General features: G+C 39.2%; 2 protein-coding genes, 3 long non-coding RNA genes, 1 other non-coding gene and 5 pseudogenes across 15 annotated transcripts, besides 31 other annotated features; 4 read left to right on the forward strand and 7 right to left on the reverse strand.

Annotated features, from left to right (window-relative positions):
* Window positions 9,906-50,094, reverse strand: LOC100418730 (T-box 20 pseudogene; annotated as a pseudogene).
* Window positions 61,189-61,255: a non allelic homologous recombination region, noted in NCBI's record as "sub-region 1' (BP4 from PMID:23555282) recombines with sub-region 1 within the DPY19L2 LCR2 recombination region 1". NCBI's record gives the evidence for it as "EXISTENCE:nucleotide sequencing assay evidence [ECO:0000219][PMID:23555282]" and "EXISTENCE:polymerase chain reaction evidence [ECO:0000082][PMID:23555282]".
* Window positions 61,189-63,409: a biological region, named in NCBI's record as "DPY19L2 LCR2 recombination region 1". NCBI's record gives its function as "recombination_partner: LOC106007490".
* Window positions 61,379-61,435: a non allelic homologous recombination region, noted in NCBI's record as "sub-region 2' (BP1 from PMID:23555282) recombines with sub-region 2 within the DPY19L2 LCR2 recombination region 1". NCBI's record gives the evidence for it as "EXISTENCE:nucleotide sequencing assay evidence [ECO:0000219][PMID:23555282]" and "EXISTENCE:polymerase chain reaction evidence [ECO:0000082][PMID:23555282]".
* Window positions 61,436-61,731: a non allelic homologous recombination region, noted in NCBI's record as "sub-region 3' (BP2 from PMID:22653751) recombines with sub-region 3 within the DPY19L2 LCR2 recombination region 1". NCBI's record gives the evidence for it as "EXISTENCE:nucleotide sequencing assay evidence [ECO:0000219][PMID:22653751]".
* Window positions 61,733-61,775: a non allelic homologous recombination region, noted in NCBI's record as "sub-region 4' (BP5 from PMID:22653751) recombines with sub-region 4 within the DPY19L2 LCR2 recombination region 1". NCBI's record gives the evidence for it as "EXISTENCE:nucleotide sequencing assay evidence [ECO:0000219][PMID:22653751]".
* Window positions 61,777-61,870: a non allelic homologous recombination region, noted in NCBI's record as "sub-region 5' (BP6 from PMID:22653751) recombines with sub-region 5 within the DPY19L2 LCR2 recombination region 1". NCBI's record gives the evidence for it as "EXISTENCE:nucleotide sequencing assay evidence [ECO:0000219][PMID:22653751]".
* Window positions 61,792-62,079: a mobile genetic element, noted in NCBI's record as "direction; forward".
* Window positions 61,872-61,901: a non allelic homologous recombination region, noted in NCBI's record as "sub-region 6' (BP4 from PMID:22653751) recombines with sub-region 6 within the DPY19L2 LCR2 recombination region 1". NCBI's record gives the evidence for it as "EXISTENCE:nucleotide sequencing assay evidence [ECO:0000219][PMID:22653751]".
* Window positions 61,903-62,009: a non allelic homologous recombination region, noted in NCBI's record as "sub-region 7' (BP1 from PMID:22653751) recombines with sub-region 7 within the DPY19L2 LCR2 recombination region 1". NCBI's record gives the evidence for it as "EXISTENCE:nucleotide sequencing assay evidence [ECO:0000219][PMID:22653751]".
* Window positions 62,010-62,057: a non allelic homologous recombination region, noted in NCBI's record as "sub-region 8' (BP5 from PMID:23555282) recombines with sub-region 8 within the DPY19L2 LCR2 recombination region 1". NCBI's record gives the evidence for it as "EXISTENCE:nucleotide sequencing assay evidence [ECO:0000219][PMID:23555282]" and "EXISTENCE:polymerase chain reaction evidence [ECO:0000082][PMID:23555282]".
* Window positions 62,059-62,150: a non allelic homologous recombination region, noted in NCBI's record as "sub-region 9' (BP3 from PMID:22653751) recombines with sub-region 9 within the DPY19L2 LCR2 recombination region 1". NCBI's record gives the evidence for it as "EXISTENCE:nucleotide sequencing assay evidence [ECO:0000219][PMID:22653751]".
* Window positions 63,145-63,409: a non allelic homologous recombination region, noted in NCBI's record as "sub-region 10' (BP7 from PMID:22653751) recombines with sub-region 10 within the DPY19L2 LCR2 recombination region 1". NCBI's record gives the evidence for it as "EXISTENCE:nucleotide sequencing assay evidence [ECO:0000219][PMID:22653751]".
* Window positions 71,155-71,822: a meiotic recombination region, noted in NCBI's record as "this region was identified as a recombination hotspot within the HapMap CEU population". NCBI's record gives the evidence for it as "EXISTENCE:nucleotide sequencing assay evidence [ECO:0000219][PMID:20981099]".
* Window positions 71,155-72,007: a biological region, named in NCBI's record as "DPY19L2 LCR2 recombination region 2". NCBI's record gives its function as "recombination_partner: LOC108720144".
* Window positions 71,652-72,007: a mobile genetic element, noted in NCBI's record as "direction; reverse".
* Window positions 71,809-71,822: a non allelic homologous recombination region, noted in NCBI's record as "sub-region BP8' recombines with sub-region BP8 within the DPY19L2 LCR1 recombination region 2". NCBI's record gives the evidence for it as "EXISTENCE:nucleotide sequencing assay evidence [ECO:0000219][PMID:22653751]".
* Window positions 71,875-71,924: a non allelic homologous recombination region, noted in NCBI's record as "sub-region BP9' recombines with sub-region BP9 within the DPY19L2 LCR2 recombination region 1". NCBI's record gives the evidence for it as "EXISTENCE:nucleotide sequencing assay evidence [ECO:0000219][PMID:22653751]".
* On the reverse strand, window positions 85,466-85,806 carry RPS27P24 (ribosomal protein S27 pseudogene 24; annotated as a pseudogene).
* Window positions 104,891-105,120: a silencer, noted in NCBI's record as "silent region_4614". NCBI's record gives its function as "represses an Ori minimal core promoter by ATAC-STARR-seq in GM12878 lymphoblastoid cells {active_cell/tissue: GM12878}" and the evidence as "EXISTENCE:reporter gene assay evidence [ECO:0000049][PMID:35858748]".
* RXYLT1 (ribitol xylosyltransferase 1) lies at window positions 105,072-134,725 on the forward strand. 4 transcript variants are annotated; one of them, NM_001278237.2, is made up of 6 exons: window positions 105,072-105,625; window positions 106,182-106,337; window positions 110,133-110,235; window positions 127,254-127,568; window positions 130,397-130,567; window positions 133,838-134,725. In NM_001278237.2, the coding sequence occupies exons 5-6, from the start codon at window positions 130,434-130,436 to the stop codon at window positions 134,253-134,255; spliced, it is 552 nt and encodes a 183-aa protein (NP_001265166.1). In that variant the 5' UTR covers window positions 105,072-105,625; window positions 106,182-106,337; window positions 110,133-110,235; window positions 127,254-127,568; window positions 130,397-130,433; the 3' UTR covers window positions 134,256-134,725. The 4 variants fall into 4 exon arrangements, with proteins under 4 accessions (NP_001265166.1, NP_055069.1, XP_047284035.1 ...); NM_014254.3 differs by having other exon boundaries at window positions 105,072-105,292; XM_047428079.1 differs by lacking the exons at window positions 130,397-130,567; window positions 133,838-134,725 and adding an exon at window positions 115,051-115,094 and having other exon boundaries at window positions 105,072-105,292; window positions 127,254-127,338.
* Window positions 105,137-105,412: a silencer, noted in NCBI's record as "fragment chr12:64173754-64174029 (GRCh37/hg19 assembly coordinates)". NCBI's record gives its function as "represses an EF-1alpha promoter that drives an FKBP-Casp9 reporter gene in an ReSE screen in K562 erythroleukemia cells {active_cell/tissue: K562}" and the evidence as "EXISTENCE:reporter gene assay evidence [ECO:0000049][PMID:32094911]".
* Window positions 105,137-105,440: a biological region, named in NCBI's record as "ReSE screen-validated silencer GRCh37_chr12:64173754-64174029".
* Window positions 105,141-105,440: a silencer, noted in NCBI's record as "silent region_4615". NCBI's record gives its function as "represses an Ori minimal core promoter by ATAC-STARR-seq in GM12878 lymphoblastoid cells {active_cell/tissue: GM12878}" and the evidence as "EXISTENCE:reporter gene assay evidence [ECO:0000049][PMID:35858748]".
* Window positions 134,008-147,319, reverse strand: RXYLT1-AS1 (RXYLT1 antisense RNA 1). Its single transcript, NR_126167.1, has 4 exons — window positions 147,092-147,319; window positions 141,364-141,501; window positions 137,370-137,470; window positions 134,008-134,103 (listed from the first exon to the last, which is right to left on the reverse strand). It is a non-coding gene; the product is annotated as an RXYLT1 antisense RNA 1 (long non-coding RNA).
* PABPC1P4 (poly(A) binding protein cytoplasmic 1 pseudogene 4) lies at window positions 146,699-149,509 on the forward strand (annotated as a pseudogene).
* MIR10527 (microRNA 10527) lies at window positions 148,826-148,890 on the forward strand. The gene has a single exon (NR_162118.1). It is a non-coding gene; the product is annotated as a microRNA 10527 (primary transcript).
* Window positions 168,796-169,215: a silencer, noted in NCBI's record as "silent region_4616". NCBI's record gives its function as "represses an Ori minimal core promoter by ATAC-STARR-seq in GM12878 lymphoblastoid cells {active_cell/tissue: GM12878}" and the evidence as "EXISTENCE:reporter gene assay evidence [ECO:0000049][PMID:35858748]".
* Window positions 168,796-169,369: a biological region, named in NCBI's record as "H3K27ac hESC enhancer GRCh37_chr12:64237485-64237986".
* Window positions 168,868-169,369: an enhancer, noted in NCBI's record as "H3K27ac hESC enhancer chr12:64237485-64237986 (GRCh37/hg19 assembly coordinates)". NCBI's record gives its function as "activates a minimal SCP1, AML or CMV promoter by ChIP-STARR-seq in naive H9 embryonic stem cells {active_cell/tissue: H9 hESC(naive)}" and the evidence as "EXISTENCE:reporter gene assay evidence [ECO:0000049][PMID:30033119]".
* Window positions 169,276-169,335: a silencer, noted in NCBI's record as "silent region_4617". NCBI's record gives its function as "represses an Ori minimal core promoter by ATAC-STARR-seq in GM12878 lymphoblastoid cells {active_cell/tissue: GM12878}" and the evidence as "EXISTENCE:reporter gene assay evidence [ECO:0000049][PMID:35858748]".
* Window positions 169,370-169,869: an enhancer, noted in NCBI's record as "H3K27ac hESC enhancer chr12:64237987-64238486 (GRCh37/hg19 assembly coordinates)". NCBI's record gives its function as "activates a minimal SCP1, AML or CMV promoter by ChIP-STARR-seq in naive H9 embryonic stem cells {active_cell/tissue: H9 hESC(naive)}" and the evidence as "EXISTENCE:reporter gene assay evidence [ECO:0000049][PMID:30033119]".
* Window positions 169,446-169,705: a silencer, noted in NCBI's record as "silent region_4618". NCBI's record gives its function as "represses an Ori minimal core promoter by ATAC-STARR-seq in GM12878 lymphoblastoid cells {active_cell/tissue: GM12878}" and the evidence as "EXISTENCE:reporter gene assay evidence [ECO:0000049][PMID:35858748]".
* SRGAP1 (SLIT-ROBO Rho GTPase activating protein 1) lies at window positions 169,863-487,380 on the forward strand. Of its 4 annotated transcripts, none has more exons than NM_020762.4 (22): window positions 169,863-170,046; window positions 309,110-309,305; window positions 315,073-315,235; window positions 342,113-342,175; window positions 367,953-368,135; window positions 368,610-368,738; window positions 388,080-388,301; window positions 390,281-390,382; window positions 404,082-404,279; window positions 405,449-405,533; window positions 412,162-412,189; window positions 416,439-416,541; window positions 420,095-420,155; window positions 420,290-420,367; window positions 422,404-422,538; window positions 434,095-434,200; window positions 436,925-437,149; window positions 440,977-441,056; window positions 451,140-451,320; window positions 452,753-452,887; window positions 453,024-453,363; window positions 467,458-487,380. In NM_020762.4, the coding sequence occupies exons 1-22, from the start codon at window positions 169,980-169,982 to the stop codon at window positions 467,833-467,835; spliced, it is 3,258 nt and encodes a 1,085-aa protein (NP_065813.1). In that variant the 5' UTR covers window positions 169,863-169,979; the 3' UTR covers window positions 467,836-487,380. The 4 variants fall into 4 exon arrangements, with proteins under 4 accessions (NP_065813.1, NP_001333130.1, XP_024304864.1 ...); NM_001346201.2 differs by lacking the exon at window positions 416,439-416,541 and adding an exon at window positions 417,056-417,089; XM_024449096.2 differs by lacking the exons at window positions 416,439-416,541; window positions 434,095-434,200; window positions 436,925-437,149; ... (3 more) ...; window positions 453,024-453,363; window positions 467,458-487,380 and having other exon boundaries at window positions 422,404-422,486.
* Window positions 195,832-196,421: an enhancer, noted in NCBI's record as "NANOG-H3K4me1 hESC enhancer chr12:64264449-64265038 (GRCh37/hg19 assembly coordinates)". NCBI's record gives its function as "activates a minimal SCP1, AML or CMV promoter by ChIP-STARR-seq in primed H9 embryonic stem cells {active_cell/tissue: H9 hESC(primed)}" and the evidence as "EXISTENCE:reporter gene assay evidence [ECO:0000049][PMID:30033119]".
* Window positions 196,902-197,207, reverse strand: RPL36AP41 (ribosomal protein L36a pseudogene 41; annotated as a pseudogene).
* Window positions 212,542-213,761, reverse strand: LOC100419700 (MIA SH3 domain ER export factor 2 pseudogene; annotated as a pseudogene).
* Window positions 222,978-223,178: a silencer, noted in NCBI's record as "peak1758 fragment used in MPRA reporter construct". NCBI's record gives its function as "represses an SCP1 promoter by STARR-seq MPRAs in K562 erythroleukemia cells {active_cell/tissue: K562}" and the evidence as "EXISTENCE:reporter gene assay evidence [ECO:0000049][PMID:32103011]".
* Window positions 244,021-244,809: an enhancer, noted in NCBI's record as "H3K27ac-H3K4me1 hESC enhancer chr12:64312638-64313426 (GRCh37/hg19 assembly coordinates)". NCBI's record gives its function as "activates a minimal SCP1, AML or CMV promoter by ChIP-STARR-seq in naive H9 embryonic stem cells {active_cell/tissue: H9 hESC(naive)}" and the evidence as "EXISTENCE:reporter gene assay evidence [ECO:0000049][PMID:30033119]".
* On the reverse strand, window positions 320,868-344,942 carry LOC105369801 (uncharacterized). Of its 4 annotated transcripts, none has more exons than XR_945023.3 (5): window positions 344,856-344,942; window positions 331,883-331,932; window positions 331,548-331,633; window positions 321,693-321,753; window positions 320,868-320,948 (listed from the first exon to the last, which is right to left on the reverse strand). It is a non-coding gene; the product is annotated as an uncharacterized LOC105369801 (long non-coding RNA). The 4 variants fall into 4 exon arrangements; XR_945021.3 differs by lacking the exon at window positions 344,856-344,942 and adding an exon at window positions 341,300-341,404; XR_001749173.2 differs by lacking the exon at window positions 344,856-344,942 and adding an exon at window positions 335,631-335,713.
* Window positions 335,192-335,486: an enhancer, noted in NCBI's record as "tiled region #2861; HepG2 Activating DNase matched - State 6:EnhF". NCBI's record gives its function as "activates a minimal TATA promoter and a strong SV40 promoter by Sharpr-MPRA in HepG2 cells {active_cell/tissue: HepG2}" and the evidence as "EXISTENCE:reporter gene assay evidence [ECO:0000049][PMID:27701403]".
* LOC105369798 (uncharacterized) lies at window positions 424,583-455,895 on the reverse strand. The gene is made up of 2 exons (XR_945018.2): window positions 455,337-455,895; window positions 424,583-424,806 (listed from the first exon to the last, which is right to left on the reverse strand). It is a non-coding gene; the product is annotated as an uncharacterized LOC105369798 (long non-coding RNA).

The following is a 487,587-nucleotide window of genomic DNA, read 5'->3' on the forward strand; positions in this document are numbered from 1 at the left end:
TAGAGTTGAAGATATATCACTAGACTAGGCCCAGTATGCTTTGGTCAATTGACTTTGTTTCTCTAGTTCTGATTTCCTCAACTATAAAATACTTTGGATGACATGGCCTAAATAAGGTCTTTTAAACTTATTTGATTCTAGTTGGTATTTGTACAAATATTTAGGTAGATGCACCTGCTAAGTCATACAGTGGCCTGTACTAAGATCTCTTTTTACCACTTTTTTCCTTCCCTCCTCCTCTGCCTCCAGCTATGTGTTCAGACTCCACCCTGAGGGTCTTACTCTGCAATCTATCCCCCAGTTTGTCCTCTAGTACCTACACTTGTCATTGCCCACCCAGAGGGCTGAGTTCATCTCTCTCTCATCTCTTTGGCCCAGCCCCAACCTGGTCTCCCCCTTATCCCTGAACTTTATTCCTCTGATTCCTTCTCACCTGCACTGCCCAGTCTCTAAGTAGGGTGGGCCTCCTTGTTCCTATTTTCTAATTACTTCTATCTACTAGTAGCCTAAATGGCAACTAGAGAATAAGGAGGAGAGTGAGACAGCCCTAAATAAATAATAAGTGTTTATATCAAGACCACCAGACTTGTTGGGGGCAGCAGAGCTCTGCTTTCGCATAGGTATGGACCCATCCCCTAAAGATAAATATGGAACTTTAAAATGCTCTCATCTTTGGTACCATCCATTGAAACCCTTTTTGAGATACTTATTAGTGACAATTTATAATCCATTAGTAGAAAAACCATAGAGTTTTGCAGCTTTTCTATTTCTTAATTAAGGCTGTATACCTGGGTTCAAAAAAAGCGAGGTAGACTTTTTTTAAAAAATTAAAACTTGGAAATATTTAAAGGGCTAGTGCAGTGTCTTAGTTATAAGTGTTAACAGAATTTAAATCTTCACCATTCCTAAAAGAAACCCCATACCCACTTGCAGTCATTTCCATCCCTCCCTCCTTCCAGCCTCTGGCATGCACTAATCTATTTTCCATCTCTATGGATATTTCTATGCTGGACATTTCACATGCATGGGATCATATAACATGTAATCCTTTTTGACCAGCTTCTTTCTCTTAGCATCCTGTTTTCAAGGTTCATCCATGCTGTAACATTTATCGTACTTCATTTTTTATAGCTGAATAATCTTCCATTATGTGGATATACCACATTTTATTTATCCATTTGTCAGCTGATGGGCATTTGGGTTGTCTCCACTTTTTGCCTATCATGAATGATGCTGCTATGAACATTCGTGTACAGGTTTTTGTGTGGACATATCTCTTCATTTTTCCTGGGTGTACACCTAGGAGTGGAATTGCTGGGTCATATAGTAAGTAACCTTTTTTTATCCTTTTCACGAATGGCCAGACTACACCATTTTATATTCTTACCGACAATATATAAGGGTTCCAATTTCTCCACATCCTTGCCAACTTGTTATTGTAATTATAATTATAGCCATCGCAGTGGTTGTTAAGCGGTATCTCATTGTTGTTGTTGTTTTACTAAGAGGCTATTTTTAGAGCAGTTTTAGGTTTACAGAACAATCGAGTAGAAAATCTAGAAGTCCCGTATATCCCCTCTCCCCCATCCTGGCAGTCTCCCCTATTATTAAACTATTGCATTATTGTAGTGCATTAGTTACAACTGATGAACCAATATTGGTGCATTATTGACTAAAAAGTCCATAGTTTACATTATAGCTTACTCTGAGTTGCACAGTAGTATGAGTTTTGACAAATGCATGATTTCATGTATCTACTACTACAGTAGCATCACAGAGTTATTTCACTGGCCTAAGTATCACCTGTGTGCCATCCCTTCATTTCTCCCTCTTTCCCCCCAAACCATGGAAACCACCAATCTTTTTACCATCTCTGTAATTTTGCCTTTTCCAGAATGTCATATAATTAGAACGGCCCAGTGTATAGCTCATTTTTCACTAGCAATATGTATTTGAGATTCCTCCAAGTCTTTTCACAGCTTGATAGTGCATTTCTTTTTATTGCTGAAAAATATTCCATTGTATGGATAATGGATGTACCACAGACTGTTCATCCATTACCTTTTGAAGGACATCTTAGTTCTAAGTTTTGGCAATTATGAATAAAGCTGCTGTCAACAGTCATGTGCAGATTTTTAAGTGGACATAAAATTTTAACTCACTTGGGTACATACCCAGGAACATACTTGCTAGATCATATGATAAGACTATGTTAGTTTTGAAAGGAATTGACAAACTATCTTTTTAAATGGCTGTACCACTTTGCATTCCACCAGCAATGAATGAGAGTTCCTGTTGCTCCACATCCTCGCCAGCATTAGCATTGCTAGTGTTTTGAATTTTAGCTCTTCTAATAGGTATGTAGTTGTAGCTCATGTTTTAATTTGCAACTCCCTAATCACATGTGATGTTGAGCATCTTCTCATATGCTTATTTGCCATCTGTATATCTTTAAGTATCTGTTCAGAGAGATCCTTTGCCCATAATTTGTCTTTTCCTTACTGTTGAGTTTTAAGAGCTCTTTGTATATTTGAAATACGAATCCTTTATCAGATGTGTTTTTGCAAATATTTACTCCCAGAGTGTGGCTAGTCATTTTATTCTCTTAACAATGTTTTTCACAGAAGTTTTTAATTTTCATGCAGTCCATCATGTTAATTTTTTTGTCAATGGGTTGTACTTTTGGTGTTGTACCTAAAAAACCAAAACTACCTAGATTTTCTCCTGTTACTTTCTAGAAGTTTTATAGTTTTGCATTTTGTGTTTAAGTCTATGATCCATTTAAGTTAATTTTTGCAAAAGATTTAAGGTCTGTGTTTAGACTTATTATTTTGCATGTGGATATTCAGTTGTTCTAGTACCATTTGTTGAAAAGATTATTATTTCTCCACTGAATTGCCTTTGTTCCATTGTCAAAGGTCATTTAACTATATTTATGTGGGCCTAGTTCTGGGCTCTCTGTTCCATTTATGTAATTGTCTATTCTCTTGCCAATAGTACACTGTCTTTATTACTATAGTTCTGTAGTAAGTTTTGAAGTTGGGTAGTGTAAGTCCTCTGTTTTTCTTCTTTAATACTGTGTTGGCTATTTTGGGTCTTTTGCCTTTAAATAAACTTTAGAATCAGTTTGTTCTTAGCCACAAGTAACTGGCTGGAATTTTGGTTGTGTTTGCATTGAATATATAGATCAAGTTGGGAAGAACAGACATCCTCACAATATTGAGTCTACCTATCCATGAACATGGACTATCTCTCCATTTATTTAGATCTTCTTTGATTTATTTCATCAAAGTTTTGTAGTTTACCTTATATAGCTTTTGTGAATATTTTGTTTATACCTATTTGTTCTTTTTTCTTTTTTTAGTGATGATATAACTGTTTATTTCAAATTCCAATTGTTCATTTCTGGTATATAGGAAAGCAATGGTCTTTTAAAGTATTAATCTTGTATCCTCTAACCTTGCTATAATTCAACCTTGCCATAATCACTTATTAGATGTATGAGTTTGTTGAAAGCACATTATTTTCTATTTTTTTAAAAATATCAATAAAAACAGGAAGGAAAAGATCCATTAAAACTCCAAACAAACCGAACAAATAAACCCACTTGTATTGCACATGAGTAACATAACTATCCAGGAGGACAAAAAATGAATTAATCAAAGTAACTGCTGAACATATCATTTGGCTATATACCGTTAGTTGAGTAGCACGGAAACAATGCAAACAAACCCTGACCTCTTTTTAGAAGGTTTGTGTGTTGTAGTTGTACAGGTGAAGCAATCTGAAATTAGTTTTAAGTGTATGGTAGAGTTGAGTAAATAAATACGTTGAGGTAATTGTTGAGCCTTCTTCCATGTATTCCATACAGATATCGAATGGGGCAAAGCAAGAAAAGAGGACTCTGTGGGAGTGCATTGGAATTAGAGGTATCAGTATGAATTCATGATTTCTAATACAATAGGAATCCTTTTGCCATGAAAGACAAAGACAGGCTGAAGAGCTATACTATATTTAAGGAGACTAAAGTAGCATGACGACTAAATGCAATATGTGATCTTGAAGTGGATCTGTACTGAAGAAAAGATATGCTACAAATGACATTACTGTGTAATTTGACAAATCTGGAATACAGACGATATGTCAAAGTACTGCATCATTGTTAAATCTCCTGAAGTTGCTAACCCTACTGTGATTATGTAGTGGAATCTTGTTTTTAGGAAATACACTTTCAATTACTTAGAGATAATGGGGCATGACATGCTACTTACTCTCAAGGGGTTCAGAAAAATAATTTGTATATATTACATATCTATGCGTGTGCATGTGTGTTTATGCACACACTACTCACTGTAAATGCACATGATAAAGTAAATAGGGCAAAAGGTTAACAATTGTGGATCTGCATAAAGGGTGTACAGAGTTTCTTTATGGTCTTCTTGCAACTCTTCCTTAAGCATGAAATCCTTCCAAATCAAAGATTTCTAAAAGGTTGGTGTTAGGCATGCACAAAACATTAAGGGTAATAGAGTAGACTTTTGAAAGCAGGGGGTAATGATAACATCAAATATTTTGAAGGACTGTCATGTGGAAGGAGGATTAAGACTTACAGTTTGGCTAATCTTATTTGGTGTCATTCTGCTTTGTGTAATATCATTACAGCATATCCAAGTGCTCATGGCTGAAATGAGATACAGGAGTTTTTAAGTTTTATGGAGTCTTCAGTATAATTCAGTACAGAGAGGTGCAAAATCATGTGATTCTGAGGGTTCGTTGGGTAGCATACATGAATGAAGGGGACTGGGTGCAGAAAGTGGAAAACAGTGGGAACTTGAGAGCAATGTCTTTTCCAAAGGCTTTCAAATGCAACTAAAGACAAACCCAAAATACTGTGCAGTAATCCTGGGCTGTGTCCAGCCTGTGAGTGGCCAGCTGGGACCCACAATCTTATCTAATCTTTTTTGTCAGGTGAGGAAACAGGTACCAAACATCATAAAACAGTGTAAGTGAATGAAAGGTGTAAATGGGTGCACATGTATTTTTAAAAAAACACCATTTTTAATGAAAGAAACTAATATCCACACATTTGTACTTATGTACAATTGGGTTAATATATAATTTTAAGCTGTTTACAAATAATATGTAATGCTTCAAATATTACATAAGGTTGATAATATATTTCTAGCAGAAATAAATATATTGCACTTAAAAAGAACTGCATTAGATGTTACTTCATAGTATTAGGCTTATAACTTTTTTTCATAAAACATTTCCCATGCCCTTCCCCCCACCCCCAGCACACATATTTCATTACAGTGACTGTTCTCATGCAATTCATTAAGCAAATGAACACAGCAAACAACAGAACTGTGATAGTGTCTACTAAAGAGGCTATATCCAGTTTTATCCTTTAGGAAATAAAACAATTTCTTTAATGTTTCTGAAAATAAAGGAGGAAAAAATCCAACTAAACACAATATTTTAATGAACCAGAAGTAAAATACAACTTGTATTTTTTGTCCATATGTATTATTTCACAAAAAATGATTTTGTTTTCTTATTATCTAGATATTTCGTTTATCCAGGAGAGGGTAATGAAGTTATTTGAGGGAGGGACGGAGAAAGAAGGGCTAGAAAATACTTATGGAATATTTACCTATCAAATATTTATAAATAAACCTTTCCATGTGTAAGCATTCTGAAGAAAGGTAAGTCTTGGAATATTATAATTGGCATAGAATATAAGTAGCAAAGAAAGGATTTGATGGTTTTTTAAAGTTTAAGGAGTTTGTAACCTTCCCTTTGCGTGTTTACAAAAAAATCCGTACATTCTAAAATAACATAAAAACTTGTATAAAACCCATCATCCAGCCAGGCACAGCTCTTTAAAGGAGAAAGCTGAAAATCTTATCATCTGTCCAGTGATTTGTCTAGATTTAGGGTAGAGTATTGCTTTGTTTGTAATAATTATCAATTTCCTACATGTTTAATAGTGACAACAGTTTTTCTTACTTAGTCACTGGAAGATTAAGTTGTTTTTCTTGCAATTTGTTACTGTGCACATTACATAACTGGATTTTTTTGAACTTTTTAGTTACTGAGTCATGGCTAAGCTTGACTGAGTATTTAATGGGGTGTAAAGTCATTTCATCCTCTTTATTCAAAAGTGATTTTTCTCAGTATAAATCAGCTTATACATAAGCAGGACAGCCTGAAAAGCTACTGTGAAATACAGAAATAGGATAAATATCCTAACACCTCTTTGAAAAAGGCAGCATGGGATGAAGATACTTTACTTCTAAGAATATTTATTCCTTGGCCTTTTAGAGGGTTTTCTTTTTTGGTGGGGAGGGAGCAGTTGGAGAGGAAAGTGTGTTGTCGTGGCTGGAGAAGCAAAATGACAGAGATATGGATAAGGGGGGAGACCTTCGAATGCCCCAGAAGTCAATGTAACTCCTATAATATAGCCCTACACAGGGCCTTTGCTAGGTGACGACTCATCAGGAAGCTTCTTAATATCTGTTACTCTGTGCCCACCTACTAGGAATGATGATAGGCCTTCTGGACAAGTTACCATTGTTATTAACTCAAAAGATCCAGCAATACAATATAAAAGCTCATTAATCTACACCTTGTTAACTAATAATCTGTGATGTGTTAGACAAGCTGGATATGTTTACCTATATATTGCTAAGGGTAGACAGAGGAGAGGAGAAGACTAAGTTAGCAAAAAAAAAAAAATTGAGGCCGGGTGCGGTGGCTCACGCCTGTAATCCCAGCACTTTGGGAGGCCGAGGTGGGTGGATAAGAAGGTTAAGAGATCGAGACCATCTTGGCCAACATGGTAAAATCCCGTCTCTACTGGAAATACAAAAATTAGCTGGGCATGGTAGCACGCACCTGTAATCCTAGCTACTCAGGGGGCTGAGGCAGGAGAATTGCTTGAACCCAGGAGACGGAGGTTACAGTGAGCCGAGATCATGCCACTGCACTCTAGCCTAGCAACAGAGTGAGACTCCGTCTCAAACAAAACAAAACAAAAAAAAGACCTTGAATCTACTCAGAATTATTGATATTTTAAAAACAAACCACAACTGCAAAACCTATTAAGTTCTGAATTAATTCCTCAGGATTAGATAAAGCAGGTCTGGCAGGACCTCTTTTTAGCAGCACTTCCCATTAGCCATGCTTTTTGACACTATAATATACTCGGGGGGCGGGGTGAGGCGTGGGAGGAACCCTGAATATATTCTAAATATATTACAATTCATGGCCTTTATTATTCAATTGGCTTTCCCATTAAATAGGTAGTTCTTGAAATTACTTTTGCCAGAATGGGCATTGGAATTTTAAATACTAAACTCCCAAGGGTTTAATAAGAATCAATGACCAGGATACCTCAGAAAGGCCCAGGGAGGGGAAATTTCTACCCCTTGGTTTCCATGGCTCAAGTGACTCTGATGAGGTTAAGCTCTATTTCACTTGTGCTTCTTTTCTCTGGTTCGAATAATACTTAAAAATATATATCCAATTTAGAATTTTAGGTCTGACTAGTCTTTGTTTTCTCTAAGCACTCTTATTTATAGTCTTATATTGCTTAATTACAAAATAAAATTATGAAGTCAGGAAATACTAGGTAAAACCATATTCAACAAAAACACACAAATCTCTTTGAGACACACAGATTGGTAGAAATGTCAAAACAGTATGTATTAAAACAATCTTTTCATCTTCTTTGAAAATAAAATTCAGATACAGATTCACCTTAGTAGACCAGTAATTTATCAGGGTATTGAGTAGCATTATGTAAAACAGCATCTTTTGTTATTCCTGCTTTAAGCAGCAGTACTCTATATTCAAAGGAGCACTGGCAACAGGCCAGCTATTAAACAGTAAACCCCTATCCTAGCTCTATGGATAGTTTAAACATTACTCATAACTGCTTTTTTAAAGAAATGCACACCTGTACTTTGTTTGAAAACAAACTACATGTGGGTACTACAGCATAACATGCAACAAGTTAAAAATTGGCCCACAGTGTTTGCTGTAGGATCGTGAGATGCTTTGTTAACGCAGCCCATGCTTTTCTGTAAGTAAACTTTGGAGTACAGTGGAGAATAACAAGTGCAAAATCCAACAACAGCATCACCTAGACAGGCTGTGCCATGATGCCTTGTTTCACAGGCTGGAAGTGCCCAGAAAGGCATGTGATATGAAAAAGGCTAACATTAAAACCACCAAATAAAATCCCACGGGAGTCTGATGTGATAAGTATATTGCATTTCCCCCCAAATACACTTCTACTGTCAGTAGAAATATTTCCCATCCCTTTTAACAGATTCAATACTTTTGTAGCAAGAAGAGTAGAATGAATATTACATACAAAAATTAAATTAGAGTTTTGGAGAAATTTGCTAAGACGACAGGTTACATCCTGTAGTTGAAGTGCATTAAATCTAAAGTTGAAAAACTATTAATTTCATTAAATCTATGTTATTAGGGAAATAAATTGTTGCAAAATGCCAAATGTGTTACCCTGACTGTAAATGCTTTTATATATATATATATGCTGTTCAAAAACAATATACAGGTCATATATAACTAAAATATTTGTTACTATTATAAACATTAAAGGAAGGCTTAAGAAGATAGCAAAAGTTGAAAATAAAGTGGAAGAATGCTTTAGATTGCTTATAAGAATTGCCAACATTTCAGTTATGGAGCCATCACGTTATCAAGCAATTTAAGATTACAGACCTAGCAAAATGGTAAAGGAGTCACTAAATGTAACACAGTAAGGAAAAAGGCCAAATTAGATGTATGGACACATTTCCACTCAGGAACATAAGTTAAATCATGGCTATCCTGGCATTTAGAATGGTCATTCTCAAATCCTTGTCAATCAGCGGCAGCAACCACAAGGCAGATTTACTGAAAATGAGAATTTGTCCAGATGCATTTTAACATCCACAAGGTCTTCCAAAACTGAAGTGAAAATGAAGGGATCTCTGGCACCAACAGCAGAGAAATCCTTCTGGAATAGAACAACCATCCTTCTGTTGCAGCTGTAAGTGAAAGCAAGCCTCACAGAACATCATGCCTAGGCTTTGGAGTGTTCCTCAGTGAATTAGTCAGTAGTGTGTTTAGAATGCAGCCCAGAAAAATCAAACTTCAGTTTCACCATGTAATATAGAGAGGCTCTTGCTTCAAAACTGTATATGGAGGATTTTTCCTCCATAACTCTAGCCCCAACCCTAACTCTGGCAAGTATTTGCAATAAAGAGAACTGGGAAGAAAGAAGACTGTGAAAACTGAGCTTGTTGGTTACTGGCCCTTCAATATTACAAATAGAACTTTGTGAGGTCATTACCATGTATTCATCCACAAAACAGGATGCATTAGCATTATCTCAGCTCCTTCCCCAGCAGAATAACACAAAAGAAAACTAAACATGCTTATGCTACAGCACTACAAATATTTCTCTACTGGCTCCCATTTTCTACAGGGATAAATTGACTTCAGTTAGTCATTATGATCAGTATGCTATATAGTATGGCCTCTTTGAAGATTCTTTTATCTTTTACTGCATCAACACAGCGTTTTAACCATGAGGAATAATGCACTTTAAGATTCATCAGCCTTGTATTAGTAAACTTTCAGGCTGGCTGAGAACTTTACATGGATTCTCTCCTGAACCCAGGAGCTGTCCCTCAGATGAATCCTGGTCCGTGGTGCATTCCCTCAGTGGTAGGTTTTATTGTGAGTCCGGCTCTCCTCTTTGATAGGTCCTGTGTCTCCTGGAAAGCCCCTACTCCAATACCCCACATCCCACCCACCCAGCCCTGTCCTATATTTCCATACCCACTTGCACATTCTGGATCTGGATTCTCCCTATTTTAGAAGAGTCATACAAATGGCATCATCACAGCAGAGGAATGGCGTAGTCCTTGAATGGCAGCATAGGGCCCCTGCTGAAAATAGTGATGGTATCGCGGCATGTGGAATGAAGGGAATGTGGGGCCACTCCCTTGCATGGAGCTGGCAATGGCCGATGGGGTCAAAGGCATTCCCAGTCGGCTATATGGCGGCAGAGAACCCTGGATGGGGTGAGGAATGGGTGTTGCTATGGATGCTGTGCTGGTGCCAAGAGCAGTCAGGGACTGTGGGTGCTGAAACCCAGGAAAACTGGAAGAAGATGATACCCAGGAGCTGAGAGACAAATTATCAGATGTTGTAAAGGCTGACCCTGTAAGGAAAAACACTCATTAGACTGGAAACACTGTGTCAATGTACAGATCAAGAATTAAATTATCTGTAAAGATCAATTTGTGTTTAAGAATATTTAATACATCTGTAATTTAGAAAGACAAACACACATGAGATCTGTCACGAGGCAAATCTACTTTTCTAGGTAAGAAAATGATATTTACACCTTGCATGGAATAGAGAATTTACTAAATGGAAAAAGACAACTCATTGGATAGCCTGCACACTCCCACAGACTGACCAAAACATTAATACCCTGCCTGCAGGTAATGACCTGATTCTCTTAAAAAAAGCTGCAAATACCTGATATCTGTTCTGACCTCTGTAGTGTCATAAGGAAGGCTGAATGTATTAAATCTCTACCAAGCTGTCTGGTTTCCAAAACTGTTGTGAGAACCTAAGAAAGTAAGTTTTCCTACCACAGCATCCAGAAATTTAGAATATAGTTGACACTGAATTTTCTGACTGTATACAGTTGTCCCTTGAACAACAGGGGTTAGAACTGCACAGATCCACTTACATGCAGATATTTTTCACTACAATTTACACTGAGTGTGCCTGACCCCTCTTGCCTCACTTTCACCTCCTCCACCTCTTCAGTCTCTACAACCTCCGAGACAGCAAGACCAACCCCTCCTCTTCCTCCTCTGCCAACTCAGTGTGAAGATGAGGATGAAGACCTTTATGATGATCCACTTCCACTTAAGGAATAGTAAATATATCTCCTTTCTATGATTTTCTTAATAACTTTTTCTCTAGCTTGATTTATTAGAATACAGAATGTAATACATGTAACATACAGAATATGTGTGAATTGACTGTTTATGTTACAGGTAAGGCTTCTGATCAACAGCAGGCTATTAGCAGTTAAGTTTTAGGAAGTGAAAAGTTATATGCATGTTTTGGACCACGCAGGAGTTGGTTCCCCAACCACTGTGTTGTTCAAGAGTCAACTGTAATACTAGTGGTTCACTTGGACTGAGTAATAAGAAATCCCTCTCCCTCTCCCTCTCCCCCTCCCCCTCCCCCTCCCTCTCCCTCTCCCTTTCCCTCTCCCCACGGTCTCCCTCTCCCTCTCTTTCCACGGTCTCCCTCTGATGCCGAGCGGAAGCTGGACTGTGCTGCCGCCATCTCGGCTCACTGCAACCTCCCTGCCTGATTCTCCTGCCTCAGCCTGCGGAGTGCCTGCGATTGCAGGCGCGCGCCGCCACGCCTGACTGGTTTTCGTATTTTTTTGGTGGAGACGGGGTTTCGCTGAGTCGGCCAGCCTGGTCTCCAGCTCCTGACCATGAGTGATCCGCCAGCCTCAGCCTCCTGAGGTGCCGGGATTGCAGACGGAGTCTCGTTCACTCAGTGCTCAGTGGTGCCCAGGCTGGAGTGCAGTGGCGTGATCTTGGCTCGCTACAACCTCCACCTCCCAGCCGCCTGCCTTGGCCTCCCAAAGTGCCGAGACTGCAGCCTCTGCCCGGCCGCCACCCCATCTGGGAAGTGAGGAGCGTCTCTGCCTGGCCGCCCATCATCTGGGATGTGAGGAGCCCCTCTGCCTGGCTGCCCACTCTGGAAAGTGAGGAGCGTCTCTGCCCGGCCGCCATCCCATCTAGGAAGTGAGGAGCGTCTCTGCCTGCCCGCCCATCCTCTGAGATGTGGGGAGCGCCTCTGCCCCAATGCCCTGTCTGGGATGTGAGGAGCACCTCTGCCCGGCCGCGACCCCGTCTGGGAGGTGAGGAGCGTCTCTGCCCGGCCGCCCCATCTGAGAAGTGAGGAGACCCTACGCCCGGCAGCCGCCCCATCTGAGAAGTGAGGAGCCCCTCCGCCCGGCAGCCGCCCCGTCCGGCCAGCCGCCCCGTCCGGGAGGGAGGTGGGGGGGTCAGCCCCCCGCCCGGCCAGCCGCCCCATCCGGGAGGTGAGGGGCGCTTCTGCCCAGCCGCCCCTACTGGGAAGTGAGGAGCCCCTCTGCCCGGCCACCACCCCGTCTGGGAGGTGTACCCAATGGCTCATTGAGAACGGGCCATGATGACAATGGTGGTTTTGTGGAATAGAGGAGGGGGAAAGGTGGGGAAAAGATTGAGAAATCGGATGGTTGCTGTGTCTGTGTAGAAAGAAGTAGACATGGGAGACTTTTCACTTTGTTCTGTACTAAGAAAAATTCTGCCTTGGGATCCTGTTGATCTATGACCTTACCCCCAACCCTGTGCTCTCTGAAACATGTGCTGTGTCCACTGAGGGTTAAATGGATTAAGGGTGGTGCAAGATGTGCTTTATTAAATAGATGCTTGAAGGCAGCACGCTCGTTAAGAGTCATCACCACTCCCTAATCTCAAGTACCCAGGGTCACAAACACTGCGGAGGGCCGCAGGGTCCTCTGCCTAGGAAAACCAGAGACCTTTGTTCACTTGTTTATCTGCTGACCTTCCCTTCACTATTGTCCTATGACCCTGCCAAATCCCCCTCTGTGAGAAACACCCAAGAATGATCAATAAAAAAATAAATAAATAAAAGAACTACTCATGTAACCAAATACCACCTGTACCCCCAATAATTTATGGAAAAATAATAATTAAAAAGTAAAAAAATTAAAAAAAAAAGAAATGTCCTATGTTTTCACAGATTATATAATTTCATATTAAGGACATAAAACAATGCAGAGGACTCTCTCCCCATACGAACTTTACTGTTCCCAGAATGGAGCCCCTCTGGGCTCTTTTCTCTGGACTCTCTTCCCAGATGCAGAGTGCTGCTCTCTAAGCCTTGGGAACAGAGAAACTTTGTTCAGTTCCTGCTGTCAACATTGGGGCCACTTCCTCTGCGTAATATCCTTCATTAGGACAATCCTCTTTTAAAAGTGTTTTCTATTTTGGTCTTTGATTCTAACAAATTATACCTGACATAGATGGAACAGATATATTCCCTGACTTTCAGATTATCAAACTGAGGTTCAGAAGGACTTGGTGACTGCCCCCAAAGTTCAACAGCTCTTATGTACTAAATCATGGACAAGTAACTCCTGATCCCTGCCTCAAAGGCTCAGTATTCTTTCACTTAAAAAAAAAACAAACCATAGGAAACCTGCAGGCAGCAGCATCGCCTATGATTCAAAGGCAAAATAATGAAATCTGTGAGGATCAATGTCGGGGCTCTCCCTTCCCAGGGAGGCTCCTGAAATCCTTTCCCGGCATCATGTACTCTGAGGACTGGCCATCTCATCAACGACCTGCCCCCATTCTCCTTTAGGTGCTCTGCCTCCCAGCAATTCCATGGCCTTGGAAGCTACCTTACCTCGATTTGGGGTTGTCTGACTCTCATCCCCCAAGACATCTTCTTCTCCTCCATAGGTACGGATGGGTGAAGGTGCATTGGAATGCTTTTGAATCAGGCTCTCCACACTTTCCCTAGGTTAGAGTGACATATCACAGGTTAACTAAAATGTAAAGGACTCAGAGATAGAGAGAGGTCTTAGAGGTAACTCACTAATCAGTAAAACCATTTTCTCAGCCAAAAAGCAACCACTGCACAGAAAGATGAAATTCAAAACATGTACATTTATTCTGTTGTACAGTGACTCCTCAGAGACATGACCTCAGGTGTATGACTGCAAGCAAACATCACTGACTAGGACAAGGACAATCCCCTGAAATACTTTAAAATGAAGGACAAAGGGGTGAACAGGAGCTATGAAACCTGACCACAGGAATATGGAATTCCATGATGTGAAAAATAATGAGTGAATGAATTTACTGCAAGGAGCTGCAATGACTCTTCTTACTGACTTCATCAGCTAACAAATACAAAACCAATACTCAGTTGATACAAATTGCACTGATCCAACAACCGATGAAATGTTGGCAAAAAGTTCAAATTATCTTTAGTCAGCGAAAGACTCTAATATTTACCAAGAAATCAAACAAATTCATAGATTATAGTACAATATAGATAGTTTGGATAATGAACACTAAGATCCTTGTTGCTGTAAGACTGAAAATTACAAAAAACCCATGAAGAAAACACAAATGACCAATAAGGAGTTTTAGCCTCTAGGTAAATTGGTATATTGTCTTGTAGATGGTCTTCCTCCTGTAACATAGTCTATCAACCAAACAGTGAGGTTAACTTTAAAAAATAAAAAAAATATTTTGGCATTGGACAATTTGACCTTCTGCTTTAAAAAAAAAAAAAAAAAGCCAGTACAATTTTAGCCAATTTGTTTGCCAAAAGTGCATACTGATAACAGATTAGTCTGCATGGTACACATTTCTGGAACAGCTGTGGCCCAAAGACCAATGCCAAATTGACCAGCAAAGGACAAAAGAAGACTTATAAAATATGTGTTAAATGAGGAAGGACAAACAAAACACCACATTTCATATTGAGGGAATAAGCAAAGCAAATAAAATGTCATAATAACTTTTTAAAATGTCAATACTTGTCAACATTTCACGTAAATATGCAAACTTTACCTGTGAAAAATTACTACCTAATTCATAGTAAATTTGGTGTTGTAGAAAGCTTATATACCCACATAGATGAACGCATTTTATAATATATAGTATGACTATGACTATGAGGACTTAAGGATATGCGTAAAAGGAAAATTAACTCCGCAACTATTTAAGTTACATCTCTATTCTCAAATTGTTTTAGAGTAAGAATAAAGTACCACCTCTTATAGTCAAAATAATTAGGATCCAGATCCACTGCAAAAAGGTGTCAAAAAGAATGATGTCATTCCGTATGTATAGATATGGAATAATTTTCAAGATATAGTAAGTGAAAAAAGTAAAATACAGAATGATATGTAAAGTATGCTACCATTTGTGAAGTTAGAACACAGGATATGTATGTTCATATATGCCTGCATATGCACAGGATTTCTAGAATGTTCCAGTTTCCAGAACAAGAAACTGCCTAGAAGAGGTTGCCTCTGCAGGGTGAAATCAGGGACTTGAAGGATTGGAGTAGTGATTCTCACATTTGTGTGTATGTTTGAGTCAACTAGGGATCTTGAAACAAACAAACAAAAAAAACTATATTGAGATATGATTAAAATACAAAAAGTGGCACATATTTAAAGTGTATGGGGCCGGAGCCGGGCCAGTGGCTCACGCCTGTAATCCCAGCACTTAGGGAGGCCCAGGCGGGTGGATCACCCAAGGTCAGGAGTTCAAGACCAGCCTGGCCAACATGGCAAAACCCTGTCTCTATTAAAAATACAAAAATCAGCCGGGCATGTTGGTAGGCACCTATAAACCCAGCTACTCAGGAAGCTGAGGCAGGAGAATTGCTTGAACCTGAAGGCAGAGGTTGCAGTGAGCCAAGATCGTGCCACTTCACTCCAGCCTAGACAAAAGGGTGAAACTCCATCTTAAAAAAATAAAAATAAAGTGTATAGTTTGATCAGTTTGGGCATATGTACGCACCAGTAACACCATTGCCACAAGCACAATAACAAAAATACCTAACACCTACAAAAGCTAGCTTCCTCAAGCTCCTATGCTCCATGGTCCCCATCGCAACAAACCTTTCCAAGGAAACCACTAATATAATTTCTGTTCTTGCAGATTAGTCCGCATTTTCTAAACTTTTACAAAGATGAAATCTTACCTAATATATTCTTTTTTATCTGGCTTCTTTCACTCAGCGTATTTTAAGATTTATCATGTTGGGGCATACATTAATATTTCTTGCTCTGAGTATCATTATATTGCATGGATGTATTATGGTTTATTCACTTATTGATGGATATTTGACTTGTTTCCAGTTTTTGAATGTTAAAATGAAGCTGCTACACATATTCATGCATACTTTTTAACAAATGGACATATACTTTTATTTATCTTGGAAAGACATCTAAGGATGAAATGACTAAATTGCATATATGTGCAATTTTTAAAGAAACTGCCAAACTATTTGTCAAAGTAGTCATACAATTTAGCATTCCCACCATCAGTGTATGAGAATTCCAGGTCCTCTGTACTCTCACTGACGCCTGATATGGTCAACGTTTAATTTTAGCTATTGTAATATGCATGTGCTGGTATTCCATCATACTTTTAATTGTGTTCCCCTAATGACTACAATGTTGAACATCTTTTTCTGTGCTTATTTGCTTCCATATTTCTAGCTGTTAATATCTGTTTATTTAAAAAATTAGGTTATTTGTTTTCTGAGTTTTGAGATTTCTTTTTATATTCTGGGCACTGGTGTTTATAGAATATATGATTTGCAAATATTTTCTTCTAGGCTGTGGCTTGTGTTTTCTCTCTCCTAAACAGTTTCTTTTTAAAAGCAGAGTTTTTAATTTTGATGAAGTGCAATTTATCCATTTGTAATTCTATGGATCATGCTTTTGGTGCCATATTTTAAGATCTTTGCCTAGCCCAAGACCACAAAAGTTTTCTCCTAGTCTTTTTCTGAAAGTGTTATAGTGTGAGGTTTTATGTTTGTGTCTATGATTCATCTTGAGTTAATTTTATATATGAATGAGTTATGAATTGTTTATTTTTGTGCTTATGAATATCCCATTATTCCAACATTACTTGTTGAGAAGACTGTCCCTTCTCCATCACATACATGTGGGTCTACTCTTGGACTCTTTATTCTATTGATGTGTTTGTGGAACTTGACACCAAAACTATACTGTCTTGATTACTGTAGCTGAATAAAATTATTAGAACTTTTGACATTAGGTAGTATTAGTACTCTATCTTTTTTTCAAAGTTGTTTTGGCTATTCTAGTTCTTTGCATTTCCATATGAAATTTAATATTACTTTGTCAATCTCTACAAAAAAAGACTCCTGTGATTTTGGTCAGGATTATTTTAGATCTACATATCAATTTGTGCATAACTGACATCTTAATATTGCATCCTTCAAATCATGAACCAGTATATCCTTCCGTTTCATTAGGTCTTCTTTAATTTCTCTCAGCAATGTTTTTGTAGTTTTAAGTATATATGTCTTGCATATCCTTTCCAGATTTATCCCTACTTTGTATTATAGTAAATATTGCTTTTTAACTTCAATTTCTGATATTCATTTATAATAGATAGAAATACAATTTATTTTGTATATTGATCTTGTATTCTGTGAACTTGCCAAACACATTTGTTCTAGTGGGTTTTGGAGATTTGGGTTTTCTGTATAGATAATCACGATGCCTGTACACAAAGATAGTTTTACTTCTGTCTTTTCAATCACAATGACTTTGATTTTTCCTGACTTATTGCAATGGCTAAAACTACCTGTACAATGTTGAATTAGCAGTGGTAAGAATGCGCCGGGCACAGTGGCTCACACCTGTAATCCCAGCACTTTGAGAGGCTAAGGTGGGCGGATCACCTGAGGTCAGGAGTTCAAGACCAGCCTGACCAACATGGAGAAACCCCGTCTCTACTAAAAATACAAAATCAGCTGGGCATGGTGGCCCATGCCTGTAATCCCCACTACTCGGGAGGCTGAGGCAGGAGAATCGCTTGAACCCGGGAGTCGGAGGTTGCAGGGAGCCAGGATCGAGCCATTGCACTCCAGCCTGGGCAACAAGAGCGAAATTCCATCTCAAAAAAAAAAAAAAAAAAAAAAAGAACAGACATCAATAACTTCTTCTTTATCTTACAGAAAGCATTCAATTTTTCACCATTAGGTATAATATTCATTCTAGGTTTTTTGTACATACAATTTACCAGACTAAAGGTTCTCTTCTATTCCTAGTTTGCTGAGAGTTTTCAAGAATAGAGGTTGAATTTTGCTAAATGCTTTTTCTGTGTCTGTTGAGACAATCATATAGTTTTGTTTTTAGTTTGTCAGTACAATCATTACATCCATTGAATTTCAAATGTGAAATCGACCTTGCAGTCCTGAACTAGGCCCTAGTTATTTATGACATATTATCGTTTTTTTAATTCAATTTCCTAAAATTCTGTTTAGAATTTTTCCATGTATATTCATGAAGAATATTGGTCTTTCTCTAGTTTTAGTATCAAGATAAGGCTAGTCTCATAGAATTAGTTAAAACTCTTCCCTCCTCTTCAATTTTCTAGAAGATTTCAGGTAGAATTGTCATTATTTCTTCCTTAAATGTTTGGTATCATTCACCAGTGAAACCATCTGGACCTAGAGTTTTCTTTGTAAAAGTTTTTTAACTACAAATTCAAAACTATCAGAGTATCTGTTTTCTCTTGAATGAGCTTTGGTAGATTCTGTCTACGAGAAATTTGTCCATTTTGTTTAAATTGTTAAATTTTAATTGTAAGTGTTCATAATATTCCTTTATTATCTTTCCTTTCAATACCTGTAGAACCTGTAGTGATATTATTCCTTTCATTCTTGATTACGGTAATTTATATTTTCTTCCCTTATTTTCTTGCTCAGTTTGGCCAGCAGATGGTCAATTTTATTAATCTCTACTTTTTGTTTCATCGATTTTTCTCTACTTCTTCCCTGTTTTCTATTCCATCAATTTCTACTCTGATATTTATTATTTTCTTTCTTCTACTTGCTTTGGGTCTCATTCACTCTTGTCCTAGTTTCTTGAGATTGAAGATGAGGTTATTGATTTGGGACCTTTCATTTCTAAAGCAGAGATGTAGCACTATAAATTTTCTGGAAGTAATGTTTTAGCAGAATCCTGCAAGTTTTTATATGCTGTATTTTCATTTTTATTCAGTTCAAAATATTTTCTAATTTCCCTCTTGATGTCTTCCTTCCCCCAAGGGTTGTTTAGACATGTGTTATTTGACTTTCAAATATTTGGGGACTTTAGAGATATCTTCTTGTTATTTTCTCTAATATAATTCCATTACGGTCAGAGAGCACACTTTGTATGACTTGAATGCCCTTAAATTTATTGAGACTTCTTTTGCGTAGAGTGTAAGATCTTTATAAATGTTCTGTGTATACTTGCAAAGAAGGCATATTCTGCTAATTTTAGATAATATTTTCTTTTTTTTTTTTTTTTTGAGACAGAGTCTCACTCTGTCGCCCAGGCTGGAGTGCAGTGGCGCGATCTCGGCTCATGGCAAGCTCTGCCTCCCGGGTTCAAGTGATTCTCGTGCCTCAGCCTCCCAAGTAGCTGGGACTACAGGCGCCCACCACCACGCCTGGCTAATTTTTTTGTATTTTTAGTAGAGACCGGGTTTCACCATTTTAGCCAGGATGGTCTCGATCTCCTGACCTCATGATCCACCTGCCTCAGCCTCCCAAAGTGCTGGGATTACAGGTGTGAGCCACCGTACCCGGCCTAATTTTAGATAATATTTTCTAAACATCAATTGGGTCAAGTTAGTTGATACTGTTGTTCAAATTTTCTGGGTCTTTACTCATTTTCTGTCTACTTGCTCTATCAATTACTAAGAAAGGGATATTAAAATTTCCAACCATGATTGTATATTTGTCTGTTTTTTTTATACTTCTGTCAGACATAAAGATGTAGGACTGTATATTACCCTTGAAGAATGGAGCCCTTTAATAGTATGAAATTATCTACTTTATCCCTAGTAAAATTCTTTTCTCTGAAATCTACTTTGATATTAATACAACTCTTAAGTTTTTCAAAATTATTGTTAACATGCTACTTTTTTTCACTGCTTTACTTTCAACTTATGTCTTTACATAGAAAGCATATTTCTTGTAGGCAACATATAATCAGGTCTTACTTTTTAATTCAAACTGACAATCTCTGCTTTTTGAGATATGTAGTGCATTTATATTTAAGGTGATTATTGATATAGTTAAGTTGAAGTCTGGCTATTTGCTTTCTGTTTGTCCCATCTGTTCTTTTTTATCTCTTTCCTCTTTTTTGCTTTCTTTTGGGTTTTCTTTAAATGATTTCATTTCATGTTCTTTGTTGGTTTATTAGATATAACTTTCTTTTGTTATTTTAGTAAATGACTTAGGATTTATAGTAAATATCTTTAAGTTGTCACAATCTACCTTCAAGTGACACTAAATCTTTCAAGTTAGTATAAGACCCTCAAAATAATATATTTTCATTTCTCCCTTCCAGCCATTGTGCCATTCTGGTCAAACATTTTATTTTTTATATAAACTCCATTCTAATTGTTATTATATTTGTTTAAAAGGTTAACTATCTTCTTAAAATATTTAAATAATAAAAAATTAATCTACTTATCCATGTAGTTCTTATTCCTGTGCTCTTCATGCCTTTGTTTACATCCAGATTCACATCTGGTATAATTTTCTTTCTGGTTGAGGGACTTCCTTTAAAATATCTGTACTGCAGTTTACTGGTGGTGAATTCTTCGCCTTTTGTATGTCTGGAAAAGTCTTTATTTTGCTTTTGTTTTTTTGAAAGATATTTTTGCTGGGTAAAGAATTCTAGTTAACAGACTTGATTTCTTTTTCAGTACAGATGATCCCCAACTTGCAATGGTTCAACTTACAAATTTTCAGCTTTACAATGGTGCAAAAGCAGTAGGCATTCAATACAGTCCTCAGCTTACGATGGTGTTATATCTGGACTTAGACACTTTTGACTTATGAAATTTTCAATTTATGATGGGTTTATCCAACCATAACCCCATTGTTAGTCAAACAGCACCTATACTTTAAAGATGTTGCTTCACTGTCTCCTAATTTACTTTGTTTCTAATGAGAAATCTGTACTCATCCTTATCTTTGTTCCTCTTATGTAATACGTCTATCATTCTCTGGCTGTTTTAATATTTTCTTTATATCACTAGTTTTGTGCAATTTGACTGTAACATAATTTGGTATTATTTCTTCATGCTTTTTGAGCTTGGGTTTGTTGGGCTTCTTTGGATTGTGTTTACAATTGTCATTAAATTTGAAAAATTTTTAGATATTATTTCTTTGGGTATATTTTTTGTCCCACCTTCCAACCACCTTTAGGGCCTCCAATTACACAGATATTAGGCCACTTGAAATTTTCCCACAACTGACACTCTTTCAATTTTTAAAAATTTATCTTTGCTCCTTGTGTTTCATTTTGGGTAGTTTCTATCACTATGTCTTCAAGTTCACTAATCTTTTCATCTGCAGTGTCTATCTGCCACTAATCCCATCCAGTATATTTTTCATTTTATACACTGCAGTTTTCATCTTTAGAATTGTGACTTTGATTTTTGGTAAATCTTCTACATCTCTCCTTAATTTCTGGAATGTATGGAATACAATCATAGTAAGTGTCTGAATGTCCTTGTTATTAATTAGAATATCTATGTGAGTTCTGACTTAGTTTCAACTGATTATCTCTTCACTACGGGTCATATTTTTCTGCATCTTTGCATTCCTGGTAATCTTTAATTAGATACTAGGCATTGTGAATTTTGTCAGGTGCTGAATATTTTTGTATTCTATTTATAAGGACATAAATATAAGACATGTCTTGAGGTTTCTTTTGGGATATAGTTAAGTTACCTGGAAATAATTTGATCCTTTGGGAGTTTGCTTTCAAGATATTTTAAGTAGGACTGGAACACTATTTAGTTGAGGGCTAATTCTTCCTCACTACTGAAGCAAAACCCTTCTGAATAGTCTACCAAATGCCTTCTAAATCACAAGGTTTTCCAGTCCAGCTGATTACGTCAGGCATTATCCCTGGGTGACCACGAGGTACTGTTTGTTTCCCCCTAATCTTTTCAGGTACTCTTCCCTGCAGCCTCTGGTAGTTTCATCGTATGGATTCCCTTAGCAAATCTCAGCTGAACACTCAAAAGGGATCCTCTATAAATCTTTGGAGTTCTTTAGGGATCCTCTGTAGATCTTTGAGTGCTTTTTCCATGCAGCTTTCACCTTTTCTATTGCCTGTCCTGTGAATTCTCACTGTTTTGGTCTCTGCAAACTCAGCTCTGACCTCTCAACTCAGGGAGTCTGGTGGGCTCTGCCTGTATTCTCCCCCACTGCCATGGTCTATACCCCCTCAGGAAATAAGCTGCATCATCACAGGGCTCTCCTCATTTGTTTCCCATCCCTCAGAGATTATTGTCTTTTGTTGCCTGATATCCAGTGTCATAAAAAACATTGTTTTGCATATTTTGTATGTTTCTTAGTTGTTTCAGGAAATAGGGTATATTTGGCCCTTGTGGCTTTACCTTTACTAAAAGCAATGTCTCTCCAGGTGAACTTCTAAAAATTCCAAAGCCAACACCACAGTCCCATACCAATTAAATCACAATCTTTGGGAGTGGGAGACAGGCTTCAGTAATTGTTAACATTCCCCCCTGGTGATTCCAATGAGCAGGCAAGTTTAGAAATGGAAGATAGGTGTGAGGATGGATACTTTTCACCATATACTCCTGTATAACTTTTGAATTTTGGATGTGTGTATTATTTATTTAAAATTAATTTCACATTACAAAATGAGACTATGATAAACCACCAATGAACAAAAACAAAAGAACTGCTGGTCTAACATTGGTACTTTGGGAACCCATTGTAGTGAGTTGGTTAAAAAATATAATTATGCGGATTTTTTTATCAATGTAATTTATGTATGGTAAGCAGTGCAATATATTGGAAATATCATGGGCTTTAATGTCATTTATCAAATGCATGAATGAATAGATGAGTAGGTGATCATCTACAACCATTTTCACATTCTGACTTTGTTACTTTCTTAACCTCTCTTTATCTATACACTGGGGAGCCTAACATCTGCCTCACAGGGCCACTCATTCATTGAAAAAAAAGTATTGAGTCACTACTATGAACAAGAAATTGCAGAGATAGCAAAACAAAACAAAACAAAACAAAACAAAACAAAACAAAAAAAAATTCCCTGTCTAATGAGTGATGAGGGTAAAGGGAAGACTGGGAGTTGGGGTGAAAAGTGGGGGAGAGAAGAAGAAAAACATGTAGTATGTTAGATGTTGATAATAGTGCTATGGAAAATAAAAATAAAACAGAGAATAACAATAAGAAGTATTACTATAAGGATTAAATGAGAAAATGCATTTGAATTACCTAAAATAGTGTCTGGCACATAGAAGATGGTAAATATAAGTGCCTTTAAAAGTATATCTAAAACAGGCAAAAATATTTTATCCTCTTAGATTATATTTTTTCCAATTTATTCTGCCTGTCTGTATAATCCTAATTCAGAATAATGTGGTCCAAACAGGATTTTTCTCAGTGACTGAATGCTAAAGTTGGTGGAGAAATTGACTAGAATATTACTTGCAGTTCTATTATAAAACTATATCTGACATCAAAGAGAAATGTTAAGCTTTAGTGAGTCCATTATCACTTGTTTAAAAGTGTAACCTATTTTTAAATATCCCTTGAACAGACTTATTGAATCCCATGAGTTAGGCTTGTTGAAATGAAAACATTTTATCATTCACTGAGAGGTACTGGTGAATATATTCAAAGCAAAAGTTAATGAGGAGAATAATCTGGCATAACACGGACCCTAAGTATTTTACCAGCTGCCATATATTTTAATCTTTATATACAAACACCTGATAATGTTGAACCCCAGCAGCCTAAACAGCTGATGTTATTTACTCAAAGGCTTAATTTACTACAATATTAGAGAGTGACTGTCTTTTGAGGTCATTAAGAAGAAAGTCAAGTGAGCTGAGCAACCTCTAATAAAACGACAACTATAACATACATTCAAGCTGATGTCCTTTAAGTCTGACGCATAAGTCATATTAACAAAATTTTATATGAACGTAGGAAAGAATTAGGTGGTTATTTTCACATGCAAAAGAACTTGTTTCAATATCTTGGAAGATATTTTTTGTACATTTATAAACGATTTGCTGTCCATGGGCCCAAATTCTGGATGGTGTTTTTCTAAGGTGTATTCCTTTTCCCACAAATTGCACATAACTGCTAAATTCATGCACTTAATTTGTTTTTTAAAAAAGAGTGTAATAGTTACGTCTCTAAAAAGCACACTTAATAAGATTTAAATATCTTTCACATAACACACACAAGACAAATAATTTCCCAAGTAACACAGTGAAACATTTTGCTTTTCTGAAAGAACATTATATTCATTTTGCCCTTGCTAGATCACTGGTATCATTACTTATGCTAGTCTCTAGGAGGGGAAAAGAGGGATTTTATTGAAGTGATTTACTTGTGTCAGGCCTGGAAGTGAACTGAAAGCAATGGCAGTTCTTATATAAAGGATGGCATAATTGAATTATTGCCTTTTAAGTGATTGAAAACAGTGGTGCATATCAGGGCCATCTCTTCGAAGATGTTACAAAGAGTAGTCAGGCCATGATGTTTACTTTATGTCTAATCCCTGTTTCCAGCAGAACGAGAAGTGCAAAGAATCTGTTTAGCCTGGAAGCCCACTGTGAGAATTTCTAAAATACTGTACCCTGAAAAATGAGAATGGCTCACCGAACAGGTCAAGTGATTTAGGTATCACAAGCTATGACACTATCTTGTAATGCTAATTCTGTCACATCCCAATGCAACAGACTGTAGTTTTAGTAGACTTAACTTTGGATTTAATAAGGTAGATAAAGTGGGTACTGTTATTGAAGGTCAGTCTTTCTAACATCTAATGCTAAATATTTTTTCTAGGCAAAAAAAAAAAAAAGGGCCATCATTACCTTCTTTGATCTTTAAAACATCTCCTCTGACTACTTTGTAACCATCAATTTCAGAAATGGTACACACGTCAGAGACACAATCATGGCCAGAAAATGGGCAAAACAGAGGATCACTACAATGATTATCCTGCTCTGCCAAAACATTCAGAACCATTTGAAGTCATTTGGACTATTTATTCAACCTCTAGACAAGCAAAACCTGCACTCTATCAGTACTGAAACTGGTTGCCCTTCCTCTATCTTTGAAACTAAAGTGCAAATTTCTCAATGCTCAAAAAGCAAAACTTTCCCTTCCCCTCACATTCTCCTTTGCAACACCATTGTTCCTAATACAATCCTCCTTTACTGCAATTACTAGATTGACGGCAATTATATGTTTTCAGGTCTGTCTCCACTACTACGCTGCTGGCCCTTGATTGAAAATAATACTACTACTTTCTTGATCTAGGCAGGGGTTCTCAGACTTTAGTGTTCACCAGAAGCACCTGGAGGGCTCATCAAAGGACAGATTGTCAAGCACCATCCTAGAGTTTCTGTCTCAGTAGGTCTGGGGTGTGGACTGAGAAGGTGCTGCTCAATATGTTCCAGGTGCTGCTGATGCTGCTGAGAACCACTGCCCTAGTGAAGTGGTTAGGGGCATGTTTGCTGGAGCAAGTCTGCATATCTTGAACCCTGCCCAGCTACTTGCCAGCTGTGTGCTCATGGGCAAATTACTTCACTTTTTCATGCCTCCCTTTTCTCATCTGTAAAATAAGGATATCAATATGATAAAGCTCTTAGAGTTATTAAGTGAATTAATACACAGAGAGCTTAATTGGTACCTGACACATAAGTGCTCAATAAATGTTTATAGATAACAAAATTAAATTATATTTATTGTTATTATTGAGCATTGAGATTATGTGTTCCAGAAGGTGCTTACATGATGATAATCATTTTAGATGAACCTGAGACTACCAGTCTCTATAACTTGCCATGCTTTGTTTAAACCTTCCTTCCTTATACATGCCAGAGACGAAATTAATATTAAATGTTATTTCAATTTACATTCTCATTTTCTCTCCTAAATATAGACCTGGCAAAACTGTGTTCAAAGAGAAAATGTCAAATCCATTAAAATCAAATATAATTTATAAAAAACAAAATACATAATGTTGTTTTTGCTCATTAATTTGTTCATTTTTACATCACATCTTACTGAGTCTTTGTCAATAACTCCTTGTCACAACATTTTTCTAAAGATTGATACAGATATATTATAAATTACTGGAAGACAATGTATCAATATTCGTAACTTCCACAAAATACTTAATAAATGAAAACTTTAGATAATACAATTTAGGAGGTATTATAAATCATTAATTTTAATTTGAGAACTGAAATAAACAATCCATTTTGGAAAAACAAAATGACTCTAACTTAATCTTTTAAAAAGCTTTTAGCCTTTAGTTTATTTTTAATTATTTGACTTAATCTTGTGGATTTTTCTTTTCAGTAATATACATTTCTGGTTTTGTATTATCATTAGAAACTCAAATAAGTAAACTGTACCACTGAAAAAACCCAAAAACTATTATGCTTAGTTTTCTAAGTTGTATGGCTGTGACAACCATATAAAAAATTCTGACAAAGTACAGATTACTCAGCTTAGAAATAAACATCAGTAAACTGTGAGGCAGGCAACAAATATTCTTCATACACAGATAGAAAGAAAGACACAGCAAGAAAAGAAGGATAATTTACAACCGTAAGTTAATTGTGAATAACTCTACTCCATCAGACTCACTGGTCCGGCACTTCCAGTTCATACGGTTTTATAAAATAAATGCTTCCTCTAAAAAGCTGTGGATAAATGAGTAGCATTTTAAGTGCAGAAACACATCTTGCTAACTAAAAAATTTTGTGGTGACCCCTTCTATAATTTGAAAAAAAAATCAGTTCTGTTAAACGCCATTCCTTCTTTCTTGCTGTTGTTGTCAATAGATTTTGATTTTATTAAATTAACATACTTTATTTAAAAGCAGACTTTTTTTTTGAGATGGAGTTTTGTTCTTGTTGCCCAGGCTGGAGTGCAATGGCACGATCTTGGCTCACCGCAACCACTACCTCCCTGGTTCAAGTGATTGTCCTGCCTCAGCCTCCCGAGTAGCTGGGATTACAGGCATGCACCACCACGCCTGGTTAATTTTGTATTTTTAGTAGAGATGGGGTTTCTCCATGTTGGTCAGGCTGGTCTCAAAATCCTGAGCTCAGGTGATCCGCCCACCTTGGCCTCCCAAAGTGCTGGGAGTATGGGTGTGAGCCATTGCGCCCGGCCCAAAAGCAGACTTTAATCTGTCTACCAAGCAAATCTGCTTCCATTTTATGCATGCAGACTTTTATACTAAGTCTATCTTTGCTAAAGATTTAAAGAAAATTATTTCTTTCCCAAGAAGCTGTGCATTCAGATTCTTTATCTATATCTGGGCTTTGGTATCTTCTATGAAGTAAGGAACTTCTATAAAATAAAGACGTGGTGGAATGGATTAGACAATCTTGAAGATTTACTATGGTTTTAATGATTTATAGATCTGTAAACATATAAACGAAAGTAAAAATTTTAAAACAACTGTTTTGAAAAATCCCAGTACTAGTTGCAAAAAACCCTGAGTTCTAGCCCCAGGTCTTCTACTATTCGTGTGGCACTGGGCAAGTCACTTGAGCTCCTGGGGCCCTAACTGCTGTGTGATTATAATGACAAAGATAAACTAGGTAACTCCTAAATTTCACTCTAACTTCAAAATACATACTTCCTAGAAAACCAATTAATTATATTCTGGAAGTTTAAAATCAAAATACCACTTTAGTATATAATATAATTTTAAAATATGTTTTTACTTTTTTATATGTGAGAAAGAATAAAGCACATACTAATAATTAGTTATTTCCATTTTTACAGAATTATAATATTATAATATGTTGCTCTATATTCCAGAAATAAAATTCAATTTACACTCCTTGATTTCTGTCTCTTTGTTCTGACATCTGCTATAGTCTGAACATTTATGTCCCCTAAAGATTCACGTGTTGAAACCTAATCACCAATGTGACAATATTGAGAGGTCAGGCCTTTGGGAGATGACTAGGATGAGAGGGTGGAGCCCTCATGAATGACACTAGTGCCCTTATGAAAGAGCCTGAGGAAGCTTACTTGCCCTTTCCACCAAGAAGGCACCGTTTATGAAGCAGAGTGCATGTCCTCACCAGATGCTAAACCTGCCAGTACCTTGCTTTTGGACCTTTCCAGCCTCCAGAGTTGTAAGAAATAAATGTTGTTTATAAGCTACCTTGTTTATGGTCTTTTGTTATAACAGCCCAGATGAACTAAGATACATCTAAGCACCACTGTATTCCTGGATCCTATCCCTCCAAGCAGAGGTGATGCAGCTGTCCTCCTCTATCTCAGAAGCCTAGTCTGCTCTGTGACTCCTCTTACAGAATGTGGGTCTCAAGGGGAACACTGTGGGTCAGTGGGAGCAGGGGGCAGAAAACTTTTTTCTGTAAAGGGCCAGATAGTAAATACGTTAAGTTTTACAGGTCATATGGTCTCTGTCACATATACTCAACACTGTCATTGTAACACAAAAACAGCCACATACAATACTTAAACAACAACAAAAAAACAGACCGTGTTCCAATAAAACTGTATTGGTAAGCAATAAAATTTACTTTCATATTATTTTCACATGTCAGGAAATATTACTTTAAAATTTTTTCCAACCATTTAAAGAGGTAAAAAACCATTCTTAGCTTTAGGCTGTACCCAGCAGGTGACAGGCTGCAGTTTGCCAACCCCTGCTTTAGGCTATTTACCTGATTAGATGTGTGCCCCACTGACCCTGCACTGCTCCTAAGGAAACATGCTTTGAAAACTCTACAACCCAGCCCAGAGCTGTGTTAGAACCAAAAATGGTTTCTTTCCAGCACCATAAATTATTATGAAAGACCCAGGAATTATTCACAACCATGAACTTCTTTAGCAACTCTGCCAAAATGTTTACTTCTTCATTATGTTGATGCAGATAAAACTTCCACAAATTCCCAGAATATTAGATTTGCAACTTGCTTTCCTAAAGTCTCCTTCCTCACCTAAACTAATAGAGTACACCTGAGCTCTGAGCAAAAAGGGCCAAATCCCACCGGGCTTACGTCCAAACTTCATGTGTTTGAAAGTTTTATTCAGTGCAAGTGGTTTTAAAGTCACTTTTATACAGACTCTTAGTATGAATTTTGGACAATAGGGTGAAATAAGCCTTTATATTTAATTCCCTGACCTACTAATATGAACAAGAAAACGAGAAACTCAAGAAATGAGGGAGGGTGCCAACTATATATTAAAATATTTCAGCCACAGACAGGTAAGGAGTAAGGGCAGCACCAGCCGGCATGCCATCCATCAGCACATCAGGAAGAAAGATACCCGGGGTGGAAATAAACAAGGCTTCTGTTGGAACTTCATCAAAACCCCAACTTGGAGCAAATGGGGTTAAAGATGAAAGCAGATCTTTGAGCAGTTCTTTGGGGAACAGGTTGCCACGCAGCTGGAGTCTAGGAGGAAGGAATCCCACGGCAGCCCTCCCAGCCAGCACATGGTGTATTTGGCACACTGAACAGTGTGGGCCATCACGATGGCCAGCTCTGGAGGAGGGCATGAGGCTGCTGTGCTAGGTGAGGGAACCACCACTGCCCCAGCTGGTTTCTAGCTGCTGAGACAGAGAGGGTAGCCACATCAATGCCAGGTCAACACTCCTTTTTCAGAAACTACTTCCTTATCTATCTGCGACAACTCTCTAACTTAAACAGAATTTCCACATTGGTAAAATGACAATAAATGTATTGTCCCTTCTTCAGTCTATACCTGGAAGATCTAACAAACAGCTTCAGGCTTTTACTCAGGATCGATTTCAGCTCCTAATATTAAAGAGACATTCTATTCTACAGATGAGCTAAAGAAAAATAACTGGACATTACAAAATATTCAACAGTTCAAAAGAAAATTCATTAACAGAGCAGAACAAATGACTTCTTCTGAAGCAGACTTATTGCAAGAAACAGAAGGACACATTTTAAAATCTCTAATTTGTGCTTTTAAAATTTTAGTAAGATTTAAGAAGACCCTGTATTAATAAAACAGGGACTAGTAGCCATGAAAAGGAAACAATCTGAGCATGTAAAATTACACTTACAAATAACACAACAGAAATTCTCACATTTTAAAGGAACTCAGTAAAGACAGAAGACAGAATATTAGATGCTGCAGAAAACAGAATCAGCAAATTAGAAGATATAAGAAGTTCTCCCAAAATTCAGAGTTAAAATCTAAAGAGAGAAGATAAATGGGGAATAGATTAAGGAGATGCAACATATGTTTACATTAACTTTAAGAAGATAATTTCTAAAAGACAATAAGAAAGACCAATGAATAAAATTCTAAGTCCAAGATTATTTAAGCAAAAATTATTCATTGAGGGAGAAGTACAAAAAAACCTCTATTTCCTATTGTATAGGACAACAAAATATACACTTTCAGTCTTGGCAAAAAAAAAAAAAACAACAAATATCAAAAGAAAAAGAAAAGAAGAAAATTTTCCTGAGCTCAATTAAGACTTAAATTTTCAATTGAAAAGGCTCAGTTATATTTAAATACTAATAAAAACACTACAACTGAACAGATGATACAATTTCTGAATTTCAAAGATTGAGAAAACTTTCTAGAAACATTTTGTCCAGACAGAGAAGAAACAAGTAAGTTTCCAACAAAGAAAGACAATGGGTTTGGCATTAGCTTTTATTCCACAATACTTCAAAACTAGATGACAATACTTAAAAGGAAGGTTGAAAGAGTTCTAAGCAAAAGGACTGTGACTCTAGTCAGGTTCATACATAACGGCAATGGAGCCTCTCAGTTATGCAAGAACTCATAAAGAAGATGACCCACTTATATCCTTCCTCAACCAATTACTGAATGTTTACCAATAACTGACAATAAAGTCAGAACACAATTCCAATAATTGAAGAGAGTACAGAAGAAATGAGCAGTAAACAGTGAATATGCCTACAATTAAATTAAAAATAATTGTGGCTAATCTATCACAATCCTGATGTTCATTAAGAAAATAATTTAAGAAAGATGATAAGAAAGACCAAGGGCTAAAAATCTGATTTTAAGTCCCAGATTATTGAAACAAAAATTACTGGCTGAGGGAGGAGTAGTATCCTATTTTATAGGATAACAAAATATATACTTTAATTCTTGGCAAAAAATTGAGAAATATCAATTTTACAATAATGTCCTATTGGAATTTAAAGGCAATAATTATTAAAAAGAAATATAATGAAGAGTAGAGAAAAGATTTTGGTTTCAGATGAACTAAACTGGGTTTAAGGTTCAGCTATCACAAATCATGGGAATTTGGATAAATTATTAGTCTCTCAAAGCTTTCGTGATCTCATCTACAAAATAAGAATAAGTTTCTTTGTTATATGATTATTTTGAAATAAAATATATATATATAGCCCATTGTCTGACACATGGCACATGTGGAGTGTTGGCCATTATTGTTAATAATAAAGGGAAAAAAACTTGATAAACATAACAAAAGACAGAAAAAGATTAAAAACTAAAGCCAATAGCTATATTAAACAGAAAGCAGAAATGGTTCAAAGAAGCACCACCAAACATGTCAGTTATCATAATGCTTGAAGCTGGGTTAAGTTTTTCTATTGAAAAATAAAGACCCTTAGATAAGACTTTAAAAATACAGCTACTCTGTATGCTGTTTTTATAAAGACACATCATTCACTCACTCAACAAATATTTGGGTGCTCACTGTGTGCCAGACACTATTCTGGGATCTGAGGATATGGTCAGGAAACAAAACGCAAAGGCTTTGACCATTGTGCAGGGCAGCACAATCCAGTAGGAAGGTTAAAGACCCTCAGGCTGGGACAGCCCTCGCCGTGTTCAAGAAATGTAATCAGGTCTGTGTGGTGAAGGCAGCAAGCAGAGGAGAGTAGAGTTCAGAGAAGCAACTGGGTCAGGTGGGGTAGATTCTACAGAACCTTTGAGGCCTTATCTGGACTTTGGATTGTACCCTAAATTAGAAGGTGAGGAATTGGAGGGCTCTGAGTATGAGCAATGGGATCAAACTTCCTTTCTTTGGAAAGATTATTCTGATTGCTGTATTGAATAAAAATAAGGCCAATATTGAATGAAGGCAGAGAGATCAGTTAGAAAATTAATGTAATAATCTAGGAAAGAAAGGACAGTGGCCTAGATAAGAGTGGTAGCAGTGAAGACCGTAAATAGTTGGACTCCTCTGGACTAGGATTAGTTGACAAGATGAGTTAATTGTTTGGATGTGTAAAATATGAGAAAAAGAAGAGTCAAAGATGACTACAAGTTTTTCAGCCAGAACACTGGGAAGGATGCAGTTATGAGCAGCTATGATGGGAACAGTAAGGGAAGAGTAGGTGTGGAGGAGTGTGGTTAGGCAGCCAGGTATAGGGTGTGTGAAATCTGAGGTGCTCTTAGGGGGACAGGGAAAATTAAAAGCAATAGCCAGTCAGATATTTGAATCTGGAGAGGCCAGAACCAGAAATGTAGGTTCAATAGTCATCAGCATATAATGGTACTTAAAGGCATAAAACCGAGACAGAGCACCCAGAGACCAGATGTAGACTGAGAAGAGAAGTGCAAGGACTAAGGTCTGGAACACATGGTGTTTACAGATGAATGAGATGAGGAGGAGCCAATGAGGGACATACAGAAAGCATGGTAAATGAAGTGGAATAAAAAACAGAAGACTGAGTGGTCTGGGAAGCCTCTTTCCAGAAAGGAAAGAGGAGAGAACGAATGACTGTGCCAAGGGCTGCTGACAGGCCAAGGAAGATGAGGTCTGAGAACTGACCACTGGGTTTAGCAATGAGGAGATCACTGGTGACTTTGATAAGGGTGGACTAGAGGGTAGTGGGGATGAATGTCTCAGAGGCAGAGGAGAAGACAGAAAGGGAGGAAAGAAATGGGAAAAGAGAACATATAAAACTTTTTCTGAGGAACTTTAAGAAGGAGCAGAGAACTGGGAAAGTCAGTAATTCAGAAGACAAATGGGGTCAAGAAAGGGTTGTTTTCTTCTTAATGAAAATGACAGGATATTGATGAGAGAGAGAATATTGCTGTAGTCCTATGGATTTTTAAAAATTAAAGGGTAAACAAAAGAAAGCAAAAATTTAAAAAGGGTAGCCATATAAGATTAAAGTAGAACTTGAGACAAAAACAGTTACGTGGGACAGACATTAACATATATTTGACCAATAAACAATGGAACAGACTAAGAAAGTTGTTAAAGTGGTATTCCCCAAAAGAATACTGCACCCAGGTGAATTTATGGACAAGATTTATAAAATCTTCAGGTAAATCATCATTTCTTTGCTTTTCAAACTGATTCTGACAATAAAAGGAAGGAAAAGATTTCAATTAATTTGAACAAATTAGCAGAAACCAATACCAACAACTGACAAGAGAAGGTACAAAATCAACTAATTGTTTCAAGATTGATACAAAAGGTCTTAAATAAAATGTAAGTAGTTTAAATCCAGTAATTTAAGAAAAACAAATAAAATCCAGGCAGGAGGGCTGGGCGCGGTGGCTCAAGCCTGTAATCCCAGCACTTTGGGAGGCCGAAGCTGGCGGATCACCTGAGGTCGGGAGTTCAAGACCAGACTGACCAACATGGAGAAACTCTGTCTCTACTAAAAATACCTGGGAGGTGGAGGTTGCAGTGAGCTGAGATCACGCCACTGCACTCCAGACTGGGCCATAAGAGCAAAACTCTGTCTCAAAAAAAAAAAAAAAAAAAAAAAAAATTCCAGGCAGGAATATAAGGATGGTTCAACAGAGACAATATGACTATATTATAATGTCATTTAAAATTTTAAAATTTTAAAAAAAGGAAATAATCTCAATAGATGTTAAAAGAGCATTTACTATAAATTCAATTAATGTTAAGATAAAAATTATTAATTTAGGTATGAAAGTTATTGCTTTGGTATAATAAAGAATATTCTTCTGAAACCAACAGCCACCAAAAACCATATGCAATGAATCAAGAACAAGAGAAAAATACCAACTATTATTATCCTTCAATGGTGTCCCAGAAATTTCAATCAGTGTAATAAAACAAGAAAAAGATATTTTTAAAAGTATAACTACTAGAAAGGAAGAGATAAAATCATCATTTTTGCAAATGATATAGCAATTTAACTAGAAAACACAAGAGACTGAAATGAAAATTTATTAAAACTGATTTTTTAAGTTCAGTAAAATGGCACAATGCCAAAGACACATAGGAATCAACAGCTTTTTGCAGACTAAATTAGGCAGATTTCTAATTTAAAATTCTCTTTACAAAAGTAAGCACCTCCAAAAATCTCCCTAGTGTTTTCCAATAAAAATGTAATGTGAGTCACATATGTAATTTTAGATAAGCCCAGTTGCCACATTAAAAAAAATGAAAATATATACTTTATGTAACATAATAACCCAAATTATTATTTCAATATATCTAATTGATATTTTTTAAATGATTTTTTTCATACTGAGTCTTCAAATTCTAGTGGTTTTTGGTAGTTAGTTAACCTGCTTGTGTGTTTGCACACTTAACAGTATTATTTCACATCTTCACTAACCACCTGTGGCCAGCAGCTATTGTATCAGACAGAGCAGCTCTCATAGGCCTAGATGTGTGCCTAAGAACATCTGTGCAGAACGTACAAACACGAAAACAGCAAAGTGCTACATAACACAGGAGATTTCAGAAAGAGGACAAACATATTACATATTCATAGATGAGAATAGGAATATGTGTCTTTGAATACTGATATCACTGTAAAGATATCAATTTTCCCTCCCAGGTTATTATATAAATTCAACACAAGCCTAAGCTAAATTCCTGTAACATTTATGTAGAAGACCTGACAAAAAGATTTCAAAGACTGGAAGCATAAAGATAAAAGAATATCAAGAAACTTTTAAAATGACAAGTAAAAATGATTGGGATTTGCCATATCAGATATTTAAATATCAAGTATTTACAATTTATGAAAATTACAACAATATGATACTGGCAGCTCAACAAAGAGACTGTAAGAACTAGTATGCATAAGAATTTGGTACAGCATGTGACAAAGGGAGAATGAAAAATAAGTGGGAAATGAATACGTTAGTAAATACATATTAATAGTATTCAGGCCACTTGTAAAAAATATAAAGTTGTATGTCTATTTTATAATGTTTACCAAAATAAATACTACACAAGTCAAAGGTTTAAATGAAAAACTAAAAAGCAGTAAGATGATTAAAAAACCTATAGTAAATGTTTGTATTATTTTGGAGTGAGAAAAGTTTTCTAGGATAGAAATCAAAGAACGAGAGCAACAGATTTGGTGATAAAACCATCTATGTATCAAAAGCATAAATAAAAAGCTAATTTTCAAACTGGTAAAATGATTCCAACATATATGAACAATAAAATACTAATACTCTTGATACATAAGTAGCTTTTACAGCTCATTTAGAGAACAAGGTGAACAATCCAAAAAAAAAAAAAAAAAAAAAACCTAAGGACATAAACAGGCCAATTCCCAGGAGAAAATACAAATGTTCACCTATGAAACTGGCAAAGATGAAAAGACGATGATTATGTCGGACAAAGGTGTAAAGGAATGGTAACTGCTGTGAACAACCTTTCCTGAAGGAAACTTGGCAGTATGCATAAAATGCCTTAAAAACATATACAGTCATGTGCCACATCACAATGTTTCAGCCCACAACGTTTCACATATATGAAAGCGGTCCCCTAACATCAGAACGGAGCTGAAAAATGTCTATCACCTAGTGACATCATAGCCATCATAATGCAGCAGCACAACATGTTACTCACATGTTTGTATAAAATACATCATACTTGATTAATGATAATAAACAATGATGTTACTGGTTTGTATATGTACTATGCTATAATTTTTATAATTATTTCACAGTCTACTCCTTCTACTTATCAAAAAAAAAAAGTTAACCGTGAAACAGCTTCAGGCAGATCCTTCGGCAGGTATTCCAGAAGAAGGCATTATCATTACAGGAGATGTGTGTTATTGCCCCTGAAGACCTTCAGTGACAGAAGATGTGGAGGTGGAAGACAGTGATATTGATTATCCTGACCCAGGGTAGGCCTGATGTGTGTGATTATGTCTTAGGTTTTAACAAAAATGTTTAAAAAGTAAAAAAAAAAAAAAAAAAAAAAAAAAAAAAAAAAAAATTGAAAAAACTTAACGGAATAAGGATATAAAGAAAAAATGTTTTTGTACAGTTGTACAATGTGTATGTTTTAATCTAAATGTTACAGGAGAGTCAAAAAGTTAAAAAAAATAAAAAGTTTAAAAAGTAAAACAGTTATAATAAGCTAAGGTTAATTTATTCTTAAAGAAAAATATTCTTTATAAATTTAGTGTAGCCTAAGTGTACAGTGTTTATAAAGTCTTCAGTAGTGTACAGTAATGTCCTAGGCCTTCATATTCACTGACCACTCACCCAGAGCAAATTCCAGACCTTAAGCTTATACAGGTGCCTTATACAGGTGCCTTATACAGGTGTACCATTTTTTATGTTTTACACTGTATTTTTACTGTGCCTTTTTAATGTTTAGGTACATAAATACCTGCCCTTGCATTACAATTGCTTACAGTATTCAGTACAGTAACATGCAGCACAGTACGGTTTATAGGCTAGGATCAATAGGCCATACCAAATAGCCTATGTGTGTAGTAGGCTGTACCATCTGGGTTTGTGTAAATACACTCTATGATGTTTTCACAATGACAAAATCTCCAAACAATGCATTTCTCAGAATGCAGCCCTTCTGTTAAGTGACTCATGACTATACATCTTTCCACTTACATGAGGTACCCAGACTAGATAAATTCACAGATGCAGAAAGTAGGATACAGATTACCAGGGTCTCGAAGGGAAAGTAAATTGGAAGTTATTTTAATGGATACAGAGTTTCTGTTTGGGATGATGAAAACATTCTGGAAACGGATAGCAGTGATGGTTATGTGACATCATAAATGTACTTAATGTCACTGAATTGTACACTTTAAAATGGTTAAAATGGTCAATTTTATGTTATGTATATTTTACCACAATTTCTAAAACCTCCATTGCATGACTATGAATTTTATTAAACCATTCTCCTATTATTGAATATTTGGGTTCTTTTTCTAAATTTTTAAACAATTAAAAATAATACTATGATAAAAAAAAATACATCCTTTGACTCAGCATTTCAATTTGTGGATATTTATCTCATGGTAATAATTAAGAAGATGTGTAAAGATGTGCATTTTCCTCCTGGCACTATTTGTATCAGCAAAAAATCAGAAACCTAAATAACTAATGCATAGGATTAGTCAAATAAATTACAGCACATAATGGAAAATTAGAAAGCCAATAAAAAGTGTGCTGCAGACATATATCTATTTATATTAAGGAGAAATATTTAAAAATAATATGGTTGACAAGATAAACTTTAAAGGAAGTAAATGTTCATACGTGCATAAGAAAGTACCTGAAAGAATATATAATGGGGTTTTGCCAGGGGTCATCTCTAAGGAAATGGGTTTTAACTGCTTTTTTATGCTTTTTCTTACTTGTCCGTATTTTCTGATATTTTGGCAATGCACACAAACTCTTTTAGTAAAAAGAAAAAAATTTATTAAAAGAAACTTAATTTTGAATAAAACATAGATAACTCCTCCCAGTTATTTTTCTTTTCTCAGAAGTAACACTGTGCCTTTGTGTACTGGACAAAGTGAACCACATCCCCCCAGAAAAGAAACATAAAATGCCAACTGAATGACTGTCTAAAGCTTGTTATTATATGGAACCAGCCAATAATTGTTTTCCCAATCTGAGAAACTAGACATTAGATTATACAAAGATATCCCTTTGGGCTTTTGGTTTGCCTCTTGGTTGACCATAGTAGGTATATTACAAAGCAGTAATGAAAACACTTTCTATTTTTGCCAGTGAGGTGGGTTTTCTTTTAGAAATGAGGAAGACGATGTCCCTGAAGAGTAAGGCTACACACAAAGTGAGACATTCAAGTACCTCAATGGAACCTAGTAAAATTAGAGCAAGAAAACTAAAACACCTTTAAGAGTATCTCAAAAGCTTGTGTAGCTGTAGAAGGATTAAAATTGTGAATTTAGAGGTACAGGCAAACAGATCCAATCCTAAAGGCATTTTTGTTTGGGTGTCCCACACATTAAGCTGTAAATCTGAAACAGGAAACTTGAAATCATTAAGGTCACATATTTATAACATCATATTCAATTAGGTTAGAAAAGTGCAATATCTGTCATCATGTCATAAAAAGATGTGTTTTTCTCTCAGATCTCTTATAAAGAAAAGCTCCCTATATTGTTAAGGATAGGGCTGTTTTCAATCAGTTACAAGGAGCAATTCAATTACTAGATGGTTTAGTGCAGTAACTGACTCAGACTAATTTAATTTCTTTAGGTCTCTAAAGATCAATTGATCTGATTTGTCCCATCCCCAAAGGCTGTTTATGAAAAATTCAGACTTAAATATCTGGAAATGAAATCCAAAACCTCGGCCAATTTCACACTACTTAGGTCATCTTGCAAACTTTCAGCTAGTCATATAAGAGTGCTGTCTTTGCCCTCAGACCATTGAAAGCTACTTAGCTTCATGTACATGTGAGTGCTCCCACATCAGGATGCTTATCCAATAAGTGGAAAATGTGGCCACATGCATTATCAAATCTGCCATTCTAAAGAGCAGTCAGACTGAGTACCTCCTATCTTGTAAACCAATGTGCAACTACAAGGCTATTTTTACTCTAGGAGTAGTTTATTAAGACTATGAAACATAGAGTTACATGGGATAAAAGTTGTTAGATGAAATGCTCATATAACAAGATGAAGAACTTGTAATTATTTTACATTTTTAGATTTATAAAATGCTGTCATAAATGCCAGCTTATTTGATTCTCAGAATAAACCTCTGAGGTGAGCAGGGTTATTTTTTCCATTTTCTAGATGAGTGTACAGACTCAGAAGTCTGGTGACTTCTCCAGGATCACTCACCCAGGAAGAGGCAGAGGTGAGACTCTAAGCCCTAACTTTTTTTTTCTCCCAATATATCATGCGTACCCCCATGGTCTGAGACAGAAAATATGACACACACTATAAAAACAGATCACTATCACCCCACTGCATCATTGTCTCCATTCTTATTTAATACCTGAATAAAACTGAGAAAAAGTTCACTTATAACAATCCCAACTGCATAAACCCGGTCTGCAGCAGGGCTTCTGGCCCTCAGAAACAGGAAATAAAGTCATGCCTAAATGAAGTTGCCTTTTGCAAGTGGACTCCTTTGTTGCCCACACTGCTGGTACCTCATTCTCAGTGATTTGTATCCCACCTAACTTGAGAGTTACCACTTGCCTTCTCTCTGCCCTTTGCAATGGATTTTCAATCACAAGCTCAAGTTTCTTTTCCTGATCCCAACACTTCCAACCAACTTGTCCAGCTCTCCAACTATTTAATCTTTCTTTTCTGCTCAAATCCCATAGTTCCTGGCCAACATTCAGCCTCTCCTGCTTGCTCCTCTGCTTCCCCACTGAGCCTCTAAGTCTGTTCCCCTAAATCAAACCTCCGCCTCACATTCTGCCATTTGGGAAGGCTTAGGAAGGCTGAGACAGAGGTTGTTAAAATATGTAATTATCTTTTAATTTGAGTTGCCAAGATAGATTAGACAGAAGTGCTGAGGTCAGCAGATGTGGCTATGTAGGTAACAAAGAGTGCAGCAGAAATGTGCAGAAGTTAGTAGGGAAATTACACAGATGTAGAGATAAGAAAATCAGTGGTTCTGGTGGCTAGGGAACTTCCCTGGTCAATCAAGACATTGGGCCACATAAAAGAATTAGTGTGTTTAAGAAGTAAAAATAATCAATTAGGTTTAAAAATCTTCTCTTTGAAAAACAATTTTTGACATTCATACTGGGCAAAATATGTATCTCCATATAGTCATTACTCATCACCTCAATGGTCTCAAACTGCATGAACCATTTTAATTGAATAAAAAGTAGGGTACGTTACAGGCACATGATTTCACTTGTCTTCTTAGACGCCTGATGTCTCTCCTATTAAATAAAAGCAGTCTACTATATTGGTAAAATTATGTGACCTTGAATTAAATTACATCTCCTTGTTTTAAAATTCCCCAACTACCCTTACACTCTTTGTGTTAGCAAATATATCTACTTGGGAAGGTAAAAAGCTACCAAGGTTCTATTTCTCTACAGACTGCCACTCATTGAGACATGAAGCTTAAAAATGTAAAGAGGACTAAGTCTTTAATAACAACAAAGCCCTATTTTTTATAGTAGAATAAATGTCCTGACCAAAGAAACTATTTCACTCAGAAATTAAGCATATAATAGATCCAGTCACAGTAGCTGTCAGACTTAGGCAGTTGCATATGTACAAGGAATAGGGGCAGAGAATAGAAGACTATATATAGTAAGGTTATGATTCTCTGGTGTCGAAAGGAGTGTGTTGTTACAAACTCCCTCTTCTCTTGATCTTATCTGAACAAGAAAGTAAACAGAAAATTCTCATTACCTCTCAAGGTCAGTGAGCCTGGAGGAATCCCAGAATCCTTTGGCAAAAGGATTGCTATCTATTTTCAGCTTCGTTATCTGGAGAAAGAATGGGTACAAAACAGTATCATTTCTGAGGTCAAGGAAGTAAAATCATAAATAGTTTGTTCATTCTCCATAGCACACCAAGAATATCTTAATGTTTCTCAGTGTCGTGAGAAGGGTGGAAAATGCTACACATGTTCACAAGAGGGACAAATCCCAGCCAGGTGGGATGGTAAGGGAAGACCTCAGAGAGGAGGTATTGAGGACAGGCTGGAGGTTGACAGATAGATACAATTAGGGAAGGGAGCCTTTGAGGCAAAAGTAGATGTGAACTGGGGTGTGCAGTATTTAATATATTATATAATATGTCAAAGGCTAGGGCTGAACTGAGGAATGGGAGAACCACCTAAATGGGAGAATTATGCAGAATTCCAGCATTGATAGAGAATGAAAGAAAGAATGCATTTGACTTGGTGACATCTTTTTTAGTACTGTGAGTACATACACACACCATAATAGATAAAAGGTAAAATGGCCAATAATAGCCTCATGTTCAATATGATATTGATATACGTGACATAAATACATGACATAAAGCCTTCTGAATATAAATTTTCTATTTCCCTTTCCATTTGACTAAATCAGAATCAAATTAGTCCATCTTTTGTTATCCTTCCATGAAATGTTATTTATAAACTCTATGTTTTTATGGAAAAACACATTCTAATAATAATCACAGTCTGAAATATTAAATGCTCATGCTGTGGTATTCAGAATTCCCATAGTACTAATATTAGTGTAGAAAGATCCATGAAATTATATGCCCCATGCCTCTGAAGGAGAATACATTAAGTTGTAACGAAAAAATAAAGGAAACACTGATTAAAAGATACTCAACATGGAAAATACTGGAATTGTTAGAGCTGAAAGGAAGCTGAGAGACCATCTAGCCCATGGTCTTATCCGACAGATAATCACACACAGACTCAAAGAGCACAAGGGCCAAGATTCAGCTGGTCAGTAACTGAATTAGAACCAAGAAAACCTTTAAGGAATCATAGCTTCTCAGTATCAAAATTAGAACACATGTTCATCTCCAGAGAGAAATGCATGCTAAAGATTCTTAACAGGGGAAAAAAGTTACAGGCATGTCTTCTTCTTTCAAAGTAAGGAGTACACAATCAAAACAGATAGTTTGAAATACTCTTGCCAGGCCGGGCACCGTGGGTCACGCCTGTAATCCCAGCGCTTTGGGAGACCGAGGTGGGCAGATCATAAGGTCAGGAGTTCGAGACCAGCCTGACCAACATGGTGAAACCCTGTCTCTACTAAAAATAAAAAATTAGCCAGGCATAGTGGCATGAGCCTGTAATCCCACCTACTCAGGAGGCTGACGCATGAGAATCACCTGAACCTGGGAGGCAGAGGTTGCAGTGAGCCGAGATCACGCCACTGCACTCCAGCCTGGGCGGCAAGAGCGAGAGCAAGACTCTGTCTCAAAAGAAAAAAAAAAAAGACGAAAAAAAGAAATACTCTTGCCAAAAAGCAACTTTCTCCCCAAAGTATATCTATAGAACACTTTAAACTGTTAACACATGAGGAATTTCTTTTTTCATTTCAAAAGAAATGTGGTTTTTTCTTTTTCATGGTTTCTGAACACTTTCAGAACCAAGGCACAAGCTGCAAAGAAGCTATTTATGCCTCGCTTAAAATGAAACCCCCCATACTAACCCAGCCAGAAAGACTCCTCTATCAATAACACTGGCAAATCATAAGATTAACTCTTTGATAATATTAATTTTTAAAAAATTTGACAGTGCCTCAGAAATGCTCATTTTTAGTCCATGAACATTCACTGTTGAGCAGTTAGAAGAAAATAGCTATGCTATGAGCATTGGTAAACAGGGAAGCAAATAAGCTACATAAATCAGAAACCTGTTCTCATGGACAGCAACAGCTAAGACATGTATATGAAGAGAGATACAGGAAAGAGTTTATAGCGAACCTTCTCACACACAGCTACCACTCTCTGAAGAATGAAGCCTTGTTTCATCCACTTATTCCAACTAGGACTTGTTTTTGAAAGTCAGTTTTGGGAGGGAAGGGGAAAATATTTTTTTTTTTTTGAAATAAATTATAAACATCCTCTAAAGCCCAGGCAATCGATAGAGTCTACAATTACAAATATCAACAAGATTTTAAAATCCTCCAGGACATGAGCTATGTCTCTTTGTAACGAACAACTATACTTAAAATACGTTCTACTTCTGAAGTACTTTATAGTTCATTAATATGCTTTCACAATAATTCATCAGCAAATAATGAGGATAAATCACCATGCCCATGCACTGCGCTAGATGTCGGATGACATGCACAGCTAATCAGAGCTGGAACTGGCTCTAAATGATGCTAAAGAAGGTGACACCACCTCCAACAGAGACATTAAGGGTAAATCAAACCCACATGAAAATTTCAAACTGAAACTGTGAGGTGGAGCAATAAAGGTAAGGCTGCCTTTAAATAGCACATTTATAAAATTGAAAAGTAAACAGGCTTGCCAATGGATAAAATTTTCTACAGACAACAACAGATAATATATCTGATAAAAAATTCATTTTGAAAGAACTTTTTACAGCCATCTCTCTAAGATATGAATCATATCAAGCTTTTTCTGAGTCTTTACAAATGAAAAGGGTAGAAGGTATTACCTATCTGTTCTAATGATTAAAGATGGACTTTTGACATATTTTATCTCTGAAAAGAATTTTGAAAATCACATTTCTTGTTCTTCTTTCAAAAGATAAAGACTATTGGCTCAGAATATGATTGAGAAGTTATCTTAAATTCTCCAGTGCTCTAATACCACAGAAAATACATACTCTCAAAACACGTGTTGCTCAATTGATGTGTCACCATATCTGATAATACTGCCATACTTTGAGCAAAGGAGTAACTTAAATTCAACATGAGTTTTCAGATGTCTTCGAATTTTCTCTCATTATGAGAATTATCTACTGCTAATATCATTTTAATCCAACTTTCATAATTCCTAGGAGTATCAGTGGAAATTTCTTTACATTTTGATATAATTTCAAACTTCAGGAAAGTTGCAAGAATAGTACAGGTGCTCTTATACACCCAGATTTACCAATTAGCTACAGCAATGATTTAATTTTAGTGCACTAATTAGAAAAAGAATTCAAAACAATTACTTTCTCTATTTCTATTTAATCTAATTCTAGGGAAAATAATTGCTTTTGCACGTGACAGCAAAAAAAAACTGAATGGATCTATTATCACTAAAATTGTATGGGAGCTCTGGGTTGATGCTACACATTCCTGAACAGCTTTTATGGGGTATTAATAATTAGCAGCACAGAGATTGTGGATTAAACTTCTTTGTGAGCCCACCATGTTCCTTGTAGCCCACTGTCACTAGACTCTGAATCTACTAGAGTGTCCACAATTAAGAACCCCACAAGTATTTGTTGAGCTTTACCTCAAGAACAAGCACAGTCAGAAATATGATCTCACCTTTTCACCAATTATGAACTAAGTGAAACCATGAATTTACAGGAAAAGCATTTCACTTTTTAAATTTTAAGATAAAATAATTTTTAAATAGCAAAATTTTAACATTCTAGGTAATCATACGTTTTAAAAGGTCAGACATAGAGTTTATGCCACAATATTTAAATAAAGACCAGTAGCTATACAGAAATTCATTTTTAAGGTGTAGTTTTACATCTCTTTATGAAATTTGGGATAACTGAAAAAAAAAAAAACACTGAGAACTGATGAGAAAAAGAAGCTGAGTTACAGACAGTGATTTCAGGTGGACACCATTTCATTCATGTCCGAATAGAGGATGCCTGCATCTTGTAATGTTGTTGAACAAATCACGTTTATCAAAAGTAATCCTAAAAGAAGTCTCAAAAATAAATCAGCTACCAAACATTGTATGTACAGAAACCAGAGATATGGCTTCTTTATAACTCACAAATTCTTAAAAGCAGCAATGTTTCTCACTTCATCAAGAGAAAACACTAAGCAAGGTTAGTAGTATGTGCTTAAGAAATGCTACTGTTTAGTGTGGGTCTACATATATCCAAGTTACTAATTCAGTCCAAAACACAACCCTGCTTTTTCATGTATTTAAATAATATAGAACATAATGCAATTCCTAACCAAAATGTTCACTCTTTTGGCATCTCTATTATCTTTAAGTAAATGTGTGGAGGGCAGATTTTGACACTACCTGCTGTGCAAAAGAGAAGGGGACCTTTTGCAGTGGTTGTTCTGTATAATATCACTGGACTCTGAATCCAGCTAGGGTTCCCAGCCACAAGGTAAAATTGGCCCTCAGAGACCATTTCTCCAATTAGCAGGAAAATATCTGACCAAAGGCATTTAAAAATGAAACTTGACCTACACTTCAACTCTACAGCAATGGTCTGCCTGCTCAAAAACAATGCATGACCTTTCAATCTTAAATTATAAAATAGTTTGTTGAAAGTGTAATGTATTTAGCTTTTATCCAATAATGTAAAGAAATGCAATCATTCCCTTGCAAAAACCAGAGAAAGAAATAGCAAATAAAAGGTCCCACTTTCATTACTTATAAATGAAACTACAAGGCACAATAAATGAGGAAGTTTTTCACAAATTGTTTTGGAAACTCTGACTTGGATTTCAATAGACATAAAAATAGCAGTCATATCCAAAGCTTAAGATATATGAAAGTGGTCCTAAATGTGAATTTTTAAATCTTCCTCTCTTTTCTCCTCCCTCTTTGTTCTTTGTATGTGAAAAAATTCTAATACTATACCTAGTATATATTTACTTTATTTCCTATATATTTATTATATGTTATAGGCTATTATATGCTGCAGGATACATTATTGTATGCTATAGGAAAATTACTACACAAACTTGGTAGAGCAGTGAAGTCACAGTAGATGGTAGAAGGCCTAGAAAGAGTCAAGGATAACTTTAGAAAATGACATAGGACTAATGAAAATGCCAACCCACAAGTTCATTTATTCACTGCACATATGTTTACTGAGCACCTACAAGAGGAATTTTGATTGGTCTTACGAGGTTTATAAACCATTTGCAAAACTGGCCTGTTAGGATACCAAATCAAATTGTTGACTATTAACTGGATTTCTATTTTAAAGGCATATGGCTTTGTGCAAGGGGCTATGGTTTTAAAGGTGGATATCGAAAAATAAACTCAGACATAGTAGAATCTATGAGAAAATTAATTCTGAATTTAGTCACTTCCATTGTGGTTACTCAGCAATGAAATGACATATTAATCTTATTAATATTATACTTAATGCAAGAAAGAATAGCTGGGCACTGATGGCTGGATTTTGATCCCATTTATGATATTAATTAGAAATAAACCTTTGCCAAAGGAGCAACTTATGTTGAAATGTGCGTATTATTATCTTCAGCTATTTTCATTACCCATATTTTCAAAGTCAGTTTTCGATGACACTGTCAGTGGTCACCACTTCCTTGGCCTTGCAATCTATTATGATGCCACCAAAAAGGAGGAATTAAAACCCAGAAGATCAAAACCTTGTACTGGTTCTGTCACTTACCAGATCTGTGACCTTGGGTGAATGTCTTAACCACTCTGACCTCAGTTTCTAATTCTACAAAATGGGACTCGTGGGGCCTTCTTCAAGGCATACAGTGTCAGAATTAAATGAGGTGTTTAGAAAAAAATGTGGAAAGATTTTTCTAAATTAAAAGTAATAAATCCAAACCATGAATTTTAGCTGGATCCTAGTTCAGAGGGGGTTTAGGGGCAGTTGGTCTATCCTGAAAATTTTAATATAAACTGAATATTAGGTGATATAAAGAACAAATTCTTATAAATTTTCTTAGCTGTGATAAAGATGTTGGGATTATAAAAATAATGTTCTAATTGTCAGAATAGGCTTACAGAGTGTTTAGAAGTCTCAGGAAGCATGCAACTTAGTTTCAAAAGGGGAGGGAAGAAAATGGGAAGGAAGAGGGGAAGTATGTTTGCATATAGAGAGGAAGAGGAAGGAAAGAGAAAATTTGGGGGAAAAGCAAATTTGGCATTGCTGAATCTGGGTGGAAGGCATGTGAGGTTCATTTTACTATTTGTTTCATTTTTTGTATATCTGAAATTTGTTCTAAATAAAAAATCGAGTAGAAAAACAAGAATTAAATTAGAAAATGTCATTAAAGATGTGGTTCCAGTTGGATACAGCGAGTACTAGCAGATATTCTGACCTCCTGTTTAGGATGATCATCATCGTGTTACACTTGCTGATGTGTGGTGTGAGCAGCACATTTGTTTAAAAAAAAATGAGCATAAAGAGTTGATGCTCTCTAAAATTGATGTCTCAGAGTCTATCAGGGCCAAGAGCTGAGAGAGGGTGAAGTTCTGCTTCTTTGGGAACAGCAGGCACTCACAGCTTAGGGGTTAAGGGCACTCCCTCTTGAATCTTAACCACCTGAATTCAAATCTGCAATGGGAGGAGCAAGGTCACTTCAGATGACTTATTTAACTAGTGCCTCAATTACCCCAACTGTACGATGCTGAATAAAAATACAATTGTTCCTATCTCACGATATCATTGAGAAGATCAAGTGTGATTATGAATTCAAGTGGTGTCTTGCACATAGTAAGTACCCAAATGTTAGCTGTTATTCGTATTATGTAAATAAGACCGTCCTATGATATGAGAGGTCCCGCCAACACTTACGCAGTCTTGCTCTCTCACCTATTAAACCAAATCTCAGGCATTATACTTTAAAGTTTACTAGAAACTTTAATTTTTGTTCATCTCTATAATTTTCACTAAAAAAAATAAAGAGGAAAACAATTTACCTCCTCCTGCTTTGGCCCTCTTTAAAAAGAATTATGATAAAAGCAATGAGGTTTCCACATGACAAGTGTCTATGTTATTTCCAAACATCAATAAGGTTTCTTAAGTGAGCATAAATTTAAATTGTTAGAATATATTAGCATGGTGTATATTATAAAAGCTATGAAATCAATTAGTATAAATGAATGGAATGTTTTTGGAATCTTTTTGGAGCCTATGATATTTGCATCCCACGTGCCCTCAAATAAATTAAAAACAGGATTGCTGGTTTCAGTGTTCCAGATTTGCAAAGAAACAGCATTAGCGCTTCAGGCCTTTGTAGGCTTCCATCTAAACCCCAACTTTTAGTTTGGGCATTCTCTGAATGTTTCCACTCCTGTGTTATGATCTTGGAGATAATTCAAAGGTTACAATACTTGCCTTTACTATAAGATCATCAGCATGATAGCAATTATGCATTAATTTCTCTATCTCATTAACTAATACACCACTAAAATTTTAAAATACAAATGGTGACAAATTCTTTTTTTGACATTTCTGAGATAGCCCCATCATAACCACGTCTTATTTACAGAGCACCTTACAGCTTCCAAAGGCTTAAACAAGCCTACACACACAACTACATTTGATCTTCACAGCAATCCCCTAAAATGGTCTGGTCAGTTCTTGGCCCTAATAGCTAGGTAAGGAAAACAGCAGCCACTGGTGAAATGAAATCTACTCAAAGTTGTATAGAAATCCTAGGAGAGTAAGCCTTACATACATCCACTCTGGCCATCTGCCCACATCCCTTTTCCAGGCTTCTACTACCTCATTTCTGTGAGGCTGGCTGTGATGTCAGCTTCATCTTGCCTGTCCCGAGGGTCTCCACACCACCTCGCTTCCAGGTGACCATCCTCCTCTGGACTCTGAGCCATCTACCAGGCAGCATCTAATAGCTACTCACTCAGAACCCAAAACCTAACAACATCAAGACAAGAGGAGAGCAGTAGTCTTGGCTACCTATGACCAATGAAACAAACACAAGATACAAAGACACAGAGAGGTCATAAACAACTGAATGTGTCAAGTAAACGGAGCATGTGACTTCCTTTTATATTGAAGTGTATGAAAAGGAATTCTATTTCTGGTCCTTTCTGATGGAGAGAAGTTACTCACCCTCTCTTAGCTTCAGCTTCCTCACCTATGGAGCGTAGTACTGCCACAGCCCCTTAAGCTTACGCTGGGCACAAAAGAAGAAAATGTATGGGAAATGTCTATCAGTACATAGCCCTTAGTATGGCCTTGATAAATATTTACTAAGTTGGAATAAGCCCTATGGATGAAGAAATGCATTAAGTTTATTTTTTTTAATTTTATTTTTTTGAGGTGGGGTCTCGCTTTGTCGCCCAGGCTGGAATGCAGTGGTGAGATCTCTGCTCACTGCAACCCCTGCCTCCCAGGTTCAAGCGATTCTCCTGCCTCAGCCTCCCGAGTAGCTGGGACTACAGGCATGTGCCACCAGGCCCAGCTAACTTTTGTATTTTTAGTAGAGACAGGGTTTCACCATGTTGGCCAGGCTGGTCTCGAACTCCTGACCTCAGGTGATCCACCCACCCTGGCCTCCCAAAGTGCTGGGATTACAGGCATGAGCCACTGCACCTGGCCAAAAATTTATTAATTTTAAATGTGATGTACAACAGAGAGTAAAAAATGTAGGTTGAGTATCCCTTATCTGAAATGCTTGGAACCAAAAGTATTTTGGATCTCAGATTTTCTCAGATTTGGGAATGTGCATTATACTTACAGGTTAAGCATCCTTAATCCACAAATCTAAAATCTGAAATGCTCCAGTGAGCATTTCCTTTGAGTGTCATGTCAATGCTCAAAAAGTTTCAGATTTTGGAGCATTCAGATTTTGGGTTTTTCGATTAGGGATACTCACCCTGCATATAACTCAATAATATAAATTAGATATCTTGATGTTACATACTATAGTTTACTATCTAAAAAGACATTTAAAATCATTTTACCAGAATTATCTCACCCTAAATTATAGCTGAATAAAACCTCACAAAATATCTAAAGTATCAGCAGTTTGGGCAGTTGGATAGAATAGGTGTGTTTAATTCAGCAGAAAAACTGAACTTTTAAATTTTATGAAGCAACAAGAACATGGTTATACATGTTACCAGGAGGAGGAAAAGGAGGCAAGTAACCTTCTGGAGAAGAAAATGTGAGAAGGCAGATTGGGGTAGGTGTGGGTGGGGAAGTGGGCAGTTAAAAACTTGACCCATAATGTAGAGATTCTAGAAAATACAGTGTAATACACAGTCACTCAACACACTCTTAGAGGTCCTAGCACTGAAACTCAATAGCTCTCTGCAAAGTGAACATCCATTTTGAGTACTGGGATATCACTTCTCTCCAAGAAAATATAAGAACCTCCTAAATCCTTCTCTTATGCAGGAACTAAATTGTGAACTGTACACTCATCAGTTAATTCTGGTAGGCAGTGACTGCCGTAAAAACTGTTTCTGGAAGGATGAAAGTTCTAAATTCTTCAGACTTCAGGTTGAGCAATGAGGCTGTGTGGTCTTTCTTCTTAATGATGTGCACCCTTGGCTGGTACTTATGCATTGAGTTCAAAATGATCTACAACAAAAAGATGGAAAGTACTGAATTTTACATACTTATACTGCTCAACAGGCCAAATTACAATGAGGCAAGAAAGAACCAAATGGTCTACAATTTCAAAGTCAATTTTAAGATATGGATCTACCCTTTCCAGCCTTAAGGCAAATCATTTTCACAAGATACTGCAGAGTCATTGTTGTGAATCACATTTTACCGAAACAACTGCAAACCACACAGGTTGTTTCAAGTGTCCTTTCTAAAATGGTAGGGGGAGAGGTCATCTGAAGGATAAGTTTTACCGATTTTTAAAAATCAAGTATTTTAAATACTTTTGTTTTGCTAGTCTAGTTAGACCAAAGGACGCATGTCTAAATTTTCTAAAATAAGAAATCACATATTCTAAGAGGCCAGATTATTATTTATGGAGAAAAAAATAAAAGAGTTTAGAAAAGCAGTGGGGTGTTAGACAGACTTGGGTAAAAATTTTGAATCTGTGAGTTTCTAGTCCTTTAATCCTTAGCCAAGTGATCTCATCTCCCCAATTCCTAGTTTATGCAAATGAATATGCAAAGCAAAAACAGAATGGCATTTATGGTACTAAATCATGTATAGCTTGGTCATAATGATAAAACTGAAATGATTATTAAAAATTTCTTTTTTTTTTTTTTTTTTTTTGAGATAGTGTCTCACTCTGTCACCCAGGCCGGAGTGCAGTAGTGCAATCACGGCTCACTGCGATCTTGACCGCCCAGGCTCAAGCGATTCTCCCATCTCAGCTTCCTGAGTAGCTGGGACTACAGACATGGATCACCACACCTGGCTAATTTTTTTTTTGTTTTGTTTTGTTTTTGTTTTTTTCGGAGAGATGGGGTCTTACCATGTTGCCAGGCTGGTTTCGAACTCCTAGACTCCAGCGATGCGACCGCTGGGCCTCCCAAAGTGCTGGGATTACAGGTATGGAGCCACTGCACCCAGGCAAGAATTTTAATAATAACCTTTAGGTTAAAGTAAGCCTCAGGTTAATCTCAAGGAAATCAAATTTCCTGGGAAATCAAAAAAAAAAATCTATTTAGATTTTTCTGTCTAACTGGTACTTTCCATGAAGATAGTACTTGCCAAATAAAATATGGTAGCAATAAAGCTGTGGATAAAACTTAAGCTATAGAATGGCTCACCTTTAAAATGTCCCAGGTTACTAAAAACAATTTATAAAGAAAATGGTACTGAGAACGTCAGCAGGGCCTTTAAAAAGTGCAAAACATGTTCTCAGAGATGAACTGTAAGACAGAAAGGCAAGAAAATATTGAGAAGTAAAGCTAAGCTATAAATCAAGGGGATGAGGTTTAAAAGAATCCACAGTATAATCAGAAATACATCATCTCTTAAATTAAAAAATAATAATAACAGTAATAAGCTGGGTGCAGGGGCTCATGCCTGTAATTCCAGCACTTTGGGAGGGCCGAGGCAGGCCGATCTCTTGAGGCCAGGAGTTTGAGATCAGGCTGGACACATGGTGAAACCCCATCTCTACTAAAAATACAAAAATTAGCCAGGCATGGTGGTGCACACCTGTAATCCCAGCTACTACTCGGGAGACTGAGGCATAAGAATCGTTTTAACTGAGAGGCGGAGGTTGCAGTGAGCTGAGATTGCGCCACTACACTCCAGCCTGGGCAACAGAACGAGACACAGTCTCATTAAAAAAAAAAAAGAAAAGTAATAATAGTATAAGCTTCAGTTTCCAAAATTTGCATTCAGCTCTCCCATGTTGACCCTTCTTTTTTAACTGTCCCTACCACCTACCTCCAGGACTGTATTTATTTAGCAGTAGAGGGAATGAAATATAATAGGAGTAGAAGAAATATTTTTCCACTGCCGTGGGACAACTGTCTACTCCTTCCTGATGTAAAATTATCAAAACTAGAATAATTAGCACTGCCTCAGAGACTAGACACCATATTTATTAGATGGTCAAAATCATTTCCTCATGCCTGATTATTTCCTATATTTGCATATTGTCACCTTAGAAATACAAAGAATAAGATTCTTTTAAATGGACATTCTGGGCCGGGTGCAGTGGTTCACACCTGTAATCCCAGAACTTTGGGAGGCCAAGACAGGTGGATCACTTGAGGTTAGGAGTTCAAGACCAGCCTGGACCAACATGGTGAAACCCCATCTCTAATAAAAATACAAAATTAGCCAGGTGTGGCACATGCCTGTAATCCTAGCTACTCAGGAGGCTGAGGCAGGAGAATCACATGAACCTAGGAGGTGGTGGTTGCAGTGAGCTGAGATCATGCCACTGCACTCCAGCCTGGGCAACAGAGTCAGACTCTGTCTCAAAAATAAATAAACAAACAAACAAACATTCTGACTTGTACATTAGTAGAAAGAGAAAAGAATACCACCCCTTTTAGAGCAGCCAGTATTACCTAAAGTCAGATTTTTGATTGCATATTAAGCTTGCCCAAGTCAAGTGGTGCTCAGAGGTTAATGAACCCACTCTGGAAATAAATGGGTAGTGGGTATCCTCTTTACTTTTCTCTGGGGCCAGTGGAAAACACATAGGGAGGAGTGTTCAAATGTTATTATACTTTTTTCAGGTGAGTTTCCAGCAGGCAATGTCTACTACTTAGCAATTTCCTTTTGTAGGATTCATGTTTTGGTACCAGCAATTCTCCTGCAGTACAACAGGCCTATATCCCTAAAATTGAGCAAGCAGGCTACGTGCAGTGGCTGATGTCTGTAATCCTAACACTTTGGGAAGCCAAGGTGGGAGGACTGCTTGAGGCCAGGAGTTCAAGACCAGCCTGTGAACATAGTAAGACCCTGTCTCTACCAAACAAAAAAAAATTAATGTTTTTAATTAGCAGGCCGTGGTGGTGCACACCTGCAGTCCCAGCTACTTCAGAGCCAGAGGCAGGAAGATCACTTGAGCCCAGGAGTTTGACGCTGCAGTGAGCTCTGGCTGCTCCACCCCACTACAGCCTCGGTGACAGCAAGACCCTCTCAAAATAAAATAATAATAAAATAAATAGAGCATGCAAAACTTATGGTGCCTATTCAAAACACGGCTTCATTTTTTCCACAGCCTTTCAGTGAGACTAGGTATTTCTCTGACCTTGAAAATGTTTAGAGCAACTTCTACAACTTTGATCGTCATTTTTAGGCAATAAAAAGTTTTCCATCACTTAGCCAAAAACATAAACTCAGTTTAGTAACTGATATGTCCAATCCACTGAAACAGTCAAAAACTGTTCAAGGTTAATCTTCAAGTCTCCCTGAGTTTGCTCCGAAGTAGCTGGGGTTACAGGCACCTGCCACCATGCGGGGTTAATTTTTGTATTTTTAGTAGAGATGGGGTTTCACCATGTTGGCCAGGTTGGTCTTGAACACCTGACCTCAGGTGATCCACCCACCTCAGCTTCCCAAAGTGCTAGGATTACAGGCCTGAGCTATTGCACCTGGCCAGTCAATATGTTTTGAAAGTTGTTTGGCTTTTTTATTGTTTTGTAATGAAATTTAACCTTCAGATTAAACTGTTCTATATTTTAAATTCTTTTGTGCTCATAAAGTTACAATAACTGTTGGGCAGTTAATTTAATCTCCCTTGATTAAATAAATTGTTGCTTATAGGTGTTGCCATAGGTGCCATTCTTCACTCTGTTTAGTAGCTAGCGTCAACAGGGCTTTTGACATTATGGCAAACTATTTGGTAACCTATTTATTTGGAAATAATATAGAATATGGGATAAATTATAAAATATAGCAAGGCATTTTGGGTCAGTAGATTTTATAATTTATTTTTGCTTTCAGTTGGTAAAGGGGGAAGGAATATAATATGGAAAATGCTTGAGTGTCTGAGTAGTGGAATTGCAGACCCATCATGAGTGGGTGTTAATGTCAGAGCTTCTGGACATTTGAGGCAGAGGAGGTGGTTAGCAAGCCAGGGAGGGCCACCTCCTGAGGATGGATGGCCCCAGTTCTGGCACTCATCTCCATGAGCCCCATCCACTCTTGTAACCCTTTCCCTGGGTACCATGAGTGCACCAACTCATTCCCCTGAGTACCACACAGTGGCTAGAAATCTGGAGAATTTGCAACCTCTATCTCTTGAATTCTTTGGAAATACTGGCTGCCTCGCAGTACTCACCATTCCTTCGCTGATTGTGAACATTTGAAAAAACAAGCAAACAGAATTAAACAAAGGCAAGGATCATTCATCTTAAACTTTCTAATATTCACTAAATTTATCTTGATTACCTTTAGGCTTCAGCCCACAGGAAAATGTTTTTCTTCCATGATTGTTGGATGTGAGTCAGTGATTCTCAAAGTTTGCTACACATTAGAATCACTTGGGAGCTTTTAAAAATCCCAATGCCCAGAGCTCCTTGGGCCAATTAAAGCAGAAGCCCTAAGAATGAAACCCAGGCATCAGTATTTTTTAAAACTCCCCAGACAATTCCAATATAGAGCCAAATTTGAGAATTAGGGCTGCAGTGTAAATGACTCTGGGCCATGGTGGAAATAAAGGAAGGATACATAGCGAAGTTCTTCCTTAGCTTTCACAGATGACAATCAGCTAACATTACAAGTATATGCTGCTTTCAAAAATTCAACAAAGGAAAACCAAAATTTATAAAATAATGATTTAAGGCTGAGCGCAGTAGCTCACGTCTGTAATCCCAGCACTTTGGAAGGCTGAGGCCAGCAGATCCCTTAAGGCCCCAAGTTTGACACCTGCCTGGCCAACATGGCAAAACCCCATCTCTACTAAAAATACAAAATTAGCCAGGCATGGTGGCACACTCCTGTAATCCCAGCTACTCAGGAAGCTGAGGCAGGAGAATCACTTGAGCCTGGGAGGCAGAGGTTACAGTGAGCCGAGATGGTGTCACTGCACTCCAGCCTGGGTAACAGAGCGAGACCCTGTCTTAAAAAAAAAAAAGGGGCGGCCAGGCACAGTGGCCCATGCCTGTAATCACTAATCACAGCACTTTGGGAGGCCGAGGAGGGGCAGATCATGAGGTCCAGAGTTCGAGATCAGCCTGGCCAGTATGGTGAAACCCCCATCTCTACTAAAAATACAAAAATTAGCCAGGCGTGGTGGCACACACCTGTTGTCCCAGCTACTCAGGAGGCTGAGGCAGAAGAATCACTTGAACCCAGGAGGTGGAGGTTGCAGTGAGCCAAGATCACACCACCGCACTCCAGCCTGGGTGACACAGTAAGACTCCGTCTAAAAAAAAAAAAGAGATAAAACAAAATTTACATTAAAATATCTTCTTTTGGCTGGGCGCAGTGGCTCACACCTGTAATCCTAGTACTTTGGGAGGCCAAGGTGGGTGGACTGCTTGAGCCCAGGAGTTCGAGACCACCCTGGGCAACATGGCAAAATCCTGTTTCTACCAAAAAAATGCAAAAATTAGCCAGGTGTGGTGGCATGTGCCTATAGTCCCAACTACTTGGGAGGCTGAGGTGGGAGGATCACATGAGCCCTGGAGGTGAAGGCTGCACTGAGCTGTGATCATGCCACTACACTCTAGCCTGGGTAACAGAGCAAGAACTTGTCTCAAAAAAATAAAAATAAAATAAAGTATCTTATTTTTACGAAAGGGTTGACCAAAGATTCCTTGAAGGAGTAAGTACTCCCAATGCAAATTTTCATTAGATGTACAAAAGCAGCATATGTTTTAGGAAAGTGTGTATTAATATAGTCTACTATTGTCTCAACCAAATATGTATGTCTCAAATCTGAATTTGTAATCATCCCCAAATCGGATCCCCCCCTTCTGTCTTCAATAAATCTGTCAATAATGAAACCCCCATTATTCCCTGGTCTTGAACGCAGATGTGTTGACTTTATTTTTTAATTTTATTTATAATTCTTATTTAATAACGTCCTATAACTATCTCTTTAAAATGATTCTTGTTTTCTGTTTTTGGTAATACTTCCAGAAGGTCCACTTTCTTAAGAATAGGCCCAGTTCTATTCCAAGATTATTACTACAGCCTCCTAATGTGTCTCCCTGCTGTCTATATGAATTTTTAAAAAAATACCACTGCTCTCATGCTCTACTTTTCTCAACAAGTTTCAAAATCTCCCATTACATTTTTTGTTTTTGAGACCGGATCTCACTCTGTCACCCAGGCTGGAGTGCCGTGGTGCAATCATAGCACACTACAGCCTCGACCTCCAGGGCTCAAACGTTCCTCTGCTTCAGCCTCCTAAGTAGCTGGGACTATAGAGGTGCACAACACCATGCCTGACTAAGTATTTTTTGTAGAGACAGGGTCTCATATGTTTTCTAGGCTAGTCTTGAATTCCTACCCTCAAGCAATTTCCTGTCTCTGCCTCCCAAACATTGGGATTACAGGTGTGAGCCACTGGGCCCGGCCTCCAATTACATTTAGAATAAAGCTTATACTCTTTAGCTTGGCCTACTAACCCTTCTGCAATTTTACCCTATAGTCCTGCCTTTCACTTCTCACTTGTCATGGATGCTAGATTTACTCTAGCCACATCTATTTTTGTAAATCCTTTCTCTGAAGAATATCCTCCTTGCTACATTCTTTCTATCCATATTTTACTCTCTTTTAGGCCCCAAATCAAATCCACTGTCCTCCAAGATGTCTGCTGGCTGGGCCACCGCTGTCTTTGAAGGTCTCTCTATCTCTTTCAACCTCTGTTAATATTGCTCTCTTTTTCTCTCTTTCTCTCTCATTATAAGCTGAATATTTATATCCTCCCAAAATTTGTGTGTTAAAATCCTAATGCTCAAGGCACTGGTATTAGGAGGTGATACCTTCAGGAGGTAATTAGGTCATAAGGGAAGAGCCTTCATGAATGGAATTAGTGCCCTTAGAAAATAGGCCCAAGGCAACTCATTCTTCCTTCCCACCATGTGAGGATACAGAGAGAAGGCACTATCTATGAAAACAATTCTAAATCTGAGAGAAAAAAAAAAAAACACACACACACACAAGTAATTCTCCTCAGCATTATCTGTAAGAGAAAAAAAAATTTAAATTTCTATAGAATAATATTAATGATGGTATAGCCACCTTTCCAATACTATGTATTCACTAAAAATATTGTTTAAAAAAGACTAAGCCATACAATGGAATACTCCTAAGCAAAAAAAATGAAGTACTGATTTATACTACAGAGTGGTGAACCTTGAAAACACTGTGCTAACTAAAAGAAGCCAGACATAAAAGGCTACATATCATATGATTCCACTTAACATGAAATGTCCAGAATAGACAAATCTATATAGAGAGAAAATAGATTGGTGGTTTCCAGGAGTTGGAGAAAGAGGGAAATGGGTAGTTACTGCCAGCAGGTATGAAGTTTATTTGGGGGGCTGAAACTTCTGGAATTAGTGTTAATGGTTATACAACCTCAATATACTGAAAAACACTGAATTATATTCCTTTAAAGGGTGAATTTTATAGTATGTGAATGATATCTGAATACATGTTTTTAACTATGCCAATATGGAAGATGTATATGACATAATATGGAGGAGAAAAGTAAGGAACAAAATTATATAAAGAGTAGCAAAAATTTCTCAAGTATAAAAGAAGTTTTTTAAAAGAACAGAATGTACTGATACACTAATAGGAAAAACACTGGTAGGAAAAAAACAGAAACACTGAAGGAAAAAAAAGTATTTTTTCAGGCAGTTTATACAAAGTTAGGTGAAATATCTTTATTAACGCACAACCATATTAATGCAAAGCTGTGTTTTGGTAGGAGTTCTGGGAACCACCCCATAAGAGTCCCCGTGACTTAGTTCCCCGGAACAAATGCCAGTTTATACTTAGAATTTATTTCCCTGGGCATCACACACAAACACTCAGTTGATAAGCTGGCTGAAAACAACTTAATAATGTAGCTATTTTAACTTAGGCATCTATTCTATGAATTATAAGAACATGATTGGCTTTCACTGTGTATTGTTAAAGAACTGGTGATGACTTGTGCCTGGGCAGACTAGTCCCCAAGTTGCTGGCTAGTCTGAATAAGAGTCAGGAAGGACAGTCCCTGACTGGCCCCATACCAGGGAATGCCTGGTGGCCACACTGCTGCTGACCCTGAGACAACACAGTCCACATCATGTCCACACCTCTACTGTCAGTCAATGCTTCTCCATGTCTGATGAAAGTGACTCCACCAAACCAACTAGGAAGTCCCAATTTCCTTCAGAGACCCACAGGCTGCCAAGAGGACCCAACCCTCCTCTTCCACACCAGCATGAGCTAAATTCTCCCTGGAGTAAAAAAAAACTGTAGCCTCCATCTCTACTCCTTATTTATTTTTTGTGCAAAAAAATGTTCATGGCATCTTTATAAAAACTAAAACTGGAAACAACCCAAGTGTCCATGAACAGAACATCCATGCTCCATTCGTCCTGGAGAATAAACTGTGGTACATCTCTTCACTTTAGCTAGCACTTCCATCTCCATTCTCCACTGGACCTCAAAAAAGGAAAGCTGAGGCACTAATGACTCCTAACCTTATTTGTACCTTGTGGGTTGGTATTTCTGAGGAAAGGCATACTCATGCAAGGAGAGAAAAAGAATCTGATGCTAACTTCCATCTCTGTTACTAGAAAATGAATTCTTCATCAGAGTTATATGCCTAAACTTGCCTAAGCCATACAAGTATTGATAAAACCTAAAACTAAGAGTCACATGTTTGGAACTTGCTGTTTTATTTTAATCGGTAAAGCTTCTTCATTTTAAAAGATGATTTCCATTAAGAGAGTCTCTCAGAAGCTTCCTGGATTTGTTATGAGTTGTAAGGGCCAATGAGAAAAACATTCGAGTCAGTATTTCCAGGAATCACAAAACTGTTCACACAGTGATGTAAGGAATTTGACAAGTGAATGTACAGCATGTGCAGTGTTATTTTTATTTTTAGAGCATGTTGCGGAGTTGTTAAACCCTCAAATATGCATCAGACATATTCCCAAGCACTCATTTGCTGGGAATAAATTCATAGATTTAACTCATCTGTGCTGTTTTAAGGATCCAGGATATATTCTAAAGAACAAGAGAATGAATATTAAATACAAAATAGAAATTTCCCTAGGAATTATTTTTTTCATGTACTATTCCTCATGTATATTTCATCCACAATTTGCTAAGTAAACTGCTCATTGTTCAAACCAGTAAAGATAATAGTCTTCTTCAGAGGTCTCCTCTGGAGTCAGACACACCTAGATTCAAATCCCAAGTCCATCTATTTCTATAAGTGTTCTTGGATAATGTTCTCAACTTTCCTGATCCATAAAATAGGAAGTTACTTTTTCTCTAGGGGATACGCATGTACACATTATATATATGTGTGTGTGTGTGTGTGTGTGTGTGTGTGTGTGTGTAATTTCTTTGGGTGTTGTATTAGTCAGAATTCTCCAGAGAAACAGAACCAACAGGGTGGATGGATGAAAGAATAAATAGATGGATGGACAGACGAATGGATCGATGGATGGACGGACTGACAGACAGACAGATAATCGGTAATTTGCTCATGCAATTTCGGAGTCTAAGACCCAAGGTCTGCAGTCAGGAAGCTGGAGACCCAGCAAAGCCAATGTATAGTTCCAGCCTGAGTCCCAAGTCCTGAGCACCAGGAGAGCCAGGTTCTCTCCAGGAGAGCCAAGGTTCAGTGTGAAAGCAGCAGGCTTGAGACCCAAGAAGAGCCAATGTTTCAGTCTGAGTCTAAAGGCCAGAAAAGACCAATGTCCTAGCTCAAAGCAGTCAGGGAGTAGTTCCCTCATATTTGAGGAAGAGTCAGCCTTTTTGTTCTACTCAAGCCTTAACTGATTGGATGAGGCCTATCCACATTAAGAAGGGCAATCTGCTTTACTCAGTCTACCAAGCTAAATGTTAATTTCATCCAAAAACACAGACACCCAAAATGTTTGACCAAACATCCGGACACCCCATGGCCCAGTCAAGTTGACAACAAACATACTTTCAAATATTAGCTATAATCTATAGCTATCAAAAAATTATCTAAGAAGTATAAATGCCCAAAAGGTTTGTGTCAGTTTGCAAGACAATAGTGTATTACTCTATGTATTTACTTATTTCTTTTTGAGAAGGAGTCTCACTCTGTTGCTCAGGCTGGAGTGCAGTGGCACGACTTTGGCTCACTGCAACCTCTGCCTCCCAGGTTCAAGCGATTCTCCTGCCCCAGCCTCCCCAGTAGCTAGGATTACAGGCGTGCCCCACCACACCCGGCTAATTTTTGTATTTTTAGTAGAGACGGGGTTTCACCCTGTTGGCCAGGCCGGTCTCAAACTCCTGACCTCAAATGATCTGCCCACCTCGGCCTCCCAAAGTGCTGAGGTTACAGGCATGAGCCACTGCAACCAGCCATACTTATTTTTAAACACAGAATCCTTTCCCAGCCTTCCTTACCCATATGCAGTTTCAGTAGTATGTAACATATCCTCTATTTACTCAGCATTATTTCATCGTTCTGGATGAGAAGAGAATTAGGAAACTTCTGGAAAGTTAGCTGCTCTATTAATTGTTTACAGATTCCATAATGACAACTTATGGCACTTATGAGCACTGGCGCTCAGATAATCAGACATTTTAACAACATTTTACTTTTCATGACTCCAGAAGATTTTGCATTAGTCTAGACTCTTCTGGGAAAGAAGAGAATAAAATTAATAGCCAATGCAACTTCAACAGCTTTTTTAAAAAACTAAGAGTGAAATATTCATCTCTGTTGTCACCAAATCCAAGAAAGTCACAAATCAGATATACTATCCAGCAGCCTGCTTCAATTTCTCTTTATAATACTGAATATATTTCTTTCTTGAACAGAAATCAAAGTGGTAATATACCTTTCACTCTAGTGTAGTTGTGGATTCAAAGGAAACCCAATTTATAGACTACAGACTGACTTTACATTTTAAAAGGCGGTAAAGGAATAATCTGTAATTTCTACTGCATTCTAAAGAAATGGAAATCAGAAATTCAAAACATTTAAACATCAAACTAATGATTGTTTTAGAAAAATCACTCCAAGAAAATCTGACTTTCTCGCTTTTCTCCTGGCAGATCATATCGTAATGTTATTCATGGGAATATTCTTCATAATTCATGAAAGATAATTTTTCTATACATTTAACACTTCTGCTGCTTTTATTTTCCTGCTGTTGAAGGATCAATAATAAAGTCTGTGTAGGCCCAATGGAGACATGAATAATAACCCAAAATCCTCTTAAAAATCTAGACACAGTCACAGCATCGTTACTTTCTATTGAATAGTAATTTATTCTTATGAAGGCTTCTGACAAGCATTTTCACCCTTTGTACCTAAGATTTTATTTGATCCATATGATTTAAGCAGATAAAATAGATGAGTAAAATGCCTACATTTTCTCTAAAGACAGGGTCAACTGCTCAGAATTGCTTTTTTCCTCTTACAATTCTATCATACTCACTTTAGTGTCACCATGGAAAAGTCAATTCGAAAAATATGTTATTATATCTTTCAGTACAGTTCTCTGTGTTTCAGAAAAGAATGGTGTACACACCATGGCACAAGTGAGAGGATGAGTTTCTTGCTATAGCTCCCCTCCTGTCCTCACATATATCTTCACAGGAATGGGGTGGGTGGGGGGGGAGGTTAAATTTTAAAATTCTAAGGTTCTCAATAGTTTTCTCTGAAACAGGTAATTTGGCCAGGTGCAGTGGCTCATGCCTGTAATCCCAGAACTTTGGGAGGCTGAGGTGGGTGGATCACCTGAGGTCAGGAGCTGCAGACCAACCTGGCCAATATGGTGAAACCCTGTCTCTACTAAAAATACAAAAATTAGCTGGATGTTGTGGCAGGCGCTACTTAGGAGGCTTGAGGCGGGAGAATCACTTGAACCCAGGTGGCAGAGGTTGCAGTGAGCCGAGATCACACCATTGCACTCCAGCCTGGGCGATAAGAGCAAAACTCCATCTCAAAAAAATAGAAATAAATACAAACATACATACATAAATCAGGTAATTTTCTTCAAATCTGCTTAGAAATTAAGAAGAAAAGTCAGAAACATTGCATCTCTAAAAGATTGCTTTATTCCTTCATCTGCCTCTATTAACCAAGGAAAATTTGAAAGATAGGGAGAGGGAGAGAAAGTGATACAGGAGCTAGAAAGAAATTATTAAGGCAGATAGTGAGGGAAAGAGAGTCCTTGGCAAGGTTTCTCTTTTAATGCAAAAGCAACCCCCAAATCATTTCTTTTCTAACAAAGAGCAGCCTGAAAAATCAAGCTGCAAGCATAGAAAAGCAAGCTAGAAGCTCGCACGGGTGAATGCTGGCAGCTGTGCCAACAGGAAAAGGCTACAATGGGAGCCAGGCATGTTCAACATGGAGGCTGCATCTTCCCTTTTGTCAACCACGTGTACAGTAAAGAAGCAGGCAACATGGCATTAGCCAGGTAGGGAACCCATTTGTATAATAAAAGATTAGGGTGGGGCGGCCAGTTTCTTCGTGTGCTATGCAAACAGCACACCTGGTCCGACCAATATCTCAGGCCCTATGTAAAGCAGACACCGCATCCTCAAGCTCGTCTATAAAACCCCGTGCATTTCACCACAAAACTGGAAGACCCACTCGGAAACCCATCTCTCTCTGCAGGAGACAGAGCTTTTCTCTTTTCTCTTTCTTTCACCTATTAAGCCTCTTCTCTTAAACTCACTCCTTGTGTTTGTCAGCGTCTTCGATTTCCTTGGCATTAGACAATGAACCTCAAGTTTTATCCCACACAAACGATGCCATTTCAAAAGGACAAAGGTTCTTTTCTTCAGGGTCATGGCACAAGAGATAGAGCCCCACTACCACCCCTCCTCACTTACACCCTAAGAGTCTCTCCCAGGTGCTCACAAGGCAGAGAACAGGTAGGAGCGGTGCCCACTCAGACCCCAAAGTGGAGAGGTCACAGAAGCTGCTCCACTTGGGGCAGTTCGCTGACTGCTTTCATCCCCGCTGTGGCTGCAGCTGGACTCCATTCCAGCCCCAAGGGAATGTTTTGCTTCAGAGACTTCTCATCTGCATTCCCTTGCCTGAAATACTCTTTCCTCAGATTCCTCAGCCTCCAAGTCTTTGCTTAAATATCACAATCTTGTTGATTTAGGCCTCCTCTGAGCCCCCTATTTCAAAATGTCAGTCCCTTACCGTATTTCCTCCTTGTCTCTCTTTCCTACTTTATTTTTCACCATAGCACTTACCGTCATCTGCCCCGGATGTCTTCCAGCCCCAGCCCCATATTCACTTGCCACCGTCTCAGCCCTGCCACGTGTACCAGGAGGCTGACCGGATGCTCTCCATCAACAAGCTCTGCTGTCCTTCCGCTTCCTGTCGGGTTTGACCAATAAAAGGCAGCAGAACGAGATCCAAGGAGGGAAGAGAAAGAGGTTGGGAATTTATTCTCCCAGCTCCGCTCCTGCCAAGTCCCGGTGTGTTAGCTGCCTCCCTCTTTTTTTTTTTTTTTTTTTTTTTTGAGATGGAGCCTTGCTCTGTCGCCCAGGCTGGAGGCGGTGGCGTGATCTCGGCTCACTGCAACCTCTGCCTTCCGGGTTCAAGTGATTCTCCTACCTCAGCCTCCTGAGTAGCTGGGACTACAGGCGCGTGCCACCATGCCCAGCTAATTATTTTTGTGCCTTTTTTTTTTTTTTTTTAGCAGAGACGGGGTTTCACCATGCTGGCCAGGCTGGTCTTGAACTCCTGACCTCAGGTGATCCATCTGCCTTGGACTCCCAAAGTTCTAGGATTACAGGTGTAAGCCACCATGGCCAGCTGGTTGCCTCCCTTTTGTGAGGACCACACTCCCTATCAAGCAGCTCTCTCCCTTCAGCTCCCTTCTCTGAGTAACTTCTCCCTCTCCTTACTTTCAGGTGTTAAGAGCTCCTCCCTGTTACTAGCTCCAGGGCATAGCATATCCCTTGTGCTTTAAGCACTGTTTTATTAATTACTAACCTTTATTAAGCTCTTTATTAACTACATTAAGTTAATTAGACTCTTCTCACCATTTTGACAATGACCTTTACTTTCCAAACTGCTGCATCATCTGGCATCTTACGTATTTTACTTAATTACTTGTTTTCTCCCTCCGCTAAAACATAGGCTTCATGAAGTCAAGATTTGTCCCTTTTGCATACTACTGTATTCCCAGCACCTACGAGAGAACAGGGAACATAGTAGGAGATGCGAAAGAAGCACTGGATAAATAACTGAATCATGAGTGAACGTATGACTTAGGAAGGGACATAGAAAGTCTAACTCCCCATCTTCTCTGTATGCTGGATCTCTGCCTTTTCAGATGGTGTCTTCTGTTTCTTTCCTTCCTCTGTTTTGTTACTCTTTTAATTTTTAATTTTTGTAGGTACATAGGTGTACATATTTATGGGGTACATGAGATATTTTGACACAGGCATGCAATGTGTAATAATCACATCAGGGAAATGGAGTACTCATCCCCTGAAGCATTTATCCTTTGTGTTACAATCCAGTTTTACTCTTTTATTTTTAAATGTACAATAAATTATTATTGACTATAGTCACCCTGTTGTGCTATCGAATGCTAGATCTTCTTCATTCTAATAATATTTTGTACGCTTTTTCAAAATTTTGGTTAGTGTGGATAACAAATATTTCTCTGGGCATTATTTCAGCTCCCAATTTATACTTAACATTTTTACATAACATCATCTGGCAACATTTTAGAGAATTCACATATATAAACCCATGTAATTATAATCTGGCATCACTTCCTACTTCAAAATGTTCATAAATAGCATTGCTGAGGCAGAGGTAGAATCATTTTAAAACAAAACAAAAAAAAGAGCAGTCCAACAGCAAGTGAAAGATCACCACCAAACCTAACTTCATGGACAATAGCAAGCAAACCTGAAGTGTAGGTTCCAATATTCTATTTAGAAATATCAGCTAGAATATAAACCTCATGAGAGAAGGCTTTGTCTGTTTTGTCTGCTGATGTAGTCCAAGCACTAAGAGCAATATCCAGTATATATTTGGTACTCAATAAGTGTTGAATTCATGAATGAATGAACTAATGTCACCCTGAAATAAGGAACTATTTTGAAGTGACAATAGATTAGATAATTGTTTCCAACTCCTTGCTCCCTGTTTGATTTTGGGGTTTTCTTTTCCTTTGGTTTGGTTTTTGTTTGAGACAGAGTCACACTCTGTCATCTAGGCTGAAGTGCAGTGGCACAATCTCAGCTCACTGCAAACTCTGCCTCCCAGGCTCAACCGATTCTCGTGCCTCAGCCTCCAGAGTAGCGAGATTATAGGTGTGTACCACCACGCCCAGCTAATTTCTGTATTTTTAGTAGAGATGGGGTTTCACCATGTTGACCAGGCTGGTTTTGAACTCCTGACCTCAAGTGATCCACCTGCCTCGGCCTCCCAATGTGCTGGGATTACAGGTGTGAGCCACCACGCCCAGCCCCTCTTTGTAATAGAATATCCCACCCCCGCCCTTTGTCGTGTAAGGTGGTCACTATGAAAGGAGTATTTCTCTTCACCTCCTTGATTTTGGGGGTTGGCCATGTGATATTATGACACACGTTGGCCAACAGGATGTGAGCAGAAGTAGCAATGTGCCAATTCTGCACAAAAACTTTAAGCACAATTGCTTGATTCATCACAGCTTGCTGTTCCCATCTTCTGCCATGATAGAACAGCATGTGCAGTGAGAGGTGGCTCTTTCGACCAAGTCCCAAACTAAGAAGAGAAGACACATAGAGCCAGCCCTCAGTCATCTGCAGCCTGAAGCCACATGTATTGTGAAAATAAATACATTTAGCTTGTTTTTCTGCAGCGTTACCACAGCAAAAACTGACTCAATTACTGGTACCTAGAAGTGAGGTGTTGATGGAACAAAAACCATGTAGGTAGGGGAGGGGGCAAGGAAAGTGTTACAGGAAACAGAAAAATGGCAACTCATTATGTCATGACAAAACATTTGGTAAAATGATCACATATATCATTTTCTTGCCTGAGGTAACCTTTTGTGGTAAGGCTGTCAGGCTATTGCAGCCATTTTTATACGAGTGAGCCCTTCGTGATGTCATTTTTAGGGCAACTTGATTTTCTGTCTCTGGAAGTACTATTTCATGAGTATATGCAAAATAGTGATACTATAGTATGTGATTTAGGAACTAGTCTCTCATTTGCATTGGAAGTAGAGATATGATAATCTTCCATCCCATGAAGGCATTTTTAATCCTCACAAAATTCATTGTTGTACCATATCCTAGAACCAATTCAGTGTAACAGGTATTTCCATGGATTTGAAGATACTGAATATATAATTGTCTCTTTAAATTCTCTTTCAGGGTATGTAGTGAATTTTGAGACATTTACTTTTGATTTCTGCCAGATGGTAATGTTTCAGAATATCGCACTGAGGAGCTTGTTAGAACAGTAATATTAGTAAATATAAGATCACAACGGCCTCATATGCCAGCTTTGTCGTGCAGTCTCTTATGGAATTTTCAACATTTTGTCTGCTTCCTTGATTTTCTATCTTCAGCATAAGCTTATTTGAAGATAGAGAAGCTAGCAAGTCACAGTTATTTTCCTCTGCATGTGATGGGATTTTCTTAATCTAATTTTGTCATGAAATATGATACTGTATGAAGGATTTGTTTCAGTCATTTTCCACAAGAAGTTTGTATTTCTGACTCATAACTTTGCTCTCTATGCTTTCTCAATCATCATCCTTGGTAATCTTGTGAGATTTTAGACACCTTGGATTTATATTTCCTAAATCTTTTCAGAACTACTTCAGGTCTTCAAATAGTCACATCTTGGCCTGGAATAAAGATATAGATGTAGATACAGAGACAGGTACAAGTATAGACAGGTACAGGTATATAGATGTGTAAATATCTATATACACATCTATTTTTATTTATATAATTTCTATTTATTTCTTTTTTCCTCTTTTAGCCCCATCCCTATCCCCCTTAACCTATCTCCCCATCCCCTACTCTCCTTTTATTCTCAAACTTTGTAAAGTTTACACAGGCTATTTTTGGGTTTTTTTCACCACTCCTCAATCTCACAACCTGGCTCTTATCCACATATCTGTCATGGAAATGGAGACTTATAAGTTCCTAATCACAAATCCAATGACCTTTGTTGTATGGAAGGGAGGCATGAAACATTTGATGATTTTGGCCACAGACACTGATACGGAGAATGAGGAATCTGGGGCAAACAAGCTTAAGGAACATGAGGTGGAGGAATGGAAACTCAATGTCAAGGCTTAATGACAAAAGGTGAATCCAAGGCAAATCCTACGGTAATAAAAGAAGCAAGAAATAAATGAAGATAAAGTCTAAGTCGAATATTGCTTCAGCTAGCTATTGCTGCATAATATCCAAAAATTTAGTGGCCTAAAACAATAATTTTATTACTTATGACTCTGTGGGTTAGAAATTCCAGCAGCGATCAGTTGAGGTGGTTCTTCTCCACTCCACATGGTGCTGTCTGAGACCCTCAACTAGGGCTGGAGGGTCCAAGATGGTCTTGCTCATCCATCTGGGGCTTTGGTGCTGGCTGTCAACCTGGATCCATTGTTTCCAGTCTGCATGGTCTCTCTCTTTACAAAGTCTCTTATTCTCTACAGAGAGCTATCAGGACTGGATGCAGACTGGAGTTTAAGTCTAATGGGTAACTAGATGAGGCTTTAGCAGGTAGAGAGAAGGAAAGGAGGTTGGGTATCTTTTGCCTATCGGAGAGACGTGAATTGTTGTGGCCAGAGGACACATTGTAGAAAATTGTCTGTAAAGACGGCCACCAACATGCATGTTGCCTCTCCCATCAAGAGGTAGAACCTATCTTTCTTCCCTTTGAATCTGGGCTCACTTGTGACTTGTTTTGGCCAAGAAAATGTAGCCGCAATACTCAGTGCCAGTTTGGGTCTGTCCTTTTAGAGACCTGGCAGCTTCCATTTTCATTGTGTTAGGATCCAGCCAGCATGGAAGCAAGAGTCGTGCTGTTAAATAATGGATTTCCAGGAGACAGAGAGAAAGAGATCCAGCCAGTCCTCAGCCATTCCAGTCACACTTAGCCTAGGTGCCATGTGAGTGAAGCCGTCTTGAATGTCGCAGCCCCAGCTGAGCTCTCAGCTGAATGCAACAGCATGTGTGACCCCAGCTGATACCACATGGAAGGGAGATGAGATATACCCAGTGAACCCCACCTAATTCCTAACCCACAGAATTATGAACAATAAAATTGTTGTTTTAAGCAGCTGTTTTTCGATACTTTGTGACAAAGAATCAAAGTTACATCAGTCTCTTCTTGGACTCCGGTGTCCTTCCTTATAGAATGCAATTTTAACAAGAATCCTGCCAAGTCCATTTAGCCAGAATTCCCCATCCTCAGTATCTGATCACCTTCGATACCTGATCATTTTCCTCCCCCTCCACCAGCACCCAGGTGATGTCTGATCAGCACTGCCTGCCTTTAGCAAGAATCCTGTTAGGTCAGTTCAGCCAGAATCTTCCCTTACCCCTGATGTTTCCAGTTAGTAATTTTCCACCCACTGAGCCCACCCTGCTTTTTCTAGATAGAAATGTCCACTTTTTTGTTGTTTGAGGTTGAGCACAATGTCTCTCCCCTACTGCAGGACCCCACTGTGCCATCCCTTCACCTACCAAGATGTTCTGAAAAATGTCTGCCTTACTGTGCTTTACCGAGTGTCACGAATAATTTTTTTCTTTGACATTTGTTAGGCAACAACAGATAATTTAAACAGATGTTCTCACTCTAGCCAAATGAACTGGAACTCCTGACAGGGCATCAGTTTGGTGAGAAAATAGAGTGCTAAGCAGAGAAAATGATGCAGAAGTTTACTCACATGGGTTTGGAGGGAATTCAAGGAAGGCTGGTAGCAGTCTTAATTTCTTCCACACTGAGGAATTAACTCTCAGCTAGGATGAAGAAGGAAGATGTCTTTCTAGCAGTTTGAGTCTTTGGTGTGCCCCTGCTTGTGTGCTGTGCTAACTGTGCTGGAATAGTCACTTGTTACACAGTTCTTAGTAAGCAGCAGGCAGATTACCATGAAGCTAATGAAGCTAACGTTCAGGTCCCCTCATTTCCACAGCCCCTTTCAAAACTTTGGAAGAGGTTTTAGCAATGTGTTCACCTAAACAAATACATCCTAAAATTCTGCAAAATGTCATGTTGAGTGGCATGGAAGTTACCACAAGAATTTTGCAGATCCAGTTAAGGGGAAATTAAATTCATCATATATTTAGTTTCTGTTCTAGAGAATATTTGTGTTTGGCAGTCACTGTCTTGCAGAAGCTATTTTTAGTCATTCAGTGTTGGACTGACCTCCAGGAACGCTCCAACCACTCATCATGAAAACTCACCAGCCATTGTAACATGAAGTTGCAGGCCAGAAATAATATCTTGATAGAGGCTTTCCCAAATTTGACAATAATCCTAAAAATGTGTATGACACTACTGATGAGTTGTAAAGCAGAGATAAACGTTTCCAAATGATTAATAAAAAACAAACTTCAATCAGCTATGCTAACTATTAAAATCTTTGTGTTATCTCAATAGTAAACTTTTTGTATGAAAATGCAATCAAAGAACATATAGCCAAAAAAGAAGGAAAAATTATAGAGGTACATTAGGCTCTTAGTTTTCTTAAGATAGCTTGCTACATTCTGTGTTTTTTTTGTGTGTGTAACTTGTTCTTTCATCACTTTAAATATATCTATTTCCACACTAAATTTTGTTTTCTTTCTCTTAAGGAGTTCTACAAAATTGTTTAAACTTTAGGCCTATAAAACTTGAATTGACCCCAATGACATATATTCATTTCTTTAATCCCAACTAGCAAGATGCTTTTATTAATGTCTTCATTTTAAAACTGAGAAAACTATGGGAGGGAGATATTAAGATCACAGAGACGGCCAGTGGTGTAACCTGGATTTAAAGCCAGCAGGTTGGCTTTTGAGCCTGTGTCTTACTCATTCTCCACCCTGCTGCCCTTGAGAATAAATGAAGTCCAGCCCTTTTCCTTAAGGAATGTGCAGTACAATAGTGGACCCTAAAAATTACAGTATATCAAGATATGTGCCAGATTAGTTATACAAGGTACAGAATTAGAAAGGAGAAATTAAATTTCTAGGATAGTAGGGGAGATTTCACAAAGAGATACCTTCTTGGTTACATTAAAGTTTAAATTTGAAATTATATTTAAACTCATGTACCTAAAATCACTGGCTCTGGTCACCAGGCAATGATTTCTAGTATTGAACTACTGTATATATTACCTCATCCCAGATTAAGTTGATTGAACAATAGTTTTCAAAAGCACCACAGAGATTCAAAGAATAAACTAAGGCTTTTGACAATGCTTTAACCCTCCCACCATTCCCACAAACATAACAGGAATGATGATAGAAATGAAAAGACCACAATTCAGAGGTCCATGTGCTTATCCAGGATGATACAAATCTGATGCAAAATTAATATAGGACTAGGTTTTGTTAATCCTAATGTAGTTTTCCATTCAGTGTTCTATATGTCCTAACCAAAACTTGGTTTTGTAGATTAAAATGATGTTTTAACAAGTCTCTCTGGTGGTTTTAGAAGTAGAAACCATGGGCAGGGCATAGTGGCTCATGCCTATAATCCTAGCACTTTGGGAGGCCAAGACTGACTGATCACTTGAGCCCAGGATTTCAAGACCAGCCCAGGAAACATGAAGAAACCCTGTCTCTACAAAAAATAGAAAAATTAGCCGGGCTTTGTGGCACGTGCCTGTAGTTCCACCTATTCAGGAGGCCGAGGTGAGAGGATCACCAGAGCCCAGGAGGTCAAGGCTGCAGTGAGCCGTGATCACACCACTGCACTCCAGCCAGGGTGACAGAGCAAGACTCTGTCTCAAAAAAAAAAAAAAAAAAAAAAAAAAGAGGAGGAAATAGAAACCTTGCTTTATAGGCTAAGGAATTCACCTTAGAATGAATCTCATGCTACAGAAAACAAATCTAGATGTTTTGCTTTAAAAAGGACAGAAAATAAGCTCCATTTTTCTATTAAAAAAAGTGACAAGTGAAGAGAGTTAATTTGATAAGTAACAGTATGATGGGAGAATAAATATAAATAGGATTCATTAGAAAAAAATTAAAATTTAATCAACTTTAATGGGCTCCTGTATAGTCCAAGCAGCTTAAGGCACTAGATTATTTCCTATGAAAAGATCTGAGAATAGGCAGTTCAACAAGTTGGAAATTTAATTTTTGAAATAACATTAAGCAAGGACCAAATATCCATGTTAATCAGTAGCATTTAGTTATAACTGGCTCAGTGATCAGACAATAAATTGCTTTGTAATACTAATTTGTTCGTGAGAAGATGGCATTAAATTTAAAGTAATTGATGGAAACAAACTGCTAAAAGAAAAATTATGAAAGACTCACAAAAAACAAAGGAGAGAGAGTTCTTCTCCAAAAGAACATTATTATGGTTTTCTCTCCTGGGGGTTGCCCTTACCTCATGTATTAGTTTGTTCTCACACTGCTAAAAAAGATATACCCAAAACTGAGTAATTTATAAAGGAAAGACGTTTAATTGACTCACAGTCTCACCTGCCTGGGGAGGCCTCACAATCATGGCAGAAGGCAAAGGAGGAGCAAAAGCACGACTCACGTGGCGGCAGGCAAAAGGGCGTGTGCGGAGGAACTCCTGTTTATAAAACCACCAGATCTCGCGAGACTTATTCACTACCATGAGAACAGTATAGGGGAAACCACCCCCGTGATTCAATTATCTCCACCTGGCCCCAACCTTGACACGTGGGGATTATTACAATTCAAGGTGAGATTCAGGTGTGGACACAGCCAAACCGTATCATCTCAACTCCACCCAGCCAATCTTACTCATTCTTCAAGTTCCAGTTCCAAAGCTAAGACTAATAATCATTCCCTGATGTCATTCTTCTTTTCTGTGCTCCTTCAGTACTGTTGTCTTTTGTTCTGTTTAATTTTGTTTGTATTTATCGCCCTCGCAATACTATGTGCCTTTAGTATATAACCGTGTGATACAGAGCGGAAAGGAATCCTCAATATCCTTTGGTTTAATGTTTTAGTAGCAGGGTCTAGCTGAGTCCAGGCTGTAAAACAGGATTAGGGTAGGATTAAGGTAGGACTATTTGGCTGGTGGTGCTAGGAACAGAGTGAATTTTTAAAAATTGAACAATTTCAAAATTTTTATTTCTCAGTGATTAGCTTTAAATTTACATTCCTATGCACATGGAGTTATGTCAGGAAACTCTTGTTTGTACCACCTCTTTCTGGCAGCCTGCAGGAAATGAAGTAGCATCATGGGCAGCATGTTAATCATTGATGATGAATGTGGCCTGGGATGAATTTGATTACAGGATTGCTGTGTACCATGTGACATGAGGGGCTCATAATAGGCTTAAAGATGATAAAAATATTTTTTGTTCTCTTAAATATCATAGAAATAACTGGAAACATTAATAGAAATACAGTTGGCTCTCCATATCCATAGGTTCCCCATCAGTAGATTCAACCAACCATGGATCAAAAATATTTAGGGGGAAAAAACTTCACAAAGTTCCAAAAGGCAAAATTTGAATTTGCCACACACTGAGGACTATGTTGAATCCACATGAATGAGGAGATGTGTACGCATTATATAAGTAATCTAGAGATTATTTAAAGTGTACAGGAGGATGTGTGTGGGTTATCTGCAAATACTATACCACTTTATATAAGAGGCTTGAGCATCTGTGGATTTTGTTATCTGCAGGTGGTGCTAGAGCCAGTCTCTCATGGATATAGAGGGACAGCTATAATTTCTTTATAAATTGGTATTGACCACATAAAGAACCTCATTGACTACATATAGAACCTCATTACTTTTTTTTTTTTTTTTTAATATGGAGTCTCACTCTGTCGCCCAGGCTGGAGCACAGTGGCGCGATCTCGGCTCACTGCAACCTCCGCCTCCCAGGTTCATGCCATTCTCCTGCCTAAGCCTCCCAAGCAGCTGGGACAACAGGCACCCGCCACCACATCTGGCTAATTTTTTGTATTGTTAGTAGAGACGGGGTCTCAATCTCCTGACCTCATGATCTACCCGCCTCGGCCTCCCAAAGTGCTGGGATTACAGGCATGAGCCACCACGTCTGGCCTACTCATTTTTTTTTTTAAGAAATCAATTCTTTTTGAATCATTCTATGTTTCCATGGGTTGCTAGGCAAGGATTTGGTTTTTGCTTTGGGTGGGAGGGTCAGGGAGGAAGATTAAAGTTCCGGGGTGGCGTAATAGCCAGACGGAGGAGGGAAATGAGATGGCAATCAACTGCCAATAGCTGAAAGAGCTGTTTTTGAGACTTTGTTGGGGGATAGATGCTGAAAGAACTAGTTTTGTGAATGACTTCATGAGTATCTGAGAGTAAGGAGAGCAAGTTTGGTGTTGGGTTAACAAATGTCGAGCAGAACTGGTGGAGATCATGCCTGATCCTCACTGTACCATGGGCTCAGTGCAGTTTGGGATACTCTGAGGACTCAAGATCAACAATGAATGGCCTTGATGCCATCACTCTCTGGAAGGGCATTGGCAAAAGAAGTGGTACTAAGGTACCTTGGCAATAAGAGATTGTGGGAAACCAGATCAGACTTGAAGAGAACATTTGAGATGCCTCCCCACTCCACTACCCAGGGATATCGGAAGTAATAGGCTGCAGGGACTGCAGGGTGAGAAACCTGGGTGGAGCAAGGGCTGATAAGAGCCATCAGAATTATGTGGCCTTGTTTGTGCTCTCAGGCCAGCAAGAGCATTTGAGTTATGTTCTCATTTAACAGGTAAGCAAACAGTGGTCAAGACCCCAAATGACCTGCTCAGGATTTCACAGAAAGCTAATGACAGAGCTAGGACCAACTCCTCTCCTGATCTCCTGGCTGGAAGAATGTAGTATTAATATGGGGTTGCTGGATCAAATAGAATAATGATCTCCTCTAGTATTGTATATCATATAAATCAATAAGAATAAATGCCAACAAATGTTTTGTTTTTCTACTATGAACAACAAGAAGCTATTGTTAAATTTGTTAAATTTGCTTGTTAAATTAACATAAAGCTTTATGTTTAAGAGTCAGAAAATTTTAATTAGGATGCCTGACTTTAATCATGACGCTGATATTTAAATAAATCAACTGGCCAGGCGCAGCAGCTCACACCTGTAATCCCAGCACTTTGGGAGGTCGAGGTGGGTAGATCATTTGAGGTCAGGAGTTCAAGATTAGCTTGGCCAACATGGTGAAATCCCATCTCTACTAATACAAAAATTAGCCTAGCGTGGTGGCATGCACCTGTAGTCCCAGCTACTCAGGAGGCTGAGGCAGGAGAATTGCTTGAACCAGGGAAGTGGAGGTTGCAGTGAGCCGATATGGCAGCACTGTACTCCAGCCTGGGTGACAGAGCAAGACTCTGTCTCAAAAAAAAAGATTAATTAAGTTAAATTAATCAACTAGTATTTATCGACTCTAATGCCTCACCAACACAATATCATCAAGAAAAAAATAATTTCATTACATTAATTTTTCTAATGATACCTTTTATCGTTTTAAAATAATTTCTAATAAAACTTTTTTAAGAGAATTTTATATTACAACTATTGATTTTAATAGCGATAATTTACTGAGTGCTTATTATCCAGGCTCATTGCTAAGTGCTTCAAATGCATTACCGAATTTAATCTTTGCACAACCGCATGAGGTAGGTAATGTTACTTTTTAAATTCATAGGTAAGAATAAATATTAGAGACTTTAAGTACATGCCTAAGGTCAGTCTCAAATAAGTGACATTGCTCAGTAGACTGGGATCCAGAGCCTAGGCTCTTTACCACTATACACTATAGCTTTACAGACTGCCCTTGGTTTGTTGTTGTTTTGTTTTTTGTTTTGTTTTTTGAGACAGAGTATTTCTCTATCACCCAGGCTGGAGTGAGGGTTGCAATCATGGCTCACTGCAGCCTCAATGTCCCAGGCTCAAGCGATCGTCCCTCCTCGGCCTCCCAAGTAGCTGAGACTACAGGTTCACGCCACTGTGTCCAGCCAATTTTCAAAAGCTTTTTGTAGAGACAGAGTCTCACTATGTTGCCCAGGCTGCTCTCGAGCTCTTGGGCTCAAGCAATCTTCCCACCTCATCCTTCCAAAGTGCTGAGATTAAAACCATGAGCATCGCACCAGGAGTGCCCTTATTTTAAACAGAAAAATATTAAACATTTTTTAAAATGTCAAAGTCATGGTTAAGAATATTTGTTGCTGTTCCAGGCTGTAATTCGATGACTGGGGAGACTGACTGTGTAAATCTCTATGAAAGCACATCATATCGCTTAGAGTCTTGTGCCTTTGTGTTCTTCCATCTGAATTTATAATTTTTCCTTATCCTTTATCACTGTCAACCTGTCAGTTACTCCTTTCACTTTCCACTGTGCCTCCATCTAATATCTTTCCTCAAATTGCCTTCCAGTTTCCCATCCCTTATTTTTTAAGAGTTGGGAAATCAGTTGAAAAACTGGATTAGTTACACGTAAGAGAAGAATAAATAGTCTCTGAAAAAGCACCAGTGCACTTTCTTGTAAGTTCAATACAGTGACTTTAGTGCTTGGATTGAACAGCATCATTTTTAGCTGCTTGAAAATTTTTATTGACAAATTCCTACCATTGGATTGCACTTCAGAAGATTAGGTGATTTTTACCTAAGAAAAGTACTGTCTTATGGACAGAATGCCCTGTACACAGAAGATGAGCCTGGCTGCTAAACACTATGAGAATTCTAGGTTAGAAAGCTGAACTATACAAATACACACTATAGTGTAACTTTAGATTATTTAAATACCTAAAAATAAGGAGAGGTTAAATAAATTATGGCACATCCTCAAAATGGATATCCACATACCCATTTTTGGATATCTATAGCATAAAACAATTTACAAAGCATTAGTTATAACATGAGAAACTATTTTTGTTACCAAATGAAGTTTAAAAACAGGATTTTGGCCAGGCGCAGTGGCTCATGCCTGTAATCCCAACACTTTGGGAGTCAGGGGCGGGCAAATCACCTGAGGTTGGGAGTTCAAGACCAGCCTGACCAACATGGAGAAACTCCGTCTCTACTAAATACTATATACGTGTGTGTGTGTGTGTGTGTGTGTGTGTGTGTGTGTGTGTGTGTGTATATATACATATATATACGTATATATGTGTATATATATATGTATATATATATGTGTGTATATATATATATACACATATATATATGTGTATATATATATATACACACATATATATATATAAAATTAGCTGGGCGTGGTGGCGCATGCCTGTAATCCCAGCTACTGAGGAGGCTGAGGCAGGAGAACCGCTTGAACCCGGAAGGCAGAGGTTGTGGCGAGCCGAGATCACGCCATTGCACTCCAGCCTGGGCAACAACAGTGAAACTGTCTCAAAAAATAAATAAATAAACAAACAAACATAGGATTTAAAATAGTGTGTGACAATAACAGCTAACCTTCTCTGAACACCTGCTACATGTAGAGCATTTTTGTTGTAAGTCCAACAAACATATGCATACTCAATTGCTTATGGTTTGCAGTTATAAACTTCTAAGATGGCTTGTTCACCCTGACACCATGGGAGTCAAAGGCAGGTCCACTAGGTCTAAGGCCAAAGAGGTGAGGAAAGCTGTCACAGGGAAAAACATGGAATGAACAGGAGTAAGTTGTTCCCATAAATCTTCTGTCCTTGAATTAATTTTATTCCCTATCCTATCCCATGCCATTCTCTAATGCCAACTGAGTCCGGGTGCAGTGTGGCTCACGCCTGTAATCCCAGCATTTTGGGAGGCCAAGGTGGGCGGATCACCTGAGGTCCGGAGTTCAAGACCAGCCTGGCCAATGCGGTGAAACCCCATCTCTACTGAAAATACAAAATTAGCTGAACGTGGTGGTGGGCACCTGTAATCCCAGCTACTCAGGAGGCTCAGGCAGGAGAATCGCTTGAACCCAGGAGACAGAGGTTGCAGTGAGCCGAGATTGCGACATTGCACTCCAGCCTGGGTGACAAGAGCAAGACTCTCTCTCAAAAAAAAAGTCTAATGCCAACCAATACTACTAGGAAAAAGGCTGACTGGACAGTTATACTAGATGGACCAGGTTGATAATACCTGAACCCACTTGATCAACCTTAACAACACAAAAAGAGAAACAGCTGGCCATTATATGCCTCCTGACCTGTTGCAATCAGAAGTACCACCTCTGAAGTGCTCTTGTCAAAAATCAAATCTGAATCTGATCTCCACTTTTGTGAATTTGAAACTGTCTGAAAAAAAAAAACTTAAGGATATTGGTCAGTTGATAGTAACTATGAGAGGACTCAAAGCAAACCTGCCAGCAACAATACCCGACCTTTGCAGAACTGACAGCAGGAAACAGCTGCCCCCACCACAGAGCCAGGATGCAACACTTCCTACCACTGCCAGTGTCTGCACCAGGAGCTCATTTATACTTCATCCACTGCCACAGTCATTTCACATCCATGTCTGCATTAGAAACTTGACCTTGAAACCCCCGGTACTGATCCTGCCAGATGAAAGAAAACTTCTGACCCTGCCTTCCTGGGGCACTAGTTTCTGAGACTAGGTCTGGGGTCATGTGGTACAGCCTAGGTCACATAGCTGACCCTTCACTGCAAGGAGACTGGGAAAGCAAATATTGAGTATTTATATGAGCTATAGGTCTTTACCCTTCACCAAGATTCATAAGGAGGAGAATTCCCCAAAGAGGAAAGGGTTCAAGTACTAGGCAGCCAAAATGAAAGACAAATGTCTACTATAATTTTCTTTAAAAATTACTTTCAAGATGAAGTACAAATTCCTCACTGTTATGATTCGAACTCCTCCAAAATGTGACCCAATCAACTTTTCCAGCTTGATTCCACTGTTCCTCCACTCATATTCTATAATTCAACCAAACTAGATGACTCACAATTGGGCAAAAAAAATCCACTTTCTCTCACTATTTGTGCTTATGCTGGCTCATCTTCCAAAACATCAGACCTCTATATGTGGCTCATTCTTGGAAGTCCATCACATTTATTACTTTCTCCACAAAAATTTTCATGATCCTAACTCTCGGATATGATGTTTTTTCCTGTTATGGCCCCATTTTACTTTGTTTGAACTTTCACCTAATGTTGTTCATTACATTCTGTCTTGTATGGTAGTTTTTTACATACTTAATTGAGGTCCTCCTCCATTACACTCTAAGCTTCTTAAGAATGTATTAGGTTTTATTATCTTTGTCTCTCTTGTAATGCTTTCAAGAGAATCTTGAACATAATTACTTTTAATGCTTAGGCATAAGAGATTATTACTATTATCATGGTTTCAAATATAGGATCTTGGTAGAATGGATTAAGAATTCCCAAAAGGCTGGGCGTGGTGGCTCATGCCTGTAATCCCAACATTTGGGAGGCCGAAGCAGGTGGATCACTTGAGGTCAGGAGTTTGAGACCAGTCTGGCCAACACGGCAAAACCTTGTCTCTACTAAAAATACAAAAATTAGCCGGGCATGGTGACCTGCACCTGTAATCCCAGCTACTCAGGATGCTAAAGCAGGAGAATAGCTTGAACCCAGGTGGCAGAGGTTGCATTGAGCCAAGATCGCACCACTGTACTCCAGCCTGGGTGACAGAGCAAGACTCCATCTCAAAAAAAAAAAAAAAAAAAAAAAAGAATTCCCAAATGGAAAATAGGTTTAAAAAATCATCACACTGGCAGGTTTTAGCCACATAAGCCACACTCAGTCCCATTTTGCTAGAAGCCAGAGTTCTGTACTGTCAAGGATAGACCTGATTCTGCATCCATACCTAATTTCTTTTCCATCTGCTCCATATCCATCCCCATACCTCCTCCATCTGGCCCTCTACTGGTGGCAGCCTTGTCTCCAGTACTGTTTCCTTAAACATTATCTCTGCTCTAAAACCCAAGAAGATAGGACAATTCTATAAAAGGAGTTAAGGAAGGTTTTCTCAAAAGAGATGATATTTTGACAATTTTTAGAGTTCAAGTAGGCATTCCCTAAATGGAGAATTGGCAGACAGAATTTTAAACTGAGAGACAGAGGACTAAAAGTATATGCCACAATCAAAATGCATATTATTTTTTGTGTAGCTGGATCACAGGCATATAAGGAAATGGAACCAGAGAAAGTATTTTGGGATCTGAATATGAAGAGCTGATGTGCTTGCTTGGATTTTATGTTCTAGGCCAGTAGTTCTTATCCTTTTGGAGATTCATGGATACCTTTGAGAACCTGAGAAATGTTATGAACCTTCTCCCTAAAAATTACACACATTGCCAGAGATCAAAAATTTCCAAAAAACTTCCAAGAGTTCCAAACATCCTGTGAAGTTCATTTGTGGACAAGAGTTTACAGATACCTGGAGTAATAACCTAAGTTTTAGGGAAAAGGAGTTATCAAATGCAAAAAAAAATTATTTTTTGTTTAAAATTCATATTACTTGTTATCTCTGTCTTAGTCATTGATTCATCTACACCTTACCATAAGGACTGCTGATCTTTGGGATCATTTTGTGGCAGGGACTGTTATCTAATTAATATTTATTCTTTCTTCTGATTTTATTCAAAATGTGCCCAACTAAAACACTACATTTCGCAGCCTTCTTTGCAGCTAGGATAGGTTTTGTGACCAAGTTTGGCCAAAGACATGATGCTGCCTCACCAACACCATGAAGGAATGTCTGTTTCTGAACTTCCTTTACATGAAAGAACAAATGTTTCCATGTTTAAGCCACTACAGTCAGTTCTCTATTATTATCAGCAGCTGAATGCCAATTCCATCTAGTTCGTGTAGTGGTCAACAAAACACCAGCTACACATGACCCTAACCCTATTGTTTGGTAAAGGATGTGGGAGGAAAATTATCTTCTTTTAGAAAACACTGTAAGTGACAGACTTGGGATGGCTGCCCCAGACTAGTTAGTAAAGGTTAGTTCTCATTCAAGCAAAACAGAGTACAGAAAAAGATTCCCCAAGAATGTAAGAAACTAGTTCCTCATCCACTAAAAACTAATAACTCTGTTTAACTCTCACAGTTCTTCAAAAGGATAATGAATATCTCCCTTCATCCACATGAAAAGGAGTGAAGTATGCCTCACAATGTTAACCTGATAACTTCCATTTAAGCCACAGATGGCCTGAAGGAAGATTTATTTTCTTCCTGGGGTTGTCCAGAGCATGGGGTTTTACAGCCAGAATGTTTCTGGTTCTACTTTTCACTTCGAGTAGCTAGAGCCTAAAGTCTACCAACAATTTCCACTCGTATCCCCCAGATACTTCCGTTTCAGTATGTACAAAATGGAACCTACCTCCTCCCACTTCTATGGCCCAGTGAATGGTACTACTATCAGAAATCTAGAAATAATCCCACACTCCTCCCTCCACATCCGTTGGTTGCTATGTACCTGTGATCCTACCACCTAAATTTTTCTCATGTCCTCTTATTTTTTCAGTCTCATCATTTCTCATCTGGACTACAGCAATTCCTAAATAAGTATTGCCATGCCTCCATCTAACTTATATTTCATAGTTTAATAAAATGAATCTTTCAAAATGAAAATCTGATTAGTTTAATTCAAATGTCTTAGCTGGGAACCGAAGGCCTATTAGGATCTATTCCATGATTACCTCTCTAATGCCATCTCTTGGTACTTCATCTCATACCCTACACAGCAGCCGAATAAAACCAACAGCAATTTGCTGAATGAGTCCTGCTCCATCCCACCTTCATACCTTTCCCTAGAAAGTGCTTTTCTCTCTTTGCCTGGAAAACCACTATTCATGCTTTAACACTTAATTGATGCATTACCACCTTGAGGAATGCTACCTTGATTCTGCCCCCAAGGAGCAGTATACCATGGTATTTAAGAACAGGGGTTCATGAGCTCAAGCTGCTAGCTCTATGACCTTTGTCAAATAATTTAACCTCTCTGTGCCTCAGTTTCCTCATTTGTAAGTTGGGGATAATTCCTCATAGGATTTTTGAGAAAATTGAACAAGACACTATATATAAAAGTGGTTTGAGCTGTTTCTGGAATATGGTAAGCACTCAATAATATATATGAGCTTTTTTCTTTCCAAGATTATGTTAAATTCCTTAGTTTTATGGTCCCAGACTTTCATGACCTACCCAAATGTGATGGAAATTGTGGACTGATTCACAGAGTCTTATCAACTTGTCTTGTAGTTCGAGAAATTGAAAAGCTAAAAATGTTACACTCACTGCCTTCAGCTAACATTCTGCATGTATCCTATGCCTAACGGGTAAGATTTAAAGAGCAGAAACTAATCACAGGTCATCTTCCAGTCAGTTCTTTAGCAGTCTTTGCAAGCAAATATCATCTTGGAAATGACTATGTTTCAGCTGGTTCCCTGTTAGGAGTTTTGAATATTCATTCTTTGGTTTGCTGGGTGCCAGAAGCAAAAGCACAGTGGCAGCAGAGGTGTTGGTGGCAGTCTTGATTTTGGAACACCCTTTATGTGGCCTCACGGAAGCTCCCCTGTAGGTGAGATCTCTGTTGTTCTGAAGACATTGCTGGATCCATAAGACATAGTGAATCTTAACTAACAATCTAGGTCAACCCCAGTATAAACTTTCATTTCTTCCAGCATAAACTCTGCAATCCAGTCAGGGTGCTTCCCTACTTTCCAAATACTCCATGATTTCCTCATCTTCCCACTTTTCTTACGCCATTTCCACCTCACTCCCACCCCTCTAGAATCATTCTTGTAATCCCAAATCTTCCATTTGACACTACCTTTTAGAAAACTCCTTCATTTATATGCAGTCATAGCTCCAATATAAACACTTTTTATTTGGCAATTTTTGGCAAAAGTAATCTGCAACAATAAAACAAGGATTAGGCAAGTTTACATACATATGATCACAACCTAGCCAAGAAAACTTCATTAATCATTTCCATAGAGGCCATATTTAACTTGGAGATCTTTTTCTCAGGACTTTGTAGGCTTTTTCAAAGTCTATTTAATGCCTCTTACTTCTGGTAAAAGAAATTTCTGCAGCCCCAAGTTCAACATATAAATAATTTTAAGCTAACTTATATCACCCTTGGGGAATACAACATTTTGAATCAAAAGAGCCAGTTTAAACCAGGCCTGGTGGCTCACTTCTGTAATCCTCGCACTTTTGGAGGCCAAGGCAGGAAAATTGCTTGAGCCCAGGAGTTCAAGACCAACCTAGGCAATATGGCAAGACCCTGCCTCAATTTTTTAAATAAAATTTTAAAAAAATTAAAAAGAGCCAGTTTAGACCAAATATGTGTTCCAAGATCTACCATTTTTAGGTAATGCTGAATTTCAGCACTCTTTTATTAGAATAGGGAATAGACCACAGTCTACAATCAGGTTATATATTTTAAAGCTGGAGATATAAGTTTTGATTCTACCTTGTTCAGTGATCTTAGGTAAGTAGTTTAAACTATCTGAGTAAATTATACAATTTAAGTAAAAGTCAGCAGCATAAAAACACTGCAATTCTAAAGCTACTGAGGTTGCTTTAGAAACACAGTCCTCTAAAACTGAGGGTCCTCTACCGTGTCTTCTCTGAAGTGGCTCTTTTACTGTCCAAGCCATTTTGAACATGTGGGTTCCAATATGCTTCAGTAGAAACCTTCCTGTGAGGAAAGTAACCTTAACTCAGTTTTTTGCTAAGCTCTGTTACATGCTATATATGTATATATATATAGCATCTGATAGTTTCAAAAGTCTTAAGTACCTTTTTGTGTAACAGCTCAGGATTTTTAGATTCCCTCTTTATTGAAGATAAAGCCTTCAGCGTGAGTGAAAGGCACTGACCTGACTAGCAATTTGAGTAGATACACAAAGCTGGACACTCAAAATTGTCTCTGTCTTCTGATACTGCCACACTGTAAAGGAAAACCCTAAGTACCCCAGCTCTCTCTTCTCTTAAGCCCAGTGCGTCCCCAGGAAGCATCTTAGTCATGACACCCCTGGTGGTCCATCCTTCCAGCTTCCATACATGAATAGTATATTCCTTCACTATTGCTGCTTTAACGAATTACCACAAATGAAGTGGCTTACGGCAACACCCAAGCATTATCTCACAGTTCTACAGGTCAGAATTCCAGGGGAGGCTCAGCTGGGTCCTCTGGTCAGAGGTCATCAAAGTGCTGGCTGGTCTGGACTCTTATCTGGAGGCTCTGGGGGAGACCCTGCTTCCATGCTTATTCAGATTGCCAGTATGGTGGGTCCTGTTGCCTTGCTGGCTGTGGGCCAGGGCTCATTTTCAGCTTCTGGAAGTTGCCAATTGTCCTTGGGGTTATGCTCCGCTCCTTCAAAGCCAGCAACATTCAATTCCTTCTTACATTTCAAATCAATCGGATGTCTTCTGTTACATCTCTCTAACTTCCTGCCTTCTTCTTCTGCCTTATTCTTCTGGTTTGAGGGTTCATGTGAATACATTGGGTCTACCCAGAAAATCCAAGAATCTCCTTATTTTAAGATTAAATAATTAGTAACTCTATTTATATCTGCAAAGTTCCCTTTGCCATGTAAGATAATATATTCATGCTGCCAGGGATTAGGGGCTACAGAGTGTTCTTGGGGGCTTTAATTCTGCCTACCACAATCAGACATGTCTGAAACCAAGGCTTTCCAGCTGGGGCACCTGGTTCTTACAGCACTCAGTGAACCAGGGAGATGGTAGAAATCTTTATCTGCAAGTGTCCACCTAAAATCCATGAAGGATACAACTTATTTGTTAAATGTTAGAATTATTGCATAACAATAAGTATATTGGCCGGGCATGGTGCCTCATGCCTGTAATCCCAGCACTTTGGGAGGCTGAGGTGGGCGGATCACCTGAGGTCAGAAGTTCGAGACCAACCTGGCCAACATGACGAACCCCATCTCTACTAAAAACACAAAAATTAGCCGGGCATGCTAGTGGGTACCTGTAATCCCAGCTACTTCGGAGGCTGAGGCAAGGAGAATCGCTTGAACCCAAGAGGTAGAGATTGCAGTGAGCTGAGATCATGCCATTGCATTCCAGCCTGGGCAACAGAGCGAGACTCTGTCTCAAAAAAACAAAACAAAACAATAAATGTATTTACACTCTCCTATCCAATATCCTTTATCAAAAAATGTAGAAATTCGTTTGATTTTATGAAAATTACAATTACAAGGTCAATATTCTGGGTAAGGCTTTATATATGTTTGACTTTGTGTGACAATGGATTACATGTGAGTTTTTGTGTCTTTTTGTGTATAAATATAGAGAAAGTCAATGTAACATAGTGGGAGTAGACAGATTAGACAAAGAGGCTTCTAAATTTTAGCATGAATTCTGCTACAAACTACCTTGTGACTTTAAACAAGTCATTTAAAGAACTCTCTCATCCTAGTCTTTTCTATTGTAAAGTTGACTGTTTCATCATGTTGACATCCAGCTGAAGATTCTGTATCTCAAGTAGTTTATATTCATAATAAAGTAAAATGGCTCAGAAACCCAGATATCAACTCCTTAGAGCCATTTCTTCATAGAAGAGTTAAGGAGAATTTAATTTTTTATTACAATTTCAATGAAGTATTTTTCATTTCTTCCTAGAAAAATCACCAATTTTTGTTTCTCTTTCAAGTCATCTTGCTGTCAACAAAAGGAAAATTCACAAGTTTAAAATCTGTTCCTCAAGAAACACAGTGAAAGTTTAGTTTTAAAGAGGTTGAACATCTCAAGATTAATACACATTCTAATGCAAAACTGATTGTTATCAAAATGCCTTCCTAAGAAGGCAACATAAGCAGAACAAATCCTGCAAAAGATTTTACCCATCATATTTTTCCTGTGATGAATTCTGGTACATCATCATTCTTCCTCTTAAATTCACAGCAAGTTCCCTTTGCTCCAGTTCACAGCATCTATTTTCCAGTACACCAGCAATTGCACAAAACATATTTTTAGTAAAACATGCATAATATGTGTTTTGGGTACAAGAACCAGCTCTTCTTTGTGGACTCAAAACCCCATCAGTTTCAACAACACTGACCTCACCTAACAAAGTTACCTACAGTTAATGTGAAAAAATGTTTGTTGAAGGTAGTCAGTGTCCACATTAACAGAATCCAATTTTTTTCCCCTGAAAGAGATGCATGGGTTCAGAAGCTCTTACATACCAAGTAATCTTACAAGCTTACATTTTCTTTATTTTTATTAGTTTTTATATCCAAAATGTGTGTATGGGGATGGTTTCCTATTTATCTTGATTCATGGTGCTTTTAGTGTTGCTTCCATCTGAAGGAACATTCTTCTGTAAGCCTTGCTTTTCCTCCTGTTTGCTGACAGAGGACAGTGGAGCAGACGACCCACAAAACTACTATTTGTGCATGGCTAACAATCATGCTGATCTTATGGCATCCTGGGCATTTCACATCCATGAAGTAGGAATTGAGGCTCTGCACCAGGCCCTGCTTCTTGTCTTGCTTTCTCTCCATTTCTGGAGAACAATGAAGGAGAGCCTTCCCAAGAGGCATGCTCTCCTGGGGAGGTCATCACTGCCAGAAAAAAAAACGAGCTTACAACTTCTGTCACTTGCTTTCACTTCAATCTCTTTAAGTGTCTTTAAATGACACTTAGTTGTGTTTAGTTGAATTAGTACAATTAATTTCTTAAAAAGTTGTATGCACTTGCTAGTAATTGCTGCTGATATTCAAAGAGTTTATTAACCTCATAAGTAAGGCAAAAAAAAGCACAGCACCCCTAATTTGTATTGTGTGTTTTATTTCCATATGACATACACAGACTATTTCTATTACGGTTATGTGAATATATTTCAAAAAGCAGAAACCATCTCTAGTTCTGATAGCACTCAAAGCACAGGACCTTGCACACTGTGGTTGCTCAATAAATATTTTTGCATAATTTATTAATCAAATTCATGAAATTCCATAGAGCATATAGCAAAGTAGAGAACAGTCCAGTTCTAACTAATGCTAATTAGTACCAAAGCAGCATGTTCTCTTCTGTTCTGGGACCACATTTTCAATCAATTTTTATTAAAAAATTTAAAAAATTGTATTAAGGTACAATTTACATACAATTAAACACACTCATTTTAAGGGTTGATGAGTTTTGACAAATGCATACATCTAAGCATAACTCACCAATATAATCAAGATATGTATGCATATATACATTTATGTATATGTGTGTGTATATATATATATATATATATATATATGTTACACAAATGTATATAGAGGGTGATCATTGGGGAATTATGGGTGTTGATTTGGGAGGCTATTTTTGGAGTGCAGATCTATGAGTTTTAAGACCAGTATAGACTTATGTCAACATCTTCACAACCAAGATACTGAACAATTCCATTATCCCAAAAAAATTCCCTCATGCTACCCATTTGTGGTCAAGCACTTCCCAGACTCCTACACCCTGTCAACCACTGGTCTGTTCTCTGTTCTGATAGTTTTGCCTTGTGCAGAATGTCATTTTGATTCAATCATACAGTATAACCTTTTGAGACTGGCTTCTTTCACTCAGCATAATGCTTCTGAGATTTACTCATGTGTGTGCATCAATAGTTCATTCCTTTTTATTGTGACGTTGTATTCTATTATATGGGTATAACACAGTTTATACATTCACCCACTGAAAGGCATTTGGGTTCTGCCCAGTATTTGGCAATAAAATAATAAAACTGCTATAAACCTCTTTGTACAGTTTTGTGTGTGAACATAAGTTTTCATTGCTCTGGGATAAATACATAGGTATAAAATTTCTGGGTCATATTGTAAATGTATGTTTCAATTTATAAGAAACTGACAAACTATTTTCTATCTTGTATTTTGCATTTCCAACAGTAATATATGAGAGTTCCAGTTACTCCACTTCCTAGCACTTGGTATTGTTTGGGATGGTTTTCAATTCATTAATTGTGGTTTTAATTTGCATTTCCCTAATGGCTAATGATGTTGAGCATCTTTCACATACTTATTTGCCATCTATATGTCTTATTCAATGACTGTTCAAATTACTTGCCCATTTTTTAATTGGCATTTGTTTTCTTATCATTGAATTTTGGGAGTTTTTTAAATATATTCTGGATACATTGTTTTATTATATCTATGATTTGTGAATTTTTTTCCCAGTCTGTAGCTTGTCTTATTCTCCTAATGGTGTCTTTTGCAGAGCAAATGTTTTTAATTTGTATGAAGCCCCATTTATCAATGTTTTTTGGAGATTATGCTTTTGATGTCATATCTAATAACTTTTTGCCAAACCCAAGGTCAACCAGATTTTCTTCTATATTTACTTCTAAAACCTTTATAATTTTACATTTAGATCTACAATCTACTTCAAGTTAACTTTGGTATAAGGTATAAAAATTAGGACTTTTTTGGATATGGATGTGCAATTATTCCAACATCATTTGTTGAAAGAAAATACTCTTCATTGAATTGCTTTTGCACCTTTGTCAAAGTCAATTAACTATCTCATTATGCACCTACTTTTGGGCTCTATTCTGTTTCACTGATCTACGGGCCTACTGTTTCACAAATATCATACTGCCTTGATTACTGTGACTTCATCAGAAGTCTTAAAATCAAATATGGTACTTCCTCAAACTTTTTTTTTCTTCAAAATTGTTTTGGCTATTACAGTTCCTTTGTCTTTTTATGTAACTTTAAAACAAGCTTGTCTGTTTCTACAGAATATCCTGCTTGGATTTTTATTTGAATTTATTAAAATCTATATATCAATTAGGGAATGATTGATATGTTAATTAAGTCTTTCAATCCATGAACAGAGTTATCACTCTTCATTTATTTATTTAGGTCTTTCATTTTTGTTTTGTTCTTTAGTGTTTTTTATTTTTATTTTTTCTTTGAGACAGGGTCTGGCTGTGTCACCAAGGCTGGAGTGCAATGACACAATCACAGCTCACTGCAACCTTAGCCTCCCAAACTCAAACCATCTCCCTATCTCAGCATCCTGAGTAGCCGGGACTACAGGCGTGCACCACTACGCTTGGCTAATTTTTGTATTTTTGGTAGAGACGGGGTTTCACCATGTTGCCCAGGCAGGTAGTGTTTTCTTTAGTGCTCAGCATACATATCCTGGATACTTTTAAGTTAGAGTTATACTTAAATTCTTTCTTTTTGAGGGGACAGGGAACTATTATAAATTGTATAGTTATTAATATTTTTTCCATTTACAACCATACATTGCTAGTGTATAGAAATATGGGACTGGCCACAGTGGCTTATACCTGTAATCCCAGCACTTTGGGAGGCCGAGATAAGAGGATCACTTGAGCCCAGGAGTTCGAGACCAGCCTGGGCAACAAAACAAGGCCCCCATCTCTTCAAAAAATTTTAAAAATTAGCTGGGCATAGTGGCATGCACCTGTAGTCCCAGCTACTCAGGAGGCTGGGGCAAGAAGATCATTTGAGCCCAGAAGTTCTTGGGTCCAGTGAGCTATGATCATGCCACTGCACTCTAGCCTGGGTGACAGAGTGAGATACTGTCAAGAAAGGAAAAAGAGAGACAGAGGGGAAAAGAAAGAAAGAAAGAAAGAGAGAAAGAAAGAAAGAAAGAAAGAAAGAAAGAAAGAAAGAAAGAAAGAAAGAAAGAAAGAGAGAAAGAAAGAGAAAGAAAGAAAGAAAGAAGGAAAAAGAAAGAAAGAAAGAAAGAAAAGAAAGAAAGTGAGAGAGAGAGAAAGAGACAGAAAGAGAAAGAGAAATAAAGAAAGAGAGAAAGAGAAAGGAAAAGAAAAGAAAAGGAAGGAAGGAAGGGGAAGGAAGGAAGGAGAAGGAGAAAGAAAGAAAGAAAGAAAGAAAGAAAGAAAGAAAGAAAGAAAGAAGCAGAAAGAAAGAAAGGAAGGAAGGAGAGAGAAAGAAAGAGAGAGGAAGGAAGGAAAAGAGAACAGAAAAGAAGAAAGGAGGAAAGGAAAGGAAAGAAGGAAAAGAAAAATGAGATGCCACATTTTGTAGTGAAACTTTTTCAGAGGAAAGTATAGAATGGTGATCAGACTCAAAACCACACCACTTAAAGCAATTGGAGAAATTTTAGCTCATACAGGAGACTCAGGGAGATAAAATAGACTATCATGGGTGGCTTCAAATATTTGAAATACTGTGAGTAACTTTACGAGTTATATATGTATTTTAGGAAGATAAAGTCCCAATGAAGTTTAACATTAATAGGAGATTAATAAGAAAATAAGAACTTCAACAACCTAATATTTTAAAAGATCAATCTGTCAAAAACTGAAACTCTCAGAAAATATGAGCTGTGAACATCTTGTCAGACTTTTCCATCAGAAATCAGTCAACAATTAAACAGCCTACACTAACGAATCTGTACTTATGCATTATTATTTATAAAGTCTTTCATATGGACTTGGTATTCTTCAAAAGGAATCTTAATGCTGGGAAGACAGAATCAGAAACTGTGAAGGGTCTGAGGTTTTACCTTACTTGTAAGCTAATAAATCAGCCTGCCACAGTTCCACAGATGCTGGCAGAAGACCCAAGACTCCTGGGTCAAAGACCAAGGCACAGCAAGTAGCCTAAGGATCATGTTTCATGCCAGTTCCCCTTGCCTCTACCTCTGCCAGGCAAGCCAGAGGGCTCCAAGTGGATGCTGCTCACGCAGTGGGTTTGCCTCACAGCTGAGGATCCTTGAGCTTGGGAAACCCAAATCTTTTATGATGGGCAGTAAGCCTGCTTGAACTTTTCGCCCCGAAGAAAATCATTCTTTATGATACTGGGCAGTAAATAACCTTGCTTTTTTTTCTCCAGAGGAAGACACTACCTCCATCTTCCAAGGCTCTTTGCTAACAAACATCCTTGAGAAAACAGTCCAGAACAAAGATGGCCCAACGCCTTTCCTCACAAGACATACAGAAACATGACAGACCCATGGAAAATTGTTGAAAGAGAAGAAGGAAGGAAAACAGGGAGGGAGGGAGGGAGGGAGGGAGGGAGGGAGGGAGGGAGGAAGGAAGGAAGGAAGGAAGGAAGGAACAAAAGAAGGAAGGAAGGGGAAAAAAGGATGAAAGGAAGGAAGGAAGGAAGGAAAGAAGGAAGGAAGGGGAAAAAAGGATGAAAGGAAGGAAGGAAGGGTTTACAGCAGTGGAAAGTTTTTATATACACATGCCAAAGGGAAAAAATTACCTCTAGAAATAAACATTGCCTAAATTGAACTTGTTCATATGTATAGAATAGAATTGATGTGAGACCAGACAGCAATATAGCACAGATCTGTTTATGTATCTGAACAGAAAAATAATAATAGAGAATAGGTTATTCAATGAATGGTTGCTGAAGATACATTTATCTTCAGCTCCATGAACAAGTTCAAACCAGATTATATTATCTCAGATATACACAGTAATAGGGGTCCCCCCTCCCTCTCTGGCTTTTGCAAAAAATGGCAATACAATTGTCCTAAAATCTTTGTAAGATCCAAGCTTGATTCTAAACAGCCTTTATACAGGCAAGACTGGGCATATTTTAAGGCCTGATGGAAATAAAACTAAAGAGATCTATTTAGGATGAAAAATGAGCAGAGGATAAAGGAGCTGTATATAAGCAGCACTGTTGACAATATTTTGCATAGTTAGTGGATACCATACCAGCAATATTGGCAGTGGCAAGAGACCCTTGGCACCAATATTAATATTAATATTAGTACCACTTGTATCAATATGGCAGGGAAGTGTCAGTGTAGACCTCTCCCAGCAGCAGTAATGAAGGCAACTTCACTGAGCTTTACCTAGGTGTTTCATACAGAAGACGAAGATGGCACCACGGCAAACCAAGGTGAAGGAGGAGGTGAATAACAAAGGCTACGGGGGAAGAGATATTTGTAGCAGGAATATCAAGGAGGAGACAAGCGTTCATGCAAAGTGATAGTGGCAGAGCCAAGAAATCTTTCTTTTTTAAAATTGTTATTATTAATTCACTTTGCCCACTTGATTGGTGTAACCTGAGAAACATGGTTTACTTATGAAAGAGTGACCTTGGCTAGGCATGTAGCTCACATTTATAATCGCAGCACTTTGGGAGGCTGAGGTGGGAGGACTGCATGAGCCCAGAAGCTCAAGACCAGCCTAAGCAACATAGAGAGACCCCATCTCTTAAAAAAAAAAATTTAACTAGCTGGACATGGTGGCACTTGCCTATAGTCCCAGCTACTCAAGAGGCTGAGGTGGGAGGATTGCCTGAGCCCAGGAAGTCAAGGCTGCAGTGAGCCATGATCACACCACTGCACTACAGCCTGGATAACAGAACAAGACCCGGTCTCAAAATTAAAATTAAAATTAAATTAAATTAAAAAATGACCTCACAAAAAAAAGAATTTAAAAAAAGGGACATCATTTGTGAACACAGGTATCCTTAATAACAAACCTAGAATCAACCTTATAACATTCTTTTTTTAACCTGCAAGCAAACATCTCCAATTCACAGATACATAAGCATACAATTTTTATGTGTAATATAATTTTTTAGTAATGTGTACATTTATATTAGCATATATCAGAAATCTCTAATATAAAGATAGTGGTATGCATGTGGTTAAAATTCTACCTACAGCTCCCTCCTCTGTTCACTTTCTTTAAATGCAGTTTTTAAAAACTGCATTTTGGAATAATTCATCTTGACAGTATTGTTTTATCCAAAAATTTTCAGTGATTTTTTTTTTGGACAGTGCCACCTTTATTAACCTTTCTCTTTTGCTGACTCAAGAAGCTACGATGTCAGAGCAAGGAGCACAAAATCTACTACAAAATGTATTTAAATTTCCCACATCAAAACCCCCAACATTTATTTGAATCATAGATAAATTTCAAGCCTATACTATTTTTGTTTAAACTAGAAAATTGGGTCATATGATTCAGATATCATTTGTTCAGGCTGACTGTGTGACATGTTTTGCACATAGCTACATACATACTTGGGACATGAATTATGCCAACTGTTGTTCAAACGTTACCCATAGTAACTTTTAAGACAATAAGCAAGGAGAGTCCGGTCTGAAGCTATTGAGTTGGCTGTGCGGGTATTACCACAGTGTCAGAGACATAGCTTGCCATTTTGCCACAAAGAAATTTCATTTGAAGGCCAGGCATGGTGGCTCACACCTTTAATCCCAGCACTATGAGAGGCCAAGGCAGGAGGATCACTTGATTCCAGGAGTTTAAGACCAGCCTGAGCAACGTGGCAAAACCCCGCCTCTACAAAACATACCAAAAAAAAAAAAAAAATTAGCCAGGTATGGTGGCATGCACCTGTGGTCCCAGCTACTCAGGACGTTGAGATGCGAGGATCACTTGAGCCTCCCAAAAAGAAAAAATGAATTAAAAAAAAAGAAAGAAAACTAATTTGAGCAGGAACTCTGTTTTGCTCACAGCAGGTGCCCCATGACTAAAAATAGTAATGAGCACATAATCATTGTTTGATAAATGTTTGTTGAATGAATAAATGAATGATTAAGACCATACAGCAGATTCCCACTGCCTTCAGGGTACAGACAAAACTCTTAATTATTGAATACTTGGTTTGCAAGGGCCTCTGTAACTCTGTCTCTTGAAGGTACCACTAATTTCTGTCCTGGAAAGTAAAATGGCTTTGCTCCACACAGTTCTTGGACATTCCAGAAACACATCTACAATCTCTTGCTTGGTTACTAAAATAGATAGGTCACCACATTGTGAGTAGATTTTACCATATTAATTTTCTGTTAGCAAACTCATTCATAAGCTCTTGTCAGGCTTCTCCAAATATCATCATATCAGGCAGGGGAAGCTAAGTAAGGCTGAGGTAACAAGTAATCCTAAAATCTTAGTGGCCCATAAAAACAGAGGTTAATTTTTCTTGTTTGTGGCATATGTCGATGGCTGATCAGCAGGACGGCTCTGTTCATAATAGAGACACTTAGTGCAGCAGCACCCAGCTGAGGGAACAGAAACCATCTAGAAAGTAGCAATCACAGTGACCTGTGGGCAAGAGTATGGCAGAGTATGTGCAGGCTCCTGAAGCTCTGCCGGTAGTGCCACATGGATGCTTCCGCTCAAAATTTCATTAGCCAAAGCAAGTCATGTGGCCACGCCTGAGATCAAGCAATAGGGCAAGCATGTGTAATTCTCCTGTGAGCAGGCGACACAAATATTGTGAACAGTAACACGTCCTACCCCTGCCGATACACTGCATCATGTCAAGTCAGTAATTTCGTGGCATCTGGTTCTAAACCCATATTATCCTCACAAAGAGTAGGAAGAAAAAGATCAAAATATACCATTTTGTTTTTATTTTGACAATTAGAGAAATATGAGCTAAATGTTATTTTCATTAAAACACAACTTACAAAAACTATTCAAGAATTTAAAGTTTCAGAGTTCCTTCCAAGTTATTGGAGAAGACAAAAGTAAATTAAACTTAAACTTATGTAGCAAAATATCAAAAACAAAAGAAAGAGCAAGGATACATAAAAAATATGAAGCTTAGCAAAAACTAGTGATTACATGTAGCAATTACAACCTCAAACACAAAAGGTATAAAATCTCATAATGAAAGGCAAATACTAGTTAAAGAGTAAGAACCAACCATGTGCTGCTTGAGAGACAAATCTAAAGTAAAATAAAACCAAAAAAACATAAAAATAAAGGAATGGAAGATCCAATTTGTAAACACAAACAGAAAGCTGTCATAATCTGTTTGGACTGCTATAACAAACCACAATATACTGGGTAGCTTAAATAATCAATGTTTATTTCCCAGTTCTAAAGGCTGAGAAGTCCAAGATCAAGGTAACAGCAGATTCAGTGTCTGGGGAGAGACAACTTCTTGATTGAGATAGCCATCTTTTCAGAAGGGATGGGGGAGCTCTCTAAGGTCTTTGTCATAAGGGCACTAATTCCATTTATAAGGGCCTAACCCTCATGACCTAATCACCTTCTAAAGGCCCGACCTCCTAATACCATCATATTGGAGATTAGGATTTCAACATATAAATTCTGTGAAGACACAAACATTCAGTCTATCACAAAAGCCAACAGGGAAATATTAATTCAGGTAGAGTTTAAATCAAAAAGAATTAAATGGAATAAATGGGGTAATATTACAATAAGAAAAATAAAAATTCACAATGGAGAGAAAATAGTTATTAACTAATACATATCAAGTATGTCCCTTACAGAACAGGAGATATAACTTCAGGCCTGTGTGAAGCAAGGGAGTAGAAGTGAACCTCTTGCATAATATCTAGAATATCAGTTTATCCCACTCATGAAAAATGGGGAATTCTTCCAAGAGCACTAGGAGGATATAAATTAGTTTGTGAGCTGCTCAGAAACTTGGAAGAAAATAAAACCCACCTAGAAAAATAGAAAGACCTGTTTAGATTAAGAATCAAAACCTAAGAAAAATATTAAAATTAATCCAGGTAAATAAATTATAGTACCTTCCCATATTGAAATATTATACAGCTATGAGAATGATGATCAACACCACCACACACAAATACAGATGAACCTCACAAGTTCAATGTGGAATGAATGAAGCTATTCAGAAAACCACATGATCGACAATGTTCAAAGGCAGTATGGTGATTACTCTTGTGCAGTGTGAAGGTGGTATTGGCTGAAGGGAATCTCAGTGGGGCTTCTGAGGAGCTGGTGATATTCTATTTCTTGATGTAGGTGCAAGTCACAGAACAGTGTTCACTTTGTGAAAATGCATTAAGCTCTACATTTATATTGTCCTTTTCCATATGGATATTACATTTTATACTTTAGTAAATATGCATATTATATGTTATACTTCAGTTTTAAAAAAAAAGAGAAAAACTGGTGCTGATCTATTGAAACTCAATGAAAAACGAAACCCACTCTCTGGAGACACTTTCACAGCTCAGGGCAATTTTCATTTGTCCTAAATCCAGGACAAATGAAACTCTCTCAGGAAAAAAAAACCATCTTTACCAATGATGAACTCACAAGGAAAAAAATACCAACATTCAAATATGAAAAACACCAACAGCAGTATTGATAAAACAGTACTGTGCAAACAAATTTTTTTATGTTTTTAGGTCCCAAAAAGAACACCAGAAAAACCTGTTGATCAATCAAAACTAAGTTTATTAGGTTTCCTAAAATAACAAAGGACACAAACTTGATAGTCTGAGTAGGGTCTCAGATGAGGAAAATCAAGACAGGATTACTCACAGTATTTGAGGGTCTGGGCAAGATGATTTTAAGGTAGGTCTTGAGAGCAGGAAACTGGTTGGGCTTGGGTAGAATTCATGGCATAACAGCTTTGGATAATCAAACAGTGAGACTAGGATAATGAGGCAAGTTCTTGATAAGTGTTATATGTAAAATGTTTATTTAGAAACAGAATGCTTGTTCCCTGGTGCTCCAAAGAAATAGCACTTGAACATAAATTTAATTGTCTCAGCAAAGCCATTTTTATTTTCTGCAGAAAGGGTGCTCACCACAGATGGAACAATGGTGAGAGGATACCTGAACAAAGGAGGGAAGAAATTTTTATCCCTTACACAGTTTGTCCCTGCTACTGTGTCCTGTCTCCATTGGCTGGAGCCAGACCTCACAATCTAAATTAAAACCCAATTGGCTAACAGTTTAAAACTTTTCTAAATAGGTAAAAGTAACGGAAAGACAAAGGAAAAGACGAAGTTGCTTATGCCAAATAGGGAAGGGGCATAGGCTGCGAGCTGGAACGTGCCTGTGAGCATGTCCAGCACAAATATATTTGTTAAGGTACAAGGGTATATAATGTACTACGTCCCTGTGAGCATTTTTAACAGCTACATAGGATCGGGCTTAACAAAGAGTTATTAGCACAAAGCAAGGAGGCTTGAAGGAAGTTAGTTTTTATAAGAAACTATTATTTTTAAACTTATGATTTATTCTTTAACAAGAAGGGAAACTTTGAAGAGGAACTTTCACTTTCTACATAAGCTATTTTAGTTGGTTTACAGTCGACTTCCAGGAGCCACTATTTCCACTATAGGCAGTTAAGCTATATTAGACTTGCCCCACTATTGCTTAGTCAAAAACAAGAAAGTATGATTTGGTCTAGAATTGATCAGCATAGAGGCAGGAAAGTACATTGTTTTCAGTGCTGTATATTTACATTTTCAAATACAAAATGATGCATGTTTATATTTTCAAATATAAAATTATTATATTTCCAAATATGAAATGATACATACAAATACAAAATAAATATTTCAAATACAAAACTGATATTTTCCTTTCTTATCTTAGAAAAATGGTATTTTTAAATACAAAAAAACTATAAATTTATAAACCTAGTAAGTAAAAAGGTAAATTAAAAATAAATGTTAAAACTGTATTATTATTCAAATATGAATTATTAACAAATAATAAAGCTTTAAAAATAGTAGCCTAAACATTTAATTAAAATAAAGAAAATTTATCATAAATAATTAAAGATAAAATATTACTTGACCTTTTTTGAAAAGTGTGATCTTAAAAAAACAAAGTGTGTTAATGTTGTCATGGTTAAGCATATTTTTGTACAAGTTTTCTCCAGCTGCTGTAAAGACTGTCTTTGAATCTACGCTAGCAAAGGGAATGGTGAGGGGAGAGAAATCAACTAACTCCAAATATTTTCCATCTTCAAGAGCGTGAGAAGATCTTGAACACGATTTGTATCTTATTATTCTTCAATAAAAGAGTCAAGGATTGTACCTTTTTACAGAGAGCAAGCTATAGATTGTTTCAAAAAAAGCCTTTCTGACCTAACCTTTGTCTCCCTTCATTTCATCATCAAGAGATTAAGATTCCAATTCAGTTCCTAGGATCATTTTTTGTTCTGTTATGTTGATATTCCTCTTGTTCAGAAAATCTTTGATTAAAGAACAGACTATTCTCACAATAGAAATTTTCAAAATTGTTATGTTGGCTGGAGTGATGGCTCACATCTATAATCCCAGCAATTTGGGAGACCAAGGCAGGAGGATTGCTTGAGCCCAGGAGTTTGAGAACAGCCTGGGCAATGTAGCAAGAACCAGTTGCTACAAAAATTTTAAAACTTAGCCAAGAATGATGGCATATACCTGTGATCCCAGCTACTCAGGAGGCCGAGGTGGGAGGATCACTTGAACCCAGGAGGTTGAGGCTGAAGTAAGCCATGTTTGCACTACTGCACTCCAGTATGGGGGACAGAGTAAGACCCTGACTCAGAAAAAAAAAAAAGACTTCTGTGACCCCTGGTCACCAAGAAGTATCTGGAGATTTCTCCCCACCGACAACCATCAACCAATCCATCAGTTCTTCAGCAGATACAAGCTGAGTGTCCTCCATTTCAATTCTGACAACATCTGGAGATAGCATCAGATCCCATAGGCTTAGGGCTCCGTTCCATAAGACTACTCCCCATTTCTCATGCCAACCGCAAGCTCTGGGTTGTTTTACCTGTGCGTCTAACCCACTGGCTATGAATCCAGGTTCCCACAACCACCTCCTCGAGTTTGACACATTTTCTAAAACAGCTCGTTATAACCCAGGGAAATATTTACTTTTATTAGTTTATTTTAAAGAATATTACAAGGGATACAGATGAAGACATGCATGGAGAAAGACATGTGGGAAGGGGCGTGGCGCTTTCCTGCCCTCTCTGGGGGTGCCACCCTCTAGGAACTTCGTCATGTTTAGCTATTCAGAAGCTCTCCAAACCCTGTCCATTAGAGATTTTATGAAAGTTTAATTACAGCTGGGTGTGGTGGCTCATGCCTGTTATCCCAGCACTCTGGGAGCCCGAGGTGAGTTGATTGCCTGAGGTCAGGAGTTCAAGACTAGCCTGGCCAACATGGTGAAACCCCATCTCCACTAAAAATACAAAAATTAGGCAGGTATGGTGATGTGCACCTGTAATCCCTACTCAGGAGGCTAAGGCACGAGAATCGCTTGAACCCAGGAGGCGGAGGTTGCAGTAAGCCGAGATGGCACCACTGCACTCCAGGCTGGACAACAGAGTAAGAGTCCATCTGAAAGAAAGAGAGAAAGAGAGAGAAAGTGAGAAAGTGAGAAAGCGAGAGAAAGAAAGAAAGAAGGAAAGAAAGAAAGAAGAAAGAAAGAAAGAAAGAAAGAAAGAAAGAAAGAAAGAAAGAAAGAAAGAAAGAAAGAAAAAAATGAAGGAAGGAAAGAAAGAGGAAGGAAGGAAGGAAGAAAGGAAGGAAGGAAGGAAAGAAACATAGGCGTGATTGATTAAATTATTGACCATTGATCAACTTTACCTTCAGCCCCTCCCTCCTTTGTGGAGGTTATGGGGTGGAGAAGAAAGTTCCAACCTTCTATTCCTGCCTTGGTCTTTCCAGTGACCAGCACCTAACCTGAAGCTACCCAAGGGGCTACCAGCCACCAGTCATCTCATTAGCATTCAAAAAGACACTTATTCCAAGGATTTTAGTTGTATGCCAAGAAACTGGAGGTGGAAAATCAAACATACATGTCACAATATCACAGGAGACAAGTGAAGAATTTACTTCATTCAAAACTTTAATGTAGCGTAAAATAGATTTGTTTTATTTAAATCACTGGTATTTTGAGTCTCTGCTACACATAGCCAATCCTATTATAGAAAATCCAATAAAAGATATGCAAACTGTATGGATAAAATTATAAAGCTGTATTGAAAGACATTAAGTTGGACCTAAATACTACCTTACCATCCATTTCCTTCTGTGACTTACTTTTGTCAATTAATGTAATTTTTTTTCACATTTTTCTATTGACGTGCAAATTGGGAGCTGTGCCCTGGAGGATGTCACACACGGGAACAAGGAGACAAACACAATGGGGTTCCCTGTAGCATTGCTTGTATAAAATTAAATCAGGCACAGTTTTAGTGTCCATAAATAGAATTAAAAATTCAATATTATATAAAAAGTCAATTATTCCCCAAGTTATCCTATAAATGCAATAAAATGCTAATTACCATTCATGAGTGTTTTTTAGTAAAACTCGACAAGCTAATTCTAAAATGTACAGGGAAATAGGAATAGCCAAGACAATTTTAAAAAGTAAAATAAAAGAGCAAATTGGAGAGATTGTCCTTCCAAATATGAAGACTTATAAAGCTATAGTAACTAAGATAGTATGAAATTGAGACAAGAAAGGCAGAGAAGTCAGAGCTAGACTACACATACAAGAAAGCCTCATGTTGACAGATGAGGCACTGCTGAGCAGTCATTAAAGGACGGCCTATCAATAATTGGTACTGGGATAATTTGTAATACATTTGGGTGGAATAACTCAATATTGTAACTTGATTCTACCCAAATTATTCTATAAATTTAATCCAATTTTAATTAAGATTCTAATAGGAATATGCAGGCATATTTTTCTTAAAGAATACACATATGCACACACACACCCATATATGCATACACACCCCCCCAAACTGTAAAGGAAAAGACTGATAAATTTAGCTATGTTAAAATTTAAAATGTCTTTACAATAAAAGTAAATATAAATAAAATATGGTGGGGTGTGATGGTTCACGCCTGTAATCCCAGCACTTTGGGAGGCCAAGGTGGGTGGAGCTCAGGAGTTTGAGACCAGCCTGGCCAACATGGTGAAACTCCATCTCTACTAAATATACAAAAATTAGTCTGGTGTGGTGGCACACACCTGCAATCCCAGCTACTTGGGAGGCTGAGGCAGGACAATCACTTGAACCTGGGAGGCACAGATTGCATTGAGCTGAGACTGCACCACTGCACTCCTGCCTAGATGACAGAGCAAGACTCTGTCCAAAAAAATAAAAAATAAAAATAAGAAAAAATAAAAATATGTATACAAATAAAATAGACTAGCCAAAAATTGGAAGAATATACTTAATGTACATAAACAAATGATTGCTGTATAAAGTAAATAGAAATTCTACAATCAATAGTAAAAGATAAGCAACAAATAAAAAACTATACAAAACATAAAAACTGAGGATAAAAACAAAAAAACAATAAATATATTAAAAGATACTCAACCTCATTATTAACCAGGGAAATGAAAATTACAATAATAAAAGTCCATTGCAGCCATCATATTGGTAAAAATTTTAAGGACTGATCTAACAAAATGTTTACTACTTGGTCATTAAAATATCACATACACTCTCTCCTATAATCTCTACTGGATCAAATAAAAAATCTAAATAGCAAAGAGTAAAAATATTGCACTTTCAGGATGCAGTGGTAAATTAATCAGTTTCTATGATTTCATTATTAAGAAGAAATGATAAAATGTTAAACCAACTGTCCAATTAATAAAGTTAGAGAAAAGATCAAACAAACAGGAAAACAGAAAAAACAAAATAATGAAAAATAATGCACAATCTAGTAACTGCCACATAGACAAACAAAACTGATAAATCCAAAGATAGTTGGAAGGAGAGGGGAAAACCAATAATAAAATCATACAATCAATTATAAAAGCTGAAAATTTCACTATAAAAAAGAAAAACTCAAAAGAATAAAATTAGGAATGAAAGAAGGGATATATCTGAATGCTTTTTAATCCTAATGAGGTAAACTGGCTTCTTAGTAAATAAAAATTGCCAAAACAGACTTAAGTATTAATATTACAAGCAAGAATAAACCAAACGAGTGTTATTAAAGAACTATCTCAAAAAATAGTTCTAGGGCCAATGAATATTACTGAAAAGTGCAGTCAGACTTTTACAGACAGTATTTTCCATGCTATATAAACTGTTCAAGGACTGAAATGCTATCCAACCCATTTGAGACAGCTAGCAATAATCCTGATATAAAATAAACATGGCAGAGTTTGTAAAAATAAAGATAAATCTCAGATTATTAAAGGTGCATTATTAATCAGATGTGTCTATTCTACTGGAAAAGAATAAATCTATCTGGGTGAGTTAAGTGAGTTAATAGAAATAAGAATGCATGAAGTTGATGGATTCACGGGAATATGTATAAGCCATCAAGACCTTGTGATGAAAAGTCAAAATTAGGAGAGGGAATACATCAAATATTTACATTCTTGCAACCACAAAAAATGAAGTGAGCAAAAAGCACAGAAAGACATCACTAAATGAGACTAAAAGAGGTTGAAAGGGCAATAACAAATGCTGGAGAAGATATGGAGAAAAGGGAACCCTTGTACACTGTTGGTGGAAATGTAAATTAGTACCACCACTATGGAGAACAGTTTGGAGGTTCCTCAAAAAATTAAAAATAGAGCTACCATGGGAGTCAGCAATCCCACTCCTAGGTATATACTCAAAAGAAAGGAAATCAGTATATTGAAGAGATATCTGCACTCCCATGTTTATTGCAACACTATTCACAATAGCCAAGATTTGGAAGCAACCTAAATGTTCATCAACAGATGAATGGATAAAGAAAATGTGGTACATATACACCACAGAGTGCTATCCAGCCATAAAAAAAGAATGAGAGCTTGCATTTTGCAACAACATGGATGAAAATGAAGGTCATTATGTTAAGTAAAGTAAGCCAAGTACAGAAAGACCAACTTTGCATGTTCTCACTTATTTGTGGGAGCTGCAAATTAAAGCAATTGAGACCAGGCACAGTGGCTCACGCCTGTAATCCCAGCACTTTGAAAGGCCAAGGCAAGCTGATCAGTTGAGCCCAGGATCTCAAGACCCACCTGGGCAACATAATGAGAGCCTGTCTCTACTTTAAAAAATAAATAAATAAAACAATTGAACTCATGGAGATAGAAAGTAGAAGGATGGCTACTAAAAGCTGTGAAGAGTAGTGGGGGCAGGTGGGGGAGGAGAGTGGGGATGGTTAATGCAGACAAAAAACAGTAAGAAAGAATGAATAAGACCTAGTCTTTGCTAGCACAACAGGGTGACTATAGTCAAAAATAATTTAATTGTACATTTTAAAATAACTAAAAGAGTATAATTGCATTGTTTGTAACACGAAGGATGAATGCTTCAGTGGATGTATGCTCTATTTACTCTGATGGGATTATTACACATTGCATGCCTATATCAAAATAATCTCATGTAACCCATAAATATATACACCTACGATGTACTCACAAAATTTTTTTTTAATTTTTAAGAGGTTGAAATGCATTTATATCACTCCTGGGGCCTTTCAGTAGCCTCCTACCCCAAGTTGATGATAATAATATCATTAGAAAAACAGCATATGCAAATGAAGTCAGTGGTAAATGAGAGATGGAGTCACATGGGTTCAAGCTGTCTTGAATCACTCTCTGAGACTATCACCATGGTGGCACCCACTCATAAGGGCTTTTAGTAGAACAGAGTCCATAGACAACTATCACACTAGTTAAGGCTGGTGGATCATATGGAATACATAAACAAAATTGGTGATGAAATGTTACACCAATGATGAAACTGTGCATAGGGTTTAGAGGGTGTGGGGAAGGGGAAATAGGAGAGGGAAAGATTTACAGAGGAAGTGATGTTTGCACAGAATCTGTTTCTGCTCATCTGCTTCAATTTCACCTCAGAGTTGTTCTGTCTTTAACCTTCATCCTAGTTTCTGTTTGGTTGGTTATTAGTATGTTGTTTGATTGATTGTTTAAAGAAGGCGTTATAATTTGCTTACTATTTCCCAATGCCAATATATTTCTGTAGAGTTTTATTACTTATTTTTGTGAGCATTGTACTCACATGAAAAAGAAAAATGTATCTTCTTAGGACTGATTCTTACAAATTTGAAATAGCTATAGTTTATAACTTACATGGCCAAGCCCTGCTAGAAGTATCTTGCAAAGGGTTTGACACAGAAGCTTGGCCAAGCTGTGAAAAATCTCTCAAAGTAGTTAACACACTTCTTGAGTATTACTGGAAACTTGATAAACTAAGAAGAGAATTTTGACCAGGTATCACAAGAAATTTGTACTGGGGACTTCTAAGAATAAGCGTGTACTATTTCACAGTCAACTAGAAGAAGGCATTAGGACATTAGGGCTATTTTCTCAATATCTTGTTGATTAATAGTTCTTCCCTTTGCAGACAGAGTAGAAAATTTCACCAAGTAAAGATTTTAGCCCTGCTTTAGTTTAATTCATCTCATATTCCTTTATTTCTATTCTTCCTCCCACATCTTTCCTTCTCAGGTCTGGTTCCCTATATGCGGAGCTTCAACCCCCAGAGGATATTTAACCTTGTCTCCCCCTCCACACTGCTGCATTCCCCACCACATCTCTTTCCCTCTCTTTCCATCCACCTGAAGAGATGAGAGCATATACAGAAAGTAGCTCCCAGCTGTAGCTCAACCATTAAACACCAAGAGAAAGGAAAATGAACTCTGCCAGACTTAGATCAATTAGAAGATTCCTTTGTAACCTAAATACATTTTTAAAAGCTTATCATCAAATTATGCAGTCATTTGCAGTTTGAGGTAAAACAACTCCTTCATTTTCATGGCCCTCTCCCCTATTCAAGATGACATCAACTGCATATTAGTTTTACCTTGTATGCATTTCTCAATAGTAAAACCATTAGTCAGTAGCATCTGAATGTACATTGATACAGTGGGTGTTTTGTGGTAATTATAAGGTAATTACTTCCTATCCTTAAATAATTGTCATTTCCACAAACAAACAAAATAGGATAAACAACAATACAGCATACATAAAACAACTGCCATCTCCCTAAGACACCAGAATAGCCTGTTAATCAAGGAAAGCTAAATTTATTAAATCTACTACAGTAAGGGAGGCCACACTTTGACAGAAGCTTGGCAGTCTCAGAAGGAGAAGGTTGGGGGTGATATTTATAGGATTTGGGGAGTCTGAGCAAAAATGGTTTAAAACAGGTCTTTTGAGGCAGGGAACTGTTTGGGGGATTGGGTAAAGTGTTTGACCTAATAGTTTAGGGTCGGTGCTAGAGTGACCAATTTTACTGATTTCCTAGGACTTTCTCAATTTTAGCACTAAAAATCCTCCAACTGGAGAATCCTTACAGTCCTGGGCAAACTGGGACCATTGGTCACCCTAATTAGCAGACATACCGTCGCAAGACTGCTGGGTAATTTGAACAGTAGTACCAGAGCAACTGACAAAACATTGTAGCCCATCTTCCCAAGGCTGGATACAAAGTTTTCTGAAGCATTCACATTTACAGCCTCTATTTGACAAAATACTGCATGCCTATGTGCGTTCAACTCACATAATAATGAAACTTAACTTTAAAAATGTTTTTATTGCAGTAAGGTATATAAAACATGAATTCGACAGTTTAACTATTTCTATGCATACAAGTGAGTGGTATTAATTACATTCACAATGTTAAGCGACCATCATCACTTAATTTTTTTAAAGGACGTTTATATTCACTCATCTATCAACGTAGTAGGCACTGTCCTAGGCGCTAGGGATTCCATGCAGAGCAAAAAACGTCACAGTCCATGCCTTCACATGGCCTTCATGGACCACCGCGGGTGTTCTTTTTCCCCCGAGTCTTTATGTACTTGGGAAAAGTGGCCAGGGTTGAAAGGTGCAATGAGTACACGGCAGAGGTCAGAGAGGTTCCCACTCAGCCCGGCGTCTGGAAGCAGCGTGGGGTAGGGGCCGCTCCAGTACCCCCTCCTCCAGTGTCGAAGGTGGGCAGGCCCTCGGCCGGGTGGATGAGCCGCGACTGGAGGGGGCGGGGCCTGGGCGGGAGGCGGGCGGTGGGCGTGTCCGGGGCGGGGCTGTACCGGGCGCTGGGCGGAGGAGCCTTGGCTGGGGACTGCCTGGAAACGGGCTGGGCCTGCCTCGGACGCCGCCGGTGTCGCGGATTCTCTTTCCGCCCGCTCCATGGCGGTGGATGCCTGACTGGAAGCCCGAGTGGGATGCGGCTGACGCGGAAGCGGCTCTGCTCGTTTCTTATCGCCCTGTACTGCCTATTCTCCCTCTACGCTGCCTACCACGTCTTCTTCGGGCGCCGCCGCCAGGCGCCGGCCGGGTCCCCGCGGGGCCTCAGGAAGGGGGCGGCCCCCGCGCGGGAGAGACGCGGCCGAGGTAGGACTGGGTCGGCGGCTTCCTTCCGGCTCTGCGCTCCTGGCTGGGGCTGCTGGGCGGCTGGGGCCGGGTCCCCGCACCCGGCTCTCAAGTCCGGGATTACCCGCAGGGCCTGAGAAGCGCTTTGCCCCCTACAGCCTCTCGAGCCAGCCCTTGGCTCGGAATTGGAGAATGGTCCTCATTCTTACCCAGATCTCACACGCCGTCCCCGCTCCCGATCCCAGGGGGTGACAGGCGCGCACGCCTTTCAAACACGTGTTAAAATCCAAGACGTCGTCTCAAATGCCAGAGATTTGCGGGAATGCTCCTGGAAGGCCTCAAAATCGCCGCAAGGTTTAAGACATCCGTTTCCATGTTGAAACAAAGCCCTCTCTAATCCTGCAGTGACCATAAGGCAGACTTTACCTCCAAATTCTGGTCCCCTGTCCTGTGTTTTAACTTGTGTTAAGATCAGACTCGGCTTTCTCTTTCCCTTTATTCAGAATTTTGCACGATAGTATCTAAGACTGGTGAACACTACACTCTGAAGTCAGTTTTTTGTGCATAGGTTACCTGTATACAATGGATAAAAATAATTGCAAAAGTTAAGCTTGTAACTTGATACATATTATCCTGTTATTTTTAAAGGTTTTGTGTTGGGGAAGAGAATTTTCCTGTCTCAAGGTAGCATTTTATTTCTAAGACTTTTCAGAGTAAAAAAAGTTCAGTAAAAAAATTGCTGATTTTCTTTTTTGTTTTCATTGTGTATTACCAGTTTAAATTCAGTTGCTGTACCTCTCAGAAATTAAAGTTAGGATGAAATTAGAACTAACACTTAATTTAAATGATTTGAATTTACCTACAACTGCAATAATACCTTACTGGTAAACACTTACTCTTTTTAAAACAGAACAGTCCACTTTGGAAAGTGAAGAATGGAATCCTTGGGAAGGAGATGAAAAAAATGAGCAACAACACAGATTTAAAACTAGCCTTCAAATATTAGATAAATCCACGAAAGGAAAAACAGATCTCAGTGTACAAATCTGGGGCAAAGCTGCCATTGGTAAGTTAATACGTAGAAGGAAGACATGTAAAAAGCATTATAAAATGTATTTTATTGATATGAAATTCATTTTAATATAATTTATTTCATAATTTGTTAATTAAGGCATCATGATATATTTTTTCGCTTTTTGTCAATAATTCCTTTCTCCTTCCAATTAGACAACATCTGTTTGTAAATGTACACACATACATATTCCACTGTTGGTCTTTAGCAGAGCACAGCTTCATTTATTGATACATTGAGTAGGCTGTATAGTGTCATTAGATTGCAATGCATATGTCAACTGAATTTTCATGAATCTGTGTATTTTTTGGACACTTGATACACAAGTATAAGATGTGGCCCCTGCCCTTGATGGCCAAACACATTTGGGAAACACTGAAGAGTACAAAGTTAAACAAGGTTCTTCATTGCAGGCCTTTCTCAAGAGCCTTTAATATGACAATGTTCATTGTATCAGCGAAGGAATATATTATAGTATGTAGTTGATTAAACTTGATTGACCACAGAAGCATTTTTGCTGTGAATATCATGAGAGTGTAGTGTTCTAAGATATATATTATGCTCAATTAGAGAATGGGGCCCTGAGGGTTTAAAGAGTCACAAAGAATTTAGTGACTTAGAAAGCGCTTTATGTGGCCTTTGAACATGAGTTGGGTTTATGTACAATAAGGCATATGGATAGAAAGTACCAGATGAGAGGAAAATGTACAGAGCATAGTGCTCTGCTCATGGTATTTCATAAATTCGTTCATACTTACATACAAGTATATATCCTAGAAGATTACTACCAACCTCTAAATTTCAAGTACCTGAAACCAGGCCTTCAATCATCAAGTTCTAGCCATTATTTTTTAAATAAAGTCTCTAATATTGATTTCTTCTTTTAAATCTCAGATTTTCATTTCCAGACTTCTCTCTTTTCAATCTGATAAGTGCAAAGTGGCCAAGTGAATTTCATCAAATGCTACCTTTTTTTTTTAACACCTCTGCTAGCAGGAAAAATGCTACTTTGATCAGCCTATTCTCTAGACACAGTTATAAAATACCGTTATAGAAATTCCCATTCAAAAGGGGAGAAAAATTGAAGTAAAAAAGTGTCACTGGTCCAAGCAATTTTGAAATCTAAATTTCATCTAAATGGCCAGCTCCATTAGATGATATTGCAGGCCTAGGAATAATCTATAGGTTGTACAGCTTTGCCCTCTGGCATCTCAGCCACACTCTTGAAGTCATCTTTTCCTTTTTCATAAAAAGTAGCACAAGTTTGCAGCTTCGTAATTTTATCAGCCTGTTGACAGCTGGTAAAATTTTCAGAGCCCATCAGCCTTCTTTCATTGTGACCTCTTGCTGTCTTTTTTAGTCCAAGCTGGCAGCGTTTCTGCTCATAAAACATTCTGAAGAACCTTGTGGGCCCTCTGTGTATGTCACAGGATTCACTCCATTAGATGGGAAGCTCCTCTGCAGATCTTTTCTGAGTAATCCCATCTCCATTTCTGGCTTCTGCTGAGATGGCTGAGGAGACCTGTAAGTCACATGTATAATCTCTTCAAAGAGCCCTTTGTGTGAATGAATATTCAGATCTTCTGATCCTTCTGAGGCACTAGCAAAAGGTTGTGCAGCCACATCCTTGGTCTTGTTTCTGGAACACCCTTTTCAGGCAGCAAATCTAATTTTTCACATCTTTTGCAATCTTAATGGTCCGAGAATTTCCCAAATCATCAAATTCTGGTTCCCTTTTGCTTAACAGTTTTTCCTTCTATCTCTTTTTTCTTATATTTCACTAATCACCAAGAAACCAGTCCACACCTTTCACTTTGCTTGGAACCCTCCAGCTAATTATTAAAGTTTATCACAAGTTCTGCTTTCCATGTAACTGCAGGATACAATCCAACTAAGCTTTTTACTGTTATATAACAAGGATCCTCATCCTTCCAGTTTCTAATAACACATTCCTGATTTTCTTCTGAGCCCTCACCAGCAATTTCTTTAATACGCATATTCTAGGCATGGCGTCTCACGCCCGTAATCCCAGCACTTTGGGAGGCTGAGGCCGGTGGATCACTTGAGGCCAGGAGTTCAAGACCAGCCTGGCCATCATGGTGAAACCCCGTCTGTACCAAAAATACAAAAATTAGCCAGACATTGTGGCACGTGCCTGTAATCCCAGCTACTCAGGAGGCTGAGGCAGGAGAATTGCTTGAACCCGGGAGGTGGAGGTTGCAGTGAGCCGAGATCATGCCACCTTACTCCAGCCTGGGCGACAGAGCGAGACTCTGTCTCAAAAAAAAAAAACATTGCATATTCTTACCAACAATCTGCTTGTGATCATTTAGATATCCTCTAAGACAATACAGGTTTTCTCTACTCTACCTCACTTTCTTGAGTCTTCACTAGCTGAGTCATTAACATCCATATTTCTATCTGCAGGTTATTCAAGGCAATCTAATCTAGGCTTTTTAAAATCATGTCCTCACAGTTCTCTCAGCCTTTCCCCATTACCCAATTTCAGAGACACTTCCACATTTTTAAGTATTTGTTACAGTAGCACCTCATTTCCAGGTACCATAATCTTAACTGTATAATCCATAGCATCCTATTGCAGCCATAACAAATTACCACAAATGCAGTATCCTACCTTTCTGAAGGCAGAACTCTAAAATGTGTGGGGTCTGTGTTACTTTTTGAGGCTCTAGAGGAGAACCTGTTTCCTTACCGTTTAGAGTTTCTAGCGGCTACCCGTATTCCTTCATTTATGGCCCCACATCACTCTGACCTCTGCTTCTATCTTTATATATCCCTTGCCTCACTCTGACACTCCTGCCTCCCTTGTGTGAGGACTCTTGAGATTACATAGGGCCCACCTAGATAATCTATAATAATCTCTTCACCTCAGCATCCTTAACTTAATCATATTTTTAAAGTGTCTTTTGCCATGTAAGGTAACATATTCATAGATTCTAAAGATTAGAATATGGACATCTTTGCTGGTGGGGCAGAGGGACATTATTCAACCCATCACATTTGGAAAGCGTTATCTAATTGGCCACATTTTAAACGTGGTGGCTTGCGTTTCCTTTAGTACCAGGGTACAATGAGAATGGAACAAAAACCTCTTTGAGTGTAACCAAAACAGGGTGCCCAGAGGTGGTGTATGGTCTCCATAGTGCCTCATTGAGTAACACTGCTCTCCTCTACTCTCAGAGCTTTCATTCAGGTGAAATCATGATAAAACATCAGGGGCTGCCATAAGGAGAAAAGATGCAATGACATTTGTCTGTGAGGGGATCATGCATTCAGGGATATGTGTTCAAGTGAGGAGGAGGTAATATCCCCTTGACATATTGAATGTATTAATATATGTACATACATGAGCTCCTCTGGCTCCATTTGGCACAAAATGGCAACTCCCCCAATCTGTTATAAAAGCAGTTCTAACCACATAGTATAGTTTACTTTGTAATATAATACATTTCATTTCAGAATAAGACAGGTGGTAAAGATCCATATAAATTAGGGGTTTCTCAAATCTAGAGTAGGAGAGGTCTTTAATATTAACTCACATTTTGCCACATTTTACACACTAACAGCTTCTGAGCTCTGTCTCTCATTAGCTGCCATGTTGATGATTTGGAGCTGTTGCTTGATAGCACTGCCTGCCAACGGCCCAAAGGAGAGGCATTCTGGTTTTATAGTCAAATGAGTAAAAGAACAGAACGTAAACTTGTCTCATGCACTAAAGTAGATGAGACAGTAAATTGTTTTGATTTTGTTTTTGTTGTTAATTACCAGGCTTGTATCTCTGGGAGCATATTTTTGAAGGCTTACTTGATCCCAGCGATGTGACTGCTCAATGGAGAGAAGGAAAGTCAATCGTAGGAAGAACACAGTACAGGTATTGGTTGTATTAGTTGTGCAACATTAACCTTTGATGTTTTGCTCTGCAATATTTTCTGTAAATACTAAAAGAAAAATAATAGGAAAATATATTTATAAAAATACTTCTATTTCAACTTGTAAAGAATAGAGAAGTAAATCTCATGAATATGTATTCATAATTAAGCTTACTTGGACCTTATGAAATTGTATATTACAGAATACTCCTTTTTGGCATCATATGTCTGTTTTATTTTTACCTAATTATATAGAAAAGTTCATACTCCACATCTTACAGCGTTTGAATGGTGACAGCCATTGAAAACATTCTGTATCTTGGAGGAATAATATGTAAACCTAAAAGTATTTTCATTTTTCTCTTTCATGTAATAGTCATGTTCACTTTTTAAAATATTTAGGTGATATCAAAGCTCTTGCTGTCACTTTGTAGATTTTTGTTTATTAAAACAAATTTGATGAGTTCTATCAGGATTTATTTTTTATTTTAGATTTAATAAAGCCAATGTATTGCTTAGACTTTTTTGGCCTTTTTATATAACTCTTTTCTATGACTGCATATTTTCTGAGTGTTTTTAAGTATATTAGGATTATTTTATTTAGGAAAACTATAATTTTATCATATGAAATGCTATTTTATTAGATTTTGCTTTATTGAAATTAAAAATAAAAACATTATTTTTAAATGCTTATTTTATATAACAGTTGTATTATTGGGGGAAAATGTGAACTAAAGATTCTGCTTTGTATTGGAATTTCAGTCTTTTCTACAGAAATCAGGAAAGGAAAAGCTATAGTTAACCTCAATTTTGTTCTAATTTTTACTACAGCTTTAATTCTTTATTTACTTTATATACACTTGGAAAGCAGTTTTATTGCATGTATCTTTTCAAAGTTAAAAAGTAAACAGGTTTTTAAAATTATCATTGGTAATGATTATTTTTCCTTTCATCTTCATGCTTCTGTTGATCTAATCCCATTCAAGAGCTTAAATAGACTTACAATGGTTGGATTTGGGTGTGTGAAAGTAAATGTGTATTATGTGTATAAATCTAATATTTTGGTATTTGAAAAGTAAATGTGTGTTAGGAATATTAGTCTAATCCATAATATATAAAATTTTCAGAAAAGTTATTAAAAATTCATAAAGTTAGCATCTTTAAGGTTAAAATTATACATTGTTACTATAATAATAGTGAAAGATTTGAGCAAAGAACATTAACTCCCAAAAGAAAGCCAAATGTATCCTTTACTTCTGAAATATTTGTGGGAGATTTTACAGGCATCCTCTAGAGATACTGCGTGTTCAGTTCCACACCACTGCAGTCAAGCAAATACTGCAATAAAGCAAGTCATATGAATTTTTTTATTATCCAGTACATATGAAAGTTATGTTTACACTGTACTACAGTCTATTAAGTGTGTAATAGTATTATGCCTAAAAAAAAAAAATACGTACCTTAAGTGAAAAATACTTTATTGCTAAAAAATGCTAACAGTTATCTGACCCATCAGCAAGTCATCTTTTTGCTGGTGGAGGGTCTTGCCTCGATGTTGATGTCTAATCAGTGTATTGATGACTAATCAGGGTGGTGGTTGCTGAAGGCTGGGGTGGCTGTGACAATTTCTTAAAATAAGACAACAATGAAGTTTGCCACATCAGTTGACTCTTCCTTCACAAAAGTTTTCTCTGTAGCACATGATGCTATTTGGTGGCATTTTTACCCATAGAACTTCTTTCAAAATTGGAGTCAATCCTAGGCCGGATGCAGTGGCTCATGCCTGTAATCCCAGTACTTTGGGAGGCTGAGGTAGCTGGATCACTTGAGGTCAGGAGTTCGAGACCAACCTGGCTATCATCGTGAAACCCCGTCTCTACTAAAGATACAAAAATTGGCTGCAAGTGGCAGCACACACCTGTAATCCCAGCTACTTGGGAGGCTGAGGCAAAAGAATCCTTGAACCTGGGAGTCAGAGGATGCAGTGAGGTAAGATCATGCCACTGCCCTCCAACCCCGGGCGACAGAATGAGTCAAAGAAAAAAAAAAATTGGAGCCAGTCCTCTCAAACCCTACTGCTGCTTTATCAACTACATTTTTGGAATATTCTGAATCCTTTATTGTCACTTCACCAATGTTCACAACATTGTATCTTCACCAGAAGTAGATTCCATCTCAGGAAACCACTTTCTCTGCTCATTCATAAAAAGCAACTCCTCATCTGTTGAAGTTTTATCATGAGATTGAAGCAATTCAGTCACACCTTCAGGTTCCACTTCTAATTCTACTTTTCTTTCCATTTCTACCACATCTTCAGTGACTTCCTCCACTTAAATCTCGAACCCCTCAAAGTCATCCATGAGGGTTTAAATCAGCTTCTTCCAAATTCCTTTTAATGTTGATGTTTTGACCTCGTCCCATGAATCATGAATGTTCATGGTATCTAGAATAATGAATCATCTCCAGAAGGTTTTCATTTACTTTGCCCAGATCCATCAGAGGAACCACTGTCTGTGGCAGCTATAGCCTTATGAAAAGTATTTCTTTTGTTGTTGTTGTTTGTTGTTTTTTTTTTGAGACAGAGTCTTGTTCTGTCATCCAGGCTGGAGGGCAGTAGCGTAATCTCAGCTTCCTGCAACTTGCGCCCCTGGGTTCAAGTGATTCTCGTGCTTCAACATCCCAAGTAGCTGGGACTATGGGCATACGCCACCACACCCAGCTAATTTTTGTATTTTTAGTGGAGATGGGGTTTCACCATGTTGGCCAGGTCTCCTGTCTCGGACTCCTGTCCCCAAGTGATCCACCCGCTTCAGCCTCCCAAAGTGCTAGGATTACGGGCGTGAGCCATCGTGTCTGGCCAAAAAGTATTTCTTAAATAAGACTTGAAAGTCAAAATTACTCCTTGATCCATGGGCTGCAGAATAGATATTTTGTTAGCAGGTATGAGGACATGAATCTCCTGTACATCTCCATCAGATCTCTTGGGTGACCAGGTGCATTGTCAATGAGCAGTAATATTTTGAAAGGAATCCTTTTTTCTGAGCAGTACTTCTCAATAGTAAGCTTAAAATATTCAGTAAACCATGCTGTGAACAGATGTTGCTGTCATCTAGGCTTTTTTCCATTTATAGGGCACAGGCAGAGTAGATTTAGGATAGTTTTAAAGGTCCTAGGATTTTCAGAATGATAAATGAGCATTGGCTTCAACTTAAAGTCACCCAGCTACATTTAGTCCCTGATAAGAGAATCAGCCTGTCCTTTGAAGCTTTGAAGCCAGGCATTGACTTCTCTCTAGCTATGAAAGTCCTAGATGTCATCTTCTGCTGATATAAAGCTGTTTCATCTGCATTGAAAATCTGTTGTCTAGTGTAGCCACCTTCATCAATGATCTTAGCTAAATCTTCTGGATAACTTGATGCAGCTTCTACATTAGTACTTGCTGCTTCACCTTGCATTTTTATGTTATGGAGATGGCTTCTTTCCTTAAACCTCATGAATCAACCTCTGGCAACGTCAGACTTTTCTCCTGCAGCTTCCTCACCTTTCTCAACCTTCATAGAATTGAAAAGAGTGGAGGCCTTGCTCTGGATTAGGCTTTGGCTTAAGGGAATGTTGTGGCTGGTTTGATCCTCTATCCAGACTATTAAACCTTTCTCCATATGAGCAATAAGACTATTTCACCTTCACATCATTCATGTTGTTCACTGGAGTAGCACTTTTCATTTCCTTCAAGAACTTTTCCTTTGCATTCCCACCTTGACTGTTTGGCATAAGAGGCCTAGCTTTTAGCTTGCCTCAGCTTTTGACATGCCTTCCTCACTAAGCTTAACTATTTCTAGCTTTTGGTTGCAAGCTTCTCCAACCCACCTTATTTTATTGTTGTTGTTCTGTTTTGTTTTGTCTTAGGCTTTTAGCAGCCTGAAGCCATGGCTTTTAGTTTCTGTCTTTAGTAATAAGCAGAAAAGAGGGATAAGGAAGGGGTTTTACTGGCCCAACCAGAAACAGAAACTAAGAATCCATGCCTATATTCTCTCCCTTGGACACTCCTGAAAGTGAGAGACTTGCGACTCTTCCTTTCACCTAGAGGGCATTCATTATAGGGTTATTAATTATAGGGAACACTTAGAGGGCATTATAGGGTTAATAATTGGCCTAATAGTGTTGTGTCTCAGGGAATAGGGAGGCCCAAGGAGATGGGGAGAAATGGGGGAATACTGGTTGGTGGAGCAGTTAGACCACACACATAGCATTTATCTATTAAGTTTGCCATCAGATCTTGTGAGACTTATTCACTATCATGAGAACAGTACAAGAAAGACCTGCCCCCATGATTCAATTACTTCCCACCGGGCACCTCCCACAACATGTGGGAATTGTGGGAGCTACAGTTCAAGATGAGATTTGGGTGGGGACACAGCCAAACCATATCACCATCTCATAGTGAGCACATGCTGTTGGAAAATGGTACCAATAGAATTGCTTGACTGGGGATCACCACAAACTTTCAATTTGTAAAAAACTCTTTATTTGCAAAGTACAATAAAGTGAAGCACAATAAAATGAGGTGTGCTGGTATTATGGCCAAAGAGTAATACCGTTTCCTCTTAGGATTTAAGAGAACTATATTCAAGAAAGGTCACCATTGTATGAGATTTTTTTTAAACAGCTTATTAAAGTGTTAGGTTCATGAAAAGTAGCGTACATAATTTATCCAAAATTAATAAACTTTTATGCAATTGTAAGTCTTCAGTTGAAACAACTACATGGGTACTAACTTAAGTGTTTCCACACATTCACCATCCTTGTTTGACCAAAAGTGAATCAGAAGTAACGGCTCACCTTGAAGATATTGGAAGAATTTGTAAGTACTGTTAAGATACTTGTTGAAAATAAGTGTAAATATACTTTGTTTAAATAAACAAACGAGCTTATATCATTTAATTGTAGCCTCGAGACAATTCTAAGACAGAAGTAGAAAGGATATCATCAGTGTTGCAGGGCTCATCAGGCTCAGGAATGCTGATTTTCATCAACACATAGGCCCAAAGAATGAATTCCAGCATACCAAATAAATGATATAGAATGGAAAGAGAGCTGTCAGTCAGGCCATGTGTTTGTATTGGTTTGACTGACACATTCTTTCCATACAGGCAGGCTACAATTGATAACCAATTATTTGAGGGTTGATTACATAATGGAACCATATTATGGGATTTAATTATATGTAGTGCTTTTAACTCTGTTTCAGAAAGAAAGACAGAAATATGACTCCTTTTTCACCACTGAATCGGTAACATCATCCATAGGCTGTGCTCAGAATATGAATGCATGAATACATACAGGGCAAACTGAACTTCTGGATGAGCCTGATGAAGCCCTGTCACCTCTGGGCAGTGTAGCATGTGACTCAGTTATTGAGAGTACAGACTCTGGAGCCAGACTATCTTTGTTCAAATTCTTTTATTTTTTTCAGACAGAGTCTTGCTCTGTCACCCAGGCTGGAGTGCAGTGGCGCAATCTCGGCTCACTGCAACCTCCACCTCCCGGGTTCAAACGATTCTCCTGCCTCAGCCTCCTGAGTAGCTGGGATTACAGGCGCCCATCACCATGCCCAACTAACTGACCTCATGATCCACCTGCCTTGGCCTCCAAAAGTGCTGGGATTACACGTGTGAGCCACCACACCTGGCCTAGTTCAAATTCTTGTTCTATTACTTTGCTGTCTGACCTTGGGCAAGTTTCTTAACCTCTCTGTTTCAGTTTCCTCACATTTAAGGCAAGTAGTAGTTCATATTTCACAGGATTATTCCAAAGATTAAATGTGTTAATAAATTACAGGGCTTAGAATAGTATCTAACACACAGTAATCACTATAGAAGTCTTGTTGCTCTTTTATTTTAGTGTTCCTTAACTAAGTACTGCAACATCTTCCTACAAGCAGTTCTCCTTTTTCTGTTTCCATTACTGTCTCTTACCCCTCCGTCATGTACCTGCCCACAAATGCCTTATTGATACATTCTTTATATTAATATGTTCAATTAAGTTTTAAGCTAGCCTGAGACCCATTCTGTCTCTTGAAGGAACTTTGCCTACCACTACTCATAGCCATCATATGTTGATTTATAGTTTAATCTCATAGGACAATTTTATTTTTAATTTCTTAAGAGGAACCTTGATTCTGCTCATCGTGACTTTTGCTCATCCCCCAAAGACTGCCTTCAGAATCCTATCATTTCTATGTATAGTCATTACCACAGGCTATATAAATGTCTACCCATTTGGTAAAACAAAAGGTAGATCATAAATTATTAATTGTTATCAAGATTCGATTATAACATCTTCAGTGAGCATCTGCTACTTATGAAAGAGTTGAACTTATTTCCAAAGATCATGATAGAATAAAACATGTCAGATGGCATTTTTAGAATTTCCAGACTACTTTTGTAAGAAGTTAGCTCACTATGAATGAAAGCATTTATAGATAACGTTAATGGTTACTGACATGACATTTATTTAGGTCAAATGCTGGAGCATAAATCAATGGAGATCCCAAATAAAATTTTCATTGGTAAACAAAGACAAAACAGTATTTCAAAATGCCACATTTATTCTTTTAATGTTAAAATATCCTTTAAAAAATAGTAGTGATAGTGATGGCCCATGCTTATAAAGAGCTTACTATGCGCCAAACAGTTCTATACACTTAATAACTTTTAGTTTGTTTAATCCTTACCACAACCCTATGAAGTATCATTGTTTACATTTTGCAAGTTAGGAAACTAAGACAAAAGAGATTAAATAACTTCCCCACAACTGCAAACTAGTAATTATAACAAATAACATCTAACATTTACATAGCTCTTACTATGTGTGAGACACTATTCTCAGTGCTCACAAGCATCCATGAGGCAGGTACTGTGCTTACCTCGTTTGAGCACTGAAAGGCTAAGTACCTGGCCTAAGGTTACATACTTCTAATTAGTGGGTAAAGCCAAAAGTCAAGCACTACACTCTTGACTAAGGGACTATTTTGAGTAAGAGGCAGTCAGGGGATTTTTATTTTTAATGTCTTAAGAAGTTGGTGATTCTGTATTGGTCCCTAAAGATCATTTTCAGTTTTTTGTAGTAAATGGAATCTTGAAATCTAAGAACTGATGAGCTAAGCAGTGTCCTAGAGTAGCAACTCTGAGTTCACACCTTATCCAGTGTAATATTAGAAACCTTGTTTTAAAAATGCACTATTTTGATATATTTTTGGTTTGACAGAAGACAGCTGCTGAAACTCTTTCTCTCTCATCACTCCTGTTCAGCCGATGTCTCACCCAAGCCCATGTAGTCAACATAAAGAAATGAGAAATTGCCAGCTCTTGGCTCTTATGCCTCTTCAAAGATTAATGAGCATTCAGGCTGCTTAGAAGGCATCCAGCTGTGGGTGAGATGGGCTTCCAGCCTGGCAGAGTAAACACTGAGGCCCGCAGTCTTGTCCCAGCTCTGCTGCTGGCGTGCTATGAGATTTCCCAGCCATCTGGGGTCTTATTGTCTTATTTTAAAATGGAAAGAATCCTGAGTCAACAGCAACATATGAAGTGGTTGCTGTGTTCCAGGGGCTTTTACAGATATTAGCTCAGTGAATTTTAATCCTCAGAACCACCCTGTGCAGCTGGTGGTATTACTCCCATTTTGCAATGAAAACCTTGATGTTCTGAGAGATTAAATGACTAGTAAAGATGGGATTGAACCATGGTCCTCCCTTTAACATGATAGATTAGTCCACATCATCTACAAGTCACCTCCAATATTAAGTATATTCAATTCTATAATTTCATGTTGAATTCTTTTTAAGAGATGGGGGTCTTGCTATGTTGCCCAGACTGGAGTGTGGTGACTGTTCACAGACAAGATCATAGCATACTACAGCCTCTAACTCCTGGGCTCAAGAGATCCTCCTGCCCCAGCCTTCTGAGTAGCTGGGAATATAGGTATGCAACACTGGCCCAGCATCATTCTGAATTCTTAAATGGGGTCATTTTTAGAAATTCTTATCTATGCTTTGGGTCTAGACTTTTTTTCCTAATCTGCTACAACCCAGTTATAACCTCATCTTGACTTTTAAATGTTTTTAGATTTTAATATCCTCTTTATAGTAATTTAATTACAATTTTGCCATAATCTCTGTTAACTATGATTTAACTTTTGCACATCTAATGTGCCCAATTCTTGATTATCTTTTAATGTTTTTAATTTTTTTAATCGTGTGATTTTTCAGGGTTATGTTTACTACTTAGTGAATTTTAGGCACAGGGTGCACAGTGCATGTATACACTTGAAGGGTTCTCTGATGCTTTTGCTTACACAAACTAAATTAATAGCCCCCCTTCTGCTATACTCATAATTATGAAAAAAAGAGTGAAGTGCTGCAATAAAAGCATACCTGATGCATGAAATTATAATAGAAGCAAATAAAAAAGAAAACTTTTTCTCCCCTAAATTAATATATAATATTTCTACAATAGAAATTCATCTCTTGGTGATACATTTAGGAGATTTTATATACTTAGGAAACTAAAATTGCCTTTAGCTACAGGTAAGCTGCCTAAATAGTAGTAGAAATGGAGAGAAGTGGGGTGAAAAACAAATATTTATGACCAAAAGGAATAAAAACTTAGCTGTCTTTGAAAAGATAAATTTGATTCACATAGGATAGTATTATATTATTTTCTCTTCAGAACACAATTTGTCATAGAATGGATCATAGTCTGAATGAACACTGAATAATTTTTTTAGGTTAATCGCCCTTACCTAAAAAGAACTTTGGGATACATAAAAATTAGAACATCAAGTAAACAACTTCTTACAATACTGAAGCCTACTTAATAAGAGAAATGCCGTTGCTTGAATCAGCCATCGGCTGATGACTCATCTCTTAAAGTAGGCCTCAACTACCGAGCAAAGAGATCCTTGCTTGGAGGGTTATGTATAATATAAGAGAAAGGAGGTTGCCATCTTGTAGCCTTTAAGTGATAACTTTTCGTGTTACTGGTACACTCCAGTAGGATTCTCTGGGGCCAGCTAAATCCACCTGGCATGAATTTCAAAATGCCCCATCATAAGGTAGTCTATTCACAGTTGGAGGTCTAGCCCTTACTCCCATTTCCTCTCTCTATTGATGTGTAGCTGTTGTAGGACACTCAGATCTCTATTATAGTCCACTGTGGTCTGTTCATTACCCAAGGAAATGGTTTCTCCACAGTTCTTGTTCTCAGTTTCTTACTAAGTTGTCAGTCACATTGCTTAAAACTTTGACCACCAAAATATCATTGCTCCCTAGCTTTGGAAAATGTATTTATAATTCTTCAAAAATTAAAATATTAAATAAATTGAGAGATCCATTAATTCATTTCTACCAAATAATTGTTGAGCACCTCCTAATGTTTAATTTCTCCTTTCCTCCTTCCTAGTCTACGGAAATGGGCATTAGTGTCTCCTTGCAAACTCAGACAAACTAATAGCTGAAGGGGGTAGTGGATTTATTTGTAAAGTTATTAATTTATGTACTGCTTGGAGCAACAAAAGTAATATCTTATTCCTAAAGGGCCTTTTGACCGGGCATGGTGGCTCACTCCCATAATCCCAGCACTTTGGGAGGCCAAGGCAGCAGGATCACTTGAGCCTAGGAGTTTGAGGTCAGCCTGGGCAACATAGTGAAACCCCATGATTTTTCATTTAAAAAAAAAATTAAAAATAAAACAGAGGGCCGTTCCATAGTTTTCATTGTAGCAGAATAAATAAATATCTAATTTGTCAGCAAAATATGTGAAAGCAAGATCTTATGATAACCTCACCTGGGAAGTAAGAAATATATGTATTTTGGTATGTTAATGTATGGGTGACAGAACAAGCTGCAGAGGAGACTAATAATTTATTTTTAAAATATCAAAATATAGGCTGGGCATGGTAGCTCCCGCCTGTAATCCCAGCACTTTGGGAGGCCAAAGCAGGCAGATCGTTTTGAGCTCAGGAGTTTGAGACCAGCCTAGGCAGCATGGCGAAACTGTATCTCTACAAAAAACACAAAAATTAGCACCTGTCGTCCCAGGTACTTGCGGGGCTGAGGTGGAAGGATAGCTTGAGCCTGGGAGGTCAAGGCTGCAAGTGAGCTGTGATCACGTGACTGCATTCCTGCCTGGGCGACAGTGAGACCCTGTGTCAAAAAAAAAGAAGAAGAAGAAGAAGAAGAAGAAGGGCCAGGCATAGTGGCTCACACCTGGAATCCCAGCAGTTTGGGAGGCTGAAGTAGGAGGATTGCTTCAGCCCAGGAATTCAAGACCAGCCTAGGAAATATGGTGAAACCCTGTCTCTACAAAAAACAGAAAAACTTTGTGCGTGGCAGCACAAACCTGTAGTCCCAGCTACTAGGGAGGATCACCTGAGCCTGCGAGGTCAAGGCTGCAGTGAGCCTAGATCACACCACTGCACTCCAGCCGGTGACAGAGCAAGACCCTGTCTCAAAAAAAAAAAAAAAAAAGTATTAAAATATAAAAGTTGGGCTATTTCTGTGTTTATAACACCTTTCCTTAATGAGAGGTGAATTTATAGGCTGTGTCTTCAAAATGTATAATAATTGAACCCAATATTAAATATAATACCAGACTCATTTCTCCTCTATTTGAGCATTTATCTCTATGAACTTTAATCTATAGCCATTTAAACTGCTAATATTTAAATATACCCAAATTATTTCCTGTAAAATTATGGGAAATTATTGTTTTTTAATATTTTAATTTTTTAACTTGTTCTTTTTGAAATAATTTTAGACTTAACAAAAATATTGCAAAAATGGTACCAAAAAAATCCATTACACCTTTCATCCAGATTCCTCAAATGCTAACATCTTACATAATTACCGTATAATTATTTTTTTCAGGAAAATAACATTGATACAAAACTGTTATCTAATTTACAGATACACACATTCCCACTACTGTCCATTTTCTGGCCCAGTTTCCAATCCAGAATCACACGGTGTGCTTGGTTTCATATCTCTTTGGCTTCAGCCAGTCTGTGACAGTTTCTCAGTCTTTGTTGACCTTGTGACTTATGAAGAGTACTGCCCATGTATTTTGTAGAACGTCCTTTAGTTTGGGTTTGTCTGATGTTTCCTTACAGTTCAGTTCAGGTTATGTATTTTGGTTCCGAATACCTCAGAAACAACATCGTGTCATCCTCAGTGTGTCATATTTGTTCCCGTTACTGATTATGTTAACTTTGATCACTTGGCTAAGGTGCAGTCTGCCTAGTTTGTTCACTGTAAAGTTACTGTTTTTTTCCATTGTGATATTTACTAGGAGATTCTCTGGGACCATGTAGATAACCTGTTTTTCAATATGATTACAAGGTCCCACAGTATCTCCCTTTCACCCACAAATGTTAGCATCCATATAAATACCCAAAGACAAATAAAGAGATAAATGCCATTCATTGAATCAGTCATCAGCTGATTATTCATCTCTTAAATTAGGCCTCATCTTCAGAGCAAGGAGTAAAATGTTTAGTAGTCTTAAACGTTTTGATTTTAAGAAACAAAAGTAAAAGGAGCACATCATTTGAATATGATGAATTATTTTGGAACAAAGAATTAAATTGTTTGTTATATGCAAATAAATACATAAAAAACAACCAAGAAAACCTCATAAAAATCCCCAGAATCACTGGATAAAAATTTAAAAATAAAGAAAGTGCAATCCCAATAAGACTTTAATGTTGACCATTCATTAGGAAAAAAGCCTACTGCAATAGTCCTGTCGATAAAAAAAAGAAGAAATTGAGAAAATAAAAAAGCCAACTATTAGAAGAATTTAGGGCCTAAAGAAAATTATATTTCTTTTTCTTTTTCTTTTTTTTTTTTTTTTTTGTGACAGAGTCTTGCTCTGTCATCCAGGCTGGAGAGCAGTGGCACGATCTTGGCTCACTGCAACCTCCACCTCCTAGGTTCAAGCAATTCTCCTGCCTCAGCCTCCCAAGTAGCTGGGATTACAGGCACCTGCCACCATGCCCAGCTAATTTTTGTATTTTTAGTAGAAATGGGGTTTCACCATGTTGGCCAGGCTGGTCTCGAACTCCTGACCTCAGGTGATCCACCTGCCTCAGCCTCCCAAAGTGCTGGGATTACAGGCGTGAGCCACCATGCCCAGCCTCATAAATTATTTTCATACCATATAGAAAGCATAATGATAAGAATATGCATACTCTACCATGTTTATTGTTATGGAAATACAGAAGAAAGGCAATTAACTCAATCTAAGTAGAGTTAGGGGTGTGGGGCCTATCAACAAATGTTTTCTAAAGGAGGTGATAGCTGAGCAGTCTTTAAAATGAGTAGAAGTTAGCAAGGCAGAAAAAAGATTATATTCCCAGCAGAAGTGACATCAGAGGTTCATAAGTGATAAACTTGGGTTTATGCATGGAATTGCAAACCAATCAATATTCCTAGAGCATGAAGAAAAGGTAAGGTAGCTGAGATGGGGAGGATTGAGCAAGGGCCAGATCATGGTGGGCCTTGTATGTACCACATTAAGGCTCTTGGACTTTATTCTAGGGTAGTGAAAAGCAATTGAGGATGATTAAGCAGGATAGTGGTATTGTCATGTGTTTATGTGTGTAGATTTCTTTAGCAGCCATGGGGGAAAGTGATTTGAAGGAGACAGCTGGGTGCAGGCAGACCAAGTAGGAGATTGGAAGTATCCCACAGAGATAAAACTAATGGATGAAATAGGGAAGTGGTAGTGGGTCAGAGCCAGGGACAAATTTGAGAAATATTTAGGAGCAAAATGGTCGGAATTTAGGGATTAATTAGATGGGAAGATGAGAGAGGGAAACAAATCTGAGAAGTCCCTAGTTTCTAGTTTGCATGAGTAGGTAGCTAATGTGACACAAAAATAGAAAATACAGAAATAGCAAATCTGTCCACTCTTCTCTAGCCCACCACCCAACATCTACCTATCTCCTCTTTCTCAGCAGACAACCCTGCCTCCTCTTTCATCAGGAAAATTGAGGACATCATAATTATCTCTCTTAACTAGCTGCTGTAACATGTACCTACTCTCTGTCTGGTCCCTCACCCATCCTTATCTCTTTCCAAGCTCTCAAACATTGAGTGATCTTTCCTGGCTCAAGGTTAAAGCCCACCACCTGTGCATCCCACCTGCTTCTAGGACCTTGTTCCATGCATTACTTCCTTGCTTTCCTTTATTCTCCACTTCATTCATTATTGCTTTATCACCTTCTCTTCAAAACTTTCAGAATCCTTGTCTATACTCACTGTAATCACTTCCTTACTTCTCAACCCATTGCAGTTTGACTAACAAACTTTCCAACACACATATGTACATACATACATACAACCCAGGTATCTGAATCAAATGAAATTTTTTGGGCCCTTAAAGTTTCTTCTTTTAGATCTGTGGTTCCTTGACGGAGGCACTGTGGGACATCACCAAATATTTTAAATATTTATGGGAAACACTGATACTTGATATCTTTCAGGCCCTATGCAAACTGCAAGTTCAAAGCAGTACAGTTTCAACATTAGATTACCCTGCATTTATTTGAACAATATCAGGACTTTGTGAAGCTGGGTTTTCCATGGTTGCCGTGATAAAATGCACGCACTGCACAAAAATGAGTGTGGAACAGGAAATGACACTGACAGTGTCCACTGATTCCAAGGTTTGAGAAGTTCTATAGTGCTCAACAGGTGCACACATGCTATTAAATATTTGTGATTAGTTAAGAATGAAATAGGAATATGAGTTTTTCTTTCAGTGTCTGTGTATTTTTTTAAGTCACTTTTAAGCTGTTAGGACATAGATACTTATTAGGTTGTTTAGACCTAATGACTTTAAAAATTGAACTGTTAAGCATTTCTTTTAGCTTGGGAGACACTGAAAAATTTACAGGAACACTAAAGGTGCTAAGAATCTCTGACCTACACCTTGGCTTCGCAGTATTGACCCCATGGCTTTCACCATTACCAAAACACAGGGAGTTGTGGACATCCAAGACCAAGACAGTATAAATGTGCCCTTGAATGAATCATACTTCATTTTGTTAATTTGTGTGGATCACTAAAATTAGAAAGATATTCCTTTCACATGAAAGTTACATTTGAGAATAGCTTCATATATTTTATTTTAATACATTGACTAAAACCTACTTTGTTTTTCTTTTCTTTTCTTTTTTTTTTTTTTTTTTTTTTGAGACAACGTTTCATTGTTACCCAGGCTGAAGTGCAGTGGCGTGATCTCAGCTCACTGCAGCCTTGACTTCCTGGGCTCAAGTGATCCTCCTGCCTCAGCCTGCTGAGTAGCTGCACCACCATGCCCAGCTAATTTTTGTATTTTTTGTAGAGATGGGTTTTCACCATATTGTGTAGGCTGGTCTCGAACTCCTGGACTCAAGCGATCCGCCTACCTCAGTCAACTAAAGTGCTGGGATTACAGGCATGAGCCACCACACCCAGCTGTATGGCACTCTGAAATTGTTTGGGCACATGATATATATGGACTTAATGTCAAATAACCAAATTTGAGTCTGATCTGTACCATTTCCTATCTAGTGTCAGCTAGCTTTATGCAAGTCATAGAACCTCTCTCAAGATTTCCTTTTTTTTCCTTCATAAAATTGGCCTAACATGGGGAAGGAGGACTGGAAGACTTTCTCATGCTCTTAAGAATTATACCTGCTTATATTTCTAAAAGAGAAATACAAAGTATTCGTATGCTACCAATAATAAATATTTTAAACATACCATAATTATCATCATCATTGCTAGTTTTTCTAGCCCCTCAGATTCTGCATATTGTCTTAAATTACTAGGTTATCACTGAATCATTAGTCATTGCCAGTGCTAGATACTGTCCAAGGCAAACATAGTCCTCAAAACATAGTCCTGGTCCCTGTATGTTATATAATTTTAGAATAATGTCATATAAATCATATGGTACATGCACACATAGTAAAATATATTTTTACGTTTTGTGCTTTAACTAATATCTGTTTAGTATTTGTTAACCATGGAGTTATGGAAAAACTTAAGCTCTGAAGTGAGACAGAACTTTGTTGAGAACTCGTCATTGCCATTACAAGCTGACAGCTAAAGTGCAATTTCACAAATGCCAATGAGAGAATAATGAACTCCTCAGAGTTGTTGGGGGGGTTAATGATGACCCATGCAAAGTGCTTATGTATCATGTATATAAAAGGCGTTGAACAAATGTTTTTATCCCCAGCAGTAAGAAGCAATGAAAGTAGGCTTTGGGTATATTTGTGCTGAAAATTAGATTCTATCAGGATATAAAGAAATGGTTTAAGCAAGTTGTAAAGAATCTAGGATAAGAGTGACTAATTTTAAGATGAATTAAATGGTACTTGTTCTATTTAATACATACTAGTGAAAATATTTCAATGGTACTGGTTGTTCTAGGCAGCACTTAATATGAAAAAAATGAGTTATGATACATGTCTATTCCTTTAATGAAAACTTTTTAAAAATACAGTTAAAAAGAGAGTAGGCTGAGCACAGTGGCTCATACCTGTAATCCCAGCACGTTGGAAGGCCAAGGCAGGTGAATCACTTGAGGTCAGGAGTTCAAGACCAGCCTGGCCAACATGGCAAAAACCCTGTCTCTACTAAAAATACAAAAATTAGTTGGGCATGGTGGCACGCACCTGCAGTCCCAGCTACTCAGGAGCTGAGGCACAAGAATTGCTTGAACCCAGGAGGCAGAGGCTGCTGTGAGCTGAGATCATGCCACAGCACTCCAGCCTGAGCAACAGACTGAGACTCTGTCTCAAAAAAAAAAAAAATGGTAATACAACACATTCCCATTTACTCACCATTCAAAACTAACAAATTTCAGCTCTCTGTCATATTTGCTTCAGATATTTAATTTTCCTGTTAAAAAAATTAAATACTTTCAATAAGGGTAAAGCTCCCTTTGTACTGTTTTCTAGTCCCTTTCATCTTCCTTCCTCCTCAGATACAATTGCTATCATAAATTTGATGTGGATCCTCCCATTCAAATTTTTATATTTATACTGATCCTAAATATATATGTGTAAATAATTTTTATGACTGTACTTTCAAGTTTATGTATATTTTGTGAGTGTCCTAATCCTTGCTTTTTTTAACATTATATTTTTGAGATATAACATTCATGGAATGTTTATAATGCCATTCTTCGTTTCTTAATTTGTCAGCACTTTCTCATCCATTGAGTCAGATGAAGAGTGTAATAGCAGCTCACACCATAAAAGGGTTGAGAACTACTGACTTTAAATGCCTTTCTGGTTTGAACTAAACCATTATTTTACAGAGTTCCATGCTATTCAATTATATTTCTTTGCTTAAGAGTTTAAATTCTAGCCAGCATTTATTTTCAGTGTGGTTAAAACAACAACAGAAAAAAAGGTCAGGCATGGTGGTTCATGCCTGTAATCCCAGTACTTTGGGAGACTGAGGTAGGTGGATTGCTTCAGCCAAGGAGTTCAAGACCAGCATGGGCAACATGGTGAAACCCCATCTCTACAAAAAAATACGAAAAATTACCTGTGTGTAGTGGTGCACACCCGTAGTCCCAGCTACTCGGGAGGCTGAGGTGGGAGGATCACCTGAGCCAGGGAAGTTGAGGCTGCAGTGAGCCAAGATTGCACCACTGCACTCCAGCCTGGGCCACAAGAGTTGAGACCCTGCCTCAAAAAAAAAACAAAAAAACACAAAACTATCACATTTTGTATTATCATATGCAAATTGATCTGCCTACAGCCAAAGCTTACCATTAATCTACAGCTATGCCCCATCATTCAAACTTGTTCAAAAGATTGTATTATAGAAATTTTACTTCTAGATAGAATGTGGATTAAATCTCATTGTAGATTTTGTATAAAATGATGAATTTCTGATACCACATACCTTTGTTCAGGCTTTGTTTGTCTCTTGTTTTTGTTGTGTTGTTTTTAACAGCTTCATCACTGGTCCAGCTGTAATACCAGGGTACTTCTCCGTTGATGTGAATAATGTGGTACTCATTTTAAATGGAAGAGAAAAAGCAAAGATCTTTTATGCCACCCAGTGGTTACTTTATGCACAAAATTTAGTGCAAATTCAAAAACTCCAGCATCTTGCTGTTGTTTTGCTCGGAAATGAACATTGTGATAATGAGTGGATAAACCCATTCCTCAAAAGAAATGGAGGCTTCGTGGAGCTGCTTTTCATAATATATGACAGCCCCTGGATTAATGACGTGGATGTTTTTCAGTGGCCTTTAGGAGTAGCAACGTAAGTACAAAATATGATTAAACATTTTTAGGCCCTAACACCTGAATTTCTGAACCAGGAAGACTTATTCAAAATTGTAATAAATTTAGTTCTTCTGGGATTATTGAGGCCAGGTACAGTCTTTCTCAGAGATAAAAACAGGGTGTGGTCGCATCCTTCAATAACAATTATGATGTTTTTAAGAGTATTTTATTCTTTAATGAGGAGATGAGTTACTTTTTTTCTTTTAAAACCCCAAGGCATAGAATGGATTTTTCAAGCTTATTAGGAGTGCCATAAAAATATATTTAGCAGAGAAATGGCAGATAGATTTTTTTAAAAACAATGATAGTATCTATATATAGTAAAAAAAGGCAATATTATTATATCAGGAATATACCGTACCATTGTGTTTGAGACTGGCTGAATTTATACAAATCTCTTCTATAAAAGGAGGGATTAATTAAATGATAGCTAAGGTTTCTCAAGATACAGTCTTTTAGGCCAGGCGCAGTGGCTTACTGCCTGTAATCCCAGCACTTTGGGAGGCCAACTAGGCAGATTGCTCGAGTCCAGGAGTTCAAGAGCATCCTGGGCAACATGGCAAAACCCTATCTCTAAAAAAAAAAAAAATCAAAAATTATCCGGGCATGGTGACATGGACTCCTGTATGGCGCCTCTAGTCCTAGCTACTCATGAGGTTGAGGTGGGAGGATCACTTAAGCCCAGGAGATTGAGCTGAGATTGTACCACTGCACTCTAGCCTGGGCAACAGAGTGAGATGAGACTGTCTCACCAAAAAAAAAAAAAAAAAAAAAAAAAAAAAAGATATAGTCTTTCTCCAGCTATAAAATGGAAAACATATATTTTTATCTTTCTGTTAATAGGATGTTTTTAATTAAGAGCAAGTTGACTTTAAGATAAGTTGCCACTAGTATATAAACCTCCTGAGAGCAGGGATTTTTGTCTCTTTTGTTCACTGTTCTATCCACAGAGCCTAAAACAGCACCTGCAGAGTAGGTATTCTGTATTTGTTGAGTGGATAAATTATGAAAAATCTCACTGACATGATTTTTGAATCATACATTCATTATTCATCATTCTGTCCCTGGTTGCGGGATGTGGCCTTAGACTGCTGCCTAGTTAGCGACACAGATGTCACTGGCACATCTGTGCCAGTAATGAGATGTATTCCCAAGCCTACTCCTATAACACCCTAACTCAGTAGGTTTGGGGTAAGGCCAGACAAAAAGGTTCTTGTTAAGTAAAGCCAGGTTTAAGACCCTCTTAAAAATCTATTTTTTGAGCAGAGCCTGCATTTGTAAAATGTTTTCATATAGTATAAGATGGAACCTCTTGGTAATCATGATGTTGTTGCACTAGGCCAGTATATTTCTTATATAGGTCTGTGGTTCTCAACCAGGGGCAATTTTGCCCACCGGGAGGCATTTGGCAGTGTCTGGAGACTTTTTTTTTTTTTTTTTTTTGAGACGAAGTCTTGCTCTGTCACCCCAGCTGGAGTTCAGTGGCACGATCTTGGCTCTCTGCAACCTCTGCCTCCCAGGTTCTAGCCATTCTCCTGCCTCAGCCTCCCAAGTAGCTGGGATTACAGGTGGGCATCACCACTCCTGGCTAATTTTGTATTTTTTATAGAGAGGGGGTTTCGCCATGTTGGCCAGGCTGGTCTCAAATTCCTGACCTCAAGTGATCTGCCTGCCTTGGACTCCCACAGTGCTGAGATTATAGGCATGAGCCACTGTGCCTGGCCTGGAGACGTTTTTGATTGTCACAACTGGAGGAAAGAGGTTGTCACAACTGGTATCTAGCAGATAGAGCCCAGGGATACAGCTGAACACCCCACAATGTATAGGACAGCCTCCACAAGAAAAAATTAACCCAAAATGTCAGTAATGCTGAGGCTAAGAAACCCTGTTATATACAAACTGTTAGGTAAAATTTTGTTCTCGTGTGAAAGTTACATTTCAGGTACACAGTTTAATCCCTGGTATTTCCAAATGCTCATAAAAATAGGTAACTTTTCCTGTATGGCATACCATGGTTTTATCTGTCAGTTTGTTTTAATCTACTTGAAAAGCCCTTGGGATTAATTTTTCAGAGCCCTTTGCAATAGCAAAATATATAATCTTTCCTTTTTTTTAATTGACAAATAGTAATGGTATATGATAATGGGGTACAAATGATGTTTTGAAATATATTTACAACGTAGAATGCTTAAATCAGACTAACAAATCCGTAACCTTATATACTTAACAATTTTTGTGGTAAAAACATAACATCTGCTGTTTTAGCAATTTTGAAATATACAGTGCATTATTATTTATTATAGTCACCCTATTCTGTGTGATAGATCACTAAAGCTTATTCCTCCTGTCCAACTGAAACTTCATACCCTTCGATCAACATCTTCCTTTTCCCCATCCATCTCCCTCCCCTGGAGTATTCTGTAATCTTTTCATCACCTGGTTAAAATGTTGCTTAAATCGTGATCATTATGAATAGAGAAGAGTCTTTATACTTTGAAGGTTTTGAATGTAACATGCCTAACAGCTGCAGATGAGTAATGCAAGTTAAAGAATGTCAAAAACAAATAACTTTAGGCACAACATCTCTGTAACACTTTTGTAAGAGATGTCAGTGTGAAATTCAATTTTTTTAAGTCAGTAGATTCAGGGAGTTTTCCAAAGTATTCATGGAAAATTACAATTTGAGATTTAGAAATCACATTTTAAACCTCTTCTGTATACTTCTTGCTACCTAAGAGATTGGGTTATGGGGAATTTTTGCCAATTCTATATCATATGTTAATTCATGTGTATTTATTTTTATAGATACAGGAATTTTCCTGTGGTGGAGGCAAGTTGGTCAATGCTGCATGATGAGAGGCCATATTTATGTAATTTCTTAGGAACGATTTATGAAAATTCATCCAGACAGGCACTAATGAACATTTTGAAAAAAGATGGGAACGATAAGCTTTGTTGGGTTTCAGCAAGAGAACAGTAAGTTCTATGCTTATTTAATTCATTCATTTTGTTCTCCAGTCTGAGAGTTGCTTTATGTAGAAACACAGGTTTCCAAAGAGGCATTGTTAACTCTATTTGTACCAATCTTTCCCCAGAAGATACATTAGTAATTAAAACTGTGAAAAGACTGGGTTGTACACATTTAGAATAGAGAGAACCGCCTATGACTGTAGTCCATCTTGAAGAGGAACACTGGTAACTGTCATTTGCAAATTTCAGTTGTTAGGGTTTCCTCAATAATATTTGTTAGTCACACAGGAGATTATAGATGCTAATGAGATACTTAGGTTCATCACTGAGATGTTGTGCAGTGGACCAATTCAGTGTTCCAAGACCGGTGTGCAGGTCTCACAAATTCAGGAATTCAGGAACCTGACACCATCTTCAGGACATGGACCTTGTATTCTTCTGTGAATCCCCAGATCTAACATAGGACCTTGCACAAAGTAGACCTAGGATAAATGGTGAGTGGATGAATGGTTGGATAGGGAGACTCAATAGGGTTAAATGTCTTCTTTTATGTAGTAACCAGGAAACAGGTGTTCATGTTGTGAAGGAAGTAAATTTGCAATCATTTATTTTGTTTTTAAATAGACAAATCAAGTTTTCAAATAAACAAAGCATAATGCAGAGTCATCAGGGAAGTAATGCCTTAAAAATGTCCAGTTAGGTCTGGAATTTTACTTTTTAAATTATAGCAGGTACTCTTTATTGCTAATGTAACCATATCATATTCGTTCAGTCAGTGTTTACCAAGCAATTGCTCTATGCCAGAAACTTGTTTACCCACAGTAAATACAGCAGTGAACAAAACAAAGTCCATGCCCTCCTGGCACTTAAATGCTTGTTGGAGTAGACAAGCAAGTAAAATATATTGTGTGTCAGAAGATGATAAATGCCCTGTAAAAAATTAAGCAGAAGAATGGCATAGAAAGAGCTTGGGTGTTGGTGGTGGAGCATTTGCTATTTTGGAATAGCCAAGAAAGGCATTCATTAGAAGGTTACATTTATGCACAGGCCTTAAGAATGTGCATGGGTGAGTCTTGTGTATATTTGGGAGAAGACTATTCCAGACGTAGGGAAGAGCAAAGGCCCTGAGGCAGGCAGGAATGTGCTTACTATGTTACAGGAACAACAGGGCCAGTATGTCTGGAGTGGAATGAATGAGGACAGTGTAAAATAACAAAGGTTATTATGGGAATAATTCTTGTAACTCCTCTCATACCATTGAGCCAGAGGTTTGAGTAGATGTTTTCCTTGTTTCTCATTGTTGCTTCTAGACTATTCTCCCCTTTCCCTCCCTAATAATCCCAATTTTGAAACTCATGTCAGCAGACAAAACCATCCATCACCCTTACTCTCTGAAATCATGCACTTACCCTTGGGTTTCTCCCCCTACTTCTTCGAAGAGTTTAGCTCCTGGTACTCTCTAGCTCTGTCTGACACTACTCTGTTCTCAATTCTTAGTGACTGGCAAATCTACATAGATGGTCTTTCTGTCATTTTGGTCTTTGCAGTTCCTTCACCTCCCCTCCTCCAATAATCTGGGCTTCCACCTGACCTCAGCCATTCTCTCTCATGGTTATTTCCTAGACTTTGTCATTACACATACTGCACCTTCTGAACATGATCTCAAGTCCCAGCATCTCTTTCTACAACCACCATCATCTGTCATTCCAGCTCATTCCGTGTAATAATCTGACTCTGACAATTCAGCTGGCACTTAGAATCTATTGTTCCTACTACCCTTTTGTTGTCCTTCACTCCCCTTTCTTCATTTTATTCTTCACCTAACTTAAATTTCATTGTCAATCATAATTGCCTATACCTTCAGCTCCCTAATTCCCTAATCTGGCAAACCATAACTCTGGTTAAATCCAGCTCTCTGCCTACTCCATGCCTGCACCCATGCAACTACACATAATTGGAGAAAGGTGCTAATTGACCTTTATTTAAACACGTGACTTTGAACCTCAGGTGCCCAGCAGTCTTATATTTCCCTTGTCCATATATTCTCCCACTCTCCTAGAAGGCTGTTTTATACCTTCTTCTCTCCTACACTCTAACACCTCCGCCTTTCTTACTTTATGACCCTATTGCTTATTTCACTGAGAATAGTCAGGAGAAAGCATCTATCTTTTTTTTTTTCTTTTGAGACTGAGTTTCACTCTTATTGCCCAGGCTGTAGTGCAGTGACAGGATCTCGGCTCACTGCAACCTCTACCTCCCAGGTTCAAGCGATTCTTCTGCCTCAGCCTCCCGTGTAGTTGGGATTACAGGTGCACGCCATCACGCCCGGCTAATTATTGTATTTAGTAGAGACGGGGTTTTACCTTGTTGGCCAGGTTGGTCTCGAACTCCTGACCTCAGGTGATCCACCCGCCTTGGCCTCATGAAGTGCTGGGATTACAGGCGTGAGCCACCGCACCCAGCCGCGTCTATCTTTCTTTACTGATCTTTCAGTTTCTACCCTTGCCCCTGTACAGTCCATTCTCAACACAATAGCCAGATTGATTCTGATGAAACCTACATCACGTCATGTCACCCCATGATCAAAAGCCTGCATGATAGAGTCCCGTGTGACCATTCAGACTTTATCTTCTGCGCCTGTTCCCTCAGTTACCCTACCTCAGCCACCCTGGCTTCCCCGCAGCTCCTTGAACATGCCAGGCACATGCTGTCTCATGGCCTTCACTCTTGCTTGCTCTTTTATCCCGCCAGATCTACGTGGCTTGCTCCTTCATCCCCAACTCTGTGCTCAGATGCTGCCGCAGTAAGACAGTCCCTCATCACTTATTTAAGATTGCAACCCTACCCCCTTAGAAACTCCTGCTCTACTTACTCCTTTGCTCTTTTCTCACAGTATTCTACCCCATCTAAATAATTTACTGACTTCACTTGGTCACTATCCATCTCCACCACTAGAACTAGAATATATGCTCCATGAGGGCAAGGTAGGGAAGAGAGGACCTAGCACTCCCAAAGTATCGGTTGAATTATTATTATCCATTCAGAAGTGTTACGGTGACTCCTAGATTTTATAAATGTACAACTGTAAAATGTTCCAATTCTTCAACATTTTTAAGAAATCTGTTTGGGCCAGGATTTTGGATATCTCTTATGCCTATCATCTCTATAAAGTTTCACCATTTCCTGAAACTGATTTTATTAAAAGATAAGGTATTTTTGTTCACAAACTATATACTTAGTAAAGTGAAAACTACAGTTGTTTTTCTGATTTTCTAGCTGGCAGCCTCAGGAAACAAATGAAAGTCTTAAGAATTACCAAGATGCCTTGCTTCAGAGTGATCTCACATTGTGCCCGGTCGGAGTAAACACAGAATGCTATCGAATCTATGAGGCTTGCTCCTATGGCTCCATTCCTGTGGTGGAAGACGTGATGACAGCTGGCAACTGTGGGAATACATCTGTGCACCACGGTGCTCCTCTGCAGTTACTCAAGTCCATGGGTGCTCCCTTTATCTTTATCAAGAACTGGAAGGAACTCCCTGCTGTTTTAGAAAAAGAGAAAACTATAATTTTACAAGAAAAAATTGAAAGAAGAAAAATGTTACTTCAGTGGTATCAGCACTTCAAGACAGAGCTTAAAATGAAATTTACTAATATTTTAGAAAGCTCATTTTTAATGAATAATAAAAGTTAATTATCTTTTTGAGCTAACATGTGATTTTTAAAATCATTTTGACTACTGGGTGTATAAATGTGTTTGTGTGTGTATGTATTTATAGATGTTCTTTAAGGTACCCTTGAAAACTCTACATTATGTATGCCACATAATGACATTTCAGTCAGTGGTAGACTACATATATGATAGTGGTCCCATAAGATTATAATGGAGCTGAAAAATTTCTATCGCCTAGTGATGTCATAGCCTAGTGATGACATATGTATTGCAATACATCACTCACGTGTTTGTGGTGATACTGGTGTAAACAAATCTATTGCACTGCCAGTCAAGTAAAAGTACAGCAATTATGTCCTGTACATAATATTTAATAATGACAATAAATGACTATGTTACTGGTTTATGTATTTACTATACTATACTTTTTACAATTTGTATTAGTTCTTGCATTGCTATGAATAAATGCCTGAGATTGAGTAATTTATAAAGAAGAGAGGTTTAATTGGCTCACAGTTCAACAGACTGTACGGGAAGCATGAAAACTTCAGGAAACTTAACAATCCTGGCAGAAAGCGAAGGGGAAGCAGACATGTCTTCACGTGGCCAGAGCAGAGGGAAAAGGGGGTGGGTGCTACACACTTTTAAACAACCAGATCTCACAAGCACTCACTACCAGGAAAGCAGCACCATAGGGGAAATCCACCTCCATGACCCAATCTCCTCCCACCAGGCCCTGCCTCCAACACTGGGGATTACAATTCAACATGAGGTTTGGGTGAGGCACAGATCCAAACCATATCATCATTATTTTCGAGTGTACTACTTGTACTTATTAAAAAAAAAAAAAAAGTTAAACAGCCTCAGGCAGATCCTTCAGGAGGTATCCAGAAGAAGAAGGCATTGCTATCAGGAGATGGCAGCTCCATGCCTATTATTGCCCCTGAAGGCCTTGTGGTGGGGTGAGATGTGGAGGTGGAAGACAGTGATGTTAATGATTCTTACTCTGTCTAGGCTTAGGCTAATGCGGTTGTGTCTTCATTTTTAACAAAAAGTAAGAAAATAAAAGTAACAAATTTTTTAAATTTTTAAATAGACTAAAGTTTATAAAATAAGGATATAAAAAATATTTTTGTACAGCAGTATAATGTTTTCAGCAGTGTTATTATAAAATAATCAAAAGGTTTAAAAAGTTATAAAGTAAAAATTTACAGTAAGCTAACATTAATTTATTCGTCAAGAAAGAAAAATATTTTCTTTTTTCTTTTTCTTTTTTTTTTTTTTTTTGAGACGAAGTTGTTCTTATTGCCCAGGCTGGAGTGCAGTGCCATGATCTCGGCTCACCGCAACCTCTGCCTCCCAGGTTCAAGCGATTCTCCTGCTTCAGCCTCCCAGGTAGCTGGGATAGCAGGCACCTGCCACCACGCCCAGCTAATTTTTTATATTTTTAGTAAAGACGGGGTTTCATCATGTTGGCCAGGCTGGTCTTGAACTCTTAACCTCAGGTGATCCATCTGCCTTGGCCTCCCAAAGTGGTGGGATTACAGGTGTGAGCTATCGCACTCAGCCAGAAAAATATTTTTTTATAAATTTAGTGTAGGTTAAATATACAGGGTTTATAAAGTCTACAGTAGTTTACAGTAATGTCCTAGGTCTTCACATTCACTCACCACTCACTCATTCACTCAGAGCAACTTCCAGGCCTGCAAGCTCCATTCATAAAAGCTCTACACAGATGTGCCATTTTAATATTTTATATCATATTTTTACTGTACCTTTTCTATGTTTAACTACACAAATACTTACATTTGTGTTACAATTGCCTATGGTATTCAGTACAGTGAAGTGCTATACATATAGGTTTGCATCCTAGGAGCCATAGCCTAGGTGTGTAGTAGGCTGTACTATTCAGGTTTGCATAAGTACACTCTATGATGTTTGCATGACAAAACCATGTAAGGATGTGTTTCTAAGGACATACCCCTGTCATTAAGCCATGCATGGCTATAGTTCTTTAGTATCTTCAGAAAGAATTAGAGTCCCGCTTGCTGTAAGTTGTCTGGCATATGACTTGGCATCTTCAGTGTGTCACAGGCCCTCAAATGGCTCTTTTAGCCCCACCTAGATGTCTTTTGGGCACTTAAACCACATAACTACAACTGTATTCGTTATTGTCTTTTTCCACAATATACACACACAAACCTATTTCCTCTCAAACATTTTTAATTTCAGTAAATGGTTTCATTAGCTGTTTCCCAAGCTACAATCTGTAACATCATATTTATTCCTCCCTATTCCGCCAATTAATCACCAAATTATGTGCCTTTTACCCCCAAGTCTTCCTAGAATAAGGCCTCTCCCTCCATCCCCACCACCTCTCCCTCATTTGCAGATTTTGTCTTGTCTCAGAGGGACAACCACAATAGTGTGTCTTCCCTGCCTCTCCAACTCTCAGCACTGCCTTAGTTTCATGGGTGCAAGTTAATCATTTCCAATTTCAACAAACTTTAAATCTGAAATGTCAAGTTCATTGAAGGAAAAATGCCATGAAGGAATAATAATAGGTCAGCCTCGGTGGCTTGTGCCTTGTAATGCTGGAGTTTTGAGAGGCCAGTGCAGGAAGATCACTTAAGGACAGGAGATCAAGACCAGCCTGGGTCACGTAGTGAGACCCATCTTTACAAAAAAACTTTAAATTAGTGAAGGGTTGTGGCATGCAGCTGTAGTTCCAGCTACCTGGGGGGCTGAAGCAGCAATGAGCTATGATCACACCACCGCACTCCAGCCTGGATGACAGAGTGAGATCCCGTATGAAAAAGGAAGAGGAAGAGGAAGAAGAAGAGGAGGAAGAGGAAGAGGGAGAAGGAGGAGAAGGAGAAGAGGAAGAAGAAAAGGAAGAAGAGGAGGAAGGAGGGGGAGGGGGGAGGAGAAGGAGGAAGACAAGGAGAGGAAGAGGAAGAGGAGGAAGAAGAAGAAGGAGGGGAAGGAGAGGAAGGAGAAGGAGAAGGAGACACACACACACATATTCCTAAAATAGAAATACTATCAGGTCACAATCAATTAAAGGCATCTGTGGCATTTTGTTGCCTATATCTTAAAATTACCTTTTTTTTTCTTTTTGAGACAGATACTCACTTTTTCGCCCAAGCTGGAGTACAGTAGTGGTGCAATCTTGGCTCACTGCAACCTCTACCTCCTGGGTTCAAGCAATTCTCCTGCCTCAGCCTCCTGAGTACCTGGGATTACAGGCATGCACCACCACGCCCGGATAATTTTGTATTTTTAGTAGAGATGGAGTTTTTACCACGTTGGCCAGGCTGGTCTCAAACTCCTGACCTCAAGTGATCCACCTGCCTTAGCCTCCCAAAGTGCTGGGATTACAGGCATGGGCCACTGCACCCAGCTAAAATTAACATTTTATAAATTGTTATTCCAAGATCCTTCACAATCTGACTCCAACCTATTTCTCCAGCCTTGTCTTCTTCTACCCCTCAACAAGTGCTCGAGTTTTCCCTCATTATCTGTTCAGTAAACATGCTCTCTTGGGTATACTTTTATATAAGCTTTTTTCTCTTTCTGAAAAAAAATGTGTCATTCATACCACGATTTCAGTAGCTAAATAACATTCATTTCATTCAGTTACTAGATATATTTCTTTGTTAGTTTACCTCCTTCCACTGTAATATAAAACTCTAGCAGAAAAGGAGCTTTGAACATTTTTTTCACCTTTATCATGTATAAGCCACAGTAATTTTGAGTCTCTAACAAAGTAATGGAATCTATAGCATAACAAATACATCTAAACATATTTTTTGAGATATTATATTCTAAAAGTATGTTTTAATCAGCATGGTGCCAGGAAGGTGTATCTACACTGTGAGTGAATTCTTATTTCACGACAGAGACTATGTTTTGTCCTAGAGGGAAAGAATGAATCAAACAACTCTCCCTTTTGATTATTTGTAACAATGAAGCTGAAGAACTTAAACAGCACCCTTGCTTTTCTTTAACACTCATACACTTAAATTGATGAAATCGGCCAGGCATGGTGACTCCCGCCTATAATCCCAGCAGTTTTAGAGGCCAAGGCGGGCAGATCACTTGAGCCCAGGAGTTTAAGACCAGCCTGGGCAACATGGTGAAACCTAGCTCTACAAAAATACTAAAGTTAACTGGGCATGGTGGCATATGCCCGCAGTCCCAACTACTCAGGAGGCTAAGATGGGAGGATCACTTGAGCCCAAGAGGTCGAGGCTGCAGTGAGCCATGATCACGCCACTGCACTTCACCCTAGGCAACAGAACAAGATCCTGTCTGAAAAAAATAAATTAATTAATAAATTCATGAAATCTTGTACTGTTTTTCAAATTTATATTTTATTTAGGCAATTTTTTAAATAATGTAATATTTTTTCAGGTGGTAAATTTCTACCACAAAAACAATTTGATGTTACTGAGATTAATTACAAATTGAAGAAACAATCAGGTGTTGTATAAAAAAATCTTACCTATGAGATATATTATTTGATCTACAAAATAATTTGAGATTTAAAGCTATAACTAGCAAGTAGAACTTCTGAAATATAAAGTTTAATACATTATCAATAGTTTCTAACATAAGACCTTCATAAATATAAAACAACAGCTTAAATGTCTATGAAAAATCAGTATTCACAAGCATCGCCAATTATTGATAGTCATTCATTATACTTGTTACCATGAAAGCAGTAATTAAAACACTATTTTTTTTTTTTAATATGAAGTCTCACTCTGTCACCCAGGTTGGAGTGCAGTGGCACAATCTTGGTTCACTGAAACCTCCACCTCCTGGGTTTAAGCAGTTCTCCTGCCTCAACCTCCCGAGTAGCTGGGATTACAGGTGCCCACCACCACACCTGGCTAATTTTTCTACTTTTAGTGGAGACGGATTTTCACCATGTTGGCCAGGCTGGTCTCGAACTCCTGACCTCAAGAGTTCCAACCACCTCGGCCTCCCAAAGTACCGGGATTACAGGTGACCCACTGCACCCGGCCTAAAACACTATTTTAACAGTTATAGTTATTTTATTTAAGTAAGCTAATTAGGCAAAAATGTGTCTTCTAGTTTTGTACATTCTAGTTGGGTTATTTCCTGTAGCAGAAATACAGATTTTTTTAATACAGATATTTTTAAAGTTACCAGTTGAAAGGAAACTGCATTCTTTCTTTTTGACTTGCAATCTCACTCCCTAGGAGTCCTACATTTGTGCTAGAGGTGAAGTTGTTGCCAAAGCAGCCACAGCAGGGGACAGTACGGTCTAGGCTGTTCAACTGTCGAGATGCGTTTTTGTTGAACTACATCTTATTGCAAAGATTCATATGTGTCCTGCTTTACTGTTAAAATAACTTTTTCCAAAAAGAAGCAAATTATGCAAGTGAATATAGTACATTTTTTACAGTCTAGTGTGTGGCAAACTTCCACTAAAGTTTCACTAAAACACTCCTTTTACACAAACCTATTGAATAGTTACTATATTGCAGGTACTGCTCTAGGCAGCAAACCACAGTTTCTAGGACTTAATCTCATTGTCGGCCTTTAAATTTTGCAGAGTCTCTAATGTTAAAAAAAAAAAAAAGTCACACATTAACACATTAAGCACTTGAAAATCTCAGATGCTGAAGCCTTTGTCCTTTAGAATACACATTTTGCCTCTTTCATTATGATAACTGGTTGTATCAATCCCAACACAAATGACAGATTCTCGGATTGTTTACTGAGAGAAGTTAGTCAAATAAGCTTCCGTCTGTTGGTTGCCAAAATATCCAGATGGCTAAATCAACCTGGTATTTAAACTTATCTTCGATTCAGCTATGGTTTCTATGTGTCTGTCTTGCTTGAGATAGATTTGAATTGCTTTAAATAAATTATCTATTTACCTTTCTGAGATGAAAATGGAAAACACTACTGTTGCAACTTAACTTCCTGGGTAGTGAAGCCTTGGTTTTAAAAACCACATAGCAGAAGAGGAATTCCCCTGTCAGGCTGGAGGGGCCTCACTAAACCATCACCACTTTGCTCCAAATTGGCCCCTAATTCTTTCCAGGGAGGTGCAGTTTGGGCCTAAATTTTTTTTTTTTTTAGACGGAGCTTCGCTCTTTCACCCAGGCTGGAGTGAAGTGGCACAATCTCAGCTCACTGCAACCTCTGCCCGCTGGGTTCAAGCAATTCTCCTGCTTCAGCCTCCTGAGTAGCTGAGATTATAGGCGTGTGCCACCACGCCTGGCTACTTTCTGTATTTTTTTTTTTTCTTAGTAGAGATAAGGGTTTTGCCATGTTGGCCAGGCTGGTCTTGAACTCCCGACCTCAGGTGATCCACCCACCTCAGCCTCCCAAAATGCTAGGATTACAGGCGTGAGCCACCGTGCCCGGTCTTGGGCCTAAATTTTTAAAACATTCCTTGTTTGCGTTTTTCTCTCTTTGATTTACTCTCCTTTTGCAATCTGTTGTTTGAGATGCTTTATGTGTTTAAAGCTTTTAAAAATTCACTAAAAACAAAACAGAGAAACGTAATAATGAATCATTAACTCAGAAACACATTTCTAACTGCTGTTGACATTTTTTTTTTTATTATTTCCTACTGGCTTTCTGTTCCTTCCCTTCTCTTGCTAAAACTCCAGCTAGAGTTTGTTTTAGTTGCATAAAAACTCTTCTTCAGTGAGCTTTTGCTAAGCTATACCGCTCATCTGGTCTTGATTCTGACTTTGGATATTTTGTTCATCATGGATTATTTTACATTACTTTTGGTGGTAGTAATTGCATGAAAATATCACTCACCTTGATTACTATGCTGTTTGGCACCCCCTGAAGCTTGCCCCAATGAGAGTCCTTTACTCTCAGCACCCTAGTCCTGGCCTGATAATAAGCAACCTCAATATCTCAGTGGCGTACAAAAACAGACATGTATTTCTTGTCCTCATTACACTGAGGTTGCCTGTCCGCTGCAACTGTGCAGGGCATGGCTGGGCCCTGCTCAACTTGGTCCCACGTGTCTTAGTCTTTCCAAAACGCGTGAGGAAGGAGTAGCCCATCTCTGAAATATTTTATTCTCACAGTGAAGTATCAAAACCGGACAGGACAATCATTTCCGTACCTTGTGATGAGTCATGCCCTGGATCTCAAAGTTTCTGCCTAGAACTGGCACCCTGTCCCTTCAGCCCAGTTTCCAAAGGCCAAAGCAGTCACAGTGGCAAGCCTGAACTCAAAGAGGTGGAGGTGTATACTCCATCTTCTGAAAGAGACAAAATATTGGAAATAGTCTGAGTTACCACACCCTACTAGTGAAACCTGAAGTACAGGAGACATGGTGTTAAAGTCCTGGAGGCTATTCACAAGCATTCCAGTTCTACTCTCCTGAGCACGTGCTAGGATTACACTCAGTGGACCTCTTGGAAGCTAGGACTATCATTGTGGCTTACTTTAGCCAACAGAGTATAATGTAGGTAATGTGTTTCAATCCCTGGGAGAAGCCAAAGTATGATCATCTCATTCCATTTTTTCTTCTTCTTCTTTTTTTTTTTTCTTTTTATTTTTTGAGGCAGAGTTTTGCTCTTGTTGCCCAGGCTGGAGTGCAGTGGTGCAATCTTGGCTCACTGCAACCTCCGCCTCCCTGGTTTAATTGATTCTCCTGCTTCAGCCTCCCAAGTAGCTGGGGTTACAGGCATGCGCCACCACGCCCAGCTTATTTTTGTATTATTAGTAGAGACAGGGTTTCACCATGTTGGTCAGGCTGGTGTTGAACTCCTGACCTCAAGTGATCCACCTGCCTCAGCCTCCCAAAGTGCTGAGATTACACCTATGAGCCACTGCACTCAGCCTCTCATTCTCTTTGTCTACCTCACCAGTTAGGGAAGCTTGTGTCCAAATGGACCTCAGTCAGCCTGCATCCCTAAGTGAGAAGAACCCCCCAGCAACTCACAATGAACATGAAAAATGAGATACATAAATTTTTACTGTACTAAGTCATTGTGATTTGAGGGTTGTTTGTTGTCACAGCATAACCCAGCCCATCCTGACTAGCACATTTGGCTTTCAGGGATGCTTCCCCTCATTGTCTGGCTTATGCATTTCTAGGAAATGAAAGATAATCACTCTTCTCTGATAGGTTAACCAATTCTTCTAAAATTAGTGGTCTGATAAGAAGCAGGAGATTTACATAGTCTCAAAGTATTTCCTTGCAATATACTTAACTAGTTATAAAGGAAAAAACATACAAGTTTACAGTTGAGAAAGCACCAACTTAACCAACTGATCAATACATTATCAGTAATGGGATACGGGAAGGCACAGCAAGATGGTGGAATAAAAGTCTCCACCGATCTCCTTCCCACCCCCCACTGCAGAGACACCAATTTAATAATGGTCTACACAGAAAAGAACACCTTCATAAGAACCAAAAATCAAGTAAGCCCTTATCATACCTGAGTTTAACTTTGTATTGCTGAAAGAGCAATGAAGAGATAGAGAAAACAGTTCTGAATCATCAATGCCACCCCTCCTCATGCCATGGCATTGGCGGCATGGTGCAAAGAGCATCTATGGGTGCTGGGGGAGGGAAAATACAGCAATTATGAGGCATTAAACTTGGTGCTGTCCTGTTATAGCAGAAAGGAAAACCGGACCAAACTCAGCTGACATCCACCCACAGAGGGGGTCTTTCAACCAGCCCTAGCCAGAGGGGAATTGCCAACCCCAGCAGTCTGAACTTGAGTTCCCACAAACCTTGCCACTGAGGGCTAAAGTGCTCTAGGTCTCTAAATAAACTTGAAAGGTAGTCTAGGTCATAGGACTGCAACTCATAGGTGAGTCCTAGTGCTGAACTAGGCCCAGAGACAGTGGACTTGGGGGGTACATGACTACTGAGACATTAGCTGGCATAACAAAGGGAGTGCTGGCATCACCCCTCCCCTAACTCCAGGCTGCACAGCTTGCAGCTCCAAAAGGACCCCTTCCTTCCACTTGAGGTGAGGGAAGAACCACGAGGACTTTGTCTTGAATCTTGGATGCCAGGTCACCCACAGCAGGACAAAGCATCAGAGTCATGAGCTCCCTGTTCCAGGCCGTAGCTCCTGGACATTTCTAGACATGCCCTGGGCCAGAAGGGAACCCACTGTTTTGAAGGAAAGGATCCAGTCCTGGTGGCATTCATCACCTGCTAACTGAAGAGCCCCTGGGCTCTGAATAACCACCAGTTATACCCACGTACTACATCAAGAGCGTTGGTGAACCTCTGGAACTTGCTGGCTTCAGGTGAGACTCAGCATATTACCAGCTGTGGTAACTACAGGGAAAAACTCCTTCTGCTTGAGAAAAGCAGAGGAAAACATGAAGGCGACTTTGTCTTGCACCTTAGGTAACAGCACAGCCACAGCTGGGTAGAGCACCCAGTTGGCTCATGAGGTCCCCAATTCTAGGACTTGACCCTTGGTGGGCATTTCTGGACCTGCCCTGGGCCAAGAGGAGAACACCCCCATGAAGGGTGAGTCCCAGGCCAGGGACCATCCAAAAAAAAAAGCTGACTTAAGAGCCCTTGAGCCTTAAGGGAACATTTGCAGTAGTCTGGCCCAGACAGTGAACCTCTGGGATTTGCTGGCTTCAGGTGAGACAATAAACACTTAACTCTTCAATGCCCACACACAAGCAAACATCCTTAAGTATCAACACACTCTAGGAAAATGTGACTTCACCAAATAAACTAAATAAAGCAGTGGGAACCAATTCTGGAAAAACAGAGATACGTGAATGTTCAGATGAAAAATTCAAAATAGCTGTGTTGAAGACACTCAAAGAAATTCAAGATAACACAGAGAAGGAATTCAGAATTCAATTCTATAAGAAAAAATTTAACAAAGAGATTGAAATAAGAAGAATCAAGCAGAAATTCTCCAGCTGAAAAATGCAATTGGCATACTGAAGAATACATTAGAGGCCTTTAATAGCAGAATGAATCACGCAGAAGAAAGAATTAGTGAGCATGAGAACAGCTATTTGAAAATACACAGTCAGAAGAGACAAAAGAAAAAAATAATAAAAAACAATGAAGCATCCCTAAAGGATCTAGAAAATAGCCTCAAAAGGGAAAATCTAAGAGTTATTGGCCTTAAAAAGGAGGTAGAGAGACAGGGGTAGAAAGTTTATTCAAAGCGATAATAACAGAGAACTTCCCAAACATAGAGAAAGATATAAATATCCAAGTACAAGAAGATTACAGAACACTAAGGTGATTTAACCCAAAGATAACTACCTTAAGGCATTTAATAATCAAACTCCCACAGGTCAAGGATAAAGAAAGGATCCTAAAAGCAGCAAGAGAAAAGAAACAAATAACATACAATGGAGCTCTAATATATCTGGCAGCAGACTTTTCAGTGAAAATCTTACAGGCCAAGGGAGAGTGGCATGACATATTTAAAATGCTGAATAAAAAAAATACTTTTACCCTAGAATAGTATATCCAGTCCAAACATCCTTCAAATATGGAGGATAAATAAAGACTTTCCCAGACAAACAAAAACTGAGGGATTTCATCAATACCAGACCTGTCCTACAAGAAATGCTAAAGAGAGTTCTTCAATTTGAAAGAAAAGGTACAAAACTCACTGGTAATAAATAAGTACATGGAGAAACACAGACTATGATAACACTGTAACTGTGGTATGTAAACTACTCTTGTCATAAGCAGAAAGATTAAATGATGAATCAATCAAAAATAATAACTATGACAACTTTTTAAGACATGAACAGTACAATAAGATATAAATAGAAACAACAAAAAATTAAAAAGGGGGGATGAAGTTAGAGTGTAAACTTTTTATTAGGTTTCTTTTTGCTTGTTTGTTTATACAAACAGTGATAAGTTTTTATCAGCTTAAAATAATGGGTTATAAGATAGCGTTTGCAAGCCGCATGGTAATCTCAAATGAAAAAAACATGCCATGAATACACAAAAAACAAAAAGCAAGGAACTAAATCATATCACCAGAGAAAATAATATTTACTAAGGGAAAACAGGAAGAAAAGAAAGAAAGAAGACCACAAAACAGCCAGAAAACAATTAACAAAATTGCAAAAGTAAGTTCTTACTTATCAATAATAACATTGAATGTAAATTCTTCAATGGACTAACCTCTCCAATCAAAAGACATAGAGTAGCTAAATGGATAAAAAAATAAGACCCACTGATCTGTTGCTTACAAGAAAGACACTTCACCTACAAAGACACACATAGACTGAAAATAAAGGGATAGAAAGATACTCCCTGCCAATAAAAACCAAAAAAGAGCAGGAGTAGCTATACTTAGACAAAATCGATTTCAAGACAAATCTAAAGAAGAGACAAAGAAGGTCACTATGTAAGGATAAAGGGGTCAGTTCAGCAAGAGGATATAACAATTTTAAATGTATATGTGCCCAACACTGGAGCACTCAGATATATAAAGTAAATATTATTAGAGCTAAAGAGAGAGATAGTTCCCAATATGATACTACCTGAAGACTTCAACACCCCACTTTCAGCACTGGACAGATCTTCCAGATAGAAAATTAATGAATTGGACCTAATCTGCATTATAAAACAAACGGATCTAATAGATATTTATGGAACATTTCATCCAATGGCTGCAGAACACACATTATTTTCCTCAGCACATAGATTATTCTCAAGAATAGACCATCTATTAGGTCACAAAATAAGTCTTAAAACATTAAAAAAAAAAAAAAAAAAACTGGGCCGGGTGCAGTGGCTCATGCCTGTAACCCAACACTTTGGGAGGCCGAGGCAGGCAGATCACAAGGTCAGGAGTTTGAGACCAGCCTGGCCAACATAGTGAAACCCCATCTCTACTAAAAATGCAAAAACTAGCCAGGCATGGTGGAACACACCTGTAGTCCCCGCTACTCGGGAGGCTGAGGCAAGGGAGTCACTCGAACCCAGGAGGCAGAGGTTGCAATGAGTTGAGATCACGCCACTGCACTCCAGCCCGGGTGACAGAGGGAGACTCAGTCTAAAAAAAACCCTGAAATAATATCAAGCATTTTCTCTGACCACAATGAAACAAAACTAGAAATTAATAACAAGAGGAATTTTGGAAACTATGCAAACATATGGAAATTAAACAATATACTCCTGAACGACCAGTGGATCAATGAAGTAATTAAAAAGGAAATTGAAATATTTATTGAATCAAATGATAATGGAAACACAACATACCAAAACCTATGGGATACAGCAAAAGCAGTACTAAGAGGGAATTTTATAGCTACAAGTGCCTACATCAGAAAAAAAGAAAAACTGGCCGGGCGTGGTGGCTCACGCCTGTAATCCCAGCACTTTGGGAGGGCTAGGCGGACAGATTACCTGAGGTCAGGAGTTCCATACCAGCCTGGCCAACATGGTGAAACCCCGTTTCTACTGAAAATACAAAAATTAGCCCCTTCTCCCGGCAGTTAGTGCTCAGAGTGCGGAGTGTGTGCTCCAGGCTCGGAACATACATTTATTATTAAAAAAAAATCTAAAAAAATATTTTAAAAACTTTCCCACAATTTACAAAAAATCCGCCTCTCCCCTGCCATAGACTTTTATTTTTTTCTTCTTCTTCTTTTATAAAGTAACCCCGTGAAGCAGCCGAGGCCGACTCGCCCGCCCGCAGCAGCTCCAAAAAGGAACCAAGAGACCGAGGCCTTCCCGCTGTCCGGACTGACACCTCCACCTTCGCCCGCAGCCAGCGGCAGCGGATCAACACCATTCTGGGGCGGTGAAGTAGTTTTCGATTCCGGGTGATTTTTGTCCCTCTGCGCTTGCGCTTGCGCTTGCCCCCGCTCACCTTCCCCCAGCTCCGGCCCCTAGCCCCAGCATTCGCTCTCCTCCTCTCACGGAAAGGTCGCGGCCTGTGGCCCTGCGAGCAGCAGTGCCGAGATGAACCCCAGTGCCCCCAGCTACGTCCTCGCTGTACGTGGGGGACCTCCATCCCGACGTGACCGAGGCGATGCTCTACAAGAAGTTCAGCGCGGCCGGGCTCATCCTCTCCATCCGGGTCTGCAGGGACATGATCACCCACGGCTCCTTGGGCTACGCGTATGTGAACTTCCAGTAGCCCGCGGACGCGGAGCATGCTGTGAACACTATGAATTTTGATGTTATAAAGGGCAAGCCAGTACGCATCGTGTAGTCTCAGCGTGATCCATCACTTCGCAAAAGTGGAGTGGGCTACATATTCATTAAAAATCTGGACAAATCCATTGATAATAAAGCACTGTATGATACATTTTTCTGCTTTTGGTAACATCCTTTCATGTAAGGTGGGCTGTGATGAAAATGATTCCAAGGGCTATGGATCTGTACACTTTGAGACACAGGAAGCAGCTGAAAGAGCTATGGAAAAAATGAATGGAATGCTCCTAAATGATCGCAAAGTATTTGTTGGACGATTTATGTCTCATAAAGAACGAGAAGCTGAACTTGGAGCTACGTGAAAGAGTTCACCAATGTTTACATCAAGAATTTCGGAGAAGACATGGATGATGAGCGCCTTAAGAATCTCTTTGGCAAGTTTGGGCCTGCCTTAAATGTGAAAGTAATGACTGGTGAAAGTGGAAAATCTAAAGGATTTGGATTTGTAAGCTTTGAAAGGCTTGAAGATGCACAGAAAGCTGTGGATGAAATGAAAGGAGCTCAATGGAAAACAAATTTATGTAGGTAGAGCTCAGAAAAAAGTGGAACGGCAGACAGAACTTAAGCGCAAATTTGAACAGGTGAGGCAAGATAGGATCACCAGATACCACCGTGTTAATCTTTATGTGAAAAATCTTGATGATGGCATTAATAATTAACGTCTCCGGAAAGAGTTTTCTCCATTTGGTACAATCACCAGTGCAAAGGTTATGATGGAGGGTGGTCGCTGCAAAGGGTTTGGTTTTGTATGTTTCTCCTCACCAGAAGAAGCCACTAAAGCAGTTACAGAAATGAATGGTAGAATTGTGGCCACAAAGCCATTGTATGTTGCTTTAGCTCAGCGCAAAGAAGAGTGCCAGGCTCACCTCACTAACCAGTATATGCAAAGAATGGCAAGTGTACGAGCTGTGCCCAATCTTGAAATCAACCCCTACCAGCCAGCACCTCCTTCAGGTTACTTCATGGCAGCTATCCCACAGACTCAGAACGGTGCTGCATACTATCCTCCTAGCCAAATTGCTCAACTAAGACCAAGTCCTCGCTGGACTGCTGAGGGTGCCAGACCCCATCCATTCCAAAATAGGCCCAGTGCTATCCGCCCGGCTGCTCCTAGACCACCATTTAGTACTATGAGACCAGCTTCTTCACAGGTTCCATGAGTTATGTCAACACAGCGTGTTGCTAACACATCGACACAGACAATGGGTCCACGTCCTGCAGCTGCTGCTGCTGCCACTCCACATTATAACTATGCTGCGGGAGTTCGCAGTCCTCAGAAACATCTTAATGCACAGCCACAAGTTACAATGCAACAGCCTGCTGCTCATGTACAAGGTCAGGAACCTTTGACTGCTTCCATGTTGGTATCTGCCCATGCTCAAGAGCAAAAGCAAATGTTGGGTGAACGGCTGTTTCCTCTTATTCAAGCCATGCACCTTACTCTTGCTGGTAAAATCACTGGCATGTTGTTGGAGATTGGTAATTCAGAACTTCTTCATATGCTGGAGTCTCCAGAGTCACTCCGTTCTAAGGTTAATGAAACTGTAGCTGTACTACAAGCCCACCAAGCTGAAGTGGCTGCCCAGAAAGCAGTTAACCGTGCCACCGGTGTTCCAACTGTTTAAAATTGATCAGGTACCATGAAAAGAAACTTGTGCTTCACAGAAGAAAAATATCTAAACATCGAAAAATGTAAATATTATTTTTTTAATAAACATTGCAAAATATAAAATAAATTTAAAAAGGAAAAGAAACTTTGAACCTTATGTACCGAGAAAATGCCAGGTCTAGCAAACATAATGCTAGTCCTAGATTACTTATTGATTTAAAAATTTTAAAAAAACACAAAAATAGTAAAATATGAAAACCAATTAATGTTTTATAGACTCTGGGAAAAAATTTTCAGCAAAGTGCAAAAATTTAAAGCATTCCTTTCTTTAATTTTGTAATTCTTTACTGTGGAATAGTTCAAAATGTCAGTTCTGTTTTAAGTAACAGAATTGATAACTGAGCTAGGAAACGTAATTTGGATTATAAAATTATTGCTTTAATAACAATTCCTTAAATGGTGAAAAAAATAATAATAATAAAATACAAAAATTAGCCGGGCATAGTGGCACGCGCCTGTAATCCCAGCTACTCAGGAGACTGAGGCAGGAGAATTTCTTGAACCCGGGAGGCAGAGGTTACAGTGAGCTGAGATCGCATCATTGTGTTCCAGCCTGGGTGACGGAGCAAGACCCCATCTCAAAAAAGAAGGAAGGAAGGGGGTGGGGGACGGGGAGGGGAGGGGAGAAGAGGCAGAAGGGTATTTGAGGGCATATGCTTTTTTCTCTCCATTAAATGAGGAACATAATATCACCCTGAAATTCCACTCCATTTTGTTAACCATGTGCAGAGGATATCGCTTTTAAAATACATATATTAAGGAACAGGCAACAGAGATTGTCCCTTAGGCGGGAAGCTGATGTGTAAAACAGACTCTTTTCCCTCACTGTATACATTTTAATACTGCATGGGTTTTGCATCATATGCTTGTATCTCCCAATTAATTGTAAAGCCAACAAAATCTTGGCTCAACTTAATGAATAATAAAAGTAATAGAGGGACCCTTTGACTTATATATGTCTATTATCTTCCGCATATATTTTGTTATCCCAATATACCTTGCACTGTAGCAAGGAATACATGTGATCATTTCAGCAGTTATAAAAGATCACAAAAAGTAGGGGAGAAAGGAGGAAAGGTAGGAAGGGAGGGAGGGAAGAATAGAAAGGAAAGGAATAAAATGTAGGCTGGTATAATAAAGTTGGTGCCGAGCGTGGTGGCTCACACCTGTAATCACAACACCTTGGGAGGTCAAAGCGGGCAGATCACTTGAGCCCAGGAGTTCTGAGACCAGCCTGGATAACATGGAGAAACCCCATCTCTACAAAATTACAAAAATTATCTGGGCATGGTGGCGCACAGCTGCAGTCCCAGCTACTCAGGAGGCTGAGGTGGGAGGATCACTTGAGCCCAGGAGGTTAAGGCTGCAGTGAGCTGTGATTGCACCACCACACTCCAGCCTTTTGAAACAGAGCCTGTCTCAAAAATAATAATAATATGGCTGGGCGTAGTGGCTCATGCCTGTAATCCCAGCTCTTTGGGAGGCCAAGACGGGTGATTCATTTGAGGTCAGGAGTTCAAGACCAGCCTGACCTACATAATTAAACCCTGTTTCTACTAAAAATACAAAAAATTAGCTGTGAGTGGTGGCATGTGCCTGTAATACCAGCTACTCAGGAGGCTGAGGCAGGAGAATCGCTTGAACCCAGGAGGTGGAGGTTACAGTGAGTCGAGATCATGCCACTGCCCTCCAATCTGGGCTACAGAGCAAAACTCTGTCCAAAAAATTAAAATTAAAATAATAGTAATACAAAGTTGGTGATTTGTGCTGAGCCAGTTTCTCTTTCAGGGGAAAAACATCACATCAGAAAACTAGATAAATATTATGATTAAAAGATATGAAATAGAATTTGATAAAAAGACATCAGATAGTCAAGGGTAAATTGTCAGTTAATAACAATATTTTTAAATGCTTTGTGGAGGGAAATTCCATGTCACAAAGACTTAGAAAAAAAGAGAAGGAAGACAAGCCTATCACGTATATCTATCTATAGATCTAGCCATATCTCCATCTCTCTATCATCCATCTACCTGTCTATATTTATATACCTATGGCAGATAGATATGTCTAGATTAAATAGTTAGGTAAATAGATAAAAATATATTAATTTGAAGTCTTTATGTACTAAGTACCATTTGATAGTTTTGGTTACAAAATAGAAATACAGAAACGGAAGTCATTTATTGTATTATGCCATGGAAAGTGGATGACTCTCATGGTGCAAGTGCAGTCTATGTCCGAAAGAGGGAGTAGTGAAATCACAGATAGCATCATGGTTTTTCTGACTTTTTGCTTCTGATATTTCCCAACTTAAGAGCCAGAGGAGAGTAGGGAACTGGGAAAGAAGAGTTTATCAGCTGTTGGATGAACAGATCTTTGGAGTAAGCAGTTGTCTCGCACACTGCAGCTTTACAGCCATTGAGCAGAACACCCAGCCACCAATGCCCTTCTGTGATTTCCCAAGTCCTTTCCTTTAACCTAAGAATTAAATACTTTTAAACATTCAATAATTATCAAGATGATATCCTTGTTGCTAGAAGCTTTTAATTCTACTTAAATGAACTGGTTAGAATCTAAAACGTGTTCATTGTTAAATAAACTGGTTAGAATCTAAAATGTATTCATTGTTTAATGAAAAATGGGTTCATATTCTTGACATTTGATTGCTAAATCAGAAACAAAAAGTAGGACATGTTGGCTGAATGTGGTGGCACATGCCTGCAATCTCAGCATTTTGGAAGGCCAGGGCAGGAGGATGACTTGGCGTCAGGAGATGGAGACCATCCTGGCCAACATAGTGAAACCCCGTCTCTACTAAAAATACAAAACTTAGCTGGGCATGGTGGCAGGCACCTGTAATCCCAGCTACTCGGGAGGCTGAGACAGGAGAATCACTTGAAACCAGGAGGCAGAGGTTGCAATGAGCCGAGATCACGCCACTGCACTCCAGTCTGGGCAACAGGGTGAGACTCCGTCTCAAAAAAAAAAAAGTAGGAAGTGTTTGTCAAAAGAGCCATATTAAAGTTTCTCAGAGTTTCAATAGCTTTAAATTATTCTTCATGTGAAAAGACAAATATTATTACTTAGATTTATTAAGTGATACATTCATGATACATTTTATTAAATAATACATTCATGAGTTCCTCATGTAAATTTCACTTAAAGTTACTTAAATTTAATAAATACTACTTAAATAACCATCAAGGCCTATGGGGGTTCAATTACATTTTCACATTGGCGTTATCCGGCATGTCAGGTAGGTATCTTACATTGTTCCACATTATCCAGACAATTCAAGGAACAGGAAAGGCAGATGGCCAATAAACATATGTAAACATGTTCATCCTTTCTAGTAATCAGGGAAATGCACATTAAAATAAAAAGGAGAAGCCATTTATACTCATCATATTGGCAAAAATTTTAAAGTCAAATTTGAATTTGTAGGAAAATGGACGCCTTCATGCATTGCCAGAGGAGGTTAAATTGGTAGAACCACTTTGGAGAGCAATATAGTCCATATAATGAAGTTAATGATGCATACTCCCTACAATCCAGCAATTCCACTCCCCTTCAGTTAAAAACCTGGCTGCACATTAGATTCATTACCCCAGTGGGCTATCAACCCATTGGCCTATTAAGAAAATCTTTTTGTTTCTTTTGAGTCAGGGTCTTGCCCTGTTGCCCAGGCTGGAGTACAGTGGCACGATCAATACCCACTGAAGCCTTGACCTCCTGAGCTCAAGCGATCTTTCCCCTTCAACCTCCTGAGTAGCTAAGACTACAGGCGCATGTCACTATGCCTGGCTAGCTTTTAAATTTTTTGTAGAGATGAGGTCTTGCTATGTTGCCCAGGCTGGCCTTGAACTCCTGGGCTCAAGTGATACTCCCAGCTTGGCCTCTCAAAATGCTGGGATTGCAGGTGTGAGCCACTGTGCCCGGCCCCTATGAGAAATTCTTGCACATGTACATAGAAAACAAATTCAAAAATTTTTATAACATTGCTTATAACAAAAAAAAGGAAATAATGTCCACCAACAGGAATATAGAGAAATAAAATGTTGTGTAGTCATTCAACAGAAAACAAAACTGTACAAAATACCGGCACATGCTGCGTGATTGAATCTCCCAAATACAATTTTGAGAAGTAATAGGCAAAGAACACATACAGTAGAATTCTACGTAGCATATAAAATGAATAAACTAAACCTATATATAAACCTACATAGCAATTAAAATGAATAAACTAAACCTATAAATCCTGTGCTAGTTTTCTACAGCTTCTATTTAAAAAGTTACCAGGCCAGGTTTGGTGGCTCATGCCTGTAATCTGACAGCACTTTGGGAGGCTGAGGCGGGTGGATCACCTAAGGTCAGAAGTTTGAGACCAGCCTGGCCAACATAGTGAACCCCCATCTCTACTAAAAATACAAAAATTAGCTGGGCGTGGTTGTGGGTGCCTGTAATCCCAGCTTCTTGGGAAGCTGAGGCAGAAGAATCACTTGAACCCAGGAGGTGGAGGTTGCAGTGAGCTGAGATTGCGCCATTGCACTCCAGCCTGGGTGACAAGAGCAAAACACCATCTCAAAACAAGAAAAAAAAAGTTACCATAGGCCAGGGGCAGTGGCTCACATTTGTAATTCTAGCACTTTGGAAGGCCAAGGTAGGAGGATGGCTTGAACCCAGGTCTTCAAGGCCAACCTGGGCAACATGGCAAGACCTTGTTTCTACCAAAAGGAAAAAAACTAGCCAGGCATAGTGGTGCATGCCTGTAGTCCCAGCTACTCAGGAGGCTGTGGTGGAAGGATTGCTAGAGTCCAGGAGTTCAAGGCTGCAGGGAGCCATGTTCACACCACTGCACTCCAGCCTGGGCAACAGAGAAAGACCCTGTCTCAAAAAAAATTACTGAAAACTTAATGGCTTGAAACAATACAAATTTCTTCTCTTACCTTTCTAGAGATTCGAAATCCAGAATGGCACTCACTGAGCTAAAATCAAGATGTCAGTAGGACTGTTGTGTTTTTAATGTGTCCCTCAAGAAGTAAGTGTTAGAAACTTAATCTCCAATGCAATAGTGTCAGGAGGTGGGACCTAATAGGAAGTGTTTAGATCATAAGGGCTCCACCCTCATGAATAGGGTAATGCAGATTAGAAAAGGGCTTGAGGCTGTGAATTCTCTCTCTCTCTCTCTCTCTCTGTCTCTCACTCTCTCTCTTTGTCTTTCACCCCTCATGCCCTCTCACGTCCCATCATGGCATGACACAGCCAAAGGCCCTTGCCAGATGCCAGGCCTCTTGATCTTGGACTTTCCAGCCTCCATGACTATGAGAAATAAATTTCTTTTCTTTATATATTACACAGTCTGTGCTATTCTGTTATAGCAACACAAAATGGACTAAGACAGTTGTGTTTCTTCCTGAGGGCTGTATGGGATAATTCATATCTTTGTTTTATTCAACTTCTAGATGCTGCCTGCCTTCCTTGGCTTGTGGCTTCTCCTTTCATCTTCAAAGCCAGCAATTCCATCTGCAACCTTAATTCCCCTTTGCCATATAAGAAAACATATTCACAATGCAGGGCAAAAATAATAATAATAATTTCCCTCTACCCTCTTAGGCTCAGTGGCTGAGCCTGTGAAATAAACTGATAAAAGACATATTAAGAGGAGTAAAACATACAAATTTTATTTGATCTTAAAAGTTTTACATGGGAAGGGGGAATTACAGAGAAGAGAACCCACCCCCACCAAAGAAGTAGCCAGGCTTGGAGGCTTTTACACCATTTAAAGGATGATAAATTTATAGAGAAATGACAAGACAAAGGAAAGAGGTTTATAAGTGTTCTAGCAGTGATAACTTGTGAAAAGATAAATGTAGGAGAATCACTAATGTTAGCCCCCTAGGGCTAGCCAGTAAGGTTTGTTTGTGTAGACTCTTCTGGTACCATTTCTGTCTATGGTATTGAGGGTTGTTCTCTCTGCTACAGGAAAAGGAGGGATACCTTCACAAGGAAAATTTATACCCTGTTTTTAGGAAGATGGAGGGAGGGCAGTGAACTTTTTCTCAATTGCCTTCAACTTGAAATAATACTTATGTCAGGATAGAATATTTGGGGGTGGAAAATTCTGATCCCCTACAACAGATTCCAGGGATTAGGATGTGAACTTTTTTTGCAGGATCGGGGGGAAAGGGGTGTAACTGTCTGATGGATTCCTCTTTTCTGCTGCCCAAAAAAGATGATACAGAGAACAGCAGGAGTTGCCATAGAAAAAGACTTTAATTATCACAAGGTAGCTGAGCAGAAGGACAGGAGATATTTCTCAAATCTGCCTCCCCAATAACTCAGAGTCTAGAGTTTTTAAGGATAATTTGATGCGCAGGGGGATAGGGAATGGGTGCTGCTGATTGGCTGGGGATGAAAAATTCATAGCACTAAATGCTGACAGCAGAAATCTGGAAAGATCTAAAATCGACACCCTAAAATCACAAGAGAACTAGAGAAGCAAGAACAAATTCAAAAGCTAGCAGAAGACAAGAAATAACTAAGATCAGAGCAGAACTGAAAGATATAGAGACATGAAAAGGCCTTCAAAAAATCAATAAATCTAGGAGCTGGTTTTTTGAAAAGATTAACAAAATAGATGGACCACTAGTTAGACTAATAAAGAGGAATCAAATAGACACAATAAAAAATGATAAAGTGGATATCACCACTGATCCTACATAAATACAAACTGCCATCAGAGAATACTGTAAAAGCCTCAGCTGGGCGTGGCAGCTCACACCTGTAATCCCAGCACTTTTGGAGGCTTAGGTGGGTGGATCACCTGAGGTCAGGAGTTTGAGACCAGCCTGACCAACATGGTGAAACCCCATCTCTACTAAAAATACAAAAATTAGCCAGGTGTGGTGGTGCGTGCCTGTAATCCCAGCTACTCAGGAGGCTGAGGAAGCAGAATTGCTTGAACCTGGGAGGCAGAGGTTGCAGTGAGCCGAGATCACGCCACTGCACTCCAGCCTGGGCAACAGAGACTCTGTCTAAAAAAAAAAAAAAAACCTCTATGCAAAGAAACTAGAAAATCTAGAAGAAATGGATAAATTCCTGGACACATAAACCCACCCTCCCAAGACTAAACCAGGTAGAAGTCAAATCCCTGAATAGACCAATAACAAGTTCTGAAACTGAGGCAGTAATTAATAGCCTACCAACCAAAAAAAGCCCAGGACCAGATAGATTCACAGCTGAATTCTACCAGAAATACAAAGAGGAGCTGGTACCATTCCTTCTGAAACTATTCCAAACAATCAAAAAAGAGGGGCTCCTCCATAACTCTTTATGAGGCCAGCATCATCCTGATACAAAAACTGGGAAGACACAACAAAAAAAAGAAAACTTCAGGCCAATATCCCTGATGAACATCAATGCAAAAATCCTCAATAAAATACTGGCAAACTGAATCCAGTAGCACATCAGAAAGCTTATTCACTACAATCAGGTCAGCTTTACCCTGGGATGCAAGGCTGGTTCAACATACGCAAATCAATAAACATAATCCATCACATAAACAGAACCAATGACAAAAACCACACAATTATCTCTATACAGGCAGAAAAGGCCTTTGATAAAATTCAATACCCCTTCATGCAAAAAACTCTCAATAAACTAGGTATTGATGGAACATATCTCAAAATAATAAGAGTTATTTATGACAAACCAATAGCCAATTTCATACTGAATTGGCAAAATCTGGAAGCATTTCCTTTGAAAATCAGCACAAGACAAGGATGCCCTCTCTCACTACTCCTATTCAACATAGTATTGGAAGTTCAGGCCAGGGCAATCAGGTAGAAGAAAGAAATAAAGGGTATTCAAATAGGAAGAGAGAAAGTCAAATTGTCTCTGATTGCAGATAACATGATTGTATATTTAGAAAACCCCGTCGTCTCAGCCCAAAATCTCCTTAAGCTGATTAGCAACTTCAGCAAAGTCTCAGGCTACAAAATCAATGTGCAAAAATCATAAGCATTCCTATATACCAACAACAGATAAGCAGAGTGCCAAATCATGAGTGAACTCCCATTCACAATTGCTACAAAGATAATGAAACACCTAGGAATATAACTTACAAGGAACGTGAAGGACCTCTTCAAGGAGAACTACAAAACACTGCTCAAGCTCTTCTTATCTGAATCAAAGCAGCAATTTCTGGGAAAGGGGGCTACTATAAATCTCTTCTCCAGAGGATTTTCATGGCTACGAGGAAGATGGAAAGACCACTTGCACCTGCAAAAACAAACATCATCACAACTTTCTTATTTCCCATTTGCTCACCTAAAATCTCATTTGTCTTTCCTAAAGAAACTTACTGGTTCTTCCCAGAGTAGCCTCTTCTCCCCATTCTCTTTTTCCTACTAAATTAGGCATATAAGCCTCTAACTTTAACCATGAAGGAGCTAACTACTTCTTCTGTTAGCTATTATGTGCGTACGAATAAACTTTTTCCTCCAGTGAATCTGTATTTTATCAGTTTAACTCACACACCTCTAAAAAATGAACCTAAGAGCATAGAGGAAAACTTTTTCCCCCCTGACAGTTTGAAGCAGAGGCACAGTCCTTGCAAAAATGTGAAGGTGATTGGGGCGTACAAGACACATAGGGGGAGCAGTAAGAGTTGAGTATGGCGGGAGCCAATGCAGGGAGGCGTGGTGGCTGGGTTGTTACAGAGGTCAGTCATGAAGGGCCCTCATGTCTGTCACAAATGTACCTCACCCAAAATAACAAGAATCACTGCTGCAGGCCAGGGGCGGTGGCTTACGCCTGTAATCCCAACAGTTTGGGAGGCTGAGGCGGGTGAATCACCTGAGGTCAGGAGTTTGAGATCAGCGTGGCCAACATGGCAAAACCCCATCTCTACTAAAAATACAAAAAATTAGCTGGGCGTGGTGGCGGGTGCCTGTAATCCCAGCTACTCAGGAGGCTGAGGCAAGAGAATGGCTTGAACCCGTGAGGCGGAGGTTGCAGTGAGCTGAGATAGTGTCCAGCCTGGGTGACAGAGCGAGACTCCATCTCAACAACAAAACAAAACAAAACAAGAATCACTGCTGGTACCTCAGGAATCTGAAAGGATATAAGATGTGGCCAAAGTCAAAGACAAGTTGTGTCTGCTACTCTGTATCTGAATGTACTTATAGAAAGGGATTTGCATACTATTTTTTATCATAACCCCATCAGTAAAAAATTTTGAACATGCAATCTCAATATCTGCATACTTACTTTAATAAACTATATGCAGGTACTACTATGGTAATGCTTTGTTTACAAAATACAATGTACTCAAAAATAGAAACTAAATAAAGAACATAGACATTGCAATATTGTCTTTCCAAACTCCAACAGATCATCTTGTATCCCATGGAATGAAGGTTCCTCACTACAGAACATGCTGGCCCACAGCATATGAAATAAGACATACATCGAACTGTGAGTTCTTTTAAGAAAAATTCAGGTTGCGTGCAGTGGCTCATGCCTGTAATCCCAGCACTTTAGGAGGCCAAGGCAGGCGGATCACCTGAGGTCAGGAGTTCGAGACCAGCTTACAACATGGCGAAATCTCGTCTCTACCAAAAATACAAAAATTAGCCAGGCATGGTGGCACCTGGCTGAGGCACGAGAGTTGCTTGAACCTGGAAGGCAGAGGTTGCAGTGAGCTGAGATTGCACCACTGCCCCCCAGCCTAGACGACGAAGTAAGACTGTGTCTCAAAAAAAAAAAAAAAAAAATTCAGATGATGGGCCAGGAAAAATTGTTCAGAAAAAAAGCCCCAAGGAAACAATGGTGACGCTAGTCTCTATAGTTGCACTAGACTTTTAATAGTGTGGTTTTCAGTAGAAGTAGAATTGCTTCTTAGGGGCCAAAGGAAGCTGAATTGCTTCTTTTTTGGACATGTAAGGGAGTATTTTGGTTTGTCACAATATTTTAGGAAGAAAGGATATTAGCTATTTAGTGGATGGGTCCAATGTTAGATTATCCCACCAGGTATTCGTGTGTGTGAAATATTGATTTAAACCATCTAAGCATTCACACATACCTCTGTCTTTTATTGCCTTATATATTTGTTTGTTTGTTTGTTTGAGATCCACAGACAGGATCTCACTCTGTTGCCCAGGCTGGAGTGCAGTAGTGCAATCTCAGCTCATTTCAACCTCTGCTTCCCTGGCTCAAGTGATCCTCCCACCTCAGCCTCCCAAGGAGCTGGGACAACAGGCACCCACCACCACACCCAGCCAATTTTTGTATTTTTTGTAGAGACAGGGCTTCACCATGTTGCCCAGACTGGTTTCGAATGCCTAAGCTTAAGGGATCCGCCCACTTCAGCCTCCCTTGTAAATCTTGTATAGAGTATATTCTGGTCTTATTACTTCTTTCTCTCTCTCTTTTTTTAGAGTATATTCTGGTCTGATTCTCTCTCTCTCTCTCTCTCTCTCTCTCTGAGACAGGGTGTCACTGTGTTGCTCGTGGGCTCAGGCAATCCTTCAGCCTCAGCCTCCGATGTCTCATGTAGCTAGGACCAAAGGCAAACACCACCCCCTGGCTAATTTTTTGATTTTTTTGTAGAGATGGGGTTTCACTGTGTTGCCCAGCCTGGTCTCAAACTCCTGGGCTCAAGTGATCTGCCCACCTGGGCCTCCCAAAATGCTAGAATTACAGGTGTCAGCCACCATGCCTGTCCTGCTTCTCTTATGTCTAAATTTATTAATTATAAGTAGGTACAAGCCTCTGACTGCTTCATTAAGTTTTCTATTGTAGTGGATCTGAGTATTTGCATATTTAAATATATATCATTTCATTATGATTTACTTTCTTTTAATGTGTCCATGTTACAGTTAAATGTTATATTGACTTTATGAAGAAAAATACAAGGCAGATACAGATACATTTTTTTTCTTGCTTTTTTTTTTTTTTCTAAGAGACAGGGTCACACTCTGTCACCCAGGCTGGAGTGCAATGGCACGATATTAGCTCACTGCAGCCTTGAACTCCTGAGCTCATACAATCCTCCTGCCTCAGCCTCCCAAGTAGCTGAGACTACTGGTACGTGCGACCATGCCCAACTAGTTTTTTTGTTTTGTTTTGTTTTGTTTTTGTTTTTTTTAATTTTTTTTTTCTAGAGACAGGGGTCTCTCTAAGTTGCCCAGGCTGCTCTCGAACTCCTGGCCTCAAGTGATCCTCTTGCCTTGGCCTCCCAAAGTGCTAGGATTACAGGTGTGAGCCACCACATATGTCTCATTTTGTTTTCTATAAATTCTCTTTTAGAACAGTAAATGAGACGTTACAAAATTTTTATTATAAAAAGGGATTTCAGGCTGGGCGTGGTGGCTCACGCCTGTTGTAATCCCAGCACTTTGGGATGCCCAGGTGGGCGGGTCACCTGAGGTCAGGAGTTCAAGACCAGCCTGACCCATATGGTGAAACCCTGTCTTTACTAAAAATACAAAAAAAAAAAAAAAAAATTAGCTGGACATGGTGGCGGTTGCCTGTAGTCCCAGCTGCTCGGGAAGCTGAGGTAGGAGAATTGCTTGAACCTAGGAGGGAGGTGGAATTTGCAGTGAGACAAGATCGCACCACTGCACCCCAGCCTGGGCAACAAGAATGAAACTCTACCTCAAAAAAAAAAAAAAAAAAAAAAAGGTGGGAGGGAGGGTTCAAATTCTGTAAAAGTAGAGCGTGAAACTCTTCTGTATGATACTGCTTTAGTGGAAACATTTCATTATGCATTTATCAAAATCCATGGAATGCACAACACAAAGAGTGAACCCTAATGTAAACTATGGGCTTCAGTTAATAATCACAGATCAATATTGACTCGTCAATTGTAACAAATGTATCACACAACCACAAGATGTTCATAATAGGGGAAATCGCAGGGTAAGGAAGTTTATGGGAACTCTCTTGTACTTTCTGCCCAATTTTTCTGTAAACTTAAAACTGCTTTTAAAATGCAATAATTTATTGCTTTTATTTCTTTAAGAAAGCATTGGTTCTGATTGGTTTGAGAACAGCTAATTTAAATAAAGAACTACTTCATAAGAATTCAAATTTATACCAAAAATCTAGGACAGGTGATAATTGTTTTCCAAAAATGTTCTTTCCTTTACAAAAGGCGATAGATACCATGAGATTCTTTCAAATAACAAATGTCTCTGTTACATTTAAATAGGACTCTACCAACCCTAGATTTCCCTTGCACAGTCACCAGCAGCAGATCTGTGTGTAAAATGAGGAATAACGCCACAGACTGTTTCTTTGTAGAAGAGGTGACAGAATTAGGCAGCCTCAAAATGTCTGCTGCCAAAGTATAATGGCAAGAAAAGAAGGAGTCTGTCATTTATTTCCTAAAATATAAGCATTAGAGAGATACATGTATTTCTTGGTATAATAAATCTTTTGTTACAGCTTGCTTTATATACCAATTTATCTCTAACTCTGACAACTGAATTACAACTGCCATTTCTTGTCTAACTTTGGCTGTTTTCCTCTGAGTAATAATACAATCTTTTTTTTTTTTTTGTATAAGTGATGGGATTTAATACTTTCATCAGGATGGGTTCATTGAATATTCATATTCTGCTTATATTGTGCAGAGCCACATGGGAAGCTGTAGTAGAATTTCAAAAGCAGAAAATAGTAGCTCTGATGAGAAGGCTGTTATGTGTGGGTGTTTAGAAGTTATTAATATGAGATTAAGCAAAGCAAATTCTGTTTTAACAATGATTTGTGCAAAGTGGAAACAGGTGATTTTTGAGCAGATGGCTAAAAATATTATAGAGCAGCTTCACTGAAACAAAATAAAAGAGTGTAAAGCCCTGATTTATTTTAGTTTTCTTGAAAATCAGAGACAAGTTTTTTTGGGGGGAGGGGAGCTAAATTATACAATTGAACATTTTTGAATAATCATTCATTTCATTGCTGTCTTTTGCCTTTTCTCTCTGTGACATTCCATTTCTTTACCTCTTTCTTTTCTGTCCTTTCTCTCTCTGCCTGTCTTTCGTCAGCCTCTCCTGCACCAATCCTTTCAGGACCTCATCGAAACTCACCTTTATTGTTTCATTCCATCCTCTTTTCTGCCAGGGAAAGTGCATCAGAATGGAATTGGCAAGATCATTTGACAGCTTGTCTTTACTATTCTGCTGCCAAAAGAGGGAAAATGGATATTTATACGGTCCATTTAGACAAGCTGCTGTAAAATTACAGGCCAAGTTTCTTTTAAAACAATAATTAATATTTCTTGATTGACTATCTGGCAAACTGCACTGGACTAATCCAACCTATGAATGAGTGGGATTTCCCTAGATTTGTGCAGTTGAACCCTGCACAAATCTACTCAGAAGTGGGTTTTTATTGTTGGATTTTGTTCACACCAATTACAAAGCGCAGGGCTCACAGTGTTGGGTTGAATAATATAATATTGCCATTTTTATGTCAAAAATGATCAACTATCAGCAATGTTATGTGGTTCAACTTAATAGATCATAAATATCTGTTGATTATAATTGAATAGACTATACAATTCATTCTATAAAATGTTTGAGGTAATGTATAATAAAGTGTGGACATATAGTAAGCTGATAATAAGCTACAAAGCAAGCCCATTAATATCAAAGAAATCCTCAACTAACATACAAGGTTCCAACAAGAAGGTAAATAGGACAGATAAATAAGGTACAAGGTCCTCGACAACTGCAATGATTTTACTATAAATTTAGACCTTCTCATTCTACATCGAAGTAATACCAATGACAATGACAACCAATATTTATTTGTGCCAGACTTGGTGCTAAGTGCTTTATATATACTTTGCATTTAGTGCCTACCACAACCTGTTAGGGTAATTATCTCTATCTTACAGATAAAATAGTACTAATAATAATCTTTGAGAAAATCGTCCAGTTTCTTAGGGACACATTAAATTGAAACAAAAGTATTGACAATGTCCTCAGTGTTACTTGAGTAAATGTAGCAAATCTTTTATAAGGATATTATTTTAATATCCCTTAGCCTTGAGCAAAGATTCTCATGCATAAGAATCACATGAGAACTTCCTAGGCACCCAAAATTCAGACCCTAATGTTTCCTTGCTCTTCCACATGTGGTCTTTATGACAGCACTATTGACATGGCATAGGAGGTTATGAAAAAAGCAAGATCTTAGGCTCATTCCAGAAGAAATCAGAACTGCATTTTAGCAAGACCCCCAGGTGATTTGTACACACATCAAAGTTGAGAAGTGTCATTTTGAAGAGTGTAAAGTAGGTCCCATGTGTCCAAATTTGAAACACATTCCCAAAGTGATTCTGATGTATGTGATCAATGGTAAGGTCATATTTGATAACACATTGTCCCAAGACATGATACCAAAATGCAATTCACTGAAACCAATACTGCAAATAATTTGAGAAGCCAAAGGGTTACAGAATCAAGACAGTAAGAGAGAGGTGTGCAGAGCAATCTGTATTCTGAAGCTCTGGCTGGATCCAGAAATAAAACCTAGGATATTGGCAGGGGAGAGTGTATCCTTTGTGTTAAGAGGAGTAGCAGAATGGCCCATTTCAGACATGAAATTCTTTTTTTTTGAGACAGAGTTTCGCTTTTGTTGCCCAGGTGCGATCTTGGCTCACCACAACCTCTGCCTCCTGGGTTCAAGCGATTCTCCTGCCTCAGCCTCTAGAGTAGCTGAGATTACAGGCATGCGCCACTATGCCCGGCTACCTTTGTATTTTTAGTAGAGACGGGGCTTCTTCATGTTAGTCAGGCTGGTCTCTAACTCCCGATGTTGGGTGATCCGTCTGCCTCGGCCTCCAAAAGTGCTGGGATTACAGGTGTGAGCCACCATGCCCGGCCCCAGACATGAAATTCTTAAAGGCTAATACCACAGCTAGCCAGGCCTGGTGGCTCATGCCTGTAATCCTGCACTTTGGGAGGCTGAGGCAGGCGGAGTGCTTGAACTCAGGAGTTCAAGACCAGCCTGGGCAATGTGGTGAAATCTGGTCTCTACCAAAAAATACAAACATTAGCCAGGTGTGGTGGTGCACACTTGTAGTCCCAGCTCCTCAGGAGGCTGAGGTGGGAAGATTGCCTGAACCTGGTAGGTGATTGTGCCACTGTACTCCAGCCTGGGTGACAGAGTGAGAATCTGCCTCAAAAAAAAAAAAAAAAAAAATCCACAAAACAAACAAACAAACAAAAACACCTGTGTGAATTTGGCATCGACTCTTTAAAATATTTGTGTTAATTTTTAGAAAATAATTTTAATTATTTACCTCTGAGCCAAAGTGATGCTGCAGTAGGGTGCATGATTTATTTTGTGGCTATAGGGACCTCCGTGCATACTCTTACTTATCCCAGGGCATATGGTCAAGTGGTAAATTAACTTCTACATATGGAAATTTGGGGGCAGTCTAAAAAGGACCATGCTAGATAACAGAGTGGATTAGTACGTAGCAGTGGTCCCAACCATCAGGCACTCCAGATTTCTCACATGTTCCTAAAGAATGGGAGTGTGGCAGGGGAGAGGCAGGTTTTCCCGGGCCAAGTGCAGTCTTTCTTGTTTTATAGCTAGAAAAGAGCTACCACAAGGTGGAGCAAAGTCACAGAGAAGCGGTGTGAGAGCCAGAACCAGGGTTGCCTGTCTCCCAAACTTGGGTCACCCTGGCTTTCTGCATTTTAAATCACAGGCATTCTCCATACCCAACTTTGTAAACTGAAATGGGTTCTTAACTATGGGAAAGATAAAGAAAATCTGAAAAAAGAAAATAATGGAAATACTGGCTGGGTGTGGTGGTTCATGCCTGTAATCCCAGCACTTTGGGAGGCCTATACGGGCGGATCACCTGAGGCCAGGAGTTCGAGTCTAGCCTGGCCAACATGGTGAAATCCCATCTCTACTAAAAATACAAAAATTAGCCGGGTGTGGTGGTGTGTGCCTGTAGTCCCAGCTACTCGGGAGGCTGAGGCAGGAGAATCACTTGAACCCAGGAGGTGGAGGCTGCAGTGAGCTGAGATCATGCCACTGCACTCCAACCTGGGCAAGTGAGACTCTGTGTCAAAAAAAAAAAAAAAGTTAAAAGAAAATAATGGAAACACTAATTGACTTGTTAATTACACTAAACAGTTGGATCAGAAAAGAGATCCACCAATAGAAACCCATGACTCCGTCACACACATTTTACTTATTTGAACTCACTTCACAAGTTTAAAGGAATCATAAGTTCATAGGAAGTGGAATGGAAAATTGGAAAGAGTACCCACTTTGGAGACAGGCAGATGTGAACTGGAATTCTGACCCTGCCAGGCCAGACATTTACTGAATTTTCTGAGCCTCCAGATTCTCATCTGTAAAATGAGGACAATGGTGTCCGCCATGTAGGGTTCTTCTGAGAATGTGTGCAAAATTCTTACCTTAGTGGGTATATCCCATCTTCAACAACAATAAAATGGTGGCCTACTAATGGTGGCATTAATATTCAATACATTTTATTGACTGTGTATTGAACACCATAATAAAATTAAAGATGAAACATTATCTCTGATCTTTATTTATTCTTTGTAGAAATGAGGCTGGTCTTGTACTCCTGGGCTCAAGCAATCCTCCCACCTCAGCCTCCCAAAGTGTTTAGATTACAGGCATGAGCCACCACGCCCAGCCTATCTCTGATTTTTAGATAGCTTTCTATTAGGAAGAGTAAAACTAAGATAATAATTGTAAAGATAACTAATACTCACTGGGTGTATACCATGGCCTACAAGTACTTTTAAGGGTTTATCTCAGTAAGTGCTTATAACATCCCCAGGACTTAGGCATTAACCAATTTTACAGATAAGGAAAATTTGTAACCCATTTTACAAACTAAGGCCTAGAGAGAATAGTAATTTTTACCAGATCCCTTAGGAAACAGCAGATTTAGGATTCACCTCTGGGCACCCTGTCTCTGGGGCTTGTTTGCAACACACTGATTTAGGTCTAGACTCAGGCAACAATTCATTTCTAGGTGCTGCAATCTCTGCTGTCAACTTGTGCTTCCCAGGTGCAAATATGAAACAAATCCCAACAGCATCATGGATATGAATCCCATTTAGATGTGACTATGATTATCACCTAAGTAGGCTGCCTGCCTGGTCTCTCTTTCTCTATGGCTAACCCATCCTTCTACACTGCCAACAGTTATCTTTATAAAACACAAATCTGATCGTGATACTTCTCTACTTAAAAGGCTCCCTGCTGTCTGCAGAACTGTGTCCAAGATCTTAGCATGGCACAGGAGGACTCTCCCAGCTGGCCCTGACCTTCCTTCCAGCCTCTGCTTTCTCTTCACCGTACACTCTTACATAAGACAGCTCCACGTGAAATTAGGGCAGCCAGGGGTGCCATAGTATAACTGCCTGTGTGGTAAAATGAAAAAAAGACTGAAAAAAAAACTTAAAAAAAATTGGCATATTTTCTTTACATATATTCTGTTGCTATAAAGTAAAAAAAACTTGCTAAAATTAGATTTTAAAAAAGCAGTGCAATTAACAATGTCCACATACCCACATACTATCAGCTGACACATGCATATACATATATTACAATTTTTTACATTATTTTTCACCATCTAGCAGAGATCTGGTATCTTAGTGGAAGATATCTTGTCACTCTATTTGCAATTCCTCTAGAGTATAACACTCTTCCTTTTCCCTGGAATGCATCCCTTTTCCTCCCTAAAGTTGCCAGCTACTTACTATTCATCCTTTAAATCCAGCTCAAAACCACTCCTCTGCGAACTCTTACACCCAATCCTCTTATGCAGTCTGTTTTTCCATCCCCAGTGCTCCCAAGACTGGGAGTATTTCTATCTCTTACAGCATTATTGTACTGCTTGTAATTATTTATTTATACAGTAATAGACTGCATGATCCTTTCCGGCAGTCTTAATCTTTGAATCCCTAGTTCCTAGCGTGGTGTTTGGCACAGAGTTAAGAACTGGAGAGCCGATCACTGGATACATGAAAGAATGATCAAAGTCTAAAAGTCCCTACTTTCTTTAGATCTTGTGGGGAAAACACTTGAGGGGATACACCTTTGGACACATCATTTTGATAAATCAGGCCCATAATATTTGAGAATTGATTTGAAAGGAGTCAGTAAATATCTCAAGTGGTGTGAGTCAAAAAGGCTAACAGAACCAGGTGTGGTGGCTGATGCTTGTAATCCCAGTGCTTTGGGAGGCTGAGGTCGGAGGATTTTCTTTTTTTTTTTTTTTTTTTTTTTTGAGAAGGAGTCTCCCTCTGTCGCCCAGGCTGGAGTGCAGTGGTGCAATCTTGGCTCACTGCAACCTCCACCTCCTGGGTTCAAGCGATTCTCCTGCCTCCGCCTCCTGAGTAGCTGGGATTATAGGCACATGCCACCATGCCCGGCTAAGTTTTATATTTTTAGTAGAGATGGGGTTTCACCATGTTGGCCAGGCTGGTCTCGGACTCTTGACCTTGTGATCTGCCCACCTCGGCCTCCCAAAGTGCTGGGATTACTGGTGTAAACCACCGTGCCCAGCCAGAATCTTTTGAGGCCAGGAGTTTGAGACCAGCCTGGGCCATAGAGCAAGGCTTCATCTCTACAAAAAAGTAAAAATAATAAAAAAAAATTTAAAAGGCTGGCAAGGATGGATTTAAAGTACTTAACACAACACCTGAACCATGCAAAGATGGCAAGGTAAATTCTTCGTTATATTGTTCAAAAAGAGACTAGAGTTTGAGACCAGCCTGGACAACATAGGGAGACCCCCGTCTGTACTAAAATGAAAACAAACAAACAAATAAAATAAAAAGAGACTAGACACGATAGATCTTGTAAAAGGTATCTATTAAAAACGTGGCCGGGCGCCGTGGCTCACACCTGTAATCCTACCACTTTGGGAGGCCGAGGTGAGCGGATCACTTGAGGTCAGGAGTTCAAGACCAGCCTGACCAACATGGCAAAACCCTGTTTCTACTAAAGATACAAAAATTACCCAGGCACGGTGGCGGGCGCCTGTAGTCACACCTACTCTGGAGGCTGAGCCAGGAGAATCACTTGAACCCGGGAGGCGGAGGTTGCAGTGAGCGGAGCTCGTGCCCCTGCACTCCAGCCTGGGCGAGAGTGAGACCCCGTCTCAAAAAAAACCCCCAAAAAACAAAATCAAAAAACAAAAACAAAAACAACCGTAAAAGTACTAAGTGCAATGTAGTGTCCTGTGTTGGATCTTGGAACAGAAAAAATGACACTAGTCGAAAAAATTGGTAAAATTGGAATAAAATCTGGAGTTTAGTAAATAAATAAGCTAACAACGCCGTTAAGTGTGACGTGTTTCCATACCATCGCTTTCCTACCATCCTAGCTTCCCTATCTACTGTAGGAATAGAGGATATGGTGTTCAAGGTGGGTGTTTTTCTCCGCCTCGATTGAAGAGCTTCGCGCTCTTTGGATTAACAGCCAGGTCATTCACAATTCAGTGTTCAGTTTTTCTATTGGGGTCCAGCGTCTCGGAGTAACATCCCTTTGTGTCATGGATACATCCAACTCTGGACTTCCCCATTAGATTCTGGCAAAAGCCCCACCAGAGCCCCCGCCAGAGCCAGAAGGCGGTCCCTCAGGTCAGGAAGGGGTTTTCCTGCCGCCGGAGCCGCGACCTCGGCTAGCGGTGGAGCGGGGCTTCGGCGGAGGGAGGTGCGGGGCCTCGGCGGAGGGAGGTGCCGGGGGCGCCGCCCACGGCCTCCTGGGCTCGGCGCGCGGGGCCGGGCTGCGGTTGGCCACAAGAGGCATCCATCTTCCCGGACCAGCCAGGCGTTTCCTAGCGGAGCAGGGGCGGGAGCTTGGACGGAGAAGGGCACAGGCCGGAGCGCGGTCCGCTCCCGCGAGCCTGGCCCCGCCTGGCGGAGCCCCGAGGAGCCACCGCCCGCAGATCGCTAGCCGGGCGCCCGCGAGGCGCGAGCCGTGTGCGCACCCTCAACTTTGCTGCCGCCGGGGGCGCGGCTCCCGCGTGCGTGTGCGAGTGTGCCTGTCACTAGCGGCCTCCTGGGGGCAGCAGCGGAAAGGGGGACGCAGAGAAAGGCAGCCTCGGCGCACCGCGGCCAGGGAGGCAGAGGCCCCTCGCGGCGCCGGCTCTGGAGACCTAAACTCCGCCGGGGCTGTGCCCAGGGCGCGTCTGAGCGTCGCCGCCTTCACCCTCTCAGCAGCAGCGGGGACTCGCGTCAGGACTGCGATTCCTTTCGCCTGCCGAGCTGTAGCGGCAGTGTCTGCGGGCAGAGGAGCGGCGGCCGTGGCAGCAGCATCCCCAGCCCGGGCGGGACCCTTGAGCGCCGGAGCCGACAGCTGGAGGCAGGAAGGGAGGGTTGTGGCGCCCGAGCTGGGCGCGTTCCCAGCGCCTGCCCTCCGCCGCTGGCCCTGTCCCGGGCGCCCGGTGCGGGTCTCGAACAATGGTGCGGAGCGCCGGCGCGAGCCCCGCGCCCGCCCAGCGGCCGTAGAGGAAGTGGCCGGGCTCCCGGCGAGGTGGGCAGGGAGACGTCCCCCGCCACTCGCTGGCTGGAGTTTGCCTGCGCGTCCGGCCTCTCCCCCGGGGATCCCCTGGGATTACCGACGGAGCTCAATTTCGAGAGTATGGTGCCAGCGCCCGGGCTAATCTAGTCCTCTCTACTCGCTCTTTTTCCCCTCCTCCTCCTACTTCTCCTCTCCCTCCTCCCTTCCCTCGGGTCGGCGCTGCCTCTGGATTGCCTGCGTGTGGGAGTACAACTCTGCCTCTCCAAGGAGAACGGGTTGTGACCACTGAACAAAACTTGCCCATTGAAAGCAAACCCGGAACAGCTGGATAATGTCCACCCCGAGCCGATTCAAGAAGGACAAAGAGATCATAGCCGAGTATGAAAGTCAAGTCAAAGGTAAGGATGGGAGCGGCTGCCTTGCTCCTTTTGTGTGCCTTCTTGTCATTGTGCTCGTGGAGTTGCGTATCTAACTTGGTGTCTGCGTGGGAGGAAGGTGGTGAGGGGACAGCTCGAGCCCTGTCTGAGCCACCTGGGCTTCCTACAAGCCAGTTAGTTCCCAGTTGCAATCCCAGTCCCGTCAAACCCACGGGGAGCTGGAAACTGGGTGACTTCCCCCGCCAGCTGCCAGCCCGCATCTCTAATGGGGAGAGAACTGGCTTTAACTTAACCACCTTCAGCTGGGCAACTTATGTGGGAAGCAGGCAGCAGTGGAGGATCCTGTCCAGCTATTATTATCACCATCATTATTCTTTTTAAATGGTAGGATTGTCACTACGTAATTTTTTTACGGAATGATTTTTGTAAAGTCTGTGAACCCCAAGCGGTCTACAGCCTCATTGAGTGCAGGCTATTTCAGATATTTACACCACTCACCTATTTACACCGCTCACAATTTATTAGGGCGAGACCCCTTTTATTAAATAGCTCCCTAAAAGCCTGGCAGTTAAACGAAGCAGTGACTAGTGGAATCTGACTCTTCCTTTATAATGGGCCAGAATTCATTGCCATCTTTCACACTCACATGGGAATATTGCTTTATCATTTTCTGGAAGCCACTTGCATGTAAAATGAAGGTTTGAATATTTGAGTAGTAGTTTCAGTCCATTTACATTGTCAACTAATGAAGGAAACCTAATTAAGGCTGATTATTTTTACTTTCTATGCCTTGTGATTAAAAATATATATATTTTCTCTCCAATACAAGTATTTTGTTTTGTTACTGAAGTGTTTCGTAAACATATGTGTTACTTGAATTTTTTCCTCCTCTTTCCTGAGGTCTCAGGAGTAGCTTTCCTGATTGAGACAATGGATGGAATGTTGGGACCGCCACTGTTCTTTGACACATTCAATGCAAAGTTCATAAAGATTGCTATGTATACACCTGTGTTTATCTATGCACAGTCTTATGAAAGGGCTACGGAGAGAGGCATTACTGTACTTCCCTTGAGCAAGGGAGGAGCAGCCTGAGTGTTCTTTTGTGTGGTCAAGTTGTAAAAATGCCTGGAGTCCTGTGAGAGGACCTGGTGGAGAAATCCTGTATCATCCAGTGTGAATACAGACCAACTCATTGTGGACACTGCAGACACAATATGCAAGATAACTTAGGTTATCTTTAGGAGGACCCCTATAATGGAGTTATCTATAGGCTGACCCCTATAATGTGTTCAGGAGACACAGATTTTTGTCTGCTTGGAATTGTGATAATTTATACTTACAGGAACTTGTTTCATTGCTATGGAAGTTGTGTTAGCAGATAAGTAATTATTTTCTTAGAGCCAGGTAAACTTTCTAATGAGACTAACCTTTCTTTTTTCAGTGAGTCCAACATAGCCTAAAACCTTTCATTCCAGGGCAGTACTCTTGTTCACAACCACCATTTCTCTGTGCAGTTTTTCCACATGGCTCTTTGTGGCAGGTCTTCAAGGGGTGGCGGTCTGGTTTTTCTGCCGCCTAGAGCACTAATTGGCAAATGCACTTCCAAATGTTGATTTCTTTATGTTTGCTGTAAGGTCACTTGCCAGTGATCAAGTCCTTATTTGAAAATCAGCGAAATGGGATGTGTTGCAATGTGTCTATCAAATTCAAACGGAAGAAAAATCATGAACATGGTGAAAATCACATTTGGAGCTAAGTCTGTCCCACAGAGAATGACCTTCTCCCTATTTCCTTCAACACTTCTTCCTTCCACACACCCACGAGTCCCTAGGCTGCTTTAGGAGTCTTCACTGCACCTGCCCTGCCCTGAGTCCAGGCTTTACCTCCTCCTGCAGTACCTACACATCCAGTATCTAACCTAGATCACTACATCCATACACAAACATGGGAATAAGGGAATATCATGGAGTCAGATCATATACGCATTAAATGGCACAAATTCACCTGGTACTTCTAGGCAAATCAAGAAGAGAGTGGGAGACAAATAACAGATAAATAGTACATGAGGCCAGCTGTCCAATGCAGGGAGAGTAGGCCCCTTAGTAAGGACAGCATGGGAGACAAGACTGGTTTTTCTGTACCCTCGCAGAGTGCTAGTCTGTTATTTACAGGTATGTGTTTTGGGATCAGGTGCAGTGGTGCATGCCTGTAATCTCCGCATTTCAGGAGGCTGAGGCAGGCGGATCACTTGGGGTTAGGGGTTCAAGACCAGCCTGGCCAACATTTTGGTAGAGAAACCACATCTTTACCAAAAAATACAAAAATTAGCTAGGTGTGGTGGCACACACCTGTGGTCCCAGTGTGCCTGTGGTTCCACTTGAACCCAGGAGGCAGAGGTTACAGTGAGCCGAAATCACATCACTGCACTCCAGTCTGGGTGACAGAGTGAGACTCTGTCTAATAAATAAATAAATAAATAAAGGTATATGTATTTGGAACAAACTACTTTTTAAATTACAGTCAGCAACTTTATCTGATGATAAAAAAAAATTCTGTTCTATTGCTAAAGGAAAACCTGACTGTGTGGGACTCATTAAGACATAAGTCTAGGCCAGGCACGGTGGCTCACGCCTGTAATCCCAGCACTTTGGGAGACCGAGGTGGGCGGATCACTTGAGGCCGAGACCAGCCTGGCCAACATGGTGAAACCCTGTCCCTACTAAAAATACAAAAATTAGCCGGACATGGTGGTGCATGCCTGTAGTCCCAGCTACCCTGGAGGCTGAGTCAGGAGAATTGCTTGAACCCGGGAGGCAGAAGTTGCAGTGAGCTGAAATTGCGCCACTGCACTCCAGCCTGGCTGACAGAGTGAGACTCTGTCTCAAGAAAAACACAATGAATAAACATACATATTGGACTCTATAGGTGACTTAGGTGTGTGGGTGATTTCAAGAGTCATTTTGATTATATGTATTTTTTTTTCTACCTTCTAACTTAGAACCTAACACTCTAGAATATTTTCCCCTGTTACTCTCTCCCATTTTCCCTAATAACAACTTTATTTATCTCAGAATTTTTGAGATAATGTTTTGACCTAAAGGAATGACTTCAGATATGGAATTTTTTTATTCTTTAATTTTTATTTTATATATATATATATATAAAAGGAGTATCGGTCTGCTGCCCAGGCCAGAGTGCAGTGGCGTGGTCTCGGCTCAGTGCAACCTCCACCTCCTGGGTTCAAGTGATTCTCCTGCCTCAGCCTCTGGAGTAGTTGGAATTATATACACGCACCACCACGCCCAGTTAATTTTTGTATTTTTAGTAGAGATGGGGTTTCGACATGTTGGCCAGGCTGGTCTCGAACTCCTGACCTCAGGTGATCCACCTGCCTCTGCCTCCACCTCCCAAAGTGCTGGGATTACAGGCATGAGCCACTGCACCCGGCCCAGATATGGAATTTTGCCACTGTGGCTGCCTGCACAGGTTTTGGGAACAGACTTCATGGGGCTATTCTTAACTGTGAAAAGAACCATTCCTGGTGATAATTCGTAATTTTATGTATAAGATCATAGATGTATCTAGTTGTGTGTATCATTTTGGGCAAGTCACTTAGCCTTTCTCTGGGTTTCGGTTTTCTTATCTATAAGATAAGGAGTTGGAATTCTCTTCATCTTAAGTGTCTTTTTTTTTTCTTTTTGAGACAGAGTCTCACTCTGTCACCCAAGCTGGAGTGCAGTGACACGATCTCTGCTCTCTGAAGCCTCTGCCTTCCGGTTTCAAGTGATTCTCATGCCTCAGCCTCCTGAGTAGCTGGAAATACAAGCGTGCACCACCATGCCTGACTAATTTTTGTAATCCTAAGTGTCTTTGAATCTAATTGAAGATGTCATATCAGTTCATATTAATTGCCTCATAAAATTTTCAAGCTTTTAAAGTTTTCAGTTGGCTGCTCTGTTTTGTGGAGAATCATTTTTGCTTTCACTTTTTTTTCATAAGTTCATGGACAGTGTATAAATTGAGTTTTTGGAGAATTAAAATAGAATACAATAAAGAATACAGAAAAAACAGTAATCAAAACCACATGCAGAGAAATGTAGCACAGAATTGTAAGACAGAAGAATCAGGAATGATACAAGTGGTTAAACAGTGGATAGGTTTAAATGGGGGACAAAAGGGGACCCCAGGCAACAGTTTTAAAGAATGAATTGAACATTTCATGCCTCTTGGTCAAATTCTCAAAGACTTAGAATTAAGAGAAATAAATCTCTTGTTTGAATAGGCCATTAGAAAGCAAGCATGTCTGGAAAAGTGTATGAAACCCAAACCAGTTGACTATGCTATTTGTTAGCATCTCTGGCAAATAGCGTAGCAGTGGAAGGGATTGAATAATTGGCTAGCAGAAGGTTTTGAATTATCTGTGGACTTTAGTGATCTATGTAATTCTTGTATTCTGCAGCAAAAATATTGTGGAGCTACACATATGGGAACAATAAAGACTCATAAAGACATGTTTTATGAAGTGGAACTTATAGATGAGAGGCTGTGTTTGTTTTTAATAATGCATGTTGCTAGTTGCTAAGAATTGACAGTTATTATTTGTAGTATTTTCCTAGAGATAGCACCATATTTATCTACATGGAATATGTACAGGGAGTGCCAAGAAAATCTGTTGTTCTTTGACCACTCTGCAGCCTGACATACAAATAATACATTTTAGTAGCAGATGGAACATGAGGAAATGCCAATTTGATTTGGTATGGCCCTGCATCATGCCATAGCAATATGGAACCTGTGTCTGCATCTTACATTCTTTCTTCAACATAGAATAGGAAGTGACAGCAATTTAAGTTATGAATTAAAACTTTATAGCTGGGAGGGACTTTTAACATTTTTTCTCCAACCCACTCATTACATGATGCAGGGAGGCTTAATGACAGAGTTGCACAATTAAGACGTACCTGGGACCAGAACCCAGGTTATCTTCTTTTCAGTAGCGATAATTCACTTGTAGATTCCTCACATAGTAGATATCTAAATAGGAGATAGAACAGTTACCTATTGAGACTTTACATTCATTGAAGGAGTCATTGTTGGAACTAAGAGAGCAAGGAAACCGTCGTCTGTGAACAGGAGTTAATTACATTGATTAACTCTAACCAAGTTGTTTTTTTCACCAGGACCATTTTAAGAGACCACAATACCCAGGCAGCAGCTTCACAGGGTGGCCTTTAAGGTCTAGAAAAACAACATGGTTAATATGTACAAATATGATTTGCCTGATGTTTTGGTGAAGCTGATTGCGCTACTGCAACAAGGCCTTTACAGTGCCCTGAAAACCCGGTTAGTTTCATGAACTTCAGAATATATTAAGGGATAGTTTTGGAGAAAATTTTGAGCAAAGCATGACCTTCTGAAACACATGAGGGCTGGATTATAATACAGGGTAGTAAATCTCAGCTCTGACAATCTATATTGGTTTGTTTACTCCTGTGCTATGTTGACCAGTTTAGGAGCCAGACAGCTTCAAGTCTGTTCTAGGTTTTAGAGTCTTTGTAAATTGGCCAATTTTTTTTTTTTTTTCTTCAAGACAGGATCTTGCTTTGTCACCCAGGCTGCAGTGCAGTGGGTGAACAAGGCTCACTGCAGCCTTGACCTCCTGGGCTCAAGCGATTCTTCTGCCTCAGCACCCCAAGTAGCTGGGAATATAGGTACACACCACCATACCTGGCTATTTTTTTTTTTTTTTTTTGTAAAGATAGGGTTTCGCCATGTTGCCCAGACTGGTCTCAAACTCCTGAGCTCCTGCCTCAGCCTCCCAAAGTGCTGGGATAATTGGCATGAGCCACCATGCCCGGCCAAGGAGAGACAGCTTAAAAAATTTTATTCATGCTACCTATTTTCACTTCAATTCAAACAACTAACAAAATAAAGAAAAGGGAATAAATTGTTTGTCTAATTAGTCTATTTATGCTTTAGCAGTTTGAAGGCAGAATTTTGGATTAGAGGATGGGCATGGTAGCTCATACCTGTAATCAATCCTAGCACTTTGGGAGGCCGAGGCGGGTGGATTGCTTGAGCCCAGGAGTTTGAGACCAGCCTTGGCAACATGGTGAAATCTCGTCTCTACTAAAAACACAAAAATTAGCCGGGTGTGGTAGCATGTATCTATAATCCCAGCTACTCTGGAGGCTGAGGCACAAGAATCACTTGAACCCAGAAGGCAGAGGTTGCAGTGAGCTGAGATTGTGCCACTGCACTCCAGCCTGGGCCACAGAGCGAGACTCCATCTCAGAAAAAAAGAAGTTTGGTTTAGAGACAGTTATGTAAAGGTAATTTTGTCAGCTCAGAACTACTTTCTAATTTATTGACAGCATTATCTACTCTCCCCTGTTGATATGTTAGACTGGGAAGAAACAGAACATGGTATTTAAAACCAGGAACTCTGGGCCAAGCACGGTGGCTCACACCTGTAATCTCAGCACTTTGGGAGGCAGAGATGGAAGGATCATTTGAGACCAGGAGTTCGAGACCAGCCTGGTCAACATGGCGAGACACCATCTCTAATTTTTAAAAAATAAATAAATAATAAAAAACCAGGAACTTCGGTGTTAGCAGTCTAGCCTTGTCACTGATTAGTTGTGTGATCTCTAAGAGTCAATTTCTTCATCTGTAAAATAGGGATAATAGTAGTACTTACCTTGTTGTCTTCTTTTCTTTCTTTCTTTCTTTTTTTTTTTTTTTAGACCGAGTCTTGCTCTGTCACCCAGGCTGGAGTGCAGTGGCGGGACTCTCAGGTTCAAGTGATCCTCCCACATCAGCCTCCCAAGTAGCTAGGATTACAGGCATGCACCCCCATGCCCAGCTAATTTTTTTGTATTTTTGGTAGAGACAGAGTTTTACTGTGTTGGCCAGGCTGGTCTCGAACTCCTGACCTCAAGCAATCCACCTGCCTCAGCTTCCCCAAGTGCTGGGATTACAGGTGTGAGCCACTGCATCTGGCCTCCTTGTTGTCTTTGTGAGATTGCAGTGAGGAAAACATTTATCACAGGCTTGGCACATAATAGTCAACAAATGTTAGTCATTGTTATCTCTTTAATGCTGGTTTTCTTTCTATCTACTGTATTTATTTATTTATTTTTGAGACAGGGTCTCGCTCTGTTGCTCAGGCTGGAGCACAGTGGCCCAATCTCGGCTCAGCTCACTGCAGCCTCAACCTCCCCAGGCTCAGGTGATCCTGCCACCTCAGCCTCCTGTGTAGCTGGGACTATAGGCGCCTGCCATCACGCCTGATTTTTGTATTTTTTGTAGAGACGGGTTTTGGCCATGTTGCCCAGGCTGGTTTCAAACTCCCAAACTCAAGTGATCCACCTGCTTGAGCCTTGGGCCTCCCAAAGTGCTGGGATTACAGGCATGAGCCACCTCGCCCAGCATGTTGTTCTATCTGCTGTATCTTGTTGCATTCTGATTTAGATAGGTTTTTTGAAATTCAAATACGTAATCACTAGTCTTTTTACCAGAATGAATTCCAAAGTGGACTAATCTTGAATTATCCTAAGAGAGTGCCATGTGCTTTTAGAGTGGAGTGGGTTTCATGGTGGAATTTAAAAGGGAAATAGAATAGACAATGCATACAGATTCCCAGCTCATTATAAGGTGGATTTTATATTTTGTCATTATTTTTCATGCAAGTGCAAGTAACAAAGCCTAAAAGCACATTCCTGGCCCTGGGCTGCCACGTATTTAAGAATAACTTTTGTTTTAAATTGTCTCTACCTCTGTTCAGTGATGCTGTATGGAAAATGAAAACTGTAGTTCAGTCAGTGGATTTGACTTACCTGTGGGTGAAAAAGATTCTTATGACATCAGATAAAGTCACTGCCTTAATCTCATAGTCTTGAGAAAAGTATTTTCTTTTAAAATCAATGTAGGAATGAAAATTCCACTTATGACTGCTAATTTGCTTCTGTTTCACTAGAAAGCACTTTGATATTAGAAATCATTGTCTGTGCATCTCCCACACGCTTTAGTACAGGGCCTCATTAAACATTTATTACATGAGAAGAGGAATAATTTGGAATAATAATTCCTTTATACTGCAAATAAGCATGGTGATCATTCAGAATTATCTAGGATGTCCAAACAAGTATTACCGCAAAATTTTTTTTTTTTTTGAGATGGAGTTTCACTCTTGTTGCCCAGGCTGGAGTGCAATGGCAAGATCTTGGCTCACTGCAACCTCCGTTTCCTGGGTTCAAGCAATTCTCCTGCCTCAGACTCATGAGTAGCTGGGAGTACAGGCACCCGCCACCATGCCCGGCTAATTTTTTGTATTTTTAGGAGACACGGGGTTTCACCATGTTGGCCAGGCTGGTCTCGAACTCCTGACATCAGGTGATCCACCCACCTCGGCCTCCCAAAGTGCTGGGATTACAGGTGTGAGCCACCGCACCCGGCCTATTACCACAAAATTTTAAGTTGAATTCAAATGGTTTATAATTTCTTTAGAAAGTCACTCAGCTGGAAACATTCTAAATGTCCAACAGTGGGGAATGGTTAACTAAATTCCACTGGTAAATTGTTAACTAACTGTATACATGCAATGTTATGCAGTCTTTACCACTGGTTTTTGAAGAACATTTTATGATGTGGTTAATTGTTTTTATAATAATTGAAGAAAGACTGTAAAATGGAAGGTGAAATAATAATTAAAGATAATCATAACCAGAGCTAACAGTATTGAGCACCTACAGTGAGCCAGTCACCATTGCTTTGCATGGGCACCATGAGGGATACACTGAGTTGTGTATGTGCAAAACAAGCTGCAATGCACGGGAGGAGGAATTTCTGCTTAACTTTCCTATTTAGTATAGTTAGTACTTTCTGTGTCTTTGGGCCACAGTATACCTGGCCTTTGGTAAATTTTCAGGCTAAATGTAAGAATCTGACTTTCAACTCCACCCTCCTTGAGTACAGGAGTGGGCAAGGTAAATCCAAGCAAAGCTTAGCCTCTGGATTGAACCTCTGATAATCAGATTTGTCCATGGGACAACCAAATTTCTCATTTGTTTACAACTCATTTATATACTTTGGTTTTTCCTTGCTTTGAGCTTAGTTGGCATGTGTGTTTGGGAGAGCAAGCTTGCTTCTTTGCTTGCTTGCTTTGTGAAATATACATACAAACAGGTACAGAAAATGATTATTTACAGTTTAAAGAATAGTAGCTTTGAATACTTCAGTGCTAGCCACCCAGGTTAAGAAAGAAACATTACCAGTGCCTTAGAAACCCCCATGGAATGTCCCTTTCCTAGCAAATCTCCCTTCATTCCCACTGCCACTCTTAGTATTAATAATTCCTTTGTTTTCTGTAAAGCTTTACTGTCATTTTGTAGCTTTCTTTATAGTTTTGATTAGGATGCATTCATATATCAAGAATATAGGGCCATTTGAACACTTTCTGAATTTTTAATAATATTGATGAATTGGTGTAAATTTTAAAAATTGGAATAGTAGTGTTTTGGCATGTATAACAAATCTTTATCTTTTAAAGATACATGCTGAGTAATAATGGATGAAATTAGGACATCTGGGATTTTCTTGAAAGTAATCTTGGGGAGGGAAGAAATACGTAGGGATACAGATAAAATACAAAATGAATTGATAATCCGTGGGTGCACGAGGTTAATTATATTATTCTCTTTATTTTTGCATATGCTTGAAATTTTCCCTAATAAAAAATTAATAATATGTATTCTTATGACTTCAATTTTATACTCAATATTATTATGTTAAGATTAATCTACCTTAATGTATGCAACTATAATTTCACTGCCACACTGTGTGCTTTCTCTGGTGCATAATATTCCAGTGCATAAAAAATACTACAAGCTATTGATTCATTCTATATGACATTTGAATTATTTATAGTTTTTTTGCTATCATGAATAGTAATAGTGTATAAAATGCTGTAGGTGTCTCCTGATGTATACGTACAAGAAGAGTTTCTCTAGGTGTACTTGCTGGGTCACTGGGAATGTGCATGTTCATCTTTACCAGGTAATGTCAAACCTTTCTCTTATTAGCAGGGGAGGAGAGTTCCACAGCCTGAAAAACACTTAGCATTGAGCAATGTGCTAGTTAAAGAAGAGGCTAAGCTGTTATAATAAAGAGAACCCCCCAAACAGTGACTTTAAACTAGAGAGATTTTTTTCTTTCTCGGGTAACAGACTGGAGATGTCCAATCCAGGCCAGCAGGACATCTTTGCCCCATTATTAAGTTTCCTTCCATCTTGTGGTTCTGCCATTACCTAGATAAATGAACTTGTCTACTCTTTGAAACCAGATTTTAAGTATTTCAGTGTTTCAGCTTGTAGGAAGGAAAATCAGCCTTAAGGAGCACATGTCCACGGTTTTCAAACCCAGCCCTTACTAGTACACATAATTTCCACTTACTTAACCAGTGGGAACTTAGTTACATGGCCACATCTTGCTGCAAGGGAAGCTGGGAAATATAGTCTCTCTGGATGGCCCTGTTTCTAATTATAACTTGATGGTCACAGCATGAAAGAAGAGATTTTGGTGAACAAGCAGCAGTCAACATGAAAAATGGTGTTTTTTTTTTTTTTTTTTTTTTTTTTTTTTTTGAGGGAGAGTCTCACTCTATCAGCCAGGCTAGGGTGCAGTGGCACCATCTCTATGGCTCACTGCAACCTCCACCTCCCAAGTTCAGGCAATTCTCATGCCTCAGCTTCCCAAGTAGGGACTACAGGCGTGCACCACCACACCCGGCTGATTTTTGTATTTTTTAGTAGAGACGGAGTTCCACCATGTTGCCCAGGCTGGTCTTGAACTCCTGGGCTCAAGTGATTGCCCTCCTTGGCCTTCCAAAGTGCTGGGATTACAGGCGTGAGCCACCATGCCCAGCCAGAATTATTTTCTCTTCCTTTTTATTTTTAATTTTTGTGGGTACACAGTAGGTGTGTATATCTTATTGATTTGTGAGTTTTGTTTTGTTTTAGTATGTTCGTGATGTTAGTCTCTTGCCAGTTATATCTGTTGCAAATATCTGCTCCCAGTCTGTAGCTTGTGTTTTCACTTTTAAAAAGATCCTCTAGGCTGGGCTTGGTGGCTCATGCCTGTAATCCCAGCACTTTGGGAAGCTGAGGCAGGTGGATCACCTGAGGTCAGGAATTTGAGATCAGCCTGGCCAACATGGCGAAACGCCATCTCTACTAAAAATACAAAAATTAGCTGGGCATGGTGGCAGGCGCTGGTAATCCCAGCTCCTTGGGAGGCTGAGGCAGGAGAATCATCTCAACCCAGGAGGTGGGGATGAGCCAAGATCGCACCATTGCACTCCAGCCTGGGCAACAAGAGCGAAACTCCGTCTCTAAATAAATAAATAAATAAATAAATAAATAAATAAATAAATAAAAAGATCCTCTTAATAAATAGAAGTTGTTCATTTTTAATCTGTTCACATGTATCAATTATTTATATTTGGTGTTTAAATAATCCTTCCCCACTCTAAAGTCAGGAAGATACCTGTCTGTGTCATCTTCTAAATGTTGTAAAATTTTGCTTTCGGCGTATGTTTTTAATTCATCTGAAGTTTTTTATTTTGTGTGAGCTAGGAATTTTGTTAAAGTTCTTTTCATTTAAATGACCTTTCTTGGGTTCCATGTGCTAATAGTCTTTTTGAAGAAATGATATGCTAGCTGCTTCTGTTTTGATGAAAGTTTCACATACGCAAAACTCTATTTTTGGACACTCTATTGTGTTCCGTTGGTTAATTTATTCTTGCACCAATACCAATCACACTATCTTAACTACTATAGCTTTGTAATAAGTCTTTATGTCTGGTAAGCTAAATCTTCCTTCTGTCTTCTTTTTCAGAAGTATCTTCTGATCTTGCTCCTTTCTCTTCCAAGTAAATTTTAGAATTAGTTGGCCTTCCATTGAAAACACATTGGCATTTTGATTGGAATTGCGTGAAATTATAAATCAGTTAGGGAAGAATTGGCATCTATATATTAGTTCTTCCTACCTGTGAATATGAGTATTCCTCCATTTATTTAGTTGTTTTAAAATATCTTTGTGTAAAGTTTTATGCTTTTGATATTTTTGTTTAGATTTATATCAGGATGCTATTTTTATGACTAATGTTCATGAGATCTCTTTCAAGAGTGTTTTCTACTTTCTATTATGCAGAAATGCAATTTACTGCTTTTTTTTTTTTTGAGATGGAGTTTCGCTTACCCAGGCTGGAGTGCACTGGCGTGATCTCGGCCCACTGCAACCTCCGCCTCCTGGGTTCAAGCGATTCTCTTGCCTCAGCCTCCCAAGTAGCTAAGATTACAGGCATGCTCCACCACGCCCAGCTAATTTTGTATTTTTAGTAGAGATGGGATTTCTCCATGTTGGCCAGGCTGGTCTCGAACTCCCGACCTCAGATGATTCACCCACCTTGGCCTCCCAAAGTGCTGGGATTACAGGTGTGAGCCACCACACCTGGTCTGCAATTTACTTTTTTTTTTTGAGACGAAGTCTTGCTCTGTCACCCAGGCTGGAGTGCAGTGGCATGGTCTCGGCTCACTGCAACCTCCGCCTCCCATGTTTAAGCAATTCTCCTGCCTCAGCCTCCAAAGTAGCTGGTATTACAGGTGTGCACCACCATACCTGGCAACTTTTTTTGTATTTTTAGTAAAGACAGGGTTTCACCATGTTGGCCAGGCTGATCTCAAACTCCAGACATCAAGTGATCCACCCGCCTTGGCCTCCCAAAGTGCTGGGATTACAGGCATGAGCCACCGTGCCTGGCTGCAGTTTACTTTTACATAGCCACTTTGCTAGTCTGCTATTTCAAAGAATTTTTTCCCTTGTTTGGTAAAAAAAACACTCATTATTTATAAATAAAGATGATTTTATTTTCTCATTTATAAGCCCTATGGATTTATTTTTCTTATATTTTTGCCCTAGGCAGAATTTCCAGTACAAAATTAGTGAAAGTGCCAACCTTGGCATTCTTGTTTTCCATTGAGAAAGGAATGCTTTCAGGCCCCTCCTCCCTTGAAGAATGATGGTTGTTTTCAGTTTATTATAGATACTCTTTAATAGGTAAAGTGCAAATCTTTTGTATTCTTTGCTTACTTGAAGTTTTAATCATTAATAGGTGGTTGAATGTTACCTTCTTTTTCTTTTTGAATCTGTTGATATTATGTTTTTTCTTCTTTACTCTGTTAATGTGATGAGTAATATTTATAGATTTCCTAATATTTAACCTTCTTTGCATTAAGGCTATCTTCGTTGTATTTTGTGTGTGGTGTGTGTGTGTGTGTGTGTGTCTGTCTGTCTGTATACACCGTTGGATTCAGTTTGCTAATATCTAGTATTTTTGTCTTTAAATTCTTGGGAAAAAAACAGACCTATGATTTTACTTTTTAATAATGTCGCTGTCTATGTTTTTTTTTTGGAGGGGAGGGTGGGGAGATGGGGCTTCACTTTGCTGCCCAGGCTGGTCTTGAATTCCTGGACTCAGAGAATTCCTGGGCTCAAACAATCCTCCTGCCTCGGCCTTTCAAAGTGCTGGGATTACAGGCATAGAGCCATCAAGCCTGACCACGAATCTGTTATACTAGCCTCACAGCGTGAGTGAGGCTATTTTGTGGAAGATTTTGAAACTTTGAAATATTTCTTTCATTGAGAGTTCAGTAGAACTGTTTATCTGAGTCTAATTAGTTTCCTTGTATGAATAATTTTTAAACTGCTAATCAGTAGTTAATCATTTTATTAGTTACAGGATTATTTGTGCTGTGTATTTCTTCTCATGTCAGTTTTGATAAATTATACTTTTCTTTTTTTGAGATGGAGTTTCGCTCTTGTTGCCAGGCTGGAGTGCAATGGCGCAATCTGCTCACTACAACCTCTGCCTCCTGGGTTCAAGCGATTCTCCTGCCTCAACCTCCCAAGTAGCTGGGTTTACGGGTGCGTGCCACCATGCCCAGCTAATTTTTGTATTTTTAGTAGAGACAGGGTTTTGCCATGTTGGCCTGGCTGGTCTGGAACTCCTGACCTCAGGTGATCCACCCGCCTCGGCCTCCCAAAGTGCTGGGATTACAGGCGTGAGCCACTGTGCCTGGCCGATAAATTATATTTTTCTAGAAATGTATTCATTCTGTATAAGATTTAAAATGTATTGAAATAATACTGATGATAGTATTCTCTTATTTTAAAAACATAGGCTGATCTGTAATGAATTAAAAATATATTATTTAAAAATATTTATTTTTGCCTTTTCTTGCTGAATCTTAAAGTAGTTTGTCTTTTTTGAGACGAGGTCTTACTCTGTCATCCAGGCTGGCATTCAGTGGCTCATTGCAACCGCCACCTCCCAGTTCAAGTGATTTTGGTGCCTCAGCCTCCCAAGTAGCTGGGATTACAGGTATGCACCACCATGCCTGGCTCCTGGCTAATTTTTGTATAATTAGTAGAGATGGGGTTTCACCATGTTGAACAGGCTGGTCTTGAACTCGTGGCCTCAAATGATACACTCGCCTCAGCCTCCTAAAGTGCTGGGATTACAGGTGTGAACCTCTGCACCTGGCTAGTTTATCTGTTTCTGTTGGTTTTTCTTCTCTGTTTTGTGAATTTCTGCTCTTATCTTTACTATCATCGTTTTCATTTTCATTGAATTTATTGTTCTTTACCTATTTTCTTAAGTTGAACACATAGCTCATTCTTTTTTATCCTTATTTTCTAATATAAGCACTTAAGATAATACAGTTATTTTCTATAATATAAACGCTATTACTAATATAAGTATTTAGAATGTAAGCATCTTTTAAAATGTAACACTTCTAACATAAACACCTTTTCCTCTTTTTAACATCAGCATGAAATGGAATACAATTCCTTTTCTAATATAATCATTCTTTCTAATATGACTGTTTCTTCTAATGTAAGCGTTAACCCTAAGAAAGGCATCTTTTCTTCCCTAATAAATATTCATGATAATTTTCCTTAAACTACTACCTTTGCTGCATCTCACTAGTTTTGATATGTAAAGAATTAAGTTCTAAAAATGTTTTAATTTTCATAATAATTTCTTCTTTGACTCATGAGGTGTGTGTGTGTAAATATATGGTATTTCCTTTTATTTTTCTGGGATGGGGTCTAACTGTGCTGCCCAGGCTAAAGTGCAGTGGCGTGATCTTGGTTCACTGCAACCTCTGCCTCCTGGGCTCAAGCAGTCCTCCCACCTCAGCCTCCTGAGTAGGTCGCTGGGACCACAAGCATGCACCACCACACCTGGCTAATTTTTTGTATTTTTGGTAGAGACAGGGTTTCACCATGTTGCTCAGGCTTGTCTCAAACTCCTGAGCTCAAGCAATTTGCCTGCCTTGGACTCCCAAAGTGCTGGGATTACAGGTGTGAGCCACCATGCCCAGCCTGGTATTTACATTTTTTAAACAGATACATAAGACTATTTTATTTTTTCCTTTTAATATAATTACATTATGAACTGAGAGTAATAGTGTTTGAAATTAGTTGGAGGTTGTTTCCCCTTTTTCTGTTTTCTGCAGGAGTTCATGTTAGATTGGAATTATCTGACTCTTAAATGTTTAGTAGAACTCATCTGCAAAGTCATCTGGGTCTCACATTTTCATCAAGGAGAAAAAAATCTCATTGTGTTCAAATTTTCTGATTAACTGACATAAAATTGTTTACAGCATCCTTTTATCGTCTTAATCTCTGCATTATTTTCAATTAGGCCTCTTTTCTGTTAATAACAAATGTCTGTGTATATATTCTCTCTTTTTTCATTGATTGACTTGCCAGAAGTATGTTTATTAGTCTTTTCAAAGAACTAGGTTTTTGCTTTATTGATTTACTGTATTGTATTTTCTGTTTCATTAGTTTATCCTATTATACTCTTCCTTTTTCTTCATTTCTCTCTTTCTTGCCCTCTTTTTTTTTTTTAAAGAGAAAGGGTCTCGCTTTGTTGCCCAGACTGGAGTGCAGTGCTTTTCACAGGTGTAATCATTGTGCATTATAGCCTGGAACTCCTGGGCTCAAGTAATGCTCTCACTTCAGCCTCTTGAGTAACTGGGAGTGCAGGCGCAGACCGCCAAGCCTGGCCCTTTTACTTTTCTCATGGGTCTTTATTTGCTGAACCTTTTTAAGGTTTGTATTTATTTTCTCAGTTATTATTTTTAAAGTTTTTTATTTAATTTCTCAGTTATTATTTTTCTTTTCTGATATAAAAATAAAAGGTTGTAAAATTTCCTCTAAGTACTGCTTTACCTGCATTCTGTAATTTTTTTTTTTTTTTAATAGAGACAGGGATTCACTATGTTACCAAGGCTGGTCTTGAACTCCTGAGCTCAAGCAATCTGCCCAGCTTAGCCTCACAAAGGGATGGTAGGCATATATATATATATATTTTTTTTTTTTTTTGAGGCAAAGTCTTGCTCTGTTGCCCAGGCTGGAGTGCAGTGGCACATTCTCAGCTTACTGCAACCTCCGCCTCCCAGGATCAAGCGATTCTCATACCTCAACCTCTGGAGTAGCTAGGATTATAGGCACCCACCACCATACCCACCAATTTTAGTATTTTCAGTAGAGACAGGGTTTCACCATGTTAGCCAGGCTGGCCTTGAACTCCTGACCTCAAGTGATCTGCCTGCCTCTGCCTCCCAAAGTGCTAGGAATACAGGCATGAACCACTGCACCCAGCCAGGCATAAATTTTTATATGTAGTGTTTTTATCTTTCAGCTCTGTGTATTTTCTAATTTCCATGATTATTATTTCTGTGACTCATGACCTGTTTAAAAATATGTTTTAGGCCAGGAGTGGTGGCTTATTCCGTAATCCCAACACTTTGGGAGGCTGAGATGGGTCAATTGCTTGAGTCCAGGAATTTGAAACCAGCCTGGGCAACATAGTGAGGCACTGTCTCTATAAAAAATTTAAAAATTGGCCTGGCGCAGTGGCTCACGCCTGTAATCCCAGCACTTTGGGAGGATGAGGTGGGTGGATCACCTGAGGTCAGGAGTTTGAGACCAGCCTGGCCGACATGGTAAACCCCGTCTCTGCTAATAACACAAAAATTAGCCAGGTGTGGTGGCGCATGCCTGTAATCCCAGCTACTCAGGAGGCTGAGGCAGGAGAACTGCTTGAACCCAGGAGGAGGAGGTTGCAGTGAGCCGAGATCACGCCACTGCATTCTAGTCTGGGCGATGAGTGAAACTCCATCTCAAAAAAAATTTATACACACACACCTCATGAGTCAAAGAAGAAATTATTATGAAAATTAAAACATTTTTAGAACTTAATTCTTTACATATCAAAACTAGTGAGATGCAGCAAAGGTAGTAGTTTAAGGAAAATTATCCCTTGTGATTCTTTCCTACTCCAAGGCTGGCTGTGGAGACCTATGACACTAGGCCCTGCGGGGGAGGTGCCACCCTGCAGGCTTTTTGGTGTCACAGCCAACTTGGCACAAGACGAGCATTTACAAACATTCCAGCAGTTCTTAAAGCATTAGATGTCACAGTTACTGGACTGTCATTTCTGACTCCCTTCTCAGTTGGTCTGTGGAAGACATGGACTTTTGCCCTTGACTTTTATTATTCTGAAGGTGCGGCTTATGCAAACAGCTCCTTCTCACAGACCTCCAGCAACTAAGATAGAACAAAGGTGTCTGCTTATCTTAAGTCAGACCTTTTTCACTTCTGAAGATATCCAGATTTTAGTCTGGCTGTGAAATTAGCATGTTTTCACCAGTGGAATTCAGCTTTGGAACAGTATTTACCAAGGAGAAGGAGCAGGAAGACATCCGTTTGCTCATCTTGTTTTACATATGTAATGGCGCTGTGTATTTCTTTTGATGTCTTCTCAATGCCGTTCACAAAGTTTTCTTTGAAAGTGATGGCTTTATCCTTCTGCTCATATTGATTACCACAGTTCAAGTACCATTTAGTTGAATTATAATCCTCAAGCACCAGGGGAGATTCCAGAACTCAGTGAATGAGAGATTTGATCATTGCTGCAGGACTGAGTTCTGCCCATTCCCTGTTCTTAGAGGAGAGGTAGGGAAAAAGAGCACCTTTTTAGAAACTTGCACTAGAAAAGGCGAGGAATGTTTTCTTTGGCTGACCCCAGGGCTTGATTAATTTGCTCACCATTTCTTTGGCTGTGACAAGTTTTCACTTTTATTTACTTCATGACAGACAGTGGAGACATTGCTTGATAATGATGCGGCACAGAAAGCTGGTAGGTTTTGAGATTTAGAAAAGAAAATTTGTTAGTTTTTGTGTCTCTTAGAGAAGAGTTTTCTGAGTACAGTATTACAAAAAAGGAATGAATGCCTTTTCAAATGGTTGCTCTTTTCAAAAGGTTGCTCTTTTTTTTTCTTTTTTTTTTTTTTGAGACAGTGTCTTACCTTATCGCCCAGGCTGGAGTGCAGTGGCATGATCTGGGTTCACTGCAACCTCTGCCTCCTGGGTTCAAGCAATTTTCATACCTCAGCCTCCCAAGTAGCTCGGATGACAGGCATGTGCTGCCATGCCTGCCTAATTTTGTGTCTTTAGTAGAGATGGGGTTTCACCATGTTGGCCAGGCTGGTCTCGAACTCCTGGCCTTAAGTGATCTGCCTGCCTTGGCCTCTCAAAGTGCTGGGATTATAGGCGTGAGCCACCGCGCCCAGCCACAGTTGCTCCATTTTTAATTGAACTTCTGTTGCACTTGTATTGACAGTGTTTATGGGAACTCTCAAATGTGTCACCAAAAATCTATATTTGAAAGATTTCCAGACTATTGTTCTAGAGCTAAGTTTTAATTATACACATCTATCTGTATTGTTAAAATAAAAACTTTAAACAAATTAAATTTAACAGAGTTTAATTGAGCAAAGAACAATTTGTGAATTGGGCTGCCTCCCAAGCCAGAGTAATAAGCTCAGAGAGACTCCAGTGCAGCCACATGGTGGAAGATTTATGGACAGAAAAGGGAAAGTGATGTATAGAAAATGGAAGCGAGGTACAGAAACAGGTGGATTGGTTACAGCTCAGCATTTGCCTTATTTGAATACGGTTTGAACCCCCAGCCACCTTTAATTGGCCAAAATTTGGTCACTGGCACAAGAGGAGGTTTTAGTCTGTTTATATTTCCACTAAGGTTTCAGTTTACTATGTCCAGAGAAACCTTTAGGCTAAACTTAAAATATATGAGGAGGCAGCTTTAGGTTAAACTTAATTTAATAGTATTCTCCACATACCTAATCTATGAATAAGCATCTTCTTTGAAGACGGGAACTGTACTTCAGGTTCTTTTCTGTTTAGCATTTAATTCCAAGATTTCCTCCAGCAATCTTGGAATTACGTTGTGAAATAATGTACAGAAAGCCTTGTGCACTGTGAAACAGAATAAAAATTACTTTTATTATCATTGTGGTTATTCATCTTTTGGGTATTTCACAGTCTCATAATACCACGTCCCATTTTCAGATACCATATAACACTCTGAAATAAGCACACTCATGTAGATTAGTATACATCTCATGTAACCTAGTAGTTTATAGCATGGCCTCAGGAGTCAAACTGCTAGGGTCTAAATCTCCCAGCTCAGCTACTTTCTGGCAGTTTAACTATGGGCAAATTACTTAATCTCATTCTGCCTTACTTTCCTTGCCATTAAAATAGTGATAATGATAGTACCCATTTCAGAGCATTGCTGAGACAAGTAGAGTGTTGAACTGTCTGTCACATAGAATGCTCAAAATATGTGAAAGTATTACCACTTTTATGAACTCTGGCCCTGAAAGCAATAATAATAAATGTTAGGTTGCAAAAGACTTAGTAGCCAAGAGGAGCCTAAGGAGTACATGGGGACTAAACATAATATGCTGTATAGATAGGATCCTGCGACAGGAAAAGAACATTAGGTAAAAACAAAGGAAATCCAAATAAAGGATGAACTTTAGTGAATTAGGAAAAATTGTTAGCCTGGGAAAATAAAACATCTGTGAAAAAAAAATTCCACTCATATAACTATATGGTTATATAAAAAAATAAACTTGTTGGCTAAAATAGAGATTGATAAGGCAGAAAATGGAAGTTCTCCCCTTTCCAAAGATAACTACTCTTAATGGTTCAGAGTATTACATTGGTGCAAAAGTGCAATTACTTTTGCACCATGAATTTTAAATCATTATTACTAGGCTGAAACACATTTTTATTAATCAAAATAGGAAGCATTATAACCAACACATTTTTGCCAATGAAAAATAAGTTTTTCTGAGTAAAAATCCGTAGGCAGGGCACGGTGGCTCACTCCTGTAATCCTAGCACTTTGGGAGGCTGAGGCGGGCAGATCACAGGGCAGATCACGTGAGGTCAGGAGTTCGAGACCAGCCCAGCCAACATGGCGAAACCCCGTCTCTACTAAAAATACAAAAATTAGCTGGGCATGGTGGTGGGTGCCTATAATCTTAGTTACTTGGGAGACTGAGGCAGGAGAATCGCTTGAACCCAGGAGGTGGAGGTTGCGGTGAGCCGAGATCCTGCCACTGTACTCCAGCCTGGGCGATAGAGCGAGATTCAGTCCCCACCCGCCGCTGCCAAAAAAAAAATCTGTGCTTTGTGATTCAACAAATTCTTGAAAAGCATTTTCTGCATCCTGCTGGTTGTGGAAGTGTTTTCCCTGCAAAAAGTCATTGAGATACTTGAAGAAGTGGCAGTCTGTTGGCGAGAGGTCAGGTGAATATGGTGGATGAAGCAAAACTTTGTAACCCAATTCCTTCAACTTTTGAAGCGTTGGTCGAGTGAAGTTCATTTGGCTATTGTCATGGAGAAGAATTGGGCCTTTCCTATTGACCAGTGCCGGCTGCAGGTGTTGCAGTTTTCGGTGCATCTCATCCATTTGCTGAGCATACTTCTCAGATGTAATGGGTTTGCTGGGATTCAGAAAGCTGTAGTGGATCAGACAAGCAGCAGATCACCACACAATGACCATGACCTTTTTTTGGTGCAAGTTTGGTTTTGGGAAGTGCTTTGGAGCTTCTCTCAGTCCAACCACTCAGCTCATCGTTGTCGGTTGTGGTATAAAATCCACTTTTCGTTGCATGTCAACATCCGATGGAGAAATAGTTTGTTGTTATTTTGCAGAGTAAGAGAAGACAACACTTCAAAATGACGTTTTTTTTATTTTTGCTCAGCTCATGAGGCACCCACTTATCAAGGCTTTTTAGCTTTCCAATATGCTTCAAATGCTGAATGACCATAGAATCGTCGATGTTGTTCTTCGACAACTTTTTGTGTAGTTGTAAGAGGATCAGCTTCGATGATTGCTCTCAACTGGTCATTGTCAACTTCCAGTGGCCAGCCACTATGCTTCTTATCTTCAAGGCTCTCATCTCCTTTGCAAAACTTCTTGAAACCACCACTGCACTGTATGTTCATAAGCAGTCCCTGGGCCAAATGTGTTGTTGATATTGTGAGTTGTCTCCACTGCTTTATGACCCATTTTTAACTTGAATATCACTCGAATCTGCTTTTTGTCTAACATCATTTCCATTGTCTAAAATAAATATAAAATAAAAAGCAAGTAATAAGTCATTAGCAAGAAAACATAAAGTGAGAAATATGCATTAAAATGATGTATAACATAACCACATTTATGTAAGAATGTGTATTCCAATATCAGACAGCAAATTTCAACAATGCAAAAACCATGATTACACTTGTACCAGTTGAATACATCCTTCCAATGGCAAAATTTGTATTTATTTATATTTATAATAGTTAATCTATTTATTTACTTATTGAACAAATGGGATCGTTTGTAGAATAGTTAATATAGACTTTTTTTTTTCTTTTTTTTTTTGCTCAACAATGTGTCATCTATACCAGTGCTACTCAAGCATAGTTCATAGACCAGTGCTGGTCAGCAATGCATTTGTTACCAGTCTCTGGGGAGATAAGGGAGGAGATAAGGTAAATCATAACATTTCTTTTTTTTTTTTTTGAGACAGGCTCTCACTCTGTCACCCAGGCTAGAGTGCAGTGGCACGCTCATGGCTCACTGCAGCCTCAATCTCCTGGACTCAACTGATCCTCCCACCTCAGCCTTCTGAGTAGCTGGGACTACAGGCGTTCATCACTATTCCCAGCTAATTTTTTTATTTCGCCGTGTTGCCCACGGTGGTCTCGAACTCCTGGACTTAAGTGATCCTCTTACCTTGGCCTTCCAAAGTTCTGGGATTACAAGTGTGAGCCACCACTCCTGGCCTTGGCACTGCTTTCTTTATTCAGAAAATCTTGCTACGAAACTAAACAGTGGTTAGTGATGTGAAGCTTTAGATTCTGGCCTAAGCCTCTTATCTCATTGTGGATCTGAAATGAACAGTTTGCTGACCTTCATCTGAGTAGTGCTGGTCTGCACCATGCCATATAAACATATAAAGAGCTGTGTTATCTCTTTAGGAGTTATTGATATTACTTGTTTTTCTTTTTGATTTAGAAACAAGATTGTCTTTCAAATGGAATAGTGGTGGCATTTACCAATAGCCACCTCTGTACTTTTATCTGCATCAGTTTCAGTGATTGAACTTCATTTAAAGAGTCAACACAGTATAGAGGTTGAGACCTTGGATAAAGCCAATTCAAATTATGGCTACTCTGGAACCTCAATTTTTTAATCTGAAAAATTGATATGATGAATCAATCTTATAAGATGAATCTATCTTATAAGATTATTATGAGGATTAATGATTAAATGAGATCATACCTTCAAAGAGCTTAACACGTTTTTTTGTCATGTAGTAAGGGCTCAATAACAATGAGTTGCTATCATAATATTATTTACTACTACCAGAAGCTATGGTCTTAATTAGTGACATTTAAAAAAAAATAATTTAAAACTCACTCATTTCCAAATAAGTTGAAATTACTTAACAGATTAAAATCTTGCAAAGCAAACACTAAAAAAAATGTGGATGTTAATGGTGCTTTAGAAAAGCAGGGAGATATTTATCACCAGAAGCTATGCTTTGCCCAATGTTAAAAAGTATTGTGTTGTTAGACTTCCTATAACATTTGGCTACAAAGAGACATTTTGTTACAATTTCTTACATCATCATTAAGAGAATCTCAAGGGCTGATAAATTCTATTTCCATATATATATATATATATATATTTTTTTTTTTTTTTTTTTTTTGTTTTTTTTTTTTTGTTTTTTGAGATAGAGTTTCACTCTGTTGCTCAGGCTGGAGTGCACTGGCACGATCTCGGCTCACTGCAACCTCCGCCTCCTGGGTTCAAGCCATTCTCCTGCCTCAGCCTCCCAAGCAGCTGGGATTACAGGTGTGCACCACCACACCCAGCTAATTTTTTGTATTTTTAGTAGAGATGGGGTCTCACCAGGTTGGCCAGCCTGGTGTCAAACTCCTGACTTCAGGTGATCCGCCCGCCTCAGCCTCCCAAAGTGTTGGGCTTACAGGCGTGAGCCACCGCGCCTGGCTGTCTATATATTTTTACAGGGTTTTGTTATGTTGCCTAGGCTAGAGTGCAGTGGCATAATCTCAGCTCACTGCAGTCTTGACTTTCTGGGCTCAGGTGATCCTCCCACCTCAGCCTCCGAAGTAGCTGAGCGCACCAGCAAACCTGGCTAATTTTTTGTAGAGATGGACGGGGTTTTGCTATGTTGCCCAGGCTGGCCTTGAACTCCTGGGCTCAAGCGATATGCCAGCCTTGGCCTCCAGAAGTGCTAGGAGTACAGCCATGAGCCACTGCGCCTGGCCTGAATTCTATTTTCTATGTGCAATGGGGGAGTCCTATTTTAATAGGGGGAGAGATAATATTTTTATAAGGAGACCACTCTCATCATAAGATCTGCAAGTGTCTCCTTAACTTTTAAGTGCTATCAATAGTTCTAAAAGGTCAGACCACTTCCTTATTCTCTTGATATCTGGTATTGGCTTCTCTGTTGAGAAGATCTAGTTTTAGTTTAATTTTCAGAAAAGTGAATTGCTATGATTTTGTTGTTGGTGGTGGCATTGTTGCTATAGATGTAGATTGCTCTACCATTAACCTGCACTAGTTGTTCACTAGTTGTGTCAAAAATAAATAATGTGCCAGACAAATTAAAAAACTAATAAGTTATTCCATCTGGCTCTCAAAGGCATAATCCTCTCATTTGCTTCCAGATAGGATATATATGTATCGTGTTAAGACACTAAGGTCTGTTTTGTGCTGCTATAACAGAGTACCACAGACTAGGTAATTTATAATGAAAATATATTTGTTGGCTCACAGTTCTGGTTGCTGGGAAGTCCAAGATGGAAGGTCTGGCATCTGATGAGGGCCTTCTTGCTACATCATCCCATGGCAGAAAGGCAAAGAAAGGGCAAGAGAGGGCCAAATGTATCTTTTATAAGGAGCCCACTCCAGAGATAACAATAATGGCATTAATTCATTCAGGAAGGCAAACCCCTCATGGTCTGATCACCTCTTGAAAGTCCCACCTCCCGACACTACTGCACTGGGGATTAAGTTTCCAGCACATGCTTTTTGGGGGACACATTGAAACCACGGCATATGGTATGTATGTGTGTGTGTGTGTGTTTCTTTCCTTCCTTTCAACAGGGCAGCACCCTTCTAAAACACCCCCAAATACTCCCTAAATGTCCTTGGTCAGCACCTTATTCTCACAAGTCTTCCATAACTTAACTCTGATTTTTCCTGCGTTCATCTATAAGTATTCACTATGTCATTAAAGCCTTTATAATTTGATTGTCTCCTTAATGGTGACTCAGAAGAAAGCTTGGGTTTATGCTGATACTTGTAATCGAATCCAAAATGCCTGAAATCCTGTATGAAAGTTTGCTATTAGGTTGGTGCAAAAGTAATGGCAAAAACCAATATTACTTTTGCATCAGCCTAGTAGATACAATATGAATGTTGCCTGGGGTTATTGTTAATGTCTTAGTAACAGCAGCTTACATTCACAGTGTGTTCTTTTTTAAGAGAGGTCATATTGGTGTCACATTACAGATAGGGAAAAAGAAACTCAAAACTTAGAAACTTGAGGTCTTTTTCCCAAGATCACATAGCTGGTAAATGGTGGAGCCACCAGGGTCCAAACCTGTGCTGGAACCATCCTGCAGGGCTACATCAGGATGCCACCTTAAAAAAAGGTTAAATGCTTACATTGCATGTTATTCATTCTGTTTAAACTTCCAAAAAACTAGGAAGAATGATTGCCATCTTTGACCTAATAAGAGTTTATAAGGTCAGATAAAAGTCTGTATTTTTTTGTTGTTGTTGTTCAACAATTATGTGCTAACATAAAATTGCTGTTTTATTATTACCTCAATGGATTATTTGATGAGGAGACTCATGGTGGAGCTGCCTCTTTATATGCATTAGAAAAAGCGGTTTGGGTAGAACTTGCCTGTAGAGAAGAAATAAATTTAAAAAGAAAGTAAAAGAAAAACATAAGAAAAGGTAGTTTGGGGAGAAATATTTTTTAAAATCCTAAATTGGAATGAATACTCTTGCTAAAATGTAATGCCCTGTTCCTAGGGATAATAAGAATCACTGTGTCAGCTCCTTGTTACTTCCACCACATGGCTTTGCTAGTTTCCAAATGAAGAGGTTCCTCCCTATCTTGATTTTTTTTTTTTTTTTTTTTTTTTGAGAGAGTCTTGCTCTGTTGCCCAGGCTGGAGTGCAATGGTGCGATCTCAGCTGTCAGTGCAACCTCCGCTTCTGGGGTTCAAGTGATTCTCCTGCGTCAACCTCCTGAGTAGCTGGGACTGCAGGCGTGTGCCACCATGCCCAACTAATTTTTGTATTTTTAGTAGAGATGGAGGTTTTGCCATGTTGGCCAGGCTGGTCTTGAACTCCTGAGCTCAAGAAATCCGCCTGCCTCACAATATTCCTCCACAATATTCCATTGAGTCCAATGTGTCCCAAAGTGCTGGGATTAGGGATTATAGGAGTGAGCCACTGCTCCCCGCCTTCCTAGCTTGATTTTCTTGGGAAAGAGGTTGTATCTCTTCAGCTTCTATCTCTTCTCTTGATTTTATTTAAGTGTTCACCCTTTGTTGTTGGTCCTCTTTGAGTGGTGCTAGGAATTCTGGTGGAGCCACTTGACACAGGCCCCACCTCAGGCCCCCAGATTTGCATTTGTAACGAGTTACCAGGTGAGACTGATGCTGTAGGTCAAGGACCACACTTTGGGAACTACTGCCGTAAAAATCAAGCGATTTTATAACTTCCTTAAGTTAGCCAATTTAAATGCTAATTTTCCTCCCAATTTCCCAAAGATCTTTTACCTTTCTTACAATTGCTCTCAATGGACATCAAATCATGGCTATTTAAACTAAGATTCTAGAAAATGCATGTAGCTCCTTGCTTTTTGCTTTGCCATTTTTCCTTCATTTTCATATTTTGTTCCCTTCCCAAATTATAAAGCGCCTTTTCATGCCACACCTGGGTAAATTGAAATCTAAAGTGGGAGCCTGATGAGCCCTTGAGGATTAATGGTTCAATTTCCCTGCAAATCTGCATGTGCTTTTGAACTAAGGAAAAAGAACACAGGGCAATGTAACCCTCCGTAGGGCTTCGCTAGCACATTTCAGTTTTCTACAGTTACCGCCAGCTCTTAGGACAGTCATCACATTTGACACCTGACTCTAGAACAACCAAAGTGCAGGTTTTTTGTAGGTTATGGCTCATGCAAGTTAGTGTGAGGTTGGGAGTTTTTCTTTTTTCTTTTTTTTTTGGCATAAGAATAGCGCTGTATTTTCCTACAGGTAATTTTTCTATTGCTTCAACATTTTCTCTTCAAAATTAAAAGAAAAATATTCCAAAGTTTAGAACTGGATCACTTGGTCCTTTCTTTTCTTATATCCTCCCAGTTCAAAATGCTTGCATCTGTTAATGGCCAGCATCCTCTTGGATCTGCAGTTAGGCTCAACACATTCCAGCCTTAGCACAACCTTCTTTGTGGTCTTAGCCTTCTTCCAGAAAATTGGCTTTGTCTGCCCACCATAGCCACTCTGCTTCTGATCATAGCACCTCTTTCCCTGGGCATACGATGAATCCTTGCCCTTCTTATACTGTGTCACTTCGTCAGGTGATGCTTACAAAGGTTCTTCGGGTTTAGGTACGTTGACCATCTTTGCAGCAGGGCTGTTCTGTTTATATGATGAACACAAGAAACAGTGTCCGAGACCCTTGCCTTGTACAGCTCTCACCTAACCGGGAGTTTTTCTTTAAATGGAACATTTCGTTATGTTTCATGAGAGCACCTGTTTGATTGTTTTTGTACCCTAGGTCTACTGGCAATTTATGAAATTGATTTAACAATAGTTATATGGGAACTACAACGTACGTGAGAGGTAGGATCTCAAGTCAGACAATAAGGAGAAAACATTTTGTAAAATTACCCTTGAAAATCCCCAAGTCACCAAGAAGTGCATCCATGAAAGCTCTGAAGCCAGAAATTAATTTAAGTTTCTCTTTGCTTATGGGCTACGACCCCACACTTGCCTGTGGCCACGGTCTAGTTGAAAGAGGGAAAGGATGTTAGGGAAAATAGGATTTTGTCCTTTCTCCTTTTTTCCCTTCCAAGTAGACATAGACATGTGGTTCAACTCCAATAAATTAAATGTACTGTGACTCCATTATATTGTTAAGATAATTGAAGTATTTGATTCTGGGTCACTGGTTTAAATTCATTTACAGTCATGCTGGAATTAAGTATCATAAGTTCATTCATTCAACAAACAGCTATTGAATATCTTTATAGATTTATCAAGGACAGGGATTTGTTTTTTTATTGGGCCCTTTTTTGTCTTATAGTAGTCGCTCAGGCAGTGTTTGTTGAATGAATAGTGAAATACAGTCCATGTCTTTTTGTGGTTTATATCCTGGTTTTAAAGTTGAAAAGTAAACAAAGATTTGCCATAGAGTCTGTTAGAGATATCTTAATTTATGGGAATATTGTGGAGGAAGAAATTCATTCTGCCTGGGAGAGTACAATACAAACTCATGAGAGAGACATCTGGGCTAGACCTTGATGGATGAGGAGTTCTCTAGGAAAGGAGGGGCATTCTGGGTATAGGAAAGGCTCCTGAAATGATTCTAATATGTTTCCTTCTTAACAATCATGAGCTTAGTGTTTTAAGTGCCTTGAGCAGAGTAGTAAAAGATAAGAATAGACAGGTAGTGCTAATAATAGCTAATAGCTATTGGGCATAGAGTTTATGCCTGGCAGTGTAAGTGAATTTTACATTTTGCTTAAATCTCACAAGAAATATATGAGGTACACACTGCTAATCCCATTGTCCCATTTTCTAGATTAGAAAACTGAGGAAAGTTGGCCGGGCGCGGTAGCTCACACCTGTAATCCCAGCACTTTGGGAGGCCGAGGCGGGTGGATCAACTGAGGTCAGGAGCTCAAGACCAGCCTGACTGACATGGTGAAATCTCGTGTCTACTACAAATACAAAAAAATTAGCTGAGTATGGTGGCGCATGCCTGTAATCCCAGCTACTTAGGAGGCTGAGGCAGGAGAATCGCTTGAACCCAGGAGGCAGAAGTTGCAGTGAGCCGAGATTGAGCCATTCCACTCCAACCTGGGCATCAAGAGTGAAAATCCGTCTCAAAAAAAAAAAAAAGAAAAGAAAAGAAAAAAAAACTGAGGAAAGTTGAATTTACCAGAGATGACATAACTAGTGAAATGACATTATGTTATATAAGCCTTGGCTGAATGCCATATAAAATTAGATTTTATTTTATTTATTTATTTATTTTTTTGAGATGGAGTCTCACCCTGTTGCCCAGGCTGGAGTACAGTGGTGCAATCTCAGTTCGCTGCAACCTCAGCGTCCAGGGTTCAAGTGATTCTCCTGCCTTAGCCTCCTGAGTAGCTGGGACTACAGGTGCCTGCTATCTTCAAGACCAACCTGGTAACGTGACGAAACTCTGTCTCTACAAAAAATACAAAAATTAGCCAGGCATGGTGGTGTGTGCCTATGGTCGCATGCAGCTACTCAGGAGGCTGAGGTGGGAGGATCAATTGAGTCTGAGAAGTGGAGGTTGCAGTGAACTGAGATCTGCACCACTGCACTCCAGCCTGGGTGACTGAGCGAGACTCTGTCAGAAAGAGAAAATGAGAGAGAGAGGAAAGAAAGAGAAGAAAGAAGGAAGGGAGAGACAGAGAAAGAAAGGAAAGAAAGAAAATTATAAGCCACATAGATATTCAAGAGCCAATAAATAATCAAATCAATTATTATATGTAAAAGTGTTAGCATAATATGGAACCATTAGAAAGTATGACTCTTTTTTTTTTGAGCTGGAGTCTGCCTCTGTCTCCCAGGCTGGAGTGCAGTGGCACGATCTCGGCTCGCTGCAAGCTCCGCCTCCTGGGTTCACACCATTCTCCTGCGTCATCCTCCCGAGTAGCTGGGACTACAGGTGCCTGCCACCATGCCTGGCTAACTTTTTGTATTTTTAATAGTAACAGGGTTTCACCATGTTAGCCAGGATGATCTCGATCTCCTGACCTCGTGATCCGCCTGCCTCGACCTCCCAAAGTGCTGGGATTACAGGTGTGAGCAACCACGCCCGGCCGAAAGTGTGACTTTTGAAGAGTATTAAAGGACAAATGAACTATTTAAGAAATCCCATGAAGAGAGAAAAATATGATTAATAAAATACAGTATATACCGGAATATATTACAATTATTATTTCTGAGGAAAAGGGAGGGACAGTTTTTTAAAAGCTCCTTCTTTATGTGTTTATTTTCCAAATTTCCTATAACAAATGTGTAGTACAATGATGATTAAATGAATGAGTATATAAAGTGCTAGAAGAATGCCTGGCCTTATAGTGAACTCTCAAATATGAGCTTTTACTGTTGCTATGATATAATTACTTTTATTATATATAAAATATTTTTAAAAACTCACTCTAATTGTAATTAATTGTTTGTGTAACTACTTGTTTAATGTTTGTCCTCTATCCTCTATCGTCTTTGGTCCCTTATAAAAAAATTTTTTTTGAGATAGGATCTTGCTCTGCTGCTCAGGCTAGAGTGCAGTTGCATGATCATAGTTCACTGCAGCCTCAGCCTCCTGGGCTCCAAGGGCCCTCCCACCTCAGCCTCCTGAGTAGCTAGGACTACAGGCATCTGCCACTGCACCTAGCTAACTTTTTAGTTTTGTAGAGATGGGGTCTCACTGCCTTGCCCAGGCTGATCTTGAACTCCTGAGCTCAAAGTGATCCTCTTCCTCCACCTCCCAAAGTGTTGGATATTACAGTCATGAGCAGTCCTTAAAGACCATATCCGTCAAATACAAGCTGGCTCTAATACCTGGCACATAATAAGTGCTCAGTTATTGTTTGGTGTGTGTGTGTGTGTGTATATTTGTTTGTACCCTCAAAGATCAGGTTTCTAAATATTTTCTCCTATTTTATTTCTGCTTTTTAGCAGGAAGGTCGCCAATAATCAAGCTGTAAAAATATTAGCTGCTCCCAATTTAGAATTTTTGTGTTCTTATGAATGCTGAAATGTATGTAAACAAAATTGCACAGTGTTAAATGGTATGTTGTTGAACCAGAAATATGTTTATTGTCTTATTTTATAAACAAAATGGCACTGAGATTTCTTTAAAAATTTTTTAAAGATATAGTTTTTGAAATTTACAACACAACTCAGTAAATAAGATTATGAAAAAGCTATCTTAGATATCCTTTTTGATTGGTTCTAAGATTATAACTTTAAGCAAGCATAGGGACACTTTTAACAACTTGGAAGGTATTTTGGTGGGACAGTAAGAGTGTATTTGTTTATATGAAAATCCGTAATTCTTTGTAAGAACGTAATTTGAATCTGTAGTTGATTGCAAGTTTAGAGAGGTCTCTGCAATATACAAAGTTTCTTAGTTGCAGTCACTTGCCAAGACGGGCTGATCACTAAGAAATAAGGAAACTCAGCTAGAATTACCAGCTGCTGTTTATAAAACCAAATGATAAAATTCACTTAATGAAAGTAATGTGCTGACAGCAGTGTTTATTACTTAAAACATAACAATCATGTTTATTGTATCTCTCTGTGACAGCTTTGCTGAATATAACTTAAATGTAGCAGAGGAAATCCAGAGTAATGCATTTTTTAAAAAAAGTGTGTTTATTTACATGAAACCAACATAAAAAGTTTGAAGACTTTTTTGTCAGAGATCTTAGTTTTCTAGAGTTAAACTGAAAAGATTGAAGAAATGGTAAGTAGCTACCATTTTTGGAAACAAGAAATTAAGAAGTACAAACTCAGAAAACACGCTTGGAGAAAATTTTAATATCATGAAACCTAGAACTCTTGAACTTCAAAAGACCTTACAATCCGCTTGATGGTGATATTTGGAATCTCAGATATAGTATTGAAATATCATAGGATAGAAAGGAATAATCAGGGAGCTTAATGCAATCAGAACCTTGTAGCCTGTTATGGGAAGTATCATTTGGTTAAGCCTGCTAAGCTACTGTAAATGAATGTTAATCGCATTTTATCAGCTGCTTATACTATCTTTATTATGTAATTTGAATATTTATGACAATGGAAATATGTTTAACTGTGAAATTACAGTGTTTATGGAACTCAAATTCCAAAAAGCATACAACCCTCTGATGGAGAATAACTATATTTAAATACTACAAAATTCAAGATGTTTCTACCATTTAACATTAGTCTATATCTTGTGGGAGAAGCATTGTTTGTGGCTAAAATACTGTGACAAACAGAATGATGTACGCTCATGTTGACTTCTAAGATAAGCATGTGATTTAGATAATTTATTGTTTGCACAAAAATCAGTCACCAACTAGATCATTTTAACTTTTTAGGATCATGTAGTATTTAACTATTTTCTCAATATAGTTTATATCATTTTGGTTGACTGCATCCTTATCTTCTTGGAAATTATTAATGAACCTTTTAAAAAATATGAACCAGGCTTTGGACTTGAACTTCTTCTCCTCTTAAAGCTGCAATAATATTGAAGTTGAAAATGGTGGGCCAGGTGCTGTGGCTCATGCCTGTAATCCCAGCACTTTTGGAGGCTGAGGCAGGCAGATCATCTGAGGTCAGGAGTTTAAGACTAGCCTGGCTAACATGGCAAAACCACGTTTCTACTAAAAATACAAAAAATTAGCTGAGCATGGTGGCATGCGCCTGTAATCTTAGCTACTTGGGAGACTGAAGCAGCAGAATGGCTTGAACCTGGGAGGCAAGGTTTCAGTGAGCCGAGATTGCGCCATTACACTCCAGCTTGGGCAACAAGAGTGAAACTCCATCTCAAAAAAAGAAAGAGAAAATAATGGATGGGAATGCTTCTTTAATTGTGTAGTCTGTATTTATTTTGTGTGTGTATGTATTTTGGGGAAAATTGATTCTCTGCCAATGCTTTCTTCTTTGCAAACATAAACCCATGAAAAGGTATTTTTTCCCTTTGGGAAAATTTAAATGCACGTTGTTCTTCTGGAAAATATAATCTAATAGGAAAATACAATTCACATTAGAACCAAAAAAAAGCCTGTAATTAAGATGTGTCTTAGTCACATTTTCTTTCTGTCTTTTGTTAAAACCTCAACATGGACTCATTCAAGCAAATAAAGTTGTTGGGTAGGTGGAACATTGTTTTCAAATGTTATAGTAATGCTACAGTGTTACAACTATCTGGTTACTTCATCTTGATTGCCAAAAATATTAAATTATCATTTTATAAAATTTGGGTATAAAACTTTATGTCTTGAGGCTAATTTAGATGTGTGGTGGTGTCTACTGGCAACACTAGAGAGGTTTCAGGGTCAGAGAGTGTTGAGACCAAATTCTAGATCCAGCACTCAGCTTAGATACCATCTTTCTAGTCAGGTTACTGAATCTTGCCAGGCCTTAGTGGCCCCACCTTCGTAAGGTTGTTGGACAGATTACTGAAATCCTCACAAATATGTGGAAAGTGCCTAGAATGTTTACCTGGAGCCAATGATGATTGCACACACTGCTGTTACATAGTTGATGATAGAGCCTCTATGCTGTGGGTTACTTAAAACACTTTTGCCTTTCTGCCATCTACATTTGGGAGAATTAGCTGGACAGTATACCCTCCTTTAAAAAGCTGACAAAGGAAAAATATCAAGAATGCAAGTCAGGCTCTCTTTATCTAATAACAACATTAGAGAAGAGTTGCTATATCAGATTCTTGATCCTAATGCCTGAAATGCGATTGGGCATTTGTTTATGGATATCATTATCTGTACTGCTGCCTGCTTTATTGGTATAAAGCAAGAGTCAGCAAACTTTTTCTGTGAAGAGCCAGGGAGCAAATATTTGAGGCTTTGTGGGCTCTTCAATTTCTGTCACAACTTCTCTATTGTACCATTGTAGCCAAGACTAGTGGTAGACAATATGGAAATGAATGGGCATGGCTGTATTCTAATAAAGTTCTCTTTGTAAAAATAGATCATAGTTTTCTAATCCCTGTGGAAGATAATTGAGAGTATGTTCGCATCTTTTTAAAATCAGAGATAAATTCTTGCCACCAAAGTTGTAATTGTTCATTACTTCATTCCTCTATTCGTGTGCGTGTGCATGTTTGTGTTTGTGTGTGTGTAGAGTATGTATATCTGATAAACTGTCAGCTTTTGATTTCTGAAGCTGTGTGGGAATTGATTTTTCTAGTCAATTTGACTACATCTCTAGAACACGGTAGGGATGATAGGGAATGCCTTGTTTGTCTGTGAGATTAAACCATTACACCTTTTTATTCATAATTGAGTAGATTTTGAGTTACATTGGAGAGTCCTGGCTTTACAGTTGGATAGTCTGTTTCACAGTCCACCTCCTAGCTGCAAAGTCCTTGGCTGGTGATGTAGCTTTTCTAGGGATCAGTCTTCTCATCTATAACACAGTGCTAATTCTCACCTTGTTGGGTTGCTGAGAATTGAGTGAGCCCATGCATTTGAAGGCCAACCTCAGTGCCTGAAACAGATAAACCCAATGAACAGTAGTTCTTTCAATCTTGAATGAGAATCATATTCTGAAGGCTAAATGATTTTTGAAAAACTTTACTGTTAATTTACATTTTTTTTTCTTTTTTTTGAGACAGGGTCTTGCTATGTCACCCAGGCTGAAGTTATTGGTGATTCTACCTCACTGCAGCCTCAATCTTTCAGTCTCACGTGATCCTCCCACCTCAGCCTCCTGAACAGCTGGGACTATTGGTGAGCACCACCATGCCTGGCTATTTTCTTTTTAATTTTTTATTTTTAATAGAGATGAGGTCTTGCTATGTTGCCCAGGCTGGTCTTGAACCCTTGGGCTCAAGTGATCCTCCAGCCTTGGCCTTCCGAAGTGTTAGGATCACAAGTGTGAGCTTCCTCACCCTGTCCTTTGTTCTTTTTAAGGGGGAAAAATGCACCTCTGCATACTTACATACTCTGAATTATTTGGAGCTGTGCCTCTCAGACTATCTATGGTGAAGGCCTAATTTTGTTCCGAATTCGTCATGAACTGATGCTTTTATAAAGTACAATACAATGAATTAATATTAAAAAAGAAAAACATACAAAACACATACAAAGCCCCCATTTTAATAATGAGATCCAATAAACACATACATTTTCTAAATGCTTACTGTCAATTTCTCTGTATTTCTTTGGGGACTGGTAATAAACAATTGGCAAACCAGTACTGATCCATGAGCCACACTTTTAGGAGCACTAAGTTGGGGGGAAGCAAGTTCATGGCGATTTATTTAAAATATTCATATTAATTACTCTTGGATAGAATTAGTTACTAAATAGACAATGAATTTATCCCTTCTACCTCAAAAGTAGTTACCAACTGTAAGTGAAAATTAATTATCTACCCAAATCCATGTTCAACAGCTTCCCTCCCCATAATGTAAGATTGTTTGATTTGAGGTAACTGGAGATCTCATAGGGGAATAAAACTCAGTGGTTGTCTCCAGACCAAGATGGCCGTTGATTGGAGTATCTCCATCCATAATGGGTTGATATGGTTTAGCTGTGTGCGCACCCAAATCTCATCTTGAATTGTAGCTCCCATAATCTCCATGTGTCATGGGAGGGACCTGGGGAAGGTAATTGAATCATGGGGGCAGGTTTTTCCATGCTGTTGTTGTGATAGTGGAAAAGTCTCATGAGATCTGATGATTTTATAAAGGGCAGTTCCCCTGCACACACTCTCTAGCCTGCTGCCATGTAAGACGTTCCTTTTCTCCTCCTTCGCCTACCGCCATGATTGTGAAGCCTCCCCAGCCATGTAGAACTGTGAGTCCGTTAAACCTCTTTTTCTTTTTTTGAGACAGAGTCTTACTCTGTTACCCAGGCTGGAGCGTAGTGGAGCAATCTCAGCTCACTGCAACCTCCGCCTCCTGGGTTCAAGTGATTCTCCTGACTCAGCCTCCCCAGCAGCTGGGATTACAGACGCATGCCACCCCGCCTGACTAATTTTTGTATTTTTAGTAAAGACAGGGTTTCACTGTTTGGCCAGGCTGCTCTCAAACTCCTGACCTCAAGTGATCCGCCCCTCCCATCGGCCTCCGAAAGTGCTGGTATTACAGGCGTGAGCCACCACACCCAGCCAAACCTCTTTTTCTTTATAAATTACCCAGTCTCAAGTATTTCTTCGTAGCAGTATGAAAATTGACTAATACAGGGGTTCTCAGTGACTCCATCACTGACCTTGAGAGCCCAGATCTCATAGGGTGTAGGTATAAGAATCTCAGGTCCTCAGTTTCTCCTCCATCCCCTGTGTTCTGGCAGCACCTCCCATTACCTTTATGAATCCACGTATTTTATTATACTGCCATTATTTTATCTGACTCCTCCACAGAACTGTGGACTTTGCAGTAGGAACTATTTTATTCTCTTCTTGCCTCCCTGGCTCCTGGCAGACCCTAGATGTACCTCGAAAATGTACTGATGTGTGAATGAATGAGCGGATGATGTGTTCCAGGCGTCTCACCAGCCTTCCTTTATCTGCACACTCTTCACTTTGCTAGGGTCCCTCTCAAAAACACAACCGGATCAGGAGTAGGGGGAGGGAGGAGAAGGGAGCTGCTGTAAAGCAACACACTGCTGTCAACATTTTTAAATGCGCATAACCCAAGAGAACATGCACAGTATATTTTGCGAAGTCAACTGGAAAGTGTCAGGGCCACACCTTACTGTAGTTGAAATTCAATGGCATTGAGCTCTTGATATTATAGATAGTAATTTTCTAGAGTACACACAATGGTGTGTGAACATATGACTGGGCTGGAATCTATCAAAGTACTTGCATGGACTATTACAGATCATTGATGCATTACAGTAAGCCATTTGTGGATATTTTATGATATGTACACAGACTAACATCACTGGGATAGCAAAGGCTATCAGAATTTCACCTGCGTAATAACAGTCATTTGCAAGGAAAAATCTTATCAAAAATAAATTGATGATCTGTAGTAATGGACTGGGTTTTTGGTGGTTACTCATTATTTGGGGGACCAGTAGAGTTCATAGCATACTGACTAAATAGTGACTTTAGATCAGGATGTCTGGATTCCCATCCCAGCTCTGTGACTTCATTCAAGTTACCGTCTTTGAGCCTCACTTTTCTTATCTGTAAAATGGAAGTAATAATAGTACTGAGGCCTAAGGTATTGTGCAGCTTAAATATGATAATTCAGGTAAAGCACCGAGTGGTGCCAATATTCATTTACCACTTTTTATCATCACTTGATGTATGTAGATTGTCAGTGTCCAACACTTTTGGGAAGAAATGACACCCTTTAGAGTACCAATAGCAGTTGTATTTGTAAACCTCTTATATGGGTAGAGTTCTAACATATTTTTGCCCTTCTTAACTATTTTATATGCATTAATCTATTCCTCTGGAGAATCTTTGAAATAAAAGTTAGCTTTAACTTTTAAACACTTAAAATTGAGAGTTGATATACAGCTCATTAAAATAAATTACTAAAACTCTAGAAAAATAATAAACTATAAAGTTTTACTAATTCAAGGACTGCAGTATTGGGAAATATTGTGGAAACTAGTTATATAGAGAATAAATGAAAAATTAGAATATAGAGTTTGTATATATGACATGAATATAATTAAGCAAATATTAGGTTGGTGCAAAGTTATTGCAGTTTTGACATTAAAAGTATGGCAAAAACTGCGATTACTTTTGCACCAACCTAAATATACACATTTTAAGATTTATAGATTAAGTAACAGCTTGGGATAAGATGTTTAGATAAGTAAATGTTGTGATGAAGAATGGCTCTTTTTCCCTTTACTATCCAGTGTTTATAATGCTTCTGTAATTTTGTTTTGTTTTGTTTTGTTTTGTTTTTTTGAGATGGAGTTTTGCTCTTGTTGCCTAGGCTGGAGTGCAGTGGCGCAATCTCGGCTCACTGCAGCCTCCACCTCCTGGGTTCAAGCAATTCTCCTGCCTCAGCCTCCCAAGTAGCAGAGATTACAGGTAACCGCAACCACGCCTGGCTAAGTTTTTGTATTTTTAGTAGAGACGGGGGTTTCAGCATGTTGGCCAGGCTGGTCTCGAACTCCTGACCTCAGGTTATCCACCCGCCTCGGCCTCCCAAAGTGCTGGGATTACAGGCGTGAACTACCACGCCCGGCCCTATAATGTTTTTATAATTAAAAAATTTTAAAGACCAAACATAAGTTATCCATTCTAATCACTCAAAATGATTGACATTAAAAAATCATATTGAATATAAGTATGTCTTTTATTATAGCTAGGATATTTATTGAATTTATTTACAGACTGTTGGTTAAAATCAAGTAACTGCTTTGTAAATTAACTAACTTCTTAGATGGCTAAGAGCAAACAGAGTCTCTTGGTTTTATGTTTAGGTACCCAACCAAGAACAATTCTCTTGAAACTCTTAGTGTGTGACATTTTGTAGACATTTCATAAAGGAGCTTTTCAACGCCAGTGAGAAGTCAGCAACACAAACTTCTTTTGTGACCCATTCAGGGGATCCCAAGATCAGCCTGGTCTCTGAAGCGTATGAGGAGATATCCAGTTACAGCTCAGGGCAGGGGCAGATCTGGTTCATCATGTGATTGCAGTGACAGCCTGCCAAGCTCACAGCTGCCTTGCAGGAGATGCAGGCCCACCTGCCAGCCCCATTATTCCCATTTAGGCTCAGGCCCACAGGGACTTTTCCCATTAAACCCTGAAAGTCTTCATTTTCAAGAAGTTTTCAAAGTATCATGAAAGACTCAGCAGGGCAAATGATGGTGTGATTGAACCCACCTCAGTTTATTAAACAGCAGGACTGTTTATATGTTTCAGTTGGTCCTGCCCTTTGTCCATCCCAGGCTGTCCCCAAAGTGTCTCTTGAAACTGGACACAGTTTTACAATAAGCAAAGGTGATTTACCTAGGTAAGTCTTTGCCCCAGAAAGTGACAAGAAGAAAACTTGCTTTTTGTTCGTTTGAGGAATCCCATATGGTAGATTGACACATCTCATAGCAAATGTTCTTGTTGTTATGACCAAACGCCTTCCTAAATTAAAAAAGAAAATTAAATATTGACATTTTGCATATACAAAATTGTTGAACATGTAAAAATGCCTCTGGTACCGGAATATGTCTTCACACTGACAGCCCTACCCAAGACTTGTTCATCAATCCAGGAGGTATACCTCTATTTTGACATTTCCTTTAAAGGGAAATCCTTTTTTCTTTTTTCTTTTTTTTTTTTTGAGGCGGATTCTCGCTCTGTCGCCCAGGCTGGAGTGCAGTGATGCAATCTCGGCTCACTGCAAGCTCCACCTCCCGGGTTCACGCCATTCTCCTGCCTCAGCCTCCCGAGTAGCTGGGACTACAGGCGCCTGCCGCCACACCCGGCTAATTTTTTGTATTTTTAGTAGAGACGGGGTTTCACCATGTTAGCCAGGATGGTCTGCATCTCCTGACGTCGTGATCCGCCCGTCTCGGCCTCACAAAGTGCTGGGATTACAGGCGTGAGCCACCGTGCCCGGCCAAGGGAAATGCTTTTCAATGCATGCAATAAGGTGTAGGAGAGCAGGCCAGGCGCGGTAGCTCACGCCTGTAATCCCAGCACTTCGGGAGGCTAGGCGGGCGGATCACTTGAGGTCAGGAGTTTGAGACCAGCCGGGCCAACATGGTGAAACCCCGTCTCTACTAAAAATACAAAAATTAGCTGGGTGTGGTGGCGCATGCCTGTAATCCCAGCTACTCGGGAGGCTGAGGCAGGAGAATCGCTTGATCCCAGGAGGCAGAGGTTGTAGTGAGCCGAGATCATGCCACTTCACACTCTAGCCTGGGTGATGGAGTAAGACTCCGACTCAAAAAAAGGAAGTATGGAGAGCATTAGTCACTGAGACGTCTACATGTCATAGTGGAATATAAATCCTTTTGGATTCCTACATTGTTTGAGTAGATTTTTTAAATTTTGTATATTTTTAAATTGATGCATTGTAGTTATACATATTTATTGGGTACAATTTGATGTTTCAGTACATACCTGTGTTGTATAATGATCTAGCCAGGGTAGTTAGTGCGCCCAGCACCTTATGTATTTATTGTTTCTTTGTGGTGAGAACATTCAAAAGCCTCTCTTCTAGCTATTTGGTAGTATGCATGCAGTATTTTACTGTTAACTGTAATCACCCTGCTGTGCAGTAGAACACCAGAATTTATTCCCCGTACCTAATTGTAACTTTGTACCCATTGACCAACCTCTCCCCTCTTCCCGCTTCCCAGTCTCTGGTCACCACCATTCTTTTTTTTTTTTTTTTTTTTGAGATGGAGTCTTGCTCTGTCGCCCAGGCTGGAGTGAAGTGGCGCGATCTCGGCTCACTGCAAGCTCCACCCAGGTTCAAGGCCATTCTCCTGCCTCAGCCTCCGGAGTAGCTGGGACTACAGGCGCCCGCCACCACACCCAGCTAATTTTTCTGTATTTTTAGTAGAGACGGGGTTTCACCGCATTAGCCAGGATGGCCTCGATCTCCTGACCTCGTGATCCGCCCGCCTCGGCCTCCCAAAGTGCTGGGATTACAGGCGTGAGCCACCGCACCCACCATTCTTATTTGAGTAGATTTTAAAAATCCACTAAAGTTTATGGAGGCTGTTTAGGAAAAACTCTCAAACTGTTTTTCCTCTACTCTCACACTACAACAATCAACACAGAAGACTTCCGTGACCAAATGTGTGAGAGTTTTTCCCCACCAACAAGCAGCAGACACCAGGAAGTCCAGGCCTCCAGAACCTCTGACCAACCAGATTCAACTTGGGGTTCTTATGACTTTCCTTTTTTGGTTCAATTAATTTGCTGGAGTGGCTCACAGAACTTAGGGAAACACGCTTACTGGTTTATTATAAAGGATATTACAAAGGATACAGATGAAGAGATGCCAAGGGCGAGGTATGGAGTAAGGCACGCAGAGCTTCCATGCCTTCCCTGGGCACCACGCTCCAGGAACCTCTACATGTTCAGCTGTCCAGAAGCTCCCCACACTCTCTTGGGTTTCTGTGGAGGCTTCATTACATAGGCATGATTGACAACCATGTAGAAATGTGATTGAACAAAAAGGGTATGATCTCAGACTAACAGACTGAGTGGAGGAATCCAGCAAGGCTTGTCTGTTTAAATTCTTCTTGGCCTCTCTGTACAGCATTCTTTCCTTGAAGGTACGGGGCAAGACCCTCTCAGGAATGAGAGTTTTTTGACCCACAATCAGGTTAGAGTCCTGCCTGGGCAAGTAGAAGAAAAACAGGAGAAGTTCAGAGAGAGAGATTCTGTTTTCTAGGGTCTGCTCCTGATGCCTGAAGTGCCCCAAGGCTATAACAAATGACTGCACCAAGGGCTATTGGAAGTTATGAGCCAGGAACCATGGATGAATGCCTACACACACACAAAATCATAATATCACAGAGACCAACTTTCACTTTTCTCCTGCTGTTGTGCTATGTAGAATCATCGGTGGGAAGAAAAGCATTTTGCTATTTCAAATGTCCTCATATCCGAACTGATCATGGATAATATGTTGTTCAGGAAATCTGTCTGGCTCATTGGATTAAAGTTTGGATCTTACATTTTCTATAAAATATAGTATAATCAAAATAATTTTTTTTTCCTTTGGAGACCGAGTCTCACTCCGCTGCCCAGGCTGGAGTGCAGCGGCGCAATCTCAGCTCACTGCAACCTTCGCCTCCCAGGTTCAAGCAATTCTCCTGCCTCAGCCTCTTGAGTAGCTGGGGCTACAGGCATGTGCCACCACGCCTGTCTAATTTTTTGTATTTTTAGTAGAGATGGGGTTTAACCATGTTGGCCAGACTGGTCTCAAGCTCCGGAGCTCAAGTGATCCACGCCCTTTGGCCTCTCAAGGTACTGGGATTAGAGGCATGAGCCATCGTGCCTGGCCAATGAAAATAACTTAAATATTCTCTTTATTAGTCTAAAATTTATATGAAGTTGTAATTTGAGCCAAAGTAAAAACCCTTTTTTTTACTTTTTTATTTTAGAAATGAACCATTTTATGTACTTATTTATTTTTATTTTTTTAAGACAGTCTCACCTTGTCGTCCAGGCTGGAGTCCAGGCACAATCTTGGCTCACTCAGCCTTGACTTTCCTGGGCTCAGGCGATCCTCCCACTTCAGCCTCCCAAGTAGCTGGGACTACAGGTGTGCGCCCAGCTAATTTTTTTATTTTTTGTAGATATGGGATTCTGCCATGTTCCCCAGGCTGGTCTCAAACTCCTGAGCTCAAGCCATCCTTCGCCTTGGCCTCCCAAAATGCTGGGATTACAGGCGTGAGACACCACGTCTGGCCAAAACACATTTAAAAGGGATTTTTTTTTGTTACTGAATTTAAATAATTCAGAAACAACTTCAGAAGAAAGAATAAGCAAAGACCCCCTCCAGAGGATTTAAGGATTTTTGTTTTTGTTTTTGAGATGGAGTCTCGCTCTGTCTCCCAGGCTAGAGTGCAATGGCGTGATCTTGGCTCACTGCAACCTCCTCCTCCTGGGTTCAAGCAATTCTTCTGCTTCAGTCTACCAAGTAGCTGGGATTACAGGCATCCGCCACCATGCCTGGCTTATTTTTGTATTTTTAGTAGAGATAGGGTTTCACCATGTTGGCCAGGCTGGTCTTGAACTCCTGATCTCAGGTGATCCACCTGCTTCAGCCTCCCAAAGTGCTGGGATTACAGGCGTGAGCCACCGTGCCTGGCCAGATTTAATGATTTTAACCAGTGGGGTCATGTGGAGGCTCAGTGACCCCAGAAGGCAACTCACTTCCGTTTTCTACATGGGGTTGTCCAGGGAAAATCTAGCTCATAAGGAAGGATAAGCACAGGAGCCCCTTGATGGGAAGCCACCTCATGGCAGGGGAGTGGGGGATTGGTGTTGGGGGACAGCGGTTATTCACACTTTCCGAAGGAGAGGGGTTTCCATGCTATCTGAGCCCTCTGGCCATAAATTCCCCATTTGGATCCACTGGAAACACTGGGTTTGGCAATGGAGGAAGAAGGAAAAAGCTTTGCAGCCGAGAAGCAAGTCTGAGGGGAAGGGTGGGAGACCCTCCTGTCTTTGAAGATGTGAACCATTTCCCAGGGGCCATTTGCTCCCTGACACCTGTGCCACTTGGAACATCAGGTGGATCATCACTTCTAGAAACTCGAGTTGAATGGCTGTTTGAATTGTCTTAGGTCTGCAGCCTCCACCCTTGAGATGAAAAGGTTTTGTCTAGCCTCCCACACTCTCCCCCGGGAATCATGTGCTGTTAGTTCAAGGAACAGAATCTAAGATGATAAGAAGAAATTGTTCCTTCCACCCTTTCTTCAAGGTCTTTGAATTACTTTCGAAGGTCTTCAGCTCTTCATCCTCATGGCTTATCTTGTCTTTTGCTTCAGAACTTTCCTCTTCTTGTTCCAAGTCATGATCTGCCTTGACAGGTAATATCCTGAGAAGCTCCATTTCTTTCTGACAACGTTCATTCATTTCCTTTCCTCTGTCCTGAAGATTTTGAACTGTACTTTCAGTTGAGGTTCCCTCAATCCAAAGCTTGTTAAGATGATCTGTCAGGTCAGTTTTTGTGTCCTCTTTTTTAGAAATGTTGGCATAGAGTTTATTTTTCTCTTTCTTCTGGGTGTTGAGATGCACACAACCCGGCAGCATCTGTCGGTTTCCTCCTGGCTTCTCTTGCTGCTCATCCACATGGTCTCTGTCTCCTGTGTCCCAGTTACCAACTGTGTTCTCTTCTCCAAGGGGAGCTGCTAGGTCTTTAACCTTTCACACAGCTTCCTCCGGTCTTCATCTGACCTTCTGTAGAGACTCTAGAGCTCTGTATGAAAACCCTGAGTTTTTTTTCCTTTTGCCCTTAATAGTATTAAGCTTATTGTATTTTTTCCACTTGTGTCTTTATGGATTTAGTTTCTGCATATAGAGATTAGCTCTTTCTTGCAGTATCAGACATCGGCTCATCTTAATCTGTACATGGTGATTTTTCTTTCCCAAATTGGTTTATTATAAACCCGAGATGCACCAGATCACATGGTTGGACATGTTCAAGGATCTGACATTCTAGGCTTGTATCTTCTTCCATAACGGGGTAAAACCTGACGAGAGCTTTACTTTTACTAGAATTAGTGCTGAGCTCTAATGGCATGTTCTCATTTCTCTGTGTAGAAAGGTTTTATTTTTTGTTTGTTTGTTTCTACCTACTGAGAAATTCTGCCTAAGCTAAGGGAATTGTTAACACACCAGCTATCCCAGCACATAGTACCACCTTCTGTTAATAATCAAGGAGGACAAGACTTGGGCCCACATCATTAGATAATTCTGCACAAAACAATGCATTGTATCACAGGTTGGCCAAATGTATGGCTCATGGCAGGACAGTTTCTCTGTAACACCCCAAGCTGCCACAGCTGGGCCACAACACAACAAGAATATTGGGCAGGGATCTGCCCCAAACCAAGGTTGCACCCGGCAGCCAGAATGGACCATGAGTGGAGAGGGTCGATGAGGGTGCAGGCCTGGTCCAGGAGAAACTCACACCCTTAACCCTACCCATAGCTGCTGCTTTCCACTTCTTGAGCTTTGTTTTCTGTAGCCCTTGAGGCCACACCTCATCATCTGCACATGCTGTTCCCTCTCCCTGGAAAGCCCATCCCCTGAAAGCACACATGGGGACAATATCTATCTGCAAGCTCCTCACCCCTGTGACAGCAGTTCTCAGGGCAGGGCCAAGCATAGAGTGGGGGCTCAGTGCTCCATGCATTTTATGGAAGGACGAGTGAGTGATTGGGTGACAGGGACAAAGCCACATTTGCTGTCCCTGAAGGTTCACACATAATGCCCTGCTGACAGCATACCAAGCCTACCAGAGAGCTTTCACCTCCTTTCAGAATTCTGTGCTGGGAGGTGGAGAGAAGAGGCGGCAACAGCTTCTGGCCTGGGTGATCCCCGTTCCTATTCCTCTACTCAAGTAGATTTGAAAACAGCATATCTTGTGTGAATACTCAGTCTAAGTAGTGAGTCATAGGAGCAGCTGCTGCTGCTGTTAGAAAATGGGAGTCCATAGACTTTTCTACAATGCCGTGTGGAAACAGTGGAATCCAATGCAATAGAGTTGATGCTACAGAGAGAATATCAATGGCCTTAGGGGGCTTTAAAAAAAAATCCGGCCGAGTGTGGTGGCTCACGCCTGTAATCCCAGCACTTTGGGAGGCCAAGGCAGGCAGATCATGAGGGCAGGAGTTCAAGACCAGCCTGACCAATACAGTGAAACCCTGTCTCTACTAAGAATACAAAAATTAGCCGGGTGTGGTGTGAAGCGCCTGTAATCCCAGCTACTCAGGAGGCTGAGGCAGGAGAATCACTTGACCCCGGGAGGCAGCGGTTGCAGTGAGCCAAGATTGCACCACTGCATTCCAGCCTGGGTGACAGAGCGAGACTCAGTCTCAAAAAAAAAAAGAAAGAAAAAGAATTTCTGATGGTTATTTAGTATTTATTTACCATGGGTTAATCATTCATTTGCTTTATCTGTTTGTTCCATGACATGTCGTTTCTTCCTAACTGGTCTGTAGCTTCTTTCCTTTCTATCTCTTTTAGATTGCTGCAGATTCACATTTATCATGTTTCTTGACTTTGCAGGTACTTCTGGTGTAATCCAGGCCCTGATACCTGGCCCAGAGCAGGGGAAAAATAACTCACCGTTATTCTTAGCTCACACCTCTCCCACTCAACCCCAAGAAGTTAGTGCTGTTTTTACCAGAAAAGCGTGAAACCGTTTGTTTTTGAAGAGCCACGCTTATACTTTAGAAACAAGTGTAGCTGGAGAGAGGCCAAAGGCAGGAGAGAGTAAGCGGGTAGTGAGGGTGTAGGTGAGTGGAGCATGTGAATGGATGCTTCTCCCTAAAGTGTCTACTTTTCCCTCCTCCATGCCATTCGCTGCAGTGGGCACTAGCAAAAGTTTGAGTTTTGCTTCCACAGTGGAGGAAAAAAACCACAACATGTTAATTAAGAAGGTTGTGGGGTTTTGTTGTGGGAAGCTAGAAAAGCAGCTGACCACTGAAATTGAAGCTATTTACAGGAATTTGTAGTGTGAGCCATGTAAGGTGAGTTGTGGGGTGTGGGCCCTGTGCCCAGCCCTCAGTTACTCCTCTCCTCCGCAGTGACCAGCTGCATCTAGGATGAGGAAGGAAAGGAGCCCATGTCTAGATGACACCTGCTGAGCTCCCCCAGGACAGGCCTGCCTGAGCCCCCATCCCTGCAAAATCAAAGCTCTTCACCTGGGTTTCTGCAGGCCCCAGGAGACGGGCAGTGATAGGCTGTCTGCCTGGTCCCTTTCCTGTCCTTTTGCACTGGGCCCTGTGGAGAACTGGTTCTGTTGTAAGTTAAATGCCCCCATCTCTTGACCCTCTTCACAGACTGTTCCTTCAAAACTTTATGTTTCCACCATCTTGTTCTCCCTGCGCAAAGGAGAACACATCTCTGGTAGCCTTTTCTAAAGGAAGCTCTGTGCTTTCCCAAGGCTGGGAGGAGGTAATGGCCCTGCCTAGTTCCATGTTGCTGATTCTAGACACCTTCTTTTTATTCCTTGTACAGAAGCCCTTCCTCTTCAGGGGTCTGGCCACCTGGCTGGATCTTGCCCTCTCTTGTTCCTTGCAACTCCCATGCATAGCTCTGGCTCATTCCTCCACACTCATGGAGGCCTTGGATGCCTTTATTAGACGCTCCTCACTACCAAGGCCAGTGGCCTTCACCGCCACACCTGAGTTCTTGTTATCCGAGGAAACTCCTCCCCTGCTGACATGGAGCAGTGCTCTGTTACTGTCACTGCCTGTCCTACGGGTGTGCCCAGTGTACTTATTCTGCAAGAGAGAGACCTACCCAGTCTCCTGCCTTCATACCGTTCTTTCCTACCATCTCCACACCATGCATTCATTAGTTCAGCCATTTCTCTTGAAGTTATTTTGACTTCCATCCAAACTGATCACTCTCTCCTCTGAACCACTTCTGTGGCTGGCCCATATTTCTCTTAGTACCTGTTGGTTTACAGCTGGGAGGGGATTACTTAGGATCTGGTTGGGTCCGTAGCACCTAGTAAATCCCTTCACATACTGCTAGCATGGAGGGCATGCTTTGTTGAGCTGATGGAAACTATTGATGGGTCATTAACATTTGAAACATATTAGTATATTCAGTAAAAATACTGACAAAGGACGCAAATCTATGTCCCCCTTGAAAAAAATTATGCAGCCAGGCATGGTGGTTCACACCTGTAATCCCAGTACTTTGGGAGACCGAGGTGGGAGGATCACTTGAGGCCAGGAGTTCGAGACCAGCCTGGCCAACATAGTAAAACCCCATCTCTACTAAAAATACAAAAATTAGCTGGGTGTGGTGGCAGACACCTATAGTTCCAGCTACTGTGGGGCTGAGGCATGACATTTGCTTGAACCCAGGAGGCAGAGGCTGCAGTGAGCTGAGACTGTACTACTCCACTCCATCCTGGGCCACAGAGCAAGACTGTCTCAAAAAAAAAAAAAAAAGAAAAAAAGAAAAAAGAAAAGAGATGAAGGTCGTAGAAAAAATATTCATTCCAGAAATTCTACCATACGACTCTTTTTCCAGATTCAATTATGTAACTTAAACAAAAAACTATGATCAAAGTAATATATGCACATAATTTAAAAACAAAATAGATAAATAAGTTTTTAATGAAAAGCAACCATTCCCTCCTTCCCTACCTCTAGTCTTGAATTACAGGGTCAACCATTTTTAAATGTTCTGTTTTCAGTTTTTCTGGTGCTTACTGCCATATCTGTAAGTTTAATCTCAAATAGGGCTAATGAAAAACAGCCCTGAAAAATAATGAAGAGTCATAAAATATGTAATAATCATTGTTCACATGGAATCATTCTTACTAGTTTCATTATGAAAATCATTAAAAATATTCTAGACAAATGCCTTCTATGTAATGATATTGTTGAATTGAACATATTCATCTCTCACTTTTCTCTTTATCTTTTAGAGTTAGAAAGAAAATGTTTTTGAGATGCTTGTATATTTTAACAGTCAGAATAAAAGTGGTCTTTTTTTCTCCCCTCCCTTTCCTTTCCCATGTTCTCTGCCTCTTGTGAGTTACAGTATGGGAAGTTATAGCACCTGATTTGCAAAACCATGATAAGCACCATATGTAGCTCTTTAAAGCTATAGCTTACTCTGTCTTTGAATCCTGTCTCCAAAGCTGGACTTAGAAAGTGGCTGTCTCTCCACTCTAAGCCAGCATTATGAGAAACGTTATTGAGGAGATGCATGCTTTTTGAAAAAGGGCACAATCTAGATGCCTCAATTCGGAGTGCGAAATGGCTGCCTATGGTTGAAAATAAGTAGGTAGGTAGAGACTGTAGCGCATTTAATTAAAACTACTGTGCTAAAAAAAAAATTGTAGCAATTATATATTATTAACCTAAGTGGTGCCAAGGCTTTGAAGTTGTTTGCTATGCCCTTGATTGCATGCCCTCTGAGCTCGGCTGTTCAGTTATGTAGGTATTTAGAAGAAGAGCAACACAGTAAATTTAAGTACCAAATTAGGATCTTTGGAATTCTGTGCGACATATCTAAGCTATTGCTACATGAATCCAATCTTTTGCTGCTATAGTTAGACGGTGATTATGCTGTTTTTCCCAGCCCACTCCCCAATTAGACATTGTTTAGTTGATTGGAAAATGCATGTTGTATATGTCAACTAAAAACAGGTTGTCATTTTTGGGCTTAAATGGAGGAGTCTTTACTTTTCAGCTATAGTAAATGAATAAAGAAAGTGAAGACTGAGAAGAACTGTGCTGAGTCCATTATCATAAGAAAGCCAAGCTTTGCAAATGTAAGGCTTAGTAGTCATTATATGTGTGTCAGGCAGCTGGGGCCATCCCTGGCTAAGAAGAGACTGGAATGTACTGTTCTTTATTAATAACTCTGCAAGGTGGCAAGGGTTTCAGGGAAAAGAATAAAGTAAGTTTCGGGATCTGATTTTATAGTTTTAAGCTGTTCTCAGCTACAGTCACCAAATAGAAAAGGCTTATTGAGTGCCTCAGACATGCCTGACAGCTAGAATTTGACAGCTGAAAATGCCTAGGAATGAATGGTCCTATCCTCTCATTTTACAGAAAAGTAAACTGAAACTAGAGAGGCCAAGTGACTTGCCCAAAGTCCCTCTCTGACTGACTTGGACAAATCCTTGCATCACTAAGTCTGTTACACTTTACTTTTACTAGATCTGAACATTTTAATGCATTTTAATATCCACTATTTGTCAGAGCTTTGTTACTCTAATTACATCTGACATTACTATGGAGTTCTTTTGCATGTTAAGAAACAAAAGTCTTCATTTTTGTTTGTTTGTTTTTGAGACAGAGTCTTGCTCTGTTGCCCAGGCTTCAGTGCCGTAGCACAATCTTGGCTCACTGCAACCTCCGTCTCCTGGGTTCAAGTGATTCTCCTGCCTCGGCCTCTCAAGTAGCTGGGACTACAGGCATCCGCCACCACACCCGGCTAATTTTTGTATTTTTTAGTAGAGACGGGGTTTCGCCATGTTGGCCAGGCTGTCTCGAACTCCTGACCTCAGGTGATCTGCCTGCCTCAGCCTCCCAAAGTGCTGGGATTACAGGCGTGAGCCACTACGCCCGGTGCCTTCATTTGTTTACTGAAGTAAACATTTGTTGAACATTTGCTGTGTTCAAGGCACTCTGCTATTTTTCTTTCTTTTTTTTTTAAAGTACTGTACAGATTTTTAATGACATTTGCTTTCACCACACTTCAGTAAGACCGTTTCATCAGAGTAGTTAAAATTGTGAAATAGGTAACATTTGTGCTGCTGCTTCTCAACATATCACTCTCACACTCTCCCCCTCCTAGCAACTCTTCCCCTTTTCCCTGTCACAGTTATTGCTCTAATATTGGTAAAAGTCTCTTCGCTCATTGTAGCATCCTACCCCAAATGCTCCTTCAGGTAGCTCACTCTCTTTTTTTTTTTTTAATTATACTTCAAGTTCTAGGGTACATGTGCACAACATGCAGGTTTGTTACATATGTATATATGTGCCATGTTGGTGTGCTGCACTCATTAACTCTCCATTTACATTAGTTATATCTCCTAATATTGTCCCTCCCCACTTCCCCACCCCACGACAGGCCCCGGTGTGTGATGTTCCCCTTCTTGTGTCCATGTGTTCTCATTGTTCAATTCCCACCTATGAGTGAGAACATACGGTGTTTGGTTTTTTGTTCTTGCGATAGTTTGCTGAGAATGATGGTTTCCAGCTTCATCCATGTCCCTACAAAGGACATGAACTCATCCTTTTTTATGGCTGCATAGTATTCCGTGGTGTATATGTGCCACATTTTCTTAATCCAGTCTATCATTGATGGACATTTGGGTTGGTTCCAAGTCTTTGCTATTGTGAATAGTGCTGCAATAAACACACATGTGCATGTGCCTTTATAGCAGCAGCAGCATGATTTATAATCCTTTGGGTCTATACCCAGTGATGGGATGGCTGGGTCAAATGGTATTTCTAGTTCTAGATCCTTGAGGAATCGCCACACTGTCTTCCACAATGGTCGAACTAGTTTACAGTCCCATCAACAATGTAAAAGTGTTCCTATTTCTGCACATCCTCTCCAGCACCTGTTGTTTCCTGACTTTTTTATGATCGCCATATTTTTCAAGATATGGCTTGGTAGCTTAATATAAAATTTAGTGTTCAACTGAAGACTAGAGCCTTCTTTGGCTCCTTCTGATCAATAGCTTATCTCATATGGGAGTTATCAAGCATTCAAAGTATATTTCTTGGTACACATGCAGGAAGTGTGGTTGAAAAGGTTTATGGGATGTTTAGCCCTCTGCCGTCCAATACAGTAGTAACTAGCCACATTTGACCACTTAAATTAGAATTAACATTATTTAAAAATAATTAAAAATTTAGTTCTCTGGCCACACAACCAAATTTGGAAATGTACTGGACAGAGCAGATATATAACATTGCCATCATCATAGAAATGTCTATTAGACAACACAGTTCTATCCCTATTTATGCCAAAGTCACTTATAATGAGTCTAGATCTAGAAGTGAGATACCTGAATTTGAACTCCACATTCACGACTTGCCTTGTTCTATAAGCTGTAAGGTCTCAGGCAGAGCCTTTAACCTAGTAACCTCCCATTTCCTTTGGGTAAAATGAGGTTACATCTCCTACAATGTCCGTAAAATGCTTCCAGTTATACCTAAAGTGATGACGTAGACAAAGATAGAAGTTGGGGTTATTGTTAACTTCGTTAGCAACTAAAAAATATTAATACTTGATGATCTTTGCCTCTTTGCTTCATGGGGAATTCAAGGAATAGTGTCTCAAATTCTTTTGCTCTGTGGGAGCATTCTGCACCCTGCAATCAGCTGTGCCTTTATTCTTTAGTGTATCATGCAACAAAACATTGCCTTCTGCCAAACTTCCTGCTCAGGTTTGCTCTTCACTCAGTCAGATTTTCTTATAAGACTCAATGTGCTGTTATGGTTATGACTGTGGGCTCTGGAGACAATCACCTTGCTCTGCCAGCTCTGCCACATACTCATAGTGTGACCTTGGCAAGTCTAACCTTATTTTATCATCCATAAATGGGAGGGAGGGGGATTTATATAAAAGGACATATGCCATAGAGTTTTGTGGGGGTTAAATGATCTATTATCCATGTACTTGGCCTAGTGGCTAGAACTTAGTAAGTTCCTTATAAATTATTCTTGTTAATAATAATACGATGGTGATGTATTAATAATTTAGTGAATTACCTGTTAGGAGTATAAAGTCCAGACACAGATCTTGATCACCAAAAGATAGAATGTGTGACAGCCAAAGTTTTGAGGTTTACTAGAGGGACACTTTCTTACCTATAGTTGAACAACTCAGGGAAGCTGGTATGTGGTTCTTTCTCCATGTTACCCTATCCTCTGCACAGGGTCTCAAAGGCAAATAAATGCCTAGGAGAGGCAGGCAGGTAATACACAGGCATAAGGCAGACTGTGGGTAAGAGATTGCAGAGAATAGAAAGGATTTAAGTAGACTGGAGAATGTGTACCCTGTCTAAGTGGTCTAAATCCATTGCCAAGCATCATTTAGCCAGTTACAATCATGTGGGAATGGAGTATTAGTAAATGATGTTTATATGAAATCTCCAAATGTCAAGTATTGGCTTAGTTTTTATTTAAAACTCTTGTGTATACCAGACAGAATATGTTTGTGGGCTGACGCTGGCCCATGAGCCATCACTTTACCGTCTTTTCTTTAAGGCAACATTTCCCAGTGTCTTCCCAAGAATGCTAACGCTGTGGGTTGTTAATTTGGAATTACTTGGAAAGAAGGTCCTATAGCCAGATAAATTTGGGAAACCTAGTTCTGTGACGAAATTACATTTAGAAAATACTTTACCCTGGGTTTCGTTCCCAAAATTTATTTGATCAGAGAACCTTGCTCCCAAAGAAGACTAGTGAATCTCTCCATGGGGCTACACGAGGGAGATGAGTGTCAGTATTTTGGAGAATGACAACAACAGGGGCAGATCTCAAGGACCTCTTTTTATATAATAGACATAAATTGAATCTTAGTTGACATTTAGGAAGAAGTCATTAAGTTACTCACATTTTGTGATGCAAATGGAACCATTGAATGTCCATTTTGTTAGATTTTCTGTTTTTAAATAAAAGATCTTATCATCTGACACCTATTGCCAGAACATATGTGCTATTTGATGTGGTTTATATAGGAATAGATATTGAAATAATTGCTTTTGTTTGGAAATTAGCTTAATATGTTAGCATAAGAATATGTGCAGCCAAATTTAGGCTTGATAATATTATGAGAACTAGAGCAACTAGAGCAATGCTTATGAGAATAATGTTTGGACATGTCAGCTGTACTTTCAACTTTCCTACTCTTTCATTATTGCAATGACTTTTATTTGGCACAAAGGGATATTTTCATGTTCATCAATGAAATTTGTGTATAGTCTATGGAAAGAGGTGAAAAAAATTCCTCTAAAAGGAATTCAGTTAGCCTTCTATTTAGGCCGTAACTCCGACATGCTCTCAAGAATTCTTTTGGTAACAACCTCAATTTACCTTGTCTGCTATTTCAGATGTGTCTTAAAATAGCATAATTTCCCACAGTTTTATTAAAATTGTGGTGCCTCTCAACTTAGTAAAATGTTTCTGCATTAGATTTAATTTAATTGCATTTTCATGTGTCTTTATTCGGAAGCTCAAATTCAATTTGAGAACACAGTTAACTAATCCAGTCTTTCTGGGGATTTTATTTTGATTAGCCTTTGGATTTGGGGGAGGGAGATAGATTTTTTTCTTTGATGTTTTTCATAGGTATTTCTGGATATGAATATAGGAGTCAGAGAAAAAGAAGGCACAAAAGACTCACTCACCTGAAGCTGAATCTATTTCAAACACTGAGAATAAGAAAGCTTTGGGTACATGGAGTGGAGGTGTCTCACACCCTTGGCACAGCTGCTTCACTGTGATAAGAAAGCAGAGCTCGATTTATGCTGACTTTGTTATCTAACCAGTTTATCCTGCAAACTACTGGGGGAGAAAAGGAAGAAATTCCTGTGAAATACAGCTAATGTTGGTCTTTCAAAGCACACAAAATGAAAAGCTGTGAGCATGACGCAAACTTGCAGGGGGGACTCCCAACAGGATTTCCTGTGGTGGAAAGGAAGCTTGTTGGAAGGCTTTTAATTCATTCAGAAATGTGGAGACCAATATGGCTGAGAGCTGGGTTTCACAGTTATAGAATGTAATATAGTACAGTCAGCTCAGGACATCCCATTTCTAAGTTATAAGAGAATTACGCATTCTGTGTTCATTCTGAACAGTCATATTGTTAACTTGAATGAGAACATTTTCCTTGGACATTTAATGTATTCCCTTCTGATAATTTTAAAAGGTAATTGTCAGATAAAATGAACACTTCATTGGGCACTTCTGTCTCTGTTCCAATATGGGAACTTTCCTTAAATTAAAATTTAAATCATTCCAGGTTTTAAACTGAATGTGTTGCAGAGACTTTTAGGAGATTTACATTACATAAATATTACAAAACAGAAGGAAACTCTACAAACAATCCAGAATTATTCAATCTGGAATCATTTGAAATGATAGTATTAATCAAGACTCAAAGCATTGGTTATAAGCTATTAAATGTATATTGATGTTATTTTAGTTAATTTCTATAGTATCGTCACATTTCCCACTGTTAGATATTGTTTTAAATTTTTAAAAAGACAGAAAACATTTAAGTTTGAATGCATAGATACCTTTTGGTAAAAGGAATGCTAAGGAAACCTCACGTGTTTGCCTTTTTTGTTTTAAATTGGACCAGTTTAGTCTATTGGAAAAGATAGGACATATGTTTCATTTCTTACCTCTTTGATCACGTCATTGGTTAAGTTTCACTATTGTTTTTGCCAGCTTACTTAGAAGCAGCTGAGTTACCATTATTACATTAAAAAGTACTAAAGTATGATATGCCATACCTTAAAACTTCCTCAAGAATGAAGTTTACCTTCTCAAAAATAGAACCAGGCTGGGCACGATGGCTCACACCTGTAATCCCAGCACTCCTAGCACTTTGGGAGGCAGAGGTGGGTGGATCACTTTAGTTCAGGAATTTGAAACCAGCCAGGGCAACATAGTGAAACCTTGTCTCTACAAAAAATACAAAAATTAGCTAGGTGTGGTGGCATACACCTGTGGTCCCGGCTACTCCAAAGGCAGAGGTAGGAGTGCCATTGTACTCCTGCCTGGGTGACAGAGTGAGATCCTGTCTCCAAAAAAAAAAAGGAACCAGGTTTGCTACATAATAGGAATATTACAAATTGTACTTTTGTTGTTAAAAGAAAAACCTTAGACCAATTAAATTTAACAGAGTTTAATTGAGCAAAGAACAATTCACCAGTCGTGCAGCTACTGAACCAGAATAGGTTCAGAGAGACTCCAGCACAGCTACTTGGTGGAAGTTATGGACAGAAAAAGGAAAGTGGCTACAGAAATTGGAAGTGAGATACAGAACCACCCAGATTGGTTAACACCTCCGCGTTTGCCTTATTTGAACATGGTTTGAACAGCTGGCCACCTTTGATTGGCCAAAACTTGGTGATTGGCACAAGAGTAGGTTACAGACTGTTTACACATCCAGTTAGGTTACAGTTCATTATGTACAGGGAAACCTTGGGCTAAACTTAAAATATGTAAGGAGGCAGCATTAGGCTAAACCGAATTTAACAATGTGTGCATGTGATTTTAAAAATCTCTATATTATATATGTTTGTAAGTTTAAATAGAAGCTATGAAGTGACTCCTTATATAATAAATGTAAGGTATCTTTGCTCCAGTGTATCTGCCTTTAGAAATAACTCACTAATAAATATGAGGCACTGAACTCGATGCAGAAGGCATGTTACTGTCAAAAAACTTTCTAGAAGCTTGATAGAGCTCTTAACAGGGTTTATTTTGGGGGAGAGCATGTAATAAATTGTAGTCTTAAACTGTTACAGATTTCCTGATACCTCCAATGGACTATTCTACCTTTAATTTGGTAAATAAATGATGTTGATGACAACAGCTTTGCAGTTATGAACTAAGCAATGCCTTATGTCTCCGTTTGCCCTTGCTTTTTTCTTTTTCTTTTTCTTTTTCTTTTTTTTTTTTTTTTTTTGAGGTGGAGCCTCGCTCTTTCACCCAGGCTGGAGTGCAGTGGCACGATCTCGGCTCACTGCAGCCTCTGCCTCCCGGGTTCAAGCGATTCTCCTGCCTCAGCCTCCTGAGTAGCTGGGACTACAGGTGCGTGCCATCACGCCCAGCTAATTTTTTGTATTTTTGGTACAGACAGAGTTTCACTGTGTTAGCCAGATAGTATCAATCTCCTGTCCTTGTGGTCCACCCGCCTCAGCCTCCCAAAGTGCTGGGATTACAGGCGTGAGCCACCTGTGCCCGGCCATGCTTTTTTCTCTAATTAAAAATAGGGCTGGGTTTGGTGGCTCACACCTGTAATCGCAGCACTTTGGGAGGATGAGGCGGGAGGATCAGATGAGGCCAGGAGTTCGAGACCAGCCTGGGCAACATGGCAAAATGCTGTCTCTACTAAAAACACAAAAAATTAGCCAGGTGTGGTGGCATGCACCTGTAGTCCCAGCTACTTGGGAGTCTGAGGCATAGAATAGCTTGAACCTGCAGGCAGAGGCTTGCAGTGAGCTGAGATCACGCCACTGCATTCCAGCCTGGGTGACAGAGCGAGACTCTTATCTCAAAAAATAAATAACAAAGAAATTATTGTTTAGGGTTTTGTACTATCAAACCTAAGTAAAAAAACAATGTATGCTAAAGAAAAGGTTTATGTATAACAGGAGTGAGCAGTAGAGGTGATAAAACACATCTCTTTGAGAATGTTTATAGATTATGACCTCTCAACCACACTTGTGCACCTATTTTTTTTTTTTTTAAATGAGAGACAGTTCTGACCTGCTGGTTTGGGTTGCTGCTATGTGGCTGTTCAGTCATTTATTTGCCAGGCATTTTGGAAACACTTATTTACTATGTGCCAGTTACTGTCCCAGGTGCTAAGAATTCAAAGGTTAATAGAATTAAGGTCCTTGCCCTGGAGAAACCTCATAGTTGCTCTTCAAAAGCAGTATTCCTAATATGGTTTGTTCTTGCTTCTCCATACTAAGAGGTGAGGAACCCCAGGGCAAATAATTTCAACACTGGATAAATCTGTAAAGAAAAAATGAGCCATTCCCAGTCCTGCACCATGTTTATGCAAGTTTATTTTCCCCAGTTCTCCAAAATGTAAAGTCTCCCTGTTGAGTTGTATTGTCTGGTCTGATTTTGGTACATGCTGAGCTCACCCCTGTCTTTCTGCCTTTATTATAGCTTGTTCCTCCTTCCCCTGTAATCTGAATTCTACTTGTGCTTTAAAGCTGAGCAAAATGTTACTTTGTCCACACACAGTGCCATTTCTTTCTGGTTGTTCCTGCTCAGCCTGAGCGCTCCATAATCTTGGCCTATCCATCATTGACGTCACAACAGGTTAGCCCTTAATCACATATTGTTTTGCACATCTTGTTTGTTTTTAGTCATACCTCCCCAACTGGATTGTCTGAGCTTTAATGGGACAAACTGCTACTAACCACAGTTTGGCCTCCCAACTTTTTGAGGAAGAAAGCTAGACTCTAGCATTTGATGGGTGGCATTTACAAATTAATGAGATTTTAAAATTAACTGGATTATCATCAAGTTTCTACCCACATGAGTAATAATCAAGCTTGAACTCTAAATTAGAATTGTTTAAGCCCTGTAGGTTGTCGAGTTTAATTTAACATCATCTTTATGCAATAAGTCACCTAACATTGTTCTTCATGAAAATTTAAACCAGGGATTGGCAGCTCACTGGACTTGGCTTGCAAGCTTGCCTTGTTTGGACTTTATAGTACTTGCAAAATCAAGACATGTTTTACAGAAATTTGGCTGGGGAGTGTGGTGGCTCACGCCTGTAATCCCAGTACTTTGGGAGGCTGAGGTGGGCGGATCGCTCGAGCTCAGGAGTTCGAAACCAGCCTGGGCAACATGGTGAAACCCCATCGCTATTAAAAAATTTATTTAAAAACATTTTACAAAAGTTGAGATCTCTAGTTTGTCTGAAATAACCTTCCCCATTCCAATGAACTGTAGGGAAAACAGCTAATTTTCAAAGAGCCATGAAAAAGGCAAGTAACAACAAGATTTATTGAATGTTTACTATGTTCTAGACACTATTCCAAGAACAGTATTAACCCTCACAGTATTTCTAGTAGGTAGATACTATTATTAAACTTATTTTATAGATGAGGAAGCTGAAGCTCAAAGAGATTAATCAACTTAATCTCCAGGGTGTTTCAGGGTCACAATTTGTAATTTGTGGAATGGAGATCCAACCTAAGCAGAAAGCAGACTAACCACAGTTACCCATAATCATGCTTTTACTGCCTATTCAGAGAGACTGGAGGCATCTGTTCAAAAGTCTTCCCTAAAATGATGGACTAGATTTGGTTATAAAGTAACTAAATCCATTTTAATATGTGCAAGTGGAACAGTTGCTTATTTTTCTATTTCCTCAGTTTGCAGTTAACTTAATTCTAAACTTTGAAACAAAATGACAGCTGCATGAAGAGACCTGCACAATCCAATTGCTTAAAATTAGTTTGCTTGCTTATTATTATTTTGATTAAAGACTTACTATTTTTGTCACATTTGCTCATTTCCTAGGGTTATAGCAACCTCAGTCTTCCTAAACTGAACTGATCTTTGTTTTCTCTGGATTCTGTCTGTACTTTTCATTTGGTCATTCCATCATATCTTTTGTTTTAGTCTTGACCTCCCAATTAGATTGTAAACAGTTTAAGAATAGCACAATTCTTTATTTCTCATCTATGTATAATGTAACAGAACATTTAGAACAATTTTTACAAAGTTGGTTTTTACAGGTACTGTATGTCTGAAATGATACTAGGATTAAACTATTATATATATATATATAAAGTGTGTGTGTATGTGTGTTTGTGTGAACTATTATTTGGGAAAATTTTAAGCACGCTTTCAAGTAGAGAGACTAGTACAATGAATCCACATGCACTCATACTCAGCTTCAACTAATGTGTTTTTTGTTGTTGTGTCTTGTTTTGTTTTGTTGAAATGGAGTATCACTCTGTCACCAGGCTGGTGTGCAGTGGCATGATCTCTGCTCACTGCAACCTCCAGCTCCTGGGTTCAGGTGATCCTTCTGCCTCAGCCTCCTAAGTAGCTGGGATTGGCGTGCGCTAATTTACAATTTGCAAATTGTAAATTTGTATTGTATTACAAATACAATACGTTTTTGTATTTTTAGTAGAGACAGGGTTTCATCATGTTGGCCAGGCTGTACTTGAACTCCTGACTTCAAGTGATCTGCCTGACTCAGCCTCCCAAAGTGCTGGGATAACAGGCGTGAGCCACCGCGCCCAGCCTGTTTTTTTGTTTGTTTTTTTTTTCTTTGAGACAGAGTCTCACTCTGTTGCCCAGGCTGGAGTGCAATGGCAATGGCGCAGTCTTTGTTCACCGCAACGTCTGCCTTGAGACAGAGTCTCACTCTGTTGCCCAGGCTGGAGTGCAGTGGTGTGGTCTTGGCTTACTGCAGCCTCCGCCTCTCAGGTTCAAGCAATTCTCCTGCCTCAGCCTCCTGAGTAGCTGGGACTACGGGCGCCCGCCTCCACACCTGGCTAATTTTTGTATTTTTAGTAGAGACGGGGTTTCACTGTGTTGGCCAGGCCGGTCATGAACTCCTGACCTCGTGATCTGCCCGCCTCGGCCTCCCAAATTGCTGGGATTACAGGCATGAGCCACCACACCCAGCTCCAGCCTGTTTTTTTAAATTGTGAAATACACATAATGAATATTTTATATACTATATATATGTAGGAATAACAGTTAAAAAATAAACTCCATGTTGTGATCACTTAAGAAATGAAATGTTATCAATACTCCTAAATCCCCTGGAATGCATTCCCTTCCCTCCCACCCGAGATAACTCCCACCCTGAATTTTGCACTAATTATTTGTGACTGAGATTGCCGCATTTGTTTGTACACCAACAACTATGCTCCTTTCTCCTTTAGTAATACAACTCCCCAAGTTTTAACTGGATGCCCACCTTCTAAAGACTATATTTCCCATGTTCCCTTGCAGTTATATATGAACATATCAGCAGGTTCTGATCACACATTTCTGTTCACAGTGATGTGAACAGAAATATGTGCAACTCCCGTGTTGTGTCCTTAGAAGGATTGTGCTCTATTCTCTCTTCCTGTTCTATTGATTGGAATGCGAACATGATGGCAGGAACTGAAGCAGTGTCTTAGAGACTATGAGATGGAAGTCAGGTGTTGAGGATGGAAAGCAAAAGGATTAAATAACTAGGTTTTATTCTCTCCAGCTGTATGTGGCACTGTCCTTGTCATTTCTCTTCTAATGTGTCCTGGTAAGCTTTACTTACACAGTTTTAAAGATTTATTTTTAACAAAGTAACATGGTCACATGTTCAAAATCCACAAGATATTAACATACAGAGTATGGCTGGGTGCAGTGGCTCACACCTATAATCCCAGCCCTTTGGGAGGCCGAGTTGGGAGGATCGCTTGAGTCCAGGAGTTGAAGACCAACGTGGTCAACTTTGGGAGACCCCCATCTCTACAAATATGTTTTAAAAAATTAGCCAGGCATAATGGTACATGCCTCTGGTCCTAGCTATTTGGGAGGCTGAGGTGGGAGGATCACTTTAGCCAGGAGTTTGAGGCTGCAGTGAGTCACAATTATGTCACTGCACTCCAGCCTGAGTGACAGAGCAGGACCCTGTCTAACAAAACAAAACAAAAATACAGAGAAACAGAGTGAAAACTTTCCGTTTTACCTTTGCTGCCTGCTACCCTCCCCCAAAGGCAAATAGTACAACCAACTTCTTTTATATCTTTCCAGGAAAATTTATGTATCAGTATGTGTTTTAAATATAATTAGATTATAAAATTTAGGAAATAGTTATAGTTCCTAATCAGAAATGTCCGAGGGCCTTTGCTTTGGGCCATGGTTCTGGGTTTTATCTTAAGTGGCAATTTCAGTATCGTTAGTGCCTTCCTAAAGGGCTGCTGAAAAGAATTCTGAGGCATGTTGTGTTCAGTTAAAAAACAAAATGTTATGATCATTTATCAAAGTCTGCTTTGGGCACAGGAGTGGGTAGTGGCCACATGTGTCCAGGTTATCTGATGACTAAGCTGTCATTCTCTTGAGTTCTTTGAGTTTAGTTGATGAGAGCTGAGCAAAGAGGAGTCCCAGCACAGTAATATCGGATGGTCCAACTATCTGAACTGCAGTAAAGGACGAGAGTATTTTGAAAAAGCCAAGTGCATGTGCCAGAGCTTATGCATTTTACATACTGGGGAATCTGAAAGCTCCTGCCTAAAACTTCTTTGGTCTTGATTTATACAGAGCTCTAAACTAACAAGTTTAATAAGTCAGCTTCCTAATTCAAAGAACAATAGAGTCAGTACGTCGGAAAGGAGAAAAAGAGTACTTGCTATATGTAAGCCATGAACAGAAGTAAGAAATAGACAGGATGACAACACAGGAAGAACTTAAGCCACAGTAGCCTGGGGCCATTTAATGGAGGAACAGACACTCTCACATACTTCAGTAAACCCTTTTGCTATGTTGGAGCTATAGCACAGCAAAATGCAATAATTAGTGTTTATGGAGATGCGCCTGAGTCATCAGGATGGTGTGCTCAGTGCGCTATATTTAAAAGGTTAGACTCAATCAGACCCATGGAGGAATGGTAGCTTGCAGCCTTGAAAAAACAGAATAAGCAACTGAGAAGCCTAAATTGATACAGTTGTGCAGCCATCACTGCAATGCAGGTGTAAAATATTTTCATTACCCCTAAAAGTTGGCCCCCTCATCTTTATATGCAGTTAATCCCCAATCCCACCCCAACCCTAGGCAACCAATGGTCTACTGCCTGTCTCTATAAATTTGCCTTTTCTAGACATTCATATAAATGGAATCAAATAACATGTAGTATTTTGTCCCTGGCTTCCTTCACTTAGCCTGTTTTGAGGCTCATCACATGTATCATGAGTCAGTAGTTCATTTCTTTTAATTGCTGATTAGTATCTCATTGTATGGATTTTACATTTTACTATGTATAAGTCCTTTTTTTTAATAGTTCTTTTTTTGTTTGTTTCTGGTTTTTTTTGTTTTGTTTTGAGACGGAGTCTGGCTTTGTCGCCAAGGCTGGAGTGCAGTGGTGAGATCTCGGCTCACTGCAAGCTCCGCCTCCTGGGTCCACACCATTCTCCTGCCTCAGCCTCCCGAGTAGCTGGGACTACAGGCGCTGCCACCACGCCCGGCTAATTTTTTGTATTTTTAGTAGAGACGGGGTTTCACCGTGTTAGCCAGGATGGTCTCAATCTCCTGACCTCGTGATCTGCCCGCCTCGGCCTCCCAAAGTGCTGGGATTACAGGTGTGAGCCACCACGCCTGGCTGATTTTACATTTTACTTATCCATTTACCTGTTGTTGGATATTAGATTATTTTCAGTCACATTTGCTTTTGGGTTAACAATTGTTACCAAGTAACAATCATGAAGCTAAAATGATGATACAGAATTTCACAATTTGTTTTTCTCAGGGCTCCTTAATATAAAAGACTCCATTCCATATTCAAATTTGAGAAATACTGTTTAGGCATGTAAAATGTATCAGCAGTGTCCTAGTGACTATACTCACCCACTTTTAATTTTTATTATTTGTATTTTTTTTTTTTTGTGACTGAGTCTCACTCTGATACCCAGGCTAGAGTGCAGTGGTGTGACCACAACTCTGTTTAGCATTTTGAGGAACTGCCAAACTATTTTCCAAAATGGAAACACAAATTGTGCCTCGTTTTGTGTTCCCACAGCAGTATGTGAGGGTGCTAATTTCTCCACATCCTCACCACTACTTGTTATTATCTGACTTTTTAATTTTATCTATCCTAGTGAATGTGATATGATATCTCATTGTGGTTTTGATTTGCACTTCCCTGATGGTTAAGGATGTTTAGCATCTTCTCATGTACTTATGGCCATTTGTGTATCTACCTTGAAGAAACATATTCAAATTATTTGCCCATTTTAAAATTGAGTTAGCCAGGTGTTGTGGCTCATGCCTGTAATCCCAGCATTTTGGGAGGCTGAGGTGGGTGTATCACCTGAGGTCAGGAGTTCGAGACCAGCTTGGCCAACATAGTGAAACCCCATCTCTACTAAAAATGTAAAAAATTAGCTGGGTGTGGTGGCAGGCACCTGTAATCCCAGCTACTAGGGAGGCTGAGGCAGGGGAATCGCTTGATCCTGGGAGGTGGAGGTTGCAGTGAGCTGAGATCACGCCATTGCACACCAGCCTGGGCAACAAGAGGGAAACTCCATCTCAAAAAAAAAAATTAAAGTAAAATAAAAAATTGAGTTATTTGTTTTTACTGTTGAGTTGTAAGAGTTCTTTATATTTTCTAGATATAAACTCCTTGTCAGATATATGATTTGCAAATATGTTCTGTCATCCCGTGTGTTGTCTTTTTGCTCTCTTGATGGTGTCCTATGAGGCATAAAAGTTTTAAACTTTCATAAAGTTCAACTTATTTTTTATTTTGTCATTGTGGTTTTGGTGTTATTTCTAAGTAACCATTGCCTAACCCAGGGTCATTGATATTTACTTGGAATTTTATCGTCCTAGCCCTTACATTTAGGCCTCTGATTTTGTGTTGATTTTTGTGTAAAGTATAAAGTAGAGGTCCATATTCACTTTTTTGCATGTGGATATCCAGTTGTGCAGCACCATTTGTTGAAAAGACTATTCTTTTTTCATTGAATTATCGTGCTATCCCTGTTGAAAATCAGTTAACCATAAGTGTGAGAGTTTATTTCTGGACTTTTAATTCTGTTCCATTGATGTATATTGATGCATATGTATGTCCTTATGCCAGTACCACACTATCTTGATTAATTGTAGCTTCGTAGTAAGCTTTGAAATGTGAGTCCTTTAACTTTGTTCTTTTCAAGATTTTTTTTTTTTGCTATCCTAGATTGATTATATTTCCATATGAATTTTGGAATTAACCTGTCAGTATTTGCAGAAATTCAAACTAGCTGAGATTTTGATAGGGATTGCGTTGAATCTATACATCAATTTGGAGACCATTGCCTTCTTAAAAATGTTAAGTTGTCTAATCTATGACTATGAGATGTCTTTCCATTTATTCAAATCTTCTTTAATATTTTTCAACAATGTTTTGTAGTTGTTAGTGTGTAAGTGTAAAGCTTTTTTTTGAGATGGAGTCTCGCTCTGAGATCTTGGCTCACTGCAACCTCTGCCTCCCAGATTCAAGCGATTCTTCTGCCTCAACCTCCTGAGTAGCTGGGATTATAGGCACCCACCACCACACCTGGCTAACTTTTGTATTTTTAGTAGAGACAGGGTTTCACCATGTTGGCCAGGCTGGTCTTGAACTCCTGACCTCAAGTGATCCACCTGCCTTGGCCTCCCAAAGTTCTGGGATTACAGGCATGAGCCACTGTACCCAGCTGTTAAACTTCTTTTGTTAAAGTTTTTTCTAGTTACTTCGTTCTTTTTGCTGCATAATACTGTAAATGGGATTGCTGCCTTAATTTTTTTTCTAAATTGTTCATTGTTAGCATATAGAAATAGAGTCTTGTGTATTAATCTTGTATCCTTTCACATTGCTGAACTTGTTCAACTTCCCTTTTTGACTGCATATATATTTACAATAATAATCTTTTTTTTTTTAGACGAAGTCTCACTCTGTCACCAGGTTGGAGTGCAGTGGCGCCATCTTGGCTCACTCCAACCTCTGCCTCCTGGGTTCAAGTGATTCTCGTGCCTCAGCCTCCCAATAGCTGGGAGTATAGGTGCATGCCATCACACCCAGCTAATCTTTGTATTTTTAGTAGAGACGGGGTTTCACCATGTTGGCCAGGATGGTCCTGATCTCTTGACCTCGTGATCCACTCGCCTCAGCCTCCCAAAGTGCTGGGATTACAGGCATGAGCCACCACGCCGGGCCTACAATAAGAATCTTAATGTAATTCAGTGATATTTACTTATGGGTTTGTGAAATCAAGAAAAATTATTTGAACAGCTGTGGAATTTAAGGGCATAAAACAATTTGGGCCCCTTGCTCCAGGATTTTATGATCTTTCTCACATGCAGATATGACTGTTTCCACCTATGCATCCTACTTGATCTCTTACCACATCCCTTGCTCTATCCCTTGACCTCCATCTCATCCTTTCACTTTGTGCTTCAACAGATATACTTTGCATTCTGGCATTTCTTTTCAATTGTATGTGCTTTTTCCTTTCCCTGTAACAGATTCCCAGGGTATACTTTCAAATCTCAGATATTCCTGACAGTGATTGCCCCCAGGCAAATATAGGCACACTCTCTGTGTTCCTGTCGTCTTTTTTGTACATGGCTCTGCTGTCGTATTTATACTATATACCAGAATTGTCTCAGTGTCTGTGCACTCTTGGGCATGACTTTGTAAAGCATCTTGGAACCAATTTATTCTTGTCATTTACTATTTGCTTGTAATTGCTTATAACAGTGTGTATTAATCAGGTTTCTCTAGAGAAACAGAGCAAACAGGATATATTTCAGCAAGTCCCAAATCTGTAGGGCATGCTGGCAGGCCAGAAACTCAGGCAGGCATTGATGCTGCAGTCTGGAGACAGAATTTTTTCTCTTTAGGAAACCTGAGTTTTTACTGTTAAGGCCTTTCAGCTGATTGAATGAGGCCCACCCACATTATGGAAGGTAATCTGCTTTACTTAAAGTCAACCCGTTATAGATGTTAACCACATGTACACAATATCTTCATAGCAACATCTAAATTAGTGTCTGATTAAATTACTGGATACAGTAGACTAGCTGAATTGACACATAAAACTAAGGATCAGAGTGTAAATTTCTGTAGGAAAGCATCTGTGTCTTTTGTTTCTCTTTACTCCAGGGGATCAAATGCAATGCTACATAATCAATTGATGTTTTACAAATGCTTGCTTGAATGATTGAATGACTTCAACAAGGTTAAGTCCAAAATCCAACTTGACAACTTGAGAGTTATAATTTTGGCAAGATTATTTCTGCTAGCAGGTGTTCTTTATTGTTAGATTTTATTAGCAGGAAATTGTTTCCCCCAATCTCTCTGGCAGCCCAATTATTTTCACTAAATATGCCTATACCTTCTGTTCTGGGTTTATTTCCACCTCAAGGTCACTGATCTATAATCTGCTATTGTCTTTAGCTGACTATCCTTCCAACCGTACTTAACTATTAAATAAATGTAGCATTCAAGAGTAACACAATGTAGTTACATTTCCTTCCCACCCTCTTCTGACCCATTTTGATCTTGCAAGCATTGGGGTCTTTCTACAGGAACAGTAATACTAGGTGTTTTGAAACACATTAAAGTCATGGTACTTTAGAGGGGAAAATGCATGGAACCTTACAGTAATGATTTAGTAATATCTATAAGACATGGTAGGGAGGCATAAAGAAGGCAAATATGGAGTAGAGAGGTTTGTTGCTCGTGGTTATAGGTACACCATAATATTTTCTCTTGTGCTTTTATATTCACTACTGGTGATGGTAAAACCAATATAATATGTTGTCTTTAAGGGACAGTGCCTTTTGGGAGATGGGAACAGTGGAGAGGTCATCCCAGTCTGATCTTAAAAGGGCCTACCCCAGAGTGGAAGAGATCCTCCATTTGTCCTGACAACTCTAGAGTAGAGATGTGGACATGTTTTGAGAATAGAGGAGAAAGGAATAGTCTCAGAAACAATACACTTGACAACAAATCCAAAGTATATATAAAAAAAGAAAACACTTTGGCCAGGTGCGGTGGCTCATGCCTGTAATCCCAGCACTTTGGGAGGCCGAGGCTGGTGGATCACGAGGTCAGGAGATCGAGATCATCCTGGCTAAAACGGTGAAACCCCATCTCTACTAAAAACACAAAAAATTAGCCAGGCGTGGTGGCAGGCACGTGTAGTCCCAGCTACTCAGGAGGCTGAGGCAGGAGAATGGCGTGAACCCAGGAGGCGGAGCTTGCAGTGAGCCGAGATGGCACCACTGCACTCCAGCCTGGGCGACAGAGTGAGACTCTGTCTCAAAAAAAAAAAAAAAAAAAGAAAAGAAAACACCTCAATAACTTTAAGGTGTCACCCAGCACAGTGTTTTTAAACTCTTGCCTCTGGATTTCTTCAAGTTTCTGCTAATGTGCTGGCAACATCTTAGTCAACCTTGCATCTATCTCTGCACCCATCCATGTAGTTGTGGTGGTGTTTTGTCTAGACGGCTGTGCCCTTAGCTGATCTCCCTGAAAAGACTTCGCTAGATTTGGCTACTGCAGCACTACAGCTGCTAAATTAAGATAAACTCTTAACATTCCTGACCCAGAATTACTGTATCCCCTTGCTAAGTCTTCTGTGTGAAGTGGCACCACGTTGCTAATTCTGTAGTTCCCAGTTGTTGTCAAATGCTCAGTGAACTCTTGACAACCATCTCAGACTTTAAAATATTTAAGCATCACCCCGATTACATTGCTAAGAGGTGCTGAATGTTTTAAATAAAGCTTACCTAAACAGTCTTGTCTCATTCCGGTTTCCCCTCACAGAGGAAGTGTCTTTCAATAACCCAAAACTACTGGCTTCTAATTTTAGGGATAACTAAGGTGGGACTAGGACAGAAAATAAGCTCTTCTCCATTGATTTTCCTTAGTCATTTTACTCCAGAGGCCTATAATTAGCTCTATTTTCTCCACCTGTGGTACATCTTTAGGTTAAAATGATGTTGGAGAAATAGTGGAGGATGTGCAGAGTTAGAAATTAGGGAGTGTACTTGGTCTCACTTTTGCATACTTAGATGAATGGCACTGGGGAAGAAGAGAAGGGGGACATTATACACCAATCTGTGTCCATTTCCTTTTATTTTTAATGATACTAATAACTCAGGGACACTTATTGATCATCTACTGTTTGCCAGGCACTGTTCTGAGTGTTTTACTTGTATTAACTCATTTAATCCTCACAGTACAAAAGCCCTGTGAGGTAGGTACTGACACTATCCCTATTTCAGAGTTGAGGAAACTGAAAGGGTAATTTATTCAATGTCACGGAGCATGTAAAAGTCAGCACTAGGCTGGGCACCGTGGCTCAGACCTGTAATCCCAGCACTTTGAGCAGCCAAGGCGAGAGAATCACTTGAGGCTAGGAGTTCCAGATAAGCCTGGGCAGCAAAGCGAGACCCCCATCTCTAAAAATATTAAAAATAAAAAATTACCCAGGCGTGGTGGCATGAGCCTGTAACCCCAGCTACTTGGGAGGCTGAGGTGGGAGGATGGCTTGAGCCCAGAAGTTTGAGGCTGCAGTGAGCTATGATTAAGCCACTGCACTCCAGCCTGGGTGATGGAACAAGACTCCATTTTAAAAGAAAGAAAAAAAAAATCAGCACTGGATAGAGTACACACTGTTTGTTGCTCTGCCATTCTGCTGGGACAGATAGCAAGATGAAAACAAAATTTTTTTAAAAAAGAGAAATATAAACGCTGTTGTTTCCCATCTGAAAACTCTAGTTTTACATGGTAGGGATTTTTGACCAACATTTTAGAGGTAGTTCAGCCCTGCAACACTAGGACGAGGGTTCATGGCCTGCAACACTAGCTGGAAAGAAAGAGGAAGTTTAGATAATATTAATAAGCTCCACCTAGAAGGATTAAATTCACTTGTGAGTATCACTGGGGTTGCTTACAACAACATTTTAAATACCCAGTAGAGGAGTCAAGTGCTTTCCTTAGTCCTCATTTTGAAATTTCATCAAATAGGGTGCTATTCCACACATAAGGCTTGTGTTTAGCTTATAAGGCCCTCCTCGATCTGCCTCTTCTTCTCCCTCATTATGCAATGACATAGAAATTCTTGCTTTTCCTACCTCCCATGTTTTATTCCTCCTACCTGGAATGCTGTTCTTTATGCCTCTCAGTGCAACCAATTTTCTGGTAAATCCTTCTTTTTTTTTTTTTTTTTTTTTTTTTTTTTTGAGACAGGGTCTCACTCTTGCCCACATTGGCCCAGGTGATCCTCCCACCTCAGCCTCCTGGGTAGCTGGGACTATAGGTGCTCATAACCATGCCTAGCTAATTTTTGTATTTTTTGTAGAAACAGGGTTTCACATATTGCCCAGGCTGGTCTTGAACTCTTGGCTCAAGCGATCCTCCCACCTTGGCCTCCCAAGGTGCTGGGATTATAGGCATGTGTCACTGTGTCCACATATATATATATATATATATATGGATATATATATATAAATACACATATATGTGTATATATATATACATATATGTGTGTATTATATATATACACACATATGTATATAAAGACACAGTTCAAGGGTCAAGTCTTTTACAAAGCTTTTTCTTAGATGAACTTCATCTCTCTCCCTGTTAATGGATCACTTCCTCCTATGTGACAGCAGCATATATACTTTTATATTAGCATCTCTAATATTTTATTGCAATATTTGTACATGGACCACAATGTGTGTTACCCGTCGTCCATAAAATAGGCACAAAAATTGAAGGTAAGCATTTAGACCTTGTATAGCAATTTAACAAAGTAATTTTATGACTCTGGAATCTAATAATAAAAATTGGAGATTGCATTTTTATATCTTAATTTTTATTTTTTTTTCTAGTTTTAAACAAATTTTTATGAAAGTATCCATCGTGAAGGATTTACATTTGAAAAAACTGGTCCTTTATTACAGATAGTTTGGGAAGCACTATTTATTATTTTTTCTTATCTGTCCTCTGTGCTAGGCTGTAAGTACCTAAGGGCAAAGTCCCTCTTGTATGAACAGTATTTTTGTATCAACAGTAATGAATTTGTTGTTCAGAACAATGACACTGTGACTCTCATAAAACCATTTTCATACCTATCACTTGTCCCTTTTTAAAGACTGAATTCTACTGTGTTTTATCCCTCAGTCATTGTACTTATCATTATCATACTGTAATTAACGGTTTATGGTTCTGTTTTTCCCACAAAACCTTAAGGATAGTTGAACCCGGCTCTTAATCACTTTTCCCTTCCAAATTCCAACCACAGTGCTTGGTATAAAATCAATGCTCAGTAAGTGTCATTGATTGAATGAACAAATGAATGGATTCTAGCTGCTTATCTGTTCCTTTTTGTTTTTAGTGACCTGATTATGGCTTGATTCATAAATTCACAGCTTATGGGTGTAAAATAGATCTAGAAGAATTAATTTCTGATGTCTCCCTATATCTACTACTACAATTTAATATTGTCAAGAATTATCTTTTTATGAAGATAATAAAATAATCTTTTTCCGTGTGAACAAAATGGGATTTGCATTTTTGTATGAATTACTTGTACCAATAAAAAGTCCTTGTATCACGTTGCCACTGATTTACGTTACTGTAATTCTGCTGCACAGGTTTGCCTTTCTTTGCAGGTTTGAATTTTGGTGTTTGTTTCTGAGCTGGTCCTCTCTTCCAAAAATAAGGCAGCTAACGGAAAACCCTACAAGTTTCTGTCTAAAAACCATTCCCTCTGATTCATTTACTATATTTTTTTCCGTACTTTTTTTTTTCTAAATATGTTCCCTATTCAGCTGACCTACGTAATTAGGACTTTGAAAAATCCCAGAAGAGCTCTATTTTGTAATTTACATTTGAATTATATATTTCAACAAAGCATCTAACCTTGCTGTGGAAGGATGTTAAGATTGTTTTTGAATATTGTATTTTAGCTTTCTCTGCTTATTGGACAATTGATACTTAAATTTTGTTTTAATCTACTCAGCATTTCAAGTTCTTTTTCTTCTTATATATTTTTGTAAGAAACCTCCATCATGAAATAATTTAGATATTTGAAATGTGAATAATGAAAGTAGAGTCAAATAAAAGTATATTTGCTTTAACTTTAGTAAAGAGGGGAAATATAAAAGTTGCATAAATTTAAAAATTAATCTGGAGATATTCCATGCTAAGGGCTTGTTAAATAAGCAACATGAAGAGCATCAATCAGGTTGGACATTTTTATTGTCAATGTTTAGTTACTTCCAGTGTAGATTAGTGTTTTTTGAAACAGAAGTAGGCAGGGCTAACTGCCATATGAATAATTTACTTTCAGGGAACCAGGAAACATAAAAGTATAAATAGTATTTCTAATGGACTGCCAAATGTTATAATCCAAATAAAAGCATTTCCAGAGGAACCAAAAGAATGGGGGCATTCTATTTGTATGGAATATAATTTGATAAAAAATTATGAGCAGATTGCATTCATAGAGAAATAAAATATGTGTGAGGGGAAAACAGCTAATAAAGAGGAGACAAAAGAGAATAAAAGCAGTGATCCACATTTTGAAGATTTTTAGCTGGAGACACTGAGTGATCATAGCAACCATCTCCAAGGAGACCTGTGGAAATGTGAAAAACGCTGAGGTCACACAGGCGTCCAGAGAAATTCCTTATTGATTAACAACTTCTAGATATGTCTTTCTCTCTTCACCTTCAATGCCTCCAACCTTTCAAACAGCATTTATTAGAAAGATAAAGGAAAACCAAATGTGATTTGCCCTGAAGAGAAAAAGTAACTCTCAGAACAGAAACTCAGCTCAAAACGTTTTGAGCAGCCTTTCACTAACCTTCAAAAGCTATTCAGAAACTTGGATATTAATGAAGTGAGAAGTCTCAAGGATGAAATAGAAGCCTTGGTCATAGGTGGTAGTATTGGTTATTGTTTTACTGAAAAAGAGGCAAGTTTAAATTCTAGGGCTTGGAAGCAAAATGCTCAGAAATGGTGTCTTTTCTTTTCTTTTCTTTTTTTTTTTTTTTTTTGAGATGGGGTCTCACTCTGTCACTCAGGCTGGAGTGCAGTGGTGTGATCATGGCTCATTGCAACCTCTGCCTCCCAGGCTAGAGCGATCCTCCCACCTCACCCTCTCGAGTAGCTGGGACCACAAGGCATGTGCCACCATGCCTGCCTGATTTTTCTAGAAATGAGGTTTCACCATGTTGCCCAGGCTGGTCTCAAATTCCTGAGCTCTAGGGATCTGCCCACCTTGACCTCCCAAAGTGCTGGGATTACAGGCATGAGCCACCATGCCCAGCCTGAAAGGTTGTTTTATAATTCCTTCATTACAAATCAGGCAGATCCCCACCAGTTTGAGACACCTTTAGGTGGGTGATGAGAAACTGTGTGCCATCTTTGAGGAGCATGATTTCCTTAGTTCATTCAGTTAGTAAACATTTATTACTTGTCTGCAGCAGCTCAGCCAGCTCTATACCAGACGCTGGGAAAACAAATGTCATCCGTGGTCTTGAGATGCTAAAAGTTTAAAGGGGAGATGGACAAAATAACTAAAACTGAAAGCAGTAATTACATACTGTAGGAAATGTGTGCAGAGTGTTCTAAGCATAGAGGGGCTGGAGGGAAATGACGGGGAACATTTGAATCAGGAAGAAATTCCAGAGGAAGTTGTGACTATGCTGAAAGCTGAGAAGGGGCATAAGGTGCCTAGGATGATATAAAAGTCATGAGATTTAAGAAAGGTCTGGGAATCGCATGCAGGCCAGTAGACTTAATGAGAAGTAGTTAGGGTGTGAAATGTGACAAAAATTAAGTACTCTTCTGCTCCACCCTCTATCCATTTATTTCTCCTTGATTAATTTTGGGGAAGTTGTGGTTTGGATCTGAGAGGAGAGTGTGCCATTTGATCAAAACCACGAGGCCAGATCATTTTCCAGTACCACCAAGGATCATTTGGCATGGGCTGCTGATTTCTGCTGTGGTCTCACCTTGCTCAGCAAGGTCAGATTGCATATAGATTTCATGTGTTCACTTTAAGGAATCTCACTTGTGAGATTTAGTCATATTGCAAGCTTTATATCTACCCCATGGGATATAACATATGGGATATGCTATTTAATGGCAGTTATGCAGATTAAATGAGCAAATATATGTACAACACTAATAATAAATACTGCCTGATACATAGTAAACACCGTATAAAGCGTTATTATTGTTATGATGAGTAATTATTATTCATCTGGGATTCTCCTGAGTCGTCGGAACCCCTGGGCTGTCCTTTGGACCTGGAGCCTGAGCAGAACTGGAAAAGACTCCCAGAAAGACCTAGGGCTCTCTAAGACAGTATGGTCCATTAGAGGTATGGATGCCTGGGTCTTGGCTAGAGTCCAGGGTGGAAAATATAGGTCAGTTCACTGAAAAGTTCATTTTTATTGTGAGTGTGTTGGGAGCAATGTGAGTCAACAGCACTGCGCAGTTGCTCCTTTTGAATTTGCTACCATAATTTTTGGAAGGGACTGCATGGGCTTCACAGCAGCGAAGGCCCTGGGTTTTACTACTATAAAATAAGTCATCATCTAGGATGTGAAAGAGCTTGCTTTCTGTTTTGTTTTAAAAGGATATATTATAGCTGATAGTGCAAATCTACTCTTAAGAATTTCTAATTACTATTTGAATATGGTCTCTATTTCAGAACCTGCTTAGGCCCAAATTTGAAAACAGTTTATAATGAACCTGCTTTCTGTAATTCTTGTACACACCAATTTCCCACCCTGCTTTCTGTAATTCTTGTACACACCAATTTCCCACGCTAGCTGTGAGAAGTTCATGGGATGATGTGTCTGTGTTGTTTATCCTACAGAAAACCGTGAATAAATGGCTGTTATTTTTGCTATTCTCGTCTTGCTGATTTCCTATGCTAGTGGCTAGCACAAATGCAAGATTATATTGTGCCATACTCACTGGAAGTTTGGTGGCTACAAGATTTCCCTAGCACATGGCCTTAGTCTGAGCAAACTGTAGCAACAACTATAGGATGCCCAATTGGTTCACATTTTAAAATTGGGTGTGGACAAAATCAGTCATAGTAAAACTGCGTAAAGAATGCAGATTGCTCAAAGCTATGTCCTTGAGCAATAAAAAGCCGCTTTTTATGAGGAAATTACACTGTCGTTGTGCAAGAATAATATTGTGCTGGACAAAGTGCTAAATTCTTTTTTTAATCATCACAACCCCTCCTCCCCCCATTACCCTGTTTTAGAGATGAGAAAACGGAAACCCAGTGAAGTTAAGCAACTCATTCAAGGTCACCCAGCTAAGAAGACTAATGAGAGCCTTGATTTGAACCTGGAAGTGTCTGACTTCAGGGTTCATGAACTAAGCCTTTTATGCTCTATTGCTTTCTCTCTTTTTTTAAGACAAGCCTCACTCTGTCACCCAGGTTGGAGTGCAGTAGTGCAGTCATGGTTCACTGCAGCCTCTGCCTCCCAGGCTCAAGTGACCCTCCCACATCAGTCTCCTGAGTAGCTGGAACTACAGTCATGTGCCACCATGCCCAGTTAATTTGTGTATTTTTTGTAGAGATGAAGTTTTACCATGTTGCCCCAGCTGGTCTCGAATCCCTGGGCTCAAGCAATCTGCCTACCTCGGTCTCCTAAAGTGCTGGGATTACAGGCGTGAGCCGTTGCACCAGCCAGTGCTCTATTGCTTTGTTTGCACTATCTAGGCCATTTGTTCATCCATTTATTCATTTATTCCATAAATATTTATTGTATATGCCGAGTACTCTTCTAGGCCTGGAAATACTGTGGTGAACAAGAATGTCAAAGACTCCACAGTTAGGGAGTTTGCATTCTAATGGGAGAGACTTAAAATAAACAAGGAAATGAGTGCATGAGTGTGAGTCAGTGTGTATGTATATATTCTTTGGGGAGTGACGTGTGCTATAAAGACAAATGAAGTTCAGAGAAGAGGTATGTTAGTTATTTCGTATTTTGGTTTTTTTGGGGAGGGGTGTTTTTTGTGTTTTTGTTTGTTTAGTTGGTTTTTAGAGACAGGATCTTGCTCTGTGGTGCAGGCTGGAGTGCAGTGGTGTAATCTCAGCTCACTGCAACCTCCGCCTCACGGATTGGAGTGATTCTCCCACCTCAGTCTCCTGGGACTGGAAGCTGGGACTACAGGCACACACCACTATGCCTGGCTACTTTCTGTATTTTTTGTAGAGACAGGGTTTCGCCATGTTGCCCAGGCTGATCTGGAACTCCTGGGCTCAAGTGATCCACCTGCCTTGGCCTCCCAAGGTGCTGTGATTACAGGTGTGAGCCACCATGCCTAGCCAATATTTTAATCGTTTTAACTTAACATTTAATATATATTTGTATATTAATGATCCACCTGCCTTGGCCTACCAAAGTGCTGGGATTACAGGTGTAAGCCACTGTGCCTGGCCAATATTTTAATTGTTTTAACTTAACATTACATATATATATATATATATATATACACATACACACACACACAACTATGTTTGAAAATTATAAAGGATAACAGTGTCATATGTATGACTTACCACCTAATCTACAAACAAAAGCCCTGCCAATTCTGTCGCACTTATCTGTGCTCTGCCCCATCCCATATACCTGCCTATCTTTTGAAGCAACTACTTCCTAATTTTTTTCTTTCTCTTGCCTTTTTTTAAAAAATGTTATTTATCCCTTAAAAATATGCTCATAAGTACTATACAGCTAATTTTGCTTGTTTGTTTTGATTTGTAAAAATAGTATAACTGTTTGACATTGTTGCATGTAGCTGTAGTTCATTCATTTTAAAAGCTGAATTATGTGTTGTTGGGTGAGTATGCAGAATCAATTGATTCATTGCCCTGTTGGTGGATATTTGGATTGTTTCCAGCTTTCTGCTATTTGAACAATGTTGCTGAACATTTTCATGTGTTCCTATTAACACACATATACAGGAGTTTCTCCATGGCCTATTGCTGGGAGTGGAATTGCATGGTTATTGGGTATGTCAGTGTTCAAGTTCACATGATACGACTGCATTGTTTTCCGAAGGAGCATCACCAGTTTACATTCCCACTCATAAGTGATTAAGAGCTCCAGCAGACCCACTTTTTATCAGCACGTGGTATTATAAAACATCTTAATTTTTGCCAGTCTGGTGGGTATAACATTGCATTGTGGTCTTCATTGACATTTCCTGATAACTATTGAGATATAGCCTCTGAAGAGGTGACTTGAGCAGAAACCTGAATGAAGTGAACGACCAAACCATGAATGACTGATGGGTGGAATGTTCCAAGGCAACAAAACACAGGCTGAAATTATCCTGAGATGTCCATGGAGTAGCAAGAGAGTCCTTGTGAATAAAGAGAAGTGAGCTGGAGATACAAGGTTGGGAAGGAGTGGAGAGGCTAGTTCTCCTAGAACCTGGGATGCCATGGTAAATACTGTACTTTAGACTTGATATGAGAGTATGAGAAGACATGACAAGGCGATTAGAAGGGAGGAATGTGATTTGATTAATGTTTTTAAAATATGTTGGCTTCTATGTGATTGGATTATAGGGGATGATGAGAATGAGACCCTAGAGATGAGTTGGATATGCAGAAGTTAAGGCAAGAGATAGTTCTGGCTTCTGTCAGTGTTGGTGAAGAAGGTGGTGAGAAGCTAGATTCAGGACATAGTTTGAAGGTAGGCTGGTGAGTGAGACCTGTAAATGGTTTGGATGGAGGTGTGAAAAAGGGAGGAATTAAGGATAATATCCTGGTTTGGGAGTGAATAACAGAGAATGTAGATCCATTGACGAAATGGGAAAGACCTTGAAAAGAAGAGTAGGGTTGGGGAGAAAATGAAAAGTTTTTTTAATATGGAGAATATATATTCATTGTATTTGTAGCTACCTACTTGACATGTCATCTGTTGATGTTTCAAAAGTACCTTCAATTAAACATGTACAAAACTGAACAAATGCTTTTTTGTCCCACCCTTGAACTTCTTCCTTATCTCAGTGAGTGGTGGCCCATCCATCTGGTTCGACAAGCCAGAAATCTGGTAGTCATCTTTAATATCTCCCCCTAGCTTGTCACCAGTACCACTCCATTACCACCACCTGACAGTTTACTTCTAAAATATCTCTAGAATGTGTTCATTTATTTCCATCTCCATCGTGATCACTCTAATGCCAGCTACGTTACCACCAGTTTGCACCTTGAGTGCTGTCGTAATCTCCTAACTGCATTTGTTCTAATCTTTCAATAATCCATTGTCGACTCTGCAGCTGGCTCACTTTGAACCTCCAAGTTCAAAACCCTTCAAGACTTCTTTATTGCCTTTATGAGTAATCCACGATATGACCTGAATGACCAGGTTCCTGCCCATATCTCTAGTGCCATCTCTAGCTATTTTCTTCTCTCTGGGCATCTCTTTGTTTCTTGAAGGCACAAATTCATTTCCCTTCCTGGGCGTTTGCACAGGCTGAACCTGGAATACAACTCTAAGTAACATCATCCTTTAGATTTTAGCTCAAATGATACTTCCTTGGAAAAGCCACTCACAACCCCTGCTCCCCTAACGTGTACACGTACATATGCTCCCACGCCTGCCACAACTAAGGATTATCTGTTATATGTTCTTAAAGAATATAATTTCAAGGATTGCTTAAGCCCAGGAGTCTGAGGCTGCAGTGATCTGTGATCATGCCTGGTACGTAGAGAACATTTAATGAAGATTTGTTGAATAAATCAGTTGGGGAACAAGGGATTGCTCAAATATCTGAATTGATTTTATAGGCCTTTCTAAGAGAAATACTTTTGGTTATGATAGATAAACTCTTCAAAAAAAACTTGCTGGAAAGAGTCTTAGTTCCATTTTATATTTCCTTAGCCATCACAACTCTGCATCCACTATTTATTGTGAAGGAAATCAAGATAGGTGATTTCTTTCTTTTTTTTTTTTTTGAGACTGAGTCTCACCTCTGTCGCTCAGGCTGGAGTGCAGTGGTGTGATCTTGGCTCACTACAGCTTCTCCCTGCCGGCTTCCAGTGATTCTCTTGCATCAGCCTCCCAAGTAGCTGAGGTTACAGGCGCCCACCACCACACCGGGCTTATTTTTGTATTTTTATTAGAGACGGGGTCTTGCCATATTGGCCAGGCTGGTCTTGTAATCCTGACCTCAAGTGATCCACCCACCTCAGCCTCCCAAACTGCTGGGATTACAGGCATGAGCTACTGCACCTGGCCCAAGATACATGATTTCTAATCTATGGAATTTGATTTCTAATGTAGCTTAAGGAATTTTGGGGCAGGAACTCTAATTCAACTGATGTCCATATGTAAAACAGGATTATTGTAAACAGAAGGCATTTCAGTAGCATTTACAGATTTGCAGACTGTTTTTACATTAGGGATGCCCTGGAGTCAATGAAGTTTCTCTTTACTTAGCATGTTACCTCACAAGTAAAACTTTTCAAGTATTCAGACAGACAAAGTCTTAGTTCTTTACCATGGTAGACTAGGCCTCCATGATCCTACTTCAACCTACTTTTCCAGCATCAGTGCTTGCCACTTCTTGCACCATCCTTCACATTCCAGCCATACCAAATTGCTTGTAGTTGCTCATGTTAGAGCAAGTGCTCCTTGTCTGTGTTCCTGCAATACCCTGCAATATCTTGGGCATTGTTGCATGGGAGGCATCTGTTTGTCTCTCCCAATGAACTGTAAGCTCTTTGAGGGAAGAAACATTGCCATTTCTTTTTCGTATATTCATTTGTACAGAGTCTGGTGCAGAAGGACTCAGTCAATGCTTAATGAATGAAAGATCCAACTTGTGGTCAACCACAAGAGTAGATCTGTTTAATTACTGAAAGGACAAATCCACCCCAAGACTTGCTACTTGCTCCATAACCCACAGGCTAACTAGATAATATGAAAACGTTTGGTAGCATCTTCTCTAGGATATCTGCATTGCGTTTGCAGCTATCCTTCCTGGGAACTCACTGTTGGTACAAAGGAAAAGAATTTTGTCACCTTTCCTACTCACCTACTTAACTCAGAAATCATATGGTGACCAATCCATAAACTAAAATGCTAATCCTATCACTCAGAGGTAAATGCCACTAATATTTTGTAATACCCTACCAGCCTTTTCTTATGTACTTTTATGCATTATTGCCCTAAAGTTGGATCAAACTCTGTCACTTTTTTCATGACATAGTTTCTCTCCCTCTTGCTCCCAGCCTTATAGATAGATTTTATTCATGCTACTATATATTATATTTACAACAACATCATTTTATAACGGCCGTACTTACAACATCTTTTATAAAGGCTTCTAAATATTTTGTTTATACATTAATATGTTACTTTGGCACTTTTTAATTTAAGGGGTGATTAGGATAAGGAAATCAATCTGTTGTAATTTTTTTAACCAGTGGTATCAAAGAATGATTTTATGTGAAAAGTTTGAGATTATAGCTACATCAGTACATAATTAAGATGATATTTAATAGATTACTTATTCTGTCTCTCTAATCAAAATTATCTGCTTCCGAATGCCCATTTTAAGATTCCTTGATAATTTTCTCTCCTATTAGACTAAGCAAGACCCTTTGGTAACAATCTCCTTTAAGTTTCTTCATTTTATACAAGTAGTATACATGATGGTTATCAAAAAACTTGTTAATTTCAGGAGGAAGTCACTTGAGTAAAGGCTACAGATTATACCATTGATTCTTAAGGGACTAAATTAATTAATTGGTAACTTGAACATTGACCACATAAGACATTTATATAACTTGATATGTGAACAAAAAGGTATGAGCTCAGCTGGGCATGGTGGCTCACGCCTGTAATCCCGCACTTTGGGAGGCCGAGGCAGGCGGATCACCTGAGGTCAGGAGTTCGAGACCAGCCTGGCCAACATGGCAAACCCTGTCTCTACTAAAAATACAAAAACTAGCCAGGTGTGGTGGCGGGTACCTGTAATCCCAGCTACTTGAGAGGCCAAGGCAGGAGAATCGCTTGAACCTGGGAGGTGGAGGTTGCAGGGAGGTGGAGGTCGTAGTGAGCCGAGATTGCACCACTGCATTCCAGGCTGGGTGACAGAGAAAGACCCCATTTAAAAGAAAAAAGAAAAAAAGAAAAAAAAGAGTATGAACTCTATAAAACCTTTGTCTTCAAATCTTTGTAGCCACATTAATTTTACTTCAGAGGTTCTTCAAGTTATTAGACCCTTTGATTAATCCTCAGAGAAAGTGGGTGCCATCCTTCTTTTGGTCTGAGTTGTAGATGAGTTGGGTTTCTATAAAGTACCTCTCATCCCAACCTAATAGTGCTCCATTGACCCAGAATAAAGTAAATCGGAAATAGATTCTTCATTAACTTTTTGTGATTATTCTTCCTTTGTTGAATCCATATTTTAGAGATCATCTAGTTTAGGCATTACATGAACAGTTTTTTGGAGGAGCATAAGGATTTTTTAAAACACCAATAGCTAGTTTACTATATGGTTTTCAAAAAGAATATTTGTAATCATTCCAACAATAAAAAGAATACAGGAATGAGCAAATTTATACCCTAGTGAACTTTATCACTTACATGATGAGGGGTTTCCGTGACTTTTTGCTTTTGGCAATGCCACCTTTTTTTATTGAGGATTGAAGGAGGGAGCAGTGTGGGGAACTCCCAGAGGGATCATTCTCTCAGGGGTTACTTGGTTACTTTGTGGCTTGCTCCTTGAGAACCAGCCTGTGAGGATGTGAAATAAAATGTGTGAGTGTCTCCAAGAGAGTTCTCACCTTTAGGTACTGTCTCAGCAGTGCCTGGCACATAGTACTGGGGCAATGTGAATTTGCCAAATGAATGATTGAATTAAGAAATGAATTAATTTAAAATTTTTGTCTTAAAAAATGAGATCGCAACTTAAGCCAAGCCATGCCATCTGGTTGGAGGCTATTTATGGCTCTCAAGTGGTGTCATTTTGGCATGGTACAGGAGGGGTGACTGTCACTGCATTTGATGTTATCCAATGTGTCCATAATGCTTTAAAGAACAGATGATTTAAAGTGAGTATGATTTGTTTCCTGGATCCTGATTTAGTAGCAGAGCCTCCTTATGAAGAAGTGGCCTGCCTTCTCTTGCCTGAATTTAAAGTAGTACTGCTTCAGGTGCAAATCATACCAGCATTCATATTCAAGGTGAATCTACTGCTGACATTATTATAAACTATTTACTTTCAGCATCAATGACTTAGTCTCTCATCAGGGCAGACAAATGCTAAGCTTTTACACTTTCTGATCATTGGGAAAAATAAATGAGATGTATAATGTCTTAATTTTGATGAGGGGTTTAAGTTAAATTTGAGGAAAATTGTTAATAGTTGTGTATATTAAAAAGCTTCATTATTAAAATTATGCCGATTAGTAGGATGTACCTGCAGTGCAGAAGTCAAAATTATCATGCACATTCAGTGTTTTAGAATTAAAATTTTGGGGGAAGTATTACAGCGAAGAAAAATTGAGGGAAGTGTTAACATTTATTGAGAATTTGCATATGTTACTTAATTTTCACAGTCACAGATACCACGTGTTAATATCTAAAGTAGAAAAAGGAATAAAGCAAAGGAGGACAAAAAGAAAAGGAGTAAGAATAATTTTTCTATGAAATTATTGATTGCTGCGCTTATACTGTAGCCCTTATACTGTGGCCTGTCCTTGTACTGATCAGGCCAGCCCGTCCACAGATAGAGATGGCATCCTTATGTTTATACCGGGAAGCTGTAGGTTTCCTATGTCTGACCCCACTTTCCCCTAACCCAGCCACAGTGGCCCAGTCTGTTAGGGCAGAATTTGTATTATGCCTTTCACACTTCCCATTTTGTTCTTTAATTCACACTGTAACCTAAGCCTAGAATGAAAACCTTCATGCATAAATAAGATGGTCCCTTATTGCAGGTGAAAAATCACTTTGGACTGAGGAGGACCACAACTTGCCCAGTTTCAAGAGGATTTCCTTTTATCCTTCTCTCTCAAATCCGCAATTTAATTTCATGTTCTAAAAATGATTGGATAATATATATTTATAGTAGTTTGATATTATACCACTGGTTTAAGCACTCTGATTCTTTCTTCCTCACACCATCAATTACATAGACTTTTTGGATGTTCCAAAATTACCCTTCTAATTTAATATCTTAACAGCAAGCAAATGTGGATTTTTTGTTATAAATAATAGTTAAGAGTTGCTGAGCCTATGCTGTGTGTTGGGTGCTGTGCTATTCTATTCAGACAATCTTTATAATACTCTCATGGGGGATATAAATATAGTTATCATTCCAGTTTCATAGGAGAGGAAAGTGAAGGCTCAGAGAGGTGAAGTTCTTTGGCCATGGTCACCCAAGTTGCAAGTGGTCCAGCTGAATTTAGACCAACTTGTTCACCTCCTAAGTCTGTGCTCTGCCTGCCTTCTGGGTAGGGCTCAAGTCTTCTTTTTGTTTGTTGTTTTTTAGGATTTTTATTATTAATATTATTTTTGTTTGACAAATCATAATTGTATACATTCATGGGGTACAATGTGATGTTTTGATATATGTATACAATGTGGAATGATTAAATAAAGTTAATTAACATATCACCTCGATTACCTATCATTTTTTATGGTGAGACACTGGAAATTCATTCTTAGTTATTTTGAAATATACAATACATTATTATTGACTATAGCCACCCTGATGTACAGTAGGTCTCAAAACCTATTCCTTTTCCCAATGTGAAACTTTGTACTCTTTGATCAACACTTCCCATTCCCTACCTTCGTATTATGTCTTTTTTTGTTTGTTTACAGAGTCTAATATTATTATGGCTTTCTTATGATTTAAATATGAGTTGTCGATAATATTGAAATTATTCCATTTGTCATATTATGTGTCAATAAACCCAAACCTCTGACTTAGAACTTCATTCTATTTCTGAGCATCTCTACCTGGATATTTTTCCAATACCTCAAATTCTTCTCTCAACATACCCAATCCCCCGACCCCCCACCAATATATTTTATAGTAATGGAGGGAGTCAACTACTATATACATACGTATTTCATCTTGACGTCTGTTAGTATTTTCTTCTGAAATTCTTGACTTGAATAGATTCTACTCCCATGGCTTGGAAGACTTTGGTTGGTCATCCATTCCTATTCTACAGTTCTAGAACTTGCGCTTTGTAAGCACCTGCCTACCCCTACTACACCTCAAACTTTACAAGTGCAGACTATGACTGTACCCCTGGTGCCTGCTGCAGTCCCTGGCTGGCCCAGTCCCTAGCTGGCCCGGATTAGGTACTTGGTAAGTATCTATTGGCTGATTGCTACGCTTATCCTGTGGCCGACCATCAGGCCAGCCAGTCAGCAGATGGAGGTGGCATCCTCATGTTTACACAGAAGCTGCATATTCCCTGTTTCTGACCCCACTTTCTCTTAACCCAGTCACAGTGGCCCAGTCCGTTAGGTCAACATTTTCATTATGCCTTTCACACTTCTCTTTTGTTCTTTAGTTCATACTGTAACCTAAGCCTAGAATGAAACCTTTCTACAGCTTTCTCCATCCATTTCTGCAGTTTAAAACCTTACTGTCTGGCAAGACTCATATAAAATACTGTTTCCTTTATGGGCTCATGTCCAATCTCTTCAGAGGTAGTTGCTCTCACCTGTGTCCCCCAGAGCTATAAACGCTTTATGGTTGGTAATATACCATAATGTTCCCAGTTCCCTCAAATAATTTGTTATTTGAGGGAACTGGGAACCCTTGAGAACAGCTAGGTTAAATGTGATTTGTCAGTTTACTAATTCCCTTATTGATTCTTACAATAGGACTTCTCAGAGCCAACGTGCATTCAATATGCTAGAATGCATTGTGAATCTTCAAGTGAGTGGTATACTGTACATACAGTGCTTTTTGCCCCTTTGTTTTGCCTGCCTTGATGTCTAACAGAACCAGTATTTTCAGGAACCCACTCAGGATATGCTGCTGTAGGAAAAATAGCTGTTTTGTTAGTGTTGATGATGGTGTTGAGGTTGTCTTTTCCTTTTTCAGCCAAATAGTTATCAAATTCTATACTTCACCTCCTTCTAGATGAATGTACTTGAAAATTGCAGCATGCTACTCCTAAAAGTCACTCTGGGTATGCTTTGCTGATGGGAGTATAAAATGGTACAACTATTTTGGAAAATTGTTTGGCATTTTCTTATGAAGTTAAATATATACCTACCCTATGATCCAGAAATTCCACTCCTATGCATTTAACCAAGAGAAATGAAAACATATATCCTCGAAAAGACTTGGAGAAAAATGTTTATAGCAGCCTTATTCACAATAGCCAAAACTGGAAACAACTCAAACATTCTTCAACAGGTGACTGGATATGCAAATTCTGGTATATCTATACCACCATGGCCTGTTTCTCAGTTGAGACAGACAGAAAACACTATTCATACAAGCCCTAACATAGATAAGCTCAAAACCATGAAAGTGTTTTCAGTCTGTCTTGGGTAGTGGTTACATGCAGTGGTCCCCAACCTTTTTGGCACCAGAGACTGGTTTCATTGAAGATGATTTTTCCATGGACTGGGGGTGGGGGCGGTGGTGGGGATGGTTTCAGGATGATTCAAGTGCATTATAGTCAAATAATTATACAACTCACCATAATGTGGAATCAGTGGGAGCCCCGAGCTTGTTTTCCTGGAACTGGACAGTTCTGTCTGGGGGTGACAGGAGATGAGGACAGATCATCAGGCATTAGATTCTCATAAGAAACCCACAACTTAGATCCCTTGCATGTGCAGTTCACAATAGGGTCTGTGCTCCTATGAGAATCTAATGGTGCCATTGATATGACAGGAGGCAGAGCTCAGGCAGTAACATAAGCAATGGGAAATGGCCGTAAATACAGATGAAGCTTCCCTGGCTCATCTGCTGCTCACCTTCTGCTCTGCGGCCTGGTTCCTAACAGGCCACGGACCAATACCCATCCATGGCCTGGGGGTTGGGGACCCCTGGTTACATGTGTGTACACAATTGTCAAATCTCACTGAACCAAACACTTAAGGTCTGTGTGTTTGGTCTTTACTGTAGGTAAATTACCTCTGGGAGAATCAGGCTAGTGAGGTAGTCAGGAGCCTGGAATTTGGAGCCAAATGCAAATCCTGGTTCTACCATTCATTGTCACCAGGACTTTTGGCAAATTGCCTAAGTATCTGTTTCAGTTTTCTCATCTGTCAAATATAAATGAAGTTAGTATCTACCTTATAAGGTCATTACAAGAATTAAATTAGATTGTTAGTGCTCTTTAAGTTCTTGTTAAATAAAATGTAAAAGTAAAAACTCTGATCTTCATGACAGCACCTCAGTGCTCCTCTTTCTAGCTGCATCTGAGAATCACCTGGGGAGATTTTATAAAACAACGATACCTGGGTTCCATTCCTGGGGTTTCTGATATAGTTGGCTTTGGGTGGTTTCTGGGGATTGTGGTGTTTTTAAAGCCCCCACGAGTTTTTTTTTTTTTTTTAACTATGTTTTCATGAGTAATACTGTATGGTATGTATCATAATTATATAGTCAGTTTCCAATAATTCTGACACTGTGTAACAGGCGAACTGTATTTGCTGCATTTGTAGTGGTATTAAAAACCTTACCAGAGAAAACTAAAAAGATCCATTTTCTTTTTGTTTTAGAGTAAACTGTTCTTTTCAGAATTGTGTAGTTAGCTAAACTATAATTCAAAACAAAGTTCAAAACATTTTTTTCTTTTTCTATAAAAATGGGATATATGTGCAGAATGTGCAGGTTTGTGAGCAAAGGGTATGAACAGACACTTCTCAAAAGAAGACATTTATGCAGGCAACAAACAGATGAAAAAAAGCTCAACATCACTGATCATCAGAGAAATGCAAAACAAAACCACTATGAGATACCATCTCACGGCAGTCAGAATGGCAATTATTAAAAAGTCAGGAAACAATAGATGCTGGTGAGGTTGTGGAGAAATAGGAACGCCTTTACACTGTTGGTGGGAATGTAAATTAGTTCAAAAGATCCATTTTCCTAAGAATTACTGATGTTTGCTTCATTTTGTTTTCACAGAGAAATAACAGAAATTCGTAACACTCAAAAGGGAGCTCCCATGGCTGGGCATGGTGGCTCATGCCTATAATCCCAGCAGTTTGGGAGGCTGTGGTGGGCAGATCACTTGAGGTCAGGAGTTTGAGACCAGTCTGGCCAACATGGTGAAACATCGTCTCTACTAAAAAAAAAAAAAAAAAAAAAAAAGGGGAGCCCTCTTTTTATTCAAATCATTTTTTTTCTTTTATCAGAAAGCAATATTAAGTATTTGAAGTGCTTGAGGGGGAAAGCAAGCATTACTCAAATTGAGATGATAAAACATAGGAACTTTTAAAAGATGGCAACGCTACACCAAAATGCAAATTATGAGACTCTTGGCCCTTCTATTCAAAGCTCTATAAATGTTAGGTGTCACTTTTCTCTCTTTTTAATTATGAATGCAGGCAGTCCTGGAAGCATAAGTATCTTTGATGATTATATAGAAATAGGTTACATCAATTTCTTTTCTCAGAAGAAAGAAACCAAATGTACCTCACTTTTTGGGGAGCGAGTGAGTGAATTGTTTGGGCTTGCATTAATGGAAAAGATGATCTTACTCATTGGGATTGGAAAAAAAAAATTCAAAAAGCGTCAAGAATGAAAAAGCCGCATATGGCAATAGACTAATAGACACTTTTGGTTATTATTGCAAAGCTATTTTTACATTAAAAGATGAATATGGCCAGATGAGTTTCCCATAAATGTTCAATTTGGTTCTTTTTATGTAACTAATTTTGTTTATCCTTGCATGCCTCTTACTGATAATGAGTTGCTAATAGACTGGTTTATAATTCTAATAGCTTAATCTCTGTGCATTTGTGTAGCCAGTGTTTGTCCACCCTCCCCCTCCTTTTGTTTTTAAGTGAGAAAAAATCCAGTCACGTAAAGGGAATCTTTTATAATTGTTAAAATGTGTTTCTTCATCAATAATGAAGTAATGTTGGTAGTTTTATTTTTGTAGTTTTGGCCAGATGATTCACATTCGTACTGTGTCTGGATTGACTCAAAAATTCATCATTAATGAGCAAGAAGCGATACAGTACAGTGGAGTAATACACTTGAAATGAAACCAGTCATCTTTCCCTGCTGTTCTTCTTTTCTCTGGGCCTAAGTTTCTATATCTCTAAATGGATTAAAATTGCCTTTATTTTGAGCAAAAGAAGGTAATAGCCAAAGTACCATTAATCAATTGAAATCATTTCACTGGAAAAAATTTTATCTTGTAATTAACTGATGACACTTCTGTTTGAATACATTGCCATTCTGCAGTAAGTTGAATTTTTTTTCTCTTTCCTTTCTCTAACAAATATTTATTGAGTACACGCTACTACATATGGATGAAGCACTGTGTTAATGCAAGGAACAAGACATATCATTTGAGAGATTTTCTGCTTGAATCACCAGAATTATTCATTTATTCATTCAGCAGATATCATTATGCCTACCTTAGACAAGACATGATGCTACGTGCTATGGGTCTTGTCAAGATGAATAAGGCCAAAAGGCTGTGTGTTCAGAAAAATAGAGATCATACTTTATTGGGGAAGTCTCAAAGTCAAGGAATATTTTTCACAGTAGAAGAAATTTGAGTTGTGCCTTAGAACAAGGTGGATAAGAGTTTTAACATGCACATGGGGATTATTTTCTAGAAGGGAGGAAGAGAATAGACAAAGGAATGAGGGCTGGAAAGTAGCCTGCTGATCAGGTCTGGTTTGACTGGAATTTTGAGTGCACATAGAACGATGTAGGGTTAGGCCTAAAAATAAGAGAAGGACAGATTGTTGAATGCCTTGCATGTTGTCAGTCCAAAGAGTTTGGATAGATTATCTACCTGTCCATGTGATTTAACTGAAAGCACTGAGACAGGGACTAGCAAATGTTAAGAAAATTTCTCCAGCCTGGCCAACACAGTGAAACCCTGTCTCTACTAAAAATACAAAAAAAAAATTAGCTGGGCGTGGTGGCACATGCCTGTAATCCCAGCTACTTGGGAGGGTGAGGCAGGAGAATGCCGTGAACCCGGGAGGCAGAGGTTTCAGTGAGCCGAGATTGCACCACTGCACTCTAGCCTGGACAACAGAGCTAGACTCTGTCTCAAAAAAACAACAAAAAAATAGATTCTGAGTTTGAAAACCGTAGAATGTGTCAAATCAAACACATGAGCTAATCTAACCATACAGAATTTTGAGATGTCTTTAGATCGTCTAAACTTACTTTAGATTTGCAAAAAAGGCCATACAAAGAAATACAATATGCAGATATGGGTATTTCCCAACAGATCTTATACAAATTTGAAATTAAATTTCCATCTGTTGCTGGTATGCATGACCGTCATATAGAGAAATCTTTATTACTAATTCTTTTCATGAATGAATGAATTCTTTTAATAAATAATAACAAGTAAATAAAGTTTTAAAATTAGTTATCTTAAAGATTGGGATTGTGTTTCAAAGTCCTTGAAATATAGGGACCTAACACACTGATAAATTTTAAGAGTTTACTAGTCTGCAGAAGACCCAAGGAAATTGATTTTACCATTGGCATTTAAGATTGCACTTGCACTGTGCTCTGTTGAGTATACAAGAGAAAGGAGACTGCGTTCTTTGCCCCTGCTCACTTCCTTTTGCATTTTTTCCTGCATTCTGATATGAGACTGGTTGAAGTGGAAAATCACTCAGCAACCAAATATATGCCTGTGTTGTTGCTAGAAAGAACCATACGTAGGCCAGGAGCAGTGGCTCACGCCTTTAATCCCAGCACTTTGGGAGGCCAAGGTGGGCAGATCATGAGATCAAGAGATTGTGACCATCCTGGCCAACATGGTGAAACCCCATCTCTACTAAAAATACAAAAATTAGCTGGACTTGGTGGTGTGCGCCTGTAGTCCCAGCTACTCAGGAGGCTGAAGCAGGAGAATCACTTGAACCCGGGAGGTGGAGGTTGCAGCAAGCTGAGATCATGCCACCATAATCCAGCCTGGTGACAGAGCGAGACTCTCTCAACAAACCTGCACGTTATGCACATGTATCCTAAAACTTTAAGTATAATAATAATAATAATAAAAAGAACCATATGTCCTTGCAGGCAGAGTGGTGGTTTTGCCATTCTTGGGAGAGCATATTTTGGAAGAGGGGTTCATTCTTTGGCACCCAAAGAATGCATGAGTAGAGGGATAATACACAGATGCATACCTAGGTTATATGTGGTAGGGAAGTATAAGGATGGAGAAAAGGAAACCACTTTTCATTCAGTAAATTGTGGGCATGGGGACTATTAATGTCTATGAACCCAGATCCCTAGCTGAGATTTAGAAGCATACCAAGAACAAACAAACAAAAAACCTACACACAAACACAAAAAGCAGGTTAACCAGCACTGAATATTGAAAACATCATATCTAATAAATGCTATTTAGAAAATATAGAAAAGATGGTAAGTATCTTGCTACATTTTGGGACTATTTTAAAGGACAGTGTTAAAAGAACTATCTTTCTTTTCCATTTCTTTCTGAAAGGGATGCACAAGTACACTAAAAGTGAACCATTTACAACAAAAAGCTTGAGTAGTCAGAGCTTGAATCTAATGTGAGGAAACCCGTGGAGCTCATAAAACTTTAATAACTAGTCCCAGGTTTAATAAAGCAATCTTGCAAATTTTAGGTGAACCAATGGTAATTCATGGAAGTTTTTAGTGTTGCATAAGGTAAAATTGAAATCAGCGATGTCACAACAATGTTAATAAAAAGGACAAGCCACTTACTATAAATATAAGTAATTCTGGCACATGTGGGAAGGCACCCAAGGAAAAAAGCCATCCTTGTCACTTTAAAATAACCTCTATGCCAAAGTAAATCTTCAAGTAAAGAAGTTGTGTCCAAAGCCCTTAGGAATATCGTCCTTTTGCCCTGAGATATAACTTTCCTAAGAGTGAAAACCTTAACCTGAAAAAAACAAGGAGACTCTTCCTACTTATGTCAGTTAATTCTTGCCCACATGGAAGCTCTGCACTTGACAAGGCATGTCAACTCTCAGAGAGCCCATCCATTGTGTTGCTTCAGCTGTCTATCTTTCCACCTTTGCCTCTCAAGTCAGTAAACCCAGATCTCACCTCCTGAGTGAGCTCTACTCCCGTACTGCCAGCTGCTTTTGAGTCAGTCCCATTGGGTTGGCCTCCCAAGAGAGATGGCTTCCCCCATCTCTCTTTCTGCCTCCATTCCACCTATCCGAAGAAACCCTGCAGCTATCCCACCACTTCCACTAAGTCCTTGGAATATCCTGGCACATCAGAGTCCTTCTTTCCTCTGAACTCGTAGAACTCTTTACAGCTCCATTGTTTGCTATATGCACAACCCACTTTGCAACAACTCTTATATTTTTGTCTATTTTCATACATTATTATTTCAAGCTTATGTTGGCCCTTTATTGGTCCATAATCTCTGATTTTTCCAGGATCTGAGCACAACCACCACCCCCCCCAACAATCTGCTCCATAAATATCCATAGACTGATGGATGCCCTGGATACCTCAAAGATACTAACTGCAATAAGTTAACAAGAGTGGAAGGAAATTTGAGGCAGCAGCTCAGCCCCTGCCTGGCCCTTTCCTCTGGACTTTCAGGTTGTTCTACATATTTTCATTGATTTCCTGAAGAGGTTCTATAATATCCCTACCTCACCTCATTTTTTTTCCCAGTAACTATTTTAATCTAAACTCGTGTGTTTCAATGTAGACATGTTTGTTCTTGTTTAATTAGTGGAGATGGAGAATAGAAAGGCAAAAAGATGGTGGCGAGAATCAGATGCTTTGTCTTTGGGCGTTGTCATTAGGACAAAAAGTCTTAATTTCCCATAGACCCTCTTGGCAGTGCCCTTGGCTCTCCACCAGCCTGTGAACATCGGGAGAGGAGGGTATGTCTTTGTTTTTCCACACCACTCAACTCCCAGTGGCTGGCGCAGAGCCTGGCACACAGTAGATGTTCAAAAAGTAAATGTTTTTTTAAATAAAAATGAGCCCATGAAGTCATATGGAGAGTCTGAGCAATGGAATATTTATCATGGGCTTTATGCCTCGTGGAATTGTGCCTTAATTTAAGAAAACTCTGTTGGCAAAACCTGAGACCGAAAAGCAGATAAATTAGTCGAAGACCATTTATTTTATTATAATATTTATGCTCTATTTTTTTCAAATAACCACTTACTCCAACACTTTGAAAATGTGACTTGGTTGTATAGAAACACTGATTTACACAAAAGTTTTGGTGAATTTATCTTTTATGAAGTGAATTTTCTGAGAATCATATGTTCTAAAATTATATTTAATCTACATAGTTTGGTATCATGTCTTTAAGCAGTAGAATGGCTTCAATTATAAGTATAAATGAAATTGCTAAATATCAAGGAAATGACACAATACTTTCTGGTCCAAAAATAACACTTACAGAAAACAGTATATCACTAGGTATTTTATTGCCAGAAAGTTTAATAAGCTTTCTTATAAGTATTGGTAAAAAGGAATATCTGAAAAATTATTGGCTGTGTTTTATGATGTTGTTATATTAACCTCTTCCTAATCCTCCAAAGAAATAGAGCAGATTAAAGTTTCTTTGTGTGATCTACAGAAATATGAAGCAGCAAGTGTCTTGAGATCCTGTAACTGTTATGAAAAATTGGAAAGAAACATGGAGAATTCCAGCTCTTAGTGAGTTTAAATTTTAGCTGGGAAATCCAGGAACATTTATACCCAAAAAAGAGACTCTTCTTTCATACATCAACAGTCACAAACAGAAAAAAGGGAAAAAGGTGGAAGATAATATTCCAAAAGTTTAATAGTGGTTATCTCCTCTGATGAGAGTAGGAGTAACTTTTATTTTCTTAATATATTTCTGAATTTTCTTAAATGAATATTTATTACTAGTGTTATAATAACAGTTATTTTTTTAAAAAGAGACTGCCCAACAGTGTGCAGGACGTACCAAATGAGAAGTAAGTACAATAAGAGATACACGAATCCAGAGGATTGGGCTTGGGTAGTGAGTATATGTAGAGGAACTGGGGCTCAAGCTGGAGCTTGAAGAGTAGATAATACCATAATAATGATGAGATTTCAAATTTATAGGTTATTACTGCATCAGAGACAAGTTGCCTCCCCAGTAAGCATATTCCCTTTCTATATTGGAAGAGCCCCAATTTTCTTCAGTTAGGATAGTTCCTTTCCAGTTATCAGAAATTGGCTTACAGTTGGATATGTAGCCCAGTTTTGGCCTATGGGACGGCAAGGGGACATGTGCTCAGGTGCTTCTGAGAATTTTTGTAGACACTAAGAGAGATGACCCTTCATTGTCTGTGGACTTTTTCTGGTCTCATATGACACCCGGAGCTGCTGCACAAGAGGAACCAGTAGACAAGTGTAGACAGTACAGTGAAGACATAGAGGGCACCAGAGTCATCAATACCATTGTTCAGCCAGCGTGTGTAGGTGAACTAGTTTCTTCCGTTTTACTTATAGGTTTGTAAGATAACTAATTTCCTTATTGTGTAAAGCCAGTTTGAATTGGGCCCAAAGTTCTCTCACTGATATATCAATTCTACAATTTGCTAACTTGTTCATATCCAAGATTGACTTTGATCTGAACAACAATTCTGCAAAGTTGGTAATATATAAATAATTATTCCCTATACTGATGATGAAACTGAAGTTAAAAGGATACCACTTGCCTAAGGACCCAAATCCAAATTTACCAATTCCAAATCTTTCTGTTTTCCCTCTGCTTTTTCAAATGAGAGAGCGCCATATCAGTGGAGAGATGTGGTACTTAATTCATCAGTTCTGGAGTGAATGCCTGTTCTATGCCCAGGTAACATTCTAGGAGCTAGGGATCCAAAGCAGAGGAGAGGGAAGAAAAGAAAAGCAGCAGAGAGTGAAAGTGTGCTCAGCATTTGGCACATGAATCTCATGTTGGGATCAGTGGATGTTGCACATTGGTTGGTCATGATAACTGCATCAAAAAATTAAGTTGGGATTAGATTGTAGAAACCTAAGAATTCCAGGCTAGAGTTAATTTCTCATTTAGTAGGAAAAACTGGGATGTTGCTGACAATGGCCCATAATCATACAGCACAAAAAGAGAGGCAGGTCTTTAAAAGTCCTTTCATCTTGGTGACAAGTTGTATATCTATATGTGTACCATTTTATATATAATCTACTATAGAACTTGAAATAAGGGAAAACCAGAAACCCCAAGAACATTTCTCTTTAGATGTGGATAATTTAGCATTATCCATACTGCAAATGAAATGTAGTAGTATTCTATGAATTACTTAGTTCAAATGTGACTTGTCTATGACATCTGGGCCCCATATGGTAGATTAATTAAAGCAGGGATGCTGAATTTGGATAGCTTGATATCCTCTTCAAAGACTGATCTCCCTTAGGACTAAGACAGGAAAATCCTGACGTTTTGATTTCTCTGTGTACAGGGACCTTTAGCGTGAGAACAATAAACGGCCTTTTGTAGCTTCTTAATGAGACATGTAGCATGTTATATTAACACCTAGGAGCTCGCCTTAAACTGCTGTCCCTCACTAATAACTAATAAAACGGGTGCACTCTAAATGCAAAGCCACAGCGCTTTCTTATTCTTTATTCTTTTTACCCACATCAGGAGTCTTTGTTTTTTCCTGGTATTGCGTGCCCCTTCACAGCATGTGGAAACAGCACACTGTGTCCAGAAGCGCCCCGTGGCACGGTTGGCCTGGAATCTCCAACATCTCCCCACACAGCAGCAGGCAGCCCTGGATGACCAGGTCAGCCAAAAAGTAAGTTGAGTGTTTTACACATTGGCACACTGTCTGTGTGGACTAAGCCATGTGTAACAGTCTCCGGAGAGGAACCCTCAGCGGTTTCTACTGAGATGAGCATCCAAAGCTGGTCATGTGGCCAGAGAAGAAAGGGCCCAGGGCAAGGGAGATGCACAGGAGAGTAGAGATGGAAGCTGCAGAGCCACACCAAAGGCCTGTTTTTATATTTCTGAGCCTGGTTTGGTGCCTCCTCTGCTTCTAAATGTAAATGCTTACATTTTAGCCAGTTCACATTTCACCTCTCCTTGAGTCCCATGAATTATGCAGGGATCTTTAGGAGCCCTTGTAGAGGTGGAAGAGCAGATGCCGCCCTGGTTCGGGGTGGAGTCTTCCAGGCTTGCCAGGGTGTCCGGTTGTGCTCGCCTGTCACCTGTTACTGCGGAGCCATGGTGGGTTTTTACTGGCTGGTTGCTTGTGTCCTGAAGTTTGAGAAAGACCCCTTACCTTAGCCCAAGCCAATCCCATCCTTACGGAAAGTGAACAGAAAAGAATAGTTGATTGCCTTCCCTGTTCCTCTCTTTTCTTCCTTTCTAGGCAATATTGTCCAAATAACAATGATGCCTTGTGTGGTTAAACAGCTGGAAGGTGGTATAGATTATCATGCTATTTGCACACATATGGAAATAGAGTGAAGCAATAACTTTTACCATGTTAGCACCTTCTACTACTGTTTGTGAAATCTCTTCAGAAATGTTTTTAGGTTTTTTTTTTTTTCCAGCCTGAAATTCCTTTAAGTTGAATGAAAATTGACCTTAAAGGCATATGGTTTGCTAATATACTTTTCAATTTAATCTGAGCAAATTGTGATATACTTTTTTGATATGAAAATCTGGGCTGGGTGTAGTGACTCATACCTGTAATCACAGCATTTCAAGAGGCTGAGGTGGGAAAATGGCTTGAGCCCAGGAGTTCAAGACCAGCCTGGACAACATGGTGAGATCCCATCTCTACAAAAAAATACAAAAATTAGCCAGGTGTGATGGCTTTGCCTGTAGTCCCAGCTACTCAGCAGGCTGAGGCAAGAGGACCACTTGAGTCCAGGAGATCAAGGCTGCAGTGAGCTGTGATCACACCACTGCACACTAGATCCACCATGGGCCACAGAGCAAGACCTTGTCTAGAAAACAAAAAATTCTGCACTGAGTGGTCAATTAGTATACCAATTCTTACTTAGGAGGAAGTATATTCTGAGAAGATAAGTATAAGAGCACCAATCCCAAGACAGATCTCAGACTCTTAACGGGAGGATGTAAAGTAGAGGAGTAATACTCAACCTCCCTCCTCAGCAAGTTCCAGTGAGACTATATGAACAAAGAAAATATTTCAAGTTCCTTGGAATGGCAAGTGTCCTATAAGATATTTGCAATATACTGTTTTTGCTTCAGAAAGGCGTAAGGGAACTTGCAAGGATTCATAAAATACAAAAGAACAAAAATATTAAATGGAAGACCCGAAAGAAAGGAGGAGAAAAAAAGGCATCCAGGGAAGCTAGAAAAGAGACCAAGATAAATGCACCCCATAGTGTTTGAAGTGCAGGTTAATGAGTGGGCCCCTGGCTTCCTGTGAAGTTTTTTCTTCCAGTGAAAAGGGAAACCTGGTCTGTTAAACACCAGGTTGTGAACAGCAACCAAGAAGTAAAAAACAAGTTGTTTCTCAGGAGAAGAAGAATTATTCCTAGTGTTAAGCTAGCATCTTCTCCCAAGGGTGCTCATACTTAGAAAATCTCTAATTAGGATAAACACCTGACATGACCCTGGAAGGTGGCTCCATGGCTCCAAACCTTTATTCCCTTCTGTGAAATGGAGAGATTGAACCTAAAGATCTGTAAAGTCTCTGCAACTCTCAAGTCCAGTGAGTGTGTTGTCTTCACTCCTAACCATTTTCTCTTGTAGAAATGAAACAATCTTTCTATCTCTCTTTTCTTTTCTTTTTTTTTTGAGACAGAGTCTCTCTCTCTGTCGCCCAGGCTGGAATGCAGTGGCGCAATCTCGGCTCACTACAACCTCTACCTCCCGGGTTCAAGCGATTCTCCTGCCTCAGCCTCCCAAGTAGCTGAGATTACAGGCACCTCCCACCATGCCTGGCTAATTTTTGTATTTTTAGTAGAGATGGGGTTTCACCATGTTGGCCAGGCTGGTCTCGAACTCCTGAGCTCAAGTGATCCACACGCCTCGCCCTCCCAAAGTGCTGGTATTACAGGCGTGACCCATGGCACCTGGCCTCTGTCTCCCATTTCTTACTACTGAATTTCTTCTCTCCTTCCATCCCCCACTCCATCCTGCCTTTTTCTTTTTCTGTGGCCCAGCCTGATATTATGTCAAATGCCTCTTTCTCATACAACTGCTTATCTTTTCCCCTACTTAAAAAAAAAAAAAAAAAGGCTGAGCAGAATAGCTATGATCAAGGAGTGTTTGTGTCAGGGGAGGAAGGGGATGGGCCATGTGTTAAGGGGGTGGGGGTTTGCTGTCTGGAATTGAGGTCAGCCAGGAAATAGGAAGCAGTTTTTATACTTCCTTCATTTGCAGGATAGTTGAGGATTCTGCCTGAAAGCTGGGCTCTTTGTTTAAAATATAGGCCACAAGGAGAACTGTCTGTGGTTGTGCCACTGAATGGCTAATTGTTCTTAATTGTATTCTGTGTTCAGCAGACCTCTAACTATCAGCTTAAAAACAGTATTTAGGGAAATTGTTTGTGCCTCCGTTTGTTTCTTACATTCCAGGGTTATCATCGTTGGAGGCAACATGCCTCAGAGTGTGACCAGAAAGGCTCACAAGGGCACCTGCCTCAGGCAGCATGTGGCATCTCCTATGAATTATGCATCATCGGCATATGGACAGTGGAGGCCGCCTAAAAACAACTAGCCGCTTATCATTGCCACAGTTGTACATTACCTTCCCGCGGCCTGATAAAGGCAGTTTTACTCTAGATGAGAGCTGGGATTGTTTCTTCTGGGTGTTCTCTAGAGACCGAGTGTCAGAAACTTAATGGCTTCTGAATGGAAGTGATGTTTGGCATCGTTTAGTGTTGCTGGTCTATGAAAAATACATTCATTGTGGTAAATAAGATATTTAAGGTAACATTAATCCCTGATAAATATATATTAAATTAGTCTTTAATATATATTTAATATATATTAATTAGCTTTCTTTACCCCAAAAACCTTTCTCTCCTACTGTTTGCGCTTTTGCAGTTTGGTACAACTGCCAAGATTAACTGTAATCCCTTGTCCTTCTGTTTGAATAAAAAAAGGAATGGCTGTTAGGTCTTGTCATCATGCCAAAAAATGAACTAATTATCTTCTTCTAACTGGAGACCTGGATGATAGGATGGGTTTTTTTATGGTTAAAAAATACCAATCAGGTCCATTGAATTTGACATCAGCTCAACTAGTAATGTATCTCGAGAATGTCTGTGATCCGTTTGATCTGCAGTTAATACAATATGCTGCATACATAAGAGGTGAAGCTCATGGTTTTCTCTAAAATTGTAACTGGGATTTTATTTTAGAAGTTCACTTGGGTTTCACCAAAGCTGTCTCTTAACAGTAAAATGTGTGAACATTTTTTGAAAAATCCTCAATGTAGCCAAGTGTTTTGAAAAAGGACTTACAGCTCCTCCTCCTAACATGCCAGTTAGAAAAAAAAAAAAAAAGGACTTGATCCTTTGAGTGGAAAGCCTTTTCTAACATATTTCTAGCATTTCCTTGACTGATATATTACATTTTGTGGGAAATAATTTAACCTTGTTCTCTGGTACAATGATGCCAACGAGCCTGGATTCTGTTGAATAGAATGACCCCACCTGGCTGTGATATTTTTAGTTTTTCTGTCTGCTTTTCTTAGGATATGTATTATCACATTATCCCTCCTTGGGATCATGTGGTTTGGAAATCAGAAGTTCCAAACCTGGAAATCACAGGTTTGGAAATCAGATCCTGAGTGTATTAGAATTCTGTTTAAAACAAGAGGAAGTGTGTGCTAGTAATGATCTGAGGGGAACTCCTTTGAAGGAAGAACCTAACATTCTGTGCTTTTATGATCCCTCTATCAATTCTGTAAAACTCTCCCCCTCTCAACACCCTCTATTTGTACTAAAGAATGAGGATATAAAGGTAGTCTTGTTGAAAAATTTCTCTATGGGCATCATTGTAATTCTAGCAGTCCTCAACATGGTCATTTATACTCTAAGAAAAATACTTTATTGTAGTTCTTTAATTAAACAGAAAGTACCTACTTGAGAATAACTATACACAGTAATACTTATAGCTAGATTTTCTATGTAATTAAATTAGCCATATACATTTAATGACATATACAATATGTCTAAGTGAATGATATAATTGTGAATTAAAATATGTTTATTACCCTTTATTGCAACCCATCTTAAATTATTTGGAAGATTTGGTACACTTTGTTAGGTAGGATGACATTCTTTTTTCTTGTTCATTGCTTCAGATTTCTGCTGATATGCTGTTGTTCTCTTTCAGTCCCAGCTGGGCCCAGGGATTCTGTGGGGTGCCTCCACCGGTCTAGATCTTCAGAAGAGTTTTTTCCACTTTATGATCAGTGTTGTAGTTGTTCAGCAAACATAATGAACCATTATTACCATCACAGACACTTGCCACTTAGTGAGTCCACTTTGCTTCTGCTGCTTTTTTCTTTCTTCTCTGAGCCTGGCCTCTTTCCTGTCCTCTATCCTACTCCTGCCTTCCATCCGTTTCTTCTCCCAGTGCCGTCTCCCAGCGCAGACGCTTTCTTTTGTTTAGCAATAACAATAACAATTTGTTATCGTTCTTAGCACAATGCTTAACATTAAAAGTGCTCACTAAATATATAGATAGGTTTTTTAAAAATAAATGAATACATCTAAAAATTACTTTAGCCAATTTTCAATAGAAGCATTAAAATGAGAAAAGGGGCTCTTCAGAGTAATAGGTACCAGGAAATCTAAGCTAAGTCTGGTTACTACAAATTAATCCCAAGTTCGTATGTTTCTCGAAAGTTTCAGAAAGGGAAGCTCAGTGAGTTGTACGTCACTTATTATCTGGTGGAGGGAAGTATGCCACTGTACCAGGAGAAACAGTATTTTTTTTTCTTAGTACATATTTCTGTATTAATGGTCATTCAAGGAACAAAATATTGACAGTCTCTTCATAGTAATTTTATAATAAGCTGCAGACATTTTTTCTCAGTTAAAAAATATAATGAGCATCTAATATGTGCAAGGCCCTGTGCCAGGAGCTGATCATACAATGGAGAATAGGAAATTTATGGTTTCTACCATCAAAGAGAAATCTTTTTATATCCCACAGAGTTAGTTAATAGTAACAATAACATTCATTGAGCTCTTAGCTATGCCAGGCCCCCATCCAAGTGTATATAGGCATTAGCATGTTAATTCCTATAAACCTTACTGGTACTGTTAATTATTCTACTTTTTACACTTAAAGAAATTGAGGCAAAGGGAAGTTAAATAATTTTTCCAAGGTTACATAGCTTGTAAGTGGTAAGAAATTTGAACCCAAGTAAGGCTGACTGGCTCTTGGGTACAGGCTTTTAACAACTATTCTATGTTTTTTTTCTAGGGGTATAAGAAAATGAAGAGGAGTAAGTTTTTGAGGGTTGGAGGTGGGCAAAGGTGATTGGTTTGCAATATGTTAAATTTGAGTTGCCTGAAGGCATCAAGAATGGAGATATGCAGTGGGCCATGGGGTATACAGATCTGCAGTTGGGCAGAGAGATCTGGGCCAACCAACATTTAGGTGATTTTTTTAGGCATCAGCAGTACATGGCTGGAATATGAAACCATAGGGAGAAAGCCTATGAAAGGTATGAGATGAATATATTTTTAAAATCTACCTTCAGAAAATCCAAGAATGTATATTAAATTATAATTCAGGAAAAATACCACTACAGAGAGTTCACATAATGTAGATAAAGATATGTAGCCCTTTGGCAGTTGGATGTATATGTACATGTTAGGTCCTGCGGTTGAGCTCAGCTGGTAAGGAGGAATGGGTAGCAAGCATTTGTCTCATTTGGTAATGGCCAGCCATGTATTGGGGGCACATTGCCTCAGATTCTCATAACTCTTTTCGGGAAGGTGCTGTCATCCTCATTTTATAATTGAGGAAACTGAGGCCCAGAAGATTAAGTAATTTGTCATGTGTCAAGGTTGCACAATAGTAAGTGGCAAAGCTTGGGTTTTGTCTTAGTCAGTTTGGGCTGCTATGACAAACTACCATAGATTGAAGGGCTTGTAAACAACAGAAATTTATATCTCACCGTTCTGGAGGCTGGGAAGTCCAAGATCAAGGCAGATTCAATGTCTACTAAGGGCCCACTTTCTGGTCATCTTCTCAACCTTGCATGGCAGAAGGGGTGAGGGAGCTCCCTGGGGCACTAATGCCCTCATGACCCAATCACCTACCAAAGGCCCAACCTCCAAATATTATCACATTGGGCATTAAGATTTAACCTGTAGATTTGGAGGGGGACACACATTCATTCAGTCTCTATCAGCTTTAGAGCCAGGGCTTTTGACTGCCCTTTGTTTCTACCCCTCCTGCACAGTTGGGCCACCGGAACAGTAGTAGATGTGAAAGCTTCTGCTATGTAAACAGGTTTGCTCCACTCACAAACATGCCACTGGACATACAGCTGAGGCCCAAGGTTGCCTTTGATAGTGCAGAGAAGAAATAACCCAGTCGGAAAAGTATTCCATCACTCCCATAAAAGCTCCCTAGAACAGCTTTGGTAAGGGAAGGTTCACTTTGTAGCCAGACAGGAACCCAGGTGCATGCTGCACAGTGAGGCACAAAGTGCCCTGCTAGCTCCTTCACCCTTGGACTGCTGTCACCCCACCCGGGCAGCAAGCACCGCTTCCTAGGTAGGCTGCTCTGCCTCCCACCCTCTCTGACTGTGCAGTGACATGGATGGGAGCCACTGATCCACTTCTCATGAAATCCAATTATTCAGGCAGAAAAGATGACTTCCTGGCAGAGCCCACAGGAAGCGTCCCCCAAGCCCCAGGAAACAAAACAAATACAGCTCTTCCTATCATTTTGACATCCTCTTTCTGCCCACCCCTCCCCAACAAGACAGACAGCAGAAATCTGGACTCAGCACTTTTACTTTTAACTCTTTCTTGCCATTAATGTTAATGAATGGTTCTTCTCAGGGCCAAAGGCTTCTGTCTTTCTCCCTTCCTCTTTTGTCTTTCTGTTTGTTTTTTTTTTTTAAATACTTTAAGTTTTGGGATACATGTGCAGAACGCGCAGGTTTGTTACATAGGTATACACATGCCATAATGGTTTGCTGCACCCATCAACCCGTCATCTATGTTAGGTATTTCTCCTAACGCTATCCCTCCCCCAGCCCCCTACCCCTCAACAGGCCCTGGTGTGTGATGTTCCCCTCCCTGTGTCCATGTGTTCTCTTTGTTCAACTCCCACTTTATTTAGGTACATTCCTAACAGCCATCTTTTCCCCAGTACTCTTACTGCTCCACATCTTGGAGAACTTATCTTGTGGATTCCACAACTTCAAGGTGTTCTTAACCCCATTGTTAGTTTAGGGATGTCTAAATGTTGTAGGATACTGTCACTGTTGTACATACACACTTATTTTGATGGGTTTGGTTGTTACTATCCAAGGCTTGAATTAATCCCACAGGGGAGCTCTGGAACTGAGATGGCCCCAGCAAGGGAGCAGAATCTTGGGTGAAGTGGCTCTCTTTAGCCAAGGTCCATTACTGGGGAGGGACTCAGGTATGAGCCATTCACAGCCAAACTCTTGGCAGCTAGAAGACTGAGTACTTCAGTCCCAGCACTTCAGTCTCAGAGCAGTGATCTGGGCAGGACTGCAGCATCCTCTGCAACACCTTTCTACCTAGTTCACCCACACATACCTTCCTATCTGGTTCACCCACACATACCTTCCTACCTGGTTCACCCACACATACCTTCCTACCTGGTTCACCCACACATACCTTTATCTTTTCAGGATCTTCAGCTGTTTCTTGCAGAAATCACCTTGACAATATTCAGCTTATTCAACTGAAAATATCTCCTCAGTGTTCTTTTTCTCTACACTGCATTATGAAATGGAGGTCTTTGTAATGAACAAGAAACAAGCCAACAAAATAATGGGGAAGATCTGGTTTTTGTATTCTCCTTTATGTTACCATTGTCACCATCCTAATTTTGGCCTTAATTATATCTATTTGGATTTATGAATGGCTTCTTTTTTTTTCTTTTTTTTTTTTTACAGTTTTATGCAGGCATAATTGACCATAAACTTCATATATTTAAAGTGTACAATTTGATGAGTTTTGACATATGTACGAAACCACTAAGATAGTGAACATTTCTATTACCACCACTCCTAAATTTTATCATGCCCCTTTGTAATCCTTCTTTCTGTCCCTCCCAGCCCCATTGTCCCCAGGCAACCACTGACCTGCTTTCTCTTGCTGGTTAGTTTGTATTTTCTTTTGTATTCTTTTTTTTTTTTTTTTGAGACAGAGTCTCACTCTCTCTCTCGCCCACGCTGGAGTGCAGTGGTGGGATCTTGGCTCACTGAATCCTCTGCCTGCTGGGTTCAAGCAATTCTTCTGCCTCAGCCTCCCAGGTAGCTGGGACCACAGGCATGCACCACCATGCCCGGCTAATTTTTTCTATTTTTAGTAGAGACGGGGTTTCTCCATGCTGGCTAGGCTAGTCTCGAACTCCTGAACTCGTGATCCACCTGCCTTGGCCTCCCAAAGTTCTGGGATTACAGGCATGAGCCATTATGCCCGGCTTAGTTTGTATTTTCTAGAATTTTATATAAATGGAATCATACAGTAAGTACTATTTTTTCAGGGGGACAGTCTTGCTTCTTTTACTTAGCAAAGATTTTTTTTTTAATTCACTCATATTGCTGTATATATAGTTTCTTTTTATTGTTAACGCATATTCCATTGTGATTGATAATCACAGATTGCTTTTCCATTGACTTAGTTGATGGACATTTCAATTGTTTTCATTTTTAACCACTACAAATAAAAGTGCTATGCACATTTGTGTACAAGTCATTATGTGGATATCCTCTTTAATTTCTCTTAGGTACTTAGGAGTAGAATAGCCAGATCACATGGTAGGTCTATATTTAAATTTATAAGAAACTGCAAACTGTTTTCCGAAGTGATGGTACCATTTTACAATTTCACCAGATGTCTATGAGAGTTACATTTGCCTTACTTCATCACCAACATTTGGTATTGTGGGTCTTAAATTTTAGGCAATCTAGTGACTGTGTATTGGTATCTTATTGTGGCTTAATTTGCATTTTCCTAGCCCAAGTTTACTAAAATTTTTCTCTTATGTTTTCTTCTAAAAGTTTTGTGTTTTAGCTCTTACATTTATGTCTGTGGCCCATTTTGAGTTAATTTTGGTTTATGGTGTTACGAAATGGTTTAATTTTTTAAATATGTGGATACCTGTTGCTCTAGAACTATCCATTGAAGACTTCCCTTTACCTGTTAAACCTTTTTCAAAAGTCAGTTGACTATGTATGTGTGGATCTCTTTCTAGATTCTTTTCTGCTGCATTGATCTGTATGCCTCTCTTTATGCTGAGACCACACTTTATTGATTCTGTAGCTTTAAAATAAGTCTTGAAATCAGGTAGTATATAAATCCTTCAACTTTTTAATCTTTCTCAAAAGTGTTGGCTGTTCAAGGTCTTAATATTTTCCCATTTGTTTTAGAATTAGCTCATTGCACTCACCACAACCTTTAGTTCAGTGTTGAATAAAAAGCAGTGTGAATTAGAAGAGATCCTAATCTCAGGCAATACATTTATCGTCTTTTACCATTAAGTATTGTATTAGCTATAGGTTTTTCATACATCCCCATCATCACAATGAGGAAGTTTCCTTCTATTCTTGCTTTGCTAACAGTTTTTTTTTTCCTGAATGGATTTGAATTTTGTCAAATGACTTTTTTTTCATCTATTGATATAATCTCACTGTTCTACTTTATTCCGCAGACATCACCTTAGCAATATAAGGAATTATGTCAGGTGAAAATATCACCAGCTTTCTTTCGCCCTAAAATGCATAATAAAATGGAGGTCTTTATAATGTTAAAGCAACAGTGGAAAAGACCTGGGTTCCATTTTCTCCTTTAGTTACCATTATCACCATCCTACTTTTGGCCTTAATTACTTCTAATTTTGATGAGTTGACTGGCTTCTTAACTATTCTTCCCACCCAGTCTCTCTTCCTTCCTGTCATGATTTGAGAAAAACCTCCCTGAAGAACACTCCTGGCCATATTGTTTGTTTTTCTCTTAACAAAAATAATCACTGGCTTCTCATTACCCACAGAATACTCTGCTCAGCAGGGATGCTGGTGTCTCCCACAGTCCAGTGTCAGGGACACAGTCATCTCTGTCTTGGGATATCCCATTCCTACCTTTCTTCTTGATACAGTGGAAATATGGTCACTTCTCCTATGTTTTTGTAACTTAGGACACTTAATGTTATTTTTTCTGCATCTTTTTATATTTCATATTTCCCACAAGATTGGAAGTGCCCAAGGATACTAGCCATGTTGTACCTATTTTTATATATTCATAGTTCCTTCCTGGTATAGTGCCTTGTATGTAGCAGGCATTTTACTTGTGTTTACAGAAGGAATAGATACACACAGCCTATATATATTCCATATATATATTTTCCATGTATATATATATTCCATATATATGTTTTCCATATATATATATTCCATATATATGTTTTCCATATATATATTCCATATATATATTTTCCATATATATATATTCCATATATATATTTTCCATATATATATATTCCATATATATATTTTCCATATATATATATTCCATATATATATTTTCCATATATATATTCCATATATATATTTTCCATATATATATATTCCATATATGTATTTTCCATATATATATTCATATATGTATTTTCCATATATGTATTTTCCATATATGTATTTTCCATATATGTATTTTCCATATATGTATTTTCCATATATGTATTTTCCATATATATACATTCATATATGTATTTTCCATATATATACATTCATATATGTATTTTCCATATATATATTTTTTCCATATATATTTTTTTTTCCATATATATATATATTTTTTCCATATATATATATACCAAATAAGAGAATATATCTCTGGTACAAATGAAGAATATTTTCTCAACTCTTCTTTTATAAGTACCCTTTAATTATATGATAGCTGCTTAGTCACAACTTGTTTTTTTTTTTTTTGCTGTTGGTCTTTGAAAAACTTGGTGTCTTGGATCAGACATTTTTATTATTTATTATTATTATTATTATTATTATTATTATTATTATTATTATTATTTTGAGACGGAACCTCGCTCTGTCACCCAGGCTAGAGTGCAGTGGCGTGATGTTGGCTCACTGCAAACTCTGCCTCCCGGGTTTGCGCCATTCTCCTGCCTCAGCCTCCCGAGTAGCTGGGACTACAGGCGCCTGCCACCACGTCCAGCTAATTTTTTGTATTTTTGGTAGAGACGGTGTTTCACCGTTTTAGCCAGGATGGCCTTGATCTCCTGACCTCGTGATCCGCCCGCCTCGGCCTCCCAAAGAGACATTTTTATTTTTAAGGATACAACGTATTGTAGAAATGCGGTAGAGCACATATGTGGAATTTTATAACTTTGAAGCAGCTTTTCAGTTTGTGAGTACTCATCATTACTGACAACTTACTTTTCTGACCATCACCAGAGGAATCCAATTAATGATTCTTTGGAGGAAAAAATAAGAAAGGAATCCAAACTAATATACACAAAAATTCCCTTCCCTGATACTGATTGAACCTAATACTAATAGCTCTTGTTTTGAATTTCATAATTCTAGAAGAGTTAAACTTGAAAATGTATCTCTAAACAATGCAGCCTCTGTTTTCCACCAAAAGGCGGTGATTGTGTTGAGCATTTTAACTGGTTATCAGACCTCAGGCTGCCGGTTTGAAGAGTGAACTTTGGCAATAGGAACTTGGCTCTCAATCCTGTTTTGCAGCTGGCTAGAATGTGAATAAACTTATTGAAAGACATATCTTCTCAAAGAAGGAGAGGAATAAAGCCCTCAACCTAATAACCTTCCTCCTTTCTGACAGCCCCCAGCCTCCACATACCTTTTTAGAAAGCATCTTCAGAGAGAGAGGTTTTTAGATGTCCAAAACCTCAGAGAACTAGACAGTTCTTGCTCACTAGTAATCCTCATCTTGGGAGATTTATTCTTTGCTAAGTCCCTGCACCAGGAGTGTGGTTTTCTTTCTGACTTCTCCCTCTTTAAGGAATTGTGCAAATACCACAAGCTTTTTGTGCTTTTTGTAACTCAACTGTTTCTTTTTTGCTTTTATTAGAGTCCATCTCTGTTTTCTGGCAGGATGATGGCTCTAACGTGCTGCACATGGTGTCTAGGTGGGCCCTTCTCTCCAGCTCATGACATGCTTGTAGCTTTCTTTCAGAGTGGCACTTTGGGGCAACATCCTGTTAATCTGAGAAAGGTTTACCTCTTCCTGTGTCCCTCCGTGCCCTCCTTTCATCCCAGAGCCCGCCATCTTAACCAAAGTCTTTGAGTTTTCAAGGAGGTGATAAAATCTGTATAAACCTTTGCATTCCGTAGAATTGTTGACATTCTCTAAATGGAGCAGAAACATTTGAGATGTGTTGGAAGCCTTGCCTGGCATTGATCATTTCAAACAGTGACCTTTTCTCCTTACACAGTGTCTTCTCTTCTGGAAAAGCCTACCTGTGTGTCCTGTCCTGAGTCCCCCACTCCACCCCACCCCACCCCCATTATGCATTAGTTGCCCCACATTAGTGTTTTCTTAACAATTTTCTACTTGTTGCCATGTCAGCACCTATGTATTATATGACAATTGTCTGATTTTTTTTTTTTTTGGTAATTATGTGGGGTCCTAGAGAACGGGAAGGGATTCATTCGTATCCTTACTTTATCTCAGGTGTCTTATCTGAGTACCTGACACATAGTAAGTACTTAATTCATATTTGTGAATGGGCTGGTCCATGCCATTTAGAACTCTTTTTTTTTTTTTTTTTTTTTTTTTTTTTGAGACAGAGTCTTGCTCTGTCACCCAGGCTGGAGTCCAGTGGTGTGATCTTGGCTCACTGCAACCTCCGCTTTCCGGGTTCAAGCAATTCTCCTGCCTCAGCCTCCCCAGTAGCTGGGATTACAGGCGCCCACCACCATGCCCGGCTAATTTTTGTATTTTTAGTAGAGACGAGGTTTCGCCATGTTGGCCAGGCTGGTCTCGAACTCCTGACCTCAAGTGATTTGCCTGCCTTGGCCTCCCAAAGTGCTGGAATTATAGGCATAAGCCACTGCACCCGGCCTTCATTTAGAACTATTTTAACCACTGCCCTCACCTTGTATGCTAGGTGAAGAATGTGTTCCAGCAGCCACAGCAGCAAAACTGATCTGAAAAACAACTCTATCAAAATTTGTACAGTGTTCTTGTCCCAATTCTGGCAGATATTTTTAAGTGTTGTAGAGCTTGCTTACAAGAAACAGATTAAACTTAAAGAGAAGGCTTCTTCCACCATGGCTCTTTATTTTATTTGAATTTTTATTTGTTTTTTTTAGACTGACTTGTAGAATGTTTATGTTGATGGAATGAAGACAAACTTTCTCAAGATTCCTCAGCATGCTCCTGGTTTTCTGATTTAAAAGCTCTTGCTGTTAGGGGAAGATCTGCTTTTCAGACTTAGTAACTGATAGTCTTACATAACTATATACATTATGAAAACATTTTATTGCTTAGAAGGAATATACTTTTATTCAGTGGATCCAGTTTTGGGTTTGTGTGTGTGTGTGGAGGTGGGGGTAGGTTAAGTGTGATTTAGCCAATTTTTAAAATATGTAATAGAGAGTAGGAAGGGGTCAGCTTCTCACCTATGGCTCATGCAGAAAATGACCTTGTTGGCCTCAGTTAGTTAACATTTTTATCATCTAGTACACAGGACAGTTTTAGAGTCTGTGTCCTCCTTACTTTAAATGTACACTCACCCCCCTCCCCACTCTGCACCTCACTATTCTGCTTTCTGTAGCCCTAGTGTACCAAAAATAGTGAAATAGAATGGATGAATAAGACCCCCACCAGGGCTGGATGCAGTGGCTCATGCCTGTAATCCAGCATTTGGGGAGGCCAAGGCAGGAGGATTGCTTGAAGCCAGGAGTTTGAGACTAGGCTGGGCAACGAAGTGAGACCACATTTCTACAAAAAAATTTTTTTTTAATTAGCCAGATATGGTGGTATGCACCTACAGTCTTAGCTACTGGAGAGGCTGAGGTGGGAGGCTTGCTTGTGCCCAGGAGTTTGAGGCTGCAGTGAGCTATGATTGTGCACTGCACTACAGCCCAGGCAATAGAGTAAGACCTGTCTCTTAAAAAGAAAGAAGGAAGAAAGGAAGAAAAGAAAGAAAAAATCCACACCAATGAGCCTTCCTTCTGATTTCTGGATGAGAATCAGATGCATCCTGCCTTTGACACACCAAATAGAAGTTAGTCCCAGAATGATCAGCTTAGTGGGCCTCAGACACAGTTTATGTTTCATGGTACTGGGGATAAAAAATATCTTGATGAAGCCCTTACAAAGAGCCCTGAGTGGAGGTGCTGAATAAACCTAAACTAATAGGGAGGAAGGGAAAAGGAGTTACAGGTGCTAACACTTTTAATTTTTTTATTTTTTATTTATAAATAGAGACAGGATCTCACTATGTTGCCCAGGCTGTTTTCGAACTCCTGGCCTCAAGCAATCCTCCTGCCTCAGCCCCTCAAAGTACTGGGATTATAGGCATGAGTCACTGTACCGGGCCAGGTGCTAACACTTTTTAAACACTTTGCATGTATCATTTCATTTAATCTTTAAAACAACTTTGAAAGCAGGTATTGTTCCCATTTTGCTGGAGAAAGACATCAAGAGAATAAGTAATTTGCCTGAAGTCACACAAATAGTAAGTGGCAGAGGATGGCTTCCAACTTAGATCTCTGACTCCAGAGCTTGTACCGTTTCCATTATACCAGATTGTCCAGTGGCTTATTGTTAAGTGGCTGCTGATAGTGTGATAAGACAGTACTGGAAAGTGGGGAGAAAACACAGGGATTGGGAGACAGAAGGTAAACCATATGTGGAGAATCTGACATGGTACATCATCTCATTAAGTTTCTATTTTATTTTTTTCATCTTCTCAGAAGGAAAAGCCTTTTCACTTTTTAAAGTCTCTGCCTTATTCTCTTTTGCACAGGTCTTCATGTAAGTTTCTTGATTGATTTTTTTTTTTTTTTTTTTTGGTGGTAGGATCTCACTCTGTGGCCCAGGCTGGAGTGTAGTAGTGTGATCTTGGCTTACTGCAACCTCTGCCTCCCAGGCTCAAGCGATCCTTCCACTTTAGCCTCCCGAGTAGCTGAGACTATAGGCATGCACCACCACACTTGGCTAATTTTTAAAGTTTTTTTTTTTACAGACAAGATTTCACTTTATTGCCCAGTCTGGTCCCAAACTCCTAGTCTCAAATGATCCTCCCGCCTCAGCCTCCCAAAGCACTGGAATTACAAACATGAGCCACCTTGCCCACTGCCCATGATTCCATCATCTGGAAGAGTATGAAGTATAAGGTTAAAGGAAACCATTCCTTCCAGACTTTCATCCTTGCTGCCATCTCAGTATTTAAAAAAATAACATGGAACTGGTTCATGTCAGCACTTCTAGCAATGGTGCTGTTGTTAACAGTGGAAATACATTTGGAGAGCTTATCATTGGCTTATTTCTGAGCCCTAAACTTTCACTGACAGTCTTCCCAATATATGAAAATAAATTGTGTATTTTTCACCGTCAATCTTTTTTTGTTGTTCTTGTTATTTAGGACATTTCACTAATTCTCTTTGCTATTCTACAGACATCGTCTTGGTAGCAGAGGCACTCACATACATCCATACATCAGTCTCAGTGTTTCTTCTATAAAACTTTGCAGAGATATTCTTTTCTGTTTTGTTTTGCTCAACAAACTGTGATTTGAAAGTAGCTCCATAGGAAACTTTTTTTCCTCTGCCTAGGAGAAAAAGGTTGTAGTTTTATATAACTCTATTAGGAAGATGTCTTAAAGAGTCAAAAGATTAAGATCACAGAAAAGTTAACATTCTAGCATTTTGTTTACATATTTCCTTTTCATGAAAAACTTTTCTTGCCCTAGCAATTTCTAATTTTCTTTTATTCTTTGCCTTATTTAAATGGAATTTTCCCCCATCTTTCTCATTAAAAAGAAAAAAGCACTGGGCGCCATGGCTCACGCCTGTAATCCCAGCACTTTGGGAGGCTGAGGCGGGTGGATCACGAGGTCAGGAGATCGAGACCATCCTGGCTAACATGGTGAAACCCCGTCTCTACTAAAAATACAAAAAATTAGTCCGGCGTGGTGGTGGGTGCCTGTAGTCCCAGCTACTCGGGAGGCTGAGGCAGGAGAATGGCGTGAACCCGGGAGGCGGAGCTTGCAGTGAGCCGAGATCGTGCCACTGCACTCCAGCCTGGGGGACAGAGCGAGACTCCATCTCAAAAAAAAAAAAAAAGAAAAGAAAAAGCAGTGTGAGTAGAGGCAATTTGAAGCAATGGAAAAATAGTTGAGCTACACAATTGTAGGTTTGAATTAGAGCTTTGCTGCTTCCTAGTTTGTGGGACCATTAACAAGTTACTTATCGTTTTGGAAACTTGGTTTTTTAAATCTGTAAAATTAGTATAGAACTGCCTCCAAGGTTGTTTTAAATAATAAGTGAGGAGATGTATGCAAAGTGTCCCAATTGTCAGTACACTTCCTCCTTCCCCTTTCCTTTTTTTTAAATTAAGCTTTTAAAAAATTATTTGCTTTTGAAGCCTTTTAAATTTATTTTTAATTTTTAAAATTAACAAATAAAAGGCCCGGCGCGGTGGCTCGCGCCTATAATCCCAGCACTTTGGGAGCCCGAGGTGGGCGGATCACTTGAGGTCAGGAGTTTGAGACCACCCTGGCCAACATGGTGAAACCCCATCTCTACTAAAAATACAAAGAATTAGCCAGGTGTGGTGATGTGCACCTGTGGTCCCAGCTACTTGGGAGGCTGAGGCAGGAGAATCACTTGAACCCAGGAGGCACAGGTTGCCGTGAGCCGGGATCATGTCACTGCACTCCAGCCTGGGTGACAGAGTGAGACTCTGCCTCAAGAAAAAAAATAAATAAAAATAAAAACTGCATATATTTATGGTGTACAACATGACATTTTGATATAGTTATGCATTGTGGAGTGGCTAAATCAAGCTAATTAACACATGCATTACCTCACACACTTATCATTTTTTTGTGGTCCTTCTTAAATACTTAATTTAGTTAGACTTAACTCCTCATGCCAGTTCTTTGTAAAGGTCATTATAAATACCCACTTGACTGAATAAGTGAAAATGTAACTTTAAGAGAGACTCCACTGTGGCATAAGATAAGGCCAACTGATAGAAAAGGAGTTAATTCTCAATGTTGGTTTTCTTCATAAGCCATCTGTTTTTCAGGTACTGTATTGACTAATATGATGTTCATAAGTTTCTCTTTTTTATTTTTGAAAAAAAAAAACAAGCTTTTGAAGAGGGGCCTTAAACTGAGTTATATTTGAATTGAAATAATGAGCTGCTTATGGACATTTGAGTTTGGGATAGGAAAAAAACTTTTAAAATATAATTTGAGCAAATTCTTTTCTTTTAATGACTATTATTTTGCCTGGACCCATTTACTGAAAATTATTTGAGGATGTACAGTTCTGATTATAAATCACTTCCCTAAAAGTACTCTGTGTTCTCAAAAGGCTCCGTCCGAAAGTGAACACGTGCTTCAGTTTGTTATGACTGAGCTACTGATTGTGCAACACACTTTTGATAAGTCACTGATGTCTGTTAGCCCTGTTTGCATGACATAAGAGTGATTTCTTTTTTTTGAGACAGGGTCTAGGTCTGTCACCCAGGCTGGAGTGCATTGGCGCAATCCCGAGTAGTTGGGACTACAGACATGCACCTCCATGCCTGACTAATTTTGTACTTTTCTGTGAAAAGTACAAAATTACTGGCTGGTCTTTAACTTCTGGGATCAGCCTGGTCTGAAACTTCTGGGCTCAAGCGATCTTAAACTTCCCAGGCTGGTCTGAAACTTTTGGGCTCAAGCGATCCGTCTGCCTCAGCCTTCCAGATTGCTGGGAATACAGGCATGAACCCCTGCACCCAGCCTAAGTGTCATTAAAAATTTGATCTGTTATATAGGCACTAGGTAGAATGTCTGTCAGATGCATATTTTCAAAGTTGCAGATGCATAAATTGTGCAAGGAGGCACCAAGGCTATAAAAAAAACAACTTGTGTAAACGCCTTTAAAAGGAAAACAAAAAAATAGTTCAAGATGATTGGGTGCTGGATAGCAGAGAAGCATATGAAATAGACATACTGAAAGAGCAACAAGAAAAACTTTTAAATATTATCTCCTAATACAACAAAAATGTAAGGAGCTCTTATCATCTGGTCTCAGGTTTTGAGCAGCCTCCTGTTATTGATAGGATATGTTTGCTTGTTGATGATCAGTAAGCAAGGCTTTTTTTTTTTTTTTTTTTTGCAGCAGCTTTATTGAGATAGAGACATACACTTTACTATTTCCAGTGTATAATTCCATGGTTTTTAGTATATTCAGAGCTGTGCAACAATCATCACAATCAATTTTAGAACATTTTCACCATCCCCAAAAGAAACAACACACCCATTAGCCATCACTCTCCATTCTGCCCTAAGCAACCACTAATCTACTTTTTGTCTTTATAGATTTGCCTGTTTATGAAGTCATATATTTGTCCTTTTATGTCTGTCCTCATTCATTTAGCATAATATTTTGAAGGTTCATCCATGTTGTAGCATGTACCAGTACTTCATTCCTTTTTATTTCCAAATAATATTCCGTGGTGTGGATACACACATTTCATTTATCCATGCATCAGTTGACGACCATTTGAGTCATTTTTACTTTTTGGTTATATGAATAACGCTGCTGTAAACATTTGAAGGCACAGTACTTTTCCAGGTCACATTATCATTGAAGATCGTGAATCACAGGCCGGGGTCCTCACCATTGCCCTAACTGGTCCAGGTGAAGACCTGGACATCAGCAGGTCAGCGCCAGTGAGCTTCCTGGGCTTCTGCCTCCTTGGCACACTCACATTTGTAGGTCATCTGCTCAGGTTTAGGCTTCTGGTAGGAGACCACCATGAACAGGAACAAATGCCTGTGGCTGGGCCAGCGAACCCATAACTATGATGGGACATCCACAAGTATCTGGCCCTGGAGAAAAGATGGAAGGAAGGAGCCAGAGTCAGGCATAGCGCAGCCTGGCCATGCCTCTGTTGACCTCAGCTTTCCTGTCTAAGATGCTCTAGGATACTCTGTGTCTGTGGCAACTTCTAGAGAAACAAAGTTTCTATAAAATGCTGCTCGTCCCTGCCCTTACCCCACTCCAAATTTCATATTGAAAAAGAAAAACCATATGGGAACTGAGAGAGAGCATATGGGTGTGAGGTGAAACATACGGGCCGATAGAGGCAGGGCTGCAGTACCCGTCTGCTTGTCTTGGTTACTTGTCTATTGCTTTTTAATGTGTTCCTTTTTTCTCTCAGCAATTTTGTTCTTGGAGGATTTGCTTTTCCCTTCCTTTGTGCATGATTTAATCTCAAATGAGATGAGTGATATAAAAAAATCTCCAGAAATGGTTTTTTGCTCAGACCTGCATCTCTATTCTGCATGCCTCTGCGGGGTGCTGAGTCTGGGACCACGAGGACAAAGTGCATAGTGCACTGCATAGTGCCACCTGAGGCACAGCAGCCCTGGGGAAGGATGCAGAGCAGTCTTGAGTACCTATCTGAAGTCTTTGAAACTAGCTTCTTTTCTGGCTCCAAAGAGATACTGAGATACTGGGATGGGTATATACCCTTAGGATGAGGGGACTGAGTTTTTCCAAAATTGTTACTGACATGGCTGAGAACATGCTTGATAGGGAATAAGGTGAGTGACAGCTTGAAGAAAACACCCTGGCACCCAGTGGTATTCTTATGGCCCTTGCATTCCTTCTCAGAAACCTTGCAGAGCCCCAGAAAGTTCTCCTGGCCCCATCCTCAGAGTGCCACTCTCCGTGCAGTGTGCTCAGCTGTCTTGCAGGGATGGTTCGGTTTACTCCCTGTCCCTCCCTTCTCACTCCCCAGAAGATGGAGGAATTAGGACCCTCCTTACCAAAAGGCTGTGTCCCACACTTGCTACTAATTACAAAATTGTCTACTAGGTGTTGCAGGCTGGTTTTCATAGTGGCCATTAACTATGATTGATTGTCCTTGTTGAACGATGACTTGATGAGCAACTTCACTGAATGTTTAATAAGGTGAAGTAGAGCACAGAGGATATCATTTTAAAAATACTGAGTGTGGACAGTGAAGATTATCATTTAATTTGGTACTTAGGTAATTAGGTTTGCAAATAGGAGGCTGGTTGGCCAAATTGTGTTACTTCAGGCAAACTCTTAAGTTGTTTACCTGCTTTCTGCAAGTGTTACTTTGAAAAAACAAAATCCCAATGATGAATTGAAATTAAGTCCTAAAAATCATACACCACACCTTACTATAAGCCTTGTCAACGGAAGGCTGATTTTTACTAATTTCTTATATTTAAACTCTAATTTTCCCTCGGTGTTCTTTTTCTGCCTTTGATTAATGGTGTGTCTATTCATCAAGTCCCATTTATGTAAAGCATTTATTGAAGTTGGGTAATTGCTGTCTTTTATGTAAGTAGAATGTCTTGCTCCAGGGAGGTAATACAAATAAATGCATTGTACATTAGATTGAACATCTTTCAGTTCATCAATTACAGGATGGGGTGTTTTTTCATTACCAGAAGATGAGAGTTACTTTGCCACTTTAGTCAAAACATGACCCTAGCAAGACCCAAAATTTAATTTGGGGCAATCTGTTTAACTTCATCCGTGCCAGAAAACCAGATACCATCTACCCTAATCGTCTGATTTAAAATTTTTAAAAAGTTACTGAATTTTTCCAGAGAAACACATATCTGAAATTATTATGAGAAAATAAGTTCTGATTTGCAAAATCTAGTTTGCAACATATATTCTTTCAGGAACATAACTAGCTCATAAACTGAGGACACCTGTTCACTTAATTTTTTTTCCTAATTCAGTATTGGTGCCAGGACAGCTGGTTAAACTTGGAGGAAGTTTTACTATATTCCTTAAAATAGTTGTGAAGTCCAGTGCAATAGTTAAAGCTAGAATAGAAACTCAAGAAATCCAATTCAGCTGGCACTGATCATGAATATTTAAACCCATGTCATTAGATTATCCATAGTTATTTTGTGAGGATTTGCTGATAACGTTTCTTTCCAGATTTGAAATCCCTACTTGTGTGAGGGGTTTTTTTTAAACTGTTAATGGGAGCCTTAGTAGATTTATTAGTAATAAACAGTATGTTTTTCTGATTATGATTCTTTTAAATAAGTCTTCCAGTTAATAATAATTACGTTTATTGAAGATCTACACTGTATTGGGCATGAAATAGTATATTACTTAACCCTTACAACAACCATATAATATGCATTCTTATCTCTCCTTTAAAGATGAAGAAACTAGTGTTCTTCACTAGCCTCCCTCAAGGGTCACAAAGCTGGTAAAGTGGCAAAGGAGTGTTGGAACCCAGGTGTGTGAGATGTCAAAGCTCACAGGCTTAATCACTAGACTTTACTCAGATGAATTCATCAGATTTATCTTCTGGCTTTGAAACTTTCAAGTCCTTTGCATTATCCCCTTTTAACTCAGCATTGAGGTGAAGTGAAGGATGGACTTGACCCTGTGGCCTCCTTGTACTATGTGTGCATCCACATCCTTAACTCCTGATGAAAGTTCTAATTAGTGCCTAGACGATGGATCAACTTTTTACAACACCCACATTGTGGAAAATGCCTGCGTGTTTGGTCCAATAGTGGAATCCATTTAAGGTGACATCAATAGGAAAATGACACAGATATTCTAAATCACCAACTGGAATTCCGAGAGATGAATGCTGAAATTCTTACTTTCCTTGTCATTTCCACCAACATCCTTTCAGACTGAGGGTTCCCCTCCGGAGCTTCTGTGGGTTCCAGCTCCATAGTGCTTCCCATGTTTGTCCGTCCTTCTCCTTGCCCCTCCACCGCCAGCTGGTTTTCGGCTTCTCTTTTCTTCTCTACTCTTTCCTTCCAAGGAGCTTCCTCATGGGTTCCTCTACCCCCAGTCTGACCTTGCTGCAGTCATTCTGCTACCAGAGTGATCTTTTTTATGCCACTTTCTTGATGAAAATCCTTCTCTGGCTCTCTCTTGCTTTCTCAGTCTTTTTAGCTCCTATAGCACTCAATAACCTGTGGTAGGCTGAATAATGGCTCCCCCAAAGATGTTCACATCCCTATCCCCAGAATCTGTGAACATCACCTTATATGGCAAAAGGGACTTTGCAGACGTTATTAGGTGAAGAATCTTGAGATAGGGAGATTCTCCTAGGTGACCCAGTGGGCCCAGTGTAATCACAAGGGTCCTTATAACAGGGATGCAAGAGAGTCAGAGGGAGAGAAGGTGATGATGTGACATTGAAGCAGAGATTGGGGTGTGCTTTCAGTCCAGGGCCAGGGGATGTCAGCAGGCTCTAGAAGCTGGAAGAGGCAAGGAATGGATTCTCCCCAACAGCCTCCAGAAGTCGCTAGCCTTCCTGATGCTTTGGTATTTGCCTCTGAAAAATCATCTGGACTTCTGCACTCCAGAACTATAACAGAATAAATCTGTGTTGTTTCAAGCCACTACGTTTGTGGTCATTTGTAAGAGAAGCAGTTGGAAACATATACAAACCTGTAATCATTGATTTTTTTTCCCCACTAGATTTGTGCTGTCAGATATCACGTACATAAGCCACATGTGCCTAGATAAATATAACTTTAATTAAAATTAGAGACAAAAATTTTAAAGTTCCATTTTCTAGCCATACCACGTATCAAGTGCTCCATAGCCACACGCAGCCAGAGCCTACTGTACTGTGTAGTGTCAGCATAAAACATGTCCATAGTTGCAGCACGCTCCATTGGACAGCATGCTTAGGACAGGAGTTGTGCCTTGTCTACCTGGACCTGCCCCTAATATTGGCTAGCATCTCCTCACATGGAATTCTGGAAGCCTCGCCCCCTTCTTTCCTCACCCCCAGCTCTGCTCCTCACTGTGCAGGGCCTTGGATGTGCCTGGAGCAGAGGCCAGGCAGGCCCTGGAAGCAGTCTTGGGCTGTATGGATGGGGGATTCCAGATCGTATATGTAGAGCATACTCTAAATGTGGGGCAGGATGTGGCCTCCATTCCCTTGGCCCTCAGGACTCCTGACCAGGACAGAGCCCCCATTTGCCCAAGTCTGAAGGTGTCCTCTTTGTACCTATCACAATGCCTGATAGTGGGTGGTAGGTGCATAGCATTGTTGAATAAACAAATTTACTGAAAACCCACTCATGCCCTGATTTGTATGAGTACTAGAATTCCACAGAGAATAAAACAATTTCCCTGATTCATGGAGCTTACATTCCAGAAGGAGAAAGAGCTGATTCGTCAATAAATAGTTGTATATTCTAATGTCAGGGAGTGATAAGTGCTATGAAGAAAAATAACCATAGTAATGGGATGGAGTGACGGAGGTCGGGGGCTGGTGGATATATTTTAGATAAGTGGTTGCAGAAAACCTTTCAGGGGAGGAGACATCTGAGGACAGACCTCAATCAAGTAAGACAGGGAAGGTGGAAAGGAGGAAATTAAATGATCTGGGCTCCAGTTTTATCACTGATCTTCAGAACTTCAAGTCACCTAATAGTGTTCTCCCACATTTTCTCCCACTGCTTCCCTCTGTGTGGTTACACTGGGTGCCCATACTGGCTGAGATTTTGCTGATGGTCATTATTTAGATATTGACAATTGTGTGTATATATATCTATATGGTCTTTTTTTCCAAATACAAAATTTCACTGTAATATTGAATATTCCTTTTTCAAACTACATACTTTGGGATGCTGATATATGTCCTCTACTTCCCAATAAGAGTGTCCACTTTTTACAATGTAGGCTGCTATTTAAATTCTAGTTTAAGGAGACTTTTATGCTAAAACAATACTTAAACAGTGCAGAATTACCACTTGTTCTAACTTTTCCCCTTGACCAATGGTTTGGTGATTGGGAGTGAGAAACATTCTTTTTTTGAGACAGAGCCTTGCTCTGCCACCCAGGCTGGAGTGTAGTGGTGCAGTCTTGGCTCACTGCAACCTCTGCCTCCCGGGTTCAAGCAATTCTCCTGCCTCGGCCTCCTGAGTACCGGGGATTACAGGCGCCTGCCACCATGCCAGGCTAATGTTTGTATTTTTAGTAGAGACAAGGTTTTTCCACATTGGCCAGGCTGGTCTCAAACTCCTCACCTCAGGTGATCTGTCCGCTTTGACCTCCCGAAGTGCTGGGATTACAGGTGTGAGCCACCGCACCCAGCCAAAACATCCTGATTTTCTAATTCTCATTATACCCTTAAAACTACTCTATAGAACTGCATTGTCCAATATGGCAGCTACTGGCCCTTCGTGGCTATTCAGGGTTTGAAAGGTGGCTAATCCAAGTTGAATGTGCTGTCGGGGTAAAATGCACAGCAGATTTTGAAGACTTAGTATAAGAAATCATAAAAGCATAAAATTATTAATATTTTATATTGAGTACATGTTGAAATTATAGTATTTTTGTATGTTGAGTTAAAATATATTTTTAAAATAAATGTTACCTGTTTCTTTTACTTGCTTTAATGTAGCTTCTAGAAAATTTAGAATTATGTTTGTGGCCTACATTTATAGCTTATATACTATTTTTGTTTGCTTACTTTCTAAGGGTATATGCCGTGGAGAGAAAATAAAAATGTATGGGATGAATATGTTCAACAACAGCCACAGAGCATAACTCCACAGGAACCACCAGTTAAGAGAGAAGAATCAATAGACAGTGCATTGTTTAGTAGATTAATGAGCTTCTTTTAAATATGAGTGTTACTACTTTAAAATTGTATCTCCATGGCATATTTTTCTTCTTTTTAAGTTTTTCTCGGAACTGAAGTTTTAAGATAGTGTCATCTTTTAAGAGCAAGGTATAATTTTTCAGGACCACTGGGGAAAAGTTTTAGTGAGAACCTTTGTTAAAATAGTAGTATTCATTTTTTAATGTTTTTAATTGACACATAATTGTACATGAGATATTTTGATATGTGTGTACAATGTAGACTGATAAAATCAGAGTAATGGACATAGCTGTCACCTCAAACATTTATCATTTCTTCGTGTTGGGAACATTCAGAATTCTGTCTTCTAGCTATTTTAAAATATACAATAATGTATTGTTAACTGTAGTCACCTGCTGCACTATAGAACACTAGAACTTATTCCTCCAATCTAATTGTAATTTTTTACCCATTAACCAACCTCTCTGTATCACCCATCCTCCCTACCCTTCCCAGTCTCTGATGACCACTATTTTCTTTACTTCTGGGAGAGCAACTTTTTAAGCTCCCTCATGAGTAACATTTTAGAAGTAAAAAAAAATGTTTAAATACAAGAAGATAATAGTATTCAGTATTTCAGAGATTTGTGAGCTCTTTGAAATTTTTCTTAATTAAATCACCCAGTATACCCAAATAGAACTTTGCTGAAATACACAAAATCATTTTTTAAATCAACAGGTTGTCAGAGTAAGGTTGTTTTATTTGTTTTATAAAGAAAATTATGTAATTGGGAACAGCAGAAGTTGCTGAGAGAACAGAATGTATTTTGGTTTGATTTTTTTTCCCCTGGGGAAGTGAGAAAAGAGGAGGAAGTAAAGAATTCTAGGAACCCGCCTTCAGCACCCAGCTTCAGCTACCAGCCGGGTGGCTGTGGGCAAATTCTTAGTCTCTTTTTGCCTCAGTCCTCATCTGTAAAACTGAGATGATAATAATAATACTTATCTAATAGGATTGGTATAGAATTTAAATGAGTTAATTCCTACAAAATAGAATTGTGTCTGACATAATATCCACTCTCTCACATTTAGCTATAGCAATATATGATTATAATTGTTATTACTATTATTAGATATCTTATATTTGAATGAGAAATTTAAGTTTTTGAAGCCTTTTGTCATTCATCCTTTCATCCTTCATGCAACAGTGTTGGGAGTCCACAAGGGTGAGTATTTATTATACCTGTTTTAAGGATGAAGTCACTTGAGCCCTAAAGAGGATTAGTAACTTGCCCAGGGTCACTTAAGTAGTGGCAGAGCTGGGAATCTCATCTAGTATTCTCAATTGACCCTTTCCAGTAGCCTGAGAAGTAGGACTTAATAAACCCCAGAGAAAGCATTACGCTTGAGGCCTATATAACTCCCTAGTTACACTGTGGGTTTTCTTCTTTGAATTACATCCCAAGAACAGCTCACTAGTGGTTACTTGTGGATGGCTTGAGAGTGTGTTCATTTTACCTAAAACCCCAGCGAAGTCTAAATTTTAACATTTCATAGCAGAGGACTAACTGTATTAAAATGATGGTGTCTTCATCCAATTTAACTGTGTTTAAGGCCCAATTCCCTGTTCACTATGTAATATTGAGTCACTTTTGTCCTTTTGTAAAATGAAAATCGTACTACTTTGCTCCCAAATTAAGGATCTGGATCCATTGATCTCGCCTAATTGTTTTCAGATACAGAATCTGTAATCTTGCTTAAATTTAGGCTTATACGGGGAAAAAATACGAGCTTTAGAGCCAGACAAAGATGCATTGAAACCTGGCTCTGTCACTTAACGTTTTGTAGCCTTGGACTAATTAGGGGACCTTTTTGAATCTTAGTTTTCACATCTGCAAAATAGGAATGTTCGAATGTGTGCTTTGGGACTGTTATAAGGATTCAAGGTAAGCTAATAAAGAGCCTGGCTTTTGGGAGGGGCCCAGTGACAGTGGGTATTGATGCTCTGAAAATTCTACCTATATAGACCAGTGGAGTTGTACCTTCCGCACCAAAGACAGTATATGAACACATCATTGGGTTTTGGAAAATCAAAATGAATGTAACCTAGAGCTTTGCGTATTAGAAAAATATTTGAAAAGATATACAACAGGCAAATTTATTTTAAAAAGATATACAACAAAATGGTAAGTGTATTAATAGCTTGGTAATAGAAAATCAAGCATATTTTGGTTACATTTTCTAACTTTTTATGATGCATATGTCTACTTTTGTAGGAATAAAAAGTTATTTTTTTATTTAAAACATCATTTACATTAAAAAAAATACAGTGGGCTGGGTGTGGTAGCTCACACCTATAATCCCAGCACTTTGTTAGGCTGAGGCAGGAGGGTCACTTAAAGCCAGGAGTTCAAGACCTGGCTGGGCAACATAGTGAGACCTCATTGGCATCACAGTGAGACCTCATCTCTGCAAAAAATAAATAAATTTAAAAAAACACAGAAAGTAATTGTACTATGTTAACATATGTGTTCTCTGAATGGGTGATTTCCCTCCTTTCTACTTTTCCAATTTTCTACAATAAGCATGTTTGTATGAATAACGGAGAAGATAAAAGTGCATTTTTCTTTTTTTTTGTTTGTTTGAGATGGAGTTTCACTCTTGTTGCCCAGGCTGAAGTGCAGTGGCACCATCTCAGCTCACTGCAACCTCCGCCTCCTAGGTTCAAGTGATTCTCCTGCCTCAGCCTCCCAAGTAGCTGGGATTTACAGGCATCCGCCATCATGCCCAGCTAATTTTTGTACTTTTAGTAGAGACAGGGTTTCACCATGTTAGCCAGGCTGGTCTTGAACTCCTGACCTCAAGTGATCCGCCTGCCTTGGCCTCCCAAAGTGCTGGGATTACAGGCATGAGACACCGTGCCCAGCCAAAAGTGCATTTTTCATAGGCATAATCACTACCCCAAATGGAATTTGCAGTACATTAGAACTCACAAAAATATAAATTCTTGGGAATGTGGGAAGATGTTTTAGGACCAATAGATATAATAATAATAATACTGATAGTAGTTATTCTTTATTGAGCATTTTCTGTATGAGGCTCTATATTTGAACTTTTTCCATGCATTTTCTAATTTAATCCTCACAACAGGTTAATGAGATTGATTTCAGTTGAGGCTTATGATGATGTAAATTACCCAAGGCAGGACTCAGAACTTAAACTTGTGCTTTCAAAGGAAAAAGAAAATCCTCATTATGTTAACAAAGGAAATCTTCACTTATGCTAAGCTAGGGAAATAAAACTTTCCACAGAATTTATGACCAAATTCACATTGGATCAAGTTTTCTCAGCTGTTAGCTATAATATAAACTTAAACTACCACCCCATATTCTAATTTTTTTTTTCTAGAATTTCTTTTAATTTGGTAACTTGGGGGGTGAGGGAAGGAATGGGGGTGGTTTTAATAGAATATCTTTTTCTTAATTTAGGCTTAAAAGACAGCATAGGAAAACAAGGGGTAGAGGTAACATGAAGGGAGAGGTTTGTTGAGTGGAAATGGGTGGTGATACTGGAAGCTGGTTTTGTGCACTCCAAGTCTGGAGGAAATGGGTAAGTAAATCGGCTCCCCTTCTGTAATGGGTAATGAGCTTGGTGACTGTCTTCCTTTTAGCCTCTGGTTCCCAGATTAGGAAAAGATGTTAGATTAGAGTTGAAGGAAATTTCATATATGAGTATTCATAATGATTAACCCTTTTTTTCCTAAGAATTTCCATATTCACGTCTCATAAGTTGCCTTATGTCCTGAGCTTTTTGATAGGTTGGCTTTATCCTGTCTTTTAAGTGCATTTACTCATACAGTACCCTTCTGGAAGTTTGATATTTATTTTAAAAATTATTTCTGTGAGCCGTTTGGGAGGAGGGCAGGCAGTAGCCTGGCTTATTCATTTTTATATAAAAGCAACTAGCAGGCTGGGTGTGGTAGCTCATTCCTGTAATTCCCCCACCTTGCGGGGCCAGGGTGGGAGGATCACTTCTCCCCAGGAGTTCAAGACCCACCTTGGCAACATAGTGAGGCCTCATTTCCACTAAAAATAAAAAAACTTAGCCACATGTGATGGCATGCACCTATAGTCCCAGTTACTCGGGAGGCTGAAGAGGGAGGATGGCTTGAGCCCAGAAAGTCGAAATTAAAGTGAGCTATGATTGCACCACTGCACTTCAGCCTGGGTGACAGAGCGAGACCCTGTCTCAAAAAGCGCTTAACTAGCAAAAAAAGAGCAACTAGCATGAGTCATATTGTTGGCATTCGATACATTTTTGTTGAACCAGTGGACGAGTTCTTATTGCAGGCAAGGAAACTTTTCCTAGGGTTGGAGTTGCCTGACAAAAGCACAGGTTGCTCTGGGAGATGGGACATTCTGGGCAGGAATGGGCTTGGGGGGATTTGACCCCTGGATTCTTTGTAGGACTAAGTGATGTTTAAGCCTTGTTGTTAAGTGTGAGATTCTGTAATTCTGTTTCTCTAGCATATGCCCAAAGGGAAGAGATATGAAAAGCTAATTGGAACTGCAGATTGTCCTGGAAAGCCTTTGTTAGCAAAAGTGATGAACAGGTTTTGTATCAGCACTGAGAGCAGAAGGGCTTTCCCCCAGTTTCTGGAGTCAGCATCAACAGTGCTCATCCTGAGAAACAGTTCCAGTAAGCCTGGACTTCAGATCATCTTCCAGATTTAGGCTGAGCCCCAGGAAGGGAATGGTGAGGAGGAGAAACTGTTCTAGTATTTTCAATGCTAGGAAACTAGTGTGAGAAGTTTTAGAATAAGTCAATTCATTGGCATCCAAGTTACAAATACATTTACTTAAGAGCCAGGAAATAATGTGACTCACTAAATATGTTACCTTAAATTATTTTAATTGGTCTCCACACACCATTTACATTGCTGCCACATTCATGAGGTCCTATACACTATTATTGATGTGAATTTTGTTCCTCTTATATTTATGACAAGGTATTAATTTTGTCCAATAAGCTTAGAATTTCTGTACATCAGAAGTTACAAAATGGTAGGCCATAGGGAAAATCTGGCACAAGAATATGCTTTGTTTGGCTGTACAGTATTTTGTTTTAATTAGTTACTGATATTTAACATTTTGGAGATTTTTACCCAAAAATCCAGATTTCTGGCTTCTCTCTCAGAAAACAAAAATACCAGATTTGGCATAACTGCATCATACCTCCTACACAGTGGCCATTATCTGGAGGTTGGTGGCTAGATGAAGCATGTGCCCCCCATGTAACCATGGTCATTACCGTCTCTTGTTACTTTACACCCTGCCTGCATCTCTCATTTGGGGGACCTGTCTTGTCTGTGAGGGCATTGGAGTTTGTGACCCCTGCTCCATGTGTAAGGCTCACAGGCAGGTCTTAAGTCTGTAAGTGGCTACCGTTTCAACCCTGTCAGGACTGCTGAACAACGTGAAGTGTTTCATTGGATTTGGGCAGAGTGTTGTGTCTTCAGGATAATCCTGGCCAGTCAACTCTGTAACCAGAGGGAAGAAGAAAAAATGTATTCATCCTGTGCTGTGCTGTTGGCATTCAGGAGAGCCCTAGTCTAGGAGACTGGGCCTGAAGTGCCCTGCAGACTGCTCGCTTGCCTCTGCTCATGGTTACTTGGCACCTGTGCTTGGGGAAGCATCCAATGGAGTGGCAGAGGCTCAATGCCATCCATTCAGACAGCTTTCTGAATGCCGGCAGCCAAGAGAACATCAGCTGTGCCTGTGAGTAGTGTGGGTCCCCGCCAGAAACATCTAAACTTCAAAGGGAAAAAAATCGTACTGTGGGTCGGTGTGGAAAGCTTTTGGTCTTCTTGAATTTTACTCGTTTTCACAGAGAAGGAAGATGGTGTGAAGCATTCTGATGGACTCCACCTGTTTTTAGGTGCCAAGATAATTAAGCTAGAGTAGTTGCATTTAAAACCTAACCATGAAAATAAAATGAATACAAAGAATTTCTGTTTGGTGTCAGAGCTACCTTAGAATTAGGGAACTGTGAAAGAAGATCTTGGATGAATCTGATGGCAGATTTCATTAAAGTTGAAGTTACATATTCATGACTGATTTTGATTGCACCATTTCTAAGGTCTTAAAGCGGTGGGGGTGGGGAGGTCTTATAACCGAATAACCTACTCTTTCGTTCTAAAAGAAAAAGAAATCGTGCTTTTGTTTTGACTTGAAATTTTATTCTCATGCTGGCCCAAGAGTAAAGTCTGATACCTGGAATGTACTGGCAGCAAAATGTACTGTTTAAAAATCTGAAACATCGGCCAGGCACAGTGGCTCACACCTGTAATCCCAGCACTTTGGGAGGCCAAGGCAGGCGGATCACGAGGTCAGGAGATTGAGACCATCCTGGCTAACACAGTGAAACCCCGTCTCTATTAAAAATACAAAAAAATTAGCCGGGCGTGGTGGTGGGCACCTGTAGTCCCAGCTACTCGGGAGGCTGAGTTAGGAGAATGGCGTGAACCCGGGAGGCAGAGCTTGCAGTGAACCGAGATTGTGCCACTGCACTCCAGCCTGGGTGACAGAGCGAGACTCTGTCTCAAAAAGAAAAAAAAAAAAACTAAAAAATCTACTGTCCTGAAGACAAGCATGTACAGACCAAAACTCTCTTGAAATCCCACTAGAGCCCATGTTTCCATATGTGATTTGGTGACTTCCTGAAGACCTTCATCATTTACTTTACATTTGATTCATTTTCTACCATGCTGCCTTTCCTCACATGTCCCTCCTGACTTTCTCCTCTTTTAAATTTTTCTTACTCCCCTTGAGCTATGCTTCCCTTTATCCTTTTCCTGTTCCCACCTTCCCCCTTTCCCCAGACCATCAGTCCAGGGTCTTCTGTTTTCATCTCTTTACTACTTCCGCCTCTTTTCCAAGACACAGGGAAATTTAACAGAGAGGAGTGTACTGTGTGGGCAGAAAGCTGGGGAGGAGAGTTTAAATTAAAAGGCAACATTTACATTGTAGATGCGTAATTAGGGGGAGAGGTGGTGAGAGCTATCTGGTGCTGGGGATTTGGATGAAGGAGGACAGTATTTCTCCAGCAGTGCACTAAGAGCTATTTATGCATCTGATCATGTTTAGAAATGAAACTCTTCCAGATAAGAACAGATGTAAAAGGGTGGGTGTGGCAGAGGCAATATTGCTAATCATATCTGAGACCTTACAAAAAACTTATAGGGAAGTAGAGGTATGAGATTAAAAAATGTTAACATTTTCATCATAGTATTTCTGCAATGCTGCTTTGTTGTAATATTTAATGATATATTTTTAAAGAAGTGTAACTTTTCAAAGTAGTTTGCAAGTTGAATAGACCATAAAACAAATAAGAAAAGCAGAAGATCAGTGTTTAAAATAATTGTAATTTTAAGCCACTTTCTTTCAAAATTTAAATCTAATTATATTGAAAGGCAACTCGGATTGCATTATGGTACTCACAAATCCTTCCATTCCATATCCTTGAACGTAGCTGGAACTGCCCCCTCCCTTATCAAAATTAACACAAAACAATGTTAAAAATCTGTTGTTCCCTATTTGGCAGGAAATGTCATTTCCTGATAATTTCATTAGTTAGAACATAAATCTACAGCTATCTTTTCTAAATGTGCATAATTTACATTTGTTTTTAACTTGTTAACTAAGTTGAAGCATTTCCTGTAATAAATGAACAAAGAGCTGAATCAAGATAGCATCCTATATCATTTTAGAATATTTACTTTAAAATGCCCTAATAATTAGCCCAGCCTCTGCCTACCTAACCACCCTGCGATACAAAGCAAACTGCCATGCTTCTAACACCCTGAGCTCTCTAGACACTCTCAGCCACTCCTTTTGTCCATAGTACCCTTTCGGAGCCCACCCACAACTTACCAAATTTCTGCTTTGCTGATAGCTCCAGTGTCATTCCAGAGCCTTCCCTGATTTACCTGGGCAGAATTTGTTGTTCCTGCCTATGTGTTCTCATAGTACTTTCTTCATGCTTCCATGATAGGGCTTATTACCTTGCATTGTAAATGATGATAATTATACAACTAATAGTTACATGTTTTCCTGTCTGTAGACCAGGAGGTAACCTGGGAGGCCCCAAGGTAAAGAAATAATGGATTTTTTATATCTCCAGAGCCCACTACCTGGAAGATGCTCAGTAATGTTTGTCAGATGAGTACGTAAGCATTTTTAAATTTACTTGTTCCTTGTTGACTAGACATTGTTTAATGAACATTGTTGAATTCAGTTTTTTTTCAGATTATGCAGGTAAAAGCTGGATGTTTGTGCAGGACTAGAAGTATACTTTTATTATAGAGTTTGGCTCACATCTGAGGATGAAATAGAAAACTTACTTTTAACACAGGTTGTCTGTCACATTGGACATTTTCTTTGGTACTTGAAGAGATAAAATAATGAAGAAGAGAATTAACATATCTGACATTTTAAAGCTAGTTAATGGTCAGTACTTGCTAAGGCCTGAAAAATCTTAAAAGGTGTGTGTGGGTATAGGGGTGTGTGTGTGGGTGTGTGTGTGTGTGTGTGTGATCTTTTTTTTAGCTGAAAAAATAATTGCCATCTCTTTAAGGATTTTGTAGCCTAAAACTTGAAAGGCTTTTATTTTATGATTTAGAATTGCGGCTTTCAGTTGTAAAATGGATGTTGAGGAAGCATGGGTAATGAGGCTATTCTCTGGCTTCCTTTTTTCAGCTCCTGTCCAGAGTCCAGGTAGTCCATGTGGACCAGAGGTGATTGGAGCTCTCATTTATTGAAATGTAGTTAAATCAAAATAAGAAAGTTGCCAATAGAAATCCAATCAAAGTCTCTAATAGAAAGCTGGGCATCATGGCTCATGCCTGTAATCCCAGCACTTTGGGAGGCCGAGGTGGGAGGATTGCTTGAGCCCAGGAGTTAGAGACAAGCCTGGGCAACAGAGCAAGACCTTGTCTCGATTTTTCTTAAAAAGTCTCTAATAGAGGTATAAAGAAAATTAAGTGAAATGATCAGTGTTTCCTTTGTCAGTGTTTTAGATTAAGGTATTCTCTTGTGGTAGAAGTAGATAAATAAAATATACTTTTATTTCAGAGATGTTTAGAACATTATGATATTCAATGGATCTAACTGGAATTCTTTTCCACTGCTGATCAAATAAGATACTGTTTATAGGAGAAACCTTATAGGGTTGGAGGCCATAAGGAGCAAAGAATAAAAAAGAAGTCATAATGCAGTGGCTGATTGCAGGGAGTGGAGAAGGCAAACCATTTTTTTGAATTGGCAGAATTTGGTGCCTAAGTCGATAGCATTTTGATAACTTAGTATACTTATTGAAACAGATGTACACCAGAGATAGTTGTTGAGTACCTACTATGTGTTCTGTGGAAATTTAGAAACTTGTTATTTGTATTCAAGGATCTTATAATACATTATAGTTCAAAACTTTATGTTAATTAGAACATAATAGCAATAGTACAATAATGATCTAAAACAAAAGCAGTTGACCTAAATACATAGTTTCCTAGAAAGTCATGACATTCAGGAAATACTAGGAAATTAGTTTTAGGCATTTAGCTAGTTTTTTTAAAAAATCTGAATTTTGGAGAGTTCTTTTGGCTTTAAGTAAATGATAGAAGGCCAGGCATGGTGGCTCATGCCTGTAATCCCAGCACTTGGGAGGCCGAGGTGGGCAGATCACCTGAGGTCAGGAGCTCGAGACCAGCCTGGCCAACATGACAAACCTTGTCTCTACTAAAAATACAAAAATTAGCCGGGCATGGTGGCAGGCGCCTGTAATCCCAGCTACATGGGAGGCTGAGGCAGGGAGAATTGCTTGAACCCGGGAGGCGGAGGTTACAGTGAGCCAAGATCGCGCTACTGCATTCCAGCCTGGGTGACAGAGTGAGGCTCCGTCTCAAAAGAGAAAAAAAGTAAATGATAGAAATGACACTAGACCCTTGGCACCTAAACTGTTATTTGCTGCATCAACTCTCATTGGATTAATAGTTATACATTCTAATATATTCTAAACATTCTAGTAGACCATCTAGAAGCACAGGCCTGGGTCACTTTAGCTTGCTTTGCATAATTACATACTATGTATAATTGCCGAACATTGTAAGTTTGCATCGTAGTCTCTGGAGTCAGACAAACCTGAATGGGAATCCAAGTTCTGGTATTTATTAATTATCATACTTTGAACAAAATACTTATGCACTCTCTGCTTCAATTTTATCATCTCTGTAATGGAGACACCACATAATAGGATTGCTGTAAGAATTAAATGAGATAAACTGTATCAAGTACTTACCGCAGAACCTGAAAACATCATAGGAAATCAATAAATATTCTTTTATTAGATATAAATGTTAAATTGCTTAAAAGTCTAAACTTTTCTAGTAGACATTTTAAAATTGGAATTATTGCAATAAGACAAATAGCTTTAATTTGAAAAAGGCTCAATTTGCAATTAACTCAGTACTCAGTGCAAAAGATTTAAACTAGTTTAAAAGTTTTTCATTTTTTTTCTTTTTTCCTTTCCAATATTTTCCCAAAAAAGTTTTCCATTTTTAAAACTTATTCAGAGAAAAACATGTGTAAACTTTGATATATATTCCATGAAACTTCATGTTGAATTGTATCAGGAAAGAATGTCAATGTTTGGCAAATGCCTTGAACCTTTGTCAGTAACACAGTCATTCCAAATGCTTTTCAGGAACACAGTCATTCCAAAATGTAAATCTTTGTATTCTCTATAAATCAATAATTCCCACACACTGTCTTTCTGTAGTAGTAAAAATCAATCTACTAATAAGGTCTGAAATGTCCTTGCTTAATTATGGGGAAGTTAATGAAACCCTGCCTCCTGTGCATTTTAAATAAAAGTACAATAGTGGATCATTCAGATTTGCACTTCTTTAAACTGCCCTTTCCTACAATGTTGTTCAACTGCAGTCATTGAACACTCTAATTTATTGCCTTTTATCCTGGCTAGCTTTCATATGAAAAAAAAAGTGCAAGTTTGTTTTCCATACTTTATCTAAAAATGTTATGTAGGCCAAAATATAATATTTGGCTTTCAAAAGCTATGAAAAACTGACAGTTTTGTAGTAAGCTTTTATTTTAAAATAATATTGAGGTTAACATCATTACAAATGAAGGTATTGTAATGAAGACTTAGAATAATGAATACAGCCTCTATGTGTCAGAAATTTTTTGAAATTTACTTTACTTTCACATGTGAAATAGTGAGGATTAACTGTACTGAGAAGACAGTTCCTTATTTTCTTTTAATTTTTATTTATTTTTTTCTTCTGGTCTTACTTTAATACAAAAAAGGATTTTATTATAATTCTGTTACCCCTTAGATATGCTAGTCACCTCTAGAGTTCTAAGATGAGCCTATGATTTTGAGCTTGGAATGAAAGCAACTTGATTTTATATTATGTTCGTTGTACTATTTTGTTTGCTTAAATTGCTGGTGATACCATAATTCTAAAGTAGAAAAAGACCTTAGGGAGTCATATTTTCCTTAAGACAGTGACCTGGAAAGTTACATTTGGTTCAGCCACCCTAAACTTCCTAGAAAATAACTCTTCTGGACTAGGGTATCAAGAATATCATTTTGAGTTTATTTAAGGCATGACATTTCCATTCCCTACATTTATGCAGCCTCCCAAATCCTACATGTCCAGAGCCAACCCCTCTGAAGCTATCTGTGATGATGACCCCCAAGTGGCCAGTGATCTTTCCTTCCTGAATGTCCCTTAAACTAAGTAGTCTGCACCATCATATCTAGAACTTGTATTTTTCTTTTTTTCATTATACATTTAATAATTGGCCAGCACAACACTTTACATAATGAGAAAGTATTTTCCTATTTCATCTGATTGAAAGCTTCCATCACCTTTGGAAGGGAAACATGGTAGTTATTAATGACCACTTCGCAGTTAAGGAAACATGAGCTCCAAAGAAATCGTCCCTTCTCCAGTGTTACACCTCCTCTGACTAGAAACAGTGTTCAGACACTCCGTATTCTGTACTGTGTTTGCCTTGGGCATAGGTTTTGCCTTCTGATTAAGCCTGTCAAGTCCTCAAGGACCCGTTCCTATAGGAACTCCACATTGCCGACTCCACTTACAACAAATTCAGTTGCTAATTCCCTCATATCCTAGAGGAGAGCTGTCCAAAAGCCATATTGGTCATTTTAGATTTTTTAGGAGTTACATTTTAAAAAGTAAAAAGAAACCATTGAATAAGTGAAATTAATTTTAAAATATTTTTATATAATACAATATATCCAAAATTTTATGATTGTAACATGAATTAATATACAGATGATTGAGACATTTTACGTTCTTTTTTTTCTCATAAGATTTCAGAATTTTGTGCGTGTTTTACACTCACAGCACACTTCTCTTCAGCCTAGCCACCTTGCAAGTACTCAGTGACACTTGCAGCTACATACTGGGCAGCACAGTGCTTAAGATTTCTCCACAATGTAGCTACAAATCAGCTTCTACTCCTTGATAACAGATTAAATGGAAATCATCATTAGTTCCACACCAGAAGACAGAAATGAGTGATTCATAAATAATTATAATAATAAGAGGCTTAGGGGAAAATATGGATACCATTCATTCTTGTGAGGGTTTTTGTTGTTTTTATTAATTTGTTTTGCCCTGTGATTCCTCATTCAAATGGGGAAACCATACAACTTACAAAGAAAACTCTATTTCATAAGGTGTCGGATGCTTAGCATTGCATTTATTATTCATTTGTATTCTCTTCTGAAACGTAAGTCTGATTATAAATCTTCCTTGTTTAAAATTGTTCAATTTTTGCCCACTGATGCTTCTAAGCATCCTCCATTGAGGTCCTGCTAGACCAACAAGATCCAAATATCCAGCCTAAACACAGGTATTTTTAGTAAGGACGCCAGGTGGTTTTTATCATCAAGCCAATTTGCAAAGCTGACCTGTGAAATAAAATCTGACTCCTTAGCATGCCACATGGGGTCCTTTCCAACCTAGTCTGTGACTAGACCTCCTACCCATCCAGAATTCAATTTCGGCAATTGAGAAGTACTTGTTATAACTCTCCTTCTCTCCTACTTCCTTCAGCCAGACTCCTGGTAAGTCAATCTCAGGGTCACCTCTTTGTGCCCTTGCCTTCTTGCCCAGCCATGGATATGTCCGCCCCAGACTCTCACTGCATCTTGACATTCTTACCTTGAGGCTGTGAAAGTCGCCCCCTCTCATTATCTGTCTGTGTTGCCTCTGCTTCCTCACTGAGAATGGGACTCATGACTTTCAGTCTATTATTTATGTCCACGAATAAGGAGCCTGGCACAAGAAAATATTCAATAAATATTTTTTAATGAAAGCTCGCTGGTGCTAGTAATAATAACATGTCCATCTGTTTCATAGTGGTTTACAGATTGCAGCATGCTTTTCACTTATATCATCTCATTTAATTCTCAGCACAGCCTTGTGAGGTGGGAAGTATTGTTTTATAAAATGAAATTCCGAGAGGTTGAGAGACTTGCCACATGTCACATGACTTGTATTAGGTGACACTGTAACTCCAATCTGGGTCCATCCTAACCTAGTCTGGGTCCTTTCTGACCTAGTCTGTGACTAGATCTCCTACCCATCCAGAATTCAATTTGGTAAATTGAATTAAGTAGCGTACATCCTGACGCTTCCTAATTTATGTGCAGAGTATAAGAGAAGCATAAATCTTGGGTTCAGATTTCTAGTGAAGTGGAGAAATTGCCTTTGTTTATTCAGTTGATTCACTTAAAAAAAAAAAAGCTCACTTTTATGGAATTTTTGCCTGCTCCAAATTTTTAGCCTAAAAAAGCTTATTATGCAAAATTTGCACCTGGTGTTTAGTTAATCAACAGTCACCAGGTTGTATAAATATTCACATGAGCTGTGAGCATGGGAATAATCAATAGAGCCCGTTGGCATCTCATTGCGTTGCTCTGAAAGACATTTCAGTGGCTCTCCCCTGTCATTTAGGAAAATCCCTTCTGTCCTTTGGATAGAGGTAATAATACATCTTAAGAGAATGTAGACCCCTTTGGTATCATAAGGAAATTCTGACCAAATGAGAATGTGAAATAACAGAGATGATTTGTGATACTTTAGAAATGTTATTATATTATTTGCTAGATGATCATGAGTATCACACCAGCGTATCAATTTTATGTCCTGGTCGTAGTCATTCAGTAATATATTAGAGAAACAGCCCAGTGTGGATCAATCTTTCCGTGAAATATGTATCAGTTTGTGGCTTCACACAAATTTATTTTAAGAGTTAGGGCTTCCCTTTCTGAGAGCAATAGCAAGACATTCCTTCATTTCGTCTGTTTCTAGGCAATTCCATTTTATTTGGCAAGTATTAGCAGATTTTTATAGCTGAGAGGAACCATTTTTTCTTTTTTTTTAACAAATTAATTGCAGCAGTTTGAAAAGCACACTCATTTTGTGCATTGTTCTTGTTGGATTATTGGTATTGATTCATTCCGTAGTGATGCTCTGGTAGAACAGAAATGAAATAATAGTCATTTAAAAAAAAACAGTAAATTTTAGCCTCCATTAAAACTGCCATTATGATTATTTAGTAGGTCTTGACCTAGATTTAAATAATGACTGCTTACAGCCTCCTCAGAGATCACATTTTTCCGCCTAAAAGTGGTTGTGCTGTTTTATGCAGTTTTGGGGCATTCATGGTGAAAAGTCTTTCCTAATATTCTATTAGGTAAATCTTTTCTATGCCATTAAGTGCCTTTGGGCTCATGAAATCCTTTTAAAGTGCTTGTCCCCATGTTGGACATTTGACAAAAAGTACCAAAAAGTACTGGGTGTGGAAATAGGAGTTTGTTGCTATTACTGCTATCATCATTATCAGAAAGGTATCAACAACCAACATTTCATGGAATTGTGATATAGCTATCTTTCAATGTATATAACAGCTGTGATGTATTTCACATATCACATGATTTATCATTTCAAAAATGCAATTCAGTGGCTTTTGGCATATGCCAGGTTTTGCGACCAGAGCCACAATCAATTTTTCATCATTTTTATTACCCTATAAAGAAACTTCGCACCCCTTAGCAGCCATTTTTCCCCAACCCTCCCAACTCTAGGCAACCCCTAATCTACTTTCTGTCTCTATAGATTAGTCTATTCTGGACCTTTCATAGGAATGAAATTATAGACTGTGGTTTTTTGTGAGTGGTTTCACTCACTAAAGTTATGTTTTCAAGGTTCATCCATGTTGTAAATAAGTACTTCATTCCTTTTTATGGCTAAACAGTATTGTGTTGTGTGGCTATATCACATTTTATCTCTTTATTAGTTGATACACATTTGAGCTGTTTTCACCTTTCAGCTATTATGAGCAATGCTGCTATTGCACACATTCACGTGCAAGTTTTTGTATGGAAATAGATTTTCATTTCTCTGGAATGTATACCTAGGAGCAGAATGGCTGAGTCATATGGTAACTCTAAGTGTAATCTTTTGAAGAACTGCCAGACTGTTTTCCAAAAGGACTGCATCATTTTACATTTCCACCAGCAATGTGTGAGTTCCAGTTTCTCCACATTGTCTTCCAACACTTTTTTTAAATCTTTTTGATTATAGCCATTCTAGTGAGTGTGAAGTGGCACCCCATTGTGCTTTTGATTTGCATCTCCCTGAAAGCTAATGATATTGAGCAACTTTTCATATGCTACTGGCCATTTGCCATTTGTATATCATCTTGGGAGAAATGTCTGTTGAGACCCTTTGACCTTTTTTTTTTTTTTTTTTTTTTTTGAGATGGAGTCTCTATCACCAGGCTGGAGTGCAGTGGCACGATCTTGGCTTACTGCAACCTCTGCCTGCCAGGTTCAAGCAATTCTCCTCCCTCAGCCTCCCGAGTAGCTGGGACTACAGGTGCACACCACCACGCCCAGCTAATTTTTGTATTTTTAGTAGAGATGGGGTTTCACCATGTTGTCCAGGATGGTCTCGATCTCTTGACCTCATAATCCACCTGCCTCGGCCTCCCAAAGTGCTGGGATTACAGGCGTGAGCCACCGCACCCAGCCTGTCCATTTTTAAAATTGAGATTTTGTTTTTATTGTTGAGTTGTAAGAGTTCTTTGTGTATTCTGTATACAAGTTCCTTATCAGACATATGATTTGTGAATATTTTCTCCCATCTATGGGTTGTCTTTTCACTTTCTTGGTGGTTACTGCCGTGTATCTTGTAACCTACTTACCCTTCAATGCATTATGTTTTCCACACTCTTCCAGTCTGAGTCAGTTTCTGCTCCTCTTTCCATAGCTTCCTGTTGCACTTCATTGTTATGGCAGTGAACAGAGTGTAAATGATTGGTTTAGGATTTGTCTTCCTAACAAGAAGGACCTGTGTCTTACAAACCTTTGTATCTCCAGTGCCTAGGACACTGCCTAACACAAAATGGAAACTCAATAATTGCTTGTTCACCTAAACTAAAATGAACCTTGAGTCTAAAAAAAATGATTCAGGTCAATACTAACCTAAAAACGCCTCTAAAAAGGGGTGGGAGCCTTAATAGACTGTCAGAGAATCTAGGGGTAGGAAGGAAGCTGCAATGTCTTATGCAGAAATAAGGCTCACAGTTTTTCTCAAACTCACCCCTTGCACTTACGCTTTCACCACTTCCAGCTTTAATGTTCTGTAGTTCCCATGATGACAGTGGTGCCTCTAGCTGCAGCCGCCTGCGGCCCCATGGCAGGATTCATGCAGTGTGGGGCCGAGTGCACCATGGGCTTCCTTGATTTGTTCTTTTTTGTTTGAGACAGGGTGTCACTCTGTTGTCCGGGCTGGAGTGCCAGTGGCGTGATCACAACTCCACTATTGCCTCAAGCTCTAGGGCTCAAGCGATCCTTGCACCTCAGCCTCCTGGGTAGTTGGGATTGCAGGCATGCACCACCACAACCAGCTAATTTCTAATTTTTTGTGTGGAGATAGGGTCTCCCTATCTTGCCCAGGCTGATTTCAAACATTTGAGCTCAAGCGATCTACCTGCCTTGGCCTCCCAAAGTGTTGGGATTACATCCATGAGCCAGTCTGCATGGCCCTTTGATCTGTTCCGAGCAGCAGACACAAATTTATGCGACCAATCATTTATTTTACTCTTTAAGGTAAATTCTTAAAATTCTTTAAATTCTTTGGTGCTGATTAAGGTGAGCACAAATCTAGTGAAGTCATATTAGGATAGCCATGCCATTTGTGCAGGGAGGTAACCACTGTACTGTGCAGCCTTATGATGCTGGGGCAGTATAAGGAATCCAAAGATTTTCTCTTCCTAACGAGATGTTTCTTTTTTTTTTTTTTTGAGATGGAGTCTCGCTGTGTTGCCCAGGCTAGAGTGCAGTGGTGCAATCTCTGCTCACTGCAACCTGCATCTGCTGGGTTCAAGCAATTCTCGGGACTCAGACTCCCGAGTAGCTGGGATTATAGGCGCATGCCACCACTCCCGGCTAATTTTTGTATTTTTAGTAGAGACAGGGTTTCACAATGTTGGCCTGGCTGGTCTCGAACTCCTGACCTCAAGAGATCCACCCACCTCAGCCTCCCAAAATGCTGGGATTACAGGCGTGAACCACCGCACCTGGCCTCTAAGGAGATGTTTCTTATGGTAGTAGTTTTCTGTTGATTTTTTAAAAATGATCTTTCTTATGATCCTTTCCTTATTTGTCCTAAACTTTTCTAAATGGAAGAGGTAGTTGAATGGATTATCCTCCATGTTTTGGAGTTGATTTTCGCACAGTGATGCTCTGGATTCTGTTCCTTACATGTTTCCTGTTATGGAGAATGCTGAGTGCCTTATTTTGATTGGAAAATTACAGATGACACAAAATAACAGTTAATTTTTGTAAAACAAGGATGAGGATTTAATTGTTAAATCCATCATTCTCATGATTCCCTAGTTCTTGATCTTAAATCCTGATGGAAGTAAGCAAGAAAATATTTAAAAATGAGACCCAAGAAAAAAGCCTGTATAATTTTTGTGTATTTCTGATTAGATTTGAGATTTGTACTTTTATCTTTTATTTCTTACTTGGCACTAAGGCAGCTAAAAACAAAAACAAAAACAAACAAAAAAAACCCCAGAAAACTAGTTGACAGCTTAAGATGTTTGATTTACTTTCTCTTAGTGCAGCAAGATGTTCTAAAATTACTTCATCTTAAAAGACTTACTGGGATCCCTGAATGGGAAACACTCCACCCTTGATATATTCTTTTTCTTCATGAAACAAAAAGAGCTCTGCGTTTTTGAAAGACAAAGTTTGGCAAACATGCTGATTATAATACTGTATTGGAAAACACTTACTTTGATTGACTAAAAACCAGATGCTGTTCATAGTAGTTAAAAGCCTGTAATAATGTGTTCAACTCTGGTGTTCAGCACACGTCTGTGAAGTTATAATAAAATCCTGCAATCTAGAGGTGGAGAGACCAAGCAAGGACACTTGAGAAATTCTTCCCTGTTTTCCCCCAGGACTCCCCAGAAACAGCAGTATCTGAAGCCTGACCTTATTGAGGGCAGAGATCTTGTTTCATTAGTTATTGTTTCTTCTTTGCCGGTATGCAAGCCTGGCACAGTATAGGTGCCTGAAAAAAGGTTTGATGGATAGAAGGATGGGAAGTGTTTGGCCGGGCGCGGTGGCTCACGCCTGTAATCCCAGCACTTTGGGAGGCCGAGGTGGGCGGATCACGAGGTCAGGAGATCGAGACAGTCCTGGCTAACACAGTGAAACCCCGTCTCTACTAAAAATATAAAAAATTAGCCAGGCATGGTGGCAGGCGCCTGTATTCCCAGCTACTCGAGGCTGAGACAGGAGAATGGCGTGGACCCGGGAGGCGGAGCTTGCAGTGAGCCGAGATCGCGCCACTGCACTCCAGCCTGGGAGACAGAGCAAGACTCCGTCTCAAAACAAAAACAAAAACAAAAACAAAAAAAAGAAAGAAAAAAAAAACAAGGATGGGAAGTGTTTGATTAGTCAGACTGACAGATCAGGGTCAAAAGTCTCCAGGGGTACCAGTTACTGGCTAAAATCCTTAGATAAAGTATTTATACTCCTTAAACTTCAATTATTCTTTGTAAAATGGAAGATAATACTAAAACCTACTTCATTAGGGCACAGAATAGTAAACACTGAGTTATTATTAGTTATTTTTAAATTAAGCACATTTCCTGACTCCCCATTCAGAACCTGACCACCTTATTCATGGACTTGCTGTGAACTTGCTGTTAATGAACTTGGTTAAACATGGTCAAGTGTATGTATGTATATATTATCAGTACTGGCCTTCTCTATCTAAGAGGAATAGCAAGAAATTTAGAGACATTATTTGGACATTGATTTCTACTAACTCCACTGAATTAGATTCAGCCTTCACTTTTTGGGAAATGCACGGACACTGGGAAAGATGAAATGAAGAAGTTTTCCAGCATGATGTTCTTGTCTTTGGAGCTTAGCCTTACTTAGGTCTTAGAACAAAAACAAGTCGGTAGTTATTAGTTACTGTATCTCATTTTCCAAAACACACGTTTCTTTGTTACAGTCATTTACACATATTTTTGCATGCCACATTTTTGCTTTTGAGCTTTTGCTGAATCACTAAATGACCACCTTTCATGTTCCTAATGTATTAAAATTATCAGAGGATTCTTTGAGGATTAAATGTGTCAGTAAGGGTATTATTTTGAACAATGCGTAAAAGGTGAAGGCCAGCTGAAGAGGCCTTTTTGTTGTGAACAGAATAATATACTGGAATCTGAGGACTGCACTGTTATGAATGGATTATTTGGCTATGGAAAGAAGTTATTTTTAGGCACAGCATCCCTATAAGCCCTGAAGCTATGTGTTTTACAAACTAGAAATTATGCACTAAATAAAAATTACCAGATGTCAGTCTCTGTATGTGCCAAATGGCAAATGTGTAATGGTTCAGAGCCTGGAAGAAATGATGCTTATTTCTTTGCCATTCAAACTCAAAAGGGATAGCTGAGGTAGAGTGCTGTTGAAAAAATTGCAGTGTTTCCAGCTACCCAAAGATGTTACGAATTGTTATCTGAAAGGCTTTCATTCTTTCCCCTCATGGCTCGTTGTGTGTTTGTGGCATTACAAATGTAACCCACATATTTATTCTAATTTATTACATTCTTTCCTGAGGCTCCTCTTGTTCTTTTAAAGGGTCAGCAGATAACTTATTTTAAGAATCAACCTGGACACAGTATTCTAACAAAGGTCCAATACAGAGCTAAATAAATAATAGGAGTCATAGCCAGACACAGTGACTCACGCCTGTAATCCCAACATTTTGGGAGGCCAAGGCGGGTGGATTACCTGGTGGTGCATGCCTGTAGTCTCAGCTACTCAGGAGGCTGAGGCAGGAGAATCACTTGAACCCGGGACGCAGAGGTTACAGTGAACCGAGATTGCGCCACTGCACTCCAGCCTGGGCAACAGAGCGAGACCTCTATCTCAAAAATAAATAAATAAATACATTTAAAATATATATATATATATATATATATATATATATATATATATATATATATATATATATATTTATATATATTTCGTGACTTATATCTTGCACATACCAGCATACCTCATTAATTTTAATGTAACCATCCATTGGCTTCTCTTCTCTCCTTAGAAATTCGAGCTCAACTGGTAGAACAACAAAAATGCCTGGAGCAGCAAACGGAGATGCGAGTTCAGCTTCTCCAGGATCTGCAAGATTTCTTCCGAAAAAAAGCTGAAATTGAGACGGAATATTCCCGGAATCTAGAGAAGTTAGCAGAAAGGTTCATGGCAAAAACAAGAAGCACTAAGGATCATCAACAATACAAGTAAGAGATTTGAATCTAATTCACCTTTCCAAGGGTGATATCCATACTGCCTTTGCCACCTTTGTGGATTTTTTATTTTTCTATTTTTGTCTGAGTAGTGGTTGTAGAGCATATTCTCATAAATAAAAGCAGCCCTCTACATTTGTAACTTATGGGCATCAGTTTATCATTTTAAACTAGTGTAATCTGTTGACACTTTTGTCTTTCCAATACATATATATTTATGGATAGCTTTATATGCCAGAAGAGAAGGTATATGTTTGTAAAATTCTTGATTATAGAAACCCGGGAGTTGATATCTGCTATAGGTAGGACAGATTTAAAATAGGTTTTTGTTCAAGCAAAGACCTCAAATTTTCTCTAGTGAATTTATATGAAAGTAAGCAGTAAGAATTGCTTGAATTTTGTGCCCCCCTTCCTGCCCATCATGTTTATGGTCATTGTAATTGACACTGATTTAAAACAAAAGTTTTAAGGAAAATGCTATGAATGAGCATAAAGTAAGTTTAATTATGATTTATTTGCTTTAAAAAACACACATAAGATGTTCTGCTAATGAAAGTTAATGTATGATTTAAATCCTGGGGACAGGGCCAGGTGGGGTGGCTCATACCTGTAATCCCAGCACTTTGGGAGGCCAAGGCAGGTGGATCACCTGAGGTCAGGAGTTCAAGACCAGCCTGACCAATATGGTGAAACCCCGTCTCTACTAAAAATACAAAAATTAGCCAGGTGTGGTGGCATGCACCTGTAATGCCAGCCACTCGGGAGGCTGAGGCAGGAGAATAGCTTGAACCTGGGCGGCGGAGGTTGCAGTGAGCTGAGATTGCAACACTGCACTCCAGGCTGGGCAATAGAGTGAGAGTCCATCTCAAAAAAAAAAAAAAAAGGCCTCAGGACAGAGAAAGACAAGTAAGCAGACAACTCCAGTGAAATATTCAAGTGCTCCAACAGGGGAAGGCGGGGGAGACCCTGGACAGACCCAACTGATATCTGTTCTGCATTGGAGGTGGGGAAGGGAAGGTCCTGAAAGAAGTGGCATCTAAGCAAAGACCTGAAGGACTAGTTGGTCAATAAAGGAGAGAAGAGGAGGATATTCCAGGCAAGGGAAACATCATGGGCAAGGGGCCGGCAGGGAATGTACCACGCCTGGCTAAGGGATGTACAGCAGGTTTGCAGAACAGAAGTAGTCCAGTGGGAGTGAGTAGGGAGGCGATGAGCTGCATGGCTGCAGGTGTGAATCAGAGGTCATGGGGACCTGGGGATCTTCCTGGCCAGTTGGGACCTTTTCCTGAGGGCATGAGAAGGAACACTGCAGGTAGAGAGAAGTTGACCTGTTTTGGAGATAGTAAAAAGACAGTGCAGGCTTTCATTTCTGTAAATACAGCAGGCCAGATCATCTGAAAAACATGTCTATCTGAAAACTCTCAGAAATGCTGGTTAACATATAATGGACATCCTTTTACATATAAATTTCTAGGGGCCAAAAAAAGAAGAGGGAACTGAAAACCTAAGTGGCAATTGTATCCACCCTTTAATTTCACTTGGGGCAGAGAAGATAAGGTCTGTGCCAAGTAAAGACTTGGAACTGAGAGCTTCCTCCCCACCAACCCCATTGCATTGCATCCCAGAACCAGAAGAGCTACTATCTCAGTGAAATGGTAAAACAGAAACCCCTCTACCCACCTTCACAGGGCACAACAAGAAGACCTGGCTGCTCAGCCTGGGCTCCTGTTTGGAAGGGGCTGTGGAGAAGCATGCCTTTCTGTCACCATTGGCTTTGCAGTTCCGTTCATTTCACACCTCTCCATGACCTTGGACCCTGCATAAAAAAATGGGATGGGAACTATCCCTGGGCTACTTGTGCAGAAGCAAACACAAAACTATTCTGGATAAGAAATACCTCTCTGTTCTCTTCCTTTCTCTTCTCTCCTCTTCTCTCCTCTCTGTCTCTTCTCTTTTCTCTCTTCTCTTTTTTCTTCCTCTCCCTTTCACTCTCTCTCTCCTCTCTTCTCTTTTTTCTTCCTCTCCCTTTCTCTCTTCTCTCTCTTTCTCTCTCTCCCCCCCGACACACACAATCTCTCAACTTTAACCTTTACTGTTGGTCCAGCATAAAAATAAATCTTAATGATGATCCCCAGGGTGAACAAATGTTATATGTATTTAACAGAGAGCGGGGCTGGGAAGCAGAGGCTGGAGCCAGTACTGTATTCACATAGTAACTTAACTGTTGCTTTTAAAAAGCAGTTGTAATTAAGAAGACAGCCCATTCATCTATTCAGTAATTTTTTTTTTTTTTGAGATGGAGTTTTGCTCTGTCGCCCAGGCTGGAGTGCAGTGGTGCAATCTCGGCTCACTGCAACCTCCTCCTCCCATGTTCAAGCAATTCTTCTGCCTCAGTCTCCCGAGTAGCAGGATTACAGGTGCCCACCACCACGCCTGGCTAATTTTTGTATTTTTACTAGAGACAGGGTTTTGCCATGCTGGCTAGGCTGGTCTTGAACTCCTGACCTCAAGTGATCCGCCTGCCTCAGCCTCCCAAAGTACAGGGATGACAGGTGTGAGCCACTGTGCACAGCCCATTCAGTAAATATTTTTTAGTATCTTCTGTGTTTTGCATTTGGTAATTGGTGGCTGTGAAGGGAAAATATGGATGGGTCCATGTACCTTATCTGGCCCCATGGTGGATGGACACGTTTTTGTTTCTCTTGGTTTATTTGGTAGTTTTCTTTAAAAGGTAAGCAGTTTGAAATTTTCTTTAATTTGAGTAAGTTTATTATTGAATATGGGACTGAAGATAAGATGAATATGTCTCTGAAAAGGATAAAACAGGATTGGGAAAAAAGTCAGCCAGACTTGGGTTTGAATATTGGCTCCACTTTGTGACTTTGGTTAAGTTACTTAACCTCTCTGAGCCTTGGTGTCCTAACTTGTAAAATGAGGTTTTATGACCCTTAAGTGAGAAATGTGATAAACTCTTTGATACGATTGATAACCAGCCCAGGATATGCACTTGATATTCCTTCTCCTTTTAACCAAACACATGTTATGTCTTTAGCATGATATCATTACCAATCATTTAAGCTATATTCTGGAGTCTGGTTCTTACTCAGTTTTGGGACACTTATTGTGTAGAACATTCTTTGGCCTAAAGATGCCACTGCATAGTGGAAAGACCAAGGCTTGGTTTAGCTTCCCTGGACTAAAAAAAGACTCTCTCAGACACTAGCTTTGGTCTTTATCAAATCAGTATGCCTTGCTAAGCTTCCATTCTTTCACTGATAGAAAAGATACAAAGGGTCGGGTGCGGTGGCTCACACCTGTAATCCCAGCACTTTGGGAGGCTGAGATGGGTGGATAACCTGAGGTCAGGAGTTCAAGACCAGCCTGACCAACATAGTGAAACCTGTCTCTACTAAAAATACAAAAATTAGCCGGGCATGGTGGCAGGCACCTGTAATCCCAGCTACTTGGGAGGCTGAGCCAGGAGAATCGCTTGAACCCCGGAGGAAAAGGTTGCAGTGAGTCAAGATCACACCATTGCAGCCCAGCCTAGGCAACAAGAGCAAAACTCCATCTAAAAAAATAAAAATAAATAAAAAGAAGATACAAAGAATCTCTGCCTCAAATGGTAGTAATAAGGATTAAGTAGAGTTGATGTCTGTAAAATCTTTATACCAGCCCGTGATAAAACAGCTGACTTTATATAGCACTTACCATGTATACAAGGCATTATTATAAGCATTTTAAAATATATGTTAACTCCAGTGATTCTCATGAACAATCTTATAAGCACTGTTATTTTACCCATTCTACAAAGTAACTGAGGCACAGAGCAGTTAAGATCATTTGCCCAAGATCTCATAGCTAGTAAGGGGTAGTCCTGCATGTGAACCTAGACAGTGCAGCTCCAGAGGCCATGAGCTTGACATGGATATTACTTTTCACAGTAAGTGCTCATTAAATGATAGCTATTATTATTTTCAATATTACTACTACTGCTATTATTACTAAGGCAATAATAATTATTTATGCAATGAGTGAAATAACACTTATTTAATGTTTACTGTGGGGCAAGGCCCTGAGGATATGTTGAAGCATGAAATGTTCTGAAAGAATTTGTGGGTTACTTCAGCAAAGAAGATCTACATGAAAGTTAATAGAAATAAGGTAACATTTACCTTGTTATATAGGGCTGGGTAGATAGGAACTCTCAATAGAAAAGCTCCAATTACCTGTTATAGAACCACTGCTCTTTGCCTGATGGTGTTAAGAAAAAAGGGAGATCTCAGGGTAGAGGGTATAATTCTTCAGTGTGCCAATGGGAAGAATGGGAGGCTGCCCTCATGGGTGCCAAGTGCTAGGAGCCTAAATCAGGCCTTCTTTCCCTATGCCCATTCCTGCTTCCATTGTCTACTTTCATTTTCTTCTAGAGAGGGCATTGACTTAATGCAGTATTAAATCCTGAATCTGAGAGACGTAATGGCAGAGGCCCAACTTCATCATTTCTTTCCTAACTTAATTAATATTCAGAGTCATACATGATCATAAATAATAGGAGGATAACATGTCTGATTAAAGGGTGCTTTTGTTCCTGCATTAGCATAAGGATTCTCTGCTATTTTGCCATTTTACAGTTACTTTTTAAAGAAAAAACAAACAAAAAAATTTCTTTTCTTTGTTTTTGAGACAGAGTCTCGCCCTGTCGCCCAGGCTGGAGTGCAGTGGCACAATCTCGGCTCGCTGCAACCTCGACCTCCTAGGTTTGAGCAATTCTTGTGCCTCAGCCTCCCAAGTAGCTGGGATTACACGTGCCCATCACCATGCCCGGCTGATTTTTGTATTTTTACTAGAGGCGGGGTTTCGCCATGTTGCCCAGGCTGTCTCAAACTCCCAATCTCAGGCAATCCACCCGCCTCGGCCTCCCAAAATGTTAGGATTATAGGCGTGAGCCACCACGCCCAGCTGCAAAAATTTTTTAAAAAGTAATTTTTCTTAAGCTGTATCATCCCAGTTGCTCACTGTTTTTGTTGAGTTATTCTTTAAGATTTTTAAACAGTTTTCTTTTGCTGTTTATATTAACTTTTAGCTTTATTTTATAGAATAAAACAAGGAGCAGTTATGAGTCTGAAACAGTTTAATGGGTTTCAACAGGACATGTGACAAGTCATAAGCCAGCAAACTTCATGGTTCTCTTCATGAGCCTTGAGACAATGCAATAAAGTTCTGATTCCCAGGAATAGTTTTTGGGAGACTGGAGGTTATGTATCAGGGGATTAATAAATAACCCTCAAATTTATGTTCCATGGAATGCATAACTAGCCAAATTTCTTTTCCAGCAACATACTGAACATTCAAAGCAGACTTTGTATGCCGTGGCAAAACCACAGTCTGTCTGGACAGTAGTAGTCAGTAGATTTTTATGTAAACATAAATTGCTTTCTTCAATGGAGCGTTTAAAGCTGAGGGCCTGCCTAAGCACTGTGTATATTAGGGTCCCATGGTCCTTGTCAGGAATATGGATTTCACCAGTGTTCATGGTCCAAGTTTTTCCTTCCAAACCTGGACAATTGCTGGCTCTATGCCATCCACAGGCTGGAAGCCTGTTCTGCTGGCTGATAAGTGTCCTGGTCTGAGAAATGCTCAGAGCAGGATGCACAGCACAGTATCCATCTGTTGTGGTTCTTTAGTTTGCCTTGGTGACTTCACTCATCTGATTGGGGCAACTTTGAAATGGGTGGTAATTCTGTGTTTCTTCACTTCTTAGGAAAGACCAGAACCTGTTGTCTCCAGTGAACTGCTGGTATTTGCTCCTGAACCAAGTAAGGAGAGAAAGCAAAGACCATGCAACCTTGAGTGACATCTATCTGAACAATGTGATTATGCGGTTCATGCAGATAAGTGAGGATTCTACCAGGATGTTTAAAAAGGTACACTCCATAAATCCTGCCATAGTGTGCTTTCCAATAACTGCCTTGTCTATAACCAGGACTGAGAACGGTATCTGAAAAATTAGGTGAATGAATGAATCCTTTAGAGACACAGAATAAACAGTTAAAAATTAGATGAATGGATGTTTTAAAGACACGGAATAAAGAGTTAAAAATTAGGCCGGGCGTGGTAGCTCATGCCTGTAATCCCAGCACTTTGGGAGGCTGAGGCGGGTGGATCACGAGGCCAAGAGATCGAGACCATCCTGGCCAACATAGTGAAACCCTGTCTCTACTAAAAACACAGAAATTAGCTGGGCGTGGTGGCGCTTGCCTGTAGTCCCAGCTACTTGGGAGGCTGAGGCAGGAGAATCACTTGAACCCAGGAGGCGGAGGTTGCAGTGAGCCAAGATCGTGCCACTGCACTCCAGCCTGGGCGACAGAGTGAGACTCCGACTCAAACAAACAAAAAAAAGAGTTAAAAATTAGATGAATTAATCTTTTAAAAATACAGAATAAAAAAGTTAGGTATAAGGCATACTTATAGAGTTATAAGTCAGTGAATCTATGAGCTACACAATGTGAGCAAAAATTTTGATATAAGATGTTCCTGCAAATTGTACCTCTGCCCAGGAACGGACTACCTGTACTCATGAAAAATCAGACCAGAGGGTAAATGCCTTGAATTCTTTGTTTGGGGCTCACACATGATGAGAAACTTGTGAAGAACAAGATTATTACATGTGCTACTCTCTTGAGAAGATGTTAGCACAGTCTTTCTTAGTTCACCAGACCAGCAGTAGAGGCTGTGAGAGAGCGACATGAAGAAAATTTCACAGGGCACAGAAAATTCCATCCCTTACACACCAGCGAGCTTCCTCCTTCCCAAATCCATTAAAAAACAATAACTGGGCTTTGAAGTTTTCTAATCGTTGTTACTAATCTCAGCCAACTCTCAGCAATTTTTTTGTTGTGTGGACATTTTTGCTGAGCACAAATAATAAAATGGGACCATTTCCTGTGCAGAGAATGCAGCTACTTGCCCAGTACGACTAGCGTTCATTTTTTATGCTTGCAAGATGAGAGTTTTCCCCCACTCTCTCAGCTTTGTATTAGGAATGTTGATGCCTGTACCTATACCTGTACCTCTATTCAGTGAGTAATTATTAGTTTCAGAAAGTAGCGGGGAGAAAAACCTCTCTGTAGATTAATGACATATTTATGTTTCAGAGAGGCTCCTTAAAACAAAGACATAGTGTTAAGCAGGCCAGCTGGAAAATTTCTTAGTCATGTTTGATGTATCCACATTAGATTTGATTTCTGACCTAGAAAGGGAATTTAGCAAGCTCTAAGTCACCTTATGCTCCATTAAATAGAAAAACAAATTTCAAACAAAGGAGAAACTTTAAAAATTGAAACTAAGGAGCATACAATTTAAGAAGAGATAAAGAAATATCCTATGCGTCTTAAATAGTAGAGTTTTAAAAAAATAATTTAGACAGAGCTGTGAAAGTGCAATAATTTTCTTGTATATGAGCTCTTTATGCAGAGATCTCGTTTGGTTCAGCAGGTTTTTCTGAGCATCTCCTATGGGCAGGAGACTACGATGACAGGTGCTGAAAAGGCTACAAAGATGAAGAAAATCTATTCCTGGTGCTCAAGGAGGTCACAATTTATCCAAATTTGTATGGCACTATATAATGCTTCTTATTCAGACAGGGCCTCTAGGACCAGTAACTCTACTGAGTTCATTTATTTATCCATTCAACAAAGCATCTTTAAAATGCCTGGCTAGGGGAGCAGAGCTAAAAGACATGTCCCTGCCTGCAAGGAGCTCATTACAGTAATTAACAGTTACTACGCTAAATGGAACTGGAAGGCTGGAGATCTTAACTCTACCTAGGGGATGAGGAAATTGTTCTCAGAAAGGGGAACACTTGAAGTGAGACTTGTAGGAGAAGGAGGCATTCATCTAACAGAAGGACAATGAGCTATTCCAGGAAAGGAGAGCATGAGCATGTTCAGGGAAAGGAAAGAGTTTGATATGATTGGACCAGGGATCGTATGGGAGTGGGTGATGGGATGTGAAGCTAGAAAGGATGGTCATGTAAGAAGGGACTTTGTACGTCTTGCTAAAATGTGAGGATGTGTATTTTGTAAGTCAGAGTCAAGGGCTTGATAAAGTTGATAGAAACCTAGGGCTAAGAGTCAAACAGATTTGGATTTAAATCCCAGCCCTTCTGCATACTTGCTTTGTGATCTTGGGAGATCATTCCAGAGATTCAAGAGCAGGCTCTCCATTCTTGAGGAAGCAAGAAAGGCAAAATTGGGCAGAAGGAGAGGCTGCACCTGTGAGTGCTCTGGGGCTGGCATGGCATTTGGAGTGATCTCATATCCAGGCAAGGAGACTTGGCCTTTGTTTTGGGGAGGGATTAAGTAATCTTGGAGTGAGGCAGCTCCCTTTGGTGGAGGGTAATTCCCAGAGAGGGATCAGCTCTGAGTTTCAACAGCTAGCAGCCGGTATTCCCAGTAGTTGGAGGAATGAGTTGCTGGCTCTTGAGGAATGGCCTGGAGAATGCACAGTAAATACACACACACACACACACACACACACACACACACACACACACACACACACACACACGTGCAGAGAGAGAGACAGAGAGACAGACAAAAACAGATATGTCTTCTTGCTTGCTACCAGGAGTTCTCTTCTTATCCAGATTTTCTGGTTCTCAAAGAATTTCATCCTTGGAAACTGCCTATTTACAGTGGATTCCTGGTTACTTTGGCATTTAGTAGGGGGAATGCTCTATGCTTCCTGATCAGCTTTCTCATTCCTAACCATTGCTGACCACCTGGAAGGGTAACAAGTCATTACAATTACAGGTGTGAAGTTCTGCCTTCCTCGAGCAAACACAGCAGACTACAGACCTTACCTTCCCATCTGTGTTATTGCTGGAAGAGGAAAGAACAAGAGAGGCAAAGGACACAGGGAGAAATCAGAGTTTACGGAGGAGTAAGATCAACCCCTAGGACACATTTGTCATCTGAAAGAATAGGAAGCCAGAATCTATATCTACCAAGTCCAAAGAATTCCAGGTCCCTTTAGATTAGAAAGTCTTTCCTGCCTTTTTTTTTTGTACCCATTTATGCCTGAGGTTGCAATTTTTTTAATTTTTACAATTAGAACTTGGCAATTACCTTGACCAGCAAGATACAAATTACTCCCACATGCTTAGCATTCCAATAGTGGAACACTAGGCATAAATGGGTTTTAATCACCGATCTTCCTCTTTTCTAGCTCTTCTTCCATTGTTATGGTTCTAGGTCAGAAGCCTATTTTCTATCAAAATGGAAAGAAATTATTAGTGTGAATCTGAAGCAGCCTTTAGAACTGCTGTGGAGTCATTAGTGAGCATAATGCTTGTTTTCCTTGGGGAGAAGATTTTGAGACTTCCGCATGTTTCAATAATGTCCCCATGTCTGTATGGAGATCCAAATAAATGCTGTGTGCCTGATAGTTTTGGCCTCTTAAACAGCCATATCTTATACAGTTTAGTCAATGACAAAAAATCATTTACCCAAATTATTCTGTCTGATAAGGAGTTTGGAGCAGGTAATTTCAGGAATTTTTTTCTGTCTAAATGGATATAATAATCAAGAAGACACTTGTAGAAATAATTCCATGCAGAGCTATAGGGAACAGCTTCAAGACTTAAATCTTAATTACATCAGAACCAGTTATAGACATAGTTGCCTAAACTCAAAAGTTTTCAACAGGTTAAAAAAAAAAAAAAGTGAAGCATTTTAAAAATAACAATATTCAACTATTCAAATACTGATTATTTTAGATTTATGCCTTTAAAATTCTAAATGAAGCCTATTGGTCAAAATAATAGTGATTCAGCTTTTAGGTTCTGAAATCAGATATTCTGGGTATGAATCCTGGCTTTACCACTGTTGGGAGCTGTGTGGACTTGGGAATATTTGTAAATACGCCTCAGTTTCTGCAGCTATAAAGTGGATATAGTAATCTACTCCAGATAGTCGTTTAGAGGATTCATGAGTTATATATGGAAAACCACTTAGCCTAGTGTCTGGACTTAATAAGTCCTGGTAACTTTTATCTAATATCTTTATTATTATCTCTATTATAAGCACTTATTCTATATACCTACAATAATTATGTAATGTGAGATTATACCAAATATTATACCAAATGTGTCCTCATTCTAAGGAGAGTATCATAATGATGTGAAAAACCCTTCCAGAGAATCAGTTTTATTTACTACTTATTATGAAGTTCCAAACAATATTTGTAAGCAAACAGTGATAAGTGCCCTCACAACAGCATTGTTTGTGGCTAAATTAAGAGTTTTGTCCTCACCTTTGAACATTTAGTGGGAAATCAGGGAGTATCCAAGTGAATGCACAAGCTGGCCGAGACTCCATGCCTCTCAAATCCCCCACAGCCATTTCACATGGAGCGCCTTACCTTTGAGGCTGAATTGATTTCTTCATTCAACAAAAGAGTTATTTAATTCCAGACCTTCTACTAGATGTAGACAATGTAAACACAGATAGGAGAGTACTCTGCTTTTAACCTCTTAAGTTCTGCTTAGCTATTTTAAGAGAAGGTCAGAATTTGGAGGCTCCTGCTACACAAGGGCTTGTTTCATTCTCAACCCTCACTTGTTTCCCAAAGAACCAGGGCTGATGTGCCTCTTGCCCTGTTCTCCAGCTCTGCCTTCTGCAGTCATGAGCTTTTGCTTCCTTCTTTCCATTACTCATGCTGAAACAGAGTACTCTGCATCTGGTTTGGTTCTGCAGCCAGAAAATGTGCAGTTCATATGCTACGCATAAAAATGTAATTAATGTCATCTGTCACAGTTGCAGGACAGGCTATCCAGCCAGCTTGCAATAATCACTTTATTTAAGCACCTAATCACAAGGTGTTATTTACCAATTTTAAGAACGTTAATAGAAGTATGTAGTTTGGAGGTATACCATCAAATGGTGGCATTTGAATATGTTAGGTTATCTCTATGGGTTTTAAATTACCTTGAAGTCTGTCATTTCCCCAAAGATTGTTTTAAAATCATTAATATTTTTTATCCTTCCTTGGTTTACATAAATACATGTACAATATAATTCATCTTGTTTCTTCACCAATAATGATATCTATAAGCTGCCACTTACTGAGTTTTAGCTATGTGCCAAGCACTGTACTCTACATTTTCATAAATTAGCTCACATATCCTCACAGCTGCCCAGAGAACAGGTATTATATCCACACTTCAGGGATAAGGAAACAAAATGCTCAGGAGTATAAATTGCAGCATCAGGCTGACTAGCATGTATTCTTGTCTTTGCCCGTATGTCTTAGATAGTTCATAGCTCCTATGTACTCTGTTGGTATTTTTTGGTGGTAGAGATGTCACCCAATGCATAGGGTCAGAAACTTCTGAGAAATAGGACACTATGGTTCTTGTCCTAGTCATTCTTATGAAAAGACTGAAGAATGATATTCTGGGAAGAGGCACAACATTTGTCAATCATCCAAGTTATAGGGAGGGATTCAAAGCAGCAGAAACTGGCCCAAAGCCAGTGAGAATAACCCCTCTTTGGCATAAGTCCCATAGGTTGTCAGAGTCAGACTCACAGAAATTCAGTTGACTCACTTTAGGTATTGCTGATTGTGTGGCTTAATCTGAAAGAAAGGAAAGGTTACTAGTAAGATTCATACTTATTTTTTATTTTGATCAAAGACAGCCATATTCTATTTAAATACCCCAACATGAAAAAAAAAGCAAAGATATTTTATGGAGGAGAAAAGCTGTAGTTTCAAATACACCATTTAAAATAGGTTAATATTCAAACATGTTTTAGTAGAAGTTAATAAAAGATACCACTTGACTACAGATCTCTAAGGCTCTGACCTTGTTTTTTTTTTTAAAAAAAGTACCATAAGTTAAAAGCATCTGAAAACTACCAATCTCTATATGTGAAAAAAGAACCTATTTCTCTTTGAATATAAAAATAGATATAGATTGTAGAAATTTAGAAAACGCTATAAATATAAAAAGAAATAATAATTACCCATATTAACACTAACTACTTTTAAATTTTAGGCTCTATCTTTTCACTATTTATATGTGTATACATATACTTAAATATATATGTGTATATTTTACAGAATTGAGATTTCATTCTATATGGCTTGGAAAGGTGCCATTTTCATATAGAATATTATTAGCATTTCTCACATCTGGAAATAGGCTACCTCATGACTACATAGTACTTTACTATGTGCATGGCCATGTTAGTTTTCTGTTGTTAGACATTTAAATCTATGATTTTTTTTCTTATGCTACATTTTTTGAAGTAGAATTATCAAGTCAGAGGGTGGCCTTTGAATTTTGTTAGAATTTCATGTCTTGAATTAAATTCTTACTGTTTTCTTTTCTGGAGTAATGATGGTCATGGTTGTCATGTACAAACAGGTCATATATTCGCTGAAAAATTAATTGGCTTTTATTAGCAGTAAGCTAACACATATAGTTTAGTATACTTATATAACAGTAGTAAATAATATAACAAGAAGAACTTTTCCAAAGCATTTTAGTGCAGTGTTGCAGAAGAATTAAATGGTATTCTGGTGGCCTCAAGGGGCAGCTTAATTATTGATAGGGCCTGGATAAATAAGAATAGTTCAAGCTAACACTGCTAGCTGGTTCTCTTGGGTTTTATCAACCCTATGACTAACTTTTTATTTTTTAAGAAATAAGCCAAAACTAAACTATCATTTTTTGCAATGATGTAATTTTCTGAAATATTTTAGAAAATATTTTTAATTTGTATTTATAAATTGCTTATCAGGATGGCAAGCACATAATAAATGCTCTCTGAATAGCAATTATTGGTGCTGCTGTTCTTGGAGTTACATTGTTGCTTTTATTATTTAGTAACAACAGGATATGTGTGATTGGCCTGGCTTTAACTTTAATATAACAAGAGGAAGTACTGAATTCTGAAGGCAACTGTAACACAATGGTAAGTATTTGAGTATCTAAACACAGAAAAAGGTACAATACAATTACAGTATGCAAGATAAAAAAAATGATACACCTGCATAGGGCAGCTCCATTCTAATCTTATGGGACCACCGTCATTGAGTACAATAACATGCTATACAGGTTTGTAGCCTAGGAACAGTAGATTATACCATATAGAACAGGTATATAGTAGTCTATACCATCTGGATTTGTGTAAGTACACTCTATGATGTTCACACAATGATGAAATTGCCTAATGATGCATTCCTTAGAATATGTCTCTGTGGTTAAGTAATGGCCTGCCTGTACTTGAACTCATAATTACATTGAGATAAGTGGTCAAGGAATGCTTGAAAACTTATTTTTTAGCTAAAATTAAAATCTAGAAGGGTAAATTGTTTTAAATGGATATCTCTAAGTTACTTTTATTTTCTTCTGTTTGCTTATCTGTAGTTTCTGATTTTACACAATGAACAAGTTGTATAATAAAACACACAATAAAACAGTTATTTTTTGTAAACTGAAGTCTGAAGGAAAAGTTTGGTCCAGGTATACCAGTGTTTGTTTGCTGTAAAGGAGTGGGAAAACCCTATCCAGTAAATAATTCATCCCCAAATGCTGCTTATTAATGGAGAATCTGCCTATTCTCCGGGTCCAATTGAAAATTTCACTTGGATTATGCACTCTTAAGATGGTTAAAATAGGAAGACATGAAATCAGAGGACTTCTGACTATGACGGCAGATTCTACATGGGCTCCAACCACCTTACTTCCCAAAGTATCTGTTAAATGACCAATCGAATACATAAATAGGAAAAACTAGAATAATTATTTCGACTTCAAGCAGAGCCTATCACTCTTTTGCCCAAATCTTCTAATGACTCTCACCACACTCAGAGCAAAAGTCTACATCCCCACCTCCCTTCCCCAGCTTTATTCTTCTTTATAGCACTTATCCCTTTGTGACATACTATATATTTACTTAATTATTTGTTGACTTTCTGTCCCCTCAATTCCAGTGTAAGTTCCTACGGGAAGAGACCTTCATGTTGTTCACTGAAACAATGACTGGCACAGAGTAGGTGCTCAGTAAATATTTATTGAATGAATAAGTAATGAATAAAGATTTACTTCTGCATTAGAAACCAAAGATAGTGGCATTTACATAACAGAAGTTTCAAGGCATTTCAGCAAGACCCAGCATTAGCAAGGCTATGTTTAAGCAACACTATAATGTACATCCTACTTCCTGAGAGAAAGAAATCAGAGTGGGTCCTAGTAGTAACCTACCTTCACAGGTCAGCTAGGAGGACTGATGATGCTCATCACTGGAGCATCTTCTCTGTTCTATCACAGATTGGTAGCCCTGGGACCATGGCATTAAAAAGCACCACACTTTGCTCTAAGCACCCATAGGCACCATGAAATTCACCGGAAGGTTCACATGGCACAGATTCCCACCTAACTCTCCCAACTGAAAATTGCTCTCAGGATTATTTATATTCTTTTTCATCATTCCTTGAGATATTTGGAAATCCAGTCTATAGAAAAATTACTCAAGAACTGTCACTCAAAATCAAGCTCAGCCTGCCATTTGACTCTTAAGACAATACCAGGCAAGCATGAACTTCCTTAGAGAGATAATTATGCACATACTTGCAGGAATAAGTATGAATAAACAGAGAAGAATACATAGTTCCTCTAAATACATGCTATAGTTTATTCATTCCTTCTTCAATAAGTACTTATTGAAGCTTTCTTTGTCTCAGGCATTTGTCAAGATGTTGGGGATACAGCAGTAACCAATACAGGCCTTCTCCCTGCCCCTTGGATCTTATAGTGGGAAAGTACAATTACAATCTTAATTACAGAACAGCATGTTAATTGTACAGTAAGGGGAGAAGCCCCTTACTTCTTATGACTTGGAGATGAGGAAAGCTGCAATTTGAATCAGTTATTAAGAGTTAGCTGGAAAATGGTGGTAAAGGAGCAGAAAACTCTTCCAGGAAGAAACAGCATGTGTGAAGAACCACATGCCGTGAGAGATTTCATGGAGGAAAAAGGTGTTCTTTGTAGGTGACTCAAAGAATGGGAGAGGGCAGATGGCAAGAGAGATGATTGGAGAAATAAGGAGTTGAAATTAAAGGCCATATTGAGGAGTTCAAATTTATCCTAAGAGCAGTGGAAAGCCATTCACAGGTTTAAACACGATAGTGACGTGATCCACTTTCAGTGTGCCTGGAGTGTGGAGAGTGGATTGAAAGATAATAAGACAGAAAGTCTCAGTTTGCAGCTCTTGGAACTAATCCAGATGAGAGATGAGGATGCTCTTCCTTGGTTGTGGCAGTAGAAACAGAGGAGCAGGTGGATTCGAGTGGTGTGTTGGAGATAGAATATGTAGGCCTGGGTAATTGATTGGCTGGGTGGGAGAGAAGAGAGATGTAGAGGGAGCAGTCAGAGGTGACACCCAGGCTTGGGCAGTTGTCAGGGTGATAGGCGTCATATGAGAGGAGAAGGCTCAGGACACAGAGGCTGTGATGGGAACGGGATTATGGAAAACACGGTGTTTACTTTTGGGTGTGCCTATGGATAACTGGGTAGAGAAGCCCCATAAGCAGACCAAGAACTTCAGGAGAGAGATCAAGACTAGAGAGTTGGGAATCTTCCACCTTTGGCAGGTCATTAAAATCTTGGGAGTAGCTGAGATAAACCAGGGAGAACATATAGGGTGAGGAGGGAAGAGTAAGAAAAACTCGCAGCAAAACTAGGAATTAAAGGATAAGAAGAAGAACTGTATCCTATAAAATGACTGAGAAGGATCAGCCAGAGAGGTGAGAAGAAACGCAGGTCAGTGAGGTGTCCGGAAAGCTAAGTGAAGAAAATGCTGCCAGGAGGGAGTGGTCAATATGCAAAGGTCCATGATGTCCACTGAACTGAGCAGCAAAGGGTCATTGGTTATCTCTGTAAGAGCAGTCTGGGCAGAATGGCAGATGTTGAGTGAGCAAGTTAGGACAGCAAATGTGGACAGTATTGTCTAGAAATTTGCCTGTGAAGAGGAGGAAAGATAAGGGAAGTATTTGAAGAAGAACATTGGTCAAGAAAGGTAGGGGTGTGTGTGTGTGTGTGTGTGTGTGTGTGTGTGTGTAAAAAAAAAAAACCAGGATGTTAGGACAAACTAGTTTAAAATGTGGAGGAGGGCCAGGCCTGGTGGCTCATGCCTGTAATCCCAGTGCTTTGGGAGGCTGAAGTGGGAGGATCACTTGAAACCAGGAGTTCAAGACCAGCGTGGGCAACATAGCAAGACATGATTTCTGAAGAAAAAATATTTAAAAGTTAGCCAGCCATGACGATGTGCACCTCTACTCCCAACTACTTAGGAGCCTGAAGTGGGAGGATTGCTTGAGCCCAGGCATTTAAGGCTACAGTAAGCAATGAATACACCACTGCAGTCTGGCCTGGGCATCAGAGTGACACCCTGTCTAAAAAAATCCAAAAATAATATGTTGAGGAAAAGGAGCCACAAAAAGGGAAGCTTGACATGTTAGGAGAGAACAGGTGTAATTGATTGATCCAAGACTCTGCCAAGGGGGCAGGTAATGGGACCCAAAGGACAGGCAGAGGGATTAGCCTCTGGCAAAAGACTGTATTTGGAGATGAAAGAAGAGTTCCTATGGATGCGGGATTCTCTATTCCTGTTTCTTTGTGAAGTTAGAAGTGATAACATCTCATAAGCAAGAGGAGAAGAAAGAATGGTCTATTGGGAAAATAAGGTTTGAGAAAAAGTAGAAAAGATTTCAACCAACCCTTGGAGGGACCGATAATTAAAAATAAAAGAAATATGATATGAAAAAGAATCCCCACTTGAGAAAATATCACAATATGAAAATAAAATATGAGTTTTCAAACAAACTTGCTGAAAAGACACACATACACATACACACACAAACACGTAGTACTTTCGAGCCTCAAGCTTGCATGACTTCTACCCAGCATTCCATAAAATCATCCTCTTTTCAAAAAGAACACAGATTAGGTCTTATATATAATATTAAATGTCAGAAAACAATGGAGCAAAACCTGCAAGGACAATTGAAGGAAAGTTACAACTCCAAAATTCTAGATACAACCAAGTTGTTATTCATTTTAAAAAGCAACTGAAGAGCAATCTTAAATATGTAGTGTACTTTCCTGAATACACACTTAGTTTGGGTAGATTGTGTGCAAAGTTAGCATTTTCCTTTTATCAACTCCCTGAAGTATTTCTTGCCCACAGTGACTTTGGGCTTGGCCATATGACTTGCTTTGGTCAATGGGACAATGGTAAATGTGAAGCAAGCAGATACTTGAAAAGTGCTTCCAGATTGTGGCCTGCCCTCTTTTGATGTTTTTGGACATGTAACAAGTTATCAAGTCCTAGCTAGCTTGCTGGATGAGGCACAAGACTACATGGAAGGCAACTGAAGCCTCCTAAGTGACAGCCAGCCAAATATTACACATATATTGAGGACATCTTAGATCATCCAATTGCCAGCTGACCCCAGCTGATTGCAAATGCAAGAAAGAACACAGCCAAGCCAGCTCACAACAGAAGAACCTCCCAGCTGGCCCACAGAAAACTGAGCTAAGTAAAGTGTTGCTTAAAGCCACTAAATTTGGATGTTTTGTTCCACAGCAAAAGTTAAATGATACACTAGGTAAAGACCTGTGCCCTCCCCAAAAGGTAGATGAAATCAAAAGATAAAAATAGGTTTTGGGTAAATTGACTAAGTATACTCCACCATGCCTTTCCCACTGAAGGCATTTTTAAAAACACTGAATACCCGCAGCAGTTTAAAAACTGAAAATTAAAAAGTAGCAGGTAGTTTGGGGAAGAAGACCAGATTTTTAAAATTCCGTCAAATTGGCATTATGTTTTCCACTTCTTTTCCTTCAGTATCCTCCAGCCTAAATGCAAGGCAGCTAGAAACCTGGAAGGAGACATTGGACTTACATAAACATGGAGGGCTGTAGGAGAAGCTGTTAGCTGTGACACAAAAAGCAGAAAAGGGAAAATAAAGATGATCCCAAATTTTTCATTTTTCTCGCTACTTCCTCATGCCCCAGTCACCAGACAATCCCAAAATGGCAACAGCAGCAGTGACACCAACAGAGGCCTACAACTACCTACAACTCTGAAATAGAGAATCTTTCCTCCCTGATCAGAGGAGCTGTGATCCAAGAGGGTGGGGCAACAACCTGTTGTTTTATTTTCTGTCTGTCCTGCTGCCACTTGGCCTCAGATGTGGACACAGTCATAAGGAGTGTTTAGTAGATTAGAATAACTAAAGCCCCAACTTTCCAGTTAGAGCAATGAAAAGGGGAGCCCTAGGAACCAAAAAGTACTGGGGAGATTTCAGAAGGGGTAAAGGTTGAGAAAGCAACACCATAAAGTTCTTTATGAACTGCTGAATCCCTAAGCTACACATGAATGGGACTAATCCTAGACAGAAACCTACCAAAGACTTCGAGAATTGAACTATAGAATAGGAGCATTGTGTGAGTTCTAGAGAGGCCACTTTGTGGTGCATCTGCAGGACAGGTACAGATAGCACTGCAAAGGTGTTGGAAACAATTAACAATAGGATACTGGTCAGAATTTGTATTCCGAATCCAACCAGATTGATTTCCTGATAGAATAAAATTATCAGAATTCTGTATATGGTTTAAACAAGACTAGGAGTTTCATAATATAATATTCAGAATATCCAGAACACAATCCAAAATTACTCAGCATACAAAGAACCAGATAAATTTCAACTTCCATGAGTAAAACAATTGATAAACATCAAATTCTGAGATGACACAGATGTTTGAATTATCTAACAAAGATCTTGGGGGGGGTGTGTATGTGAGTGAGAGAGAGAGAGAGAGAGAGAGAGAGAAAGAGAGAAAGAAAGGGAGGGAGGGAGGAAGGGAGGGTGGGAGGGAGGGAGAAAGGAAGGGTCTCACTCTGTTGCCCAGGCTGGAGTGCAGTGGCTCAATCATGGCTCACTGTAGCCTTGACCTCTCCAGGCTCAGGTGATCCTCCCACCTCAGCCTCCCAAGTAGCTGGGACTACAGGTGTACACCACCATGCCCGGCTAATTTTTGTTATTTTTTTGGCGATGGGGTTTCACCATGTTGCCCAGGCTGGTCTTGAACTCCTAGGCTCAAGTGATCTGCCCACTTTGGCCTCCTGAAGTGCTGGGATTACAGGCTTGAGCCATCATGTCTGACCACAAAGACTTTTAATAAAGCAACCACGATAAAAATGTTCCAAGAAGTAAGGGTGAATACTCTTGAAATGAATGGAAAGCCAGGAAGTTTCAGAAAAAAAAAAAAAAAAAAAAAGGTATAAATGGAAATTTGAGAACTGAAAAATGCTATAACTAAAACAACAACAAAAAAATTCATTAGATAGACTCAATATCAGAATGGAGCTAACAGAGGGAAGAATCAGTGTATATGAAGGTAGTGTAACAGATATTACCTGGTCTGAACAACAGAGAGAAAAAATATTTTAAAAAAAATGAACAGAGCCTCAGGGACTTTGGGAATGATACCCAAATGTCTAACATTTGTGTCATCAGAGGTCCTGAAGGAGAGGAGAAAGAGTGTGGGGCATAAAATTAAAACTAGTTGAAAAATAATTGCAAGAAAATTTCCCAAATTTGGCAAATGACATAAACCTACACATTCAAGAAGCTCGGCAAAACCAAACTAGATGAACCCAAAGGAGTCCATACCTACACACATCATAATAAAACTGAAAACTAAAGACAAAGAAAAAAATATTGAAAGCAGCCAGTGAAAAATGATACATTATTTTGTGGGGAACATTAATTCAAATGGCTGTGAGACTCTCAACCCTCTAAATGCTAGCAGCACCTCACAGGTTGTGACAACCAAAAATGTCTTCAGACAAGCCAAGTGTCATCTGGGGGCAAAATTGTCCCTAGCTGAGAAACATTAATGTAAGTCAATTGAGTCTTCCATCCTAGTTTTTTTAAAAGAAATATTCCAGTTTGGCTTGTTTTCCCATCTTAGGGTTTGCAAGTCCAAATTCAATAAACAAACATGGGGTAGGTCAGAAGGCACGCAGTCCCTCATGTCCCATGAAAAAGGAATTTAAAAATATGGTTCAGTACCAGGTTTATTCCATTTCAGTTATTTATAAAAGATGAGCACTTAATAAAGTTCATATTCTTTTTTTGTTTTTGTGTTTGTTTTTGTTTTTCACTTGAGACAGAGTCTCACTCTGTCACCAGGCTGGAGTGCAGTGGCGTGGTCTCAGCTCACTGCAACTTCCACCTTCCGAGTTCAAGTGATTCTCCTGCCTCAGCCTCCTGAGTGACTGGGACTACAGGGCCCGCCACCACGCCCAGCTAATTTTTTGTATTTTTAGTAGAGACAGGGTTTCACCATGTTGGCCAAGATGGTCTTGATCTCCTGACCTCGTGATCTGCCCACCTCGGCCTCCCAAAGTGCTGGGAATACAGGTGTGAGCCACCGCGCTCGGCCCAATAAAGTTCATTTTCAAAGAGGCATAGACACATTGAATCCTTACCCATTTTTCTCATCTGAGAAAGAAGATGCTGCTTTAAGAAAGACACTGATGAGGAGAGAACATTCCTACCATATGTTGAGGTGTCTGCAGTTGAGTCAACAAATTCTAAAGCAACCTAAGAACAGTATTCTGGTTGCTAGCCAACTTTCTTACCAGTTGAAGACTATGTTTCATACCACATGATAGGGATTCTAAAAGATTTTTCAGCAGCTGTAAGAAATGCCATATTGGGGGAGATTGTACATATAGCAAATATTTGAATTAAGAAACACTTGTGATACCTTGGAATATATCAACCTAAAAATATGCATTTGCAGAAGAGATACCGAATATGGCTGTCAGATTTATTTCAGTACCTCTTAAAACTCAGAAGAAAAAAAATATTATTGTGAGTGAAGCAGTTAAATAGGAACAAGAAAATTTGCCAACTAAATACTTTGTATAATTCTCCTAGAAGCCTATAAAAAAGGAAAGATCTTGACAGTGGATGTATGAACTATTTAGATTGAGAAAAAATAATTTTCAATAATTAGTAAATAAACACAAGCACTACTTTTTAAACATTAACAGTTTCAAATGAACACATAGAACCATAATTGGCTAATGTGCTGGCTTGAATAAACATGCCCATGAAAGTTTTATCTTAGCTGGGCACATTGGTTCACATCTGTAATCCCTGCACTTTGAGAAGCCAAGGTGGGAGGATTGCTTGAGGCCAGGAGTTCACACCAGCCTGGGCAACATAGCAAGACCCCCATTTTACAAAAATAAAAATTAAAAAATAGCTGGGCATGGTGGTGTACATCTGTAGTCCCACCTACTTGGGAGGCAGAGGCAGGAGGCTTATTTGAGCCCAAGAATTCAAGGCTGCAGTGAGCTATGATTGCACCACTGCACTGCAGCCTAGGAGACAGAGCAAGACCCTGTCTCTTAAAAAAAAATAAAAATAAAAAAAAGTTTTAACTCTTTAGCTCTAAAGATGGAGATTGCACAGATCTACTATTATAATCAGCTTTTATTATTTAACAAGATCTAATCACTCTACCGAAGAAGTCATGACAAATGCATAGTAACTTATACTTCTCTTCCCTTTTTATTTTTTCTGAAACCTAACTTTACTGAAATCAGCTTTTTCCCAAAACAGAATAGGCATTATATTTCTTGATTTATTCAACAAACCTCTATTGATAACCTTTATGTGATAGGCACAGTGGCGGCTACTATGGTCACAAAAGCGAGTAAGACACAAATCTTCAACTGGTACCCCCATAGGAACTTAGACTCTAGTAAGGAAAGGAACTATAGACATAAAAATTACATTACAAATTGGTAACTGCTCTTAGATAGATAGGACCTAAGACCATGAGAGCACAAAGGATTGAGTAAAGCATTCTGGCTGGAAGAAAGGCCTCACAGAGAGAGTGACATTTAATCAAGCTCTTAAACTTGGTGAGATTTTACAAAGGAACTGGGGGAAGTACATTCTTCTATACTGGCAGACCAGCAAGGACAAGGCTCTGAATTTCTGATCCAGCCTAGCACATATCTAGGAAATGAAGCTAGAGAAAGATAAGGGTAGATAAGACTCCTGGTGGCCCCTTAACAGCAATGAGTTTTAAAGATGAATTAGGCCACTTCTGTGCCTAGAGCAAATGCTCACATCTCTTACCCAGCTGGCTGGTGTTAGGAGTGTAGCCTATGGCGTGATGAAGGATAAACAGTGAGTAACAGCTGTCTGAGGTCTGGAGAGGCAGGCTGTGGAGGGCACAAGAATTTGAATCTCAGTTTGAGGAATTGGTATGTTGTTATCTAAGCAATTAAGGATGCTAAGAGAGTTTTAAAGCAGATATATGACTTAATCAGCTTTGTGAAGCATTTGAAAGCATTGGAATGGGAAGAAACTTGTCTTGGGGAACCTGATGAGGAAGCTGTTGCATTAGTAATCTGGGTGATAATTTTTATCCTATCATGTGAGTTGTGGCCAGAGCATAACTCTATACTTACAATGACATTGCCTTCAAAAAGTTCTTATTATTGTCAACCACCAGTGTGTCCTGGGGGGGAAAAAAGAATTATCATTGGTGCAGATTAATAACGAGTTGAATGGATTTTTGCTGTTGACTTTTAAAAGCCCTGTTAGTAATTTAAATCCAGAATATTTTTATTCAGTCCATCCTATTCAGATTTTCTTAAGGCTTCTACTTCTTTAGCTGATGGATCTTTAGCTTACTGGGAAAAGAAAAAGAATCTAATCCTGATTCATAGATTCTTGGGCTTATAATCTATGCAGACATGGATTTGGACTGACTCCACCAAACAGGGCAATCACAAGTGATTACAAGTTACTGAGTGGCCTGTGTTGCTTCCTAATCCTCCCAAGATCTTAGCTTCAACCCCTTGAAATATAAAAACTTGTACTTAATATCACTAGCTGGAAAATAATGAACCGTTATCTGTGAGGCAAGGAGAATTTGCTCTGATTTCTGTAAACTGTGTCATATAAGGCAGTGGTCCCCAACCTTTTTGGCACCAAGGACTGGTTTCATGGAAGGCAATTTTTCTAAGGGCAAGGGGATAGTTTCGAGATGAAACTGTTCTACCTCAGATCATCAGGCATTAGATTCTCATAAGGAGCACATAACCTAAATGCCTTGCATGCACAGTTCACAGTAGGGTTTGTGCTCCTATGAGAATCTAATGCTGCGGCTGATCGGACAGGGGGCAGAGCTCAGGCATTATAATGGTGGCTCACCCACCGCTCAGCCACCGCTCACCTCTTGCTGTGTGGCCCAGTTCCTAACAGGCCACGGACTGGTACCAGTCCATGACCCAAGGGTTGGGGACCCCTGATATAAGGAGCAGTTAAAGACATTGGGAATATTTAGTACAGAGAAAATAAGTCTCAGCTAGGACTCAATATTTGAAGACCTGTCATACAGAAGATGGTATCAGCATACCTACTCTATAAGGCTACAGGAGTTAAGACCAATTGGAGGAACTTAAGTAGAGACAGGTTTACTTTATCCTAAGAAAGACCTTCTAACAGTCTGAAGTCAGCAAGGCTATCTCACATCTAGAATTCTGCTTTGTTGCAGTTTTGCAATATTCTCTGGAAGGGACTTTATCTTCCTTAATATAGTACCACAAACACAGTTGAATATTCTAAAAAGTAAATCTTGAATTATGTTGAGTTGACTAAGACATTCTGATTTGAAAGTTTATATGAATAGACTGTTGCATTCAAATTTAGAAAAACAAAGTGTCTTCACAAGATAAAGATAAGATGCTGAGCTAATAATAGCATCATAATGACAATAAGAGATAATACTTATGGAATGCTTAGTATGTGCCAGACACTCTGTTAAGCACATAACCATGGGCATGTCATTTAATCCTTTTAACAACGCTATGGAGTATATACTGTGATCTTTCCCTATTTTACAGCGGAAACAGCTCAGAGAAGTTAAATATATTTAAACAGATATTTAAATAGCTTGGCCCTTCTTGAAGGTTTTGGGGGTTTTCCCCCTTAAAGTGCCTGTCATCCCATGTGCAATTGCCCATTAGCCACAAGGATTTTTAAAATTTCTCTGATTGTATTCAGCAACCCAAGTGTCTTTGTCAAAAAGATACTTACTCCATAAGAATGTTTTTCTTTTTCTATTTGTTTTGGTACCTTTACTTACATCCATTGTCAGATTGGTGACCAGTTAACTGGCTGTAGTTCTGAGGTGGTGCTATTCAGCCAAATGTCAATCTTTAAAGGAAGTTTCTGATTTCGTTTAAATTTTTAAAGATCAATTACTTTATTTAAAAAGTATGGGTATAGTTCCAGAGTGATATAAATATAGAGATTTTGCTTGGCTTAAAGTGTTTTTGAAGATGCGTAAATCAGACTGGATTGAAATTGTTTTGATTACCTCTCTGTTTCTCTCCTAGACTGTAAGGCCACTTTTCTTTCCTAAACACATAGGAGACACTTAGTAAAAATTAGTAGAATTAATGGGTTAATGCGTGACTGAGTATGTGAATGAATGAACTTCAATATCTCAAAGAATCTCTGCCTTTTGCTTGCTAATCCAATGGATGACTTATAAATGAGCAAATTTCCTGCTTGTTGATTTGCTTAGTCCCTAGGTTTTTCTTACCACAGTACTATTAAGAGTAAGCTTATGGGTTTCCTACACAATGTGGTCTAATTTGCTTCATTACATAATATACTTATAATCCCAGCCACCTGAGTTGTAGATGTGAGCTTTTGGTCACACCAGGGAACGGTATAGCTTTGGATCTCTCACAATTATGGCTGTCACAGAAAAGAAGGCCAGTTGGCTTTACTAATAAATTTGCAGGCTCAAGTTCATGCACTAAAGAAGACATATTATTATGGTAATAGTGAGAAATTGCTCATAAAGCTGAGTTGATTGCACTTTTGTGAAGTTCAGCATATTGAAAATGGTTTGGAACTACTTTTTGATATTTTTAGTTAATTATAGTCTGAAACAGTTTTATAACTCATTCTGATTTTAATTAAGTAGGTTTATTTACATCAGCCACTGAGAATTTATATGTAACTGGTTATTCATTTAGTGACACTGAAAAGGTGTTTCCAATTTATCAGCATTTTGAGTAGAGAAACAACTTTTCATGTGTTTCTTGAAGAGCTAGGGAAATGAAAATGAAGACGCTTGTTTCATCTACTTTATTTCCTGTAGGATTTAAATCTCAGTCTTGAGTTACTTAATCAGCCCATTCAAATACTGTTTATATGTGGTAGATTGTGAGTGACTTTGGTGTTGATGACTATGCACCTTTCAAATTGTCTGCTGGAAGGCTGAACACAGCAACAGCCGACCTTTTTCACCTGGATGTAGAATACCACATTTGTCCAGCAATTACATCAGTAATTGTAAGAGATGCCCCAGATAGTTCCCTTTATGGTTAAGTTTTGTCTTGATTTGAAATGAAGCTCTGGTTTCTCTGTATTTGTGATTCCTTCTAATTTCTCCTTTTCTAGTGGCATGGAGTTTTGTCTAAAAAAATCTGGTTTTTACCCCTTTAGGGTAAAGTAGATCATGAAACTAATTCCATGATAGTTAGATAGCTTCAATACTTAGTTGTGATTTTAGTAAGTACAAAACCATGTCCCGTGACAGTTAGAAGGGAAATGTGCAGAAACACTGTAAACATTACCCAGAAACTTGGTTCAGGCCATCAAGCACAACCCAACTTTCTCCATTAGGCATTTTAGAAGACGCTGTTGCCTGTGTCTTCAGAGTTTACCTGAATTAAGGGAATGTATCATAGAGACACATGATCATGAGCTTTGGAAACTTAAAAGCACACATACTGTGGAAGTATGGCCTGATCCCTTTAACCAGAATTTACATCCCAAACTGACTGAGCATGAGACACTGCCATCATCTGAAACCCTCTCAGTAAATATTTAATCTGGTTTTTCTCTTTCTCTTTTACTCCCGCGGTGACTCAGCATACAGTCTGGGTTTCTTGACTGGTCATCACAGTAGATTTACTTTAAAAATACTTCTGTAAAAGGCCATAGGCCTTCTGAATGGGTCATTGAATCCAACCACATAGATCACTTGATAGATTGCTCAGTGTACTCATACGTGGTTGTTTTAACTATCCTCTTTGTTCTTCCTCTCCCTCCTTTCTGGGAGGTTCTGGGGGTAAGACTGGATAGGGTAAGGAATAGGGACCCTGGCCAGGGCCCACCCAGTGTAGCATTTACCATAGCACTCCATGTAGAAAGCTGTTTTGGTATGTCTGGCGTCTTTGTGAGATTGCAAACTGGAGTGCAGAAACCAGTCCTTACTCAGTGCTGTTCATTCAGCAGATGTAGCTCCTGTACCTCCAGGGTGCCAAGCACCAAAGTAGGCACTGGGAATGCAAGGACAATTGTTAGGATGTGGTCCCTGCTCTCAAAGAAACTGTGTTTATGAGGAAAGAAACAAATGTGACAAGCCTGCTAGCAACATTTCAAGTGTGTAATAAGGACCATCTCAATAAAACCCTGTGACAGAGATAATTAGCAATTCTTTTTTGTCAGTGGAAAAACTGAGGCTTTGCAAAATTATTTAACTTGTACACAGACTGTAACAAGGTAGTTTGAACACAGGCACTTCAACGTTAGAGTTTGAACTCTTAGCCAGTATACTAGATGGCCTAGAGGTGGTAATAAATTAATGTATTATAAAATCAAAAGGAAGGAAAGACCTAATCTCTTTCCTTGGGGGCAAGTTGAAGTTACCAGAAAGTTTTTACAGAGTTACATGTAGGATTGTACCAGCCAAAGAGAAGGAGGGAGAGTCTAGGAAAGAGGAAATGGCTTGAGGAAAGTACAGAGATGGGAAAGCGGGGCCTGAGACTTAGCAGTTTAGGACCAGGCTGAAGGATGGGGTGTGGGATTTGTGGAAAGTGAAGTAGACTAGTTAGGCAGAAGTTATGGATGAGTTAAAAAAAATTGAACTCTATCCTAAAATAATGTAGCAAGCCTTTCAACAATTTTAATCAGAGGAAGCCTAATTAGATTTTATTTTAGTTCTGATGACCTATAGAAAAAAATTGATCAGCCAGAATTGATAAGATTGGTAACTTCTTCAAGGAAAAGCAGCCAGTCTTAGAGGAACCCTAGATTTCTGACTTGAGTGACATTGTTGTCCTAGAAGCATTATGATTTCATTATAACCCTTTTAAAAAATAATCTTCTAACATGTATCAGGAGTCTTAAAAATGTTTATACTTTTATGCTAGTAATTTCATGTCTGGGAATTGGCTTAAGCAAATAATACAAATGCAAGATATATGCCTTTTGACCAGCATTTATGATATTAGTTCAGAGTGCTTAAAACATATTGGTGAAATTGAATAAAGAAATAAATGATTGACTAGTTGGTAGAAAATAGTGGAAACATTGGAAACAGTACACTTAAATTTAATGTTAATGTACATTTACTAGGTAGTTGTTATGAATCAAATTGTGGTTCTGAAAATTATATAATTACATGTAAAAATGTATCGTAACTTAAAAAAATAGGAAAATATACTTAGACCTATGTTTAAATAAACTTGAAGAAATACATCAAATCATAATGGTGGGCCAAGTGCAGTGGCTCACACCTGTAATCCCAGCACTTTGGGAGGCCAAGGCAGGCAGATCACTTGAGCCCAGCCTGGGCAACATGGCAAAACCCTCTCTACATAAAATACAAAAATTAGCTGGGCATGGTGGTGTGTGCCTGTAGTCCCAGCTACTCAGGAGGCTGAGGTGGGAGAATCTCAGGCCACTGCACTTCAGCCTAGGTGACAGAGGGAGACCCTGTGTCAAACAAACAAAAAAAATTATAATGAGCTGGGGGACTGTCCTTCTATTCTCTTATTTCTTCAGTATTCAATATACTTAGTTCATTTTCATGATGGAAAAAGATTAAAAACTTTGAGACTGTTCATTTTGGACTTATGTTAGAAATATCTGAAACATCAAAATGACAATAAACAGTAAACAATTGGAAATAGGCTTGGAATTAAACTCTGGGTTTATACACTGGAGATATTCAGTAAATGTTAACTGAATTGAAGTTCTATCCATTTTCCTTCCCCTTGGGTCAGGATCCCAGAATCCTAATGAAATGTATTAGAATATTAGAAGTTTTACCATTATTTGAATATATTATTGGGTAACAAAAATTTCTTCCCTAACACAGAAGAAACATTGATTGCTTTTCTTAATACTTATATTATTTTTCTTATGTGGCAATTCTTGTTCAAGGGCCAAGGGTCTGCTCTCACTGCTTTCAAATATTTTAAGTTATTATCTTTTTTTTTTTTTTTTTTTTTTTTTGAGAGTGGGTCTCACTCTGCCACCCAGGCTGGAGTGTATGCTCACAGCTCACTGCAGCCTCGAACTCTTAGGTTCAAGAGATCCTCCCACCTCAGCCTCTCATAGCTGGGACCACAGGTGTGCACCACCATGCCCAGCTAATTTTTGTATTTTTTCTAGAGATGGAGTTTCCCCATATTCCCCAGGCTGGTCTCAAACTCCTAGGCTCAGACAACCTGCCCACCTCGGCCTCCCAAAGTGCTAGGATTACAGGCATGAGCCACTACACCCGGCCTGTTTTCAAATTTTTAATGAAATAGAATCCATAGGTGTATTTAACCTATTAAATATTTTTTTTTCCTAATAGAGACAAGGTTTCACTGTGTTGCCCAGGCTGGTGTTAAATTCCTGAGCTCAAGTAATCTTCCTGCCTCAGCCTCCCAAAGTGCTAGGATTATAGGTGTGAGCCACCACACCTGGCCTCACTTATTGAATTCTGATGGACTTTTAACAACCCAGATATTTTCTAATTAAAGGATTTCAGTTCATTAGCCTAGTAATGTCGTATGCTAACTGGGCCACACCAAGTGCATTTTGGTTTAAAGATTGCTTCTTTGGGAGTCCAGAGTAGCATTTTGAAAAAACAATTGTTTCTCATTGTTACTGTAATAAACTGGAAACATATTTAAAGTGGGGGTAACATGAGGTGCTCCCTCCACTGTTGCCATACCATGAGGACAGGAACCATGTCCCCAGGATTCAGATTAGGACTTGATGTTTTATCTGGCCCAAGTATCTGTGAATACAAGGATGTGTGAATTCATGTTTCACAAATTAGTCGCATAAACCAGTGCTTCTCAGAGCATAGTTCAGTTCCTTAGCAATCTTTGAAGGCTAGTGGTGGGAAGAAAATCATTAATTTCTACGTTATTTACCTATGGAGGGTTTGGACTGTCATTCAAAGTGGACAAACAGGCAGAAACTTTGGTGCTGTGTCATGAGGATAGCCAAGGGTCTACCTACTGAAAGGAACTCCACAACAACTTTTCACAAAATCTAAAATTCCCACTGGAGCCTGCTCCTCTAGGGCCTCTTTCATCAGTTACATATACCTTATTATGGGGACTTGAGGAATTATCAGTTTCCTAAGGGATGTTTCATTAATTCATTCAATAGCACTGGTAGTAGGACTCCCTGAGAAAATGTAACATAGGAAGATAGGTTTAATATACACACATGGCAAGGGAATATGGATATAAGAAAAGCTGGAGCATAATCCTTAAGGGCCCTTTGGAATCCAGGGTCACCTGAAGGAATCTAAAGGCCAGGGCAGTGGGGAGGGACATCAAAGTCAACTCAAGCCCCTCCTACAGGGAAGCCAATAGAATCAATGTCAAAAGAGACCACAAGAAAGGACAAGGTGATGTGGCCTTTTCACTCAAGGGAGTTGCCATAACGAATAGTGTCTGGAAAAAGAAATAATGATAATTATGGTGTATTCACTGTGTGTTAGGAACCATTCTAAATACTATGCATGAATCATCTTATTAACACTTACAAGAACCTTATGAGATAAGTACAATGCCTATATTCATTTTACAGGTCAGGAAACTGAGGCATAGGCAGATCCAAAGTCACTGAGACTTCACCTTAGGCATTCTGACTCTAGTCCTTAGACCTTGCTTTTAAGCATTATATTATACTGCCTGCAGACAAACTTTATATATTTCAGGGCCTCTGGGGAATGACAAAAGAAAAATGTAAGTGTATGTCTGGCAGACCACAGTCTGTCTGTGATGCCAGATTTCTTCTACCTTATTATCTAAAGTCTTAGAAAATATGGAACATACTATGACTTGTCAGCACATGGACACATAGAAGGGAATAACACACACTGGGGCCTACTGGAGGATGGAGGCTGGGAGGAGGGAGAATATCAGGAAAAATAACTAATGCATATTAGGCTTAATACCTGGGCAAAATAATTTGGCACAACAAACCCCCATGACACAAGTTTACCTATACTACAGATCTGTACATGTAGCCCTGAACTTAAAATAAACGTTAAATAAAAGAAAAAATCATCTTGTCCTAAAGATATTTGGCCTAAGATAGCTTTGAGGACCCTTATAACCCCAAACCTAAATCTTTTATCTGACCCAGAATATTTTCTTGGGTTAACGTTTCTTGAACATAAGGGAATTTGTTGTTGTTGTTGTTGTTGTTATTGTTCTGAAGTCTTAGCCAAGAAATATTTTCTTCTTTTCTTTTTCTTTTTTGAGACAGAGTCTCACTCTGTCACCCAGGCTGGAGTGCAGTGCTGTGATCTCGGCTCACTGCAACCTCTGCCTCCTGGGTTCACGCAGTTCTCATGCCTCAGCTTCCTGAGTAGCTGGAATTACAGGTGTGTGCCACCACACCTGGCTAATTTTTGTATGTTCAATAGAGATGGGGTTTCACCATGTTGTCCATACTGGTCTTCAACTCCTGGCCTCAAGTGATCTGCCTGTCTTGGCCTCCCAAAGTCCTGGGATTACAGGCATGAGCCAACGCGACCAGCCATCTTTTCTTTTTAGACTTGCTACCTGAAACGTGGGTAGCTGAGCAGAGTTAGTTGGTGGCCTTTGATCCCATTAGAGAGTTCTAAATTGTTGGCCCAGATCCTTGAATGAAATCTGATATTAAAATAACACCAAACTGAAGTCATAGGAGATTTGTAGTATAATATATACCCTCTCAATAATCAAGACATAGGAAAAATAAAATGAGTTTCAGTTGACTTCATTTTTTTACTCATGACTTTCCTTTCACTCTTGAGTGATTTGTAACCCACATCTTCACATATCAGGGACACAGCAAGACACAAAATCCTTAACTCCAATTTGGGATTTTAGAAGCTGTCAGAGCTTAGTAAATAGCAGCACTCTCTTAGATACTCCAGGGAAATTCAGTGAAAAATACTGCTAATGAATTTAAATTTCTCAAAGTTCAGGTACTGCTCTGATGCCATCTTCCCACACTATTTTATCTTCCATGAGTCTTCAGTCTATCATATTTGTTTGGCTTTTGTTGAGGCCTGACCCAATGACCTCATGTTTACAGATGGACTTGGGCCAGGACTAGGACCCTCTTTAAATTCTGCATTCTTGGTGCCCATTTGCCCAAGCACCACACAGGACACCGAGGGGTTGCAGAACTGATTAAGATATGGCCCTTATCCCTAACACTGATAGTCCAGTGAGAGGTACATTCACGGACCAGTGGATGTTGTTAATGTTGCAAACTGTAGATTAAGCTATGCTACACATTTTTTTTCCATTTTCTGTAGCTGACTACATAACTCAAAATGGGGGAAAAAAGGTCATTTGGATATATGATTTCCTTAAAATAACTTACAGCTTTTGTTGAAAATAATATTCAAATACTTCTCTATCAAACTCTCAGAATTAGCCTAGGGAAGGTTATTTCAAATGCTGTTTTTTACCAACTGGGTAGAAGAATGATACTCTCCACTTTTTTGTCTTCATTGAAAATAATAATAAATGCAGAGGTAAAAGTTGATGGACCTTGAGTGGACTTACCATTTTACTGCTTTGAAAGTGCTTTCTTGCCAGGCTCAGTGGCTTACATCTATAATCCCAGCACTTTGGGAGACTGAGGCAGGCAGATTACCGAGTTTGAGACCAGTCTGGGCAATATGGTGAAACCCCGTCTCTACAAAAAATATAAAAACTAGTTGAGCTTGGTTGCACGCCACCCTGTCTCTACAAAAAATATAAAAACTAGTTGGGTTTGGTTGCATGCCCCTGTAGTCTCAGCTATTCGGGAGGCTGAGGTGGGAGGATTGCTTGAACCCAGGGGTTCAAGGTTGCGGTGAGCTGTGAGCATGCCACCGCGCTGCAGCCTGGGTGACAGAGCGAGACCCTGTCTCCAAAAACAAAAAAGTGCTTTCTCAAAATTAAACTTGTTGTGAGTCACATTGTAACTTTGGGCAGAGGGAGTTAATTTCCCCTTTGGTTTCTAAGTTAGCTTTTTGGGAATCACACTGTAAAATGTCATGATCTAGTTCATCTTTAATGGTCCTTAGTTCTGCAACTCAACTTTTAAGCAAGCATGACGCTTCAACCTGCTTACTTTTTCTCTCTTTTTGGTAAAGTCTGTTTGGATGGCGGGGGAGCCGTTCACCCATGGTTGTCACTTGTTTGCTCTGTTTATCTTATGGGGACCATCTGTATACAATGTCTAGAGTTTACAAAGGGCCATTCCGTTAAAGATGTTTACTACAGAGGCTTGCTGTCTTTCTGTCGTGTTAGATACATTCCTCTATTTTCAGTTAGTGGACTTTTTAAGATGTAAATAATTTTAAAATATTCTTTTTTATTTTCTAATTACAGAGCAAAGAGATTGCATTCCAACTTCATGAGGATTTAATGAAGGTTCTTAATGAGCTTTATACGGTAAGGACATAATCTTTCTTCTTTTCTAGAATCCTTGGGTTAGAATTCTGGTTTGTAAAAACACTGCTCATTGTAGTATTCATTCCAAGCCAGAGTGACAATGGATCCTCATCTGCTTGAAATACAGGAACAAGGGATAGGTATACACAGCTACATTCCTTCGCCACTCCATTCCAATTTGGAGAAACTGTATTCAAATAAATTATCTATCTACCTATCTGTCTGTCTACGTACACATGTATATACACAATTAGCACACTTTAAGAAATTGAAGTATAGATGTCTCCATAAGATATGTTTTTAACTGGATTGTATGTGATCTCTACATATATTGAATTCGAGAATATTTTGTTTAAAATTGATGCCATTGTGGCCAGGCGTGGTGTAATTGCAGCACTTTGGGAGGCCAAGGCTGGTGGATCACTTGAGGTCAGGAGTTTGAGACCAGCCTGGCCAATGTGGTGAAACCCCGTCTCTATTAAAAATGTAAAAGGTAGCTGGGCATGGTGGGATGCGCCTGTAATCCCAGCTCTTTGGGAGGCTGAGGTAGGAGGATCACTTGAACCCGGGAGGCAGAGGTTGTGGTGAGCCAAGATCACACCACTGCACTCCAGCCTGGGCAACAGAGTGAGACTCTATCTCAAAAAAAAAAAAAAAATGTTGCCGTTATGGAACTTGAGCAATTTAGGTTGCGTTATTCTGGTACTTTCTTTTTTTCCCACATTTTAGTTCAATTAATTGTTTTGTTAATGACATATTAAAACTACTTTTGAAGGATATCTTTTTTTTTGCAATAATTTGCTTTTGTGACTTACATATTATTTAGGGTACTTCATGTAATCGTTAAAAATTAAATAAATTAAAACTACTTTATTAAAAATAACTAACACCTAATGATGTTGCAAGTTGGAATTAGTAATATACTTATGTAAGTATTTTTTCACACTTAATGATCATGTTATTAAATACAAATTTCTTTTGGGGGATATTTTATTTTAAGAGAATAAAATAACAACAAATGAGTAATATTAATTTATATTAATGAAAGATATTTGGATTTTTATTGTACAAGATTATTTTGTTTGTTGGTTTGTTTTTGAGGAGTCTTACTCTGTCACCCAGGCTGGAGTGCAGTGGCACAATCTCGGTCACTGCAACCTCTGCCTCCCGGGTTTGAGCAATTCTCCTGCCTCAGCCTCCAGAGTAGCTGGGATTACAGGCATGCGCCAGCATGCCTGGCAAATTTTTTTGTATTTTTAGTAGAGACAGGGTTTCGCCATGTTGGCCAGGCTGGTTTCAAGCTCCTGGCCTCATGTGATCCGCCCATCTCAGCCTCTCAAAGTGTTGGCATTACAGGCATGAGCCACCGAGCCTGGCCTGAATTGTTTTTTTATAGGCAAACTAAACCTGAAACTTGAAAGCACGTTTCTTGATTTACCAATTCCATTTGTTCCTAAAAAGGCACGTGTGTAAAATACAGTTTTGTAAATTAAATTTTTAATGCTCCTTTGATACTTACTAATTAAACTTGTAAATTAAACTTTTATAAAATGATTCTTTATAAAATGAACTTTCTAGTTTTTTACTATGTGTGTGATAAATCTATTTTTATAAAGCACATTTACTGCATCTGTGCATATAAATTGAATTGACAGTTTCTATGTGTTCCTCCTTCAGAAACTTTCCACTCTCCATGCAACCTACAAAAGCCTCAGGTTAAGAGATTATATCTATATACCAAATGCTTAATGAAACTGATTTTTATGTGATAAAGGCCAATTTCTAGCTCCTGCTTTATGTGATTTGTTAGCTTCTGATACCCTAAGGTATCAACCATTTCTAGAAGCCCAGTAATTTAAAAGTTAAATGACCTTTGTATACCTGAGACTTCCAAAGAGGAACAAGCAGAAATTCTGTGTCGTCTTCCATTGAACTCTTTTAAGATGAGGACATTGTGGCACTTTCCTTGAGGTTCCTTTGCTTAGACATTGTTTTACCTAGAAATAGAAATCAGTCCCTAATACCTTAAAAAAATAAGTCTGCTGGTTGTCATGCCATCTTGGGTTAGAGCCTGTTGATTATGGTCTGAAAATAGTAGTAGTAGTAAAGACAACAGTGGCAAAGATGAACTTGACCACTGAATACAAGAAAAGTCAATAGAGTGTCCTGAAAATTTTATCTCAGTGAGAGATATATATAATTAAATTTCTCCTAGATCCAGCCTATCGATTGCACCTAGACATTTTGCAGACTCTGTAGCGTTCAAGTGAGTAAGCTGACACCTCAGAACTCTTATCAATATCAGCCTGAAAGCCTGAAAGAGTCAGGTTCTACCAAAGGCCACCAGGGTTGGAGTGACCCTATCACAGTCATTTAAGCTCTCAGAATTGGTTGAGGAATTAAGGGATAGGGCAGACAAGTAATGAGGTTTTAATTATGTCATCTGTAGATCACTTTGAGCTCCTGGGGAAAAAATTTACTTTAATCAGAGAGCATGCTCAGCAAGGCCAGAGGTCATATTCTGTGGGGAGAGAACTTCATATCACTCATGCACACACACACACACCCTCTCCCTTTTTATTCTAAAAGGAGATGCTATTTTGTCTTTCTTGCATTTTATCTTCAGATACACAAACTCTGTCTTGTTCAAATCAAATCTATCCATTATATTAATACTTACTCAGTTTATATTAGGAAAGAGGCAAGATGAGGCATATTTGAACAGTGGAACAATATTTGGAGGAATGTAGTTTAGGTTCCCCATTCAACCACTCACTGGCATTTTGGTCATGAACAAATAACCAAGTTGCATCGTGCATAGAATTTTGTACAACTGATGATGTAATAGTGATTGTTGAAGTAACAGGCATAAAATACATAGCCTCAGGGAATTGAGGATGCTTTTTAATTGTCTTTTCTGGCAAATATTCACTCCTCACTTGCTCTCAAACCTTGACACTCCTTGGGAGTTGAAAGTGAGCAGTTGAGAAGTATACTAACTTCCATATGCCAGTGGAGTACTTAATTTTAAATTACAGTCAACCTTTGTGGTGGGTGACAGCCTTATGTTTGGACTTCCTTACCCCAGAATATTGCTCCCACAGCAATTGTTGATTATTTCAAACATTTTATCAGAAGGCTGTGTCTCAAATAAAATATATATGCTCAGGAAGGAGAATAGAGAGAGACGCCCTATGGTCCATTTATACGTTAGAGTGAACCTAGTTTTACCAGGCCAGATTGTGCAGATGATGGGGTAGATATGATATCATATGATGATATGATAGATATATAATACAATAGAGCACAGGTTGTGTGGATATGGCACGAAGCCCTGGACTTAAAGCAAAGACAGGATGGTGGCATTAGAGTGGCTACTGAAAGGAAAGGCTTTGAAGACTTGCAGCTCCTTTTCTATATTTTTGCCCAATCTTGCCTTTATTTGCTGGGAAAAAAAAAGAAAAAGGCCTCAAATGGTTTTAAACCTCTATTTGAATTCTTAGGCCACTACAAAAGACAGCCAGAGCAGTTAAGATTAGTTCAGTCTTCACTGGCTACAGTGGCTTATGCCTGTAATCCCAGAGCTTTGGGAGGCCAAGGCGGGTGGATCACCTGAGGTCAGGAGTTCGAGACCAGCCTGGCCAACATGGTGAAACCCCGTCTTTACTAAAAATACAAAAATTAGCCAGGCGTGGTGGCAGGTGCCTGTAATCCCAGCTGCTTGGGAGGCTGAGGCAGGACAATCGCTTGAACCCAAGAGGTGGGGATTGCAGTGAGCCAAGATTGTGCCACTGCACTCCAGCTTGGGTGACAAGAGTGAGACTCCGTCTCAAAAAAAAAAAAAAAAAAAGAAAAGAAAGATGATTACTTCAGCCTTGAACAAAGGTTCTCAAAATAATGGCATAAACCAAATAGATGTTTATATTCTGTCTCACAAAAAAAAAAAAAAAGACCAAAGATTGACAGTGCAGGCCGGGTATGGAGGTAACATAAAGCCTTCCAAGACTCAAGCTCCTCCTACTGCATTGTTCAGTTAAACCCCATTGTAAGGTTTGTCCTTAGAATTCAAGATGATTGCTAGAACTCCAGCCATTACATCTGCATTCGTGGCAACAGAATGGAAACAGGGAAGAAGGGCCTTGCCTTTTAAGGAGACTCCATGAAAGTCTCACACAAGACTTTCATATACATCTTATTGGCCAGAACTTAGAACATGGTTCCACCAGGCTGCAAGGAGATCTGGGAATTTCAGTATTTTCACTAGTCAGGTCATTGCTAACCTGTTTTTTAAAAATGGGATTCTGTTCATTTGAAAGAGAAAGAGAGTGATTTGTAGCTAACTAGCCATGCCTGCCAGAGTAGCTAACATTTACCACATGCTGATTATGTTGGTGCTAGTTATTGTGCTAAGCATATTATTTGCATTATTTTATGTAATCCTCACAGCACCTCTATGAGGTAGTTATTCTCATGATCCTCATTTGACAGACGAGGAAACTAAGGCTCAGAGGGACTTGCCCCAGGGTGCACAGTAAGTGGCAGGGTGGGATCTCAAGTCTAGGACTGGCTGCAGAGCCTCTACCCTTTACTGTCATTTTTATCTCTATCGCCATAGTTGTGGGGAACTATTTTCTAAATAAGATCTCTAAATGTTAATGCCTCCCCCACAACACAGAGAACATAAGCAATTTATCTACAGCTCATTTATAGTTTTTAGAATCAATGGCATTAATGTTGCTTTAACAAAATGTAGGTGGCAAATTGAACATGTGGCTCAATGGCAACCTGTACTTCTTAGACATGTGTATTTAAATGATTTAACAGGTGGAATTCATTGGCTAAAAGTGAAAGGGTGAACCAGGATCCCCAGACTCCCTTTCTCAGCCTAATTTGCTAATTCTTTTTGAGTTAAACATTTGAAAGCAAGCTAAAGGATAGAATTAGCAAGTTTGGGAGTAGGGTTAAGAAACCAGGGACACCATTGTGCTATCATGAAACAAAAGTAACTGCACTGGCAGTCAGCAAGCTTATATTTGAATCCCAGCTTCATTAATTGTTAGTTGTGTGGCACTGGGAAATCATTTAGCTTCTCTGGGCACCTGTATTAGTCTGAGTTCTCCATAGATACAGAACCAACAGAATGGGTGTGTGTGTGTGTGTGCATGTGCAAAGTGATTTACTATAAGGAGTTGGCTCCCACAGTTACAGAAGATGAGAAGTCCCAAGATCTCCAGTGAGCAAGCTGGAGATCCAGCCAGGAGGGTTAATGGTATAGTTCTTGTCTGAGTTCAGGCCTGAAAACCAGGAAAGCCAATGGTGTAAGTTCCAATTCAACTCCAGGAAAAGACCAATGTTCCAGCTCAAAGACCATCACACAGAGAGAGTGAATTCTCTCTTACTCAGCCTTTTTGTTCAATGCAGGTCATCAGTAGGTTGGATAAGACCCACCTATATTGGAGAGGGCAATCTGTTTTACCCAGCCTACTGATTCCTATGTTAATCTCATCCAGAAGCACTCTCACACACATCCAGAATCATGTTTGACCAAATATCTGGGCACCCCACGGCCTAGTCAAGTTGACACATAAAATTAATTATTACGGCATCTGACAAGGCACAAGGATATAATGGGGAAGGGTCAATGCTTAAATCACAGCTCTGTCCCTTTCTGGTGTGCACAACTCTGCACCTCAGTTTTCTCATCTGTAAAATGGAGATCAAAATAATACCTCTTAGAGTTGTTGAATGAATGTTCTGAAGACAAATGGAAGCATTTTGCATGCTTGCTGAGCTATGCACTATGAGATGTACTGGGAATATAGCTGTGAATAAAAACAGACCAAGTCCTTCCTCTCAAGGCATTTACATTCCAGTGAAGAGAGAGAGAGGGGCCATAAATAAATGTATAATATGGGAGGTGTAAGAGGTAAGAGGAAAAGTACAGCTGAGTTGATACAGGTAAAGCATTCAGAACAGTGCCTGTCACACGGTAAATGTTTAAAAAACATTAGTAGTTAATGTTAGCCTCCTCATCATCATCGCCCTCTTTATCAGTGAAATGGGGATGGCCCCAGCTTCATGTCAGCCTCACAAAGTAAATGCAGATATCAGGAATGATTTTAACAGTAATTACAGATGGTTTTTTACATATATATGAATTTTTTTATGATGAATATATGTTACTTTTGTACCAAAAAAAAAAAAAAAAAAAAAAAGGAAGGTAACTTCCCTAAGAAACTACGTTGATAGTAAATGTTAACAGGGCTGTGATCGAAGAAGTGGAAAAGTGAAAGGCAAAAACAGAGAAAAATGGTGACACAAAGGTTAGAGGGAACATTCAAAACAAAATGTGCCTTCATCGGCCCAGTAAAGAGGTCATATGAAACGGGTTTAAAGTGTTAAGCCCGTCCCACTACCAAAATCTCAAAAGGTTATGTAGTATTTTAATAGAAAAACCATGATTTGCCCTTTATTACTATTTCTTTACTTTCTCTAGGCTTTACAGCATTACACTCAGCATTTTACAAAACAAGGAGTTGACCACTCTCAGTCAGCTAATTCTAATCAAGATTAACACAGATGTCATGATAAATCCATGTGAAATTGATTGTTAATTGTGTGTAATTGATTATCACACTCTCTATGCATCAGCAGCACACACAGCTAGCCAGAGTCAAGAGGTAACCTATCCTCAAGTTCCATTAGATCAAGAGGAAAAGAACTGAGGAAATGAAGATATATCCAGCCCTTTACCATGAGGGCAAGCACATTATCCCATTTATTTCCCGCAGCAGCACTGTGAGGCAGGTATGCCTAATCTCAGGCTTACATGTGGGAACTGGGGCTTGGAATAATTAGCTCAGGATCATACAGACAGTAAATGACTGATCCAAAATCTAAACCCACTTCTGTTCCCAAGGCCCATCAGTTCCTCACTGGGCAGCTGCCTTAGAGAAGGATGTGCAGAGGAGGTGGTAGGAGGAGGGATAAACCTGAGCTAAAAGAATCAGTAAAACTCTCACACTTCATTCTATGATGGATACTTGTAAAAACATGAGCTTTCTAGACTGTTATATGGGTTACAGAATGGGCAAACCCAAATGACTTCGTGTAATCGGCTTTCATATTAGGATATGAAGCCGGGTGTGGTGATTCACGTCTGTAATCCCAGCACTTTGAGAGGCTGAGCTGGGAGGATCAGTTGAGCCCAGTTCAAGACCAGCCTGGGCAACATGGCAAAAACCTGTCTCTCCTAAAAAATTAATAAATTTAGCTGGGTGTGGTGGTGTGTGCCTATAGTCCCAGCTGCACTGGAGGCTGAGGTGGGCAGATCACCTGAGTCCAGGAGGTCAAGACTGCAATGAGCCATGATTGCGCTACTGCGCTCCAGCCTGGACTCCAGCCTGGGTGGCAGAGTAAGATCCAGTCTCAAAAAAAGAAAAAGAAAAAGAAAAACAATTAGGATATGTTCATTTTGGGTGCAGCCTTTCATTTAGCTTTAGTGTTATAATGTAAAACTTCCTGTTCAGTGTGCATATGAAACACAGTGGTTACTTCTAAGGATCCATGTCTTGCTCCATTCGACTTTGTTTTCTTCCTAATGAGCGCTAACTCCAGTATGCCTGTATTAGTCCGTTTTCACACTGCAATGAAGAAATACCTGAGACTGGGTAATTTATAAAGAAAAGAGGTTTAATTGACTCAGCTCCCCATGGTTGGGAGGGCTCAGGGAACTTACAGTCATGGCAGAAGGCACCTCTTCATAGGGCATCAGGAGAGAGAATGAGTGCCAAGTGAAGGGGCAGCCCTTATAAAACCACCAGATCTCCTGAGAACTCACTCACTATCATGAGAACAGCATGGGGGAAACCACCCCCATGATTCAGTTATCTCCACCTGGTCCCGCTCTTGACACGTGGGGATTACTACAATTCAAGGTGAGATTTGGGTGGGGACACAGCCAAACCATATCAATGCCTAGCAAATGTAAATGGAGGATGGAGGCTGTCCTGGTACAAACCCAGAGGTGGGCTGAGTAACTTTCACAGGAGCGGTTTAAAAAGCAGAGTTGATGTGAGCACAGAATCTAGCCTGGCCTTTACGTATCTTTGAAGCCCTTGTCTCTTTAAAACGTTTAAATAAAAAAAAAAAAAAAGCTAATTATTTTTTAGAGGGAATGAAAAGATGCTGTTTATTATTTCAAGCCCTTCCTTGAAAACAGCCTCCGAGGACTGCGGAGGGAAACTTTGTTGGCTGGTTTTGTGAGCCTCCCACAGACCAGGAGCTAAGGCATCCTTCTATAAAGAAGAAACATGCCCAAGGCAAGGTTGAAAAGTCATTCCGAGAGCCCAAGATACTTGCCACCTCATATCGGAAGATTTTTCTCTGAGCCTCAAAGAGGTTTTTGAGCTTGAGAAGGGAGGAGTGGGGGTTACGTATTTGTTTTAGCTCAAGGGCATTTTAAGAATTTGAAACATATATTTCTGTAGTGAAAATGAAAATTCATTCCTTTGAGACAGACTACAGAGGCCTGGGTCTCAAAACAAAACACTGAACAAAGGGAAATAAGGAGTAGGAATATGTAAAACGCTCCCAAACTGAAAATATCTTTGGAATACCACATTCTCCATGATGCCTCCTGGAAAACTTTTTTAAAAACACTCTATTTAGGGACCTTGGGCTGACAAAGGATTTCCGTACCTCCTTACCCTGGCTTTGATTGCTAGACACTTCAGTGGAAAGAAAGAGGGACTGGGGTCATGTGACTCTCTGTGAGCAACTTCTGAATTCTAATCTTGGCCTTGACGCACACTGACTTTGGAGACTAGATTAGCTAATTTAACCTGGCTTTGTTTTTTCTGCCAGAATGATCGGGATTAATAAAATGACCAATTCAAGGATCTCTGAGAAGAACTGTTTGATAAGAACTTTATATGTAGACATCTTTGAGGGCATTCTGCTGATCAGTGATGCCAACTGCTTCCTACCTCCCGTTTATAGTTTCATTTTCTTTCTGATATTTAAGAATTAGTTATGATTAATGTTTATATACCACAAGTAAGGCTGTCTTCTTTAAAAAAAAAAGTGAGCCATATGAACCCCAATGTAATTATTTAGCTTAGAAATGAGAATGTGTTAGGAAGTATAGTTTAGTGAAAAAAAAATTCTAAAGAATGTTTTATATCCAGAATCCTTCTCAATGAAGTGTTTTGTCCAAATTACTACATTCTGAAATACAGTATTATAATTTTTAAGTGATTAGAATGCTTTAATGACAGACATCTTAAGCAGTTTATAGTAATAAATATATATGATACTTGCCAAAATAAATTAGAGGCATTTTTCTTGGATTTTACTGTTTGAAATTGGACCAGAAATGTTGACCAATAGAAATGTAAAAAATCATGTAAAGGAAATCAAGCTCTAAATCAGTTGTTATCAGATGATCCAATTCAACATATCTTAACTCACTGGCATAGTTTTCTAACTCACATGATTATGTGAATTTGATCCTACCATAGTTTGATAGCGTTTGGGGACCGAAATGGACCTTTAGAAATGTTCAAATTAAGAACCAGGCGCAGTGGCTCATGCCTGTAATCCCAGCACTTTTGGAGGCCGAGGCAGGCAGATCATCTAAGGTCAGGAGTTCGAGACCAGCCTGGCCAACATGGTGAAACCCCATCTCTACAAAAATACAAAAATTAGCCACGCATGGTGATGCGCGCCTGTAATCCCAGCTACTTGGAAGGCTGAGTCGGGAGAATCGCTTGAACCCAGGAGGAGGAGGTTGTGGTGAGCAAAGATTGCACCACCGCACTCCAGCCTGGGGGTCAGAGCAAGACTCCATCTCAAAAAAAAAAAAAGAAATGTTCAAATTAATCTCCTTATTTTGGAAGAATATCTGGAAGACTCAGAGAGATTAAGTGATTCACTAACGTCCCAGAGCTAACTCATGGCCAGGTTGGAACTGAAACCCAGGTTTTATTTTAATTCAGATTAGCAAGTAGGTTCTTATGAGGTGTGTGCTGCCATGCTAGGAGCTTCAGGTGAGACAGTACCAGTTCAGGGGGCTTTCAGTCTAGCAGAAGTGCTAAAGTTAGGACATAATAACAGCTAACCTTTGTGCCAGACACTATTCTAAGCACTTTACATAATTAGTTCTTTATATTTTCCCAACAACCATGGGAGGTAGTTGAGGCAGAGAGATGTTAAGTACCTTGCCCAAGGTCACACAGCTAGGAAGTCTCAGATGAGGCAGTCTATGCTCTTAGCCCACATGCTGTACTCCCTTTTTACTGGTGAATATAGTGTGGGTACATAACACAGACTATTATGTACCCACAGATAGGTTCAGGGAGAGGGCTTTGGAGATCCAAAGAGAGGGGTCCATGTTGAGGACTGAGAAAATTGCAGAGAGGAAAAGGTCTAAAAATGGACTTGAGAGGATAGCCAGGATTTCAATAAGAGGAGAGATGAAACAGGGGAAAGGCATCTGAGGAAAAGGAGCAGTGAGAGCCAAGGCACAGAGTTGGGAAAAAGCACAAAGTACATTCATAGAATCTCCCTCTGGAGCCCTATCTAAGGAAAGAGAGAAAATCAGAAGTTGAATGATTTAGGAACAGCTACTAAAACGAGATTGCAAAGAACATAGGCAGCAAAAGAAATGGTTAGACATCAAGTCAAAAGCAGTTTGCAAACTCAAAAAGCTCTCTTGCACAGATTAACAAAGGCCTCTTATTTCTCTTTTTTTCTGTTGTTCCAATAAAAGGAGTGAGATGTATTGAATTAGGGGCATACAATATACGTGTCAATTTCCGAACCACTTTTCATTAAAAGAAAACGATTCCATAGCAGCCTTTCCATTTTAGTTGATGCTGCAATTCTAAAGGTGTGGGTCTTTAATGATTTCAAGATTCTGAAGTATCTTGGGTCCTCATTGTAAATATTTCATATATTAAACCTTGTAATATAGAGGTCTAATACACACATGTAATGTTGAAGCCATGTGAAACATTTCCCTGAGAACTAAATATTTAAAGTTGCATGTGACTTTGAAATTCTAGTAAATTTGGTGGGCTTTCATTATGCATGTGCTTTCCCCTTCAACACTGCCAACTACTTGAAACTTTTCCTTTGCCACCAAAGGCTGTTGCTTAGCTCCTGCTACCACTGTGGCCCTGGTTAATATCTATTCCATGCACAAACTCTTGGATATTTCTTTCAGTAGATTAAACTTGTATTTCAGTGCCTCTGAAGACACTGTATGAAAACTGCTTTTGAAATAAGAACTTTCTGAATGACCTTCTCTGTCACTGACTTTCTTTGTTGACTTGTTGGGCATGATTAAGTCTCTTTGCAGCTCAGTTGCTTTGACCCATAAAACAAAAACCATCCCTCGGCTCCCCGGCCTCTCAGGTGTGTGAGAATAAACAAGTGAGCACTGGATAGGCTATAGCTATTGTGGGCTGAAAAGATTTTCTTAGTTTGTTCTGGCTGCTATAACAAAATACCACAAACTGGGTGGCTTATAAACAACAGAAACTTATTTTCCAGTTCTAGAGCTGGGACATCCAAGATCAAGGCAGCAGCAGATTCAGTATCTGGTGAAACCCCTTTGTGGCTCATAGGCAATAACTTCTTGCTGTGCCCTCACATGGTTGAAGGAACAAGAGGTCTCTCTCACGCCTCTTTTGTAAGTGTACTGGTTGCATTCGTGAGTGCTCTGCTCCCATGACTGATCACCCTGGTTATGTCCCCCCAATCCTGTCATCACCTTGGGAAGTTAGGATTTCAACATATGACGTTGTGGTGGACACAAACGTTCAGACCATAGCAGATGTGATAGAAGAGTGGGGTACTTTATTACTTGTGTTGCATTCGTGAAGCATTCACTGTGTACCAGTGATCACTGCAAGGGCTTGACATGTATTCATTTACTCATTTATTCATTTTTTATATTCATTTTTCCAACCTTACAGGTAATACTCTTATTCCCAGTTTAGAGGTGAGTAAACCCAGGAACATGGTATAAGGCAAAACTAGTATTTGAACCCAAGCATTCTGATTCCTGGGATGAGCCATTAGAGCTGTTCAGAAGTGGAATGGGCTGTCTTTTAGGACAGTGCTCCTCTCTTCTTTCCGGGTCGCTGCCAGCAAGTACGGAGAGAGGAGCTATGACTTTAAGGTCTTAGAATTTGTGGAATGCAGTTACTCCCCATTTGGCCAAAATCTCAGAATTTGTGTCGTGTCTCTAAATCAGATAAATGGAGAGTACTAAAAGCATTGTTGCTTCTGCTCTGAAATTGTTATAGGATTATTTTTATTGCATCCAAGTCTTAAACACTGAATGGCTGGGGATGGGTTCTTTCTACGAATATGTAAGTCCTGAGCATGGCCGAGTAACACACAGCCCTGTGATCAGGGAGCTAGACTGGTGAGATATGTCCATGTACAGTGTTGGGCACCAGACTACATAGAGATCTCTATGGCTCTGGGCAAGCATGGAACCACTCAGGAGACTTCCTGAAGAAGCTGACACCTGAATTTAGTGATAAAGGATGGATGGGAAAAGCGTTCCAAAAAGAGGAGAGTGTGTGACGGAAAGCACAGATGTGTGAAACATTGCCTCTGCAGGGAACTCCGTACACTCTAATATTGCAAGATTGTTAGCAAATCATTGATGTAAAAATAAATGAAGCAGGCTGGGGGCGGTGGCTCACGCCTGTAATCCCAGCACTTTGGAAGACCAAGGCAGGCAGATCACTTGAGGTCAGGAGTTCGAGACCAGCAGGCTGAGGCAGGAGAATCACCTGAACCCAGGAGGTGGAGGTTACAGTGAACCGAGATCTTGCCACTGCACTCCATCCTGGGCAATAGAGCAAGACTCCGTCTCAAAAAATAAATAAATGAATAAATAAATAAATAAACAAAGCATTAAACTGAGATTTCTTAAAATCCCATTTCCTTACCATTCTCTCTTTACCCCACTACAATGAGTACTTGAGAGAAAAGAATCTTTTGCTAAATTAGAATTTATTGGATAAAATAGCATTTATTTCATGTCGAAATCTCTGGTAATTGTGAAGTGGGCAGATACTGTAGTATAACACCAAATTGATAATTATGTTTATAAAAAATTATGAACTAATGAACTAGCATAAATCAATAAAGAAGAAAACATAATTGGATTTCTAGCAATAGAACATTAATTAAGTCCAATAAGACAAGGCCTATTTGTTATACATAGTAGAGGGCTTGAGAAACTTTTGATGAATATGAATGTTGATCAAGAGTTCCTTAGAGATAAACAAAACCAATAACCCCACCTATGACTCAAAGACTTAAAGTAGAGCCTGCCTCCAATAACTGCTGGAAAGAGCAAGTGCAGATTAAGATTTATAAGTACACTTTACTTTCATTACAAATAGAAACATTTTCTTTTTAATAAGGCATAAAACAATTTATCTTCTTTAGGGTAAGTTGATCCTTTTTCATTAGTTTTATTAAAGTACCAAAATCTTATGAAACTAATTGTAATTTATGTTAACATTTAAAAATCATGGTTAAATTTAGCATTTTGAAAAAGATGACTAATGCCCTGATTTAACTTAAATGTAACCATCAAAAATAGAAGCATGTAGCATATCTGTAAGTATGTCAGCCCACACAGACCAAATAGCTCCTGGGTTTTCCTCCTTAATGAGCACTTGCTGATTGATCGATAATCAGTTTGGGAGCTAATTAAAGTCACTAGAGTAATAGATATCCCTGTATAAGGTTCATCAATTTAACAGTGTGCTAGACAGACTATAGGGGCATTGTTCATTTCTAGATATAATTTCTGTTCAGCAAAGCAGATGAGTTATGGCCTTGGAGCCCATGGAGAATTCCCGGAGGAATCTTATATCCCTGGCATAGCACAGTGGACTCCTTGCTGTCTCAGGTCAACAGAACCAGAAGGAGATAATTAGTACAATTTGTTGTTATACTGGCTTTTTCTTTTGGTTAAAATTTATCTGCTGGCTGGGCATGGTGGCTCATGCCTGTAATCCCAGCACTTTGGGAGGCCAAGGTGGGTGGATCACTTGAGGTCAGGAGTCCAAGACCAGCCTGGCCAACGTGGTGAAATCCTGTCTCTACTAAAAATACAAAAGTTAGCCGGGTGTGGTGGCAGACACCTGTAATCCCAGCTACTTGGGAGGCTGAGTCAGGAGAATCACTTGAGCCTGGGAGGAGGAGGTTGCAGTGAGCCGAGATCACACCACTGCACTCCAGCCTGAGCGACAGAGCAAGACTCTGTCTCAAAAAAAAAAAAAAAAAAATAGCTGCCATCTACCCTGACACTGAGAAGTATGTTATATATGTTTCCCCAAATAATAAATTCTTACAGAATTTAGTTACTATGAGATAAAAATTTGAAATCATGGATTCAATATCAGTAGAATTTTAGAGTTAGAAACGATCCAAGAGGGCACATAAACCAACCACCTCCTTTGTAGGAGTTACATAAACCTTGCCCTAGAGTCACACAGTCTCTGCATGGGAGACTGAAGGCTCCAACAGAAAATAAAAACTGGAATAACAGTAAGGACACTGTTTTCATATACTACTCCTAAATGTCATCCTACACTATTTCCTCTGAGCTTCATCAGATATTCTCCTTTTAAAGGATATATTAAAATTCTCTTGAAAGGAAGCCTTCTGCACCCAGAAGTTATGTGATCAATTTTTCCCTCTATGATCACGCCTCTACTTTGTACTTTGTCTTTCATCCTACACTTTTCAAAGTGCCTGAGGTATAAAGTTAGATTTGATTGTCTCCCTAATTTTGATCCTGTAGAGAGACCTCATGTTGTCATGTTGTCATCTCTAATAGATGAGGGTCAGAAAGGCTGAGGTTACAGAGTTATTTTGCAGCAAAGCCAGGACCAAAATCCAGGTTTGTTGTTCATAGACCTTTCCATTAAAAATGCTACTCTGTAAATTTACTAGGGGCAAAATCTCAATATGCTATGGTGTTGCAGGACTTTTCCTTAGTTCAACTAAAGACAGGGTTCTTTGTCCCATGGCCATGAAAATTTAGGCTCACAGACAATTTGAATGGTGAGTAAGACAGGGTTTTATTTGGTGAAAAGGAAGAAAAGGGGGAAACAGAACTCTCCCTGGGACAGTGTCCCATGCTCCAGTGCTTCTCCCACTGGAAGACTGAATCTCAGGTTCTACACAGGAAGAGGAGGGACCAGCTCCTTCCCACTGCAAAGGGCCTAAACTTGCCGAGGTTCCATCCCATGGGCAGGCCAGTTGGCGTTTCTCCAGTGACCCCCTCCCACCTGGCTGTGTCAATGGTAGTATGAGATACTTTCATTTTTTTACAAATAGTTAAAAACTCTGCCTCATCAGTCAGATCTCTGGGCTGAGAGAGATCCTGAGTTTGCCCCACCATTGGATTGCTTTGTGGGTCAGAAGAGAACTGGTTTATCCAGCAGCCAGGCATGGAGCAGGCCTGGGCCAGCACAGAGTGACCCAAGGCAGTGCCTTGACCAGAGCCACGGACCTAGCTCTGCACATAAGTCCTGCCCCCGACAGCTGACAACAAGCCCCCACAGTCACTTTTTAAATTCTGGATGACGTGATTTCCTATTACAAACAAGTGAGATGAGCTTTCAAAGCAAAAAAAAAAAAAAAATTCTGCCTCATGTTTCTTCACTTATTATTGATCTTGAGCACATTTCAAACATTTCTTTAGCCTGTCTGTGAATTTTCTGCTGCATTATTTGACCCATCTAAATGTATGAGTATCAGTGCTTTTACTTTTTAGCAATGTACATATTTTCATATAATATTAATGTTATTTTTGCATCAAACATTTTATCTACATTACCTTTTTTAGTCATTTTTTATCATTATACAAAGTATGTGTAGAGGGAAACATCACACTGTACCCCATAAATGTGTACAATTTTTTTGTGTCAATTACAAATAAAAATATTTTTTAAATCCCCAAAAAAGAAAAAAAATGCCGCTCTGTATGATAACTCCTGAAACAAAAGTATTAACACTACAGTGAACAGAAGCTGATTATTTCTGTGATGTTTCTTAGCTTTATTTCCTCCCTTTGCATATGTGTTCTCCATTTTTCCCTTTGTTTTACTTAGTCCCTGCATCTCGTTTGCCCTGTCATTTGGTTACTTGGCAGTCCCTAGCCAGCAGGGTGCAGAGTCCCAGACAGTGTCTTTTGTTCAAAGCATTTGTTTGGATTATAAATATAATTTGATGATAAATTCAAACTGTTATGCTGATTTCATTTCAGTGGAGTCACAACGTATCTCAAATTTCCTTTGATAAACTTGCCCTAAAGACCGTATCTCATGCTATTTAATTGTTCACCTTGGTCTATTTGCTCATTCTAAAGAGTTTTGTGGCCAGGTGTGGTGGCTCATGCCTGTAATCCCAGCACTTTGGGAGGCTGTGGTGGGGGCGGATCACCTGAGGTCAGGAGTTAAGACCAGCCTGGTCAACATGGTGAAACCCCATCTCTACTAAAAACACAAAAATTAGCCCAGCATGGTGGCGAATGCCTGTTATCCCAGCTACTCTGGGGGCTGAGGCAGGAGAATCGTTTGAACCCGGGAGGCGGAGGTTGCAGTGAGCCGAGCTCATGACATTACACTTCAGCTTGGGTTACAGAGCGAGACTCCATCTAAATGAAATAAATAAATAAATAAGACTGGGTGCGATGGCTCACGCCTATAATCCCAACACTTTGGGAGGCCAAGGCAGGTGGATCATGAGGTCAGGAGTTCAAGACCAGCCTGACCAAGATGGTGAAACCCCATCTCTACTAAAAATACAAGAATTAGCCACTCACAGTGGCAGGCGCCTGTAATCCCAGCTACTCAGGAGGCTGAGGCAGGAGAATTGCTTGAACCCGGTGTGAGGGGGTAGTGGAGGTTGCAATGAGCCGAGATCACACCACTACACTCCAGCCTGGTGACAGAGTGAGACTCTGTCTCAATAAATAAATAAATAAAGAGCTTTGCTAAAATTCTTAACATATTCACTGATATGGTTTGGCTCCGTGTCCCCAACCAAATCTCATGTTGAATTGTAATACCCAGTGTTGGAGGTGGGACCTGGTGGGAGGTGATTGGATCATGGGGGTGGTTTCTGATGGTTTAGCACCATCCTGCTCGTGCTGTCTCATGATAGAGTTCTCACAAGATCTGGCTGTTTAAAAGTGTGTAGCACCTCCCCCTTTGCCCTCTTCCTCCTTCTCTGGACACATAAGACATGCCTGCTTCCCCTTCACCTTCCACCATGATTGTAAGTTTCCTGAAGCCTCCCCAGCCATGCTTCCTATACAGCCTGCAGAACTGTGAGTCAATTAATCCTTTCTCTTTATAAATTACCCAGTCTCAGGTGGTTCTCTATAGCAGTGCAAAAGCAGAGTAGTATATAAATGGAAATATTGCTGATTTTCTTCCTTTTACCTCTATTAGAAACAACAATCCCTCCAATCATGGAAAAATTATGACCTGTTATTGAAATGAATTATTTAATGGCATTCTTTTCAAATATCAATAGCTGACATTTACTGTGCACTTATATGTCAGCCTCTTCTGTGCTCTTCGTATGTGTTAACACATTTTATCCCCCCCACCACCTTAGGCAGTGAGTAATATTGTAATTCTGATTTTACAGTAAGGAAATTGAGGCACAGAAAGGTTAGGTTACTTGCCAAAGACCTCACAGCAAGTAAGGGCAGAGGCAGGATTTGAACCCAGGCAGTCTGTCTCATGAGTCGGAGCTCTTAACCATGAGTATGCTACTACTCAAACTGAATTGTCCTATAAATGCTGCTTTGCAAGTGTAATTGAAGTTTTGTAAACTTTGCTTTCACTGATTTATGAAGAGCCACATTGGCCCAGGGAGAGAAGGTGGGTTTGTGAAAGTTTATCATTGTAACAGTCCTGCTGGCCACTCATGACCTCAGGGATCAGCAACTCTTTCAGCCCTGATGCTGGGAACAAGAAAAAAAAAAAAAAAAGAAAAGAAAAAAAACTTTCTGGTTTCACTTGCAGGCCTTAAGTGGGAGGTGGGGGATGGGATGGGAACTGAGAAACAGAGACATCCATTGTAGGTGTATGTTAAGGGCTGGCTTCTCATGCCTTTATATCCTTTATATAAATGAAATATATTATCCATTTTTTTCTCTCCCTAAATGGGCTTCCAGACTTAAATATAAGCTGATTACAAAGAAGCCTGGGAATTTTTCTCTACCTAATTCTCACTCAGCCTACCCTGAAGTCCAGCAACTGCCCCTCTCCCACCTCTGCATATATCCACTTCCTATTTGTAGTGCAGTAAGAGTAGGCTGGCCTTTGTGTCACCCCTACTGGGGAGAGATTATGTCTTTCATCTCTAGTCTCAAGGCCTAGCACAGTGTCTGGTATTCAGACACTCAGTAGCTGTTTGGTGGATGAATAAATAAAATCAGTATACATTGCACCCTGAAACCTGGGCTAATGTCTACCTGATTCTAGAGTAACTGTCACCATACATTGAAAAAGGCGCTAATTATAAGAGGTGTGTGTAGACAGGCCAAAAGCATTTCCAAAGTGTGAATTCAGGAGTGTTTTATAAATGTGTGTCTTTGCAGTCGCCTCCAAGGCCATCCTTACTGATATATTGTTTTAGTTTTTATGAGGTTTGTGCTAGCCCAGTTCTCAACATGAAATAGCAAAAAGGCATCTGTTGGTCTGCTTTTATTGTACCTCAGTTCTCTCTGCTGCTTTGCCTTTGGGAGACAGTGGCCTGCACCTATCTGCTTAGAGCCTGGATATGAAGGCCCAAAGCCTGCACTGTTACTTCTACATCATACCTTAGACACTGTCAAGAATCATAACTACCCACCGTGCTGTGTGCTTACATTCTGTCATTTCATCCCCATTTTACCTCGAAGGAACTGGAGCTCAGGGGCATTAGGAAACTTGCCCACTTAAGAATTGATGGCACTGGAACTCAAATCCAGGTCTTCCTGGTTCCAGAGTCTGTGTTCATCAGCGGGTTTGGCCAGGTATACTAAAGAGCAAGAAGACTGGAGATTGCAGATGTAAAGATCATGGCACACGTGTCCTGAGTGCTCTTTTTGAGGGAATTCCTGCCCACTACCACTGTCTCAAGCCGCCAGAGAGACAGCTTGCCCAAAGAGAGGCTGTGACCTGGAGGGAGGTACTGTGGCTGTGTTAGGTTCCTGGGGTTCAGCTGAAGGTGGCCCTGGTGGCTTTCCCCACGCACCTGAGAGTTTCCTGGGAAACAATGGGCGTGGGCTTCCAAGGCTGTGGTATTACCCCAGTGGTTTGGTTAGTCTGGCACTTGCAGAAATTCAGCTACAGTTAGAGTCCTCTTATGTATTGATTGTAGAAAATAGATCTTTATCTTAGGTAGTTGATAAGAAACCCAAAGAATGTAGTTTCTCAGAAGAGCTTTTAGTGATTAATGGATTTAGTGAAGCAGCAGGCTATATAGAGTTAGGAAATATTGTCACTAACATACTGTTTTTCATCTCCCTTCCCTGCCAAACCACCACATCATTTCTTTTCTGAGAGGCCATAAATTCCAACACTAACCATATTTCACAAATGACTTAGAACTATTTGTCATCCCATTAGTCCAATCCCAGGTATTTATTGCTGGTGCTATTTTGGAAGCCGAGGATAGAAAAGAACAATGCCAGATGCATTGTAGATGTTTAATAAATATTTGTTAAGTGAATAAATGGATGGACAAGCTTACTATAAAATGGGTTCTTATCCTTCATTTGATTCTCACCTATTTTACTCATACTGTATATGAGACAGTTTTAAGAATCTGAAGGTACATAAACATGACTGGTACCCTGGCTCTTCTTACAGGACAGTCCACAATCTGGGTGGTACACAGAGATCTGTGACATATAGCTAAAGTGCTATGTGCTGAAGACTCTGAATGAAGAGCTGTCTTGAAAGACAATACTTGTCTTGGCAATCAGAAGAATAAGATCCCTCTGGCTGAGAAGCCAGGGAACACTTAGCCATAGGTGAGATTTAAGCTTGCCATGGAGAATGGGTCAAATGTCAAAAGGAGGAGGTGCTGGGGGACAGCAGCTCAGGGACTTGCTTGGGAGAAGCTGCAGAGGCAGGAACATATAAATTCTGGGGAGGGAGCCGTGAGTGACTGACTCAGAGTGGTACACAAATTGCTGCTTGGATGGGTGTTGGGACCAGTCTGATAGCATTGAACTCCATGGTAGAGGGAATCATGTCAAGTTTAAGAAAAGGTCAAAGAGAATGGTAACAGGGAAAAGGCCTTATAACTGTCATCGTGGATTCTTTTTCTTATTGTCCATTCCCTCTTCCTCCGTACTAAATGAAGTCACCCCAAGCCATCCTGCATATCTCCACCATGTTATTACTAAGACACTGCTTTGACCATACTGTCTGCAACACTGTGGATTCACCAACACCTATAGAATACATTATGCCCTTCTTAGTGGGGGTTTCAAGACTCTTTGGCCCATGCCAACTTATCTAATCTTATCCTTCAGCTTGTTACCCAACCATCTACTTTCCAAGTTCTTCCCTGGACCCCTTCTCTGCCATCTTGGTCTGCTCATGCCCACCTCACCTGTGTGCTTTCCCGCATCCCTGCCTTATTAGAACTTTGCTTGTACCATCTTTCTAGCCTGGATGCCCTCCCTTCATCTGTGCCCATCAGAATATCAAAGGCCCATTTTTTAGTCTCCAAAATTTTAAACTCTTAGAAGATGGAAACCAAGTATTTCTTTTCACACCCATCAGTGGGTTATGGGTGGTAAGCACCAAGCACATGTTGAATACATAAATATCTTTCATCCTCTCTTTTCCTCTATTCCTACATATAACTAAGAGTGACTGTATCCCTTAGATAAAGAGGCCTTCCAATTGTATGATACTTTAGACTTTCCAAAGGTTATGGCGTAGCAGTCCCAAACACCTCATCTGAAGCCAGGCTGTCTGGGTTCCCACCATTGCTGTGCCAGCTGTGTGACCTTGGACAAGTTACATAACCTCTCTTTGCCTCAGTTTTTTCATCAACATAAAGGGAAGAATAAAGGTACTTATTTCATAAGAGTTTCTAGAAGGATTAAATATGTTATTCGTAAAATGCTGAAAAGTATGTCTAGCACATAGTGAGCATTATATAATGCTTGCTAAAGTAAATTATACGTATATATGTACATATCTGTATATATTGTATACATAGATATATATAGTAAATACTCAATAAAATTTAAATTAAAAAAATACACACACAGGGACACACAATTTGGCATCCATGACGACCTTGTAAAGTAATCAAGAGGCATTAAATAATTTCCCGACACCTAGTAATTGTAGATCCATTCCTGGGATCCGTGTCTTCTAACTTTTGAGCCAGTAGTCAAAAAGTAGAAACTATATCATTAATCTATTGATCTCTCCAACACATATAGTTTTCAGATATATAGTGATTTCTTAACACGAAGCATTAAATTTGCTACAGGTATTTTTATTATTTTGATTTAAACTATAAGAGTAGTGTCAGATACATGATATGGCCATGTCAGTAAGAAAAAAATATTAACTTCTGTGCAAGTTATCATATAGGATATCCCAATCTCCTAAGGAAATTCATGACGTGGGTCGTTTTCTACTTGACTATTTTTTCAGCAGTTGAGGAAAAATGGAGCAAGAAAGATAAATTAGGTGTATTGAATGGAGAATTATGCATGAAGTTTTAGTAGAGAAGAATTCAAACAGGAAAATATGCTATGGGAGTACATTTACATGGCTATATGCCTGTCAGGTCATTTGGTATGCAAAGGCTTGTGTTTGCATTAAGCTGGTGGAGAAGCTGTTATTTTCTTTGCAGTATGTATTCAAAATGCACCTGTAAAAAATAAAAGCTTTCCTTTACTTCTCTGAAAAAGAAAGAGAACTGTCTGTTATTTTAAACACAAAATACATTTGACTTCTGTCAACAGCTTACATTTTAAATAATGCAGTTTGTACTTGCATTCATTATCTGCAATTAGAGTTCTCGAAAAAGCTTTTAGCGTTTATCTCCCCAACTTTTAAAATTCATTCACTGTAACTGTTAACATTTTAGTGAATAGTGGAAACCCTAAGACAAATTGGAAAACTCAACAAAGAAATTTGCTTTCCGGAAATTACCACCGAACTAGGTAGAGAATACTCAGCTATTGTGCTGAACCACATTATGATGAGATACACTCTTTTCTTTCCAGCGTTAGGTCAGACTCAAATGTTTTCCTTTTAACCCACACTAGTCAGTAAGGAACACCCTGCTGGCAGTCAGCGCAGTATCCTTTCTCTCAGGCTTAGTTTGTGCAAACTACCTGTTTATACTAGTCCTCAGTGTCCAAGTCAAGCAAGAGTCAGAAGTTCAGATTTTTTCTTTGCGATAATTTATTTAAAAGAAATATTTCTCAGATACTCGGGGTGGCCTGAGGTGCCTTTTCATCCAAGTGTAATGAGAGTCACATGTTCTCATTTCCTCACTCCTATTAGCAAGAATACAGACAGCTGAGCAACGTGTGTGTGTGTGTGTGTGTGTGTGTGTGTGTACACCCTCTCATTTTAAGATATAACTGGAACCAAGACCCAAATATAATAGTATGTGGGTTTGCTTCAGGCAGGGAATAACAAGAGCCAAGCCTAGAAAGAAATGCAAGGTGTGTGTAGATTCGTTGACCTTTTGCTGTTTGCCCAGCTGCGGGGTGACTCCCTTTTCATTTCCCAGCTGCTCAGCTGCTTCCTACTGCTATTTTATTTTGCTTTTAAACTGGAGTAGCCAACCAAACTTCTCCCAGACAGGTTCAATAATTACTAAAAACAGACAACTTTCCAATTACACACGGCTCAGAAAAAGCTGCCAGTGCTTTATATTTTAGCCCTTACTTTGTTCTGGCTCTGTAATGCCTTTAACATGATTTACCAGCTTACATTTTTAAGGAAAGCCATCATCAGATTTTATGAAAATAAGTAAAGGTTCTTCGTTAACCCCATGTTTTACCCTTCAAAATAGTCATCTTGAGAACATGTGTTAAGTTGAACCATAAGAAAATGCTGATTTTCCACCTTTTTAATAACCTACAGAAACATCAATTTCATATGGATTAACCTAAATAAATATATTTGTTCCAGTGATGCTTCCAGGTCTCAAACTATTTAAAAACTCATCTCTTGAAATGAGAAAAATCAAATTCATTACTTGAAAACATTGCATTATTCTCAACTTCTTAGACCTTAGTTATAAAATTGGCTCTGAGTAACGTGGTTATTTCCATATGAAATGAAGTCTGTCTTCTGGGGATGAGAATTTGACATCATTTATAATAAAGTACTGCCACAAATGCTTAGCACTGGGTGCCGAGTTCGGGTGTGCTCCTCGATACATCCTTTGCATTGGAGTCATCACACCTTACATGTGTTGTTTCTTTTAAGGAGCATAATTGTGCTCAAAATACACAGGTTTTCGAATTCACCCGGATGTCTGACATATGAAAGCATACTGAAATTATATTGGAAAAATTATGATTTTCAGATAAAATCTGTGACTCTGAAATCTGTGACTGTTACTCTCCTGTACCTAAGAATACAGAGATTACATACCGATTTATAGGTACCGTTATAAAAATAATGAATAGCTTGTTTATTATTTAAGAAAATATTTATTAAGCACCTATGTTGTCTGAAATACTTTCAGAGATAACACAATAGATCAGTTTATTTTAATTAGCTGAGTATAAAATTGGCAATATATTACTAAGTCTCAAAAATGTGCATATTCTCTAATGCTGCAATTCTATTTCTGAAAATTTGTCCTAGGAAATATGACACAATTTTGTACACAAACTTTTTTGTAACAATAATATAGCCAAAATGTGTAATAATTGAGGATTCATTCTGTAAATTTTAATACATTATGAAATTGTTATGTTCTATATATTCCTAAATTTATTAAAATTCAAATTACATATATCATTTCTAAGAGAATAAATTAGATATACATCAAAGGTTTTTAACACAACTTTATAAAGCAAATAGTTGAAATATCCTAAAGTTTTTAACAATGGGGAATTAAGTTATGGAACAGTCATATAGACAAATACTATGTAGCACTTAAAATTATGTTTAGAAGAATATTTAATGATATAGGAAAATATGCTGATATCTAAGTGGCAAAGGACATTGTAATCTAAAAATTACAAACGTAGGATGATCTCAGTTTTTTAAAGAGAGAAATCATATATGGCATTTTATTTTATTTATTTATTTATTTATTTATTTATTTATTTATTTTTTTGAGGCAAGGTCTCACTCTGTCACCCAGGCTGGAGTGCAGTGGCACAATCTCAGCTCACTGCCACTTCCACCTCCCGGGCTCAACCAATCCCCTCGCCCCAGCCTCCCAAGTAGCTGGCTCTACAGGTGCATGCCACCAGGCCCAGCTAATTTTTTTATATTTGTAGAGACGGTCCCGCTGTGTTGCTCAGGCGGGTCTCAAACTCTTAGTTAGGCTCAAGCAGTCCTCCCACCTTGGCCTCCCAAAATGTGCTGGGATTACAAGCGTGAAGCCACCATGCCCTGCCCTTAGTTTTAACTGCCATCCCCTCACTACAGTAGCCAGCCATATATGGCATTTTTAAAGGAAGAAATGTGTGTACATGTGTGTATGTGTGTGTGTGTGTTTTCATAGAGAAAAGGCTGGAAGGCTTTATACTAAAATCTTGTCAGTGGTTATCTTTGATTGCTTTTTATTTTCTTTATTTTCTTTTATATTATTATTATTATTATTATTATTATTATTATTATTATTTGAGATGGAGTCTCACTTTGTCACCCAGGCTGGAGTACAGTGGCACAATGTCAGCTCACTCCAACCTCCACCTCCCAGGTTCAAGTGATTCTCCTGCCTCAGCCTCCCGAGTAGCTGGATTACAGATGTGCCAACACACTTGGCTAACTTTTTGTATTTTTAGTAGAGACAGGATTTCACCATGTTGGCCAGGCTAGTCTCGAATTCCTGACCTCAAGTGATCTGTCTGCCTCGGCCTCCCAAAGTGCCGGGATTACAGGCATGAGCCAGCATACCCGGCCTATTTTTTTGTTTTGTTTTGTTTTTGTTTGTTTGTTTTTTTAAGAAAATAAATGTTTTCTACATTGAACATAAAAAATATATATTACTTTGTGGTCAGAAAAACAATGTTTTTTCAACTAAAACTATGTATGAACCTTAATATTTACATTTTTTACTTTGAAAAATAGATTTTATGCAATAAAATTCCTTTAATAAAGACTGTACTAATTTGGGTTTGGGTTGGGCTAAAATCAATCCATGAATAAACGGTTTATTCTGCAAATTAATAATGTAGAGGAGATTTTACAGAAATACTTTTAAGCTTAAGAGAACTTTTCAAGTACATTGAAAAGTATGCATAAGACTCCGTAAATCATTTTTTCACCAAATCCTGTCCTCTAGGTGCTTTTTCCTGGCAGATGAATTTGCATATTTCTGTGTGCTTTATGTAGAAGCAGTAGTCCATAATTCACTTACTTTACTGACAATCTGACTTTTCCCCTCTGCCATTTGGAAGGTGGTATGTGTATCATATACGTCGTATAAATGGTTCCCATTCACTCTCTAAATGACAGACAGACATCTTGTAACAATTTGGGTCACTTTTCCACAGGTGATGAAAACATACCATATGTATCATGCAGAGAGCATCAGTGCAGAGAGCAAGCTGAAAGAGGCCGAAAAACAAGAGGAAAAGCAAATTGGGAGATCTGGTGATCCAGTCTTCCATATTCGACTAGAGGAGAGACATCAACGGCGAAGCTCTGTAAAGAAAATTGAAAAAATGAAAGAAAAAGTAAGTAAAGAGATTGCAGAGCTCTTCTGCCTTCATTTGAGGAGACAATACTAAGAACACTGATGCAATAGCTGATATCCACACATTGTAAGTTATTGTGAAAAGACATGCATTTCCTCCCATGGGAATGAGAAATGTTTAGGAAATATAAAAATCATGTAATAACAGCTGGACATCATTTAGTGGTGAATGCCAAGTATTCAATACACAGTGTGGAGAACTTGAATATTAACAAGGAGATTTCATTGCAAATGGGCCTGAAGCCCAAATACATTGTTATTATTCCCCATAGCTGGGTAATTTTAGTTTGCTATTTAAATCAGATTCAAAATGTACTTTTGGCAAAGGACTTTCAGGGTCATTTGTATATGTGGAATAAATTGTTAAGGTTAATAAAAATGCATGTATGTTTCTCTGTCTTGATTAAAAATGACTTTGCATTCTTTCCCAATGCCTGGATCTTCTTCATTCCAGAGACAAGCAAAATATTCAGAAAATAAGCTAAAATCAATTAAGGCACGGAACGAATATCTCCTAACACTTGAAGCCACCAATGCCTCAGTTTTCAAGTACTATATTCATGATCTTTCTGATTTAATTGATGTGAGTACTTGAAGTTTTTGTCTTTTCCATATTAAAATGAAATTAACAATAACCATATTTCGTTGATTGGAAAATACTGTCATTTCTTAAGACTGTTATTTTACGTAATACTCAAAAAGAAAAAAATACTTTTATTTAAATTATCCGTAATATGAAGACACTATCATCTGTAAGATGCATGTGAAAAAGCGTGTATCCTAAAACCAATGAAAAATAACTGGTTAGATTCTGTGAAGCTGTGAGAAGCCTGGTAAACTTAGCTAAGACAGGGCCCAGTCATTTGCAAGTTATGCAGTGGCACAGCCCTAACTGCATTCATTAATTCAAAATATATTTATTGGGCCCCCACTACTGTGAGATGCTGAAGCTCTTAGAAGCCATATGCAGCCCTTACCCTCTAGGATTTAAAGTGGAGAAGACATACTTAAGAAATGATTAAATGGATGATTACTTTATTACAGTTGTGATCATTACTGGGATGCAAAATAGAGTGCACATAAGTGACATTTACAGATGTAACTAAGTCTCTGTACATTCTCTCATAGGATATGATATAAAAAAGCAGTAATTAGGTTTATTTAGAGCTCTCCTAATACATATTCATTATATGTATGCAGCATTTACTGCCATTATTCCCCAACTTTAACCCTCCACATTATTAATTCATCCTTTCATTCAGAAAACATGTACTGAGTAGCCCAGTAATTGTGCTAACACTGTAAGAGACTGCAAAGATGAAACACAAAAATCCCATGTCCAAAAATGCCACTGCCTGCAAATAAAAGATAACAAGTGATTAAGTGCCATAAAAACAGCACAGATAAAGTCATAGAGGTTCAGAGGGTTATCTGCTGGAATTTTATTCATATACTGCTTTGTATTGCCTGGATTCAACAGTTTTATTATAGAATATTTTATGGCTCATAGTAGCCGTCATAATTTAAACATACAGTAGGTTAAAACAACTTCATTTTTCTGGTGAATTTAAGTCTCATGTATTTAGCTGTGCCAAACTGTTCAGCCACAGTTTGGGATTTCTACAAAAGAATTGTTGAGGGAAGGAATTATTTTTTAGCTTATTAACACTCTGATGTGCCTCTTTTTTTTTTTTTTTTTTTTTTTTTAAGACAGAGTCTCACTCTGTCACCCAGGCTTTAGTGCACTGGCACTATCGCGGCTTACTTAACCTCTGCCTCCTGGGTTCAAGCGATTCTTTTGCCTCAGCTTCCCGAGTATCTGGGACTACAGGCACATGCTACCACACAGGCTAATTTTTGTATTTTTAGTAGAGATGGGCTTTCACCATGTTGCCCAGGCCAATGTTGAACTCCTAAGCTCAAGTGATCCACCTGCCTCAGCCTCCAGAAGAGCTGGGATTACAGGCCTGAGCCACTGTGCCTGGCCAGCCACCTCACCCAACCTCTGATGTGAATTTTTTCTTTTCGTCTCAAAACAACTTTATCCTATAATATCATAATTTGTTTATATAGAACCATGTAGTAATAAATAAAACCAGGGAAATTTTTCTTTTTTCATTTATTACAAAATATTTCATTCAAGTAATCACTTGATTATTTTAAATGCAGAACCTTTTTGTGTTGTTTTAAATACTTACTTCTTCCAGCACCCTAATGAAATAAAACGAACTTTTTCTGTTACACTGCCCCTAGATTTCCTAAATAAAAGATTTTATTTTAGTTTTTTGAGTAAAAATAAAGAATTTTATAACCCCAGTTTTCAAACTTAAATCTGTCAGGTTTCTCCAAGGTATAGGGAATATAAAAGAACTAATATTCTTTCTTGCTTTTTTGATTGGGGTTCATTTTCGTAGTGATTGGAGTACTTGGCTAAATCCAAACCAATTTTTTTTTTTTTTCTGAGATGGAGTCTCACTCTGTCACGTAGGCTGGAGTTCAGTGGTACAATCTTGGCTCACTGCAACCTCGGCCTCCCAGGTTCAAGCAATTCTCCTGCCTCAGCCTCTTGAGTAGCTGGAATTACAGGCGTGCGCAACCACACCCAGCTAATTTTTGTATTTTTAGTAGAGATGGGGATTTACCATGTTGGTTAGGCTGGTCTCGAACTCCTGACCTCGTGATCCACCTGGCTTAGCTTCCCAAAGTGCTGGGATTACAGGTGTGAACGTGCCACCGTGCCCAGCCCATCCAAACCAACTTTAATACAAGAAAAACTCTCCGTGTATAGAAAAGTACTTCTTTAATACCTAAAAGGTGCTAAGCACCATTCCTGACAATGGGAATCCAGCAGTGAATAAAATGAAGGCTTCATCTTTATTGATTTTATGTACGAGTTGGGAGACAAACTATAAATGAATTTATATACATACAAGTACATGTATACACACACACATATAAAATAAGTCATGACAATGCCATACAGAAAAATGAAACAGAGCTATGGATGTGGTTCTTTTGATGGGGTGTCCAGGAAAAGCCTGATACCTGAGTAGAGGAGTGAGCTGCAATGCCATGCAGCTATCTGGGGAAGGAATGCCTCACACAGAAGGACTGGCATATTGAAGGGTGCAGAGGCAGAGGTGTGTCTTCCCATCTTAAGATGCTCATGGAATAGCAAAGGAGGCCAGGATGGCTGCAGCTGAGCAAGTGAGGAGGAAGGTGCTAGGAGATGAGGTTGGCAGAAGCCCTATCACTTAGCATCTTTTGGATAGGGAAGGGTTTGAATTTTGTTCTATGTGTGATGGGGAGCCATTGAAGGGTTTTTTGAGCAGGGAAGTGACATCACCTGGGTTACATTTTAAAGATTCACTCTGGCAGCAGAGTGAGAAATAGACTAAAGGAGGCAGGAGGACACGAGTGAAAACAGGGAGCTATAGCAAGAGTCTTTGTGGTTGCCCAGGCTAAAGATGATGCTGGCTTGGACTGGTGTAGTAGTGATAGACCTACACAAGTGGTAGGATCAAAACAGATTGAAGCTAGAGCTCACAGGAATTTGCTGCCATGTGTGAAAAAGAGGATAGAAATGACTGCTAGGTTGAGGTCCTAAAAAATGACTCCTAGGTTACTGATAATGCCATCTACTGAGATGGGGGCCCCAGGGGAGAAGCAGGCTGAAGCGGGAGCAGTAGTCCTGCTATGTCTGAGAAGACTGAGATACCTATCAGACATCTGTGTGGAGATGTAAAGGAGCATCCTCAATATTCTTGGGATATATCAGACTGGAATCGCATATCAGGATTTTGAGAGTCATTACCATCATTGTCATGGATATTTATTGAGTGCCTACCATGTAACAGGCAGCATAATCTCATTGAATCATCACAACACTCTGACATAAATAGTGTTTTCTCCATTTTATAGACTGAAAAAAAAAACAAAACAAAACTGAGATTTAGCTAGGCTAGATAACTTGCCTAAGGTTATGCAGCCAATCAGGGGTAGGCTTCAAACTCATACATTTTTAACTTCCAGATCTAATTGACTCTGACCTAAATAAGTAACTGTTAAATATCCCAAGTGATTTTCCATTTTTAAAAAAGTTGGACTTTTGAAAGATCAGTCTTAAATTTAAAATGTGAACAATTCTCAAATAATATAACTTAAGATATTGGAAATAAATGATATGAAGTTGGTTTGTTGTATATTCAGCTGAAATTGGGTACTCTCTTAGTGAAAGTAATTTTTATGTTCCATGACTCACTTTTAAGGCAATTAGAGTGTGAATATGTATATTCTAAAATGGTTGCTTATTTTGTAGGAATCCAATTTGCATATATAGTAGTGATCCTAACAACCATTAAGCTTGACCCTTCCTGGTGAAAAAGAAACAGGTAGATTATTATGCAGAGGTATCTAGAATTCTTCATGCTTTGTGAGTTTATTTAGCGAAGTACATCTTATACTGAGCTATCTAATAATAATGAGAAGAGCTGTAATGCCTCCGGTGAGAAAAAGTCAAGACAACATTTTTAATGCACAGCATTTTGTATGTGAAATGACATGAAAGGCAGTAAATGTATCTTGATAAATTCAAAGCATTATAAAGAGTCAGAGAATTAAAGTTGAGATCTTTTTATATAAACCCCCAGTTTCCTTTTACCTTCCACTCATGTCAGTATCTGTCTTTTTTCTAACAAAGTTTCTATGATGAACCATTATAAATGGATCTATTGATACCACAGAAAAGTCATAAATTTTCCGTAGAAACTATTATAGAAGCAGTACATGTGTATTGTAAAAAACCAGAAAATACTATAAGCAAATATAAAGTGATCACATTTTTAATTTTAATTTTTATGACTATATAGTAGGTATATAAATTTATCAGGTACATGAGATATTTTGAAACAGGCATACAATGCATAATAATCACATCAGGGTAAATGCGGTATTCATCACCTCAAGCATTTATCATTTCTTTTTGTTACAGACATTCCAATTATATGTTTTTAGTTATTTTTAAGTGTACAACAAATTACTGTGTAGTAATTACTGTGTAGTAATTTATTGTACACTTAAATGTAGTCACCCTATTGTGCTGAAAAATACTAGCTCTTATTCGTTCTATCTAACTATATTTTTCTGCTTATTAACTATCCCCACTTCCCAATCACCCCCACTACCATTCTGTCTATCTCCATAAGTTTAATTGTTTTGATTTTTAGCTCTCACAAATGAGTGAGAAAATGTGAAGTTTGTCTTTCTGTGCCTGGCTTATTTTATTAATACTTAACATATTGTCCTCCAGTTCCACCCATGTTGTTGCAAATGACAGGATCTCGTTCTTTTTCATGGCCGAATAGAACTCCACTGTGTATATGTACCACATTTTCATTATCCATTTATCTATTGATGGGCACTTCAGTTGCTTCCAAATCTTGACTATTGTGAATAGTGCTGCAGTAAACATGGGAATGCAGATGTCTCTTTGTTGTAATGATTTTCTTTCTTTTGGGTGTATACCTAGCAGTAGGATTGCTAGATGATATGATAACTCTATTTTTAGTTTTTTGAGGTATTCCCATACTGTTCTCCATAGTGGCTGTACTAATTTACATTCCCACCAACAGTGTACACAAGTTCCCTTTCCTCCACATCCTTACCGGCTTTAGTTCTTTCCTGCCTTTTGGATAAAAGCCATTTTAACTGGGGTGAGATGATATCTCATTGTAGTTTTGATTTGCATCTCTCTGATGATCAGTGATGTTGAGTACCTTTTCATATACCTGTTTGCCATTTGTATGTCATCTTTTGAGATATCTCTATTTAGATCTTTTGCCTATTCTAAATTCAAATTTTAGATTTTTTCCTATTGAGTTGTTTGAGCTCCTTATATGCTCTGGTTATTTATCTCTTGTCAGATTGATAGCTTGCAAATATTTTCTCCCATTCTGTGGATTCTCTCTTCACTTTGTTGATTGTTTCTTTTGCTGCACAGAAGCTTTTTAACTTGATGTGTTTCCATTTGTTCATTTTTGCATTGTTTGCCTCTGCCTCTAGGGTGTTACTCAAGAAGTCTTTGCCCAGACCAATTGCCTGGAGAGTTTCTCCAATGTTTTCTTGTAGTAGTTGCATAGTTCAAAGTCTTAGATTTAAGTCTTGAATCCATTTTGATTTGATTTCTGTGTATAGTGAGAGATAGAGGTCTAGTTTCATTCTTCTGCATACGGGTATCCAACTTTCCCAGAACATTTATTGAAGAGACCTTTCCCCAGTGTATGTTTGTGTTAGTCCATTATCACACTGCTATAAAGAACTGCCCAAGACTGGGAAATTTATAAAGGAAAGAGGTTTAATTGACTCACAGTTCCACATGGCTGGGGATGCCTCAGGAAACTTACAATCATGGTGGAAGGGAAAGCAAACACGTCTTTCTTCACATGGCAGCACGAAAGAGATGTGCCAAGCAAGGAAAAGCCCCATATAAAACCATCAGATCTTGTGAGAACTCATTCAGTATCACAAGAATAGCATGAGGGTAATTGTCCCCATGATTCAATTACCTCCCACCTGGTCCTTCACATGACATGTGGGGATTATGGGAACTACAATTCAAGATGAGATTTCGGTGGGGACACAGCCAAACCATATCAATGTTCCTGGCACTTTTGTTGAAAACGAGTTCACTGTAGATGTATGGATTCATTTCTGGGTTCTCTATTCTGTTCCACTGGTCTATGTTTATGCCAGTACAGTTTTGGTTACTATAGCTTTTGTTACTATGGCTGTCTTGGTTACTATAGTTTTGTAGTATAATTGAAATTAGGTAGTGTGATTCCTCAAGTGTTTTTCTTTTTGCTCAGGATGGCTTTGGCTACTGGAGGTTTTTTGTGGTTCAGTATAAACTTTAGGATTATTTATTCTATTTCTGTAAAGAGTATTATTGGTATTTCATAGAGATTGCATTGAATCTGTAGACCGCTTTGGGAAGTCTGGACATTTTAACAATATTGATTCTCCCAATCCATGAACATGGAATATCTTTCCATTTTGTTGTATTTTCAGTTTCTTGCATCAGTGTTTTATAGTTTTTATTGTAGAGATCTTTCACTTCTTTGGTTAAGTTTATTCCTAGGTATCTTTTTATATTTGTAGCTATTATAAATGGGATTACTTTCTTGATTTCTTTTTCAGATTATGTGCTGTTGGCATATAGAAATGTTGATTTTGTATCCTGTAACTTTACTGAATTTGCTTATCTGTTCTAATAGTTTTTTAGTGGCATCATTAGCTTTTTCCAAATATCAGATCATATCACCTGTAAACAAGGATAATTTGACTTTTTCTTTCCCAATTTGTACGTTATTTCTTTCTCTTCTCTGATTCCACTATCTAGGACTTCCAGTGATCACATTCTTACCATCTAAGATCATCATTGTTAAAGCTAGACTTTCTCTATGTCCCTATATATACACATTTTTAAACCAGAAGGAGAGTATGAAATGATATTTTACAAAGAGCATTCTAACCTGCTTTTTAAAATCAATAATCTTTATCCTTCCATCTCAGTAGATTTTTGTCTTATCTAATACATACCACATTTCCATTTGTGACCCCAAGGAATGTTCCACAGCTGATGTGTCTAGGCAAGATCTGATTTAGGATTACACATTATGTCTGGATGATATGTCCCTTAAGTATTTTTTAATCCAGGCAAGTTCTTTTATTTATTTGTTTGTTTATTTATTTTGAGATGGAATCTTGCTCTGTTGCCCAGGCTGGAGTGCAGTGGTGCAATCTCAGCTCACTGCAACCTCCACCTCCCAGGTTCAAGCAGTTCTGCCTCATCCTCCCAAGTAGCTGGGATTACAGGTACGGACCACCATGCCCGGCTAATTGTTTTGTATTTTTAGTAGAGACGGGGTTTCACCATGTTGGCCAGGCTGGTTTCGAACTCCTGACCTCAGGTGATCTGCCTACCTCGGCCTCCCAAAGTGCTGGGATTACAGGCTTGAGCCACTGTGCCCAGCCTAATCCAGCAAAATTCTTTGTTGAAGAGACACGGACAGGTGTTCCTCAGAATGCCTCAGCTTCTGGATTTGTCTATTACCTCCTTATGTCATTTATCCTGTTTCTTTGTCCTGTATATTCTTGCAAGTTGAACTTTACATAAAGGCCTGATGGGTTCAAGTTAAGCACTTTGCAATAGAATACATCATTAAGTGTGTTGCTACATCTTATTTAGGCATACCACAACATCTATTTAACCCACCAACGGTGATGCTAAAATTGCTGTCTTTGGGTGATGTGACTTCGATTTCCTACATTTTATAGTTAAGTCTTCCCTCCTTACAACAGACTATGGATATTTTAAAACCTCTCAAATTTATATTTTATTACACTGGAAATCTACTAATTTGGAACTCAGCAACATCTGAGCTATAATTTACTTTTGTTCAGCAAAACTCTTTCTTACAGTAAAAATTAATAATGTAAACTAAAGGGGAATAACAATTTTTAAAATGTTTTTAAGCACTTCAGACTAATCAGTTTACATATGTGTCATTGACACTGTATTTAATGGAATCTCCTTTTGTTAACTACTACAGCTAAAACTTTTAATAATTCAACACTTTAATAGACAAGTTTGTCTTTTCTATATATTTAGAGGTGATCTAATGGTTTTAAAAATATTTAATAATTCTCAATTTTTATCTGTTTGAGATAACCTTTACCTATCAATATTAGTTTGAATTACTAAAGTGCATTCTCTCTTTCTCTCTCTGTCTCTCTCTCTTTTTCTCTGTATCTCTCTGAGAAATTGCTGCCAATGTAGAAAATCTCTAATCATTTATAAATAATGGTTTTTGGAGGTCTACTGAAATGTATTTTTAGTAAATCTTACATACTTAATTGTGCCTTGTTAGGATCAATGAATGAACATTATGATGAGTTCCATCACTGAACATGACTCCTTCATAAACTTAGTAGGTAAAAATTAATTTCTTGATCAAGTCCAAGTTAAAAATATTAGATATCAGAACTCTAACGTTTATTGATATTGATGGTAATACAATGAAGAAAATGGCTCAATTGTTAACCAAGTATCTATTCTTTTATTTCAGCTGAAAATATTTGAATGTAGTATACCAAACAAGGGTTGGACACTTGTGGGTACTCCAGATATTGAATTATGTCTATGGAGAAGGGAAGGAACTGTGACTGGGGAGGGGGAACTTGGAGAACTTCTGAAATATCAGTAACATTAAAAGGAACATAACCTGGGCACGGTGGCTCACACCTGTAATCCCAGCACTTCGGGAGGCTGAGGCAGGCAGATCACCTGAGGTCAGAAGTTCGAGACCAGCTGACCAACATGGTGAAACCCTGTCTCTACTAAAAATACAAAAACATTAGCCAGGCGTGGTGGTGGGTGCCTATAATCCCAGCTACTCAGGAGGCTGAGGCAGGAGAATCGCTTGAACCTGGGAGGTGGATGTTGCAGTGAGCCAAGATTGCGCCATTGTACTCCAGCCTAGGCGACAAGAAGAAAAGTCAGTCTCAAAAAAAAAAACAAAATAAACGTATATGTTTTGTACTTTTCTGTAAGTATGGCATATTTTATATTTAAAAAAGAAAAAGCATGGAATTAGTAAAATGATAGATATATGCCTTAAATATGTTTAATCTAAAGCTCACCAATATACTTGTACCTGCCAATCTTTTAATATTATGATTTATCTTTTTGTTCTTTGTTTTTACTATGCATTATATACTTTTAATGATTTATCTGTTGTACAGAGTTCAGAGTAATCTTTCTTTACACAAATCACTTTCGTTGTGTATCATTTATAATTTCTAGTTTTGAGGGTTTTTTCATGAAGAAAAAATATTCTGGACATGTACAACGTTTTCACAATCTTGCACAGTTGTTATACCTTTGCCTCACCTAATAGCAATTTTGTTTACTCCTGAGTCTTTCCAACAATTTTTTAGACTTATTTTATCAGTTTATTTCATAGGTAATTAAATTATAGTTATAAATATAAATGGCACAAATATTGTACAGTCTGTTCTTGGAGGCATACAGATGAATTGTTGGAGCAGAAATGTAGAGGAGTATTAGAGAGCACCTACTGGCTGTGTGTGTTCACATTGCCTTTGGCATTGGTCACTATGCTTGAGAGCAAGGGTGGATAAACATTTTCTGTAAGGGGCCAGATGGTAAATATTTTAGGGTTTGTGAGCCCATATTGTCTGTGTCACAGCTACTCAACTCTAGTGCAAAAGTAGCCATAGATAATAAGTAAGCAAACGGGTGTGGTTGTATTGCAGTCAGACTTTCTTTACCTTACCAAGCTGCGGGCTGGATTTGGCTCATAGGCTCTAGTTTGCGGATCCTGATTTATAAAATGAAGCAAGTGTTAGTTAACCTGGAGTATCACTTAAAACAGAAGACTTTTAAGAGTGCTTCTCCTCTGTCTCTGAAGAAAGTCCTAAATAAATTTTAATTTGTAAAATAACAATCTCTTAGCTTGGAATCAAGTGGGAAGTGGAATACACTGTTAATTTCACAACAAATAAGGACTTTTATTATGTCATGCTAAAGAATAAATATAAATTGTAAGAATAAATATATTGCAAATATTGGCCAAAGGAAGTTTAATTGGTTGGGAGAATAAAGGTATCATTGTAGAGGAAAATAGATTGTAGTGTTTGTAAATAATAGTTTAAATATCAGTGATAATTATTATCCCCAATATTAAGTGCAAAAGAGCCTATAACTTATTATCCTGTAAGAATTAGGATGTGTTACAACTAGAAGAAAAATCATAACAGGCAACAAATATTTGTAATTGAATGCTGAGAGTTCCAAAAGATTATGATTTGCTAAGAGAAAAGAATTAGAGTACAAGTCTTAATGCTAGGATCCTCTGATCTATAATCAGATTCAACACACTGAAAATATGGAATTCTTAAAGCAACTGGTTTTAAAATTGCATTACTGATAATGTAGCCTCTTCCAGTTCAGTTCCACACCTTCAAAATGTATTCAGAGAAACTCAGTCCTCAACAATAAAATTCTATCCGTGCTTTCTCCCAGAGCACCTGCCCAGTAATAATAAAGTATTTGTCATCCTTGCAGTACAGTTTCATGGTCTCCAGTTTCTCCCTATAAACATTTGCAGGTTGGTTGAAAGCGTGAAAGATAAATCTTTGTTATTATAATTATGGAATATTGCCAAGGAATAATCCCCTACTCCAGCCAGTTTTCTTCATAGAGATTATCTGTCACATGTGTTTTATTGGCCATTTATGCAGAATAAGATTGAAATTAGATTACATCATATATTGCCTGCCATCCTTTTTTATCTTTTCTGAATAATCAGCTACGTTAAAGCTTTTAGCCTTATCTTTTTTGTGTCTTGGGACATGTGTTTAATTAAAAAGCAACTTATTCAGAGTTCAGAGTTTTCTTAGTTTGACTTTTCCCCCATATAACGGTATTAAGATTTGTCCATGGAAACCTGTCCCATTGTAGTACTGTATTCCCCATTAGACATGAACTCCTATTAGGAAGATTATGGAGAGATCATGTTAAATGGGTTAGGATATTGTAGAGATAATGTAAACTGATTTAGGCATGGTTTTATCCCTTTGTGATAGAAAGGGTATTTAAAAACTGAAATGAGTTGGATGACTGAAGTAGTTGGCTTTTTTTGTTTTGTTTTGTTTTAAGTTTTTTTTTCTTTTATTATTATACTTTAAGTTTTAGGGTACATGTGCACATTGTGCAGGTTAGTTACATATGTATACATGTGCCATGCTGGTGCACTGCACCCACTAACTTGTCATCTAGCATTAGGTATATCTCCCAATGCTATCCCTCCCCCCTCCCCCCACCCCACCACAGTCCCCAGAGTGTGATATTCCCCTTCCTGTGTCCATGTGAGCTCATTGTTCAATTCCCAACTATGAGTGAGAATATGCGGTTGGAAGTTCTGGCCAGGGCAATTAGGCAGGAGAAGGAAATAAAGGGTATTCAATTAGGAAAAGAGGAAGTCAAATTGTCCCTGTTTGCAGACGACATGATTGTATATCTAGAAAACCCCAATGTCTCAGCCCAAAATCTCCTTAAGCTGATAAGCAACTTCAGCAAAGTCTCAGGATACAAAATCAATGTACAAAAATCACAAGCATTCTTATACACCAGCAACAGACAAACAGAGAGCCAAATCATGAGTGAACTCCCATTCACAATTGCTTCAAAGAGAATAAAATACCTAGGAATCCAACTTACAAGGGATGTGAAGGACCTCTTCAAGGAGAACTACAAACCACTGCTCAAGGAAATAAAAGAGGATACAAACAAATGGAAGAACATTCCATGCTCATGGGTAGGAAGAATCAGTATCGTGAAAATGGCCATACTGCCCAAGGTAATTTACAGATTCAATGCCATCCCCATAAAGCTACCAATGCCTTTCTTCACAGAATTGGAAAAAACTACTTTAAAGTTCATATGGAACCAAAAAAGAGCCCGCATCGCCAAGTCAATCCTAAGCCAAAAGAACAAAGCTGGAGGCATCACACTACCTGACTTCAAACTATACTACAAGGCTACAGTAACCAAAACAGCATGGTACTGGTACCAAAACAGAGATATAGATCAATGGAACAGAGTAGTTGGCTTTTAAAGTTCTTTTCAGTGGAGGTTCCAGGAGTCTTTGCTTAAAGGAAGCTGCACCAATCTGGTTTCCTCCTGCAGTATGGGCTGTTCTTTCTCTTTTCTCAGTCTCCAGTGTTCACTTACCCTTTTTGGCTGGACTTCTGAATGTTGGGAGTCACCTGAGGCATTATCTCTTGCTTCCATGGCTTAAGTACCATCTGATGGCTCCTAGATTTTTACCACCAGCGTTGATCATCTTCCTGGGCTCCAGATTTGTACATCAACTCACTACTGAGCATCCCTAACCAGATGTCTAACAGGCATCTTGAACATGTAAAATACTCAAAACACAACTATTTATATCCATTCGCCCTACTGTCATCATCCTCCACACACATAACAACATTCTTCTTAGTCATGTTTTACACCTCAGAAAATAATGCCACTTTCCGCTAAAAACCAGTTCTCTTGTTCCACACATATAAATTCATCAGCAAATCCTGTCATCTTTACCTCCTAAATGTCCCAAACCCTGCCACTTCTCACTAGCTGTACTTGCAGTTTCCTAAATTAAGCCTCTTCATTCTTTGACTGCACTATTGCAATAGCTTCCTAAGCTTACACTCATATGTTCCAAAAATCCATTCTCTTCCCAAGCAGCCAGAGTATTGAAAAACATAAATCACTTGAGACCAGCCTGGCCAACATAGCAAAACCCCGTCTCTAATAAAAATGCAAAAATTAGCTGGGCATGATACTAGGTGCCTGTAATCCCAACTAGTTGGGAGGATGAGGCAGGAGAATCACTTGAATCCAGGAGGTGGAGGTTGCAGTGAGCTGAGATCATGCCATTGCACTCCAGCCTGGACAACAGAATGAGACTCCACAAAAAAAAAAAAAAAAAAGAGAGAAAGAAAGAAAAACATAAATCAGATATATCAATTCCTATTTCCTATTCTCCAAAGACCTCCCATTGTCCTTAGAATAAAATCCAAACTATTCACCAAGACCCTGTATGAACTGATGCCTACCTGCATTTAGTGTCATCTCTTGCAACTTTTCCCTTAGTCACCATACATCAGGTACATTAGCTTTCTTTGTTCAGAACCACCAAGCTTTTTCTCGCCTGGGGCCTTTGCACTTTTTGTCTGGAACACTTTTCCAGAGCATTGCAGGACTGACTGCTTCTTTTCATTTATGTTGCACTTCAGCTGCCCTATATAAAAGGACAACACCCTTTCCCCTAACTCTCCCTATTCCTTTGACCCTTTATCTTATCTATAGCATTTACCATCTGGCCTGTATTTAATTGGGTTTGGTTTGCTCATTCTCTCTCCTCTCTCATTATTTGATTCAGGCTGGTTACAGAGATTTTAGCCTGGGAAAAATGAGTAGCAGCTCCTCTGAAGGAAATGATTGTCCATTGCTATATGGGTGGGTGATGTGTTAGGCAGCAAATAATCTATTTGGCCTACTCATTGGCTGAGGCACATGCAACTCACTCCTCCTATTTGCTACTTTGTACCCATCCCTATCACACAGATGTGCCATTTTGATCTTTTCATTGCTCAAGAGAAAACTCAAAACAACTTTTTCTAAATGCTTGGTTACAGTTCTTAAAACAACAAGAAGAGTTAAATTGTCAGCTAGCTCTCTGTGGACCTTCAGGAACCCAGATATGAAAACTCGTGTGTAAAAGTTGCCTGTAGAAGTTTAGACATCTGGTTCAGTCCTGCAAGATGCCTGTCTCTCACAAAATGTGTTTGTGGTATCTAGGGTGAAATTCTGTATAGTTAGGAAAATAGAGAAGGTCAAAGAGGTAGTTATGCAGAAGAAATCCACTTTCTTCATTTGACTACTATGTAAAAGCTCTGAACTTTTCTATTTCTGGTCCTTTATAATTCACTTTGCTTAGGTTGCACTATTTTGCAAGAAGGCTCAAAATAAGGAGTGGATAGAGTCTATACCCAATATCCATGGCTTTAGAATGACCAAAGCCAGGCTTCTTTAAACCCAGAGATAAGACCCAGGACATGAGATCACAGAAGTCTCTCAAACAGAGACCAGAGTATAGAAATGAAGGTAGAATAATTCTGCAGAAGAGAATTCTGCAGAGTATAGAAATGAAGGTAGAATAATTCTGCCGAAGAGAGTAATTCCTTTCCATTCTCACGACAACTGCTGAATTCTGGAGTCACATGGGAGCCTGGGGCTGCCCTCCAGTTACTCCAGTGCAACCCTGGTGAACGACTGTGGCTGCTACTGTTCTTGAAACATGAATGTCAGACTTGTTTCCCATACAGTTCCACTATGGTAACTCCTGTTTTAGGAGCAAACTTCTACCCCACTAGGGCTCATATCATGGAGTTATGCCAAAAAATAAAAGATATTCCTTCTGAACAGCTGTGATCCAGTTATACCTAACATTACACATTATACTCACCATGTTATTTCAGCCAACTCTCAGCATTTGTCACAGTCCTCCATACAGATGGTCCTCAACTTACACTGGTTCAACTTACAGTTTTTCAGCTTTACAATTGATTTATCTGGACGTAACCCCACTGCAAATAGAGGAGCATCTAGACTTTCAATGGCTCAACTTGCAACTTTTCGACTTTACAATAAGTTTATTGGGGCATTAAATGCATTTTTAATTTATAGTATTTTCCACTTAACAACAGGTTTATTGGGATGTAACCCATTGTAAATTGAGGAGCGTCTGTACTTGGATTTCATCTTCATTTTGATACTATTTGCAACCCTTTTGCCTAAGAAAATTAGCCTACTGTGATGATTTAGACTAATATCTATTGGAATCTGTCTTGACAGGTTTTCAGATATTTTAAAAATATACATATGCCCTTCTGTTTCCAACAGCCTTTTCTTCTCCAATTTTAATCCATAATTTTATGTATCTGTTCAGAATTTTTCATCCATCAGAACATTGCTTTGTTTTCATGAAATCTTGTATTGGTTTCTTATGTATTTTCATCACTAAATGCACTTGGGCTATAACTCAGCTCTTTGTGCAGAGGCTGGCTTTTCATATTGTCATTAATAATTCATGAGCTCCATAGAATTACTCTAAACCTTTTTAACCAAGTATCTTGAATCTTAACAGATCCAGTGTCATTTCAGTTTCTAGTTTAGAAAAAAAAAAAAGATTCAGTGACTAGCCTTGCTGTCTCAGGAGACCTTGAATAAGAATTTCCTTTTTTCTGTATCTTGTTTCTAGTTCAAGATGCCTGAAAAACCTAGAGTGTAGAAATGCTGCCTATCAGAAGTAACAAAATTAAGCCAATTAAGTGATCTTATAGACTGACAAGCACCATAGGGGTCAGAGAAGGAAATTTCCTATCAAAACTCTTCACAGAAGCCTCCTAAGGGTAGCACTCAAAGCTCAGAAGACACCTGGGGAGGCTCCTCTATCAGTTAGTAAGCCACATGCACGCTCCTCCCAGCCTAGGAGGAAGCCACGATGAAATTATCTCTTGTTGGGCCCAGACCTGCAGAATCCAACTGACTGCACTGGGTATGGAAACATGCACCGATGCTTTTGTAGTCTTCATATTTATTTCCCCAAAGAAGCTACACTTAAAATTTTGAGGCGTGAGCTAAGTCTCGGAATAATGAAAATTTAGTATGTATTTTTCAGAGCTCCAAGTCAATCTGGTGGTTGGGATTAGATTGCTTTCTCTTTTTTTTCTGCCTTTTCCTTCTCTCTGTCTTTCTCTTTTAAGTTGTTTAAGAGATTTGGGGGTTTTTGTGGGAGGTGGAGGCTTTTCTCCTGATTTCATTCCTCTTGATTTCAATTTTTTAAGTCCCGTTGGAATCAATACTCATAAAATAGAACAGCTTGTCTCATCTGCTGCATTATAATCCAGTAGAATCTATCTTCTTTCAGAATAGTGAGATGTTTTTAAACACTGGTACATCTAAAAAAAAAGGTCATTTCCTTTACAAATTTGTGTTTTCATTAACGCAAATTTCCTATCTTTCTTGAAAGATAGAATAATTTTTCAGGCCCTCTGATATGTATAAAACCGCTCCACACAACCATTATAGATTTTGAAAAGCAAGAGGAATACAAGAGGACTTTGTTCATCTGGGACTAGAATTTCTAAATTAACCAAAATGAATCATTCTCTATATTTGAGTGCAGCTGATTCCACTGGAAATGTATTAATGATGAGACTGATTGCTGCATTTCACAATTGTATTTTGCTTGTATTTGTAATTATGGTGTCACAGCTACTTTCTGTTTTTTTAAATCAAGTCATCTTTAATCAAGTCCTTTTTTCTGCTTGGGGAAATAGCACCCCCAAAAGACATGGTTGCAGGCCCATTTACTTGATGATTGTTTTAGGGCATTGCTTCTTAGACTTTTAATGTGCATATGAATCACCTGTGGATCCTTTTTAATCTTCAGATTCTGAAATAGGTCGGGGTGGAACTCAGGATCCTGCATTTCTTTTTTTTTCTTTTTCCTTCCTTCCATCCTTCCTTCCCTTTTTTCTTCCTTCCTTTCTTTCTTTTTTTCTTTTTTTTTTTTTTCCTTTGAGACAGGGGTCCCACTCTGCTGCCCAGGCTAGAGTGCAGTGGTACAATCTCAGCTTACTGCAGCCTCTACCTCCCGGGATCAAGTGATACCCCAATCTCAACCTCCTGAATAGCTAGGACCACAGCACCCACCCCTATACTCGGCTAATTTTTAAAATTTTTTGTAGAGACAGTGTCTGACTATGTTACTCAGGCTGGTCTTGAACCCCTGGGCTCAAGCAGTCCTCCCACCTTGGCCCCTTGAAGTGCTGGGATTACAGGCGTGAGCCACCGCGCCCAGCCAAGATCCAGCATTTCTAACAAGCCCCTGGTGATGCCATTGCTGCTAGTCCACAGACTAAATTTTAAATAGCAAGATTTTAGAATATCTTTACATAAAAATTTCAAATTTAATAATTCTGAAATTGGAGGGTAAAGGTTAGAATTAAATAGGTTAGTTGTAAGGACCAACCTATTTAATTTAATTCCAAGGGTGGAATTAAACAGGTTCTAAAGACAGGTCAGTGAAGACAGATCCAATGTTTCACATCCTGGTAGATACATCCTTTGTACAAAAGTTGCTTTCTTTGCGACTCCTCCACTATTTTAACAGCAAACCAACGGACAGCTTATGTTCAAATTCCTTGTGGATGGAGATAGTTTATTTACTATGTTCCAATCTTTATATGCCTAGAGCCTAGCATATTCCCTGGCACTTAATCCATGGCCAATTAGTGAGTTGAATTGAATCAAACTGAATTGATTGAACTTCACTGGAACAATATAGGGAAAGGACCTGGTTTTGTAACTTTAAAGTCACTTCTTTCCTCTTTAAGTGATTTATACTGCTTTTATGTACAAATTGAAAATGAACCTGTCAGTAATTGATTACTAATTTCCAGTATTATGCTTTTTTTCAAGTCATATTCTCTTAAAATGCAACATGAAAAAATACAAATGCAAATTAAAGATAATGAAGATTCAAGAATCTCAAAGCTGTTATATTCCTAGGAATACTAAATGAAATTCTATCTCCAATAAGCAGACTTTGGCAATCATTTATTATTTAAGAATTTTATTCTGGGGATAAGAGGGAAGGCATTCCTAGACTATTTTGGCAGATTCTAACCTGTTCTTCTCACTTCTAAAAGTTTATTCTTGATCTTCAATAAAAATATGCAAATTCAAAATATTGTAGTTAGTGTATTTGCAACCTACACAGATTTCAATAAATGATTGTATCAGTATCAGTATTGCACAAATAAAACTTGAATGCTATTTTTCATTCTTTTCTTTTGGTATTTGATTTTGCCTCTTTTATGTTTTAACAGCTTTATGGAGATACAATTCACATACTACACAGTTCACCCATTATAAATCTACAGCTGTCTTTCAGTATACTGAGAGTTGTATATCCATCACCACAATCAATTTTAGAATATTTTCATTATCCCACAAAGAAATCCTGCATCTCTCAGCCATCACCCCCAACTTCTTCCCTCTTCTTAGCCCTCATTAACCACAATCTACTTTTTGTCTCTATAGATTTATCTCTTCTGAACATTTCGTGTCAATAAAATCATATGTGGTCTTTTGTGACTTGCTTCTTTCACTTAGAATAATGTTTTCAAAGTTTCATCCATGTTATGGCATGTATCAGTTCTTCCTTCCTTTTTGTGGCTGAATAATATTTAATGATATGGCTATACCATATTTTATTTATTAGTTTGTAGACATTTAGATTGTTTTTACCTTTTAGCTATTATGCATAATACTGCTATAAACATTTGTGTGCACATTTTTAGGTGGAAATATGTTTTCATTTCTCTTATATATCTAGGAGCAGATTTGCTGAGTCATATGGTAACTCTATGTTTAACTTTTGAGAAACTACCAGATTGCTTTCCAAAGTGACTCTACCATTTTACATTCCCACCAGCAGTGTATGAGGGCTCCAATTTCTCCACATCCTCTCCAACACTTGCTATTGTCTGTCTTATTGATTGCAGCCATCCTAGTGGGTGTGAAGTGGTATCTCATTGTGGTTTTGACTTGCATTTCTCCGATTATCATTAGTATTTCCCAGTGATATTAAGCATCTCCTCATGTGCTTGTTGACCATTTGTATGTCGTCTTTGAAGACATGTCTATTCAGATTCATTGCCCATTTTAAAATTAGACTTTGTCTTTTTATTATTGAGTTGTAAGAGTTCTTTATATATTCTAGATATAAGTACCTAATAAGATACGTGATTTGCAAAAATATCTTCCCATTCTGTGGGTTCTCTTTTCACTCTCTTGATAGTGTCTATTTTTTTTTTTCTTTTTTTCACATGGAGTCTTGCTCTGTAGCCCAAGCTGGAGTGCAGTGGCACTATCTTGGCTCACTGCAGCCTTCAACTCCCAGGTTCAGGCAATTCTTGTGGCTCAGCCTCCTGAGTAGCTGAGACTATAGGTGCGTGCCACCATGCCTGGCTAATTTTTTGTATTTTAGTAGAGACGGGGGGTCTTCAATTTTGATGAATCTAATTTATTTTTTCATCTGTTGCTTGTACTTTTGATGTCATATCCAAGAAACCAGTGCCTAATCCAATGTCATGAAAGCTTACCCCCATGTTTCCTTCTGAGAGTTTTATAGCTGTAGGTCTCACATTTTTGTCTTTGATCAATTTTGCATTCATTTTTGTATGTGGTGTTCTTTTACTTTTTAAGTGCTGTGATCTTGGCTACCATGCAAGTCTGAACAGAGCCCTAAGAACATATCTGTCTGCGGAGTACAACCTTGAAACCTCCAGACATGAGGGCTTAGACATTATTGAGAATGCAGTTGATAATTTAGAGCCCAGGAGCGATAAGCAGAGATTCATGGAGATGTACCCTGCTGCGTTCTGTCCACCAATGAAGTTTGAGTTTCAGTCTCACATGGGTGATGAGGTCAGTAATTGATCATTTTTAAAATAATGAATTGTCTCTTCACTTATATTTCTCCTCACTTGCTATAATCTAACAGTTGTAATAATTCCCAGTTGTTTTCTCTCTCCTGTCCTTGCAGAGGCTCTTAATATAATGCTAAGATTAGTCGCTACCGCCTTTTAAAGCAAACGTCAAACACTCAAATACCCACAGAGGCCAAACAGATAAAAGGTGCAGATTTGCCTTGCACTAAGCTGTCCCAGAATAGAAAGTTTTTGTTCCACCTCAAGACATTTTAATTTAATGAAAATGAAGGCATTTTGCTGGTCTGATAGAATCTGTCTGATGGCTTCTGATAATCCTGATTTAAAGATTCTCATAAAGAAAAGTAATTGTATGTGGCAGGAAAATGGAAGAAGGAAAAAAAAGTACAAAACTTTTTTTAAAATTCAAGTTGGCTCCAAAGCTATAAAATGAGCCTTAGAAATTATGACTGTTTTAGATCCTTTATATAAATTCAGCTTTCTATGTTATTTTACCAAAAAAAATGCATTTAAACTGATTATGAGTTACAGTTGTTTATATTATTGTCTACAGACAGGAGAAAACAAAAAAAGCCAACTTAGGGAGCATGCTATATAGCACTTGTTGTCTCAGCTGTGCAAAACAAAACTCATAGATAAAAACTCAGTCTTAACTTATTATGGTGACAGTCTGTTTTTCCAAATGTAATTATAAGATCATGAAAAGATTTCTTTAATGCTATGTTTTTTTCTGAAACACCAAGTATTAAGACATGTAAAATATATACATGTTTTTATATATATTTTATATATATATACACATATAATGTACCTGCTGTATTTCTAATTGGATTTTATGTGTGTTTGATAGAAATGGTATTTAAGCCAAACACACATGGATTTTGACAAGCAAGATGAGTAGCTTATCCCATCTTTCCAAAACCAAATGGTTGCTGTTTTAATTTTTCAGCTGTGGATATGTTAAGCATGGCATGTTAACATATCACAGACAAATGACATCAGTTGTATTTTAATGGTTTAATTGTTTTAATAAAGTAAGTTGGTTGCCCTTTTTTTATGGCCAGTTCTGCTAAGGAGCAGTGGTAATCTCTCTAATGTTTTGGAAACTCTATAAAAGGAACCCCCATGAGCCAAGAGCATTTCTAAAACAAGGCAGATAAGAAGAAATTGTTTGTTTCTGGTGCAGTTTTAATAATGCTCTAATTTTGAACTTATCCATAATTGAGATCATGGCCAAATATCTTCTATCAAAACCTAAGATAAGTGACTTCTTGAAGTTCATGGTGAATCACGTGACTTGGCTGATATTGGTTAGGGAAGCCATATTTGAAAGATGCTAAAGTAGTCATTCACATTTTCTGAGTTTTTACTGTGTGCCAAGCACTGTTCTAAGTTCCTTGTGTACGTTGTCTCATTTCATTCCCACAGCAGCCCTGTGATATAAGAACTCTTATCCTCATTCTACAGATTAGGAAACTGAGGTTTTGTAACTTACCACAGTCACCTGGCTGGTAGGGGACAGAGCTGGCGTTCGAGTACAACTGACGGACTCGAGAGCTCAGACCCTAACCAGTAAGCCCTGCTGCCTTCTTTACTTATGTCCGTACAATCCACTTGAATCATCTTCTGCCTCTGCAAAAGAGTCATTAAGAATTCCACGAGTGAGATTTCAGCATCGGAGCTCCATCGCAGGAACCGCCCCATTCTTACCACAGTCCTTCCTGCAGCTGCCATCTTCCCAGTTGTAGCCAGGCCAAGCAGCTGCATTCTGCTATTGCAGCTTATGTAACAGCTCCATATTTACAAGTGAAGTTTTGATGTGCCTATTAAAAGTAAATATGTAATTGGAACCTTGAGAGGATTGGTGTGATTCATGCATCATTTAAATAACAGAGCCGTGCTTCTGGAGGTGGGTTGATGGTGCCCTGTTGTAACTGGTTTCTCATTCTCCATCAGGTGTGCCAGGTCAGTGCCCAGCAGCCAGTCCAGGCAGAGCTCATGCTCAGGTACCAACAGTTGCAGTCCCGCCTTGCCACGCTCAAAATCGAGAATGAAGAGGTGAGCATGCGTTCGTCCTGCCACACCAGTAATCTGAATTCAAATATAACTGGAAGACATTCTCACATGACTTGGGCATATTTAATATTCAAGATTCAACCTCTTCATCACGTATTTCCTGCTCTCAGGGTTCCTGTAGTACTCTTTGTAGGGGATAAATGCAAAGATTCTGTATTCTGCCATAGATTAATATTTTACTAGACACTCAACTGCATATACATGTAAACACAATTTTTTTTACCTTAAATTGTAATTTATACTGAAAATAGTTCCCGTGGGTTATCAAATTCAACATATATATCCAAAAATATACAATCTTTTGTACAGTGGAACTTTTGACTAACATGTTAACTTATTTTAAAAAATATTTTGTAGAGATGGGGCCTTGCTATGTTGCCCAGACTGGACTCAAACTGCCGGCTTCAAGCAGTCCTCCTGCCTTGGCCTCCCAAAGTGCTGGGATTACAGGCATGAGCCATTATGGTGCCTGGCCCACAGTGTGCCATGTTAATTTAATCCTAACTTTTAAAATTCACTTCTTTTTTTCCTTATGCTTTCCTATATTCTCTAAATTTTTGGTACTGAACATGGCATTACTGATATAATTAGAACAAAATCATATTTTCAAATGGTACTTGAATGAGGATAGAAAATGTTTATTTGCCAGCATTACTGTATTTAAATGAATAGAATATAAAATATGATTTATCAATATATGTTGAGCTAGGAAGCAATTATACAATTCAGCTGCCTATTTCTGAAATTAACTTACTTGAATTCACGTTCTCCTAAAATAAAGATACAAACCACAAATGTTTCTTGCATTAGTCAAGGCTCCCAATTGTAATTTACAGGAACACAAGTTAAAAAGTTAACTATTGGTCAGTGTTTGCAGTATCCTCAGACATCACTGGATTTGTGTTCAAATGATGTTATCAGGACTCTCTCTTTATCACTTTGAAGTGATTTCTTCATGTGTGTTGGTAGTGTTTTCAGGATAGACGCAGAACTATGTGGTCCCTTTTAAAGCTTTCCATCCCACTCCATCCTAGCATTCTTGTCTCTGAAGTAGGACTGACTCTTCACTGACCTGGCTGAAGTCATGCATACTTCTGGACAAACCATTACATCTAGGAAATGAGATTCTGTCATTGGCCAACCTGGAGAATGTGCAGCTCATAGAACTCTTTGATTGAGAATTCCAACAGAAATAGTGTATTTCTAGAGACAGACAATTCCCAAAAGAAAGGACTGTGGGACAGAAGCAAAAAAATAACTTACAGTGATAAAGTGAATTATCAAAATTCACTTTCATACCCTGTTTTGTTTTAATCCCACCAAGATGTTTGAGCTCTGTGTATTTGTTTCTGTTAAGAAAGAATGATGTGTTTTTAGACCAGTATAATTTGGTCAAAACCCATTGTAATTTTTGGCTTCTATTATTCCGAGTAGAAACAAACTAGCCCTTATTCAAATGTGTATATTTAAGATGCAACCAATGTCATCTCTATGTAGGGTCCCACAGATGAGCCTTTCCAAAGGAAAGCTATTGCTCACCTTGAGGCAGCGTTTGAGAGCCTAGGTTTTGTCTAGGCTTCACAAAATACCTAATGCAGTTTACTGGATCCTATTCTATCTACAGTTTGTATGTCTAGTGACTTCCCTTGTTTTTCCCTGCATATCCTCCTGCTGTTTTATTTGGATAACATTCTCTAAACTCAAGGAAAATAGTGTATTATACACAAAGTCAAAACTGGCAGCTCACAGATCTGTTTTGTTTGGCTCCCAAAGTTTTGACCTGTTTTTTTTTAAAAGAAAAAAAAAAGGTCTGGCCACTCTGGCCCTGCACTGCCTCATGAATTGAAGAGCTGGGGCATTTGAATCCTACTTTGCCAGTCATTCAACTCCCAGTTCTCTTACACTGGACTGTTTGTGTTACCTGTCTGGCCTCCGCAGGCCTTTGAGTTTGTGATCCTTAATGTATGCCTTTTTAGGCATAATGTGGAGAAGCACAGTGTCCTTATAAACTTAGAGAGTCAGGCAGTGCTTTGTGAGGGTTAATTTTTAAAAATTATCTAAAGAACTTGGGAAGCTGAGGGAGGATCTGTTGAGCCTAGGAGTTCGAGACTGCACTGAGGTGAGATGGTGCCACTGCACTTTAGCCTGGGTGACAGAGCAGGACCCTGTCTCTTAAAAATATTAATTAATTAAAATAAATTTTTAAAAACCTACTGACTGCAAAATAAAACTTAAAAAGTAATTTTTAAACATTAGCTGAAAAAGCAAATGAATTGGATTATCCTAATGTTTCTTGTGAGCATGACTACTGGTTTATGATTTGTTGAACACCGAAGAAAATTTACTGTAGTGGAGTGGGATTCCCAAAGAAAGTAAGATTTCAATTAGATTTTCGATAATCAGTAGATACCATAAAAATAGAGGGAAGAAAAGATACTTCAATATATGTCAAGGTGCTTTGGGAGAATAGAACAGTTTGGTTATCACCCCAGTTCTCTTTGGGGATGAACTGATGGAGAAGGTGAGGTCATTCAACAAGAAGCTTTGAGAGCCAAGTTAAGGAGTTTTGTTACTGTGGTTCAGTACAATAAATACTGAAGGTCCCCTGGGGCTTGAGGCTGCATGGAGCTATGGTTGTGCCACTGCACTCTAGCCTGGGTAATGGAATGGGACCCTGTCTCCCAAAAAAAAAAAAAGTTGAGAGAGAATTTCACCCAAGTTTTAAAAAGCATGGACAGTACAGCTAAGTAGAACATGAGCCTTTTCACCAAATCTTAGAATACTTTAAATAGTCACTTTGGGAGATCAAGGCGGGCAGATTGCCTGAGCTCAAGAGTTCGAGACCAGCCTGGGCAACGTGGTGAAACCCCGTCTCTACTAAAATATGAAAAATTAGCTGGGCATGGCAGCATGTGCCTGTAGTCCCAGCTACTCAGGAGGCTGAGACAGGAGAATCACTTGAACCCGGGAGATTGCAGTGAACCGAGATCGTGCCGCTGCACTCCAGCCTGGGCAACAGAGCAAAACTCTGTCTCAAAAAAAAAAAAAAAAAAAAAAAAGTAGTAGGCACCACCTGCAACAGACCCTATCTGGCCCATGAAAAAAAAATTTTTTTTGAGACAGGGTCTCACTCTGCCACCCAGGCTGGGGTGCAGAGGCACAATCACAGCTCATTGCACCTTGACCTCACAGGCTCAGGTGATCCTCCCACCTCAGCCCCCTGAGTAGCTGGGACTACAAGTGTTAACCACCGTGCCCGGCTGATTTTTGTATTTTTCATAGAGACAGGGTTTCCCCATGTTGCCCAGGCTGGTCTCTAACTCCTGGGTTCAAGCGATCCGCCTGCCTTGGCCTCCCAAGATGCTGGGATTACAGGCGTGAGCCACCACTCCTGGCCTGAAAACTTTTGTTTGCTCTACAGTGCTTGGGTTTTGAAAGTTATTTGCTGTCCTTTAAACACTGTAAGTTTTCAAAAAAATATTAATATGCAGGGTGGGCACAGTGGCTCACGCCTATAATCCCAGCACTTTGGGAGGCCAAGGCGGGCAGATCTCTTGAGGTCAGGAGTTCGAGATCAGCCTGGCCAGCATGGCAAAACGCCGTCTCTACTAAAAATATAAAAATTAGCCAGGCATGATGGCGCATGCCTGTAGTCCCAGTTACTCAGGAGGCTGAGGCAGGAGAATCACTTGAACCCAGGAGGCGGAGGTTGCAGTGAGCCGAGATCATGCCACTGCACTCCAGCCTGGGCAACAGTGCAAGACTCTGTCTCAAAAAAAAAAAAATGTGTGTATATATATACATATTATAAATATATATTATTTATCAATATCCAGCCTCTTTAAAAATTAGAAGAACTGATCACACTAGACCTGTGTTTCTACAGGACGGTAACTGACTTCCCTTAGACACAGAATGTGTGCTTCCTGTTTGCCATGTTCTCCACTCAGCCCACTCACCTCATTTTCATGGCTTGCCTGGCCCTTAAAGATATTTGAGTTTGTATCACCTGCCTTAAAACAAAGAGAAGAGAGCAGTACACACTTGTGAAATGGCCTCAGTATACTTACAAGTAGTAAAAGTTAAAAGGTTTGAGAGGGCTTAATTAAATACGTGGTTGGTGAAGATTCATAAGAGATTGTGACATTTATTGTCACTTCCCAACTTTACATTTACCTGTTAAACTTTTTAAAATGAGGTTTGAGTTTTATTTTATGCTGCAAACTTGCACCCTTGGTACCTCAGTCTCACGATTCCAACTTCCAGCCGATCTGTCAGTGAATATTCATTAGTGCCCACTGTGTGTTGTGCATATGGAATTAGAGCAGGGCCTGCTGCCACACAGCCTTGTTCCCATTTATTGTTTTATTTTGATTACTTAACTGTTTATTAAAACTTTGAAGTGAAACATTAATAAACATTACTTTTGTTTTTGTTTTGTTTGAGACAGGGTCCCGCTCTGTCATCCAGGCTGGAGTGCAGTGGCACAATCACTGCAGCCTCAACCTCCCGGGCTCAGGTGGTCCTCCTGCCTCAGCCTCCCAAATAGCTACTTTTTTATTGTTTGTAGAGACAGTGTCTCTACAAATAACTATTTTGAATTATTCTTTAAATTTTCAATTATTGTTCATGAATTTTGTTCAAAAAACAAAATAATATGCCCAGCTACTTTTTTATTATTTGTAGAGACAGGGTCTCCCTGTGTTCCCCAGGCCGGTTGAACTCCTGGGCTCAAGCAATCTTCCCACCTTGGCCTCCCAGAGTGCTGGGATTACAGGTGAGAGCCACAGCCGGCTCACATTACTCATTTCAGCCACCGGTCCAGCATTGCTCTTAAAGGCAACTTTTCAAAAGCAAACTAAATGATCATTTATACCTTTCTCATTATAAACATTTATTGCACTGTCTTGTCTGCTTTATCAAAGTTTGCATTTAACCTTGTTGTGGGGATTTCTGCTTAGGGGTCATTACTGTTGCTTCTTTCTTTCCAAACTAGCCTCTGGAGTAACTCACCATTTATTACAGTTCTCATTTCTTCAAGTTTCTCATCCCTCCCTTTAGCTATACATAGTCAAAGAAAGAGAAAAGGAACTACTTTGAGGAGAGCAACTACGCCTTTTGTATTTTTTTAGGACAGCGTTGGCTTTTAATAGCGTGCCCCATTTTCAGACCATTTGTCCCAATATTTGGTCCAGAAAATAAAGATTTCATCAGCATGTCACTGCTGTTCTATGAGTAGAACCTTCTCACATGTAAAACAACTAGTCTCTCTCAAATTATAGTAGATTTACCACCCTGAGGGGAATGTACAATGAGAGAAGCCCATAATTTCTCAATCAATTTGCGACAGTGTTGAATGAACAGATAGCTCCACGTAAATTTTCCTAGCACCATTTAAAGTCTTTCACCAGCAGCTTGCCAAGGAGTATTTCACAGACTGTTCTAAAAATACATTACTTACACAAGATATTTTCAACAATAATGAGCAAGATTTTAGGCAAACATTTGAGACAATTTGCATGGCATGGGAAATTGAGGGAACTAAGAGATATTTCAGTTATACTTCCTTCCTAGGGTAGAAAAATCACATTTTCCCCCCAAATTTCTTATAGTACCAGTGACCTCAGCAGAATCCCAGGTCATGTAAGTCAATGATCAAACTCTCATGGGGGATTCTCAAGTTCTTTTGAGACTTGATATAAGATGTGAAGCCTGATAACCACTTAAGTATAATTGCTGTTTTGGATCTTCTCTGTGGCCTTTAACTTCATTTTTACTGATTTAAGTATCTTTGACTTGCCTGCAACCTTCTACTGATGAGCTAACAGGAAAATCCTAAGTAAAAGATAACTGCCATTTGTTCCTTAAATGACATCTTCTTGGCCAAAATTAAAAATAGGATCAACCGTCTTTCACCGCAAACACACATTTATATTTTTTGTTTCAAGCAAGCTTTAACTCACTGAAGGGAGGGCCTTGATCCAAAAGAATACCAAGAGAAATGAAGAGAATTTCTAGGATGGGTATAAAAATGAGTCCTGGGATAGAGCACCCCAAAGAAAATGGCAGAGCTCAGGATGGCTCTCAGTGGAGAAACCACTCGTTTTCTCTGATGCACTGAGCATTTTGGCATCCATGATTTGAAAGGATAACTTCAGCGTCCACTGTTCATTCAGTGAACTTTTTCTGATAATTTGCTGTGTTTCAGGCACCATGCTAGTCCCTGGAGCTATAAAGATTATTAAGTTATCACTGACTTCAAGTTGCTTCCACCGTAGGTGGAAATATAAACCTCTAAACAGTGAGGCATGTGCTTGTGAGAAATTGATTTGAGATCATGCTCCTTAGACCACACTCAGTGTCAGGTCCACCCTCATGGGTCATTAAATCAGAGTCAGGGGTGGGCCGCAGGAAAACAGGTTTTCTGAGACACAGCTGAAGGCAGAGACTTTGTTCTGAGAGTCCTGAGCAACAATGATGTTTTCTTCCTTGGATTAAGTTATATCATTGCTGAAAATGAATTTTGTTCAAAAACAAGAGAGCCTAGCATTTGTAAACATTACCTTAAATGCAGGTACATAAATTATTAGTGTGAATTCTTCTGGAATGGTGATGTGACATTCCCTACCCTCACCCCCCCCCAAAAAAAAAAGTCGTGGGGCAGCAAACATTGTTTTTTTCAAATCTGGTAATGCCTACCCAACACAGACAGGGGATAGGGTTATTAGCATTGCACCCATGTTAGGGTACAAGGAGCAAGAGAAGGCCATGGCAGGATGCTCTGCCTGTGCTCTCGCCTTCTGTGGCCTGTGCTAGCTGTGAGTTTCTGTACCCTTGGCTAATTAATTACGGAGTTGACCCAATCTCTCTCTGTGTGTGTGTGTGTGTGTGTGTGTGTGTGTGTGTGTGTGGGCGGCGGGGGGGGGCTCTTTCTGCTAATTTTTAGTACATCTGAAATGACACAGTGCTGTAATTGAAATACATTCAAGGTCAGCAATGACAAGTAGGAAGTAGTTCAGTGGGGAGGCAAAGGAAGGGATGAGGGTCACCTTCACAGATGAGTGATGAGTCTTAAAGGATGAATAGGACTGCATCAGGTGCAAGGTACAAGGCACAGTGCCATAATATACATGGAGTGTGTTATGGTATGATTTGTGTCCGCCCTGAAAATTCATATGTTAAATTCTTAGCTTCCAGTGACTAAGAATGTGATCTTATTTGAAGATAGGGCTTCACAGAAGTAATCAAATTAAAGTGAGGTCAATATGACTGGTGTCCTTATAATAAAAAGGGGAGGGGAAATTTGGATACAGAGACACAGGTGGAGGGAAGATGATATGAAGAGACATAGGGAGAAGATGGCCATCTGCAAGCCAAAGAGAGAGGCCTGGAACAGATCCTTCCCTCCCATCCCTCAGAAAGAACCAACCCTGCAAACCAACACCTCGATCTCAGACATCTAGCCTCCCACACTGTGAGACAATACATTTCTGTTGTTTAAGCCACTCAGTACCTGGTTTGCCTTAGCAGGCTAACACAGTGCATTCAGGGAATGAGAACACTGAAATGGCTGTCTTGTTCTCCCAGTGATGGTAATGTCCTGGTAACACAAAGGCAACAAAGCCAGTCCACAAAAGTCCACAGAAGTCACCTCTCCCTCCTCATTTGTTTTGACCCACAGCTCAGAGTTCAAGCTACCTGGGCAGCTCCTTCAGTGCAGTGCATTCTTCTGGTTTCTCACGAATCCTTTGTCAAATCTTTGGCCTCTCCTTCCACCAAAACCCAACTGTGTTTTCCTGCTGCTGATGGGGAGGTACTTCAAGGCTCATATTAGCTGTTTCATATTTGCCTCATTATGTTCCCCCCTGAGACTTATTAATATGGCTGGTGTATGTCAGAAGCTCGTGTTACTGTCTGTTGCGAGCATCCCATGGGATGATATGCAGTCCCAGCATTGAGTCTGGTGGCTTCTGTCACATCCTTTATTCCTGATACTTCCAAATTTAACCATGACACCATTGCTTCTGAGAAGGAATTTGAAAAAAAGAAAAATGGTGTTGTTGATTTTGATTCTTCGTATATGTATTCCATGTGTGCATTTGATAATGCTGCTGTCTCTGGTTTCCCATATGTAAGAACATGGTTCTAGTGAAACATTCTTATGTAACCATCTGTCTCATAAACTCAGTGAACACACTTTAATTGCAAAATTCCAACAGATTTACAGATTACAGTTGTCCCTTGGCATCCAAGGGGGATTGGTTCCAGCACCTCCCACAGATACCAAAACCCGAAGATGCTCAAGTCCCTTATATAAATGAGGTGGTATCTGCACATAACCTACACACATTTTCCTATACTTTAAATCATCTCTAGATTACTTATAATATCTAAAACAATGTAAATGCTATGTAAATAGTTATACTGGGTTTTGTTATTTTTTATTGTTGTATTATTATTTTTCTTTTTTTTTTCCAAATATTTTTGACCCACAGTTGGTTGAATTTGTGAATGGTTGAATACATGGATACAGAATCCATAAAAAAAAAAACCTGACTGTATTTGAAGACAAACTACAAATGTTTATTTTGGTTCATGATTCTTTTTGCGTTTTTTGGTTGTTCAGATGGATTTTGTGTTTTTTTGTTTGTTTGCTTTAGAAGCTTTTTTTGTCATTGTTTCCTTTAATTGTGTTTTAATTTAGGTACATATCAGAGCACCTTATTGAACCTTACATCATGTTATTCTTATGCTTCACCTCACTGATATCTGAAGAACATTATATATTTTTCATGTTTCTATGTATTTGGAAGTTCTGCTCTGCCCTCCAGAGCAAAAGAAGCTGTAGTTCTTTCCAGCAGTTTTGCTATTTAAGCCATCTGTTGAAAACGATTAACTGCTACTGCTGTTGCTTAAATGTTTTTCAAATATCCCCCATCATGTTCATTCCCACTCTTACTTCGTTAGATCAAGGTTTCATCATCTCTCAATGGGACTAGGGTCTCCTGACTAACTTTCGTGCTTTCTGTCTCTTTCCCTTTTATTGTTCATCAACTCAGGGATCTTTTAAAAATGTAAATCTAAACTGTCCCTTGTAGGTATCAGTGGCTCCCTGTTGATTCTCAATTAAGTGTGGTATATGAGGGCCTTTATTTTTTGTTTTATTTTTTAAAATTCTAACCCCAGTATCATACAATGGAAAGGTCCTTTATTAGCAAGTCATCTTCTCTAGATGCTATGCACTCCTACTTCTCATATAAAGCTACTTGTTTTAGCCCAAGAAGGCCAGGGTCTCTCTTTTCCCACTTTTTCCTCTGCCTGGAATGCCCTTTTTTTCAGTGAACACCTACTCACCTTTTAATACATACTCAAAATTTATCTTTTGAATGGCACCTTCCCTGACTTCTCAGACAACACAGTATACTGAGTTTTGCCTGTTTTCTTACATGTTTGTCAATTTCAAGAGTTTAATTGAATAAAGAAATAACAGCATTTACTTTGTAGTATTTTAATTACTAAATATTGGCACAAGTAAAGGCTTCCATTTTTTAAAAGTATTATAAATATAAAATTTATGGAGATGTAGATAACATAGTCAAATATTTACCTTCAGTATTCAGCTATTAATTTAGTTATGCACAAATATTTTAAATCACATTATATAAAACTTTTAATTTAGAAATACTATATTTTTCTCATTTTCACAATTTTATGAAGGCTCTTCATATATCCTGATATTGTGTTTGTCATTACCAGAGCCACATTTTGAGTCTGCCGAGACCACCTCGGTCGGGGAGACCCTAACCCAGCGGCGCTAGAGAAATTAAAGACACACGCACAGAAATATAGAGGTGTGAAGTAGGAAATCAGGGGTCTCACAGCCTTCAGAGCTGAGAGCCCCAAACAGAGATTTACCCACATATTTATTAACAGCAAGCCAGTCATTAGCATTGTTTCTATAGATATTCGATTAACTAAAAGTATCCCTTATGGGAAACGAAGGGATGGGCCGAATTAAAGGAATAGGTTGGGCTAGTTAACTGCAGCAGGAGCATGTCCTTAAGGCACAGATCGCTCATGCTATTGTTTGTGGCTTAAGAATGCCTTTAAGCAGTTTTCCGACTTGGGCGGGCCAGGTGTTCCTTGCCCTCTTGCGGTAAACCCACAACCTTCCAGTGTGGGTGTTATGGCCATCATGAACATGTCACAGTGCTGCAGGGATTTTGTTTATGGCCAGTTTTGGGGCCAGTTTATGGCCAGATTTTGGGGGGCTTGTTCCCAACAGAGTCATCAAGTACACTTTTCTCAGAGTATACCATCTTCACATCTGTTTGTTTGAAATACAGTGCTTTTAAAACCTGTGCGTGATACTGTCATTAGAAATTTGTCTACAAGCTACAAGAGCCTATTTGACTAGTGTAGGATGGTGACTCTTTTAATTCAGTCTATAGATATTTGATTATGACCTCCTTAAAGTAATTAATTACAGTATTTTTAATGGTCATTAATATGCTTTTTTTCCAACAGTATCTACTCTTTGCATTGTGCATAACCCCAGGAATGATTATTGTCTATTAAATTTCTTTCCCTTCTTTTTTTAATATTAATTCCATCACATGACCTTCTAAGCATCCAAACTAGTACTAATTGCTACTGTTTCTTTCCCAAACATTATTTTGTTCAAAAAAAAAAAAAAGTAATTGAAAAGATTTCCACTTCCTGTAATGATGGACTGGGTCACTCAACTGATTCTTTCAAAGTTCATTTTCTAGGACAAGATGCATGGCCAAGCCTGAAACCTGTGACACAGGGAACCATATCTTCCCAAAAGGAAGAGCATCCAATATTTTGAACAGTAATAAAATCCAGAGATTCTGAGCTATTAGTGCCCCTAATGGTTTGGGAAAATAAACATTCTCTTTGGAGGATAACCTCACCTTTGACCTCAAGTAACTCTACAAAAAATATCTAGCAAAGATAATTAGACAATGAGGAGATAAGAAACCATGAGTGATAGCCAGAAGAAATAATAGACAATAGAGACACACCCACAGGAACTCCAGATATTGGGATTATCAGAAATAAATGACAAAAGAACTATTTACAATGTTCAAGGAGGTTTTTAAAAGCCAAGCTTAGATTTCATCAGGAAATCATAAGCACTAAAATAACAGATTTGAAAATGAGCTACATAGGAATTCTAGCACTGAGAAATAACCAAAATTAAGAAAGCAGTGGGTGAGTTTAACATCAGGTAGAGCTAAAAAATAAATCATGAAAGCAGACAAATCAGAAGAAATAATAAAAACGCAGCATCAAAAACAAAAGATAATAAAATATGGAAAAGAAGAATAAGAGATATAGAGAACACAGTAATGTCTAATATACTAATTGAACTCCCAGAAAGAAAAAAAAATTTTTTTTTTTGAGACAGAGTCTCACTTTTTCGCCCAGGCTGGAGTGCAGTGGCACGATCTCAGCTCACTGCACCCTCTGCCTCCTGGGTTCAGGCAATTCTTCTGACTCAGCTTCCCGAGTAGCTGGATTACAGGCACATACCACCACGCCCAGCTATTTTGTATTTTTAGTAGAGACAGGGTTTCACCATATTGGCCAGGCTGGTCTCGAACTCCTGACCTCAAGCGATCCACCGCCTCAGCCTCCCAAAGTGCTGGGATTACAGGTGTGAGTCACCACGCCCCGCTCAGAAAGAAAAATTAAAGAATATAGAGTCAATATTTGAAAAGATAAAAGCTGCAAACTTACTAAAACCTATGAAAAACATCACACAAATTCAAGCAGTCCAAGAAATTCCAGGCAGAATATATTTTTTAAATCCTTACCTAGATATATTACAGTGAAATTGTAGAAACCCAAAGATGAATGGAAAATTTTTAAAGCAGCTGGAAAAAGAAAGCAGATTTTATTCAAAGCAATGACAGACTGATGGTAACCTTCTCACTCAACAGGAACATAGAAGCCACAACAAAGTACAGTGATATATTTCTAATATACAAAAAGAAAATAACTGCTGCACAGAAAAAGATATTTAGTAAATGAAGGTGAAATAAAAGACGTTGTCAAGTCAACAAAACAGACACATACTAAAAAGAACTTCTAAAGGGTACACTTAAAATATAAGCACTCGACATCAAAGAATGTAATAAATACATGGGTGATGCTAAGTGAATCTTGACTACATAAAATAATAATGTCTTAAATTTATATATTAATATTTATATATATTCTATTATAATATATTACAAAAATAGCATATAAATCAGGAGGAGTAAATGAAGTTAAGGTGTTCTAAACTCTTTACATTGTGTGACAGAAGGAAAAAGCTATCAATTTACATTATACTTTGATAAGCAAAGGTAGAATATGACCTTCAGTGAATAAAAAGACTACTAGGAGATTAATAAATAAATAAGCTCCTAACAGATAACATAAAGCAGTATCTTTATGGCTATGAGATAGGAAAATATTTCTTAAATAGGACACAAAAAACACTAAAAGGAAAGAATTGATAAATGCATTATATTAAAATTAGAATCTTTGTTCATCTGGACACTATTGAAAGAGGGAAAAACCACAGCACAGTGGGGAAAAATATTTGCAACACATACAACTACAAAAAGACTCATATCCATCTCAACAAATCATTAAGAAAAAGACTCATAACTTAGAAAATGGAGCAAGAGATTTTAACAAAGTGTTCTCAATTAAGGAGATCCAAATTGCCTTAAACATATGATAATGTGCTCAATCTCATATATCAGGGAAATGCATATTCAAACCACAGTGAGATACCACTGCACACCCAACACAATTGTTTAAATTTAAAAGAAAGACTGACAATACCAACTGTTGATGAGGATGTGGAATAGCAGGGATTCTTCCACTCTGCTGGTGAGAATGTAAATTACAATCATTTTGGAAAACAGTTAAGCAGCAATTCTATTCATATATGTGTGACTAAACAAAAATGTGTTTATAGCAGCATTATTCAAAATAGCCCACAACTAAAAAAAATCATCTATCAATAGTAAAATGGATGAATTACAGTGTATTCCTACAATGAATAGCAGTGAAATATACTCACAAGAAATGAGTGTATCTCACGTTGAGCAAAAGGAAGACAAAAATTATACATCCTGTAGGATTTCATTCATGTAAAGAGCAAGAAAGGGCAAAGCTAATATCTAATCTTAGAAGTCCAGTTAATGGAGAAGGAGAGGGTATAGGTGTATGGTAATTGGGAGAGGCACAAGCAGTCTCATAATATACTTTTTCTTGGTCTGATTGTTACTCACATAGGTGTGCTCCCTTTGTGATAATTCATCATCAAGCTGCACACTTATGGTCTGTGTATTTTTCTATGTGTAGTTTGACTTCAATTGAAAATGTTAAGACAAAAAAGTAATTGAGAGAGTACCCAGATATGAGATTTATAAGGACTGAAATATAAAGTGATAACCTCCTTAGGATGATTTTGAAGAAATCATTCTCTTAAACTGGTGATATGGAGTGTTTTTTACCTTTGTTTCTCTCCTAATAGACTGTGAATTTGGCGGGGGCAGGCCCTGTGTCCTCATCTCTACCTGACAGAGTGGACTCTCCCTGTTTGTGGGATTCATGAAATAATGTACTAACGTGAGAAATGTATTTCTATTCCCAGGTTAAGAAAACGACTGAAGCCACCTTGCAGACGATACAAGATATGGTCACCATCGAGGACTATGATGTTTCTGAATGCTTCCAGCACAGTCGTTCCACAGAATCAGTGAAGTCCACTGTCTCTGAAACCTACCTGAGTAAACCCAGCATCGCCAAGAGAAGAGCCAACCAGCAGGAAACTGAACAGTTCTACTTCATGGTGTGCCCGCCACTTCCCAAGCCACTCTACAGAGCTCAGATCTAGGATTCCCAAGTGCCACTTCTATAGTCACATCAGAACCATCTGGGGTTCCTTTTGTTAAAATAGACTCCTGTCTACCATCAGAGTTCCTGATTCAGTCAGTTTCGGAAAGAGTTTAGGAGTTATTTAGGAGTTAGTTAGTTAGGAGTTATTTAGTTAGTTAGAGGACTGGTATAAAACAGTACTTTTAGCTGGGCACAGGGGCTCACCCCTCTAATCCCAACACTTGCGAGGCTGAGGTGGGAGGATCATTTGAGCCCAGGAGTTTGGGACCAGCCTGGGCATCATGGCAAAACCCTGTCTCTACAAAACATATATATATATTTATATTTATATATATTTATATATGTTTTTATATTTATATAGATATATAAATTAGCCAGCAGGCATAATGATGTGCAATTGTAGTCCTAGCTACTTGGGAGGCTGAGGTGAGAGGATCGCCTAAGCCTAGGAGGCAGAGGTTGCAGTGAGCTGAGATCATTCTACTGCACTCCAGCCTGGGCAAGAGAGTGAGACCCCAACTCTAAAATTTAAAAACACACAGTACTTTTAAACTTTAATATCTATACATGTCACCAGGAGAGCTGGTGAAAGTGCCAGTTCTTATTTCCAGAGGTCTGGTACAGAAGGAACCTGAGAGTGTGCATCTCTCCTAGGCTCCCAAGGGTTGGCTGATGCTGCTGGTCTGCAGACCACACTTCAAGTAACAAGTTTCTGGCGTCTAGAAGATCAAAGTGGCTGGATTTTAGATCTATGAAAAGTTCCTTGACATTGAATAATTTTTAAAAATTAAAAATTAGGCTGGGTGCAGTGGCTCACGCCTGTAATCCCAGCACTTTGGGAGGCCGAGGCAGGCGGATCACCTGAGGTCAAGAGTTCAAGACAAGCCTGGCCAATACGGAGAAACCCCATCTCTACTAAAAATAGAAAAATTAGCCAGGTGTGGTGGCGGGCGCTTATAATCCCAGCTACTCAGGAGGCTGAGGCAGGAGAATCGCTTGAACCCCAGAGGAAGAGGTTGCAGTGAGCCAAGATCGCGCCACTGCACTCCAGCCTGGGTGACAAGAATGAAACTCTGTCTCAAAAAAAAAAAAAGATTTAAAAATTATTCTTGCCTTTTGCAGAAACTCAGAGAATATTTGGAAGGCAGTAATCTCATCACAAAACTTCAAGCCAAACATGACTTGCTGCAGAGGACCCTGGGAGAAGGTGAGTTATCCAAAATGTATGGGAAGATGACCTGGATGATACATCGTATCATGTATATATTCCAGAAAGAGTATGAATTGTATATTTGTGCTTTAAGAAGCAGAGGACACTCTGTGTTTAGATTTGGTTTTGTTTGTATATGTCATGATTAAGTTCTCCTGGCACGATTTTCTTCTAAAGCATGGTGCTAACCTTGAGGAAGCGTAGTGAAATCTAGGGAGGGCTGGAAAGTCAATACCGAGCTCCTAGGGAGGGATCTTCAGAGTGTGGTGCTCCTGATCGTAGAAAAGTCTGGAAACACTGCCCCTCCCCTACCTGCTGACCCCCCAGTCTCTTCTTCCTTCCCTTCTCAGACTTCTGCACCCTTCCAACCCCACCCCTGTTTGTTTTAATGGGCGAGTATTTGTTGTTCCATCTGTTGCCTGTTTAGACTCTGGAAACCAGTTAAACCAGTTTGGGTGATTTTTTTCTTTCAGCAGGCATTGGCTGTAGTTGAGAAACAATCTTAAAGTATAAGTAGATTGCTATGTCTAATAATAGTAACAAAACAACAGCAACAGCTAACACTTGAAAGGCTTTCTCTGTGCCAGGCTTTGTTCTGAGTTGTATATTTTACTGTGCACTAATAATTTCTCCGTTTTTACAAATGAGGAAACTGAGGGGAGGCATGAGAATACAGGCAAAGGGGACTGTATAAATGTTAATGTTTCTCTTTGTCTTTATGAAATTTAAAAGGAAAAAAATAAATACAAGCCAAGTTCCTGTCTTAAGTGCTTCATAGTCTGTAACTTTATCTTTTATTCACACTAGACCCTGCCAGAAGTTAGAAAAAGTAAAAGAGAATGTGGAAGGGAGTGGGAAATGAGAGGACTGAGTTGTGTGAGTAACTCAGGTCAAAAAAGAGATTGCGCCTCTTAGACCTAAATTCTTGCCTCCCACAATTCTGGAACCTTCCTTAACCATAAAGTTTCTATCACCTTATCTCCTGGTTTCCACCAAAGAACTCATCATCCTCAGGGAATGACCACATGGAGAAAGGTTATCATGACCTAAGAACCATGTCTGACACAGTTAGGATGAAAAGGCCAATTACACCTAGAAGGAAAAAAAAAAAACAACGCAAACTACTAAAAAGTGTCATTAAAAAATAAAATAACCAAATACAATGTATGAACCTTCACACACTAGATTAAATTAGATACTGAATCAAAAAGCAAAAGTTATGAAAGACATTTTAAGAACAATTAGGGAAGTTGAAATACAGACTGTATATTAAATAATATTATTGAATTAGTGTTAATTTTCCTAGATATGATAATGGTATTGTGATTATAAAGAAGAACATTCTTATTCTTAAGAAATGCTTGCTAAAGTGTCATGATGTCTGCAACTTACCTTCAAATGGTTCTAAAAAAAAAAAGAGGGAGAGAGAAAGAAGGTACAGTCAATGTGGCAAACATTAACAGCCGGAAAATCTACATGAAGGGGATAAGGATACTTCCTGTACTGCTCTTTTAACTCTTCTGTAGGTTTGAACTTTAAAAAAAAAAAAAAGTCTTTTTATCTTTGAATAGTTTTCTTATAATTGTGTCCTGTTTTTTCTTTTTTCCCTCACAGTGTCATGTAAGGTCTTTTTTTTTTTTTTTTTTTTTCAATTTTTCACAAATGCCTGATATTTCAAGTGATGCCCTCAAGGTCAGTTGCCAGGCCCAAAGCATAAATTATCCTAAGTGTAGATGAACGCTTATAGGCACAAAGTCCTACCCTATGAGGATGGATACCACTTTAGAAATTGTGTTTGAGAGCATGAAGTAGTGGGGGAATTCATTCTTGGCACTGCTTGCAGACACATGTGTTAATATGCTTGGGGCCACATTCTGAAACTTTTATGGTACCTATTCAACATGGATTCTCTTGTGTCTCCTAGAGAGAAAGCCCCAATGGTTAATATTCTTCTACATGTCATTATTGGATGGGGCTATATTCTAGCCAATTTATTGAGTCCACATGCCAAATTCCGTCTTTAGCTGCTGAACTGCATAAATCTGTATTATACTTTGTGAACTGCAAGCCAGAATTTTCTTTTTTTTTTTTTTTGAAATGGAGTTTCACTGTCATCGCCCAGGCTGGAGTGCAGTGGTGCAATCTAAGCTCACTGCAACCTCCACCTCCCAGGTTTAAGTGATTCTCCAGCCTTGCCTGCTGAGTAGCTGGGATTACAGGCATTTGCCACCACGCCCAGCTAATTTTGTATTTTTAGTAGAGACAGGGGTCTCACCATGTTGGCCAGGCTGGTCTCGAACTCCTGACCTCAGGATCCACCCACCTTAGCCTCCCAAAGTGCTGAGATTACAGGCATGGGCCACCGTGCCCAGCTCAGGATTTCTTTATCTTGGAATTTTTTTCAACGGGCTCTGGTATACCAGGGACACAAGCTGTGCTGACGTGTATAAAACCTTCACAGGACTCCATTTATGCTGCAGAAGAAACTGGATAGCTTTCATCCATCAGCAGCAGGCACACTAGCCTCTGCCCACTGGTTGCAGACATCTCTGCTTCCTAGCCCTGCCCCTTTTGCAGGCTGGGTGGCACACCAATTGCTGGTCACTGCCTGGATATGACACTGACAAATTTGCCCAGAGAAAAGCTGAGCATGGGAGACATGCCCCACCTTTTAACTCAACCATTATAAGCCTGCTGGCTTTCTGTGCAAGCCCTCTTCATGTTAATAGGCTACATCAAAGGAGACCAGGAGAGTTAATGGCGCCCATCACATAGTGAAGTAATCCCATGGTGAGCTCTTATGGAGGAATCTGAGTCCAGATTTGGTGTGATAGGGTTACTAATACAGGATTCAATGGTTATGTTTGGGGACAGTCCTGACTTTTTATATAGAAATCACCTCTCTGAAGTATACTAGACTCACCGCTGCAAAAACTGCCTTCATAGTAAAACAAATAGAGCCTAACCCGAAGATTTAGCAGTTGCTCGTACACAGCTGAATCTGTAACTACAGACATGTGTTTGGCCTGCCTTACTGCTCGCTTTTTGGTAGGCTGCCAATGGCCCAGTAAGTTCTTTGATTTACAACATTGTGAAGCAACTAGATTGGGCTCTTAAAGTGGCACTGTCAAAATTCAGAATTCCAAATCTTTGAAAACTACTGAAATAGAAAGAAGCACGCAATGAGTTGTTAAGACCAAACTCATTATTATCATTTTCTTCATCCCTCAGCAACACCATTGTATCTTTTTGTGATGTCATTTGTTTTTAAATCATAGAAGTTAAATTGACCACAGTAAATGAGATATACATCTATAAAACTGAGGCACTGATTTTTTTTTTCTTTTTCAGTAATGAGCCTTAATGTTCACATTGGCTTCTTTGTGTGCAGCATTTGGAGTTAAGGGGGTGCAAATATCAGTGCGATTTTGCTAAATAAAAAATCTGATACTAGGAGCTGAGCTCCATATTTTATTGCTTCTTGCCCTGGGCATAAGGTTTCTGACAAAGGAATTTAATAGATTATCCTCATACAATCCATTGTCTGTCTTTGAGTAGGAGTACAAGTATACTTTCAAAAGGGAAGCTGAATGTGAGTAATTATGGTTTTTTAGAAAAGCACTGCAGTAGTTGGTATTCTTAAGGAAGAAAAAGGACTGGAAAGTAATGCCAGGAGTTCTCATCAGTCATTCATTAGGGAGCAAATCCAGGATGCCTGTGTCTCATTTGAGCCATACACATTTTAAGTATTTTATCTCCTTTTTTAAAATATCAAATTGCCACCAAACTGTATTTTGGTTATCCCATTAACTATATGTAGGAGATAAAATGCATTTAGGTGTGAAAAATAATTCACTTCATAATTCTCGAGTGAAATTTAAGAGTAGCTGAAAAAAAATGTTTGAACCAAGAACAAGTTAAGCCTGGGTTATTTTTTTCCTTCAAAATGGCTTATATGTTGGGGGGTGTGGCGAGGGGAAGGAGTGGTCCGTTGTTTTTAATAATTAAGTAGCTTTCCAAAGAAAATGATTGAAATCTAATCCTCAGACTGCTGGAAGCTTTCACATTTCTCTGGGAAGAAGAGTCTTCTAAGCTTGTGTGTTATTGATCTATTAATGATGATACTGATTAAAAAATAAAACCTCATTCATCAGTTGAGACACACTCAGGACTATTAGCTGAAAAAACGATGGATGTGGTAGTGTGGTTATACTGTGAATCATAGTTCTTGCAAAGCACGCTCTTGGTTCATTATTCAAAATGTATCTTTTATAGGTTTTTAATTTTTTATCTCATACTATTAACTATGGATGGATGGAGCAAAATAATTTTAAGCATTTTACATATCATTTTCTAAATCTAGGGAATAATTTGTTAGGATATTGTTACAAAAATAGCAGAATTTCAAAGTTATAACACATTTCATTTCTAAGGAATTCTCATTGGCATCATTATTGAATCACTTGAAAGTGATTACCTATGTTATTAAATTTACATTTATAGATATTAATTTAATAATGTACATATTTATAGAATTTATTAAATTTATTTAAATATTCAGTATTTTGTATTTGGCTTTAGGCATATGAGGCAGACAGAATTGTAAGCCATAATACCTACCTTTCTTCTAGGATCTTTCAAAGTATTTGCCAGGAAAAAAGACTTACGTTTTTAAAGGTGGTACATTATAGTGCTTGGGAGCTAGTACATTATAGTTCCTGGGATCTCAGGACTGGGATTAAAACAAACTTGGACCTGAGTGCCACACCCACCCCATACTAATAGCGTGACCTTGGGCAAGTCACTTTTCTATATGCTCAGTCTTTTCTGTAAAATAAGGATAACAATAGAAGCTACCTCATAAAGTCGTTGTGAAAATTGTGAGTTAATATATGTAATATAAAGTGCTTATAATGGTGTCTAATAAATATTAGACATCATTGCTGTTTTTATTGTTGTTACTAATATATATTGCATCATACCTAATTAGACTTAATGCTGTCATAAAGTATGCAACATAACAACATAATACAACACAAGCCAGACAGTTTCTCTACCCTCAACCCTTTGCACATTCTACTGCCTCACACTGGGTGATCTTACGTGGCTCGTATGGACCCAACACAACCTAAATGGTGGTGACTCTCACATCTTTATCTCCAGCCCTGTCTTTTCTCTGTGCTCTAACCCTGTATAGCCAGCTTGCTGCCGAACACTGCCATTAGGATATCCCATAAGGCACCACATACCACAGTCAGCTCACCATCTGCCCACTCTACTTCTCAGTAGACCTTCACTCCCATTCATGAATAGCTATAAATTATTCTGAAGTTCTATGTACACCTTCACCTTTTTCTTCTCCTCCAAGGTAGCAGAAGGCCAGCAAAAGGAAGGGACTTATAACTTAAATAAGTAGAACTGGGAAGAGGAGGAAGAGGAGATTCTTCCCTTCCCTTCATCCCCACTTCAAGTCATGTCCATGAACTCATTCTGCCAACATTTTTACTGTGGCCTGGCCCTATGTGAAGAAAGGTAGTCTCAGATTTTAACTGTTTCACCCTATTTAATCAATAGATATTAACCAAATCCTTTATGTTATTTGTTATTCAAGAGGAGATAATAGAGTCAAAGGCTCTACTGCAGCCTGGAAGTGTTGGTTCACCATTCCCAACAAGCCAGCTTTCTTTACCATTGTCATGTTGGCCTTGCCCTAGAAATCTGAATCACTGCATTATGATATGATAGGCTGAGCTTAGCTGTTTGTGCTGCAACGTGACCATCCCCTGCCAGCTATATTTTCAAGCTGTTTCAGGACCATGTCATTATTTTGCAAACAAACCAGCTGAATGGTTCAATGTTTCCCACATTCCTTCCCACTACTCCGCCCTAAATGTACAAAGCAACCGATAAACACATGCAAACTTGAAATTATTGCAGATTGTCGGAGCCCTACAAAAATTCAGCCCTGTTACTTAAAACAAGTCAAGAAACCCAAATGTATAAGAAGTTGATGTTTTAATGGACAGAGAACTCTGTGAAAGGCTTTTAGCTTACAAGTTGGTGGAATGTAGTATCATTTAATGTCCTTGTACTTTAATATTCGCAAATGTCATTTCTGATTACAGAATACAGCTTCTCTCCAGTCCCCTGATTCATATTATAGAAAGAACACCAACTTAGTCTAAGGAAAATTGAACCCTCCCAACTGTATTTGAACCCATCCTTCTCGCTAACAAGTGTCAGTCAAAACAGAGAGAATAACTAACATCTAAATCTTGGATATGTCTTATTTGTATTTCATTTTTGGGCTTACAGTTATGATCAAGCAGCTATTCTTGTTTCTTTTCTGAAAAAAAAAAAAAAAAAAAACACAGCCTCAAATTGCCAAGTGAAACATGATTCTCAAATCTATAGAATTTATTAAATTTTATGTATAGATTTTATGAAATGTTTACACTGAATTATGTGTCTATCTTCATATGCTATCCTCATGTTTTCTGCCATAAAAACGTGTAAGTTATTACAAACTCAGTGTTTTAAAATACCGGATAGGAGATACAAAAGAGTACCACATACACTCTGCTGATTCCTTTCAGTTTACTTACTTTAAATTTTTTTCCTGCAGGTCATAGAGCTGAATATATGACTACAAGGTAGGAAAATATTTTATCATAACTTATAGCGTATTTTACTTTCTCTTTAACAAGAAGCAACCATTTCAATGCTGAAAGAATTAACATTTTGTTAATGAATACGGGAGATAGTTTTGGCTTGACAAAGCATAGCAACATGAAATGTTTGGGCTTCTTACAAGACTAGGTATGTTCTAGCTTATTTTTGTTTCCCTCTGGAATTGTAAAGCTCTTTAATAGGCAGAGACAGTAACAAAAACCTAAGTTAAACCGGCTTGGTTTATCTAATCCAGAATACTTTAACTGTTTCTAAATAGCGTGACAGGACTTTTGATTTGATAGTTTAATTAAAAAAAAAATACGACGTGTACATCTACTGCATAAGTAAGTAGAAAGTACAATTATTTTCTGTTCCTATTTTCCTTTAGTCATATAAACATTAGAGCTGGCCGGGTGCAGTGGCTCAGCCTGTAATCCCAGCACTTTGGGAGACTGAGGCGGGTGGATCACCTGAGGTCAGGAGCTCACGACCAGCCTGGCCAATGTGGTGAAACCCTGTCTCTACTAAAAATACCAAAAAATTAGCCGGGCGTGGTGGTGTGCGCCTGTAATCCCAGCTACTCAGGAGGCTGGGGCAGGAAAATCACTTGAACCCGGCAGGCGGAGGTTGCAGTGAGCCAAGATTGCGCCACCACACTCCAGCCTGGGCAAGAGCGAGACTCCATCTCAAAAAATAAAAATAAAAAATAAAAATAAAAATTTGAGCTATATTGAATATCTTTAGGATTTTAGCTGTCTATATATTCTCCATTTTGATTCACTTTAAACATTTAACTTTTAACACATACTCCCATATTGTACTTTCTTCATTCAGGGGAGGATTGTGAAGCTACTACAAGAAAGGAAAGCCATTTGGGCAGCAGATTCTGATTTGGGTTCGGGAAAGTTTGTGGCAACTTTTATTTTTCTATGTCACCATTTGTGCAACAGACAGAAATTATCTAATTAGCATAGCAAGATGTTGCATTTTTGAAATTGAGTTCTCTTTGAAATAAGACGCATTTAGAACACTGGTATATCTGCTGCAGTAATTGGCAAGTTGACTTTCAAGGATCTATAATGTTATTGCTGGGCAGCTTATTCATAAGGAAGCCCCTCGTACTTCATGGTAAACCAACTAGAAAGATACAGCTCCTGACTTTTCCAAACCTAACAAAAGAAAAAAACACTGAGGTTTTTCTTCACTGTGTCAGTGAAAAAGAAGACTATTACCTCGACCTGGTAATATGCAGCTTATAGAGATGTTTTTCACCTATAGCATCTCCTTGCACTATCAATTATTTTACCTGTTGTTTCTCAATTATAATTACTGTAAGGCACTTCAAAAAAAGAGATTTTTTTAAAAAGCAGAAATGGAAATATATTAATTTGCCATGAGAGCTATAATTGCCAAATAGACTAGATATTCACATCAACCTGACCAGTACTTCCTCTCATGTGGGCATCCTCTGTAGGAAACCAAATTATCAGGAAGTCATGTGGTAGCCACAGAATCAGAATGAGTCACGCAATTGGAATGTTGAACGTCCCTGGCTCTGTTCACTTGATGTGGGTGTAGCAGAGCAAGAATCATCAGACCTCTGCCATGGAAATTACTTTGATAAGCACTGAGGCAATTCGTTTTCATTCCAGGTTCCTCTCACAACTTGCATGCGTTCATATTTACCGTACTATAGAATCCTACAGAGGTGATTTTCAGGCCTTTCATAGAAGACTCAAAAGATATCCCTCCATTAGCCAGCATTACCCTGCGTCTCCCAGTCATGCGGGGACAATGATTCAGTGCATTGGAGGTTTTTGGCTCCGTCTACAAGATTGGCTTGCTCCGTGAATCAGTGACCAAACAAAATTCTAATCTGCTTAGCTTTGTCAGCTTCTCCAGATATCACCAGATGTGAAGCTCTCTTGGACCTTATTGTAATAACCACATTTTCTAGTTTTTTAATGCTTTGGTATATTGGGGACTTTCTGACCCCAGAAGTACTGCCCCTCCCGGGATTAGCCAATTCCTAGCAGTAGTAGTAAGAACTGGCTTGCCAAGTGTGCCTTTTGTATGCAAGCCAGGTGATCCAGACGACCTACCTCCAACCACCTCCTTCATGGTTCTGACACTCACGGCCACTATTCCCCTTCCCTAATCACCCCAAGGCCAGGTATAGGACAACTTAGGGATAGTCCCTATGCCCCAAAGCCCACTGGAATCATTCCAACTAGCCTATTCTAAACCTGCTTGCCCAGCTTCTCCCATTCCCTCCAGTGGGAACCACAATAAAGACTCCTGCCCACATTTTCCTTTGTGCCTTCTGCCTCCTGACCCACCCCGGTGCTTCCTTCTGTGGCCTCCCTGGTGGTGGGGCACATCCCCAACTCTTTAACAAACTATCTTTTCAGTGGTAGTTGTCTCCTGAACGTTGGCCTCCCCGTACCTGAATAAAAATGAAATCCACACTTTAAAACACTTTTAAAATAGTGAAAGGAGTGGATGAAATCAAGTATGTAGGGTTAAATGCTTTGGTGGTTGGTTGTTTTGTTCTTTTTACTCCTATCAGATTATTTCCTCCATGAATGGCCAGAACTCAGTGTATAAAAGAGATCTCAGAAATTTCATCCGTGGCAGGAGATGACATGTTGCCTGGTAGAAGTTTCCATATTCTCTCCTAGACACTTGCAAAGGCTTCTTTTAACCTCGCCAGCACTGTAGAACTTCAGGTGCTGCTTGCTGTGCACCTTGTTCATCATATGAGCCCATCTGCTGGGAGGGTCTTAGAATTTAGCTGTGGAAGGCTGTACCAGTAGGTTTGTTTCCATACATGATAGTGTCTAAGGAAGCTAGTCAGGCTTCCACGTAACTTCTTGGGATCTGGTATATGAACCAGACTTTCTGAACTTAAGCTAAATGAACTAAAAAAGATAAATTTTCCTAGAGTCTGAAGCTTAATGAAGGGCTTTACACAATTTCCTGGTGTGGTGTGTATCCTCCTATAAGTCTTGCAGTTAAAAAGGAGTTTTACATTAAAACATCCAGAGACAGGTCTCAGGGCTCTCCTTCCATGTATTTCATTCAGCACAGTAGTAGAAGTTGAGTCAGGTAATTCTGGCCTTCTTTCCACTAAAGGGAGAGAGCAGAAGAGGTTCCCTCTCTGCAGTCACAGGGCAAGATGTCACAGTTTCTAAATATACTACATGCTGCACTAGATGTGCATATGTCAGAGAGAATGGTTTATTCACCAGAGCAAATGGGCAGACTGGAGAGGAAGAGAGTCTGCAGTGGCATAAACAAGTACATCCTCAGATATTTAGGTGGTGGAATAGTTTGTTCTAAAGAAATAATAACTCATGCGAGCCTGTATGTCCCCCAAATTAGAAAAAGCAGTGAACCCAAATTATTTTTCTCACTTGTGACCTATTAATAGTTACTTTTGCATGAAATAAAATTCCATTACTGCTGGAGGGGTATCGAACAGATGTGATGTTACTTGCATTGGTTTGCTGGGCTGAGTGAGGTGGCTCACGCCTATAATTCCAGCACTTTGGGAGGCCAAGGTGGAAGGATCTTTTGAGCCCAGGAGTTCAAGACCAGCCTGGAAAACACAGGGGGACTCCGTCTCTATAAAAAATTTAAAAATTAGCTGGGCATGATGGCATGCGCCTGTAGTCCTAGCTACTTGGGCTGAGGTGGGAGGATCCCTTGAGCCCAGAAGAAGGTGGAGGCTGCAGTGAGCCATGATCATTCCACTACACTCCAGCCTGGGTAACAGAGCAAGACTCTGACTTAAAAAAAAAAATTATGTGTACCTAAAAATGTTATATTTAATTCCTCATTTGGGGATCTACCGGAGCCCTAATCTTTATGACCGGTTGTATCTTACTGTGTGACTTGTAAACCAAATAACAAGAATGCTGGTTTGTAACATTTGGCCAAATAGCTAACGAGTCTACTTGGTAGTGCTTATTTTAAAACAAACCAGCAAACAAACAAATGTCAGCTGCAGCATACAGGGAAACAGCAGTGTGAATAAACAATTTGTATGTTTTTTGATACAGAAGTGAAAGTAAATAAATGGGAAATGGGAGGGAATGTTTTCCCCTGTGATTGGGGGAGGGGAAGGAACCCAAGATTCCCGTGTTTTGTAATATTGATGTGACCTATAGATGTTTCATTTATTGTTTGATTTCTGCCATGCTCAGTAATTATATTCCCTTCCCTTAGGCCTCCAAATGTTCCCCCTAAGCCCCAGAAACACAGGAAGTCCAGGCCCCGCTCACAGTATAATACTAAGTTGTTTAATGGGGATTTGGAAACATTCGTCAAGGTACTGGCACCAGCCATCTGGGTGGCTGATCTCCATGCTTCTTACTATAATGGTCTCAGCCTCTTGTAAGAGGAGGAAGGTCATTATGTCCAAGTCTGTCCTGGGGCTCTTTGCTTTCCCAGAAAATCAATATAATATTTCCTGAAGTCAGAGAGGAAAGAATATTTGGGTCGAGTGCCTTCAGAAGAGAGAATAAATGTGAGTATTATTATGTGGGCATAAAAGAAAGCCCTCTTTCTTTATTTTTTTAAAAAGAGCCATAATTTGTACAGAAAGTTAAAAAGCAACCTGATAAAAATGTTGTATTTTTACTCATGCAAATGAGATGGCACAAAATATTCTTTAAAGTCTGCTTGTTAGGATAGCTCTGAAACACAGCAGGAGTTTTGATTTCCCATGACTTGAGGAATTCATTATATTGAATGAATTGTAAGACTATGATCTATACCTTGTACCTCTGCTGTGTTTACTCTTCGTCTTCTTTTTCATCCTGTATTTCTGATAATGCTTCTAGCCGAGGACGAAGAAACTCGCACACAAGACATCAGGTATAGTGCTAGAGGGACGTGAGGGTGCTCTTTCACTGTTGGTATCATTTTCAAGTCGTGCTCATGCTTGGCTTTAATTAGATTGTTAAGGTTTTTAAAAGAAAAATGTTTGCATTTGGAAATCAGACAAGTTTATAAATAGGTTTTACTTAGAAACTGTAGCAATCAAACACTAGAGGAAAAATGGGCACATTAAACTATTAGTTTTTACATTATGTGTTTGGCAAATGTATCAAGTTTGATCAAGGGCTTTATTAGGGAAAGTCAATGTTAAATACCAAATACACATTTAATACTGGATTATGGACCCTAGTGTGAATTTTACAAAAAAGAAAAGGGCTTGCTTTCTCCTTTGTAGTTCACATTTTATGGCATGGGCTGCGGTGTTTCTGCAAACTAAGTTTATCTGAGAAACCATGTCATTAATAACCTCCCTTAATGATATATTACAGACGTCTTACTTTCTTAGGTCTGTTTATTGAATATGTGTACTAATAATTAAATAAATGTGCATGTGGCATGTATAAGGACATACATACATATATACATACATACATACATACATACATACATACATATGTACATAGATTAAAAACCTCTGGCAGCCTTAAAAATCAGCCCTACTCTGGAATTAAGTGGAAAGCCACTGAAGAACCTAAATAGCAGTTACAGATCTACTGCCTTAAGCCTTAAATCCAGAAGAACCTTATTGGCTCTAATTTAATATAAAATTATTGTCAAATTTGATTACCTATTTTCCCAGCCCCTGGCTTATAAGCAGGGACAAATTATATGGAGAGAGAGGAACGATAAAATGAAAGCAATGAGATATGCAGCTGATGGCCTGGCAGAGAAAGAGAATATAGAAAAGCTGCAAGAAGCAGACGTAGGATTCTGTTGTATTTGATAATACAGTACGAGAATGGCTGCTTAAGATGATAGAAAAGCACATATTACATATTTTTTCAATTTTTCATTAAGAGCAGTTAAATGAAAGTAAATTGAGGTACCAAAGAATAAATAAACCAGCTATCATGGAAAATTCACTTATAGGAGCTCTTCACAGCCCAGATGGCACATTGAAGAATCTTTGGTAATAGAAACAATACAGAGGGCTCCTTTCCACTTCTAAAAAGGGCTTGATCACTTGCAATCTCCACAATGTCACTGTGAAGACAGCAAGAGCAAAACCATTTTTTCTCTTTTTTCTCTTGGGAAAACCGACACCAAGGGATTAGTTTGAATGATAGATGGAATGCACCCCCATTGTTCTTATAAAATATTTTCTTATGTTTTCTACCCATGCATCTGAAATCTGTAAAATTAAATTAAATTAAATCACATATACTCATTACTTTTTGACTACAAAATTAATTATATCTGAATGAAATACTGATCATAGCTTTTTTAAAAAGCAATTAGTAAATGTAAACACAAAAACATTTTTTAAAAATATGAAAACCGAAGACATTTTTTATTGAGAACTTTCTTAGTGCAAACATTTTCCTTTTCATAACCTTGTATTCTTTGCTTTTCTTTTTAATACTAAATTCAGCAGAGATGTAAACTAATGATCTCTTTTTATCACTTACATTTAAAAATATGTTGCTTTCAGATTAGTGTTCCATGAATTGTTCGTATAGTTTACTTCCCCTAAAACACTTATATCTTAAAGAAAAATCCTTTCACATATTCAGTAAGTTATGATGTAATTACATTGCTGTTCCTGAGCCAACTAGTCCACACTAAAATGCGTTTTTATTCTTAAGACTCTTCTTTAAGAAATTAATAAAATTTGTGCTCCTAAAACAAATTAACTAATTAGAAAAACTTAATACAGTCTCCAGAAGTAATTGAGCCATTAACTGGTTTATACACTGATTAGATTGTGTTAAAACCTAAAATAAGACAATTCCTTAAGAAGTATAATACCCATTCCAGGAATAGTAAAGCGTTTAAATTGCTGAACTGCATTATTCTTAATCCTTCCCCCACTGCTTAATTGGAAAGGTTAATGGATTCTGAATTGTTCTAATATATTAAGACAACCAACTTTTTCTTGCATTTCAAAATAAAATTCCTCACGAATTAATACCTGATGTCAGCTAACCATTTTCGAGCCCTGTGGTTTTGTTTTTTTGGCTTTCTTTTTAAAAAAGATCTAATTCCTGAAAAAGCAGAGTCTTAAAAACACATGAAAAATAATTCTGTAGTCAGTAACCTTCTTTAACTTCATGGAGTACATGGCATTGGTACATATTTAACTGTGGCCTCAGCAGCCCTTCATCTCATTTGTCATCCTATACATGTTTTAAAACACTGCCACGGTTTACATTTGTTCAGTAGAAGGCAGTGACTGTTTTACAAGATGTGGGGAAAGAAGGCCCAAAAATGTTCCTTTCTAAAAAAACAAATCTGCGATATACAGTTGTGCCATTTTTTTCTTATTCCTTAAAATATGACAATGTATGAATGAAAAATCTGTAAGTTCTGATGCAAACTAAGTAAATACATGTTTTAATTATCTCTGTAACAATTCTCATATTATGCATCTATAGATATATAGATATGGAAGCCCTTTTATGACTTGTCATCTAGGTGATGCACTCTCAGGGATGTCAGAGAGAGAATCCTGAGATGGCTGAAAGGTTGTCTTTCATGATGAATATAGCGAATCAAACTGAAGATGCTATGATTATAATACACAGAGTTCTTTTTAAGTCCATTAAAGATTGGTCACTTGTATAAATAAGCTTTTAAAAATGAGTTATTCACATATTCATTTTGGTATGTAAGTCTTAATATAAGAAAAGAGATGAATTAGGTTTTGACATCTCTAGGCACAGCAAAGTAAGTTGAAACAGAATTGCCTTAAATGTATTTAACTTGGTTTGCTCCAGAACTGCAAAAATCCCTCTTTAATTACTGTTAAACTCTAAGCCTTATTATTATGAGGCATTTATACCTCTCCCTTGAGGTTAACTGGTTTCCATCCCTTTACCCAGGACTCAGGACAGGTTATTCCCCTCATTGTGGAAAGCTGTATTCGGTTCATCAATCTCTATGGTAAGCCATAAACTACAGAATTCTTATTTTTTAAAAAATCACTTGAAGTGTTTCAGTAAATTTACTTCCTGGGAAAAGAGGGACCTAGACAATGTGATGGGGGTTTTATCCTCTTTCCCTTCTTTTCTCTTTAGGTCTTCAGCATCAGGGGATTTTCAGAGTGTCTGGTTCCCAGGTGGAAGTCAATGATATTAAAAATTCATTTGAGAGAGGTAATTGCACGTCTATCCCTATAAGCAAACCACGTTGAAAAGTCATCATGTTCTGTAAACTGAAGTGGCACCCTTATTCTGTATATCCTCAAAACCTTTCTTTGTATGTACTGCATTAGGGGTGCAGCAGTAAGAATCCATTAAGAATCGCTGAGAAATGGTACCAAAACTATAAGCCCTTGTTATTAAAATTAGAAAAGCATATGAGCTCTGCATCCTGGTTGAGGACTGACATTGATAATCGGTGCCAGGTATAGCAAATGTGGGGCCGAAAGAGTTCTGGAAGAGTGGCCAGGGCAGCCCTGGGCCTAGACAGCAGGTGAGGGAGGCAGCTCCTCCCTGCTGCCCAGCTCCTCCCTTTGTCGGGAGCTCTTCCCTTTTTCTTCTCACGGTCCACAGACTCCTTCCCTGTGACCCTAGGGGGTGCCTTATGCTTGTTCATAATTGGCTGTCAAATAAGTTCTACTAAACTGGGTCATATGCCATATACATTATCTTTTTTCAATGTCAATACTTTTTTCCCTTAATTTTTTATTTTTAACTATTATGGGTACGTAATAGTGTTATGTATTAATAGGGTATATATGATGTTTTAACCCAGGCATACAGTGTGTAATGATCAAATCAGGGTAACTGGGATATCCATCACCTGAAGCACATATCATTTCCTTATGTTAGAAACATTCCAATTAGCACATTATAATTAGCAAAGCTGCACACTTTCGTGTCAGGCAGACCTAGAATCATATCAGACTCTCAGCCACTAATCAATCATGTGATACGGGTCAAGTCGCTCAATTCCTATTTGGCCTCGATTTCCTCACCTGCAAAACTGTAAAAATTGATGGTTAGAGCAGAGCAGCCACATGTGCCAAGTCTCATGCATTGGCCATCTTCAGGGTAAGCTGAAATATGGTAAAGTATCAGGTTCTGTGCTAGCCACCACAGGCAAAATACATGATCATTTTTCCTTGGAAATTTTCCCAGTATTTGTTATTTGTTTGTGATCTGCTTGGGTGAGGCTTTCTCACAGTGGGCAAAAATAATAGTAATTATTATATTCTGATAAATTCATGTTCAGTGATTTCTTGCCCTAGGAACAGAGAAAAGAGAACAACAGATCCCTAAAAATAAATTGCCCTAAGAAGCAAAAAAATACGTTAAAATGCAATGCACACTTTTTGTGAACTTTAGAAGAGAAGCATAAAACTGTAAATAAAAAACAGAATTTGATTTAAGGTTGTATTTTATGTTGAACTTCTTAAGGATTTTATCTCTAGAGGAACAATAACCAGACTTGTTGCCTAATAATTTAATTTAGTTCTCAGAAAGAAACGCTCACCAGACTAGTTGCCTAATATTTTAAAGTTGTTTACCATAAAAAAAATAATTTTATATTTGTGATATATTTTTTAAATTCCCACTTTTTATACAAACTCCTTGGTAACATGAAAGGTACATTTTCAAGTTCCTCTATCTGATTTTAGAGTCTGCCTCTGCTCAAGACAGCCTTCAGATGTGCTGTGAACACCACCATGCCACTTTGGGAAATACCTACTTATTTAATTGTAGGTGTTCACAATTCAGTGGCACCTATGACATTTCTGATAAATTTTGCTGACCCATATAGCATAGTCAGACAGACCTATGGTGTGTCTTTTTCCCAGTAGGGTAAGAAACACAGGATGTAGTGTTTGAATTCATGTCAAACTAAGATTACAGATTTCAGCTTAAAAAAAGTGGGGGTTGGGTAAAATTATAAATTCCACAATATTTTATTTTAAGATTTGAGTAACTTGTAAGGGATTATTTAGTAGCATAAGATTTTAAAAGCTTTATTTTAGTCAACTGTTTTTAGGTTAATCATGGGGTGGGATATCTAAACCAATTATTTTAATTTTAGTACCATATAATCTTTCATAAAGCATAATTAAAAGATACATGTATATATAGCAACGTGTATGTTCATAGAAATATATTTTTGTTCAGAGAAAAAGAAGCACTGTTAATGTAATGAGTTTTTTTTTTTTTTTTAGGTGAAAATCCTTTGGCTGATGACCAGAGTAACCATGATATTAACTCAGTTGCTGGCGTTCTGAAGCTCTATTTCCGTGGGCTGGAAAACCCCCTCTTTCCTAAGGAAAGATTTAACGATCTGATTTCTTGTATCAGTAAGTGGACATTTTTTTCATCTTTTCCCACAAGAATTATTTCACTAGCTAACTTCCTGGAAAAGGCAGTGGCCCCCCTCCATACACCCCCACCCCCATTACCCCATTACCACCATATTTCTGGGACCATTTGTTTTCTTTCTGGATCCAGTGCGAGTCATCCTCCCAGCTGTGGCCTCACCCTCGGCTGAGTGGGCTTTCCTCCTGAACATCCTCTGGCTCCAGAAAGCCAGGAGCTTCCCACTCATGGCTGGAATTGAGCAGAAAGCCAGGTGCCAGCTGCCTAAGGGAAAGGAGGAAGTTGTAAGCTGGGAAATGTGACCTTTTCTTGGCTTTTGATTCTTGGTTTTTCTCAACCAATTTTAGGAGTGGGGTAATTTATCCATCTTTCAATGTTATTTCAAGAAATGGATAAAATGAAATCAAAGATCCTTATTACAGTGCAGGAACACCAGGTGGTAATTATCTGTCAGTGGGCAACCCAAGCTAATAGGCAGAGTTGCTCTGGGATTGTGTATGACATATTATGAAACCGATAATCATTGGCAAAGTAAAGCATTGCTGTTTACTTCAGTGGGGGCTTTTTGACACTATACAAAGGAAGGTGAAAATAATGATACCATGAATTAATTATTAGCCACAATCAAGATCCATGCATCTAAAAATACAGTGTCCCTTTTAAGTCCGAGTTCCCAGCAAGAGTCTAGAGCTGACTTCAATCACTTAGGCTTCATAAGAATCAACTTTTTACTCTTAATAAAGAAATCTCCGTACAGTCCCTCCACCCCCCATCTGAATCAACAAGTCCTATTGATCTGCCCTCAAAAAAAACATCTCACTACTCATCCCTCCTTCCCCATCCCCATCACCTTGGTTTCTCACTGGGGATAGTTAGAGTGTCTTAAATGGACTCTACTTCTAGATTTTGCCTTCTTTTCCCAACCCCTACCCCCTGGCCCTGCATTCTCACACTGCAGCTAGAGTTAAAAAAAAAAAAAAAACTGGGTTGCTTGCTTTCTCCCCTTTTTAAAACCTATTTCAATATAAAAGCAAACTCCCCAAGGTGGGCTTATTGCTTGGTCTCCATTAGTTTGAGACCAGCCTGGGCAACATGGCAAAACCCCATCTCTACTAAAAATAAAAAATTAGCCAGGCATGGTGGCATGCACCTGGATTCCCAGCTTCTTGGGAGGCTGAAGCAGGAGGATCACTTGAGTCTGGCAGGCAGAGATTGCAGTGAGCCAAGATCGTGCCACTGCACTCCAGCCTCGGTGACAGAGCAAGACTCTGTCTCAAAAAAAAATAAAAAAATAAAAAAGCTAACTCCATGGCATGGCCAATTCATATAATTGAATTATTCCTCTCTCTGATCTCTGCTACTGCTGCACAGCCCTCTCCTGCTACCCTACCATATTTACTGTATATTTCAGCAGTAGCAGACTGTACATATGCTGGGCCATTTCCCACCTCCATCCACTTGCCTATGCTGTTTCCTCAGCTGTCCATGATAACCATTCAACATCTGCTGTGAAGGCTTTGCCAAATTGGCATTCCTCCCACAACTCTGTCCTCCCCACCACTCCAACCAGGATTAATCACTTTCTCCTCTCCCATTATTCTATTGGGTACGTATGTCCAGAATTTTTCTGATCTCCCCGCATTATAATTTTTTTAACCCCTCTGTCTCCTACTACTAGAAAATGAGTTTAGGCAGTAGGTTAAGAATAGAGGCTCTGGATTCAAAGAGCCTACTTCAGATCCTAGCTCTGTCACATACTCATCAGCTGTGTGACCTTAGTCAGGTTTCTTAAGCTCTCTGCATCTCAGTTTCCTCACCTATAAAATAGGGGGAACATTAATCCTTACATCATAGGGTTGTGAGAATTTAGTGAGTTAATATGTGTAAAATGCCAAGAAGAGTGCCTGGCACAGAATATGCTCAATGGAGTGCCCACAGTTAGCTCCACAGGCTTGTGGAGTAGTTTTGCAGCCCTAACATTTGTCCACTCCCGAAGGTTAGGAATTAGTTAATTCCTGGAGCATGTTAAGTTAAATAGAATTTATAGATGAAATGAATTGAAAAGTCAAGATTCCACCACGAGTTCTTTGTCTGGCATCAGTGCCTAGAGTCTTGGCTCCAGTTGGGTATGAATTTCCCGGTCATAATCCTCCCCAGTCTGATGTCCCATTGGAATTTAGAAGTACAGCTGCACGTCCATTCCACGGCCCTTGCGTAGCCTGAGTCATCACAATGAACCTCTGACCCAGCTGGAAAGAAATGAAAAGGAGGTGTTTCACTTCTGGAATTCTCCTTTGGCCATGTCCAAAGATTTCCCTCACATCCTAGCCAAAAAGCTTAAGTCTGGAAAAATAACAAGTGCTGTACAATGCTTAGTGGTTTTCTAGGTCCATACATCATGTCAGCTGTAACATGTACATGTACCAATTGGATAAAGAGTGTTGGGCCACATTGTCAGTTACCATTATAGAATCATTTCACACTTTTATTGGATGAAAAATATCATTTCATAGTGGTTTTTAATAACTGAGGCCATAGAGTCAGAAAGATCTAGGTTCAAATCCTAGCTTTACCACTTTCCAACTTTGTATAAACTTGGGCAAAGATTAATACTTAATCTTATTAAATAGCTGTTTCTTCACCTACTTCATAGAGTCTATGTGAAGAATAAATGAGACAGTCCATGTAAAGGGTTTCACATCATGCCTGGCACATAGTAACCCTCAGTAAGTGTTGCAAGCTGTCATCATTACTACTATTACAATTACTCTGACTATAAACTGTGGTCACATATGCCAATACCTGGGTTGGCCACTTATCAATCTGTCTGTTCTGCTAAGTATGTGTTTCTTTGGCATAATTAACTCACGTGAATTTAGAAATATTTGTGTTATCCTCAAGTTACATTGTTTCCAGCATGATTTTTCCCAGCACATTAAATACCTTGTAGCAATCAATGTCAAGCTTTCTCACAATTAGAGTCATATTTAGCAAATATGTAAACTACAAGGAAAAAATCTATGGAGATATCTCATGTAAGGGTACCTACAGTGCTCAAGTGCAAGTGAAGAAGCTACAATGACATTCCCTCCTGTATTAAAACAATGGATTAATCAAAATCAATGGATTCATAATCCTTGGATTTTAATAGGATTGTTAATGTTTTCATTAGTGCAGTAGTTACAAAGTTTCATAAATGTTGAGTAGTCTGCCCCAATCCTATTTTTCCCCATAAGTCTTGTTACTTTTAGTGCAAAGTTTTACAGAATGGCAGGTGTTTCAAAAACATACATATTGACACTAACAACCTCTTTATAGAACAACCCCTTTTCCTCCAACATGTAACCTCTTAAGAAAGAGAGGATTCTTGGATGTTATTATCTCTAAGCAAGCATTTTTTTCTTACCAATGTGACCATAATGCATTTTTCCTGGATTTTCCTGCATTTTTCCTGGATTTTCAATAAATCCTTTGAGTAGCATAATACATCTTTTATCATTGTATCCCCTTATCAATATTGCAGACTTTTGACGATTTGAACCAAGTTGATTAATAGTCTACAATGTATAAAACTGTCTAGGGATTCAGAGACTTGATTCTTGCATTTAAGAGGCTTAAAATGTAGTAGGAAAGGTAAGATATTTACAAATAAATGCAGGCTAAGTTAATATATGATAGAAACAAAGATTTTGAAATTTTAGAGGAAAGAGAGATCTGAGTGATAGATTGTTTTTACCCCTGTCATCTTGTAGCATTGCTGTAATTGGGTTTGATTTTCCCCATTAAAGTAATTTCACATGACAGTTATTTTGTATAGAAAAACTTCCCTTTTCATCTTTTCTAAGAGTTTGCATAAGGCACTGTAGCACCCACTACTTTTCGCTTCCGTATTTTTGGATTGTTTGGGGAAAGGGGTGTGTGTGTGTGTGTGTGTGTGTGTGTGTGTGTGTGTGTGTGATGAGTAGTTATCCAGCCATGTTTATGCTTTATGACCCTGAGTGACCACGTTCTTTGGAAGCTTACAAATATATGTAGTCAAAGGAAATTTATCTTAGCATTCTTTTTTTAAAAATATGCACTATTTGTTCCCCAATTTATTGTACATTTCTTTTTAAAGATTATTTATCTGGATGAAGACATAGTAAAACCAAATGCAACATAAATTTGAAGTGGCAAACTTGGTAGTTTCTCAGTTTCTCACCCAAGAGTTATTTTGTTTTGTTTTGTTTTGTTTTAACCATCCACTTTGTGAGTGGTTTTGTCAATGCTCCAGGTCATACCCACAAAGTCTGGGCAGCTTGTAGAATATCCCTGCATCATGGCTCTGAGATTTCCTAGGGCATAAGTTCAAGTGACTTGCCCTAGAAAAGCCACTCAAGTAATTCATGTTTTTTTTTCTGACTGCCTTAAGGCTGTGAGCCCAGATGAAACTTTTTCATTCCATTTTACATTAGGTGTTATTATTTAGGTGACTACTTGGATATGAGGAAACGGTTTCTTAAGGGAGAATTTTTCTTCCTATCACAAAACCAACATGTAGTTATTGTAGAGTACCTGAAAAATGCACAAAAGCACATAGAACAAAATATTGTCAACCAAAATTCCATAATTCCACTACCCAAAGAGAATCACTGGCATGTACACATTTTGTTTACAACAAACAACAACAAATACTATGTTTCATGTTAATATACAACATAACCACAATACCATTATCATACCCTTAAAACCAACAATAATTCCTTAAATCATCGAATGAGTAGTCAATGCTTTATTTATTAGGTTGGTGCAAAAGTTATTGCGGCTTTTGCCATTACTTTTAGTGGCAAAAAACACGATTAGTTTTGCACCAACCTAATGTTATGCAATTAACATGTTATCACTGTAGAAAAATTATAAACTAAGAACAAATCGTAATTTCTCTACACAGAGATAGTGATAACGTTTTTAGTATCTTTCCAGAGTTTTTCTACAGTACCTATGTACTTTGTAAAGCAGCTTTATTGAGATATAATTCTCATACTCTACAATTCATCCATTAAAGAGTACAGGCCAGTGGTTTTTAGTATAGTCACAGAATTATGCAACCATCACCACAATCAATTATAGTACATTTTTATTACCCCCAAAAGAAACCCCAGTTAGCAAACATTGGCAATTACTCCCCGTTTACTCATAACCACCACCACCCCCGGCCCTAGGCAATCACTAATCTACTTTCCGTCTCTATAGATTTGCCTGTTCTGGCCGTTTCATATGAATAGAATTATACAGTATGTTGTCCTTTGTGATTGGCTTTCACTTAGCATAATGTTTTCAAGGATCATCCATGTTACAGTAGGTATCAGTACTTCATTCTTTTTGATTGCCAAAAAATCCATTTTGTGGGTACACACTCCTATGTACTTTTCATAAAAATTATATCGTACCAAGTGACCACTAATGGATAAGAGGTTTGTTTTTGAAGTGATGAAAATGCTCTAAAATGATTGAGGTGATCTTGTACAACTCTGAGTGTACTAAAAATCATTGTTAAACTGTGTAAATGGGTAAATTATATGGTATATTAGTTATATCTCAATAAAGCTGTTGTTAAAAAAATTGTTTTTGAGACAGGCTCTCACTCTGTTGTCCAGGCTGGATTGCAGTGGCGTGATCACAGCTCACTGCAACCTCCTAGGCTAAAGTGATCCTCCCCCCTCAGCCTCCCAAGTAGCTGGGACCACAGGCGTGCACCACCACACCCAGCTAATTTTTGTATTTTTTTGGTAGAGACAGGGTTTCACAACATTGCCCAGGCTGGTCTTGAACTCCTGGACTCAAGCAATACACCCTCCTCGCCCTCCCAAAGTGCTAGAATTAAGGTGTGAGCCACTGTGCCCGGCCAAGCTGTTGTAAAAAATTATGCCACGCCATACTGGCTCTTCATAAACCACTTTTTTAAAACTCAATAATATTATTTTCAAAATATAGCTTTTAGTGACCCTATAATGATTTCTATTTTATGTAACAAATCCCCTAGTTTAGACATTTAGATTGTTTCCAGTGATTTTGCAACTATACCAAAATACTATGATGAGCTTCTTAGTACCTAAATTTATTTGCCTTTTCTGATTATTTCATGAAAAAAGCTTTTGAACTCTTTTTCTGGTGCTCAATATATGTTTTTGCTATAAAAATTTCTTTCAGCTTTATTGACATACATGGTAGTTTTCTCTCTGAATTCTAAATTTCTGTTTGATGCCTTATAATAATGTTCTTAATTTTTCCTTTATCCTTAAAAATATTTAATAGGCTGAGTATCTGAACTGAGTAGGTAAAGCTCTCTAGGCTAAGACTCAGTTTCTTTACTAACCTCAATATGATAATTCAGCAGAATAGGAAACATCTATGTATGTATTTCTATAGTGCTGTTATTTAGGAGAGAAATCAATGGTTTAATTCACAGAAGTCAGTCTGTTAAACAATTATATACAAAGGTTTGATTAACACCTTGACATTGTTAGTGTGAACCTAAAAATGTCCTGAAACTGATACATTCATCTTGAATGCCAGCTGTTAGGCTATGGAACTCACAAGTATGTGTGTACCCACTGTTAAATAAACGGTTTCTAAATGTGGCTGCCAAGGAATTTCCTTCCCTGTCTTCATACCTAAGGAGAAATTTGCATCTTGTGATTTATTATTCATTTTCTGGCAAACAAATACTTCTACAAATAGTCCACAGAAGAACCAGTATTTTCAGAGTGATGACCATTTGAACTTTTTGCCATTTGCTGAAGTAACTTGTGTTTTATGGTAAATTTTTCACATGCATTTACATGGAGCTATCTAACCCGCCTGCTGGGAAGTTGGGACGCTAACATGAGAATCTTGCATTGCTGGGAAAAAAACATATATTAGCCCAGGGAGCTTTGAGCATGTGATCAAGGTTGGATGAATGCCACTTTTACCTAATTACATGAGACCTTGAATTGTGGAAAACAAAGCCCAGCTTACAAGAAATCCAAGTGAAATACTGATTTTCCCCACTGACAACTTTTCTGAGGGGAAGAAAAGACCCATCTTTCCCTCCAGCATGAAATTGTGAAATTTGCCACACTCAGAGCCAGCTAGGAACACACATTCATCAGGGTGTCAGCAGCAACCATAAATTTTGCCCACTAACTGGACTCAGGACAGTAAATGAGTCATTTGTACCAGAGCGAAGCTCCTGTAGGATACACATTGCGCGCCTGTTGAGCAGCCAGCCAGGTAGAATTGGGAGTCCTGCTCGCAGCCATCACGGTTAGAGGCCTTCGAGACGAACAGATTTGCTACTACTTCAGGAATGCCAGCAGTTCTGTTTTGCTTTGATTTGTGTTGACTGTAGTTAAAGAGAATGTACATCTGCCTCATATAACTTTATCTAGTTTTTTTAGTGTCACTTATGTCCTTGTTGCTTTTCCCCTGAAGTCTTTCATTTGCATCCCACAGGCCCCCTCATTCTTTTATTGTGGTAAAAATATATATATATATAAAAAATATAAAATTTACCATGTTAACGATTTTTAAGTGTACAGTTCGGTGGCATTAAGTACATTCACAATTATCACCACTATCCATTTCTAGAACTTTTTCATCTTCTCAAACAGAAACTCGGTACTCATCAAACAATAACTCCCCATCCTCCTGCACCTCCGCCCCAGGCCCTGGCTTTATCTCTTCTGCTTTCTGTCTCTATGCATTTGCCTATTCCAGGTACCTAACATAAGTGGAATCATATAATACTTGTTCTTTTGGTGACTGGCTTCAGTTAGCATAGTGTCCTCAAGCCTCATGCATGTTGCAGCATGTGTCAGAAATGTTTTTCTTTTTAAGGCTGAATAATACTGCATTGTGTGTGCATACCACATTTTGTTTATCCACTCATCTGTCGATGAACATTTAGGTTGTCTCTACCTTTTGGTTATTATGAATAATGCTACTCTGAAACTGCTGTACAAATATTTGTTCCCTCAATTCTTATTAAATAAAATTTTAAAACTGCCTTTAAGAGGTAGAGGGACTAAGTTTAGAACCAAGAGATAGAAACAAGAAGATCTTGAATTAAGATTAAACTTCTTGAGGCCGGGGATGGTGGCTCATACCTGTAATCCCAGCACTTCGGGAGGCTGAGGCAGGCAGATCACTTGAGGCCAGGAGTTTGAGACCAACCTGGACAACGTGGCAAAATCCCCTCTCTACTAAAAATACAAAAATTAGTCAGGCATGGTGGTGGGTGCTCCTAATCCCAGCTACCTGGGAGCCTGAGGTATCAGAATCACTTGAACCTGGGAGGCAGAGGTTGCAGTTAGCTGACATCACCCCACTGCACTCCAGCCTGGATGACAGAGTAAGACTCTGTCTCAAAAACAACAACAACAACAAAATCTCTTGGAATTAATGCCTATGTCCTGTAGTTACAGAGAATGTAGCCTCCAGAGTGACTTGCTGTCTATGGGATTTGACAAATATTAAAGATGAATAATATAGTAAGAGTGGTTCTTTTTACATCCTTTCCTTTCCTTTTGTTTTTAACTCTAGGACTTTAAAACTAGCGTTAAGCTACAAAACTCCTGTCCCTGATAGTTGACCTTAACTTTATGATTATTAATTGTTTTAGAGACAATGTATTCCTCTGTTGCCCAGACTAGAATGTGGTGGTGTGATCATAGCTCACTGGAGCTTCGAACTCCTGGGCTCAAGCAATTCTCTTACCTTAGCCTCGACCTTAACTTTAAAATGAGGATTTGCTGGGAGAATGAGGAAACTTCACTTTTGAAACACCCAAGATTCTCAATAAACAGCGGGAGAAGTTTTATTGTTGTCTTAAGAATAAATCATAATATGTATAATTTCGCTTTTGAAGAGTTTTTTCTTTTTCATTTTTAGAGATAGACTTTCTAGATACAGGTATGCTAAATCATCTTTGTCTTCTTTAAAGCAGCAACAACATTACACTTTTTATAAAATCAGCTATTTTAGGTAATAAGCATTCAACCAGTTAATTTCTGATATGAGATAATAATGCAGCTGTGTTGAAATAGTATTTAAAGATACAGAATTCCCATTAAATTCTCAATGACTTGCAAATTACTTCATGTTTAGGCATTTCATCTTCCCTCTCTGTACAATGTGGTTTTGCACATATCACATGAAGTTGTCATGGAGATAAACAGCTTACTCTGGGACATGTCTTGATCCTACCAGGACCAAACTGGGTGGAAATGTTGATAACTTAATTATTGAGTTATTGTGGCCTGAGAGAATTTATACACCTGTTGAATAACTTCTTTTTTAAGCATCTTATTCCCTCTTTTCAGGGAAAAATAAATCAAGACCATTGCCTGGGAAGTATGTTAACAAAGTGCTTGTATGCAATAGACGTAACCCTAATCTGCCTTGTTCATAGCGTTATATTTTCTCCATTTTGAAATATTTTACAAATAAAAAAGGCAAAATGTAGTATATTCAATTCAGTATTACTAAGATCACACTATTATAAATTATAGATTTATATTGAAAGAATAAAAATGAAAGAATGAGAATGTTAATTGCATGATAATGTTTTACTTACATTCTGGTTCAAGAGTTTCTGAAATTGCATTTGCTAAAAGATGACAGAGCTACGGTTCCAACTTTGGCATACTTAAAGGTGGGAATGGAAGTGGTTTTTTCTCAGGAATCCTGATAAATTATTGCTTGTTTTGTCAGCTCATTCTTGGTTAATCAAGAATATTCCTAATAGATTTTTCGTACCTTTTCAGCTATGCAAAAGGGAAAATAGAATGCCCAGTTTGATAATAAGTGGAAAACAGCTGGGGTCAGCACTCAAGATTCCAGGGAAATAAGCTTAGCAAGAGTAATTAAGACAGTGGTTCTCAACCCTGGCTGCATAAAAGAATCTCAGGCATCAGCATTTTTAATCTCCCCAAGTGAATCCAAGTCAAGGTTGAGAACCACTGATACAAGAGGAATCGGAAAGGGAAACTGAGTTAGGAGAGTATTTTGATAGTCTAAGTTAGAAATAATCAAGACTTCAGTTAGAAAATTAGCAGTGAGATATCTAGAAGTAGAAACTACAGGACTTCTTTCCCATTCAAGGGAGAAAAATGAAGCAAGGATATCATCTTAGAAGTGATGTTTGTAACCTTGCAACTGGATGAGGTTGCCATTGAGGAGAACCAGGTAGATATCTTTGAGAGTTATCCACATTTATAGGTGGAAGAAGGTTTAAAAAACAACAATAATAATGAGAATGAGTTGACTATGGTGTCAGAGGCTATGGACTGAGAATTTTCAAGTATTTTCATGAATATCTCAAGCAATTAAGAACAATATGGTGATATAAAAGTATAGGAAGCTTCAGAACTGTTTTCAAACATAATACTTTTTTGGAAATATTTTCTCAAATGTATGCTTATTGGGTATCTTCAAAGTTGTACTTTGTAAAGGTACAGCTTTACAAAGTGGTAGTCTTGGGATCCAAGAAAGGCAACCAGACTTATGAAACAGAAAACAGACTTGTGAAACAGACTTATGAAACAGGACACATAGGTTGCAGTCCCAGGTCTGCCTCTTCTAGCCCGCTGACCTTGGGTATGCCACTTGCCCAGTTCTCATTTTCCTAATCTGATAAATGGGGATGACAGTGTGTGCCCTGCCTACTGCAAAGTTTATTATTCCTTTTAACTTAGATAGCAAGTGTGAAAATGTGTTTTTAAATATATAGAGAATTATACAAATAATGTGTTGTAGTAGTAACCTTTTTGCTGATGTTCACAAGCACTTTAGTATTCAGACACTTTAGACAGTTTGTATTCCTGGTAAAGAGGTAGCATAACACTAGTCTCAGGTAATCCTGTCTTGGGGGAGCTCACCATCCCACAGGGAAGACGAGATAAGGAAATAAATAGCTATAAACATCAGGACATGCATCATATGAAGGCAGGAATTGTATTGCTAATGTATTCTTAGTGCTTGAAACCTGGTGGGCTCTCCTAATATTGATGGTATAATGTAATACAAGGTGAAAAGTCATATAAGTAAAATGCAGTGGTAATTTTGAGAAAGGAGAGATTCTAAACCTGGCACATTGCCTGGATCATAATTATAGACAAATATATGATGAATTAATGCATAACAGTTCGGGGAGAGGTGCCATGCCCCAGAAAGCTACTTTGGTTAGCATGCAGCAAGAAGTTGAAATCATATCAGATGCAAAATTTAGAATTAGCAGCAAAGGAAAAAATGGTTTTTAAATCTAGAAGACTCTAAATTACTCAAAGCCAAGTCCATGAAAATCGGAGAAAACGGTAAGGGTCAGAGGAGATGCCCTCTGGAATGGTGGTATACCCAAGCCGATCATTTATTCGCTGTTTTGGTTACAATTGGATCTCACACAAGAGCAGGGTGTTGCTTATATTCAGATGTGTACCGGTAATACATGTACTGCAGTGTTCTGTTTTAAATGTGGCAAGTGAAAGGACTCTGACCATGTCATCTTCTGTCTGTAGGAATAGATAATCTCTATGAGAGGGCGCTTCACATCCGCAAACTCCTCCTGACTTTGCCCAGGTCGGTCCTTATAGTGATGAGGTACCTCTTTGCCTTCCTCAATCAGTAAGTACCTGAATGCTCTGACAAAAGGCCCATCTGAATTCTGTCTTTGTTCTTCGATCCTGTAAAATGTACGTTGGGTTCCATTTATCAGCAGAGTCAAAGAGAAAAATGATTGAATATACATTGAAAAATGTACTGAAGGTACATTTTTCCTCAGCAGATCAACATCATTGATAGATGAAAGCCCTACCCCAGATGTAAAAACTGTGGCCACAAATGCAAAGATATTTAAATATTACTAAAAAAAAACCACAACTTTTCAGTGAGAAGTGTTATTCAGTGTTTTTCAGACTTTCATCCAAAACTGTCATGAATGTTTTTGTCAAAATGATGTAAACTGGCTGTTCATTGCGGAAAATTTCTGCGACTTTTTAATATTGTAGTTGAGGATGGAAGAAAATCATAGATGGGAGCTGTACACAGATCCAAAAAAGAATTTCTGCAAATTCACTGTAATGAGACCTTATCAACAAGAAAATACCTCAAAATGTTCTCCTAAACAGAGTAACAAATCTTTTAAATTACTACATTATTTTCAAAGAACTTTATTCTTTTAATTTCAGCAACTTGATTTTCAGCTATGCTACTTCCTGCTGTATGGGTTCCATTATAAGAACAGCTTCCCCAAGTCCTATCTAAGAGTACTCTTGCTATTCAACATTTCAGCTAAGCAGCTGGAAACAAAGAAATGCAGGGGGAATCAACTTATTGAGTAAACTTGGGGAAATGCCTTCTCATGCTAGCATGGATTCTCCTTTCCTAAAATTCGGATATTTTCTTTTCTCTATTTCATGGGACATTTGGAGTTCTCAGAAGCCACGGTGATTTATTACAATCCCGCTGACTAGTCCTGAAATCATACCCACTCAGCTTGACCCCAAGAGCCAAGTATCATACAATAGGGAAATGTTGGCAGAGAACCATACAGAATGAGACTCTACTGCTGACCTGTGGTGCCTAAAACATTCACAAACGACAGTAGCAACCCCTTTGTACATTAATCACCACTGGAAAAAAGCAGTATCTAGAGAGTTAAGTTTAAACTATGGTTAGGCTAGACACTATACATTTTTACCTTTAAGGAAACACACTCACTCAGGCAGTTTTAAAAGTCCAGAGGCTTGCCTGTTGCCCCACCATCACCACCACCACCATACACCAGGATGGAGTACCTTGCATTCCTGCTGGCCCCCTCCATACCATTCCTACCAAATCTTCCTGACACACCTGAACAAAATCCACTGTGAACTAATAATCCATAATGGACTAGGAAAGCAGTCTGTTAATTAAGAAAGTTCTCAAAACCTGAACCTAACTCATCATGCATCTCAAAGAATGGCAAATGCACCATGGGTGTTGCTGTTATTGCTTCCAGTGGTTCTACCCAGAGGCCCCCTAGCTGGTTGCACCTGCCTTCATGCAGACACAAGGGCCCAGCCTCTAGGGCAGGATGCTTGGGATGGGGATTATGAAAAGAGAAATTAGCTATTATTTTTTACTGCAAAATCAAAACTTGGAAGTAACATTTTTACATCAAGTTTCTGTTTGCAAGCCAGCACTAAAGACCCAGAAAGATTAACTGTGACTGTCTCCACTGAGCTGAAGTATGTCTTTTGGAAATTAGGCCATTCTTATTCAGAATCTCCATTTTCAAGATGATCTGTAATATGATCATTTACTGTTATTGTGATTTTTTAAAAAATATTGTGTGTTTGAGAAATGGCAGAAGGGAAAGACATATGTTAGCTATGGAAATTATGCTTTTGTATTTTCTACTTCCTAGACTATCTTATTTCCAAAAAAAGGGTAAAGTATCATGTCATGTGGTATCTCAGTTTCTTTGTATCTGTCATCACCTCACAAAGGTAGTTGAGTCTCCTTTTTCTCCTTCCATTTGTCATATGTTCACCTGGATTTTACATTTCCTTTCAAGATTGACATTCTATACACTGAAAGATAACATATCTAAACTCTCCCTAGAACAAGGAGCATAGCAATAAAGAGCTGGCTTATTTTGAGTCACTGTGAAAATATTTCACAAATACCCATTGAGTAGAATGTAGAAATTAGTACTAGACAACTGGAAATCTCCCCCACAGTTTGCAAGCCTTGCATAGAATAAGAGAACTGAGGATTCTTTTCCCCTTTTCTTGTATTTATAATGGCTTTTGTGACACTGGTTGTCACCTAGTGTTGAATGTCTTACCCAAAAGCAGATTATAAAGCCTGGAGTTATTGGCTCCTTTCAGTAGTTACAAAGAAAAGGTTCTTTGTTTTTTTCTAGGCTTTCTCCAAGATTTATAGGAGAAAACTAAAAATCTGAGATATATTTGAGTGGGGAGAAGACAATTTTAAAGACATCCATAAAGCTTTATGGAAATCCTCACTGTGTATCCTAAATTTACTTGAGGAACATTTAGAGCTTGACCGTCACATTTGCAAATAAAACTCATTTATGTGATCCTGGTCTCCATTGTAGTGAATATTATATTAAACCCCCTCCTGACTTTGAAAAATGCTACTTAGTTAAGCAAATAGGACTTAGAATCCCCTCTCAATTTCTACTTAGTTAAGGTCATAAGTCATTTCACTTTCTTTGGAGTTTGCTGAGCCAACTTAAAGTTGAAGTATCTTATTAAAGTATTGAAGTATCTTGTTATTAAACATTTATATCCTTTTTTTCTCTTTGTTCTTTTATAACTCCTTTCTTGTTTCCTTTTGTAGTCTATCACAGTACAGCGATGAGAATATGATGGACCCTTATAACCTGGCCATTTGCTTTGGCCCAACATTGATGCCTGTCCCAGAAATACAGGATCAAGTGTCTTGCCAGGCACATGTGAATGAAATTATCAAAACCATCATCATCCACCATGAGACTATTTTCCCAGATGCTAAAGAGCTGGATGGCCCTGTTTATGAGAAATGTATGGCTGGAGATGACTATTGGTAAGTCTAAGAATTTTAGTCCTCCTCTCCCACCGAAAATTATGGAAATATAGCTATCAATTTGATTAGAAGAAAGAGTTTCCCATAAGCCACCAATGCTTCCAACTTAAAAGGAAGAAGCAGTAAAACTTGAAATAAATTTTTAGAATACTAAGACCCATGGAAACTCATATTCATCCCTCTCTTTTCTCCAAGGACTCTTATCTTTCAAATAAATCTACCCTATCGTGGTTTTTGTAGACAAAAAGGGTTTTGATGTTATGTAGAGCTATGTTAACTTTTATCATTACATTAAATCAAGAAAAGATAACAGATTGACATTTTATTTTTCAGTCTAAATCAAAGGTTTTGGTTTCATATAAAGTGTTTTTAAATTCTCATTTTAAAGGAGCCCTGTCAACCAAATGTATTTTCATTCTTAACTTTTCATTTTCACTCTTCCTAATGAATATAATTCTAGCTATAATTATAGTTAGACCTTTAGGTCATTTTGAGCAAATTTATTATATTAATATATTTTGGGGATAAAATTTTTAGCATGGCAATATTGCCTCCCATTGCTGCAAATGACAGGATCTCATTCTTTTTATTGCTGAATAATATTCCATTGTGTAGATATACCATAATTTCTTTAATCCATTCATTCAGTGCTAGACACTTAGGTTGTTTTCACATCTTGGCTATTGTGACTAATGCTACAATAAATATGGGAGTGCAGATATCTCTTCAATATACTGATTTCCTTTCTTTTGGATGTATACCTAGCAGTGAAGGTCATTATGTTAAGTGAAATAAGCCAGGCGGGAAAGACAAATATCACATGTTCTTACTCATATATGGAGCTAAAAAAGTGGATCTCATAGAGGTAGAGAGTAGAGTGATGGTTACCAAAGGCTAGGAAGGGAAGGGGAATAGGAAGGATGAAAAGAAGTTGGTTAAGGGCTATAAAAATACAGTTAGGTAGAAGGAATAAGCCAGGTGCAGTGGCTTGCACCTGTAGTCCCAGATACTTGAGAAGCTGAGGCTGGAAGATCATTTGAGCCCAGGAGTTTAAGGCTGCAGTGAGCTCTGATCACACCACTGCATTCCAGCCTGAGCAACAAAACAAGACCCTGTCTCTAAAGAAGAAAAAAAAAAAAGGCTGGGCGCAGTGGCTCATGCCTATAATCCCAGCACTTTGGGAGGCTGAGGCAGGCAGATCACTTGAGGTCAGGAGTTCGAGACCAGCCTGGCCAACATGGTGAAACCCCGTCTCTACTAAAAATACAAAAATTAGCCAGGCATGGTGGTACGTGCCTGTAGTCCCAGCTACTCCGGAGGCTGAGTCAGGGGAATTGCTCGAACATGGGAGGTAGAGGTTGCAGTGAGCCAAGATCGCGCCACTGCACTCCAGCCTGGGTGACAGAGCAAGATTCTGTCTCAAAAAAATAAAAAAATTTAGAAGGAATAAGCTTTAGTATTCAGTAGTACAGTAGGAAAATTATAGCTAACAATAATGTATATTTCAAAACAGAAGAATTGTAAGGTTCCCAGTATGAAGAAAAAATAATTGTTTGAGGTGATGGATATCCCAGTTACCCAGATTTGATCATTACACATTGTATATGGGTATCAAAATATCACATGTACCCCTAAAATATGTACAACTATTATATATCAATTAAAAAATAGCAAAGAAAGAAACTTCAATTTCTTGAACCCCTATTATATCTCAGCTGCTTAGTGCACATGATCTCTTTTATTTAGCATGACCACTCTACCAAATAAGTTAGGAAAGGCCAAGGAGCCTTCCAATGATTAGTAGTAAATCAAAGTTAGGTGTGTGTGATTCCAAAGCATATGTGAGTCTTCTTACTCAGCAACCTCCCTGCCCACCTCAGAAACTGCCCTGTGCAGCTAGGATTCAAGAGCAGCTGGAAATAGGTTTGTTTAAATCCCTTATTCTGGACCCTGCTCACAACACTTTCTTTCTCATTTTCTTACCAAAGATTAAGTAGAAGTGGAATGAGTAGCTGAAAGATAGTTAAATAACTGAAAGTACTTTTTTTTTTAACTTGAATCATAGTATGGTCATATGCCTTAAGAAAACTTAGTTGACTATTTCCAGAAGTACTGTTTTCTAAATTAAGAATGAAACATACCTAGATTCCAGTTCTGTAGTATATTCACCAACTTTACACATGAAGTTCAATTCAAAATATTTACTTGAGTACTTAGTATGGGAAAGATACTGACTGAGCTTGGCTCTGGGAAAGTAAATGAATGCAACTCAACCCTGCTGAGATACATGATTTTATTTTCATCATTGTATTTGTTTTAAGGCCAGTACCAAAGATATGGTTAGCTTTTTTTTTTTTTTTTTTTTTTTTTTGGAGACAGAGTTTCACTCTGTTGCCAGGCTAGAGCGCCATGGCGCAATCTTGACTCACTGTATTCCCACTGCAACCTCTGCCTCCCGGGTTCAAGCGATTCTCCTGCCTCAGCCTCCCAAGTAGATGGGATTACAGGTGTCCACCACCATACCCAGCTAATTTTTGTATTTTTAGCAGAGACAGGGTTTCACCATGTTGGCCAGGCTGGTCTCGAGTTCCTGACCTCAGGTGATCCACCCACCTTGGCCTTCCAAAGTGCTGGGATTACAGGCGTGAGCCACCGTGCCTGGCCTGGTTAGCATTTTTAAATATTAGGGCTATGTCAGTAAGCTCTGCTGTCTTGTTCATTTTATAAAAGAGCAAGTTTGTAGATGTCTGGTCAATATTATTTATATTCTAGGACATTTTGTGATCGCTACTTTTTCCAGACAGAGTAAAGCTCCCATGACAGTCTTGCAGCCAGTAACGTGTGCTCGATGGTGTCTATCTTTTTCTATGGGTATTGCTCATTTTAAACAGGAAGTCAACAGTGTAGTAGTTATACTTGTCCCCCAACATCAGAAATGTAAATGGGCTTTTACAGTAATAGTAGGTTTATATTTGTGGCCCATGTATTCCATTTATCAGCACACAGTTGAGGATTGGTGGTGACAGTGTTAAGGGATAAGTTTTAAAAGAGGATAAAATCATGATTCTCATACAGATATGCAATGAACATGTGTCAAGAAAAGGTGGTAAAGATGCCACAAGCAGTTCAAAGGAGACATCAAAGAATGACCAATTTATATGTAGTAAAGGAATAGCAAAATGAATTTGTAAAAAACTGGTCTATCCATAGGGCAATAATCATATTCTACCAGAATTCAACTAATTTGTATTTCTGTGGATAAGAATTACTTATAATGCTATCCATTTTTTACAAGTTAACTTCTGTCTTTATAGAGTTGTAAAATAACCTAGTCAAAGATGAATGTATGTATCTAATATATATTCCTGTAGGACAGCATAATCAATGGAGGTGCCAGGATTCCATTGACAACTATCCAATTACTCTTTTGTCCTTATAGAGTCTTATAGTTTTCATTACAGTAGCAATTGCTCATTATTAAAATTCTCTCAGGCTGGGCATGGTGGCTCACACCTGTAATCCTGGCACTTTGGGAGATCAAGGCAGGAGGATCAATTAAGCCCAGGAGTTTGAGACCAGCCCAGACAAAATAATGAGACCCTCATCTTTACAAAAAAATTAAAAATTAGTCAGGTGTGGTGGTGCACACCTGTTGTCCCAGCTACTTGGGAGGCTGAGGTAGGAGGATCACTTGAGCCTGGGAGGCAGAGGTTTCAGTGAGCCAAGATCACACCACTGCACTCCAGCCTAGGCAGCAGTGCAAGAACCTGTCTCAAAAAATTTTTGTCTATTTTAATTTCATATGAATTTCCATTTGTATTCTACAGCGACAGCCCATACAGTGAGCACGGTACATTGGAGGAAGTGGACCAAGATGCTGGTACAGAGCCCCACACAAGTGAAGATGGTATGCTCTCCCCTTATGCTATTATAAAGCCAGTCTTTATATCCCTATTGTAAACAATTGCTTGTATTAACATTTTAGAGGCAAAGCACAGTGGCTCCTACCTATAATCCCAGCACGTTGGGAAGCCAAGGTTGGAGGATCACTTGAGCCCAGGAGTTCAACACCAGCCTGTGCAACATAGTGAGATCCCATCTCTACAAAAAAATACAAAAAATTAGCCAGGCGTGGTGATGTGCACCTGTAGTCCCAGTTACTCAGAAGGGTGAGTTGGGAGGATTGCATGAGCCCAGGAGTCTGAGGCTACAGTGAACTAGGATAGCGCCACTGCCCTCCAGCCTGGGCAACAGAACAGACCTCATCTCAAAAAAAAAAAAAAAAAAAAAGTAGATTAAAAAAAATTCATAAAATATGTGTAAGGTATAAAAAATAACATTACAATGAAAACCAATGAAACCACCACCAAGCTTAAGAAAAAAAGACTTATTGTTTCCTTTGCACTTCCCTGATCTGACTGCTTTACTTACCCCCTCAGGAGTAACCACTATGTTTGTGTTTTTAAATAGTTTCTTGTTTCCTTTTCTATTTTCTTAAATCTTCTATAAGTGGGATCATACTGTATATATTTTTCGTGAGTTTTTTCTACTCAGTATTATGTTCCTGATGTTCATCTGTGCAGTTGCTTGCAGTTTGAACTGTTTATTTTACCACTGTATAATATTCCATTGTATGTATCTATTCCGTTCTTGATGAATATGTCAGGTATTTTCTACTCGTTGCTATTAAGAACAGTGCTGCTATGCACTGTTAGGACATTTTGAACATGTCTTCTACTGAAAATGTACAGGAGTTTCTCTAGGATGTATGCCTAGGAGTAACCGTGTCTTCAGCTTTACTCTATACTGTCAAACCATTTTTATGAAGACAGTTGCTACTTATAGTTCCCCAGAGAAGGGGGCATGCCATGCTATGGGAAGCTACCTGGGGAAGCATCAGGAGGCAGAGGGAGAGTGAAGACTTTGGTGTGCTTTCCACAGGAAGGCATCAGTGAGGCAGGGTAAGCAGCTTTAGGGTTGCCTAGTTGGAATAATTTCAGCAGGCTCTGGGGCATTAGGGGATGTCCCAAGTTGTCTGGTACCTACCTGGCCCTGGGGTGCCGAGAATAGGGCAGCAGTGGCCTGGAGTGGGAGAGCCTGATAATCAGGGTGGTGGGGTGTTGGCTCCAATGGGCAGGTTGGTGTTTGGAAAGTTTGCTTGTGGGTGAGTTGTTTACTATCTCCAGAAATTGGCTAACCCTAGAGGGACTGTCCCTCCAAGGTCAGCAAGGCCCAAGAGGTCAGAAGATAAAAGACATGGTTGATAATGTGTTTATTTATCTTTTGTAAAATTCCTATCAAGTCTTTTGCCCATTTTTCTATTGAGTTTTCTGGGCTCTTTTTGTTTGGTTTCGCTTGGTTTTGTATTTAGTTGTTTTTTTATTTGATTTGTAAGGGTTCTTTGTGGGTCCACATCAGGTCCTTTACTGGGTATATGCTTTGCAGATATCTTCCCCTGCTCTGTAGCTTTGTTTTTCAAATGCTTATTATGTCTTTTGCAAAACAGAACATCTTAATTTTAAAGTAGTTAAATTTATCAATCTTTTCCTTCATGGTAATTTTACTTCGCATCTCCTTTAAGAAATCCTTCTGTGTCTTGAGGTAATAAATAATTCTCCTATATTCTCTTATTTTATTTTATTTTGGTAAGAACACTTAAGTGTACAGTACCTTAGTGTTGACCATAGGTACAGTGTTATACAGCAGATCTCTAGAGCTTGTTCTCCTTGCTTGACTGAAACTTTATTCTCGCTTATTAGTAACTTCCCATTTCCCGCTTCCCCCAGCCTCTGGCAACTACCGTTCCACCCTTTGATTCTATGAATTGGATTCTTTTAGATACCTCATATAAGTGAACTTACATAGTGTTTGTCTTTCTGTGTCTGGCTTATTTCACTTAGCAAAATGTCCTCCAGGTTCATCCATGCTGTCACATATGTCGGGATTTCCTTCTTTTTACAGTCTGAATAGAATGCCATTGTATTTACCTATATTTTCTTTATCTATTCATCTGTCCGTGGACATTTAGGCCATTTCTACATCTTGGCTATTGTGAATAGTGCTGAAATGAACATAGGAGTGCTCTTCAAGATCCTGATTTCAGTTATTTTGGATAAATACCCAGAAGTAGGATTGTTGGATCACATGGTAGTTCTATTTTTAAGTTTTTGAGGAATCTCTGTGCTGTTTTCTGAAGCAGATGTGCCATTTTGTGTTCCCACCAGCAGTGTACAAAGGTTTTAATTTCTCCACATCCTTGGCAACGCTTATCTTTTTGTTTTTGTTTTTGTTTTTTGTTTTTGAGACAGGGTCTCACTTTGTCACCCAGGCTGGAGTGCAGTGGCATGATCTTGGCTCACTGCAGCCTGGACTTCCCCGGCTCCAGTGATCCTCCCACCTCAGCCTCCCAAGTAGCTGGCACTAGAGGCACATTCTACCACACCCAGCTAATTTTTTGTAGAGATGGGCTTTTGCCGTGTTCCCCAGGCTGGTCTTGAACTCCTGAGCTCAAGCCATTTACCTGCCTTGGCCTCCCAAAGTGCTGAGATTATAGGCATGAGCCATTGTGTCCAGCCAACATTTGTTACCTTTTGTTTGTTTTGTTTGTTTCCTAACACAGTGGGATAACCTCATATGTGGTTTTGATTTGCATTCTCCTGATGATTAGTGATGTTCAGCATTTTAAAATATACCTGTTGGCTGTTTATATGTCTTCTTTGGTGCCTTATTTATTTATTTATTTATTTATTTATTTAGAGATGGAGTCTGTCTGTCCTCCATGCTGGAGTGCAGTGGCATGATCTCAGCTCACTGCAACCTCCACATCCTGGATTCAAGTGATTCGCCTGCCTCAGCCTCCCTAGTAGCTGGGACTACAGGCATGGCTAATTTTTGTATTTTTAGTAGAGACAGCATTTCACATGTTGGTCAGGCTGGTCTCAAACTCCTGACCTCAAGTGATCCGCCCACCTCACCCTCCAAAAGTGATGGGATAACAGGCATGAGCCACTGCATCCAGCCCCATATATTCTTTTAAATCCTTTAAGGTTTTGCTTTTCACACATAAGTCTTTATTCCACCAGCAATTTATTTGGGGGTATGGGATGAGGTAGGGATCCATTCCCTTTTTCTTTATATGGATATGTAATTGTCGCAATTATCTCAGCATTAATTGTCCTTTCTCCACTGCTCTACATCTTTGCCATAAATGAAGTATCTTCTTTGTGTGAATTTCCTCCTGGGCTCTATTCTTTTCTACTAGTCTACATGTCTATCCCTATATCACTGTCCTAGTTTTGATACCTTTTAATAAATCTTAATCGTTCATAAAGCAACACCTCTGCTTTGTAATTCTTGGCTCTTTGCAATTCCACTTAAATTTTAGACTCAGTTTTTCAAGTTCTTCAGACAAACAAAACCCTCTAAAGCCCAACTGGAGTTTTGATTGCCTTTGTATTAATTCTACCTATATTAATATGGGGAGAATTAATATCGTTACAATATTCAATATTCCAGTCCATGAACATATTTCCAGTTATTTAATGTCTCCCAAATAAACTTTTTATTCTTTCTCTGTAGAGATTTTTTTCATTTTCTAACTTAAGTTTAAGGCTTAGCATTCATTTTCAACACTTTTTACTTTTTAATATAAACATTTAAAGCTGTCTGTTTTCTCTAGTACTTCTTTAGCTATATGCACAAATTCTTTTTTTTATTTCTTCAGCTGTAACTAATCTGCTTTAAGCAGATCCATTGAATTTTTATTTTTAAATATTATTTGTTTCTTTTTTTTTTTTTTTTTTTGGCAGAGTTTTGCTTTTTTTGCCCAGGCTGGAGTGCAATGGTACAATCTCAGCTCACAGCAAACTCCGCCTCCCAGGTTCAAGTGATTCTCCTGCCTCAGCCTCCCAAGTACCTGGGATTACAGGTGCATGCCACTATGCCCAGTTAATTTTTGTATTTTTAGAAGAGACAGGGTTTCACCATGTTGGCCAGGCTGGTCTCAAACTCCTGACCTCAGGTAATCCACCCGCCTCAGCCTCCCAAAGTGCTGGGATTACAGGTGTGAGCCACTGTGCCCAGCCTTTAAATATTATTTCTTTCTACAAGTTGTATTTGATGTGCTTTTATATCTGCTGCTTGATCATTTTTTATAGTCTCTGGCTATTTATTCATTAGCGCTTCCCATCAGAATATGTGTCTGATAATTTCCATATGTCTTCCCAAATTTGTTTTGTTGGCTCTCACTCATTGAGTCTTATTTTCCACTGTGTTTGTAAATTTTGTACAGATTTCTTGGAACTTTAGGCTCAGTGGAAGGTAGATTCTTCCAGAGAGGGTTTTCATGTACTTCTGCCTGGGTTACAACCAGCCTAGGACAACATTGAATTTTTGGCTTGAAGTTTTTCAAACCACCCAGGTAGTGCAAATTTAAACTGCAAACCTACCTGAGAACTGGAATGTGGATGGGATTCTCAGATGATTTGTGTCAAGGTTTAAGATAGGTTATTTCCTTAATGGGGGTGGAGGGCAGGGGAGATGGTTACAATCTATGGAGAGGTATTGAGAGCTACAAGGGGATAAGATTTCTAGAACTAGATGTTCTAGAACTAGAAGTGTTGTAGAAAGTTCTAGAACACTAGAGTGAAGTTCACTCTGAAACTGAGGGTGTAATTCTCTGAGGGTGGGGAGGAGGGGAAGAGGCTTAGATTCCCTAACACTGGGCAAGCCCTGGACTTAATCTCCTATGAAAAAAAATTAAAAAGCTTAAGGTGACCAGGCTAGAAAAATGCCCTCAAGGCAAAATCTGACTCATGTTCTAATGTTCTGCTTACCTCTCTGGGTTCCCACTTTCATTCCATTTTGGTCTTTAGTATTCTTTACTGTCTTGATAGCTTATTAATGCAATTACAAAGGTTGGTTGTTTGCTTTTAAATCCAGCATTTTTTGTTCATTCTAGCAGGAGGGTAATTAAGGTATCTAGTGTCCACTATCTGCTAAAAAAGAAAGCTTCTTTGTGTCTTTTTTTTTTTTTTTTTTTCTGTGAGACAGGGTTTCCACTCTGTTGCCCAGGCTGGAGTACAGTGGCACAATCTTGGCTCACTGTAGCCTCAACCTCCTGGGGCCAAGTGATCCTCCCACCTCAGCCTCCTGAGTAACTGGGACCATAGGCATGCACCACCATGCCTGGCTAATTTTGTATTTTTTGTAGAGACAGGGTTTCCCTATGTTGCCCAGGCTGGTCTCAAACTCCTGGGCTCAAACGATCCTCCTGGGATCCAAAGTGCTGGGATTAGAGGCATGAGCCACCCACGCCCCGCCTTCCTTGTGTCTTTAAAAGTAAAATCAGTTGACATTTTCTGAACTTAATTTACAAGACATCCTTTAAAGTGAGAGCTTCTATTTCTAAAATGTTGCTCTTTTTTTATTTTTATTTTTTTTCTTTTTCTTTAGAGACAGGGCCTTCCTGTGTTGCCCAGGGTTGTTTCAAACTCCTGGCCTCAAGCAGTCCTCCTGCCTCAGCCTCCCAAAATGCTGGGATTGCAGGCGTGAGCCACCATGCCCAGCCTGTGATGTTGCTTTTGAAAGTCTCTGAGTCCTGCCTCTGCCACCATCCTTTCTTTTGGGTTTCTTTGTTTCTCACATGGTTTATTTCTTTTTCACTGCTGCCTTCTCTTAGGTGTTTCCCTGCTTTCCCCAGTAGCCAGAAAAGCCAGGACAAAGCCCAGCCATCTCTCTTCCCAAACATGAATCTCACCATCATGCCATCTGCCTTTTACCTCTTGACTATAAGAGAGCTTTGCTGAGTGCTCTGTGTTTTAGATAACATTTTGACCATGTTCACCTGATTTTTTGGAAAGAAAAACATTGCTTACAAAGGACAGATATTCTCACCCGCAGCCAACCTCCAAAATCCTATAACTAAATTAACTAGAGTATCAATTATCCTTTGATTGCCGAGGTATTGTATTTTTTCTCTGTCATGGATCACTAGAGAGAGTAGCTTTTGTTTCTGAAAGACAGGCTATCACAGAACAAAACCATTCTCTGCAAGGACAGTGGGTAACAGATCTAGGAGGAAAAATGTCAGCAACAGCAAGGTTCCAAAGAGAAAGTGTGATCACATTTTATATAACATTACAAGAAATGGAAATATAAGATTTGACAGCACCAGGCAGTCAGGGAATCAGCTGTGTTGAATTGTCTTCCCTTTTGCACAAAATTATATTACCCATGCAGGAAAACTAAGTGATCATGTTGCACTCTCACTATTATTGTTATTGATAGCAGCAGTAGCAGCATTCTATGAAGTCTCTGCAGGACCTTGAAGTACTGTGAGGCTTTCTATATGAAAGAGGCACAGTGTACCATGCCCTGAGATTGATTTGCTCTGCAATGACCAGACTAAGATGTGTGTAAATAGCTTATTGATTGACACTTGACTGTGAAATGGCTCTCACAGGAGTAGAAAGAGTAAAAATAATGAAATTGCTGAGAATTACTAGTTGATGTACTAGGATTGCCAATAAAATGTTCTGCTGATTTATCTGGTCATCCTGTCATAACCTGACCACATTTGAATAAATAAGCAGAGTCTGATAATCCTGTTGCTTGTTTCAAAAAAATAATAAGGCCAGGCCCAGTGGCTTACACGTGTAATCTCAGCACTTTGGGAGGCCGAGGTGGACGGATCACAAGGTCAAGAGATCGAGACCATCCTGGCCAACATGGTGAAACCCCATTGCTACTAAAAATACAAAAATTATTGGGGCATGGTGGCACGTGCCTGCAGTCCCGGCTACTCGAGAGGCTGAGGCATGAGAATCGCTTGAACCCGGGAGGCAGAGGTTGTGGTGAGCCAAGATCACGCCACTGCACTCCAGCCTGGGAACAGAACAAGAGTCTGTCTCAAAATAAAATAAAATAATAATAAGAGGAGATGATCATAGAGGTCGTGATTGTGCAATTATAATAAAATATGTATATATCTGTTGAATAGTTTTAACTATGTTGAATGGCCAGCATTGACAGTGTGTGATTGAATGTCATTAAAGAATATTAATGGTTCTGTCTTTATTTCTGTAACATAAGTATATGTAGACTGTATACTGTATCATGTGTTGGTATCTTTTAATTTTTGTAAGTAAAGCCAAATACAAATATGTGGGTGTGTTCACACAGGAATTTGCAAATTACATGTCCTGAAGTTCTTGTAAATAAATTAGCATGCCACGTCTGTAGTCCTAGCTACTTAGGAAGTTAAGGTGGGAGGATCACTTGAGCCCAGGAGTTTGGGGTTACAGTGAGCAATGATTGTGCTACTATATCCGGCATGGGTGACAAAATGAGACCCTGTCTCAAAAAAACAAAAACTAGCATGTCTTCATTCTTCCATGGGGTGTTTATTTCTTTTTCATAGGAATAACTGGGGTACATATTTGGGTATCTGTCATCTCAAGTCAACCAGGATTTATTCTTTAAGTTTTGAACTATAATGAGATCATTCCCTTTAAATATAAAGTTATAGTCCCTCCTCTATGAAGCAGACACATAGATGTTTAATAAAGCTGCTATTTATATTGTTTTGGTAAAATATAATTTGGGGGAATACCAGAGTGTTAACATATAATCTAAAAGTTTTATTCAATTGCTAAAGGATTTATTTATTTATTTATTTATTTATTTATTTATTTATTTATTTTTATAGAACTGAGGCCTCACTGTGTTGTTCAGACTGGTCTCCAACTCCTGGGCCACACAGTGATCCTCCTGCCTTGGCCTCCCAAAGTGCTGGGATTACAGGCGAGAGCCACTGCACCCAGCCACTAAAAGATTTAAACTGTTGTTTTAAACATTATCCTTACAACTACTTTGTTGGGAAGCCTACTGTGCAGATTATAGTGTTGTGGTTCTGCAATACAAAATATTATTCGCCTCAAACATTATCCACTAGAGACCAGGCACCTATAATCCCAGCACTTTGGGAGGCCATGGCTGGAGGATTGCTATGTTGCCCAGCAGTTTGAGACCAGCCTTGGCAATGTAGCAAGACCCTGTCACTGTTTAAAAGAAAAAAAAAATTATCCAAAGCAAAAAGAAGGGGCATTTTTCTTTGTCTTTATTTAAAATGTTTGGCTGAAATTTGGCCAGGGCCTTTATATAATAAGGTGAAGCCTAAGCTTTTTAATATGTTTGTTGGTTTTTATGCTTTCGCCTTCTATGTCCCAGAGAATTTTGAATATATCAAATGAGAAAGAAGCCCAGCTGTCTGTCCAAGAATTTCTCATGCAATGATTATAAGTACAATGGCTATTGCAGTAAACTTTTGGAAGAATAAACTCTTTTAAATGGGAAGGTTTGCTACCAAATAGAAGACAACTTCCCGGGGAATTTTTGAGATAGGCAGGTTTTAATCTCTTCTGTGTACACGTATTCTAGAGTATTTGGAAATGAATGCATGCCCAGTTTTTAGCAAATGATGTATTGTTCATTGCATAGGCATATTCCTGTAAGTATATGCCCCTTGCCTTGGCCCCTTTTTGTCCTGTTTATTATTGAAGAGAAGTTTACTCACCTTTGTTGATTACAAGGCTAAGGATGAGGTATTTGTGGGAGAGGGGAGCAAAGATCATAAGGCCTCAAATTGAGGAGCTTCTTGCAGTAAGATAAATCACAAAGAAACACCTCTTTGGTTGCTGAGTCTGTCCTCCTGTTTGCCTTCAATATTTGTGGTCAGAATTAGATCAGAGCTGAATTCCAATTGTAAGTCTAGCAGTTGATATCTTTTTTTTTCTAACTTATTATTTTGAAATCATTGTAGATTCACAAGCTGTTGTAAAAAACAATACAGAGAGATCTCGTATACCTTCTGCCAGTTTCTGTCAATGGTGATATCTTACAAAACTGTAATATCATTTCACAAGCAGGAAATTGACAATGATACAAACCATTCACTATATAAATGTTTCAGCAGCCTTACATGCACTCCTTTGTGTGTGTGTTTACTTAGATCTGTACAGTTTTATCACATGTATAGCTTTGTGTGACCACAACCCATACTCAAGATAACAAACAGTTCCATTACAAGGAACCCTTGTGCTACCTTTTGTAGCCACGGCCGCTTCCCTCCATCACCTTCCCATCCCCAACCTCTGGCAACCACTAATATATTCTCTATCTCTATAATTATGTCATTTGAAGAATGCTATATAAATGGAATTGTATGGTATGCAATCTTTTGAGATTGGCTTTTTTCACTCACCATCATTCCCTTGAATATCTTTTGATCTCAAGAAAAATAAAAATTTTGCATCTGTTTTTTTAATTTGGACAGAGGGCAATTTAAGGCATATTTGTTTTATGGTTAAGATCCAAAATTTGTTACTGATACTAGAGAAAAAAATCGGGATTACCGTCAGTGTTAGTTTGAAGATTTGATAGTGCCAGAGAGCACATGGGGAAATTAAATGTATTCACATACTATTTATTGTGATTTTACTTGATTTTTTCTTAAGTAAGCCGGTAAAGCATAAACTTCCTAATGTTCTGAGATGGTGATTTTTTTCCATGTTATAAATGGTATTAACATGTTACAAGGAAATTCCCTCAGTGTCATCTATCAATGCCAAAATCATATTGAAGCAATTGTGGAGGATATTACAACTCAAGGAGAGATTTTATATATCCTATTGCAAAGTTTAAAGTATTTTTTTTTGACTGTCATTATATCTCTAGTAAGAGGCTGTGGAAATGAAAATCCAGTGTTCAGTTTTTCTTTGTCTGAAAAACTGATGACAGCAAGATAATGTTTTTCTGTATCTTTTTAAACAGCCTCTATTTTCTCCTGCCTTGATAATATGTTGATGACTCTGTTCAGTCTAGATATTAAAATGGTCTTGATCATTTGAAGCCTCATAGAGCCCTCACAGATAGGATACCATGCCTTCCTAACAACCCTGTTTCTCGCTGTTTTCTGGTGTGTTCGTTGTAGAATGTGAGCCAATAGAAGCAATAGCCAAGTTTGACTATGTTGGGCGGTCTGCCAGAGAACTATCCTTCAAGAAGGGTGCCTCCCTGCTGCTGTATCACCGTGCATCTGAGGACTGGTGGGAAGGCAGGCACAACGGGATTGACGGGCTGGTGCCTCACCAGTATATAGTGGTGCAGGATATGTGAGTAGTCTCAACTTTGATTGCCTGAGTGCTCCCAATAGAGGACTCCAGCCATTGTTCTTAAACTGACCTTGGTCTTGTGAGAAAGGAGCAGAAGGGATTACAGAGATAAAACTTCAGAGCTAGGCACAGTTCCTTACCTTGCCAGTGGCTCTTTGCTAACAGTAAGTCAGGGCCCAGGAGGTTTGGAACAAGAACTCTGGGGAGACATCTTCTGAAGCTTTCAGATTGTTAGAAAAATAACCTATGCATAGAATGGTGTTAAGAGCTGAAGTGACATTGGTAATTCCAAAAACAGCAGTGCTCTTCTCTTGATGTCTGTTTACCGTTTCAATTCCAGATTCCCCAGAGGAAGGACACTGACCTAAAGTCAGAGGGAATCATTGCTATGCTGTTTTTTGTTTTGTTTTGTTTTTTGCTGAGGAGAAAGCTCTAATTTCAAAAGTATTTAAAGACATGGGAAGATAGTCATAACATATTAAGTGAAAGAAACAGGTTGCAAAATAATGTGTAGTCCAAAAGTAGCTTTTTAAGGAAAAGACAAATATAGCACACAAAAGGTATACAGTGACTGAATCATTCAGCCTAATTTCAGAAATGTTAAAATGTGTATCTCGGAAGCCAAGAAATGTGTGTATATGCAGACATGTAGTCATATATATCTGAAATATCTACATATAAATATATTCATATATAAAATAAATTTGCATAACTATCTGTACAGTCATGTACCACACAATGACATTTTGAGCATCAATGGACCACATATATGATGGTGGTCCCATAGGATTTAATATCCTATTTTTACTGTACCTTTTCTATGTTTAGATATGTTTAGATACGCAAATACTTGTTTACACCATTGTGTTACAACTGCCTGTAGCATTCAGTACAGTAACATGCTGTGCAGGTTTGTAGCCTAGGAGCAATAGGCTCCACCATGTAGCCTAGGTGTGCAATAGGCTCTACCATCTAGGTTTGTGTAAGTGCACTCTATGATGTTCCCACAATGATGAGATTGCTTGACAACGCATTTCTCAGAACGTATCCTCGCCGTTAAGCAACACGTGACTGTAGTATAAATGCCATACATATGTATGTACACAATCACAGATATGTATCCCAGGCATAGAATAGAAGATGGAGGAGGATATTTCTTAAAATTCTAACAGTAGTTGTCTCTGGATGTTATATTATGGGTGATTATTTCAGTCTTTTTTGTATAACTGAAATTGCTGTTGTACCTGTAATGAAATTGTATTGCTTTTATAATGAAAAGAGAAAAGTTATTTTAATAAAAGAAGGGCTTTCATGCATAATGCTATTTCATACATAAATGCTATCACGTAAATTTTCATCTCCACTCATCTAGCAAATTTTGTAAAATTTGTAAATCTAGTAAATTTTGTCTCCATTCCTCTTACTGCTTCAGGGATGATACGTTTTCAGACACTCTGAGCCAAAAAGCCGACAGTGAGGCCAGCAGTGGGCCAGTCACGGAAGACAAGTCCTCATCCAAGGACATGAACTCCCCGACAGACCGTCATCCTGACGGCTATTTAGCCAGGTAAGTAGAGCCTGGGAATCAGGCCCCTAAGCCTCCGCTCCTCCTGGGGCCATGAGGAGCCACTGCACCTCAGCCTTGCAGTACTGCCCGGTGTGATAAGCTCTTCTGTTTTCTCCCTGTTTCTGTGAATGTCTAGGCAACGAAAAAGAGGAGAGCCACCCCCTCCAGTAAGGCGTCCTGGCAGGACCAGTGATGGCCATTGCCCGCTCCACCCTCCACATGCCCTTTCTAACTCCTCAGTTGACCTAGGGTCCCCAAGCCTTGCCAGTCACCCCCGGGGCCTGCTGCAGAACCGTGGCCTCAACAATGACAGTCCTGAGCGGAGGCGCAGGCCTGGCCATGGCAGCCTGACCAACATCAGCCGGCACGACTCCCTCAAGAAGATCGACAGCCCTCCCATTAGAAGGTCCACGTCATCAGGGCAATACACGGGCTTCAATGACCACAAGCCACTGGACCCAGAGACAATTGCTCAGGTACGATGCTTTTAATTACATATTGCATTTTAAGTACCTAAGTGTGATGTAGGAGGTGTGAAAGATTTACTTTATTTACTTTTTACTTTATTTACTTTATATTTCTGTATAGAACCAACTAAAGAAAACAGAAACAAAACCAGCTCATTCTTTAACTTAGGCCCTGAGTCTTTTTTGAACAATTTGTTACTGAAAGGGCCCAAAGGTTCATAGTGATTTAAACAGAAACATGACAAAAACGTAGGACCAGGACACTCAAACCTATCATTGTGAATAGCCAGAAAAACTTTGAAAAAGAAGAATGGGAAAGCAGTGGCCCTGCCAGATCCTAAATGCATTCTAAAGCTAGTAAAACAGACAGATGGATGAAACAGAATGGAGAGCCCAGAAACAGAAAAACCTTAAAACAGTAGTCCCTCCTTATCTGCAGGGCATATGTTTCAAGACCCCCAGTGGATGCCTGAAGCCACAGATAGTGCAAACCCCTACTGTATATGATAAAGATGGCACTTTCAACTTAGAAAAGATGAGACCTAATAAATAATGTGATCAATAATAGATAGATATTTGAAGAACAAGTCTGGATCCTATGTACCTCCTGAACACATTCAGGTCTTTGCTTCCCAACAGTGACTGCAGAGGGGCTGTGTAGTTTTCTTCTAATGACTAAAATTGACCAAGTAAAAGGGAAACAATACTAATAAATTTGCCCATCATTCTACCATTTTTCCCTCTGGTTCTGGCTCTTTTCACAGCACAGGCCATGAGAACATATGTTCGTAGGCCTAGTGGGTGGCTTACACCTGTAATCCCAACACTTTAGGAGGCTGAGGCAAGAAGATAGCTTGAGGTTAGGAGTTTGAGACAAGCCTGGTCAATATAGCAAAATCCCGTGTCTAAAAAAAAAAATTTTTTTTTAATTACCTAGGTATATTAGGATTCTCTAGAGGGACAGAATTAATGGAATATATATACATATAAAGGGGAGTTTATTAAGTATTAACTCACACAATCACAGAGTCCCACAATAGGCCATCTGCAGGCTGAGGAGCAAGGAGAGCCAGTCCAAGTTCCAAAACTGAAGAACTTGGAGTCTGATGTTCAAGGGCAGGAAGCATACAGCACGGGAGGAAGACGTAGGCTGGGAGGCTAGGCCAGTCTAACCTTTTCATGTTTTTCTGCCTGCTTTATGTTCACTGGCAGTTAATTAGATGGTGCCCATCCAGATTAAGGGTGGGTCTGCCTTCCCCAGCCCACTGACTCAAATGTTAATTTCCTCTGGCAACCCCCTCACAGACACACCCAGGAGTAACACTTTGCATCCTTCAATCCAATCAAGTTGACACTCAGTATTAACCATCACAAGTCTACCCCTTGTCAACTTGAACCCATAAACATCTCCTGAGATCGTACATAATCTTCAAATAAAAACAATAATGTCATAATTACGCCTAACATGATACAACTGTCCTTTCCTATAACCGGAAACACACCAATCCCCAACCCAAATGCTATTACATAAAGTTAACAATACTTAAATGCTGATAGGAAGTCAATATAATCTTATGTCACATGCTAAAGGAAAAAGGAAATAAAATGAAGATATTTTCCTAGTACAAGTGTATACATGCACAAACATGTTTTTAACGAAAGAAGGAAATACTCATGACAATTACAGTCCCTGTTTCCACGTGGTCATAGCTGGTATTGATGACTACCTTCTACTACCCATTCCGTATTCCCTTTGCCTTCAGCAAGCACCTCAGCAGGTCGTGGTTGTTGTTGTTGTTGTTGTTGTTGTTGTTGTTTTCCTGGCGGAGTGACCCAAACCTTCATTCCTGAAGGGTCTGGGCCATTTGTAGTCCTGCCTGGATTGGGCTATTGTAGTTTCCCATTGACCTTAATCACAGAGCGTGGTAATACTAAGAAACGCCCTAATGGATCTCCTGTATTCCATGCACACTCTTTTTTACCTGCATCGTGGAGTAGTCGACTGATTTCATCTTGATAGTCTGAGTCAGTCACCTTAGCCAACACTGTAACTCCCTTCTTAGTCTGTTGCCTTAAAGGTAGGAGGAGCCCAAAGTGTCCAGGTGGCAATCTTAACTCAATGGCATTGTTGCTGTGTCTCCTGGTGGCACATTCCTCCCTCTGGAACTGAGACCTCTAGGCCAGCAGAACATAATGTCGCGGGAACAGGAAGTAAAAATGTTGCTAGGGGGTCACTAGGGATAATGATGAATGGTGCCACTTCCACTTCCACCTCTTGATTCCTGGACCCGTGAATCCTGGCTATGGGAGAAACTGCACCATGTATTGGACACAGATTCAGAGCATACACAGCCTTCTGGGGAACTTTGCCCCAGCCCTGCAAAGTATTGTCACCTAGTTGGTGTTGCAATTGTGACATCACAAGACCAATCCACCATTCTGTCAATCCAGCTGCTTCAGGATGATAGGGAGCATGGTAAGACCCATGAATTCCATGAGCATGAGCCCACTGCCACTCTTCTTTAGCCATAAAGTAAGTGCCTTGGTCAGAGGTAATGCTGTGTGGAATACCATCATGGTGGATAAGGCATTCCATGAGTCACAGATGGTAGTCTTGGCAGAAGCATTGTGTGCAGGATAGGCAAACCCATATCCGGAGTAACTGTCTATTCCAGTGAGGACAAACCTCTGCCCTTTTCATGATGGAAGAGGTCCAGTGTAATCAACCTGCCACCAGGTAGCTGGCTGATCACCCTGAGGAATGGTGCCATATCGAGGGCTGTGTTGGCTTCTGCTGCTGGCAAATTGAGCACTAAGCAGTGGCCATAGCCAGGTCAGCCTTGGTGAGTGGAAGTCCATGTTGCTGAGCCCATGAGTAACCTCCATCCCTGCCACTATGGCCACTTTGTTCATGGGCCCATTGAGCAAGAACAGGGGTGGCTGGGGAAAGAGGCTGAATGGTGTCCACAGAATGGCTCATCCTATCCACTTGATTATCAAAATCCTCCTCTGCTGAGGTCACCCGTTGGTGAGTACTCACATGGTATACAAATATCTTCACAGTTTTTGACCACTCAGAGAGGTCCATCCACATACCTCTTCCACAAATTTGTCACCAATTTTGCAATCATACTTCTTCTAAGTCCCTGACCATCCAGCCAAACCATTGGCTACAGTCCACGAATCAGTGTATAATCACACATCTGGCCATTCCTCCTTCCATGCAAAGTGCACAGCCAGGTGCACTGCTCGAAGTTCTGCCCACTGGGAAAGATTCCCTTCACCACTGTCCTTCAGGGATGTCCTAGAAAGGGGCTGTAGTGCTGCAGCTGTCCACTTTCGGGTGGTGCCTGCATATCATGCAGAACCGTCTGTGAACCAGGCCCTAGTCTTCTCTTCCTCTGTCAAGTGATCATAGGGAACTCCCCATGAGGCCATCAGTGCAGCCTGGGCATTTGAGCCACTTCCTCATGTAACTTATGCCTTCAGGAGTTGCATGAGCTCGATCACATATATACCACTTCCATTTGATGATGGAATGCTGCTGTGCACGACCCGCTTTATGGCTAGATGTGTCAGAAAGCACCCAGTTCATAATAGGCAGTTCAGGTTGCATGGTGACTTGATGACCCATGGTCAAACGTTCAGTTTCCACCAAAGCCCAGTAACAGGCCAAGAGCTGTCTCTCAAAAGGAGAGTAGTTGGCCAGGCGCAGTGGCTCATGCCTGTAATCCCAGCACTTTGGGAAGCCAAGGCGGGTAGATCACGAGGTCAGGAGTTCAAGACCAGCCTGACCAATATGGTGAAACCCGATCTCTACTAAAAATGCAAAAATTAGCCAAGTGTGGTGGCACACGCCTGTAGTCCCAACTACTCGGGAGGTTGAGGCAGAAGAATCATTTGAACCAGAGAGGTGACGTTGCAGTGAGCCAAGATCACGCCACTGCACTCCAGCCTGGGTGACAGACAGAGACTCCATCTCAAAAAGAAAAGGAGAGCAGTTATCTGCAGAAGAAGGCAGGGCCTTGCTCCAAAATCCTAGAGGCCTCCGCTGTGATTCACCTATGGGGGCCTGCCAAAGGCTCTAAACAGCATCCCTATCTGCCACTGACACCTCAAGCACCATTGGATCTGATGGGTCATATGGCCCAAGTGGCAGAGCAGCTTGCACAGCAGCCTGGACCTGTTGCAGAGCCTTCTCCTGTTCTGGACCCCACTCAAAACTGGCAGCCTTTTGAGTCACTCGATAAATGGGCCAGAGTAACACACCCAAAAGAGGAACGTGTTGCCTCCAAAATCCAAATAGGCCCACTAGGCGTTGTGCCTCTTTCTTGTTTGCAGGAGGGGCCAAACGCAGCAACTTATCCTTCATCTTAGAAGGAATATCTTGATAGGCCCCACACCACTGGACCTCTAAAAATTTTACTGAGGTAGAAGGTCCCTGAATTTTAGTCAGATTTATTTCCCATCCTCTAGCACACAAATGTCTCACCAATAAGTCCAGTGTGTTTGCTACTTCTTGCTCACTGGATCCAGTCAGCATAATGTCATCAATGTAATGGACCAGTGTAATATCTTGCGGAAGCAAAAAGCAATCAAGGTCTCTCCGAGTAAGATTATGACACAAAGCCAGAGAGTTGCTATACCCCTGAGGTAGGACAGTAAAGGTATATTGCTGGCCTTGCCAGCTGAAAGCAAATTACTTCTGGTGGGCCTTATGGACAAGAATGGAGAAAAAGGCATTTTCCAAGTCAGTGGCTCCAATCCACATACCAGGAGATGTGTTAATTTGCTCAAGCAATGAAACCACATCTGGTACAGCAGCTGCACTTGGAGTCACCACTTGGTTAAGCTTACAATAATCCACTGTCATTCTCCAGAATCCATCTGTCTTCTGCACAGGCCAAATGGGAGAGTTGAATGAGGATGTGGTGGGAATCACCACCCCTGCATCTTTCAAGTCCTTGATGGTGGCATTAATCTCTACAGTCCCTCCAGGGATGCAATATTGTTTTTAATTTACTATTTTTCTAGGTAAAGCCTGCTCTAATGGCTTCCATTTGGCCTTTCCCACCATAATAGCCCCCACCCTACCAGTCCAGAGCCAATGTGGGGGTTCTGCCAGCTGCTAAGTATGTCTGTGCCAATTATGCATTCTGGCACTGGGGAAATGACCACAGGAGAAGTCTGGGGACCCATTAGACTCACTGTAAGTCAGACCTGAGCTAAAACTCCATTAATTACCTGACCTCCACAAGCCACTACTTTAACTGGAGCACCACAACGACATTTTGGGTCCCCTGGAATCAGTGTCAGCTCAGAGCCAGTGTCCATTAGTCCCCAAAATGTCTGATCATTTCCCTTTCCCCATTACACAGTTACCCTGGTAAAAGGCTGGAGGTCCCCTTGGGGAAGGATGGGATAAAGATTCACTGCATAAATTGTCAGTAATATAGCGGGGTCCTTCCTCAAAGGGACCTGGCCTCCTCTTCATTCAAGGGGTTCTGGGTCTGTAAACTGGGTCAAGTCTGGAAATTGATTGAGGGGCCATGATTCTCTGTTTTCATAATTCAAATTAGTCTTTTGTCCATCCAACCTAGAAGTTTTCTGCTTGTGTAAATTAAGTAGGAATGCAGTAGGCTTCCTATCAATTTCACTTTTAGGAACAACGTGATTAATTAGCCAATGCCAGAGTTCTACACGAGTCAGACTATTCTGCTTGCTGCTTTGCCTCTGCTGTGCATTACTGTAGCTATGCCCACCTTGCCTTTGATGATTGAGTGTCGCCTTGCCTTTGATGATTGAGTGTTGCCACTTGGCTCCTGCTACCTTGGGATCCAATTATCTCCATTGTATTTAAATTTTGTAGTTGAGTGACTGTGGTTCCCACCGTTAGATCTGACATACAGAGAACAGCAATTACAGGGCTCTTCAAAGATGCAAGTGCTGGCCAAGTGCGGTGGCTCATGCCTATAATCTCAGCACTTTGGGAGGCCAAGGCAGGCAGATCACGGGGTCAGGAGATTGAGACCATCCTGGCTAACATGGTGAAACCCCGTCTCTACTAAAAATCTAAAAAATTAGCTGGGAGTGGTGGTGGGTGCCTGTAGTCCCAGCTACTTGGGAGGCTGAGGCAGGAGAATGGCGTGAACCCGGGAGGCAGAGCTTGCAGTGAGCCAAGATTGCGCCACTGCACTCTAGCCTGAGCGACACAGCAAGACTCCATCTCAAAAAAAAAAAAAAAGATGCAAGTGCTGCTCTCACAAATCTGTTTTGCAAGGCATTGGTCAAGGACTCTCCCAGCTGGGATGAGTAAGTCTAAAGTGACTAATCCACTCCACCATCCCAATCTCCCTAAGCCTTTGGATCCCTTCCTCTACATTAAACCAAGGGAGAGCAGGCATTTTCAGCTCACTCACAGTGCTCACAGTGGGCCATCTTTCAATCCATATTTCAGTTAACCAAGCAAATAAACTATTAGAACCTTTTTTAACTCCCCGAGCTGCAACATTAAATGCAGAGCTCCTACTTAATGGGCCCAAATCAATAAATTCAGCCTGATCTGACTCTATGTTCCATCTACCATTATCCCACACCATTAATATCCATTCCCATGCCTGTTATCCAGATTTCTATTTATATAAATTAGAAAACTCAAGCAGTTCTTTTCTAGTGTGGCACACCTCTTCATGGGTCACACTCTCAACCTCACCTCCAGGGGCCTGCCGGGATATTAGTCTAGTTACAGGTCTAGAAGCAAACAGAAGTGTTGGAGGTGGCTCCTGAGGAGAGTCAACATTATCTTGCCTGGCAGCTGCCTCATGGGAGGCCATCACCATTGCCTCAGGCAGCACAGGGTTTATCTCCTCAGACAAAGGTGGAAAGGCTGATGGCAGCATGGGTCAGGGAGGGGATGTTGCCGCTACTGGGGATAGGGAAGCTGTTTCTTCTGGCAAAAAAGGTTCATCAGGGTTTACAAACTCAGTGCCCCCAGCTTCATCAGGGTCCTCCCACACATCCCCATTCCAAGTTGCAGGGTCCCATTCTTTTCTAATCAATGCCCTCACTTTAACAGTAGACACCTGGTGAGGCTGTGCATGTATCTTTCATTGCAGGTCAGCGACTTGCATAAGAACTCGTGTCTGGTTCTCCATAATTTTAGTTCTTTATCTGTGGGAGATAAGACTCACACTCAGGGCAGTCTTAGCAGATTTGAGGTTCAGTATCTGCTTCTGAAGCCAGGAGATAGAATCCTTGAGTTCATCATTTTTTTTCATCACTTTGTCCACTGAACTTAGGAACAACCAACCAGCTTCACTATGTTCCTTGGTTCTCTACATAATACTCCATACAAATGTATTATGTACGGAGTCACTAAACTCCTTGCCTCTCACGAGCGATGAATCAGGAGTGTCAAATGCACGTATTTTGCATAACTCTCTAAACAGTTCACACCAAGAACTATCAGTGTTCTCCATCCTATTAGAAGTAAAGTCCTTAGTATTTTTTGGTCTAATCATATAAAGCAGAAGCCCCAAAATCAATGAAAGAACTCCATCCTTAATATTCTGTCCCTCTAGAACCACTCCTGGTACCAAAACCTGTATTAGTCAGGGCTCTCTGGAGGTACAGAATTAATGGAATACATATACATATAAAGGTGAGTTTATTATTAACTCACACAATCACAAGGTCCCACAATAAGCCGTCTGCAGGCTGAGGAGCAAGGAGTCGGTCCAAGTTCCAAAACTGAAGAACTTGGAGTCTGATGTTTAAGAGCAGGAAGCATCCAGCATGGGAGAAAGATGTAGGCTGGGAGGCTAGGCCAGTCTAACCTTTTCACGTTCTTCTGTTTGCTTTATATTCGCTGGCATCTGATTAGATGGTGCCCATCCAGATTAGGGGTAGGTCTGCCTTCCCCAGCCCACTAACTCCAATGTTAATGTCCTTTGGCAACACCCTCACAGATACACCCAGGATTAATACTTCGCATCCTTCAATCAAGTTGACACTCAGTATTAACCATCACACTAAGAGTGGTGGTGCATGTCTGCAATCCCAGGTACTTTGGAAGCTGAGGCGAGAGAGTTGCTTGAGCCCAGGAGTTGGAGGCTGCAGTGAGTTATGATTGTCTTACTGCACTCCAGCCAGGGTGACAGACCAAGACCCTGTCTCCAAATATATGTATGTTTATAATCAGTGAGAAAAGAGGTTAATAGATTCAGGGATTACCATTTGAATAATCTAAAAGGCAACTTCCAGCTATCACTGAAGTTTAAAAACTAAGTAGATTTCAAAAAAGAGTGAATGAGAAATGAATGAAACATGGAAAAGGATTAAAGATGGGTTATTTTTAATAAAAAGTACCCAAGGAATCCGGCCCCAATATGACAAATGTCCAAGCTATTTTGAGTGTTCTAACTAAAAAGAATTTTGGATAGCAAATTAGATTGTGAGAAGTTTAATGTGTTTTTTAAAAATTAACGCAATTTTAAGTGTACAGCAACTTCTCAGCAAAAATCAAAAAGGCTTTGACTGTTTTATTTTTTTCTGTTTAGAGTGCTATGCAAGGCCCTTTGAGGCATACTTACAACCAGCAATATTTTACTATAGCTGAATTTAATGATTTGAGAAACTTATAACATCACTGCTTATAATAAGCAGGTGAAACATAATTTGGGTTAGAGAGACAGGGATTTAGGTGCTTGGAGGTAGGAAGGCATATAAGGTCTGTTTAACCCTTTGACTTCTAGAATCAGGAAATTTTTTAAATTGTAAATTATAAAAACAGGCCAGGCACAGTGACTCATGCCTGTAATCCCAGCACTTTGGGAGGCTGAGGCGCATGGATCACTTGAGGTCAGCAGTTTGAGACCAGCCTGGCCAACATGGTGAAACCCTGTCTCTACAAAAAATAAAAAAATTAGCTGGGCATGGTGGCAGGCATCTGTAATCTGAGTTACTCGGGTGGCTGAGGCATGAGAATCACTTGAACCCAGGAGGCGGAGGTCGCAGTGAGCCGAGATCACAGTATTGCATTGCATTCCAGCCTAGGTGACACAGTGAGACTCCGTCTCAAAAAAAAAAAAATGTAAATTATAAAAACAAAAACTCAACAGATGACTAGGCTCTGCACATGTCTCTGAGGTAAATACTTGTAAAAAAAAAAATCCATATGTTTAGCCACAAATGGAAATCACATATGAAAGTAATAACTTGAAAAGTGATGTCACCCTCGTAAAATGTCTTCCAGATTTGTTTTTTATCTTTCCATCTTTAGCCTTCAGATTTTCCCATGGGGACAAGTGAGCATGCCATCAAGGTGTTCATTAAAAAAATGCAGATTATTTTATTAAGCAAATTAATGGAATGCCTAATGGAGATTTTTCAAAAGACTACCACATCCATACATAATCATCGTGTCTTGGTTTATTCATTATTGGAGACAGTGATTTAATATCAGGATCTTAGATTATTCATTTAGCAAATCTTTATTGAGCATTTACTGTATGCCATGTCTCACACTAGGTTTTATGCAAACAAAATTAAACAATAGCCGCAGCCTCAAAGTGCTCACATTCAATCTAGTCATGGAAATGAATAGGGAAATCAGTTACCATTAAACCGTGCCATGAGGGGTATGCTCCAGATGAGTGGGAGAAGCCCTGGGAATATGTCAGGAAGAGATATTTCAGTCACCAGGGCAGTGGTTCTCCACCATCTCACACAACACTCTGCCTTTTTCTTTCTTAATTGTGCTTAAAAAAAAAATATATATATATATATATATAAAAAATAATAAAATTGACAATCTTAACCATTTTTAAATGTATAGTTCAGAAAAGTATATTCACATTGTTGTGAAACATCTCTCCAGACTGTGTTCGTCTCACAAAACCAAAACTCTGTACACATTAAACAGCTCCCATTTCACCCTCCTCCAGTCCCTGACAACCACCATTCTACTTTTTGTTTCTATGAATTGGACTCCTTTAGTTACTGCATATAAGTGCAATCATACAGTATTTGTATTTTTTGTGACTGGCTCATTTCATTTAGTGTAATGTCCTCAAGGTTTACACATGCTGTAGCATGCGGTAGGACTTATTTCCCTTTAAGGGAAGTTTTCATAATTTAAATTTTTTTGTATGTATATACCACATTTTGTTTATCCATCTGTTGATGGGGCACACTCCACCTTTTTGAAACAAATTTATTGTAACTTCCCCCCTTTTACTATCTGAAATAAATTGACTTTTTTTTTTTTTTTTTTTTTTTGGAGATGGAGTCTCACTCTGTCACCCAGGCTGGAGTGAAGGAGTGAAGTGGCGCCATCTCGGCTCATTGCAACCTCCATCTCCTGGGTTCAAGCAATTCTCCTGCCTCAGCCTTGAGAGTAGCTGGGCGTGTGCCACCACGCCTGGCTATCTGAAATAAATTGATTGATATATCTATTTTGAAAAAATATATATAAATCTCTAAATAGAATATAAAATAAAAATAAAGGGAAATTGATATTAAAACAATTAAATGTATTTCAATTAATTACTGACTACACTAGAAGACAAATGAGGTAGTGATGCTTTCACCTACATGGTAGAGTTTCCATAAATGCAATAATTAAAAATGCATGTTGATATGAGAGTATTCAGTTAATTGAGTTAACTCAAATTCCATGAAAAGAGCTTCCATTAGTGATAATATTTCTCCAAAATGGTGAACAACCCTTGGTCATACTGTTCCAATCAAAACAAAAAATAACTTTCTAAAACAATAACATTCCTAAAAAATTTAACACCATCTAAAAAATATTTTATGTTTATATATTAGAAAAAGAGGTTCTAGGCTCAGGTTCTTAACAATTTTCACCTATATAAATGTCTGGAGGACATTCAAAAGTTGAACAAGGTGCAGGAAAATTCACTACATGTAAACTCACCAAGGCAAGATACCTAATATGTCTGACCCTGCCCATCAGCTGCCAATAATGCAGCCTTGTTATTGTGACATTAAAAACCACACACATACATCATATTACAAAAATGCCCCATAGGAGACAGTACCACTTTCAGTGAGATCCACTGGAAAACTGTATCAGGGGAAGACTTAAACTGAATTTCGAAGAACTTCTTGGAATTAGTCAAGTGTGTAGTAAGTGCTCAAAAATTTGTTGAATGAATGAATGAAGCCAGATTTTTTATTCCTATTGTATTTATTTCTTGAGAAATTATTGCAGTATCTAAATTTAAACTTTTATCATAAAAGTTGAAAAACTTGATTTGCATTTCTCTGATGGCCAGTGATGATGAGCATTTTTTCATGTGTTTCTTGGCTGCATAAATGTCTTCTTTTGAGAAGTGTCTGTTCATGTCCTTCGCCAACTTTTTGATGGGGTTGTTTGTTTTTTTCTTGTAAATTTGTTTGAGTTCATTGTAGATTCTGGATATTAGCCCTTTGTCCGATGAGTAGGTTGCGAAAATTTTCTCCCATTTTGTAGGTTGCCTGTTCACTCTGATGGTAGTTTCTTTTGCTGTGCAGAAGCTCTTTAGTTTAATTAGATCCCATTTGTCAATTTTGTCTTTTGTTGCCATTGCTTTTGGTGTTTTAGACATGAAGTCCTTGCCCATGCCTATGTCCTGAATAATAATGCCTAGGTTTTCTTCTAGGGTTTTTATGGTTTTAGGTCTAATGTTTAAGTCTTTAATCCATCTTGAATTGATTTTTGTATAAGGTGTAAGGAAGGGATCCAGTTTCAGCTTTCTCCATATGGCTAGCCAGTTTTCCCAGCACCATTTATTAAATAGGGAATCCTTTCCCCATTGCTTCTTTTTCTCAGGTTTGTCAAAGATCAGACAGTTGTAGATATGTGGCGTTATTTCTGAGGGCTCTGTTCTGTTCCATTGATCTATATCTCTGTTTTGGTACCAGTACCATGCTGTTTTGGTTACTGTAGCCTTGTAGTATAGTTTGAAGTCAGGTAGTGTGATGCCTCCAGCTTTGTTCTTTTGGCTTAGGATTGACTTGGTGATGCGGGCTCTTTTTTGGTTCCATATGAACCTGAAAGTAGTTTTTTCCAATTCTGTGAAGAAAGTCATTGGTAGCTTGATGGGGATGGCATTGAATCTGTAAATTACCTTGGGCAGTATGGCCATTTTCACGATATTGATTCTTCCTACCCATGAGCATGGAATGTTCTTCCATTTGTTTGTATCCTCTTTTATTTCCTTGAGCAGTGGTTTGTAGTTCTCCTTGAAGAGGTCCTTCACATCCCTTGTAAGTTGGATTCCTAGGTATTTTATTCTCTTTGAAGCAATTGTGAATGGGAGTTCACTCATGATTTGGCTCTCTGTTTGTCTGTTGCAAATCAAAACTACAATGAGATACCATCTCACACCAGTTAGAATGGCAATCATTAAAAAGTCAGGAAACAACAGGTGCTGGAGAGGATGTGGAGAAATAGGAACACTTTTACACTGTTGGTGGGACTGTAAACTAGTTCAACCATTGTGGAAGTCAGTGTGGCGATTCCTCAGGGATCTAGAACTGGAAATACCATTTGACCCAGCCATCCCATTACTGGGTATATACCCAAAGGACTATAAATCATGCTGCTATAAAGACACATGCACACGTATGTTTATTGCGGCATTATTCACAATAGCAAAGACTTGGAACCAACCCGAATGTCCAACAATGATAGACTGGATTAAGAAAATGTGGCACATATACACCATGGAATACTATGCAGCCATAAAAAATGATGAGTTCATGTCCTTTGTAGGGACATGGATGAAATTGGAAATCATCATTCTCAGTAAACTATCGCAAGAACAAAAAACCAAACACCGCATATTCTCACTCATAGGTGGGAATTGAACAATGAGATCACATGGACACAGGAAGGGGAATATCACACTCTGGGGACTGTTGTGGGGTGGGTGGAGAGGGGAGGGATAGCATCGGGAGATATACCTAATGCTAGATGATGAGTTAGTGGGTGCAGTGCACCAGCATGGCACATGTATACATATGTAACTAACCTGCACAATGTGCACATGTACCCTAAAACTTAAAGTATAATAAAAAAAAAAAAAAAAAAGAAAAACTTGGCCCGGCACGGTGGCTCATGCCTGTAATCCCAGCACTTTGGGAGGCCAAGGCAGGCGGATCATGAGGTCAGGAGTTCGAGACCAGCCTGGCCAACATGGTGAAACCCCGTCTCTAGTAAAAATACAAAAATTAGCCGGGCGTGGTGGTGGGCGCCTGTAATCCCAGCTACTTGGGAGGCTGAGGCAGGAGAATTGTTTGAACCCGGGAGGCAGAGGTTGCAGTGAGCCGAGATCATGTCACTGCACTCCAGCCTGGGTGACAGAGCAAGACTGCATCTTGGGGGGGGAAAAAGTTGAAAATCTTTTTTTCAAAAGTTTTCATAAACTTTTATCATAAGTTGAAATAGAATTCTATATTAATAAGTCAGCATGTAGATGTGGTGGCCTACACCTATAATCCCAGCACTTTAGGAGGCAGAGGCAGGAGGCTTACTTGAGCCCAGGAGTTCAAGACCAACCTGGGCAACTAGCAAGACCCCATCTCTACAAAAAATGTAAATATTAGCCAGCTGTGGTAGCACACACCTGTGGTCCCAGCTACTCAGGAGGCTACTCAGGAGGTAGCACATACCTGTGGTCCCAGCTACTCAGGAGGTAGGAGGATCATATGAGGCCAGGAGGTCGAGGCCGTAGTGAGCTGATTCACACCACTGCACTCTGCCTGGCTAACAGAGTGAGACCCTGCCTCAAAAGAAAAAAATTTTTTTTTAAGTCAGCATGCAAGGCAGAGACCATTAGAAGGCTACCTTAGGGCCTTAGGAAGGCCATTGTTTGATACATGGCTCCATGAGCCATTATATCTCAGTTTCCTGAATCAAGAATCAAAATGATGATTGTGTGAGATGGCATAATGTTTACATATTCTGCAGACTATGGAGTCAAAGATATCCATACTCTGCTGGGCCGTTTACTTTGAAATTAAGTGTCTGGGTTTCTATACATTAGTATTCATTATCAGTCTGTGCTTTCTCTCTTTCCGATTATTCTTCAATAGGATATTGAAGAAACGATGAACACAGCTTTGAATGAACTCCGAGAACTGGAGAGACAGAGCACAGCAAAGCATGCCCCTGATGTGGTGCTGGATACCCTGGAGCAAGTGAAAAACTCTCCCACCCCTGCCACTTCCACGGAATCTCTCAGCCCTTTGCACAACGTTGCCCTCAGGAGCTCCGAGCCTCAGATTCGACGTAGCACGAGCTCCTCCAGTGACACAATGAGTACTTTCAAGCCTATGGTGGCACCCAGAATGGGCGTGCAGCTGAAGCCTCCAGCCCTTAGGCCAAAACCTGCTGTTCTTCCAAAAACAAATCCTACCATAGGACCTGCCCCACCTCCCCAGGGTCCAACAGACAAGTCATGCACAATGTAAAAACCAGCCAAGCAAGGCCATAAAGGGAGGTGACTTAAAAAAGAAAATGGATTAGTGACAAAAGTCACTGATCCATAACTTTCCTTAGTTTTGTGCTTATAACTGGAGATCTTTTGGCTTTTCTATGTTGTCGAATGTAATGTCTGAGACTAGCTAAATTAACACGGGCATTTGTATTTTGTAATTTTTTTAAATAACTGGACATATGTCATTTTAAGGACAATAGAAACACTTAGACTTACTTGAAAATCCAATGCTGCACCACTTGTAATGAAGGCAACACCGCTCTCCACATTGTACAGAGCTTCAGGTTTAATGTAGCCCAGCTGAGTCAGAAAGGTTGTGACCTGAAGGCAGAAGAACCCGAATGCCACACCTCATTGGAGTATAGCCAGTGTTGGTCTGTGGCACTTGGGCTGAAAGGTGATAATGGCATTGCGTGGTAGCTGACAATGAGCACCTTCGGTTCCATGTGGAGCGGGGTTTAGCTCATGCAAAAGACTTGCAATTGTCTCCATGGGACGATCCCAGTGGGACTGTCAGCCCACAGCTCGAGTGGGTTGGATGCTTGCCTCTTTCCTAACAGTTATTTCCCCGGGTCCAGCTTAAAGACTCGATGGAAGGAGGTAGAACCTCTGCTGTTACTGCTTGAACTTAACCTGGGAAAGGAGAGGAAGACACCATCTCCAAAGCTATTAATGTCACTCCTTTTGCGAGCATGATTAGGCCCCGGAGATTTCCAAGTCCCCCCATCTACACTTACAAACGATTAGAAGGGTTTAATTTTAAAGACTTTCTGGTTACACTACTCCACGAACTCCTCCAAAGATCCGTTATTCAATAACTGCCTAGAAAATGTTTCCATCTCCTCTAAATCCCTGTGTTCTCCTCTGTGGAAATGAAGGCAGCAAGAAGCACCTGAGGCCTTGGTTCATGCAGTGTTCTCTTTTGACTAAATCACCTAGGTTCCTTTAAACATGCTACAAAGCCCAGGCATGGTGGTGCACACCTGTACTCCCAGCTACTCGGGTGGTTTACACAGGAGGATGGCTTTGGGCCTAGTAGTTCGAGTCCAGCCTGGGCAGCATAGTGTGAGACCCTGTCTCTTAAAAAAAAAAAAAATGCTACAAAGTCCTGATGATCCTAAATTTGAAATCCCAACTGTCCTCTCCATTTGTCTTTGAGCCAACCCTGAACTGGCCCTGGTACCTGAGTAAGAGCCATGCAGGGCCATCAGCAGAACATGGCCTTGTGGTTCTCACCCAGTTGTGTACCTCACAACCACAACTTCTTTTTCTTTGTCCCTTTTCCCCTTTTTGGTTTTGGTTTTGTATGTGGGCTCTATGTAACTCCCATAGTCAGCTGAACTCTCAATTGGAGACCCTCTTTCTCTGGCATCCTAGCACACAGGCAATTTTTTAAGCCTATATTTATGCTACATTTTCCCCCATCTTAAGAAAATTTGCTTTGATTTCCATTCTCCTACTAGCAGCAGCTGATATCACCTGTAGACCTATGAGCATTTTATCTATTCTATCATTGAAGTTACTGATAAAGATTTTTGTTGTTGTTGTTGTTGTTGGGAGAAATGGATTTCCCACAACTAATCCCTCTGGCCCACCATTAATTTCCTTCTTGGTTTCATTTCAAACTGGCAGCCAATTGCACGCCCATCTAAGAGCTACACAGTGTAGATTTTACTTCATCAGCCCATTGGTGAATGCATCGTGCAGAAAAGAACTGGGATCTGTACTAAAATCAAGATCATTACTTTGATCTCTACCTCAGTTTGCCAGTGTAGTCATTCTATTGCAGGAAGAGATTAAATTGATGAGATATTGTTACTTTCAGAGTCACACTGCTGATTGCTTGCCTGGGGCCTAATTTCACAAATGAATAGTGACTTTTTTCCCATGTATTTCTAGGTATGGTAAACTTTTAAACCTCCAAATTTTCAGAGCCATACTTTTTGCCCATTTTGAAAAAGAAGCCCAGGACAGCACCTTGTCTAGCCCCTCCCCATTTCTCCTGAGCTTTTGGGGTCCTTCAGCACCCTTGGACACCGTGGAGATCCAGCCAAGACTGAGCTTTGAATAGCACTAGCCCTTTTAAACAATCCTCACAAATTCCTTAGGAATTTAAACTTTCCAAAATAATCCCCCACTTTTTTTTTTTTTTTTTTTTTTTTTTGAGTTGGAGTCTTGCTCTGTCGCCCAGGCCAGAGTACAGTGGTGCAATCTCGGCTCCCTGCAACCTCCATCTCCCGGGTTCAAGCAATTCTCCTGAGTAGCTGGGATTACAGGCGCCACCACCACGCCCAGCTAATTTTTGTATTTTTAGTAGAGATGGGGTGTCACCATGTTGGCCAGGCTGGTCTCAAACTCCTGACCTCAGGTGACCCACCAGCCTCAGCCTCCCAAAGTGCTGGGATTACAGATGTGAGCCACCATGCCCGGCCATTCCACCACTTCTTTAAAATAGTAAGAATTCTTAAAAACCATATTCCTTGTTTGATGGAAGAGTAAGATGTTAACAGAGGGCATCAAAGGGCCAGAGGTGTCTTTGAATTTATTTTTTTTCAATGTCTTTTCTGAGCTTCAGCCTTAGCTTTTCAGATCTTCCTCCTACCTGTTCATTTATTCAGCCTTCTATCTGGTCATCCTCCCCAGCGGCTCCTCTCTCTGATGTGTCCACCTACGGTGGAACGAGGATTGCCTTTCTGTGCTCCCCATCAGGACTTTGCTGTCTTGGCCGGCAGGAGTCGTGCTGCTGCAGAGCCTCACAGGCTGTGCCTTGTTTCAGGAAACAGCTCCTAATACTCTCCCATCACTCACTTTACCTGTCTCCATCTTATTTCCCTATACTCCTATTGTCAGCTTGAGACTTTTTTTTTTTTTCAATTCCAAATGAAGGGTATGACCTCAGAGTGAGTGAGGACTCAGTAAAGACTCACCTCTCCTTACTTGGTTTATTAAATGTCTTCAGATTCCAGAGATAAGACAAGGTGGCCACTTCACAAAGAATCCAGAATCATGCTCAGTAAAGCTCATTAAAAGCCACTGCAGCTGAGAAGGTTCACAGCCCTTCTTTATAGCCACAGAGGCAGCACACAGGGGAGGTGGGAAGACACAGGGAAACGAGAGAAGAAGGATAATGAGGCCTTGAGGTGTTCTGCCCCCAATTTCAAGGAGCTTATCAGGCTTCATGTGCAATTTGGGGAGGGGAGCTTTTTGATGGTGGGTAAATAATGGCTCTACAAAGATTACCTGACTCCACTGACACAAGAATATGTATTCTCAGCTGATATAACTGTGTGTTCACATCCCATCCATAGAACTCACTGAAGGAGATTCATCAAGTCAGCCTTTTGGACTGGGTTGGGGTTTGGGGAGTGGATTTGGGGATAGAGAGAAAGGTGTACTTAGTACACATTTTCTAATGGGCGTTACGTGAACTGTTTGAACCTGCTGAGTGGCGCTTTGTAGAGCTCCATGTTCACGTTCAGTGTCAACACCATTCAACAGCTTTGCACATCTTCGTACAACATAATCTGGCTTTGGTGCCCCTTGAGCCACCTGTAGAATAATTTATAGCAGGGTCCCACAATCTACTGCAATGATCGTGAACAGTTATCAGTGGATATAGTGCTCCAAGAGTCAAATTGTATCCGTTAAGGGTTTTCTAACTTTTGCTATCCCCCCCGCGACCAAAAAAAGGGGGGGTTTATAATTTAAAGAAAAGGAAAAGAGGCGTGGGTTGGTAGTTGTGTCCTTAACATTTAGGAATGACATAGCCTCTGGAGTCTACAAACTGAAGAAACTTTCATCTGATCAGCCTTGGAAATCCAAAGTTAAAGAGCCTATGTGTCTCTTGAGGCGGGGGTTAGAGGATTCAAATTTGGGATGATGCTCATTGATTCCTGACCATAGCAGTGAGAGGCCATTTTTTGTGCAGGAAATGTGCTTAGGACTCAGTCTTGTTTTCGATTATCCACCACAGAAACCCTGAGACACAGAGCAGCTTAGAAGTCTCTACCCAGGCGTAAATAGAGCTCCCTACTCCAGACCACCTGCCACCCACCTCCCAAGTTGAGAACACAAGCTCCAGCTGGGCTGGAGAGTCAGGCTTGGTGCAGGGTGACTTTGGCGAAGTTTTGTCAGATCCATAAAGCAAACTGGAATTTGAGCTTTCACTTACCCTAGTATACGTTCTTAAAAAAAAAAAAAAGTCTATGTGGTATAATCGAGATGGATACCTGTGTCTTTAAATTACGTAGGGAATTTTGTATGTTTAAATAATTGTACTGGGTTCCATAATGCTTATCTTAGAAACTTTAGTAAAAGAAAATATATGAACCGTGCATTTGTGAATGCCCCCCTTAGAGCATTCATCCAAGTTCAGTGTGTAGTGTGATGGTTATTATAGATATTTAAAGTATAGTAAGTGGCTGTGTAACAGGAGAGACTGCTGTTTACCTACGTACTGAAGGGTAACTGCTGCCCGCGTAATTAAATCAGTATTGTCCTTTCCTGTCGGTTTGATCAATTGCGGTACCGGTAGCTTCCTGCTTGTGACTGTTACCTAATTGTGTCAATGTACATCTGTAGTATGTACATGTGAAAGTGCCTTTCTATTTTAGAGGAGTTTTAGCCTTGCTCTTGTACCGTTGCCCCGCTCTGTGCCCCACCCCCACCTCCTCCTCCCAATTCCTGCTGCCCACTCGAGTGTTTCGAAGCTTCCTCCCTGTCCCCCACCTTCCCCATCCCCGCCTTCCTGTGCCTCGGTGCTCAGTAATGTCCCATCTCACCTCCCTGTCGGTCCTCAGACTGTCTCGTTTTCCTTGTAGACGTGATTGTGCCTTTCTCACCCCTGTGTCCTCCCATCCCACCGCATCAGTCCCCCGCTCATGTGCTGCTGACAGCATCGCATTCGCCCGTGCTCTGTACTGCCTCTCACCATTTCATTCCCTCCTCTCTGAGGTGAAAATAAAGGGGGATGCTTTTACAGTCTGGAAAGAAAAAAAATGTTTTGTTAATCTGTTGTGACAATGCACTTTTATGTATAGTACTGTACATTTTTGGCATGTACCATTACAGGCTTCAGTATACAGTCAGGTTTGTTCTTCACGGTGTATCTTTATAATAAATAAGATAGTTCTGGCTGCCTTTGTCTGCTTCCAGTTTGATGTGCATCTCTGTGGTGTCTTTGTTCCTTTCCTTTCATTCATCACTACTTTCTCCTTGACAGCTAGCTTGCATTAAATAATGTGAAACTTTTACCTTTAAAATATTTTTTTATCTCACTTTCATTTCTTGTTCATTTGGAAATAGGGTGTCCTGCACAGGGCCCTGCCCATGAAGCTGTGGTTTTTCAGTCATGGTTTGGAGGCTCAATGTGTAGTCAGAGAAAAGAGTCTTGGCAGACACTTAACTGAGAAGCTGAGAGTGTACAAGCCTCCTAAACATACACCAGATTGAAATCTTTCTTTTGAGAAAGACTCTAGTTAACCACGGCAAGCCCATCTTTGGTTTCATTTGAATAAATTGAAAAATAATCCTTAGGTTATTTTTCTGTGCTTAGAACTCCCCGTGTATTGGTATTTTTCTTTACTTTTTTTTTTTTTTTTTTGAGACGAATCTCTCTGTGTCACCCAGGCTGTAGTGCAGTGGTGCAATCTCAGCTCACTGCAACCTCCCCCTCCTGGATTCAAGCGATTCTCCTGCCTCAGCCTCCTAAGTAGCTGTAATTACAGGCACCCGCCACCACACCCAGCTACTTTTCGTATTTTTAGTGGAAACGGGGTTTCACCATGTTGGCCAGGCTGGTCTCAAACTCCTGACCTAAAGTGATCTATCTACCTGCCTCAGCCTCCCAAGTGCTGGGATTACAGGTGTGAGCCATTGCATCTGGCCAGGTATTTTTCTTTAAATATAAAAAAAAGATAACTTGAGGTCTAGCAATATGTAGTAGATAGCTTTGTAAAACAATGTAAGTTGTGCAAGATTGAATATTGATAAGATATAAAGTTTAAAAAATGACAGGCAAATCAAGGAAAAACACTTTTTATTAAAGTGCAGAATACTAACAAAAGTGTGCAAATCATTAGTGTAACAGTTCTCACGAGCTGACACACTGATGTATCCACCACCCAGTTTAAGCAATAGCACATTATCAGCATCCCAGAAGCTACTGTGCTCATGCCTCTGTGAATGTATCAGTATCCTGACTAATCACACCATGGTGTAGTTTTGCCTGTCATCTTAGCTTTCTATAAATGGGTTCATACAGTATGTAGATTTTGTGTCTGGCTCCTTTTGTTGAAATGTATGTTTGTAAGAGTCGTCATTGTTAGTAAAATAGTGGTTTTTCCATTTTTACTGCTATATAGAATTCCATTACATGAATATGCTCAATATTATATTTATTTTAGTATTTCCTGATTAAACTTTGGGTAGTATATGCAGATATCTTTAAACATGGAGAAATGAATGGGGGGTGAGGGACCCACCTGTCAAAGGAATTGTTTTCCCAAACTATGACGGAATAATGTTGAACTAACCTGTTGACCGGAAGGCCTACTCAAAGGCAAGGATACTTTTCTTTCTTTCCAAAAAAGCACTGTCTGATATGGAGACTGGAAATATTCATAGATGACACTGAAACTAGTTGAAGCTTTACTTGATGCTTATCAAGTCATGTTCTCTTACCCGATGCTGGATGCTTTTTCTTCAATGCCTACTTTAGGACCACAGAGTTGGATTTAGAGGCTAGCCCACCAGGAACAAATGCCCAAATCAGTCTGTAGAGTTGTTCCAGGAAAGACTCCACCATCCTGCTACCCTCAAATCTTAAGCTCCTCAGCCTGCCACGACCATCTCCTGTTGAGAAAATTGCGCCTGCCTCCCCATCTCTCACTCCCGAACCAGAGTCCCAACGGGGTGTAACTGGTCGTCAGTTCCCACAGTTCATATGCCTGCACCCTGTAAGAATCTTAGAAAGGCAGAGCAAGGGTGTTTGCTGGCTTCTGCCTTGAGTAGTTGGGACTCCTAAAAAGGAAAATTCCCCAAGTTTGACCTAGAATGTCAAAAAGGTCCTAAAAGCACAGAATGATGGTAAATTCTATCCACAGGCCATATAGCCCTGGAAAATATTGGGAAACTGAGGCATGGGTTGGTAATTTATTGAAGTTTAGTAAACGAATTTGAATTAATTAGGACCAGATAATCAATTTTTGGCTTACTTATACTATAGTATAAGCAAATAAGTATTTAAACTTTAGTATAAATATTTTTGCTCACTTAATAATCACGGTGAGGTTCATCACCTCTTCAGTAGCCTTTTATCTGTTTCTACATAGTAAATAGAAAACTTGCCTTCTATAATAAAAACAAAATAGTTTTTCTATCAAGGTCAGTCTCAGCAAGAGAAATGGGACTGGGCTGGATATCAACACATGTGCTTGTGTGCATGTGCACGTGTGTGGGTGGGAGGGTGCGGAGGGGTTGGGAAGAGAGATTGCTCCTCCCGCAGTGCTGAAACAACATGCCTTGTTCAGTATTAACATCTTGAAGGCAGTTATGGCAGCATGATCCAGGAGATCGTCAGCTCTAGGATATTTGCGATCCAATTCTGGCGACTTATGGATGGATCCTTCACACCCAACAGCTGTCTATCAGGGGTGCTTCCGAGGGTCACTGGGTTTCTTTTAGCTGCTTGGCTGTGCAGCTGAAGTTAGGACTTTTGATGAATTACCCTCTCAATGATGGTGTATTGTTCTAATCTTCTGTCTCTGACATACCCAAGGAACCCCTTGTGTAAAAATCATGTCCCTCTAAATGCAAGTGGATGATTGTGCCAATAAGCCAGGAGAGAAGGAAACATCTTCAGTGGTCCAGTGGCACATTCAAAATTGTACAATGACATGACATTAACTCAAAAATGAAGTTTGAGGTTCTGGGCCTTTGATGGACTGCATCTATTAAAAACAAAAAGTGGTGTCTCATGCCTGTAATCCCAGCACTTTGAGAGGCCAAGGCAGGAGGATCAAAAAATGCGAATTTTTATATTTTTTTGTGAGATCCCATCTCTACCAAAAAAAAAAAAAATACAAAAATTAGCCAGACATAGTAGTACATGCCTATAGTACTAGGTACTTGGGAGGCTGAGGCAGGAAGATTGCTTGAGCCCAGATGTTTGAGGCTGCAATAAGCTATGATTGCACCACTGCACTCCAACCTGGGTGGAAGAGTGAGAAGCTATCTCAAAAAAAAAAAAAAAAAAAAAAAAAACATGGTCAAGATTTGTAATAGAAATTGCCATTTGAATTTTGGTCTGTAAGCCCAAAGATTGTTACTGTGTTAGTAACTAAATATTACGAGATGCATTAGGAAAAGAAGGAAAAGAAATTTTAAGTAAGCCAAAAATCTATTATATAGTCATAAGTCAAACTCAGTTACTAGACTTCAACAAATACCAACCCATGCCTCCATTTCCCAAACAGAAATAATAATATGAACATCTTAGTATATTGTCTTCTAATCCTTACATTATGTTATTTTTAAGCAGAGTCAAACTCATATTCTGTATATAATTGTATATACATTGGGTTTTTCTCCCTTATAGCAATTCACACTAGGAGTCTCAGTCAACATGATTTTTTAATGGCTGTATAATATTCTAGCGTATGAACACATCATTATTTAACCATTTTCCTGTCACTGAGTGAGCCTGTTTGAAGGTTTTGTTTTTTTTTCAATTGAATGTTATGTTGTGGTGAGCAGCTCTGTATATAATAATTAATTGTCTGTGTTTGGATCATAAAGTTAGCATTGACTCCAAAAAGTGAAATCACTGGGTCAGAGGATGCAATTATCTGTAAGGCTCATGACAAATATTGCCGACCTGTTTTCCAGCAAAGTTGTACAAATTTACATCCCTGCCAGTAATGCATAACAGTACACGAGTATAAAACATGGTCATGTTTCTTTACCAGTGTACTAGGTGAGTGATAGGCTCAATGCAAATTCTTAGCAGTTTGTTAATGTGCACACCCACATTTCCAGAGTACAAATCTCTATTTCACTCACCTCTGTGTCCTAAACTTCAGATGACTCTTTATTGTTTCAGCTAAACATCAGCAAACAGAGATTTTCCTCAGGCACCTTAAGCTCAACAGACCCAAAAATTAAACCCACTTTGTTTCATTCCAAAAAATATTCTGCAGCCCCTCTACATCCTCCAATCTGTTCCGCTGCCTATCTCTGCTCTAAGCTAATTCTGTGCACCATTCCCCTTGCCACAACGATTGCCGTAGCTTCCACGGTGGTGTGGCTGTGCCCACTGTCTCCTCCTTGAAATGATTATCTACACTGCTGCCAATAAATCATCTTTCTCAAAAACAAAATGAGAAACCTAACAAACAATCATTGAAAATGTACCATGTACTGACATCGTTTTCCTCAACACGTTGCATGTCAATAGCCAACATGTATTGAGTACCAGACTCCATGCTACAAATGTTAACCCTCATAAGAAAGCCAAGAGAGCCACAGTTATTATCATCATCTTTATCCGTAAGAAAATTAAGCCGCAGGAGTTAAACACTTGCCCTGGTCACACAGCTAGATAGTGACAGAGCAGGATTTGATTCCACGCCATCTGGTGCTGGAGGCTATGCTCATAACCACTGCTGCATTCTGACCTCTGTAACATGCTCATGTCATTACCCTGCTCAAAAGCCACACGTGGGTCCCCACTGCTGCAGGACGGCATACTACTGTGTCTTATTCATCTTTGTATCTTCAAGCCTAATGCATCACTAACTAAATAGCAAATCGGCGGAACTGAAATGAATTCAATGTCTGCCGCTTTGACCTCAGCCTGCCATTTCAGCCTTCCTGCTCACCACCTCCTCTTCGGAACCTTTAGTTTCAGCCATAGCAAGCTACCTTTCTTTGAAAATGTGATGCTGTGTGCTCCCTCCGCATATACTTCATGTCATTCCTCAGCCTAAAATGTCCCCTACTTCATCCTGACAACTGCCTGTTGAAATTATATTCATCATTCCAAACCCAACAAAATGGTTACATCCTTCATGAAGGGTTCCCCAAACCTCCCAGCTGGCATTAATTGTTCTGTTACATTTTGTTTTCATTAAATCAGGCTCCCTTCCGGGGATCTAGCTGTGAATGAGACACACAGGGCTCCTGGTCTCATGGAGTGTACTTCCTGGTATGATTTAAAAAAAAAAAAAAAAAAAAAAAAACCACTACATAAGCCAACAGCTAAACCGGCAAAATAATTTCAGGTGTTGATAACTGCTACAAAAAGCAAAAGTGAAATAAACAGGGTGATAGAATTTAGAGTGTCTAGGAGAAGCATTTTAGATGGGACAGCTTGAATGCCACCTTGGATGTGGTAGCATTTGAGCTAAGACCTGAATAATGAGAAGGAACCAGCCATGTGAAAAGGAAGAGAAAGACCCAAGCAGAAGGAACTGCACATGGGAAAACAGGACCATGCTCACGTGGTTAAAGAGTCAAACACATTCACTGTGACTGTACCACCATAAGCAAGAAGCCCTGGAGATGAAAATAAAGGCCAGAATGTGGACAGAGATCAGATTTTGGAGGCCAAAGTAAGGTACTTAAAATTAGCCGGGCTTGGTGGTGCACAACTGTAATCCCACCTACTCGGGAGGCTGAAGCAGGGGAATTGCTTGAACCCATGAGACGGAGGTTGCAGTGACCCGAGATTGTGCCACTGCACTACAGCCTGGGCGGCACAGTGAGACTCCATCTCAAAAAAAAAAAAAAAAGTAAGGTACTTAGATGTCATTCTAAGTTCAAGGAAAGCCATTGGAAGTTTCCAAAAAGGAACATGACAGCATCTATATTTTTAGAAGATGACCCTCAAAACCACAATGAGATATCACCTCATACCCATTAGGATGGCCACTCTCAAATGATCAAACTCCAGAAAATAACAAGTATTGGCCAGGGTGTAGAGAAACTGACACCCTTGTGCACTGTTGGTGGGAATGTAAAATGGTAGAGCCACTAAGGAAAACAGTGTGGAAGTTCCTCAAAAAATTAAAAATAAAACCCTCATATGATCCACCAAGCCCACTTCTGGGTACATATCCAAAAGAATTGAAAACAGAAGAGATATTTGCACACTCATGTTCACGCAGCTTAATTCACAATAGCCACAAGAGAGAAGCAACCCATGAATGGATGAATGGGTAAAGAAAATGTGCCATACACATAAAATAGAATATTATGCAGCCTTAAAAAAGAAGGAATTCCTGTCATATGCCACAATATGGATGAAACTTAAGGATACTAAGCTAAGTGAAATGAGCCAATCAATAAAGGACAAACATTGCATGATTTTACTTCTATGAGATATCTAAAGTAGTCAAACTCTTATAAACAGAAAGCAGAATGGTGATTGCCAGGGATCGGGATGAGGAAGAAAATGGAAATTGTTGTTCAGTGTTTACAGGGTTTCAGTTTTGCAAGATAAAAAGTTCTAAAGATCTGTTGTCCAACAATATGCATGCAGATAACATCATATTAAACATGGTTAAGATAGTAAATTTTATACTATGTAATTTTTTAACCACAATTTTAAACATCACTGTAGATGTTGTAGTTGTGTTTGGGGTCCACGGGTGGGGAGGAGCTTGGGAAGGAATGGCATGAGGGAAGTGAGAGACCACAATTAAGGAGCAACACAGGAGATGAGGGTGGCTTGGACTAGATAGCCAGGTAGAAGGAGAGGAAGGGATGAACCGGGGGTTCGTTTCAGAGTCAAAATCAAGATTTGCTAATAAATTAAATATGGGAATAAAGAAAGAAAAGAATCAAGAGTGGCTCCTAGTATTTGTTTGAGCAAATGGGTGGAATATATTGATATATACTTAAAAAGAATGACTGGGGAAAGGAAGAAGTTGGCCAGGATGTACAACCAAGTATTCACGTTTGAATTTATTTAATTTAAGATAGGTATTAGACTTCCAAGTGGAGAAGTCTAGGAGGCAGATGGACTTGAAGCTCAGGGGAGGATTTCTGGCCAGAAGGTGTAAATTTGATATTTAAAGCTATGGGACTCCCGGAAAGAGAAAGAGAAAGGAAGGTACAGAGCACATAACCAAGCCCTGGGAAGCCCAGCTTGGGAGAGCTTGGGTGGAGTGAGGAGCTGGCAGAGGAGACAGAAGGAGCAGCCAGGGCGGAGGAGGAAAACCAGGAGGAGCATGTAATGTGATCAGTACCCAGGGAAGAAATGATTGCCATTTCTAGTGTGCATTTGTTAACATAAATATGATAATAAAAATAGTTAACATTTGTTAAATATATATATTTTTTTCTTTTTCTTTTTCTTTTTTTTGAGACAGAGTCTCACTCTGTCACCCAGGCTGGAGTGCAGTGGCATGATCTTGGCTCACCGCAACCTCTGCCTCCCAGGCTCAAGTGATCCTCCCACCTCAGCCTCCCAAGTACGAGGGATTACAGGTGCATGCAACCATGCCCAGCTAGTTTTTGTATTTTTTTGTAGAGACGGGGTTTCACCATGTTGCTTGTTAAGGCCGGGCACGGTGGCTCACGCCTGTAATGCCAGCACTTTGGGAGGCCGAGACAGGCGGATCACCTGAGGTCAGGAGTTTGAGACCAGCCTGGCCAACATGGCGAAACCCCATCTCTACTAAAAATACAAAAAAATTAGCCGGGTGTGGTGGCGCCCGCCTATAGTCCCAGCTGTTCGGGAGGCTGAGGCAGGAGAATTGCTTGAACCAGGGAGGTGGAGGTTGCAGTGAGCCAAGGTCACGCCACGGCACTCCAGCTTGGGTGATAGAGTGGGACTCCGTCTCAAAATAAATAAATAAATAAATATATTAAAAAATAAACAAGTTCAGGCTTGTTAAATATTTTTTATGTTTGTTTGTTTGCTTTGTTTTTTTTGAGACGTAGTCCCGCTCCGTCTCCCAGGCTGGAGTGCAGTGGCGCGACCTCGGCTCACCACGACCTCGGCTCACCGCAACCTCTGCCTCCCGGTTTCAAGCGATTCTCCTGCCTCAGCCTCCAGAGCAGCTGGGACTACAAGTGCGCACAACCACACCCAGCTAATTTTTTTGTATTTTTAGTACAGCCGGGGTTTCGCCATGTTGGCCAGGCTGGTCTTGAACTCCTGACCTCAGGTGATCCACCCGCCTCGGTCTCCCAAACTGTTGGCATTACAGGCATGAGCCACCACGCCTGGCTGAGTTAAATATTTTCTATGTGCCAAGCACTGTGCTAACTGCTTTCATATTATCGGATTTAGTCCTGTAAGACCGGAATCATTATTATCCCCATTTTTCAGATTAAAACAAACAAACAAAAGCTGAGGTTTAAAGAAATTATCTCTTGTAAAATCACACAGCTAACAATTGAGCCAGTATCTGGACCTAGATCTATTGCCTACAGAGCCGCACGTTTAACTACTGTTATCTTGCCTCCTTATTGCTCCACACACTTGAAATATAAATTTTTAAAGACATTTTATTCTTTTTTGTCTTCATCAGAATTTATTGAATCCTGATTATTTTTTCCTTAATGTTGATTTTGTAGACTCATTTGCAGGAAGAACAATGTCAGGTGGAGAGAAGGAATTGAATGAATATTTTTAATAAATTTGTAGATGTTAATATGATTTACTTATTTGCAATTTTCATAGCTATATGATATTCTATCCCATTTCCAGTGTTTTTGCTCTTTTAGTAGCAAATACTCTGAATCTCTGCATATGTTACTCATTTTCTATCATCCTATTCCTTGTGATGGATACCCAAGGGTACTCATCTACAGGATGAAAGGGTATGAGCACGTTTCTAGGTGCCCTGACCCCAAGATTAGGGGTTTTGTTAGAGGCAAAGCTAAAAGGAAATGATAAAATAAATGAATATTTATAGAAGTTAAATCTATTAATCTAGCCTTATTACACCGAGTACAACAGGGAATAATAAGCCATCTATCTGAACGTGCACGGTTAGGGCCTCAAGGAAAGTGGGCTCAGCAATGAGTGTTGGTACACATGGAAAATCACATTTGCCATGTTTTCTATGGCTTTGGGCTGCTGCTGCATCACTGCAGTTTAATAGGAGGAGGCTGGTGAAAATGTTACCAACTGCCAGGGGTCAATGGCGAAAGAACACATTTCTCTAGGAAAGATTACCTTCTCTGAAGAAGTGATAGGGGGAATAAGGCATAAAATTATCTGACCTGAGAGACCTTAACAGCTAGGCCTGCACTGCTCATGCTTTGGGACCAGAAAGCGGATGGTTTGATATGGTAGCTGCACTTCTAAAAAAAAAAGGGGGCATTCTTGGCAGGAGAAAGGGTGTTACATGGAAAGATCAGCGATAGTACACACGCCTTCCCATAGAGTGAGGTGGCTTTCCCACCCCTCAACACTCCTTCAGACCCCCACTGTAACAAAGGGATGTGTCTACCTCTAAATTCATCATTTACTGAACAAATAACTCATGAGGGTTACCATATGTCTGACACTGTAGGAAGAGCTGAAGCAGGGCCTAAAACACTATAGTGCAAGTATCTGTTTACACATCTGTATGAGAGTAATTGATGCTAGCTGCTGTAACAAACAACCCCCCAAACTCAGTAACACAATCAAGCTGTATTTCTCCTTCACATCATAGCCTGGTGTGGGTCAGGTAGGTGACTCAGGGTTCTAGGCTCCTTCCATTTTTTTGTCGCTGCCACACTGGAAATGGGATAGAATATCGTATAGCTATGAGAATTGCAAATAAGTAAATTATATTAACATGTACAAATTTATTAAAAATACTCTTTCAATTCCTTCTCTCTGCCTGACATTGTTCTTCCTGGAAATGAGTCTACAAAATCAACATTAAGGAAAAAATGATCAGGATTCAATAAATTCTGGATAGAAAAAAGAATAAAATGTCTTTAAAAATTTATATTTCAAGTGTGTGGGGGCAATAAAGAGGCCAGATAATAGTAGTTAAATGTGGGGCTCTGTAGGCAATAGATCTAGGTCAGATACTGGCTCAATTGTTAGCTGTGTGATTTCACAAGAGATAACTGATGCTAGCTGCTGTAACAAACAACCCCCCAAACTCAGTAACACAATCAAGCTGAATTTCTCCTTCACATCACAACTTGGTGTGGATCGGGCAGGTGACTCAGGGTTCTGGGCTCCTTCCATTTTTTTTGTTGCTGCCACCTTAGTACGTGGCCACCATGAAGAGGAAGAGAAAGCACTTGCAATGATGTGAGGTTTTCTGTCTTGGTATGGAGGAGACATGAATCACTACTGTACATGTCCAAGTCACATGGCAAGGGAGGCCAGGAAATGTCATCTTCCTATAATGCAAGAAAAAGAACCCAGGGCCGGGCACAGTGGCTCACGCCTATAATCCCCACAATTTGGGAGGCTGAGGCAAGAGGATTGCTTGAGCCCAGAGCAATTAAACACTGCCTGGTGCATAGTTAGTGCTCAAGAATTGTGCTATAATCAATGTTACTAAATTATCTAGGATTAGATGTTTCTAAATTAAAACTATTTCCTGCTTTGTATTTGTCCTTTATTCCAAAAACTTAAAAATTTCTCATTTCTGGTTTGTCAGGGATGAAATACTAAAGCAACTTCATGGATTGTGATTTCAAGTATATGAAAAGTTTAAGACCCAATTGCTTTTGAAGGAGATTCATCTAGAAAAACCAGGGATTCAAACCCAACACATCGGGTGCTAAAGTCTACCCTCTTAGTTGACATAGAATTAAATTAAAATCAGTATTGATTGGATTATGCTTTGATAAAAATGTAACTTCATTTAAGTCTAGTAAATAATTAGGATTATGAGGTCAGGAGTTTGAGACCAGCCTGGCCAATATGGTGAAACCCCGTCTCTACTAATGATACGAAAATTAGCCGGGCATGGTGGCGTGCACCTGTAGTCCCAGCTACTCGGGAGGCTGAGGCAGAAGTATCACTTGAACCCGGGAGGTGGACGTTGCAGTGAGCCAAGATCGCACCACTGCACTCCAGCCTGGGTGACAGGGTGAGACTCCATCTTAAGAAGAAAAAAAAAGCAATTACTTTTGCACCAACCTAATAAAAATGAAAAATCCCAATGAAAATGCATGAATATCATGTGCCTTGACAACTTACGGAGCATTTGGAACATGTCAAACAGTAATCAGAGGTCAGGTTGAGGAAAAAATGATAAGAACCCTCTCTGCCCCACCATTCACATCATTCAGTGGATCTATGTACTAAATCTAGCCAGTGGGTTGTGAGCAAAAATGATCTGTGTCACTTGTGGGTTAAAATATAAAAGAGTGCTAGGCACACTGGCTCGCACCTGTAATCCCAGCACTTTGGGAGGCTAAGTGGGAGGATCGCTTGAGCCTAGGAGTTCAAGACCAGCCTGGGCAACATAGCAAGACCCCATCCCTACAAAACAGTTTTTTAAAAAACTAGCTGTAGGGCAGGCACGGTGGTTCACACCTGTAATCCCAGAACTTTAGAAGGCCGAGGTGGGTGGATCACTTGAGGTCAGGAGTTCAGGACCAACCTGACCAACATGGTGAAACCCCATCTCTACTAAAAATACAAAATTAGCCAGGCGTGGTGGCGCATGCCTGTAATCCCAGCTACTCAGGAGGCTGAGGCAGGAGACTTGCTTTAACCCAGGAAGCGGAGGTTGCAGTGAGCCAAGATTGCACCATTGCACTCCAACCTGGGCAACAAAAGTGAAACTCCATCTCAACAAACAAACAAACAAACAAACAGTAGCTGGTTGTGGTGGTGTGTGACTGTGATCCCAGCTACTTGGGAGGCTGAAGTGAAAGGATCGCTTGAGCCTGGGAGGTAGACGCTGCAGTGAGCTGAGATCATACCTCTGCACTTCAGCCTGGGTGACAGAGTGAGATCCTGTCTCAAAAAATAATAACAATAACGTATGAGAGAGGATTCAAGCTTTCCAAGCAGTCTCTTCCCCTGCCATGGCACTCATAGAAGCCTCCCGTTAAGATGGCAGAGCTGTAATGCTAGAAAAGCACAGACTGTTAAGTCACTGCATGGAGGATGGTCATCCTGGAGAATTGTTTGGACTCGAGTGGACTCTACAACAGCAGGAAATAAACTACTGTTATATCAAGCTACTGACATTGAGAATTAGGTTGCATAGTTATGCCACAGCATAATGTAGCCTTTCCTGATGCATACAATTACTTTTCCTTTCTTTTTTCTTTTCCCTGGAGTTCATAATTACCTTTGTTTCATTTGCTTAGCTTTCTATTTACATAAATAGGTAAAAATTCCTTCTCAAAAATCTTTTACAGAAGTGTTCTCAAACTCAATGCATTGAAACATGCTATAGTTTATAAATCTTGGATCCATCACTTAAAGAGGCATTTGACCTGTTTCAGTATGGATAAGTTGTTCTCTAAGTCTACTGCATAGCTGAGAGCCTAAGATCTCTGGGGACTCACTCCACTTTTCTCTTGAGTTGGTTCCACTATTTCCTGGAACCTCATACAGCCATCTCAGCTAGTCATGACTGACCTAGATTTAACACAGTATATCCTTAATCAGCTTCCTGATTGAGAGTGTATTTTGAGACATTCCATGTCTAGAAAGTGTCTTTATCTCACATGTAATTGTGATAGTCTGGCTGAGTATAAAATCTTACTTAGGATGTTAACTTAAAATCAATGTGGTCAAGGAAAGGAGGAAAAATATGTCCTCCTAGTAATTCCCAGTGTAAGTGGAAATGACCCAGCCCTAGATTTACTTGGCTTTAGTTTCCATCACCATAGATTTCTCAATCAAAAGGCAAATATATCTCATATGTCGGAAGATTAATGTATGAATAATCAGTACCACTGGCATATGGCTACTCTCCTATTTTCCTTACCCCTTTGTCTTCACAAGGAAGCCCAGACTCTGTTTGCCAGTGGCTGGGTCCTGGGGCCGATAACTTCAAGCTAAACATTCAATATCAGTATGGTAGGTGAGGAAGATTTTCTCAGAGTGGCTCATTATCTGGAAAGTGTAAGAATGAGGTGGCAGAAAGAGGTAGAAACAGCATGAAAAGGCAGAGCCAAGGAGAGATCGACAAACAAGAAGGATTGTGCCCATATTTCTCTATTCTCTCTAGCATTATGAATCATTTCCCCTCAGGATTTTGGAGATGTTGCATCAGTGTTGCTACCGAACATTCCAAAGCCATTCTAATTCTGTTACTTTGTATGTTCTTTTTTTTCCCTATACATAATTTACTATTGCATGTTTTTCTCAGGGTTTCTGAAATTTCAGAATATCCTGATGTGGATCTATTTTGATTCATTGTACTGAAGACCATTTCAGCCCATCTTACACTTTGATTCTGGAAAGTCTTCTTTTCCCTGGAGCTTATAATTACTTTTATTTCATTTGCTTAGCTTTCTATGTACATAAGTAGATAAAAATTAATTCATTCTCAAAATCTTCCACAGAAATGCTTTCAAACTCAATGCATTAAAAACATGCTATAGTTTATAAACCTTCTTGGATCTATCAAGGAAGATTTATTTGATTATTTTATCTCCTCCATTCCATCTGTTTTCTTATAATTCCTAATATTTGGAGGTTGGACCTCATGAACTGATCCTATAATTTTACTAATTTTCCTCCAGTTTTTCATCTATTTGACTTTTTGCTCTATTTTCAGGGAAATATCCTCAACTTTATCTGCTAACTCTTCTGTTAAGTACTTTATTTCTGCTCTCATGCTTTTAATTTCCAAAAGCTCTTTTTGTGAGCTGGCTGTTCATTTTTTTATAGAATCCTGTCCTTATTTGACAGGTCCTATATATTTTTTTATTTTGAGATTATTAGTGATAGTTCTTCTAAGTTTTCTTCTCTCTGCACACTGTATTTCCTCTAAGTTGCTTTTTTAAATTTTTGACCTGTGTTTGCTTTGCTTTCGTTTATGTTACAGGCTTTCCTAAAATTCCTGGTGATCCTTGGCTATCTGCTCGAATTTAAAAACAAGCACTAAAGAAGGGCACTAAAAAACAGATTGTCATAGCAGTATTATCCATAATAGCCAAATGATAGAAGCAATGCAAATGTCCATCAACAGAGGGACAAATGAATAAGCAAATGTGGTATATTGATACAATGGAATACTATTCTGTAATGAAGATGGGAAAGAACGGAGTACTGATACACGCTACAACATGGGTAAACTGAAAACATTATTACGTGAAATAAGCCAGTCATAAACCACATATTGTGTATATTTTATCCATAAGAAATGTTCAGAATAGGCAAATCTATAAAAATACAAAGTAGATTTGTAGTTGCTGAGGGCTGGGAAAAGGGTTTGGGGAGAGAAATGACTGCTAATGGGAGTATGGGATGTTCTTTTGGGGCTGATAAAATGTTCCAAAATTCATTGTGTGATAACTACACATCTGTAAATATACTAAAAACCACTGAATTGTATCCAATAAAGTACTAAATTGTATGATATATGAATTATACCTCAATAATGCTCATTACCCTCCCCCTACCCCATTAGGTACCGGGCTGCACAGCAGGGGGTAAGTGACCATTACCGCCTGAGTTCTGCCTCCTGTCAGATCAGCCAAGGCTGATTCTCATGGGAGGGTGAACCCTACTGTGAACTGCACAATTGAGGGATCTAGGTTGTGCGCTCCTTATGACAATCTAATCCCC

This window comes from Homo sapiens, chromosome 12 (assembly GCF_000001405.40).
Source record: "Homo sapiens chromosome 12, GRCh38.p14 Primary Assembly".
NCBI classification, from domain to species: Eukaryota; Metazoa; Chordata; class Mammalia; order Primates; family Hominidae; genus Homo; species Homo sapiens.

Excerpts from the sequence above, each read along its gene's own strand:
- RXYLT1 (NM_014254.3), top strand. The coding sequence starts at position 105,124 with ATGCGGCTGACGCGGAAGCGGCTCTGCTCGTTTCTTATCGCCCTGTAC. Across the intron at positions 127,569-130,396 it reads TGGCCTTTAGGAGTAGCAAC|ATACAGGAATTTTCCTGTGG; the intron begins GTAAGTACAAAA and ends TTATTTTTATAG. Across the intron at positions 130,568-133,837 it reads TGGGTTTCAGCAAGAGAACA|CTGGCAGCCTCAGGAAACAA; the intron begins GTAAGTTCTATG and ends CTGATTTTCTAG.
- SRGAP1 (NM_020762.4), top strand. The coding sequence starts at position 169,980 with ATGTCCACCCCGAGCCGATTCAAGAAGGACAAAGAGATCATAGCCGAG. Across the intron at positions 412,190-416,438 it reads GCTGAATATATGACTACAAG|GCCTCCAAATGTTCCCCCTA; the intron begins GTAGGAAAATAT and ends CCCTTCCCTTAG. Across the intron at positions 420,368-422,403 it reads TAAAAATTCATTTGAGAGAG|GTGAAAATCCTTTGGCTGAT; the intron begins GTAATTGCACGT and ends TTTTTTTTTTAG.